This window comes from Bacillus rossius, chromosome 1 (genome assembly GCF_032445375.1).
Source record: "Bacillus rossius redtenbacheri isolate Brsri chromosome 1, Brsri_v3, whole genome shotgun sequence".
Taxonomy (NCBI): domain Eukaryota; kingdom Metazoa; phylum Arthropoda; class Insecta; order Phasmatodea; family Bacillidae; genus Bacillus; species Bacillus rossius.
Genome location: NC_086330.1, coordinates 241,543,713 through 242,120,428, shown reverse-complemented (window position 1 = coordinate 242,120,428; position 576,716 = coordinate 241,543,713). Strand labels below are relative to the sequence as shown.

Below are 576,716 nucleotides of genomic sequence, written 5' to 3'. Positions count from 1 at the left end.
TAATATTTTAATTTGATTATCGATTTTCATTTTTATCACAAATTTTTTATTAAATGTTTTATTAAATTTATTTCTTTATTTTGTAAACATTAAATAACCAATAATAAATATTTAAAATTAATAATTTAATCAAATTTAGTATTAATTATATTAAATAATATTTTAATTTATATCAATAAATAATACATACGGATAGTTAACCTCAATTATATTGGAGAACTTTAAAAAGGCACAATTTTTTTCACTAATATTTACGAATAGTAAATAATATTAATCAAAATATTCAATTTTAATCACTACTGAATATAATTTATTAGCACATTTATAATTCGCACTTGTATGAAACTAAAACAAGTGTTGTGAACGTAGAAACTAGAAACATGTGGATAAATATTATAAATATGAAAACAGTGATCAGAGGCAACGAGCGTGCCAACATGCGCGACTAATAGATGTTATATTTCTATTTTGTTGGTAGATTTTTTTCGAGACTTAGTGAACGATTTAGCGGGCAGCTTCAACCTGTTAATTTTTTGTTACAGTGATGCGCGTGCATCTTAAAATTTCACTCTCATCACTTTTTCATAACGCGTCTAAAGAAGTATAACTTCAAGAAAAGTTTTAAAATACCTATCACCGAGTTTTTAACCACGGCCCTTCAGCATATTGACTGCGCAGTATAACCACTGCTCTGACAGAAGGTTACGAAGAAAATGTGTATTATATTTTTTGTAATACCAAAATAATGTGGTTTTTTTAAACCTTGGAATTTACTCTTTACTATGACTATATTAGTTTACCAAAATAAATTCCATTGGTAATTTCATTATCATAAAGTTTCAGTTGGCACACCAATACGTTTGGTATGTCCCCTAATGTGGGTTTATGTTCATACACGTGGGTCCGCCATCTTCCTGCGAAAATGTCGTCACATGGTGCGCGCGCAGTTTCAACCTGTTAATTTTGTGTTACAGTGATGCGCGCGCATCTTAAAATTTCAATCTCATCATTTTTTCATAACGCGTCTAAAGAAGTATAACTTAAAAAAACAACTATCCAAAGTTACATAACTATAGACACTTATAAAACCCATGAAATACTATATGTAAATGAAATGTTTTATATTACCCCTTCAATAAACAAGTTACTGACAAAGGATCATATAACCTGCTAAGTGTAAAAAATTCACTTGGCTAACCGAACTACATACAGCAGATCCAGACAATAATCAGAAGTATACTACGACTTTAATTGTAGACAATGATACCATAAGCAAATACAAGCTGAGTGAAGCGCTCTTGGTTACGAAGCCGGACACTGTTACTAGTCATGTTCGTGGCCCAAGGCGGGAAGAAAAATGAAGTTTAATACTTAGCTGGTGAAATAACTCCAGGCTCTCGGGTGCGGCGTTGAGAAAACGTCATAGGACTCTAGTAAGAAAGATTTGATCAGGATAAACAATAGACTAACAAAGTTTATATTTGGGAATTGAGGTAAAAATAAATTAATAAATTTGTGCCAATTATTTAAAATTTTCGGCACAAGTGTGAAGCAAAGAAATGACATTTAGTTTTAGTTTGGCTGCCATTTAAATAGCAATTGTATAAGTGGTTCTTGACTCCGGTAAAACCAGTGTATGCTGGGTATTGGTGAGTGAAGTGATGCTATTAATCTACATACTTATGAAGGGGCTAAATTATGATCATTAATCAAAACATGCAATTACAGGTGATGTTGCAGGCAGACGACTGCCATTTTGATAATTTTTAACAAACAAAAGTTACGAAAGAGCTGTTTCTCTTCAGGCGGCTGGGGTTTATCGCCTTCTGTATCAGTTCAGGCCATAAAAATATAATTTGGAGCCTCGTAAATGCATGGCGCATGTTTGAGGATCTGCGCCATTCCACTTGCATGATTCTGATCAGGTTCGCCCGCGCTGAGCGGCTGAGGTCTGGCCCAGCTAACCGTGACCACACACCGCTATCCATCACCGGGTCGAAGCTGTCCGCCACCTCTCCCAGCCCCACAGCACCTACATGTGGGGCGTTACAACTCGACTGTACACTTTCCAACTGCTACCAGGGGTCTGCTTTCTCTTAGCATTGCGTTCAAATATGAAACGTGTAACTTGTCTCAAGAGGAGTATCAATGGTCTACATATCCTAATGCCACCACTGTTATGTCAACAGTCTTTATCAACATCCTCATGTGGTTGCCCGTGTTCTTTAACAAACCAAATATGCTGCTTTGCAAGTGACAGTTGGAAGTGGGTATCGTTGGCACAACTTCGAGTACTGTCAAATTAAAAGTGAATTTACTTTACACAGACTATATTTGTCCCAGATGAAATAAGTGTATGACCAGCTATATTCCCGTTCAGATTTAAACACCTATTGACATTATAGAGTTACCTACTTACTTATTTACTATTAATTTTATATAACACTCCAATCTGTGTAGGTAGTATTATAACTAGTATATAGTGTGTTCTAGTATTTATTTGCCTCACACTCACTTATCAATCTGTAAAAAGTAAACAAGAGAGAAAGGTGTACTCAATATTAGATTTATTATGGTTCAGTATGAAGTTGTGTAGAGAAAGAAAATGTATATATATATATATATATATACATATATATAAAGTGACGCTTAAAAAAGACATAGTTTTATTTAAATATTCTGCACATAAATATCAATGACACAGTTACAATGGAAACTACTCCATCGAGGTCCTTTAAACCAAATATAAGTTTATTAGTCGTAGATAGAGTTACCAATACGACGGGCACATAAAATATCAGTAGTCTTTATCTTCGGAAAATAATTTCAAACAATATTAAATTTTGGCTAGATAGTTTTTCAGGGTAAAAATAATTTTATTGCCAACACACTCAGTTCATTAGAGCATTTAAAACAGAGTCTTTGGACTTCTGGCCTTGGGTGTGCTTATCTGTTTGAGAGCAGTGTTTATTTATAAATAATGAAGACGTAAATTACACACACTATATTGTTCAAATATTAGCTGAAATCTTTAAAAGCAATTAAAAACTCTCCTGAAACCATGGTGTATGCAACAAGGTACTGTAATCAAGTTGGTGTCACTAAGAAACGTAGAAACAGTTAATTAAAATGCCGTACCTGGCAGGAGGCTGCACTGGACCTACCTTACATCACTTGTATTTGTCGATAGTGAGTGATAACACTTCAAAGTGTGCGTGTTTATTGCAACACGCATTATTGAAAACACTGACACTAAATAAGTGCCGACCCACACTTTTAATGCAAATTTTTACTTCTGTAAGTCACAAATGACGCGGAAACTGGGTCGTATTTAGATGGAACCAACCGACTTATTAAAAACATTTTGTAGACTGGCACCTTCAAACTCATTCGAAGTTCGAAGCGCCACGCCGTCGAAGCATCGACCAATCATATTATGACATGAAATATTGTTTGATAAATTGTTAATCTGTCATGAAATTCTTAAAAACATATGGTTAATATAACAAGTACTGTATGTTGCCAAGTATCACGAAATAAATAACAAATAAATTTAGCAGGACAATACAGTTTAAAGTTGTTGCTCACATGTAAAAAAAACAAAATAGTACAAGGCTGGTTGACTTAGCGACGGTAAAAATATAATAAATAATCCAGTTTAAGCATTCTGAAACGCTGTAAAAGAACAACATTAATGACTGCCGGAAGAAAATTTTAAAATGTGCATGTAAAATATACCTGGGTTTTTCGATGAGCGTTCATGCTGTACTATAACGCTCTTGTTTTTAATGTATTTCGTCATGAACATTTACTATCCGCGGCCAACAAAGTCTTTCTTCAACGATAAAAATGCTTAAATGTCCCTGTCGTTTATGTCTTATAAGTTGTAAATATTGTGTAGATTTTGGGAATGTTCATTACTTCCATGAGCCAAAGAATCAATATAGCGTTCCACACTAACATATTCTAGCAGACAAAAAGCAAAGCAAGATGGTAGCATCCAATATGGCTGTTTTGTTGTTACAATGTGAAAAAAAAGGGGGGGGGGAAAGTTAAATATTTCTTGTTATATGTGGAGAGTGTCAGTCAAGTGGTAAATATAAGGGAGAAATATTTACACATTTATCACGTGTTTTTATTGGCAATCGAATCCAGTTAACCCGAAATCCTTAGTTTAAGTTTTATATCTAAATGTTTAATAGTAAACAGGAGTGTACAGGTTTACAAAATATCATTGGATAGATATGAAAAAACCTCAAAACGTAGGAAAATATTTTATAGTAAAGTATGAACTTAAACACATAAAATATAACCTTTGTTCGTAAAATTATAATAGACTACAGTTATACAATATAAACTAAAATTATTAAAACCCTGTGAAAAAACGTTCCTGTTGAGAAGAGGATTTGAGTTTATTTTTAACAGTAAGCCTAATGTATTTTATAAAGGAGCCACAAACACAGATATAAAGATGAATTAATAAATACAAAAAAAGAGAAAAAAAATACAAGCCTAATCAGCCGATGCCAGATGTCAAAGAGAATCGGTGGAATCAATTGGTCGGAAAAAATATCTCAGCACAGACAAACATTGGGCTAGCAACAAAAAGACAATCATAACAAGATCAGAAAATCCAGACAAACAACATCCTTGAACAACACAGCGATAAAAAGACAATACCAAAAATGAAATTTAACAGATAATATGGACAACACAACAACACAGTGACTCATAGGCGAGCCCAGCAATGAAACTTAAGAAATGTTCTAAACAACACAATGACGATGGCAAAGACGAACACAGTATGCTTCCTAAGACAAACAATTGCGACGTTTCGGGAACAGACATCGGTTCTCGTTCATCGGGCACAAACAGACTTGACACTTGTGTTTTACACTGGATTGTATGTGTGGCTCAGAATCACTGCGTAATGACGCAACCCCAGGCAACCATTTCTGACCTACTTATAGGGCTATCATCATCGTCAGTGCGGACCCAAGGGCTCAATACCCAAATTTGGCATCGAGACCCGGGGCCCGATGGAGTGCCGGGCAGAGGAACACTGAACATAACCTCCAGTTTTTATCTTATAATATTTTCTGTTTTCATGGGGGCAGGTACAGTGCTACTAGAAGCTGCTAAGCAGCGATGTCCTTTATAAATTCTCCGAAGTGGCCATTCTTGCACTTTTATGTGCGCCTCAGATCACTCGCTTCATGAAGCAACCACAGCAGCCACTTCTAGCATGGCGAATCCCAGGGACAAGGCAGGATTTAAATTAATTTCGAATCGTAAAAGGAGTGAAGTTACATTCGTTGGTATCCAGACTTTAAGTTTTGCTAAAGGGGGAAAGGAGGGAGGGGGGATTTTTATTAGAACATTTAACCTTAGTTGTTCAGTTTTTTAAACTGTTTGAATTTAGTTTAGTTGGATGATTTAACTTCAATTTAAATTCGGTTTGATGTACTTATTTAGTCACTGTGTCTGTGTAGAGAGTGCTGGATATAATGTTCAACTGTGAAGTGTGCTAATGTGTTAGGTGTGTGCCGAGATTCCTAAAACTGTGGGCCACTGACCCTGCTAACTTTACGGTGAGTAGGGGCTAGGTCTGAGGGGGGGGGGGGGTGTTGGCTCGGTGTGTATCTGGGGCGGTACAGTAGCACAGCCAGCACCCCGCACCCGCGGGATGTAATGCGGAGAGGAAAGCAGCTCGTGGTGACGCCAGTCCCTGGGGAGCTGCTTCCTGGCGTGAGGCCACCAGCCTCCAGCCACCAGGAGCCGAGTGGCCTCCTGGATGGGGGCGAGGGCGACCCTGTGGCCGGGCTGTGGACCCGCCAGCACTGGTGCGGTGTGAGGCCGGCGCAGAGCTGGGGCCGGCGTGCTTGGTGACGAGCTTCTCGGGGTTATGCCTGGCTCCTCGGTCCCACGTGTACACCAGCACATGGACGCCAAGAGCAGGCACTACCTCGGGCTCGTGTTCCCCGAGCAGCTGGCGCAGTCCTGCGGGCACGACATCAGCTCGGTACGTCCTCCGGCTCGTGGCTCGTGCTTCCGTGCGAGTCCTGCTCCGGGTGCGGCGCGTCCTCGAAGCTGACTGCGGGATTCAGCTCGAAGCTTGAAGCTGGCAGGTCTTGGGCCGCAGCTTACAACTTCTTCCACATTTTACTCTTGCCTGGATACGGCATGGTGCAGGAGCAAGGCGAAAACACCTCTGCTCGAAGCGTGTTCGGCAAGAATAAATTTTAGAGTTTCTCCCTTATTTCTGTTGCTTTTGTACTCTTCAATACGTATTGAAAGTGCTCTGTCAGTTTCTATGATGAACATGCTTCCACACTCACAGGGATTCTGATAAAAACAGTCTGGCACTGTAACTTCTGTGTAGCTGGTTTCACTTTGTGACCATGCTTTAGGCAGTGGAATTTAATTTGGAAACTGTTTATGGTATCGTATGTGTTTGATTCCTAATCGTCTTGTTTTTTGAGAGGCAAATTATATATGTGTACCAATTGGTTTTTCGACCTATTCTTGTGGAATGATGTGGGATTTGTTGTTTATCATATGGTGTTTTATATTGCCATGAGTAATCTTTTACGTGAATATGTTCATTAGCAACTGATTTCTTGTCAGAACAAATTCTTTTGCTCGGTTAATCAAAGTGTGAACTAAATTATTTTCTTTCCCAGCTTCTGAACTGACTTATGCATACTAGGTACATAAAGGACGTTGATACCTTCTTTGAACGATTATTTCAATGGGGAAGCTTGATTTAAACTATTTCATGGACATACGCCATTGCTGGTGTCAACTGTAGGTGTGCTGAACGGGGCTCAAACTGGACCCCAAGATGCACGAATATATGCGCTGAACAACAAATGACAAAGCCTTGAGCTGGAATAGGGACACAAGGATAGTGAGTTTTGATTACCTTTTCAATAATGACAAGTCAAGAGTATTCTTTACGGGCTTGTACTCTTATATTTTATTCTTTTTATATAATGCATATAAATAAAACCACAACGGCAAACATTAAAAAACGGTTAACACGACTATCGTGCAGATAAAGACGAAACCATGAAAATGGCAATAACGAGTATTACGTTAAAGAAAACAAGAAAACGGAAACAGTTCTTTAACGTGTTTCATAACTAGCACATATGGGTTAAATCTCTAGCAATATATAGTTAGAATTATTTGCACACCTTAAACGAATATCAAATATACTATAAAACATCAATAATGAAGGTACATACAAAATAAATTACGAACAATATTATGTAAAATTATATTAGAAATGTTAACAATAATTTACATTACGCGATGATTAATTGTGAGTTGGAAAGCAAACACGAGCAAACAAGAGTTAACGCATTACGGGCTAGGTATCATGCAATGCTGAAAAGCACAATAAAGCAAGACTAAACGTTCCTGAGTGGGCAGACCAAGATTCCTTACAACCGCAACGTTAAATAAGCCAAAGTAAACCACAAATTGCAAAAAGTTTAAAAATAAGGAAAAAATATTAACAAACCTGACTGGCGCATGAGACACGGCTTCGCTCAGAGCTCATTAGCAGGCACCAATGCAATATACACGGCACAAGTTAATTTGATAACAGCTGCCCTAAGAAAAGACTAATTGATACACTGACATTTAAGTTATATTAAATGGTGTTGCTGTTAGACACCTGAAAACACGGCAAAACAATTAAATAATTTTAAGTCACCACAGGCGAGGCGTAGATATGTCTAACTGAAGAAAAGTAAATACTTGAACAGAATCCAGACGAATAAGAACAAGATATTTTTTTCTAGACTAAGTTAATGTAAATATGTGTGTGTGTGAGGGGATTGGGGTTTCCAGGTTAGTGGAGGACCTAAGTGTTTCTCAGACCGAAGACTATACACTCTACCATGCAGAACAAGGGCGCGTGCATCATGAGATTATTGGGGTTTATTGGCTAGCCATGGCAGTGGCTGACACCTCTTAGGTTGCTTAGCCTAAAAGAAAACTAAAGTGACTGAGGCTAAAACCAGCATAGTCAAAGGGAAAACCCTGGTCCGGGTAATGCAGGGATTAAATAGTCATGCATTAATGCAAGCAAGAAAACTACTGTACAAGAGGGAAAAGATCCAGGTAAGAAGAGTTGGGCGGTACAAAAAGATTCAACTATGCAGGGTTTGGACGCTTGGGCCTTGCGGCCTGCATTAGTATTGTTGAGCACACCTGGGTTGTATTAACAAGGGGCGCATGCGCCCCCAGGGGCTGGTGACTTCACTCGTCAGCCCAGACCAGCGGCCCAACAGCCACCTGTAAAAAGAAATGGGCTGCTGTAAATGGCCTCGGCTAGGCCAGCGGGACAGCCTCGGTTCTAGCAATATTCACAGCGGCAGAAGGTGGTAAGGCAAGCCCTGCAAGCGGGTAAAGTCGCTGATTCGCCGGCAGCTAGGCCTGGCTCGATGGCCGAGAGTACACGTGCTCTCGGCGGTGGGCAGAGAGCCAGTACACCGGCTCGAACAGCGGGCGCACGGGGTTAAAGGCAGCCTGGTGATGTTCCATCTTCATCTTCCTTCTTCCAGTCAAAAGCGATACATTTCGTGCCAGGGTGGGGGTAAGTCTTCCGGAGCGATGAGATGATGTTTCAGACCCCATTGTCTTCCACATTCCACGTGTCGGTCAACCACGCAGCCCAGGACTACAACTGGTCTCACAGTGGGCCCAGCCGAAGTCCCCCGCTGTCTTCCTTCGGAGTTGCAATGCTGTTCAGTTCCGTTGCGCGCTCAGCATTCCGCAGCTCCGCCAGTTCCAGCCCGCAGTTCGTCTACACTTCGCTACCAGGGCACATCAATGCACGTGATAACGACTCGACCATGCCGGCCAGTGGTCCGCGGACTGCTATTAGTTATCCACTGTCACTCCAGCGAGATTGCAGATGGCACTGCTAAATCACCCCCAGGCAGCCCACAATCCCCCGCGCACGGCCATCCCTCGGTAGCCCGGCAGGTCGCAGGCACATTCCGGCCACAGCCCGCGGGAGAGATGCGCGCGGCCCGAGAGACGAAGAAGACAAGAACAAGAAGGCTGTGACAGCCCTTATAAATCCTTGCATGCCCTTATTGTGGATGACTCGATCAAGAGAGGAAGGCAAACTCACAAAAAAAGGGCGGTGGAAGTGGAAGAAGGAGAAACAGCGGAGTGACTGACGTAGGTTCGCGCGCGGGCAGATACAAATTTGAATTTGTGCTGCAATGTCACAGAGTCTTGGAAGTAGTCCTGACTTCTCTGGTTGAAGGTGCCTGCAACGTGAGATGCCGGGCCGTTGCCCGTTTTAATATCCGAGGCAAAATTCATCCAACAGGACCACTGGAAGTGTGTATGGGTGCGAATATGAATGAACACATACAGTAGTATAGGAATGTATTTCCGGGCGCAGGGTCCAGGGTCAGGATTGAGGAGTGGGATTGTCGGTCCACCATATTGGATTGTGACGTCACGGCAGCCATCTCGGAGGAGTGTAACGGGACATAGCGTAACGGGACAAGTTCGACCTTGACCCCGGCGGCCATTTTGGATCCGCCATCTTGGATCCGCCATTTTGGATGACGTAATTGTGTGTTCTCGAAAATTCCGGCGTTGTGTGTTCCGCCATCTTGGATGATGACGTCACTGTTGCAATTTCCGTTACGGTCGTCATCTTTAACTTTTTTATTTATTATCCGAATTTAATGAATTTTTTTTAAAAATTATAAAAAAATTCAAATAATAAAATTTTAATAAAATAATTACAAAAAACAAACATGTACGACACGGAGTTCGGAGTCCTCGGTTCGAACCCGGTGAGGGCAAAAAAAAATGGCGACCGATCCTTCCCTCACAGTGACTGCTGGCATACTGACTCCCACCACTTTTTTCATAGCATATATATCATCCGGCAGTATGACGTCACATACGCCATCTTGAAATTTGGAAGCCATCTTGAAAATCTTTATTTATTATCCGATTTTAACGAAAAAAATTCCAAAATTCATCAAAAAATTAACGTATTTGAATTATGTTTGATTATATCGATGTACGTCCTTGGTTCGATTCCCGGCGAGAGTAAACGGTCGATCCTTCCTCCATGAAAGCTACCTAGACTGATCTACCACCACCAGTACCAAGGTATATATCATCAACTGGTATGACATCATGTCCGCCATCTTGTCTTCATCCGCTGGAGACCACCATCTTGTTTTCGTCAGCTAGAGTGTGCCGATACCATGTAGTATAATTATCTGGTCACTAAACTTGTGTCCTCAACTGTTGACATTGAACATTGACCTTGAACTTTGACCTTGACCTTGAAATTTGACCTTGACCTTGAACTTTGACCTTGACCTTGAAATTTGACCTTGACCTTGAAATTTGACCTTGACCTTGAAATTTGACTTTGTCCCTGAAATTTGACTTTGTCCTTGTCGACCATCATGGATCCGACATTTTAAGTTCAGTACATGCTACCAGAGGATACCACCTGCTGGAGTACGCCATCTTGTGTGTGTACTTGTATTATAGAGTACATTTCCATCTGGATAATTTTATTCTAACCTGCCACAGTGCAGTAATCATTTATTACCGAGGTGCCCCCGCCATCATGAAATTCGACCGCCATCTTGAAATCATGTAATAACGTAGCTAGAAAAGCGGGAAAAAATCCAAAATTCATTAAATAAATCATTCATTAACTTACATATCGATTCGATCCGCTCCAGTCCTTGGTTCGATCCTCGATCGATGCAAAACATTTAATTTTATGAAAAAAAAAATAATAATTCCAATAAACCATGTTCAACATTCTTAAAGAGACTTTAAATCATCTACTACCATCATCCTATCAGACATCAAGACCACCATATTGGAAATTAGTAATTGTAATGCTAGAGATTCGGGAAAAAGTTCAAAACTCATTAAATAAATTTGTAATCTATATACTGATTGATTAGATAGACTAAGGTCCTTGACACGATCCTGGACGAAGCTAAAATAAATTTAATTAAAATACCAGAAAAGTGTAGGTTCGAGGAATAAAACACCTAAAAGTCTTTTACAAACATAATATTTATTACACAATTTCTATCCTACTACAGAATCACTTGCGAAAGACAGCAATCTTATAAAAATTTAGCCCTGCATAGACGTACAAAGACTACTTCTTAGCTCCAAATGGCTCCAAATGCTCCAAACGGCCTCCAAATGCTTGACAGCTACAAATGTTTCCAGCAGCTCCAAATGCTCCAACAGCTCCAAAAAAAGGCTCCAAATGCTCCAACAGCCTCCAAATGCTTAACACAGCTCCAAATGGCTCCAAATGCTTGACAGCTCCAAATGCTTGACAGCTCCAAATGCATAACACAGCTCCAAATGGCTCCAAATGCTCCAAACGGCCTCCAAATGCTTGACAGCTCCAAATGTCTCCAGCAGCTCCAAATGCTCCAACAGCTCCAAAAAAAGGCTCCAAAAGCTCCAACAGCCTCCAAATGCATAACACAGCTCCAAATGGCTCCAAATGCTCCAAACGGCCTCCAAATGCTTGACAGCTACAAATGTTTCAAAAGGCTCCAAATGCTCCAAATGCTTGACAGCTCCAAATGCTTCAAAAGGCTCCAAATGCTCCAAATGCTTCAAACGGCCTCCAAATGGCTCCAACAGCTCCAACAGCCTCCAAATGCTTAACACAGCTCCAAATGGCTCCAAATGCTTGACAGCTCCAAATGCATAACACAGCTCCAAATGGTTCCAAATGCTCCAAACGGCCTCCAAATGCTTGACAGCTCCAAATGTCTCCAGCAGCTCCAAATGCTCCAACAGCTCCAAAAAAAAGGCTCCAAAAGCTCCAACAGCCTCCAAATGCATAACACAGCTCCAAATGGCTCCAAATGCTCCAAACGGCCTCCAAATGGCTCCAACAGCTCCAACAGCCTCCAAATGCTTGACAGCTCCAAATGTTTCCAGCAGCTCCAAATGCTCCAAATGGCTCCAACAGCCTCCAAATGCTTAACACAGCTCTAAATGGCTCCAACAGCTCCAAAAGACTCCAAATGCTTCAAAAGGCTCCAATTGCTCCAAGAGCTCCATCTTCAATTGGTTCCAACTGATTCCTATTACTTTTATCGAACTTGGCATGATTACTAACATGTCTTTATCAGTATACAGTTTGACTGGCAGTGGTAAAGTTTTTTACACCTTTAAGCTATAAGTTTTATTTAGAAATCAGATTTCGATAAATGATAGCTTCCATCTGGAAAGAAAATATATTAATTTATCTTCAAGTTTATACACATACATTTAATTTAATCCATTATTGTATGTAGCCAGCTTCCCTCAGTTCTTTGAGTATGAAGGATATTTCTTTAATGTTCGAATAGTTTCCTGCACAAAGCGATCCATGTAGTAGTCGTAGCCTGTTAACCAATATGTTAGGATCTTCCCATGAGGTATAATCAATCTCTTCTGCTGCCTTCATCATCCTTACATGTTTATAATAAATATTATCTCTGGTGTCTATCGTTTTAACACCAACCACAAGGTCACTTTCGTCATCTTGCCAGTGATTATCACAAGCTTGATCAGGATAATTTATTTTATTACGTCGTTTCCATCGTTTTGGTCTCAAACCATCATCACAGTCTTCGCTCTTGCATGCTTTTGGTGCTTCAGTACAGTACTCAATCATGTCAGCCTCAGATGTGTCACCACAATCTTCAATCATGCCAGCTTCTGATGTGTCACCACAGTCTTCAATCATGTCAGCACCACAAACTTGATCAGGATAATTTATTTTATTACGTCGTTTCCATCGTTTTGGTCTCAGACTGCCATCACAGTCTTCGATCTTGCCTGCTTTAGGTGTTTCAGTACAGTACTCAATCATGTCAGCCTCAGATGTGTCACCACAATCTTCAATCATGCCAGCCTCAGATGATTCATCAAAGTCTTCGACCTTGTAAGCTTCAGGTGGTTCTCCATCTTTCACATTTTCATGGAGACGACTAGATATTGGAGTAAATATATTTTCATTTCTAATGTGGTTACAACTTCCTTCGTTTGTTTTAAATTTTAAATTATTATCTTGATCTAGATCAGTAATTTTAGCATTAGCTTTTTCGCCTTCGTTCCTCTTCCGCGATGTTGTAACCCAGTCTTCGTTATCTTTATTCATCTTAATTGTACAGGTCTTGTAATGTCTATCCAAGTAATATCTTCTACCAAAGGATTTCTGACACTGACTGCAATGAAATGGTTTTTGACAAGGACCCAAATTACACTCGCTTCTCTCATGTCGTTTAGCATTCTTTCTCAAGGTAAACACCTTGCTACAGTATCTACAGTGATGACGTTTTGATACAGCAACAAATCCCGTTTCAGGATTCATATTAGTTATTGAGACTAATGCCAGATGCAAACTAAGAGTTTTAAATTAGATATATTACTTAAATAGAATTTTTTAATTATTTCATCAGCGAGAATTAATTTATCTCATTCAAAGGTACTTGTTGCAAGTAGGTCTGCTTTTCAACAACAGATGTCGCCACATGTTACTTGCAGGTAAATAATATTTAGTTCTTTTATGCGGGATGCGGGATGCTCACTAACGATCGCAAAAGAAGGATGGCTTCGCTAGACTCCAAGGAGAAGGAAGTTCGTCCATCCTGTTAGTGCTTCTTAGATTTCTCAGAGATTATTTGACTGAGTAATGATATTTTTTTTTTTAAATTTCCACCTGATAAAAATATTACAAGTGCTGATTTATTGGCAGAATTTCAATAATTAAATGCAACCTTGAATAAAAAATGACATGACTCATTAAGTAAAAAATTCTTCATGCAGAGATCAATTCCTCATCAGTAACCAGAAGCACTCGGAGAAAACCATCAGATGTCTAGTCAGGAATAATCAGAAGCACCCAGAGAAAAAATATATTCTGCTAGCTTGTGAACTTCTCATTGTTGAACAAAGATAGAGTTCTAGTACAAGCCAGAATTTTATGTATTTTTTTTATTTTATTTTTTTTTTAATTTTTTATTAATTTATTTTTATTTTTAGTATTATTTTTTTCCTGAAATTTAAGATATCAAAGAAAACTTGCGGTGGTTTTCTCCGTGTGCTCCTGATTATTCTTGTCAATATTATGGTGGATTTCTCCGTGTGCTCCCGTTTATTCTTGACAATATTATGGGTGTTTTCTCCGTGTGCTCCTGATTATTCTTGACAATATTTTGATGGTTTTCTCTGGGTGCTTCTGATTATTCCTGACTAGACATCTGATGGTTTTCTCCGAGTGCTTCTGGTTACTGATGAGGAATTGATCTCTGCATGAAGAATTTTTTACTTAATGAGTCATGTCATTTTTTTAATTCAAGGTTGCATTTAATTATTGAAATTCTGCCAATAAATCAGCACTTGTAATATTTTTATCAGGTGGAAATTTAAAAAAAAAAATATATCATTACTCAGTCAAATAATCTCTGAGAAATCTAAGAAGCACTAACAGGATGGACGAACTTCCTTCTCCTTGGAGTCTAGCGAAGCCATCCTTCTTTTGCGATCGTTAGTGAGCATCCCGCATCCCGCATAAAAGAACTAAATATTATTTACCTGCAAGTAACATGTGGCGACATCTGTTGTTGAAAAGCAGAACTACTTGCAACAAGTACCTTTGAATGAGATAAATTAATTCTCGCTGATGAAATAATTAAAAAATTCTATTTAAGTAATGTATCTAATTTAAAACTCTTAGTTTGCATCTGGCATTAGTCTTAATAACTAATATGAATCCTGAAACGGGATTTGTTGCTGTATCAAAACGTCATCACTGTAGATACTGTAGCAAGGTGTTTACCTTGAGAAAGAATGCTAAACGACATGAGAGAAGCGAGTGTAATTTGGGTCCTTGTCAAAAACCATTTCATTGCAGTCAGTGTCAGAAATCCTTTGGTAGAAGATATTACTTGGATAGACATTACAAGACCTGTACAATTAAGATGAATAAAGATAACGAAGACTGGGTTACAACATCGCGGAAGAGGAACGAAGGCGAAAAAGCTAATGCTAAAATTACTGATCTAGATCAAGATAATAATTTAAAATTTAAAACAAACGAAGGAAGTTGTAACCACATTAGAAATGAAAATATATTTACTCCAATATCTAGTCGTCTCCATGAAAATGTGAAAGATGGAGAACCACCTGAAGCTTACAAGGTCGAAGACTTTGATGAATCATCTGAGGCTGGCATGATTGAAGATTGTGGTGACACATCTGAGGCTGACATGATTGAGTACTGTACTGAAACACCTAAAGCAGGCAAGATCGAAGACTGTGATGGCAGTCTGAGACCAAAACGATGGAAACGACGTAATAAAATAAATTATCCTGATCAAGTTTGTGGTGCTGACATGATTGAAGACTGTGGTGACACATCAGAAGCTGGCATGATTGAAGATTGTGGTGACACATCTGAGGCTGACATGATTGAGTACTGTACTGAAGCACCAAAAGCATGCAAGAGCGAAGACTGTGATGATGGTTTGAGACCAAAACGATGGAAACGACGTAATAAAATAAATTATCCTGATCAAGCTTGTGATAATCACTGGCAAGATGACGAAAGTGACCTTGTGGTTGGTGTTAAAACGATAGACACCAGAGATAATATTTATTATAAACATGTAAGGATGATGAAGGCAGCAGAAGAGATTGATTATACCTCATGGGAAGATCCTAACATATTGGTTAACAGGCTACGACTACTACATGGATCGCTTTGTGCAGGAAACTATTCGAACATTAAAGAAATATCCTTCATACTCAAAGAACTGAGGGAAGCTGGCTACATACAATAATGGATTAAATTAAATGTATGTGTATAAACTTGAAGATAAATTAATATATTTTCTTTCCAGATGGAAGCTATCATTTATCGAAATCTGATTTCTAAATAAAACTTATAGCTTAAAGGTGTAAAAAACGTTACCACTGCCAGTCAAACTGTATACTGATAAAGACATGTTAGTAATCATGCCAAGTTCGATAAAAGTAATAGGAATCAGTTGGAACCAATTGAAGATGGAGCTCTTGGAGCAATTGGAGACTTTTGAAGCATTTGGAGTCTTTTGGAGCTGTTGGAGCCATTTAGAGCTGTGTTAAGCATTTGGAGGCTGTTGGAGCCATTTGGAGCATTTGGAGCTGCTGGAAACATTTGGAGCTGTCAAGCATTTGGAGGCTGTTGGAGCTGTTGGAGCCATTTGGAGGCCGTTTGGAGCATTTGGAGCCATTTGGAGCTGTGTTATGCATTTGGAGGCTGTTGGAGCTTTTGGAGCCTTTTTTTTGGAGCTGTTGGAGCATTTGGAGCTGCTGGAGACATTTGGAGCTGTCAAGCATTTGGAGGCCGTTTGGAGCATTTGGAACCATTTGGAGCTGTGTTATGCATTTGGAGCTGTCAAGCATTTGGAGCCATTTGGAGCTGTGTTAAGCATTTGGAGGCTGTTGGAGCTGTTGGAGCCATTTGGAGGCCGTTTGAAGCATTTGGAGCATTTGGAGCCTTTTGAAGCATTTGGAGCTGTCAAGCATTTGGAGCATTTGGAGCCTTTTGAAACATTTGTAGCTGTCAAGCATTTGGAGGCCGTTTGGAGCATTTGGAGCCATTTGGAGCTGTGTTATGCATTTGGAGGCTGTTGGAGCTTTTGGAGCCTTTTTTTGGAGCTGTTGGAGCATTTGGAGCTGCTGGAGACATTTGGAGCTGTCAAGCATTTGGAGGCCGTTTGGAGCATTTGGAGCCATTTGGAGCTGTGTTATGCATTTGGAGCTGTCAAGCATTTGGAGCTGTCAAGCATTTGGAGCCATTTGGAGCTGTGTTAAGCATTTGGAGGCTGTTGGAGCATTTGGAGCCTTTTTTTGGAGCTGTTGGAGCATTTGGAGCTGCTGGAAACATTTGTAGCTGTCAAGCATTTGGAGGCCGTTTGGAGCATTTGGAGCCATTTGGAGCTAAGAAGTAGTCTTTGTACGTCTATGCAGGGCTAAATTTTTATAAGATTGCTGTCTTTCGCAAGTGATTCTGTAGTAGGATAGAAATTGTGTAATAAATATTATGTTTGTAAAAGACTTTTAGGTGTTTTATTCCTCGAACCTACACTTTTCTGGTATTTTAATTAAATTTATTTTAGCTTCGTCCAGGATCGTGTCAAGGACCTTAGTCGATCTAATCAATCAGTATATAGATTACAAATTTATTTAATGAGTTTTGAACTTTTTCCCGAATCTCTAGCATTACAATTACTAATTTCCAATATGGTGGTCTTGATGTCTGATAGGATGATGGTAGTAGATGATTTAAAGTCTCTTTAAGAATGTTGAACATGGTTTATTGGAATTATTATTTTTTTTCTTCATAAAATTAAATGTTTTGCATCGATCGAGGATCGAACCAAGGACTGGAGCGGATCGAATCGATATGTAAGTTAATGAGTGATTTATTTAATGAATTTTGGATTTTTTCCCGCTTTTCTAGCTACGTTATTACATGATTTCAAGATGGCGGTCGAATTTCATGATGGCGGGGGCACCTCGGTAATAAATGATTACTGCACTGTGGCAGGTTAGAATAAAATTATCCAGATGGAAATGTACTCTATAATACAAGTACACACACAAGATGGCGTACTCCAGCAGGTGGTATCCTCTGGTAGCATGTACTGAACTTAAAATGTCGGATCCATGATGGTCGACAAGGACAAAGTCAAATTTCAGGGACAAAGTCAAATTTCAAGGTCAAGGTCAAATTTCAAGGTCAAGGTCAAATTTCAAGGTCAAGGTCAAAGTTCAAGGTCAAGGTCAAATTTCAAGGTCAAGGTCAAAGTTCAAGGTCAATGTTCAATGTCAACAGTTGAGGACACAAGTTTAGTGACCAGATAATTATACTACATGGTATCGGCACACTCTAGCTGACGAAAACAAGATGGTGGTCTCCAGCGGATGAAGACAAGATGGCGGACATGATGTCATACCAGTTGATGATATATACCTTGGTACTGGTGGTGGTAGATCAGTCTAGGTAGCTTTCATGGAGGAAGGATCGACCGTTTACTCTCGCCGGGAATCGAACCAAGGACGTACATCGATATAATCAAACATAATTCAAATACGTTAATTTTTTGATGAATTTTGGAATTTTTTTCGTTAAAATCGGATAATAAATAAAGATTTTCAAGATGGCTTCCAAATTTCAAGATGGCGTATGTGACGTCATACTGCCGGATGATATATATGCTATGAAAAAAGTGGTGGGAGTCAGTATGCCAGCAGTCACTGTGAGGGAAGGATCGGTCGCCATTTTTTTTGCCCTCACCGGGTTCGAACCGAGGACTCCGAACTCCGTGTCGTACATGTTTGTTTTTTGTAATTATTTTATTAAAATTTTATTATTTGAATTTTTTTATAATTTTTAAAAAAAATTCATTAAATTCGGATAATAAATAAAAAAGTTAAAGATGACGACCGTAACGGAAATTGCAACAGTGACGTCATCATCCAAGATGGCGGAACACACAACGCCGGAATTTTCGAGAACACACAATTACGTCATCCAAAATGGCGGATCCAAGATGGCGGATCCAAAATGGCCGCCGGGGTCAAGGTCGAACTTGTCCCGTTACGCTATGTCCCGTTACACTCCTCCGAGATGGCTGCCGTGACGTCACAATCCAATATGGTGGACCGACAATCCCACTCCTCAATCCTGACCCTGGACCCTGCGCCCGGAAATACATTCCTATACTACTACATACAAATCCTTTCCTTTTCCTGTGTCCTCTGTGAGTCGGTTTGGTTCTGATGACGGGAACAGATGACAGTTCCCAAAAATTTAGAACTATCTGGAACTGTGGGAAGCCTGCTCTGTACGTCTGTGCCGTAGTCGTTTGTTGTCTAGAATATTTTTGTGGTTTCAGCGCTTGATTTGCTTGTGCATCGTTGGGTTGTCGTTATATTATCCAGATTATCCATTTCGAACAATCTTTGGGTTCTTTGTTTGTCGCTGTTTTGTCCAAGGTTGTTGCTTGTCTGTGTTTCCGGTTCTTGTTACAACTGTCTCGTTGTATATGCTCACTGTTTGTCTGTCCTACGATTTATTTCCGAATAATTTCTCAACGTATTTCTCTCTGTGCTATCTATGGTTTTAACGTTTGTCGTCGGCTGATTTGGCTTGTTTTCTGTGTGTTTGTGTATTCACCTTTCTTGTTAATTCTTAAGGTTACTCTATGGCATACAGTTATAAAAAACTTTAACGTATATGCAGGAAAATCTTTTAATTCAATATTCTCCATTGCAAGAATCATTCAAGGATCGTAGGTAAAATTTTTTCAAGATTTTATATATTTTTTTGTTTGTTTTGACTTTTTATATGACATTGCTCAGGAATATACTGGAATTTAACATCGCTCAACTTTATATTTTTGTTTTGACATCTTACAAATAAAGCAGTAAATAATTTTTTGTGGTCTGATATAGGTTTAACATTAATAAATACTTTAAATGTATATAGTTAATATTTATGTCAAGTCAATCTATTAAAAAAAGACATTCAAAATTTAAAGTTTAGGTGTATTAATTTAATTAAGGTAATTAGTGGAAAATTTCTGCGCTTTCGCGAATGAAAGCAGTTATGTACGCCAGAATAGTGGGAGGTTAAGCATGCCTTCCTCCCTGCCTCTAAGATGTGTTGCGTGCAGCGGGTATGTGGGATGCCATCCCACACCTCGCACCTCACAGCACCCGCCCTTTGCCGTCAAAGAGCCGAGGAAGTGTGCTCGTGTGACGCAGGCAACCGGGGGGGGGGGGGAGGAGGCAGCCTCACCCTCAGATGAGCACGCCACCCTCTTGTTCGCCGTCGCACGAGACAAGGCAGGAGATAGTGGCCCGCGCCGGCGCGATGAACGCACCGCGCAACCGGCCGTCTCATGAAACCCTCCACCCGTCAGACCCCGTGCTTCACGCACTCGGCGCGTCTTCATCTGGCCCGGAGTGAGGTGTCAGGTCGCTGTTTGCTACCAGAAATACTGTCCATTGTGTAGTGGCCAAAATAAGTCAGTCCGAGAACGAACGATATTTCCAATTGAAATGTAGGCTACTTCAAATACATTATTAAGCCTGTAAAATAAGATTTAATTTAATGTGACAAGCGAAGCACATTGAGATGAAAGGGCATACAGATTTACCAGGGCCCCAAAACCAGGCATAGATTTCATCCGTCACATACAAAATGGCGTGAAGTAATCGGTCGGAAATCTGTACTTTACTTTGAGGAGACCCTGGTACGAATCTTTGTTTCACCATTCTGATTGAGATTTCCCTTGGTTTCACAAATCACTCTGATAAATTGCAGGAATGGTTCCTTTCCAAATGCCATGGCCGGTCTTCCCAGCACCCCCGTGTGAGCTTCCCTCAATACATCTCCTGTGCGAGACGTAAAGCCTGATCCGAAACGTTGGCACGTCTTAAGGTGAGTCTACGATTGAAAAACTGAGCCAATGAGTACACGAGTGTGTAATACTAAAATTTTTTAGTATAAAATTGAATTTGTGAAAGTTAATTCCAGCAAATGAAAACGAACGAGAATGCAGCCATGATATATAGGCGGAAATTTTGTATTTGAATGTATCGTTTGCATCTTGAAGTGTATTTCAGTACAAAATCATTTCCCGTTAATAATTTTTCGGTAGATTTCGGAGAAATACTCCGTATTGAAGTCGTTACATTAGTGCGACTTCCGGGAAATTTTTATATAGATTAAAGTTTTATTGTCCATATATCCAGAAAACTATCAACTCAAAAGTTTATATATACATATTATTAACATTTTTAGGAACTCAATAAGTGCCGTATTTTTCGCAAATCACTTCCAAACTGATACATAAAGTATAATCATGGAAAATCTTGGCCGATATCGTAAATGGGCAATATCCGACGAAAGAGTAGAAATGGGGATTTTTTTTTTAAAAACTGAAAAATCACTCTAACTCTCATAATATGATGAATATCACATCCGTTTGAATGTATTATATATCGTAGGAAAATACCAAAAACTTTGTCTTAATACATTTTTGATACTACCAACAATAACAGCAAGGGGGGGGGGGGGGACAAATGTTGGAGGACAATGAAATGCATAACACTCTTAGGAAGCACACTATCAAATCCGTTAAGATTATTTGTAAATTGTATAATTTTAATCTAAAACATTTTTTTGAAAATATTTTGATAATATGAGCCGTTGCCAAGGCTAGAATTAAAATTATATTCTTATTTTCCGTTTCATGTACACGATTAAATTCGTTCAAAATTATTGCTAAACCATAAATTATTATCTAAAACTTTCGCCTGAAATAATTTTTTATAAGACTTACCATTAGTGCAAGGGGTGGAATAAACAGGGGTTGAACGGCAAAAAAATAAAATAAAAATTCAAAACTCCGTTAGTACGCACACTATCAAATCCGTTAAAATTGTTTGCAAACCCTACAAATATTACCTAAAAGATTTTTGTGAAACAATTTCTGATACAACCAACCACAGAAAAGGGTGGATAAAAAAGAGTAAAAATACGAAAATAAATTCATAACTCTCTTAATAGGCACACTATTAAATCCGTTCAACTTGTTTGTAAATCTTATAATTCGTATTCATTTGTCTGAAAGAGTTTTTTTATAATAAAAACAATTACAGCAAGGGGTTAAAAAAGCCTGGGGTTGGTATAAGAAAATAAATAAAAATACACTACCATGTACGCTATCGAAACCATTCTTATTTTGGTTTATCTTTCTAAATATTGTCTAAAACTTCACTTAAAATAAAATTTCATCTAACCAACCATGAATGCAATGGGTGAAAATAACAAGGTTCAAAAGTATACTATCAAATCCGTTATAATTTATTGTATGAATCCTAAACTTTATCAAAAACTTTGGTTGAAACAATTATTGATGAAACGGATTATTACCGTAAAAACCGAGGTTGAAATTTTAAAAAATTTTAACTTGAATCAAATTTGTTCGATTTGTTTTTCATAACATATTATTATTATTTTAAAACTTGGTGTAAAGCAAATTTTTATACCACCACGTTATTAGTGCAAGGGATAAAAAATACTTTTCGGAGATCAAAAAATTTAATAATTACATTAGTTGGCATAATATGTATTTCGTTCTAAACTATTCAATGCATTTAGTTAAAAACATTCATAATATTTTCGCTGCATAGAAAATGAGAGAAAGTTTAATCGATCATTTTGTAATATTGGAGAACATAAATATATTATGTACATTAAGTTTTTAAAATGATCTCGAATCTTAAAGAAGTGTCTAGAATATTTCCAGAATAATTATGTACTTCGAAATCTACCTACGCCTGATGGCTGTGACAAAAAGGATTTTTTTCCTTCATTTTAGCATTTTTATCCATGGCAACACTGTAGTACATGTAATAAAACACATGTGGCTACGATTGGACCTAAAAATGGTTACATTTCAGCTCATAAACCCAGGTTTCGTACACAAAATCAGAATCACAACAATTAAAAATTGATGCATAAATAACATAGCATATAATACAAATATCATCTCTCCCGAGCCAGCAAAAATGGCTGTGTAGGCCTATATCAAAAAATTATACAATCATGAATTTTGAATGAAATTTAACAAACTTCTATAATAACAATATCATAATAGAAACACATCATAATAATTAATTCACGATATATTAAAACAAAATAATGATTTCGATAACAATTGAATATATCGTGAACTTTTCTTCTAAGTATCTTATCGTTTCTTTACATGATGCTAATAATTCCATATTTCCTACTTGTCTCGTCTAAATCATAACCTGCATTCCCCATGGAAACATTATGTCACGCCATCAACACATTATGCTTTGCTCTGATTGGTGCTTCCCATAAATATTTCAAAAAATTATCAAATATAACCATTTGTGTTAATTCTTAAGTCAACCGCTTATTTGCACATAACCCGTCACAATCTCTACACGACAAACGTAAACCACAACATTTGTAGACATAAAATCGTATATTAAGCACACGACATATTCTTAATTTTCGATCGTACGTAAATCTATCTTTAGTAAAGTGTTTGGAAGCAGAAACTCTGAAGATAAAGAGTATTGTTCCCTATTCAGTTTGATGAGAAGCCACCTCTTTGTAACGGGACGCAAGGAAGGAGACGTCTGACTCACTGAGCGAAAACGTTCATCAAACTATTTTATAAGGCCTCCTAAAATGCTTAAGAGCAATAAAAAATTATTCAAAGGATTAATGTTGATGTTTGGATAACATTTTAACTGAGGGGCTGTAACATTGATAAAAATTACTACAGAGAAGGCCATTTCTGGGAGATTTTGGCCAAGTTCGTGAGTATTAAGAGCCTCCGAGAACAGTCGAACGCTGATTGGCTGGTGGAAGGTCTATAGGGATGCTGTGTGAAGACATGATAAAGGAGCATTTCCGCTGATAACAGGGTGCAAGGAAGACAGGCTTCGGACTAGTGTGATTGTTGCCCAGTGCTGTACCTCATGAGGCACAACACTAGACGGTAATTTTTAATGAATGAGAGAACTTCTTTGCGTACATATAATTTTAATTTCAAATTAAATTTGTAACTAACATAAACATAGACAATGTTTTGTGGTTCGTACACTGGTTATTTTAATACAGTCCTACTGATATGATAAAGTTTCTGCGAACACAAACAACACGTGATTACACAACTGGTATCAAAAGATAACATAAATTATAAAAAGGCCTTGTTTTTAATTATTATTTGTCAATTTTTTCTGCAAAATTAAAGAAAGCCGTCCAATATTACTTTTCATTTCATCTGAACTTTAATGATGATTAAATTTTATTTTACTGTATCAACTGTCGTAAATATTTACACATAACAAGTTAATGACAGCGCAATTAATAATTAAAAACTCTTACAAAAGTTCCTTTCAACAGCTTACAAATTTATCAATTACCTTTGAGCAGCTTGATAAAATTAAAAGGTCTTTTACCATTCGGATTTCACAAAAATATAACTTATACTCTGTGAAAACTTTCAATAGTTTATATGTGTCTTTTGCTAGTTGAAACTCGCTCGCAATAAAGCGTTTAAATAAGCTGTCACTCGCCTTCAGTTCCGGTGCCACGCTCGCGCGGGTGCGCAGACAGGTCTGCTAGCGAGTGGACACTCGTCTTCACGCACTCGCTCGACGAGTCCCCGCTGCTGTGCTCGCTCTCATCGCCCGGACGCCTGCCTCCAGTCTCCTGAGCTGCGCCTCGGGTGTCTACTCGACCGACGAACTCGGCGACGACGAGTAGTCCACGCAGCTGTACAGACTCGTGGTGGTCATGTAAATTAGTGTCCTGTACAGCAGTGAACACTTCTTTACAGCTTGCACCTCGGTTTGTTCGTGACTCATGCTATGTCAGTCTGGTTGTCAAGAGTATACTTAAATATAGCCTTCTGCATTTTACGCCCGCCGAACACGACAGCCTTAAAATTTTCACATTTGAAAATCTGCTTACACTTTTCGTCGCTGTATAGAAGTATTCTTTGAAAACAAGTTCCCAAAGTCTACTCGCACTGCACAGGTCCCTTATATACTCAGCTGGTACGACTGCACACGTCCGTGACTCGTTACCTCTTCGACACATGCGTGCTCATCCTCATGGAAGATGGGCTAAGTGATGTTTGACAAAATAACATATGGTGTGTTGCCAGTCGTCGATGGCCACGTCCACCCAGTGGCTCGTATATACAGCTCCGCGCCGCTCTGTGGCGCCACCGAGCCGCGGGGACCCGCGTCAACCCGTCACAGTCGCGCGCCACCTTCGCCCGTGTGGAAGGCTCCCGCGTAAACAGTGGCAGCTCCACTCGGTGGAGCGAGACGTGTTGCCTACTTAGCCACGCACTCCTTCTCTTCCGTTGTAATAACGCTTAACTTTGTAGCACACTTCTAAATATTTGCCCATTTTATATCTTTCTACATTTAGCATCCACAACTACAGTAGTTATGCACATTTACTTCGCAAAATGTATTCCTAATAAGGTGCATACATCATAGCCTGAAAAAAGTATCATTAAGGTTAAATAAAAACATAAATTAATTATAAATGATGTTAAAGAGATATGCTTATTTATATTTTAAGTGGTTTTGGCAGTGCTTTCTCTAATATAAACAAAATTTGCAGTGTCCTGAGCCTTAATAATTGTATACGTGTGTAGATAGCTTATAAATGTACAATTGTTTCTATAATTTAAACAACGAGGATTATTAATGATGTATTTATGAAAGGATAAACGTATGGAACATTAAGCCTAATGTGCTTTGATCATGATTCATACACACGTAAAGTTCGTGCGCGCGTCACTGTGCATGTCCGTGCGGTAACTGAGGCGCTATGAGCGCTATGAGCGCTATGAGCGCTATGAGCGAGCAGCGGGGACGCCCCGAGGCAGTGCCGGCGGAAGTGCGGGCTCGCGCCGGAAGCAGCGCGGGAAATGGAGCCGTGTCTCTGGTGCGCACCATCGAGCCGCGCCTTGCCACACCTGTGCACACGACTGCAATACGGCACCTGAGCTTCCAGCAGCCAATATACCACTCTAGATACCAGACTGTCAACACCGATGTGTTGATGCATCTGTGCCGAGTACTTTTCAACAATTTTACAGTCAAATGTGGCTGATTTGCGGTAGTGTTCATAGTTTAATATCTATAGTGCACTTTGTTATCCGTGAACTACATGTCAGCGAGTAAGCTACATTGTGTCACTTGCCAGAAATATGGAGGAACTTCTTTCAATTTTTGCCTTCTTTTGTTCGTATTTGCAGGCCTAATATTTTTGTTAAGAAATTAATTAAATAATTTCATTTTAATGTTGCTTTTCGCGAGATTGTTTAAATTAGTTTTGTATATGTGTTTAACAAAACTACTGTACAAAAGTGTTATTTTAGGTAGATTTATAAGAAATACTACCTATTGAAGTGGTTACCATGGTGCGACTTCCGGAAAATTTTTATATATATATATATATTCGTTTCATGGGCCATAGAATCCAAAACCATTGTCAACTCAAAACATTACATATATATTGTTGTGAATTATGTTGTGGAGAGAACTGGCTCCTTAAAGGATAGCCCGAATAAGTTTTCTTACAGTTTTATTGATTACTAATATTTAGATTAATAATAAGTAATTGTAGATACTTAAAAAAAAGTCCGATTTTAAATCACTTGCACTTAAAAATGTTAACCCTCAAGTCATTCAAGTCTGTCAAGTTCCGCAGTTTACACTCCTCACTGGAGCTAGGCTCAACAGTGGTTCGCCCCTTTCCACGCACCTGTCCACACACACAGTCTCGCGCCACTCAGTCGCCGCACTTTCACGATCCAGTCGAACTCCGCGTCGCGACACTCTCAAGGGGGGGGGGGATGGTTGTCTCTCTCACCCTCTTCGCCGATGTAGCACTTCCCTTCGCTCGGAACTCTCGGAACTCCGGAACTGTCGCGGTATTCGTCGCGGGACTCGGCACTCAAGCGGCACTCCTCGCGGAACTCTGTCACCAAAATCTGCCGGTGTCGCTGCTTAAGTAGTCTGTGGTGCCCTTCTCGAACCGACGAGCGTCATCCCGGGCCGAACTAACGTCCGAACAGTCCAGAAGAGCGGCGTTCATTGTCGCTACTCCGCGTGGCGGCCCACGGGATTCCCAAGGTCGCTCAGCGACAGATAACAGCACCGAGGCAGGATGACGCTTAAGGAGCGGAGGGGTGAGGGGTAGCGACGACCCTTGTAATCCGACCAGGCACGCGTGGCATGCCTTACGTCAGCGGACCATACGTGACACGGCGCCAGTGGCTGTGCAGAGTCTCCAGCTCCGAACCTGGCACCTTGGTCTGGTATCTCGCGTTCATAACATATATAATTATATACAAACACGTTTTGTGGAAACGATAACTACCGTAATTTTTCACAAATCACTTCCAAACTGTTACATAAAATATAAACATTGAAAATCTCGGTCGAGGTCGTTTATGGGCAGTATCCCACCAAAAAAGTAGAAATGGGGAAGAATTTTTGAAAAACAGAAAAATCGTTCTAACTCCCATAATATGGTGGATACCACATCCATTTGAACGTATTTTAACTCGTAGGAGTTGTAATGGAAGTGTTTGCTGATAAAGGCTAGACAGTTAGACTAAACACTGCTGTGTGAGCAATGGTAAATTTGTTGTTAATCTTTATGCAAATTCAACTAAACATGCGCTCATGCATTTTTGAGACTCTCATATTATTCTTGCAATATACACAGCGAGTAAACCGCAACGAAAACTATGAACAGAGAAATATTCAGATTACTAGTTCACCCAAAATTAATCACAAAGGACATCCCAGAAAATTTGAATTAATGCAGATTATCAAAAATTATTATTACACTTCAAATATACTGCAAACAAAGAACTAGGCTGCAGACAGAATAGAAAATGTCACTTTAGTTTAACTTCAAATTGATACAGCAACCAAAACTCATCATTAATTAATCTTCCCATATTTACATAACTCTACAATTCATGTATATTTCCTAAGAAATAAAACACGAAATAATTTTTTACTGATTAATGTCACAACTAATAAACCTATAAAATACTATCATTAAAACCTCCATTCTGTAAGTCCTATGAGCGCACCGAATTATTCCAAGACAATCGTTGTTTCCCTTTTATGTTTGCAAGTGTACTCTAGTGTAATAAAAGACTCCTCGTGTGTTGAGGTAATACAAATCCGCTGCCTGGATGTCGACTCCATGTTGTTGCTGTGGCAAGTTGTCTCGTTGTCGCCTGCCGTGTCACGCACCACTCGCAATCGGCGATCCACACGTCTTCGACGGCGACCACTGACAGTAACACAAAGTCCCACAGGAGACTTGCGCAACTCAGAAATGAAGGGTCGCAACCCAGTCGTACTCGTCAGCTCACAGGGAGAGGCGACCTGTCACACTTTTACACTTGTATTAGCAGAGGGTCTACACAAGACACTGCATAGGCGACACCGCAGGTCGGGGTCGCACAGTCCGTCTCACTTCAGGTCTATGTCGCTGCTGTGATAATTTGTCTAAGTCCAGTTCAGATCTGCCCTCCCTGTCACTTTCTGCTCAGCCTCCAAACACAATGCCCTCTTATCATTAGTGTGACATAAGCCCTCGTTGTTCGGTCTATTCTTGAACTCGCTAACTTGCTTACTCGCACGACGAGTAAAATATGTGACAGTCGTCGGCAAGCGTTTCCCATCCTCAGGCGATATTTGCCCACGCCTAAAGGGTCCAGTTCCACTGAAGACTCGCCCAGCGAGTAGCAACTCGCTCCACGAGATGCACTGGCGAGTATGTTGACCGATACCTGATACCTTCTTCGTGGAGCTAAGTCCATTGAGCTCCCTGGCTGCGATTGCATTTAGTCCAAACTGACCGCTAACAAGTTAGAGTCCAGCTCACCAGAGTTTCAGGCGAAGTCCAAATCGACGCGCAGTCGGGCATAGTGACGCTGTTGGTAGAGATCTGGCAGTGTGGCGGCAGGTATCGATGTCCGGCGGGTGAGAGCTTCCCCGACTCCCCCCGAAGACTCTGTGGCCAGGACAGGCCTATTTGAACCTTCATTACCTTCCTGAGTAGTCGAGTTAGCTTCTACTCCCTCTCCTGGCGGGGAAGGCGGCGGGGAGGTGGGTCAGCTGACCTGTCATGTGATGTCCCTCACCCCTCGTGCTTCGAGCTGCTCTTGTGGAAACTCGCCGGGAGGTTAGGCGCCTTGCTGTAAGGCGGATGTCGTGCACAATAGGGGTAAACATTCCGTTAACTTCAGCGCTCATAGCCTTCCATTGTGTGTGTGGACAAGCCACCGCAACAGAGAAATACCAAAAATCTTTGGCTAAAAACCTTTTTGATACGACCAATCATAACTGCAAGGGTGGAATAAACAAGAATTGGAGAACAAAATAAATCATACTCTGTTCGTAGGTACACCATCAAAATCGATCAAAGTGTTTGTAAATCATAATTTTATCTAAAACATTTGTCAAAAACAATTTTTGATAAAACGAACCATTGCAGAAACGGGATTCAAAAAAACAGTGATAGAATTGAAAAAATCATCAATTCCGTACCATGTTAACTATTAAATCCATTTTATTTTATTGTGAAACCATCACTTATAATCTAAAACTTTTGTCTTAAAAATTATAGGTGTTGAAGAACAGAAAAAATAAAAACTCACTTAATATGCACACTATTAAATACGTTCAAATTGTTTGTAAACTGTATAAATATTATCTAAAACTATTGTCTGAAACAATTTTTTATACGACCATCAATTACTGCAAGGGGTGGAAAAAACAAGGGTTGGAAGACAAAACAAATTCATAACTCCCTTAGTAAGGACACAATAGAATCAGTAATTTATTTGTAAATCTTATAATTTTTATCTAAAACTTTGGCTGAAACAATTTTTAATAAAATGAGACATTTTTGAAGGGCGTTGAAAAAATCTACGGTGAATGTAAAAAAATTCATAATAAAAATCCGTACCATGTACACTGTCAAATTCGTTCTAATTTATTGAAAAAAAAAGTAATTATTATTTACCACTTTTTTCTGAAATATATTTTTTAAGACCTAGCATGACCGCTAGGGGTTGAATAAACAGAGGTTGAATGACAAAACAAACATAAATACCTTAGTAGGCACTAAGTTCTTAAAATGTTCCCGAATTTTTTAGAAGTTGGAAAAAAATTCCAGAATAAATAAGTACTTCAAAAACTTCCTAAGTGGGTGTGACGAAAGGGAATTTTTATTTTGCTATATTGCCAGTTCTGTATAATCCTGTTATACTGCTTGCTGAGTTTGAACACAAAAAAAAACAATTATGGATTACAAAAACTGTGAACACTACACAACTAATGCTGATTAAGTTGTTTTCGTGTGCTTATTCCGCTCAGAACAAGCAGTTTCAATCCCTGTTTCAGATGTGCATTAGCAACGAAGAACACATCCGAAAACATTTCATACAGAGCAAAATATTTACAAGTGTGGGCACAAAGAGAGCGCTTGTAATGGGTGCATTACATACCTTGTTGTTGCAAACCCATACAAATGAGCTTCTAATCCATGCAACATTAATACCTGAGTTGTCTACAGAAGTACCAAGAGCGCGTTGGGCAGCCATTACAGCATGTAGCTCTCCCAGTCATGGGAAAACTGTGGGTTTCAGATCAGATCTGGCATCTAGCAGATGAACCTCATCCTCATACAGAGCCATGTTGATCTTCACAAACAGTCAGATTACTGATTTCACTTGCTCACAGTCAGAAGAGTTGACCAAGCTTTAGTAGCAGTGGTAAGGCGCCAATGTGTATAAATCGCTTGCTTTCGGACAACAGTGAGTTGTATTCTGCCCACCCGGGAATATTACTGGAATATTTCCCTTGCTTCAATCTGGACACAGCAGCAGCAACACCCTATCCAAATTATTGTGATAGTTGGTAAGAAATTGATATATTGTTGCTTGTGACAAAGGGTTCCGTTCTCTGGGTATGCTGTGCTTTTGGCTTGTCACAGTGCATTATGTGTAAATGGTATGGAGTGAAGGATAAAGTTTCAGATCGAATTAACATGTACCACTATTCGCCACACATGCCTTAGCCCTGAAAATGTAGATTTACCTGCCAAAATTACATTTATATTTTATTTATTTACTGATGAAAATTGTTTTAACGTAAGGCATTCCGTACAATGCAAGATGGCGGCCATGCAGGACTCATAGCAATTGGAAACATTGATTTTATTATTGCTTATACTACAACTTTTCCAGAAATATACAGTTTTATTACTCTCCACACAATTCCGGTGAAGTTCTAAATCAAAATACTGAACCTGACTAAATCAGGGTGTACTGTTTTGCGACATCTACTTCATTTGAGACGGAATAAGATGGATCCCTGCGAGATACGCGCCGGCACACGGCGACATAAACCACGTCCCCATTCGCAACAACCCGATCCTGAAGTGAGCTCGCATCACCGGGTAGGACGCGAGTGATTCACACTGTCACATTTTTGTGACTTCCACAAAATGTTTTTGTCAGGTTAGACCCCCTCAATTCTTTGTGGTGGCAGAAAAGTCATTTTCTAGCCTCGATAAAATATTTAATTGTATCAGAAAATGTAGTTGTCTCTAATAAGCCAATTAGTACACATTAAAAAAGGTTACGCTGTCAATTAAAAAAACGGTCACTGTTACATAACATTTTTTTTTCTTTGCGACAGCTTTACCACCAGCTTACGAACATCCGGTACGGATCCGCTGGAGATGAAACAAGAACCACCGGTCCAAGGAGCAGGATATATTGGTTTGAAATGTTTAACAACCCAGGGCTAAACTCACAGGCTTGAGGCGACAGTGCCGATATGTGATCGAACCCGCGACCCTGAGAAGGACCCGAGCAGCAGAGCAGTCCGGAACCACACATTCACGCCGCCCTGCACTCCTCCCTGTGCAGGAGCGGCGCGCATTCACTGCGCGGTGCTCCATTAGGATTACCGCGAGCCCTTCAGCCCCGGGATAGGCTCGCCTGCATCGACGTCCCGCGGGAACTCCACCTCGTCCCGGATATCAGAGAGATGTAGGCGCTCTCCAACGCACCTCGTTTAATGTGGCTACAGTCATTAAGATGCCCCTGGTTCTTCCATGTTTCGTGTATCATAAATTCCTATAAGGGACAAATTACTTCCCTCCTACCTTATTATAATACAAAAACACAATTTCAAAACAATTAAGTATTGCAAATTCTTATCAACATTCCGCCATTTGACGTTTTTTTTAAATAACACTTTATACTTATAATATTGCCTTCTATTATGGTTATTTTTTGGATAAAAATAAAAACCACTAAGTCAATAACATAGTGTTTTAAACGAAATTACATTCGCGATTACGGCACCATTGGTAATATCTTTCAGCTCAACCATTGATATAAAAAAAAATGGGTGCGTGTACATACTTAGGTACGCGCGTGAGAAGTTATACTTCTTTGGCATCATTAAAAAATAATTTTTAATTGCATGCAAAATAGTGCGTGGAGTCCCTCCGCGCGGAAGAAGTGAAACTTCGTAATGTGGAAATGAAAATAGGAAGGGGTAGAAATTGATTTTTAGTGAAATCATATTGTATCAAATCAAACTAAAAAAATGAAGGAAATAAATTTGTAACGATTCATAGATTGATTTTCAGAGAGAGGGAGAGAGAGAGAGAGAGAGAGAGAGACACCTATAGAACGTCGATAAAACTAATTTGTTTATGAGAGCAGATTTTCATGAAATAAATCATGAAATCATTCAACGATAAAAGCTGTTTATTTAATCAAACGGACGGGTTCACCCCAAGGAGAAAATTGACGCGGCGAGACCTCGTGGACATAGAGAAATGACACACACTCACTATTTATGTGTATGAAACATGATTTTTTTCTGCAATTTAAATTGTAATATACAAAAAGGGTATTGAAAATTGAAACAAATATGGCAACACTACAAACTGTCAGGATCTTCATTTTTTTCTTACTCTCTACTTAGTTCCTTACAATAGCAAAAATTAATGGCTTCTTCTAATGAGTATATTGTATGTCATAAAATTAAGATTTTTCTTTCCTTGAGCCAATTTTGATGAAATAAAGCTTATATTTCTTTCTCTGCTACGCTCAAGTTAACTAGAAAACCCCATTAAAATTCGTATAGTAGTGTTACGCAGGTTGGTACTGCGTAACGAGGAAACTCGCCCCTGCGGGCTAGTGGGATACCACCCGCCATACACTGCACGGACTCGGCGCGCGAATTTCAATTGATGCGCGTTGGATAGCAGGTCCTCGGGTCCACTCGTGCCGAATCGCCTTTGATCGGAGCACGTGGACGTGGTCGGAAGTTTCCGAGCCGCGTTTCCGATTCAGGATGTCCAGAATATTCCTCGCTGTTTTAGTATGGAGCGCAGCGAGTATATAAGCAGGCTGCTAGCACGAGTTCCACAGAGTCTTCTCTCAATCGGCTGCGTGAATAATGCGGTGACCACGACCCGCACCTTCGATCATCGACGCCGAAAGGCTGCCCGCTGAGGTCTTCAAGCTGCGCACGGATCCCGAAAAAGGCGGTAAGAGAGGCCGCAAAATATACAAGTCAGTTACGGACTTGGTAATAATTCAGTGGTAGCCCAGTAACAATTTGCAAGTTGGCACGGGACTTTGGAAGTAAAAAGTATGTGTCGGACTTTGCAGTAAAATGACCAAGGGGAACATAGAAAATTACGCCGAGGGTCATGAAGTGGTTTGCGACTAAGAGCATAACAGAGTTCTGCTCAGCAATACTTTAAAACAAAAAAAATATATATTTTCTCGTTCTATTAATACGGTGAAAATAAATGGTGCTACTACTTGATTAAAACGTTAAGGGCATAGTGCAGTGGCATTAGCGGGACTATCAGTCGTGGCGTTTAAGACTACCTATGAACATAAACGAGGAGGTAAATTTTTAATGAAAAACTGTTTTAAAATAATTTCAAGCAACAGCATGTTAGGTGATTTGTCTCCAATTCTCTGCACTAGTATAGTGTTCGTTTTATTACCAAATAGTGTGAATTAAGAGCCGGCGAAAATGTGCAAGTATCAGGGAATCAGCACGGCGGCAGAGGTAGAATAAAGAAATTCGCTCCGTCGGTGTTTCCGGTCCGACTGGGGTGATCAGGTCAAGGATCAACGGAAATAAAAAAAACACTCGCCGCTATCACTTAAACGACACTGAAGATTTTAGCCAATTTTATTTGGGGAGAAGTGTTGAAATTTAAATTGTGTTAGAAATATCTCGTTCCTAAGTCTCTGGTACTGTTAATACAATGTCTAATTTTGATCTGTAAGTGAAGGTTTAAGTATTTTGTATTAAAAAGAATTTGTAATTATAACTAAAAGAAATGGGTCCAGTTAGAATTATTTATTGAGGAATAATTCGTGTGGTTATGAGAAAATGTTTAAAAAGTAGTGAATGGTACGTAATTTTGTATAAATTTATTTCAGGTGTTTTGTTGGTAATCGCTGGAACATGAATTGTAGCAGTAATGTGTAACAGCCAACATAATAAGAAAATTTATATTAATGTATGAGGATTATATGTGTTTGTATAATGTGTGAATAAATCTCTGTACATGCCGTACTAAATATGTGTTATACATTGCTCTGTGTTTCCTTAAGCTCTTGTTGCCATTCTAATTTCCAACGACTAGGTAACAGTAGTTTTGTAGAATATCGCGTACAAACAGACAGTGCTTTCATACCCCCTACATGGTACCGTTAAACGTTTAACGCAACCTTGTTGGAAGTCGCATTAGAAGTATAACTTCAAAAAAACTTTTTAAGATATATGTAACATAAAATATAAATTATCGGTTTGTACAAAGAATAACAATTTTTGCAGAGTTGTCCTTAGTTAAGGTTTTTTAAATAGGTTATAACTTATTCTTTTTGCCCAGAACTAGAGGAATTTAACTTGTAAGGTTCAAGAATTTTTTAATTTCATTATGTATGGGGCAAACGCACAATTGTAATCCATCATAACGCTGATCCTGTTTGATGATTATAACATTTAGCAATGTTCTCTCCATAATTCTTTAACTCGTGTTAGTAGTTAGATCATGGGGTTCCTGGATCGGCTCAAACTAAACTAAATGTTTAGAGTCTGTAAAAAATTTTCTCTTTGTTTAGGCTGTGCGGAGTACCATATAGTCTTAATGAAATGATAATTGTGCCTTGCTAACTCGTCGTAAAATAACTAAAGTTGAGCATTGCGGAGCAAGTGCAGCGTTATAAATAATGACCAGGCCTTCTATCATCTGACGGCGATTTTCTCGGCACTGGCAGAAAACGTCAAAAGTCCCTCGCACTTTATGAAACTTCAGTAAATGCCCGTCATGTGCAGGAGTGAAATTTCCGCAAGTCCTTCGCGAAAAAAAAAAAAAAAAAAAAAAAACAGTTCAAAAGTTAAACTATTCGAGCGCAGTGCACTCGTCTCGGAAAACAATATAAATCTGAGTAATGATTGCTGTAAGTTTTAACGGTGACTTTTTGACGTTACACACCGCAAGATCACATTCACAGCTCAGTGTGTCAGCCAAGTCTCAGTTACTCAAGCAATGCCTTAACTGCTGTCAAATGCGAGCTGAGAGCTGCCGCGCAGGCAAAGAAGAGGCACGCTTACCTTACACGAGTATACTTGTTAATAAATATAGTTTAAAAAACTAAAGAAACATGCTTTTAAAGATTATCAAACTAAAAAGTAAAAAATAATTTTAAAATTAAATTTATGACAATAGTATATAAGCAATACTAGTATAAATGAGAAAAAAGCTTGAGGCGCTTTGTGCCATATTTTTTGAATATTAAGCGCCCCATGCTTTTTTCTCATTTATACTAGTATTGCTTATATACTATTGTCATAAATTTAATTTTAAAATTATTTTTTACTTTTTAGTTTGATAATCTTTAAAAGCATGTTTCTTTAGTTTTTTAAACTATATTTATTTTTAACTTTTTAGTTTGATATTCTTTAAAAGCATGTTTTTTAGTTTTTTAAACTATATTTATTTTTAACTTTTTAGTTTGATATTCTTTAAAAGCATGTTTTTTTAGTTTTTTAAACTATATTTATGTATAATTATCATAGGGAAATGAGTTACCGACACTACCTATTACCATCTGAGATAACTATTTGGAGTTGCAACGTCACAAAGAAATGGTAAAGTCTCTACGAATCATTTGCAGTTAGATGTATGGATATAATATTAGAATTTACCGGGGAAAAAAAAACATTTTTTTTTCGGCGTGGCCGGGAGTAGAACCCACGATCGCTGAATCCGAAAGCTGACGTCACAGAAGTCGCGCGCCTTAGACCGCTCGGCTAACGAACGTAATGAAATGGGTGGGACATTCTACAGTCATGAGTCACTCACTCTTAGTCGAAAGAGTTACAGACGGACAGACAGAGATACAGACGGACAGACAAACATACAGGTGAAGCTAATATAAAGCATGTAAAAATTCACACGAGACGTAACAGATTATGTAAACGAAAGTTCGTCTCGCCAGCAGTTAGCAGGGGTTCTGCCTTAAAATACGAATAAGTTAAATTAGTTTGTTCTCTACGATCAATTGAGCAAATAAGTAATAAGAAAATTATTCACCGTGAATTGTCTTTTGATTGAACCAAAAGTTAATTGGCGTTACGTTTAAGTAACTAGTCTGTGGCGAACTAAAGGATCCTGCGGTCAAGCTCGTAAAAGTTGACATACTTTGTTATAATGTTGGCGCCGGCTACTTGGTAGTTCGTGGCTCTGGCAGGATGACTTGAGCTGGCGCCGGGAGGTTCGGGCCTCGCAGTCCGCGTCCAGGCACCCAGTAGCCCGCTCGGCTCTTCGCGCATGCGCCGAAACAACACACCGCAAATGTCGCATTAGTTCCATAGTTGTAGCACAACGGTCACCGAAGTTATGATAGTCTCCCCAGCCATTAAACCACATAATTGTGGTGCTTCACTTGAACGTGCGTCAACTTTAAATAAAAACTAAGCTTTACAAATACTTAAATGTTAACATATTCTACACACGTAAACTGTAATTGTGCTAAATAACATAAATAATAAAGCTTAATAAAAACTATGAAATACAGACTTATAGAAACAATAAATTTTAAATTTAAGCCGTTATATCATTAGCGCATAGAGTAAGCGACCAGATAGAATCGCACCAAAAATAATTACATAAGCCAAAAACTGTCTCGAAACGGAGCACGCCTCAAGGTCAAGGTGAAGGACTAACGTCAAGGTAAAAGTCTATACAAGGTCAAAGGTCGAGGTCAACCATCCAAGATGGCTGCCGTGACGTCACAAACCAAGATGGTGGTCGGCTCTTGCTCCGCATCCTGCACCCTGTTCCCGGAGGACCTGTTATATAATCCCTAAAGTTAATAACATTAAATATTTCATTTTTTATAGTTATCTCCACACACACAGCTAAACATGACTCCATATACCTGTTAATACCTACCGATAAGTTCGAAGGTTTCAAATTGCTACAATACTTGTTTTCAAAACCAGATATCTCTATTATTTAGCTACACACGCCTAAAAAAATTACTCCATATCTATCACTTCTGGATGCCACACTCGTGGCTACACGTATGAAAAAATTCAGCTATACGGATTTTGTCATTTTGTTTTTAACGTTAACATTATTCATATTTACTGTTACATGCGCACAAAAAGTTCAATACTTTTAACTTAATTAAATTGATTTTTATTACTCTCCAAATTATTAGTCACGAGTGACGGTTTCATGCAGCCTTTAATTTTAAGTGGTTACAAGAACACACATTTTATTTTAAAGCTACAAATCATATTAAAATTGTTATTTTACACATACCTAGTTCATACAAGTATGTTGTATGCTTTGCTCAATTATTACTTGTTTGTCTGCAAATAGTTGCCTACACATAGCAAAAATTAAATTAAGTCAAGCAATCCATCAAAACATCAAAACATGGATCGATCTCTTCTGCTGATGCAGTTTTCTTTACATATTTATTTGAGTCAGTGGTCAATTAAAACAGTTTATTTACATTTTAATAATTTTATTTTTGCCAATAGTTTATTCTTGTCGGTTACGAGCTTTGAGACAGTGCGTCTCTATGTACCATGTTGCTGTATTAAAGCTAGAGATGCCGTTTGACAACAATAGACAATACCCCTCTAGGCAGTATTGAGATTCGTTATTTTTAACATAAACATTTATTGAAATATTTTATTAAATCTATATATTTTGTTTTAAAATGGATGTTTATTCATATTTTGTTTGTATTCATTTACTTTTGTTTAATGAACTTGGTGTTTGTTGGCTTGGGTCATAGCTGGCCAATTAAATCATTGATTTTAGTGCATCAGAAATGTTATAATGTTCGGAATAAAACATTCTTCTGGGACTAGACGCCATTGACCACAAACGTGGCAAATATATATCATTTTAAATAAGCGTGTGTATCTAGTTAGAGTTATCAATTCATACGTTTATTGTTGGATTTTAGCCACTGTAACTCAGTGAAAGTGCATACAATTATATAAATTCCATAAGAAGCTATAAAATAGCAGTGTGAAATATCTTTAGATTCACAGTACATAAGTGTTCTTTCAACTTTATGACATCGTTGACTATAAAGTCTTATTATTTAAACACACCGAGTGCAACAGAGAATAAATCTAACGCTGTTAACGTATGTATGCGTGTTGACTGTAGAAAATACTGACTCACACTGACTTACCCACGTTGTTATAAGTCACTGAAAATACGTTACGTTACTCATGCGCTATAATTTCAAGTTAATTTTATTTTCTTCCCCAGAAGGCCAGGGAGTCTGAGACTCCTATCTCCCTGAGTCTATACTGGCCGGACAATAAAAAGTACATATCACATATGTACTTGTCATTTAAAATAATAGTTTGAGTTAAATATTGATACCATTAAGGACACGTACATAGATCAGATTTTCAGTTTTTTCGTATCAGTGAAAGTGTAGAATCTGAAAACCAGAAAATTTGTGTCCAAAACAGTAAACGTCCTAAACAGTATAAAGAAAGGCCAGTACAGTTATACTAATCTGTGTTTGTTTTAAAAATAAATTCTTTACTTTACCAGTAATCGTTTGACTATTTTACTGTACAATTTTTCATGTTTAAAATTGATATTTTAACTTGAGAAATTTGCCTGCTATTAAAGAATATAATTCACATCTTTTTGTTATAATTGATTATCAATACCAATATTAATGTGTTGTGAAAATAGTATACAATCTAGGCCCCCAAATAAATTTTATTGTTATTATTGACACCATCACATGTACACGTGTAGAAGTGTGTGCACATAAAATGTATGTAGTATTAATAACACCATATGTTTCTATCAATAATATGTCTTCACATCTATCACCAACATCGCAGACAGTCATCGCCATCATCCCAGTGATAATATTCATTGATAAACGTAAAGACTTTTAATTGTATTTTATCAAGACATTTCCACCTTTAGTTATCTATTTTGGTCTCAGAGATTCACAAAAGACTAAAAGTTTGTCCACTTTAAATTATTTTGAAGTGGAATTTCTTTGCTGAGTAGGCTAAAATTTTCGAGCGTTACGAAAATTTCGATCGCATAAGGGGAATATTTAGGTACGTTGTGGGGGAACCGGTAGAGGAGGAGAGTGCGTCAGCGGCGATGCCACTCCAAAGATTGCTCTAGCGGTCGAATGGGAAGAAGACACAAAAGGGGGGGGGGGGGAGGGGTTAGGTACGTAGCTTAACATGCCATACGCTAGTTGTAACGGTCGGAAGGGAAGACGGCAAGGGAAAGGTAGAAATGACGCAGTGACGCTACTGAATTCTCGTAACGCTGCTTGTCTTTGTCTACTCCTCAGTTTCAGTAAGGGCTGACGATTGACGCTATCATATTGATTTTTTTAAGTATTTACAATTTATTTATTTGTGTGAAAAGATTTGTTTACTTATGCAATTAACTTTATAAGTTTTATGTTTATATTCACTTTTATGTGAATAGTGTGAGTCAAATGTAAAATAAGACGTATTGACTTAAGAGGTTATAAGTGTAATTTATTTTTGGTATGTAAACACTGATATTTGAAATGTCAAAAGGACTTACGTACATGTGAGTTAGACTTTTTTTATCTTTCATTTTATTCTGATAGATGTCTTCATTTAACATCATGCTTGAAAAAAATACAAATGTGGAAGCAGATAAGAGGTATTATCAAAGGCAACGTGCGAATTAACCGCCAATAGAAGTGCCAAATGTACCAGTGAATGGATAAGAGAGTACCTACAGGATGCGGAGAAAGGCATTTTTTCATGTGAATCACACTAGCATCATAAATATTATCAATTAAGTTGTCTTGTTCAATAAATAAATACTTTAAATATACCTATATCTAAACTTAATAAGCAAGAAGTTCCACTTCTGCGTGCATGGACTCCACACACACATTTTATATTTTTTTTATTAAGCGTTTGCACACCTTCACATTCTAGAAGTAGGTGATATATTTATAACTTAATATTTTTTATGGAAACGTTTGTGTTCTTAAAAACCTTCGTTATATATAAATTTAAATTAATTGATGTAATCTGAATAAGTATTCTTAGCATAGCATTGCATTTCTTTAAATTTGAAAAATGGTAATCGTTATTTCAGATAACTTGGATATTCAAGTCTTGTGATGTTTATTAAAGATATATTTTCAACCAAATTATTTCTGGCCCTGGCTGCAAACACATTGGTAAGCATACTCTCATTCCTTTCTAATGTCACACAGCATTTTTCACAAGGAAAATACCAGTAACTACACAAGTAAAATTCCGATACCGATAATGGTAGCGATACAAAATCCATATAAGCTTCTGCACCTAATGAAAGATGTATATTATTATACTCATATACTTTAATATTAAGCTTTTTAAAAATCATAAGCGAAAGTTAATATTTACATCTCTATAAATCCAAAATCATTTATGGGTGGAGATGTATCCATGTACGTATTTGTATAATAAGGGAATAACTTTTCAGGTTTTTGACACGGGTGAAAGTTTTTTGACAGGTTAGGCATCTTAAATTGGTCTAATTACCACAACCACATTAAAACAAATACCAACAGTCAGCTGAAGGGAACATCACCGAGGAAAATCAAAGTGTAATAAAAACGAAAATTACCCACGCTAGACAAAATATTTTGACTTGGGATCGTATTTAGTTGGGTTATAGTTGAGAGAAATGTAGCGAAAATTATAATCCTATTAAGATTAATAACTTTATACGTAAGTATAATTTATATCTGTTTTAAAAACATATACTTTATATTGTTTATTTTATATTTAAGGTAAAAATATCAAGAAAACGTAAGCACTGCAATGCTTAAATTACACCGCTTCTGTTTGCTAGTTGTCGTCATTTATTCAAAATACAAAGAAAATATTAGAAATATAATATTACGTTTTAGTAAAATTAAAGTAAAGAGATAAGTTAAATCAAAGGGTTAAAATTTAATACTTTTTTATTACTTTCGTATTTGGTCTGTGAGGGTGAGTGCTCAGTACATTCTCTCGTGCTGATAAGGTTTAAGGTATTAGCATACAATAATCGGAATATATAATAGTAGTGTAGGATAGCCGGTCCGGAAACAGGGTCCAGGGTGTGGATTGAAGATTGTCGACGCCATCTTGGATTGTGACGTCACGGCGGCCATCTTGGATGAGTGCAACGGGACACAGCGTAACGGGACAAGTAGGACATTGACCTTTGACCCTCAAAATTCGCCAAAATTGGGCAAAAATTGCCCAAAATTCCTCAAAAATCGCCAAAATTTACATTTCTTAGGAAAAAAATTCCGCCAAAAAATCTCAAAAAATTCCACAAACCAAAAATTAGGATTTCGAAAATCCTCAAAAGCCAGTTTGCCCCAGAAAGAACCCAAATTCCTAAAAACGGCATAAGCATCCATGTCTAAAGCCTCCGGTAAGCCTTTTCTAGGAATAAGGATACCATGACCGCCATCTTGGATTATGACGTCACCGTTGCAATTTCCGTTACGGCCGCCATCTTTAAAATCTTTATTTATTATCCGATTTTAATGAAAAAAAATTTAAAATTTATAAAAAAATTCAAATAAAATTTTAATAAATTTCTTATAAAAAACAAACATTTACGACACGGAGTTCGGAGTCCTCGGTTTGAACCCGGCGAAGGCAAAAAAATAAAAATGGCGACCGATCCAACCCTCACAGTGGCTGCTGGCATACTGGCTCCTACCACTTTTTTCAAAGCATATATATCGCCAGTGAGCATGACGTCATGTCCGCCATCTTGAAAATCCGTAATTTTAATGCTAGAGATTCGGGAAAAAATTAAAAAATCATTAAAAAAATTAATCAACCTAATTAAATAATAAGAAAATCCTTAAAACCACCGTTGCACTTTTCGTGATGGCCGCCATCTTGAAATCACCCGCTGGAGGTCACCATCTTGTTTTCGTCTGCTAGAGTGTGCGCCAACTCCTAAGAAAATATATTCCTGGGCCATGCCACTTGATGATTCAAAGGTTTACATAATCACTGAGAATTTGTATTACATTACATTAGTTAAAAATATATATTTAATAAACTTGTATTTGCACTGGTTAGTTTACATTTATTAGGCAATCCGTATCTGTTAAAGCTTCGCTCATGAAAGTCAGAGACGTTAAGGGGGGACACCTGGCTGGGCGCACGATCTCTTGAATCACCGGGATGCTACGAGCAACATTGGCTTGCGCTTCACATGCGTCACAGCCTCTGCGTGTCAGCGCCGAACTGGCGAGCAGTCTTCGCGTCTGTAACGCGCCTCTTAGAGAGACCCCATCATGCTGAGGAGGAATATTAAAAATGAAAGCACCTTGTACATATATGTTTTTTTACAATGCTGTGTACTAACCTTTTTATACCTAAATTTTTGTATTATCACCCGATTTAATAAAAAAAACACACGAGTAAACTATTCCATAAACAAAAACATGAATAAGCAAGTGATAATGTAAAAAGTAATGAATTTAAAGTAAACAATTATAGTTACCACATGTATTTTGAACTCGCGTGGTTTGTAAATAATGGCACGTGAGTACCCGTAGGTGTCCACCGTATGGCGGCGAGACAGTTGCTGCCTCGGGAATCCCTCCAAACATAAAGTGGCAAAATAAACACAGACATGACTGGGGTTTCCTGGCAGTGTGGATGTGGTCAGTGATGTTGACTGAGACACGCCCCGGCACACACTTGCAGCAGGAGGAGACATGCTGTGGCCGGTGCTGGTGCTGTGCGCGGCGGCGGTGCTGGTGACGTCACGGCCCTCCTACCAGACCTCGCTGGAGGCGGCGTGGGGCGGGGACGGCGCGCCCGACCTGCCACCCCCAGGCTGGCTCGACGAGAACCCCGCCGAAGCAGGTCAGATTCTCCTCTCATTGCCCCCTGCTCTTTTACGTCATGTCTGCCGCTGCAGTCACTGGAGATTATGAAAACAACTACATCACCGATATTTGACAAATAATCTAAATGGCCCGCAGCAAGGAAGTATTACAGTAATTACATGGAACGATTTCAAAATCATGGTAAACCTAAATCAGGGTAAAATGTACGACATTTTGAAACCATGCTCTCCAAAATATAAGTCCAAGGTTTGACATCCACCTCGCTCCATACTTGAGCTTAAGGGAAAACCGAAAATATTACATCGAGTGTTATTCAAAGAAAGGTTAAAGTATTTCAGTAAACACATATGGTGATTCAGCTCCTGGACAGTGAGTGATGCAAGCTCGGGTAAGGAGTCCGACAGTTTCCGAGCAGTAACAGGAAAACTGATTACGTTGCTCTCTGATTGGTTTCTTTCTTTGTTTTAGAGAATTCCAGATCATAACGTTAACTCTTAAAGCTACTGGTCTGAAGTAGCCATGAGACGACGGTCCCAACAACCCAGTGTGCAGGTCATCCCCACACTTTCACAACCGAGAGTCTTCGGATGCTGTGTGTCCCTAATTCAGGCGCTTATTTAATTAAGCTTAGTCTAATTATTTCTGTCTGCTGATGTTACCATATGGAATTAAAGTTTTTATTTATGTCATATTATGAATAGAACTTGAGAAATATTTCAGATATGTAAACTAATTAATTTTTCTAACATCATTTAGAGTGCATACATTTGTAAGAGTGCAGAAATAAATGTAGGGGGCCTACTCACATGTGCAAAAAGGGTTACGATAAGCTGAGAGGTCTCGAATTATTTCAGTGATATAAAATTTAACTTTTATATCTTTTGGTATTCCTTTCTTTAGGTTTTAGTTAGCTAATACTTAATTTTAAATGAAATAGTTGAATAAAAATTATCATGGTAAAAGTGCTATAAACAAGTCAGATGGACCAAGGTACGGCGGTCACTTTGCAAACAAGTTAATGCCATAAACTTTTAACTCTACAATTCACAATTACTTACCATTAAGAAGTGTTTCTAAATAATGATTAACATATGCCAACCTCCATATTTGAAACCTCTACTTTATCATTATTATAACTTTAAACAAAATTTTAACTAATACAAATAGAAGGAAGAAAATATTGAAATACAGGAAACATTTTAATAAAGAAAAATAAAAGGAAACAGATTGAAGATTTATGTACTTATGAGAACCTATTGTCAGTGTTAAATATCATTATGTTTTTTTGCACATTTGTTTGTTCTATGTTAGAGATGTGTAGATATTAAAACTCTTTAATCTTCTTCATTAACATGCAGACATCCAACACAAGTTATAAGATAGCAATTCAGGATACTTTAATGGGATTCGTCAATTTAGTGAGGTTTAACGGGAAAATCACGCAGAAAGAATTGGAACTGTATTGTCAACAATAAAGTATATATTTAAAAAAATATTTTATCATTATGTTTTACAACTAAGTAGGTACTGCCAAAATGATTTTTGAAATAATTTGCCCACATCTTAATTTTACAATCCTTTACTATAACCAAGAAAGTAAACTATTGTAGGCTTGCATGACAAAAATCCTTAAACTTATTTTACTCTGGGTTTAAGTACACAACTGTAGAAATGTTGACATGCCCGACATTTAAGCATTTGCAGCATCCATCCACTCTGATCTACCTACATACACAGAATTCGCCTCAACTCAGATCCCAATGATAAAATGGTTTTTAAGGGTATATATTATTATGTAAGTTATTTGTTACCTCGCTGACTGCTTGCAAGTGGGTAAAGGAAGCAGATAAGACTTCAGTTTTAAAGACATGGCCGTGCTTGCAGACATGGAGGAGCCCAGTAAGCGTGCACTGTCCATGCTGGCACGCTGGCGGCCCTTCACTGCCTTCGTGAGCCGCTACGTGCGGCCTCGCAGCCCAGCGCCCTATGACACCGACTTTGTGTCGGCCGAGACGCGTGGTGCCATCAGGCCGTATGGCCAGCCGCTGCGCTGGGGCCGGCGCTAAAGCGACCACGCTCTGCTACCACTTGGTTACCTAGCATCCTCGAGCATCGCCGCGTGTCGCTGAGTCATCGCACCGGAACCTGTGATCCAGCACTCGTGTCGGAGAAGTCCTCGTTCGACGACTGCATGTTGTGGGTGCCACTGTAGACCTCTCAAACAAAACTCTGTATTTTCAAAATAAATGCTTTGTGAGTATTGTGTATTTTCATTTTTCCATCAAAAAGCAACCTTTACAAATAATTGAATTTATTATTACAAGTATTTTTACAAAAATTAAACAATATCCTGCTATTTATTTCCAAACATTTTTTCCCTCATATTTACTCATTTAGCTAATTTTATTTTTCTTCCTAAAATAAATTACATAGCATCTTCAAGCACGAGTTCTTCTGGCTTTTTTTAAATTAAGTGAGCAATACATTCTTCATTCCAACATATTAGTCTGCCATGTGTTAGTACTGTCTTGGCGATTTGTAAAGAGCCTTAGAGTTTATGAACGACAAAATTTTGCATTTTGTTTATATTTACCAGTCAAGTAATCGATTATGCATAGTTTTAAAAGCAATTAAAAAACATCAAATACATATTTGTTGGTTGATATAATTTGCCTGTCATAAATTTTTGAAATAGTTAAAATTATTTATTGTGGTGAGAAAATCTTTAAGCTAAAAATTAAATTACAAATCCAGCCCTTTTTAAAAAAATGGGAACACATAAAACATAATTTCTTATATAATTAAGTGCTGTTTTCCATTTCATAATAAATAGAGCAGGAAAAATGTTAAACTTTGTTTTAAATCAACTCGTATGAAAAACATAAGATTACACATTGAACAATGGAAGAAAGAATCAATCATAATCATAATCATAAAGAATTAATATTAATTATTAAACATTTTTAAAGGTTTGTAGTGTTGCAGTAAAAAAAATTCTTATGCATCATATGGCTTTTTTGGGTTGCATTTTTACTTGAAGGGACATTTTTTTATTGGTTTTCAATAATTCGTGACCATCTTAAAACAGAACGAGTTTACTGTAAATTTTAATATAGTTGCAGAATGCAACCTAGTTCTGTAAATAAATAAAATTTCAAAAATTTTCTAAATAATTTTATGTTAAATATTAACATGCTTGCTGAGGGATCCATACGAATTGCTTTTTTTTAAAGCAAAACTTTAATCTTGTTATTATTCATAAATTATGAAGCATTTTAAATATTTAAATAATTCAAAACACTAAAATAAATTTTATGGAGTATGAGTATTTATACTAAAATTATATTTAAAACTGATGTCTCCAAATTATAAGCCAAAAATTCACATCGTATAATGATAGCTTAACATTTTTGTGGACACCGGGAGGTACCTCAAGAATTACCTCAACAATCTTACGAATACTACCCAGGGTATGCGGTGTCAAGGACAATATAATTTATTCAACACAATTTACAAGACACCCAAAGGTTATTTGCATGGATATTATTACTTCGTGGGTTGGCAAACATTTCCTCGGGCATTTCAACATGGCTCCCCTACGTCACTGTAAATAAGAGAATTACGTTTCAGTGAAAATTTATAATGAAATTTCACAACTATCAAACTTTGACATCAAATCTAGCTCCACAATGACAACAGGATTTAAGTGGCCAAACGGGCGCAATTAGTATCTACTTTACAAAACCAGGACCTAAATTTACAATAAAACTGTTTACTAAAAAATAACTGCGTTCCTAATTACTCTGGGCACGTAATTTACTTTTAAAAAGACAAATTTCTGAAACTAAACATTTATGTTTGCGTGTCTCTGCTGGCTAAACGCACTCTGTGGAATTATGAATTAAGTAAAATACATGCTAACATCACATTATAATATTCCACTTAATTGATTTAGGAACCTAACTAAATAATACAAAATAAATTTAAATACTAAAGTTGGCCCTAGACGGCAATAAAGCTAAATACGTGTAAATAACCTCCTAACTTTGAGTTTTCGTAACGGACGCGAAATCTCGTCCCGTGCACCGGACGTGAACTATGTCACAAGACTCGCCTGCTTAGTGAGGCCGTCCATGGATGGTCGCTGACTCGCCACGCAGGTCCGGGCTGCGTCGACGCCACTGGCCGAGTCCTCCGGCTCCGGCACCGCATGACACCACCCTCCTTGCGGCAACGTCCGCTTCGTCTCGTAACCGGCTCTCGCTGCAGTCGGGACGTCTCGTAAACGTGGCGGACGACTCTGGCTGTCGTCCTGCTGCTCTTGGAGAACCCCGGCGGTCTGCTCCAACTACCTGCACTTCGTCCACAGCAACTTGAAGTCGGATCACAACACACATGCTTGAACCCAGCACGAACAATGGCCGACTTGTGGTGCGAGCCAACCCCGGGAGTCTCGGTCGTTCTTTCACTGGTAGTGCCGTCACACTTGAGGAGAACGTCAACACCAGCTCTCCCCTAGCCTTGCCTAGCGCACCAAGCCTCGCCCCGTTGAATCCTGTTTCCTGAACATCCATGTACGGCACAGGTAGTGAATGTCTCAAGTTCCGGAGAGAAGTGCCTCACCGCTGTAACCACCTGAGTCCATCCAGGCGTCACGGTTTCTCCCAGCAGGCTGGTGCGGCGGCTTCGCGGCGTGGCGTGGTCTCTTTGTCTTGTAATCATTCTGTAATCTGATTGCTGAGCGCTGTATTGCTTTTATAGCAGTAAAAGGCGCTTCAAATGATCCGGGTCACAGCTCGTCGTTTACGGGTCGTTGATCCGGTTCCTTTCTGGACTATCCTGGAGCGGGCCTCAGAGGAACACATTCTGACCCGAATCACGAGTAATTGGATACGGGTCATGGAATCGGTTCACTGTTAGTCCCTGGGAGAGATGCATGACACGTGTTTTGTGTGAACCCGACTCGTGGCTCACCGGTCACGACACACTTATCCAGGTCGCATTCAGTTTTTCGACTGCGGTCTCATTCAGTACTCTACCGGGACACTTCACGGTCACCGGTCATGGGTCATGGCTCACGGGTCTTGGGTCACGGGTTGTATCCAGTAAATCAAAGACACACGCTTAGTTTCAAAATCCATGGGGTCATAATAAGATTATGTTACTGTATCAGGGGACACAGGTAACAATATCATTTTGAACATTTACTAGAGGGATTTCTGGGTAAACATATTTCTAGCCACCACGTTAATATTTATTATTATTACGCAACATTTCACCACTAGTTATTCTTACCAAACTAATTATCTACTGGGCAGGTGCACATAATTAGTTCACATGACATTAACTAATAGAACCCCGCGAGGAGAATCAAGTGACGCAGATGGGAATGCAACCAGAAAACAATCAGTGATAAGTGTCATCTGTCACATTATACTAATGCTCAGCGGTGAGAGATAGAGTGCCAATTATAAAGCTACTAACATGCATAAAATAGAGCAGGATTGTTCAGTTATTTTACCTGTCGGGTCATTTGACAAAAATCAATGCTTTGTAGGCTGTAATTCTGAAATTAATTTTTTTTTTTAAATTTAAAATAGAGATTAAAATATTTCTTTTCGTTTTATTTTCATTTTTGATGAATTTTAAAGTCTACTATATAATTCAACGTTAAATTGTATATGACTAGGTGTTTTTCAATTCCCAGTTTGGAAAATTAATGTTCATATTATGTGACACTAATCCTGATGTCATCATCTAAGCATTTGATGGATAATCGTTTTCCTTTTGTTATCACACATCGGTGTCATGAAACTGTCAGCGATTCGTAGCGTTCTGTTCTTATTCAAAATATTCAAGTTTACTTTTATTATAATTTGTTTTTAAGCTTTACTTTTAAATTGCAGATACATGCTTGCAAAAAAAAAAGACTAAAAGTCTTTGAGTTTTTTATTTGGTAGTATACCTATATAATAATTATAATAGACCTTTTTCAATCAAACCTTTGAATATTACAGTCAAATTTCTTTAATTTACAGCTTAAAGTATAATATGCAAATCTAAAAACAGTAATGGCTTAACTTAAAACCAACATAAAATTGTAAAAGAACATAAAAAATCAACAAAATGCACACTGTTTGAAATACTTTTGTAGATAAAGCGCCTTCAAGCATGGCTTCCACATTCGAATACGGGCCCGGACCCAGGATCGGAGACGACGCCTCCTCCCCCCCCCCCCCCCCCCCACAATTTTACATTCACGTGCTACATTATAATTGCATGATTATTTCTTACCTACAATATTTTTAGAATATTATTTAACCTGAAAGTACTGGGTAAAATTATGGTTACTATTTTATAAGTCCAAACTAAGGTTTATTGAAAAATTATTTTACTTTAAACTAACCACAGCATGTATATTTATTTCACACAATTAGATAAAAATAAGTGTGGCTGGGCCCGCGCCCTGGACTCAGGGGTCCACCAGCCACAACCTTGTGGGGGCCATGCCTTCAAAGCTAACTTGTTATCTGACAATGCGAGAAGGTATTTTTTATAACATAAAAGATATGACTTAATGGACTGCAATAAAATGCTTTATTCAGTTAGACATGATCATTCACGATCAGGACACATTACAGGTCTATGCTATAACGTGAACAGCGTCCTTATTTCTACCGAAAAACATCCACATTATTAACATGATAAGCAAGTATTTAGTCTACTGGAACCACTGGTAATTTTACGCTATGGAAAGCTACAACGATAAAAACTTATCTCTCAAAATGCCAGCATTTTTTTTTTGATTTGTGAATATATACAATATACAATAGAGACACATATTTAACTTAAATTTAATTGGTTTATTATTCTTTTTCTTTTCTTCCCCCCCCCCTCAATGTTTTTCTCATTTGAATAATTTAGAGGAAATTCTGAAGTTACAAAGCTTTCACTTTGCCACATTGTTTGATGTGTATTAGAAGGAAAGTTTTAACGCACCTTTATTAACGTGGATATATTTGCTAACAGTTAAAGTTTTACTTAAATTAATGATCTTGACAATATAATATTGGGCGCAGATAATGACAATGTGCAGCTCGTACTGGGAACCAACACCCGCGCTCTAATGACTGGGCGGGCTAGCACGCGCTCGTCTGCTCCGCTACTGTGAGGGCGGAACAACATAACCTCACTGCGTGTGGCTTGCTCCGGTCTCTCCCTGGATCCACACGCAGCCAATTGCGGTGCGTGCCGCGCGCCGATCCTACGTGATCGCAGTCACGTCACCATTCTCCAAATGGCAAATAAACCAGAGTCAACACGAGCGAGCAGACCTCGTGACCTCCCCCCCCCCCCCCCCCACCTAACAAGCATGCCACAAAGTTAACCCCACACGTCGCTCAGTATCATCTGTCACCGGCCGCCATCTTTATTCGCGTACTCTCGGTTGCCTTCTGCTTCTGCCGGACGCCAGCTTGTGCGCAACGTTCTGCTGGCGCGCAAACGCGGTTCTTGCTCTGAGATGGTGGCGACATTGGGAACTGTTGCTCACCCCTTCTAATTGCCGTGTGGTGACACCCGTCCCTTCTCAGGCCAAGGTACCCTCCCCCTACTCACTACATCCTTGCAGGCCTTGAGACGACCGCCACCTACACACATCACGTGCATAAAAACATTCTATCGGAATCACTGATTAAGAGTAGTATATAATAGTTCCTCCTGGGACTGGGTTCTGGGTGTGGTGTTGTGTTGCCCGCCATCTTGGATTGTGACGTCACGGTGGCCATCTTGGATGGCCTTGACCTTTGACCTTCAAATTAGCAAAAATTTGCCCAAATATGCCCAAAATTCCTCAAAATTAGTCATAATTTCCATTTTTTCCGGAAAATATTCCGCCAAAAAATCTGAAAAATAAAAAAATTCTCTTTTCGAGAGAAATGTTCCCGTTTCGAGGGAAAATTTCCCGTTTTTGGTCCATAAAAATACCAGCTGCTAGATGTCTATATATAGGCTTAAGCATCCATGTATACAGCCTCCGATATGCCTCTGACGTCATCATGGATAATGACATCACCGTTGCTATTTTCGTTACGACCGCCATCTTGAAAATCAGTAATTTTTATGTTAGAAAATCGGGATTTTTTTTTAAATATTAAAATATTAATCAATCAAATTTAATAATAAAAATTCAATAAAACATTATTTTAAAAAAATTTAAAAAAAAGTACTCTTACATCATGCAGCTCGGAGTCCTTGGTTTGAACCTGGCGATGTCAAAAAAGATGGCGACAGGTCCTTCTCCCATGGAGGCCGCCGGCAGACTGACCTCCCACCACTTATGTCAAGGTATATAATATATCGTCAGCTAGTATGACGTCATGTCCGCCATCTTGAAAATATTTATTTATTATTCGATTTTAATGATAAAATATTTAAAATTTCAAAAAAATTGAATTGTCAAATTTTTAATGAAAAATCTTTAAAATACACCATGGCACATATCGTTACGACCACCATCTTGAATTCTAGAAATTTGGCATTTTTCGTAATGCCCACCATCTTACACTTTAAATTACATTCGCCATATTGGATCTAGAATGTTGCACTTTTTGTTACAGCCACCATCTTAAAAAACTGTCATTTTTATGCCAGTAATTTGGAAAAAATTTCAAAAAATTAAATTAAAAGATATTAATCATATTTTAATAATGTTATATCTAAAAATGCACTTACGCCTTTCAGTCCTTGGTTCGAATCTGGAAAGACCAAAAATAAAAAAAATCGTTGACAGATACTTCCTCCATGGTAGCCGCAGGCAGACTAACCTTCCACCACCAATACCAAGTTATATATCGTCAGCTGGTATAACATCATGTCCGCCATATTGTCTACATCCACTGGAGGTCAACATCTTGTTTTCATCTGCTAGAGTGCGCTGACTTCATGTTAGTTTAATTATTACCTGCTAGAGTGCAGTAGTCATTTATTAAAACTGTGACACCCACCATCTTGTCATTTTGGTGCCATCTTGGAATTGTGTAATTATTTAGCTACAAATTCGGGAAAAATTCCAAAATTCACCAAAATTTTTTTTCAATCAATTTACAAATTGATTCGATCAGTTCCTGTCCTTGGTTTAATACTTGATCAATGCAATAATGTTTAATTTTATGTAAAAATAATCATTTCAATAAATCATGTTCAAAATTCTTAAAGAGACTTTAAATCCTCTACTACCATCATCCTATAAGCCATCAAGAACACCATCTTGGAAATTCGTAATAATTAACCTAGAAATTCAGGAAAAATATCAAAATTCATTAAATAAATTTACAATCAATATACTGATAAATTAGATCGACTTAGGTCCTTGGTAGGATCCTGGATGATGCTAAAAATTAAATAGGCCTATAACAACAATTTAACATAATAGTGACAGGTTCGAGAAATAAAACACCACAAGTTCTTTCACAAAATAAATTTTATTACTTAATTTATATTCTACTATAAAATCACCTGCTAAGATTGGCAATCTTACAAACATTTAGGTCCGCATAGGCATGAAATGACTAATTCTTAGCTCCAATCGGGCTATACTAGACACAGACCAGCCAGAACCTTCACTCACATAGTCCTCCTCTTCTTGACAGAGTTTCTAGACACCGTGTTTAACAGTTTGCTTCACATCGTTAGAACTGTAAATTACTGCAGCCGATGTCTTGAATGCACACTTCTTCACTTTGTCATCGAACGGATACGGCTTTCCATATATACAGTCCAACCACAAGTTATATTTTAATGGACCGTTTGTTGCTACATCATCAGTAAGCTGATTGATTATGTCCTGTCTGATATCATCAAGAAAAGTACAAATGTCCTTTGATTCACTTAACGTATTTAGATAATAGTAGTCTTTCAATGTTCCACGAAACACAGACTGTGCCAAATAGAAGCCATTATTATTCACCTATAATGCACCGAACACAGTCTTGGGTTTACTTTCATTTCCAGACGTCATAGCAATAGGTTGCTGCACATCTGTTTTTTTTTTTTTTGGCTTGTACGCTCACGAGTCACCAATCTAAACCGAGGAGTCGAATTTTTAACCGGTAGTTAAACAGTAAGCTCGCTGACATCAACTTTACAGTTTTTCGCATGTTGGCGCAAATTATCAATTCGAGAAAACCATTCATGACACTCATCACAGCGAAACTTCATGCGAGAAGGATTCTTCGTACATTTACTCCTCTCGTGTCTCCGTACATCATGTGCAAATGAAAACGTAATATCGCAGTAGTCGAAAGGATGCCTAGTTGAAGACGAACCCGAACTAGATGTCGATGTAACTGTGGGTGTACCATTTCCAGGCATACTCTTATGCACATCAATCATTCGCTGTTGCACCGAAACCTTTACTTTCTGCCGCACTGCAGGGCCTTTGCATGTCTCCAGGTGATGCTTCAAATTACCATTTCTTGTAAATTTCTTGCGACACTTAATACAGCCAAACATTTTAAGATAAAGGTTCTAAGCACATTCTCTCTTCTCGTGTCGACGAGCATTGCTGATGTTTGAGAAAATCTTGTCACAGTAACGACATCGATGTTCGTTAGTTGTTGACGATTTGTCATCTATTGAAGTCTCCATCGAGAGCGAAACAGCGTTCATCGAGGTTTCCTGTACAGCCAACACTACCGACATTAAAGTCTCTTCTGCTGGTGTTATCACATCTGTTGAATTCTCCTCCAGTGTTGATGTCGCCGTTGCCAACGGGATCTGTTCCACCATTGTCGTCGCTGATGACATGGTTCCCGTAGTCTATGGTACAATCTTCATCGAGTTTGAAGTTAAATATGGTAAAGATGCCATCGAGTTCTCAAGAACAGGTAATTTACACGACTTATGCACCAGATGAAACAAACTAGGTGATCCTTACACCGTCGACGACAGTAACAAACTGAGCGACCTGCTGTCTAAAACTCGCGTATATACATGCACACGATTGAATAATACGCTAGTCAAATCAAGAACCATTTACTATAATACTCAAGTAAAAAAACAACATTAAAAAAAAGCACACAAAAATAAGGTAACTCAATTCACGCGCAATGCACGCATTGTACACGCAATGTACACAATGTACGCAATGTACACACAATACCACAGTACACACAGTAAACACTATGAAGCCGCAATGTTCACGCAATTGACGCGCAATACACGTATTGTACATGCAATGTACGCAATGACCACACAACGTTAACGCAGTTCAAGCATTCAATGAAAAGGAAGCACAGTCGGAAGCACACTCATAGAAAAAGACGCAAAATTTGAAGCACAAATATATAAAAGTACGCGCAATCGTAAACACAATCACCGAAAAGAAAGCACAATCGGAAGCACAATCATCGAAAAGGAAGCACATTTGGAAGCCAAACACAAAAAGGAAGAACATTTGGAAGCACAATCTCAAAAAGGAACAACAAACGGAAGCACATTCAACAAAAAGGAAGTATTTCTAACGAAAGGACACACATTTTCACGATCATTCAAATAAGTAGGTGGCGTTCGTTAATTTTACGTTAGGATACAATGCCTTCAAAGTCATTTGCTACAACTGTCTTTGACTCCATCAATCAATGACGTCAAAAGTATTTGACTCCAAATAGTATTAGGCCTAGCGCTATTTGACTACAAGACTAGGATTGTACGAAGATACGAGACTACAGGACTACATGTCTACATGAGTAGCCTACTTGACTACAAAGCTACAAGTCTACAAGGCTCCAATTGCTGCATCTGTCTTCGACGTAATTTTCTCTCTGGCTCCAACTGCTCCAGCAGCATTAAGTTATAAAATTACAAGGATACTTGGTTACGTAGCTACAAGTCTGCGAAGCTCCAAGTCATCATGACTACGTGAATACGAGCCATGAGGTTACGAGACTACAAGATTACGAGTGTACAAGGTTACGAGACTGCGAGTCTACAAGGTTACGTGACTACGAGCCATGAGGTTACGAACTTACGTGATTACGCGTCTACAAGGTTACGAGACTGCGAGGCTGCAGGAGTACGAAGCTTCCAGAACGCAAGGTTACGTGATTGCGTGGCTACAGGACTACGAGGCATCTAGGACACAAGGTTACATGGCTACGAGACTACTTGGCTCTAACTGACTACAATATTATGGGCAGATTACGGGTGTACATTATTAGGTCTGTCAATTCTGGTAGCAAATAATTTATGTAGAAATATATTTGTTTTTCTTCCATGAAACAGTTTCCAGGAACATTGTTGTATCTCGCAATTTTCTGAACAAGCATTCCTTTAGGAGTCTAAAATACAAACCGGTAGTATTAATGACCTGTGATGTGGAGTTGTCTCTGAATTTGGTACATTTACGTATGGCAGATCTTGAGATGCATTTTTTCCATCATTTAAATCGCCACAATAAATATTTCCCCCAACAATCACAGATTTATGAAGCACATTCTTGGCGGACGCAGGGAATTTGTTTTTGAACACGCCATTACTACTAATCATCCCAACAGAAACAGCCGTTATTCGTCAAAGAAAGGTCCCAACATGTTTATATCCTCGCTTAGCTCCTGTTCGAGCTGAGTTAGTTCATTGGGTTCTTTTTCAGTCCCATATATATTTTCTTGGTTTACTGAGAAGGTTGAATATAAAACCGATTTCGCTGTTCCAGAGCATCATTATACTAATATTCGACATATTTTTTTTAAAATAAAATGTCAGATGCTTTGGTATATCAAATTTCCTGGTCTAAAGTCTTTCTTTCAGTGATATTGATGACTAGATGTTCATTTTTTGTCTCATTGCGGTACTCTGAAGAATTATTGTATTTTTATTGGTTTATAAAATCACTATTCACCCTTCGCCAATATGATAACTTTAATCTGGGACAAGCAAAGAGCCATAATTTGATCCTCTTTCAATATTGCTTCTTCGTACTATTCCTCAATTAATTAAAGGATGTGATTTAATTGCCTTTACAAGCTTTTAAATCCAATAATTTATTAGTGCATTTCTTAATATTTTATACACGTATTGTACATGTGTCACAAAAATGTTTTCGCAAGAACACCAATTTTTGAGAGGGTTGTTGTAGCAGGGTGAATAAACTTTATTTTAGGTAGTATGGATTTTATGCTGAAACTCCAGCATTAAAAATGAAAAATAAAATCACGTTCTGCAGCATTAAATCACATTCTGCAGACTTTAACTCACATTAATACAATATGATGAACAAAATAACTGGCCATTACATCAGTCACTCTTGAATTATTTGCCTGAAAATCACAAGAAATATTTTGAACTTTAACAAAGTAATGTATCTGCTTGATAATAACAGTTTGTTCTATAGTCTAAGATTTATGGCAAGCCTAGGATGCACAAAACCCACTTTGTGAGATGCAATTCAGGCATATTCCTACCAAACTACGACCTTTGGAATCTTTTTTGCTGCAATGGAGACTCAACCTTTTTCCTCCTCTATGGAATCAAATACACAAGCCTTTACACAAATATTTTGTCAGTGTCGGAGTATTAATGTCCAGCTGTAGGAACGTGTAGATTTCAGCAAGTCAGAAGTGTAGTTGGTTTTCCTTGGATACATATGCTAATTGCTTACATGATATGAATTATGTCTTCATAATAAATGTATACATTCTTTTTGAAATGGCTATGATACTGATGCTGTTATGAGTTAAAAGTAAGGTAGACACGTCTAGGTAATAAGATTATTGAAAAATAAATTATATAATCCAACTAATTTAAAATTAAACTGCTAAACACTTAAAGTTACTTCTTGTTACATTTATTGAATTTACTTAATTCATAATCATTTTAGAAAGAAATACCAAACATATTTAACTTTGTTTATGTAAGTTGTATCTGGGAAAATATTAGTAAAACGCATGTGTTATAAAAATTATTTTCTCAAATTTTTGTCTTTCATTATTTTTGAATACAATTGTATTCATCTACAATTTCTATGCACAAACATTACGTTTCTAATGTGGCACACCAATAGTAGCATGACTCGAGACCAGTACAGCTGATGGTATGCCATATAAACAAATCAGTTTACGTTCATACTATTACTAAAGATACGCAGCATCTATTCGTGATCCGCCTTCTGAAATACTACAGTATTAGGTTGTGCGAACATTCGTAAGCAGAGACGTAACTGATGTGATAACTACGCTGACGAAGTCTCGGCACCCCCTCCCTCCCCTCCTATAAAGCGGCGGAAGGGGCCTTACAGAGAGCTCCACGATACGGTGGGCGATTTCGCCGATGCAGACGTTGACGTCTATTGTTGCCACTAGGAATTCATGCGGTGACATGCCTGTTACAATGCAGGAATCAGTGCGCCGAATGTCCAACTGGTGAGTTCATTAAATTCGAACTATTTTTACTCCACAAAAGAGTGCGTTGAAAAAAACAAATAATTGTGATATAGGTGCGGTCAGAAAAGTGTAAATACGGGCTTGAATCCCCCAGACCGATGCCAAGACTAATTTTTATTTCATTCCTGCGCAAACAAAAATTAACTTTAGAGTGAGAGTTATAGACGTAAACGTCTACAGCGTTCCGATGCCGCCCTCAAGTCCTATAATAAATACTGCATTACATAGGCTTCAGAGATTTCCGTTTGTTGCTACTGTGTACGTTTTCTCTTAGCTGTAAGTAAACAGAAAAATCGAAAATTTTCAGCTACAGTAAAGCTATTATTTATCTTTTGATAGGATTTTAGAGAAACAACCTTAATTAGGCTCTTACATTATATTAATTTTTCTATAACTGGCGAGCAACTAGGAATAACAAAATTCCAAAAACTTTTTTATTAAATATTCTGTAGATCAAAGCAAAATGTTTTGTATTACCAGTTTCATAAACGTGATTCCAACTTTAATGGTGATCCGATCATCGTATCTGTCCAGTGGGTTTTAGTACCTTTACAGTTTTACGTATATTGAATTTTCTGGTTTTGTATACTATCGTGCGATATGCTTGCCAGTAGAAAGTCAGTTCTTACATACTATTTAAAATATATTACATTAATTTCTTTTGACATTCTGGCTTTTATTATCTATGGTCAATGCTTTAAGAGATCTACATTTATGAAGTCGATTTACGTGAAACACGTTCGAGAAGTGTATTTATTTCAAGATAAAGAAATAAAATTAAGACAGAAATAATATGGCAGTTATTATCTAAAGTTTATCATTTAAAAAGCCTCCCTTGGTGTTCAGACAGGCAACCCATTGCTTTAGGAGACGGTGAAACACGCCTTGTAAAGATGTTTGTTGCTACTTAAGCTTGGCAGCCTTGTCGGTGTTTATTTCTGTGCGCTGAGGAATGTTCTTGATCATTGAAAGTTAAAAAAAATTCGTTTTGATAAATCTGGGCTGAATGAAGAATAATCCAGGACTTAACACTTTTTCGTGTCTCGTGCAGTTATTGCTTTCCTGACCACATTCGGCCTAGCATTATCATGCAGAATGATGATTACAGAACACAGCAATTTTAGGTACTTGAAGTTATCAACAACTATTCAGCTGACAGCTGCAAATGTTTTGACTTGGGAAAACCTGTATGCTTATACTGTTTTCTGGCGGATTTTCCTTCTGGTTAATTGCAAAAGCAATACATTTAGTCTCTTGCTAAACTCATTCCAGGAACTGATCGGTAACCCTGGGCACTTTAAATACTTTCAAAATCCGAGCCATTCATTGTTGCTTGTGATTCTCAGACAGTGGACGAGGCAGTTGTAAATCCAGAAGTTCCTCGAAAGGGGCAAGTATACAGAAACTACATTTTCCCCCAAATTTTTACAGGAAAAAAATATTAGCAGGTGTAAGTTGTGATCGGCAAAAAAATCTAAAATCTTTCCCACCTCCATCTTTTTCAATGGATGCACAATATTTGCTTGGTACCCTTTAAAACACACCTCTAACGATACTATAAATTATGAAACATAAAAGATAACAATCTATGTAAAGCTCATTATCAAATTTGTTTACGTTACCACTAAAATCATCGTCAATATTCGTAGTCAAAGTGACGGTCAAGTCTTAATTGTGCTGTTTCTCGCTCATCATTTAAACCAATTCAGTGAGGATCATATTCAGCGCGAATTTTCCACCTTGCTCAGTAACCGTTCTATCTAAAAAAAAATTGGTTGTCTGTAAAGTCGGTTTACGGACGATAGTTTAACATGACAACGTCATAAAAAGACACTGAAGAAATAATTGCATACTTTTATGAATAAAATTGAATAATTTTTATTGAATTATCACTATTTTGTATGGATACAAAGAAGGAGTGAAATGAAATATACAATTTAATTTATAAATTTACTTTCATTTGCACTCATTAATTCAAGTATGTTTATTATTTTAACTATAACTTTTATACATGTTTGCTATTTAACTTCTTCCAATCTGTGTTATTCTGTTAAGGATAGGACGATGATAGGAAAAGCAATAAACGAAGGGAGTGTTTCAAGTTTGATGTGCCTCGAAAAAGTCAAATCGATGGTTGTTCCAATCGAGTGTAAGAGAGATATATGAGGCGCAAGCGTACAATGAGCGTAACGGGACAATGAGCGTAACGGGACAATCAGTCATCCTTTTTCATGCGTGCAGCCGGCTTTCATAGATTTATTAGACGTTGTCACGTCAAAAACTGTGTTTGTGATCGCTGGTTCCGCTAGACGAGTCGAACATCACATCAGCCTCGTGCCACGACGTGTCTGCGAGTGCGATACTTTAGTATCCTGAGGAAGCACTGTGGAACCCACACAGCTGTCCTACAGCAGCGATGTCTCCTGTTTGGATGACTACAGAATCAGCACTGGTGTTGTGCGGGTGGCCGTGTTCCTGGCGAACACAAGAGTAACCATCCGAGGGTCTTTGACATCTCTCCATGGAGAATAATGTCTCATGGCCCGTCATAAACTCTTCCAACGAGCTCTCGTGGATTATACCTATCTTACACAAGGCTTTATTTAGTTATGCCATACCAGCTTATAATGTTCCGATTCTGTTGTTTTATAAAAAAAAAATGTTAACGGATTTTATGTGTACACGTCTCGTATAATGAGTCTTAAGGCTCAGTTATCGTTCTGAATAATATAATTGGTAAATTATGTCTTTAGAATTATCCGTAAATGAATAGTAAAAATACCTGGTGGATACAAACTACAGACAATAATTATCTTAATGTATTACAAAAATAATTAACGTAATATCAGTAGCATTTCAAACATATCAAAATGAGATTTATTGCTAAACTAAATATAACTTAATTACTATAGTTTTTCTTTCAAAAAAATATATATGAACTTTATAGTAGTAAATTTATACATAATTTATTATATACAATCTGGATCTGTTTTGTTAGTACTACTTGTTTTTTTTTTTGGTATATTTAAATTAAATATATCAACATAGGTTAGTTTACAAAATGACTGAACAATTGAATGAAGTAGTTTTTAACGACTAGATAAATTTAAGTCACATTTATGAGTAAGTTAAAATGTGAAACTATGTAAGGAAAACAAATATTTATTTCGGGAACTGTATTACCCCGAAAAATTCACCCACTTACGGAGACAACTGCTCATGTTTCTCAATCGTAAAATATCTAGGTTTCAACCCGTCTATAATCGAATTCATATTATTTTGTTTATAGCAAAGTGCTCTAAGGTTGGTGTCACATTATGTATTCCTTCCGCTGAAGCTAATCCAGATGCGACATTGCCTAGAAAGTGGCACTTGTCACGCTGTTTCTGTCTAACGGGACAAGAACTTACACTCCACCAGTTTGGTGTGTAAGGAAAAAAAAAGAAGGAAAAAAAAGAAAGCAAAGCGACTAGAATCTGTGGGGTCAAAATAAATATAATTTTTCGGAATTATTTAATGTGTAAAAACTGTTTTAGAAATATATATAACTGAGTTTGCTTGAAAATGATTAGGAATTACTAACACTAAAACACTAGTAAAGTGTTTATGGCACACTCAACTTTGAGAGAAGGACGGGTAACAAAGAGGCTTAATTTTGATAGAAGTTATTGTCAGTAGGGAGAGCGTGCCGACTCTGGAACATAGACGAGGGGGGAGCGGGGTAATCCGGGGATTATCCCATTTTTTATGGTTTTTTACGCATTTTTTATGGTTTTTTATGTGCAAATCCAGTTTTTTATGCGCTAATCCAGTGGATAATCCGCTTATCCAGTGGCTAATCCGCAAATCCGCAAATCCGCAAATCCGCAAATTCGTAAATTCGCAAATCTGCTAATCCGGAGATCCGCAAACGCAAATTCGCAAATCCGCAAATCCGGAGATCCGCAAATCCGCAAATCCGCAAATCCGCAAATCTGCAAATCCGCAAATCGCAAATTCGCAAATCCGCCATTTTGTATTTCTAGAAATTTCCACCAACTTCGAATCATGACGTCATGATTCTGTGTCGTCTGCTGGAGGCCGCCATCTTGATTTCTTCTGGCCGCCATCTTGTGTGACGTCGTATAGTTCTGTTGGTCGCCACCAGGTAGCAGCAGGTATTATTTTATTTTAACTAAAATATTTTCAGTGCCGAGGCTGGGATTCGATCCATGGGACGTGAAAACGTCCAGGATGTCGTGGTTACGAGGCGGACACCTTGACCACTAGACCACGAGACCAATTGGAATATGGGGGAATAAATAATTTATATATGCTACGTACTGACGGCAAGTTTATGATAAATGGGGGAGGGTGTTTTTGCCTTCCTTAATGCATACCTAAGGTGCCACATTTGAAATTAAAATTATTATACAGCCGCCATCTTTAATTCCAGCACAGACTACCAGATGGCGCCAAATTCAAAAATTAGTTGTCAGAGGCGCCGCCATCTTGGTTCTCAAGTTGACTGGTAGATGTCGCTAGTATCGCGCGGCAAATTCAAAAATTAGTTGCCAGAGGCGCCGCCATCTTGGTTCTCAAGTTGGCTGGTAGATGTCGCTAGTATCGCGCGGCAAATTCAAAAATGAGTTGCCAGAGGCGCCGCCATCTTGATTCTCAAGTTGGCTACCAGAGTGTGCCACCATCGCCATCTTAATTCATATTTCAGATGCCAGGGCACAGCACCATTCGATAGATCGAATGCTAATCGATATATTTACTTTTATTTCATATTTCAGCTGCCAGGACACAGCACCATTCGATAGGTCGAATGCTAATAGATATATTTACTTTTATTTCATATTTCAGCTGCCAGAGGGCGCGATATTTAAATTTAAAAAATATTACAACCTTTAAACAATTCTCCGCCATATTGGATTCAACAGCCCCACCATCTTGGAAGCACATGATACACCCAAGGACTCGTTCCAATACATGCACAGAGTGCACCGAAAAGATTGTTCCCTTACATGCACAGAGTGCACCATATTGAATGATCATGATATGTGTTCCTTTATATGCATCAGAAGCAGGCATAAGAAATTTTTTCTTATAGGCATACTTTAGTGTTAGCTTTCCTGTAATGCATTTAATAATAGTGTAAGCTCATTATTATTATTTAGTGATAGTGAATTTATAACTATGATGTGTATTCTCATTCTCTTCGTCTCGACGTGGCGGAAGATTCTCTGGAGTGTAAGCTGAAAAAAAAATAAATAAAAAAACTTGTGTTTGAATTTATAGTGGTATGCTGCTTTCCACATCACCTTAGAGACTATGTCTCAGGAGGTACAGCATTAGATGCGTTAACTCCTTTTTTTTATACATGGCGAGTTTCCCCGAGAGGCCTATTTTCCATGTTTAACAAGGGCGCAAGCATTATGCTTCACCATCACTCTCTCCGAAGCCGCTGTCCACTCCATCATCTGGCTCCACTTGCTCTTGAGCCTCCATTACAGCTTCAAAGCATGCTATAATACCGTTGTAAAGGTATGTTAGAAACTCGTATTCCTCTGGAAATGCAGCGAACAAATTGATCGCGGAGACCTCTAGATGGTGTACTATCGCATCTATATTCATGCCGATGCAAGCATGAAGCGCATATTCAATGCAATCGCGCATTTCCTCAAAAGCAGCCATGTTCATTATGGAATTGTCAGAGACAGAATGAAGACTATAGTTGACCTGGTCTTGACGGAAAGATGACATGCAACAAAGTTTAACCACATTAGCATTTAAAATCAGGATAGACTCAAATTTACTTTAAATTATTAAACAGACTAGCATTTAAAGAAAACTATCAGATTCACTATCTGAACCGTGTAAATAAGATGAGTGCAATCTCAACATGTTAAACATACCGATGGTTTTATCTCCACATGCGCAGTACAGTAGTGCATGAGTTCTGTCCAACATTCTTAATGTTTTATGGCTGAAAGGGGAGGCAATGAATCGAAGTTGGTTGCCATCTACCCAGTTGACCACTCCGAGCGGAGGAGGAGTTTGGAGTGCTGTTGTTTTCCTACAACTCGACTCGGAGCAGCAATGCTTATTGAGCGTACCAAGGTATGAGGATAGTACAAAAAAAAATAAACTGGAAAATTATAAAAAAAAAAAAGTTAGAATCTCTTATTATGTGGGGAACTCAGGTTCAGGGATCTAGACGGTAATGTCCCCATGGAAGCGTGCTAATTCCATCATCGGAAATGCTCCGCTTGTCGTCACCTGATGACAACGCCACCTTAGTCACGCGTTCAGTACAAACAATATGATTTCGTGAACGAAAATGATATTGAGTCCCCCAAACCTGTGAATTTGTTTGCAAGCAATCCAGATATTGCTCAAAAAGTAGCGAGCTGAGTACACTGGCCTTCACACCCTTGGATTTAAGCGTAAAAGCACCATCGTCCATCTTGTATGCATAAAGTTTGGGGCGAAGACCAACATACTCAGTAATGATGCGTCCAGCGGCTTCATCCTTCATGACACCAGTCATGCCGTGGTTGACTGATGGAAACCTTTGAGCATTATCTGGAGCATAATTCGAAGTGTCGAATCGAGAAGCCAAATCGGGGAGAATCGAAGAATACACATCGCGACACTCGATGTGGTACAGAAGAGAATCGGTATCTGAGTAAAGCAGGTGCAGAGATGGAAAGGGAAACTTAACCTGCATATAGTTATAGTGGAAATCATAGAGATGCAATTTGGATAAATCTAAGATGGCCACACCAGTGTAAAGGGGTTTGTTGAAGGTTACCGAACCTTTGGCTAACTCAATGAGGACCAGATTCTCATCGACGATCCGCCTTGCCTTAAATGACGGACGACCTATCAACTCTGCCGCACCATATATGGTATCGTACCGCGAAACCACACGTATGTCACGCTCCCTACGAGGCGACTGCAAAGATTTGCCAAAAACGGAATTATTCATTAATTTATAGAAGGATTTCTCAAAGGGGTTCGCTGCCTGAGCACGGCAATTCAGATTATACCGTACGTACGACGCCATCCAGGATTTTTGTTCAAAGCGCAAAACACGATGAACATTTTCAAGAACGGCCCCGTACGTAAGGTAGTGCTGCAGTGTTTTTGCATGTAAAACATAGTTCTTTCGCGGTTCAAGTGTCAATAAGAGCTTTGACATATTGCCGTTCACCGGTACGCCATTCACGGGTGCAAGCGGCAGGTCTGATAGCCGGTCATGACATTCACGCGGAAAGGATAGATCCACCTCTATAAAACATGAGCAGTCACCATCGGTGTCCATGGTGCTAAAGTTCCAGTTTGCATATTCGAGTTCCTGCACCCACTGGAAGTTGCCCACCGGAAGTTTACCAAGCATCGTATGACCATAGAGAGAATTTACATCGAAATAACAGATGTAGGAAGACGGCAGGCTGGAGTCATAATCGCTCATGTAAACATTGTTAGCCTTCGCATAGCGCCGACTAACGTTGGTGATCCCACCCCGAACAGCATTCTCCAAGAAAAGATAGATATCTGGATCGGTGACTAATTCCAGACACACCTCAGACTTGCTCAACAAACCGTCCCACGCAAGTGATGGGGCCGTAATGTAGTGCGCCGGATCTAAGCCATAGGACTGGCAACAAACTGAACGGAAATTCTCGAACACGTCAGCCAACAAACACGTATCCACCTTCAAATACTGCAACGCGTAATCGTTCAAAGTCTTACAGCGGAAAACATTCCACGCAGATCTAGCGTGAGCATAGTCCCCGTCACTCACGTCAGTCCCACTAAGAGCATTATGAAATGCTTCCCTAGGGGGTAGTGAGGTCGTCTGCAGTTCTGCCATACTAGTGACGAAATCGTATGGGAACACCCCTTTCCTACGAGCTAGATCAAACTGTGCGTCTTCTGGATACTCTGGCAGGTAATCTCTCGCCTGCTCAGCTGAGCCTCACTCGTGTCCAGTTTCCAGAAGACGCACAGTTTGATCTAGCTCGTAGGAAAGGGGTGTTCCCATACGATTTCGTCACTAGTATGGCAGAACTGCAGACGACCTCACTACCCCCTAGGGAAGCATTTCATAATGCTCTTAGTGGGACTGACGTGAGTGACGGGGACTATGCTCACGCTAGATCTGCGTGGAATGTTTTCCGCTGTAAGACTTTGAACGATTACGCGTTGCAGTATTTGAAGGTGGATACGTGTTTGTTGGCTGACGTGTTCGAGAATTTCCGTTCAGTTTGTTGCCAGTCCTATGGCTTAGATCCGGCGCACTACATTACGGCCCCATCACTTGCGTGGGACGGTTTGTTGAGCAAGTCTGAGGTGTGTCTGGAATTAGTCACCGATCCAGATATCTATCTTTTCTTGGAGAATGCTGTTCGGGGTGGGATCACCAACGTTAGTCGGCACTATGCGAAGGCTAACAATGTTTACATGAGCGATTATGACTCCAGCCTGCCGTCTTCCTACATCTGTTATTTCGATGTAAATTCTCTCTATGGTCATACGATGCTTGGTAAACTTCCGGTGGGCAACTTCCAGTGGGTGCAGGAACTCGAATATGCAAACTGGAACTTTAGCACCATGGACACCGATGGTGACTGCTCATGTTTTATAGAGGTGGATCTATCCTTTCCGCGTGAATGTCATGACCGGCTATCAGACCTGCCGCTTGCATCCGTGAATGGCGTACCGGTGAACGGCAATATGTCAAAGCTCTTATTGACACTTGAACCGCGAAAGAACTATGTTTTACATGCAAAAACACTGCAGCACTACCTTACGTACGGGGCCGTTCTTGACAATGTTCATCGTGTTTTGCGCTTTGAACAAAAATCCTGGATGGCGTCGTACGTACGGTATAATCTGAATTGCCGTGCTCAGGCAGCGAACCCCTTTGAGAAATCCTTCTATAAATTAATGAATAATTCCGTTTTTGGCAAATCTTTGCAGTCGCCGCGTAGGGAGCGTGACATACGTGTGGTTTCGCGGTACGATACCATATATGGTGCGGCAGAGTTGATAGGTCGTCCGTCATTTAAGGCAAGGCGGATCGTCGATGAGAATCTGGTCCTCATTGAGTTAGCCAAAGGTTCGGTAACCTTCAACAAACCCCTTTACACTGGTGTGGTCATCTTAGATTTATCCAAATTGCATCTCTATGATTTCCACTATAACTATATGCAGGTTAAGTTTCCCTTTCCATCTCTGCACCTGCTTTACTCAGATACCGATTCTCTTCTGTACCACATCGAGTGTCGCGATGTGTATTCTTCGATTCTCCCCGATTTGGCTTCTCGATTCGACACTTCGAATTATGCTCCAGATAATGCTCAAAGGTTTCCATCAGTCAACCACGGCATGACTGGTGTCATGAAGGATGAAGCCGCTGGACGCATCATTACTGAGTATGTTGGTCTTCGCCCCAAACTTTATGCATACAAGATGGACGATGGTGCTTTTATGCTTAAATCCAAGGGTGTGAAGGCCAGTGTACTCAGCTCGCTACTTTTTGAGCAATATCTGGATTGCTTGCAAACAAATTCACAGGTTTGGGGGACTCAATATCATTTTCGTTCACGAAATCATATTGTTTGTACTGAACGCGTGACTAAGGTGGCGTTGTCATCAGGTGACGACAAGCGGAGCATTTCCGATGATGGAATTAGCACGCTTCCATGGGGACATTACCGTCTAGATCCCTGAACCTGAGTTCCCCACATAATAAGAGATTCTAACTTTTTTTTTTTTTTATAATTTTCCAGTTTATTTTTTTTTGTACTATCCTCATACCTTGGTACGCTCAATAAGCATTGCTGCTCCGAGTCGAGTTGTAGGAAAACAACAGCACTCCAAACTCCTCCTCCGCTCGGAGTGGTCAACTGGGTAGATGGCAACCAACTTCGATTCATTGCCTCCCCTTTCAGCCATAAAACATTAAGAATGTTGGACAGAACTCATGCACTACTGTACTGCGCATGTGGAGATAAAACCATCGGTATGTTTAACATGTAGAGATTGCACTCATCTTATTTACACGGTTCAGATAGTGAATCTGATAGTTTTCTTTAAATGCTAGTCTGTTTAATAATTTAAAGTAAATTTGAGTCTATCCTGATTTTAAATGCTAATGTGGTTAAACTTTGTTGCATGTCATCTTTCCGTCAAGACCAGGTCAACTATAGTCTTCATTCTGTCTCTGACAATTCCATAATGAACATGGCTGCTTTTGAGGAAATGCGCGATTGCATTGAATATGCGCTTCATGCTTGCATCGGCATGAATATAGATGCGATAGTACACCATCTAGAGGTCTCCGCGATCAATTTGTTCGCTGCATTTCCAGAGGAATACGAGTTTCTAACATACCTTTACAACGGTATTATAGCATGCTTTGAAGCTGTAATGGAGGCTCAAGAGCAAGTGGAGCCAGATGATGGAGTGGACAGCGGCTTCGGAGAGAGTGATGGTGAAGCATAATGCTTGCGCCCTTGTTAAACATGGAAAATAGGCCTCTCGGGGAAACTCGCCATGTATAAAAAAAAGGAGTTAACGCATCTAATGCTGTACCTCCTGAGACATAGTCTCTAAGGTGATGTGGAAAGCAGCATACCACTATAAATTCAAACACAAGTTTTTTTATTTATTTTTTTTTTCAGCTTACACTCCAGAGAATCTTCCGCCACGTCGAGACGAAGAGAATGAGAATACACATCATAGTTATAAATTCACTATCACTAAATAATAATAATGAGCTTACACTATTATTAAATGCATTACAGGAAAGCTAACACTAAAGTATGCCTATAAGAAAAAATTTCTTATGCCTGCTTCTGATGCATATAAAGGAACACATATCATGATCATTCAATATGGTGCACTCTGTGCATGTAAGGGAACAATCTTTTCGGTGCACTCTGTGCATGTATTGGAACGAGTCCTTGGGTGTATCATGTGCTTCCAAGATGGTGGGGCTGTTGAATCCAATATGGCGGAGAATTGTTTAAAGGTTGTAATATTTTTTAAATTTAAATATCGCGCCTTCTGGCAGCTAAAATATGAAATAAAAGTAAATATATCTATTAGCATTCGACCTATCGAATGGTGCTGTGTCCTGGCAGCTGAAATATGAAATAAAATTAAATATATCGATTAGCATTCGATCTATCGAATGGTGCTGTGCCCTGGCATCTGAAATATGAATTAAGATGGCGACGGTGGCACACTCTGGTAGCCAACTTGAGAATCAAGATGGCGGCGCCTTTGGCAACTCATTTTTGAATTTGCCGCGCGATACTAGCGACATCTACCAGCCAACTTGAGAACCAAGATGGCGGCGCCTCTGACAACTAATTTTTGAATTTGGCGCGCGATACTAGCGACATCTACCAGCCAACTTGAGAACCAAGATGGCGGCGCCTCTGGCAACTAATTTTTGAATTTGGCGCCATCTGGTAGTCTGTGCTGGAATTAAAGATGGCGGCTGTATAATAATTTTAATTTCAAATGTGGCGCCTTAGGTATGCATTAAGGAAGGCAAAAACACCCTCCCCCATTTATCATAAACTTGCCGTCAGATCGTAGCATATATAGATTATTTATTCCACCATATTCCAATTGGTCTCGTGGTCTAGTGGTCAAGGCGTCCGCCTCGTAACCACGACATCCTGGACGTTTTCACGTCCCATGGATCGAATCCCAGCCTCGGCACTGAAAATATTTTAGTTAAAATAAAATAATACCTGCTGCTACCTGGTGGCGACCAACAGAACTATATGACGTCACACAAGATTGCGGCCTCCAGCAGCCGAAACAAGATGGCGACCAGGAAAAATCAAGATGGCGGCCTCCAGCAGACGACGAGACATCAAGCAGCTAACATCTGTTAACGTGAGATTCCTTAAAAAACTTGGATTTAGAGTTTATCCTCATGGAGAACACCGTTCTTGAAGTCGAGCAAGCACCACAATTTGAGGATTCTATTTCAAAAACTGAATGCATATTTACAAACCATACTTAAATGGACCCTATGCCCCCAACTCTGAAATCCGTATAGTGATTCAAAATCATGATGCATACACAAACATCTCAAAATCCTTTTTGCGTATACGTGGAAAACTCGTAAAGGCAGACGGACGGAAACCGGACCATGCAAAGATTATAAACAATGGTGTATTACATATGATCAATCGGATAGGATTTGAACTGAACGGCGTTCTTATAGATCAGACCAGATCACTAGGAGTGGTATCTACAGTGAAGAATTATCTTTCACGAACTCGTGATGAATACGCCATCAGCAAAATGGAGGGATGGTGTCTCGAGGAAAACTATAGCTTGCCTCTAACAGCCGATGGTGTTTTCGAAATCTGTGTTCCGCTAAGCCATCTCCTCGGCTTTGCTGAGGATTATCACCGTATACTTCTAAACTCCAAACAAGAGTTAATTATAGTTTTAGAAAATACGTACATTAACTCGATCGTAGATGCGAGTGCGCAGCCTCAAGCAGTTAATTTAACCATAAACTCTATCGATTGGGCCGTACCACACATCCAAGTGTCTCCAGCGGAACGCACGCGACTGCTTAAGCTTGTGGAGAAAGGCAGAAATATAGATATAGCATTTAGATCTTGGTCTGTTGAAACATATCCCAGCATGCCACAAGCACAAAATGTCAGCTGGTCAGTAAAGACAAGCTTCTCGATGGAAAAACCACGATACATAATAGTCGGCTTTCAATCGGCTAAACATAATGTAATGGCTGCCGATAAATCGAGGTTTGACCACTGCAACATAAAGAATATAAAACTATTCTTGAATTCAGAAAGTTATCCATACACGGATTTGGACATAAACTTCGACAATGGATTTTACTTAATCGCATATGATATGTATTCAAATTTTCAAGAGTCTTACTATGGAAAGCAGAATGCACCTTTGCTTGACCCTCATCAGTTTAAGGAACTGGCTACGTTATTCATGTTTGATGTAAGCCGTCAAGCTGAGAAAATACCTTCGAATATCATAGATTGCAAGTTGGAGATCACAAGCTCAGACAACCTACCGATCTTAACACAAGCATTTGCAATAATATTGCACGACAGACTTGTCTCCTATAATCCACGAGACAAAGCTGTTAAAATACTGGGTTAAGCATAGTAGAGGCTCAGTCGTGTCTCAGCCACCATGAAGTATGTTAATCTGCAAGGATTTTTCTCTCAGTATGGCTTTATTACCAAGGAACTTAGCATTGCTGACTCTGAGGGGAACATAATTACGCGAACATTCAAACCGCCGTTTGAGTGGAGAGACATTAGTCGTAAATACCGGAGAAGTAATGCGTGGCTCACTTAAAAATTTTCATAGTTTAAAATGGGAACACGGATTGTTTCCCTACAACAGTCTTTCCACCATCTTGACAACTCACTTGAGTGGAACTGTAATAGTTGCTGGAAGCGAACAGAAAAGATGGTTGGGTAAACACTGTCTCAAACACATGCACATAGTGGATGCACAAGAGGAATATGGCTGCCCGGCTTTCAAAAAATTAGACATAATGTATGCTCAAAATCGTGACAGCATAAGACCTGTATCGTCTCGCCGTAACGTCGCATTGCTTAGGGCTTGGATGCTAGAACACAGCGATCCTGGAATGTTGGATGACGCGCTCGAAATGGAATCAACAACAAGCGAAGCAACGGTAAACATGTCTGGACTGGAGGCGCTATAAATTGAGGTCATCGTCCCGGGGTACGACAGTCAGCGTACAGTTCGCGGTCGTGCGGGCGTAGACTCACTATATATTCAAGAAAAATGACGTTCGATCCATCGGCACGCTACGCAGACGTGTCACCCGGCTTTCGTCGTGTGGCATACCTTACCGGAGATGGAGAGTTCCACCTCATAGTCTGCAACTTCAATCATCACTGGAGCACCGATTGCGATCTGGAGGCTCCGGACTTTATTGAGACGCCCTGCAATCAGGTAGATTGTGTTGTGCACTACTTGAGACCCGACAGTAAATTTCCTACTACCTTAGAAGAACTTAAGGCAGCAGCCGCTACTGAAACTATAACCTCAGAACCAGATTATTCTGCAGTAAGGTGTGATTTGAGACGCAGCACGAACCCAGAGACAGTTGTGCATTGGGAGGAGCAGTGTGATGGTTATGTTCACAACACAACTTATGAAAACAGTGTTTGCTACGAGACATGTAGTTTCCTTCAGTGTAAACTTTATCGATTCACCCCATTCGCTTAAGTTTGAGAGCTAAGACAATACCTATGTCAGTCATGTTATCACCGCGATTCCATGATATAACTCAAAGCCAAGAAGATGCCGTAATAGATGAATTGTGGGCACCGAGCATCTTAACATGGGATGAAGCGACAAGATATTTTAATTATCCTCCTGATCCACGATCTAAAGAAATGAAGCCTTCGACTTTGTTTGACAATACCGAAAATAGATATCTTTACAAACGTGCAAGTCTGAACTGTGTTGAATTTCATGTAGAGTTCTATGAATTTGATATTGGATTGAGTAGTCTTCGATACGTTTATTTCGAACTTTGTCGCGAAAATACTCATTTCCGACTGAGGTGGCACGCTGATAGACCATACAAGTCCGTGACTCTCTTGACTGTTTTCGACTGTCAGCATAAAGACTGTGTAATAAATCTTAGTCATCCAATGGCAAAGTTTCTATTGATGAGCTCAAGACATCCCGTGACAGAGACTATGAAAGTACTTTCTCCGAATGGTGTACCGGAATTAAACACTATCGCCATAATCCCGCTACATGCATGTGGAACCCACCTCACGACACGCCTTGCAGTAATCATTTGTGTTCCTTGTCGAGAGGTCGTTTATTACGAGAAAACAAATTCTCGGTGTCGACGCATCTAAGCAAGCAACTATGGGGATATAGATAATGGACTGTTCTACGAGATGCTCTACTCTATGGAATTTCGTAATCAATTTATTCATTTGGATGGGCAATATATTTTTAAATAGGATCGCCGCTTCCTGGGTCGACAGTCGAGCTGAAACTGTGTCGGTGTGAGGATCTGTGCCAAGCAAGATGTCTAACTTTCATTCAAGCAAGAAATACGTGAGTGTAAATCCTGGTCTAGGCAGTGTTGATTACAGCGAGTGGAGTCAAGACAATTTAAAACACATATCGGAAAGCTGTGACGGCATGTTTCACTCGAAACAAATACTCGACCCAGGACCTCAAGACATACCATTTGAATTAATTAACTGCTCGGGTTATGGACAATGTATTGTTAACATGCTTCGACACGATACAGTGCTGCCTGCCACGAGTGAAGACGTCTACGCACACGCATTCAACCAGACAGCTACCCAATCGGTTCAGGTTATCCCTGAATGCATTCAAATCAGCCCTGATTCGCCAACATCCATCATACCTGTAGCTGAGCCAATCATCGAGGCGACACCGAAGTCCACCAGACGACAGCGAAAGCCTGCTGCCTCTCGCAAGAGTCGAACCAGAGATCTCAGTCATTTAGGACCGGTGAGTCAAGATGTCGGAGTTCAAACAGAGTCTAGTGCTTCCATACAAAGAACTGACGAGATGGCCCGGGTAGCAGTGCGCTCATTACTTCTAGAATTATTAAGCAAAGTATAATTGAATTTTTGTCACTTTGTGTATGTAAATGTTTCAGCTGAATACGTAAATATAATATTCTTTGTGTGTAAGGAAATGTTCAAGTTAGCATTCAAATCTTTTTTTTTATCGTCACTTTAATACTCTTTGTATGTAAATGTTCAGGTTTGTATGCAAACATTATGTGTGATTTTCTTGTAATATTTCAGTTTTGCATAAAGTTTTAAAATAAATTGTTAAAAGCATAATGCATATTTTATTACCGAAACTGTTTGCAACTTAAGTAAAGAACGTGTAGGTTACTGTATTTTTTATTAATACTCTTTTCAATTATATAATTTTCTGGTTTAGTATAATTTTAAAAAAAATGTATTCAAATTATCCATCAGTCTCTGCGCCCGCACGTTCACGAAATGTATGTTGACTACAATAAAACTAATGTGTAACCTCTGATTTATTGTTATGATTTAAGTATTCCTCTGATATAAAATAAAAGCTAGCATTGAAACGTCCTGCCTTCCTGGGCCGACCAGCGGGTTGACGTGCGAGAGCCCGTGGATGAAGCTCTCTATTTTCAGAGAAAGGAATTTGTTTTTCCAGACAACTGTCGTCGCACCTAAGAGGTGTCTATATGCTGTCACAGACTTGGTTGACAGTTTCTGCATTCGTTGTAATGCATTACAACGATTGCAGAAAAATGTTTTCAGTAAGCTATAATAAAAAAAACATTAATTAAATTTTAATTCTGAAAAAAGTGAATGGTAGAAAATCTACTTTCTAAAACAAAAAACATATAGTTTAACTAGTTTTCCATGATCACCATATTATTAAATGATTTTACCAAATATAATCTACTCAACTTTCTTAAATTAATAATTTTCAGTTTATAACTGTCATCTAAAGCCGACACACAGAGTAGGCGATTCCGCGAGAATTCAGGTCATCGCCCGACGCAGATTTATATATATATATACACCTACCACAGAGGTCGGAAACCTCATTTGATCGCAGCCAGCCCTCGTCAGCCCTCGATACCTCCTCCGCAGAGAGACGTTCTTCTCCAGATAAGGTATGTGTTCTGTCAGTTCTGACTGACAACACGAGATGGAGTACATTCGTTTCGTTAAAACACGTTCGCGCACTGTGTTTACAGTTCTTATTTAACAATATGTCCACTATTTTAAATAAATAAACACGTTAAAACGGTCGAATTAAGCAATAACTAAATCCATGTATTTATATTACTTAAATTGTGTATTATCACGGAAAAATTACTAAACTCTATTTTTTTTGTTGCGATTATTTTACTTTGAATATTATTCCTGTTTTCGCTTATTTATTAATGATTGAGAATCAACTTGTTTTCATAATTATTTTTACAACGGGATGCGTGTATTTAATATTTCTTTAATACATCTTTCATTCTGTTACTGAACGCTATGCGCGATTTATAAAAACAACAACCATTCAGAGCTCGTTCTTTGCTTGCAAACAGTTAAATAAATTTTGTCAAACTTTAAACAATATTAAGCGTGATATGAAGTTGATATACATTTGTTTTCAATACAGTATGTTCCATGTAAATAATAATTCTCTACATTCTCAGAATATACCGACATATAATTAATTTCTTGCACATTGTTTACATGTCTTAAACATTTTATATTTCTACATTATTTACAACTTGAAATACTTCACAAATAAATATTACAAGAAGTTTTCTCATGACATACAATTATTTCATATTTACACTTATTTTTTCAATACAAATTTTTACACATATTATGGAAAATAATAAGTGCTGATACAGCTGTTGGTTTCAGTATATTAGAGCAAGCATCTTTTATTTATTTTTCAGGTTCTAACTTGTTGAGCGTATCCTTCTTTATTTTTTTTAAATTCCTTTTATAATAATGTCTTCTCCATACTCTAATAAGCGTGCTAGATTTGAGGAAAGCGAGCCTTCGATGTCTGAGCTCGATGAATCATCTATTGATTCATTGATTTCATCTTCATCATCATTTGAGTCAGTGATTTTATCGTCGGCTGATGATTCATCCAACCTAGAGATCGAAGACACGCCACCTCCCTCTTTGCCTAGCCTGAAGCCCGTCGCTTTAGATTCCGCATTCCAGGGTCGACTTGTTGATTCCAGAATCGCGAATGATATTCCCCAGCCCGACCCCAACATTAATAGATTTCTCTCCAGGTGCAGGGAACCCTTTCTGGACGTAGTGGGTGGCGTTCTCCGCCCATTCAAAATTTATCTTACATTGGCCGCGGTATTTATTAAGGAGGATCCTGGGCAGGGGCCCATTAGTGAAAGCTTCCACTTCGCCTCCAAAAGTATCCCTGTTTTGTTAAGTGAGGACCTAGCAGAAATTTTCAGTTTCACATTAGTTTCTGTGCTTATGGAGCATGTAAGTGAGTTTGCTTTGCGCGGGTCTGGATGGATGTTGAGTCATGTAAAACATCTCGACATGCATGTCTCTGCATACCGACCATTCACGGTGGGGGCCGCGCATACAAAGTTGCCTGCATTTTTGTCTAACCGCAAAGCTTGTGTAAACATCGAGACTGACCGTGAGATGTGCTTTCTGTATGCCGTTATGGCAGGTGTGACGCCGGTGGCGGGAATGGTTACTCGTACTGGATCGTATCCTAATCCTCTCGAGGTTTTTGATACGACCGGTATGACGTTCCCCATGACACTGCATCAGGTTAAGATCTTTGAGAGTCTCAATAATATTTCCGTGAACATTTATTCTTGCGTGAGTGATCAGGGAACGATTATTGACGAGGATTTTAACAAACCCACTGATGCAAGTATCCAGCCGATTTGCATTACCTCTATGCGATGTGATCGCCATGTGAATATTTTGGCTATTCGTGCGTCTGGTGCTCCCGCTCATCTCCATTTCGTGACTATTAAGAATTTGTCCCGCTTGCTTTCTTCTCAACTCTCGCATGATCAACATACAAAGTGGGTTTGCGACTGCTGTCTTCAGTATTTCCATACTGCGGACAAGTTGAACTCCCACACTGATTTGTGCAGCCAACACACGGCCGTTCGGTCAGTATTCCCGAATGAGGAGACCAAATGGCTCGAGTTCACAAATGTATCCAAGAAGGAACGTATGGGCTTTGTCGCTTATTGCGATACAGAGACCTACTTGAAACCGATGTCCACCTGTTTACCGGAGACCGATGCCTCCAGCACCACGACGGTGAACGAGCACGTGCCTTATGCATGTAGCATTTTATTAGTTTGTTCGTACGATGCTTCGCTTACCAGATATGCGCACTTTGAAGGGGAGAATTGTGTTGCCGACATGGTCTCTACCTTGATTGATATGACTAAGTGGGTGTGCGCGATTTATGCTAAGACCGTTCCCATGAAAGCCCAGACTCCTGCTGTTGCTGCGCGGTTGGCGAGTCAGACACATTGCCATATATGTAATAAGACACTAGGTGACAAGTCAGTGTTGGACCATGACCACCTGACCGGTGAGATTCGTGGCTATGCGCATTCTAAGTGTAATATTGCATTTAGACTGCAGAAGAACCAACTGGTGGCTATTTTCCACAATCTTCAGAATTATGATGCCCACTTTTTGATGAGACCATTAGTCTCACGTCATATTGCACAACCTGACGGTTCCTCCATTTTGGAGAACCCCGGGGAGGTCAGGGTTATAGGCACGTCTCTTGAAAGTTACAAGAGCATAACAAAGTACATACCGATTACCGGTAATGATGCGAGAGGACGTACTCGAACAGTGCGTTTAAGATTCATTGACTCCCTTAACTTCCTAACTTCATCTCTGGATACTCTGGCAGGTAATCTCTCGCCTGCTCAGCTGAGCCTCACTCGTGTCCAGTTTCCAGAAGACGCACAGTTTGATCTAGCTCGTAGGAAAGGGGTGTTCCCATACGATTTCGTCACTAGTATGGCAGAACTGCAGACGACCTCACTACCCCCTAGGGAAGCATTTCATAATGCTCTTAGTGGGACTGACGTGAGTGACGGGGACTATGCTCACGCTAGATCTGCGTGGAATGTTTTCCGCTGTAAGACTTTGAACGATTACGCGTTGCAGTATTTGAAGGTGGATACGTGTTTGTTGGCTGACGTGTTCGAGAATTTCCGTTCAGTTTGTTGCCAGTCCTATGGCTTAGATCCGGCGCACTACATTACGGCCCCATCACTTGCGTGGGACGGTTTGTTGAGCAAGTCTGAGGTGTGTCTGGAATTAGTCACCGATCCAGATATCTATCTTTTCTTGGAGAATGCTGTTCGGGGTGGGATCACCAACGTTAGTCGGCGCTATGCGAAGGCTAACAATGTTTACATGAGCGATTATGACTCCAGCCTGCCATCTTCCTACATCTGTTATTTCGATGTAAATTCTCTCTATGGTCATACGATGCTTGGTAAGCTTCCGGTGGGCAACTTCCAGTGGGTGCAGGAACTCGAATATGCAAACTGGAACTTTAGCACCATGGACACCGATGGTGACTGCTCATGTTTTATAGAGGTGGATCTATCCTTTCCGCGTGAATGTCATGACCGGCTATCAGACCTGCCGCTTGCACCCGTGAATGGCGTACCGGTGAACGGCAATATGTCAAAGCTCTTATTGACACTTGAACCGCGAAAGAACTATGTTTTACATGCAAAAACACTGCAGCACTACCTTACATACGGGGCCGTTCTTGAAAATGTTCATCGTGTTTTGCGCTTTGAACAAAAATCCTGGATGGCGTCGTACGTACGGTATAATCTGAATTGCCGTGCTCAGGCAGCGAACCCCTTTGAGAAATTCTTCTATAAATTAATGAATAATTCCGTTTTTGGCAAATCTTTGCAGTCGCCGCGTAGGGAGCGTGACATACGTGTGGTTTCGCGGTACGATACCATATATGGTGCGGCAGAGTTGATAGGTCGTCCGTCATTTAAGGCAAGGCGGATCGTCGATGAGAATCTGGTCCTCATTGAGTTAGCCAAAGGTTCGGTAACCTTCAACAAACCCATTTACACTGGTGTGGCCATCTTAGATTTATCCAAATTGCATCTCTATGATTTCCACTATAACTATATGCAGGTTAAGTTTCCCTTTCCATCTCTGCACCTGCTTTACTCAGATACCGATTCTCTTCTGTACCACATCGAGTGTCGCGATGTGTATTCTTCGATTCTCCCCGATTTGGCTTCTCGATTCGACACTTCGAATTATGCTCCAGATAATGCTCAAAGGTTTCCATAAGTCAACCACGGCATGACTGGTGTCATGAAGGATGAAGCCGCTGGACGCATCATTACTGAGTATGTTGGTCTTCGCCCCAAACTTTATGCATACAAGATGGACGATGGTGCTTTTACGCTTAAATCCAAGATTGTGAAGGCCAGTGTACTCAGCTCGCTACTTTTTGAGCAATATCTGGATTGCTTGCAAACAAATTCACGGGTTTGGGGGACTCAATATCATTTTCGTTCACGAAATCATATTGTTTGTACTGAACGCGTGACTAAGGTGGCGTTGTCATCAGGTGACGACAAGCGGAGCATTTCCGATGATGGAATTAGCACGCTTCCATGGGGACATTACCGTCTAGATCCCTGAACCTGAGTTCCCCACATAATAAGAGATTCTAACTTTTTTTTTATAATTTTCCAGTTTATTTTTTTTTGTACTATCCTCATACTTTGGTACGCTCAATAAGCATTGCTGCTCCGAGTCGAGTTGTAGGAAAACAACAGCACTCCAAACTCCTCCTCCGCTCGGAGTGGTCAACTGGGTAGATGGCAACCAACTTCGATTCATTGCCTCCCCCTTCAGCCATAAAACATTAAGAATGTTGGACAGAACTCATGCACTACTGTACTGCGCATGTGGAGATAAAACCATCGGTATGTTTAACATGTAGAGATTGCACTCATCTTATTTACACGGTTCAGATAGTGAATCTGATAGTTTTCTTTAAATGCTAGTCTGTTTAATAATTTAAAGTAAATTTGAGTCTATCCTGATTTTAAATGCTAATGTGGTTAAACTTTGTTGCATGTCATCTTTCCGTCAAGACCAGGTCAACTATAGTCTTCATTCTGTCTCTGACAATTCCATAATGAACATGGCTGCTTTTGAGGAAATGCGCGATTGCATTGAATATGCGCTTCATGCTTGCATCGGCATGAATATAGATGCGATAGTACACCATCTAGAGGTCTCCTCGATCAATTTGTTCGCTGCATTTCCAGAGGAATACGAGTTTCTAACATACCTTTACAACGGTATTATAGCATGCTTTGAAGCTGTAATGGAGGCTCAAGAGCAAGTGGAGCCAGATGATGGAGTGGACAGCGGCTTCGGAGAGAGTGACGGTGAAGCATAATGCTTGCGCCCTTGTTAAACATGGAAAATAGGCCTCTCGGGGAAACTTGCCATGTATAAAAAAAAGGAGTTAACGCATCTAATGCTGTACCTCCTGAGACATAGTCTCTAAGGTGATGTGGAAAGCAGCATACCACTATAAATTCATACACAAGTTTTTTTATTTATTTTTTTTTTCAGCTTACACTCCAGAGAATCTTCCGCCACGTCGAGACGTAGAGAATGAGAATACACATCATAGTTATAAATTCACTATCACTAAATAATAATAATGAGCTTACACTATTATTAAATGCATTACAGGAAAGCTAACACTAAAGTATGCCTATAAGAAAAAATTTCTTATGCCTGCTTCTGATGCATATAAAGGAACACATATCATGATCATTCAATATGGTGCACTCTGTGCATGTAAGGGAACAATCTTTTCGGTGCACTCTGTGCATGTATTGGAACGAGTCCTTGGGTGTATCATGTGCTTCCAAGATGGTGGGGCTGTTGAATCCAATATGGCGGAGAATTGTTTAAAGGTTGTAATATTTTTTTAAATTTAAATATCGCGCCCTCTGGTAGCAACACTTGTTACTAAATATATCGATTAGCATTCGACCTATCGAATGGTGCTGCGCCCTGGCAGCTGAAATATGAAATATAAGTAAATATATCGATTAGCATTCGATCTATCGAATGGTGCTGTGCCCTGGCAGCTGAAATATGAAATAAAAGTAAATATATCTATTAGCATTCGACCTATCGAATGGTGCTGCGTCCTGGCAGCTGAAATATGAAATAAAAGTAAATATATCGATTAGCATTCGATCTATCGAATGGTGCTGTGCCCTGGCATCTGAAATATGAATTAAGATGGCGACGGTGGCACACTCTGGTAGCCAACTTGAGAATCAAGATGGCGGCGCCTCTGGCAACTCATTTTTGAATTTGCCGCGCGATACTAGCGACATCTACCAGCCAACTTGAGAACCAAGATGGCGGCGCCTCTGACAACTAATTTTTGAATTTGGCGCGCGATACTAGCGACATCTACCAGCCAACTTGTGAACCAAGATGGCGTCGCCTCTGGCAACTAATTTTTGAATTTGGCGCCATCTGGTAGTCTGTGCTGGAATTAAAGATGGCGGCTGTATAATAATTTTAATTTCAAATGTGGCGCCTTAGGTATGCATTAAGGAAGGCAAAAACACCCTCCCCCATTTATCATAAACTTGCCGTCAGTACGTAGCATATATAGATTATTTATTCCACCATATTCCAATTGGTCTCGTGGTCTAGTGGTCAATGCGTCCGCCTCGTAACCACGACATCCTGGACGTTTTCACGTCCCATGGATCGAATCCCAGCCTCGGCACTGAAAATATTTTAGTTAAAATAAAATAATACCTGCTGCTACCTGGTGGCGACCAACAGAACTATATGACGTCACACAAGATGGCGGCCTCCAGCAGCCGAAACAAGATGGCGACCAGGAAAAATCAAGATGGCGGCCTCCAGCAGACGAAACAAGATGGCGGCCAGAAGAAATCAAGATGGCGGCCTCCAGCAGACGAAACAAGATGGCGGCCAGAAGAAATCAAGATGGCGGCCTCCAGCAGACGACACAGAATCATGACGTCACGATTCGAAGTTGGTGGAAATTTCTAGAAATACAAAATGGCGGATTTGCGGATTTGCGGATTTGCGATTTGCGGATTTGCGGATTTGCGAATTTGAGATTTGCGGATTTGCGGATTTGCGGATTTGCGGATTAGCGGATTTTCGGATTAGCGGATTAGCCACTGGATTAGCGGATTAGCCACTGGATTAGCGCATAAAAAACTGGATTTGCACATAAAAAACCATAAAAATGCGTAAAAAAACCATAAAAAATGGGATAATCCCCGGATTACCCCGCTCCCCCCTCGTCAATGTTCCAGAGTCGGCACGCTCTCCCTACTATTGTCATACATGTTGTTAAGCTAAAAGAATAGTATTTAATAATTATTTGTAACAGGATAAACTATACTTTAGTTAAATGGTAAACACTCAGTTTAAATTAAGTATAATTGTAACAAGTTTATTTTTTTAGATATACAGAACTATCAATTATCCTTATAAGAATCAATGACAACAACTTGAAAACGTAACTCATTTCTGTTTCGTCAATGTCTTCGTTATGTTACGTAAAATACGATTTTCTTGTTCTTAATTCTGATTAATTATTTTATTTAAATATTACTGTATATTGACACATGGACAACTAAAGGGTTGCATTATGTGACAGCTTTATTGAGGATACAGAAATAATTCACAAAGAACCATTAAATTTAAAATTAATTAAATTTTTAAATGCACAAATTAACATAAAAGAGGATTTTTCCCTAAAATACATTTTATTGATTCCGTCTAAAAAAATAAATAAAAATTTAAAAATTATTATAAATATAAAGCGGTTCTACAACAATGCAATGCAAGGAACTTATTTAAACAACTACAAACAGAAAATGCATTTTAAACAAAAAAAATACAAAGTGAAGGCCCGTTTCATCCTCCACAATTTTGTCTGTAAAATAAATGGTATTAACTCTGAAGAAACTCACAACCAATTGTTACAATTCTGGACAGTTAATGATTTTGTAAAACTCAAAGTAAAAAAGGGTTGTTATCAGTTAAACAAGCAAAGTACTTCATGGTAGTTTAGGACTTAACTTTACATTTTCAGTCATAGACCAGAGTGACAAGCCAAAAGTAAGTTAAAAAACTTCCATTGCAATTTTTAGACACAGGATTGTTTAGACGCTGCATAGTGAATGTGCATGAGTGCTCTGAGTAAATTTAGCACTAATACACATGTAGACAATTTATATATATGTATATTTGGAGTATGAACTGGCGACAGCTTCCCTACAGCAACACAGAGAGTCAGCGTTCACATGACTGCAGTTGTCTTCGCTCGGCCACGGCTGTCCTGGAATCCCGAAGCAGCAGCACGATGTAATGTCCGGTGGCTGCGGAAGTCCCAGGGAAGCAGCACGATGGAGTGTCCGGTGGCTACGGCAGACCCAGGGCAACAGTACGATGGAGTGTCCGGTGGCTGCGGGAGTCCCAGGGAAGTAGCACGATGGAGTGTCCGGTGGCTGCGGCAGACCCAGGGCAGCAGTACGATGGAGTGTCCGGTGGCTGCGGGAGTCCCAGGGAAGTAGCACGATGGAGTGTCCGGTGGCTGCGGCAGACCCAGGGCAGCAGTACGATGGAGTGTCCGGTGGCTGCGGAAGACCCAGGGCAGCAGTACGATGGAGTGTCCGGTGGCTGCGGGAGTCCCAGGGAAGGAGCACGATGGAGTGTCCAGTGGCTGCGGCAGACCCAGGGCAGCAGCACGATGGAGTCTCCGGTGGCTGCGACATTTCCAAAACCTCGAAACCTGAAACATAACATGGCACTTGCGTTACTACTCAACCACAGCGACACCTGAAACACATGGCTTGGTATCTGCCCTACTACTCAACCGCAGCGACACCTGGAAAAACATTGTGGTCCCATAAATCACCAGGCTTGCCATATCTACTTATCAGCTCAATAAACTTTAGCTAGGCGGCAAGTTTCTAACAAGAGTTTCTCAAGTGGCTCACGATCCAATAATGAATTTACATTGTCTTTGAAATACGAAACATATATCTTGCCCCAAGGGAGCATTTTAAGTTGTTTTTCGAACTACAGTTGTAACAAGGTATAATTTTCTTAAAATACTTTGCGTTTTTATTTTCAACACTTTTTCTTTTGAAAAAAAAAATCATTTTTTATAACCTTAACGTGCTTTAACAAATAAATTTAGAATTATTAACAATATTATCGCAAATGTTTAATGATTGTGATATTTTTAATTTTTTTATTTTGTGCTCAATTTTCATTAAAAGAAAATTATTTTGTAATACTTAAATATTATACCAGCAATAAGGTATTATTAAAACAACGCGTACCTTTAGAGGGTAGAATTAAAAATTATTTGTAAGAAATGATACTATTAAATTAAAATACTTATATAAGTCACCAACATATAAGTATTTTACAATTTAATTAAAATGCTTGTAGTCCTGCCCGACACGAAATGGCATGGTAATCTTTAGTTAAAGCTGTGGGAGTATTTTTTTTTTTAGCTGTGGGAAGGATAATCACCTCTAAATATTTCCCTGGTTAAAGGGTTGCTTTACTACAAACGATTAAGAATTTAAACTACACGTAACAATCCCTAAGTGACGTTCAATAACGAATTGCCTTTCTCCAATAATTTACTTGGGTTTAAGATAGATTCCCAAATTCAGTAGTTTATCTTCTTAACAGAAATTTAACGTACAGAAAAATGTCTGCACAATTGAAACAGATAGAAAATATACAAATACAAAAATTATAATATCTTCATTGTATATAAAATTTATCGCTCCTTTATAAGTTACATAAGTTTGTTTTATTTTATACAGCTAATATATAATATATATTTGAATGTATATTATATATATTATATATATTATATATTAATATATATTTGAATGAAACAGAAAGCAAAATTTAAGGGCTGTGATGATAGTAAAAATAAGATATATCACCACGTTTAACCCAAAAAAAAGGGAAATAGTGATCAAACTAACGTGTTATATAAATTTTTGTGTTATGGTTCAGGATTTGGAGAGCTGAAATATTTTTCTGATAATAATATGGCTACCAAACAACTAGCATTCATTATCACAAAAGGTGCAGAAATGTTGCCAAAAGTGCAAAAAGAAAGAAACTACTTTATGAAAATCCTTAAAGTAAACTAACTACCTCTAATTTATAACCGGTGAATCATACAAAGAAAAGTCAATAAAGTGGTCATTACACTCCAAGTAAAATTTATTAAAGACAACTATCAATACACAAAAGGTAAAACATTACTGGCCCTTATATACCATATCAATAAATTACCCCACTTAGCTCTCCAAAACCTCTATCCTTTCATGTCCCTCTCACTTCTTTTTTAACGCTGTCAAAGATGTGGGGCATCATGGTTCACCTTGCGGTGTTTATCCGCGTAATCTGCTTAATTCCAGAATATATATATATATATATGTACACACACAACAACTCTAAAAATCATCACACTTATATCATATTGCCTCACAATCTTTTTGAAAATCAGAACATCACAGAAGCATCCAGATTCTTCTAGCATATTCTTCAATATTCTGTATTATAGTCCAAATAATTGACACACAGCGAGGCCTTCGCTTTTATTGATATTCTAACTGCAAGCGTAGCCTACAAGTGTAAATATGTATGTATAAAACTGTGCGTTTTTTGTAGACCTGCATACAAGCAAAATTTATTGCAGGTTCAAAGCTTATTTTCAAACATTTTCCAGTCTGTCTAGAATGGATTCAGCAGGACTTGAATCAAATATTGTAAAAAGCAAACATTATTCATTGCTCAAGAAAATTGGTATTAATATTCTAGACTAGTAATTGTTGTGAATTCATTACACTGGTGTGAATGGAGATATATTTAACTGTATTTGAGAAAATTACCTATGAATGACCACAAATACAAAAACGAACTCTTTTGTGCTTGGCTTAAATATCCAATTACAAACAAAAATATATCAATTAGGAAGCTTACATAAAAACTTACTTCCCATCAGGCAGCCCTTTTCATCACTATATTGAAAATCATAATTGTAATAAATTTACTTTAAAAAGTTGTTTAATGTCGAATTGTGTTTGGTAAGTCCAATTTGCATTTTTATAATTACAGGTGACGTGATATTCAGCCAAAAAATATCTGTAGAAGTTAAACTGAAGCTATTATCAGTAAAATCATAATCACTAAATCCTATGATAATTTTATGTAATGAGATAATTTCCTTTAATATTTAGAGGGAGATCTATGTCGAAAGTTTTGGGTTTTTGATTTTATAGTAAAACTAGCTGAAGTACCCTGATTTTCCAGGGCGTAACACGGGTTTAAGGTTTTTTAAATTAGATGTAAACAGTAAGTGCAAAATTTAATCAATAATTGCCCGGATTCTGATTCAAGGTGTAGATAGTATCATGTATAAGGGAGGGGGAGCGAGAGGAAAGTAGTGTTTCCAAATCTCGTGATATCAATGAACACTTTTTTAAAATCAGATGTAGATAGTAGTTTTCTTAACTTTATCTTCAAGTGTGCAAAATTTCGTCTAGGAGGGCCAAAATACTGCTTTAAGAGAAAAAGGAAAGGAAAATGGGTATTGTCTTTCGTAAACTTAAGTTTCATTGAATTAATTTTTTTTACATTGAATGTTAACGATAGATTCCTCCTTTTGTGTACGTAAACTGTTCAAAATTTCTCCAAGGAGAACCAATCGTATAAACAAGGGTATACGGTTGCAACGTAGTACTTATGGCACTATGGCTTGGTGGCTATTCAGTTGTGGCTTGGCAGTCGAAGCCATGTTCGGGTGTTTTTATATGTATAGCTATAAATTTAAAAGAAGTCAAAAATCGTCAAAATATTTGCTTATTAAAATTATTATTTATTAGATTGATTTCTGTCCTTGATTCGATCAGTGCTCAATGCAAAAAAAATTGTAACTTCGGGTAAAATCTGTTTTTTTTAATAAAATATCGTGAAATTTTTTTAACACGTATAAATTACTAATCTACAAGCCTCCAATTGATTCTATCGATTCTTGTCTTTCATTCGAACCTTGCTTGATATAAAAGGGTAATATTATGTCAAAAACACTTAATTTAAAGACATGAAAAATCCTAAAACCGACATAAATTCCTCATCCCCCAGCCGCCAGTTAGCTGCCGATGCCATCATGGCCACCATTTTGGAAATTTGTAATTTTTTTAGATAGAAATTTGGATAAAACTAAAATCCCTAAAAAAATTATCATTTAATTCACTGCTTGGTTCGATCGATCCCTGTCCTTGTTTTGATCCTTGCTTGATGCAAAAAATATATTTATTTATTTTAATTTAACATGGAAGTGACAGCATCGAGAAACAAAACAACAAAATTATAAATAAAAATATTTATTATATAATTCCTACAAGAACAAAAAATGCAAGCAAATTACTACCATTTCTCAATTTCGGCAATCTTCTTAGAGTACGAAGCAAGTTCTTTGCATGCCTTCACATGTATTTTCAGGCCAGATCTACATTACAGTCGATTAATCAGGCACAACCCCATGTTGGATAGCCACCTCCAATCAGTGCCCAGATCCATCCAGTATGTGACCAGCCACGTCTTGATGTAAGCTAGTCACATCTACTCAGTGGTCAGGAATGCGTGTCCAGTAGGTGGCAAGGCACATTTAGTTGCTTGTCTAGGAACATCAAATAGGTTGGACAGACACATCAGTTGGTTGGTCAGGCTAACACGACTAGTTGCTGACAAGGTACGCCAAGTCAGTGGCCAGACACGTTTATGCAGTAGCCAGGAACACATGCAGGGGCGGATACAGGATTGACTTCTTGGGGGGGGGGGGGGGGGGGGGCACTGGGAGTTTGGAATCCCCCCCCCCCCAAAAAAAAACCGGCGACCGGTAAAGCTCCAACAGAATTTTCCTTTAATGTTAATGGGTAGCCATATAAATACAATTTACAGTTTTATAAAACTTATATATTTAATAAAATGATAAGGACATCAAATTATACAAGAGTAGTTTAATTCTTGCATAGTAATTTAATCTAGTCTTAGGGATAGTTTTCTTTTATGCTTTCTGGCAAACACCTCAAGAACTTCCTCAGCTGTCTTCAAAGATACAAGATCTTGGTGTATGTGTAGTAGTGCTAGTCCGTTTAACCTCTCTTCAGTCATTGTGGCTCTTAGGTAAGTTTTAAGTCGTCTAAGTTTGAGGATGAACGTTCTGCTGTACTGGATGTGACTGGGAGAGTGCAGATGATCTGAAAAAGTACTCTTAGATTTGGCAAATCTTTTGCCTCTTTGTATGCTTGAGCAGGATGTTTTGGCATATCATCGGGCTTAGATAACCACATTTGTTTCCAAATATTCAGCTCTCCCTTCACAGCAGAAAAACAAGGTAAATCATCCCGGTAAAGCTGAACTCCACGCAGAACAAAATCTTCGAAGTTCCTCTCTAAAGTCTGGTGACAAAAGTTTGTTTAGTTCGGAAATTCGCTTCATTTGTGATTTTGGAAATCTGGAAGAGAGTTCACAGATTAGATAATCTAAGAATGGTACCTAAATACTGATTCGAAAATACTCTTCATCAGACTCTGCCTCAACATTTGATCGGTTTCTTTGCAATTTCACTACCCTTGGCTTTTTAATATTAGTCCCTAGATCATGAGCTAGCTCTTCACATTTTTCGAAGATAGTTTTAAACTTTTTTTTTTGCTGTGATGTCGGTGCTCTTGGATGCTTGATATTGTGTCATTGACTAGTTGCATTGCTCTGAATACGTCCATGTACTCAGCCTGTAACTTTCGAGACAGGGGTAAAGTGATCCCTAAAATATCGCCTAGAACAACAACAGAGATGATAAACTCCCATGATAGCATGCAATGTAACAATTCAAATGCATTACTCCCTTTAGATGATTTTTGGGCTATTGCTTGTAGTACTGACGGTAGGACAGGGAGAGCCTCTAGAAAGGTAAGTACAGCATCATGCCGTTCAATACATCTTGTTTCACACAGTTCCTTGAGAGTATGTTTCCCTTTCTTCAGCCTGTCTCCCATTTCTTGGTCTAATGCATGAATTCTCCCAGCGGATTCACGAAAAAAGTTTGCTACTGAAGAAATCACCCCTACAGAATTCCTTATGCTGGGCACCATACAAGCTTTACTTACAGCCAAATTAAGTCTATGATTAGCACAGTGATTGTAGAGGGTCAGCTGCTCTAGCTGCATTATTCTAGCCTGTACGCCATTAAACTTTCCACTCATATTTGACCCGCCGTCAAATGTTTGTCCACGATAGTTACGAATGTCCAGGTTCAATTTGGCAAGTTCTCCTAATACTGTACGGCAAATGTTTTCGCCAGTGAGGTCTACAACATCAACAAACCTTTTATAGTCTTATTTAATGGAATAAGTAGCAAGGTCGTAATAGCGAATACAGACAGACACTTGTTACTTAATAGAATTATCTGTTGTTTCATCAACAATCAAGCTAAAATATACTGCATTCTTCATGTTAGCTGCAATTTTGTCTGTTATTACCTCACCACAACACTGGATTATATCGTTCTGAATGGTATTGCTTATATACGTGCTGTTTTTGCTACATGACTCTATATGTGTCAATAGGTCCTTCTTGTCTCCAGAATCTACTCGAAACTTCAATAAAGACCAAATTCCCTTTTCCATAGGACGACTCCTCTGTTTTTAAGTATCCATCATCCCTGTGTCCTCTAAGTGGAATATTTTGGACACCACAAAAAATTACCGTTTTTATGATAGGTATCAATTTCTTTTTGTTTTCTTCGACAAGAACCTTTTCTGCACTTCTTATTTGACAAATCACATCATGAGATTTTCGCTCCATCGCCATTACAAAATTTTGGCTTGCTACTAAATTTGCTTTATGGTATTTGGTGTTCGAATGATGTTTTAAAGTTTCTGTTGTCTTTTTGAAAGTACTTAAAGGCTCTACAACCAGTTTACCTAAATGAACATCATTCGTACCACCCTCAGATCGTCCAAGAGTACGAAACTTTTACACAATCCTCCGTTAAGCTTTTTACTATACGCGAGCCATGGATAGAGTTTCAACCAGTTATACTGAAACGACCTATTCTTTCTTCCCTCAAGAATCAAAGGAAAGTTGTAGTCAGTTGGAGGTACTCACGAGTTCATCATCCATTGGTATATGTCTTCATTTGATAGTGAAATTGAAACACTTTCACTGTCCAAAAGATATTTAAAGTCACGATCTTGCCACGAAATTGCTGGCACCGGCACCTCACTGCTAATCAAGTCTGTTTTACTTAAAGTAGATTGAGAACTAGTAGACAAAGAAGAGGAAGTTGTAGGCTTAATCTCATCCTGTTTATTCGAGGGTTTGGAGGAAATTGGTTCTGCCAGTACTTCGTGCTTCTCTGATTCTTCTACTATGCCCTAAAAATAAAACACAACAATGAAATTCAAGTTTAGTTTTGAACCAAGAATCAAAATGTGGTACAAAGCATTTTAAGGCTAACCACAGTTTACAAAATGTTTCAATGAAATGGCTTGATTTTTGTATACAACCGCCTCTCGAAGTAACGCTCTAATTCTAATCATTTCAAGAAAACAGAGCGCTCATTAAAACAGCTCTAATCAAATATGTTTTCCCATGAGAGTGCATGTTAATCAAAATAATTCGTTTTTCTATTAGGTAAATGATAACTGACTATAGATTCAAAGTAGCGCTGTTTTCTTTTATGATAATGTTTATTTCTGTGCGCACAAAATAGCAAAATCATGTGTGTAGTTAATACAATGCAACGAATAAATGTGACGAATCAACTAACAATATTTTGCTCTTTCCTTTATAGCTATTCACTTCCTTCATTTTTATTCCGTGTTCAGCCAATGTTTACAGTACGCCACTCCATCTACCACATCAGTAACAGCTCTGGTGAGAAAAACAAAAAGCTTTCAGCGCTATTTTACCTCACACTACCAAATCGCGCTGGTGTGTCATTTCATTTCAGATACACATTTAGAAAGCAGATGCGGGAATAACTTCATTTTATAAATTTTTGTTAACAATAATACATTTTTCATTTATTTTCTACGACAATGCATAAATACTTAACCGAAAGCTAATCTGTCCACTAAAGGTTCTAAGCATAGTAAAATTTAAAATTTTACAAGTCTCACAATTTGTGTTAGTATTACATAAATATTCTGGACATTCAACATTCATAAAAATCCGTAGGTATTTTCCAATGAACCAAAGTAGGACGAAATTACCTTCTTAATACTCAAGGTATTGAAAGAAAATAATCATAAAATAAACCACAGAAGTGTCAGAAAACCTAATTTAGTTGGATATAAGCATTCATGTCAGGGAAGTACAGAAAAATAAAATAGTTAAAGGTTCTGGTGAGATTTTTGTAACGCAATCATACAGAAACATGCATAGTTCTGAATATGTAATCATTATAATATGTATCGTTTTGAAACTCCTCCGTTGTTAAAAAAGATATATATCCGAAAATTTCAAGAATAATTTTTGAAGTATACAGTAGTATTCCCAAAAGTTAAGATGAATATATGAATTAATTAAGCATTGGTCTTAATAAAACTACCAATGAAAACTCGAAGAAATTTAGTTACGTGAATAGTATTGGGCAGTCAGCAGTAAGCAGCCAGGGGCAAATTAAACTGGACTCGATAGCAACGATCTAATATCATAGAAATGCAGGACGAGACATTCCCATTTGTATTTCGTGGAAAGGTCAGGCGATACATTGTCGCCCGGGCTTCAGGTGTATATATATATATATATATATATATATATATATGTGTGTGTGTGTGTGTGTGTGTGTGTGTGTGTGTGTGTGTGTAATGAGAAGATGGATAATTGCATATTGATTTTCTATTCCAGCAAACGTGCAGAATTACTAGAAAATTTTGTTATAATGCAAGTTGGTCCACTCAGTTGAATAAATGGGTGTTTTTTTCTCCAATATATTGATTATTACTTTCTCTTATAAAGCACCGTGGAGTCATCTTGCTATATAAAAGATTACTTATACCACCGGAGTTGGTAAAATTTCTTGCAACATGTTCCAGCATAGAGTCATTTTAAATATAATTTATATTGTTTAATTTTAATTAATAGGTTTTGAGCTTCCACAGGTAGGGACAAGACAATGTCTTAAGAATATTGATATGCATAAACTCTGATTCCTTAAATATCTAACAATAATTCTTATAAAATTTACCTTACATAACGTGTGTTACGTCGAAAGCTAACCAAATTTAAATAAAATTCGCTTTAAATATATCAATAGTTCTCAAATAATGGCATAAACGATTCAAAAACTCTTTCGGATGAATTTAAAATAAAAAAGAATAATGAAAGCCGAAGAAGTTTGCCTTCTGAAACCCTGCCAAGATTTGAACAACAGATCTGTTGGTGGCTGTGTGAACGCCAAAGAGACATAGGTGGTGCGTTAAGCCTCTGCTACGATGAGCCAACAGACCTGCCTGCCACCGCACCTATTCGCACTTCTTCCTTTGCTTCTAGGAAACTGTTGATACCACGCTGATGTTTCTGAAACCATTGGCAACAATTAGGTGGCTAAGTTTTTGACCACTGTTATCAAAGAACCTTTCAAAAATTAGTTTTGGTGCTACTTTTAAAATGTATAATAATGTTACGTATACAATATTTGACGTGACAACGTCTAATAAATCGATGAACGCCAGCTGCACGCACGAAAAAGTGTCCCGTTACGCACATTGTTCCGTTACGCTGTTTCCAGTTACGCTCATTGTACGGTTGCGCCGCATCTATCTATCTTCCACACGATTGGCCTATGCGTCCGAGGAGAAGAAAGACAGCAGCAGCACACAACTTACATCTACACGTGAACTGTTTCGTCGACTGGTTATAAAGTGAAGTGAAAAGTTAATGTGGTTTTCATTGCTTATTAAAACAACAATTTCGGCAATAAAGATTAATTATTCTTGCATTTTAAAAATCTGATTACTAGTATAATTTCAAGTATTTATTCTTTTATTATTAAAAAAGTAGCATCTGTCGGCGAGTGCAGTAATAATAGGTTATATTACAATTGACTAAAAAATTATGGTTATTTATATAATTTGATGATAGATAATTGATTACAAATTATTTATATGAAAACTTGTTCATAATTATATTTAAACTTAATAGCTAAATGCCAGTTTTTAAAATTAATTACAAGTCATCTACACGTGAACTGTTTCGTGGACTGTTTATAAAGTGAAATGAAAAGTTAAAGTGGTTTTCATTGCTTATTACAAAAACAATTTCGGCAATAAAGGTTAATTATTCTTGCATTTTTAAAATCTGATTACTAGTATAATTTCAAGTATTTATTCTTTTATTATTAAAATAAAATGATTCAATTTTATTCATAAAAGTATGCAATAATTTCATCAATGTTTTGTTATGACGTTGTCACGTTAAACTATCGTCCGTAAACCGACTTTACAGACAACCAATTTTTTTTACATACTATAAAGTTTATAGTAATTTTTCAGTGTTTTCCAAAAACCTCCTTATTTCTACCTTCTTTGTACGATTTTCCCCGTTTATGAAATTGATTTAAAATTTTCTTTCTCTTTATTACATGTATCACTACGAAAGTATTTTTTTGTTAAATGGAATAAGATATATTATCATATAAAGTAATAAATTTATATAAATTGGCAATAGTGTAGAGGTAAAAGTAGCATGAAATGAAACACTTGTGAAAATTTCCCGGAAGTAATGACATGGTAAAGAATTTAATTGGTATTCTATTAACGAAATACACCTTAGAAAGTATTGCAGGGCTCACCAAACGTGTGTCGACAGTAGTATAGGAAAGTATGTCGTCGGGCACCTGGCGCTGGCGCGTGGTGAGTGGTGCTGACCGAGCTCTGACGTCACGTCCATCTCTGACGTCACAGCGGCCATCTTGGATTACCTTGAACCCTGACCTTTACCTTTGCGGTAGTTTTGGATACACCATCTTTGATCAGCCATCTTTAAATCGAGCACCCCACTCACACATGATAAAATTTTCGTCACGGCCGCCATATTGATATTTTAATGTTCCGCTGGAGGCCGCCATCTTGGATATCGTCGACTGTTTCTGCTGTTTGTTACTAGAGAGCGCCAGCGTGGATCTTGATTTTTTTTTTCTTTTCCGCTGGAGCACGCCATCTTGGATACCGTCGAGATTGTTTCTGCTGGTTGTTCCTAGAGAGCGCCAGGGTCGCTCTGTCTAATCGCACATGGTTGATGTTCAATTACCTACGAGAGCTATTATGGTCCTTATCGGCAATTTAAATTTAGTTTTTTAAGCAAAATACATTGGAAGCGCTGTGATTCGAACCATTGCAGCTTTGACCTCTAAGTTAAAAAACATACGCCTTTGACTGCACGGCCATCGAGACAGTTAGTAGTCTGAAAATTAAATAATGTTTATATAAAAATAACATGCATATTGGACATGTATTTTTTTAATTTTGAAATAATAGCATTGCCTGTTAGTGACATAAACGCCATCTTGTATTAAGACGTAACTGTTGCAATTATCGTTACGGCCACCATCTTGAAAATACGTAATTTTTATGCTAGAAATACAACAAAAAAATCCTAAAAAAATTTAAAAAATTGCTCATTTCAAATGTTTAGTTAGTTAAACGATTTCGGTCCTCGGTTCGACCCCCGGCGAGAGTAAACCAGTAATTTATTAATATATTAAAGAAATCCTCATTAAAAAGTAATTCATACGTCTTACGCCACACCCGAAATTTTGAATTATGTCACCACTGTATCAATTAACGTTAAGGACGCCATCATGAAAATATTTATTTATTATCCGATTTTAATGAAAAAAAGTTCAAAAATAATAAAAAAATAACTTATTTTTATACTAATTAATTAGATCGATTCCCCTCCTTGGATCGAAACCGGATAGAGCAAAAAATTAAAACGTCAGAACTTTTCTCCACGGAAGCCACCTACAGACTGACCTCCCACCACCAATACAAAGGTATTTTTTCGTCAGCTGGTATGACGTCATGTCCGCCATCTTTCCTTCGTCTGCTGGAGAACACCATCATTTTTTTCCTGCTAGAGTGCGCTGACATCATTATATTGTAATTTTTTGTTCACCATACCTTTGACCTCGACTGTTGGCATTGAACTTTGACTTTGACCTTGAAATTTGACCTAGAAATAGACCTTGACCTTGAAATTTGACCTAGAACTAGACCTTGACCTTGAACTTTGACCTAGAACTTGACCTTGAACTTGAACTTTGACCTTGACCTTAAACTTTGACCTTGGCCTTGGTCTTTGAACTGGACCTTGACGACCATCTTAGATCCGCCATTTTGTGTTCAGTACTCGCTACCGGAACGATAGTTAACATTATCACCTGCTGGAGGACATTGTCATCATCTTGTTTTCATGATAATGAGGATGCCATCGTGTGAGTGTACTTGTCTGATAGAGTACATTACCATCATATTTGTTTAAGTTTTACGCGCTACAGTGCAGTAATCATTTATTATTACCAATTTGAAATTTGGGTGGCATATTGGTATTGTGTATTTATTTAGCTAGAGATTCGGGAAAACATATAAAATTTATAAAAAAATTCACTCTTTAAAGTAATGATTGATTCGAACGATTCCTGTCCTTGGTTCGATCCCTGGGGATGCAGAAAAATTTAGTTTTATGTAAAAAATATCACTTTCAATAAATATGATTGTAAGACATAAAAGAGGCTTAACATCCTCGACTACCAGCCTCCAGTGAACTTATATGACCGCCATCTTGGAAATTTGTATTTATTGACCTAGAAATTCGGGAAAAAATTCCAAACTACACCGAAAAAATCACTCATTAGTTTACATACTGAATCATTGGATTCCTGTCCTCGGTTTGAATCTTGACCAGTAACAAGTATAACTAAATATTAAATAAATTTAATATTCTGTTTTCCATTACCTTTCGCGGAGTTTACTAATCATTTACTCTACGAAAAACAAGGCAAGACAATATACCTGTCCCACAAATTAAATACGTTGTCGATAAGCCAAACATATAAGCCTAGTTTATCGATACTAGAATGACCTCCAAACCGTTTATGTACAAAGCCATACATTTAGACCAAGCATCTTCGGACCACGAGGCCGAGGTCATGAACAATGTCAGACATATAGTCCAGACATTTCCGAACCTCATGACCTTCTTTGTTGTTAACTAATTATTCAATTAGACCATCGTAACATGTTTTATACATACTTAGGACCAAGAAACCTTGACCTCAAGAACTAGAGGTTTTGAACTAGTAAATATTCAGTCACTACAGATTTTACTACGCGCAATCAACGATAAAGGAAGCAAAATCGGAAGCACATACCACAAAGAGGAAGCACAATCGGAAGCACAATTAACAAAAAGGAAGCACATTTGGAAGCACAATTATAAAAAAGTGAGTTCAATAGGAAGCACAAACAACAAAAGGAAGCACAATCAAAAGCACAATCAACAAGAAAAGATGCACAATCGGAAGCACAATCAACAAAAAAGGAAGCACAATCGGAGGCACAATCATCAAAAAGGAAGCGCAATCGGAAGCACAATCAACGAAAGGAAGCATATTTTTTGGAAGCACAATCAATGAGAAGGAAGCACATTTGGAAGTACAGTAGTATATAATAGGGCATGCGAGCCCAGGGTTCAGGATGAGATGCGAGGTGACAGTCTGCCATATTGGATTGTGACGTCACGGCGGCCATATTGTATGACCTTGACATTGAACTTTGACCTTGGCCTTGAACTTTGACCTTGACCTTGTACCTTAAAAATTAGTCGAAATTTGCCGAAATTCGTCCAAAATTCCTCAAAATTTAGCCAAAAAATCCAAAAATAAATTAATTTACATTTTTTTTAAAAAAAAATTCCAAAATTAAAAAATTAGTATTTCGAAAAACCTCAAAATACTTCTTGCCTTAGAAAGAACACAATATCCTAAAGGAGGCTTAAGCATCCATGTTTAAAGCCTCTGATAAGCCTCTGACGTCATATAGGATTATGACCGCCATCTTGGATTATGACATCACCGTTGCAATTTCCGTTACGGTCGCTATCTTTAAATTAGTAATTCTTATGTTAGAAAATCGGGAAAAACTTTAAAATCAATAAAAAAAATTAAATAATCGAATTTAATAATAACAATTTAATGAAAAATTTAATTTACACTTACGCCATGGAGTTCGGAGTCCTCAATTCAAACCCGCTGAGGTAAAAAAATGACGATCGATCCTTCCACCACGGAAGCCGCTGGCAGACTGACATCTCACCACCAATCACAAGGTATATTTTGTCAGCGAGTATGACGTCATGTCCAACATCTTGGAAATCTTTATTTATTATCCGATTTTAATGAAAATTTTTTAAAATTTATAAAGTAAATTAAAAAAAATAATATTTATAAAAAATCTTTTTAAAAAAGTTTCAAGTTTCGTTAAGACCACCATCTTGAAAATCCGTAATTTCAATGCTAAATTTCCGATAAAAATTGCCTACTTCAAATGTTTAGTTATTTAAACGATTTTGGTCCTCAGTTCGATTTCTGGCGAGAGTAAACCAGTAATTTATTAATTTATTTTTAAAAAATTATCAATTAAAAGTAAAAAAAAAATGTCTTACGGCACACCTGACATTTGAATTATGTCACCACTGTATCAACTATTGTTATTGACGTCATTTCGAAAATCTTTATTTATTATCCGATTATAATGAAAAAATTTCAAAATTCATTTATAAATTAACTTATTAGAATACTGATTGATTATATCAATTCCCATCCTTGGTTCGAAACCGGTAAGAGCAAAAAATAAAAAAACGACAGATCCTACCTCCACGGAAGTCACCTAGACTGACCTCACACCACCAATCCCAAGGTATGTATATTGTCAACTGGTATGACGTCATGTCCGCCATCTTGCCTTCGTCTGCTGGAGACCACCATCCTGTTTTCGTCTGCTAGAGTGTGCTGATGCCATGTTAGAATGATTTTCTGTTCACCATAACTTTGACCTCAACTGTTGGCATAGAAATTGACCTTGAACTTTGACCTTGACCTTGAAGGTTAACCTTTACCTTGAACTATGAATTTGACCTTGAAATATGACCTTGAAATTTGCCCTTGAGATTGAAAATTGACTTTGACCATGACCTTGAAATTTGACTTTGACCTTGACGACCATCATGGATCCGACATTTTGTGTTCAGTACATGCTACCAGTAGCTACCACCTGCTAGAGGACATTGCCACCATCTTGTTTTCGTCTGCTGGAGGACACCATCTTGTGTGTGTACATGTCTTATAGTGCATTACCATCATGCTAGTTTCATTCTAACCCGCTAGTGTGCGAAAATAATTTATTATAACTGAGGTGCCCGCCATCTTGAAATTTGGATGACATCTTGGAATCGTGTAATTATTTACCTAGAGATTCGGGAAAAAATCCAAAATTCATAAAAAAAGTTCACTCATTAAAGTAATGATTGATTCGAAACTTGGTTCGATCCCTGGACGATATAAAATTAATGTAATATAACACAAATTTAGCTTAATAGTGGCAGGTTCTAGAAATAGAACACAGAAATTTCTTTTACAAACGTCATATTTATTACTTAATTTCTATTCTACTATAGGATCACCGTGTGAAGGTTAGCAATCTTATAAACATTAAGGTCTACATAGCTCCAATCGGTTTGTACTAGACAGAGAATAGCCAGAACCTTTACTGTCATAGTCCTCCTCTTTTTGACAGAGTTTCTGGACACCATGTTTAACAGTCTGCTTCACGGCGTCAGAACTGTTAATTACTGCAGCACACTTGTCTTGAATGCACACTTCTTCACTTTGTCATCGAAGATATATGACTTTCCATTTATAGAGTCCACCCATATGTTATACTTTAACCGAACGTTTGTTGCTACATCATCAGTAAGCTGATTTATAATATTCTACATTATACCACCAAGGAAAATAAAAATGTCTTTGGCTCCAAAGCTTCAACAGCTCCATAACTCCAACATATCCAAAACTCCAACAGCTCCATAGCTCCAACAGCTCCATAGCACCAAATCTCCAACAGCCTCAACAGCTCCAAAGCTCCAACAGCTCCAAAGTTCCAATAGTCATTGGCTTTATCAGTATATGACTCCAACAGTATTTTGGCTCCAAAGCTCCAACAGCTCCAAAGTTCCAATAGTCATTGGCTTTATCAGTCTATGACTCCAACAGTCTTTGGCTCCAAAGATCTAAAGCTCCATCAGCTTTAAAGCTCCAAAGCTCCAACAGCTTTAAAGCTCCAAAGCTCCAACAGCTCCAAAGCTCCAACAGCTCCAAAGCTCCAAATGCTTCAACAGCTCCAAAGCTCCAAATTCTCCAACAGCTCCAAAGCTCCAACAGCTCCAAAGCTCCAAAGCTCCAACAGGTAATGTTCACGCAATTGACACGCAATGTACGCCCAATACACGGAATGAACACACAGTACACACAGGAAACGGAATGAACAGACAGTACACACCGTAAATGGAAGGAACACGCAATGTTCACGCAATTGACGCACAATACACGCCATGTACACGCAATTTACGCAGTGTACACGCAATGACTACGCAACGTTCACGTAGGTCAAGCATTTAATGAAAAGAAAGCACATTTGGGCGAAAATTCTACAAAACGGAAGCGCATTTAACGAAAAGGAGGTACATTCTCACGTACATTCAACTCGGTAGGATGCGATCGTCAATGTTAATTTAGGATATAATGTCTCCTACAGTCTATGAATCCAACAGTTTTTTGTTTCAAAAGTCATTGGCTCCAATATCCAATGGCTCCATTTGTCTATGAATCCAACAGTCGTTTGGCTCCATCAGTTATTTGCTTCAACAGTCTTTGGCTCCAACAATCAATAACGTCAAAAGTATTTGACTCCAAATAGTTATTTGACTACAAGACTAGGAGTCTACGAAGAAACAAGACTACAGGACTGCACGTCTGCATGAGTACTTAACTACGAAGCTACAATTCTAAATGGCTCCAATTGCTGCATCAACCTTCAGCGGAATTTTATCTTTGACTCCAACTGCTCCAGCAGCATTATGTTATAAGGTTACAAGGCTACTTTGTTACGTAGCTACAAGTTACGAGGCTCCAAGGCATCAAGACTACGCGACTACGACTCATAAGGTTACGAGACTACGAGGCTAGAAGATTACGAAGCTTCCAGGTCACTAGGTTACGAGACTGCGAGGCTACAAGACTACGAAGCTTCCAGGCCACAAGGCTACGTGGCTACGAGACTTCTTGGCTGTAACTCTCTTGGACTCCATTCAGCTGCGAGAGTTATTTTATCTCATGCAAAGAAACTTGCTGTAAGTAGTCCCAATTCTTGTCAACTGATAACTCCACGTGTTGCTTGAAGGTAAATATTTAGTTTTTGACGTGACCACGTCTAATAAATCTATGAACGCCGGCTGCACGAACAAAAAAGTGTCCCGTAAAACACATTGTCCCACTACGGATGTGTCTCGTTACGCTCATTGTACGCTTGCACCATATCTCTCTTCCACTCGATGGAACAACAATCTATTTGACTGTTCAATCTTGTTTTCGTCGTTTGAATTATTAATATTATATAATTCAACGATCGTCCACCGATTTTCAGCACAATCGGTAAGGTTATTTAAAAGTAATGTTAGTAGATGTATATAGTTCATATGAGGGCACCGGAGGATGGAGGGTGATTAATCTCTTCCTTCGACCATGCACACACGAAAAAGTGTCCCGTTACGTTCATTGGCCATGTACGCACGAAAAAATGTCCCGTTACAGTAGTAGGATATAGCCGATTCTGGGACAGGCGCAGGATCCAGGATCCATCCTTGTCCTTTGACCTTGACCTTGAACCCTGAACTTTGACCTTGACCTTGAACCGAGTCCTTGACCTTTGACCTTTACCTTTGACCTTGACCTTAAAATTTGACCTTGACATTGAAATTTGACCCTGACATTGAAATTCCACCCTGACCTTTAGCCTTGCAACAATCGATGTTGCCAACCTGATGACGTCATCTAATTCGTATGCTAATCCATATGCTAACCTAACCTAACCTAACCTAACCTAATCCATATGCTAAACTATGCTAACCTAACCTAACCTAACCTAACCTAACCTAACCTAACCTAACCTAACCTAACCTAACCTAACCTAACCTAACCTAACCTAACCTAATCCATATGCTAATCTATGGTAACCTAACCTAACCTAACCTAACCTAATCCATATGCTAATCTATGCTAACCTAACCTAATCTAACCTAACCTAATCCATATGCTAATCTATGCTAACCTAACCTAACCTAACCTAACCTAACCTAATCCATATGCTAATCTATGCTAACCTAACCTAACCTAACATAATCCATATGCTAATCTATGCTAACCTAACCTAACCTAACCTAACCTAACCTAGCCTAGCCTAATCCATATGCTAATCTATGCTAACCTAACCTAACCTAACCTAACCTAATCCATATGCTAAACTATGCTAACCTAACCTAACCTAACCTAATCCATATGCTAATCTATGCTAACCTAACCTAACCTAACCTAACCTAATCCATATGCTAATCTATGCTAACCTAACCTAACCTAACCTAACCTAACCTAATCCATATGCTAATCTATGCTAACCTAACCTAACCTAACCTAACCTAATCCATATGCTAATCTATGCTAACCTTACCTAACCTAACCCAGGGGTCGGCAACCTTTTGAGTCGGAAGAGCCAAAAATTACAATTTACAAAATTTCAAAGTTTTTAAAGAGCCACAAAAATTTTTCTTGCCAACAATAAATAGTAATTGCATAAATAAAGTTTTTTGATAAAAAAAACTAATCTATTTATTCACAAGAAAAATTTATTCATATATAAGTAGTGTTTTTTCACAACAAATTAGATAATATATATGGTCTTATTAGATAATCACTTATTATATTAGTAAACAATAAAAACAATTAAACACTTACAGCACTAACTTGTACTTCAATAACAATTAATTGCGCAAACACATTCAATGGGAGCGTTGGCTTTGCATGGTTTTAGAAAGTTTGGATAAATTTGGCTCAAAACTTGTTGTTTTAAGTTTCAAACACGACTCTAAACTTTCATTTGTTAGTTGGCTTCTTACTTTACTTTTAATTATATTCATGCAAGAGAACGCTTGCTCGCACGAATATGTCGATCCGAAGATAGTCAGTACTCCAAATGCCAACTTCTTCACCTCGCTGTAGCAATCAGGAAAACTATTCCATGCGTCGAATATAAGTGCCTCAACTCGCGGCATTTCTTTTAAAGTTGTCCACTTTTGTTGCGTTACGTACATACATTTCTGGACCTCCAACTCTTCCAACTTGCTTTTCAACTATGTAAATTTTTCACTCCACGAAGCTTTGCATTTTTAATCGACCAATTGCATTTCTAGAGATCCAGTATCAACTCCAAATGGCTCAATGTGGATTTCGTTACCATTTGTGTTGAGAGGATTTACTATGAATGCTAGAGTGGTTTTGTTGGTTTTGAATTGTTGAAATCTGTCAGCAAATTCATCTTTAATTTTATTTTATAACTGTGCTGAAGTATCTCGTGTCAACAGTTGCACTTGTTTTATCGCGATATTGGTTTAGAAACTTAAAATGAAGTAATTTAACGCTCTGAATATCTTCTGCAAAAATAATTAATTTTTCTTCGAAACTAACCAATTCTTCTACCAAAACATAGGCTGGGTTTCCCTTTCCTTGCAGTTTTAGATTCAGCTCATTTAATTTCGCTGTGATATCCACCATAAAGTAAAATTTTTGCAACAATTTGCCGTCCTCTAATTCAGGGTGATTAATGCCTTTTTCATTGAGGAATGAATATATTTCATTCAAGCACAAAGCAAAACGTTTCAACACCTTGCCTTTGGAAAGCCAACGTACTTTATTGTGAAGAAGGAGGTCGGAATACTGAGTCTCCATTTCGTTTAAGAATTCTTTAAACTGACGATGGTAGAGGGCTTTTGACAAGATATTGTTAACAATCTTGATTACTAAATTCATGACCTCAACTATTTCGGCCGGAAATGTTTGGGCACAAAGTGCTTCTTGGTGTATTATGCAGTGAAACGTAAGAATTTCGTGGTTTATTTTGCTCTGAAAAATCGTTGTTGTCCCTTTATTTTTCCCTGTCATACTTCTGACTCCATCAGTTGCTATTGAAACGATTTTATTTAAATCGATCTTATTATCTTCGAGGCATTTTTGCACGGCATTCGCTATATCTTCCCCTCTAGTTTGTCCCGAGAGTGGTAGCAATCCTAGAAGTTCTTCTTTTGGACCTTGGGAAGACATATACCTAACAAAAAGGGCAATTTGTGCCGTGTCTTTTATGTCGCAAGACTCATCTATAGCAAGTGACCTGCAAATATGTTACGTTTGAAGACATTTTTGCTATTCTGTCTTGTACTGTTTTAGCGGATAGTGGCAAATCTTTGATTTTTTTCAAGATTTCTGGTTTGTTTTTGAAATCACGAAACAGTTCTTCAGATGCACGTATGAAGCAATCTTTGATATACTCACCATCTGTGAATGGTTTGCCTTTTTTTGCGATTTCTAGTGATACCGCGAAGCTTGCCAGATTAACGTTACTTGTAGATTGCGTTCAGTTACTTAACATGTAACTTGATTGCTGTTTTTGTTTTTGGAGCTCATCGACAGCTTTTTTTCGTTCTTCACCGGCTGGATATTTACTAGCAAACTGAGTATGTTTTGTAGTGAAGTGTCTCTCTAAATTTGATTTCTTATTGTGTGCGAGTTTTTCGTGGCAAATGAGACAGGTCGAAAGGCCATCTGAGTTGCATATGAAAGCGAACGACTCCGTCCAATCCCGATTGAATGCTCGATGCTCTTCTTCAGTTCTTCTCTTTTTTTTTTTGTAGTTGCCATGTTTGCGGTGAAGCTGTAATAAAGAATTTTTAAAATTATTATTTAGGTATCCAAAACAGCAGATGACAAGTTTTGCAATTATTTACTATTATTAGCCTAATAAAAACACTTTCGCGCTAATATCAAAAAGTGTACTTTGTTTCTTTTTTGACACTTCTTATTGACTTCAAAAAAGGTGTTAGGTATCACATTTAAAAAAAAATGTATAATAAAACACTTTGAAGGCTGGCTCTGAATCAATGGTTCTGAGTGTTCTGACCCAATGGTGCTGCATAATGTGTGTGAATGAGGGACCCCAGTAGTCAGTAGTATAAAATAAAAAAATCTATTGTTGGAATAAATAACTACATGATTTTATATTCAATTTTTTTCTTTATCGTAAAAAATAAACATTACCACATTGAAAACTTGATAAAGCAGTATGTGAATCATTCCAGGAGTGTAAAAATAAATATAACTTCGCATAAATAATTGCATTATTTTGTAGTTTTACCAAAATATATTTCCTTTTTCGTAAAAATCAAATACGCCTGCCACATCGAAAATTGTGCTAGCAGCTAGCTAGCTAGCATGTTATTGAATGCTACCTGGAAGCTGTCATAACAATAAAATAATCATAGAAGGGAAAGACTGTAATAATAAATACATGGAAATGAGAGGTTTTTTCTTACCATTTTGTAGCAGAAAATTACGTTATTCATAAATACATCGCGGCTTAATAAAAGCACGAAATATTTACCGTCATTTGTAGATAATACAAAGTCAGGGTCACAATCGCAATTATCTCAGAGTAGTAGGTGTATTTGGTTCATATGGGGACAGGGGAGGGGGGAGGGGGATTCGGGGATTCGAGGCGGCCATCTTGGATGACGTCACTTCCAGCGGCCATCTTGGATGACGTCACTTCCGGCGGCCCTCTTGGATTACTTCACTTCCGGCGGCCATCTTAGATTGCGTCCCTTCCTGCGACCATCTTGGATTACGTCACTTCCGGCGACCATCTTGGATTACATCAAGTCCGGTGGCCATTTTGTTTTCTACAACATTCCTCTATTTTGAGTTTCGTCCGCCATCTTGAAAATCTTTATTTATTATCCGATTTTAATGAAAACAAATTTAAATTTTAAAAAATTAAATAATCAAAATTTTAAAATAAAATTAAAAAAATATTATTTAATAAAATTTTAATTAAAAACCTATGTATCGAACACCCCACTCCTCTAAATTACAAGTACATCATCTAGCACCCCCACCCCTCTGTTACAATGGCATCGTCATCGAACACCCCACTCATTCATGTTACAATTTTTCGTTACATCCACCATCTTGGAAAATCATAATTATTAACTTAGAAAATCAGGGAAAAAAATATATACCATCGTTGTCTGCTGGAGGGACCATCTTATTTAGTGGAGACTGCCATCTTGATTTCATCTGATGGATGTCGTCATCGGCTGTAGGTTTATAAAGTATGTTAGTGTATGTAAGGTCGAGTTACAATTCTCTACCAACATTGTTATGAACCTTATAGACCAAAATCCACAGAATCCAAAAAATCCACAAAATCCACAGTCATTTTGTTGTTGTAACCGACAGTTTTTTCTTAAAGTCTTATCACTTATAGGTTTTAACTAAAATATATGTTATCAATACTATCGTTGTGGATGCGTTAGTTAAAGTAATGATAATTTAAAAAAACATTTATTACTCCATCTTAGCTGGCCAAAAAATTTTCAGAGTCCTAACTCACAAGTAATAATCTCTTCTCATGTTTGCGTACACGTGTTTTAAAGCTGCATGGAAGCAGATATTTTTAATGTCTGCGTTCAATTTCACTTTTATAAACAAGTTCATGTTTGCGTACATGTGTTTAAAAGCTGCATGGAAGCAGATATTTTTAATGTCTGCGTTCAATTTCACTTTTATAAACAAGTTCATGTTTGCGTACTCGTGTTTTAAAGCTGCACGGAAGCAGATATTTGTAATGTCTGCGTTCAATTTCACTTTTATAAACAAGTTCATGTTTGCGTACTCGTGTTTTAAAAGCTGCATGGAAGCAGATATTTTAATGTTTGTGTATAATTACATTTCACCATTCTGTAAGACATTTATAAGTATCAGTACCTCGTGGGATATAGGTTCTATATTAAAAATAATAAACAATATGTAGGTAAAATTGTATTTATTAAATTAAGAACATATTTTACACAACAAAAATGGAGCAAAAACAAAAACTACACATAAAAAAACTGAAACTTTACAACAAAAATGGAAACTATAAATCAAAAACATAAACTGTACAGCAAAAACAGAAAAACTATACAACAAATGGAAACAACTACCAAACTGCCAAACTATTTAAATCAAAAACTATTTACAGAAAAAAAATTATTCGCCGCCTCCAACATATCCGTGGGGTACTGTGTGGATACCATCTTCGCAGATCAGCCGTTTGTCGTCCTCCCACGTTATGGCCAGCTTATTGCTGTACTCAGTATAGAGTATGTGCTGATGGGAGCGAATTGCTCTAACGCCTGCCCTCATTGTGCGGTGGTCTTGCAGGGCTTCCAGGTAGTCATCGAATGTTATGTGGTTTTTGACCACACATCGCTGGATGCCCTTGGCCTTTTTCTCGCTCTTACCACCACACCTGTAGGCGTAGAGTTTGGCCCGTAGGCTTACAAACTCCTCCATCACTTCTCCCCCACATTCATCTTTGAATTTACCGACAACTTTCTTGTTGATGGGGGAGAAGCATGGGTGGTCGGAAGGGTAGCAGCTGGTGTCGAATTTAGCCATCAGTGTAGGGTCGGCTTTGAGGTCTGAGTAAAAGTCTGTTGTCTGGATCTCATACACAAAACTGTCTGTATCCATATACATCAGGTGAATATTGTCATGGTAACGGGGTTTCATGGTATTGTAGTGGAAGTCGTACATGAGAGTCTTTGAAAGATCTAGTACGGCCAGTCCGGCATAGATCGGCTTGTCGAAAATGATGGTCTCGTGATTAAGGTGGACTAGAGACAAATTCGGTTCGTACATTGTACGGTCCTTGAAGGACGGACGACACACCAACTTCTTGAACCTCTTCTCAGAGCACACCAACTCCATTTTGAGCCTCCGCCTTTTATTTTCCATCAGTTTACCAAATGTCGAGTTCACAGCGAGCTTAAAGAACTCCTTCTCGAACTCGTTGGCTGCTGCTTTCCGCTTGTTGGTATTCAGCCGAATATAGGGCTCCAACCATGCCGACTGCTCAAACTGCAGGACTCGATGTATCTTAGTCACTCTCAGCCCATGAGATACCGCTTGCTGGAGGTTTTTGTAGTGGACAATGTAGTGCTCTTTATTTTCAAGTGTTGTCATCAACTTTGATTGATTTGAGCCGGGCGGACACTGATTTATGGGGAGAAATGGCAGGTCTTTATGACTTTCATGGAGCTCGGGAGGGTACTCCACATCACACTCAATAATGTAGCCTGTAGGAGAATCATTTGGGACAGACACGACATCAATTGATGTGTCTGCCCATTGGAAATGCCGAATTGGAAGCGGCAGAGACATCGCCCACCCGTACAAATTATTTGCATCAATGTACTCCAGGAATGTGGATGGCTTGGATGCATCATATGTCTCAGGTATGTAGGAGTTATTGGCTACGCAATGACGTTTAATGCTTTGCGCTACTCCCCCCCTAATACCAGCCTCCACAAACATGTACATATCATAATCGGTAAGAAGCTCTAGCTGTACGCCTGTGGTTCGAAGCATCGCATCGAAAGCGAACCCTGGACAAGAAACATAGTGAGACGGATCTAGGCTGTATGTCTCCAAACATATGGAACGGAAATTCTCGAATACATCCGCCAAAATCAGGACATCTGTCTTTAGATACAAGTCAGCGTACTCCCCCAAAGTAGCACACTGAAACTTGTCCCAGACTTTCACTGCATGAGCGTACTCCATCTCTGAAATCATGGAATCAGTCAGACTATTGTAGAAATCATCGATGGATGGAAGACGAGTATCATCTAGTCGAGCAAAAGAATCCACAAAATCATACGGGAAGACACCCTTGCGGGTAACCAACTCCAACTCATCAGGCGCGAAAAACTCAGTAGTACTTATAAACTTGTCTGCAGGCAAGAACTCAGCGAGCGAAGCAAGACCCCGACTCATAAAACGGAACGTATCGACAAACTGAATGCTGAACTTATCATGTAACTTCTTGGAAAAAGTTATCAGCTTCTCCTCTGAATTCGGAATGATGAAGATGTCTTTACTATCATACCCCAACTTCCTGATAATGAAGTTCTGATCGTATGCCAGGTTGTGGAAGAACACAATCAACTTTTTCGGTCTGCGCCTGAGAAGGTTGCAGTCATTACATGCAGGCCCAATAAATTCGCCGGTGAAGTGATTGTGGTCACGAACTTTCTTTACAGTTCCTCCGAACTTTCCTCCACAGTAGCAACAACACCTTGCTTGCAGAAGAGCAGTGTTTTGTGCATGTGTGAGCGGAGTCATAGGAACAGACGTAGAAAATATTTTCTGTACGTCATGTCCAATCTCCACAATGCGGGATATGAACTTATCCTCTGCGTCACAACCGCGATACAATTCAGGCTCTGATGGAAGTGCTGAAGTGAGGTGTGCAGGAATGATGGTATTATCAGCTTTCACGTAAATACAGTAGCTGTATGCTTTATGCTTTTGGTACTGCAGCGTGTATGACTCATCAGTATTCGGGTGACATGTATGGATTTTCTCTAGAATAGCTTCAAAGTCGCAATATACCACGATGGGCATCTTATCACTGTGATGGAAGTTTTTGAACTTCAGAACAGGTGGCTGGCCGTTTTGATCGGGCGATGGCATCTCCATCCTAACAGCAGCATGCTGTTTGCAGAGCTCACGGTGTTTTTCCAAACACTGAAGACCAGTGAGCCCGCTAACCCTACCCCGATCATCGTAATGCTTGAAGCATCTTTTACAAACATGAATAGCATCATGATGTGTAGTGATTTGGGACCGAACCAGAGCAGAAAAATTAGTGATGTAGGTGAAATGGGATGAATCGTCATTGACCAAGAGCAGAAGATCGAAATGATGTTCTTTTTCTTCAGGAGCGACTCGTGCAGGAACAACATTCAGATTCTCGTCGATACTGTAGATGTTGATGGAGACTCCGGGGTTCTGTTTTTCAAACAGTGGTATTTGCTTGATTGGAGTAGGGAAGTCAGTGTTGTTGAAGTTGAACTTCCCCTCCAAGTCATGGTAGCGCTGGTTGACACGTTCAGGATGCTCACCTTCCACGTACTTCACAAGAATCGACCACTTAAAGCACATGTGGTCTTCGAGGTTTTGCGGATTTATCACTGCGTATTTGTCTTTGATGGAAGTAGGTAATTCGATGTAGGAGCTGGCACGGAGTGGATCGAGCTTGTTGATTCTCAACTGTAGTCGCTTAACGGCCGACAAAGTCCATCCGGACCCCTTACCCATGTAGTCTTCCTCCTCCTTGCAGATCTTAGAGATGGACTCGGTAACTGCCTCCTCCACCTCATGAACTGCGTAGAGGGGGACATTCATGGTTTTGAAGGCCCTCTTGTCTTCACAGGCATCTACGGGTTTTTTGTAGGTGCACTCGAGCACGATATTGAATTTGAGAGGTCCGTTCTCTTCAATCTCCTCCACAAGTTGGTTGATTATTTTGTTCTTGATGGAGTCCAGGTACGTACAAATATCCTTGGCAGAACTTGACGTATTTTCTGCCACGTACGTCTTCAAGTTACCCTTGAAACCCACTTCGGCGGTGATGAAGCCGTGGGTATTGGCCAAACCAGTCCCGGTCACCACCTTTGTTCGGCTGGTCGAAGGCTTGGGCGTAACTGCAGGCTTAACTGCTACCATCCTCTGCTTCTTTGTTGGAGGCGGAGCAGGCCCCTTGCATACCTTGATGTGGGCTTTTAACTTATCAGCCCTGGTGAACTCCTTAGCACAGTTGTCGCAGGTATGTGATATGCGGTTTGGGTTAAGACCGCAAGCCGACTTCTCATGGCGTCTTGCAAAATCAGCACGGGCGAAGGCCTTGTAGCAGAAGCTACACCGCATGCCTGATGTCGTAGCGACAGCTCCAGCACATGATGCAAGGTGCTGCTGCATCTTATCGCTGCGTGCGACCATCTTTCCACATAGGTGGCACTGTTGGTGGTCACGATGCTGGTTCTCAGCACACTGACGCTCGTGCCGGTAGCGGTTGTGGCCTGCCGTGAATGTAGCAGAGCAGAAACGGCATTTCTGAACGGTAGACGCCATCATCACGACACTCGGTAGACTGGTCTCAACGTACGGAACACACAACGGTAGCTCGACGCACGGAGAACTATAACAAAAGAATTAAGAATACAATGTAGCTAGATGTTAACACGAAAAAGTTGCAAACATAACCTCAAAACTCTATCCCTCAAGCTTATTAACCTAAACTGATAGCAATGTAACTAAATAAAAAAGTTACAAACATAACCTTAAAGCTCTAGCACTCAAGCTTACTAACCTAAACTACTAGTAATGTTACTAAATAAAAAAAGTTGCAAACATAACCTCAAAGCTATTCCTTCATGTACAATCCTAAAAATGGTAGAATATTTAAAGTACCTACTCATAAAAGTTAAAGCTGAAAAAGTATTCAATGTTAACTCAAAATGATTGATTACATAACCTCAAAACTACACTAATGCACAACTCAAAAATGCTAGAATATTTAAAGTACTGTTAAAAGTTTAAGCTAAACAATTCCTGGTTACCCATACATAAGTGTACAGAGAAAAAACTAGCTATCAGATAACCTACGAAAAAGCTGAGAAACATAAAAATATTAACGAAACATGTAGCATACCTCAGAAAACGATGAAGTGGAGCTGCAGAAGATGATGTATCGGTGGCGGTAGGAATCGTGGTAGCAGCGAAACTCACACACGAACTAGCTCACTCAAACTCCAAGAACACAATGAAGCTCCGACAGTTAATCCTGACCTTTTATAGCCTCGGACCTGCCTGTTCTTGGAAAAACATTAGGAACAGAGTATTTCTGTTGTATCCGCCAATAGGAATGTAGTACATGGAAGTACCATTGTCTTCGGAAAAACCCAGCATGACTCATGTGCATGTCGTAGCAGGTCTGTGAGTGGTGGTGGTAGAAATGTAACCTGACAGCCAAACATGGGAAACCACACTCGGGTAAAACTACGAATGACCTAGGTGATTAGAGATTAGGGCGCGAGGCACTGCCTGCATCGTGACTCATCACTCAGGAATGTCATCTCACAGTGTCCAGGGGACCCAAACAATAGACTTGACCGTGCATGTCACAACTGGTACATTAGTCCGCGACTTTGTGGCGCCATGAGGCGCTCATGAATGTCTGAGCCTGCCACCAACTGCTCGTCAAAGTGTCATCACGAAGCACTCGAGCTGCAGTCATGACGCGCATGCTACAACAGGCCCGTTAGTCACCGACTTCGTGGCGCCAATCTGACACTCGGGTAGACAGGTAGCTAAATGGTAATACTAGTAATGCAAGGAAATAAAAAAAATCGGGTATGTTTAATACATTTATTAAAAGTAAGAACACATTACAAAACTAAAACATTAACAATTTATTCTACATTTATTATGACCAACATTCGTTTATAAATTTTTAGCATTTCATTGCGAACAATCAGTTGAACATCCACAGAATGACACATTTTGCTGATGTTCCAGGAACAAACCCTTTTCACAAACATTTAAGGAGACTTACCTTAAGCTTTCTTTTCATTGGTCAAATAAGACATCTCCCTCTCTTCCCCTTTTACAATGATGCTGCTTCACCATTACGCTAAAATTCTGTAAGACCAAAAAAAAATATACTTCCCTTAAACCTTACGGTAGAAATTTCATCCTAGGATGCTGTTACTGCATCTAGAAATTAAAAATTATATTATCTCATACAGGTTTTATTTACATGTTAGGCTCAACCATCCTACCACACACACACACACACACATGCGTGCGCATGCGTGCACTGAGATGAAATACATACTTGCCCAAATAATGTACTTTTATTTACAAAGGCAACATATTAAAACACATAATATTTAAATTTTGTGTAGATTGGATGGTACCAGAAACCATACTACAAAACGAGCGGACAACACTTGATTCTTTACTATGATTGGGCTGACGGATTGCCTCTGGAATGCCCTTGTTACCTTCAACGACTCAGAATTAATACTTTTATCCATCAAAAAACAGCAACAGTTTAACTAAGCAAACATACACCCCACACCCCTAAAAAAATTGTTATTACACAAGGCATTATTTACATGGTAGGAGACCGCACATACAAAGTGCGAAGCTTCAGGTTAGAAATATTGATTAAAATAACTACTAAAGATGCTAATTTGTTTATGAAAAAATTGCACATGAAATACAGACACTTGCTTATTTACACACACATACATACATACATACATACATACATACATATACCCTGCATGGCTTCAGAAGTAAGTACGATATTTTGAAAACCACTCAAGACTTACATCTGTTTATGAAAAGGAGCTAAATATTAAAAAAAATTCAAAGTTAATTTTAGAGATGAAATATCATGTGCAAGTCCTTGCATGCGAGAAGATTTTATTACGCAATTATAGTCATTTTCCCCAAACCATAGGTCTGATGTCTGGATACCACACAAATCCCACACCTAACATATGCAATACGAGATGACTGCACGCCAGTCCAAGCCCCTGCGCTTAGAAACGAATCTGCACTAGAAGCGTTAGCAAGCATTGCAATTATCTCGCTTCACTAATGCAGATTCACCTCTGACTAGGTAGACCTCCTGAAACAGTAAACATAGGACGGTGAAACACATTAAAATAATGCATTTCAAAATAATTGAATAATATAAAACACTGCATATTTCACGAAAATCACCACGCAATTGACAGCCCTTTCAGTCACAATTCTGCGAATGCTATCACAGAATGCTAGATTTAGAAAGAAAGGATCATTCATTCCTTCATTATGGAACAAAGTAATACATCACATGAAGAGAAACAAAAAAGACACACACTTCGTTCTTAGACTCGTGCCGCCTCCTTGACAGAGAGAAAAGATTGTACACATAAAATAGTATATATTTCATTTCCAGCGATGAAGCTGTACTAATATCACATTGACAAGCTTAGATGATCTAGGGAGAGATAAAGTAAATATATTAACAAAAAAAGTCGACTAAAATTCATTTACAAACAAAATACTTAACATTCCTTCGATTACATATTTTTCTCAATTTAATAAATGAGAGAACACAAACATTTGCTTAAATCACTATTTATCAATTTTAAACTCTCTTGTACATCAGGAAAAAATATATTGTATCATTCATTATTAGTTGTAATGTAAAAAATGCAAAACAGTTTCTTTGTGGGATGTGGAATTCTCACTCACGATCGAAAAAAGAGGGGCTTCGCTGTAACTCAAGGGGAGGGGGGGAAACCATCTTGAAAGTTGAAGTTTCTCATATATTTGGATGTATAGTAATCAAGTAAGTAATAACATTTGGTGGTATAATATCCGTCTGATTAAAGTTTATTTGCTAACATGAATTCACAAATTAAACGAATCTCTGAGTACATTTGCTTATCTTTTTAAAAAAAAAATGCACAGATTGATTGTTTTATCATGAATAACCAGGAGCACACTAAAAAAAACAAACGAAATTCTCGCCAATAATAACCAACAGCACACAAACAATAAAAAAAAACATGTGTCAGTAATAACATGCAGCATGCGGAGAAAATCACCAAAATAATGTCAAGAATAACCATCAGTACATGTAAAATACCAATAAAGTCTTGACAATATTTTGGTGATTTTCTCCGCATGCTGCATGTTATTACTGACACATTGTTTTTTTTTATTGTTTGTGTGCTGTTGGTTATTATTGGCGAGAATTTCGTTTGTTTTTTTAGTGTGCTCCTGGTTATTCATGATAAAACAATCAATCTGTGCATTTTTTTTTAAAAAAGATAAGCAAATGTACTCAGAGATTCGTTTAATTTGTGAATTCATGTTAGCAAATAAACTTTAATCAGACGGATATTATACCACCAAATGTTATTACTTACTTGATTACTATACATCCAAATATATGAGAAACTTCAACTTTCAAGATGGTTTCCCCCCCTCCCCTTGAGTTACAGCGAAGCCCCTCTTTTTTCGATCGTGAGTGAGAATTCCACATCCCACAAAGAAACTGTTTTGCATTTTTTACATTACAACTAATAATGAATGATACAATATATTTTTTCCTGATGTACAAGAGAGTTTAAAATTGATAAATAGTGATTTAAGCAAATGTTTGTGTTCTCTCATTTATTAAATTGAGAAAAATATGTAATCGAAGGAATGTTAAGTATTTTGTTTGTAAATGAATTTTAGTCGACTTTTTTTGTTAATATATTTACTTTATCTCTCCCTAGATCATCTAAGCTTGTCAATGTGATATTAGTACAGCTTCATCGCTGGAAATGAAATATATACTATTTTATGTGTACAATCTTTTCTCTCTGTCAAGGAGGCGGCACGAGTCTAAGAACGAAGTGTGTGTCTTTTTTGTTTCTCTTCATGTGATGTATTACTTTGTTCCATAATGAAGGAATGAATGATCCTTTCTTTCTAAATCTAGCATTCTGTGATAGCATTCGCAGAATTGTGACTGAAAGGGCTGTCAATTGCGTGGTGATTTTCGTGAAATATGCAGTGTTTTATATTATTCAATTATTTTGAAATGCATTATTTTAATGTGTTTCACCGTCCTATGTTTACTGTTTCAGGAGGTCTACCTAGTCAGAGGTGAATCTGCATTAGTGAAGCGAGATAATTGCAATGCTTGCTAACGCTTCTAGTGCAGATTCGTCTCTAAGCGCAGGGGCTTGGACTGGCGTGCAGTCATCTCGTATTGCATATGTTAGGTGTGGGATTTGTGTGGTATCCAGACATCAGACCTATGGTTTGGGGAAAATGACTATAATTGCGTAATAAAATCTTCTCGCATGCAAGGACTTGCACATGATATTTCATCTCTAAAATTAACTTTGAATTTTTTTTAATATTTAGCTCCTTTTCATAAACAGATGTAAGTCTTGAGTGGTTTTCAAAATATCGTACTTACTTCTGAAGCCATGCAGGGTGTATGTATGTATGTATGTATGTATGTATGTGTGTGTAAATAAGCAAGTGTCTGTATTTCATGTGCAATTTTTTCATAAACAAATTAGCATCTTTAGTAGTTATTTTAATCAATATTTCTAACCTGAAGCTTCGCACTTTGTATGTGCGGTCTCCTACCATGTAAATAATGCCTTGTGTAATAACAATTTTTTGAGGGGTGTGGGGTGTATGTTTGCTTAGTTAAACTGTTGCTGTTTTTTGATGGATAAAAGTATTAATTCTGAGTCGTTGAAGGTAACAAGGGCATTCCAGAGGCAATCCGTCAGCCCAATCATAGTAAAGAATCAAGTGTTGTCCGCTCGTTTTGTAGTATGGTTTCTGGTACCAACCAATCTACACAAAATTTAAATATTATGTGTTTTAATATGTTGCCTTTGTAAATAAAAGTACATTATTTGGGCAAGTATGTATTTCATCTCAGTGCACGCATGCGCACGCATGTGTGTGTGTGTGTGTGTGTGGTAGGATGGTTAAGCCTAACATGTAAATAAAACCTGTATGAGATAATATAATTTTTAATTTCTAGATGCAGTAACAGCATCCTAGGATGAAATTTCTACCGTAAGGTTTAAGGGAAGTATATTTTTTTTTGGTCTTACAGAATTTTAGCGTAATGGTAAAGCAGCATCATTGTAAAAGGGGAAGAGAGGGAGATGTTTTATTTGACCAATGAAAAGAAAGCTTAAGGTAAGTCTCCTTAAATGTTTGTGAAAAGGGTTTGTTCCTGGAACATCAGCAAAATGTGTCATTCTGTGGATGTTCAACTGATTGTTCGCAATGAAATGCTAAAAATTTATAAACGAATGTTGGTCATAATAAATGTAGAATAAATTGTTAATGTTTTAGTTTTGTAATGTGTTCTTACTTTTAATAAATGTATTAAACATACCCGATTTTTTTTATTTCCTTGCATTACTAGTATTACCATTTAGCTACCTGTCTACCCGAGTGTCAGATTGGCGCCACGAAGTCGGTGACTAACGGGCCTGTTGTAGCATGCGCGTCATGACTGCAGCTCGAGTGCTTCGTGATGACACTTTGACGAGCAGTTGGTGGCAGGCTCAGACATTCATGAGCGCCTCATGGCGCCACAAAGTCGCGGACTAATGTACCAGTTGTGACATGCACGGTCAAGTCTATTGTTTGGGTCCCCTGGACACTGTGAGATGACATTCCTGAGTGATGAGTCACGATGCAGGCAGTGCCTCGCGCCCTAATCTCTAATCACCTAGGTCATTCGTAGTTTTACCCGAGTGTGGTTTCCCATGTTTGGCTGTCAGGTTACATTTCTACCACCACCACTCACAGACCTGCTACGACATGCACATGAGTCATGCTGGGTTTTTCCGAAGACAATGGTACTTCCATGTACTACATTCCTATTGGCGGATACAACAGAAATACTCTGTTCCTAATGTTTTTCCAAGAACAGGCAGGTCCGAGGCTATAAAAGGTCAGGATTAACTGTCGGAGCTTCATTGTGTTCTTGGAGTTTGAGTGAGCTAGTTCGTGTGTGAGTTTCGCTGCTACCACGATTCCTACCGCCACCGATACATCATCTTCTGCAGCTCCACTTCATCGTTTTCTGAGGTATGCTACATGTTTCGTTAATATTTTTATGTTTCTCAGCTTTTTCGTAGGTTATCTGATAGCTAGTTTTTTCTCTGTACACTTATGTATGGGTAACCAGGAATTGTTTAGCTTAAACTTTTAACAGTACTTTAAATATTCTAGCATTTTTGAGTTGTGCATTAGTGTAGTTTTGAGGTTATGTAATCAATCATTTTGAGTTAACATTGAATACTTTTTCAGCTTTAACTTTTATGAGTAGGTACTTTAAATATTCTACCATTTTTAGGATTGTACATGAAGGAATAGCTTTGAGGTTATGTTTGCAACTTTTTTTATTTAGTAACATTACTAGTAGTTTAGGTTAGTAAGCTTGAGTGCTAGAGCTTTAAGGTTATGTTTGTAACTTTTTTATTTAGTTACATTGCTATCAGTTTAGGTTAATAAGCTTGAGGGATAGAGTTTTGAGGTTATGTTTGCAACTTTTTCGTGTTAACATCTAGCTACATTGTATTCTTAATTCTTTTGTTATAGTTCTCCGTGCGTCGAGCTACCGTTGTGTGTTCCGTACGTTGAGACCAGTCTACCGAGTGTCGTGATGATGGCGTCTACCGTTCAGAAATGCCGTTTCTGCTCTGCTACATTCACGGCAGGCCACAACCGCTACCGGCACGAGCGTCAGTGTGCTGAGAACCAGCATCGTGACCACCAACAGTGCCACCTATGTGGAAAGATGGTCGCACGCAGCGATAAGATGCAGCAGCACCTTGCATCATGTGCTGGAGCTGTCGCTACGACATCAGGCATGCGGTGTAGCTTCTGCTACAAGGCCTTCGCCCGTGCTGATTTTGCAAGACGCCATGAGAAGTCGGCTTGCGGTCTTAACCCAAACCGCATATCACATACCTGCGACAACTGTGCTAAGGAGTTCGCCAGGGCTGATAAGTTAAAAGCCCACATCAAGGTATGCAAGGGGCCTGCTCCGTCTCCAACAAAGAAGCAGAGGATGGTAGCAGTTAAGCCTGCAGTTACGCCCAAGCCTTCGACCAGCCGAACAAAGGTGGTGACCGGGACTGGTTTGGCCAATACCCACGGCTTCATCACCGCCGAAGTGGGTTTCAAGGGTAACTTGAAGACGTACGTGGCAGAAAATACGTCAAGTTCTGCCAAGGATATTTGTACGTACCTGGACTCCATCAAGAACAAAATAATCAACCAACTTGTGGAGGAGATTGAAGAGAACGGACCTCTCAAATTCAATATCGTGCTCGAGTGCGCCTACAAAAACCCGTAGATGCCTGTGAAGACAAGAGGGCCTTCAAAACCATGAATGTCCCCCTATACGCAGTTCATGAGGTGGAGGAGGCAGTTACCGAGTCCATCTCTAAGATCTGCAAGGAGGAGGAAGACTACATGGGTAAGGGGTCCGGATGGACTTTGTCGGCCGTTAAGCGACTACAGTTGAGAATCAACAAGCTCGATCCACTCCGTGCCAGCTCCTACATCGAATTACCTACTTCCATCAAAGACAAATACGCAGTGATAAATCCGCAAAACCTCGAAGACCACATGTGCTTTAAGTGGTCGATTCTTGTGAAGTACGTGGAAGGTGAGCATCCTGAACGTGTCAACCAGCGCTACCATGACTTGGAGGGGAAGTTCAACTTCAACAACACTGACTTCCCTACTCCAATCAAGCAAATACCACTGTTTGAAAAACAGAACCCCGGAGTCTCCATCAACATCTACAGTATCGACGAGAATCTGAATGTTGTTCCTGCACGAGTCGCTCCTGAAGAAAAAGAACATCATTTCGATCTTCTGCTCTTGGTCAATGACGATTCATCCCATTTCACCTACATCACTAATTTTTCTGCTCTGGTTCGGTCCCAAATCACTACACATCATGATGCTATTCATGTTTGTAAAAGATGCTTCAAGCATTACGATGATCGGGGTAGGGTTAGCGGGCTCACTGGTCTTCAGTGTTTGGAAAAACACCGTGAGCTCTGCAAACAGCATGCTGCTGTTAGGATGGAGATGCCATCGCCCGATCAAAACGGCCAGCCACCTGTTCTGAAGTTCAAAAACTTCCATCACAGTGATAAGATGCCCATCGTGGTATATTGCGACTTTGAAGCTATTCTAGAGAAAATCCATACATGTCACCCGAATACTGATGAGTCATACACGCTGCAGTACCAAAAGCATAAAGCATACAGCTACTGTATTTACGTGAAAGCTGATAATACCATCATTCCTGCACACCTCACTTCAGCACTTCCATCAGAGCCTGAATTGTATCGCGGTTGTGACGCAGAGGATAAGTTCATATCCCGCATTGTGGAGATTGGACATGACGTACAGAAAATATTTTCTACGTCTGTTCCTATGACTCCGCTCACACATGCACAAAACACTGCTTTTCTGCAAGCAAGGTGTTGTTGCTACTGTGGAGGAAAGTTCGGAGGAACTGTAAAGAAAGTTCGTGACCACAATCACTTCACCGGCGAATTTATTGGGCCTGCATGTAATGACTGCAACCTTCTCAGGCGCAGACCGAAAAAGTTGATTGTGTTCTTCCACAACCTGGCATACGATCAGAACTTCATTATCAGGAAGTTGGGGTATGATAGTAAAGACATCTTCATCATTCCGAATTCAGAGGAGAAGCTGATAACTTTTTCCAAGAAGTTACATGATAAGTTCAGCATTCAGTTTGTCGATACGTTCCGTTTTATGAGTCGGGGTCTTGCTTCGCTCGCTGAGTTCTTGCCTGCAGACAAGTTTATAAGTACTACTGAGTTTTTCGCGCCTGATGAGTTGGAGTTGGTTACCCGCAAGGGTGTCTTCCCGTATGATTTTGTGGATTCTTTTGCTCGACTAGATGATACTCGTCTTCCATCCATCGATGATTTCTACAATAGTCTGACTGATTCCATGATTTCAGAGATGGAGTACGCTCATGCAGTGAAAGTCTGGGACAAGTTTCAGTGTGCTACTTTGGGGGAGTACGCTGACTTGTATCTAAAGACAGATGTCCTGATTTTGGCGGATGTATTCGAGAATTTCCGTTCCATATGTTTGGAGACATACAGCCTAGATCCGTCTCACTATGTTTCTTGTCCAGGGTTCGCTTTCGATGCGATGCTTCGAACCACAGGCGTACAGCTAGAGCTTCTTACCGATTATGATATGTACATGTTTGTGGAGGCTGGTATTAGGGGGGGAGTAGCGCAAAGCATTAAACGTCATTGCGTAGCCAATAACTCCTACATACCTGAGACATATGATGCATCCAAGCCATCCACATTCCTGGAGTACATTGATGCAAATAATTTGTACGGGTGGGCGATGTCTCTGCCGCTTCCAATTCGGCATTTCCAATGGGCAGACACATCAATTGATGTCGTGTCTGTCCCAGATGATTCTCCTACAGGCTACATTATTGAGTGTGATGTGGAGTACCCTCCCGAGCTCCATGAAAGTCATAAAGACCTGCCATTTCTCCCCATAAATCAGTGTCCGCCCGGCTCAAATCAATCAAAGTTGATGACAACACTTGAAAATAAAGAGCACTACATTGTCCACTACAAAAACCTCCAGCAAGCGGTATCTCATGGGCTGAGAGTGACTAAGATACATCGAGTCCTGCAGTTTGAGCAGTCGGCATGGTTGGAGCCCTATATTCGGCTGAATACCAACAAGCGGAAAGCAGCAGCCAACGAGTTCGAGAAGGAGTTCTTTAAGCTCGCTGTGAACTCGACATTTGGTAAACTGATGGAAAATAAAAGGCGGAGGCTCAAAATGGAGTTGGTGTGCTCTGAGAAGAGGTTCAAGAAGTTGGTGTGTCGTCCGTCCTTCAAGGACCGTACAATGTACGAACCGAATTTGTCTCTAGTCCACCTTAATCACGAGACCATCATTTTCGACAAGCCGATCTATGCCGGACTGGCCGTACTAGATCTTTCAAAGACTCTCATGTACGACTTCCACTACAATACCATGAAACCCCGTTACCATGACAATATTCACCTGATGTATATGGATACAGACAGTTTTGTGTATGAGATCCAGACAACAGACTTTTACTCAGACCTCAAAGCCGACCCTACACTGATGGCTAAATTCGACACCAGCTGCTACCCTTCCGACCACCCATGCTTCTCCCCCATCAACAAGAAAGTTGTCGGTAAATTCAAAGATGAATGTGGGGGAGAAGTGATGGAGGAGTTTGTAAGCCTACGGGCCAAACTCTACGCCTACAGGTGTGGTGGTAAGAGCGAGAAAAAGGCCAAGGGCATCCAGCGATGTGTGGTCAAAAACCACATAACATTCGATGACTACCTGGAAGCCCTGCAAGACCACCGCACAATGAGGGCAGGCGTTAGAGCAATTCGCTCCCATCAGCACATACTCTATACTGAGTACAGCAATAAGCTGGCCATAATGTGGGAGGACGACAAACGGCTGATCTGCGAAGATGGTATCCACACAGTACCCCACGGATATGTTGGAGGCGGCGAATAATTTTTTTTCTGTAAATAGTTTTTGATTTAAATAGTTTGGCAGTTTGGTAGTTGTTTCCATTTGTTGTATAGTTTTTCTGTTTTTGCTGTACAGTTTATGTTTTTGATTTATAGTTTCCATTTTTGTTGTAAAGTTTCAGTTTTTTTATGTGTAGTTTTTGTTTTTGCTCCATTTTTGTTGTGTAAAATATGTTCTTAATTTAATAAATACAATTTTACCTACATATTGTTTATTATTTTTAATATAGAACCTATATCCCACGAGGTACAGATACTTATAAATGTCTTACAGAATGGTGAAATGTAATTATACACAAACATTAAAATATCTGCTTCCATGCAGCTTTTAAAACACGAGTACGCAAACATGAACTTGTTTATAAAAGTGAAATTGAACGCAGACATTACAAATATCTGCTTCCGTGCAGCTTTAAAACACGAGTACGCAAACATGAACTTGTTTATAAAAGTGAAATTGAACGCAGACATTAAAAATATCTGCTTCCATGCAGCTTTTAAACACATGTACGCAAACATGAACTTGTTTATAAAAGTGAAATTGAACGCAGACATTAAAAATATCTGCTTCCATGCAGCTTTAAAACACGTGTACGCAAACATGAGAAGAGATTATTACTTGTGAGTTAGGACTCTGAAAATTTTTTGGCCAGCTAAGATGGAGTAATAAATGTTTTTTTAAATTATCATTACTTTAACTAACGCATCCACAACGATAGTATTGATAACATATATTTTAGTTAAAACCTATAAGTGATAAGACTTTAAGAAAAAACTGTCGGTTACAACTACAAAATGACTGTGGATTTTGTGGATTTTTTGGATTCTGTGGATTTTGGTCTATAAGGTTCATAACAATGTTGGTAGAGAATTGTAACTCGACCTTACATACACTAACATACTTTATAAACCTACAGCCGATGACGACATCCATCAGATGAAATCAAGATGGCAGTCTCCACTAAATAAGATGGTCCCTCCAGCAGACAACGATGGTATATATTTTTTTCCCTGATTTTCTAAGTTAATAATTATGATTTTCCAAGATGGTGGATGTAACGAAAAATTGTAACATGAATGAGTGGGGTGTTCGATGACGATGCCATTGTAACAGAGGGGTGGGGGTGCTAGATGATGTACTTGTAATTTAGAGGAGTGGGGTGTTCGATACATAGGTTTTTAATTAAAATTTTATTAAATAATATTTTTTTAATTTTATTTTAAAATTTTGATTATTTAATTTTTTAAAATTTAAATTTGTTTTCATTAAAATCGGATAATAAATAAAGATTTTCAAGATGGCGGACGAAACTCAAAATAGAGGAATGTTGTAGAAAACAAAATGGCCACCGGACTTGATGTAATCCAAGATGGTCGCCGGAAGTGACGTAATCCAAGATGGTCGCAGGAAGGGACGCAATCTAAGATGGCCGCCGGAAGTGAAGTAATCCAAGATGGCCGCCGGAAGTGACGTCATCCAAGATGGCCGCTGGAAGTGACGTCATCCAAGATGGCCGCCTCGAATCCCCGAATCCCCCTCCCCCCTCCCCTGTCCCCATATGAACCAAATACACCTACTCAGAGTCCATCAAATGACGAATAATTGTCTTCACTGTCTTGGGTATTCATTTTACGAAACATTTATTTATTCCATTTGCATTACAATATTTCTAAGGCGCCAAAAAGTACTCCGCAAATGTAATTCCGTGTGGTGCCCAGCACAGTAAGAAATGGCGCAAGCTACCCTATCGGGCGCCGTACTTTCGAACTAAACTCGAAGCCGCGATTCAATAGTAAGCATATGCTGCTACCTGACGTAGATAAAGTGAACTACATGGACAGATGGTGCTGCTAGATGCTAGAACAACCAGTTACGTACGGTAAAAATACACGGCAAATGTTGCGCAGTAATATTGCGTCGATCACATTTTTACCAAAACACACAATGACGTAATATTACGTCGGCAGCCTTCAAAGTGTTAAAAAAATAATACTTATTATGATACCTAGCTTTACTTTGGTTTTATTATTATTATAATTATATATGTACTTACATACCTCTGAGAAGATAATTCGCTTCTAACTCTTCTACTTGCAACAACAAACTATACGTCACAGCCAAAGCACTGGTGAAGACGCCAAACTGTCTTGCGTCGAAAAGAATTAAATCCTACATAGAAACATCCGACGACGGCGTCATTCGAGAGCTTCCGACGGACCACAGAACAAGGAGGGAGATATAGAAGTGCGACTGATATGGTGGAAACTGAAACCATGTTTGCGCGTCAAGTGGCGCTATCTGTTGGGTGGTCCCGTAGTTACTAGTAAAACGAAAACCTCGGGCGGATGGATAGCTTTAAATTGATAATTTAATTGCTTGATGACATATTGTTTAGTAAAATATAACAAGCGTGAAAAAAACCAGGCTTACTACTGGTTTGTAATAAAAAAGTATTTTCTGTATAAATGGCCTGGTGATGCAGTATTTCTGGTACGGAACGAAAGAGCCACAGCTTCACATCCAAAGAGCCGCATGTGGCACGAGAGCCGCAGGTTGCCGACCCCTGACCTAACCTAATCCACATGCTAATCTATGCTAACCTAACCTAACCTAACCTAGCCTAATCCATATGCTAATCTATGCTAACCTAACCTAACCTAACATAACCTAACCTAACCTAACCTAACCTAATCCATATGCTAATCTATGCTAACCTAACCTAACCTAACCTAACCTAACCTAATCCATCTGCTAATCTATGCTAACCTTACATAACCTAACCTAACCCATGCCAATCTATGCTAATCCATGCCAAACTATGCTAATCAGTATGCCAATCTATGCTAATCTGTATGCCAATCTATGCTAATTCGTATGCCAATCGATACTAATCTGTATGCCAATCAATTCTAATCCATATGCTAATCTTTGCTAATCCATATGTTAATCCATTCTAATCCATCCGCCATTTTGTATTTCTAGAAATTTCCACCAACTTCGAATCGTGATGTCACCGTTGCACTTTTCGTCACGGCCGCCATCTTGGATTCGAATTTTTTTTCGAACTTCAACTTTTCGAAATTTGATGTAAACATCAGCCGCCATCTTGTTTCGTCTGCCGGTGGCCACCATCTTGTTTTCGTCTGCTGGTGGCCGCCATCTTGTTTTCGTCTGCTGGAGGCAGCCATCTTGGTTCTCAAGTTGGCTGCTAGATGTCGCTAGTATCGCGCACCAAATTCAAAAAATGGTTGTCAGAGGCGCCGCCATCTTGGTTCTCAAGTTGGCTGGTAGATGGCACCACCGTCGCCATATTTTAGTTCATATAATCGATACCAGATGACGCCACCGTCGCCATACTTTAGTTCATATAATCGATACCAGATGACGCCACCGTCGCCATCTTTAGTTCCTAGTGTTGCTACCAGAGTGTGCCACCGCCGCCATCTTTAATTCTTAAAGTTACCGCCGGAGTGCATCACCGACACCATCTTTAATTCTTAAAGTTACTGCCGGATGGCACCAAGTGCTATGTAGTCAGTCGAGACAAGTCGGGAACGAGTCGAGACAAGTCTAGACAGTCGAGACAAGTCGAGATAAGTTTGGAACATGAAGCCATATTCTAAACTACGTTTATTATATATATGTATGCCTTAATATGTTTAGGTTTGATGATAGAGTAATGCAAGGGAATGGCTATTCATTTATATTTGCAACAAACAAACCATCCATTCGATTACATTATTCCAAGTGACCATATTGGATGATGACATCACCGTTGCAATTTCCGTTACGACCGCCATCTTTAAATATATTATCCGAGTTTAATGAAAAAAATTTTAAAATTTATAAAAAACAAACTTTTACGACACGGAGCTCGGAGTCCTCGGTTCGAACCTGGTGAGGGCAAAAAAAAAATGGCGACCGATCCTTCCCTCGTGGTGGCTGCAGGCAGACTGACTCCCACCACTTTTTTCTTCAAAGTATATATAACGTCATCTAGTATGACGCCTTGTCCGCCATCTTGTCTTCGATGCTGGAAGCCATCATCATTGTATCGTCAGCGAGAGTACGCTGACGCCATGTTAGTTTAGTTCTTATCTGCTAGAGTGCAGTAATCATTTATTACTGTGACACCAACCATCTTGAAAATCCGTAATTATTTAGCTAGGAATTCAGGAAAAAGTTCAAAATTCATTAAATAAATCACTCATGAATTTACATATTGATTCGATCCGCTCCTGTCCTCGGTTAGATACCCGATAATATAATAATGTTTAATTTTATGTAAAAAATAATAATTTCAATAAACCATGTTCAACATTCGTAAAGAGACTCTAAATCCTCTACGACCATCATCCTATCAGACATTAAGACCACCATATTGGAAATGCGTAATTTTAATGCTAGAGATCCGGGAAAAAGTTCAAAATTCATTAAATAATTTTATAATCTATATACTGATTGATTAGATCGACTTAGGTCCTTGGTTCGATCCCTGACCGATACAAAACAACTTTAATATTTTAATAAAGTACCACATAAGTGTCAGGTTTGAGAAAATAAAAAACACCACAAGTTCTTTTAAAAAAACTTTTATTACATAAATTATACACTACCACAAGTACAAAAAACACACAGACAAATTACCAAAGTTTCGTGGATCTCTCGATTCAAACAGTCTTCTTACTATACGGACTATGTCCATTACATGACTTTAAATGTCTATTCAGTTTATCAGCTTGACATATTGGTACACCACAATTTGCACACAAAGTCGAATTATTGACTTCATTAAAAGGACAGTGATATATTTCGTGTCGTTGTGCACTTTGAATATTTGCCAATGTTTTGTTACAACATATACAGCTTGATTCCGATGAATGTACAGCCAGTCTATCACAATTCCTGAGGTGCCGTTTTAATCTTCCATATTGTACAAACTTGCTTAAACACCTGTTGCACTGATATTTAATGCGTTCAGAGTTATTACTACAATTGTGTATTACATAATCTCGTAATTTCAAGTTTTTGATCTTCTTACAGTACGTGCAGTCGGGTGATGGAACACCGCTGGATGCTCCTTCCTTCATCAATGCCACTGGAACGGTTGACAACCATTGTAACACTGCTGACATGTTAACTTCTGAAGCCGTTGAGGTCTGCTCTGCGGAAGATGTTGCACGCGTCGAAATCTCCTGCTGTGCTGAGAGAGCAGGTGTAGCTGTAGACGTCGTTGTCATCGTGCTCTGCACTGATGATGGTAGACCTTCGATCCAGGTTGGTGTAGATAGTGGTAATGATGCCATCGAGTTCTCAAGAATAGCTAGATACAGGTCTATTATGTTATACAAGTCTAACTATCCGATCCGTTCATCACAGCAGCCAGAGACGGACTGAAGTTCTTATCACCAGGGTCTCACTCATATAGTCTCATCAGCTGGTACAACACACGAGTCAAAACAATAACCAGGTTCATTATACTCGCACTTTACTTTCTCGGAGCATTTTTTATAATGAAGATGTAAGCTATCAAGACGTGAAATTAGTTTTTTGCACTTATTACACTGAAATTGTATTCTTTTAACATTATTAGAACAACTGCTTCTTTCATGTCTGCGAGCATTTGAGGTGATAGTAAATGATGCGTCACAGTATTTGCACTGACACAATGTGCGCTCTTCATTAGTTGAAGAATCCATTGCTGATGATGAAACTTAAGCTGATGGTGGAACAGCACATATCGAAGTCTCCTCCAGTGTTGTCAGAGGCGTTGCCAACGGGATCTGCTCCAACATCGTCCGCGCTGAAGTCATGGTTCCCGTAGTCGATGGTACATCCTCCATCGAATTCGACGTTAAAGTCGGTAAAGATGCCATCGAAATCTCAAGAACAGCTAATTGACACGACTCATGCACCAGAAGAAACAAACTAGGCGATCCTTACACCGCCGACGTCAGTAACAAACTGAGCATCATGCTGTCTAGGACTCGCTTATATACATGCACCGTATGGAATAATACGCTAGTCAAATCAAGAAACATCAACAATAATACTAGAGTCAAAACAACATTAAAAATAGAAGGACCATCAACGAAAAGGCAGCACAATAAAAAAAAGCGGCACATTTGTAAACACCATCAACAAAAAGGAAGCACATTTTGGAAGCACAATCAAAAAACGCAGCACATTATGGAAGCACAATTAAAAAAGAGAGCACATTTGGAAGCACCATCAACAAAAAGGAAGCACTTTTGGAAACACCATCAACAAAAAGGAAGCACATTTTTGGAGCACCATCAACGTAAAGACAGCACATTTTGGAAGCACAATCAATAAAGAGAGCACATTTGGAAGCACCATCAACAAAAAGGAAGCACATTTTGGAAGCACCATCAACATAAAGGCAGCACATTTTGGAAGCACAATCAATAAAGAGAGCACATTTGGAAGCACCATCAACAAAAAGGAAGCACATTTTGGAAGCACCATTAACATAAAGGCAGCACATTTTGGAAGTACAATCAATAAAGGAAGCACATTTTGGAAGCACCATCAACATTAAGGCAGCACATTTTGGAAGCACAATCAATAAAGGCAGAACATTTGGAAGCACCATCAACAAAAAGGAAGCACATTTTGGAAACACAATCAAAAAAGGCAGCACATTTTGGAAGCACAATCAATAAAGAGAGCACATTTGGAAGCACCATTAACAAAAAGGAAGCACATTTTGGAAGCACTATCAACATAAAGGCAGCACATTTTGGAAGCACAATCAATAAAGGCAACACATTTGGAAGCACCATCAACAAAAAGGAAGCACATTTTGGAAGCACCATCAAAAAGGCAGCACATTTTGGAAGCACGATCAATAAAGGCAGCACATTCGGAAGCACCATCAACAAAAAGGAAGCACATTTTGGAAGCACCTTCAAAAAGGCAGCACATTTTGGAAGCACCATCAAAAGGGCAGCACATTTTGGAAGCACAATCAAAAAAGGCAGCACATTTGGAAGCACCATCAACAAAAGAAGGAAGCACATTTTGGAAGCACCATCAAAAAGGCAACACATTTGGTAACACAAAATACAAGAACTAAGTCTTAGTTAGAAATCAGAATGCAAGAAATAAAAACATTAAATTTTTACTTTTAATATTTAATTTATTTCCTAAGAATATACAAATAGAAGTAAAATAAGCCATTATTGTATGTAGCCAGCTTTCCTCAGTTATTCGAGTATGAAGGATATTTCTTTTATGCACGAATAGTTTCCTGCACAAAGCGAGTCATGTAGAAGTCTTAGCCGGTCAACCAATAAGTTTGGATCTTTCCACGATGTGTAATCAATCTCTTCTACCAACATCTCACTTGCTTGTTTATTATAAATACTTTTAATATCACAATCGTCCAGTGGTCATAATAAGCGTTGACTCTCTGAGGTTGTTGACAAAAGCATTGACTGTGATGAAGCACCTAAAGCTGACATAATCGAAGAATGTAACGGTGTCCTGAGACCGAAACGATGGAAACGGTGTGTTTAAATAAATAAATCTGATAACGCTTATTATGACCACTGGACGATTGTGATATTAAAAGTATTTATAATAAACAAGCAAGTGAGATGTTGGTAGAAGAGATTGATTACACATCGTGGAAAGATCCAAACTTATTGGTTGACCGGCTAAGACTTCTACATGACTCGCTTTGTGCAGGAAACTATTCGTGCATAAAAGAAATATCCTTCATACTCGAATAACTGAGGAAAGCTGGCTACATACAATAATGGCTTATTTTACTTCTATTTGTATATTCTTAAGAAATAAATTAAATATTAAAAGTAAAAATTTAATGTTTTTATTTCTTCCATTCTGATTTCTAACTAAGACTTAGTTTTCGTAACTTGTGTTATCAAATGTGTTGCCTTTTTGATGGTGCTTTCAAAATTTGCTTCCTTCTTTTGTTGATGGTGCTTCCAAATGTGCTGCCTTTTTTGATTGTGCTTCCAAAATGTGCTGCCCTTTTGATGGTGCTTCCAAAATGTGCTGCCTTTTTGAAGGTGCTTCCAAAATGTGCTTCCTTTTTGTTGATGGTGCTTCCGAATGTGCTGCCTTTATTGATTGTGCTTCCAAAATGTGCTGCCTTTTTGATGGTGCTTCCAAAATGTGCTTCCTTTATTGATTGTGCTTCCAAAATGTGCTGCCTTTATGTTGATGGTGGTTCCAAAATGTGCTTCCTTTTTGTTGATGGTGCTTCCAAATGTGCTCTCTTTATTGATTGTGCTTCCAAAATAGGCTGCCTTTATGTTGATGGTGCTTCCAAAATGTGCTTCCTTTTTGTTGATGGTGCTTCCAAATGTGCTCTCTTTATTGATTGTGCTTCCAAAATGTGCTGTCTTTACGTTGATGGTATTTCCAAAATGTGCTTCCTTTTTGTTGATGGTGTTTCCAAAAGTGCTTCCTTTTTGTTGATGGTGTTTACAAATGTGCCACTTTTTTTTATTGTGCTGCCTTTTCGTTGATGGTCCTTCTATTTTTAATGTTGTTTTGACTCTAGTATTATTGTTGATGGTTCTTGATTTGACTAGCGTATTATTCCATACAGTACATGTATATAAGCGAGTCCTAGACAGCAGGATGCTCAGTTTGTTACTGACATCGGCGGTGTAAGGATCGCCTAGTTTGTTTCTTCTGGTGCATGAGTCGTGTCAATTAGCTGTTCTTGAGATTTCGATGGCATCTTTACCGACTTTAACGTCGAACTCGATGGAGGATGTACCATCGACTACGGGAACCATGACCTCAGCGCGGACGATGTTGGAGCAGATCCCGTTGGCAACGCCTCTGACAACATTGGAGGAGACTTAGATATGTGCTGTTCCACCATCAGCTGAAGTTACATCATCAGCAATGGATTCTTCAACTAATGAAGAGCATTGTGTCAGTGCAAATACTGTGACGCATCATTTACTATCACCTCAAATGCTCGCAGACATGAAAGAAGCAGTTGTTCTAATAATGTTAAAAGAATACAATTTCAGTGTAATAAGTGCAAAAAACTAATTTCACGTTTTGATAGCTTACATCTTCATTATAAAAAATGCTCCGAAAAAGTAAAGTGCGAGTATAATGAACCTGGTTATTGTTTTGACTCGTGTGTTGTACCAGCTGATGAGACTATATAAGTGAGACCCTGGTGATAAGGACTTCAGTCCGTCTCTGGCTGCTGTGATGAACGGATCGGATAGTTAGACTTGTATAACATAATAGACCTGTATCTAGCTATTCTTGAGAACTCGATGGCATCATTACCACTATCTACACCAACCTGGATCGAAGGTCTACCATCATCAGTGCAGAGCACGATGACAACGACGTCTACAGCTACACCTGCTCTCTCAGCACAGCAGGAGATTTCGACGCGTGCAACATCTTCCGCAGAGCAGACCTCAACGGCTTCAGAAGTTAACATGTCAGCAGTGTTACAATGGTTGTCAACCGTTCCAGTGGCATTGATGAAGGAAGGAGCAACCAGCGGTGTTCCATCACCCAACTGCACGTACTGTGAGAAGATCAAAAACTTGGAATTATGGGATTATGTAATACACAATTGTAGTAATAACTCTGAACGCATTAAATATCAGTGCAACAGGTGTTTAAGCAAGTTTGTACAATATGGAAGATTAAAACGGCACCTCAGGAATTGTGATAGACTGGCTGTACATTCATCGGAATCAAGCTGTATATTTTGTAACAAAACATTGGCAAATATTCGAAGTGCACAACGACACGAAATATATCACTGTCCTTTTAATGAAGTCGATAATTCGACTTTGTGTGCAAATTGTGGTGTACCAATATGTCGAGCTGATAAACTGAATAGACATTTAAAGTCATGTAATGGACATAGTCCGTATAGTAAGAAGACTGTTTGAATCGAGAGATCCACGAAACTTTGGTAATTTGTCTGTGTGTTTTTTGTACTTGCGGTAGTGTATAATTTATGTAATAAAAGTTTTTTTAAAAGAACTTGTGGTGTTTTTTATTTTCTCAAACCTGACACTTATGTGGTACTTTATTAAAATATTAAAGTTGTTTTGTATCGGTCAGGGATCGACCCAAGGACCTAAGTCGATCTAATCAATCAGTATATAGATTACAAAATTATTTAATGAATTTTGAACTTTTTCCCGGATCTCTAGCATTAAAATTACGCATTTCCAATATGGTGGTCTTAATGTCTGATAGGATGATGGTCGTAGAGGATTTAGAGTCTCTTTACGAATGTTGAACATGGTTTATTGAAATTATTATTTTTTACATAAAATTAAACATTATTACATTATCGGGTATCTAACCGAGGACAGGAGCGGATCGAATCAATATGTAAATTCATGAGTGATTTATTTAATGAATTTTGAACTTTTTCCTGAATTCCTAGCTAAATAATTACGGATTTTCAAGATGGTTGGTGTCACAGTAATAAATGATTACTGCACTCTAGCAGATAAGAACTAAACTAACATGGCGTCAGCGTACTCTCGCTGACGATACAATGATGATGGCTTCCAGCATCGAAGACAAGATGGCGGACAAGGCGTCATACTAGATGACGTTATATATACTTTGAAGAAAAAAGTGGTGGGAGTCAGTCTGCCTGCAGCAACCACGAGGGAAGGATCGGTCGCCATTTTTTTTTGCCCTCACCAGGTTCGAACCGAGGACTCCGAGCTCCGTGTCGTAAAAGTTTGTTTTTTATAAATTTTAAAATTTTTTTCATTAAACTCGGATAATATATTTAAAGATGGCGGTCGTAACGGAAATTGCAACGGTGATGTCATCATCCAATATGGTCACTTGGAATAATGTAATCGAATGGATGGTTTGTTTGTTGCAAATATAAATGAATAGCCATTCCCTTGCATTACTCTATCATCAAACCTAAACATATTAAGGCATACATATATATAATAAACGTAGTTTAGAATATGGCTTCATGTTCCAAACTTATCTCGACTTGTCTCGACTGTCTAGACTTGTCTCGACTCGTTCCCGACTTGTCTCGACTGACTACATAACACTTGGTGCCATCCGGCAGTAACTTTAAGAATTAAAGATGGTGTCGGTGATGCACTCCGGCGGTAACTTTAAGAATTAAAGATGGCGGCGGTGGCACACTCTGGTAGCAACACTAGGAACTAAAGATGGCGACGGTGGCGTCATCTGGTATCGATTATATGAACTAAAATATGGCGACGGTGGTGCCATCTACCAGCCAACTTGAGAACCAAGATGGCGGCGCCTCTGACAACAATTTTTTGAATTTGATGCGCGATACTAGCGACATCTAGCAGCCAACTTGAGAACCAAGATGGCTGCCTCCAGCAGACGAAAACAAGATGGCGGCCACCAGCAGACGAAAACAAGATGGTGGCCACCGGCAGACGAAACAAGATGGCGGCTGATGTTTACATCAAATTTCGAAAAGTTGAAGTTCGAAAAAAAATTCGAATCCAAGATGGCGGCCGTGACGAAAAGTGCAACGGTGACATCACGATTCGAAGTTGGTGGAAATTTCTAGAAATACAAAATGGCGGATGGATTAGCATGGATTAACATATGGATTAGCAAAGATAAGCATATGGATTAGCATTGATTGGCATACAGATTAGTATAGATTGGCATACGAATTAGCATAGATTGGCATACAGATTAGCATAGATTGGCATACTGTATAGCATAGATTAGCATGGATTAGCATAGATTGGCATGGGTTAGGTTAGGTTAGGTTAGCATAGGTTAGCATATGGATTAGGTTAGGTTAGGTTAGGTTTGCATAGGTTAGCATATGGATTAGGTTAGGTTAGGTTAGGTTTGCATAGATTAGCATATGGATTAGGTTAAGTTAGGTTAGGTTAGTTTAGGTTAGGTTAGGTTAGGTTAGCATAGATAAGCATATGGATTAGGCTAGGTTAGGTTAGGTTAGGTTAGGTTAGGTTAGCATAGATTAGCATATGGATTAGGTTAGATTAGGTTAGGTTAGCATAGATTAGCATATGGATTAGGTTAGGTTAGGTTAGGTTAGGTTAGCATAGATTAGCATATGGATTAGGTTAGTTTAGGTTAGGTTAGGTTAGGTTAGCATAGATTAGTATATGGATTAGGTTAGGTAAGGTTACGTTAGCATAGATTAGCATATGGATTAGGTTAGGTTAGGTTAGGTTAGGTTAGGTTAGGTTAGCATAGATTAGCATATGGATTAGGTTAGTTTAGGTTAGGTTAGGTTAGGTTAGCATAGTTTAGCATATGGATTAGGTTAGGTTAGGTTAGGTTAGGTTAGATTAGCATAGATTAGCATATGGATTAGGTTATGCTAGGTTAGGTTAGGTTAGGTTAGGTTAGCATAGATTAGCATATGGATTATGTTAGGTTAGGTTAGCATAGATAAGCATATGGATTAGGTTAGGTTAGGTTAGGTTAGGTTAGCATAGATAAGCATATGGATTAGGTTAGGTTAGGTTAGGTTAGGTTAGCATAGATTAGCATATGGATTAGGTTAGGTTAGGTTAGGTTAGCATAGATTAGAATATGGATTAGGTTAGGTTAGGTTAGGTTAGCATAGATTAGCATATGGATTAGGTTAGGTTAGGTTAGGTTAGGTTAGGTTAGGTTAGCATAGTTTAGCATATGGATTAGGTTAGGTTAGGTTAGGTTAGGTTAGCATATGGATTAGCATACGAATTAGATGATATCATCAGGTTGGCAACATCGATGGTCGCAAGGCTAAAGGTCAGGGTGGAATTTCAATGTCAGGGTCAAATTTCAAGGTCAAGGTCAAATTTTAAGGTCAAGGTCAAAGGTCAAGGTCAAAGTTCAAGGACTCGGTTCAAGTTCAAGGTCAAAGTTCAGGGTTCAAGGTCAAGGTCAAAGGTCAAGGATGGATCCTGGATCCTGCGCCTGTCCCAGAACCGGCTATATCCTACTACTAATGTTGAATTTTCAAATACGTTTTAACGAACAATGGTGTTTTACAGTTACCCATAATTATTCAAATTACACCCGGGATCTTTTGCACAATGTTTTAAAAATATTGTAACACATTATAAATAAGTTTGGTGTATTTGGGATGCGTATTTGTTATAAAATCGTTTTATAAAAACGAAATAATATTATTCACCTACGATGCTGCTATCTACGGTGACGGACGCGAACCGAACGAATCCTGCTCTCTATTAGCTGGCGTGGGAACCAGGCACTGGTTAATACATATTTTCCTTTGTTTATCGCGAGGGGCGTTATTATTAATGAATTATAAATAAAAATTCGTGCGCGGGGCCAAAATTGTATATCATTTTGAGCACTGAACGACATAAATACGTAAAATATTCTCGACGAATTTTAATCTGTGGTTTTGATTGCTACAACAACAATTTCGGCAATAAAGGTTCATTATTCTTGCATTTTAAAAATCTGATTACTAGTATAATTTCAAGTATTTATTCTTCTATTATTAAAAAAGTAGCATCTGTTGGCGAGTGCAGTAATAATAGGTTATGTTACAATTGACTAAAAAATTATGGTTATTCATATAATTGATGATAGATATTTGATTACAAATTATTTATATGAAAACTTGTTCATAATTATATTTAAACTTTATAGCTAAACGCCAGTTTATAAAATTAATTACACGTAATCTACACGTGAACTGTTTCGTCGACTGTTTATAGTGTGAAGTGAAAAGTTAATGTGGTTTTCAGTGCTTATTACAACAAAAATTTCGTCAATAAAGGTTAATTATTCTTGATTTTAGAATTCTGATTAGGCTACTAGTATAATTTCAAGTATTTATTCTTTTATTATTAAAATAAAAATGATTCAATTTTATTCATAAAAGTATGCAATCTATTAATCAATGTTTTGTTATGACGTTGTCACGTTAAACTATCGTCCGTAAACCGACTTTACAGACAACCAATGATTTTTTAATGTGGGATGCGGGATGCTCACTAGCGATCGCAACGAAGGATGTCTTCGCAAGACACCAAGGATAAGGAAGTTCGATTTTCCTGTTAGTGTTTCTCAGATGTCTCAGAGTTTATTATTATTTGACTGAGTAATGAGTGTTTATTTTTTTAATTCCATCTGGTAACATTGAAAGTGCTGATTTAGTAGTAGAAATTCACTAATTAAATGTAATATTGAATAAAATGACATGACACTTTAAGTAAACATTCCTTCATGCAGAGATCGGTTCCTCAGATATAATCAGGAGCACACAGAGAAAACCTTAAAAATATTGACAAGAAAAATTTGGAGAACACGAAGAAAAACGTCACACATTTTCTTTGACATCAGAAAAATTACAGAATTTTTTTAAATAAAAAATTAAAAAATAGACAAAAATTACAAATTAGCTTCTGCAAGCTAGTGAACTTCTTACTTGTAGAACAAGGATAGAGTTCTAGCACAATCCAGAATATTTTCCAAGATGGCGGTCAAATCGGTTTACTGGAGGCTGGTAGTACATGATTTTAAGCCTCTTTTATGTCTTACTATTTTATTTATTGAAATTGATATTTTTTACATAAAACTAAATTTTTCTGCATCGCCCAGGAATAGAACCAAGGACAGGAATCGATCGAATCAATCATTACTTTAATAAGTGAATTTTTGATAATTTTTTACCGAATCTCTAGCTAAATAATTAAAAAATGCCAAGATGGTGCCCAAATTTCAATAATTAATGATTACTGCACTCTAGCGGGTAAAACTCAAACACATATGATGGTAATGCACTCTATCAGACAAGTATACTGACATGATGGTATCCTCCACCAGCTGAAAACAAGATGGTGGCAATGTCCTCTGGCAGGTGATATGTGTTAACATTCGTTCCTGGTAGCGAGTACTGAACACAAAATTGCGAATCTAAGATGGTCGTCAAGGTCAAGGTCAAAGACCAAGGCCAAAGTCAAATTTCAAAGTTTAAGGTCAAGGTCAAAGTACAAGGTCATTTTCAAGGTCAAAGTTCAAGGTCATATTCAAGGTCATACTTCAAGGTCATATTCAAGGTCAAAGTTCAAGGTCATATTCAAGGTCAAAGTTCAAGGTCAAAGTCAAAGTTAAATGCCAACAGTCGAAGTCAAAGGTATGGTGAACAAAAAATTACAATATAATGATGTCAGCGCACTCTAGCAGGAGAAAACATGATGGTGGTCTCCAGCAGACGAAGGAAAGATGGCGGACATGACGTCATACCAGCTGACGATATATACCTTTGTATTGGTGGTGGGAGGTCAGTCTGTAGTTGGCTTCCGTGGAGAAAAGTTCTGACGTTTTAATGTTTTGCTCTTTCCGGTTTCGATCCAAAGAGGGGAATCGATCTAATTAATTAGTATAAAAATAAGTTATTTTTTGTGATTTTTGTGATAAGTGATTTTTTTTTGAACTTTTTTTCATTAAAATCGGATCATAAATAAATATTTTCAAGGTGGCACCTGTAACGTTATTGATACAGTGGTGACATAATTCAAAATTTCGGGTGCGGCGTAAGACGTGTATTACTTTTTATTAAATTCCTGGATAACTGTCGCCGGGGGTCTAACCGAGGACCGAAATCGTTTAAGTAACTAAAATTTTGAAGAAAGCAATTTTTTGACACTTTTTTTTAGATTTTTTTTTTGGAATTTCTAGCATAAAAATTACGTATTTTCAAGATGGTGGCCATAACAATAATTGCAACAGTTATGTCTTAATACAAGATGGTGGTATGTCTCTAACAAATGAAAAAAAATTACAATTCCGGATATGCATGTTATTATTATATAAAGCTTATTTTATTCTTAGTGTGGTAACTGTCACGATAGCCGCGCGGTCAAAGGCGTATGTTTTTCAGCCTAAGGTTCAGAGCTGGAATAGTTCGAATCACAGCGCTTCCAATGTATTTTGCATAAAAAACTAAATTTAAATTGTTGATAAGGACCATAATAGCTCTGGTAAGTAATTGAACATCGACCATATGTGATGATACAGAGGGATGCTGGCGCTCTCTAGGATCAAAGAGCAGAAACAAAGTTGACGGTATCCAAGATGGCGGCCTCCAGCGGAACAGAAAAAATTAATATGGCGGCCGTGATGAAAATTTCATCATGAGTGAGTGGGGCGCTCGATTTAAAGATGGCGGATCCAAGATGCCGGATCCAAGGTGACCACAAAGGTCAAGGTCATCCAAGATGGCCGCCGAGACGTCAGATATGGACGTGACGTCAGAGCTCGGTCGGCATCACTCACCACGTGCCATCTTTAGGTGCAGGACATATTTTCCTATACTACTGTCGATTATTCAAGAAATCCATTCCTTCCACTCACATTCCTTGCGCTCTTCCATTCTCCTGTATCCTATCACACTTTCTTCCTGCGAGCATATTGCTCGTTTCCCGCGGCACTTAGTCATCTTGGTCACAAACATTATGTTTTATTAATTTTTTTGTTGTTTTTGGTGTATTTGTACCTGACTCCGAAACATGTGTAAGATATTTTACAAGCAATAAGTACAGTGTTGGCCAAATAACTTGCGGGCTTTAAGGTGCGCCGGTCGGCTGGCCGCAAACGCGCTGCGGTCTGAATAGCACGTCGTTCTTGCCCTGAGCTGGGTGGCGTGTGGTGACACCCCTCCCTCCACCGTTGCTGGTACCCTTCCTCTTCGCCCTGCAGCACTGCTGGCCTGAGAGGACCGCCTCGCTCCACTGCGCCCTTTGCACGCGGCACGTCTTGTGTTGCGATGTGGTGACAATATATATTGTTACGATCGCGCTTGGCTGCAGTGCTGGCGTCGCCGCGCTCGTTCGGCCTGTCTGCGCCCCCTTCCACCCGCATCCTCTCCCTGGTATCTCGTGTCATACTATCTCGCTACATCCTGACCGTCGCAGCGCGCACCTGCCTCAGATCGGGAATAAAAGGACTCAGACGCCTTTATTGGCGTTCTTAGAGCAGCCACCGCGTCCTTCGAGGACTCACAACGCGTTTCTGGGCATTTCGACGGCGAAGGTCGCGAGATATCTCGGAGACATGCCCGATTGTTCTGGACGGGAACCCAAGGGCTATATAAGGAGGTTGAGTCTGAGTCTGAGTCAGTGAGTTGGGAGTTCGGTGGGGAGTTCTCCCGCGGCGGAGTTTCCGGGCGATAGTGCCGCGGGTGCGGCAGAGTGGCGAAGTCCTTGGACGAAGGTTCCAGGGCAGGGAGTGAGTGAGTGGAGTCGGGAGTTTCCGGGCGATAGAGTCGCGGGCGCGGCGGAGTCCCGAGTGAAGTTGCGAGCGAGTCGTCGTGTGGGATCTTGGCGAAGGGTGTGACGGCGGCGGCGGAGTGCGGCGACAGAGTCCCGCGGCGGAGACCCACGAGGGGTGCTGCGGCGAGAGTTGCGCCGGAAGTGCGGCCCAGCGAGGTGTGTGGAACGAGTGACTGGGGAATAGACATTTCTTTAAGTGTAGTTAATTATTTGCCATCTTAGAAGATTAATTGTAAGTGACAAGTAGTGGTAATAAATAAAACTGTGTGTGTGTAATAAAAATCTATCAATTGGGCTATCCTTACGAACCCACAGGGAAATCGTAACAATATTATATACCAGTTACACAGACAAAGTTACCCCGTGCGTATAAATAATTCTTTCGTAATCACTGTCTTAGAAACACAGGTCTGGACGCACTTACGTTCTTCGAATGATTCTGACAATTGGGATGGCAGATTTTAAATATTGTTTACGCTATATGTCATAGATAACCTACTAAAATATGAATACACAAACACAGAAAACAAATCATATTCAGTTGATGTCAAATGTAAGAGACAAAAAATCACAGAAAATTCTGTGTAAGAAATAAAAATAAAATTTATCTCTGCTCAGACGACCAAACTTGAACTACATAGCGACAAACATACGAACCCAACGATGGAACTTAATAGAGAATATAGACAACACAACGACAACACTGCCACGCAGTAGTTCCGCCCAAGGAATTCCCTGTGATCTTTATGCCTTCTACAATTGACATCAACTGATTTTGGCTTTTTTCAAGTTCACATCAGGTCTTGACACTCCTACACATTAATTATTGACGTTTATGTGACTGATTTCAGTTGTTCTGTTATCTGCAAAAATACTGGAACACCTATTTAGATATTTTTAAACTTTTAATTTGTAATTATAGTAACAGAACCAATGCTATATTTGTGCCAGCAGTTTAATTTATTCGTAAGGTATTCAAAAATAAAACTCTGGCAAACAGTTTATTGTCCAGAAGTCAGAGGTTGAAATATCTCGGTTATAAATAATTTATTGAGCCTATATTTGTTACTTGCAGCTATTATATTTTTTATAGCAATAACGGAAATTTTTACATTTAAATTTACCTATGCTTGCTTCTTTATAAATATTGCATAACATTTAAAACTTTCAATAACAACCAAATAGTCATCTACAACAAATCTTACAAATTTTTTTCCAAATAATGAACATATAAAGAAAAATACGGATTCAATTATTATTGAATATTCAAGTAACAAAATAGAGGTATATCTAATGGCTAAAAAACTTTTTCAAAAAGGCTACAAATTAAATCCAAGCATATAATTGCAATTTCTTCGTTAGCATTCACCTTAAACATTTCCAGTTTTGTCAGTAGGACAAATGCAAAACAGAAAAATAAATCTACAAAATAAAATAAAAAATAGGACCAAAACAAGAGAACACCAATAGTAGTCTTTGCAAAATACAGCTAAGTGAGTGTTAACAATTAAAATATTTATATATAATATTAGTATGCTTAATACACTAACATATGCTTAGCATATATATGTTACAAATATGTATATGCATAAAATTTGTTTATATATGCTAAACATATGATTATAAAACTAAACATGCAAGCATATGTACAAATGTATTTAATGATGTTGGAATTTCCAAGACTTCCGCTGGTATTCTCCGTATGTTCCTGGTTATTCCTGGGAAAAAAATTGTCTATTTTCTCCGTAGTCTTCTGCTTAATCCTGAGAAAATAATAGCTCATGCAATATTTTTAGACATGAGACATGCAATTATATGTTGAGTATGTATCGTTTAAATGGTGAATATATGTTATTAAACTTAAACTAATATTTTAATAATGTAGAATTAAAACAAAAAAATTCACTACTTAGTTGATTACTATGTCTATAAACAGCTGAGAAACACTATCATGCAAAATATTTCCTTTCACCTTAAAGTCTAGTGAGGTTTTCCTTCTTTTACGACCGTTAGCGAACATCCCGCAAACCAACATGTGTCAACATCTGTTGACAAGAAGCTGAATTACTTGGAACATGTATAGTAGTATAGTGCACATTGCCGGTGCCGATGTCCACCATCTTGGAATATGATGTCATGGCAGGCATCTTGGATGACCTTGACTTTTAACCTTAACCTTTACCTTCAAAATTAACATAATTGGGCCAAAAATTTTCAAACTTTGCTCATAATATGCCAAAATCCACCAAAAATTTCCAGTTCAAAGGGAAAAAGTCCGTCAAAAATCTCAAAAAAAATTGACCAATAAAATTTTTAACTATTTCAAGGGAAAAATTCCGTTTTGAGGGCAACCTTTCCGTTTTATTCCTCAAAAAGCCAAAGGCTTGAAACATCTCCAAAGTGGCCAAAATTCCCCGGCGACAAGCCGCTCTAAGCCACCGAGGTCATGACCTAAACCATTGGTATGTCACGGCCGCCATCTATAATTATGACGTCACCGTTGCAATTATCGTCACGGCCGCCATCTGGAAAATCAGTATATTTTATGGTAGAAAATTGGGGAAAACTATAAAATTTATAAAAAAATTATTAATAAATTTTTAATAAAATATTAATTAAAAACACACATAAAGGAGTCTTCGGTTCGAACCTTGTGAGGACAAAATAATAATGACGACAGATCCTTCCTCCGCGGAAGCCACTGACAAACTGACCTCCCACCACTAATGCCAAGGTATATATCACCGGCGAGTATGATATCACGTCCGCCATATTGTTTTCGTCTGCTGGAGGCTGCCATATTGTTTCCATTTGCTGGAGGCTGCCATCTTGTTTTCGTCAGCTTGAGGCTGCCAACTTGTTTTGGTCTGCTAAAGTGCGCTGCCACCATATTAGTTAAATTTTGACACGATCAAGTGCAGTAATTATTTATTGACCGAGCACCTGCCATATATTGCACTTCCTGACCGCCATCTTGGAAATCTGTATTTATTAAGCCAGAAATTAGGGAACAAAATCCTAAATCCATCAAAAAATCAGAAATTAATTAATTGTTTGATTCGATCGATTACAATGCTTGGTTCAATCTTTGCTCAATCCGAAAAATGTAATTTTATGTTGAAAACCTCCTTTTTTATCAAATATGTTCGTAACCCGTAAAATCAGCTTAGGTTCGTAGTCTACCAGCCTTCAGTAAGTCGTTGATGACAAATTGGCCGCCATCTTGAAAATCCACGATTTTAAAGTTAGAAATTGGGAAAAATAGCCAAAATCATAAAAAAAATATTGATGTACTAATTATTCGATCGAAATCCTTCCTCGGATCGATCCTTAGTTAATGTAAAAAATGTAATTTTAATCAAATATCTTATCAATTTTAAATAAAAGTAAAAGGTTCAAAAATACTTTTAAAAAAATACATTTTATTATATAATTTCCACTCTACTACAGGAACACCTGAAAAAGTTAGCAATCTTACAAACATTTAGTTCTGCATTAGCTTGAACTGAATAATTCTTAGCTCCAATCGGTTAACTGAAGACAGATATCAACAAATAACCTTTTCCTACATAGTCTTTTTCTTCCCGACAGAGTTCTCTATACTGTGTTTAATAAACTGCTTCATATCGCCGGAATTGTAAATGGGAGTATTTACTGTCTTCAATTCACACTTCTTAACTTTGTCCTCGAACAGATATGGTTTGCCATATACACAGTCCAACCACAAGTTATATTTGAAAGGTCTTTATGTAGCTACTTATTCAGTAAGCTGATTGATTATGTTCTGATTGATATCGTCAAGGAAAATACAAATGTATTTTGACTCACTAAATATATTTGAATAATAGGGGTCATTCAACATTCCACGAAATGCAGATTTCGCCAAGCGGATTCCGTTATCATTTACCTGTAATGCACCGAGCACAGTCTTTGGATTAGATTCATGCCCTGAACTCATCGCATTCGATTGCTGAACATCTGTTTTTGTGCTTGTACGCATACGAGACTCTAATCTATAGCGAGGAATCGAAATGTCTGCAGGTAGTTCATCAGTAGGCATAGAGACTTCACCTTTACATTTTTCGCATGCAATCGTAAACTGTTAATACATGTAAACTAAACATGGCACTCATCGCAGCGAAACTTCATAAGAGAAGAATTCTTTACCCATTTGCTTCTCCCATGTCTTTGTGAATCATGGGAAAATGCGAATGACATATCACAGTAGCTGGAAGGATGACTAGTTGATGAAGACGCATCTTTCTGGATCGAACCAGATGATGATGTAAATGATGTAGTACTAATTCCAGGTGTACTCTTAAGCACATCAATCAATAGCTGTAATAGGGAAACCTTTACTTTATACCCAGAAAGAGAACGTTTGCATGTCTTCAAGTGTCTTTTCAAGATATCATGCCTTGCAAATTGTATGCGACTGGTTTACGAGGGAGATTTTTATCACATTCTCTCTTCTCCTGTCGTCGAGCATTACTGTTTGTTTGAGATAATCTTGTCACAATAACCGCATCTATGCTCGCTAGTTTTGGTCGAATTACCAACTCTTGAAGTCTCAAACGATGGTAAAAAGTCATCCATCAAGGTTTCCTCTGCAGCCAGTACTGTAGTCATTAAGCTCTCTTCTGATGGTGAAACCACACCAGTTGAAGTCTCCTCTTATTTGGTCGTCAACGTTGCCAACGGGATCTCCACCACCATCGTCGTTGCTGATGTCAGGGTTCCCGTAACGATGTATTTTGGAATGTTTCTCGAATTTCGAGCCTAATAAATACAGATTTTTAATCTGGCGTTCAAAACGGCCGATAAAAGGCAGACACTCTGTTAATAAATAATTACTGCACTCTATTGGGTCAAAATTAAACTAATATGGCGGCAGCACACTCTAACAGACGAAAACAATATGGCTGCCTCCAGCTGACGAAAACAAGTTTGCAGCCTCGAGCTAACGAAGACCAGGGTGCAGCCTCCAACAGATGAAAACAATATGGCATCCTCCAGCAGACGAAACAATATGGCGGACGTAGTGTTATACTAGCTGGTGATATATACACACCTTGGCATTTTTGGTGGGAGTTGAGTCTGTCGTCATTTTTAGTTTGTCCTTACCAGGTTCGAACTGATGACTCCTTGATGTAAGTGCGTTTTTGAGTTAAAATTTTATTAAAATTAAAATATTTTTTTTTCAAAATGTTTTGGACAAAAAAATAAGGATTTCCAATATTGAGACCGTGACGTCATAATACAAGATGGCTAAATGTTTTTATTAAAGTTTTAATTAATTATTTTTGTTATCAATTTGAAATTTTTTTCAGATTTTCTAGCAAGAATTATACGGATTTTCATGGCGGCCGCAACGATAATTGCAAAGGCTACTTCATAATTTAAGATGGCAGCCGTGACACCCTAATGGTTGAGGTCATGTCCCCGGCGGCTTAGAGCGGCTGGTCGCCGGGGAATTTAAACCACTTTGATTAATTTTAAAACCGTTGGCAATTTTGAGGACTAACACTGAAAGTTTTCCCTCAAAACGGGATTTTTACCTCTAAAAAAAAAAATTATTATTTTTTTTTGAGATTTTTCGACCGATTGTTTTTCCTAAAAACTGAAAATATAGGTGGCTTTGGGCTAATTTTGAGCAAATGATGGCCATTTTTTGATGAATGTTTGGCAAATTCTAAGTTCAGGGTCCATATCAAAGGTCATGGTCAAGGTCATCCTATTCAAGATAGCCACCATTACGTCACTACACAAGATTGCGGACATCAGCACCGACACCACACTCTGACTTCAAGGCTTTGATCGACCAATATTTTACTACTAATTTTTAAAAATATAAATACTATCTCTTGCTGATGGATTATTTAAAGACCTACTTAATTATTGGTTCCAATTTTGAACTCTTAATTTGCATGTGTTAATAGTCGCAGGAACTAATATATATGCAGGACTGTTGCCTGCAAAGGTATCGAAAATCACTGTTGTATTTATTGCGGCAAATAGTTGACCTTCAGAAAAAATGCTGTGTCATAAGATGACATTGTTTTTTAGGTCTTTACGAAAAATCATTTAGTTGCAGTCATTGTCATAATTATTTTGGTCGACGATATATCTTGAATAAACCATGCTAACCAATGATAACAAGGACTCGTCTATAGCACCAAGGATATGGAATTATGGAAACATATTTGAAGACTATAATTATCACGAAGAATTAGAAAATGCTGATTCATACATAATTATACCACATCTTGTCAATGATTTTGAATTAAAAGGTAATGTAGAAAGAAGAATCTTAACAGGAAATTACATATATATATTTAACATTTTTATTTATTTTCTCCCAATTCTAGTAGTCTCTTTGAAATTGTGAAAAATTTAGAACGATCTGAAACTTACAAGATCGAAGAATGTGATGAAGCACTTGAAGCTCGCAAGATCGAAGATTGTGTTGAACAGCTGAGACCAAAACGATGGAAACGACAAGTTAAAATAAATTATTATTCTGATAAAGCTTATGAAGATTATTCGGACGATGATGATTTTAATGTTATTGAGGCTGGTGTTTAAACAGAATACTTCCGAGATCTTAAAAAATATTATTTAATATCATGTAAGGAAGATGACAGCAGCATAATAGATTGATTAAAAGTGATAGGAAAATCATAACATATTGGTCGACAGGTTAATAATTATACTTGCTTCGCAAAATGCCGAAAATTTACTTATTACCTTAGAAACGAAGACTATAATTTTACTTTATATGAACTTTATGTGAATATTGTTTTGCACGAGGGCTTTTATTATCCATGTGTTAAAGAATCATTCACTGATTAAGTTTTCAACAGTTAATAGTAGGATCTAATTGAATGAGGAGTTTTGTGTTATGAAATGATCGGCCACGAATTTATAGAGTTTGGTAGATTTTTTACAGCTTGGTCTTTTACCTGTTGAGTAGAGACAGCGCCAGGTCGATCGCCAGTGCGGTGGTCAGACACCGTAACCATTAAGACTCTTGCTTGCCTTGATATTCAGGCCCTTGCAGTTTATGATTTCTCTCAAATACTGTTTTCGCTAAAATTGCATTTGTTATGTTTACAGACCTGGTGCCGTTAAGGAGACAATTATATACGAAAGCCTGAAATTTTGGATTTAAATAGTTGTTTTAATCATGTTTTATTTGATTGAAATTTGTATAATAAATTGTGTGTTAACGTACATTGCATTTACTCTTGCACCTTAGTTTAAGTTGTCTGGCGTCACTTCCCTTTTATAAGGGAAAGGTAACGCAACTTCAAACTTAAGGTTGTAAAAATAATCACCAATGACTAACAAAACAGAGAGTAATAATAAAACCTTTCTAACAATTATGACCAATTCGAGAAAAATACAAACGAAATCATTTGAAGCCAAATGCAGTTGGAACCAAAAACAGATGGAGCCATTTTAGCTAGAGGAGGTAAATGAAAAGGGGCGCACTGTAGCCAAATGGAGCCAAATGCAGATAGGGGTCATTGTAGCTGGATGAAGCAAAATGCAGATAGTCATTATAGTAAGATGGAGCCAAATTCAGATGGAGCTACTGTAGTCAGATGGAGCCAAATGCAGATAGAGGCATTGTATCCCAATAAAGCTAAATGGAGATAGATGAATTGTAGCCAGATGGATACAAATGCAGTTGGAGCAATTCTAGCAACTTGGAAATAAATGAAAATAGAGGCATTGTGGCCAAATTGAGCTAAATGCAGATAGAGCCACTGTGGCCAGATGGAGCTTTATAATATCGTATCATTTCGTATTTTAGCACACATATCCTACAGATCGTATCCTACCGAGTTTAGTGTTCTTTATAACGTGCATCCTTTTTGTTAAAAGTACGTATTCTAGTCAGTAGACAGGACTGATTATTTATTTGTTCAAATACCTCATGGTCTTGTAGTAGGCATAAAACCTTTCTTAAGGTGCTTAGTTAGCACTAGATTATAACCATACAATAGGTGTGACAGTTCGGAGACTCTTGTCTGATGGAAATATGTCATACTTGTTTGAAGTATATTATAAGTATCGACGAAGAAGGCATTGTGGTTCGGATACACTTGTCCTATACGCATTAAATTTTACATTATATGGCTTATGGCTCGGAGACGTTGGATCTATAAGACTTAAATTAAAAATTACTTGGTTTAAAGGTATACTAAGTATCGGAAAAGAAAGTCAGACATATAAACTTGACATTGTATATGACCTGTATGGAATGTTATGTCAAATATCGAATAAAGCTGCCACGGTAGGTATAGTGATATCGAGTAACCTATTTATGTCATCGGACAGTTGTCTTTTAACAAGACATTTTTTGTAGCTATAATGATTAATTTCCGTTCGTAGGTAGTGTAGATTTTTTTAAATATATATATATTACTTCATTAGTAGGTACATTAGGAGTAGAATTAAATAATCATATCTAAGATATCATGTACACTATTAAATCCGTTATGTTTTATTCTAAAACCTTAAATTATTATCTACAACTTTTGCCTGATACAATTTTTTACGATCAATCATTACTGCAAGGGCTGGAATAAAGACAAAAAAAAATCACAGCTCCCTTCGCATGCACACCATCAAAATCACTTGAATTGTTTGAAAATTATATCAACTTTATCTAAAACTTTTGCCTGAAAAACTTTTTGAATAGAAAATAATTGCTGCAAGAGTTGAAAAATCAAGGGGTAGAATTGAAGAAAAAATCATATCTCCCCTAGTAGATACACTATAAAATCCGTTTGAATTGTTTGTATATCTTACAGCTTTTATCAGAAACTTCTGTCGGAAGACATTTCTGACAAGATTGAATTTGAAAATTACTTGGTTGAAATGTATGCCAAGTATCAAAAAGAAATTCAGACTTATATCCATGACACCTTGTAGGGGTTTAAGTAAATAAACGGGTAAATTTAAAAGTTTATCATAATCTCTGTACCATGTACCTACACTATTTAATCCGTTCTGTTTTATTGTAAAACCTAAAATTATATTCTATGTATGTCATAGGTCTTAAATAACTTTTTATACGACCAACCATTACTGCAAACGGTGGAATAAACAGGTGTTGAATGACAAAAAAATTTATAACTCCCTTAGTAGGTGCACTGTCAAAATCGTTTCAATTGTTCCTATATATATTAATCATTATCTATAACTATGGTATGAAACAATTTTTTTTAGACGAACCATTATTTGCAAGTTGTTGAAAAAATGAGGTCTTAGTATTTTAAAAAATCAAAATCCTTTTTAGGTACACTATCAAATGCGTTCAACTTTTCGTAAATTTTATATTTGCTATCGAAATTTTTTGTCTTAACTTTTTTTGATAATACAGACAATTACTGCAAGTGGTTGAAATAAATTGGCTTGAAATAAAAAATAAATGAAATTCCCTTCCACGTACTCTTTCCAATTAAAATATATTTTTGTTTAACTTTTTAAATATTGTTGAAAACTTTTATTTTAAGTAAATTTTATGTAACAAATCATTACTGAAAGGGGTGGAAATAACAAGAGTAGAAAGACCAAAAAATTATTTTTTTTTTTTAAATAAATATGCTCTCTAATTCATTATAATTTATTGTAAAACTTCTAAACTGTATCTGAATCTTTTGCATCAAACAAATTTTTGATGAAACGAACTATTACCGTAAAAACAGGAGTTGACATTTAAAAAAATCTTCCGTAGTATCAAATCCATTAGAAAATATTTATAACTATCTTAATAATACATTAATACTTTGTCCAAAATAAATGTTATATGACCACGTATTAGTGTGCATGGGATGAAAAATAATTGCATAACTACCATAGTAGGCATAATATGAAATTCGTTAAGCCAATCAATGGTGGATGCATTATGTTAAAAACATTCAAAATATTTTCGGTCCATGGAATATGAAAAAAATACTACATCGAGCTTTCTGAGTATTGGCGAATATATAGGTTGTTATGTACATTAAGTTCTTAAAATGTTGCAGTCATTTATAGAAGTTTCCAAAATATTTCCAGAAGAAAAATAGGTACTTCGAAATCTACCCACGCCTGTAGGCTGTGCCGAAAGGGATTTTTTATATGAGCAATCGAAACGAGAACTGAAATCGATTTAATCAATCATAACATTTATTGATCATTTTTTGATATTTTTTTTTTTAATTTTTTCGAATCACTATATTATTATTACATATTTTCAATATCGTAGGCCATATCCCACCAACACCATTTCTCCGGTCAGCCTTGTGCTATTCCAATGGAAGGGGTATCAACTTTGGTTAGTGGTAGCGATAGTGGTTATAAGGTATGTGATATTAATTTCTTCATCAAGTTCACGTTAAAATTATCATATTAATTCGTATCAGTGAATGTCTGTGAACGGTTTATATTTGTACGTTGAAGTAATAAAAGTGGCAATTAATTACAAATTTTTAAGCGTGTTGGTATAACATATTAAAAATTACGATATGAGTTCTTAAAATGCTTCAAGTGCAATAAGAATTACAAACAAACATATCTCCTGAAATTAGTTATGTGTTAGAGACTTGGCAACAGCGTGCGCTATAAGCCATGTACTGCAATCTAAGAGTGATTCAGTCTGTAGTGCTTAGTGAGAGATACGTAAATACATGCACCAGTGCCATTATGATGATTACTGTTTTGACATGAATTACCGACAGGAATATGAATATCTTTAATTTCGGGTTGGGTATCACTTCGGCTGAGGATTTGACACAGCTTAAATAAAACTCTTAAACAATGAACGCTACAGAGTTGAAGTGAATATATCTTAATAAAGCAGACCTTGCTCGTAGTCGTTACGTATGACTGACCCGGTTAACATTTGCAGTGATGACGTAATGAGCGTTGGTGGGGTGCGCCAATTTGAAGTCAGTGAGAGCTGTGACTCCGAAAATAATTGACCGATTTGCATGATTTAAACTTTAAGTTGCTCATGAATGAGCACTGAGTGGTAGGGCCTACTAGTTGACAGGAATAAACATAAAGTTAATAACTTTGGTTTTTAAGCCATTAATACCAAAATGCCTAAGCGAATACATGTTATGTTGGACAAAAGAAAGGAAGCAATCGAAATCTCCCGAACAATCAAAGATGCAGAGAATTATCGCCGGTATCGAATGAAGCAAAACGTATCCGAGAGAAATGAGCCAGTGGGGCAAAACGAGCCCCCGAACGAGTCGCAAAATTTGCGTTCTAGCGAGCCTCAGCCGCCCACCTCGCGAGAAGCGACGGGGAATGCAGAAAATTGTTTGGTAATGGACGTGGATATGCTGTCTGATAATTCTGATGTAGATATGGAGTCAGTTGAGCCAATGGCTGGGAACGATGGGCTGAGTTTGTCGCTGTTTTGGTGTCGCAATTTATTTTGTCAGCTGCCAAACTCTCAAGAAAGAAAGGCCTATAGTTTTAGTACATATTTTTGGTGTCGCAATTTTTATGGTGTGGCTGCCTGACCCACAAGTAAGACGTTCATTGAATTCAAGGTCAAAAATATAGCAACATCATCTTGTTAAATTGTTTTGTTTGTTTTATACACAACGTTCCCGTTCAGCGCGACGGAAATTCAGGAACCAAACCCATGGCGGCTGTATTACTAAATACAGCCAATCCAGAATTTTTGTAGAACAGTTGATATGTATTAGGACCCTGCCTGAACAGCAGTGCTCCATGTACCGGTCCGTTCCAAGCAACCTGTTCCCGTCGAAGTACGGAGCCCAGCTCGTGACACGTCGGGCACGCAAACCACGCAAAGGGCAGGGAAGCCACGTGGCTGCCACGTGGGCCGCCCCGCGCGGCAGCTGCTGCTCGGAGCGCGCGGGTCACGCGCTGACCCTGGTCGCCGTTTAGGTCGTTCACTCGCGCTTATCGCCGCCTGCTCCCGGGCGCTGAGTTCCCGCCGCACTCGGACACTTCCTCGACTGGCCTTACCACAACCCAGTTGCAATTCATTGTAGCGGAGCGTCGACGTTCGTGTGCTAGTTCCATCGTGCTTCAGTAGCGCAAAAAAGTGCAAAACAAGCATATGAATGGGACTTTGAGCTCTGGTGCTGGGTGAGAATTTGAGTTTGTCTTCTACCATCCTTAATTTTTGACGTTGTGGCAACCATCTAGGATTATCTTGACCTTGGCCCCAGCTGTCATCATGGATGACCTTGACCCATGCAGCCATATTGATTTCCAAAAAAAAAATTACACGATATAATTTCACCATCTTAAATTCTAACCATTTCCGCCATCTTCGATTCTATAAAATTCCACCATCTGATTTTCATTTGCAAAAGGCTGCGGAATTCAATATGACGGAATCCAAGATAGCGGAATTGAAAATGGCGGCCGGTGTTAAGTTTATCCCAGATGGAAGTCAGTGTCAAGGTCAAATTCAAAGGTAATCTAAGATGGCCGCCGTGATGGCACAATCCAAGATGGTGAGTCCCCGGCCCCGGCTGCACACCAGGAACCAGACGCAGGAGCTTCATTCATGTACTGCTTGTTCGGTTTATTTCATATATTTTTTAGGAGTTTAATTGAAGTTTAATTTGTGGTTTTTTAAACCAAGGAATATAAAACATCATTCACATTTTACAAATTATATTAATTAAATGTATGTTTTTAACATACACGATTGGTTAACGCTTTAAGAATATTCGCAAGAAGACTGCACAGACTGCCTGGCTCGGGCTCAGAAATACAGCTGTCGTCATTACTCTCGGTGATGGCTACCTCTGCGAGACATGGGAGACGATGTCTGCAACCACGGCAGTGGCAGAGCTTTTACACGACAAGTGTTGAGAACTCAGGCACATATTCCGAGAGTTCAGGATGAGATTTGAGCATCATCTTATGTTTGGACGTCTGCATGGATAGCTACATCGCAGGTCGTAATAAGTTTTGACATGTCTTGACCGGCACTGTTTAGTGGACGAATAACTGCGTGTATTACTGAAGCGACGGTTTCTTCGATACAGGTGTGAAGGATCGTATACAGTCTCATGTGATATACGGCACAGTTTCCATGATCGCAACAATCTAGCAGCTGTCAGGTCGGTTCTTAGGGCAGAGAGAAGTGGGGAAACCGCCAGTGTGAGCGCCTCCACCGCACATATCCGGCCTCCCAGGAATTCAGTTATAACCCTTTAGTACGAAAAGCCTCATTTACATACTTCTTACAAATAATTTTTAATGTATAAAAATGAGTCTCAGCTTTGGTTATGTCTCACAGTCATCGTTTTAAAATAAATGAAGTTTTAATTTTTATAAATTTGAATATTTAAATAAAAGTTTTTACAAAAATTACTAAAAATTACAGAATAACAATGGTTACAAGTTATTTTTAAGGAATCATCATAAATTTTTGATTATATGTTTGTAGACTTGCAAGTACTGTGAGACAATTTCTTTTTTTTCTTTTTTGAGAGTTAACAAACTCTTCAATAACATGTTAAAACTACACATATTTAAAACACTTATTCTAGCTCCAACATGACTGATCACTCTGTATCACATTTAAACACGACCCAAGAGTTGTAATCCGGCTCAGTTTCCACGGCGATCTTTTATCTGGTTTATCTGCTGTACTGGCAGTGTTATTCCCAGCCTTGTACCACGCTGGCTTGGCTTGGTGCACGGCCGAGCTGAACAGGAACTGCTCTCCGGCGGCCCACGTGCCGAGTGCCGGCCGCTGACAGGCCACGTGGTGCGCACGTGCGCACGTGCTGGTGCGCCGCTCTGCCTCTTCCTGTCCGCAGGCAGCGCCGCCTGAGACATTCTGCGCACTGCCACTCCGGGGAGCTCACTCGTGACTGTCGATACAACCTTCTGCTGCATAACAAAGTTGTTTATACTGATATGAAAGTGTTTCAGCCATCACATATTAACCATTTCTATAAACGTTTATCCCTCTAGCAGACTTTTTAAGTCAAAAAATTAGGAGTCTTGAACTTATTTTTATGAGTATGTGGTATGGTATGTAAAATATCACTTTATTATGATGGCTTATCATTATTTTTTCATTATAAATTTTCATTATTATGCATTAACGAAAAAAATACATTTGCAAAGACGTTAGTGAGAAAAAAAGAATAGGGATATTTTCTTGTCTTTCATAATTGGTTTACACCTTAAGAAAGCATGTAGTATAGTTTCTTGTTTGATTTGACGTTAAGTTTCCGTAGCTGGAGTAAACTCACCTTGTTCACTAAGTGTTAGTGAAGTCCAGCGTACCTGTTGCGGCTGAGGAAACGAGGTCTCACTGGAGTCTCCCACAGCATGTATTCTCTTCATGACTAGCGGGCGTGGAACTTGAACTTTGACGTAACAACTCGTGGACTCGATCTGTAACAGATTTTGCTTACAACTTATCACAGGAAATTCATTACATTTTGGTATTTTTGGTTAGTGCTGGTTTGTTTCCTCCTAACCCAGACGCAGAGAAATCATTCATATATATATTTTTTTAAATATATAATACATCCGGTAAAGTTCCTTTAACATGCTTTTTATCTTTTCCTGCAAAAAAAAAAAAAAGGATCACTGGATAAAACTGTAAGTCTCCAAAGTTTCAAACACCTGCAGCTTATGAATTCGTGTCCTATCTCTGCAATATAAACTTATCAGTGGATTACAGTCATCCTTCTAGCAACATACTACGTACCTTCGCTGGAAACAAATATAAATCAGTTAATTTAAGTTTATTTTTACGTTTTTAGGATAATAAATGTTCATTAATAGGCATATTACATTCTGAAATGACCAGCGCTTTGGGGCAGAATAACATTTAATAAACAAACTGCTAGTGTCAACGGTAGTTTTTTGAAGTTATAGTTCTTTAGGCACGTTACGAAAAAAAATAAGAAGAATGAACTTTTACAATGCGTGCGCAGCATACAACAAGAATTGACATGATGAAAAATGACTGCATACTAATAAAAATTATATATTAATAATTTTAAAACATAAACTTTAATGATTGATATGGAATACTGACCCATATAATTAAAAATATATATTTATTGAGAATATTAGTGATGGAACTTGTGTTTATTAACTTTTTCAAGTGTTTTGTTGTAAGTTAGGTTATGTTTCCGCATGTACCTATAATTTGATTTGCATTATAAATGATTGATATCATTATATTATTATTTTATAAATATTTTGAATTAATTTATGTGAATAACTATTCATCATATGTATTGATTTTAATTATTATTAAAATTTTATCTACTGTTTTACTATATTAAATAATTAATTTTATAAGTGTGTTTTATTATTTGATAATACGTATTAATTTAATTTATAAATTTATATTATTTATTCTTTACCAACCAAAGTTATAATATCACTTTATTTTTTAATCAATCTATTTCTATTAATTATTAGCATGTGAAACCAAATGGTTGGTGTTATTACTGCACAGAGCAAGCTCACGTACACGAGTGCACGCAGTCGGAGAGCGCGGGGGAGCAAGGGGGCGGGCGGGGAGAGCAGGCGCGGCAGCGGCAGTCGGCGGCGGGCCGCGATGGGCGAGCGACCAGTGCGGGCAGAGCTCTTCTCGCTGAAGACCCGCCGCTCGGCGCGCTGACGGCAGCATGCTGCGTGCTGCGGTGCTGGCCGCGGCACTGGCGCTCGCCGCCGCCTCCTTCACAGGTGAGCCGGCCACGCTCGCTTCAGGCGAACACAATCACGCCCGCTCGTTAGCACCGCAACGTAACAGAGTCAGAACTGTTTGCAAGAAATCGTTTGCGCCCTGACGTGCCCAGGGGTTAGCAAAGGATCCGGATGGAGCATTAGCCGTCACAAGTAAAGACATTATCTCAGTTATTTTTAACGTCGATACCAATAAAGGGTACTTTGTTTATAATATTGGTAGATATTCTAGCGTCATTTGAATAATTACTGATGTTATCTGTTCAGAAGTAAATCAAAATCAGAATATTCCCGCTCAAAAAAAAAAAACTGAAATTAAAATGTGTCCGTTACTATAATATACTATGAGGTTGTAAGGCGCCCGTTGAAAAATTATAAATAAAACAAACACTTTAGTTAAATATACACATAACCAACTTTAATTTATTAAAAATTATTAAAATAATTTTAGCAGCAAGAAATTAAGTGACCACAAAAGTAGGAAATAATATAAAAACTAAAAAGCGCGTTACTACAAAAAAAGCAAATCGGCTAAAAAAAAATTGGGTGTACAAAAATACCAAAGGTTTTTAAAATAAAAAATATGAAATCAAGAATGTAAATATATTAAAAAAATAAAAACATAATTTTTGAAAAAGCATAAGTACAAAATACTAAATATCAAAAAAAAAAATTCCCAGTGACGCAAACTTAGATTTCCAAAAAGGAAAACATTTTCGTCGTTTTTCGTTTAAACCCAAACGTTTTGATATAAGCATTTTTAGTAATTATAACCATAGTTATTAGTGAGGTGCCTAAGGCTCTCATTTAAAAATGGTGAATATAACAAACACTTAAATTTAATAATAAAAGCGTGTTTCTTTTATGTAGCTGTATTTTAAATGTTTCTCTATTGTTACACTTCTATTTTATATTATATAAATTTATATGGAGTAGACTAATGCTTGTGCTTCATCTTACGCTTGTCTCCATGGTAAACATATGTTTTTGAAGTTACAGTCAGTGAGTCGGTGATGAGCGTAACTAAATATATGATTAATCATAAACTCGTGTATAATATTAAATTTTTTTAGTAAATAGAGAGATAAATTTTAATTAATGATGTAAATAAATCTATATTCTAAATGTTTATTCTAATTTACTGTGAATGATAAGTCAGTGAGTGTTTGCTACGCTACTCAAGTCGACTTCTGCTCTTCCTCGTGTTCACGCCACTGTCCTTTCTTGTGGGTACGCCAGTCCATGCTTTATGGATTTTACGATCTGAATAAAAAATAATAAAACAAACTTTAATTCTACATGCAAATATTTAGAAGCAATAAAATAATAAAAAAGTAATGGAGTGATTTTATAATTGTGTTTGGTAAATTTTAAATTTAATCAAATTATAAAAAAATTAATAAAATACACAGTATTAAATAATAAAATTAATCCAGGTAGAAATTAATTATTAAATTTAGTTAAGTAATTCAGATAAATTTTAATTATAAATGAAAATCAATAAACACACTGAATTTAGATAATAATGTAATAACTAATAATCTAAAGTGCAAATAAATAATACTTACAGGAACATCACTTCACTTATATAAATACACTTAAAAATATTAGAGACATAATTTCTATCAATAATATTAACAATAAATAAATGTTTTAATTATATGGGTCAGTATTCAATATCATTCATTAAAATAGGTATTAGTATCAAACCTTCAGGTTCCAGGAATAAACTTGGATACATGAATCACCAGCCATAACAAACACATAATATTTTTTTTATTGGTATGTAGCCTTTTTTCATCTTATTAACTATTCGTTAATATACATTTTCAATTGACTTGCAACTCTTGAACGTGACAAAACACATACAGTTGGTCATGTGAATATATAGTGAACAATAAAATATGTATTTAATAATTCCTTGCAAATAGAGGTGATACCAACACAAAATGAAAGACTATTCATCTACCTTATGACATAAATAATTCAAACCCAGAAAGACATAAGGGAAGATAATGGACCTACATATAGAAAGATAATTGTGATGTATATGAGAAGATAATGTTCAAACACATAATCATTCACACACAGAATTATACAAATCAACTAACACTCAGAATCGTACATTTAAGATACTACTTAACTCACCGACGATGTGCAGGATGGCTTACCCAACACCAAGTTGTTGTCAAACTATTAGATTTGTGCAACGGACTTGGCAGCAATGCTAGGAGGAACAGGTTAGCAAAGAGCAATGAAAATTATATAGACTACAGCGTTACGCGATCGTTACATCAGTGATGAGCGCAAATATCTATTAGATATTACATTTTTGAAGAAAAATGTTGAAGCGTTACGTGTGTGATATTTTTAGCTTTTTGTCGACTAGGAGCCCGTAATTTAATTTTTGCTGACCAGAAGAGGCTGTACTGGACATTTTCAAAGGGTCCCTTATACATTTACAAAACTTACTTTGATTATCTTACTACATTCCTAAACCCTTCATATACATACAGTTGTTACCGCATAAACGCGAATTTCAGGCACTGAAACACACCTATTAAGAGGCATATGACAATTTAATCTTGTTACTAGACAATAATATGAATTTAATTAATTAGTTGAGTTTAAAATTTGTAAGCTAATTGTTATTCAAGTGGCAATATATATAAAATATATTTGTCGGTTGTTTTTCATAGGCTAAAATATAAAATCTTAGTCAGCATATCTTATCTATTTGATCAACTCTAAATTTAATAATTGTTTAGTGATTACTGTTTACAAGAATAATGTAAGAAGGAATGTTCAGATGTTAGTTTTAAAATCATACAATTATTGCTTATCATCCTATTAAAAATCTCTTTTGATTCCTAATATATTCTTAGAAAACTGATAGTATAGAAAACAACGAAGAACAGACATTGTTTGAAAATCATGTATGTATGGTTCCACATGATACGGCAGGAAAACAAAAAAAAAAAAATTTAAAGACTTTTCTGATACATATACGTGAGTGTATGTATGTATATACATACATACATACATACATACATACATACATACATACATACATACATACATACATACATACACTTACGTACAAATTTTGTTCTAAGATGATTTGATGTATTCCGTTTTATAAAAACATGAAGGTTCGTCACAGACTATAAATGGCACATGAAGCAAAAACGAGCAGAGCTAATGAACTTACGAACCAGTCGCCACCACAACAACCAAGGCGCAGTCACTAGAAGCAGCGCTGCGCCGTCCCGCCGGGCCGTGACGTCACAGACACAGTCTGGCCGCAGCCTGCGAAGCTTCTAGCGACGCGTGTCTTTCTGCCAGCGATTTCTTGGTAATTTTAAGAATTTTGCGTAGAAACTTAAGTAAAAGCATTATTTTATGGTAAGAATCTGCAGTCTTGCGAAATTTTATGTCTTCAATAGGTTTAGGTTTACGACAGTGACACAACCGCACGTACGTTTACTTCTTTTCATTTATAAAGATGTGCCGCAAATACTTTGACCAAGACATTCGTATATCGTGATCATTATTACAACTATCCTTTTTGTGGAATTTGAGATAAAAAAATATAATTTGAAGTGTTGGACTTGGTTCGTATTATAGTCTTCTGAATTCTTTTAACATATTATGTTTATAAATGTATGAGTACATTTTGTGGAGGGCCACACATTTGTTATATTTATAGTGAATTATTCATACAAATATATTAAGATGTTTTTAAGAAAATATTTTTTTAAAATGCCTGGCTGTGGAATGAAACAATGTAAATATTATTATATTAAACGAGGACGGCAGTAACATACCTCAGGTTTACAACTTAGAGTTTAGTGAATAAGGAAATTCAAATAAACAAAGGCAATTTATTAAATCTTATCAACATGATATTATAAGCTTGGTCATTTTCTTAACAAAGGATTTGTCTGTATTTAATATTCGTTTTCTAACAACTTAGGTCGCTTGATTGCGTGATTGAGTCGTGGATAACTTACAATCCCATACCAGGAATTAATATAAATGGTAACAATGGCTGAGAAAATTTCCAACACGTACCATGGAGGTGGTCTCAGCAATAAACCAGGTGTGACTTCACACAACTCACTATAGTGTTTCCAGACGCTAGTAAATGTTATCTGAAAAAACTTGCCAGCACATGGACATATATTAGACTTCGCTAACTCAACCGCAAAGCGCATGCAAATTATTTGCTGAAGCGAGTAATAGGAAGTAGTACAATTGTTTCGGTTATCTAAAAAAAAAATTTTTTAGGTTACACTCAATCAGTTTTGTATTTTTGTGTAAAATATTTCAGTATTAAAGTAATTTTAATTAAATGTTTGCGTCTGAACATCGTGTTTGGATAATTGCGGTTAAAAAATCTCACCCTAAAATGTTGTTTTCAGCCCGAGGAAACAGTGTTTCACCATATGTTCTTCTACCCATTAAAAAAACTTGTACTTTTTTTTCTTGTTAATAGCTTTTTAGTGTCTCACAATGTTATCTGGAGAGCTTAAAACGGATGGCATTCACTTAGGTAACCACCCGCCACCCTTCCAAGGCAGACGCTACATACGGGGCCGGTGCATTTTGTATTAAGGGATTTTTATTGACCGTTTTGCAATATTTGGTTTTTATTGGACCCAAAGCTGTATAACTCCATAATAAGATGAATATGACGTCAGTATAACCAACACAATATGCGATCAATAATACATTATACTGTTTTCGTTGTCACTGTTCGTGTTTTGCACTAATTTCTTAGCTACGTGTATAATTTTAAGATTAGGCAAAACGACAGTGAAATAATTTTAGTAGCCTGAACTATTAATTTAGTTTCTAAGTTCATTTTTCGCAAATAGTACCACGTAGAAATGTGTTTGAAATCGTTTATAAAATTATTTGAAATTAAGTATTTATATTTCTCCAACCATTCCCACTAACTAGTGACATTTTATCTTGAAGTGTTTTTGTAGGTAGCTTGAAAAAACTTATTTAGAATTGCCACCAAAAATCTTGTATGTAAGCAGAAGCTAATTTTTATTACGTGCAACAATTGGTGAACCAGACTAAATTAAATGTAAAAAAAATCTGTGAAGCATTAAAACTATAGTAAGTAATATGACAACTTTATGCCTTAACCTTTGCAGTGAGAGAATACTTTTAGTCATATGTTTCCCAGTTTGAATATAATGAACCGTGCAGTGCTGAGTAGAAGCTGTCAGCGAGCCGTACGCATGGCTGTGCCAGTAGCAGTGCCTCTCGTGACGTCACGCGGACGGACCGCTCTTTCCTCCCCTTTCAACCTTCTGATTGGCCCTGCCTCTCCTATTCCCCTGGATTCACTGACACCTCCCTTCTCTCACAGCTTCCCCCTCCATGCTCTATTTGTACTCTTCCATAATCACTGGCCGTGCCAATATCTAGATAGACATATTTAAAATAGGAACTGTAACAATTACCACATACAAGATTGTGGGTTATGCTTATCCTTAAGAATTCCTTAGACTGCAACAAAGGCTTGCAGTCAGTTGTTTCTTGAAGTCTTCAGTGGCTAATGTAGAGGTAGTTCCCTTGCAATATAAACTACTGTCAAATTCTTCCCTAACAACTCTGATTTGTATCACTCTGGTTGTACGACTTCATTGCCCACGTGTTCGAAATATAAATAAATCTATTGAGTTAAACATAGTAGCATTATCCATCTGGTCACGTTGGGATCGTGACGAATTTTTAAAGAAATATATTTAAACATTGAAGAATAAAATATATTTTGCCACCGTAAACTAATTTTTTTGAATGAGCACAACAGTGACATGTCATACCTAATGAATTTGTGCTCATAAACTTTACAGAACTTTTCGCATACTTACTACATTTACATAGGTATAGTAAGTTGGGTGTATTAAACATTATGTATTCTTACAAATGCACACACAGACTTTAAGATTATTTCAAACATTTTCTAACTGATATCTAACAATTAATATATATATATTAATACAAAATATAAAAAAATGAAAAGAATTACAAAAATTCTTGTTTGTGTTAGCCTTGATGAACAAAGGAGAAGTTCACAAGCTGGCAAAAGCTGTTTTTTGTACATTTTTTTAATTTTTATTATTTTTTACTTTTTTGTGAATCATTGATTTTGATTTAGAAAAACGTGTGTTGATTGTCTCCGTGTGCTCTTGATTATTCATCTATATTATGTTGGTTTTCTCTATGTGCTCCTGATTATTCCTGTCAATATTTTGTTGGTTTCTCCAATCGGGTAATTCATGGTGACACTTCTGTTGGTTTTCTCCGTGTACGTCTAGTTATTCCTGACGAGACTTCTGCTGATGTTCTCCGAATGTTTCTGATTATTTCTGAGAAGTAAATAATTGCATGAAAACTTTTTTACTTAATGAGATATGGAATTTTATTCAGAGTTCCATGTAATTAGCGAATTTGAGTAACTTAATCAGCACTTATAATATTTTTTGTCAGGTGGAATTCAAACAAAAATTCATTACTCAGTCAAATGGTATGCCTTAAGACAGCTGAGAATCACTATCATGTAAGCCAAACATCATTCTCCTTGGTGTCTAGCGAAGTCCTCCTGTTGCGAACGTGAGTGAGTGACCCACTTCCCACATGAAAGAGAGACTGTCTGTACAATGTGGCATGTGGCGCCAACTGTTGCAGGAATCGGGACTATTTGCAACAGGTTATTTGCATGAGATAAACTAACTCTCACTGCTGAATGTAGCTATTGTAGCCAGTTGCAGCCTTGTAGACTCGTATTCTCGTAGTCTCGTATGTAGTCTTTATAAAATTAATATATAATTCCTACGAATTCGATGTTGTGCCTACGAAGGCAGTTATGATTGTTGTTGTCGTCCTACCCTTTTTATTCTACTCCTTGCTGTAATGGGTCGTATAAAAATTTATTTCAGACTAAAATGGTAGATAATAATTGAAGATTTTACAATAAAAAAATAATAGATTTACATTATATATGTTACGTAAATTATGAAATTTTTTTAAGTTTATACCACTTTATTTTTTCATTCCCTTGCAACAATTTTTCGTTTTATAAAAAATTGTTTGTCCATAATTTTAGATAATGGTTATATAAGAAGTACAAACAATTTAAATAAAATATACACTTTTAAATGTTTCACAAGCAGTCAACACCAAAAGCATTTGGAATGCTCTCGGTTAAGAAACTATCAGTTCTCGCTCGATTGCGGTACTATAAACACTTTCCTATTTAAAAAAGGTCATTAATTGCTGTTTTTATTGCTATGGCAACACATTTGCTCAGGAATTATTCAACCTGCCTTTCCGACTCACTTCCAATACGACTTATACCCGTCGAATTTTAGCCTACGCGCCGTTCGAAATATAACACTTAATATATATATACATAATAATATCTTTTCGTAAAACAGTTTATATAAATTATTTATGTGTGTCCAATCATATAAATAAATAAATACTCAAATAATAAAACGGTATTTAGAAATTTATAAGCTTTGAAAGAGTAACATATTGTTACGAACGTTAGCTAGGCCGCGTCACGCGCAGGTGCACGCCGTAACATGAGATGTGCCGTGCGAACCTGGGTCGCCGCTTTATCTCCCTCAAGCCCTCTGCTCCCCCCACGCGGCAATGTTAGTTAGACATCCTAAACCTGCCAGCTGCGGAGTTACGCGAGCCGCCGACACGTGTTTTCGAGAGATTTCTGCCGTCGGGACGGCCTGGAGTGACGCGACTAGCCCCGGCCGCTCTCGTGAGTTCTGGAATTGCGCCGGGGCCTATATATATGCCCGAGGACGTCACGGCAGAGAATCAGGAGAGTTCAGAGTGAAGTCGGGAGTTTTCCCGCGGCGGAGTTTCCGGGCGATAGAGTGGCGAAGTCCCTGGACGAAGGTTCCAGGGCGAAGAGTTCAGTTCCGAGCGAAGTTCCGAGCGAGGCGTCGAGTGGGATCTCGGCGAATGGGAAGCGCGACGGCGGTGGCGGAGTGCGGCGACGGAGTCCTGCGACGGAGGACCACGAGGGTTGCTGCGGCGAGAGTTGCGCCAGAGGCGCGGCCCAGCGAGGCGTGTGGATTGTGAGAAGCAAGTGACTGGAGGAGGCATCATTTTTTTTTTAGTGCAATTGATTAATTGTAATTTTTAGATTATTAGCTAGTGTTGTAAATAGTGGCAATAAATAAAACTGTGTGTGATAAAAATCTTTAATTGGGCTATCCATTACGAACCCGCAGTAAATCGTATCAATATAATGTTTAATGTCAAGCAAGACGATTTGCTTAGTGTACACAATGTAGAAGTACATATTTTACGAGAATAGAGCATCAGTAACTTTCAATGTGTAAGAAGACTGTGAAGGAAAGAATGTAAGGGCATGTTGTGTGTTATTTGTTTTACTAACACTTTATTTAACATAACATAGTTCATGGACACTGGTTATAAAACCATTTGTAACCTTTGCAAGTCACTACCACAGTATGATCGCCATCTTTACTACTACTATTAACCAGCCTTACTATGCTGCCTATCATCTGCAGTGGTGCCAACATACATCCATGACATTCCCCTTCTCTACACAACCAAAATATACACTATTATTGTCTCTATACAGCTGCCTTATTCAAACACAACTTAATTTACTATAACGATCAAAATCATTAAGTCACATAATGGAGAAATTAGTTATGTTATAGATCAAGTCTTTGAGGAGGCACTACAATTCTTCCACTTCGTGTCTTCTTGAATGACGATTCTTTCACAGGTTCTTGAATGAATCCAAGAAAATCAGGTGAGCTGACTCTAGTCAGTCTGAGCTGGCTGCTGCCTGGAACAATCACCTGCTGAAGTCTTAGCTGTTTTTTCTTCTATGTTGTTTCTCATTGGAGGCGAGATGGCAGCAGTGGGTATTAGAAAACAGGAATTTCTTCTGTATCTCTCACGGGGTGTGCGCAACTTAAATTTCCATTTAACCCTGAAGGATTCGAACTCCCGAGAAGTGTACTGAGGGCCTCCTTCTGTTATGAGTTCATCTGGAATGCTATGCAGAGAAAACCAGCACTTCAGTTCTCTGATTACAGACTCACTTGTAGTAGATGTCAAATGTACAAAATCAAAAAATTCAGAGCAAATGTCTGCTATGACCAGGTAATTTGATCCTTGGAACTGGAATAGGTCAAAGCCAGCATACATCCATGGGCGAGAGGGGATATCTACCTCAATAAGACATTCTTGGGAGAGTCTCTTTGTAGTTTATAGCGAGTAAGACATTTATGCACATAATCATTCCTGACCAGTACACATGATCTTTTGCCAGTTTCAGTAAGCCTTAGATTCCCTTTTGAGCACAACGCAGGTGTGAAAGATCAATTTCCTTAAAATGGTCTCTGTAATGAATGTCGGCGTCCCCTTAAATAAAATGTCATTAAAAACTACTAAGCCTTATCTGTAGGTCCAGTATTTTTGCAGACTTGATCTTAACAGGTTATTTATCTCTGGCTATCCATGTAGAATGGTATTGAGCATGTATGACAATTCTTCACTTGATGATATTGCTTTTTTAAAAATCTAAAGTTAGCTCTTTCGTCATGGGAACCACAACATGAATTTCAAAGGTTAGCTGTTCTTCAGTTTTGACCATGCTGTCACAATCTCGGCTGAGGGTATCTAATGTACAATTGTGAACCTTTTTTAATGTCACAGTAGGATTATATGGCAGGACTTGAAACAGGTTTCATTGAAGTCTTGCAGGTGCATCCAGGAGTGGTTTTTTTAAATTTTGTTTCTAGGGGCTTATGGTCCGAATCTACTAGCAAGTGTTGATCACCCAAGTTATACTCATGAAATTTATTGCAAGCTGTTAAGATGGCAAGGTCTTCTTTTTCAAGCTGACTGTAGTTCAGATGAGTTTTGGTCAGTGCTTTGGAAGCATACAATATCGGTTAATTTTCTTGCAAAAGCACTGATGCCATTGAATAACTGCTTGCGTTTACAGACAAAGTCACTGGTTTTGTGTGATCGTAATACCTTAACACTAGTTGGGACCTGAGGCATTGCTTTAGTTTCTCAACGCAGTCTATTGTTCATTGTGCCAAAGTTAAGTTACATGTTTTTAAAGATTCTGTTGAAGTGGGGCTAAGAATTCAGAGATGTTTGGGATGAATTTGGATAGATATGTTACCATGCCGAGAAATCTATGTAATTACTGGAACTGAGTTAGGCTTCTTGATTCGTTCAATAGATTATACCTTTTCCAGGTCTGGCAATATTCCTGCATTTGACAGGAATTGTCCCAGGAACTTTATCTGTTCTCGGTCAAATATTCATTTTCTGAGATTTAGTTTCAGCCCAGCATGCTTCAGTTTGTCAATAACTTTCTCAGTATGGGCTTTTAATTCATTTTTGGTAATACCATGGATTAAAATATCATCCATAGAACACTCTGTACCTTCAGTATGTGTCAATATGTGACTCGTGATTTCTGAAACACTTCAGGAGCTGAGGCCAGTCCAAATGGCATCCGTTTAGATGCATATCTTCCCCAAGGTGTTGCAAAAGTCAGGTATTTTGATGTTCTGCTTGATACTCTTATTTTCCAGAAACCCTCTATGCAGTCCAACAAAGTAAAGTATTTTGCTCCTTTTAAACACGTTGCAAATTCTTAAATTTTCGAAGAGAAAAGTGTCGTCTCTTGAAGTTATTATTGATGTCGGATGGGTCGATACATTTTCGTACTTTGCCATTTTGATGTACTACCACCATCGGTGAAAAAACTGGAGTGGGTTCTGTGATATATTTAATTATACCAATGGCTACCATGTTATATAGTTCTTCCTTAACCTTTTCTCTTATGGGATAAGGGACAATCCTGGGTGGGTACACTTTAAGGTTAGGTTGGTCAACAAGGTTTATGTGATACTCAAAACCGTTTAAACATTCAATGCCATCAAACAAAGGATCGTGTGCATCAATAGTTTCGAGTCTTTTGATGAACTCTAGATTTTCACAAGTCCTCCTTCCCAGTACACACTGATGTCTATTTTTAACAAACAAAAATTGCACTATAGCAACTTTGTTTCTGTTAGTTACCACTCGTAGATTTGTTTCACCAAGTACCAGTACTGAGTGTTTGCTGAAAGACACTAGATTTTTTTTTCGGTGGAGAAACTTTTAGTTTACATTTTTCTACGATAGAGGTCGTTAGGATATTGCACTGTGCACCAGTACCCAGTTTAAAACTAACTTTACGATTTGTGGGTAATGTTAGTTTCCATCCAATAGAGTTCATTATTATCTTTATACAGGATGGAAACCAGAACAGACTTATCAGACTCCCCTTCAGTCCCTGGTGTATGTAGTCCGCATTGAGAGAATGAACGAGTCATTGTGTTCACTTGCCTTGCCCTACACTTCTGTGCAAAATGTCCTTGTTATCCACACTTTCTCCAAGATTTGCCGAATGCAGGACAATATTTTGGTGGGTGGGTAAATCCACACCTGGAGCATTGGTATTCTGCTGGTGACGATTGTTTCTTTATCGTTTGTGATCCTATACCCATTTGTTCTAAGCGAACTGCATCAATATTTGCTGAATGATCTGCCGTCATTGTACTCAGTTGTTGTTTTGTGAGTTCCATTGCTCTGCAGATTTTCACTGCTTGATCAAATGTCAGTTTCTCTTCTGCTAGGAGTCTTTCCCGCACTTGTTCACTATTTACACCCACGACGATTTTGTTACAAACTAAGCTGTCAAATAAATCTCGTAGATCACTTTTTTTCTTGGTTAATGATTGTTGAGAGAAAATCATAGAAAGTCTGGCTTTCCGCTTGCATGATTTTATTAAAGATGTATCTCTCATAGTTTGATTTGGCATTGGGTGTAAAGTATGCATCATATTTTCCTTTAATCATTCATAACTGTTGAGAGAAAATATTTTGTAAATATTTGCAGCATCCTGCCAAATGATCGTCATGAATGTAACAACTTGTATTTCAGGACTATTCTTCATCAGGTTAGTAGCTACTGAATACCATTCCAATTGTTGAACCCACGATTTCCAGGCGATAGCAATACCCTATTCAGTTATTACTAACTGTTTGGGAGGCTTTAGACTCACTCCCGATTCCGTAGCCGTTATACATATGATGATAACACTTGTTTAATCACTTGGTTATTATAAAATCAGTTTGATCCGGCTTTCAGTACCATGTTATTTGTTTTACTAACACTCTATTTAACCTTACATTATTTATGGACTCTTGTTATAAAGCCATATGTAAACTCTGAAAGTCACTACCACAATATTTTCGCTATCTTGACTACTACTATTCACCAGCCCATGCAGCCTATTATCTGCAATGTTGCCAACCGACATACATGAATTTGTTTATATAAAGAACTAGAAATAGTCTCTATTCAAAACCCAATAGTAATTTGTCATCTAAAGAGAAAAGCTGATAATATTTCCTTACGACAATTTCAAAAACATGTTTACTTTATTTTAAATAAATTACGTCAGTATTCGAACACTTGCACCTGCAACATGAGTATTCATACAGGGGGAAAAAACATTGCTAATCAACCGTTTTTTGAATGTATAAACATGCTCATACATTGAAGATGATTTATCTTATTATAGTTCTTTGTGATCTATCTGTATATTTTTTCTAACATAAGTATTTTTCATTGGTTGGCTATGAATTGAAAATGTCCATAAATGTAAGCACAGTTGTGACACTGTGAGGCCAGAAACCTTGTAAGAGCGTGACCTCGGCCCGACAGATAGCCATCTCCTTGTGTGGCTGGATCAGCGAGACAGCTATGGGGGGATGAGCGATGGTGCGTTATCTGTTATTGAGCACAGAGAGAGCGAGAGACAGTTATCTGCTCGGGGCAGAGAACCTTCTAGACGAGACCGGCTCTCAATGGGAAGTTGCATCACGACCTTCAACTGGCCGACCCGAGACTATTTCACAGCTATCTCCGCTTCTGAGCTCTCTGTGCGGCTTCTCACGCACGCGCTCGTGTTTACACTGCACCCGACTACATGAGAGGTGTCTGCTCTCTTCTACAATGTTGGTCATCTTCAGATCAATCTCCCTATTGCCTGTATAGTGCTCTCTTAACACCTTCGTCGATGGAAAGTGACACGTTAAATAACAATTGAATTCATATAAGTAGAAAATATAAGTTGTAGAGTAACCATAGATTTCCTGGTTATTATAATTTAGTTATTAGTTTTAATTCTTTAAAACAAATAGGCCTAGAGGACACTTAAATTAAAATTATTCTTTTCTGTTAGAATTCAAACAAAAACAACCATTACTCAGTCAAAAAATATCCTTTGAGACAGATGAGAAGTAGGTACTATCATGCAAGACAAACTTTTTTATCCTTCCTTCTTTTGCGATCGTTAGTGAGCATCCCCCATCCCACTTAAAATAAATACACAATTTTTACCTCAACACAGCACGTGACGTCATATGTTTGGCAAGAATTGGTACTACTTACAACAATTTCTTTTGCATTAGATAAATTAACTCTCAAAGTTGAATTGAGTCAACGACAGTCAGAGCCCAGTAGTCTCGTAGCCTCATATAATTGTATCCTCGTAGATTTGTTGTCTTGTAGTCATGTAGCCTCGTAGCACGTTGAAACCTCGTAGTATCGTTGCTTCGTAGACATGTAGGCTCGTATAATTGTAGCCTCGAAGCCTCGTAGACTTGTAGCCTAGTAGCCTTGTAGCCTCGTAGCCAGTTAAAGCCTTGTAGTTTGGTAGCCCTGTAGTCTCGTAGCTTCGTAGCCTCATAGTCTTGTAGCCAAATAGTAGCTGGGCCTAAGACCACTGGAGACAAAGACAGCTGGAGCCAAAGACAGCTGGAGCCAATGACCACTGGAACCAAAGACAGTTGAGGCCAAAGACTGTTGGAATCAAAAGAATGTTGGAGCCATGGACTTTGGTGCAAAAACACTGTTGTATGTTGGAACAATAGACTCTAGGAGTAATTATATGCAATCGTAAATTGACGATCACTTGCTACTGAGTTGATTGTTCGGGAAAATGTAGATCCTTTTCGTAAAATTTACATAGTCAAGTCTGTATTTTCGTATCTTACTGCTGATAACATATCCTTTTCGTTGATGTTGCTTCCGATTGTGCTTTATTATCGTTGATTGTGCTTAGAATTGTGATTCCTGTTCGTTGATTGTACTTCCAATTGTGCTTTCTTTTCGTTGATTGTTATTCCTCTGTGTATAATGTGCATTCGATTATGCTTCTTTATCGTAGATTGTGCTTCCAAATATGCTTTCTTTTAGTCAAAATGTGTGTCCTTTGTGTGTGTGGTGTGTGTGTTTGTGTATACGGTGTGTCCATTGCATGCCCATTGTGTACTGTGAGTCCAGTGCGTGTACTGTGTGTCCATTGCAAGTTCATCGCATGTATTGTGTGTACATGACGTGTCCATTGTGTGTACTGTGTGTTCATTGCGTGTCCAGTGTGTGTACTATGTGTGTGTACTGTGTGTTCATTGCATGTACTGTGTGTCAATGCGTGTGCATTGTATTGAGTTTACATTGCATGGCTATTGCGAGTACTCTGTGTCCATTGCGTGACCAGTGTGTGTAATGTGCATTGGCGTAGCTGTGTTTATAAAGTTGGGGGGGGGGGGGGGGGGGCAAATAATGATTTTGATGTCATGTAAACCCATTCCCCTCTTACTAAGACGGGGGTCCGGGGGTCCTCCATCGGAAAATTTTGATTTTAAAAGTGCACAATAGCGCTTTTTAAGCAGTTTTTGTATCTAACCATTGGATACATCGATGTTAAAATTATTATTGTTTCCTTAAGATAAAATTTGAGAGTGAAGAAATTAAAAATAAAGTTAGGCAGAATAATATTATATAATAAAAATATCACGGTCTAGAAATTTGGGGGGGACAGTCCCCTCCACCCAAAAAGTTCAGGGGGACACGTACCCCTGTCCCCCCCGGTTCCTACGCCCCTGGTAATGTGTGTACTATGTGTCCAGTGTGTTTACAGTACGGACATGTGTGTGTATAGTGTGTTGTACTGTGTGTTCTTTTCTTTTGTTGAATATGTGTTTTCGTTAAATGTGCGTTGTCAAACTTGTAACAGATCTAAATATTTATTAGTTAAAATCTCTTGGTCTTGATAAAACATTTTTCAGAGACTCTTGGCCCTTTAGTAAGCGTAATACATGTTCCGTTGGTGTAAATGCTTGTAATTTATTTTATCGATACTTTAGGTCTGACAGTTCGAAGACTTTTTCTTGACTGCTTGAAAAATTTATATTAACTATCAACGAAGAAGGTCTTGAGGTACGTAAGTGTCTCGTATATACGTCTGAAATTGTTCATGGCCTGGTCTCGTGGTCCGAAGACACTTGGCCTATACATATCGCACATTAACTGGTTGAAATGTATTTCATGCATTAAAAAAATAGACTTCCATGTTAGGCAGATCGACAAGATATTTAATTCATCGGATAGGTATCTCGTCTAGTGTTGGTTTTTTTTAATGTGAATGATTAATTAACTCCACTAAAGGTAACGAGAAAAATAATTGAAAAATGTTTTTTAGCTTATAGTTATCACTGGCCTAGAATCAAACCAAAGATGGAAATAATTCGCGTCAACAGTTATTTGTATGAGTTTTAATTATAAATTTTTCCAAAATTTTTAGGTAAATAAATACAAGTTTCCAATATGGTGGTTATATCGACGTATATGAGGCTGGTATATGAGAAAAATAAGATGCTTTTAGGATTTTGAAAATGTTTTGTTATATAACTATTTTTTGTCTAAAATTATTTATTTTGCATTGATCAAGTAAAGTATCGAACCAATGACGTTTATCAATCAAACCAATCATTATATTAATGAGTGAATTTTTTGTTGAATTTTGAATATTTTCCCGATTTTCTATGTTAATTATTTTGAAATTTCAAGGTTGCGGTCAATATCTTATTATCTTCTTGTTGGAGGCTGGTAAATGAGTAAGTTAAGTTTCTTTTTGGACTTTGCACCCATGGCCCCCACAAGGGTGGGCTGGTGGACCCCTGGGTCCAGGGCCCGGCCCCAGCCACACTTATTTTTAAAGGTGTAACTATTTTAATTTTTTACAAACTACACTACAGCTAAATATATGTTAAAATTTAAAATATATATTAATTATTAACGTTTAATAAAATTTGTGCTGGTAGTTATTGTAATTACGTGTGTTGTATGCATATTAGCCTCCCCCCTCCCCGCCTGTTCTAACTTCCACAACCTCCCTTTCTGTCTTGACTATTTTTTTCCCAGCCATTTTTCCTCTTTGTTCTAAAAATAGACGCCTTGCATCACTTATCAGTCCACCTGTAAACTCCGTGTGACGTGGGTTGAATTCTATCATTTTTGTCTCCTGCTACTGAAAGGGATAACGTTTGTTTGGTTAATGCTTCAGCTATCAGGCAAACAATCCAGTGAAAATTAATTCACTTTTTTTTCGTAGCCACATATTTTGAAGTGTGGGATATCAGAAATTCTTAATTTTATACCCACTGATATAAAACATGCTTTTTTTTATATCAGAAGATTATTCAGTTTTTTTTGCACAGTTTAAATCGCTTCTACGAAATAATTAGTCGTGTAGTTAAATTATCATTATAAAGCTAACACTCCGGCCCGAGTTTTTGTTTTTGCTAGTAGTTACGGGCCCACCTGTGAACTGGAATTAGACTTTTTTGTGCGATTACAGTAACAGTGTCTCCAGCTAATAGATATTTTAGTAGACTGGCGAATTCTTTAAAAACTTGGCAAATGAGCACAGCGGGCCAAAGTCGTCTTAACCATTTATCAATAGTAGCAATTGAGAATTAATTAGCCAAGATTCTTAACTTTACCGATGTAATTGATGATTTTAGTCAGAAGAAAGCTCGAAAAACTGTTATTAAGTAAAGTAGTCTCATTTTGTAGCCAGTGTCTATTATTTACAACGATCCTAATTTTATTTTTCTGTGACTATTTTCATTTTTGTCTCAGTGTGTGAAATAAATACACACACTCGCTTTGGTTATTTTTAAGTAAAAATAATGCATATTTTGGACTTATAAAACAGTAACCATAATTATACTCTGTATTTTCATGTTAAATAAGATTCTAAAAAGAGCGTAGTTAAGAAATAACCATGCAATTATAATGTAGCACGTGAATGTAAAATTGTGGGGAGGGAGGTCCTCCGATCCTGGGTCCAGGGTCCGACATCGACTGTGGAGGCCATCTTTGCACCAGATTATTATTTACATAAAATTAATTAATTTTTCATTGATCAAGTATCAATTAAAAGTACATGAATTAATTTAATTAATTTGTTTATAATTGTAGATTTTTAATGTATTATGGAACTTTTTTATGAATTTCTAGCTAAATAATTATGGATATCCAAAATGGCATCCAAAAGTCAAGATGGCGGGCGCCACAGTAATAATAAATGATTACTGCACTCTAGTGGGTAAAAATTAAACTAATATTGCTGTAGCGCACTCTAGAAGACAAAAACAAGATGGCGGAAATGACGACATACTAGCTGACGATATATATTTTCTGACATTAGTGGTGGTTGGAGGTCAGTCTGTCGGTGGCTTCAGAGAAGGAAGGATCCATCACCGTTTTTATATTATTTTTGTCCTCACCGGGTTTGTACTAATGACGTAAATAAGTTTTTTATGTAATGATTAATTAATTAATATAATGATTAACTTTTTTATAAAATTTAAATTTTTTCCGATTTTCTAGCATAAAATATGGGGATTTTAATGATTGCGGCCGTAAAGAAAATTGCAACTTTCTAAAATCCAAGATGGTGGCCGTAACTAAACAAGCAAAGATGACATCATATATACATCCAAGATGGAGGGCGTAAATAAAAGTGCAACGTTTCTGAATCAAAGTTGGCTACCTTAACGAAATGTGTAATTGTATTTTTTAAATAATTTTTATTAAAATTTTATTAGTTAATTTTTTTCCCAAATGTTAAGCATAAAAATTACTAATTTTTAAGATGGTGGCCGTAACGATAGTTGCAACGGTTATGCAACAATTCAATATTGCGATCGTGGCATCCTAATTGACAAGGTCATTTCTTCGGCGGCTTGTCGCGGCTTGTCGCTGGGGAATTAAAGCCACTTTGGGGAATTTTGAAGCCTTTGACATTTTTGGGAACTGAAACGGGAAATTTTCGCTCAAAACGGGAATTTTCCCCTCTAAATAGGGAATTTTTTGAGATTTTTGGTGGAATTTTTTCCCCTAAAATCTGGAAATTTTGGCGAATTTTGAGAAATTTGGGTAATTTTTGGTTCATTGTTGGCAAATTTTTAAGGTCAAGGTCAAAGGTCAAGGTTATCCAATATGGCGGCCATGCCACCACAATCCAAGATGGCGGTCGGCTTCTCTGCCTGTGCTCGGAGAATCATTTTTATACTACTTATGGTAATTTTTGGAATGATTAAAATAAGTTTATTTCATCGTTTGTAGCCCTACAGAGGCGAGTCGTACACATCTAACGTGAGACGACTCGACAGGCGCTCACTCTGCTGGAACGCCGGTACACCGTGCTGCTGCAGTCAGTAGCGAGCTGACGGCCGGAGTTACAGTGGCCTTAAATTTAACATTACCAACCGAAACTCTTTCGTTGTAGAGAAATTAAACTTCCCCTATGGAACATAACGAAGAGAAACTTGAGTACTGACGAAGAGTTATTCGTTACTGTAGTGTGTGTCATTTACTTACCTCACATTTCACGAACGTCAAAAGTAATACCATTGGTACCCGTTTCCCAACTGTCAGTTCAAGCATCTCGTGGCATATGTTTACGAACACTAAAAAAAAAATACATTATATTTTTATAAACACTATGATCGGAACTAAGTGGCCAAATGATAAGTAAAACATTGGTATTATTTTTAAAATCCATACAATTTAATACGAGTTCCACGAAGAAGGATATATTTGCGTTATCTTGCAGTATCGTGACGTCACAACTCAGTGGCATGTTTGGATACAAGGCTTGCAATACGCTTACCTACGATGTCTTCCAAGTAAATCACCGTGACCCTGATATATTGTATTTAAACACTCATACGTAAACCACTCATTACATACAAATTAATTATCCCAAACAAAACTTTCTCAAATAAAAAATTGATCTATTTGCACTTTTGCTTAAAAACAGTACTCTGGTTACAATACCATTTCCCGCGGTAAGACAACGCTCCTACCGGAAAAAAAGTTCAGTTCGCAAATACGAGTATAATTTTAAAACTAGTGGTTAAGAACGTACTGCTGTTTGTATCCAGATACTTTCGGTTTATGTTTTTTTTTTTACGTGAATACGCCTACGTCTTTAAAATTGCTTCCATAGTGGGAGGCAATTCAAAAAACGAATGATAACAAAATCGGGGGATACAGTTTGGTGTTGCAGCTATAGGCTATTATCTCCAATCAAAAGTTAATTACACCACTGGATAGCTAAAGAATAAAATAATTTGTTACCATAAGTGAGGACTGTGACGCATCGCGCGCGGTGGAGGGGGAAGCGCCGCCATTTTAAGGTCGTTTTGCTGCGTTTCGAGATTTCCATTTAGTATAACTTTTGACTCGGAGAAGCTACGACGTTCGTTTAGGTTTCAATAGTCAGCTATTTTCAAAATATATCGATTGTTTATATAAAAAATTAGTGTAAAATAGTTACAGTTAATATATATGGTGTTAAAATAAAAAATAGCGTATTTTATATTTCGTATAGAAAATATTACCCGTTACGTACACGTATTCACGAACAACACACGGCCATGTCCATGACACAGCCACACCCCCTTTTTTTGTGAGTTCAGTTCTTCTGGTTTGCACGTTACTGCGGTCGGCCCGCGGACCGACCACCGCGCAAGCCGCAGACGTCGTGTCTGCTGGAGTACTCGCACCCGCTGCTGCTTTTTCCATTCCCAGCTACGCCCTCCTGGTCCTCTAGTCGCGCGCTGCACGCCTGTGCTTGTAGCCCCGTGACTATGTTTCTCCTGATACTGGGTGTTTGTGTCAGCCATGTTAGTTAGTGACGTCATGGCCACCATATGGCCTTGGCCACTTCACTTGAACTTGACCGTGACCGCCATCTTGGATTCTTGAACTTTACGCCATTTTGATGTGGACCGTCTCGGATTGTGGATCATACTGGATGGTGTCATGGCCGCGAGTAGGGACGGCCAGCCGAGCGATCACGTCATACTCATGATACCCACCCGGCCGGCGCTCTATCAACTATTTTATTTTTTATTATAGCTTTAACAGCCCCATCAGAATTAAGATGAAATGCGAAACTTCTGTCGGCAGGTTGAAGCACCCATAGTCGTGATCTATGACAGCACTGGAGACATCAGGGAATCCCCACAGAGCTTCCTTCTCAGTTTGTCCTTGTACGCATTCGAACAGTACTATCGCACATCAAATTGCAATTATTTTATTAATAGTTCTTCTGCGTTACGTGGGTCTAGGTTTTAATTAATGATTCTTGAACTTGGTATCATCTGTCAGCGCAAAATATAAATGCAAAAAATTCGTAATTAAGGAAACTACCTACGTTTATCTATCGGCTTATTACAATAATTACAGCTGCTAGTAAGCGTCTGTATGTAGCATTTATACAATGAAATCTTTACGAAATTTAAAAAAGCCGGCCACGTACGTGTCTGACCACGCATAGGGTAGGGTTCCGTAGTCAGCACAGGCTATACAAAATTATTACAAGACATCTAAGCCAAAACTCGATGTTATTAAAAAATACAAAGTTAATTTTGCAGTTCATTTATACGGAATTACTATGATCTTTTTACAGACTCAACTACAAGGTTAAGATTGTCGATTATTACTCAAACTAGATAAGCCTACTTATCGCTGATAGTTTTTCTTTAAAATCATTTTTACAGTAGACTCCCGTTTATCCAAGTGTGGGTTATCCGGTTTGCAGGTTAACCGTGTGTATCATATATAACTTTTATAAACCATAAAGAATTATTGACTTTTTAATTTTTATTTCCGTGCGCGCCCAGTTGCAAACGACACTTGTGCAAAATAAAAATACAATACAATGAATTGGTAATGCAACGAATTAATAATGTAATGTATAAAAAAATTGATTTTTGCTTAATAGTTACTCGCTTCCTTCATTTCGTACTTAATTCCGACGACTCCCGAGCCGACGTTTGTATTCATATTTTACGCCATCCATTAGGTCAGCACTCAGCAGCAGCTCTGGAGAATAAAGCTAGAAGCTTTCAGGCTAGGTTACCTCGCACCTAGCAGGATGCGGTAGTTGCAAATCTTGGCAGAAACGCATTTATTAAAAAAGTCTGTATTTACGTTAGTACGTTAAATAATCTTTCTAATAATAGAAAGCACAAACTTTATGCTTTTTGAATCTTATTAGAATTGATAAATTTATCATTTATAAAAACATTATTATTTTATGAATCAGAAATGTTGGTAGCGCCTACTTAGGAATGCTATAAGTTATATGATGCCCTGTTATTAGCCAATGTGTTACGTGAATTTTTAATTTTTTTTATTTCAAAATGTTATTCAACTTTTATTTCAATGTACTTAAAATCTATTTAGATTTATATTAGTACTGTAAATAATTTATAATTGAGTAGTGTCTTGATTAAAATAGTAGTCAGCAAGAACACTTCACCTGATTGGAAAATAAATTATTTTCATTAGCATACTGTCGTATGGAAAAAAGTATGTGACTAGCGCTGTTTAAATAAGTGCTCTGTGTTACTGGAACGAATTATACCGTTACTTCGAGGGGCGGGTGTTACAGTGTTCGTCTAGATAGTCGGGATGGATAAAAATTTTAATAGATTTTTTTTTTTACAATTTAATAACAGTGTTTTTGGTTTATCCGTGGACCCCTTGCCAGTCATTACCCCGGATAATCGGGAGTCTACTGTGTTTGCATATTATTGTATTAAAAATGTAAGAAAATACTTACCGTTCACGAAAAATTTAATCAACCGTAGAAAAGGAAGAAACTTTCAGGAGCGCATTTTCCACAGCAAAAACGAGAAAAGGTATCACAGAAAGGAAAACCGCCGTGTTATTTATTGAAATTTTTAACCATATTAAAAAAAAGGAACGGAATTGTCAAGAAAATGTTGATGTAGCTTGAAGAAGTACAGCCTTAAATCCAAAAGCTATGAAGGTATCTAAAGGGAAAAAAAAAGTATATTGTAGTCCTTCTTCAAAAGGAGACTCCAGTAAAACAATAGAAGGTGATACTGAAGAATCTGTAAGGAATTTATCGTCATCAGTGTTATGTAGCAGTTTATATGGCGTTATTTACACCTGTTTGTGGCATTCCAGTATGACTAATGATCAAGTTAATATTTTGGTTAGTCGTGGTTTCGTACAGGTGTTTAATTACAATTTTTCCACTAATGACGATGGATGAAAATTTGCAGGCAATTATTATTAGATAAAGCTTCCCAATGGAAAAAACGTTAACAAAGATTGACTTGTTTACTCTTTTACAAAATATTAGGTCTATTGTTTTTGATGTAAAATATTTGGTAAAACTGTAGTTGTTTGTCTGTTTTGAACGGTCTTTCTGAGTGGCAGCATTTATCACTAACTTAGAAAAGAAATGAAACAAGTGTTTCCACAATAAAAATATGATAGCGTGGGTACACTTGAATACTATTTTAAAAATTGAAACTGCTGTAAATAAAATGCAACTGAGACTCTTGGAATCAGAAAAAAGAAAAGAAAAAAAATGGTGTGATGTATTAGAAAGAATCATGACATTGTGAAGTTTTTATCTCATTGGTGTCGGGATATTCGGGGTTCGTCAAAAACATTAAATGAACATGATAATGATAAATTTCTATATAAATAGAAACGATAACATCTTTGATTCAGTCATGCGGAAACATATTCGAAGAATTCAATCCTTGAAATCTGAATTAATTTTTATGTCTCACTATTTAGGAGATAAAAAACAATGAAATCATTGATTTACTCAACACGACCATAAAAAATTTATATCCTGGACAAAGTTAGAGAATCAAAATATTTCTTCATCAACTTAGATTGCACACCAGATGTAAGAAACACAGAACAAATTACAGTTGTACTTAGACATTATCTTTTAAAAATTAAATTAAAAAATATTGCCTTATGCGAAAATTTCGTTGGTTTCTGACAGATCACCAGCTTCACAGTTAAAGGGCTGTCAAATTTTGTTTTGGAATTATTTTCACAAGTAAATCTCTACATTCAAAACTGACGCGGTCAAAGTTATGATAATGGTTCAAATATGCGTGGAAAACAATGGATTGCAAAAACAATGGAAATTAATAATATAGCATATTCTCGATTAAGTTCATTGTTCCATATCCTACCAGTGTAGTTATGACATTTATAGAAATATTTTATTTAATTTTTATACATAATACATCGTAAGTGGGGTGATTCGAACCATGGCAGGTGTGACTTCTGGCATGGTAAATTGATGGGTTTGACCTCATGGCAATCACGACCTATATCAGGCTAAGAATTAAATTGCATACATACAAACATATAAGGACTTGTAATTATGTTGTACCAAATCCTAGGTACACGTAAGGCCAAACGTTTAGTAGAAGGAATGAAGACAGTACTATGGTACTGGTACCGCAAAAGTAGAAACAATAACTAGTACAAAAAACGCGAATGAGTAAAATCATGGGAATGAATCTAGGATGAGTGGCGTCCACTTACAAATGATATGGTTTAGTTATGTTATCATAGCATTTTGTTGGCGGCGAAAATCCAAATTGGAATGAAGTGTTTCCAAGCACAAAAATAATAATGTAACTTCACAAAGCCTTCATAATAATGATAAAGTTAAACAGGACAGTATCACGACACCAGAGAACTTACATATCGCTTACAAAAGTTGTTTAATCTTAAGTTTAATAATGGCTGCCTAGATGAAAAGTTCTGTAGGATCTGGGGTGGACCGCGAGTGTTTACTGTCTGGCCCGAAGGCCGAAAAAGGGGAGGGGGTATACTCGTGTGATTTATGGCGCAAGAGTTGGCACTCAAGGTGGCGAATTTATGAAATATATTAGGCCTAAGTTTAGTTACCAAACCGTTCAACAGGCAGCGCACAAACGTAGCACCAAGAGTAGCTATCGATGAAGGCCTGTCGAGGAGAAAAAAGGTGCGACAAGATGGCGGGCGACATAAGTGCCAAGAAAGAGAAGGTGGCTTGTCGCTATCGTGGCGAACAAAAGGTAGACGAGTGGGAAAGGGAAGAAATGCAAGGGGAACTGTGCTGCCGTTGCAGTTCCCGGCATGCGGGTCCCTGATGCCGGCTGGTACAGGGGGCGCAACTGTACAGGCGGTACATGGCCACTAAAGCTGTGCGGTTGGGGAATGCCAAAATCAAAAATTAAGGTTTCAATATGGGGAAAACATTTAAATTTCTTAAACATAATAAAATAGAAAAAAATAATATTTACGAACATTCTTGGTTCAGAATTATTTATGGATTGATGTGTTAACGGAGAGGCGTATTATTAATAATTGAAAACTATATCTTGGAAAATATTTTTCCAATGTTAAATTATTTTGGTAGCAATGAAATAAGCATGGCAAAAAAAGCAAAATCTTATGTCTTATTTTTTTGTGTGGATTTTTTTTTTTTTGCTATAGAAATTAAGGTTAGGATTTTTAGCACTCAAACTTTGCGACTATGTAGTTTTCAATATTCTGTACAAAAAATAAACATTTTAAGATAGTTTTTTGGTTGTTCCGTATTGAAAAATACGTCATCTTAAACGTAACACTTTTAATATTACCAGCAACGAACGACCACAAAAAAAATCATGGTTGCCAACATATAATTTTGAAAAGTTAACGACTTCCAGGTGGTTGGGTTGCCCCTAAATCCCGCACAGTTCCCGGATTTCCAACGAAAATAAAAGCGTTAGCTATAGCACTGAGTTTCTACTCTTTTTCTTCCTTTCCGTGTGCCTGAGAAGCATACGTGCCGAGCTTTGTACACACTTCCCGACAAGTGAACCAGGGAGCGTGGCAGGCGACAATAATGTGCGCCTGCCTTGCCAGCCAACGGACAATAGTACCCTGCAGTCGCAGTTGCCTGCTTACGGTGTGTGGGCTAGGATGTTGCTTGGACGGCTAAAAGGCAGCCAAAAGAAAATATTTGTTGTTGTTGTCCTAGAGAAATATAAATTTTAGTTCCAAAATATATGAAAATTAAATTAAAATTATTACCGCATTAAAATTAGACTTGCTAATTTTTATAAAAAATATTTGTGGCTAAACTCTTAACTAATATTAGCAAATATATGCCTACTGAATTGCTGAGCATAAGGTCTAGTAGAGGAAAAAAATATCTTCTAAAAACAAAAAATTTGACTTGAAAAATCTGCTATAGAATATTAAGCCATTAATATATTGCTACGAACATGAGAGATCAGACCGCGATGCCAGGTTCGGAGCTGGGTGGCAGCCCTGCCAGGCCACTGGAGTCACGCTCCGTGTCACGTGCCGTACACTGGCGTAAGGCGTACCACGCGTGCCTGGCCGGATTACAAGGGTCGTCGCTACCATCTCTCCCCTCCGCTCCCCGCGCATCTTCCTGCCTCGGCGCTGTTATCTGTCGCTGAACGGCCTTGGGAATTCCGCGGGCGGCCACGCTGAGTAGCGCGAATGGACGCCGCCCTTCTGGACTGTTCGGGCGTTGGGTTGCCAAGGATGACGCGGCTCGACACAGCTGCTCTCGTCGGTTCGAGAAGGCCGCTTCAAGTTCTTAAGCAGCGACGTGGACCTTCACGGGGTTTCTGAGCGAATTCCGAGCGAGTCCAGAGTTCCGACAGTTCCGCGAGAGAGAAGGGAAGTGCGACATCGCCGAAGAGGGCGAGAGAGACAACCATACCCTCCTCTTGAGAGTGTCGCAACGCGGAGTTCGACTGGATTGTGAGAGTGCGGCGACTGAGTGGCGCGAGACTGTGTGTGTGGACAGGCGCTTGGTAAGGGGCGAACCACGGTTGTGCCTAGCTCCAGTGAGGAGTGCGAACTGTGGAACTTGATAGACATTGAGTGACTTGAGAATAAACATTTTTAAATGCCAGTGATTTGTGATCGGTCATTTTTAAGTACAATTATTTATTATTAATGTAAATATTAGTAATCGATACAACTGTAATAAAACTTAATTGAACTATCACTTACGAACCTAGTCCTCCTCACATTATAAATCGTAACAACATTGTTGAGTTAGAACTGGAGAACATTGATCTCAGGTGTCGGATGTTATTAATATTCGCTAAATGGGCACAATGGGGGATGCCGACATGCACTGAGGAAGAAATGGAATCCTGTATTTGATATCTCAGTAAAATTTGAAAAATGTAGGTACACCCCTGTTTATGAATTATCTTGGTATGGTACATCTTTACATAAATATTTACAGTGAAAAACAGTTAAAGGAACTAGAACTTAGCTCACACTTTCTGGAACTGAAGAAGATGACATGAATTTAGTCCTTGCTTAAAAAGCAAAGCAAATTCTTAGTCACTGATTCTCACTTGTTAGCTTAACATAGTGAATAGTCCAAGAGGCTGGAACAGTGATACCTACAAGGGAAAAGCCCAATCTAGCTGGGGATGGAAACACCAAGAGATTAATATAACCTCAAACAAAAAATGACAATGATTTTAATAGAAGTTTTCGAAATTGCAGGTTTAACAACTGTGAGTGGTACAAAATTAAATTACTGTACTATTATCTAAATTAGCTTCAAAAGATTAATCGATTAAGTTAGCACTCAAATATAAAACTGTCGTAGAGTGAGCGATCAGATCTTCCATGAGAGACACCAGTTATAAAAACTGCCTATAAGGTGATTTGAACATTGGCTGTCCAAAAGTGAGTGGTGGGAATGGATATTAACTATCACTCGGTAGAGTTCATGGCTCATTGGCTCAGAGGGCAGCGATGCAACTTAGTATAAAAACAGTTAAGTGCAGCACAAAGGCTAGGTATGAAATTCAATAAACTTAAAAATCACAAAAAAACAACAAGTGCCTCCGAGAAGTCATAATACTCCAAATAATAAAAATTCAAACTAAACTAATAAACTTTGGGACGAGTGCATAGAAAACAAAAAATAATAATATTTATGATTACCTAGATATACAAGCTACAGTGCTCAAATTTTGTGTACCTATATATAGCTGTACATACATTTTTATAAAATTTATGTTGACTTTAAAAATTAAAAATATAAGAAAACTTGTAGTAAACTTTGCAGAAGTTTAATACAGTGTGCGGAGATTCGCAGACTTCCAAAATGCCTCCCCCCTCTCCCCGCGTAAACCCCATCCCTTCCACCAATCAATTCTATTGCTTTGTCGACCGTCAGAGGTACTTTCGGTACACTGACGTACTTCTTTACGGAAAATCGTGCGCTGGTCGTACGCAGGAAAAGTTATGTTTCAACAAAAGTGAGATAAAAGATAGTCGTACTGAGAAGCGCGTAAGGTTAACTAGTGAAGATAATGATACTTATCGCCGGGTATAGCGGGTGGCCTACCCTGTAGTCCCAGGAAGTACTGCAAGCTGGTCGCACATGCGGAAGGTCTTCGGTTCGATGCCAGGGAGAATGAGAACACTCAGCGACCGAAGCTGTAGAGGGCACTTATGATGTAACATAAATTATATAGCACATGCATGAAAGAGAACGAAAATGGAATAGTTATTGAGTGTAGCTTATGACGCTCGCGACTAAGACAAATCCAGACCGATAAGTGGAAGTTCCATTAATCCGATTTCAGCCAATTGAATCAAGAGGTTACTCTGGTGGTGTCAGAACCTGATTGAATCCTAACAGTTTGGTATCAGAAGCTATACATTTCGGCACGTACAACTGGTGTCAGATGTGGGATCATCGTCTCCTGGTCTTTATAAGTTCTTTTCCTCCTTGTCGCATAGTTATTCCAGAATGGATCGTTTCTCGTCTAGTGCCGCCTGAAGAAAATGCTCGTCAAGATAGCGTGTCCATACTTCAAACTCTGAGCGTCGGAATGATTGGATGGACAAGTTCTCGCCTCGTGTAAATTTTTTTCGATTTTTCTAATGAACCTTGACCTTTGTTGCGTTTCGTTATGTCTCGTTTGTTGCCTACCTGCAAGATTTTATGTTTCCGTTTCTCGCTTTTATAATTATTCCCACACTTCTGTATGTTACATTTTAGTTACACTCTGACGAGTCATCGCCTAGACTACCCAACCGGCTATTTCGTTTCTCGCTTACTCTCCTTCTGTATACTGAAGAGCAAGAAAGTTGTAAACATGAACTATCCTCCTTGCCATATAAATGCATTTTAAATGTTTTATTTAGTTTTACTTGTTGTTTAGACAAAGAAAATTATGTATAGAGATAGATATATACTGTAGTAATTATTTTGATAGCCACAGAACAAGTATTAACGAAGTCTCATACGTGTCCAACGATATATTTATTTTTAAATTCGTGTTTTGAGAGCAACCCACACCTGTAAAATTCCAACTTTAACTATCTTACGCAGTACAGTTTGGAACGTAACATTTCACAAAATTTGTTTTCCAAATTTTCCATTGAATAAATATGGACCGATAACTAGGAACATGTTTTAAAATCGGTCAAATATAATTTTATCTGGATTTGTAAAATTCTCAATTGTATGTACAATATATTATTTGTTATAATGCATCATAAAGCCATAGAGTAAATATTAATATCCTACATGAAGTATATAAACAATTTAATTACATTACTAGCGACCCGCCCCGGCTTCGCACGGGTGCAATGCTGATACTAAATATACTACAGAATGTCTTTATATACCGGCCCCCCGGCCGGTACCGCCGCAACCGCTATGTCCCTGCATTTTAAATCTGTAATAAACTTCGAAAATATTCCTTTAAATTACATGCTGTAAAGGGCCATATTGATCTATATTAATTGCACAATGTATTTAAGGTACTTAATTGGATAAGGATTAATGCTGTATTACTTAAAATTACTTCGTAAATAAGCCATTATTTCTCGTAAAACGTTAAGGATAAAAATGGTTATTGTGGGTTATCCTTAAGAGATAGACATATACCATCGCGGAATTTTTTGTAGAACTTTTTTAAGTTTAACATTGATGTAGTACATTATTTTGATCTATGTCGTAGGGTTCAGCCAGCGTTTGTAATGTAAGCGCAAAAAAAAAAGTGTTTATTTACATCACATTAGACACATCTTTAAAATTATCAGTGTTTCTCTACTATATTATGCATATTTTATACATATAAATCTTCCTCTTGAATCACTCTATCTATTAAAAAAAGAGCATCGAAATCAGTTTCGTAGTTTTAAAGATTTAAGCATACACAGGGACAGACAGACAGCGGGAAGCGACTTTGTTTTATACTATGTAGTGATGTTGTTTCCTCTGTGGCAGTGATTGCTAACACCATCGAATATTACTAACACTTATAGAGGTCCCCGAGCAATAAGAATTATTTATTACACTTTCGATCGCTATTAGGACGAGATTCTTTGTAACGGCTAGTCAAGCTGGTGGCGCCGTTGCGTGGTGAGCCGGGAAATGTAATCTTACTGTCATAATTCCGTAGTTTTCTTTTTGTCTTAGAAATTACATTTTTTGGTTTCATGAATGGCGTTGAATAAATCAGACTATGAAACAAGCTTCCTGATTTCTCCTAGGGATATCTGAGGTCATGTTAATTGGCTTGAGATTTGATTAGTTTCATTTTGCGATTTATTTTATATCTAAAACGGCAACACATCAGTCATTATGGTGGTTTGTGTCCAGGTTTATTGGTGGATATGGTTTTGATCCCAACTTATATTTAAGAGATCTGAACTATAAAAAGGCAATGAAAACTTCGTATGTTGAAGAATTCAACAAATTGCATCATACAAAATAAAGTACACAAACCAAAACATACTGCATAAAAATCAAGCTATATTAAATTGAAATATCTCACTACATTAATTCTATATTTAATGTAATGCTTTTTATTATAACAATAAAGGCTTAAGTTTTAAATGTACAGATTTCATGGTTGTATATAAAGAACAAAACGGTAAGTTTCTCATAATTATGATTTTCATTATAGTGATGAAAAGGTATGCCTAACAGGAAATTTTTTTTCTTACAAGCTTATAAGCTGGTTTCATTCAAATAAAATCAAATCAATACTGCAAATGGTAAAAATTGATTGTCTGTAAATTCGGTTTACGGACGATAGTTTAACGTGACAACGTCATAACAAAACATCGATGAAATGATTGGTCCAGAAGAAAATTAAATATCATATTTGGCCTGAGACTGAGCCGTAATAGGTTTTTGCAACCAAACCATTTAGGCATTAAAAATATTATATTCTTTAAGTAATAATTTTTTTAAAATTTTTTCTATCTTTTGTATGATAAAATCTACCTCTGCATACTTTTATGAATAAAATGTAATCATTTTTATTGAATTATCACTATTTTGTATGGATACAAAGAAGGAGTGAAATGAAATCTACAGTTTAATTGATAAATTTACTTTTATTTGCATTCATTAATTGAAATATATTTATTACTTTTGTAGTGTCACGCGCACCGTATTTAATTTTACAAGTACAAAAATGAAGATATTGTAAAGGCCGGGATTCGATCCGTCAATCTTTGGGTTGGTAATCAGCGATGCTAATCGTACGGCCACGAGGCCATATTGGTAACTATTGTTTCAGATGTTATAAATTAATATTATTCCACGCACGATATTTGTTTGAATTTCTTTTAACCAGCATATTCTCTGTTGGACTCGAAATATTTACACGCTCGTGGGCTCATAACTATAATACGGTGTGTGATTTAGTTGATCAAATAATAACTCATGACAAATAATTACCAATGTCAAACTAAAGCGTGTAAAGTATCATACCAGCAATAAACATTTAGTTACACAGCTAAAACAATATTCATACAACACTGTTTAAATATACTGATTTACACTAGTAATTAAAATAATACGTACTTGTAAGAACGCCATTTCCTTGCGAATATACTCCCGTGGAGCGGTGCACAACAATAACCTCGAACCGCGCTATGTTGTCGTCTGCCCCAAGCCGTGTGTGGCGACATGCGCCGGCGTGATCCAACCGGCGCGACCCGCCTATCCCTGCAGCATGGCGGGGTAAAACCTGAGCAGTACGCCGCCACGTGCCGGCCGAGTTCTCTGTACCGTCCGCACCATACCAGAGAGATGCTACGCATGCGTAAACAGGACACATCCGTAGTGGGACATCCATAGTGGGACAATTTTTCGTGCGTGCAGCCAGCGTTCATCGATTTATTAGACGTTGTCACGTCAAAACGTTAAAAGATTGCAAATTTCAATAAAAGTTGCGAAAAATATTTTGATCATCAGACTATGTTTTCATTTATTTAGCGAAAAAATAACACTAATGTAATATTTATAGGCTTTACTCGATACTGCTTTTCAGTAGGTTATTAAGTTTATAAATATATTTGGCAGTGGGGAGTTTCTCTTCGTGACGATAACCAAAGAATTATACCCTAATAAAAAAAAATTGGGATTTTTTACCGTATATTATAGATTTTAAAAAATAACAACATAAGTAATAACCTAAAATACAGCGTATATAGGGCACTCAGAAAATTTCCAAATTTATACAGCGTTTTCACCGTGGTATAAAAAACCTTTCAATGCTTTTACTAAACCATCTTCCATCGCACGTTGTAGTGTGTGGCCTCGTGGATTTATTCTAGAAGAGCTTAATTAGATCGTACCATATACCCGGATTAATAAAGGCGTCAAGTACATGTTAAGATGTGTCTAGCAAGTTTGCTTGGGCCATACCTGTGAAATCTAAGAAAGCGACCGATATAGCCAAGGCCATGGCAGGCACTTTGCGTGATGGGTGTATACCACCATGCCTGCAAACTTATCTCAGCAAATCATTCTATAATGCTACCTTAAACTATTTTATGAGAAAGGTTGACATCAGTCGCTACACTACATTTATTAATGTCAAATATTCTGTAGTCGAGATATTGAACAGAACACTGCGAACTAAAATGTAGTACCTGTTTATAGCTAACGGACATTGCAAGTGGTTGGGTATAATGTCGAAACTTCTACACGAGTCTATTTCTACAGGGCACGTGAAGCCCAAAGATGTAAAAGACAATCGTCTGCTGCGGACCGTGTTTCCTAACACGAGTAAGTAAGATCCACAAACGTAGAAATTTAATGTCGTTGACATTGTGCGAATATCAAGCAGAAAGGGGTCTTCAAAATAGCTTTCACTGTGAATTGGAGCCCTAAACTTTTCCCTGTGACACATTTTATTTGAATCGGAGCTTATTTCCTACTACTTCAAATATGTCTTTTATCAGTGGCTTATATGCCGAGGAGAACCTCCTAAGATGTGTCGTGACATGTATTTGGTGGAAAAGTATTTCATATTATGAAATGAACTGTTCTTATGGGTTCCCATTTCGCTTTAAATAATAGGTAACAGATGTGGAATTAGAGAAGTTTAACTTTTGGATAGTTGTTGTTTTTAAAGTTTAGTATAAGTTAAACCCAATTAATTTTATAATTAACGTTCAGTGAGTTCACTCTAATGAAGTACGTAATCGTACCTACGATTGAACTCAGGACCTCAACCAATTTTTTTTTTTTTTAAAGATAATATGTTTTTAAATATACTACTTATATGTGTTTATTAAACATACATTACATTTTTTAACTTACTGGGAGCTATACCATGGACTATAATCTGATATTTTATAATGGCCATAAGACAAATCTATGCCAAAGTGTAGATATAAACTTTTTTAAACATATTAATTTATAAAAAAATTTATAACATATATTTTACGATTGGAATGCCAAAATGAATAAGTCTGTTCGAAGAAAAATGAAATTGACTTGAAATGAAATTTGTCAGAAGATAAAAAAAAGAGCGCGTGTAATTGATTACATAGGTGATAAAAGCGAAACATCTTTGGCAATTCAAACCTCGACTCGTAAGTGTATTGTAAGGAGTGAAACGGCAGCGAGAGAAAAAGAGAGAAAGACCACAATTTTTCTAAATAAAATTGAATTAACAAAATTATTACTCATTACATAGTAACTGCTTAGGATATCAATAGTTATTGATCAACGAAAAATGATTAATTAACAATAAATATTACTCATTGTTTAAATAATCACACCATAAAATGTTTCATTAAGATGTTCAGGACCCCAAATATAGCACAAACACTATTTTAACTACAATTTATACACATTTGAAACAATAACTCAAATTCGATCATTTTTTTCCCGACCACATTAATAATATTACTTAGTATTGCTCAGTAAAACCATTTTACATTTTAATAAGAAGATATTACAGCCAGGGAATTTTAGCTTTAATTTCTTTTTCACGTATTTAAGAATCCTAGCATTTTTTAAATTATTATTAATTTGTTTAAAATTAAAATAAATAAAGGAACATGAACTAACAAAATTATTACTCACTTCAAAATAACAGGTCAGGATAGCATTAATTACTTAGTATCAATATTTAATAAAAAATAAATATTATTCACTGTTGAAATACTCAAACCATAAGATATTTTTGACGTGACGTCTAATAAATCGATTAACGCCGGATACACGCACGAAAAAGTGTCCCGTTACGCATATTGTCCCGTTTCGCTGTGTCCCGTTACGCTAATTTTATATTTCTCTTTACTAACCTGAACCTCCTAGCATTGCGACCGAGTCCGTGGCGTAATTCTGTTTTCATGCATTTCAATGTAACATTATCATTGCTATTTGCTAACCCGTTCCTCCTAGCATTGCTGCAGAGTCCGCGGCGCAAATATATTATTTTTGACTGCATCTTGGTGTTGGGTAAGCCATTTTCCTTCACATCATCCTTGAAACACTCCCATTCGTTTCCTACTTTTCCTATCATCGTCATATCCTTAACAGAATAACACAGATTGGAAGAAGTTAAATAGCAAAAATTTATAAAAGTTATAGTTAAAATAATCTGTTCGTTAAAGTAATAAACATATTTGAATTAATGAGTGCAAATAAAGTAAATTTATAAATTAAATTGTAGATTTCATTTCACTCCTTCTTTGTATCCATACAAAATAGTGATAATTCAATAAAAAATATTCAATTTTATTCATAAAAGTATGCAATCATGTCATCAATGTTTTGTTGTGACGTTGTCACGTTAAACTATCGTCCGTAAACCGACTTTACAGACAACCAATTTTTTTTAGTATATACCAAAGCTAGAACTGATTATAGTAAATTAGTTTTTAATTCAATTTTATGTATAAATTAAATGTGATCAAGCATTTTTCTGGACTAATTTTGTTGTTCTGCAAATATCACCTTATCATTGAGTTATAGTGCACCCGATTTTGCCAATACGCATACCGCAATGTATTTATAGGCATTGATAATGTTCTGCCTTCGAATGAATGAACAATGGCGACGCGATAACTAAACGGCACGGCCCTACCTCACGGTAATTCATTATATTATAACCATATTGCCACAAAGTGAATATAAGAACAATTAATATTTTACGCACAGAATTTTTGAATTTTTTTTTAAACTAGCTTATTCTCAGTTGGACTCAATATATTTGCACGCTCGTAGGCTCATAGTTATAATACGGTGAGTGATTTAATTAATTAATCAAATAATAATACGTGACAAATAATTACCCTGTCAAACTTAAGCATGAAAAGCATAATACCAGCAAATGATATTTAGTTACCCAGCTAAACAATACTTAAATAACATTGTTTAACAATACTGATTTACACAAGTAATAAAAATAAAAATAATACGTACTTAGAAGAACATCATTTTTCTTGCGAAGATGGCCAGTGGCACGGTGTACAATAACCTCAAAACCCGTTGTGTTGCCTCTGCCCAAGTCGGGGTGGCGTCAGGCGCAGGCGGGTCCCTACTGCCGCGACCCGCCTATCCCTGCAGCATGGCGGGGCTCAACCTGAGCCGCACGCCCGCCGCCACGTTGAGCTCGCGGCCCGCCAGTTCTCTGCACCGTCCGCAACCGGTTAGAGTCATAAAGCGTCACAAAGTCGAGGTTACCTCATTTAAATTAATTACTCGTAACTCACAAAGCGTAAATGCTGTTGTTATGTTTTTGCAATGACAGATTTGATAATTTCGCAAACTGCCGACAGCTACTGAGAGGCGTCAAGCGACCTGCCTCTCTATCCTTTCTCGAGTAAAACCCAATGCAGCAGCGCGATTAATTAACGTAATTTACTTATCAAATGTTTTCACATGCGTCCTACAAACACTTATCTAGTTTTAAGTACACGAGCTGGCTGGCAGCCTGGCGGGAAACGACGAAGACCAGTGTCCACCCGAAATTAATGCGGACAGAAATTTTCAAGCTTTCCACTTGCTTATTAGATTCTTTCTACATGACCAACTATTCTTTCTGGACCATCCTTCTGTGTCCATAGTTCAACCCGCTTGCTTAATGCATGAACTTTGCATCCCGCATGAAATACCTAGGGGTTTTCCTGTGTCAATGCAGGTTTTACCTCGGCCCAACTTATCTAGTATCAGTCAATAGAGTTTAACATAGGGGAGTTAGACATAGCGCCAATCACTGCCATGGCTGGCCAATACCCGGTCAAAGCACACGATGCATGTTACCATTTCTGCATGGCTTGGACCAAGCATGATTAGGCGTAAAGTCTTCGGCCTGGGACGCACTTAGAGTATTACCTAACCCAGACCCCTCCCCTAATAAATACACTTAGTTTAAGTTAGCCGATGTTGCACGTCGGCTATCGTCTCTCGGGGCGCGCGCATCTCTCCCGCGGGCTGTGGCCGGAATGTGCCTGCGACCTGCCGGGCTACCGAGGGCTGGCCGTGCGCGGGGGATTGTGGGCTGCCTGGGGGCGACTTAGCTGTGCCATCTGCAATCTCGCTGGTGTGACTGTGAATAACCAATAGCGGAACTGAACAGCATCGCAACTCCGAAGGAAGACAGCGGGGGACTTCGGCTGGGCCCACTGTGAGGCCAGTTGTATCCCTGGGCTGCGTGGTTTACCAACACGTAGAGTGTGGAAGACAATGGGGTCTGAAACATCATCTCATCGCTCCGGAAGACTTACCCCCACCCTGGCACGAAAGGTATCGCTGTTGACTTGTGAACTTGTCGTTTGTCGAGCAAGGATAGAGTTCTAGTACAAGCCAGAATCTTTAGTACTTTTTTTAAATTTTTTATTTTATTTTTATAAGTTTTTTTAATAATTTTGTAAATTTTAAATTTTTATATATTTTTTTCTATTTTAATTTTTTTATACTAAAGAAAACTTGCTTTAGTTTTCCCGGTGTGCGCCTGATTGTTTCGGTCATCATTTTGATGGTATTCTTCGCGTGCTCCGTATTATTCCTGAAGAGACTTCTGCTGGTGTTCTCCGAGTGCTTCTGATTATTTTCCAAGAAATCGATATCTGCACGGAAAAATGTTATTTTTTTTTTTAATTAGTCATGCATCTTTTTATTCAGAGCTACATTTAAATTGTGAAATTCTGCTATTAAATTGTAACTCAAAATTTTTTTTAACGTGTGGAATTCAAACAAAAAAAAAACAATTACTCAGTCAAATCATATGCTTTGTGACGTCTGCGAAGCACTATAATACAAGACGATTTTCCTTCTCCTTGAAGTCTAGCGAAGCTTTCCTTTTCTTGCGATCATAAGTGAGAATCCTACATCCCACATAAAATAAATTATATTTACCTAAACACAACACGTGATTCTATCTATTGGCGGGGATAGGAACTACTTGTAACAAGTTTTTGTATGAGATAAATTAACTCTCACTGACTAAATATTAAAAAAAATATATTTTTAAGTAATGGTTCCAATTTAAAACTCTCAGTAAACATATGCTATTAGTCTCAGTTACTAACATAGATCCTTGTTCGATGTCTGCAGTTGTATCGAAATGATACATGTGTAGGTTTTGCAGCAAGGAATTTATCTTGAGAAAGAATGGTAGACAACATGAGAAGTATTATTGTGTTAAAAATCCGCTACGCAAAATGATAAGTTCGGATCGATGTAGCATATCGTTTACACGAAGAGAGAGCTTTAAAAGACACGCTAGAACTTGTAACGTCAAGCCTGCTTACAAGCTGGAGGACAACGATGGATTTACTAATCTAAAGAAGATTGTTCTGCATTTCGACAATAATTTTCCTTGTCTTGAACGAGATTATGTTCATAATTCTTCCGATCTCGACAAAGAACTTAAATTGAAGGCCGATGTAGATTTATGGAAGAATGAAGACCATGAAAGAATCCTTAAAATGAAACGCAAGAATAAATTCAAGCCGAATTCAAGTAGATCCTCCGTATTTTATAAAAAAAGATGGACTCTTAAAAAATAAACTTGAAGACGATGAAGAAGCTTCGACATCAACGATTTCAAATTCATCCAGAAATCCGAAGGAAGACATTGACTTCTACGATGGTGTCGACAGTGACTTTGTATGATTCTGATCAAGCTTATAATGGACACTGGGAAGATAGTGATCATAAAAATATTAAGAACAGACATTCCAGGACGATTGTGATATCAGAAGAGATTGATTATATGTGATGAAAAGATCCTAACATATTAGTTGATCGCCTGAGACTGTTGGTGGCATCTGTTCGTAGAGGAAACTACTCGCATATCGACGAAGTATCGTCCATACTTAAAGAACTGCGGGAAGCTGGCTACATACAATAATCAATTGTTTAACTTGTCGTGTATAATGATGGCAAATAAAATAAATAATTTAAATTTAAAAATTAAAGTTTTATTTCTTGTATTCTGATTTCTAAGACTGTCTCGTAATACTGCTACCTATTCGTTTATTGTGCTTCCAATTGTGCTTTCTCTTTGTCAAATGTGCTTCCTATTGTGCTTCCTTTTCTTGATATGCTTATGATTGTGCTTCCTTTTCGTTGATATGCTTCCGATTGTGCATCCTTTTTGTTGATTGTGCTTCCAAATGTACTTTCTTTTTGTCGATTGTGCTTCCAAATGTGCTTCCTTTTTGTTGTTTGTGCTTCCTTTTCTTTGATTGTGCTTCCTTTTCTTTCATTGTGCTTTTTTTTGTTGATTGTGCTTCCGATTTTTCTTTCTTTTCGATGATTGTGCGTAGTATAATCGATAGCAGCTCTGAATATTTACTAGTCCAAAACCTCTTTGTTTTGACAAATAATTTTTCAGGTATTCTTGGTCCTCTTGTAAGTGTAAAACATGTTACGTTGGTCTAATTGTTTGTAATTGATTTTATGATACATCTGGTCTGACAGTTCGAAGACTTTGTCTTGACTGGACGAAATATGTTATATTAGCTGACGATGAAGAAGGTTATGAGGTTCCGAAACGTCTTGTCTATGCGTCTGACATTGTTTATGACCTAGTCTTTTGATCCGAAGACGCTTGGTCTATATGTATGGTTTTGTAAATGAACGGTTTAAAGGGGATTCTAAGTATTGAAAATTAGACTTACATGCTAGGCTTGTCGACAACGTATTTAATTCGTCGGACAGTTATATTGTCTTGAGTTGTTTTTCTTAGAATGAATGATTAATAAACTCCGCCAAAGGTTATATGACCAGAAAATAAAACTTATTTAATATTTAGTTACACTTGTAACTGGTCGAGAATCAAACCGAGGACATCGAATCAATCAGTAAATTAATTGAAGATTTATTTTAATGAATTTTGGAATACTTCCCGAATTTCTAGTTCCATAATTACACAATTTCAAGATAGTACTTATCAAAATGTCAAGATGGTGGGCACAGTAATAATAAATTAGTACTGCACTCTAGCGGGTAAAATCTAAACTAACATGATGGTAACGCTCTCTAGCAGATAGCATGAGTACTATGTGACACTAGTGTTCCTTGTATCGATTACTGAAAACAAGATTGTGGCAATGTACTCTAGCAGGTGATGTATGTTAACTATCGCTCCTGGTAGCTAGTACTGAACACAAGATGGAACATCCAAGATGGTTACCACGGACAAGGTTAAAGGTCAAGGTCAAAGTTCAATGCCAACAGTCGAGGTTAAAGGTGTAGTAAACAAAAAATTAAACTAACATGGTGACAGCGTACTCTAGCAGATTTAAACAATATGTCGGCCTCCAGCAGACGAAAACAAGATGGCGAACGTGACTTCATACTAGCTTGGCGATATATACCTTGATATTAGTGGTGGGAGGTCACTCTGTTGTCGGCTTCTGTGGAGGAAGGATCTGTCGCCATTTTTTATTTTTGCACTCACCAGGTTCGAACCTAGGACCCATGGTGTAAGTGCGTTTTTAAAATAATAATTTATTAAAATTTGATTAATTATTTTTTTTATAATTTTTGAATTTTTTTCCATTTTCTAGCATAAAAATTATGGATTTTCATGATGGCAACCGTAATGGAAATTGAAACGTTATAGAATCCAATATGGTGGACATAACATAAAGTATAAAGATAATGTCATACTCATCCAAGTTGGCGGGCGTAACGAAACAAGCAATATTTCTGGAATTTAAGATGGCGTTCGTAATGACAAGTGCAACGGTATTTTTAAATTTCTTATTAAAATTGGATTAATTAATTTTTTATATTTTTTTTTAAATTTAATTCGGATAATAAATAAACATTTTCAAGACAGAGGCCGTAACGATTATTGAAACAGTTACGTCTTAGTACAATATGGTGGTTATGTCTCGAACAGACGATGCTATTATTACTTAAAATTTAAAAAAAATTACAAGTCTGAATATTGTGTCATTTTTAATTATACCTTATTTAATTCTCAGTCTGGTAAATGTACTGTTGCCCGTGCGGTCAAAGGCGTATGTTTACCGACTTAGATGTCAGAGCTGCGATGGATCGAATCTCAGCGCTTCTAATGTATTTTGCATAAAAATTTAAATTTAATAAGTCGATAAGGACCATAATAACTCTGGTGGGTAATTGAACATCGACCTTGTGTGATGAGACAGAGCGACGCTGGCGCTCTCTAGGAACAAACAGCTGAAACAAAGTCGTCCGTATCCAAGATGGCGGCCTCCAGCGGAACAGAAAAAATCAATATGGTGGCCATGACAAAAATTGTTGCATTAGTGAGAGGGACGCTTGATTTAAAGATGGCGTATCCAAGATTACGGACCCAAAATGGCTGCCGGGTCCAAGGTCATGGTCAATGGTCAAGGCCACGGTCATCCAAGATGGCCGTCGTGCCGTCAGAGGTCGGTCGATCATTCACCCCATCCACATCCACACACAGAACCCAGAAGCATCATTTATTAAAGTGTGATTCAGAGCTTCTCGGTTTAACTTTCCTGCGATTAAGTATTGAGAAAATTATTCACAGTCACCAACGGGTCAAAGAGAATAATTGCTTGAAAATAAGGTCATTAAATTTATTAAAATATTTTTTAATCGGTTTAGAACAATGGATAACTATTAAATATTATAAAATATTATTTTTTTTCTCATTTGATTCTTTTACAACTCTCATTTCTAGGTAGAGAGAATATTTTGGTTTTCGAGGGTGAAACCTCAGTCAGTACGTGCCCCTTCGAACTTAATTCACCCTTCTAACATACATTTGCACCATTCAATTGAGTAACATAATACTGACGGAGCTTCATGGTTCGGATAAGCGTTTTGATTGTTATAAACATTTTGCAAGTTAAAATATTAACTTGAGGAAACATCTGTGCTTGAAACTTAAAATGTTTGATCTTAACATTGCCTAATATGAACGCAATTAAATGAAGCATTACATTAGGAAAATTTATTTAATAATAAGTGAATTACTTCAATGATGGTGAGTTATGTTTTACAATTTAGTTGAAAATCATGTATTGGTTTTCTTTCAAATAAATTTACTGGAAATCCTGTTAAATTTCTACACCCACAGAAACGTAAAGCTCTCTACCTTACAATTAACATTTATATAAAGGAGTGACTTTAAGTCTTGCATGTTTTACGTGCGAAAGTAAAGCGTAATATAATTCATATTAAACTATAAATACAGCTACTACTTCAAATTTTACTAAAAAAAAAAAGAAACGATTATTAGTGGCAGCTAGTCAAAATTTATCCTCTTTAATGAGGCACCAACTTACGGAATTAAAGTTTTCTACCAGCAGCTAACTTTTCTGCCAGTAAACTAAGGCAACTGGTAAGTAATTTATTCGTAGTAACGGGTAGCAATAAATACTTGCAGAGTTTATGATAAACGTTCTATGATGAGAGTAAAGAGACCATTGCTCTGTAAAATGTTTGTTTTGTGGTGAGGCAGGATACAAAGAGAAGGGAAAGCAATCTGGTCTTTGAGACGAACACCGTGTTTGTACGCCGCCGGCCAGCGCTGTTTGCTCGCCGCGTGACTTGTGACCTCTGTGCTCGCTCTTCAGACAAGCTCCAGCCCTGCTCGCAGATGGACACAGTCACACACACACACATGGCGATCCACAGCGATGTGCGTCGGAGATACTGTCGCCGCGGCCGCACTATAAATAACCCAAGCAGCGGCGATGACCTTGGTATTTAGCCCGCGCACTTCGCAGCCCCGCGCGTCACCACCCGGCAGGTTCAAAAACCTCGGCCCGCCGCGCCACGGACTGCGAGCGATACAGCCCGGGCCTGAGTTCTGCGTGTGAGGCCAACAGTGGCCCACAGTCTTCCCTCGGCAACGACATGTGCGTTTGTTTACACATTGCACTTGAGCACACACGGTTTTGTCAACACTGTTACATGCAAGGCCGGAGCCAAGATTTTGTGGAGAGGGTCCAGTATAACGATGAGTAGTGTAGCTTAGCCGGTCCTGAGCCAGGTTCCAGTTTGAGGTGCTGAGGTGTTTAGGTGCTGAGATGCTGACCCCCTGCCCGCCAAATTGGATAGTGACGCCACGGCGGTATCTTGTATGAACTTAACTTTGACCTTTGACCTTAACCTTGACCCCGGCGGCCATTTTAAATCCGCCAGTTTGTATTTCACCATCTTGGATTCTAGAATGTTATACATTTCGTTACATCTGCCATCTTGCAAACGTCGTACTTTTCGTTACTGTCGCCATCTTGGATGCCAGAATATTACAATTTTCGTTTCGGCCGCCATATTGAATCCTAATACCATGACCACCATTTTGGATTTGACATCACAACCACTTTTTTCGATTCTGACATCATGCCCACCATATGTTTGTGGTCTGCTAGAGACCACAATCTTTGATGATATTACAACCACCATCTTAGTTTTTTTTCGGTTCTGCTGGAAGATGCCATTTTGGATACTGAAATCTTTGTTTCTGCTGTTGGTTCTTAGAGTTCGCCAGCATCACTCTGTCTCTGGCATGTATGGTCAATGTTCCATGAACTTCCAAAGTTATTGTGGTCTTTATCGACATAAAAAGGTAAATTAATTTAATACAAAATACTTTTGAACCACAGTTATACGAACCATGTTGGAAAACATACGTCATTGGCCGCAAAGACATCGAGACATTTACCAGACCGAGGATTAAACTTAAGTAAATAAATAAACATATATTTGGACTTGTAGGTAGTTTTTATTAATTCGAAGGAATCATAGAACCACCTGTTTGATACCTAGCCGTTATCTTTAATATCAATAATTGCTACAAGGACCGCTAGTTTATTCCACCCCTTGCAGTAATGGTCGTATAAAACTTATGTCAGACGAATTTTGTTAATAATAATACAATTTTTTACAATAAAACAGAATGGATTTAATAGTGTTCATGATAAATAAATTATGAAATTTTTAAAATTTCCCCCTTTATTTTTTAACCCCTGCAACAGTAGTTCATCGTATCAAAAATAGTTTCCGACGAAAGTTTTCGATAAAAATTGTATGATTTACAGTTTGAAGGGATTTGATAGTTGTGGTTTTTGTATTATACTGCTAATTTTTTCAATCGCTTGCAGTAATGGTTGGTCGTATATTCAACTTATTCATACAAAAGATTTAAGGAAATACTCCTACGAGTTTTAATACTATCAAACGGTTGTGATATTATCCATATTATGGGACTTACGGTGATATTTATGTTCATCAAAAACCTTCCCCATTTCTACCCCTTTGGTCAGATATTGCCAATTAACGAACTCGACTGAGTTTGGAAGCTGTTTGTGAAAAATTGTGGCAGTTATCGTTTACAAAAATTTTATTTATATATATATATTGTAACGATTTACCTCGGGTTCGTAAAGGATAGCCCAATTAAAGATTTTTATCACACACACAGTTTTATTTATTACCACTTGTCACTTTCAAATAATCTTCTAAATTGGCAGATAATTAATTACAGGTAAAAAAATGTCAATTCCCCAGTCACTCGTTTCACACACCTCGCTGGGCCGCACTTCCGGCGCAACTCTCGCCGCAGCACCCCTCGTGGGTCACCGCCGCGGGACTCTGTCACCGCACTCCGCCGCCGTCGCACCCTTTGCCGAGATCTCACACGACGACTCGCTCGCAACTTCACTCGGGACTCCGGCGCGCCCGCGACTCTATCGCCCGGAAACTCCGCCGCGGGAGAACTCCCCACTGAACTCTGTCGAAGGTCGGTCTAACCTCCTTATATAGCCCTTGGGTTCCCGTCCAGAACAATCGGGCATGTCTTCGAGATATCTCGCGACCTTCGCCGTCGAAATGTCCAGAAACGCGTCGTGAGTCCTGTTGAAGGACGCGGCGGTGGCTCAAAGAACGCCGATAAACGCAACAAGCATCGGGTTCCCACAAAACGCGCCGATAAACATGTCTGAGTCATTTTATTCCGCAGTGCGGCCTCTTTTACATGCTTTATATTAGCTTCACCTGTATGTTTGTCTGTCCGTCTGTAACTCTTTCGACTAAGAGTGAGTGACTCATCACTGTAAAATGTCCCACCAATTTTATTACGTTCGTTAGCCGAGCGGTCTAAGGCGCGCGACTTCTGATGACGTTAGCTTTCGGATTCAGCGATCGTGGGTTCTACTCCAGGCCACGCCGAAAATTTTTTTTTTTTTTCGGTAAATTCTAAGATTATATCCATACATCTAACTGTAAATGATTCGGAGAGACTTTACCATTTCTTTGTGACGTTGCAACTCCAAATATTTTTCTCAGATGGTAATAGGTAGTGTCGGTAACTCATTTCCCTATGATAATTATACATAAATATAGTTAAAAAAACTAAAAAAACATGCTTTTAAAGAATATCAAACTAAAAAGTTAAAAATAAATATAATTTAAAAAACTAAAGAAACATGGTTTTAAAGATTATCAAACTAAAAAGTTAAAAATAATTTTAAAATTTAATTTATGACAATAGTATATAAGCAATACTAGTATAAACGAGAAAAAAGCATGGGGCGCTTAATATACAAAAAATATGGCACAAAGCGCCTCAAGCTTTTTTCTCGTTTATACTAGTATTGCTTATATACTATTGTCATCAATTAAATTTTAAAATTATTTTTAACTTTTTAGTTTGATAATCTTTAAAAGCATGTTTCTTTAGTTTTTTAAACTATATTTATTAAGTAACTCTATCTGAGGCAGGTGCGCGCTGCGACGGTCAGGATGTAGCGAGATAGTATGACACGAGATACCAGGGAGAGTATGTGGGTGGAAGGGGGCGCAGACAGGCCGAACGAGCGCGGCGACGCCAAGCACTGCAGCCAAGCGCGATCATAACAATATATATGAACTTTTGAGTTGGCGATGATTTTGGGTTTATAGTCTATGAACCATGTACCGAAACACTATATAAAAAATTTCCAGAAGCCGCACCATGGTAAAGTCTACAATAGCTAGTATTTCTTTCAAATATACCAGAAGTATACAAAAAGGTCTACGGCGCCAGGCGCAGGCGTGTGGTGCCCGTGCCAGGTCAATGACCGATTACTCTAACGTCACGGCGGCAATCTTGGATAAACTTAACCTTGAACTTTGACCTTGAACTTGACCTTTTACCTTCAAATTTTACCAAATTAAACAAAATTTAGAGAAAAATCGCCAAAATTTCCATTTTTTTTGGAAAAGAATTCGGCCGAAAATTCTCAAAAAATTTAAAAAATTAAAATTTCTCTTTTCGAGATAAAAATTCTCGTTTTCTTCCTCAAAAATTCAAAAATTTGGATTTCGAAAAACCTCAAAAGTCTTTGCCTTAGAAAGAACAAAATATCCATATAGAGGCTTCAGCATCCAGGTCTACAGCCTCCGATTAGCCTCTCACGACATCAGACTGACTAACAGCAGACTGACTCCCCCCACCACTTAAGTCAAAATATATAGTCACCTAGTATGATGTAATGTGCGCCATCTTGAAATTCCATAATTTTAATGCTAGAAATTCGGGAAAAATTTTAAAAATATATATATATATAATTAATTAAAATTTAATAAAAAATATTTAACACCTTCGTTTCAATTTTCATTATGTCTGCCATCTTAGAAAATCGTAAATATTTAGCTAGAAATACAGGAAAAAATACAAAATTCATTGAAAAATTCACTCATTAAAGTAATGATTGATTATATTGATTCCTATTCTTGGTTCAATCCCTGAACGATACAATGAAATTAAATTTTATGTAAAAATTATAATTCCAATAAATCATGATCCAAGTCTTAAAAGATACTTAAAATCATCTACTACCATCAACAAATAAACCATATGGACCGGTATCTTAGATATATGTATTTTTTGACATAAATTCGGGAAAAATTCCAAAATTCACCGAAAAATCACACATTACTTAACATATTGAATCCATATTTGGTTCGGTCTATGGACGAAGAGAAAAATAAATTTAATTTAAATAACAGAAAATGTGTCAGGTTAGAGAAATAAAACACCGCAAGTTATTTTACAAACATAATATTTATTACATATTTTCTATTCTACTATAGGATCACTTGCGAAAGCCAGCAATCTTATAAACATTTAACCCTGCACAGACGCAAAATGACTAATTCTTACCTCCAATCGGTTTATACTTGACATCGTACTTCTCTTCTTGACAGAGTTTCTGGATACCGTGTTTAACAGTTTGCTTCACATCCAAGTTATATTTCAAAGGTCCGTTTGTTAATACGTCATCAGTAAGCTGATTAATTATGTTCTACTGAAATCGTCAAGAAAATTACAAATGTCTTTTGACTCACTAATCGTATTTAGATAATAGTAGTCCTTCAATGTTCCACGAAATGCAGACTGTGCCAAGTAGAAGCCATTATCATTCACCCGTAAAGCACCGATCACAGTCTAAGGTTTAGTTCCATGTCCAGATACCATAACAATCGGTTGCTGCGCATTTGTTTTTTTTTTGTTTTTTTCGTGTACGCTTACGAGTCTACAATCTAAAGCGAGGAGTCGAAATTTCTGCAGGTAGTTTAGCAGTAGGCGCACGGAATTCAACTTTACAGTTTTTCGCATGTCATCGCAAAATAATCAATTCGAGTAAACCATTCATGACACTCATTACAACGAAACTTCATGCGAGAAGGATTCCTCGTACATTTAGGTACTCATCTCACATTTACTTTCTGCCACGCAAAAGGTTTTTTTGTATGTCTCCAAGTGTTAGCTATTAGCATTTCTTGTAAATTGCTTGTGACATTTCTCACAGCCAAACATTTTTCGATAATGGTTCTTGGCACATTCTCTCTTCTCAAGTCGTCGAGCATTGCTGTCGCAGTAACAGCACCGATGTTCGTTAGTTGTTGTCGAATCACCAACCATTGAAGTCTCCATCGAGGGTGAAACGTCGTTAATCGTGGTTTCCTGCGCTGCCAGCTCTGTAGTCATCAAGCGCTCTTCTGCTGGTGGTAACACGGCTGTTGAAGTCTCCTCCAGTGATGCCGTCGTCGTTGCCAACGGGATCTGCACCATAATCGTCGCCGCTTACGTCAGGGTTCCGGTAGTCATTGGTACAACCTTAATAGAGTTCGCCGTTAAAGACGGTAAAGAATACATCGAGTTCGCAAGAACAAGTAATTACGTGACTTATGCACCAGATGAAACAAACTATGTTATCCTTACACCGTCGATGTCAGTTACAAACTGAAAGGTCTGCTGTATAGGACAGGCTTATAAACATGCACTCGATGGAATAATACGCTTGTCAAATCAAGAACCATTTACTATAATGCACGAGTCAAAACGAAATTTAAAAAAGAGGATCATATGATCGTAAAAATTCGATGAGGTGTGATACGTTCTTGTCTCATGAATTCGATCTCACCAATATACGCTAGGCTCCAAGAGCTTCAATGCGTGCCATCATATCCATCTATATTTGGCTTCAAGAGCTACAATTCGCTCCATCAGATCCATCTACATTTGGCACCTATGCTTCAATTAGCCATCAGCTTCAAGTGCTCCAACAGCTCCATAGCTCCAAAGCTCCTACACGCAATGTACGCAATGTACGCGCAATACACGCCATTTACGCGCAATACATGTAATGAACACACAGTACACACAGGAAACTAAATGAAGACACAGTACACACAGTAAACGGAACGAACACGTAATGTTCTCGCAATTGACGCGCAATACACGCAAATTACACGCCATGTACGCAATGTATGCAATATATGCAATGTACACACAATGACTACACATCGTTCACGCAGGACAAGCATTTAATGAAAACGAAGCACGTTTGGACGGAAATTCTACAAAACGAAAGCTCATTTAACGAAAAGGATGTGCATTCTCTCGTTCATCCAACTCGGTAGGATGCGATCGTCAATGATAAGTTAGGATATAATGTCTCCAGCAGTCTATGAATCCAATAGTTTTTAGTTCCAAAAGTCATTGGCTCCAATAGTCATAGGTTCCATCAGTAATTGACTCCAACATTCTTTTGGCTCCAAAAGTCATTGGCTCCAACAGTCATTGTCTCCAACTGCCCTTTGCTTCAACAGCTCCAATCATATTTGACTAGAATGCTACGAGTCTAAAAGGCTATGAGGTTACAAGTATATGAGTCTACAAGAATCTAGCAGGTTACATTAATAGACGCTACTTTAAACGGGTTATTATGCATGAGATAAATTAACTCTCACCACTGAATGGCACTATGTAGCCAGTTAGAGCCAAGTAATCTCGAAGCCACGTAGCCTCGTGTCCTGGAAGATTCGTAGGTCTGTAGCCTCGCAGTCTCGTAAACTTGTAGACTCGTAGTTAGGTAGTCTCGTAATCTCATGGCTCGTAGTCGCGTAGTCATAATGCCTTGGTGCCTCGTAGACTTGTAGCTACGTAACCAAGTAGCTTCGTATACTTGTAGACTTGTAGTTCTGTAACCAGGTAACCTTGTAATCTTATAACATAATGCTGTTGGAGCAGTTGGATCCAAAGAGAAAATTCAGCCGAAGACAGATAAAGCAATTGGAGACTTGTAGACTTGTAGCTACGTAACCAAGTTACCTTGTTATGTTATAACAATGCTGTTGGAGCAGTTGGGGCCAAATAGAAAATTCAGCTGAAGACAGATTCAGCAATTGGAGCCTTATAGACTTGTAGCTTCGTAGTCAAGTACTCATGTAGACTTGTAGTTCTTTATTCTCGCAGTCTCGTAACCTTGTGTTCTAGTAGCTTCGTAGCTCTGTAGCCTCACAGACTCGTAATTTTGTAGACTGGTAGTCACGTAGTCTCGTAACCCCATGGCTCTTTGTCGTGTAGTCATGATGTCTTGGAGCGTCGTAGACTTGAAGCTACGTAAGCAAGTAGCATTGTAATCATTTAACATAATGCTGCTGGAGCAGTTGGAGCTTTGTAGACTCGCAGGTAGTTGGAGGAGTCTTGTAGACTTGTAGAATTGAAGCTTTGTAGCCAAAAGGCCTTGTAGCCATGTAGCCTCGCAGTCATTTGGAGCCGAGCAGACTTGTATCCTTGTAGTTTCATAGCCATGTAGTTTCGTAGCCACGCAGCCTTTTGGCCAAGCAGTCTCACAGGCATGTATAACTTGTAACCTGCTAGATCCTTGTAGACTCATAGCCTTGTAACCTCATAGACTCTTAGACTTGTAGCATTCTAGCCAAATATCATTGGAGCTGTTGTAGCAAAGGGCAGTTAGGGTGGTATTCCAAGAAGTTTGAGTAAGGTAGCGAAAATGCACTGCCTTGTTGGGCAACTGCCATACCCTAACTCTCGGGATATATTCCAAAATGTGTCCTAACTGAACCCCTGTAAGGTATCAGATCGGCAGCCGTTTTAATAAACGAGGACTTGTGCGAGGCTATAAACAGTTGTACTTCGCAAAATCCATTGTAATTTTAGCTTATTTTTTAAAACTATGGAATTATAATGTGAAATAAAATATTTAATTTTGGTTGTACAAGAATAAACGAATTTTTGGCCGTATTTATGTTTTCTGTTTTTTAAGATATTAGGGGGGTGGGGGGAAATTGTAATCGTAAAAGTTCCGTTAAAGTTCATTAAAAAGTATATATATATATATAAGGTAAAGTACCCAAATAAGAGATAGGCGCCTAAAAAGAGACACTGTGATATCCAGCCCAATAGGTGCTGCCACCTCTCGGCTAGGGCAGTAACTTGCTGCGCGTGATCGTCAGACACCATCTCCGTGCGTCGCAAAGCAACAGAAAGTATTCGGCGGAACGGACACGTAATTTAGTGTTTTTAGTCATTTCAAATGTTTCAATAGGGAAGCTTTGAGGCATTGAACAAGTGTGAAGGTAAGTTAATTTGTTACTTACTGATATTTTACTGTGAAGTATATAAAGTTAGCTACATTACAGACCAGTCATAAAATATAACCATGACATTTTTGAGCTGAGGCAGCCATGTTTGTTTTAAGCGTTCCTGCTCCTAATAAGAGACACATTGGGCTCCTATTAAGAGATGGTGTCTCTTATTAGGGCGAGACACATTGGGCTCCTATTAAGAGATGGTGTCTCTTATTAGGGCACTATCTCTTATTTGGGTAATTAAATATATTGCGCACCCAAATTAACACCATATTTTATATTTAAATTTGTATTGATGTGCCATAGAAATCCAAATGTAGGCCTAGGTATATATACTAAGTATACCAGTCCTAATGATTTTATTTATCGTAATGTTTCTATATAATTATAGATAACTTAAAGTGACTAATAAGTTATAATTATTTCAATGAATTTTTACTGTTTCAGATGTCTGGTGAGAAAGGAAAGCGTAAAATGTGGAATCCGGAGAAGATGAGAGATGCTGTCAAAGCTGTTCGAGCAGGGGAAATGGGTTACTTGCGTGCTTCAAAATCATATGGTGTTCCAAAAGGAACATTAGAGAAATACGTCAAAAACCAAGGTAAGACACCTGAACAGTTACTTGAAATGTCATCTGGCCGGAAACCAGTGCTTCCATACAAACTCGAGAAGCTATTAGTTAAATATTGTATGGAAATGGAGGAGAGGTACTTCGGTTTGACCATCGCGGATGTCAAAAGAATGGCTTTCGAGTTGGCAATTCGAAATGGTCTGAGTCATCCTTTCAATCCCAAAAAGGAATCTGCGGGGAAGAAATGGTTCAAATTATTTTTGAAGAGGCACCCAGAACTTTCTTTGCGCACTCCTCAGGGTGTGTCTGCTGCGAGAGTTAGGTCATTTAATGCTGAAAATGTGAATGCGTTTTTTGATATTTATGAAAAGGAATTAGATAAAATTCATTGCAATGCTCACAGAGTCTATAACGTCGATGAGACAGGCCTAACCGTGGTGCAACATAAACTTCAGAAAGTTGTTGCTGCCAAAGGTAAAAAACAGATTTCGAACATGACATCTGCAGAAAGAGGGTCATTAATCACTACTGTGACATGCATGAATGCCGCTGGTACCTTTGTACCACCGCTCTTCGTTTTCCCTCGGAAAAACATGAAAGCTGAATTAATGGATGGTGCTCCCCCAGGTTCCAAATCTGCGTGCCACATATCTAGATGGATACAAACCGATATTTTTTCCAAATGGTTTGACCATTTTGTGAACTTCACTAAGCCTACAGAGGCCGATCCAGTAATTCTAATTTTAGATAGTCATCATTCCCACACTCGTAACATTGAAGTGATCGAGAAGGCTAGACTCAATAATGTGGCTATAATTTGTCTACCACCCCATTCTACAGCTAAAATGCAACCATTGGATGTATGATTTATGAAGCCATTGAAGACCTACTATGCTCAAGAGGTTTCTAACTGGCTTCGGCATAACCAAGGGCGTGTAGTGACTCACTTTCAAGTTACTAAGCTGTATGGACTTGCTTATCAGAAAGCTGCTACAATGCAAAATTCCATCAATGCTTTTCGAAAGGCTGGTCTATTCCCTTGCAATAGGGACACATTTTCTGATGCCGATTTTGTTATCCATGCAGGCAGTGTGAGCGAAGATATTGTTATTCCTAATTCAGAAACATATGTTGGACCACTTCAAGTCTCACCACTCCCCACATTACATCAGCCCCAAGTAAGTTCTGTAAGGAGTGAAGACACACAACCATCATGTTCAACGTCCAAGCCACCTGGACAGAAACATCCCAGGGCCGGAAAAGCAGCTCTGATAACATCTAGTCCTTACAGAAATCAGCTAAAGGAAACTTTGGACAGTAAAAATAAGCGAGAAAATGCAACCAGGAAGAAATTATTTGCAGAACCATTAACAAAGAAGACGAGGAAATCTAAACCAAAGAAACAGTGTTCGAGTTCATCCAGTGACGATGAGTCTGAAGGTAAAATGCAGTTGATTGACTCCAGTGAATCGGATGTCTGTGCAGAAGATGATGCTGAGTGCTTATTTTGCACCGGACTATTCTCTGAGGACCGGAGAGGAGAAAAGTGGGCACAGTGTTCTAAATGTCGCCGCTGGGCACACGAAGAGTGCGGTGGAGAAGATGATCCTTTTATTTGTCCTTTTTGCCACAAGAAATGTTAATGAGTGAAACAAGCACAACACAGTGCATACATTTGTATTGTTTGTATGATGACGATGTGATTTTTTTTTAGGTGTAAAAAGTATTACTTTGCCAACAGGAAGTGACCCTTGCATTTTTAAATGTTGTATTAAACATTAGAATGAACCTTACTTTTGTTTTGTGTTTAAAAATGGATAAAGTTAAGGTATCTCTTATTTGGAACCCATTCTGAGAATTTAACTTTATACATTTTATTACTTTTTTGATGGTAACACATACTGAATTTCATTCTATTCAAATGAAAATGACGATAGTTTAAAGTTAAGTAATTTTGCAATAGAACTACACTTTCAAAAATGAAAAATTACACAATATCAATTTTATATATATATATATATTTTAAAAATGTATCTCTTATTTGGGTACTTTCCCTTATATACACGCACACATACACACACAGTTATGGATCAAAAAGGCAACAGATATGACACCAAAAATCAGTGCCCTAAAAATAAGCGACTGACCGTGTCCTATCGTGCACTTGAAATATGGTTAGGGTACAGGTATTGCATATTCAACACCTAAACCCTTATTTTTGTGTCTTGGAATAGGGCCCTTAGAGCCAATGACTGTTGGAGCCAATGACTTCTGGAGCCAAAAGAGTGTTGGAGTCAATTACTGATGGAGCCAATGACTTTTGGAGACAATGACTTTTGGAACTAAAAACTGATGGATTCATAGACTGCTGGAGACATTATATCCTAACTTATCATTGACGATCGCATCCTACTGAGTTGAATGAACGAGAGAATGCACCTACTTTTCGTTAAATGAGCTTTCGTTTTGTAGAATTTCCGTCCAAACGTGCTTCGTTTTCATTAAATGCTTGTCCTGCGTGAACGATGTGTAGTCATTGTGTGTACATTGCATATATTGCATACATTGCGTACATGGCGTGTAATTTGCGTGTATTGCGCGTCAATTGCGAGAACATTACGTGTTCGTTTCGTTTACTGTGTGTACTGTGTCTTCATTTAGTTTCCTGTGTGTACTGTGTGTTCATTACATGTATTGCGCGTAAATGGCGTATATTGCGCGTACATTGCGTACATTGCGTGTAGGAGCTTTGGAGCTATGGAGCTGTTGGAACACTTGAAGCTGATGGCTAATTGAAGCATAGGTGCCAAATGTAGATGGATCTGATGGAGCGAATTGTAGCTCTTGAAGCCAAATATAGATGGATATGATGGCACGCATCGAAGCTCTTGGAACCTAGCGTATATTGGTGAGATCTAATTCATTAGACAAGAATTTATCACACCTCATCGAATTTTTACGATCATATGATCCTCTTTTTTAAATGTCGTTTTGACTCATGCATTATAGTAAATGGTTCTTGATTTGACAAGCGTATTATTCCATCGGTTCATGTTTATAAGCGTGTCCTATACAGCAGACCTTTCAGTTTGTTACTGACGTCGACGGTGTAAGGATAACATGGTTTGTTTCATCTGGTGCATAAGTCACGTAATTACTTGTTCTTGCGAACTCGATGTATTCTTTACCGTCTTTAACGGCAAACTCTATTAAGGTTGTACCAACGACTACAGGAACCCTGATGTCAGCGGCGACGATTATGGTGCAGATCCCGTTGGCAACGACGACGCCATCACTGGAGGAGACTTCAACAGCCGTGTTACCACCAGCAGAAGAGCGCTTGATGACTACAGAGCTGGCTGCTCAGGAAACCACGATTAACGACGTTTCACCCTCGATGGAGACTTCAATGGTTGGTGATTCGACAACAACTAACGAACATCGGTGCTGTTACTACGACAGCAATGCTCGACGACATGAGAAGAGAGAATGTGCCAAGAACCATTATCGAAAAATGTTTGGCTGTGAGAAATGTCACAAGCAATTTACAAGAAATGCTAATAGCTAACACTTGGAGACATACAAAAAAACCTGTTGCGTGGCAGAAAGTAAATTTTTCTATACAACAGCGAATGATTGATGCGTATAAGTGTATGCCTGGAAATGTACAATTGCAGTAACATCGACATCTGGATCGGGTCTGAAAGGCTCGTCTTCATTAATGCGGTATCCTTGCAGCTACTGCGATATGACGTTTGCATTAGCTCATGATGTACGGAGATATGAGAACAGTAAATGTACGAAGAATTCTTCTCGCATGAAGTTTCAATGTGATGAGTGTCATGAATGGTTTATTCGAATTGATTATTTTGCGACGACATGCGCAAAACTATAAAGTTGAATTCCGTGCGCCTACTGCTGAACTATCTGCAGAAATTTCTACTCCTCGCTTTAGATTGTAGACTCGAAAGCGTACACGAAAAAAACAAAAACATATGTGCAGCAACCGATTGTTATGGTATCTGGACATAGAACTAAACCTTAGACTGTGATCGGTGCTCTACGGGTGAATGATAATGGCTTCTACTTGGCACAGTCTGCATTTCGTGGAACATTGAAGGACTACTACTTATTATTTAAATACGATTAGTGAGTCAAAATACATTTGTAATTTTTTTGACGATATTAGACAGAACATAATCAATCAGCTTACTGATGACGTAGCAACAAATGTACCTTTGAAATATAGCTTGTGGTTGGACTGTATATATGGAAAGCTATATCTGTTAGATGACAAAGTGAATAAGTGTGCATTCAAGACAACGGCTGCAGTAATTTACAGTTCTGAGGATGTGAAGCAAACTGTTCAACACGGTATCCAGAAACCCTGTCAAGAAGAGGAGTACCATGTCAGTAAAGGTTCTGGTTGGTCTCTGTCAAGTATAAACCGATTGGAGCTAACAATTAGTCATTTTGCGTCTATGCAGGGCTAAATGTTTATAAGATTGCTGGCTTTAGCAAGTGATCCTGTAGTAGAATAAAAATTATGTTATAAATATTATTTTTGTAAAATAACTTGCAGTGTTTTATTTCTCGAACCTGGCACTTTTCTGTTATTTAAATTAAATTTATTTTTCGCTTCGTTCATAGACCGAACCAAATATCGATTCAATATGTAAAGTGAAGTGTGATTTTCGGTGAATTTTGGAATTTTTCCCGAATTTATAAGTCAATAAATACAAATATCTAAGATGGCGGTCCAAATGGTTTATAGGATGATGGTAGTAGATGATTTTAAGTCTCTTTTAGGACTTGGATCATGATTTATTTAAATTATTATTTTTAACATAAAATTATTATTATTATTTGTAATGTCCAAGGTTCGAAACAGGAACAGGAATCTATATAATCAATCATAACTTAATAAGTGAATTTTTTGCTGAATTTTGGATTTTTTTCCCTGTATTTCTAGCTAAATAATTACGATTTTTAATATGTCATACGTAACAAAAAGTGCACGAAGGATTTAAATATTTTTAGATTAATTTTAATTAATAATTTTTACTATTCAAATTTTTAAGCGGATTTTTTCCCCTAAAAACTGTAAGTGTATGGCGGATTTTGGCTAATTTTGGGCAAATTTTGGCAAAATTTGAGTCATGTGTGGCAAGTTTTGGCATAGTGTGACGTTAAAGTTCAGTGGTCAAGGTCATGGTCATTCAAGATGGCCACCGTGACGTCACAATCCAAGATGGCGGACCAGCATCATGCACCACAGCCTTAAGCCTGGGCTCGGATCGACCATTATATACTACTGCCACCCAGTTAGTGAATAGCATATACGTTACGATGATCTCTCGTCCAAACGCAAAGTCATAAACGCGCCTCTGCTTAAAAATGTTTATAGGCGTAGGTATGCTCTGGACGATAAATCACGCTCCTCAACAGTTTCACTCACACTGCGTGAACCCGCGGCTCGTGCTAGTCGACTCACTTCAGTCTCTCTCCCTGCCGCTGCTACACCGAGCGCTGGTGTCGCACCTCACACGAAGAAGACTTGTATAAAATAAAAGCTCACACGTGGAATAACGGCTCAAACATAAATCTGCGCCCCACACAGATGATTAGAACAATTAAAAATAATAAAAAAGTAAAAAACTGATATAAAGAGTTTCAAACTAATACACTAGATAAAAATTAAAAAAAAAAATATATATATATGCTGTTAGAGCCAGTGGCACTATTACCAACCCAAGATAAACAAATGGTGCAAGAAGAGCCGAAACAAAATACAAACGGTTAAATAAGTTAAATTACATTGCCACCCAAAGGTTATTATTAAAAAAAACCAAGGGAAACTAAAAAAACACTGAAATAAACACAGCTGCATAAACAACAAAGAAAATTGCCCGTGGCAAGACAATGTCACAAGCGTATGTGGTAGAGAAGGTTTATTTAATTTATTCAAACCCTAGCAATAATGAGTTGTGTTAGCAGAAATTTTTTCAAACAAAAGTTTTAGAAAAATATATAATATTTACAAAATATTGAACCGATATGATTGTGTGCCTACTAAGAAGTTATTAATTTCTTTTTGTATTTCAACCCGTCTTTATCCACCTTTTTCAGTATTTGTTAGTCTAACAGGACCTGTTTCAGACAAAAGTTATAGTAAATATTATAGGATTAAAAAAATTGAACGGATTTGATGATTAGCCCACTTAGGGAATTATATATTTTTTGGTCATTCAAGCCTTATTTCAGACGAATGTTTTAAATAATTTATGGTTTGGAAATAAATGTGAACGAATTTAATAGTGCACATGGTACGGCAGTTATATATTTTTTACATCCTACCTCGGTTTTCCCAAACCTCTTAAACAATAGTTTATCCTATGGAAAATAGTTTTTGACAACATTTTTAGATAAAAATTATAAGATTTACAAACAAATCAAATGGATTTGATGGTGTTCTTACTAAGGTAGTTATAAATTTATTTTTTAGTATTTTAACGCCTCTCTATCCCCCGTTTGCAGCGATGGTTGGTGGTATCAAAAATTGTTTCAGACAAATGTTTTTAATCAAAATTATAATATTTACAAAAAAATTAAATGGATTACATAATGTGCTTACGAAAGGAGTTAAGATTTTTTTTTTTGTCTTCCAAACCTTGTATTTTCCACCTCTTACAGCTATGGTCGTATTTAAAAAAAAATATTAAGACAATACTTATTAGTATTACTCCTGGGTTCGAACGTATGTGTTATTCGTCCTATATTGTAATATAAAGTGATTTTTTTTTTTCAAAAAAACTTTCCCCATTTCCACCCATTGGGTTGGCTTTTGCCTATTAATGTACTCGACCGAGATTTTTTATTAATATATTTTATTTACCATTTTTAAAGTGATTTGTGAAAAATTACAGCATTTATCGTGACCATAAATATGCGTCATATATATAAATATCACTCAAAAGTATACATATATATAGTTTGACTTGACTATGGACCGTGAAAAGAAAAACTATAAAAAATTTTCCGAAAGTCGCACCATGGTAACGGCTACAATCTGTAGTATTTCTTCAAAATCTACCTAAAAAGCTACCAATAGTCACTTGAGCGTTTTGCATACCTGTTTCAGCTCAGAAACTTGCAATACAAAGCACACCTAAGCACAAAGTGGAACCTCCGAGGCTGACGACAGTAAACATCTGGCTTCAGCTGCAGCTGGAGAGCGAGTGACGCCCCCACGGCGTATAATGTTGGGAGAGGAAAGGAGTACAGCAATCTAAACGTCAGGATTGGACGAATGTCTGTGATTGTATTGAATTTCTCGATAAAAATAGCCTACCATTGAATTTATCGGTAAATCAATTTTATTTGTAAAATTAAAGTTGTAACATAAAACTGAATTAATTTCTCATTTAACGTGTCTAGACCACGACTAAGATTATGTACTATTTAATCGAAAATGGTTTCTTTGCAGAACTCGTATCGTAATTGATATATTGGTGAAATGGGACATCACTCTTGAACAACAGAAAGATTGAAGCGTTTAAATAAACAAATATTTATTTTAAAAAAAGCTTAGATTTGCACAATTATTACCTATATAAAAATTATAAGAACCATGACAAGAGTAGTACTGTTTGGTATTTTCTGGCCTAATGTTATTCTTATAGGACTATGGCTTGGTGGCTTAGTTGTGGCTTGTCAGTCGTTAGAATACGGTCATGTTCGTGAGATTCCGCCACTCGTTGCTTATGATCGGGACCTCGTTGGCAGTCTTCGGGCACTTTCGTATTTTTCATTTTAAATCCTGCACAGTAATTTGCTAGTTGACTAGTGTCGCCTGCGAGCGCAATGCAATCACGGATAGTCATAATTTCATATTGTTTTCGGTATTGGCTACTTCATTTGTAAAAGTCGTTTTATGTAAGTTCTTATAGAGGTTCTCTTAAATATTTAAATAAGTTACAAATACAGCGAAGGTGGGAGGATTCGAACCCACGACCTTCACATTCCCAACTCAGTGCTTTGACTGATCGGCTTCTAGGTCTAACATAGTGTGCCATTGCACAAATTGGTAATGCGTATACTCACTTTGTCTATCTATTTTATAATTATAGTTTTTTTACTTTATTTTGTATAGCAAACTGGGAGCCATAATTTTTTTTATTATTCTTGAATTTGTAAATTATTTTGTAACCAATAAGTATGTATAATTTATATATATAAAAGGACAAGTTTGTGTGTTAAAATTCCTATATTAGATTTACAACAAAATGATTTTACTTTTGTCCATAATGTTGGTTTGGGAACTGCACTATAGTGTAACTCTATTTGTTTTACACGTGCAGTCTTTCATGTCTCAACTCTATGGTCTTCTTCAGTTGCAGAAAATAATACTTCTTTTAAGCATGTCGGCCATAATGTAACTGTTCTAAGCTTCGGCCGTTTTTTAATCTGTTGACATCAATGTCTTAATTTCTTCTCCGTACACCGCAAGTGTGTGTGTGCGGAAGACGTGGGTGGCCATGGGCGCGATTACTTCGTGACACACAACTTCTTCGTCACCTGAGTCAGGGTGCTCCTCAGTGCCTGGTGCAGCTCGTCTAATCAGGAAAGATTGTCTTCTTTGTTACTTTCTGCATGCAGAAGAGCAACCACGAGCCACCAAATATCTAAAGATATAATTTAACCTAGCATTTTCGGCATTGTTTTGGATTAATTTTTTTTTACTCAATCTATGTTATTCATAATGTTACGAATGTGAGCATGGCCACGACATGCGCAGGTGCAGAGCTGGCTGGTGGCTTCCGTAACATGAAATGTGCCGTGCGCACCTGGGTCGCCGCTTAATCTCCCTCCAGCCCTCCGCTCCACCCCCCCTCCTCCCCGCGCGGCACTGTTAGTTTGACATCTAAAACCTGCCAGCTGCGGAGTTACGCAAGCCGCCAACACGTGTTTTCGAGAGATTTCTTCCGTCGGGACAACTCGGAATGACGCGACTGGCCCCGGCCGCTCTCGTGAGTTCTGGAATTGCGCCAGGGCCTATATATATGCCCGAGGACGTCAGGGCATGGTGTCAGTGATCAGTGAGAGTTCAGTCGGGAGTTATCCCGTGGCGAAGTCTCCGGGGCGATAGTGCCACGGGTGCGGCAGAGTGGCGAAGTCCTTGGACGAAGGTTCCAGGACAGGGAGTGAGTGAGTGAGTGAGTGGAGTTGGGAGTTTTCCCGCCGCGAAGTTTCTGGGCGATAGTGCCGCGGGTGTGACGGAGTCCCGGGCGAAGTTCCGAGTGAGGCGTCAAGTGGGATCTCGGTGAAGGGGAAGTGCGACGGTGGCGACGGAGTGCGGCCACAGAATAAATAAGGACATCAGAAGCGAACTAGCGAGTCGGCGCCTTTGATGTCAGCGAACTCGGGCGCTGATTGGCTAGTTATGTCCGCCATATTGTAACTGCGTTCCCGAGGTAAACAACCCATATACGACAATGTACTTTCGTGTGAAATGTTTATCGTCAAATATGTTTTTTCTTTGCGATTGAGATAATTAAAAACAATTTCATAAACACGCCGAAGCTTACGGTTCGTAATAGAAAAACGTTTTTTAAGGAAATGATAAAATTTTGATCTTAAACTTGTTATTTTATTAACCTGCGTAGCTGATGCTGACTGGTTATTTTACCCGAATAATCACCTGTTCTGATGGAAGACAAGTCCTTTTTATCTATTAAATGTGGTTTTGCACGAGTAATAGTGTTTGTTTTTTTGGGTGGTTGCAATAGTTGTGCAGTGCGCGACAGGTATTTTATTGTTATGTCAATTTACGAAGTGTAGGATTTCGAGAAAATAAGACATAAAATGCTACTAATTTATTAATACGTATTCAAAATTCATCGGAAATTTTAATGGTAAACGCATATATATAGAAATGCATGTTTTAGTTTGGCAACAGAACACATGTTCGTGATTCAAGGTTAGCACTGCTATAAATGGGTTATGCATTTAGTCGTTTGTTTATAGTAAATGTAGGCCTACTAATTAGTTTAGTGGTATTTATATAGTAGATATCACGCAGCTTCGTATTGAAAGTGTAAGTTATAATAAATGATTGGCTTGATGAAACCCTACTATAGGAAAACTGGCATCTGCTGTTTTCACAACATAAAAATGAGATAAACATAAGTAGGCCTACTTACATTGCAAATTAATAAAAAAGGAATTTGTCCATTTCTTCGTGATCCAATCACATCAGTTTGATATAGGTAACCAATTTGTGTACCAAGTGTAGGCCTCTGTTACAAAAGTCTCACGAAAGACTTAAAACTAAAGAAAAGTCCTCACATTTTGGCAATTAAAAAAGCTTCCAACAGCAGAATTCTTTCCAATACCTACCTTATTTATTTTCATAGAATGTCTTGAATATAATTACATGCTTACAGGAACTGTACAGGTAAGATTCTTAGGGTGGATGTGGGGAGGATAGGGAGTTTTTTTTTAGTTCAGATAGTTACACAAATAATTTACTGATTAATTTTTATTTATTTATTAATCCTAAATTCATCTCTGGGCTGTTTTACATTTGGTACATGTTATAAATACAAGATACATGGTAATAAGTAATTTTACATTCACAATTTAAAGTGAAATAATTTTTTTTTATTTCATTTTCATTTTTCATTTCATTTATTAGCATCCTATATTTGACAGTACATATGTCCAGGTTTTGTCAGCAACATTATAAATAAAATACAACATCATAATACACTAACAAAACAATATTTAAAAAAATACATTATAACACAATAATATATGATACAATAAAAAATGATAATATAAAACAATGCAGCAATTTATGTAGATGCACTGAGGAATTCATTGACAGAGTATGGAGCTATTCGTAGTAGGTAATCTTTGAGATGTCGTTTAAATATGGTATGTGATTGGGATGCTGTATTTAACAGGGATATCGGTAGAACATTTATTAGTTTAAGGCCCATGTAAAAAGGGTTCAATTCGTATTTTTTGTTGAATGAAAAGGAATATGATTCTTATAAATGGATCTGGTAAAGTGATTATGTATTTCATTATTCTTTACATACTTAATATTTTGAATTACATAAATGACAACCGAATATATATAAATGGCTGGAAATGTTAAGAGTTTGTTATTCAGGAAAATAGGCCTACAAGAATCTGTCTTACTAAGATTATAAATAATTTTAATAACACGTTTTTGAAGCTTAAATATCTTTAGCCAATTTAAGGAATTTCCCCAAAAAATAACACCATATCTCATTATTGAATATATGTTTGCATAATACATAGCCATTACTGCTTTATGTGAAGTTACAGTATTATAGTTTTTATGGCAAAACAAAGAGAACTAAGTCTACGACATAGAAAAGATATATGATTATTCCAATTTAGATTCTCATCAAGATTCAGTCCCAGTAATTTTGCTGTTTTTACAGTATTAAGAATATTATTGTCAATAGTCACTTCAATATTATTTAATATATTTATTTGAGAGTTAAAATATATAATAGAAGATTTTTGAATATTTAGAATCAGTCTATTATCAGTAAACCAAGTTTGCATTTGGTTGAGGGTTATGGAAATTCTTTTTTGTAGTTCCTGTAAAGTCTGGCCTGTTACTATAATGGAGGTATCATCTGCAAACATGATAGTCTGGCCATAATCTAGAAACAAAGGTAAATCATTAATAAAAAGCAAAAACAAAAGTGGACCGAGAATTGAACCTTGGGGAACACCAATACCAATTTTCAAAATTGTTGACCTAGAAGTAGTGGTAATATTATTATAAGTCACATTAATACTAGTAATTTGTGAACGATTTGATAAGCAAGATTTTATAATATTGTTTGCAACACCTCTTATACCATATTTACTTAATTTTTCTAATAAAATATCATGGCTTACACAATCAAATGCTTTGGTTAAATCTACAAGTATGCAAGCTGTCAAGACTTTATTATCTAAATGAGAATAAATACTATTGAGTAAAGTGAACAATGCTTGTTCCGTTGACTTGCCTTTAACAAAACCATACTGATTACTGGTAATTATATTATAACAATTTAAGAATGAAAGCAACCGTTTTAATATAATCTTTTCAAGAATTTTTGAAAAATTTGGTAATAAAGCAATTGGTCTATAATTATTAATGCAGGTAGTATCACCCTTTTTATGTAGTGGAATAATTTTCGCTATTTTGAGCCTATCAGGAAATATGTCATTTTCTAAGCATTTATTAAATATATAGACAAGGGGCTTTTTAATGTGTTCTGCACATGATTTTATTACAGAAATAGGAACATCATCAAGACCAACAGAATTTTTATTTTTCATACATCTTATTATTTGAGTAATTTCATTTTCATCTACTGGTGTTAGGTACATTGAATGCAAATGCAAATGAATATCAAGTATTCTAGGTGATATTCCTGTATTTATAATGGTTGAATTGTTTTTTATTAAAGAGGCTGCAATTTCCGTAAAATATGCATTAAACTTATTAGCAATTTGGAAACTGTCAGTGATTGTATTATTATCATCATCAATTAAAGAAATGTTATGTTTATTATTGAAACATTTCATATCATTATTAATTATTTGCCACATTATTTTACTTTTATTGGTGGAAGATAACAGTTTATATTCAATATAAATTTTTTTAGCATCTATAACAGATTTATTAAATTGTTTTTTAAATCTTTTATAATCATCTCGAATGTATGAATTTTTTTTGCGGAGAAGCTTCTCCTTATAATGATTTAAAATTTCAAATCCAGAGGCAAGATCACTATTAATCCAAGGAGAGGACTTATTGTTAATGCTTATCCATAAATAGGGAAAGTATTGATTAAAATAAAGTAAAAATGTATTTATAAACAAGTTATATGCCTTATTGGGATTGCAAGTGTTATAGATTTCTTCCCACAATACAAGTGCAATCTCATTACAAAAAATATCTATTGTATCAAGTTTAAACAATCTTTTCAGTAAATGAGTAGTGGAATTATGATTAGATCTAAGTTCAGTGTCACTTAATTTTAATATTATATGTTGAGCCAAATGATCAGAAATAGCAGTATCAATAGTTTCTGCAAACAAAGTACTAGGGCTACATCTAATATTAGTAAGAATATTATCGATACATGTATTAATTGTATTGCCAATTCTTGTAGGGGTAAGTATCGTTCTATGTATACCATGTTGCCTAAGTAGACAAAAACATTTATTGTTTGTGTTATTTTCCTCATTACAATTTATATTGAAATCACCACATATTATCACATATTTTTGTATCCTTAGAACTTTTTTTAAAATTAAGTCAAAATAATTTAAAAACAATTCAAAATGAAATTATGTATCCTAAAACCCTATGAGAGGGAATAAGAGACATACCTTTCACTGCCATCTGTATAATAATAAATACGTAGCAAATAAAATGGACATTTGTAAAAATCTTGCACAAGGACTTTTCCATAAAAAAAATTAAGTCAAAATTACTGCTAAGAAAATCACTGTAAACAAAAATACCAACACAAACTGAATTACCACTGTTGATGCAGTAACAAATAAAGTGCAACAATCACTTGGCATAAATGCAGAAACTACATAAATATAGGGTACCATGTTTACATATTTATATACTAAGAAGATGCTCAACTAACTGTGCTTTGCTACTAGTGTTCAAAATTTTAAAGACAAAACGTATCTCATGAGAATCTAACAATGATGCAATACAATAGAATACAGTAGAGTAACAGAAATTGGATTAACCAGAGAAAAATTAACTGTACTGTAATTTGCACTGTTTGCCATATACCTGTAATCCAATAGTACACACACACACACACACACACTTGTTGAAGCACAATTACCTGTGTAAAACTTTATTGGCTTTCCTGTTTCTTCTCTTCTGAAGTCGTTCGAAATATATTTCTCTGTTGTACAGTTTCACAGAATGGTATATCTTCATTCTTAAAAATAGCTTCATAGTAAATAATTATGGAAAACTGGGGCAAGGATGGCAGAAGTCAACAAGCTCAAATGCTTGTAAAATTGTTGTGTGCAATTACATGTGTCTTATGTTTCTCAAACAACAGCTGGAACAATTCATCAAGTTTAACAATGAAACTAACAAAATCTTCACAAGGCATCATGAAAGCTCCAAAATCTCCACGATTACTTTAATATGCTCTGAAGTAACCTAACAACTGTGAACTGTCAGTGAGAATGGCATTAGCACGTGCATAGTTTTCACATAGGTACTCCACAAAAATGTCGAATGAGAGCTTTAGACATAAGATAGCCACTAATGTAAACTAACGCATTCTGCTCTGGAACATTCAGATGGCGGTAATCTTGAGCATTAACACAACAAACACTTGGTGACACTTCTTTTCTTAGCTTGCCTCCGGTTGTTCGAACAATTAAATGCTTAACAGTACGTTGTCCCGCGAGGCTATTTACGTTTTTACATTCTTCCAAGAATCAAGTCATTAAAAAAATTTGAATGGAAATTCTTGCAGACATATTTACTTTCCTACGAATCTTAGTAGTAAATCCGATTGCACAAAATCACCACAATATTATTCCAAAACAATCTGTCGCTCTTATACACTAAGCACACGACTACGTTGGAAACGCAGTTAGAACATGGCGGCCGTCCACGCGGTCGAGTTCGTGATTGGCCAGTGGAGTTCGCTTCTGATATCCCTTATTTATTCTGTGGTGCGGCGACGGAGTCCTGCGACGGAGAACCACGAGGGGTGCTGCGGCGAGAGTTGCGCCAGAGGTGTGGCCCAGCGAGGCGTGTGGGTTGTGAGAAACGAGTGACTGGGTGAAGCAACATTGTTTTAAGTAATACAATTAATTAATTGGTATTTTTAGATTATTAGCTAGTAATGTAAATAGTGGCAATAAATAAAACTGTGTGTGATAAAAATCTTATTTGGGCTATCCTTTACGAACCCGCAGTAAATCGTAACAATAACATACCATCAAAATCAATGTATTTAAGTTAAGTATCTAAAGGGGCTCCTTACCTTAACATTTATTTTAACTCTCAGTTTAACTGTATGTGTATACTCATCATTTGATATTAACCTTGTTATTGTTATTATTTAAATTAAACCCAAAAAAAAGGAAAATATAATGAACAGAGAAACGATATCGTTGTATTTATTTAACTGAAACCACTGACTATATTAATTTTATGACTAGTTAATATTTAACTATTTTATCCTGTGTAATATGGCCTCTCCAGTCGGCTCAAGGTTCTCATGATTTTACTACATGCCTAACAGGGCACCATTGAGCCCGTTCCCATGCTTTCACTGTTGACTTCTGTGCCTCCTTGGTGTTTTGGCCAGGTAGAAGGAACAGAGGGTGGCAGAATATCTAAGAAAGGTTTATATATTTATACTAGAACTAATTTTGAACCTTGACAGCTCGGACCTCTAGAATGGAAAACATCTGCCTTTGATCCCACAGCCTTCAAAACAATGTGTCGAAAATTAAATAAGATATACAAAAAATTACACACATATTCGTAATTGAATTTTTTTTAATTTGAAGGATTAAGAGCATCATCTGCTAAAAGGATTTGTCACCATCTTTATTTTAAATACTTGCTACCAGGAGCACTAGTTAACATATCGTTAGCTAGAAGTCGCTGCCACCATATTGTCTTCAGTAATCGATACAAGGAACACTAGTGTCATGCAGTAGATAAGCCGTCTGATAGATTGCGCTGCTAGATTGCCAATTCCAAGGCCGTCTTGAATGTCGTCTTGGCCGCCATCTGGAATTTCTGTAATCATTGACCTAGAAACTTGGAAAAATTACAAAATTTATTAAATATTATTTATTAAAATAATGATTAATTAAATCAACTTTCGACCTTAGTCCGATCCTTTCTCGATGCAAAAAGTACCATTTAAGTTAAAAATAGTAATTTAATTAAAATTTACATGAAAATGATAGGTTAGAGGAATAAAACAACCAAATTACAAATAAACAATTTATTACATCAATTCTACAAGTCAAAAAAAATACAGCATTTCTCTATTCCTGCAGAATTCTTAGAAAGCTAAGCGAGTGTTTTGCATGTCTTCGCATGTGTTTTCAGTGGCCATACACAGTCAATTTTTGGCCATGCCTGTCTATTTAGTGGCGAGACACGTATTCGGTGGTCAGGCACATTCAATTTGTGGCCAGACATGTCTAGTCAGTGGCCAGGCATGTCCAGTCAACGATCAGACACTTCCAGTTGTTAGCTAGACACTTCCATTTGGTGGTCATGCTAAAACAACCAGTTGGTGCCCAGGCACAGCCAGTTGGCGGTCAAACAAATCCAGTTGTTGGCTAAACACCTTCAGTTTGGGGCCAGGCAGGTCAGATAGGTTGTACAGACACATCAGTCAGTTGGTCAGGCTAACACATCCAGTTGGTGACAAGGTACGACCAATAGGTGGCCAGGCACTTCTATTCAGTTGCCAGGAACGCATGTCTAGTAGGTGGCAAGGTGCATCCAGTTGGTGGTCAGACACTTCGAGTTGGTGATCAGACACTTCAGTTGTTGGCCAAGATCATTCATTTGTTAACCAGGCAAATAATCAATGACCAGGAACATTCAGTTTATGGAAAGAATTGACAGTCGATTAACCAGGTATGTCCAGTCTGTGGCCAATCACATCCAGTTGGTGGCCAGGCATATCAACATGTTGGCTAGACACCTTCAGTCAGTGGCCATGAACATCAAATAATTATACCAACACATCTAGCAGGTTGACCAGGAACTTCCAGTTTGTGGCCAGGCACGCCAAGTTGTTGGCTAGATACGTACAGTTGGTGGTTAGGCCGTTACATTTTGTAGCCAGGTATATCAATTCAGTGGCCAATCACATCCAGGTGGTGGCCAGGCACATACAGATGTTCGTTGCACACCTCCAATCAGTGGCACTGATCATCAGACAGTCGGCCAGGCACACACGTCCAGTCGATTGTATAGTATAACACTTCCATTTGGTGGCCAGGCAGTTCTATTCAGTGACCAGAAACGCGCATCCAGTAGGTGGCAAAGCGTATATAGTTGGTGGACAGATTCATCAAGTTGATGGCCAGCCACATCCAGTTCTTGGCCAGCCACATCCAGTTGGTCGTCAGACACATCAGTAATGTTGGACAGACACATCTATCATGTTGACCAGGCACAACTGAAGGTTAGCCAGGCATGTCCATTTGGTGGTCAGGCAAATAAAGTCAGTAGCCAATAGACCTTCTTCATCGATACTCGACGGAAATTTTAAACCGGTCATGTACAATGTCAGACATGTAGGCCAAGCATCTCCGAACCAAGAAGTCTAATTTTTTTTCGATATTTGGATACCTTTCAAACAATTAATGTGCATGTCAGGCATACAGGCAAAACATCTCTGAACCAAGAGGTATAATTTTTAAATACTTGGAATAGCTTTAAAACATGTAATATACAATGTCAGGCATGTAGGCCAAGTGTCTCTAAACCATAAGTCCTTCTTCAACGATACATGTTAATGTTTTCAAACATATATGTCCTATTTTAAACATAAAAATCAAGATGCTCTGAATTGTCAGAACTATAGTATGTAAATAACCTATTACAAGAATATAGGACAAATAACTAAGCATGTTTTACACTAACAATAGGACCAAGAATCACTAAATAATGCTTTACACATACAAGACCAAGAGATTTGATCCAATAAATACTCAGTCCTGCTTATAGACTTGTATGCATACATTTAACGAAAAGGACACAAATTTGGAAGCACACTCATAAAAAGGAAGCACATTTAACCAAAACGATGTACATTTACACGAACATTCAACAGAGTAAGATTCGATCCCATAAGAAGGCTATGATACTACATACTTAACTACACGCATTTTACGAAATGAGAACTTTATCACGAACAATAAACTCAGTAGGATATGTCCCCGTAAGTATAATATCATCAGTCGCAGGATCCGATACTTATGACTGTCTTTGGCTCCAACTGACTTTGGTTCCAACTGCTCCAACAACTATTGGCTACAAGACTACAAGGCTACACGGCTATGATACTTCCAGTCTTCTAGGCTACGAGGTTATATGGCTACGAGGCTACAAGCCTACAAGGCTCCAACTGGCTGCGATGCTGCAGGACTAAAAGCCTAAAAGGCGAAATGGCTATGTAGATACATGACTTGACTACGAAGCTACAAGTCTACGAGACTACACGGTTACAAGAATCGAACTTACTGCGAGGCTATATGGCAACAAGTATTCGAGGCTACATGGCTACCAGGCTACTTGGCTACTAAATTACAAGTCTACTAGGCTACAAGTCTACAAGGCTACAAGGTATCAGGTTTACAAAGCTCTAACTGGCTACGAGGCTACATGGCTACAAGTTTTGTTGGCTACGAAGCTACAAGTTTATGAGGCTACAAGGGTACGATGCTACAAGTCTACAAAGCTCCAACTAACTACGAGGCTACATGGCTACAAGACCACTTGGCTTAGAAGCTACAAGTCTACTAGGCTACAAGCCTATAAGGCCACAAGGCTACGAAACTATGAGGCTACAAGCCACCGAAGCTAAAAGACTACAAGGCTAGAAGTCTTATATCCAACTGTCTAAAATAGCTTCATTTATCTGCGAGGGTTAATTTAACACTTGAAAAAACAAACTTGTTGCAAGTAGTTCCATTTCTTGTCAGAATTTGTCGACCCATGTTGTGTTGTACAGACTGGCATTGTTTTTATATCCTCGTTGAATCAAGGAGAAGTTCTCAAGCTGACAGAACATTTTTCTAGCCATACTAGGAACTAACATTAATAGATGTTTATAGCCGAAGTAGCCAAAACGAGAAAAACATTTAGTTTTCTGTTCTTGATCAAGAATAAATAAATCCACCACCAGGCTTTCGGATACACAGCGTGTAATACACAGTTGTATTGCCATAGACCAGTGGGAAGCCACGGAGAAACTGGACACAAGATGGTCGGGCCGGAGTTCGAGCCCTGCGCTCTGGCGTGCGTGTGCAGTGACTTACCACTGCGCCACCTCACTCCCTGCATTCATAGATATTAAGCAAGAAGTCCGTTTCACAAATTCGGGCAAATAAAAATTGATCTTACTTGAAACCATTCATTTTGTTTTCTTTCCCTGCTTGACTCATACGCATGTTCAAGGACAAAGTTTTCATATATATATATATATATATATATATATATATATATATATTTGTCAACCATGTAATAGAAAATATACTTACTATTGTTCGTGACATATAATTCATGGCAAAGGAAAATAATTAAGACTTTTGAATTACAGACCCATAAATCATAGAAAAAATTACTACAGTTGTTTAATAATAAGATAATCAACTTCAGTATATGGTCTGTTTTACTGTTTTTGTCTTTTTTCGGGTTACTGCATAGCTTTCCAATTTAAGACCATGTAATATCTAAAATAAAAGTAAATAATTATTTATATTTTTTGGTGTTAATAATCGAGCATAATGACGTAAATATTGAGAATCATAGGTTACAATATTTATAAAATTACTAGCTAATAATTTGGGTTTGAGTCTTTGCAACTTTAGGATATTGCTGATATTGTAACACTGTAAAATTTTTTTAAATATTACCCATCATTCTTACAAAATAGAACGACAAAATAAAATAGCATGTGTAAATTAGATACTAATCTTAAGAAAACATTGTGTGGCGGTACATCGCGAAGACATCTACCACGCTACGCCCACCATGCGGCTATCAGCACCAGCTGTTCCGTCGGTGTTTGTACACCCCTGGGCCAGAATGCAGCGCACCCTCCAGGAGTCCCGTTAGCCCAGATGCCAAGGGGATTATCAACCCTCCTCCGCGTGTGCTAGCAGGCTGTCGAGGAGGAAAGGAGAGACAGTTCAACTCTGCCTCAATCATCTCACTACCTTGAACTCCTCCAGAAGTATGTATGTCTTACCCGCCCATCTGGTACCCCACATCTTGTCCAACATTCTGCAGTACACCATATACGCACTACAGCTGGGCAGCCTGTGTTCAGCAAACCATGTAGTTTGGCACCGGACAAACTCACGATTGCAAAGAGGGAGTTTGAATCAATGCTCAAACTTGGCACTGCTCGCCCTTCTGACAGCTCCTGGTCATCACCTCTGCACCTGGTACCCAAAAAAGGGGAGGAATTGAGGCCATGTGGGGACTATCGGTTGCTCAATGCACGCACAATTTCAGACAGATATCCAATTCCCCACATACAAGACTTCTCTCACACTCTTTGCGGAAAAACAATCTTCTCAACTATTGACCTTGTGAGGGCCTACAGCCAAATCCCAGTTGCACCAGCTGATATTCCAAAAACTGCCATTACAACTCCCTTTGGACTTTATGAATTCCCATTCATGTCTCTCGGCCTTCGTAATGCTGCTCAGACTTTTCAGACCTTCATAGACGAAGTTCTCAGAGGACTTGAATTTTGTGTGTCTTACCTTGATGATATCATGGTAGCTTCCATCTATGAGGTAGAACATAGACAGCACCTCGAGGAACTCTTCCGACGTCTTGCTCAGTATTGGCTACTTATTAACCCATCCAAGTGCATATTTGGCCAACCACAAGTGACATTCTTAGAACATAATATCTCAGCAGATGGTACCACACCCGTTCCAGAGAAGGTTGACGCTATACTCCACTACAAAAAACCAGTTATGGCGAAGCAGCTACGCCAATTTACAGGAATGCTACACTTCTACCGGCGCTTCATTCCCAAGGCTGCCCAGTTGCAGGCTCCCCTTCACGAACTTCTAAAGGGTGATGTGAAAGGCAAAGCCCTGTTAACATGGACACCTGACAGTGACAGTGCCTTTTAGAAGTGCAAAACTAGCCTTGCTGAAGCCACCCTGCTCGCCCATCCAAGTTCATCCGCACCCTTAGCAATAATGGCAGATGCTTCAGATTTTGCACAGCTTGTGCAAGGATCCTGGCAGCCATTAGCATTCTTCTCCAAGAAATTCAACCCTGCTCAGCAAAAATATGGTGCCTATGATCGGGAGCTACTAGCCATTTATTTAGGGATCGATCAATTTCGTCATATGGTCGAAGGCAGACATTTCTCAGTTTTTACCGACCACAAGCCTCTCGTTTATGCCTTCCAGCAAAACCCCGACAAGTGCTCACCTCGGAGATCCCGACATCTTGATTTTATTAGCCAGTTCACCACAGACATTAGGCATATCACGGGGTCCCATAAAATCGTGGCAGATGCTCTGTCTAGAGTGGATGCTGTCACTGCAACCCTCGATTACCAAGCCCTTGCGGCCTTACAGGCTGAGGATGAAGAGCCACAAAGGTTTCTACAACTAGATTCTGGCCTGCAGCTGCAGAAGATATGCTTGCCAGATTCCCCAACAGAGATCTACTGCGATGTCTCCACACCAACAGCACGACCCTTCATCACAGCCCCATTTCGCCAGGATGCATTTAACTTGGTACACCAGCTGGCTCACCCAGGTATTAATGCATCTGTACAGTTGGTCACCCAAAGATTTGTATGGCCCTCTGTCAAATCGGACTGTTGAAGATAGGCCTGTGCCTGTCTATGCTGCCAGCGCTCAAAAATTTCTCGCCATGTTTCTTCCCCTGTTGGCACCTTGATGCCACCATCCTCCCGCTTTGACCATGTCCACATCGACATTGTGGGACCCTTGCCTGTCTCACAAGGCTACCATTATTGTGTGACTACCATAGACCGCTTCACCCGCTGGCCAGAGGTAGTTCCAGTGGAGAAAATTTAAGCTAACACCATAGCCCCTAGCATTTTATGCCAACTGGGTTGTATGCTTTGGAACTCCCCTACAAATCACTACCGACCAAGGGCGCCAGTTCGAGTCCTGCCTTTTCAGGGATCTCTGTAACCTGACGGGAATGACTCGCTTTCGGACCACTGCATTTCATCCTGCCTCCAATGGCATGGTGGAGCGAATGCACAGACAGCTCAAGGCCACCATACGTTGCCATATGACAGAGCACTGGGTGGACATCTTACCCACCATACTCTTAAGCATTAGAGAAGCATGGTCGAGGATCTCTGTGCTTCTGCAGCAGATTTGGTATATGGCCAACCACTACACCTACCTGGCGAGTTTCTTGTCGCCCATCCTGATGCAGGACAACTGGAGGCCCCGGGCCTTATCCAAGAGCTTCGGCAGCAGTTTCGTGAACTCCGACCAGTTGGTAGCACAAGACACAATAAGCCGAGAATATTCGTTTTCAAGGATCTTGCCACATCCTCTGAGGTCTTTGTTCGCCGCGATGGTCCAAAAGGGTGCTTGCAACCGTCGCTCAGGAAAAACTGCGACTATCCAAATGCATGGTAGGCAGGCTACTGTTTCCATCGATCGCCTCAAACCTGCATACACCATCCATGACATCATTCCAGAGGACCAAAACATACCACGTCCTGCTGCTAGGATGGCCGCTCCAATGAATAATCTGGATGTCAACATCGTGCCTCCCCAAACTGCAACACGTCGATCCGGCCGCCAAGTCCGCTTTCCTAACCGCCTCCAAGGTGGTTTCTCGTAACTTGTGCGTAAGCCACTGGCACGGGGGTACTGTGGCGGTACATCGCGAAGACTTCTACCGCGCTACGCCCACCATGCGGCTATCATCACCGGCTGTCCCGTCGGTGTTTGAACACCCCTGGGCCAGAATGCAGTGCACCCTCCAGGAGTCCCGTTATCCAGGATGCCAAGGGGATTATCACCCCTCCTCCGCGCGTGATAGCAGGCTGGCGAGGAGGAAAGGAGAGACAGTTTGAGTCTGCCTCTTAGCAGGAGTAGGCTGTTATGCACTGTAGACACTTGTAAATTTCTTAGCGCACTCGACGGCGCAAATAAATAGTGTGCAACAGTAAACCTATTGTTTATTCTAGCATGGCCTACCTGCCCCTCACGAATAATCAGTAGCCTCTCGGCTACACAGTGTAATGTGGAATTTTTTTTAGTAAGCTGGCTTAATTTTTAACACACCTACTTTATTTCAATTTTATATCTCCCAGTGTAATGTGTTCGGAGATATCTTTTACCTTGATGAAATCACACTTACCTACTTCTAATTTTATGAGGAAGCCCATAAAATATTTTGTGAAACGCGGAACTATAAAATTTTAATTTATATTATGACACTTTTTACATTTACACTTTCATTTATTTTTGTTATATGTGCAGAATAAATAAAATCACACTATATACCTACAATAGTAAAAGAGTTATAAATAATCGAATCTTAATTGGAAAATTATAATACAGGTATAAACATTTTTGTCGTACTTGTAGATTACTAGTTATGCTAAGTAGATATTAAATCAACAAAACATCCAAATAATCATCTTCCTCTTCTGTTCTTTGTGGGATAAATATGTGAACATTCAGACCTACTCTCTTTTAGAAAAAACGGCAATATCCGTTAACTGAGAAAACCAAACTCATTCCGTTTTCACTACCACATGTGTCGAGTCCCAAATACTTTTACTAAACAGTAGGATATAAATGTTCCCGCAGGGAAAGAGTCCAATGCTTCAAGCCGGAGGTGCCGAACGTCAGCTTGGATTGTAGCATCACGGTGGCCATCTTTGACTCAATAATGACTCAAAAATTACTTTAAATGACTCCAAATTTATAAAAATTCCATATTTCGAGGGGAAATGCCCATTTGAGGGAAATTTTCCCGTTTTATTACTCAAAAATTTGAAAAATCGTAATTCGAAAAGCTCAAAAGACTTTTGCCTTAGAAAGAACCAAAATTCCCCAAAAATGTTTAAAAATCCCCAACGACCTCTGGCGGCCATTTCGGATGACCTTGACCATGACCATAGAATTCAAATTCTTTAAATTATATATATTATATATATAAATATATATAATATTAATAACATTTTTTAAAAAATAATATAAGTATCTGTGTTCTTAGATTCTAGATCGTTGCAATTTTCGTTTCGGCCACCATTTCGAAATTCTATAATTTTTATACTAGAAAATCGGGAATTTTTTTTAAAAATATAAACAATTTTAAAAATTTAAATAAAAACCACGCCTCTCTCTTGGTTTATGATTTCACGACCGCCATCTTGAAAATCAGTAGGTAAATATTATTACATTTTAATGGCAAAAGTATTAAAATTTATAAAAAAATTAATTATTCAAATTTTAATAAATAAATAAAAAAACGTACTTACGTCATTGAGTCCTCAGTTCTAACCCTTGAGGACAAAAATAAAACAAAAATGACGACAGATACTTTCTCCGCGGAAGGCGTTGGCATACCTACCTCCCACCACTAATACTAAGGTAGATATTAAGTTTATTGGGTATGATGTCACGTCCGCCATCTTGCTTTCGTCTGCTGGAGGCAGCCATTTGGTTTTCGTCTGCTAGAGTGGAAATCAGCCATGTTAGTTTAATTGTTACCCTCTAAAGTGCAGTAATCATTTATTATTACCGTGGCACACGCATGATTGAAATTTGGGCGCGATATTGGAAATTCGTGATTATTTAAATATAAATTCAAGAAAAATTACAAAATTCAAAAAAAAATCTGCAGTTAATATACTGATTGATTCCATCGAATTCCGTCCTTGGTTCGATACTTGATCGATGCAAAAAAGGTAATTTTAGATTTAAAAAAACCTCTTTTTTAATAAATCATGTTCAAATTTAAATTCCGTTTAAGTTCCTAATATACAATAATCCTATAAGATTATATGACCGCCATCTTGGAAATTTGTATTTATTCACCTTGAAATTCGGAAAAAAATTCCCAAATTCATAAAAAAATCACTTATTAGAATAATGATTGACGCAATAGATTTCCGTATTAGTATTAATTCTCGACCAGTTCTAAGAATTACTTAAGCAAAAATAATTTTTTTAAATTAATTTTACCGTTACCTTTCCTGGAGCCTACTAGTCATTAATTATACAAAAAAATAGACAATATAACTTTTTGACTAATTAATAAATGTGATCGTGCTGCCTAAAGTGGAAGTTTATTTTTTTCGATACATAAAATTCATTCAAACGATTTCGTGTACAATGCTATACGTATAGGCTAAGTGTATTCGGACCACGAGAGCATGTCATTAACCATGTCAGAAATATATACCAGACATTTTCGAACCTCAAACCTTCTTTGTCGATAGTTAAAAAACATATTTCAAGCCGTCAAGACAAAGTCTTGGTACTATCAGACCCAAAATTTTGATAAAATCATTTACAAGCATTTAGATCAACGGATTTTTTTTTTACGTTTACTAAAGGACAAGAATCCCTGATAAGTATTTAATCAAGACCAAGAAGTTTTGAACCAGTAAATATTCTGTACTACTACAGATTTGACTACGCGTATTTAACGAAACTAAACATTCAACAAAAGAAAAGAACACACTGTACACACAATAGACACACAATACACATAGGACATGCAATGTACACACACAGGACACACAATGAACTCACAAAATACACACACTGGTCACACATTTAACATACGGTACACACACAGGTCATTATTAGACGAACTGTACACACACAGGACACACATTGTACATATTGTGCCGCAACTTTGAAATATTTGGCACAAATTTATTTAATTTTATCTAAATTTCCTAATATGAATTTTGCTATCCCACTGTTCATCCTGATTAAATTTTTCTTACTAGAGTCCCACGACGTTTTCCCAGCGTTGCAAATCTAAACCTGCTGTGATTTCGCCAGGCTAGTATTAGCAATTATTTTTCTTCCCACCTTGGGCAACGAACACGACAAATAACAGGACTTGCTTCGTGACTTTTATCAGCGTACTCCCAGGGCACTCCACTTCCCAGACCTCGGCTTAGGTTAGAAGCTCCAGTCATGCCCCATTCGAATGTTCCAGGGCTCTCGGGTATGTATCAGCTCCCGATCTAAGACATTTCTCACGAGCCACCAGATCCCTCCTTCCCTCTTTTCCACGAACTCCAGCCAGAGCATCGTCCAGGTCTTTAACCCCCGCTCCCGGCGAGCCTAAACCAAGGTCTTCTAGCTGGCCAGCGAAAGGGCTGCTTTCGCCATCTCGTGGCGAAGATACCCATCTTCATTACTCTAGTTCGGCGCTAGAGCAAGACGTCAAGCGGCCGTCACCACACCTCTCCCTGGTTTCCTTTTTGCCCAACAGAGTACGCACTAGTTGGTCCCGTAAGGAGCAGGCTTACACTAGTCCCTCTTGCGGGACTTTAAGAACTAACCCCGAGTCTGTTTTCACTGCACACCAATGGAGCGCGCCGTTTCCACGCAAGTGACCTCCGATGTCCCTTACGTTAGGCTACCAGCCATCTTCGTTATTTTATTTTGGTCAGCGCAACCTCCAGCCAATCAAAGGCTACTTAGTTCCCCCACTTCCTAGGCCTACGGGCCCTTTACATAAGTTATTAACTACATGAAACCCTATATATTGATTGATTCATCCTTCTGTCGTCACCGTGGTCGCATCTCTCCGGTGCTTATCGCCCGCGACTTTATTCGGAAGTAGTCTCGTTGTGACTATCTTAAGGGATGTAATCCCTAGATTCCGGGAGTGATCCCAAGTATTTTTCTAGATTGCTAGTCATTTTAGTTCGGATTACTATGTATCCCATAGCATGATTCACGCGTGGCTACTTCTAGCATTCGTGCAGCTTCCGAGAGAGTGATTTGCTTCATTCCACCCCCAGAATGGTAAGTGGAAAATTCAACGCTATTTTGCCTATAGTTGGCTCTCTATTTAACTTTTGCCTTAACTTCTTGATTCTTGTTGCTTCGCACTTTATTTATAATCTTGACCATGGGACCTCCTTTTTCGTTTGGTTCCAGTGGGGTTCAAGAGAGGGTGCAAGAGTGCAGGGTTTTCTCCGGCTCAAACCCATCCCGGAATTCAACTAAATTTACACCTTTCTCTCTGGAATGGATTCTACGAGTTTCTCCCTCTTCTAGTCACCGCCAGTGTACAGTCAAGATCAGATATAGTCCATTGAAATGTTACATTTTTAGGCCTTACCTTGCGTTTTTTAGAGGACGCAATTTTATTTTTTTGATGTGTAGGGGGGTCAGTGTAAAGCTAAAACCAAGTTTGTGGGGTCGCCACCCTTTTCCCACGGCCGCCATCTTGAAAATAGGGGTTGAAATGGTTTTTACGATATATCTCTTAAAATATTTATTTCATAAAAAAAAGTTATTATTTTTTGTTGCAAATTAAATTCTCTACAACGTTGGTACAGTAACATTTTGTCGTAGAACTATAAATAAAAAAGTTATAAGCGAAAATCTTCAGAAATTCGAGAAAAAAATTAATATTTTTCGATATAACTTTTTTTTATCATTTTACGAAAAAATGATATCTGACCATTTTTGTAGATCGTTTTTTGAGGAACAACTTTTATTCGCATCATTTTTTCATTAAGTCAATAGCTAAGGTTTTACAGCGCTCCGAAGTACTCTTAACTATACCTATATTATACGTGTGTACTAATAATGTCATCAGTTATTGTTTTTTATTTGTTATTATAACTTTTTTAATTACAAATTTTGCAATTTTATTAATTAATTATTGACTCTTTTTCACTTCATAACAGGATTTAACAATTATTGATTTTTAAAATGTCGCAGGAACAAAGTCTTGGGAACGTTTGCGCCACACGAAAAAACACCAGTCGACAGAAGTAAAATTTGACAAGAACACCATACCGACATTATCACAAGAGAAATTTATTGGTAATGAGAAGAACAAATCTAACTTTATTATACTTCTTAAAACTGTATTCTCGGAAATGGGTTTCACTGTTTACCAAGCAGAATCAGACGCAGACGCTCTTATCGTTCGCACTGCTCTTGCTGCATCTCCATTATTTAATACCGTTACTATTGTAACTGAAGATATTGACATACTGATATTGCTCACAGCATTTGGCAGAGAACAAGCAAATGTATTTTTTTTTAAACCATCAAAAGGACGAACAGCAGAACAATTATATTGTGCGTCAGGTTTTATGTACGGAAATGTCATTGCGGATAACTTGCTGTTTCTTCATGCTTTTTCCGGATGTGACACAACTTCAGCTCCTTACAATATCGGTAAAATGAAATTTGTGAAAAACCTGGAAAAACATTTAGAGTTTGCAAGTGGAACGGCTTTGTTTCTCAACAAGAGAGTTGACCCTGCTTTGCTCACTGTAATTGGTGAACGTTTTTTTATCTCTTTATATGGTGGTAATAAAGATGATAATTCTCTTGACAGGCTAAGATACAAACAATTCGCCAAGGCAGTGACAAAAAGTACATTTAACTTATCTTCACTTCCTCCAACACACGACACAGCTCGCTTTCATACTTTCCGAGTCTACCATCAGGTCCAGTCGTGGCTTGGTAATAATAATGATCCTGAAGACTGGGGCTGGAAAAAATGTGGAAAATTATTGATGCCAGTGCAGAACTCTAAACCTCCAGCACCCCCTGAGCTTCTAAAATTCATATTTTGCAAATGCAAAGGAAACTGTGGAGTGATGTGTGGATGTCGAAAAGCAGGGCTGAAATGTTCTGCAGTGTGCTTCCATTGTTCTGGAGAGACTTGCAGCAACTTAATGGAACTCTCAGAATTAATAAATGAAAATGACTTTGATGAACCGCCGACATTAACAACTCTTCCTTCTCCAGTTCTCCCACTGGTATTTAATTCAGAAAGCCGATCAGATGCTGAGCCGCAGCCTGGTCCATCGAAACGACTGAGGACGGAGTAGTGCTAATTTAGAAAGTCACCGTGGATTATGCCTATTGGGGATACCACGTAAAAGAAACGCGCCTCTAGACTCTACCTCGTGGGTGGTGGGGAAAAGAGTCAATAAATAATGATTAATAATATTGCAAAATTTGTAATTAAAAAAGTTATAATAAAAAAATAAAAAAAACAATAACTGATGACATATTATTAGTACCTACACACGTATAATATAGGTATAGTTAAGAGTACTGAAAAATAGTACTCACTTCGGAGCGCTGTAAAACCTTAGCTATTGACTTAATGAAAAAATGATGCGAATAAAAGTTGTTCCTCAAAAAACGATCTACAAAAATGGTCAGATATAATTTTTTCGTAAAATGATAAAAAAAAGTTATATCGAAAAATATTAATTTTTTTCTCGAATTTCTGAAGATTTTCGCTTATAACTTTTTTATTTATAGTTCTACGACAAAATGTTACTGTACCAACGTTGTAGAGAATTTAATTTGCAACAAAAAATAATAACTTTTTTTTTATGAAATAAATATTTTAAGAGATATATCGTAAAAACCATTTCAACCCCTATTTTCAAGATGGCGGCCGTGGGACAAGGGTGGCGACCCCACAAACTTGGTTTTAGCTTTACACTGACCCCCTTACACATCAAAAAAATAAAATTGCGTCCTCTAAAAAACGCAACCCCAAATGTAAATTTTCAGTGGACTAATATTGTTAAATAAAATTATATATAGTCCCGCACTGATTGGGCTAACAAACTTTTCAACTTTGATGAAATTCTTTATGTTAGTTATTTTTGTAAAAGCTTGATAAATGTCAAAGGTGAATGTTAAATGTATATTCCAGGTAAACGTAACCATCAATTTATAAACTATACGTTTTAACGGCCGGGGACACATTAATTCTGATCAGAGTAATTTTGTAATTTCTGATATCAAAAAAATAATGAAAACCATAATTAACAATAAAAAGGGTAAGCTGTAAGCAAACTTCTTATTTTTTTTATTTATTAATTCAAATACGATTCATTTTTATTTTCTATTGTGAAAAGTAAGTTACTTTTTTAATGTTTCTTCCTTGTGTACCTATGAGTATATTGTAATATGTTTCACACACTTAAAGAAGCTTCCAGGGCTTTTATAAAAAATTTATATTAATGTTTCTTTAACTAAACAAGGCTAGTAACAACATGGTGTAGGCCTACATATACAGGACACGCAATTAACAAACAATACACACACCGGACACACAATTGGAACACAGACAGAACACACTGAAAACACACTGTACACACACTAGACACACAATACACACAGTACTTACAGGCCACAGAATGAACACACAATATACACAAATTAAACATACTGTACCCCCACTATGATCACACAGTAAACACATGGATCCAAAGTACACACACTTGACACACAATGAACACCCAGTTAACACACAAGACATGCAATGAACACACACAATACACACAGGACATGCAATGAACACGTACACACAATACACACAGGACATGCAATGGACATGTAATGCAGACATTGAACATGCAGTAGCAAGAAATTAGGCTTAGTTAGAAAACATATTTCGTGAAATAACAATCACTATTAAAATCAATTTTTTTTATTATTGATAAAAATGCAGGTAAAATCATTATATTATGAAGCCAGCTTCCCTCAGTTTTTTTTAGTATAAAAGCTACTTCTTTGATGTGCGATTAGTTTCCTGCACAAAGCTAAGCATGTAGAAGAAGTCTTAACATGTCAACTAATATGTTAGAATCTTCCCATGATGCGTAATTAATCTCTTCTGCGGTCATCTTCGTTGCAGGTTTAATAAAACATTTTTCAATATCGATATCGTCCCAGTCATCATCGTAAGCTTAATCAGAATAATTGATTTTATTTCGACGTTTCCATTGTTTTAGTCTCAGGGCTTCGTCACAGTCTTCTATCTTGCCTGCTTTAGGTGCTTAAACACAGTCTTCGATCGCGTCACCAGCTTCAGAGTCACTGTCGCCAATCACCATGGAATCAGCGTCTTCACCTGAATTACTGTAAGAACTCGAAATCGTTGACACAGGAGCTTCTACTGTCTAAAAGCTTCCTTTTTAAGTGTCCATTATTATTACAAATTATGTGAGGATCTACTTGATATGGGCTAAAATGTATGGTTCAATTTAAACGGTGATGATCCTTTTTTAGTTTTAGTCTTCCTTAAACCGTCAGCATCTTTCAATTCAAGTTCTTTGTCGCGATCGGGAGAGCTATGAACATCACGTTCAAGATAAGGAAAATTATTTACATTAAGCACCCACTGCTTATCACATTATGTAAGTTTTTCGAGATCAGATTCTTACCTCCAGCTTTATTTGCTTAGAGATTTGATTTTTTATGACTTAAATAAATAACCCCATTTTCTCTTTTATGGTAGAATTTCGAAAATATGGTAAAAACGCAATTTAAATGTAAACTTTCCATTTTCGGTTCCTTACCACCTACTTGATTTGTTTATGAAAAATTACTTATTAGTTATTACTATAAAAACTAAATTACATGATTTTCATACCATTAAGGGTGAAATTTAAAAAAAATTATTTTAAGCACGTGTTTCAATGCTTAGTATCTAACCTCTCTTAGTTTTCTTTGGTGATAAAATTTTTTACGTTTAAAGTTAATTTACCCCTTATCCAAAACCTCTGCAATTGAACCCTGAGAAAGATGCCAGTAATCTTATTATATACGTTATTCGTGCTCAGTTTATAGCCTCCTGCTTGATTTGCTTCGTATAATTTTTTTTTTTTTTTAATAAAATAAAACGTACCACTTTTTCACTCCATTTAAATGTCAAATTTTGGCAAAAGGAAACTATACAATAAGTAGGTATATATTTATGTGGTTTGGTCCTAGTTTTATACCTCCAGTTCTAATAGATTCACAAGTATGCATTTTTCTCTTTAAAATATAACTTACCTATTTAACACTTTTTAGGGGTGTAAATTGACCAAATGGTTATAAATAATTTGGTAGTTTAAGTATGTTTCTTATTTTTACCCAACATATTCTATTATGCTTAATGAGCTTCGGAAATATAATCAATATTTTTAAAACAATATTTACCTTCTTTTCGCTCAGGAATGTAATTTAAATATGTATATACATTTATAGCCTAGTGTTTAAGTTAGCCAAAGTCTTTGCAAACAACCATGTTTTATCAAAATGCGTTCAGTATTTTTTGAGTGATACCGGAACGAACAGCGAAAACCTTTGAAGACATTGTTTTTTGAGATGATAATACTATAAAAAGCCATTTCCAACAATGATTTTTTTTTATTTTTATAATTTCATCCAAGGTAAAAATGTTTCCACCGAACAATTTTGTGGTTAGCATTTATATAGGTAGAGAAAATGTTACGTTTGCTTGTTAATGTTCTTTTTTAACCATACATGAAATGTACATAGTAGTAGCATAACAATTTTAATTGTATTTATTTTACCAGCTAATTAAATCAATTTACTGATTATTTACTGTATCAGCATAATCTGCGAAAAAGCTTCTAACTAACCATGTCTCCATATAAAATCTACATTTCTGGTAGACAGGATCTTAAGGAAGTGTAAGTTTACCATTTACATTTTTTATTGGGCTATTATAAAAGGTAGATTTTCTATGTGTTCCAATTACTACGTAAACTCAACAAGCTGCTACTTCTCACTTAAAGCATATTCCTTGCATTTGTCCCTCCATTCTGAAGATAACACTTAGTTCATAACTATTGGGGAACCTATCCGGCAAGTGTAACTACCACAAACATGTTTCGTGACACACAAAGTTGTTCAGTAAAAGTTATGAAATCTCGAACACTTTGCATGTCTGATTTCAAAGCAGCAAACAAAAGAAATGGCATCAATAGAGTAACAATTTCTTCTGGAACAAATTAATACTGAACTCTATATTTATTGTAAGAAAAAGTAGTTTGGCTTGTCCTATAACTAAAAAAAAAAATGCAAATGTAATTCAGTTGAATTCCAGCCGCCTGTAGCTAAGCTAGTTAGGTTGGCAGCCTGAGAGCCGTGCAGGAATAGCCGCGAGCCGTGTCTGCGCAGAGGGCGTGGTGGACCTGCTGGCGGTCACAAAGATGGCGGAGGAGCCTCTGGGCGTGGCGCGCACGGACAGCCGCTGCCTGGCGCGTGGTCCGGCCTTCCACCTCAGCGAGGAGGCCATGCTGACCGTCAACACCGCGGAGCTGTTTCCTCAGCACTTCCCGCAGGACTTCTCCCTGCTGCTGGTCGCCAGGATACCGCCAGGTGCGTGCGTTCACATCTCCCGGTCGCCTCCCGGTCCTGTTACAACCCGCACTTTTCAAACACATTCACTTGTCTGTTTTCTTTTCAACTCACAAGCTCAAGTTAAAAACTTTTTTGACGTCATAACGTCTTTTAAATAGATGAACGCCGGCTGCACGCACGAAAAAGCATGACTCATTGTCACGTTCCGCCTGACCGAGCGTGCAAGAACCGGCCAACCACCGTGCGAGAATATATTCTGTAATATCAAACAGGTTAAGGCGGGCTTTCTAAAAGCAGCAATTTAAAACAATTTATTGATAATGATTTGATTTCAGTTTATTTCTCTAAATAATTGTTCGTGATTATATTTAAACAAATTATTTAAATTAAATTTGCAACAACTGTAAATAATATTTGAAAATTAAAAAGTATGCAATTTTTCATCAATATTTTCTTATGACGTTATAACGTAAAATTATCGTCCATAAATCGACTTTACAGACAACCCCATTTTTTTCATACAAATAAGTATCTGCTTCTGATCACAGAATTATGGATGAGAAAGACAGTCAGTAATATAGATTTTTAAAATAAAATATTTAATATGTTGCAAGATTTAAGAAATCAGTTTTGATTTCTTCCGATAGGTGTGTTAGCTCAAAAATTAATAAATTAATAATAAAATTATATATAGTATTTGCTTTCAAATTGGAAAACAAATAATGATAATTTTTTCTTAATAATATTCAATTTTATTTTGAAAAATTGGATGGAATCTATAGTTTACTACAATAGGAATAAGCTAAAATATAAAAAAATTTATATTTTATTTAATGCATGAAAAACACTTAGTGTTTAAAGTGTATCAAAGTCAGTAAAAGTATAAAATACTAAAAAACTATAAAATAGTTCAGAAGAGCATATGTTCAATTTGTATTTCTGAGAACTGAACCTTTATTTTAAAAATGTGGAATTCTCGAGAAGGAATAAATTACGAATTATGTAAACCAGCAAAAAATTATTTTATAACAATAAATTTATATCATATGGAATCGTTGATTTATAGCAAATTGATATTGTTAAGATGGACTCTGGCAATTTTAAAAAGATATCAAAAATAAATAACCGATGAAAGTATAATATGACAATTACATTTTAATATATGCATTACCATTTAATGATACATCAGAAAAATTGGACAATTATTATTCAGAATATAGTTTTATTAAAAGAAAACTAGTTAAATTATTAAGTGATAATGCTTTAGAAATTTATAACAAACTTTTAAGGAGCTTATGAAAAAATAAAACAATAATTAATAATATACATTCATTGAACTAAAATCGTGTGTTGTAGAGAGATTGAATCATTCTTTAAAAGGTATAATATTGACGGTAAAATGGCCGTTATAAGTGGATAGTTATATAAAAATATTAATTAAAGAATACAATAAATATAATTATATAACTATTGGTATGAAACACAATAAAGTTAATACGAAAAATTAAGAATTTCTAAGGTAATCAGAAAATAATATTGTTTTAAATAAGTATATATATATATAATGCGAGATTTTCGAGTTATCACACTTAAGCAAAGTTTAAAAAAAATTATGGTACGGCCAACTGGTTGAGAGAATTATTAAAAAAAAATTTAATTTATAAATTATGACTAACCAACATACAAATTAAAATATATTGTTGGAGAAGACATAAAAAGTAGTTTTTAAGGCTTTTCTTACTGTTTTGTGCTATGGCGTCTTAGGTCATCGTGTGTATATTTGTTAACATTGGAAAATATAAAATAATGTATTCTAATAGTGAAGTATAATAAATTATTGCTATTAATCATGTTTAATTAACCTTTGGTGTATGTTGAAGTGTCTTCATGCAAATAAATGTGTCCTTTTGAGAGGATATTGTTTCTGGTAATGTATAGTTTGTGTGCGCTTTCACGATTCTTAAGCTGAGGAAACTAAAGTTTTTATTATTATTATTATTATTATTATTATTAATATGGGTCTAAGTTTCGTTGCTCTATGGTTTAAATTTTCTAAACGCTCCACCAGCAGGAAGTTTCTGTGAAATTTTAGGTGATTTTTGACATCAAACTTGCTTGCAACACATTGTATCATCTATTCCAAGAGACGTTTGTTGTTCCTTTCGTGACCCGTACAATATCTTCGTTGTACTATGCAGATTTTCTGAGATCTGTATCTAATTTCCTTTTTGTAGTGTTGCTCGCAGTGAACGAGGTTTTCTAATTTTTTATGTTTAATTGGGCTATGTATAGTTTAGCTCGTTCATATTTATTCGCGTCGGGATGAAGCATGTTTTGAGGGTTATAGTTTGAGATTGTGTAAGTGTGCTCATCTGGATGTGGCGTCGCAAGAAAACGAGATGCTGGAGTGTGCATGGAACAACTGGGTTCAACATTTCCCTGCGATATTCATGAAGTTAATGTTATATTTCTTAGATTTGTAAGTATTTTATTGTGTTTGTATACCTTATGAGTTACCGAAGTTTCAATTGAATTATACAATTTTTAAGTTTGCTTCTAACATTACTATTATACTTATTTTTTAATTTATTATTACTGCTAAACTGGTAATGATTTTTTTTTTATTTGTCGAGTCATATCGAGATGTGAGATTGATATGCTTGCTTGTGAGTGTGGTGATTCTTACATTTAAGTGTTAGAGTATTTTAAAATTATATTATAGTACTTTTTTTTTTCACTTCTTTCTTTTTTCAGATAGGACAGAATCCGAGTGTTGGTCATTTTTATTGGGTTGTTTTGATTGGAAAGTAATTACGGTTCATTGACAGAGTTCTATGGAGTTCCAGTTAAGGTTGGATTAAGTAAGGTGATAATTTTTAACGTTATCATTTATTTTCTTCGCAAATGGATTTCTTTTTTTAACCCTTTTACTTTAATCTTCCTTAGACTGTTACTGTGTTTGTGTGCCAATGCTCACTTTCAATTATGTCGGACTTATGCAGTATTTCTTTATAATGTTTTCTTCTTGTTTCAATCTTTCCTAATTATTTGCAGTACGCCCCCCTTTTTTACAGTCATTTTATTCACATTCATTTTGCAAATTTATTTTTTGAGGTGTGTTCTTTTTTATTTCAGGCTATGTTGCAGGGCCCTATGTTTGGTTTCTCTTGAAGGAGTAGTCTTAGCGCATCATGGGTTTGTTATTATTGTTTTTATCAGTTACTAGCAGTGAAACCCGGCGTTGCTCGGGTTAAGATACATCGCATGTTTAATGGTATAAAAATATATAAGGATACATTTTTTAACATAGATATTATAGATTTATAATTTCGATATTGAAAGACTTATTCGGCCATTAAACATGCGGTGTATATAGAGTATATCTAATAGTGTAAACTAATTAACGAATTAAAATAATTTTAAGAAAAAGTTTAGTAAATGAAAAATTCATATTTTATTTACATATTTACGTATTATATTATTCATATACATATTACATGTTACATTATATATTGACATATATTATACACTTACATTTTTATTTTAGTATTATTTATTTTTCAATTTATTTTTACAACACTTGCTTATACATTACATTTATAGTTATCTATAAATGGGTTCTTTTGATGATTTTATATATAATTTTACTTCTTTTCATTTATTTAATTACATTTGAAAACGAATCATTTTATTTCTATTGTATATAGTGATTTTGTTTGATGTATTAGTTTTCCGACTCATTTCCGAAATTTCTAGTATTAGAACAGTGTAGAACATTTAAATAGTTTGTTCTTTTTCACTTGTGAAAATCACTTGAATTTTTTTGTAACTGTTTACTCGTGATTCTAATTGATCTTTACTCGACTGCAATCACGATTGAACTGACAAAAAGTCACTGAATTTCGGTTTGTATACCATCAGACACCGAAATTTTCAGTACCAGATCACTCTAGAATAGTTATATGTACATCACTTCGATTTGGTTATTTTAGATCAATAATTACACTCGTACACATTTTGGAACTTTCCAGATCAACCCAAAAAAAAAAATTAGAATTTTCTCGAACATTTTAAATCGCTCATAATAAATTGCACTCATTATAGAATTTTCTAGATAATTCTAGAAATTTATAGAACTTTCTCAAACATTTGAAATCACTTATAATAAATTGCACTGATTTTAAAAATTTCTAGAACTTTCTCGATCATTATAAATCGATCATAATAAATTGCACTCTTTTTGGAACTTTCCAGATCATTCGGGAAATTTCTAGAACGTTATCGAACATTCTAACTCGTTACTAACAGTTTTGGACATTTTGGAACTTTCTGGATGAAGCCAGAAATTTGTAGAACTTTCTCAAACATTCTATATCGATTATTATAGTTTGCACTCATTCTAGGATTTTCTAGATCATTCCAGATATTTCTAGAACTTTCTAGAACATTCCAGATCAATTACAACCGCTTTACACATTTTGGAACTTTCTAGACCATTCAAGAAATTTTGAGATATTTTCAGAAGTCCTCATGCGTTAGAAAATGTCAGAAAAATATGTTTTAACATTTTCGCCACCCACAACCACCCATCGCGACCAAACTCCCTTACTATCACCTGGAGACCAAGGGATTTTTACCACCCCAACGGTAAGTTGATTGGGGTTGGTAGTGATTGAGAAAATGTGTATTTACTTACTAACAAAGCATTTGATATATATTTACATTAGATTAGATTTAGATTTAGATTTCAGTGGTTTTGGTAACGAGGGAATTTTGCTGTGTGCCGAGAGTTTGTTCAAGCTATCTTTTTGCACATTCACCTCTTCGTTTGGGATCTGTATCCTGGCGTGTCTGTGAGTGTGTACTGCCTCGAGGGGAATCGTGATAGAATGGAGATTTTATAGCCTTTAAATTTTATTTGATGGTGATTTATACTTCGAATGTTTCTTGCTTGGTTTCCAGCATTTGTTTTTTGATGGGCTTTTTTACTTTCTGGTTTTGGCAAGTATATGATAATTGTGTTACCCGCATCCCATTGTGGTGGAGTCGTGATGGGCATGTTTGTATTTGTTGCTTACTAACTATTGAATATTTAAATGATAATTATTAGGTAATATTTTTACAACATGGCTGTACCGTAAAGTAATAAAAAATTTACGAAAATCTTTTTTTATGAAACTAGAGACATTCCTATATTTACCCTGTAAACTGTGTTTCTATGTTCTTACTTGTTTATGAGAAATATGCTTTAATAGATTACATTACAATACCTTTACATTGACGCGGCCGTAGCCATTTATTTTTCTGTTCCCGTGTGTATCTGTGTGTGTATGATTTGGAGAACTTTAGTTAAATTGTGAAAATAGTTGATTACGTTAGGTTATATGATGATTACTAAGCAGCCATTAATAATATTTTACAATAAAATATTTTACAGTATAATACTGTAAACTATTTTTAATGTAGCTACCTATGGTAATCGACCGTTCTCACGATTTAACTCAAGTTATCGAAATCCTATACACACACAAACCCACACGGGAAAGCGTAAAATAGTGGTGGCATCAATGCAAACGCATTGTAATGTAAGTTATAAACCGTGATTTTTCAGAAACCAGTAGGAGATCAGAATCCCTGGTTTTAGGGTAGATACAGGAACGTGTCTAGTGTTTTAAAAAAATTATTTTCGAAATTATTACTTTACGGAAAAGGCACGCTGTAAGAATATTACAGTTATTATTATTTATTATTATTAGATTTGTTTATATTTTAGTTTTTTATAATTATAGTTAGTATGATATATTTAGGTATAATTTCAAGGTTTACAGGTAAGGGTTAATACATGTGCATGTGTTTCCACCTTTCATTAACACTTTATTTATTACTTGGATATAATTTTAATTTATTTATATTTTAAATAATTATTTGATTATTTCAATAAAGCCCTTAAATATAATATAATATTGGGTCTAACTTACTGTATATTATTATATGTTAATTTATGAAATAAAACACAACTTTTTTTATTAGTATACAACAGCCGGTCCTTAAACTAGAGTCGGAGTGTGGTGTCGGTGGTGTCAATCACCATCTTGAATTCAGACGTAACGGCGGCCATCTAGGATGACCTTGACTTTCAAAATCTGCCCAAAAAATGCCAAAAATTACTCTAAATTTGCAAAGATTTACTAAACATTTGCCAATATTCAACCAAATGTATTTCTAATTTTTAGAAAGAAAAATGCCAAAAAAATCTCAAATAAAACTCAGTTTTCAAAGGAAAAAACTCCCTGAAAATCGTAAATTTGAAATTCGAAATGCCTCAAAATATTTTTAGCATTAAAAAAAGAAGAAATTCCTCATTGATGCTTAAATTAAACGTCGTCAAGCCTCCAATAAGCCTCTGGAGGGAAGCTTTAACCTCGACCTTGGCCCGGCCGCCATCTTGAATGACGTCACGTCTACAGTCTTGGATAATGACGCTAACCACCATCTTGAAAATCCATTATTATAATAAGAAGATTGGATATAATTTTAAAATGTATATAAAATTTATATAGTAACATTTTAATAAAAACACACATAATGGATTTCTCGGTTCGAACTCGCTGAGGATATAAAAACAATAAGGATGGTACTTTCCTTTACGAAAGCCACCGACAGATTGACCCCGCACCACTACTGCCAAAGCATATATTACGTCAGCTAGTATGACTTCATGGCAGGCATCTTGTATCAGAATTATTGTTTCCGTCTGTTAGAGTGACATATTAGTTCCATTTTTACTCGCTAGCATGCAGTATTATTTATTACCGTAGCGCCCGCCATCTTATCGGTTTTCTTGGCTACCAGACTGAAAATCCGTACCTAATTATTAAGCTAGAAATTTGGGTAATATACTGAAAATCATCAAATAATGACTTGTTACAATATTCATTGATTAGATTAATTTCACTACTTGAATCAAGCCTTGACTGATGCACAAAAATGAATTCAGGTAAAATATTTATTTAATAAAATTACCATAAAAGTGACAGGTTTAAGAAAAAACAAAATTACAAAAAATATTACTATGTAAACTCTACAAGTAAAAAAAAAAAAAAAACAAGGAATTTACTAGCGTTTCTCGATTCTCGATTCTTAGTGTACGAAGCAAGTCCTTTACATTTCCTGACATGTATTCTCAGGGCAGTTACACATGAAAGTTGATTACCACATTGTTTACACAGTACTTATAATATTTTCAGCTTCATTAAAAGGAAAGTGGTATATTTGATGATGCCTTGCATGTTTTATGCATACAAATGTCTTGCCGCAGAATATACAGTTTGATTCTGATGAATGTTCAACCAGTGCTTTGCAAAACTACGTGTGCTTTTTCAAGTTTCCATAGCATATAAAATAGCTACAATTCCTGTTGAACTGATATTTAATGCATTCAGTATTATATTTTCAGTTGTGTATTTCGTCATCGCGAATTTTCAAGTGTTCTTAGTTGTCACAGTACATACAGTTTGATTATGGAATATCATTAGTTGCTGCCTCCTTTATCGATGTAACTGGAACTGTGTCCTGCTGCTGAAGACACTACAGAAGTTAAAATCTCCGAGGTTGCTGGCAAAACTGCAGAAATTTCAACCATGGAAATATCCAAGGTCTTTTCTGCTGGAACAGTAGGTGGAACTGTCGACGTCGTTGCCATCAGGATCTTCGTTGTCGTCGCCGTCGTTGATGTCGGGACCTCTGGAGCTGTCTGCAATTTTGCCTTCGGGGTCTGTGCTAGGCCATCGAGTTCTCAAGAATAACCAGATACCGGACTAACATGTGGGATGAGTAAAACTAGCCGATCCTCACTGCACCACAGCCAGAGGTGGACTGAGAGTCACTTCGTTTAATCCTCACTTATATACTCGCAGCGACTAGCATTAGACGCGAGTCAAAACAACAGCCAGTTTAATTTTTACAGACAGGTGCTTGCTTGCACTTAACTGACCCAGTGAAGATTTCATAATGTCGATTTAGACTATTCAGTCGTGAACATTAGTTTACTACATTTGATTCACTGAAACAATATTCTTTGTGCATTATTCCGACATCCACCTCTTTCACGCCTACGAGTGTTTGAAATGGTGTTGAATGACGTACCTCAGTATTTTCAGTGGCGCGATTAAAGTTCGTCGTTCATTAAAGTCTCCGAGGTTTCAGACAACAATGGCAAAACTTAACCGATGGCACAGCTCCTGTAGATGTCTCCTCTGCAGCTGATACCACAGATGCCATCGAGGTCTCCGTTTCCGTCGCCGTCGCTGCCAACACGTTCTGCAATGCTGATGTTAGACCGTCCATCAAAGTCGACATTGGAACAACAACTAAATCTCACGATATTATGCAAGGCATTATATATATTTACTCATTGTCTATGGTATTAAATGATCTGGCTTTCCAAGATTTCTGTTAGTTTTCTCCGTGTGGTCATGATTACACCTGTAAAGGTTGAAGTTCGTGTTTTCTGTGTGCTCCTTGTTTTTTCCGATATGATTTTGTTGGGTGTCTCCGTGAGCTTCTAGTTATTGTTGAGCAAAATTTCACTACATGCAATTTTTGTTTGATATCAGTCATGCAATTGTATTGATATTTTTTTTACATACTGAATTCCTGTTATTAAATCAGTCCTTACAATATTGTTTTTACTAGGTGGAATTCAGACAGAAAAGATTCATTACTCAGTCGATTACTATGCCTTAAAACAGCTGAGATACAATATCATGCAAGATGAATTTTCTCCCTCTTGAAGTCTAGTGAAGTGATCGTGATTGAGCATCCTACATCCCAAAGTCTTTACAACACGCATGTGTCGGCAACTGTTGACAAGAATTGGAACTACTTGCAACAAGATATTTTGCAAGAGACAAATTAACATTTGCATTTGAATGGAGTCAGAGACAGTTGAAGTCATGTAGCCTCGTAACATCATAGACTTTTAGACTTGTAGCTTCGTAGTCCTGTAGCCATGTAGTTTCGTAGCCACGTAGTCTCGTATAATAGTAGTCTTGTAGACCTGAATCCTCGTAGACATTTTGCCTCGTAGCCTCTTAGCCTCGTAGTCTCGTATCTTCGTAGTATTACAGCCTTGTAGATTTGAAGTTTCATAGCCAAAAAGCCTCGTAGCGATGTAGCCTCATAGTCGCGTAGTCTTGTAGTTTCGTAGTACTGTAGACTCGTAGTCTCTTATTCTTGTATTCTTGTATATTCGTAGTCCTGTAGCCTTGTAATTTCGTAGCCTCTAGTCTCGTAGCCAAAAGAGCCTTGTAGACTCATAATTTAAGTTAGAGCCTTATAGACTCGTCTCGTAGCCTTGTAGCCTTGTTGCCTCGTAGACTTGTAGCTTCGTAGGCAAGTAGCTTATTAGCCAAATTTAGCTGGAGCAGATGGAGCCAAATACAGTTGGATCATTTTATACGTGTAGACTCGTAGCCTTCTAGCCTTGTAGTCTCGCAGCCTCGTAGCCTTGTAGCCATGTAGCGTCTTAGCCATGTATCCTTGAAGTCTTTTAGCCAAATGTCGCTGGAGCAGTTGGAGTCTTGTATACTTGTAGCCTCGTTGCCTCGTAGCCTCATAGACTTGTAGTCTTGTAGCTTCGTAGCCATATAGCCTTGTACTCTTGTAGTCAAATGTCGCTGGAGCAGTTAGGCCAAAGACAGTTTGAACCAAAGACAGTTGGAGTCATATGCAGTAGGGAGGCATTGTAGCCTACCCTAAAATTGGCTATTGCATCATACTGAGTTAAATGTTCGTGAAAATGTACGCCCTTTTCTTTAATTGCACATAGTCGAGACTGTATTATTGAATCCTACTGATGAGATCATATACTACCAATGGGATCGTATCCCTCTGATGAGATTGTATTCTCTAATGAGATCGTTTCTCTCTAATGAAATATTATCCCTCTGATGAGATTGTATCCCTAGTGAGGTGAATTTTCGTTTGGATGTGTGTCCCTTTCGTTAAATGTGCTTTATTTTTTTGTCGAATGTGCAGACAAATGTGCTTCTTTTTTGTCGACTGTGCTTTATGTTTTGAATGTTGTTTTGACTCATATATTAATGTAAATTGTTCTTGTTTTGAATTGCATGCTATTCCATTGAGCGCAGGTCCAGATGATATAACTTTCAGTGTATCTCCGGTTGTGGTACAGTGCAGGACGATTAGTTTGACTCGTCTGTTACATAAGTCCGGTATCTGAATATTTTTGAGAATCTAATGGCATCATTAACATCGAACTCGATGAGCGTTGTACCATCGCCGACCCTAATGGTAGTGACGGCGACGGCAACGCAGATCCCGTTGGAATCGTCAATAACTGCGCAGAACTCAATGGATTTTGTACCATAGTAATCGACAACACAAGAGGAAACTTCAACAGGTGTGGTTCCACCAGAAGAAGAGACTTTAATGTTTGCAGTGCTGGCTGTGGAAGGAAACTTCGATGAATGACAGTAGGTAATTATAGTTCGTTCTGGGGCAGGGGGTAAGGGGTCTGGATCCAGGGGATCCGCGGTGGCCATTTTGGAATACGTCACATACGGCGGCCATCTTGGATTACATCAGATCCAGTGGCCACCTTGAAATTCGTCACTTCCGGACTATATCTTGGATTACGTCACTTCCGGCGGCCATATTGGATTACGTCACTTCCGGCTGCCATCTTGGATTACGTCACATCCGGCGGCCATCTTGAATTCCACTATTTTGTTTACAAGAAAAATCTGCCATTTCGTTTTCTAGAACATTCTGCCGAATTATGTCACATCCACCATCTTGAAAATCCTCAAATATTAACTTAGAAAATCTGGGAGGAAATGTATAAAAAAATTAATATAATTTTAATTTAAAAAATTGATGACTTCGTCATCGAGCTCTTAACTCCTATGCGTTGCACTTTTCGTTACGATGCCATCATCATCAAGCTCCCCACTCCTACCCATGCATTTTAGTCTGCTGGAGGCGGCCATTTTGTTTAGTGGAGACCGCCATCTTGATTTCATATGATTGATGTCGTCATCGGGTGTAGGTTTCTAAATTATGTTTGTGTATGTAAGGTCAAGTTTATATTTCCTACCAGTGTTGTTATGACCCTAATAGACCAAAAAATTCACAAATTTTGGTAAAATAAATTACAAAATCCACAAAATCCACAGTCATTTTGTAGTTGTGACCACCATTTATTCTAAAAGACATGCAATGTATGTAGGGGTGTGTTTATATTTCCCAACAGTGTTGTAATAAGGCTTATAGAACAACAATTTAAAAAAAATCAACAGTCATTTTGTTTAAGACCACCATTTTTTCTTAAAGACATAATTCTTTATGATGTTTAAATGTATAGTCTGTGATATATGTTATCATATATCAAAAGAATCGTCTCATCGTTGCGGAAGCGATTGTTATAGTAAGGATAATTAAAAAAAAAAATTTATATTATTTAATTTGATTACTTAATACTACACCATTCAGCGCCAGAAAATTTTCAGAGTCCTCTTTCTCAAACAATATTTTTAATTGACGTATCTTCTAAGCAGTAATATGTTTGCGTACTCGTGTTCAAAAGCTGCATGGAAGCAGATATTTTAATGTTTGGGTGTAGATTTTCATTTCTCAGACAAATTTAGATAGGATTACCTTGCGGAATGCAGGTGTTATGTTAAAATAATAAACCATTTGTAGGTAAAATCACATTTATTAAAATAAAGCCAGGCTTTACACAACATAAAATCCTCAAGAAAAGAAACAAAAACTAAATAATGGAAACTATATACAACTATATAAAAACGGAAAAGATATACAAAAACGGACACTATAGATCAAAAAACGGAAACTATATACAAGAAAGTCTCAGCATTGCAGATGCGATGGTTATAGTAATAATACTTACTACTGGCTACAGACTTGACAAACATTCAATGAAACGGACACACATTTGGATAAAACATTCAACTCAGTAGGATACGATATCTAGGATACATTAGCTAAAATGCTAAAGGAAACGATACTATCCAGCTCAACCCGGCTACAATGTCTCCATCCACATTTGGCGCCAAATGATTTCAGTTACAATGTAGCACGAACCCGTCACAATTGCTGGAAAGACTTTATTATGACTCTCCATTTTGTAAGTCATTATTTACAAATATTACATCTTTTAGTTAGAAGTTGTACTACGAGAACCTAACCTTAGCTAGAAATTAGATTACACTAAATAAAACAATTTTTTTTATCCAAAATAGAATTTGGTTTTTCACTTTTATACACATGCATCAAAACAAGTTATTATTGTATGTAGCTTGCATTTCTTATTTCACGAAGTATAGACCATTTTTGTTTGGTATTTCATAAATTTTCTTAATTTTTGCGAAGCAAGTAGAAGTCTTAACCTATCAGCCAATATGTTAGAATATGTCCATGTTGTGTAATAAATCTCTTCGGCTGCTACCATCTTATGTAAATGTTCATTTATAATACTTTTAAGTCCTCTGAAGACTCCTTTTTTAATGCCAGCTTCAAAGTCATTGAAATTGTAATCGCCCCACTGACCATCATAAGCCTAATCCGAATAATTTATTTTAACAAGTTGTTTCCATCATTTTGGTCTCAACACTTTATCACAGTATTAGATCTTTTGAGCTTCAAGTTCTTCATCATATAGTATTAGTTCTTGTAAGCTTCAGGTGATTCATCGCAGTCTTCGACCTTTACAGCTTTAGGCTGTTCTAAAGTGCTCTCAATTTCATGGAGGCGACTAGAACTTGGTGTAAATTTTTTTAAAATTCCCTATGAAAATACTACTTTCTTCGTTAACTTTTAGTCCCAACTGTTAGAATCAACATCTTCACATTTCTCGTGTTCATTATAGTCATCTAAAATTTTGCTACCATTTCACTTCATTGGTTTTTATAGACAAACCATAGTAGTACATAATAGTTCCTCAGGCGCCAGGCGCTCGCAAGATGGAGCCAGAGGATAAGACCGTCATCTTGGATTGTGACGTCACGGAGGCCATCTTGGATGACCGTGACCTTGACCTCGAATTTGACCTTCAAAATTTGCCAAAATTAACCAAAATTTACCCCAAAATTCGCCAAAATTTTTTTTTAAACAAATTCCGCCAAAAAATTCTAAAAAAATTTGAAAAATTACAAATTTCTCTTTTTGAGGGGAAAATTCCCGTTTAGAGGGAAAATTTACCGTTTTAAGTCCTTAAACATACCAGCGGCTAGAAATGTCCATATTGAGGCTTAAGCATCCATGTCTACAGCCTCCGATAAACCTCTGACGTCGTCATGGATTATGTCATCTTGGATTATGACGTCACCGTTGTAATTTCTGTTACGGCCGCCATCTTGAAAATCTTTATTTACTATCCGATTTTAAGTAAAGTAATTTTAAAATTTATAAAAAATTCAATTAATAAAATTTAAATAAAATATTTGAAAAAATACCTTTACGTCATGAAGCTCAGAGTCCTCTTTTCGAACCCGGTGAGGGAAAAAAAATGGTGGCGGATCCTTCCCTCATGGTGGCTGTTGGCAGACTGACCTCACACCACTTATGTCAAGGAATATATCGTCAGCTTATATGAAATCATGTCCGCCATCTTGAAAATCGTTAATTTGTATGTTAGAAAATCGGAAAAAATATAAAAAACCATTAAAAATATTAATTAATCTAATTGAATAATAAAAATTTAATAACATATTACTTAAAAACCACTGTTGCACATATCATTATGGTCACCATCTTGGATTATATAAACGTTGCATGTTTCGTTACGCCTGCCTTCTTGCTTGAGTATGATGTCATCATTAAACTTTTCGTTAGATCTGTAATATTGAATTCTATAATGTTGCATATTTCGTTACGGCAGCCATCTTGAAAATCCGTAATTTCAATGCTAGAAACACCGAAAAAATTCCAAAAAATTATTTTAAAAATTGCCTACTTTTTTAGTTGTTTAAACGATTTCGGTCCTCGGTTTGATTTAAGGCGAGAGTAAACCAGTAATTTATTAATATATTTTAAAAATCACAGTAAAAAGAAATAAAAATGTCTTATTTTCTTTAAAATCGGATAGTAAATAAAGATTTTCAAGATGGCGGCCGTAACAGAAATTACAACGGTGACGTCATAATCCAAGATGACATAATCCATGACGACGTCAGAGGTTTATCGGAGGCTGTAGACATGGATGCTTAAGCCTCAAAATGGACATTTCTAGCCGCTGGTATGTTTAAGGACTTAAAACGGTAAATTTTCCCTCTAAACGGGAATTTTCCCCTCAAAAAGAGAAATTTGTAATTTTTCAAAATTTTTTTGAATTTTTTGGCGGAACTTGTTTCCAAAAAAATGGAAATTTTGGCGAATTTTGGGGTAAATTTTGGTTAATTTTGGCAAATTTTGAAGGTCAAATTCGAGGTCAAGGTCAAAGGTCAAGGTCACGGTCATCCAAGATGGCCTCCGTGACGTCACAATCCAAGATGACGGTTTTCTCCTCTGGCTCCATTTTGCGAGCGCCTGGCGCCTGAAGAACTATTATGTACTACTATGGTTTGTCTATAAAAAACAATGAAGTGAAATGGTAGCAAAATATTAGATGACTATAATGAACACGAGAAATGTGAAGATGTTGATTCTAACAGTTGGGACTAAAAATTAACGAAGAAAGTAGTATTTTCATAGGGAATTTTAAAAAAATTTACACCAAGTTCTAGTCGCCTCCATGAAATTGAGAGCACTTTAGAACAGCCTAAAGCTGTAAAGGTCGAATACTGCGATGAATCACCTGAAGCTTACAAGAACTAAGACTATATGATGAAGAACGTGAAGCTCAAAAGATATAATACTGTGATAAAGTGTTGAGACCAAAATGATGGAAACAACTTGTTGAAATAAATTATTCGGATTAGGCTTATGATGGTCAGTGGGGCGATTACAATTTCAATGACTTTGAAGCAGGCATTAAAAAAGGAGTCTTCAGAGAACTTAAAAGTATTAGTAATGAACATTTACATAAGATGGTAGCAGCCGAAGGGATTTATTACACAACATGGACATATTCTAACATATTGGCTGATAGGTTAAGACTTCTACTTGCTTCGCAAAAATTAAGAAAATTTATGAATTACCAAACAATAATGGTCTATACTTCGTGAAATAAGAAATGCATGCTACATACAATAATAACTTGTTTTGATGCATGTGTATAAAAGTGAAAAACCAAATTCTATTTTGGATAAAAAAAATTGTTTTATTTAGTGTAATCTAATTTCTAGCTAAGGTTAGGTTCTCGTAGTACAACTTCTAACTTAAAGATGCAAAATTCGTAAATAATGACTTACAAAATGGAGAGTCATAATAACGTCTTTCCAGCAATTGTGACGGGTTCGTGCTACATTGTAACTGAAATCATTTGGCGCCAAATGTGGATGGAGACATTGTAGCTGGGTTGAGCTGGATAATATCGTTTCCTTTAGCATTTTAGCTAATGTATCCTAGATATCGTATCCTACTGAGTTGAATGTTTTATCCAAATGTGTGTCCGTTTCATTGAATGTTTGTCAAGTCTGTAGCCAGTAGTAAGTATTATTACTATGCAACCGCGCTGCTGCGTAACTCCCGCAACACCGCGATTAGCAACTCTTCCCCACACTCATGCCCCAAGGCCAACCATAGGTAAATAGCTTATTCCCTTATTCCCCGGTCAATGTGTGAGTACCATTATAAAAACAAAAAAAATTAAGTGCAGTCAACATTTACTATCAGACCTCCCTAGGATTACAACCCCCTCCACGTATACATTGCATGAAACACATAGATGCCCTATACAAAAATATATATATAAAACTATAGTTAAACAAAAAATCTAAAGTTTTTATTTTTTGTCCTGTGCGCGCACTTTCCCATTTGCTCACGGCTCATACGGCAGTCCTCAAGATAATACGTAAACGTACTTGAACTGTGTCCGTGTACTCCATCCAAATTATGACTATGTGGGCCCGAGTGACAAGTTCATTAACTTCTTTAAGTTCATTCATCCACTACAAAAATAATTGCCGGTCCTGAAGAAAGTAAATTTATGTTGCGAATCACAGTCTATTTTAGCATTTAGTATTTCACAGCCCCGACCTTCGCCTATTCTGGCCATAACAAGTATGAGCGTCGACTCCTTACTTTGAGCATGTTGAGTGGGGCCCCAGCTGGTGGTCAACGCGCTTCCGCGCCGTTGCCACACCGCGGGCCAGACGGTCGCACCGAACCATCCTCCTGCTGTCGAGTCCGGCTTGCAAGTCCCGTGCCGCACACTCACGCGCCACCGCTGAGCGCGTCACTCGGCTACGTCACCATCGAGCTTCTTCGGCCGTCCTCGGGTACACTCGAAACAACGACACCCACACATGACTAGACGGCCGTTGAGCAAACGGTTTCACGTTCTTAGAGTCCTCCTAATGCAATTAAATAAAAAAACTAATAAACATAACTGTGAATAATGAAATAACAATAACCAAATAATTAAATTATTAATTACAAAAACAGTTACCGGAAACGGTAACAACTATAACCATCTCATCTGCAATGCTGAGACTTTCTTGTATATAGTTTCCGTTTTTTGATCTATAGTGTCCGTTTTTGTATATCTTTTCCGTTTTTGTATATAGTTGTATAAAGTTTCCATTATTTAGTTTTTGTTTCTTTTCTTGAGGATTTTATGTTGTGTAAAGCCTGGCTTTATTTCAATAAATGTGATTTTACCTACAAATGGTTTATTATTTTAACATAACACCTGCATTCCGCAAGGTAATCCTATCTAAATTTGTCTGAGAAATGAAAATCTACACCCAAACATTAAAATATCTGCTTCCATGCAGCTTTTGAACACGAGTACGCAAACATATTACTGCTTAGAAGATACGTCAATTAAAAATATTGTTTGAGAAAGAGGACTCTGAAAATTTTCTGGCGCTGAATGGTGTAGTATTAAGTAATCAAATTAAATAAACTAAATATTTTTTTAATTATCCTTACTATAACAATCGCTTCCGCAACGATGAGACGATTCTTTTGATATATGATAACATATATCACAGACTATACATTTAAACATCATAAAGAATTATGTCTTTAAGAAAAAATGGTGGTCACAAACAAAATGACTGTTGATTTTTTTAAATTGTTGTTCTATAAGCCTTATTACAACACTGTTGGGAAATATAAACACACCCCTACATACATTGCATGGCTTTTAGAATAAATGGTGGTCACAACTACAAAATGACTGTGGATTTTGTGGATTTTGTAATTTATTTTACCAAAATTTGTGAATTTTTTGGTCTATTAGGGTCATAACAACACTGGTAGGAAATATAAACTTGACCTTACATACACAAACATAATTTAGAAACCTACACCCGATGACGACATCAATCATATGAAATCAAGATGGCGGTCTCCACTAAACAAAATGGCCGCCTCCAGCAGACTAAAATGCATGGGTAGGAGTGGGGAGCTTGATGATGATGGCATCGTAACGAAAAGTGCAACGCATAGGAGTTAAGAGCTCGATGACGAAGTCATCAATTTTTAAATTAAAATTATATTAATTTTTTTTATACATTTCCTCCCAGATTTTCTAAGTTAATATTTGAGGATTTTCAAGATGGTGGATGTGACATAATTCGGCAGAATGTTCTAGAAAACGAAATGGCAGAATTTTCTAGAAAACAAAATTGCGGAATCAAGATGGCCGCCAGATGTGTCGTAATCCAAGATGGCCGCCGGAAGTGACGTAATTCTAGATGGCCGCCGGAAGTGATGTATTCCAAGATGGCCGCCGCATAACCCCCGGATCCCGACCTTTCACTCCCTGCCCCTGAACGAACTATAATTACCTACTATTAACGTTTTGATATCGAAGATGATTTCAAAGACAGCAGTACCTACCACTATCACCAATGATGTCCACTAAAGGTGCATCGGGTTCATTCCATCATCGGGATCGTTACTGTGAACAACAGTAATGCTCGTCGACACGAGAAGAAAGAACGTGCTAATAATCTTTCTCGCAAAATTTTTAGTTGTAAAAAGTGTCGCAAACAATTTACAATAAATGATAAGTTGAAAAGACACTTGAAGACATGCAAAGGCCTTGCTGTTCGTCAGGAAGTAAAGGATCCATTGTAACAGCTTTGCATTGAAGTGCTTAAGACTACTACATCAGTTACTACAGATGTTACAGAGCAGTTACATCAGCATCCAGTTCAAACTTTAAATATTCGTCTTTATCAACCTGGCATCCTTGCAGCTAATGCAATATGACGTTCGCATATGCTCATGATGCATGAAGACATGAGAAGAGTAAAGACATGAATAATCCTTGTATGAAATTACGCAGTGATAATTGTCATTTTTGGTTTACTCGTCCGTGTGCCTACTGTGGAACTATCTGCAGACAATTCGACTCCTTGCTTTAGATTGGAGACTCGTATGCGTACAAGCATACAAGCAGATGGGCAGCAACCGATTGAGATGACACCTGGGCATGAGATTAAACCCAATACTGTGCTCGGTGCATTACAGGTAAATGATGATGGATTCTTCTTGGCGAATTTTCCATTTCGTGGAATTTTGAAAGACTATTATTATCTACATAAGTTTAGTGAGTCAAAAGGCATTTATTGTAAATATAAAACACAACATTATCAATCAGCTTACTGATGAAGTAGCAACGTACGGACCTTTAAAATATAACTTGTGGCTGGACTGTGTACATGGTAAATCGTATCCGTTCGAGGACCTATTGAAGAAGTGAGCTTTTAAGAATATGAATACTCTCATTTACACTTTTGACGATGTAAAGCAGTCTGTTAAGCACAATATCGGGAGGAGGAATACTACTTCAGTAAAGATCTAGCTGGTCTCTGTCATCAGTAAACCGATTAGAGCTGAGAATTAGACAGTTCAAGCCAATGCATAACTAAATGTTTATTAGATTGCTAACTTTCGCTAGTGTTCCTGTTGTAGAATTTACTTAATAAATTCTTATTAGTAATTTCGTTGTTTTTTTCTTAATTTGTCAGGTTATTAGAAATTGATATTGTGAAATTGACTTCAATTATTTTTACATCAGTCAAGGATCAAACCAAGGGCGGAAATCAGCCAAATAATTCATAACTCTAATAAGCAATTTTTTTGATGAATGTTTGAACTTTTCCTACATTTTAAGTCAATAATTTCAGAAATTCAAGATGGTGGCCAGGAAGACTGACAAGGTGGCTGCCATAACGTCTTACTAGTTGATGTAATATCTGCCATGACATTAGTGGTTGGGGGTTAGTCTGAAGGTGGCTTCCCTTGAGGGAGGATCCAGCGCCTTTTTTTTTGCCCTCGCTGAGTTCCAAGCCAGTGCCTTTTATAAAATTTTATTATGAAAATTTAATTAATTTCCCCCCCCCCCCCCCCCCCGAAATTCTAGCATTTATATTACGGATTTCCAAGATAGCTGACGTGATGTCACTATTCAAAATTATGGACTGATTTTTATTAAAATTTTATTTATGAATTTTAAAATTTTCCCGAATATAGCTTAATATTTACGGATTTTCAAGATGTCGGCCGTAATGAAAATTGTAATTTTGACAATAATTGAGTTCAAGGTCTTGACCTCAGCAGCTTAGTGTGACTTTCCCATGGGAAATTTAAGCCATTTGGGGACGTTTCAAGCCTCTGGCATTTTTGCGGAATAAAATGGCAAATATCCCTTGAAATAGGGAAATATTTTTTAGGTTTTTTTGCGGGAATTGTAAGTCATTTGACACCTTTATGGCCGCCGTGACCTAAAAATTCAAGATAGCAGTCAGCACCTCAGGCACCTTAACCTGAACACTGTTTCCAGACTGCATACCTATACTACTTTTTTTTTCCATAGCAATAGATAATGTTGACTAAAAAAAGAAAACTACTCGCAAATTCCGAACTTGATTAAGTTTATGTATCATTCGAGTATACATTTTTTTTTTATTTCAATGACAAAATACCTTGAAAGAGTTATTATAATTCTGGTTTGTAAAATAATTACTTTGTTTGTGGTTACATGGTTGTAGTTTTTCCCTTCGGTCATATGTTAGAGAATTGTATTGGTAGAGTGTTGGGTTTGGATTCGAATTACTTCCATAGTGTTACTATTTTTGATGTAATGATTTTTCTTTCTCTCTCCTCTATTTCTACATCTGTCTTTCTCGCTCTTACACTATCTTAATTTTCGGGTGTTTCCGAAAATGTTGCCACCTTTTTTCATGTTGTATACATGTTTTTGCTTAGTTTTTTAAGGTATGGTTACCATGCTTTGTGTAGCGCTGCATCCCGCCTAGTATTGGCGCTGTGTCCTATGCGAGGCTGTCTGCATGTGCTCTCCACTCTGTTTATTCGGTGAGGCGCGGATGAGCAGTGTAGGCAGCTAGAAGCATTTCACTCTCTGCTTATCCATGCAGCAGATGTAGAGGGTTTTCAGGTGGGAACTGTCTGGGTGACAGGTTGCCACTGCGTTGGCAGGTTCCCCCAGGAGGACGAGCCGGGTCTCTGTCGGTCACGTGGTTGTGTTTGGATAGTGGGTCTTATAGTGATGCTTTTGGTGACTGGTTTCGTTAGCATGCCCTGTTACCAAATGCTCATTTACTTCTGTTTGCTGGTACGACATTTTAAAATTTGTTTTAAAGGCGTGTTCTGTCATGGTCATTTGTGCGGTATTTAAATATGATTTATTGTTCCTCGATACTTTTATGGTTGTAGGGTAGGGCTGTCGAGTCTTTCTCAAAGGTAAGTGTATACGTTGTGGTCCCTACCTCCCCCGGTTTTATCTCTCCCGATTGCCTCGATCCTACATTATTCCCACGATGAATGCTTAGAACAAGCAGTTTTTCCTGTCTTAAATTTGGAGGGAATCCTTGATGGTGTCAAACTCTTCATATTAGTGCGTTCCCCTAGACTCCTTGTTTGGAAGCTTGTGAAATACGTCTCGACCCGCCGCTCTCGGTTAGCTGTATAGTTTTGTCCCCCTGGAAACAATATACTGTACTGTTTCGACATTAAACTATCGTTACCTCTGGTGGCTGTTTTTTGAAATTATACCTCTTGACTGTTTCACTCTACTTGCTTTCACTGGGATTAAATTATTATAGAGCATTGTGAGTACCTTCCAGCGGGTGGTTTGGGAGGTGGGATTGGCACGAAAGACATACCTATATTTGTAACATACTTAAAGCACAGTATACATCTTATGCATACTACATTTTTATAATGGTATTTCCCTGTAGTGCACCATATCTTCGGGTGTATAGTGTACTGTACTTTTACACCTGCTGACGGATATATGGTTTCTTTTGTGGTCTTACATACTTTAAATAATTGGTTCCGTAGTTTGTATTTTTGTACAGCTTATTTCAGCCCCCACTTTGCGACCTCTGGGTCACCACATCTGATAATGGTTTTGAACCCAAGCCACTGCACTCTGGATTTTTTTCATAAAAATTGCAAAAATATAAAATAAAAATACACTAGTGCTTCCCCAACAGCAGAACCAAGAACTTGCTGGGAAATCAGTCAAAATGGCCAAGATCTGGAGTCGACATTTGCGTTGCCTGGCAGCAAACCATAAATTTAAAATGGCTAGAAGGGCAAACCATGATTCCTCCCTGGTACACATACTGCGTACTATAATTTCTCCCCGAATACCCTCCCGTTCACAATAATATTATCCTTGTAAGCCATAATTATGACATGGTATACCATAATTTTGGATGCACCGGAAAACCGAGTTTGGAATTCTATGCTTCCTCTACTGCTACAACTTCTACAAACAAAAGTCACTGATAAGTGAGGAACTAGCTTATGATGATAGCTATAAGAAATCATTTCATTAATAATAAAACTTTTTTCTATGCATGGTATAATTTTTCCCTTAAAAAACAGGTTATAACTAATTGGAACTAATTTTATTTAAAAAAGGGTTTACCCCAATTATTTGTATGGAATCATTTTACGACAGCATCATGTTTTATTATGGTTATAGAACCTTTATTAATTTCACAATATCTGGCAACTGAGCATTCCATTTTAAATACTTGCTCTATACTTTACAATAAACCTGTAGACCCTTCCCTCCTAAAAAAAAACAACAGGAAGGTTATTTTTTTGAAATGAGGACGAAAATTAACAAAGATAGTTTTGTATTCTCAATAAAATCAAACATGATGACATCATTCCACAAGTTCTCATATTTACATTGACAACTTGAATAACACTGCTTTCCTCACCCCCCTGGGGACTTTTAACAAATAAATACAATTAAAACGCAATTTTATTATCATATTAACATTTATCATAAAACATCATAAACACCAGAAATTACTTATTTTCGCAGAATTTAACTACTCGTTTCGTCGACGAGATAACAATCAACTGTATGCACGTTTTAACAAGAATACTGAAAAATGACAAACTTTATTAGGGCTATTCTATTCATCAAAATATTATCTCTGTAACATTGTGAGCCCTTAATACAAATAACTCTAAGACAATCAAATTACAAAACCACTAAATTAAAATAATGGAGCGAACAATAGAAGTTATGACTACAGCTTCAATCATTTCAAAGATTTATTTAGTATTACAATTCTAACTATGGGCTATTCGTCCTGAGCGGGACCCTCGACAGCCAAGGTATTTACTGGTCCATCACTCGCCTTGAAGTAAACGCAGCTACTTGTGTGGGTGAAAGCTTTTGGCCTCCTGCTGGTCTGCCGAGTGACACTCTACTTCCCTGCGGGCTGCACACGGACTTCGCCGGCGGCTACTGGCTGGGCTCAACACGACGAGGATGTAGCACAATCCTCGACTCGTAGCCTCCAGGTCACTGCTACTCATGTCGACCTTGGACACACTCAGTATATCTCGCACCAGTTCTAGTTTGTACCACCTTGAGATTTACTCTCACTGTCAGGAATATTCCCTTCGGAATAAACTTGGAATAAGTGGCAGTTGTATACTACCGATGTCAGTCATGTATCCCCACTTTCGATGCCATAGTCTATATTTCCAACCAACTCTTTTCTATAATGTTCCCAGTGTGTCATTTATATCTGTCTTGCGCTGACTTAGGCCCCAGGTTGCGTTCACCTTAATCGCTCGAAAATAAACCACTTACAGTCGTCGGAGAGAAGTTATAGACATACGACGGTCTACATACCGAGTATGTTCATATACGAGGAGCGAGTTTTCACTATTTAGGACTCTGAACGATTTCACTACTCGTTGAGCGAGTTAAATACTCGCTAGTCGCTGGGCGAGTTATTGTAGCTTGGCGTAGGCTGCTTCATCTGTAGGCTAATTCCGTTCTCAAGAAATGCAGTAATGTCTCTTATCCACATCGAGACTATCTCAGCACTTGTCAACTTCTGTGGCCTCGGGCATCATGACGTTTTCTAACCAGGCGGTGGTCAAGGCAGTGGTGATGCTTTCATCTTCGGACAGCGAGACAGAAGGACTCTGTCTTGATCGACTCTCGAGGGAATATGTATACTCGCACGGAAGCAACGAATTTTGAAGCTATGCACCACCCTCCTTTATCACCCCTACGAGTGATGACGTGGTCACGTGTGATGATGCATAACCATGTCGTTGTTGATTACCCCTTGAAACAAAACTGCATGCAACTATACGAGCACCGACATGAGGGGCTAACTGTGCGGAGACAGGTGACGGCGCGCGTGAGGTGTGGGGCGGCCTGGAAGGTGACGGGCGGCGGTGGCTCTGCCCGCAGGCTCCAAGGGCGCGACGCTGTTCACGGTGTACAGCGACACGGGCGACGACCAGCTCGCAGTGTCGCTGGGAGACGACGTGACGCTGTTCTACCGTGACGCCGAGGGGCGGCCCGCCGCCAACAACACCATCAGCTTCGGCGCCGACGTCAGCGACGGGCAGTGAGTGTGCCACTCAGGGCCACGGTGGACTCCGTCCCGACAGGGTCCAGGCCACAAACTGGCCACAACTGCCCCAACTGACTTCAGTTGCATTTTACTCCAACTAGTCCCAATGGCATTGTTACTCTCCATTATGTTAATCGTCGGCGGCGATTTTAACATCCTCGAGCTAGAAGTTGTATTATGAGAAATCAGTATTAAGTTAGAAATTATATTATATTATATAATAAAATAATTTTTTTTCAATTTAATATGAATACAGGTTATAAAATTCATTTATTTTCTGTACTCGTCAACCATTAGACCACAAATAATAGTCCAATTTATTTCGTGATGGTTAAAATGTGAACATTTTACGAAGCAAGCATGAGTCTTAACGTATCGACCAATATGTTCGGATATTCTCGTGACATGTAATCACTATCTTCTGCTACTGTCATGTTTCTTACATATTTATTATATATACTTTTTAAGATCTCTAAAGTTTTAACACCAGCCTTAGGTACTAAAATCTTAATCATTCAGAGGTTGTCATTATCATAAACACGATCAAAACAATTCATATTAATGTGTTTGGTATCTACCTTCTTCAAAAGGCAGACAGCATAATCTCAAACACCCGGCTGTTTCAAAAAAATAATGATCTTCAAACAATTTCCAAAAAAAATACAAAATGTTTCTACACAAACAGAGCCTATGTGTTAAGTAACACAAATTTAAATAGCAAACAACTTCTCAATATACTGTGTCAAAGTGGGCATTTCGTAAAATCAAAATCAACTTTCGCTATCATGATCCACCTAATTTAATTTACCAAAAAATTATTGAAGAAAATGCATTAAATGTATAAGCTCTAAAGTATATAATTTGGCTACAAATAAGAAATTATAATTGATAAGACAAGAGGCAAATGTGATTAAACTTTCCTATATAATTACAAAATATTATTATAAAAAATATAAGCATATACAAAAATGTATAATACATTAAACAATCCTATACAAACTTAACCCTGAATTGCAGGCAGTTAAAAATGACTAAACTTGGAGCTCGCGCTAACAAAACTTTACAATAAAAAATTTACTCTTAAAATATTATACATTTCAGTTTAAAATTTAAATACAATTTATGATATAACATTCTAGGCAAATTCGGAGAGAGAGCGAACCAAATAGAAAAACTTATTTTAAAAGTCCAATTTAAACTTCGGTGTCAGTTTCAACTCTGTAAAAAAAGGTTAGCTGCTTAAATTAACCAGCCCACTTCAGAATCTTCTAAAATGCGTGAGCAACCAGGTAGCCTTTATACTTACAAAAGGCGTAATTAAAATGTTTACTCCTTTTATAATGTAGCAAATGTTGGCACCAGCACCACCAAAAAATTAGATCAAAGTTCCTGTAGTTCTCGTCGATGTTGTACGAAGCACTCGTTAGCTATACAAAAGAGCATTTAAATTGCATACCAATAAAATGTGGTAAAAATCTCAAACCACCTGAGTCTTAAGTTCCTTAAGACCGCAACCGAGCAATCGCACTCCAGGTGTTCGTAGGAACACAAAGTCCACAAAAAGTGACATTAGCCAGCCGCGACCCGCAGGCACACGCAGTATGCCCGCCCAGCGGCCGCGGCAACAGCTGCACTCCCCTTGCCGCCCGCGACACGCGTCCCTCTTGCACAGTGATGCCAACTGTCACAATAACTGCCCAGTACTTATACACTCGTTCCCCACTCCTCGCGCTTCACCTCTGCTTTATAAGTTTATTAAAAGCAAAACTAAAATTAATAAAACCTTAATATCTTAAAAATCTAAACTCAAAACTAAAATAAGACATACATAAAATTTTCAAAATACCTTTAAGAAACATGAAAAATATTTAAAAAAAAAGAAAAACAGCAACCAAGCAAATACCAAAATATAAGTAATAAATACTAAAATAAAATTACACACAACCGAATTTTTAACAACAAAATGTGTAAAAAAAATAGGCTTAAGAAGAAAACGGCATTAAACAACTAACGGGAACATTTGAGCCAGGCACCTGGCCACACATTTCGTTTCCATTGTTTTATTCTCAAAGTTTCATCACTGTCTTCTATCTTGTTAGCTTTAGGTACATCATCACATTCTTAGATTTTGTCAGCTTCAGGTGCTTCTATATTGTTCTGAATTTAATGGTGAATAATATAATTTCGTATAAATATTTATTTTGAAGTGAAACTTCTTTGAGAGGGTAAAACATCTTCAAGTGTTATGAAAATTCCGATCGCATGAGGGGAAAAATCTAGGTATGTGGTTGTGGAACTGGAAGAGGAGGGGAATTGTTAGATACTTGGTGGGGGAACCCTAGAGGAGAGGCAAGGAAAGGTAGAAACGACGCAGCATTCTTGCGCACATGCGCTCTTGCGCACTTTCATGTGTGAGGCTGTTTCTTGGGGGTGTACTCGCGCTATCCCCACTCCGGGGCCGTTGGCGTGGTCGGTGATCGCTGAAGCAGCCTTGAGCGGTCTGCACATGGTGGCGTGCGGCTCAGGTTGAACCCTGCCATGCTGCAGGGATAGGCGGGTCGCGGCGGTAGGAACCCGCTGGCGCCTGACGCCACCCTCACGTTAGGAAGTATTTGGGCGGAGGGTAACACAACGGGGTTTGAGCTTATTATTGTGCACTGAGCTACGGGCCATATTCGAAAGAAAATATTGTTCTTTCATGTACGTATTATTTATTTAATTAATAGTGTAAATCAGTATTGTTAAACAGAGTTATGTGAGTAATGTTTTAGCTGTGTAACTGAATATTTCTGCTGTTTAATGCTTTTCATGCTTTAGTTGGACATGGGTAATCTGTGCAGAGAGTGCAGTAAAAACGGAAAAACATCAAGTATTGTATAATTGTAAGGATGCATGTTCTGTTGAACAGCAGTTGAAGTGGTTGCAACTAACATCGTATCCTCAGTGGTGGTCATTGTCGCTGCCAGCCGGGTCTTCGTCAATGATAGTACACTTTCCATCAATCCCGGCATGGGCATTGCCAACGCACAATTGCAGGGGATTTTCTATTCAGTAGTATCTAAATATGTGTGTAGGCTATTATTGCAATATTGTTTCCATTTTTAATATTTGTAACCATAATTTCCATGACTACAGAGTGAAAGTTTGTAACTGCCTGACACTGAATGCATATTTTCACTCTTGAGTGTGTAGGATGGTAACTGCCTTGCATCAGAAGTTCGTAAGTGGTAAGTAGTTGAAGGACCACCCACGATGTTAGTAGAATGCGTAACAAAATAACATTAAACCATTCAGATGCTACAACACACACAAGTAGTTTATAATAGCCGGAGTTGGGACATGGCGCTGGCGCGTGGTGCCGGTGCCGGTGTCCGCCATATTGGATTGTGACTTAACGGCGGCCATCTTGGATGGTTGTGACCTTGACCTTTGACCTTGACCTTGAATTTGATCCTCAAAATGTGTCAAAATCCGCCAAAATTGGGCAAAATTTGCCCAAAATTCCTCAAAAATCTCCAAAATTTCAATTTCTGTGGAAAAAAAAATTCCGCCAAAAAATCTCAAAAAATTCCACAATTCAAAAATTCCCGTTTTCGAGAGAAAAATTCCAGTTTCGAGGGAAAAATTCCCGTTTTTAGTCCTTAAAAATCCCAGCGGCTAGAAATGTCCATATGTAGGCTTAAGCATCCATGTCTACAGCCTACGATAAGCCTCTGACGTCATCATGGATTATGACGTCACCGTTGCAATTTCCGTTACGGCCGCCATCTTTAACTTTTTTATTTATTATCCGATTTTAATGAAATTTTTTTTAAAATTATAAAAATATTCATTTAATAAAATTTCAATAAAATTTTTTTCAAAATCATACATTAACGACACGGAGCTCGGAGTCCTCGGTTCAAACCCGACGAGTGCAAAAAAAATAAAAATGGCGACCGATCCTTCCCCCCGCGGTGGCTGCAGGCATACTGACTCCCACCACTTTTTTTCAAAGCATATATATCGTCAGGTAGTATGACGTCATGTCCGCCATCTTGTCCTCGTCTGCTGGAAGCCATCATCAGTGTATCGTCGGCGAGAGTGCGCTGACGCCATGTTAGTTTAATTCTTATCCGCTAGAGTGCAGTAATCATTTATTATTGCTGTGACACCCGACATCTTGTCATTTGGCCGCCATCTTGAAAATCCGTAATTATTTAGCTAGAAATTCGGGAAAAATTCCAAAATTCATTAAATAAATTTGTAATCTATATACTGATTGATTAGGTCGACTAAGGTCCTTGGTACGATCTAGGACGATGCAAAAAAAAAGGAAATATAACATCAATTTAACATAATAGTAACAGGTTCGAAAATAAAAACACTGCAAGTTCTTTTACAAACATAATATTTATTACATAATTTCTATTTTACTACAGGATCACCTGCGAAGGTTAGCAATCTTACAAACATTTAGGTCCGCATAGGCGTGAAATGACTAATTCTTAGCTCCAATCGGTTTATACAAGACAGAGTCCAGCCAGATACTTTACAGACATAGTCCTCCTCTTCTTGACAGAGTTTCTGGATACCTTGTTTAACAGTTTGCTTGATATCGTTAGAACTGTAAATTACTGCAGCCGATGTCTTGAATGCACACTTCTTCACTTTGTCGTCGAACGGATAAGGCTTTCCATATATACAGTCCAACCACAAGTTATATTTCAAAGGTCCGTTTGTTGCTACGTCATCAGTAAGCTGATTGATTATGTCCTGTCTGATATCATCAAGAAAATTACAAATGTCCTTTGACTCACTTAACGTACTTGGATAATAGTAGTCTTTCAATGTTCCACGAAATGCAGACTGCGCCAAGTAGAAGCCATTATCGTTCACTTGTAATGCTCCGATCACAGTCTTATGTTTATTTTCATGTTCAGATGCCACAGCAATCGGTTGCTGCACATCAGTTTTTTTACTTGTACGCTCACGAGTCACCAATATAAACTCAGGAGTCGTAATTGCTGCAGGTAGTTCAGCAGTAGGCGCACTGACTTCACCTTTACAGTTTATCGAATGTTGGCGCAAATTATCAATTCGAGTAAACCATTTATGACACTCGTCACAGCGAAACTTCATGCGAGAAGGATTCTTCGTACATTTACTCCTCTCATGTCTCCGTACATCATGTGCAAATGCAAACGTCATGTCGCAGTAGCCACAAGGATGCCTAGTTGAAGACAAACCCGAACCAGATGTCGCTGTTACTGCAACTGAATCATTTCCAGGCATACTCTTATGCACATCAATGCATCGTTGTTGTATAGAAACCTTTACTTTCTGCCGCACTGCAGGTCCTTTACATGTCTCCAAGTGATGCTTCAAATTAGCATTTCTTGTAAATTGCTTGCGACACTTAATACAACCAAACATTTTACGATAAGGGTTCTTGGCACATTCTCTCTTCTCGTGTCGACGAGCATTGCTGATGTTTGAGAAAATCTTGTCACAGTAACGACATCGATGTTCGTTAGTTGACGATTCGCCATCCATTGAAGTCTCCATCGAGGGCGAAACAGCGTTCGTCGAGGTTTCCTGTACAGTCAGCACTACCGGCATTAAAGTCTCTTCTGCTGGTGGTATCACATCTGTTGAAATCCCCTCCAATGTTAACGTCATCGTTACCAACGGGATCTGCTCCTTCTCCGTCGTAGCTGTCGATAAGGTTCCCGTAGTCGATGGTACAACCTCCGAGTTCAACGTTAAAGACGGTAAAGATGCCATCGAGTTCGCAAGAACAGGTAATTACGCGATTTATGCACCAGATTAAACAATCTAGGTGATCCTTACACCGCCGTCGTCAGAAACAAACTGAGCGTCCTGCTGTCTAGGACGCGCTTATATACATGCACCGGATGGAAAAATACGCTAGTCAAATCAAGAACAATTTATTATAATACTAGACTCAAAACAACATTAAAAAAATAGAAGCACCATCAAAAAAAAAAAAAGGAAGCACACTTGGAAGCACCGACAACGAAAAGGCAGCACATTTGGAAGCACCGACAACGAAAAAGGCAGCACCATCATCGAAAAGGCCGCACATTTGTCATTGGCTCCAATATTCATTGGCTCCAATATTCATTGGTTCTATCAGTCTATTGATTCTATCAGTCTAGTGACTCCAACAGTCATTGACACCAACGGCCTTTTTCTTCATCAGCTCCAATGATATTTGGCTAGAATGCTACGAGTCTAAGAGACCATGAGACTACAATTCTACGAGTGTACAAGACTAATCCAACTACCTTCAAGTGTATAAAGCTCCAAATGCTCCAACAGCTCCAACACGCAATGTACGCGCAATACATGCAATTTACACGCAATAAATGTAATGATTACACAGTACACACACACAGGAAACGGAACGTACACACAGTACACACAGGAAACTGAACGTACACACAGTACACACAGGAAACGGAACGTACACACAGTACACACAGGAAACGGAACGTACACACAGTACACACAGGAAATGGAACGTACACACAGTACACACACACAGGGAACGGAACGTACACACAGTACACACAGGGAACGGAACGTACACACAGTACACACAGGAAACGGAACGTACACACAGTACACACAGGAAACGGAACGTACACACAGTACACACAGGAAACGGAACGTACACGTAATATTCACGCAATTGACACACAGTACACGCAGAGTACACGCAATTTACGCAAAGTACACCCAATGTACGCAATGTACGCAATATATATGTAATGTACACACAATGACTAGGCTTCGTTCGCGCAGGACAAGCATTTAATGAAAACGAAGCACGTTTGGACGGAAATTCTATTAAACGAAAGCTCATTTAACGAAAAGGAGGCGCATTCTCTCGTTCATTCAACTTGGTAGGATACGATCTTCAATGATAAGTTAGGATATAATCTCTCCAACAGTCTATGAATCCAACAGTTTATATTTCCATTAGCCATCGACTCCAACAGTCATTGACTCCAACAGTCATTGGCTCCAACAGTCATTGCCTCCAACAGACATTGTCTCCAACGGCCTTTTGGTTCATCAGCTCCAATGATATTTGGTTAGAATGCTACGACTCTAAGAGACTATGAGACTACAATTCTACGAGTGTACAAGACTCCTCCAACTACCTTCAAGCGTACAAAGCTCCAACTACTTCAGCAGCATTATGTTATAATAGTACAAGGCTACTTGACTACGAAGCTACAAGTCTACATGGCTCCAATTGCGGCATCTGTCTTCGGCTGAATTTTCTCTTTGGCTCCAACTGCTACAGCAGCATTATGTTATAATAGTACAAGGCTACTTGACTACGAAGCTACACATCTACAAGGCTCCAATTATCACATCTGTCTTCGTCAGCATTTTCTCTTTTGCTCCCACTGCTCCAACAGCATTATGTTATATGATTCCATGGATACTTTGTTACATAGCTACAGGTCTACGAGGTTCCAATGCATCATGTTTACGAAGCTTCCAGAACACAGGGTTACGAGACTGCGAGGCTACAGGACTACGAAGCTTCCAGGACACGAGGCTACATGGCTACGAGACTACATGACTCTAACTGATTACAATAGCACCACTCAGTGGTGAGAATTAGGTTATCTCATGCAAAAGTACTTTATGCATGTAGTTCTGCTTTTCAAAACAGATGGCGCCACATGTTGCTTGCAGGTAAATAATATTTAGTTCTTTTATGCGGGATGCGGGATGCTCACTAACGATCGCAAAAGAAGGATGGCTTCGCTAGACTCCAAGGAAAAGGAAGTTCGTCTTACATGTTGGTGCTCCACAGATGTCTCATGGCGTAATATTAATTTGACTGAGTAATGATATTTGTCAATTCCACCTGATAAAAATATTGCAAGTTTTGATTTAGTAGCAGAAATTATCGAATTAAATGTAACTCCAATTAAAATGACATGTCTCAATAGACAAAAAAAAATCCATGCAGAGAGTGGTTCCTCAGAATAGTCAGAAACACTTGAAGAAACCACAGGAATGATTGCAAATACACGGGAAAAACCATCAAATCATTGACATTAATAATCAGGAGCACACGGAGAAAACCATCATAATATTGGCAAGAATAATAAGGAGCACACCGAGAAAACCATCATAATATTGACCAGATTAATCAGAAGTACTCGGAGAAAACCACCACATGTTTTCCTTGATATCATAAAATTACAGGAAAAAAAATATTAAAAAAAAATAAAAATAAATTAATAAAAAAATAAAAAAATGCATAAATTTCTGGCTTGTACAAGAACTCTATCTTTGCTCAACAATGATAAGTTTACAAGCTAGCAGAAACTGTTTATGCATTTTTTTATTTTTTTTATTTTTTTATTAATTTATTTTTATTTTTTTTAAATATTTTTTTTCCTGTAATTTTATGATATCAAGAAAAACATGTGGTGGTTTTCTCCGAGTACTTCTGATTAATCTGGTCAATATTATGATGGTTTTCTCCGTGTGCTTCTGATTATTCTTGCCAATATTATGATGGTTTTCTCCGTGTGCTCCTGATTATTAATGTGAATAATTTGATGGTTTTTCCCGTGTATTTGCAATCATTCCTGTGGTTTCTTCAAGTGTTTCTGACTATTCTGAGGAACCACTCTCTGCATGGATTTTTTTTTGTCTATTGAGACATGTCATTTTAATTGGAGTTACATTTAATTCGATAATTTCTGCTACTAAATCAAAACTTGCAATATTTTTATCAGGTGGAATTGACAAATATCATTACTCAGTCAAATTAATATTACGCCATGAGACATCTGTGGAGCACCAACATGTAAGACGAACTTCCTTTTCCTTGGAGTCTAGCGAAGCCATCCTTCTTTTGCGATCGTTAGTGAGCATCCCGCATCCCGCATAAAAGAACTAAATATTATTTACCTGCAAGCAACATGTGGCGCCATCTGTTGTTGAAAAGCAGAACTACATGCATAAAGTACTTTTGCATGAGATAACCTAACTCTCACCACTGAGTGGTGCTATTGTAATCAGTTAGAGTCATGTAGTCTCGTAGCCATGTAGCCTCGTGTCCTGGAAGCTTCGTAGTCCTGTAGCCTCGCAGTCTCGTAACCCTGTGTTCTGGAAGCTTCGTAAACATGATGCATTGGAACCTCGTAGACCTGTAGCTATGTAACAAAGTATCCATGGAATCATATAACATAATGCTGTTGGAGCAGTGGGAGCAAAAGAGAAAATGCTGACGAAGACAGATGTGATAATTGGAGCCTTGTAGATGTGTAGCTTCGTAGTCAAGTAGCCTTGTACTATTATAACTTAATGCTACTGTAGCAGTTGGAGCCAAAGAGAAAATTCAGCCGAAGACAGATGCCGCAATTGGAGCCATGTAGACTTGTAGCTTCGTAGTCAAGTAGCCTTGTAATATTATAACATAATGCTGCTGAAGTAGTTGGAGCTTTGTACGCTTGAAGGTAGTTGGAGGAGTCTTGTACACTCGTAGAATTGTAGTCTCATAGTCTCTTAGAGTCGTAGCATTCTAACCAAATATCATTGGAGCGGATGAACCAAAAGGCCGTTGGAGACAATGTCTGTTGGAGGCAATGACTGTTGGAGCCAATGACTGTTGGAGTCAATGACTGTTGGAGTCGATGGCTAATGGAAATATAAACTGTTGGATTCATAGACTGTTGGAGAGATTATATCCTAACTTATCATTGAAGATCGTATCCTACCAAGTTGAATGAACGAGAGAATGCGCCTCCTTTTCGTTAAATGAGCTTTCGTTTTATAGAATTTCCTTCCAAACGTGCTTCGTTTTCATTAAATGCTTGTCCTGCGCGAACGAAGCGTAGTCATTGTGTGTACATTACATATATATTGCGTACATTGCGTACATTGGGTGTACTTTGCGTAAATTGCGTGTACTCTGCGTGTACTGTGTGTCAATTGCGTGAATATTACGTGTTCGTTCCGTTTCCTGTGTGTACTGTGTGTACGTTCCGTTTCCTGTGTGTACTGTGTGTACGTTCCGTTTCCTGTGTGTACTGTGTGTACGTTCCGTTCCCTGTGTGTACTGTGTGTACGTTCCGTTCCCTGTGTGTACTGTGTGTACGTTCCGTTCCCTGTGTGTACTGTGTGTACGTTCCGTTCCCTGTGTGTGTGTACTGTGTGTACGTTCCGTTTCCTGTGTGTACTGTGTGTACGTTCCGTTTCCTGTGTGTACTGTGTGTACGTTCAGTTTCCTGTGTGTACTGTGTGTACGTTCAGTTTCCTGTGTGTACTGTGTGTACGTTCCGTTTCCTGTGTGTGTGTACTGTGTAATCATTACATTTATTGCGTGTAAATTGCATGTATTGCGCGTACATTGCGTGTTGGAGCTGTTGGAGCATTTGGAGCTTTATACACTTGAAGGTAGTTGGAGGAGTCTTGTACACTCGTAGAATTGTAGTCTCATGGTCTCTTAGACTCGTAGCATTTAGCCAAATATCATTGGAGCTGATGAAGAAACAGGCCGTTGGTGTCAATGACTGTTGGAGTCACTAGACTGATAGAATCAATAGACTGATGGAACCAATGAATATTGGAGCCAATGAATATTGGAGCCAATGACAAATGTGCGGCCTTTTCGATGATGGTGCTGCCTTTTTCGTTGTCGGTGCTTCCAAATGTGCTGCCTTTTCGTTGTCGGTGCTTCCAAGTGTGCTTCCTTTTTTTTGATGGTGCTTCTATTTTTTTAATGTTGTTTTGACTCTAGTATTATAATAAATTGTTCTTGATTTGACTAGCGTATTATTCCATCCGGTGCATGTATATAAGCGCGTCCTAGACAGCAGGACGCTCAGTTTGTTTCTGACGACGGCGGTGTAAGGATCACCTAGATTGTTTAATCTGGTGCATAAATCGCGTAATTACCTGTTCTTGCGAACTCGATGGCATCTTTACCGTCTTTAACGTTGAACTCGGAGGTTGTACCATCGACTACGGGAACCTTATCGACAGCTACGACGGAGAAGGAGCAGATCCCGTTGGTAACGATGACGTCAACATTGGAGGGGATTTCAACAGATGTGATACCACCAGCAGAAGAGACTTTAATGCCGGTAGTGCTGACTGTACAGGAAACCTCGACGAACGCTGTTTCGCCCTCGATGGAGACTTCAATGGATGGCGAATCGTCAACTAACGAACATCGATGTCGTTACTGTGACAAGATTTTCTCAAACATCAGCAATGCTCGTCGACACGAGAAGAGAGAATGTGCCAAGAACCCTTATCGTAAAATGTTTGGTTGTATTAAGTGTCGCAAGCAATTTACAAGAAATGCTAATTTGAAGCATCACTTGGAGACATGTAAAGGACCTGCAGTGCGGCAGAAAGTAAAGGTTTCTATACAACAACGATGCATTGATGTGCATAAGAGTATGCCTGGAAATGATTCAGTTGCAGTAACAGCGACATCTGGTTCGGGTTTGTCTTCAACTAGGCATCCTTGTGGCTACTGCGACATGACGTTTGCATTTGCACATGATGTACGGAGACATGAGAGGAGTAAATGTACGAAGAATCCTTCTCGCATGAAGTTTCGCTGTGACGAGTGTCATAAATGGTTTACTCGAATTGATAATTTGCGCCAACATTCGATAAACTGTAAAGGTGAAGTCAGTGCGCCTACTGCTGAACTACCTGCAGCAATTACGACTCCTGAGTTTATATTGGTGACTCGTGAGCGTACAAGTAAAAAAACTGATGTGCAGCAACCGATTGCTGTGGCATCTGAACATGAAAATAAACATAAGACTGTGATCGGAGCATTACAAGTGAACGATAATGGCTTCTACTTGGCGCAGTCTGCATTTCGTGGAACATTGAAAGACTACTATTATCCAAGTACGTTAAGTGAGTCAAAGGACATTTGTAATTTTCTTGATGATATCAGACAGGACATAATCAATCAGCTTACTGATGACGTAGTAACAAACGGACCTTTGAAATATAACTTGTGGTTGGACTGTATATATGGAAAGCCTTATCCGTTCGATGACAAAGTGAAGAAGTGTGCATTCAAGACATCGGCTGCAGTAATTTACAGTTCTAACTATATCAAGCAAACTGTTAAACAAGGTATCCAGAAACTCTGTCAAGAAGAGGAGGACTATGTCTGTAAAGGATCTGGCTGGACTCTGTCTTGTATAAACCGATTGGAGCTAAGAATTGGTCATTTCACGCCTATGCGGACCTAAATGTTTGTAAGATTGCTAACCTTCGCAGGTGATCCTGTAGTAAAATAGAAATTATGTAATAAATATTATGTTTGTAAAAGAACTTGCAGTGTTTTTATTTTCGAACCTGTTACTATTATGTTAAATTGATGTTATATTTCCTTTTTTTTTGCATCGTCCTAGATCGTACCAAGGACCTTAGTCGACCTAATCAATCAGTATATAGATTACAAATTTATTTAATGAATTTTGGAATTTTTCCCGAATTTCTAGCTAAATAATTACGGATTTTCAAGATGGCGGCCAAATGACAAGATGTCGGGTATCACAGCAATAATAAATGATTACTGCACTCTAGCGGATAAGAATTAAACTAACATGGCGTCAGCGCACTCTCGCCGACGATACACTGATGATGGCTTCCAGCAGACGAGGACAAGATGGCGGACATGACGTCATACTACCTGACGATATATATGCTTTGAAAAAAAGTGGTGGGAGTCAGTATGCCTGCAGCCACCGCGGGGGGAAGGATCGGTCGCCATTTTTATTTTTTTTGCACTCGTCGGGTTTGAACCGAGGACTCCGAGCTCCGTGTCGTTAATGTATGATTTTTAAAAAAATTTTATTGAAATTTTATTAAATGAATATTTTTATAATTTTAAAAAAAATTTCATTTAAATCGGATAATAAATAAAAAAGTTAAAGATGGCGGCCGTAACGGAAATTGAAACGGTGACGTCATAATCCATGATGACGTCAGAGGCTTATCGTAGGCTGTAGACATGGATGCTTAAGCCTACATATGGACATTTCTAGCCGCTGGGATGTTTAAGGATTAAAAACGGGAAATTTTCCCTCGAAACGGGAATTTTTCTCTCGAAAACGGGAATTTTTTAATTGTGGAATTTTTTGAGATTTTTTGGCGGAATTTTTTTTCCACAGAAATTGAAATTTTGGCGATTTTTGAGGAATTTTGGGCAAATTTTGCCCAATTTTGGCGGATTTTGACACATTTTGAGGATCAAATTCAAGGTCAAGGTCAAAGGTCAAGGTTTCAACCATCCAAGATGGCCGCCGTGACGTCACAATTCAATATGGCGGACACCGGCACCGGCACCACGCGCCAGCGCCATGTCCCAACTCCGGCTATTATATACTATTCACACACACTTGCCTCATTGTTACTGACAGGACTGGTTCGTCTGGACGAGGGAGGGGTATTGGAATGTCTTGGCTATACTATGGTCTGGGAATATGAGTTAAAACTATTACCGTTGCTATGAGCAGTCGCTCTCGTTTCTGACTGTTTTGTGTACTTGTGATTTGTGTGTGTCATCAAATTATAAGTTGGACCGCATAATTCTCTGTTCCTTTTGTCACCGCCTTGACCTCCAACACCAAACTCAAGGTAGACAAACCTTCCACACGAACGCCACTGAGAGGGTCAAATTACAGGTGAGTCAAAAATACGGAAATCACGCTATTTTCGTGATAAACTTCTGCCATACTTCCCCTCTATAAACGCTCTGTGAGGGTATACAAAATTATTTTCAAAATGTAAAAATAGTGTCATCCTAAACAGAAGAGAGGGACAAATAGCATTGCAAAGTCATAAATCACTAACTAGTGAATTTATATTTTCCATTTAAAAAATGCTATTTATTATATTTACTCAAAGACTTCTCGAAATCATGGCTGTATTGGCAAGTACTAAATCTGCCATGAAACAAACGCATTTACAAAATACATAATCATAACATACTCGTAGTACCATATATGTTCATTTAAGAAAAACTAAATATTTAAATTACTAATCTCAAGAATATTAAATATTAATAGCTATAATATTTCCTTAGCTAAGAATGTATTTAGAAACCTATAAAAATGATTAAGTTTGAGCCACACAAAGTTTACCGCTAATTTTCGGCACAATATTGAGAAGTTTTCATTTATATAAATAGCTTAATTTATTTACTTGTACTTACTGAAAACCTGTTTTCAACATACACATAAACATTTGTTTTTACCTGGTTCGGACCCAACAGACCACAATTGGAGGTTCGTACCTAACATTTTACAATCGGCATTTTAGTTGAAAAAAAACCGCATCCCTAACCTCACTCATTCTGACGATGTTCAAGATGGCTGCCTCCAGCAGTTGACGATGCCATTTCACCTCTCTTACCAGTCCGGCCAATTGGATAGCCCAGTCGTAATGTCAAGCTACCTCCACCCCTCCTAACACTGACGGCAGTAGTATACGAATGTATGTCTGGGGACAAGGGTTCGGGTGAGGAGCGAGGAGCTGTCCGAGCTCTGACGTCAAGTCAATCTTTGACGTCACAGCGGCCATCTTGGAAGACCTTGACCTCGAACTATGACCTTAACCTTGACCTTTGACTTTCAAAATTTGCAAAAAATTCCTCAAAATTTGCCAAAATTTCCATTTTTCCGAAAAATAATTCCGCCAAAAAATCTCAAAATATTCCACAATACAAAAATTAGGATTTCGAATAACCTCAAAGTACTTTTTGCTTTAGAAAGAACTCAATGTCCGAAAAACGGCTTAAGCATCCATGTCTAAAACCTCCGATAAGCCATTACTAGGAATAAGGATACCATGACCGCCATATTGGATTATGACGTCACCGTTGCCATTTCCGATACAGCCGCCATCTTGAAAATCCGTAATTTTTATGTTAGAAAATCGGGAAAATTTTTAACATTTATAAACAAATTAAATAATAGATTTTAATAATAAAATTTAATAAAAAATTATTGTGAAAAAATTAAATGTACACTTACAACATTGAGATCGGAGTCCTCAGTTCAAACCTGGTGAGGTAAAAAAAAATTACAACCGATCCTTTCTCCACGGAAGCCGCTGGCAGACTGACCTCCCACCACTTATTTCAAGGTATATATATCGTCAACTAGTATGAAGGCATGTCCGCCATCTTGTAAATCTTTATTTATTATCCAATTTTAATGAAAAAAGTTCATAATTCATCAAAAAATTAACTTATTAAAATACTGATTGATTAGATCGATTCCCATCCTTGGCTCGAAACCGGTAAGATCCAAAAATAAAAAACGACAGATCCTTCCTCCACAGAAGCAACCTAACTGACCTCTCAACACCAATACCAAGGTATATATCGTCAACCGGTATGACGTCATGTCCGCCACCTTGTCTTCGTCCACTGGAGGCCGCCATCTTGTTTTCGTCGGCAATAGTGTGCTGATGCCATGTTAGTATAATTTTCTGTTCATCATACCTTTGAACTCGACTGTTGACATTGAACTTTGACCCTGACCTTGAGATTTGTCCTTGACCCTGAAATTTGACCTTGACTTTGAAATTTGATCCTGACTTAAAAATTTGACCTTGACCTTGAAATTCGACTTTGACCTTGAAATTTTACTTTGACCCTGACGACCTCATGGATCCGACATTTTGTGTTCAGTAAATGCTACCAGGAGCTACCACCTGCTAGAGGACATTGCCACCATCTTGTTTTCGTCTGCTGGAGGACACCATCTTGTGTGTGTACTCGTCTTATAGGTTGCATTACCATCATGCTAGTTTTATTCAAACCCGCTAGAGTGCAGTAAAAAATTATTATTACTGAGGTTCCCGCCAACCGGAAATTTGGATGCCATCTTGGAATCGTGTAATTATTTAGCTAGAAATCCGGGAAAAATTCCAAAAATCATCAAAAAATCACTAATTAATTTATTGATTAATTAGATCGACTATGCCCTTGGTAAGATACTTGAACAATGAACAAAATGAAGTAATTTCAGGTTCGGGAAAATAAAACACTGCAAGTTCTTTTAAAAACAAAAAAAACAAAATTATTACATCAATTCTACGCTACTAAAAGTACAAAAAAACACAGACAAATTACTAATGTCTTGAGCATTTTCGATTTAAACAGTCTTCTTATTGTACGCACTTTGTATTGTATGAACTTTTCAGAGCATTTACACATGACAGTTGATTACCACAGTTTTCACACAGAGAAGAATTTTCGATTTCATTGAAAGGACAGTGATATATTTCATGTTGTCTTACATGTTTTATGCATACAAATGCCTTGTCGCAGTATATACAGCTTGAATCTGATGAATGTACAGCCAGTCTATCACAATTTCTGAGGTGTCTTTTTAATCTCCTATAGTGTATAAACCGGCTACAACACCTATTGCACTGATATTTAATGCATTCAGAGTTATTATTACAAATGTGTTGTACACAATCACGTAATTTCAAGTTTTTGATTTTGTCACAGTACGTACAGTGGAGTGATGGAACGCCGTCAGATGCCGCTTCCTTTATCGCTGACACTAACACTGTTGTCAACCATTGTAACTTCGTTGAAATGTTAACTTCTGAAGCCTTCGAGGTCTGCTCTGCGGAAGATGTTTCACGCGTCGAAATCTCCTGCTGTGCTGAGAGAGTAGGTGTAGCTGTGGACGTCGTTGTCATCGGACTCTGCACTGTTGATGGTATGCCTTCCATCCAGGTCGGTGTTAATAGTGGTAATGATACCATCGAGTTCTCAAAAAGTGCTAGATACTGGTCTATTATAATGTTATGCAAGTATAACTATCCGATCCGCACAGCACTGCAACCATAGACTGACTGAACGTCTTATTGTCTGGACCCCACTTATATATTCTCATTGGCTGTTTCAATACATGTATCAAAACAACAACCATTGTGGAATATTTTGAGATTTTTTGGCGGAATAATTTTTCGAAAAAATTGAAATTTTGGCATATTTTGAGGAATTTTGGGAAAATTTTGGCAAATTTTGAAAGTCAACGGTCAAGGTCAAGGTCAAAGTTCGAGGTCAAGGTACATGACGTCAGAGCTCGGACAGCTCCTCGCTCCTCACCCGAACCCTTGTCCCCAGACATACATTCGTATACTACTGACGGCATCCCAAATAACTGCTCCTTGCAGACAATGACTTTTCCAATCTACTCCTCTCGTCGAACCGGTTATTTTGGTACCTCGCATCTCATGGTTTGACTTATACATCACTTCCTGCATTATCAATAAAACATGATTTGGTCCACAATGGCTGTTGCTAGCAGTCTACATCACCATGTTACCACCATTCTCCCCCCGGTTCGATTAACACCCTACTCGACATATCGTGCTCCCTCCACCCCCTCCCTCGTCAGTTTCTCCAGGATGGTGGACCTGAGAGAACAGCATTATCATTCAACCCCCTTTACACCTTTACATTTTGATACCCCACATACTTACTTGTATCGAATAAATTAGAAATTTATTTTTGAGCACAAGGTGACCATTTAGTATCGATTATTAATATCGATATGACAGCACTCCCAGAGTCGCAACCTGAAACGTATTTTTTAAAATCAAGTTATGCTAATGCTCGTGAAACTAACCCTTTCTTGTAACAAAGTATCGAACTATTTGTTACGCATCCAATATCTCACCTTCTAAACATAAAAATGTTTAAGATATTTATTCTTGCTTTTCACATAATAATACCTTATTCGCGATTTGTGTAGTCATAAGACTTACCTATGTCATAAGTGAATAGCTATACTATAATTTTAAAGTGAAACATTTCAATTGTATTTTTCTTGCATACACAACATACAATATTCCAGACAGATAATAGACCATATAATCAAAGACATCAAAATTTCCTAAGATTTATAATGTTTATTTTATTTTAAAAAATAATTAATATATTTTTAACATTAATGTTGTTAAATGTTATGTGTAAAGAAGCTTAAGTCTAATACATTTAATATTATAAATTTATCAATTATAAATTAAAAATAATACTTCATTTTATTTTATAATATATTTTCAGCATAATTTATGTTAATTTTGTTTAGATAAAGGATGTTCGTTTAGATCTTATCGATGCGATAAGATTATAAATTCAATATAATGTTTTATTACAAATAATTTATTGATTTTTACAGCATAATATATTATTATATGGTTAAATGAAAGGGTCATAGGTATCTTATATTACATATTTCATAAGATTATATATTTAAGAATAATTAGTGATAAATAATTTTTAAATCGATTTTGTAGATTATATTATCATATTCGGCACGAATTTAAGTGGCTTATGTTATACTATATTATTATAAATTATAAAAAGGTTTGATTGTTTAGGTGGAAAGACATAACTATGCCTTAATATTATTTATTGAAAGAATAATATTTTTTCGGAGATATTCTTTTTTTATATATATTTCTAAAATAAAATTATACTGTATTATACCATTTTAGCTGAGCAGGTTTAAGTTTGTTTTCGACCTAACCTCTTTATTATTAAGAGGGTCCAGAAATTCAACCCCGACACATAGTTATTGAGATTTTTATAAAAGTATTAAATAAAATGACACCGCGAAATGGCTTGCCCTTGTGGTAACGCTGCGAACTATTCGTGACGGCACTATGAACTCCAATTGATTGCCTGGACCACGGAGCCCTCCCCAGCCCCCTTCCCATCCGCCAACCAGTACTCGTTCCCTCCCTCGCCAATCCCCTGCCCCATGAGCATTCTGCTCACTCCTGCGCCTGTCCTAAAACACCCATTTTCCATATTGTCATATAGTTCGACAGGTTAAGTCTCCTACTTACTTAGCGAAATGTGGAAAAGATTTATATTATAAAAAAACATGGACTATACTTCGTGTGTGAGCTACATACTATGCATGATTTTTATAACGTGGATGCGTATAAAATTGAAAATTCATTATTTATTGGGATGTAAATAATGATTATTTTATTTCCCGTAATCTAATTTTCAACTTTGTACTGATTTCCCGCAATACAACTTCAAAATTATGGATTTAAAAATCGTCACTAATGACTAACAAACTGGAGATTAATATCTAATGAAGCTATTAGAGCCACCAGAACCTACCGTATCCTCTCTATCGTATCCTGTCGTCTTCTACCGAGATTAATGACGAAAAATTGTCCAAATGTTTATCTTTTCTGTTGAATTTATGTCAAAATATGTGTCCTTTTTGTTTAATGTATATCATAAATGTCGAATGCATATCGTAATGTGTGTCCTTTTAGTTGAATGTGTGTCTTGAATGACATGAGTCCAAATGTGTGTAAATTTTTGTAGAGCTTGTGTCTTTTTTGTTGGATGTGGGTCCAAAAATACTAATGTGTGTCCAATGTGTATCCTTTTATTAATGTGGGTCCTTAATTACGAATGTTTGTACAATGTGTGTCTAATGTGTGCCCATTTTATTGAATGTGTATCCTCTTAAATATCAATAGTCAATTTGGTAGTCAGAACTAACTATTTAATGTTTAGAAATTTCTTGTTATTGTAGTTAGTGTAAACATTTTTCGGGAACGGTTGGTTCTAGAGTAAACGTAAAACATGCCTAGTTAATTAGTTGGTCTACATACGTGAAATATTTTTTATCCAACTTTAGGTATAGCTGTTTGGAGACATTTGTATTGTTTGTTTGAAAAATGGTAATGGCTTGTTTGAAAGGCATGTCAAGTATAGACTAAGATTGGTGCGGAGAGGCTTGGTCTATACGCCAGGCATTTTACAAGACCTGGTTGAAAAGAAAGTCAAGTATCGAAAACGAAAGCCTCGTGGTTCGCAGATACTCGTTCTATGTGCTTATAATTTTTTGGACGTATTACATATTTAGTATTACCAAAAAACCCCGTATGGTTCGGAAACACTTGCAATTTGCACTCTAGTAATCATTAGGTGCACCGAATACTGACTTCATGGTAAGCATAGTGATATTGCGTTGCATTTCTATAGTCATTTTTCGTTGTGCGTATGATTAATATACTTGGTAATGGAAAAAGAAAGGTAATGGGAAATATAATTTAATGAAGATTTTAAGCTCTAATTACTCTTAGCACGGAGTACCAAATATGGAGTTCTGTAGAGCCAATCAAAATATTAAGTATATATTTTTTAATAATTTTTATAATTGTTTCCATATTTGCTTAGGTTAATATATGTAGAATTTCAAGATGCTACCGAAAATAGATACCGATTTATTGACGTCTGGTAGTTGGAGAATCTGTGTGGCTTTGGGGACTTTTCATTATATTTAATTTTTTATATTATACATTTTTTGCATCGACCAAAGATCGAACCAAGGGCTGAAATATATCCAATTATTCATTGTATTTATAGTTTTTTTTTATTTCTTGAGACGTCTCATCGGGGTGCAATTAAATAATTCAGAGCCCGAGCGTATGTTCCACACATACTAGGCACCCCTGAATTATTTAATATAAAAATTATGATAAAATAAAAAGTAAACTTAAGAAACAACTCTTTTACAGAAATATATACAGATAGCTGCACACAGTCAACGAGATACTGTTAGTTTTGTCTTGGGTGTGCACCCAACTATTTCTAAACTAGAATTAGGTATTTAATTGTATAACACGCTGCAGATGATATAGCAACAAATTTTACAATGAACAGCATGTTAACTAATCGTATTACTGAGTATTAAACTAGTTACATTTTTACTAAACATGTCTCAAAAAGGTATACAATATAAAAATGTAATAAAATAACTATACGCCACCTAATGTCCAAAGCTGTATTATTTGGATTAGGAAGCGGTCAATATTGAACGCCGCACAAAGAACCATAATGAAAAAAAGCAAAAACAATATTTAGAAAGAGGTTTCTTCTAGTTATTCAAATTCAAACTAGATCAAAATTTGCACCAACAATGAGAGAGCAGATGCATCGACGTCTCGGAGTAATGCATCGTTAATGGTGTTCAAATTATTTGTTAATATGACAAGTTTTGTTAACACTTCTAAGAAAAAGCTTCACGCTAGTTTAATGCAAGGCAAGACCCACGTGAGACCTCGCTGCTCGCTGCCCGCCGACCTACACATATTCTCTTCCACATTAACGCTCACGTATTCAGTGATAAAAATCTTGTTTTAAACAGCTCAAATATCCACCTACTTTTAGCCTCTGCTTCTAAACATACGCAGGAATAAAATAGATGTTACAGGTCCTGTATAAAGCGTAGCTTGTCAGGTAAATTGACGGTAACACGCCTTGCTGCGTGGCACAAGCTGTAGGTGCTCCGACACTACGTACTCCGCTACCAGTTGTGGGGAGCCTGGTTCGTTAGCACAGCTAAATGCCCCAGCGTCTTGGCAGATTACCAAATAAATAATCAACCATAAGTTTATTATGCTAGAAGCTAATTGATGCATAATGTGTAGCAACTATAAGTTCACGCAATTCAGTCCTCCGTGTGTGGCAGAAAGACGCAAATAAAAAAAATTATCGTGCTGCTTAAAGTTAATGGCCTGATCGTCACACGAATCCACAAAAAACGGCCTCAGATTCAGACCATATTGTTTAGGTAGTCCACCTAACTTGTTTGCTCTGGACTACCATGTAGTAGGTTTGCCACGTCTCCCCATGACAAAACTCGTTCAGGCGTAGTAGCAGCTCCAGCTGCCAAGTCCAATGCCGCAGCTAGACCGAGCGTCGCAGGCGGCTACCGCAGTTTCTTCCTCGTAGACTCATGACCCAATGAACCGGTAGCGACGCCCGCGTGCTCGCAACTCGGCTCGCAGCGCCGATCACCACGCCTCGCAGCGGCCAGGGAACACAACAACCAGATCGCGTCATAGCTGCGGTAGACACAAGTACCAACCCCTCCTACCTAACGTTACCAAACTAGACCCAGTGTCTAAACCTAAGTGCCGTAAAAAATTACAAAAGCAAAAAATAAAATTCATTACAAAATAAACAATAAATAATTTGAGGTGGACTACACGCCTCATCCTTTCGAATATTTAGGCTGATAATAACTGATTTATGGCAGCCATAATAGCGGATACTATGATGGTGGTCTGTTGATTGATAGTGCTGCATTCTAGGGTGTTAAAATCAAACAAATATGATGGTAGAACACACTAGCAAATGGAAACAAGATGGCGTATCCAAGATGGCTGCAATTACTTCATACTGGTTGGCGTAATATCTTCCTTCGCATTAGTATTGGTGGTCAGTATAATGATAGCTTCTGTGGAGGAAGGAGCTTTCGACGTTTGTTTCCTTTTTTCGGTTTTCAAAAAGAGGATTCCAAGTTCCAAGACTTAAATGTGGTTTATTGTTAAAAATTTATTAAATAATTATTTTTTTTTCTAATTTCAAATTTTTATTCAGATTGTTTTGGATAAAAATTACCAATTATTGACATGTCGCATGTGTCATTAAAATTATAAATGGCGGAATACGGTATGGAGGAATACAATATGGCAGAAACTTCTGGAAAAAAATGTTGAAATGTTCTGTAAAACACAATGATGGATTCTAAGATGGTTCAATCCAATAAGGTGAAATCCAAAATGGCCAACAGGTTAAAGGTAACAAAAAATACTGCCTGGGTGAAGGTCATGGTTAAATATTATAGTTTAGGTCATCCAAGATGGCCGCCGTGATGTCACAATCCCAGATGGCAGACATCAACTCGACACCTGAACCATGAACCATTTTACTAATGCGCGAATGAAATGTTTGTCGATTTAATTTAATGTGTGTCCGTTTTACAGAATGTGCATCCAATTGTGCGTCCTTTTGCTTTAATGTGCGTTCAAATGTGTGCCCCTTTTGTTTAATGTGAGTTCTTTTAAAATTTATGTGCATTTAAATTTGCGACTTTTTTGTTGAATGTGCATACAATTGTGCGTCCTTTTTGATGAATGTGAGTACAAAAGTGCGTATTTTCCATATAATGTGTGTCCACTTGTGGGTTATTTTTGTTAAATTGCGCAACCAAATGTGTGAGTTTGTTGTTGAATGTGTGACCAAATATGTGACATAAAAGACGAATGTGTGTCCAAAAATGTGTTTTTTTTCTTTAAAAGTAGGTCCGATTGTGCATACTTTTTGATACACGAATGTGAATCCTTTTCATTTAATGTGCAATTTTTTCCTTCATTTAATGTGCTTCAAACTGTGTTCTTTATGTTTTAATTAGTTATTTTTTTTTGTTGAATGTGCATTAATTTCTGTGTCCTTTTTGATGAATTTGCTTCCTAATGTGCGTCCTTTTATGTTTAAAGAGTTTTCAATTTTTTTAGAATTTTTATAAATATTTTTGAAGTTATACTTCTTTAGGCGCGTTATGAAAAAAATGATGAGAGTGAAATTTTAAGATGCGCGCGTATCACTGTAATACAAAATTAACAGGTTGAAGCTGCCCGCTAAATCACCCTTAAGTCTCGAAAACAAGCTACCAACAAAATAGAAATAGAACCTCTATTAGTCGCGCATGTTGGCACGCTCGTCGCCTCTGATCACTGTTTTCATATTTATAATATTTATCCACATGAATGTCCATTTTTTTTGCCAAAATGAGTTACCAGTGGAAACCGTTAGCTAAGAAGTGACAGTAAACATCTGTGAAATCATCCGGGCCAGAAAGATCATAGTCCCTTAGTTATAGCAATAATAAGATAGGGGCTACCGGGCAAGAATTATCATAGTCCTTGCGCCGACGGGCAAGGAGGATCAAGGTCAATTCTGCCTCCCTACTCCAATCCAGTCCACTCCAGCACCATTCCTGCAGCTGTGTTTTGTTTACTGTTTTGTCAATGCTTTAATAACAACATTCGCATACATAACCTCATTTCTTCAACCTAACCTTTTGATATTGTGTATGGTGTTAATGTAGGCCTACTACAGTTATTATGTCGAGTGATGTTAGTGGCACAGACAGTGAAGAAGGGACTAGTGTCCGTAGTGATGTGAAGAAAAGGAAGAGCAATGGTAGAATGAAGGACATGATGAAGAAACTGCGACCTTCAACTAATGAAATAGGGGAAGATTACAAGTGCTTTCGCCACAAATGTTTTGAGGTTATTTCACCTGAGGAACGGCACCAAATTATGTCTAAATTTAATGCACTGGGTGATTACAATAAGCAGAATCAGTATTTGAGTGGATTGATCAGTGTTATTTCCGTTCAGCGGCGTCGCAATAGAAAGGATGATGCAGAGGCAAGTTATAATGTTTCTTCTTATTGTTATCATGTACGTGCACGGATCAATGGTAATGATACATTGCAAGACATAACTGTTTATCACAAAGCCTTCATAGCCTTACACGATATCACAAACCGCCATGTACAAACTATTAAGAAACATTTGACTGAATTTGGTAATTCTAAGACAGATGGTCGAGGTAAACACCAAAACAGACCAAATAAATTAAGTGAGGAAACTAGATCTAAAGTGTAAAATTTCATTTAATCTCTGAAAGGAAGAAAATCTCACTATTCATTAAAAGACACTTCAAAGGTTTATTTACCTGCAGAGCTAAATAAAGCCAAACTACACAGAATGTTCAATGAACCTAATAAAGAGCACACTATTGGTTTAACAACTTTCTGTGAAATTTTTGATTCCAATTTCAATATCAGTTTCGGATACCCAAGAAAAGATACGTGCAGCACCTGTGATTTATTAAAATAAGAAATATCCGTACTAGAAGGAAAAATGCTTAATCCTACTGAAGAGGAAACTAGAGCATATTTAGAAAAGGAGTTGCTGATTAAAGAAAAGGAGAAGAAAGTACACTTGGCAAGAAGTGAAAAGTTTTATTCAATAAAGAAAAAGAATCTTAAATAATCCAGAAAAAGTGAAGAACTTGAGGCATTTACTGTTGATTTCCAAAAAAAATCTGCCAACCCCCAATATAACAACATCTTATGTGTACTACTGTCAGCAACTGAATTTTATTTCTTTCAATATTCATGTTCTGTCAGACTCAACCTCATTATTTTACACATATAATGAAAGTGTCGCTCGAAAAGGGGTGGATGACGTATGCTCAATGCTAAAACACTTCTTTGAAAACATTTTGAGTTCAAAAGTAAAGCACATCGTTATCTTCTGCGATTCATGTGCGGGGCAGAACAAAAACTTCACAGTTATACGTTTTCTGCACTACACAGGTCATACACTTAAACGATTTGAAACCGTGAAAGTGATTTTCCCTAAAAGAGGCCACTCTTATATGGAGGGGAACAAGGACATGAGCCTTATAAATCCCAAATCGTACACTGAAACACCTGATGACTGGAGGGACGTCATCAGAAATAGTCGAATCAAACCATCGCCTTTCACTGTAGTAAATTGTTCTATAGAAGTAAAGTATGAAACTTGGACGGACTTTTTATCTGAGCTTTATGTTAAAAAATGCCCTATGCCTACAAGACCGATACGAATTTTGAAAATTGAACAAAGTCAGACAAGATTTGTACTTCACAAGGAAAACTACTCTGGAAGCTATCTAAAGGCGGCTTTTGTTAAGAATCGAGGCACAGAAAACAAAAAATCAAGAAAGTCTGCGAGGCAAAGTGAGATAAAGGTACTGGGGAACCTTTACAATGGAAAATTACCAATCAAACCAGCAAAATTGAAAGATCTTCTTCATTTAAAACAGTTCTTGACAAATGCTGTATCACAAGCTTTCTACGAGTCACTGGTTCCTGACCCTGAATTGGATCAAGATGATGAGAATGACATCGAGTACGTTGACGACCCACCCATTGATGCAGAATAACAGACAAAAACGATCAAGGTCCTCGTATGTTTTTGTGTTGAATTTTTTTTAAAAAGTTATTAGAACTTTTAAACAATTTTTTGTAATTAAGTATGAAATAAATGACATATTGTAGACTACAATGCTCATAAATTGTTTTTTTTTTTATCAATTCTATATGGTGTTTATTGAACTTGAAACTTAAAAATTTGAATACTGAAAATTTTGTTTGATTGGACTATGATCACTTTTCCCCGTGGCCCTTCACATGTTTCTAGTTTCTACTTTCACAACACGTGTTTTAGTTTCATTCAAGTGCGAATTATATATGTGCCAATAAATTATATTCAGTACTGATTTAAATTGAATATTTTGATTAACATTATTTACTATTCGTAAATATTAGTAAAAAAATTGTGCCTTTATACTTTTTCAAGTGCTCCAATATAATTGAGGTTAACTATCCGAATGTATTATTTATTGATATAAATTAAATTATTATTATTTAATATAATTAATACTTACTAAATATTATTAAATTATTAATGTTAAATATTTATTATTGGTTATTTAATATTTACGAAATAAAGAAATAAATTTATTAAAGCATTTAATAAAATATTTGTGATAAAAATTAAAATCGAACATCAAATTAAAATACTAATTTTTAATATTTATTATTAAATTGAATAAATAATAAATATTTATAAAAATAAATGAACACATTTAATGAAAAATTTTGATAACAATGAAAAGTAAATATTAAATTAAGAAAAAATAAATATATATAAATGAATAAACTTAAATTAAATTTTTGAATTTACTATTAAATTTATTTATTTTCTTTTAAAATATTAAATAATAATATATATATATTTGAAACTAAGAATCTTATAATATTTAGTACAAATTATAACACATATATTGATTTATTTAATTTTTATTTATTTTATTAATTTAATTTTTCAATTTTAAACTGAACTTTATTGACTGTGTTGACTAAATTTTTCGAGCCCCTTTATTATTTTATTGTTATTAATTATTTGCATGCAATTAAAAACTATTTTTTAATGATGCCAAAGAAGTATAACTTCTCACGCGCGTACTAAAGTACACGCACCCATTTTTTAAATTGAGTTTGAACCGGGGCACCAAAGTCCATTAGGTAAACTAAATGTTCTTTTCTTTAGCTATTTATTTTAAATTTTTTTAAAAATATTTTTGAATATTTAGCTAAAAATAGTAACAGAGCCAAAATTTCAAGAACAAATGTCAATGTCATGACCAAGAGGCTTGAATTTTGGCCAATGTAAGGAATTTACCCTCCGCTGAGGAAAATTACGCCTCGGTAAGGAAAATAAAGCCTCAGTATTTTTTGAGGAAATATAAAAACGAATATTTTCTTTTTAAAAAAGAATAATATTAAAACAGAGACATTTTTAACCATCTTGAGGAATTTTGAATTTTTTCAAGGACTTTTGAGGAAAATGACTGTTTTGATGTCACAATCCAACATGGTGGCTTGTCATTGACATGATCCACAGCTTCACGGCCTAAATACTTTTTTTTAATGCTATAATAACCTGAGTTACATTAGATTTTTTTTTATACTTTGGACATTCCTTCATTTATCTACATATATTATCCTGCCCTTTTATGCTTGTCAAATACATTCCTCAACTTACCGTGAAATCACGTGAGGTCATGGAGTAAAGGATAAAGTGGAACCGATTTAGATTTATACATAAAATAGTATAGCAACTTTTTATCCTTAACATGTTCAATTGTTAAGCTTGGCTAAATATCGTCATGGCACGCGATTTTGACGGGGCTATTGGCAAACAAGGCTCGATGTGGGGGCCACTGCTGTGTACACGGGTGCGTGCACTGCCGTGTACACGGGTGCGTGCACTGCTGTGTACACGGGTGCGTGGTGCGGGGTGGCAGGTGGCACCGCCTGGCCTTCAGCGTGAAGGGCGACGCGGCCACGCTGATCGTGGACTGCGGCAAGACCATCACCTCGGCGCTGCCGCGCGAGCCAGCCTCGCAGCTCAACCACGCCGGCATCATCATCATCGGCCAGCAGCTCATGGACGGCGGATACTTCACGGTACACTCGCAGCTGCGGCCCTCGTGTCGACTGTGCGTTGTGGGGGGACTCGAGTCCATTGGCCACACGACTGACCACAAATTTTACCATTTCACCTCAACAACTTACGTTGTTGACTGAACATAGCAGCCTGCTCTATTTTTCTCTAGTACAGATAAAAGCTAAAACATATAATTTCCGAATTCCCAAAATTTTAAGGGAAATATAATTACATGATTATTTTTATCAAAATATTAAAACTAAAAGTTTGATGGCAAATTTTAAGATACTTACAAACTGTATCAAGTAGGCATATTTATGTGTTATTGTAATTTAATTTATTTACATCAACCATTTAATGTTATGAATTATTCAAGACAAATAAATTATGGACATAAACCAGGTTTTATAGTAGGAAATAATTATAAAACTATCATCGTACGTCATACAAAGCAGTTGCTACACACTCTTCCTTCCTCGCGTTCCTCAAATAGAGTAAAATCTGAGAAATTGTTCACTTTTCAAATTGATGATTTCCCTGCAAGCAATGTGTTAAGTGTGGTAACGCAGGCTTCCAGAGCGGCGTGATGACGTGAGGGAGGCGTGTCGCTGGCAGGGCGACGTGGAGATGCTGCAAGTGGCGCCCACGCCCGACGCCGCCTACGAGCAGTGCCGGGAGTTCGCCGCAGACTGCGAGGCGCTCCAGGAGACGAGGGACGAGGGGGGCCAGGGGGGCGAGGGGGGCGAGGACGTCACAGACACCGTCCCCACCTCCGTCTACAACTACAACTACAGCTACAGCTACAGCCATGTGAGTACGCCAGTCGCCGGTCCCTGGCAGAACAGACTAACTTTCCATCATATGCATGGCCATTCAGCTGGTGTAAACCTTGACACTTGCATTTGTTCATATTATCTGGCTTTAAAATAGATCTACAAATTTAGAGTAGACTGCAGGCTTTCGGGAACATTGTATAGTAAACTATCTTAGCTGTCCAAGCTGATCTGCAGTGTGGACCAACATTTTGCTCTGCATTGCTGCGGGCGTCTTCAGGGTTGACAATCAACTGACAGCTGGGAGGTGGTAGGCCGCAATGTATACTTGTGCAGCTAATGAGGCCTCTCGTGATTGGCTACCTGGAGAAGTGCTCTGGCATTAAAACTCTCACTAGCCAATTATTTGAACCTTTAAGATCCCCGCTGCATTGCAGAGTGAAACGTCAGTACACAATAACACTGTGTAACAGTTTAACCTTGAAAGCCAAAATTGTTTATCAGATGTACACATTTGTTTGAATTATTGTAGTGGGGGTGAGGACCTAGAGGCAGGGTGTCAATCATCTTGTATTATGAAATCACGGTGACAATTTAGGATGTCCTTGACTTTAGTGGCCATCTTGAATGACCTTGATTCAACCACCATATTGCATGACCTTGACCCCAAATGCTATCTTCAATCCGCCATTTTGAATTATGATTATACAGCCTTTATCCTGAGTTCCGCCATTTTCAATTATGTTGTCACAACCACCATCTTGGATTCCTCCATTTTTAATTATGACATCACCACCGCCATCTTGTATTCTGACATTAGATCTACAATCTTGAATTAAGAATTTACTTACACCATCTTGAACCATGATGTCACAGCCACCATATTGAATTTTGATGTCATAGCCACCATCTTCGATTCTGACATGGCAGTCGCCATCTTGTTTTTGTTTGCTGGATGTTGCATGTAATGTCCGGCATCTATGTTTCTGCTGTTTGTTCCTAGAATGCACCAGCATCACTCTGTTGCATGAATGTAGGGTAGATTATATACTACCTGCAAGTGTCGTTATGACCCTTATAGACATATTAAAAAAAATTATAGAAAATAAATTGGAAGCAAGGTGATCCGATTCATGTTAGGTTGGATCGCTGGTTTGGAAAACATATGCCTTTGACCACTCGGCCATCGAGACATATACCAGACTGAGAAATAAATATACTACATAGAAAACATAATCGGTCTTGTAGTAGTTATAATATGAAGGAAAAATAGCAGCTCTTGTTAAGGGCTGAACCGCCATCTTTGGTTTGAATACTGGCTACTAGAAGTGCTTTTGTCGCATATTGTACACATCGTTCAATGGTGTGTTGTCGACATCTTTATTTCTTTTCAATGCTTGCTACAAAGAGCGTTAGTATCGCATATTGCACATATATTCGGCTAGAGTGTGTTGCCACCATCTTGGTTTATATTTACCTGCTATAAAGCAGTAAAGTGGATCACCAGACTGTCGTAGCATCATCTTGTCAGCATAATTGTTGATTTGTAATTATCAATATAAAAATTCGGAAAATAGACCAAAAATCGTTTTAAAAAATACATACTAACATAGTGATTGATTCGATCGATTTATTTTCGTAGTTTGATCCTTGCTCAATACAACAAATCTTAGTTAGCCTCAAAGAAACTTTCTAACTAAATATTATCTCAATTTAACATTAAGCAGTATGCATTATGCAATTGGTTTCAGTAGGTACTCAAGAACATGACTGCTACGACCGAATTTCTAAATAACACTCATGTTTGATGATAAACAAGTCGAAACCTTGTCGGTGCCTGTCCTTATGTAGAGGGCAGTCTTGACAATAATTAGGAATCGCTGCTCGTTTATCCAGCACATGGAGCACATGTCTGTAATCACCGGAACTATCATGTGAGTAGTATACAAATCGGCGTCCAGGCGCAAGTTCCATGCTGTGGTGCGTGGTGCTAACTGACCTCTGACATCCTGGCGGCCATCTTGGTATCAAATTTCCTCAAAATATCTAAAAAAACTCAAAATTACTCAAAATTACTCAGAATACCTAGAAATTTCCCTAATTCGAGGGAAAATTCAAATTTTGAGGGACAGTTTTCAGTTTTTTTCCCCTCAAAAATTAAAAAAAAAAAAAAACATTCGAAATACCTCAAAATATATTTGCCTTAGAAAATACGAAAATACCGAAGGGTGGCTTAAGGCTCCTAAAGGCAAGCCACCCTAAGCCGCAGAGGTCCTGACCTTGACCTTCACCATGAACTTGAAATTCTTGAATTTTTGACCAAAATATAGGCCTACCGGAAAACTTCCCAAAAATATACAAAAAAAATTACCTAATTCATTTCAGTCCTCGGTTTGATTCTCGGAGAGAGTAAAAAAAAATTATAAAAAAAATTATAAAAAACTAAACAATTCTTGATTGCAATTTAAATAAAATTTTAATAAAAAATCTTGCCCACATCTCACCCACTATCTTGGATTCTAGAAACTTGCACACTTTTTAAAATTGTCCGCTATCGTGAAATTCCAAAATAATTATAATAAAAAAATCTGGGAAAATTTTTGAATTAATAAAAAAATTCCTAATTAAATTTAAAATAATAATTATAAAAAGGTACTGGTTTCGAAACTGGTGAGGTCATTCGACTAAAAATTGCGACGGATATTTCGTTACATGGAAGCCTCCGGCAAACTGACCTCCCACCACTAATGCCAAGGGCGGCCATTTGGTTTTCTTCTGCTGGAAGCTGTATTTTGGATCCGACACATTGTTTTAGTCTGCTAGAGGGTGTTGCCACCGTATTAGTTTAATTTTTCCCTGCTATAGTGCATTAGTATTTATTTTAAGGGCACCCACCAACTTGTCAGCATCTTGACCACCATCTTGAAAATATGTATTCATTTAAAATTCGGAAAAACATTAAAAAAATCATGAAAAATTAATTTGTTAAAATAATAATTAATTTTATAGATTCCTGTCCTCGAGTCAATCCTTAACTGATGCAAAAAAATAATTATATAAAATTACAAATAAAAATTTATTAAATATTTTTTCTCTAATACAAGTCCAAAAAACCAGCAAATTATTAGCCTTTCTCGACTTCTGCAGTCTTCTTAGAAGGCGAAGCGATTCTTTAGCATGCCAAGGCATGGTTTTTCAGTGTATTTCTACATTATAGTCAATTAACCAGGCACGCCCAATCAAAACTATTAATTTTTTAATAGTGGAAAAACAATGTATTTTTGATCTGATCGTAGACCAGTATTTTTATTTTATATAAATAATTTTTGATTTGTTGTTGGATCGGTTGGGGAGTTAATGGCTGAATAAAGTTCAATGTATTTATATGTATGTTGATTTATAATTTATTAATTAGTTCTGGTAATTATTCTTCAATTTTCTGATTGATAGTTTTATTGTGACTACTTTATATTATTTTTTTTAGGAATATAAAAATTTGAGTTTTTGCTTTTAATTTTATATAATTATTTTGCAGTATTTAATATTAAATATTAAATTATGTTCTATTTGTATATTATTTTTACCCGCAGACACGTCTATTCAGTGGCCAGGAACGCACGTTCAGTAGATGGCAAGGCACATCCAGTAGGTGGCAAAGCACATGTAAGTTGTTTGCTAGACACCACCATTAGGTGGTCAGACACCCAATCAGTAGCCAAGAGGTCTAATTTTTCGATACTTTGAATATCTTTCAAACAGATCACATACGATTTCATGCACATAGAGTCTACGAACCACGAGGCCATACATGTTCTGACTCCAAACTTAACGATCCACAATCAACGAAAAGGAAGCACATTTGGAAGCACATTTGTCAAAAAGAAAGCACAATTAAAAAAGGTAGCACATTTGGAAGCACAATCAAAAAAGGAAGCACATTTGTAAACACATTCAAAAAAGAAAGTACATTGTTAAGCACATTTAAATAAGGAAGTACCTTTGGAAACAATAAAAAAGGAGGTACATTTTGATACACATTAAAAAAGGAAGCGCATTGGGAAGAACATTAAAAAAGAAAGCACATTTTTTGAAAGCACATTCAAAAAAGAAATTACATTTTAAAAGGAAAAACATTTGTAAGCACATTTAAAAAAACTGTATAACGAGAACTCAGTATAAGAAACTTGTCGCAAGTAGTTTTATTCCTGCCAATAATATCGCCATGTGTTGTGTAAAGGTAAACATTATTTATTTTTCATGTGGGATGCAGGATGCTCACTGACGATCACAAGAGAAGGGGGGCCTCGCTAGACATCAAGAAGAAGGAAGTTGGTCTTGCATGATATATTTTCTTAATTTTTTTAAGGCATAATATTCGACTGAGTAATTTTTGTTTGTTTTAATTCCATATGTTTAAAATATTGTTAGTGCTGATTTTGTAACATGATTTCATTAAATTAATTGAATCTTTAAAGATAATTGTTTGTCTCATTAAGAAAAAATTACAGGCCTGGGTTTTCTCAGGAATAACTAGAAACTTTCTGAGAATATCAGCAGATGACTCGCCTGAAAAAAAAAAGGAGCATATGGAGTAATCAAAAAAAAATGTTCACACATGTAATCAGGAGTACACAGAGAAAACCAACGCACGTTATATTAAATCACGATAAGTCAAATACAAAAAAAAAGATATAAATTTAAAAAAATAACATTTGTGAGCTTGTAAACTTCTACTTTGTTCAGAAAGGATAGATCTCTAGCACAAGCCAGAGTTACATGTAAATTGCTGAATGCCTGTTATCAAATGAAAACTTACAATATTTTAATGATGTGGAATTCAAACCAAAAAAATTGATCACTCAATCGAATGCTATGCCTTAAAACATCTTAAAAACTCTCATGCAAGACAAACTTCCTTCTCCTTGATGTCTAACGAAGCCCTCCTCTTGCGATCGTGAGTGAGTATCCCGCATCCCACATAAAAAATAAATAAGGTTTACCTCAACACAACACGTGGTATCATCGTTAGCAGGAATAGGAACTAATTGCACTACTTACGAGAAGTTTTTTATACTGCATTCTCGTAATACAGCTTCAATTTTGTGAATGTGCTTCCAAATGATTTTTCTTTTTTGAATGTTTTCCCAAATGTGCTTCATTTTATTAATGTATTTCCTTTTTGTTGAATGTGCTTCCAAATGTGGTTAGTGCTCCTAGCAGCAAGTAATGGAAACAAAGTTGTTGACTGCACACACTATTAGACGACGTGTACAATACACGACAATAGCGTATTTAGTATCAAGTATTTAAACCAAAGAAGGCTGATTGTTCTCTAACAAGTACTGTTATTATACCTACATAATAAAAATATTACAAGTCTGAATGTGTGTTATTTTGGTATATACCTTATTTAATTCTCAGTCTGGCATATGTCTCGAAGGCCATGTGGTCTTACGCGTATGTTTTCCATACCAGAGGTCCGACCTGTCATAGTTCGAATCACTTCGCTTTTAATGTATTTTGTATTAAAAATTAAGTTTCATATTTCTATACGGGTCATAAAAACATTGATAGGAAATGTAACATCTAACTTACGTGCATATGAAAGAGAGATGTTGGCACACTCTAGAAACAAACAGCAGAAACAAAGATAGCGAACATAACATCATAGCTTGTGACCTCAAGCAGACAAAAACAATATGGTAGACATTACATCATCCAATATGGCGACCTCCAGCAGATGAAAAAAAAGGCGGCTGCGACATCATAATTCAAAATGTTGGCTTTGATGTCAGAATCTGAGATGGCGTCGGTGATTTCATAATTTAAGTTGGATGAATCCAAGATGGTGGTTGTGACGATTCAAAATGGTAGAATAAAATATGGCGGCTGCGATGTCATAGTTAAAAATTGCATAATCCGATATGGTGGCTGGGGTGAAGACCAAGGTCATTTAATATAGGCACCTTCATGTTACAATCCAAGATGGCGAATACCCCAGTTCCAGATCCTCACTCTAACTTCAGTTTCCGGATGCATATATATTTACTACTTATTCATTCTAAAAAATGTCACACAGTAACTACATATTTTAATGTACTAGATACGAACTACCATTTGACATTCTATATGAGCACCATTCTATAAGAAAAAAAACATCCAATACTGAGGCCACGAATTCGTTACTGTGCACATTCTCACAAATTTACACACTGATACAAATTCAAATTCTAAATATTGCTACATTCATCTTTTAAAACAAGTCGTCAACTCGATGCGCAAAAGTAGTTTATTATTAATATTTTTAAGTCAATAACAATATATTGGCATTAAATCCTCTCTTATTCAAAAATCAATGATTTCATCATCTCATTCGATTAAACTATTTATTTACAATATTTCTTTTTTTAATTTTAACAACAAAAAATATTAACTTTATACATTTTAGCTCTTACCCTTATGTGTTACAGATAATTGTATAGTGTCTTCAACAAATTTCACGGAGCTGTGTCAAGGAATACACTTGTGACTTTAGTTTGGTTTACGACAATAACTTAACAATATCTAACACCCCCGTCCCATGATATCATCATAAAAGTAAATGCCTTCTTTAAATATTACTATATAAATTTTATTAAAATGAACAATGTTTTTCAACTTTGTTATTAAATCCGAGTTTCTCTCTTTCTTTCTTTCTTTCTTACTTAACTACAGCGTATTATCTGTTTTAGTTACGGCTGACTTTCACAATACAAAACATTAAATGCAAAGGGCTTCATATTGAATCACATAAAATATTATTTACTTTAAGGAATCAGTTATTTTTAGAAATTCATTGTATTAGTTCTAACCTTTTATTTATTAATTTTATAATTAGATTTAATATGTTTTACTCCATCGCAAACTAAAATATATTTTCTTAATAAATAAATAAAAATATTAATTTCTGGAAATGGTCTCTCATTTACACACGAGCATTCACAAAGAAACACAAGTTAAATTTGTATAACTTTAAATGACATTTTATTATTTTTTTCCTTTTAAAAATTGTAAAAGTAATCTGAAAATATTTGTTATCTAAAAAAACATTAGCTACAAAAATAAGTTTTAATTTTATTTATAAATAAATTTAATGATTAAATAAGAATATTTTATAGTACAACATTCAAAACTAAATAATTAAAATGATTATGTAATGCATTAATTGACTCATCTAATTCCTAACTCGTTTTTGAACAATTTTCTTTTAAAATGCACTTTTAAACAGAAATAATTTGACTTTAATATTGGATTCTCAAATGATCCATTAATTATTCGCTAGAATTCAAAGATTAGATTCTGTGATAGTATGCTAACAGTTTTGTGTGAATTACAAAAATAATATTTCCTTTAAATTACTTATATAAATTAGCATTATTTAATGAAATATTATTAATGATATATTACGAATGAAGATCAGTGATTGGAATTTTCTTTATTTCTTTAAATTTATTATCAGAAAGATTTTTCGTTACTATTGTTTTCCTTGAGCATTCATTTGTTTCCTCACTTTGTATACTTTCAAACATTGTGATTTTATTTGGTTTCATCATACATTCAACTTTTTTTTACTTAGTGAAGCTACAAGGTCAATGTCATTTTATCGCAATACTAACTGACCAGACCCAATCGAAGAAATAAGACACTGCATTCACAAAATTGCTCTCTGCTAGCTAAACACTTTTGAAATCTCTGCTAGAAAGACATTTGAGCACACTTAGTGTGATTCAACCACGTTTCACGGATGATGCAAAACTGCAGAATTTTGAGGAACATATATGTTACTGCTACGTTCAGTTATTACTCCGATGTACGCAAAACAAAATGTAATGTTTGCTGTGATGGGATGGCGTGATCGCGCTCTGGTTCCAGGCAGCAGGCTCCGGAGAAGAGACCGACTACAGGGCGAGCCAGTACCCTTACAGCTCGCTCCCCTCGAAGGGACCTGCGGGCCCCAGAGGCTACATGGGCCCTCCAGGGCCGCCGGGACCGCCCGGGCCCAAGGGGCCTCCGGGCCGGGATGGCATGCCTGGCATGAACGGCATATCGGGGCCGCCGGGACACGTGTTCCTCATACCGGTACGCATCCGCCACTTGCCGCTGTCATCGTCATTCCACTTCACTTCATCACAACTGTAGCTCTTACCCACTCTGTCAATTAGATTCTCTATTATGTTATGTCAATGAATTATCATGTTTCTAGATTTTAATATTGACCATAAAATTGGTTAAACCTAATTTTTAACATGACGTGCTATCCCTCGATTTAAAATCTGTCATGTGACCAACAAAATTGCTAACAGACGCTTATTACACGTGCCTCTTTTTTTATTTTAAGCGATTCAAACCTACATACAATTAGCGTGCAAGTGCTAGTTTTTCGAGTAATTTGCTAAATGAATTTTGAATCTTGTACCAAGAGATTAATTGAGAGACGGCTTTTTAAAGTAAGTATTTTGAAAGACAACCATGTCATAGTTTTGGCTCGAACCCAGAATTCAGGTATGTTATGCACTGCAACTATGAGACCTGCATGAAAAAAAAACTTTTTTAAAATTAGTTTAAGGTTAAATATTGAAGAAATTTAAAAAAAAATCATATTAATTTTTTTTGGATAGTAAACGCTCTATTATCTTGGATGTTCGAAAGAAATAAATATAAGTATTATTTTTATAGTGTAATAATGTTACACCTTGTACTTTGTTTCCACCGTAGTTGTTTCGTTCCCCAGGAAAAATAGTATGTATATAGAAGAAAAATAACAATACTTATAATTTTTCAGCTTATTACGTTCATTTAATAAGCGTATTGTTGTGAAGTCAATCTTCACATAAATATATTTTTAACCACAACATCCTCCACCAGATAGTTCTGTCACAAACTACCTAACGTCTACTAATGCTCAGACCGATAATTAACTCACTTATCAAAAGGTTCGCGAAAGAGAGGAGAAGCGGTTTGTTTATTGCTCTAACGACCCATAGCTGAAACTGACAGGTGGGCCAACGGTTAAATTTGTTGCAGCGTTTCAACATTGCGGCGTCAAGCTTCTAAACTAAAAGATAAATATAAATGAAAAGGACAACACCAACCAACAACAAATACTAACATTTATTTGGCCACACCTGCTACGCACTACAGCTATGCACCAAACTAGGTTTCAACAACCACCACTGGTTACAAAACATTATCTGGGAGTGCGCACATCACAACTTAAAACAACAACAAAATACCTTCAATTAAAACAAATTTCAAAGATGGACACAAAATAAAGCTAAATAAAACACCCAAAAAGGACCTTGGTAGGACGACCTAAAAACTCTATCGCTCTAGCAACAATATAACGCATACGAGTTACGAATAATTCAAACTAAACCAACTTTTAGTGACGCAAAAGTAAAAAAAAACTTGAATAAACAAACCTATGTTCGTACCGAGCTTAAAACTCTGCTGCAACATATTTTTTTTTTTACATAATCGATACGTAACTTGAAAATCAAAAAAATATATCTTTCCTCATAGTTGAGCCATAGTAATCGATGCACAAATTAATAAAATTAGAAGAGGTATTATGAAACAAAAATTACATTATTGAACCTATTGAGACTTTAAAGTAGCTTACCTAACACACGTGAGATGCCTTTAATTAATAAACCAAATAAACCATTTACATTTTCTACTTACTACGTTTCTAAAGAGTATGGCACCGAAGAGCTGAAATACCTCTCTACTTATCGCATCCTAGCCATCGACTCTGCCGCCTCTTCCAGGCGAGTCACTATTTCTTCTGCCATAAAGACGAAACTACTTAAAACACATTCATCACCTCTATAGTCATTTATTTGTGTAGATTATTTTCGCATTGGGAACTTCAGTTTGTAAATATATCTTATTTTTAGTTCCGTAATTGCATTTTCTGTTGCTTAATCGACATAAAAATCTTATTTTTTATATTTATCGATACATAATTTACCTTCTTTTTTAATAAAATTCGGGATATTTTTGAACAAAGGTTTGTAGGTTTTAAGTTTTTTTTGGTTGGTTTAACAAACGTCTAAGTTAAAAACGGTGTTATATGAAGCATTTGAATGGACTTCCGACAGCCCATCTAGGAGTAAAATACATTTTCTTGGTTTTACTCACAATGTCTATGGTGGTAATTTTTTTAATACTATTGAGCGTGGTTGACTCTACCACTGTGCAAAAATTCAAATTTTGGATACATTTCTTCCAGGCTACTTCATTTACTTCCTCTATCACTCGTAGCTATCGCAAGAGTCCATAAAATCTGAGACACCACAAAGCTTTGATAAACTGTTATTTCACATGTACAGAATGTGCAGCAGACAGCACTGCCATGGCAGTAAAAGCAGGCCTCGTGGTTCGGGGTCTTGCAGAGCTCCAAGCCGCAAGCTATAAAAATGTATCATCCCCCCCCCCTTTTCCATCCCCGCCCACGGCAATGTAATCATGCTTACGTTGCTGGCGGGCCGCTCACAGTCCGGGCAATTGAGTTACGCCCAACAACCCTAGAGCTAGAAGTAGAAAATTAGTTTATATTTGCAGTTAAACAGTTTGTGATCAAACTACTATTCAAGTAAAATAAATTTTTTATAGTGATAGATATATCAAGCAACGTTTGCTTTCTCGAATAAAAAATTCAGGATGATAAATTCCCTGTTCAATTTTTTTTTCTAAACCAAGTAATGCTCAGAGCCACCAACCAGCAAATAATTTGTCCTAAAGTCGTTTGTCCTGATTTCATTTGTCCTAATGTCATTTGTCTTAAAGTCGTTTGTGCAAAAGCCATTAGTCCAAAAGTCATTTGTCCAAAAGTCATTCGTCCAAAAGTATCTTGTCCAAAAGTCGTTTATCCAAAAGTGTTTTTTACTAATGTAGTTTTTCCTAATATCGTTTGTCCTAAAGTCGTTTGCTCTAATTTTTCGGATAAAACACTTTAGGAAAATTGCTTTAGGACAAATGCTTTTAGGACAAACGCTTTTATAAAACACGACCTATTGGGCCAATCGCTCCCGTGCGCTACCAAACAGGCCAATCCTGTCATAGCTTTCTCCCACACTCCAGGCGACCTTTATACCCAAACCCCCTTCCACAATTCAACCATGCTTTCAAGCGCTTTGCTTTCTCTGCATTCAAGAACTGCTGCTTCACTAGAAAAGAAGAGTGGGAGGTGGAGTTGGTGCTTGTAAAACTGCACCTTGCAGCCACGCCAAGCGATCTCGGGCTCCTAGCCTGCCTAACATCAAGACTCGCAGAAAACTTGCCTAGCCACGTCCGTCCGCTACCTACTGGCTAGCCCAGCGCTCAAAACCACGAGAATTACAAACTATTACTTTAAACAGTCCCGCCAATTATAATAAAAAAATATCAACAACTAAGATAAAAAAACAGAGATAGGTGCAGTTAGGGTTCGCGCCATAGATTTATTGTGAAAGCATCTGGATTGCGTTTTCTATAAATTTTAAAATATTTTCTAGTCATATGAAACATATTTAATCATGTTGTAATTTTAATCTTAAATCGATATTCACTTATAATCCGACGTTTTTATTGTCTCACTCTGGGTCGTAGTATAGTTCCGCAAACTATTTGCAATGGCACCCGAGTCAATGTCCTAGCTAAACGCGTTTCCACACTTCACCAATTTATCTATACTAATATTATAAAGCTGAAGAGTTTGTTTGTTTGAACGCGCTAATCTCAGGAACCACTGGTCCGATTTGAAAAATTCTTTCAGTGTTGTATAGTAAATTTATCGAGGAAGGCTATAGGCTATATTATATTATCAATAACATTAAGGATCCTTACTAAAATCCAATATAGAATCAAATGCGTTGGAGGGGGTTAGACACAACATGCAGTACACGTACGAAGTGTGTGTTGACGATGCCGCAGGCGCTAGAACTTAACGACTATTTCATTGTTAGTGCAGTCCTCATCACCGTTGAAATTTTGCGGGTACTTTAAATATCAAAAATTGCCCTTTTTTTCAAGTATATATATTTTACAGACTTTAAACTTCACAGTAATGTTCCTTATGTTACGCAGGATGACATTATCCGAAAAATTATATCCCATGGGTGGTTAAAACCAGGCAACAGTGGGTACTTTGTCTGCATGAGAACAGGATTTTGCATTGTTTATGCCTTCTGCGTCTCCATGGCAACGGGCATTGCGCGGCAGTGGCGTACCCACAATGAGGGGCATGTAGAATGAGCGGCGCAAGAGTGATCTGCCTGTAGACTGCCGTAGCGAAGTACGGGTACATGAGTTGTACGATGCGTGCACGAGTCGGGAAACCTTCGGTGCTATTCATTTTCTCTCCGGTACATTAAAGAGCATTGTAATAAATTTTCACTGAATTTTTTTTATTTACCATTACTGTAAATGGGAGATGTGGCTTAATTTTTTTCCATTATTATAGCCATGCGAAGCCGGGTCGGGCAGCTAGTAACTTTATACAAAGATTATTCGTAACAATTATGTGCATCCTTTTTTACTGGTACGATGACGTCACACAGAACAAATACTGCGCGCGAAAAACACGTAAATACATGATCTATCCGTTGTGGGCTCAGTCATCGTTGACACATTTTTAGTCTCGTTAGAGATTCAAAACTAACGTTATTTAGTCACACAAGAGCTGTGACGAGCGAATGGCTGTTTTCACGTCAAAATTTTAAACATGATTAATATCTGCGTCGCATTTCCTTGTCCTTGTGATCTGAACAGCCGACCGCCGGTCCCTGTGTGAAGCGAGCTCGCGGCCTGTTTCATCGGACTCACTTGCAGATCGCCACACTTGCGGGCAACATGTTTTTGGAAGCATGTTTATAAACATTACGACCTAAAACCATGTTATATATTGAAGGTTTATATACCAAGTTGGACAACCTGGAATTTTTTTAAACTATGACATTATGTGTATCGGTTTCTATTCCTGAATTGATGTGCAAATTGTTGGCACATCAACGAATGATTTCAAAGGAACGACAGCGGTGTACGGTGATACAGCATATAGAATTTATTATAATCTCTTTACATCATTAATCTATAGCCACAAAGCACGCTGCAGCCTTGACAGCAGCTAGGTTACCTGTTACGCAGACATGACAAGGTTAGTACGAACATTAAAATTACACAGGAATACATTTTGACGAAGTGGAACTGCGACTTATCTATGGCTCTCCGGAAACACTCCCCAAATCTCGCGCTTTCCGAATGTGGCTAGCTTCCGGTTATACTAAACCAGTTTCCACCAAAAATTGTTCACAAGTATCAAACTCAAGCCTTGGAATGTTTGCAACATTACTGGGAAACTCATTTTTTGACCTCTTGACCCAGGGAGTAGGGGTAATTGATGCTAGTCACACACTGGGTAATCTGCTTGACAACTCGCCCGCCGACTCCGCGGCTACAGTGCATGACGGTTACTCGCTTATATCTGAACCCCGGTGACCCCAGGCGGCTGCACGCTTCCTTGGAGTGCTCGCCCTCAGCAACTCGCTGCCTCCTCGCGAGAGCCTGCTGCTCGCAGTCGCCAGAGTCCTGGCAGCGTCCTTTGTTCCCGTGAAGATGACGCCACTGTACCTACTGTCCACTTCCTTTGGTTCTGCCTCCGGCGCTCGTCCGCCTCCCCGCAGGCTTGCAGTTTGCCTAACTCGCTCCTCAGCTTCGCAGCTTCTCCCAGTTCCTCGGTGGGAGCTGAGTGTAGCCGCCTCGTCCAGCAGGGCGCTGCCTGCTCGCTGTCAGTGAGGCAGCTCACACTAGCCTCGATGGTCCAGCTAGTGCACTACCAGCGGGCTGGGCATGTTCTGCAGCCATCCCTGGCTGGAAGCCCACATGTTGACTCACTCGCGTCTCCCGGAACACCGGGCTCAGCGAGCAGCCTTTGATCCTAGCTGCTGCCTCGTTGGTCGTGTCTCCTCGGCACCCTGGCATCGGGTCATGCAGACTGTCACTATTGCCGACGATAGGGGCGCTCTTCGGAAACTGTTGTCTCTCGCCGAGTATGTTGAATACTCCGTCCGCCCAATACTTCGTCTCTGCCTTTGGGGCTGCCCCTATATATACCACCTGGGCTCTGTGAAGTCAGAGCCTGATAGTAATTTCCTCTCCTCGAGTCTCGAACTTCCTAGAACCTCGTTTATACAAGTACTGTATTTCACAAATCTCTTCACTTCTGCGCAAATGCTAGAAAAATAACTAATTTTGTTTTCCAAAATAATAGGTGCATACCTTTTTAAAAGTATCATGTAACCCTATTGTTTAGAGGTATCGTGTAGGGAAACGTATGCATTTACAAAGTATTGCAGTGTCCATGAGCGCTTATAACACCATTGACCAATATAATTTTCAGGAGTTATGTGAGTGTAAAAGGCCTGAGATTGCCAGTTTGTTGAAGTGTAAGAGTCGACTCTTAGTCGTTATCGCTGGTACAGTGTCACGCTGACCCCCAATTAACTATTAGAAAAGACATATATTTTAATTAAATATATGAACACATACACAAAATTATAGTTTTATCAAATGCTTTAATTCTTGTATTAATCGGATTTTAAATTACGTTGTTTGATCGGTTGAACATTATTTCGAATAAAAATATATCAAAAATACCCAGTGCGCAAGACTGTATTTTGCCCGGCGTGTTGCAGATGAACGTGCAAGGAAACGACAAAGGTCCAGATCAGCACTCAGAGCAGCTCAGGCAGATGTTATCCCAGCACATGGTGAGTTGCGTGTCGTTTTACTTACGTACATACATTAAGTATATTTAATTTTGCTCAAAACTAATTTATTATTACCCATATTTTTCAACATAAAAGTATTGAATTACTACTGTTCATTATAAGTACTATACTTTAACATAATTTGTTTGTATCATGTTGGACAGGTCGACAAAGCAGTACTCAACCTTGGATAAAATGACATAGTTTGCGATTGTTTGCACAGAATGTAATGCATCTTATGGCAGAGATATTCTTAATAATGTTTATAAAACCCATAGCTGGAACTTTTTTCTACTTTGATTCGTAAAGCAGGTAGAGAAAAGGAATGATGCTGACATGAGGCAGGTGAACGCCTCGCAGGTAGGCAACCTGTGTAGCGTGGCTGTCGCGAGGGCTGCGTGCAGTACAATAGCAGGCATTGAACTGCATCCATGTGCGTGGCTGTAACCCCTCCCTTCAACTGCTGCAGCCAATCACACACGAGAATTGCTATACCACAGAAAACTGTGCGAGCTGACCTCACCAGTTGCGTTAGTGAGATGCAACAAATCCGCTTGGCGCCGCAGACAGCAGAGAGTAGTTGTGTGAGTTGAGTAGCTGCTTGCTGCGGCACCGCACCCCCGCGTGGGGGAGTAGCAGCAGTGGTTGCATAGGAACCGTCTTCATGCGACAGGCATGTGTCAGTACGAGCACGACGAGACCTGCACTCTTCAGCCATGCAGCCAGGTATGTGTTGACGATGGATCGGACTTTAAGACCTTATCCATTGCCATAGCCTGCGCCCTCAACAGACGCCAATCGTCTTGTTTTATTGTTATGGCGTCACATAAATACCACTGTTCGTTAAACACTGGTGGTCGTATTGCTAACGCATTCGCACTGCTGGCATCAGGGTCTGCAATGTACCAAAAATGTTGGAACGGCGCTTTCGATGTTGTGTGATGTTGGTGGCCTTGTATTTGGACATTTACATTGAACGACAACCAAAAAAGTGTAGCTGGATTGGTTAATAGCGAAATTTTTCTTCAGATGAACTGAGTGACCAAGTGCCTATTATATCAGATGACAAGTTGTTTTTATGCCACTCTGAATTCCGACCGAAAACAAAGGGATTTGGAGTAATTTATTGTGTGTGCTCTACCTCCCCCCTCTTTGTTCACATGTCTCAAATTGTGACCATTATTGTAGCCTTTCCTGTGTAGAACGCAAGCTGGTGAAACCACGCTAGACCGGTGCTCTCCCGCCTCATGGCAGCATGCAAACCTGTATTAATAGAGATAGTAAAAGTCAGTTATCTCTTTTACTAAATTATTCTTGACAAAAATATTCTTAAATATTATAACACAAGGTACGTTATCCATTTATGTATGAAATTGTTATATATACTTATAAATTATGCTTCAGCTTTAGTTATAGTAATATTTTCTATCAATTATCTGAAAATCATGAAATTAAATAAGTTTAAAACTAAACTATTTAATTAAAAAAATTATATTTAGTCTTTGATATCTTGCTAGTAGATTTTCATGATAAAACTGTAAATAAAAGTCACTAGATTATAAATAATATCATTTTCATGAAACTAATAGAAAACTAAGAATCTTATCAGCAAAAATTTAAGAGCAGTGTTTAAAATTTTTTCCATCTACCACGCACAGCTATGGTTTTATTGGAAAATGTTTCTGTAGAATGTGATAGTTTATTTGTTGTGAACTATTGTTGAGCATTTCATTTCCCAACTGTGGGTCTGTGATGCAATGCCGGTGGCTGGTGACGGGGCCCGTGTGTTGCAGTCGGCGATGCGCGGCGCGGAGGGGCCCATGGGCATGACCGGGGTCTCGGGCCCCGAGGGCCCGCCCGGGCCCGAAGGCACCAAGGGCGAGCCGGGCGACGTGGGCGAGCCGGTGAGGACAGGCGTCGCGCGCCGCCAGGGCTGCCTGGTCGCCTCAAGCTGGTGGCGCCGTTGTGCGGTGGGCCGGAATGTGGTCTCAACATTTACCACGTTCTCTGTCTTAACAACACTTGCCTATTTACGTAAAGGAGATCAATAATTACTAATTTCACCAAAATTTCTCCTTAATTTGCTCAAATTTCACCCGAGAGATAGGAAGTGATAATAAACATCAGGACTATAGAATGTTTTAAACGGTAAAATATGAATGAGCACATAAAAACTGCTTGACATAAGGGTACGGTAAAGTGTAAGTTGTTCTTCTGCCATAAACACTCGATAATGACGGTAAAGCCATGAGCAGTTTTGGATGGGAGGCCCGAGAGGAGCACGGGTAGGATTTATGAAATGAATTAATTATTATTTTTTTTATAACGTCTTGCCCACATTATGTCTTTAGAGAGGATCGAAGGGTGGCAGAGTTGGGTGAGGCAGGTGGGGAATGCAGGACTACCAAATGTACCTAGAAAACTCACCGGACGACCACAACCAACGCACCTTTAACAATTGCAAAAAAACATGGCTTTAGTTACGCCGATAGTTTCCTAGTTGGGCCGGACCATTCTCAGGAGCCCGCTTGTGTAACTGAAGCACAGCATGCCTAAGTATCCAGAAGAGAAACTATCCCGTTTATCGCGAGCTCCAGCCGCTCACGCCAACATGACAGCCGAGCTGGACAGCAGTGCGGGGGATCGCAGTTCACCAGTCATTATACCAAGAACGAACATCCAGTGAACGTCCGGGCATGCCTTCATGAAAAGATAAATCATGCTACTTCCCTGCTGTTTTATAATGTTTATTATTGTTGCTGTAGTTCAGCCTCCAGAATATTAAACATTCTAATTTCTTGTTAAATTATTAATCATCTGGAATGCAATATATTCGGAAAGATAGCAATTATTTTTACAATGTATTCTAGCTGATATTGTGTAACGGCCATCAGTTAGCAAACAAAGGCATAAGGTTTTTAAATGAATTATAATAGCCAAATATTTAAAAAGGAATATTTTGAACTTAGAGCTACAAGTGACTTGAAATTTTATGTTTTTTTTTTCTAAAAATAAAACAGTAATATAAAAAACAGGTAATTCCTCAAACATCTCATAGTGGTAACGTAGGACTGCAATCCAATGTAAAATAACTCACGAAGTACTGAAAAAGAAATGATTTCTAAAACATTTTTTGGAGGACTTAAAAACTGTTGACAAACTCGCAGTTTAAATAAAGTTAAATATGTAAATTTACTGTATAATATAATTGGAGACTGAATTTTGTCAGCATGGCTGTATCTCAAGACACGTGTTTAAAAATATCTCGTTGTACACATAAACGTTGTTTGGTGCTTGTTCTGTGGTGATCAGCGAAAGTACCACAATAATTTCTCACTCCGTTTTTATGCTATAAATGAAGGAATAATTTTAAAATTAATAAAAAATTGTTAATAAATTTTAATAAAAATAACTAACTGGCACTTTAGAGCCTTCCGATCGAGCCCGGTGAGGTTATTCGACTAAAAATGGCTGCGGATCCTTACTCCTCGTAAGCCACTGGCACACTGACCTTCCACCACTAATGGCAAGGCAGATATTACGACAGATAGTGTGACACCATGGCAGCCATCTAGGATTGGTCATCTTGTTTTCGTCTGTTAGAGGACACTGCCGCCATGTTAGTTTAAATTTTACCCGCTAGAGTGCAGCATTACCATACAGTCAACTGTCCCGATATCCACCATCTTGTTGTTCGTCTTGGCAACCATCTTGGAAATCTATAAATTTTTAGCTATAAAATATAGAAAATTTAAAAAATAAATCACGAAAAAAATATTTCTTAACATAATGAATGATTCGGTCGATTCATGTCCATGGTTTCATACCAGGTAGTACAAAATTAATTAAATCCATATTAAACAGTCAAAGGTCTGGTATTGAATAACTGAAAAACCACAATAAAATCACACAAAAACGCAGGACATTATTCACAAAGTTTTTTAACAAATCTCAAGGCTAGAGGCAGAGGCTGGACGAAGCCGAGCGAGAACCACGCCTGCCAGCACCTGCAATTGGACATTGACCTTGCACGCGAGAGTTGCAAGCTAGCAGAATGCCGCGGCAGCCAGATGTTCGCTCAAGGCCCCACTGGACGTTGCTTTCTGGCCCTCTCACTAACAGTAAAAACATGGTTGAAATCATAACCCAGAACACTGTAAGTACTTGTTGTAATCGATTCAAAGTACGAAAAAATGTATTATTTGTGACCCAACATTTTTTTTATTGCATTGACCAGAGACGAATCCAGGCCATATGCCACAAAAGAGACAATTCCACGAATAATAAGAAACAACAAATCTTCATACAGGCCAAGCATTTCCGAACAACAGGTATTTTTCGACGATGTTCGGCATATATACCTGACTGCACATTTAACGAAAAGACACACATTAAAAAAAAAAGAAAATAACACAAAATACACACAATGTACACGCCAGACACACTCTAGACACGAAATGTATATGGAATACACACACTTGACACACAATGAACACACAATAAACACACTGGACATGATATGGACACACAGTACACACACTGGACATGCAATGGACACGCAACACACACACAGGACACGCAATGTACACATAATATACACACAGTACATGTAATGGACACGCAATTCCCACACTTGACACGCAATGGACACGCAATACACGTAGAACATGCAATGGACACACTGGACATGTAATGAGTATGCAATACACACTGCACACGAAATATACACGCCGTGAATGCAATGAACACGCAAAGCACTCACTGAATACACAGTCATGAGAACTCAGTCTTAATTAGAAATCAAAACACCGTGGAATAAAACAATCTTTGAAATAATTTTTTTTTTTTTAAGTTATTACAAATGCAGATAAAACAAGTCATTATTGTATGTATCCAGCTTTCCTCAGTTCATTGAGAAAGAAGGCTTCTTCATTGAAGTGAGAGTAATTTCCTCCACTAGATGATGCCATTAGTAGTGTTTGGCGATCGACTAATACCATATGTTAGGATCTTCCCATGACAAATAATCAATCTCTTATATTATCATCATCTTCTTCCTGGAATGTTTGTTATTAATGTAGTCCCAGTGATTACTGTAATTGTTGCTGTTGTTGAGGAACAGAGAGCATGAGTTGATGAGGAACAGAGGAACAGCAGTAGAGCGCCACAAGTGTCACAGGGACCTCGGGGCCTGCGCGGGCCCATGGGGCTGTCCGGCCGCGAGGGCAGGAGGGGTCGTCCCGGCAGGGATGGCGAGAGGGGCATCACCGGTCCTCCGGGCACGAAGGGCGAGCAGGGAGTCCAAGGACTGCCAGGTGAGTCTCTTCTGAGTCGGTTGTCAGCCTTAAACCCCTCTCTTTCCCTCTCGTGCTTCTTGCAGCATAGTTGCTACTGGGGCATTTTGCATTGTTTTAAAGTACTATCTCCGTTATCAGAAAACATACCAAGTGGTAGCCAGTTATAAATTATATTTGTTTCATATTCTTATGTTTAAAACTGTGTTCTCAAAATGAAGTCGTTATTTCTTGTGCACATAACCCTTAAACAATTGGTTTTTATACAATGTATGAATGTTTCTGTCAGTTTCTCTTGATCAACGCATGAGTGCAAGTATTTATAACGATAGCGATGTAAATGTTCTCATTTTTAGGGCTTAAACTCCTTTAATGTAACTTTCAGGTACAATAAAGCTGAGTTTTCAGACAAATACACTTTTTACATATGTATGTTATAACATATAATACATCAGTTATGTATTTTAAGATTGAAAATTTCCAATTATTTATGATTTGTAGTTTATTTAGCTATATTAGAGTAAATAAATCCCACAAACTAGCGATTTATTTTGCTCATTGAGGATGTATTCTGAAATATTAATGTTTTGATCATTATTTATTTAGGTTTTTTACATAATTATTTTATAACACATTTCTTGTTTATATTTAACGTTATCATAGTCATTCAAAAATTGTTATGTAAAGGCATATTCACTTTGCCTTTACCTATTGGAGAATATTTTTTTAACTCTTTTTACATGCCAAAATATGGCCCGCATGTATAATATGTTGAAAACATTTTGATTTATATGGTGTAGGAGTATTTGATGTCCACGATAGTAAAGGTGTTGCTAATTCGGCTAGAAGATATCTTCCGTGATTGTAATACCTTGTCCTCCAGCAATATACTTATAAGTTATTAGCAAAAAGTTTGCGACCAAATAGTCCTTATTCCACTAAATTCTAGATTATCCACCTATATTGATTATGCATGAAACTGTTACCTCAGAAATGTATCACGTTCACTTTGTTTGAATTTACAGGAGAAAGTAGTGTAGAATAGTTCCTCCTGGCCCAGGCTTCCGCAGGAGGTGACGGAGGTGCCGGGGTTCAGGCTGTGGATTGTGACGTCACTGCAGCCAACTTCGATGACCTTGACCTTGCCATTCAAAATTTGCCGAAAATGACCCTAAATTTGTCCAATTCGCCACCATCCGCCAACCGTTTCAGTTTTTAGAGAAAAAAATTCACTGAAAATTTCAAAAAAAATTTTAAATAAAAAAATCGCTCTACTTCGAAGGAAAAATTCCAATTTTCAGGGAAAAGTTACTGTTTCAGTCAAAAATGTTAACGGCTAGGAAATTAAAAAATGCAAATTAAATTTCTATGTGAAAGCCACTCTAAGCCGCCGATTTCATGACCTTGACAATTAGGATCACAAGACCGCCATGTTTAATTATGACGTAACTGTTTCAATTATCCTTACGCCCGTCATCTTGAAAATCCGGAATTTTTATGCTATAAAATCGGGAAAACTTTAAATTTTATAAAAAAATTATTTAATAAAATTTGAAAAAAAAATATATAAAAAAACACCGTTGCTCATATCGTTACGGTCGCCATATTTTATTCTAATAATGTTGTATGTTTAGTTACGCCCTCCATTTTGGATGTGTATGATTTTATCGTTGCGCATGCCGATACGGCTGTCACCTTGGATTCTAGATCGTTGCACTTTTTTTACTAAGGCCATCTTGATAATCCATAATTTTTTTTAATAAATTCGGTAAAAATAATAAATGTCTAAAAAATAATAAAAAAATTTAAATAATATATTACTTAAAAACACCATTGCAATTTTAATTGCGACAGTCTTCTTGAAAATACGTAATTTCTTGCTAGAAATTCGAAAAAAATTAAATATTTATAAAAAAAATTAATCAAATTATAATAATATATTATTTAAAAACGCACTTACGTCATGGAGTCCTTGGTTTGAACTCGGCGAGGGAAAAATTTAAATATGGCCACCGTTCTTTTCTCTACGGAAGACGTCGAGAGATTGACCTCCCACCACTAATTCCAAGGTATATACATATATAGCCAGCTATTATGACGTCATGTCTGCCATCTATTTTCGTCTGCTGGAGGCCTCCGTCTTGTTTTCGTCTGCTAGAGTGCGCTACCACCATGTTAGTTTAGTTTTTGTTCACTAGAGTGTAGTATTCATTTATTCCAGCGGCGTCCACCCTTTAGAAATTCAGGCACTATCTTGTAAATAATTAATTATTTAATAATGTTATCAGGCTTTCACGACCATTGTCTGAAGTGGCTTGGCTTCTGGTTTGTAGCCGTGTCCTTGACGAATAATTCACCGACATTTCGGTCGACATTGCAGTCGCCATCATCAGGGAGCAGTTACCTACTGAGGTTCTTTTTTTCCCTAACCTAACTAAAACTAAGTGTATTTGCGAGGGGTCCGGGTTAGGGGAGGGACCTAGATGCGTCTCAAGCCGAAGCCTATACGCCTAGTCATGTTGGGATAAACCATGCAGGGAGAGGGTCGCATGCATCGTGTGCTAGGAGGGGATTGGCCAGCCATGGCAGCAATTGATGCCATGACTAACTCCGCTCACTCATAAATCTAGACTATAACTAGAGATAGGTTGGGCCCAGGTAAATCCTGCATAGACGCAGGGAAAACCTTGGGCACTGTAATGCGGGGTGCAAATTACAGGAGACATAGGATTGTCTGGATGAAGAGTTGGACAGAGTAGAAAAGAGTCTACCATGCGGGGGGTTGGGCACTTGGACTCGTGGTCCGCTTTGCTTTTTGTCCAGTACTGTATTTAGTGACCAGGGACGCAAGTGCCCTTGGTGGTGAGTGGCTACACTGACCACTCACTCCGCTGCCAGTCAGCACCTAAAACCAAAGAAGAAAACGTGAATAACACAAGAAATATGTTACAATAAATTAAACATGCCGCCGTGTAGGGTGGAAGCAAATGACATATGAATAATACTTAATTCAATTATTTTTAATTTTTTGTGCATTATTTATTTATTTTTATTCTAACATGTCATGCATTGCCACCCTGCAGAACGCCTCCCTAAAGCCGGAGTATGATTTGCCTGTTAACTAGGAACTCCGCGCAGCATGGTACATTTGGTTTTTTTATTAAATACCTAATATAACTATACTATAATATAACTAAATATTATGGTTGAACTGCCTTCATGTCAAGCCACAGCAAACAAGAACAGATGCATTCTTATTATGATACTAGTTCTTAGGCTTGCAATTCAAAATCCCATGTCTTTCAGAAACACAGCCGGCACAGAAGGTGAGGCCTTTCAGGCGAGCCATGCCATCAGTAGAGACCCGGATATTTCGCGGGTTCAATGACCTCCAATATAGACTCCAATATCCTCTACACTCTCGGGCAAATGCCAACTGTTCATTGGCTGCTGACTTGTGAGTCGTCTAGACTGGGTGGCCTGTGATTCGACATTTCTACGAGTGAGGGTCTCTAATTGTCCATCAGTCCTCCAGATTAACAGTGAACCAATGACAGAAGCAGCACTAAGGTATAATTATTTGAATTGTAGCATAACACGAAATGAACCCGCGAATTTTCCAGGTCTCTAGCCATCAGACATCAGGGTCAGTCCTAACACAACAGGCAGAGAACCCTAGGGGGCTGACCATACACCTGCGTGCTTCGGACCATTTTTAATTAGCAAAATATATTATTGTTAACAACAGCGGGACTAGGCGCGCGGTGAAAAAACCGCAGAGCGCTGCGATTGGCCGATCGCTCAGCCAACCACAACGCACTACGGAGGTCTGTGGGCAAGGATGGAAATTGGCATTTTATATTTACAATGTAATTCGGGATCTTGTTCCCCTAGAGATGAAATTGACGGGTTTCTGCTTATGGCACATGTATCATAAAAGTTTTGAGCAGTTCTGACGTTAAAATATTTCAGAAGTTCTAGTTTAAGCTCTCTGTGCATGGCCCTGATGGGGCAATACACAGGTACATGAGTCGTCATACGAATGCTCTTATTCTGTATTCTCTGCAACTTCACTAGGTGGGATTCAGCTGTGGTTGCCCACACTGGTGCCGCGTATATAAAAATCGGTTTAATTAACGCGTTATAAATCATGAGGCCATTCTTTATTGAGCTACGTTGTCGTCTACTCATGACTGGGTAAAGGGTCATTATTCAAAGCAAATGCTGCTTTTCGTTTCGCACGTATGTTGTGCCGGAAATAAGCATTTCGTCACCTTTTTTAAATTTTCTATAATTTTAAATTTTTTTGGGATTTCTTATTTTTTTCATTTATCTAGTTGTTAAGGGGGTGATTTACTTTTTGTAAGGCCGGTGTACGCCACGTATTTAAACTTTGTGCCAGTGGACCGAAGCCCCTTCCCAGGGGGCCAATCTGATATTTTGCTGTCTAATGTGGACATGGTCAGCCCGGTTGAAATTTCTCTCGCCTGCAGTCACGTCCCGAGTTTGTAATATTATTTCTCTTCATGCCACCAAAATCGCATAGAGCAGCTTCTGGCCTGCGAGCTGCTTCTTCTTAGAGGGCTGCTGAGAATAGCAAGTCTCGTCACGAAGCAGTCTCCAGTGGACCGACGTTCTCAAGCTAGTGGCGTTTTCTGTCCCCCCCCCCCCCCCCCTTCCTCTCTCTCCACCACACTTTAGTTCTGAGAAATCAAGCTAGGAGCAGTGACCTGACGGGACGATGGCCTAATTCAAGGACCTTCTCCCTGGTCCGACAGAGACGTCCCCGACATCTAGCGGAGGAAAAAGTAACCGCGGGCCTGGTCGCCAGCGTGCAGAGCTCACCCTCATGACACCTGGTGGCAAGTCAGCTCACCGCCTCAGTTAGTTCCCTTTACGCTGCTAGAGAGCCGCGGCGCCCTTAAGCCCTATGCTTCCTTCTCGCGGCCTGTAGAAGTCGATTCTTTGTAGCTTCCTGTTGCCGCCAGTAGAGAGCGAGCATGTCGTGTTGTTGTCACGCCCGCCTCGGGCACCTCCGCATGTTTTCGGCCCTGAGCCAAATTTTCCCCCCCTTTTTCTAAGGGCTGAGCGCCCGATTTAATTAGAAGCTTTGACCGCCATCGCGGTCACTTAGTTCTTCGATCTCGGCTACTGACCACGTCTTCTCGGCGTCCTCTGTGCTAAGAGGCTTTTCGCGGCAACGGCGAATTCGTGTGCACAAGGATGTAGTCAGTTGCTTAAGGGATGTGATCCCATTTGTACAGTAGCCAGGCAGATGTAGTATTTAGAAGAAGTCATGTTTAGTTAAATTTTATTATTTTTTTATACCTTCCTAAATATTTTAGTTTCTTCCGCGCATCTGCGAATTCTCGGTACGCGCCATCCTGATGTTGGTGTGAGACACCTCGCGAGCCCTGATTTCACACCCTGTTTGACAGGGTCAAAGTTTCCGGGGAGAGAAATTGCTCCCCGCATAATCGTCGGGACCTGCTGCTGATTTCCCCCTTTAGAAGAGTTTTCCTCTCGGTCCGACATCACCCTGGGAAGACCCGGGTGATATAAGCTATATATATATTCCACTTGCATGGAATCAACTAAATTCACTAACAAGATACCAGCGAGCAGGGCTTTAAGAAAGTAATCTTCAGGGACATGTAAAATCAAGGAAACTCATGTATATGTAATCGTTGGGAGAATCAAATTTTGGTGCAATTTTTTAAATTTTTGTTTATGTAATAATTTATTTGTTAAGGTGTAATATGTATGGTTTTAAATAATCCCGGGGCGCCCCCTTAAATTTGTTACTTACTAAGATCTTTATTGTAATGTTGAAATAATGCGAAAACAAAATCTCTTAATAATAAACCAGGAAAACCTATAGACCAAGCTACCGATGTAGTGTATTTATTTATCAAATACCTTCTTCATTTTATCGATCCACGAACTCCCCAAGTTACTAGTGTGCAGGGAGTGTAAATTTTGTCTTGTGCACCACCTCGTGCCCCCTCTGGTAATTAACTTTAATTTTCTTTGTATTTTGCCCAGCAGTTTCCAAGGACTTTTTATTAAAATAAAATAATATTATTTTGAGGCACGAGGGGCGTCTCAATGTGATCGCGCCATAGTAACTTGCGATCCATATGCACGCCTAGATATTTAACTACGTTTTTATGTGGTATTTCTTCAGCAAATAGGGTTAAACGCGGCCTATTTTCTAGTGACGGAGTTGTTTCCGCGTGAATACTATGGCTTCGGATTTGGTCGCATTAACTTTAATTCTCCATTTCGTACACCACATTTCGAATTAATTTAACGCAGTTTGTAGCCTCTCCACTGCAAGATTTAAATTACGGGACCTACTAAACATAACTGTATCGTCCGCGTATAGGCCGAACTGTACTAGTTGATGCTCGGGCTTAGGCAGATCGTGTATGTAAATATTAAAAACCAGACGGGCCCTAATATGCTGCCTTGCGGGACACCTGCTTTAATAAATTTAACGTCAGACTGTGCGCCTTCTTTCGTGACTCTAAATGAACGATTATTTAGGTATGAGGCCAATAATTTTACATAGCAATCGGGGAAGCCTGTTTGATATAGTTTATAAATTAGCCCTGCGTGCAATACCCTATCGAAGGCTTTTTCTACGTCTAAAAACGTTGCTACATTGTAACTATTCCAAGTAAACGGAGTTACTATTTGCTCTGTCATTCCTACCAACTCATGTGTGGTGGAATGCGCGTTGCGGAAACCGAATTGCTCATCAGGCAATATATTATTTTCTCTAATATTCTGCAATATTATGTACTCAGCTACCTTTGAAACTGTACTAAGGAGGCTAATTGGTCTATAGTTTTGCGGGAATGTTTTGTCTTTACCGGGCTTGTGGAAAACGATTACGTTAGCCTCTTTCAATTGTTTGGGAAAATATTGTAAATCAAACATTGTGTTTATTAACTCGGCTAGATATTGTAGGATTTCTTCAGGCAATTTTTTAAGTGCAACTGCCTGAATTCCATCATTTCCCGGGGCTTTTCGAGGTTTCATATGTTTTATAGCTTGTTTTTTAATTTATTGTGATTGTGTTAGATACGGCTCTGATGTTAACGGTTGATTGAGTTTTATTCTAAGTTCTCTACATATTTCAGCATTAAATCGTGGGTCGCAGGGTTCAAGATTATGTTGGAAAGCTAATTCTAGGGTATTCGCGAAGGCTTGTGCCTTTTCTATCGGCGCAAAAGCGACCCCAGTGTGATTTTGCAGAGGATGAATTTTATCTCTCTTGTGGAGGAACTGCTTGGTCATGCTCCAGGTGCTGCCATCTTGCACCTGTAGCTGGGAAACTTTCGCCTCCCATTGGCTGCTTCTCCACAGAGTTATTTCATCGGTAATTATACTTTGTAATTCGTTTATGCTCGTTTTTATGTTGCGCTGCCTACGTCTACTATATTCGCGCCTCAGCCTACTTTTTTGAGAATTTAAATCCCTAACATACGCCGGCAGTTCGTCCTGTTTATACTTAACCTCCTTTTCTGGAATGAACGAGTGCATTGCAGCTTGGATTGTAACTGTAAGTACCATTACTGATTGATGATTCTACATTTTCTTTTGTTTCTAGGTTGGCAGCATCGTTTGAAAACTAAACTTCGCCAGACAGCTTTTTTGTAATCTTTAATTTTTCTCGGCGGATTGGTGTAAGTGTTCGCGTCATCGAATATTAGGTGCACTGGGAAATGATCAGACGACTTTTCATGTACGACTCGGAGTTCAAACCCCGAGTGAACTCACTTATTTAAAACAATATCTAAGATGTCGGGGTTAGACCTTAGTGCTCCACTATCATGCGTTGGCTCTGAGGGAGCATAGACCTGGTAACTTTATTAGACTCGTGCTTTTGCAACAGGGAGCCATTGGCTGTGTTGCTCCGGCAGTTCCAATCTTTATGTTTGGCATTAATATCGCCGACTTCTAAATACGCGGGAGCTGAGCCATATAGGATGTTCAGCTCGTTCTCAGTTAATGATCTGCCCAGCGGTGCGAACATAGAATAAACACGATCTGTTGGTTATTAACTTTAATATTAATAGTTACCGCTTCTAGCTTATCAAACTCCGGTAAATTAAATTCTGTATGCTTTATGCTATTGTGGACCACTAGGGAGACCCCTCCGCTTCTAGTTTCGCGATCGCGCCTATAGATATGGTAATTTAAGATCGTTAAGCGATCTGTTTGAATTAAATGACTTTCGTTAATTGCAGCGATTTTAATATTATGTTTAATTAAATGGTCTGTAAATTCAATTATTTTATTTCTTAATCCACGTGCATTCCAGTAAAGGATAGTGCTTAACCTACTGTCTACAGAGGTAGAATTAGAAAAAGGGCCTAACCTAAGGTTGCGGGCCATTGAAGCTGGCCGCTAGGGTAGTCACAAAGCTCATGGTGGCTTGTATTTTGTCTTTAATGGACATGGCTGGGTTGCACCAGATGGCCATTAACTGGCACATCGGCTGGACGACCTGAGCCAGGTTCGGGTCCTGGGTGAAGGTCTTGGATTGACCCACGACCTTCAGGAAATCTACTAGGCCTGGGGCTGGCTTTTCAATGTGACTGGGCTGTGGTGGGGCAGTTGGCTGCACTGTAGGCGCCTGTTCCACCTGCATTTCAGTGGCCGCGGTGCCGGGGGGCAGGCTGTTCCTGTTTGGAACCAGGCTGTTTCATCGGGGCGCTGTTCCCCTTTCCATTTTTGTGCCCCGAATGGTGCTTTTTGGGGGCTCTCTGTGGCTGTGGTTGTGGTTAACCTCTAGGCCTCCAGGCATTGGTCACGACCGGGTACTCCAGCTCGTACCTTTCGCCCAGTACTGTGTACTGGTTAGGGCTCTGCCATTGTGGTGGGGCACGCCATGCTTTTCTCTGGGGCTGGGGGTAGTAGCTGGAGGGGCCAGCTTGTTGCGGGGGCGGGAGGACTTGAGCCGCGGCTGCAGCTCGCTTGTTTTCGCGCGTTGCGCGCTTATATTGCAGCTGTCTTTCCTTCCGTTCCTGCTGCAGTAGGTGACGCCAGTTCTCTCTCTGTAGGCCATACAGCCTCTGTAGTTTGCGTAATGCGGGCCGCTGCATCGCGCGCACTTTGCCCTGTCGTGATCTACTCCCTGGGGACAAGACCATGTCCTGTGGCCATGGCTACACCAGCGACACACAGGAGAGGCTCTGCAGCTCTTTGTGGGGTGGGCAAACCTCTGGTAGTTGTCACACTGGAGGGGACCTTTAGGGTGGCGGTAGTCCTCAACACGAATGCTGAGGCCACCGAATGATTTTAGACTGTAAATATTTTCGGGATTTACAGCCTTTGGCAACTCGACTACGAGTTTATTGATTGGCTGCCTGGTCTGCCTGTTAAACAAAATCCAGAAGTTTTGAACTGGGAGCCCCAATGCCGCGAACTCCGCCTTAATAAAATCTTTGTCGGTGCTGCTGTGCACCCGACAAAACACGAATTTTTTCGGGATCTCGTCCCGTTGCAACAGCACGGAGTGTTGCACTACGGACTGTTCCAAGGCTCGCACTGCCCCGTGGTACTTCTCCACTGTGGCAGTTTGGACCATTAATTGGTCGTGACCACGGCTGATGCACGACCACTTTTCGTGCAGTGCTGCGTCTAGCACTGCCTTGATCACAGGGTAGCTGTGACCCTGGTCAACGAACATATACAGAGGTTTTATCTTTTTTTTTTGCCTGAGGGACGGGGTTTGTTGGGGCAGGGTTTGAACCTGCATTTGCAGCTGTCGCTAGTTGGCTAGCCGGGTTGCTCGTCCTGCGCACCGGCTGTTTGCGCGACCGCTCGGTCTGCTGCCTGACTATCGCGGGGTTTGTGAGCTGGTGACGCAGCCTGTCGCGGTTTTCCCCCGTCTTTTTCTTTTTGCTAACGACGGGTATAAAACCCTCATCAATGCTCATGTCAGCATCATCATCGCTTGGCAGGGGTGCATTGATACACTCCTGCATCATTTCATTGGCATCGCCTGACAGCGAAGCCATTTTTTCCCTAGTATTAAACACCCTATTACGCGTTTGAACTCGCAGTCCAACAAAACCCGGGACAGAGTCAACCGGGTTTGTGGCTAGGCTGTAGGGGAAGCTACTCCCCGAGTTGTTGAGCGCGTATACACTTCTAGGAATGAACAATGCTTTTATATACTCTCGCCTGAGGGGAAGGCGCTTCCTTATTGGCTGCAGCTGTGGGCCAATCAGAGCCATCCTTTCGTCTGGTTAGCTGGGCTGTTTGGCCAATCAGGGGCGATCTGTCTGGTGTTGGATGTGGAGCTATGTTTTGAGAATTTCTATAATTGGGTTACGTATTTTGCTTAATTTTTACACATCTTCTCTATTAATGTTTACTGGGTGTTTTAACATTTCTACTGATTCTCGAATGTATCTTTTATTGTATTGCCGGATGTTGGATATGGTGTGGAATTGGTCGAAATCAATGCTGTGTCTGGTTTCCATGGAGTGTTCTGCTATAGCTGATCTAGGGTTTTCATGTTTGTAGTCACTGATGTGTTCTTTAACTCTTGTGATTATTCGTCTGCCAGTTTGTCCTATATATACCTTGACACAGGAACATGGAATCTTGCACACACCGGCTAGGTTTTCGGCAGGAGTTTTGTCTTTTACCGATGTCAGAGACCCCTCAATCTTGTTTATGGGTTTGAGAACTGTATGAATTTCATGCTTCCTAAGAATTCTTGCCACTTGGTCAGAAATACCTTGACATACGGAATGAATGCTTTATTAGGAAAATGTTCTTTCTTTTTCTGTTGAGGTGGTTTCATAGATTTCCTGATATGTTACTTTGAATAACCATTCGCTTGAAGAGCACTTGTAAGATATTTCATTTCTTAACCAATATTGTCTTCTTCTCAAATGGCTCTAGCTCTGTTTACCAAAGTTGAGATGACTGTTCTCTTCTGAGATGGAGGGTGGTGTGAACTTGCCTGTAGATACCTCTCTGTGTGGGTTGGATTTCTGTAAACACTGTGGCCGATGTGTTGATCCTCTTCTCTTGTGACCAAAACATCCATAAAAGGTAATTTTCCTTCTACTTCTGCTTCTAATGCTTCTGCGACTAATTACAAATGCAAATTAAGAGTTTTCAACTAGAACAATTAATTAATAGAATTTTTTTAAAAAATTTTCATTTCGTGAGAGTTATTTATCTCATACAAGAAACTTGTCAAAAGTAGTTCTGCTTTTCAACAACATATGGCGTCCACATGTTTCGTAGTGGCAAATATTATTCTTTTTTATGTGGGATGCGGGATGCTCTTTGGAGCACTTAGAGCAACTGGAGCACTTTGAGCATTGGAACTCTTGGAACAATTGGAGATTTGGAGCTTTGGAGAGATTAGACCTTTGGTTCTCTTGGAGCATTAGAGCACTTGGAGCACTTGGAGCTGTTGGAGCAATTGAAGCATTTGGGCATTGACCTTTGAAGCCAATTACTGTTGGAGGCAAAGAAAGTTGTAGCTTAAGACTTTGGAGCCCAAGACAGTTTGAGGCAAGACATTTGTACTTTTCTTGACGACATCAAGCAGAATATTATAAATCAGCATACTGATGAGGTATTAACACATGGGCCTTTAAAATATAACTTCCGGCAGGACTGGTTGTTTGGTAAAACGTATTCGTTCAAGTACCAAATGAAGAAGTGCGCATTCAAGACAGTGAATAATACTGCCATTTACAATTCCGACGATGTGAGGCAGCCTGTTAAACATAGTATCGAGAAACTCTGTCGAGAATAAAATGACTTCGTTGGAAAAGGATCTGGCTTCTTCGGTAAACCGTTTGGAGCTGAGAATTAGTCAGTTCATGTCAGTGCAGAACTAAATGTTTATTATAGTGCTAACTTTTACTAGAGTTCCCGCAGAAGTGTAGGTTTCATGAAATAAATTATATATGTAAAAAAGTAATGTTTTATTTCTGGAACCTGTCACTTTAATGGAATTTGAATTTAAATTTACTTAGGAATTGTTCCCGCATTTCTAGGTCAAAAATTACAAATTTCCAATGTGGCGGTCTGTTCGGCCAATAGGAGGCTGGCACATGAGGAACTTAAGCTGCTTTTTAGGATTTTGAACATGATTTATTAAAAAGTATTTTTTGTTTTAAGTATTTTTTTTTCATTGATGAAGTACCGAACCATAGATGGATTTCGATAGAATCAATTTTTATATTAATGAGTGATTTTTTATTATTTTTGCTTTTTCCAAATATCTAGCTTAATTATTACAAATTTCTAAGATGGCAGTAAATACGTCATCAATGGCTTACTAGAGACTGGCAGTAGAGGAATTTAAGCTTATTTGAGGACATTAACCATATTTATTTAAATATTATTTTTACTTAAAATTAAATTTTTTGCATCGCCCAGGGACCTAAATATAATGCGAGTTGATCGAATAAATAAGTTTTTTTTTTTTCATATTTTTAAAATGAATTTTGGAATTTTCCCCTAATTTATACCATAAAAATTACGAATTTCCAAGAAGGCGGTCGTATCGGAAATTACAACTATGTTTCTAAGTAATATTTTATTAAAAAACATTTATTAAATTTTTGGCAGTAATTATACGTGCAACGATGACGTCATACACATCCAAGAAGGCGGGTCTAACAAAACGTGCAACATTTCTAGAATCCAAGATTTCGGCCGTAACGAAAAGTGCAACGATGATGTCATACATATCCAAGATGGCGAGCGTAACTAAACATGCGAACTTTCTAGAATCAAATATGGCGACCGTAAAGATAAAAGCAACTGTGTTTTTATATATATATATATATATTATTCTATTCAAATTTTATTAATCAAACTTTTTTTATAAATTTTAAAGTTTTTTCTAAATTTTGTAGCATAAAGAAATCCGGATTTTATGATTGCGGGCATAACGATAATTTCTACAGTTACGTTGTTATTTGAAATGGCGGTCCTGTCATCCTAATTGTCAAGTCATGTACTCGGCGGCTTAGAGCGGCTTTTCACTGAGTAATTTAAGCTGATTTTAGGAATTTTCTAGGCGTTGATATTTTCGAGGAATAAAAAGGGAACTTTTCCCTTAAAACGGGTTTTTTTCTTTGAAGTAGAGCGACTTTTTATTTTTCAAAATTTTTGATATTTTTTGGCTGAATGGTTTTCCAATAAACTGGAAATTTTGGTGTATTGGACAAATTTTCGATAATTTTTAGCAAATATTTAAGGGCAAGGTCAAGGGTAAGGTCATACAATATGGCCGCCTTGACGTCACAATCCACAGCCTGAACCCCGGCACCTCTGGCACCTCCTGCGGAAGCCTGGGCCAGGAGGAACTATTCTACACTACTGGTAAACAAAACAAAATTATTTTTAAAATGCAAATTATTTTATTATTTAAATATGCCTTGTGTTTTCATTGTTTTTTTCTATCTATGGCAATTATACATGTTTCTTTGAAGTTCGTGAAAATATTTAAGTATTTTTTTTAATAAGTGAACTTGTAGTCTATTTTGGCGCAGATTAATGTCGTAACTTCTCTGTGGCATTGGTAGGACTGCCAGGGGAGAAGGGCGACAGGGGCCTGCCGGGCAACCAAGGTCATCAGGGTCTGCCAGGACACGATGGCATCCAAGGAGACGAGGGACCCCCAGGCCTGCCAGGACTTCCCGGGGAGCTGGTGAGTCCTTGGTCGCTGTCTCACCTGGGACTTCCTGTATTCCTCACAGCCTGTGTCAAACCAATGAGTGTCTACGAGATGGTTTGCCATTTCCCCATGGTCAGTCGAAGATATAGCTATTCTTTTCTCTATAATTAACACATTACCTCCTTGTGTTTTCAGACTTTATGGCTCATGAAATGAATCTACGCACTGTGAATTATTAAATTTGGCCTACTTTTGTTACAATTGCTAATATAAGTTTTTTTTTCAGGAGTGAACCCAGTTAAACAAGCAGAATTTAGATGAAATATTTTGGAGTCTTAAAGTTGTATAATATGGTGATACTTAAAACTTTGCCCACCGAAAGTTTTGTTTTATAATGTACATAATTATTGCAAAAGTGCCTATTTAATTTAAGCTCCTCATAAATTGTACAGTCACTCTGTGGACATAAAAACCAAGCGAAGAAGCCCTTGTGGAAGGAACGCACACACAACAGATAGAGGAGCCACGGCAGGACGCGCTCTGAGGCGGATGTGCGGTTGTTGCAGGGACCGCGAGGCTTCCCCGGGCCCAGGGGCTTCCCCGGGCTGCCGGGCCCGCCAGGCATCCCGGGCAGCGAGGGTCCTGTGGGCCCCAAGGGCAACTCCGGGTCGCCGGGTCAGCCGGGTCCCCCCGGGCAGGCGGGCCCCATGGGCCCCGTGGGCCCGCCTGGCCCGCAAGGGCACCTGGGACCTCCGGGGCTGGCGGTGAGTGCAATTGAAATGTAACCTACTGCTTTATTTTTTTATTTTTTCGTTTTTATGGTCGCTTTGATGAGGTTATTCGGCAAAGGTTTAATATAGTCTTTGCCATTCAAAGTTCAAAGTCCACAACAAAATGTCCGTCAAGCCATCATTCAGTTCGAGGTAGTCATAGAAAAGAGAGGGAGGGATAGAAAGGCCACTCTCTTAATAACAGCTAGAACGCTATTTGCAGCGCTGTTGTGGCCGTGCACAGTACTAACCGTATAAACATCGGTGGAAGAATGACCTAAGTAGCTATTTATGCTAAAACCACCTATTTCACAAGCTAGCATTACTATTGAAGTTTGCAATCACATCTACTTAAGAGGGTGGAGAGTTTTCAGCTTCTCGGCGTTTATTCTCTATATCCATTCATTGTATACCGTTTCTTCGTAAACTGGGAAGCGGTGTCTAACAGCAAATTTATCATCGCAACCAGGCACACAGCATTATCGTACACGTGGTGGCATTGTATTTTACTTAATACGTAATTTTATACTCAATTTAACAATCTTAACTCAATGAAAATATGACCACTAAATAATTGAATAAATAAACGCGAGATATTTTACAGTTTCCACCTACGAAGCAATAAGCAAGTAGCACGCAAATAATCTAAAGTCCTAAACAAAAATACGAAAGAAAAATTGCCGCCATTACAAATGAGCCTTGGAAACGAATCATAAACAAACATTGAGCAATGAGCACACTAGCGCTCTTACGGCCGTGCACACAAACAAAACGTTGTTCAAGCATCTCTCTAATGAGTGCACATCCCGTGGAGGTAGTACAACGGGATTCCTGGCACATTTAACGAATTCAATAATTCGCTAGGAGACTTATACAATGCAATAGCCGTTGCCAGGAGACAATGAATGCATCAAGATTGCAAAAGCCATAGCCATGGAGATTTCCGTCAAATAATGGGAATTTGGATCTTTAATTCACCCGAATCTGCTTATTTTCGTAAAATCCGTTTTTAGTGATTGTATATGTAGTAAAAGGAATATACAAGCCAAAATTAAAGTTTTAAGTTCTTATAGTACCGTAGAATTCGTGATTAGTGAGCCAGTGAGTGGTATTTCGCTTTTTTATAATAAATATTATGGCATTTTATCAATACCGTTTAAGAAAGTAATACAAGTATTTGTATTGTTTTTTTTTGTTTAACGTATTGTTATATTATAAAGCTACGCAAATTCGTTTGGTTTATTTATGCATGGTAGTAATACTTTATATTCTACTTATAATAAAATATTAATATAATATACTCAATCGAAGAGATTGATTTGGAATATGTGAATATACATATTTACATACTTATTAAGGTGAGTTTATGTTTGTTTTCATTCTATAATGTTTATTTTACATAAAAATATACTGTTTTATTCCGAGCTTCAAGACAAGAGAAATGTCACTGTCTACACAATATCTACAAAATTCACCCCTAAAACCCCTTCACCGCCCCTTAAAACTAAACTTTGGTAATTCTTGGTGAAATTTTGCATAACTGGCGTTCAAAATGTGGGGAATATTACCATGTACATCTTATTAGGAAAGACAGGAAGATAAATGTTCACATGAGAGTTCATAAAACCACCCTAACGCCCTTTCTCAACTCTTATAACTGAATAGCTTATAGCTTTTGATGAAATTTTGTACAGTCATCCAAAATTAGTGTCTACAACTGATTTTGAAAATCATTGTCAACGATCGATTTAGAAAAACCACCTTATACTTTTCCCTCACTCCTTAAAGCAGAATTTTGTAACGTCTTGATGAATTTTTGCACACTTGTAAAAACTTACTACCTACATCTAATTTTCAAAAAAAAAGTAAGGAAATCACTGTCTATTTAAGGTTTATAAAAACCAGCCTATCCTGCACTCCCGCTGTTTAAAAAAAATATATTTTTTTGTTCTTCTTGATGAAATTTCCCACACCTGAAAAAAAAATACTGTCTACATGTGATTCCGAAAAGCACAACTGAACCAGTGAAGGGATTACTGGCCAAAACAAGAACGAAACACGGTCTTACGCCCTTCCTGATTCACATACAATCATAGTAATGAGCTTTAAAGGACTCAAGCTAGTTCATAGTTGCTTGTAAAGAAACAAAGAGGGTTCCATGCAAATAGCTTTATATTTTCTATTAACAGGTCATAACACATGCTGCAGCACATAGAGCACATCTGCACAGCAAACACAAAGCAAATCGTATGAACAATTCAAATCGTAGCCCTGGATATTACGAACGTGACTAATAAACAATATTAAAAGCTGCAGACATTACAATCCCAAATGATTAATAAGCAAAAATTAAGAGTTGCAGAAATTACCGTAATGATTACTAAACCATGAGGCCTCATTAATTACAGGAAATACAAATCACAAATATAAAATAAAAATAATACAAACATTAATGATTCACGCTAAGCCCGCGCAATGCGTCAATGCGTCAATGACCCACACAGATAATTTACAGGTCCCCTTTAGACAGCGCGGGCGCTTACAAGAAGAGACCTAAGCAGACCAAATGACCCATGTCAATTACCACTGAACAATTTAAAGAGACAGGCCTCTAAGATCTCGCAGCAACTAAATCAATATGAAAGCTAGTCTTTCCGGCAACGGACAACTGAGCAGGTGGAGGTTTTTGCATGACTAACCGAAGACTGAAGAAACATGGCCCAGACAGACGTTAATTCGAAATGGAATTTAGAAGGACGGTGCCAAACAAAAATTTGGAATAAGACAGCAATCTATTAAGTCAACTTACATGGTACGCCGTCCTCGTGCCCACAGTCCAAAAGGGATCCCCTGCTGCTACCTCCACATGTTGGTCCGTTCCCCGCTCGCTCAAGAAGACCCCCATACCTCTCAAGCATCACGTTCACAGCTCGGCGAACTAACAGCGCAGGCGCGGAGGGGAAACGTTGCCACGCAACCAAGACACTACACCAGGGGAAGGGGGAACAAGGAGGGGAAACATCTCAGTCGAGGCGGATGGCTAAAGCATTTTCGACACGCCGCGCCGTTGATGTCTTCCCTTGGCGACCCCGGCGCCGGCTCACTACTCCCAGATAAAATTTTTGAAACTAAGCATTACATTTTTGTATTTATATTACTCTATAAAACAAATATATCTTTTCACTGTGTAAATCCCGGGTAATAACGGATACTTCAGCTTACAGATACATAAAAATAACTGTATATTCGTTGAGTTGTAAAAAGCATTTCTGTTACAAAAATATGTAACCAAATGTTAACAATAATTATACCTTTAAATTTTAAAATAGTTCTATGTACTCTGTTAAAAAGAAGTAAAACATTCAACGCGTTTACATAATTTGCACACATTTTTCCGTTATGTATTTTTTAAGAGGGCTAACTTAACAATTTTTCTGAAGAGAAAAATCAATTATTTCCTAATGTTGGCCGGGTTTCATTGTACCTGTACCGTTATAGATCACATTTCCGCGAGCACATGACTGTTACACCTATACAGATACAGAGAGAAGCAGGTAAGTAATTTCGCGTTCCACAAAAATTAATTACTGTTTTCTTTCGTTTACTGAGTCTTAAAACTCTATATGTTTGATTAGTTATTAAAAATACAAGTAACAGTGTATTTTCCTTTTGACAAAATCTCCCAGAATTCACAGTCAATTATTGACAATCGGAAAGACTTTATCGGGAAGTAACTAAAAACTATTTTTTTTTTAAATATATGGACTAGCTCATTAAAAGGAAATCATAAAATATTTGAAGTGTGTTTTTCTCTTATTCTCAAGATTATTTAAATTATATTTATTTGGGCACGATATGTAAAAATGATGAAAATAATTTTTTTCGATGCGCGCAAAACATTCAACAAAATGTTCACAGGAAGATGGCGGACCCACGTGTATGAACATTAACCCGTATATAATTACTGTCATAAAAATTAGGGGACATACCAAACGTATTGGTGTGCCCAAAGAAACTTTTGACAGTGAAACTACCCTAGAATATATTTGGGTAACTAAAATAGCCTTAGTAAAGTGTAATTTAAAATTTAAAAAAAAAACATAAGGATTCTTGTATTATAATAACAGTAATACAGGTTGTTCTATTATGCTTCGTAGTGCAGTGGTAACAGTGCGCGGCTAGTTAGCCACAGGAACGTGGTGCAAAACTTGGCTATGGAATATATATATATATATATATATATATATATATATATATATATATATTTAATTTCAAATGACTGCATCATCAAAAAATTGTGCTTTAAGCAAATATATGAATAGATTTAATTTTTCCGTGGTTTTTGCTATAAATACATAGCTTAGTCCATTAAACTGATTATTACTACAAGGTAGACCTAAATACTGTATTTTTATTCAAAGATATATTTAATTAATTACCTTTCTTAGGAAATGTATTTCTATGAATTCGCTTAGGTAATAAGGAATAACACTTTATAATATCGATAGTACAACTATCTTTTAATACTTTATCATTTATAGTCATGTAATGTAGGTATGAGGTATAATATTAACCTTTTAATGAATTTTAACTAGGTGGGCAGATTTTTAGTACAATTCATTGTCAAAAATCAGGTTCAAGATGGGATTTAGTATTTTTTCAAGTTGTAGTGAAACTTCTTTGTTGAGGAGGCTTCAGTTTTCAAGCGTTACAAAAATTCTTATGGCATGAGGGGAATAGATAAGTTGCGGGGGAAATTGTAGAGGAGGATGAGTACGTCAGCGGCGACACCACTCCAACGCATGCAACTAGCTTTCGAATGGGAAAACGTCAAAAGGGGGAGGGGGAATAGGTGCGTAGCGTGGCATGCTATATGCTAGTTATAACGGCCGGATGAGGAGACGACAGGGGAGAAGTAGAAATGACGCAGCATTGATGCGACAGAATTCTCGTAACGCTGCTTGTGTTTTTCTGCTCAACAGTTTTCTTAACGATTAGTTTATTCGTGTAGAAAAGAGTTAATGATTAAGGCATTAACTTTATAAGTATTATTCATTTTTATGTGAATACATAATGTAATTGAAAATGTAAAAAAAAAAAGTACGAGTAGGTAAGTTTGGTTTGTCTTGGTGTACCAATAATCGGTGGGGAAGCCAGGAAGCCACATAGGCCATCTTGGATTACGTCATTTCCGGCGTCCATCTTGGAATACATTTCCGTCAGCCTTCTTGGATTATATTGCCATTGAGTCATGGCGGCCATCTTAGTTTCCGCAATTTTTTTTCTAGAACATTCCGCCAATTTGAATTTTGAATCACGCCCGTCATCTTGAAAATCCTTATTACCCTAATATTGAAAAAAATTAGTAATATTAATTAATAAAAATTAACTGCCATCTTGGAATCAAATCCACCACTCTTATGCATTACACGTTTCCTTATGATGACAACATCATCGAACACCGTACTCCTAGACATTACACTTTTCTTTATAATGACATCATCATCCATTATCTAACTTTTGTGCATTAAATGGTTTCTTAAATTGACACCGCCATATTTATTTCGTCTACTGGATACTGCCATCTTGAATTCATATGGTTCATATTGCCATCTTGGTTCCTGGTGTACATTCAAAAAGTATGTCAGTGTATGTATGCATGTAAAGTAAAGTTTCTATCTTCTACCAGTGATGTTATGAATTTTATAAATAAAAAAATCATTACATGTTTCATAAAAAAAACAGCGAAAAAAACTCAAATTAAAAAAATATATATATTAACGTTCACAGTCATTTTATTTATAGTAATGGCTATGATTAACAGTATTTCTTAGTGACATGCCATTTCATTCATAAAGAAATTACACATATATATAACAGATTTATATCTGTAAAATAAGATGTATGTTATACTTAAATTAATAAATTAAAATCTCATCAATGCAGATGGGTTGATTATATTTATTTTAAAGTAATAATACCTATTTAAAAGCTTTTCTTCCAAAAATATTAATTTTATTTTATACTGCCATGAAAAACATCACACCATTGAGAAACAGAAAATTTCTAGAGTACTTATTCAGAATAACTATTCACATTTATCTCTTGTAAGCAGCATGTTTGTGTATTCGTATTTTAAAGCTGCATTAAAGTAGATATTTTTATTTTTGTATATACATTTTACATTTTTCTCTTCTAAGCTAGAAAACACATTAACGTATTCGTGTTTAAAAGCTGCATGGAAGCAGATATTTTAATATTTGCGTATAAATGTGCATTCAACTCTTATCCGAGTCCAATTTAAGTATGATTACTTTGAGAAATACAGATTTTATTATAAAATACTAAGCAGTATGCAGGTAAAATATAATTTATTTAAATAAATTAAGACTTTTCACAAATCGCTTAACAACAAAGAATCTCATGAGAAAACTATATATACCCGACAAACAAAAAAAAATTACTTATTAATTGTTTCCCGACATATCTGTGCGGTAGCATACGAAATCCGTCCTTGCATATAATGCGCTTGACGTCAACCCACTTTAAGGTCAGCTTGGTTGTACACTCTCTATAGAGTGTGTGCTGCCTCCAGAGTATGGCTCTAACTGCAAGCCTCTTTGTGTGGTCATCTTGCAGGGCATCCTAATAATCGCTAAGCCAATGCGGTTATTGACCACAAAACAATGACAACAACACTTGTAGGAATACAGTTAAGGCTGTAAAGTGACAAACTCACATATCAGTTTCCTCCTGTAGTCATCCTTATATTTTCCAGCAAAATTTTTGCTAAAGGGAGAGAAGCAAGGGTGGTAATAAGGGTAGGAGCTGTTGTCGAATGCTGAAATAAATATAGTGTCGACTTTAAGGTCAGAGTAAAAGTCTGCTCCTTGTTACTCATAAACAAAACTGTTTATGAACATGTAAACTAGATTATTGATGTCATCATATGTGGGTTACATGGTATTGTAGTGAAAATTTACATAACAGTCATTTAAAGGAAAAGTACTGTGGGCCCTGGAATTATCCGCTTTTAAAAAACGATAGCCTCGTGGTTCAGGTGGACAAGAGACCAATTAGATTCGCGCATCGTGAGGTTCGTGACGAATGGGTGGTACACCAGTTTCTTAAACCAATTATCAGAGCACACCAACTCCATTTTGAGCCTACGTCTCTTATTTTCAATCAATTCCCCGAATGCACAGTTTACAGCGAGCTTAAAGAATTCCATTTCGAACTCTTTGCCTGCAGCTTTGCGCTTGTCGAATATACAGCTCCAACCATGTCGACTGTTCGATAGGAGGACACGCTGTAATTTGGTATCTCTCAGTTCATGTGCTATTGCCTGTTGTAGGTTTTGTAATACACAATGTAGTGCTCTTTATTTTCATGTGTAGTTTTTTTTTTTTTTTTGACCAGTCAGACACTGATTTATGGGAAGAAATGGTGGGTCTTTGTGATTTTTGAGGAGCTCTGGATTACACCAGGTCACACTCGCTAATGTAGACTATATGTACATCGCCCCATTTGAAATGACGGATAGGGAGCGTCAGGGACATTTTCCACAGTGACATTTGATGCTTTGTGCAATATCATCCGAAATATACAAACATATACATATCATAATCAGTTAGAAGCTACAGTTTTACACATGTGGTGCGAAGCATAGCATCGTAAACGAACCCAGGGAAGCAAATATAGTCAAAGGGGTCTAAACTTTATGTCTCTAAGCACCAACTACAAAAATTTTCAAATACATCTGCCAGGATGTCTTCAAGTACAAGTCATACAAGTCAGCATAGTCTCCCAAAGTAATACACTGATAGTTGCCGCAGATCTTTCGTGTGTGTGCATTATCTTTCTCGGAAATCACAGAATCAGCCAGAATGTTGTAGAACTCGATGCATGGAAGACTCTTTTAAACAAATCAAAAAAAATAATCAATAAAATCATACAGGAAGGCCTCCTTGCATTTAATCTACCGTAGTTTATCAATTGTGATAAATTTAAAAGTAATTATAAATTTTTTCAAGAAAAAATTCAGCAACAGAAACGAGATCACGGATCAAAAAGCAAAATGTATCGACAAACAGGATACTGAACTTATCACACATCTTCTTAGAAAAAATTATCAGTTATTCCTCGGAGTTAGAAATAATTAAAATAAATATATTTCCTGTTGTATACCACTTAAATGATAAAGAAGGTTTGGTTGTATGCCAGGTTGTAGAAGAATACAATCTACTTCATGCATATACATCCCAGAAAATTGCAATCATTACACACATCTGCCAGGTATTCGCCAGTGAAGTGATTGTGATCACGGTCTTTCTTTGCAGTCCCTTCAAATTTGTCACCACAGTTAAAACAACACTTTACTTACATAAAAGCAATGTTCTGTGCATACGCGAATGGAATCATGGGAACAGACCTAGAAAATATTCTCTGTGTATACTGTCCCATTTAAAGAAAGCAGGAAAACAATCTGTCTTCATTACACTTCAGGCTCAAATGGAAGTGAAAAAGTAAGGATTCAAAAAATGGTGCATTTATCAGCTATCATGTAAATGCAGTAGATGTAGGCCTATGAATTTGGTAGTGCATCATGTATGGATCATCAGGATTCAGCTGGCATGTATGTTTTTTCTCGAGAATAGATTAAAAATCACAACAAACTACAAAAGTCAGCTTATAGGCATTGTGGAAATTTTTAACTGAATAAAAGGCAGCTGAATAATTTCATCAAGTTTTTGAATTTCCATTTAAACAGTATCAGGTTTTTTACAAAGCAAAAAAAAAATTATTTCTTCAATATATTGAAGTCCATTGAGACTGCAATCCCTTTAATGTTCATTGTAATGCTTTAAACATCATTGGCATATCAAGACTGTTAAGGCAAAAGAGTATAAGTCGATAAAGTGCATTTTCGAGAATGGATGTTTTATTGTTTATAAAATTGCACTGTAATCAGGTATGATTGTTAATTTCACAGTGCAATTTGAAACTACATTTTTCATTATGTCATACAGATACACTTTCTGTTACGTATTAGTATAAAAGATATGTGACTTATCCTATTTAGACCCTTTCATGATATTGACTTATACTAATATGACTACAATTATTTATATAATGTTTTTGTAATTTAACAATGACATCATGTTTACAATTGAAAAATAAAATGAGAAGCTACATATACTAATTAAATGTAATTCAATTAAGAAAATGAAACTTGTATCACTAAATATGAACCATTTTGCAGATTGTTTTTGCACAAATGTTATTGAAAACCTATAATTAGGCAAATTATCTTGTCTCAAATAACTAATGAAACAATCGAAACAGTAACAATACGTTTAACTTTTCTCAAGGGTAGCATGTCCCATAAAAATCAGAGAATTTTTCAAGTTTTGTAATCGTTAATGATAATTTTAGGTAAATGTCATACATTTGAAATGCTATCTTCTGTAGACTGTGATTTAATCATCGTCCACATGTTCCTCTATATCTGGATAAACTTCCGCCAATCCAGGCGCAGTCTTCAGATTTTGGTAGAACTGATGGAATACATCTGGAACTAGAGGTAGAAGATCGAGAATGTCTTTCTTTTTCTCCTTCGTTACTTGCAGCGGAGCTGTGTAGCATCTCTGAGGCTGAAGAACTGCTGTAGGCTGCCCTCTTCTAATAAAGCTAAGAGTTTTAAATTCTTCATCTTCTTTTAGACTATTTTTATTTGATAATTCCATACTCCTTGGTGTATCTGAACCATTTAGCATTTAACCAGCTAAAGGGTTCTCCAGTCTCATCCTTCTTCCTGAATAACAAAGGACCCTTTAGCAACCCTGCAAAGTTCAAAAAGCCACTATGAATAAGTTCTACAACTTCAAAATGTTTCTTCTTTCCAGCTGTGCGAACTAGCTGATACCAATCATGTGGATGGTAAATAGGGAACTGAAGTTTTTTTTTCTGTTTCTCGATAAGTGCGTGGTCAACGTCGCACTCCATGTGGCTATGACCACTGACCATGAACTTATGATCCACTATTTCAAGGTTAGCATTATCTTGAAGAACAGTCAAAAACATGGAAGCCACATGCGAGTTCTTGTTTTGACCTCCGCATGTATCCGAGTACAGTATTAAATGTTTCACCTCTGGTGAAAGCGAAGTCAACTCCCGGTAAATACAAGTAGCAATTTGGTTTCCTCCTCTTCCTCCTTCCCCTTCATGCCACATATAGCATTTTACATCCCTTTTACTTGTCTCGTGCATAGTGAGGTTAAATGTCCATAGTGTACGTTTGTAGAATGCAACAGATGTATTAAGGTAGGGAGTTGGGAGACACTGTTGCAAATCAAATGAATAACATATCAATGAATTATCTTCAGCAGCAAGTAATTTATCCTGTGATTTACACAGGTATGCATTATCTGCTTCCTCATGATGTAAACTTATATCTTCTTCGATTCCATTCTGTTCAGTTTCATCTTTCGCTAATCTTTTCTTGGTATGCAACAAATCACACTTGTGACATGTGTCCACTTTAGGTAGCTTGAAGGAAATATTTAGCTTACGGAATTCTCTCTCGTATATTGATCTAGATACAGGTTCTGCTACAGCCTCTTTGTACAGTTGGTACATCTTTGGTAAATCAAGGTAAGAAGGTAAGTACAGTTTATTACTTTTTCGACGGGTGTAGTGCGAGTTGTACAAAGGAAATGAATGTATATGCTTCCGCACTTCTTCTAGTCGTGTATCACTTGTCTTATTTGCCGGTGGTTTTCTTCCCCTCAAATCATCATGTGGCACTCCAGACATACTTCTTTTCCGGTTGTCTAATGCTAATGTCACAAACATATTAGTCTCACCAAGTGTATTCATAAAACACTGTCTGCACACTTGTTTCCTTTCCCCATTTATCTTGAAATGAAAGTAGTCAGTTGTAGATCTATTGCGTTGCTTCTGTGGATCTTCAGTTCTCTTTCTACTCGTCTTTGGTGGGTTGGAATCAACTAAGCCACACACATATGCCACTCTTTTGTTCCTGTCACCTAAGGCCCCATACTCTTTAAATAAAACGTCCTTAATGGCATCATTTTCCAGAGCATTCTCTTCCAATATAGATCGACAGTTCATTCTACATTTCGTGAGTGGCCTTGATGTTCTAGCAGCAATTGTTTTTCCTTTGCTAGTGATATACTCTTTACCCCTGTTGCGATTGTGTTTGCGTTTAAGTTTTTTCTTCACAGTAAACATACCCTTACCTTTAACACGTTTTATTTTTTCTACTACCATTTTATCCCTATCACCATTTGCATCAGCACCTGATACTGGCTGATCCTTATCTGAAGTTGGTGTGTACTTATTTCTGGCTTTACTTTCACTACTATTACTTGAACGCTTTTTAGAAATCACATTAATTTCATCAAAATTTTCGTCAGCACTACTAGACTGATGACCTTCCGGGAAATAATCTTTATCCATATCGCTGTCATCGCACAGTTCTTCAAGTGTAGATGTTTCACTGTCATTCGAAACGTGTTTCACACAAGATTCAGAACTTTCACTTGTAACCTCTGGTGATTGCAAGCCTGTAGTACGTACACTATCACCGTAGTCAAAGCAGGCATTTTCAGCATTTCGCAAACTCCCCTCTGCCACTGTAGAAGGTTCCACGTAATCTTCACTGTCGTTAAAAGATGTTGATGCATGCTCTTGTGGTAAGCCTGCTACAGGACCTGAAATAAGAAGACTGCAATAAATCTACTACATCAAAATTGGAAACATAACTAAAGAAATTTTAATGAAATGTTAATTTTGCAGACATAACTTGGGAGTTTTTCTCTGACAAAAAGAATTTACCTAACTTAACCAGTTTTTCCACAATGCCATTCTAAAGTCAAAATTTTGAGGTTGAAAAATTCCAACCCAATTTTTTTAAAACTGGAAAACAGTAACAGGTTTGATTATTTCAAGTAGTAGCCAGTGATCTGTAGTTTCTGTGTCAGTAATCATACCATTATGTGCATATTGTTGAGTCGTCTATAAAAATAATAATTGAAAATTGTGACTTTGAAATGGTATATCGGGATATGTAGTTGAGCTAACATTATTACATCTAGAAAACGAACAGCATTTTATACAAAAATAAATTATTATACTTTCTCTTCTTGAACAGCCTGAACAACAATGCCACAATACTAATAAAGAAAATGAAACAGGAATAAGTAACCATCAAAGAGATAATAAAAACTCAAATACTAGAACAGAACCAAGCTAAATTAATTCGGCGCCTTGGTATTTTTCATGTTGAGGTGTGCTATTTCTGTTAAAGCTGAATTCACAACATACAATTCTGTATGTGCGTAAGAAGCAAAGCGCAGGTCTAATCAGTGTGGTTGTGGTAAGTTGAATGTGAATGCATCCACACACAGTGTTTTTACTTATTTATGTACATAAGTTACATGGATGTAAATCCAGCTTAAGCGTTTTTATATGTTTGCCATTAAGGAATATTTATAAATAAATATATTATTAGATGAATAGTATAGGTATATTAATAAAAAGTATTTTTCCGACGTTTGACTTACTGTGAATAGCAAAAATTTCAAATGTAACTTTTCATTTATATTATCTAATTAAACCTATATTTTGGAAACGTCATAACTTTTAAAAAGTTGTGTTTATCTAAATCTAATATCCGAACAAACAAATTAATAACCTAACCCCAACTTACTGAAAACTGTAAGGTTATGTATTTTTCGCATTATTATTATTATTATTCATTTACAGACTTGCATTCCTATGACGATATTGTATGTAAACAAAGGTCAAATATTAATTGGTTGCTAACTTTTCGTAATAATTCCTGCCTCATCTACGAACACATTTACTAAAATTTTAAGTGTTTATTCTCGGCTAAAAAACTTATTGCAAACGGTGATACTGCTTTATTAAACTTAAATAAGTAAATTACAATGCGAAAATGGCACGTCCATAACCTTGAACGTTAGGATTATTTACTTACCATAATTGCTGTTTTGTTTATAGCCTTGCTTCGCCAGTTCTATTATCTTCAAGCTCCTAGACGCCATTCTACATTCTCTACAGTATTTGTTATTAATCACATTACTCATCTGTCATTCCCAACCACTAGTATTTTCACTTCATCAATTCAACTCCATTCGCATAATTAGAGCATGATACCTCAAACTACAGGACAAATACTCAAACAACATGACTTATTTTAACATAATTCTTTTGTTTTATACATGTGTACCAACATTGATAATATTTAGTTCACATTAATATTTACAGATACAGCACAAACAAGTTTGTTACCATACCTAATTATTGTAACAATGTTATGGCACAAACATTAATAATTGAAATCTTGCCATGAAGTTCATTTAGTATAAGTGAACACTTCACTTTTGTAATGGGAGATGTGTCTAGTCAAAACAGTATAACTTGACATATACTCTTTTGGCCTGGGTTATTAACATTCATGTGCTTAGTCAAAACAGTATAACTAGACTTATACTGTTTTTTCTAAACATCACCAACATCTGCTCACTTATTCTACTTTGACTTATGCTCATATTCTACAGTATTTGCTACACTAGACTTATACTGATTTTACCAAATGAAAGATTGAAATTTTTTTAATCATACTAATGACTTATCTCATTTTTGCCTATTTTTGACTTATACTCTTTTGCCTTAACAGTCTAGATATTTGAAGAGCATCATTTGTTGTAATGAGTTGGGAGTGCAACAAGGAGGAAAATTTTTTTTTAATATATAAAATGGGACGAATTGACACTAACCAAAATCAGAAGATCGAATTGTTCTTTTTTCTTAATGGCTCATTCTAATACAATTTTTGTGTTCTCATCTATGTTGTAAAAGTTTATGGAGGCACTAGAATTATATTTTTCAAACAGAGGAATCTGACGAAAAAGAGTAAGAAACCCGATATTGGCGAAGTCGTATTTTTCCTCCAAGTTAATGTAGTGTTGGTTCACTCGTTTAGGATTCTTACCCTCCTCAAACGTGACCAGGATCGCCTACTTAAAACACATGTGATCATCTAGGTTTTGTGGATTGTTCGCTGCATATTAAATTTCGACACAGGTAGGTAATTCGAAGTAGGAGCCAGCAAATGTGGAACAAGCTTATTTATTCTTAGTTGAAGACTCTGAAAAGCAACTATCTCGATCCCTTCCCTATGTAGATGTTATATATGGATTTAATTACGGCATCATCCATTTCGTGAATGATGTAGAAGGGAAAATTAATTGTTTTGATGGTCTTTTTGTCTTTACATTGGGTTGTCGCACTTGCCACACAGAATGTTCGAGAAGATGGCTTTCGAATATGACTGAGGATGAGAGGACATCCGTATGGGAGACGAATAGACTAAGCACCAACCCGGCGTGTAACACGGAACCAGCAGATAGGCGAGCAGCCAGGATTGAGGATGCACGATTGCAAGCATGGCAGTCGCGTCAACAGATTTGGTTTGTTCTCAGCTGAATGAACGCCAGGCATTAAGGATAACTGAAACATGTACCCAAAGAACAGCAGATCTGAATCTACAATACAATCATCTTGCATTCCGGTACAATCAGCTGTTTATTAAAGTTCAGGTCCACACTTTGTCATTGGCCAGATGAGTCATGTCTGTACCATAGCCACTGAAAACTCTATTTGCTGGATCTACTGCTTAATCGAAGCATTTCCTAACGAATATCAGGAAATACAACTCTTGCTTCCGAATGACATCGTTTTGTGCGGAAATTGTGACTGCTCAATTCATGCCAACTTTTAAAATCAAAGGACAAATATATCACAAAGTAGTTGGCTCCCTGCTCCCATCCCACATGGTGGCCATAAATTCCTTCAAATGTATTTCATCGTTGATGATAGAGATGAAGTTGATGCAAATTGTGGAATATATACCTCGCATAGAAGATCCATCATTTCGCAACTACAGGAGCTCCTTCACGAAAAAAAAAATTTGGTGTGTTTGTTCAAAATGGCAATGGATATGATGCCATCAGATACCCACAAGATTGTTAATCACACCGACAAAACGTCCGCTGGAGAACATGTCCGGAGATATAATTCTCCAACTATAGACGAAGTAGCAATTATTGTCATAGTTGGAGATCAGTTCCAACCTAGAGATATTGTTCTCTATCGAAAAAAAACAATAAATTGATAAACATCGCAGAAACTCACCGTTGTGACGATGCTTTGCAATATCCTGTTATCATCTGGGATGGTGTCGATGGATATAATTTCAATGTGAAAATGATAAACCCAGTGAATGGTGCAGATATCAATAAAAATTGCAGCGCAATGAACTTTTACGCCTATTGCTTAATGTTTCGGAGGGATGAGGACAATTATATTTTGAAATGCTGTCAGTTGTTTCACCAGTACATTGTAGATATGTATGCAAAAATTGAAACGAAACGTTTGCTGTTCCTTCTTTTGAATCAGACCAAACTTCTCTCCGAAGAATAAATTCATTTGCGAAATGCAGGTGTGAATGGCGGTAATACAACATACATTGGAAAGCTAACTATTTTGCCATATTCATACATAAGTAGTCCACCACACATGCATGAATATGCTCAAGATGCAATGGCATATGTTTGTCATTACAGGCATCCAGACTTATTTATCACCTTCACATGCAATCCAGCTTGGGACGAGATACAGCAGCTGTTACTTCTTGGGCAATCACCCATGGATAGGCATGACATCACAGCACATGTTTTCAGACAAAAGCTTAAGTCGCTAATGGATTTCATTGTGAAACATGAAGTGTTTGGATATGTTGTGCTGCTGGATGTATTCAGTAAAATGGCAAAAGAGAGGATTGCCTCATGCGCATATACTAATCGGGCTCTACTATAAAATAACTTCAGACGAAATCGACGATGTGATATGTGCTGAGATTCCACGGACCGACATCGAAAAGGACATGCATGCAGTTGTTATCAAAAACATGATACATGGACCATGCGATACACTAAATCCGAATTCACCATGTATGGTAGACGGGAAATGTTCTAAGCAATATCTTCGAGCATTCACAGCCACCACAGTATCAGGAGACGATGGATATCCTCGGTACAGGAGACGATCAACTGAAGATAGCGGGAATTCGGCAACTATACACATGCGAAATGGTGATATTGAAGTAGACAACATTTGGGTGGTCCCATATTCGCCCCTGTTGTCAAACACATACAATGCGCACATAAACACAGAGTATTGTAATTCTGTAAAATCGATTAAATACATCTGTAAGTGTGTGAATAAAGGCAGCGATATGGCAGTGTTTGGTGTGCAACCAGAAAATGGTGACAGAAATGCAGTACGAGTTATCGATGAAATTGCACAGTACCAGACTGGAAGATACAAAAGCAGCAATGAGGCTGCATGGCGAATTTTTTTCATTTCTAATGCATGAATGCCATCCAGCTGTGGTTCACTTATCAGTACATATTTAGAAAATGGACAGCATTTTTATTTCACAGATGCAAATTTGTAGCAAAGAGCCCTTAATCCACTTGGTACAACTCTGACTGCTTTCTTCACCTTATGTCAGGAAGACGCTTTCGTCAGAACTCTGATGTACTCAGAGTTGCCCTTTTATTACAAGTGGAATGTAACTAAAAAAGCATTCGTATGATGCAGACGAGGGGAGCCAGTCGATGGTCAACCTGGCATTTTCAGAGAAGATACAATTGGTAGACTTTATACAGTGCATCCTAATCAAGATGAATGTTTTTTTTTCCTCCGAATGCTGTTCGTAAATGTGCCTAGATATTTCGAGCAATTGAAAATTGTTGACGGCATCACACATGCCACTTTCCACAGTGCGTGTCTAGCAAGAAAACGACCAACAGTGGGATATATGTAATAATGACGCGTGCAACACAGCACATCCAAACTTAATTCGCGCATTATTCGGAATTATATTGACGGTTTGCTTTCCTTCATCTCCCACACAGTTATGGGAAAGATATCGATCACAAATGGCTGAGGATATTTTGCATAGAGTACGCCTAGAAAATGACAATATGTACAGGGAATTTACAGAAGGCATTTACAACGAAACATTGATAAATATTGAAGACATGTGCTTAGCTATTGCAAATACAGTTCTTGGTCAATTGGGAATCCCAATATCCACCCGAACTGCGACTGCTTCATTTGATGTGGATTTGCGCCGTGAACAGAGTTACAACACTGGTGATTTCCAGTCATATGTCCAATCAAAGATTCCCAAATCAAACCGTGAACAGAAGGGCATTTATGATCACATAATGCAAATGATAAATGGCGGAGTTGGGGGGACTTTCTTCTTGGATGCGCCAGGAGGAACTGGGAAAACATTCCTTAGCAGATTGATTATGGCAACTGTTCGATCAAAAAATGACATAGACTTACCTCTGGCTTCGTCTGGAATAGCTGCGACATTGTTACCAGGTGGAAGGACTGCTCATTCAGTTCTGAAGTTGCCAATAAACATGCATATCATCGAGACTCCCACATGAAATTTTTCCAAAGCATCCAGAAAAGTACAAAAATGTAAGCTCATTGTTTGGGATGAATGCACGATGGCCGATAAAAAATGGCTTGAAGATCTTGATCGATCGTTGCGAGATTTGCGTGGAAACATTAAACTGTTCGGGAATGCATTGATATTGCTCGCAGGAGATTTTAGGCAAACATTGCCAGTAATTTCTCTATCGACACCAGCGGACTAAATAAACGTTTGCCTGAAATATTGAACATTATGGCGACACGTACATACATTGCAATTGACTACAGATATGCGTGTCCAGCTGCAGAACGATCAATTAGCCGAGGTATTCTCACGACAATTACTGGACATTGGAAACGGACAACTGCCAGTCGATGAGACGTCAAGACGAAAATCATTTCCTGAAAAATTTTGTAATTTAGTAACATCGAAAGAAGAACTGATCGAAAAAGTATTTCCGAATATTTAAATTAAGTATAGAACTTATGATTGGCTCAGTGAACGAGCTATCCTGGTTGCGAAGAATAAATATGTCTGTCAAATTAATAATGTTATCATTTTCAATGTTTACACACAACAGATATAAATAAACTTGAGGGACCCGCAAAGACAAAACAAAATGTTAAAGCAAGAACTTGTTATACCATAGTGGCAATTACAATTAATTACATCATTTTATACAAATGATTAAAAGAAAATTTATTTTTTAGGTTGATAATAAAAAAAAGTCCTGTCATTGGGTAGGTTAGAATTTCGATGTGGAAGTCTAACAAGGAATGCTCATGCGCAAACATGCTTTATGCTGAAATATAAATATGGTAGTGACTTTCCTGAAATTGCAGGCAGCATCCTGAGGCCGTAAGCGGAGGAGAAAGGCTCACTCCCGTCCCGGTACTTAATGGACTTAATCAAGCATGGGCCCGGATGTCTCACGCCAGATAAGGACAGTTAAAAAAAATTGAAAAAAATAGAAAATATAAGACATCAGACAAAAATAAATATTTAAAATAATTCCGGGGGAATCAAGCAAGAAAATTCTCCCAAATGGTGGTCTGAAGTTAAGAATTTACCACATAATCAAATGGATTTAAAAGGCACAATAAAAGGTGTTATCTTAACATGATGGCTGACCACAAAAGATTAAGAGTGCAGCAAAGGTGGCCTTCCTTGAAGTATGAGGTCATATATATTGACACAAGATGTCATACTCGATAGACAAAATTATAAAAAGACAGGTTCAGTTCCAAAATGATAAATAATACAGGTAAAGTAGTTTAAAAAGATTAAGTTATTTCAATATTAGTTTCATAAATGTTTATCGTCCATATATATTTTTATACTTTTGTATATCTTGAGGCACTTCACTTTAGGTTAATAATAAACTTCTCAAATTCACCTTAGAATATAGTTATATATATTTTTACACAACATTAAAAACACATTGTCATCTAACCACAACAAAAAAATTATTCCCACAAAATTGAGCCTAAGTGATGTCCAATTTGCCAACAAAAAAAAAACAAAAGGAAAAACATTTTGAGTTCATGCCACACCACAAAATGCAATGTCACAACACATTCTTACCTCCTTCACATACTTCATTACTATTGGTGGATTCTTCAAAAATATTATGTTTTTATTGGATCTTCTAAATCGGTTAAAAAGTAGTTCTGCGACTATAAAAAGCGGATGATTAGCTTTCAGGGCTTAATTGTGTTCTTGGAGTTGTGTGAACTAGTTCGTTTGTGAGTTTTGCTGTGCGAACTACCGAGATTTATACTGCGAATGCTACATCGCCTTCTACATTAGTAGGTACCCTTATTGTTTTCTGAGGTATGTTTATTTTCGGTTTTTTTAACATGAGTTGAATGTGTCTCTGCTAGCTCTTGTGTACATACATATTTACCAGGACTTTGAATATTTTTTCGGCTTAAGATTTTGATATTATCTAAACTTTAAATATTCTAATAATTTAGTGTTTTTTAGTTATCAGAATTTGAATGATTTTTGGCTGGCTTTAACTTCCGTGTAGGTTACCAGTTACCAGCTCAATTAATATTTTTAGCTTGAATTGTGTGTGACTTGTTAGTCATCAGTACTTTTCCATTTGCTAGCATTTGAGTAATTTTTAGTTAGTTTCAAGTATGGAGTACTAAATGAATTTTTTTTATGATGTTGACGTTTGTAGGTTTTGTATCAATGAGTAGGAATTAAATTATGTTTGCAAAAGTTTGTCATGTAATATCCAGCTACAGTGTTTTCTTAATTCTTTTGTAATAGTTCTCCATACATCAAGCTTCCTTCGTGTACCTATTGTCGTGATGGCATCTACCATTCAAAAATGCCATTTCCGACCTGCTACCTTTACAGTGGCTAAGAACCGGTACCAACATGAGCTTCAGTGTGGCGACAACATACAGTGTGACCTTCAACAGTGTCATGTGTGTGGAAAAATAGTTGCACGCAGTAAAATGATGCAGCAACATCTAGCTTCAAGTACAGGTGCTACCACTATGGCAACAACCAACCAGTGTAGATTCTACAACCAAACCTTCATCCACGCTGATGTCACCAGTCTGCATAAAAAGATGGCTTGCAGTCTCTAATCTATCTACAAAGTGCCTTCATGTGACAAAGACACTAAAGATTTCTCAAAGACTGAATCACTCCACAACAACATAAAGGTGTGCAAGTTTCCTGCTCCATTACGAAGTATGATTCTGAGATAATTTAAAGACTTATGTAGCAATAAATAATAATGGTTCTGCCAATGACATATTTATGTACTTGGACTGTAATATTCAGGAGAGTGGTACGCATAAGTAAAACATATTGCTTGAGTGGGACTACGAAAATCAAATAAACAAATGTAAAGAATAAAGACCTTCAAATCCATAAATTTTCCCTTCTACATAGTTCACGAAAAGGATCATGCCATAACTGAATCCATATCTAACATCTACATAGGTAAGAGATCCAGATAGATGCTTTTAAGTGTCTTCAACTGGAATAAATAAGCTTATTCCACTTTATGCTGGCTCCTACTTCGAATTATCTACCTGTGTCGAAACGAAATAGCAGCGATCAATCCAAAAGACCTAGAATATCGCCTTTTTTTAGTAGGCGATCCTGGTCTCGTTTGTGAAGGGTAAGAACCATAAATGAGTTAACCAACACTAAATTAACTTGGAGGAAAAATACGACTTCGCCAATATCGGGTTTCTTACTATTTTTCGTCAGATTTCTCTGTTTGAAAAATATAATTCTAGTGCCTCCATAAACGTTTACAACATAGATGAGAACAAAAAGATTGTATTAGAATGAGTCATTAAGAAAAAAAAACAAATCGATCTTCTGTTTTTTGTTTTAAGTCAATTCGTTCCATTTTATATATAAAAATAATTTTTCCTACTTGTCGCACTTCTATCTCACTACAACAAATGATGCTATTAATATATGTCAATGATGTTTCAAGCATTATAATGAACATAAACGGGTTGGCAGTCTCAATGGACTTCAATATTATTAAGAGAAAAAAACTGTGTACTGTAAAAAATATGATACTGTTGAAATGGAAATTCGAAAGCTTGATGAAATTATTCAGTTCAAAAATTTCCTCAATGACTACAAGATTATTTTTGTTGTTTCTTGTGATTTTTATCTATCGTCGAGAAAACACATACAAGCCAGCTGAATCCTGATGATCCAAACATAATGCACTACCAAATCCATAGGCCAACTTCTACTGCATTTACATGATAGCTGATAAATACACCATTTTTGGAATCCTTAATTTTTCACTTCCATTTCAGCCTGAAGTGTAAAGAAAACAAATTTTTGTCCTGCTTTCTCTAAATGGGACAGTATACACTGAAAATATTTTCTATGTCTGTTCCCATCATTCCACTCTCTTGGAGGGACTGCAAAGAAAGACCGTGATCACAATCACTTAACTGGCGAATACCTGGCAGATGTGTGTAATAATTCCAATTTTCTGGGATATATATGCATGAAGTTGATTGTATTCTTCTACAACCTGGCATACAACCAAACCATCATTATCATTAAAGTGGGATACAACAGGAAAGATATTTATTTTCATTATTTCTAACTCCGAGGAATAACTGATAATTTTTTCTAAGAAGATGTGTGATAAGTTCAGTATCCTGTTTGTCGATACATTTTGCTTTTTGATCCGTGATCTCGTTTCTGTTGCTGAATTTTTTCTTGAAAAAATTTATAATTACTTTTAAATTTATCACAATTGATAAACTACAGTAGATTAAATGCAAGGAGGGCTTCCTGTATGATTTTATTGATTATTTTTTTTGATTTGTTAAAAAGAGTCTTCCATGCATCGAGTTCTACAACATTCTGGCTGATTCTGTGATTTCCGAGAAAGATAATGCACACACACGAAAGATCTGCGGCAACTATCAGTGTATTACTTTGGGAGACTATGCTGACTTGTATGACTTGTACTTGAAGACATCCTGGCAGATGTATTTGAAAATTTTTGTAGTTGGTGCTTAGAGACATAAAGTTTAGACCCCTCTGACTACATTTGCTGCCCTGGGTTCGTTTACGATGCTATGCTTCGCACCACATGTGTAAAACTGTAGCTTCTAACTGATTATGATATGTATATGTTTGTATATTTGGGATGGTATTGCACAAAGCATCAAGTGTCACTGTGTGGTAAACAGCATTATATGCCAGAGACATATGATGCAACCAAACATTTCTCATTTCTGGAGTACATTGATGCAAACAATTTGTATGGATATAAAATGTCCCTGACGCTCCCTTTTCGTCATTTCAAATGGGGCGATGTACATATAGTCTACATTAGCGAGTGTGACCTGGTGTAATCCAGAGCTCCTCAAAAATCACAAAGACCCACCATTTCTTCCAATCAATCAGTGTCTGTCTGGTCAAAAATAAATTAAAAAAATAACTACACTTGAAAATAAAGAGCACTACATTGTGTATTACATAAACCTACAACAGGCAATAGCACATGAACTGAGAGTGACCAAATTACAGCGAGTTCTCCTATCGAACAGTCGACATGGTTGGAGCTGTATATTCGACAAGCGCAAAGCTGCAGGCAACGAGTTCGAAATGGAATTCTTTAAGCTCGCTGTAAACTGTGCATTCGGGGAATTGATTGAAAATAAGAGACGTAGGCTCAAAATGGAGTTGGTGTGCTCTGATAATTGGTTTAAGAAACTGGTGTACCACCCATTCGTCACGAACCTCACGATGCGCGAATCTAATTGGTCTCTTGTCCACCTGAACCACGAGGCTATCGTTTTTTAAAAGCGGATAATTCCAGGGCCCACAGTACTTTTCCTTTAAATGACTGTTATGTAAATTTTCACTACAATACCATGAAACCCACATATGATGACATCAATAATCTAGTTTACATGTACATAAACAGTTTTGTTTATGAGTAACAAGGAGCAGACTTTTACTCTGACCTTAAAGTCGACACTATATTTATTTCAGCATTCGACAACAGCTGCTACTCTTACTACCACCCTTGCTTCTCTCCCCTTAGCAAAAATGTTGCTGGAAAATTTAAGGATGACTACAGGAAGAAACTGATTTGTGAGTTTGTCACTTTACAGGCTAAACTGTATTCCTACAAGTGTTGTTGTCATTGTTTTGTGGCCAATAACCGCATTGGCTTTGCGATTATTAGGATGCCCTGCAAGAAGACCACACAAAGAGGCTTGCAGTTAGAGCCATACTCTCGAGGCAGCACATACCCAATGGAGAGTGTACAACCAAGCTGACCATAAAGTGGATTGACGACAAGCGCATTATAAGCAAGGATGGAATTCGCATTCTAACCCACAGATATGTCGGGAGACAATTAATAAGTAATTTTTTTTGGTTGTCGGGTATATATAGTTTTCTCATGAGATTCTTTGTTGTTAAGTGATTTGTGAAAAGTCTTAATTTATTTAAATAAATTATATTTTACCTGCATACTACTTAGTATTTTATAACAAAATCTGTATTTCTCAAATAATCATGCTTAAATTGGACTCGGATAAGAGTGGAATGCTCATTTATACGCAAATATTAAAATATCTGCTTCCATGCAGCTTTTAAACACGAATACGTTAATGTGTTTTCTAGCTTACAAGAGAAAAATTTAATATATATATATATATATTTCTTGTGTGCGTGTGTATGTCACTGAACTCCTCCTAGACGCCTGGACCGATTTTGATGAAATTTTTTGTGTGAGTTCACGGGGATTCGAGGATGGTTTAGATTCACAATTGGATATTTTATCTCGATTCTGAGTTAAGAAAAAACTAAAAAAACACGCTTTAAAAGCAAAAAACGAAGCATTGTTTATAATTAGCCTCCATGGCAACGGGCTTTTGCATTGTTGTTGCCTTCTGCGTAACCATGGGAAAGGTTTTTGGTAACGGCAGTGGCGTGCCCAAGAGGAGGGGTATGTATAATGAGAAGTTACAAAATGTCCAGCGTAGAAATACTTACCGCCATATGTACATTTGGGCAGGACAATGTCTGTCTGGTCCGCTAGAAAGATATATAGAGATATATATGTAGAAAGATATAGAGAGATAGAGATATAAATAGATAGATAGAGAGAGTTAAAGAGATATACATAGATAGATAGAGAATTAGAGAGATAAAGAGAGATGCTTAGTGTACGTTTAAAAAATTACAAAAAAAATTGATTGAGGCATTGCAATGCATGCCGGGCATTATCTAGTGTATATATATATATATATGTATATATATATATATATCTTATATATAAAATTCTCGTGTCACAGTTTTCGTTGCTATACTCCTCCGAAACGGCTTGACCGATTTTGATGAAATTTTTTGTGCTTATCCGGTATCTATGAGAATCGGCCAACATCTATTTTTCATCCCCCTAAATGTTAGGGGTAGTCCACCCCTAATTTTTTTTTTATTTCCAGTTTTTGGTAGGAAATCACCATGGCAACGGCTGTTGCTTTGTTGATGCTTCATTCGTCTCTATGGCAACGGCTATTTCATTGTTAGTGCAGTCCTCATCACCGTTGAAATTTTGCAAGTACTTTAAATATCAAAAATTGCCCTTTTTTTTCAAGTATTTATATTTTACAGACTTGAAACTTCACAGTAATGTTCCTTATGTTACGCAGGATGACATTTTCCGAAAATTAGATCCCATAGCATAGGTGGTTAAAACCAGGCAACAGTGGGTACTTTGTCTGCATGAGAACAGTATTTTGCATTGTTCATGCCTTCTGCGTCTCCATGGCAACGGGCATCGCGCGGCAGTGGCGTACCCACAAGGAGGGGCATGTATAATGAGCGGCGCAAGAGTGATCTGCCTGTAGACTGCCGTAGCGAAGAACGGGTATATCAGTTGTACGTTGCGTGCACGAGTCGGGAAACCATCGGTGCTATTCATTTTTTCTCCGGTACATTATACAGCATTGTAATAAATTTTCAATGAATTTTTTATATTTACCATTACTGTAAATGGGAGATGTGGCATAATTCTTTTTCCATTAGTATAGCCGTGCGAAGCCGGGTCGGGCAGCTAGTATATATATATATATATATATATCTACTATCATGCAGCTTTAAAATACGAATACACAAACACGTTCCTGCTTACAAGAGATAATAGTGAATGGTTATTCTGAATAAGTACTCTAGAAATTTTCTGTTTCTGAATGGTGTGATGTTTTTGATGGCAGTATAAAATAAAATAAAATTTTTTGAAAGAAAAGCTATTAAAATAAATATAATCATCGCATCTGCATTGATGAGATTATTAATTTGTTAAATTAAGTATAACATATATCTTATTTTACACATATAAATCTGTTATATATATGTAATGTCTTTATGAATGAAATGACATGTCACTAAGAAATAATGTTAATCATAGCCATTAATATAAATAAAATGACTGTGACAATTAATATTTTTTTAATTAGACAATGTTTTGCATTTATTTACGAAAAATGTATGGATTTTTTTGGTTTATTCAATCCATGACATCACTGGCCACCAACATAAACTGAATGGCTGTAGACTTTAATAAATTTGCCGATATTTGTGTGTTTTTTGACGTGACAATGTCTAATAAATCGATGAACGCTGGCTGCACGCACGAAAAAGTGTCCGTAAAGCACATTTTCCGACTACGGTGTGTCCCGTTACACTCATTGTACGCTTAGCGCCGCATCTTTCTTCAACTCGATTGGAACAACCTTCGATTTGACTTTTCAATCATGTTTATGTCCTTTGAATTAGTATTATTATGTAATTTAACGATCGTCCCCCGATTTTCAGCACAATCGGTACGGTTATTTAAAAGTAATATTGAATTTTAAAATACCTTTTTTTACGAACAATGGTGTTTTACAGTTACACATAATAATTCAAATTACACCCGGGATCTATTGCACAATGTTTTAAAAAATATTGTAACACATTATAAATAATTTTGGTGTATTTGGGGTGCGTATTGTTTTATAATCGTATTATAAAATTTAAATAATTTTATTCCCCTACGGTGCTGTCATCTACGGTGACAGACGCGAACGAACGAATCGCGGTATCTAGCCGCTTCCGCGCCAACCAGGCACTCGTTAATACATATTTTCCTTTGTTTATCGAGAGGGGAGTTATTATTAATGAATTACAAATATTATTTTCGTGCCCGGGGCCACAATTGCATATCATTTTGAGCACTGGAAGACATAAAAACGTAAAATATTCTCGACGAATTTTAATCTCGGCCCCAGCGCACCACGAGCGTCTGGGTTGGAGAATAAAGCCGAAATTCTTTCTTAAACTTACTAATACTTATTTTATCAACTGTAATGGCATTTTTATTAAATTATACGTTTAGCTAATTTCACGATGAACAAACTTCGTCGTTAAATTTGTGTTATTGCGAAAAAGCGTAAAACATTCTAGACGATCTTGAAGTTAAATAGCAAACATGTATAAGAGTTATAATTAAAATAATCTATTCGTTAAAGTAATAAACATATTTCAATTAATGAGTGCAAATAAAAGTAAATGTATCAATTCAATTGTAGATTCCATTTCACTCCTTCCTTGTATCCATACAAAATAGTGATAATTCAATAAAATTATTTAATTTTATTCATAAAACTATGCAATCATTTCATTAATGTTTTGTTATGACGTTGTCACGTTAAAACTATCGTCCGTAAACTGACTTTACAGACAACCAATTTTTTTTTTTAAATTTTGTGGATATTTTGTGTATAGGCTAAAGTTCATAACAACATTGGTATTGGATAGAAACTTGACCTTAAGTCCATACATACAATGACGTACTTTAGGAATATACACCATAAAAAAAAGATGGCAGTATCCAGAAGACGAAATAAAAATGACAGTGCAATTAAATGAAAAATGCATTGCACAGGAGAGGGGTGTTCAATGATTATGTCGTTGTAACGAATAGTGCAACGCTCAGGAGTGGAATTTTTGATGATAATGTCATCTTTCACGAAAAGTATAATGCAAAGGAGTGGATTCGAATTCAAAATGGTGGTAAAAAGTATTAAATTTTTAATAAAAATTTTTTTTTCCCAAATATTTGGATAATAATTACGGATTTTATAGATGGCGGGTTTATTTTCATATTTCAAAAATGTAATATCCTATAATAAAACAAAATAATGGAATGTTGTAGAAAATAAAATGGTAGTAACCTTGATTGCCACCGCGGTCAATGGTCAATATTGAGGCCATTAAAGATGGCCGCCAAAATGACATAATCCAAGTTGGACGTCGGAAATGACTAATCCATGATGGCCGGAAGTGATACAATCCAAAATGTACGCCGTGTCTTCCTGGCTCCCCTACTGATCACCGGTGCCCCAGGACGAACCAATCCTACCTACTTGTATGGACTCAAGAGATTAGCTTTACAAGTGTAATTTATCTTCAATTGGAGTTTTCTCTTCTTGTATTGTATTCAGTTAGGTATCGTGATTTAACACCATGCCTAAGAATAATAATGACGAAGCAGATAGGATTTATTATTAAATGAAACATATGAATTAATTGCCAAAAGAGGTGCCAAAAAGTGCCTTTGAACACATGAGGGATTACAGAATGCTGATGATGGCCCCATTTTTTTTAAATATCACACTCGCTCTCTTAATATTCATAATTTTTATAATTTGTTCAGCAAAAAAATATAAATTTAACTCTTTTTCTACCTAATAAGCAAGAAATTTCACTTGTATCGCGTGTGAGCTCCATTCACACATTGTTTTTATAGGAGACATTTTCATTTTATATTTTAATCCTTCGCTCTTAACTTTCGAATGATTCGATAGTTGACTTAGTTGCTCCGGGGGTAAATTCTAGTGGCGGGTGTGGAACTACATGTGAGTCGCGTTCAGAAATTGAGTAATTGATATTGAATACAGGTCCATATAACTAAAAACATATATTTATTGTGTATATTTGTTATAGAAATTGTGTTTATAAACTTTTAAAAATGTTTTTTCAAGTGTATTTTAATAATTCAGGTTATGTTTCTGGATTTATATATTATTTGCTTCATAGCTTCCCTATTAATTAATATAATAAATTTAATTTTTTTAGCTTAACTATTGATTTTCATTATTAATTTTAATTGATCTTGTTTATTTTACTAAATTAAATAATGCATTTTATACCTATATGTGTTTATATTAATATTGAATATTGAGTATTTATTGAATGAATCTATATAACAATAAACTTCAGCATGGTTTAGTGTATTTAATCAGATAGTTGTATAACTTCTAATACTCGTACATAAGTACACACACTTGTTTTAAGAATGCTGTGCAGTTGCCACTGTGTGCGCGCTGTCCAGACGACACAGTGTGGGTGTGACGCGCAGGGCCCGCCAGGAAAGCCCGGCATGCCAGGCCTGCCCGGGGCGGACGGCGCGCCGGGCCACCCCGGCAACCAGGGCCCCGCCGGCCCCAAGGGCGACTCGGGCCCGCCCGGCCCGCAGGGCGCCCAGGGCTTCGCCGGCGCGCGCGGCGTCAAGGGCGACGAGGGCAAGCGGGGCGCGGCGGGCGACAAGGGCGACAAGGGCGACCGCGGCTCGGACGGCGAGAAGGGCGACGCCGGCAGCAAGGGCGAGCACGGGCCCGCCGGGCCGAGCGGCGCCCCGGGCCTCGAGGGCCCCGAGGGCCCCAAGGTGAGCCTTCCGAGTCCCCTGTCCCCGCGTTCCGTCTCCAGTCTGGTAGTTGTTTGCATTTGTTCATTATATTTTATTAGGGAAGAGAATAACCTTTTTATATTATTAAGGTATTACATATTACATATTATCCACACTGCATAATGGTTACAAGTTTCAAGCCCTACTTTGTGTTTTTTTTTTTGTACTTTTCTATCAGTTGCTCTGTTTTCGTGGTGTGCATACCTTTTGTTTTTAACATATTAGTTGTTTTTTTAAGTATTGTAATTTCACATGCATGAAAAGTGTTTTCGTAATAATACAATATTTATTCAGGACATCTTGTTAAAATACTATGTTCATTAAATTTTGATTTTGAAATGTAAAAAAAAAAAAAACATTTTGGTTATTATTAAAAATATTTTATATAAAATAAATAATAATTTGGTATTGATTATCATGGCAATACAAAAATTAAATGAAGTTTACGTAGAGTTAGTGCAACTGAATGCAACGAGAGCAACACTGGAAGAGCGGGTGAAGCGAGGAAGCGAGGAACGCTTGCGCAGGGCTTCGAGGGCCCGCGCGGCGAGGCGGGCCCGCCCGGCCAGCCCGGCGACAAGGGCAAGACGGGCATGCCGGGCTTCGCGGGCTACCCGGGCCAGCCGGGCGAGAAGGGCGACAAGGGCGCGGAGGGCCGCGGCGGCCCCGCCGGCGACAAGGGCGACCGGGTGAGTGGCCTCGTGTCGTGATATCACTTTGGCAATTTATGTTTCCTTAAAAATGTTTCTGGTGCAGTAAAATGTCACGCAAATGCCCATAATTATTATCACTTGTGTGCCATTTTCATCTCGCTCATAATGTAAAGCACAAAATAATATAAACAAAAAAACAAGATAAATTCACAGGAAAATGACTCATGTGTTATAAATGACAAAACCATTAAATAGCCAACATGGCATGTGAGAATGAGTTTTAAGGTGCAGTTCCACCTTACCTATATTATTTGGTGTGTTTTATACCTAGGTGCAAAGAAGCAATACGAGTGAAGCAAGTGCGTTCATTAAGCTAGCTGCCTTTCACTTCTACACAGCAACCATCTATCTTTGTTTATTTAGTACAAAAGCTTAGATGATTACTGAAAAAAAAAACCTTTATAACAAAATCAGGTTTTAAAAGGTAATTTTAAGTCCTACATTAAGGGGCCCGCCTCGTCAGGGGTGTATGTGTGTTAGTGAGGCGGGATGATAAGCGCGACGCTCGCTGGTGCTTCCAGCGCGGTATAGCCTCTAAGCGCAAGGCTCTGAACTGGCGCGCATTCGTCTCGTCGTCACAAGATAACTGTGAAATTTGAGCGGTGACCGTAACATTATATGGCGGAGAAATGAAGATAAAGGTGTTATGCAAGCCCCTTAAGTACTTTCAAGAATCTGTACTGATTGTTTTATGCCTAAAAATTACTCTGAAAACACGCGTTTTAGGCATTTTAACGCTTCTAAAAATACAGTTTAAAAACTTAATCCGAAATTAAAAGTACTTTTCGGTCCTCAGCGAACTCTTAAATGCTATTCGTAAATAGGCCCCACTCGGATATCTTGAGTAGTTTTGAAATCGCGTTGTTTTTCCTGAAGCTCTGCACACCGTATGTGTGCCCAGGTAGGCGGGCCCCTTAAATAAATAATTTTTGTTTTAAACTACTGCTGGGAAATTTTTATTTTCAACATTACATTTTAAGAAATAATAAAACACATTCGGAGATTCTTTTCTTTTACTTGTCAAAACCTTTTATTATTCACAACATGTTTATAAAGAAGTTAAAAATTCTGCCGAGAATATATGCAAAAATTATATTTGACCAATGGACCACTTACAGATAAATTTAAATAGCATTTTAGTTGAAATAAAATATTAAAGTCCGATCAAAATTATTTCAGTGTTGTGGTTATTCTAGTAAAGAAGATAAACTTATTTCTTCCCTAGCTGTAGAACATCATGACACCTTGGAACACGCCGCAGACACTGGGGACTGATAGAAGCTAGTGGATGGGAAGACAGCCGCGAAAGCTGTTGAAACACAGGGAACCCAAGACCTCTGCATCACAGAAATGCAGTGTTACTCACAAATAACTAAAACACAAAATAACGACAAATAGTCGTTGCTTAAAGGGGAGGGAGTACAATTTCAATTTAAATAATTAAATTCATCTACGAATTAAGATGACTCGAATTATGCCTTCAATACAATAGAAGAAGATGGATATGAAACCCGGGAAAAAAACAAGGTTGCCATGTTGGTGCAGAGCACAACACACGCGTGAGGTGACCAGTAAAACTTCTTATGTTAAAGAATGAAGTCTTTTTAGAATATATTTAATCTATTGACTACAAGATAAACAGAAAAATATTTGAGCGAGTAATTCAGTACTCGCCAGTGATGTGTAAACATCTAACCACAGTAACGAGAAAATTCATGTTTTTCATGTTGAAAAAAATTTTTATAATAAGAAACTTGAACATGATTTTTAACGTAAGATTCATTGAAATAATGCTGTACCTGTTAAATATACGAAAAGTATTAATTTAAGAGAAAAAAGCAAAAATTTTTACTCTTTTTAAAACCTAACTGTAACAATGTGTAACAAGATGGTACTACTGATTCCTCAGGCTAACTGAACAAGAGTTTACGTTGAGGGTGAAATGTTAGCATGCATTATAAATACAATGAAATCATCGCGCTATTCACAACATTAATAAAACAGGTTGAAATTCCAATGCGCATGCATGCAGAAACTGGTATAGCCACGAGCCAAAGTCAAGATAGCGGACCTACGTGTGACAAAAATCACCCGTATATATTAACTTGCACGATCATCGGGTGATGTAGGTACTACCCACATTGGTGTCCTAAAATAAACTTTATGGTACCTAGTGGAACTATCCTGGAATACATTTTGTGACCTTCAATATTCATAACAAGATATAATCATGACTTAAAAAACCAATATAATTTATTTTTCTGGAAAATTGTGTTAGAAAAAATATGGCTTTAAAGATTTTTAACAACTTGTTGGTTTTCTAAATTATTTCAAATATGGCGCTATATCTTAAATATTTTTCACACTAAAAGCTGGAGTCCAATAGATAGGTACATTAAAACAAAATTACCTGACACCTTTTTTAACTCACATTATAACATTAAGTATTTGCTCAAATGACAGAATTAAGTCTTTTAATATTTCTTTCAAACAAACCTTAACGTTATTGAGCTGATTCTACATTGAATATTTAACAGTATAATTTCCGTCACGAAATTCTTCTCTTTAACATGGCATGGAATAAAATGTAGGCTCACTATTGGTTGTATCTCTACAATATGACAAATGCTGTGCTACCTCTACATTTTATAGTTAACTAAGGATTGTCAAAATTGTAATACAAATTTTGAAGTTGTCATTATTATATTTTATGACCATAAATTATAAGAATTTATTAAAGGATAGTTGTACAATTATAAAGTTTAGTTAGGCACAACAATCGTATAGTACATCCCCCGATGTTCGTGAAAGTAAATATTTTCTAATGAATCAGGTGGGTTCGCCATTTTTCCGATATTTGTGAGAATTTCACAGATGGCAGCACCGTGTTACACAATTCCGTTCCAAGCGACTTCTGTTCCATTCACGAAATTACTCCTACCAAATGTACACCGAGAGCTAAGATGTTCCATGAACAGCCGAAAACAAGACACACCGACGAGCAAAGAGATGAAGAAACAGTTGTCAAAGCGGCGCCGGGGCGTGTTACGGACGCCGAACAGCGAATTGATACATCACTGAGAGACAAAAATAACGCTGTAATTCACGTGCATATTCTCTGAGAAAGGTTTTAGAGCTAAATAAGAGATTTTAGTGTTACATTTAGGAGTTATAAAACGAAAATTGCTGATGTAGTGTATGTGAAAAGTCAGAAATTTTCAGTCTTGCAGGAAAGTATTTAGGCGTGGGTAGCGCGGGTAAGATTTGCTCGGGCAGAGCACAAGCTGCGCTGGCAATGCGTGGGCGGGAAAGTGGCGTGAGGTTGGGGCCCAGCAGCATAGGAAATGCTGTGAACAGCTCTGACAAAAATGAGAACATGAAGCTACCGATGACTAGCGAGAGTGCCCTAGTGTCAAAAGCAAATTTCAAAACGAAGGCTTGAAATAAGAAAATTGAAACACCCTAAAATTTAATTTCCATTATAAAATTACAAAATTAATAGTCAGACTCCATGAAAAATTTAAAATTTACAAGTCACATAAAAATTGCTGGTAAGTAGCACAACATACATATCTTTCCAATGGTGTACAGTCTTTCCATCGTGCTGAAAGGTTTTACGGCCATGTTGCCGTTTTTTGCTTCACCTGACAAATCAAATCATATCTTCGCAATTTAATAGTTTAACACCGTAAAATTTTAACTTGATAAGCGTTAAAACCTTTAAATATTGTCCCTATATAGTATTTCAGGTCAATTAAAAAAACAGCAGAAATACTGGTACAGGCAAAATTTCTAAAATTCCATCAAAAATCGTGCCTGAGAACGAAATATTTAGTAGTTTTGCTATTATAGGTTAGATTGCTTAGACTGTTCACGCCCCTTACTGTGACGGATAGATGGGCTCCTAATGCAGTGAGGCTCGCAATAGAGATGGCATGGAATGACAATATCAAATGTACTTCGCATCAGTCTCGCGCATGTAGGAATGTGTGGTGTGTCGGTGTGTATGCTTCCCACTGTTGCTTATTGCTATGTTGTTTTCATCCAGGGTAGCCCCGGCCAGCAAGGAGAAAGAGGCGAGCCAGGACCCAGGGTGAGTGACTGCCCTTCCAGCAGCCTGCTGACCGGATCCTTGTCCGCCACCTGCCTCGCTCCTTCCTCTCCTCGCTCCTCTATACCCCCTCATCGCTCCTCGCTCCTTACTCTCCTCGCTCCTCTCTTCCCCCTCCTCACTCCACGCTCCTTCCTCTCCTTGCTCCACGCTCCTTCCTCTCCTTGCTCCTCTCTACCCCCTCATCGCTCCTCGCTCCTTCCTCTCCTCGCTCCTCTATACCCCCTCATCGCTCCTCGCTCCTTACTCTCCTCGCTCCTCTCTACCCCCTCCTCACTCCACGCTCCTTCCTCTCCTTGCTCCTCTCTACCCCCTCCTCACTTCACGCTCCTTCCTCTCCTTGCTCCTCACTCCTTCCTCTCCTTGCTCCACGCTCCTTCCTCTCCTTGCTCCTCTCTACCGCCTCATCGCTCCTCGCTCCTTCCTCTCCTCGCTCCTCTATACCCCCTCATCGCTCCTCGCTCCTTCCTCTCCTTGCTCCTCTCTTCCCCTCATTGCTCCTCGCTCCTTACTCTCCTCGCTCCTCTCTTCCCCCTCCTCACTCCACGCTCCTTCCTCTCCTTGCTCCTCATTCCTTCCTCTCCTTGCTCCTCGCTCCTTCCTCTCCTCGCTCCTCGCTCCTTACTCTCCTCGCTCCTCTCTTCCCCCTCCTCACTCCACGCTTCTTCCTCTCCTTGCTCCACGCTCCTTCCTCTCGCATTCCAGACTCATGAACCCTGCGAGTCACGTGTCCACGGACAACATTTGGGCTCGTCCAAAAACTGTAGATCCTGTTCCAGTACTAATGTCTTTACACTAGTGTGTTTGGTAAAATTTCCATCTAACAGCATTTAAAACAAAATTAAAAGAATTTCACATAACCAATCAACCAAAATAAAAATTAAAATTATCATTCTCATCGTGCTTATAGTTATATCTTAAAAAATAATGAGCTATTTTATAAATGGCTTGACTTAATGTTTTAATTGATATGTTTGTAATTCCTAATGACTACGGTGTTTATATTTTATTGCTTTTTATAACTAGTTTTATCTATGAATTAATACATACACCATTGTTACTCAGCCCAAAATGTGGCAAAAGCTAAATTTTTTTACATAATCAAACATGCATATGATTATAAGATACGATTGCAGTTTACTTTTTGATAACCCCAAAACCATATTTACTGTAGTTTTACTCCGGGTTTATCTTCTATCACTTTATTCTTCTCTATTGAGTTATTTTCTATGAAACTCGGCTCTTAACGATGCGGATAGCTTTTGTGAACCATTATTGTCACCTACATGTATACCGGTGACAAGATATGCTAACACAAACGAAGAATTAACCTATGATATAGCTTAATTATTTGGGCCAACGGTTTGGATTGGAGCTGTAATTCAATTTTTAAATTTAACAATATATTTACAATCACTATAGCTAAATAAGTTTGTATAAATTTTACAAAAAAAGTTTTTACATTTATAAGCTTAAATACATGTTTTGTCAATTAAATATATATATATTAATTTCCTCCATCCTAAATATTTGTATTTATTTTCAGGTTTATAAATAATACAGTGAATTATTCAGTTGAAATCATGGTGGTGCTTTTCAGCTGTGTTCAAAACAATTAAGAGAATAAATGTTTAAAAAAAGATTTTTCTCCTTACTTATTGATGTACTGAGGCTAGATATAATCAATTCTCAAAATTGTTGCCAGAATTAGTATTTGTGGGGAGAAAATAGTATTTATTAATATAGAAATATTATGAAAAACATACAATTAAAAACTGCACTTCCTAAATTTCTGTTCTTACGTTCAAGAATAAAGCTGTAAAAACTTAAAGTTAAATATACTTTATATTTAATTTGCATGTTTTACATATTCACGTAATTATTCATTAAAAATTAATATTGTATCAAATGTTTAGTGCGCTTACTAACAAATGTGTCTGCTGCGTGTAAGCTAGCCGTATGACGGTGTGACGGTGTGACGGTGTGACGGCCTGTCCACAGGGCTTCAGGGGGTCCAGAGGAAGGCGAGGATTGGAGGGAGTGCCTGGTCCTAAGGTGAGTTGCTGCTGCTAACATCACATCTCATACTTTCACGACAACGTTCATTTGTTTTTTGTTCTTTTTAATAATTTTTTTTAATCATCATCATTAATAGAGGTAACGTTTGTGGTGCCTCTTTAAGCTAACCTGAATATTAAATATTTACATAAATAACCATATTACAACTATAATACAGTTGATAAGTAAAAATTTCCCAAAACCATGTGTTATTAAAATTATTATAAAAATTACAGAATGACTGCAATTAAGGAAAAAGTAAACGAACATTCAGCGGTCCCATCATTTCATGCTGATGTCGTAAGTGACTCGGTAAGTATTAACAATGAAAAGATTCGTTATGCGTGTTTTTAAGTAATACTATGGGAAATGTAATATTACAGGACTTGAACATCATCATTCGCGGAGCCAACGCTTGAATTACTTTTCAATACTGGTAACACATGGAATTTAATATTTATAAAGAAAAAGATTTATCCTAGTGTCGGTGACTACAAAGCTTTATAAGTATACCATTAATACGGTAATTAGTTTTAAATAAAATAACTTTTTGAACATGAAAACAGATTTTTAGTTTTTAGCGTGATGAATTTACTTTGTTTACAATGGAACTTAAACTTTCTTAAAAAAGGGTTAATTTTTAGACATAAACTGCACTGAACTAACAAGCCGTTCATAACAGTTCGCCAAAAAAAAAAAACAGCGCAAGTCTTATAATAATAGCCGACAAACTATCTGGAAAGCAGTGCCGGGTTTGCGCGATGCAGCGAGGCACCAACTTGGTTTCAGGGCGACACAGGGCAGCCAGGGCCTCCAGGGCCTCAAGGAGACAACGGACCCCAAGGGCCCGAGGGACCCAGAGGCTTTGCGGGACCGCCAGGTCCCCCTGGGTCTAGCGGCAAGGACGGTGTCCAAGGACCTCCTGGAGAGAGAGGCCCGCCGGTAAGGACGTCGACATGGCGACTTCCACATGAATTTCCACTCAGCAAGTGTAGTTCGTGGTGGAAATTGTAATTACTGATTCATCTAAAAGAAATGCAGAACTTATAGAAAAAAAAAGTGATCTTACGCCCTTGGCAATCTAATTTAAAGTGCATATTGTCAAATTATTATAGTTTAATTAAAAGAAATAGTTAAATGATTTGATTGTTTTGGTTAATTTGAATTAAATTTTTCATAATATCACAAAACAAACATAATAAGGCAAAAATATATTCGTTCAATCTTCTATTTATTAATTTACAAGAATTTATAGTATTTTAATCTTCGTATTTAATTTATAAAAGCAATTTTCAATAAACATAAATATTTATGGTATCTTAACATTGATAAATTTGACAGAATAGTACGGACCTATTAATTGTTGTGGTTTATTTATCTCTATTATATTTTTTATTTAATTTTTGTGGTTGATTCTTGGTAGGTTTCCTAAGAGATTGTTAATGAGCACGTTTGAAAAAAAAAATAGTTTGTTTCGTTGTAAGTAACCAATTTTAAAGTTTCGTTGCATCTTGGGAAACTGCCGTTTGAGAAGTAAATTATGGAGTTTTTATAATATTCATCAATTTAAAAATGTTCTTTAATTGCAATTCTTGGTGCCCAATGGCTTGAAAGCTTACAAGATGGATGTTGCCCTTGACTCGAAGAAGAATGAAGAATACATAGGCAGGTGGTGTGTTGCAGGGCGAGCCGGGGCCTCTGGGCCCGACGGGCGCTCCGGGCGTGGTGGGGCCGCCCGGGCCCACGGGCGAGCCCGGCCCGGTGGGCGAGCCCGGTCCGCCGGGTCACCCGGGCGTGCCGGGCGAGGCGGGGCAGCCGGGCGAGGCGGGCAAGGAGGGCCAGCCCGGCCCCGCGGGGCCCCAGGGCAAGCCGGGGCCTCCGGGGGGACCCGGGCTGCCGGGCTTCCCGGGCGAGCGGGGCATGTCGGGACTGCCGGTGAGTGCCTGTGCTCTACCACCACACCCATATAGTTTCTATTCTTTTAGCTATCACATTAAAAATCGTATGAACTTTTGAGAAGGTTTACTTTACCAATTTGTCACTCCCCATGTTTTTGTTTGTACATCTTGCCTTCAAATAAATTAGTGACTATTTTTTCTATAATCATTAAATCTAAATAACTATGAATATGTAATTTTTTTTGTTATTTACCAACATTATGTGGGAAAATTTAAGGTAACTGGTCCCAGAATTCCATATTAGCTATCTGGAAACTCTGATTCCACTCAAACACAATGTTTTTTCCTAGAATATGTATTGGTTTTATTAATCTCTGTAGGAAAGCTCAGCTCAGTTGTGGATCTGCCTGATTTGTGTCTCGAGCTTTTTCTGCCATCCCACAGCTTTATCCATTTACTCTCTTCTATAATTATTTTGCTTATCAAGTAAAGACAAGTCAACCTTCTGTTTACGATGGACACTGACCCACAATGGTCTGAGTATTTCCATGGACGTGTTTCTTGTAAGACTTGGCTTCACCTGCCATTGGGATATCTTTTTGCTCAGTCATTATGTTAGGAAATACATGTTTAAAAATAGAATTTCAGAAATAAATTTGAATGCATCCCCCCACTATAAAAACATATAAAACTAACTTTTAAAGAGGGTGATGGTGAAAGAAGTAAGGCAGAAATTTTTATTATAAATAATTTCATGATTTACAAATAGCAAATAATCTGAAAATATATCTAGCATAAATAAACAATAAAAAGACATATTCAATGCTTATTCAGTAAAACATGCTTAAAATTAGATATAAAACTGAAATAATGATAGGAAATGCCAGAACCCTACATGGTGGGCAAAGCCGTCCATATACTTGTTTATAGGCATCAAACTTCTCTTTAATAGCATTCTATATGTTGTGATGCAGAATCTAGAAATTTAAAAAATCTAGAAAATATCTGATGAAATATTTATAAGTAATTGATCTGCTCTTTTGTTAATTAGTATTATAAATGTTATAAACATTCTATTTAACTTGGTTCGTAGCTGGAATGTGATCATGCACTCAAGATGGTGTACATGCAGCTGTTGGAATGCTCGCAGGGAATGCCAGGCCTGAAGGGCGAGATGGGGCCTATCGGGCCTCCCGGAGCCTCGGGGGACAAGGGGCAGCAGGGAGAGCCGGGCAAGGAAGGACCTCCCGGTCCCGAAGGAAGAAAAGGCCCGCAGGGTCCACCCGGCCCTTCTGGTGCTAAGGGAGACAGGGTGGGTCAGCAACCTGGCGTGTTTCACGGTGTACCTGCCCCTGCGTCTCTCTTCGCAATCCTTAAACTCATCACGTCCGGACTATTATATCAGTTGTATGGGCGTTTCTATAAAGATTCAAGGTGCCGGGTTCAGATCCCGGTGATTTTTAAGGTGTGGGAAATATCCTGCTTGGTATTAGAAATGGCTCAATTGCCGCGTTCAGTAGAAGGCGATGGCTTACTAGTGCACGATAGAACTTTAATTTTTAAAGGAAACGTGGTCTTCATCGCTGTAGGCAATCCTTTGAGATGAGAATCTTTCATCATTAATGTCATAAAGTCCTCATAATGATTTTCATGAGAGAGTTACAGCACTAATGAAAAACGTTTGAGTAGTATTAGTCCACAAATATTGCTTTAAAATATATTATGAAGATAAATGCGAACTCAGTTTTTAAGGTGAAATTACAATGATTCATCACTATCGTACATTTATTCGTATATAATGAGTTTCATGAAGTATCTCTTATCGTCTCATCGATACCCGGGTCTTTAGAGACAATGAGGCGTGACGAGGTGTGGGTGGATCATTGACGGGATGAATGGGAAGAATCTTACCCGAGAAACCTCTCTCGTCACTTGTGAACAATCATGGTTTGACCCAGTCGGGCATCACCCCGGATCACCTTGGTCGTCTGGCTACTCGACCTGTGGGGACCCCGTACATGTATGGAGGATTCTCAAACAATGTGTTTTATTCTAATTCTTCGCGAAGATCAAAAGGTAATAGAAGAAATAAACCAATCCTATTAGTGTAAGATAAATCCATTGTAAGGCTTATTCCCAAGATTCTACAACAGCTACAATTTTTTTTAATTTATGTCTCTAAATTGTAAATAATAATCAATTTTTAAAATGTGTAATACTTTCCATTAAATTTTTAAAGAAAAAATATTTATATTAAAAAATAATTTTATCTAAAATATTTCATATTATTTCATCTACCCAGGGGATGAAATTTTTTTTTGGGAATAATTTTTACTACAATTTTACAACTATGCATATTAGTCCAGGGGGCAGGTTACAAATAAAGGAGGTTTTCCTAGAAAGTATTTCGAAGTGGATATTTTAATAAGTTGTTTGTGAGTAGTCTGTGGAATAGAATCTGAGTTTTCTACATTTTTTGGTGTCAATTTCGTTTGAATTCATTTGAAACCATCTGAATATTATCTTAGACTTTGTTTCAAAGGAAATATTTATACGACCACGTTATTAGTGCCAGGGATCTAATATAATGTTTGAAGGTCAAAAAATTTTTCATGTAAATTATGTTAAGTGCAGAACTTTCCGCCCTCTTCAGTTAAGATGTTAGGAGAGTCATTATAATGGAATGACCATGCGTAACGGGATCATGCACAAAGGCTAGAGGAGATTGAAAGACCGGCCCCTCGTGACCCCTCCCTTCACTCATAAATCCCCTCTTAATGATCCTTCTTTTATGTTTCTAAAGAAAGTTCTTTTTGTTTTAGTTTCGTTGTAGCTGTTTGAAGTGAATGTTTGTTGGTGACATCTTATTTGAGTGATATTACAATATGTTTTTCTTGTACTTGCAATAAAATGAATTAAACTCATTGTGGTGCTGAGTTATTATGGCATCTTCAATAGTGTTAGAACGGTGTTTCATATGTGAAGGCAGTTTGGCTGAATGTGAAGTGGCTGTAGTTAAAAAAAAATTGGTTGTCTGTAAAGTCGGTTTACGGACGATAGTTTAACGTGACAACGTCATAACAAAACATTGATGAAATTATTGATCCAGAAGAAAAGGAAATATCATATTCGGCCTGAGGCTGAGCCATAAAAGGTTTTTGCAACCAAACTATTTAGGCATTAAAAATATTATATTCTTTGAGGAAGAATTTTTTTTTAATTTTTCTATATTTTGCATGATAAAATCTACCTCTCCATACTTTTATGAATAAAATTGAATAATTTTTATTGAATGATCACTATTTTGAATGGATACAAAGGAGTGAAATGAAATGTGCAATTGAATTAATAAATTTACTTTTATTTGCATTCATTAATTCAAATATATTTATTACTTTTGAAATGTTGCGTGCGCCGTATTTATTTTTACAAGTACAAAAAAAACTTCGCAGCTGCCGGGTTTCGAATCGACTACATTAGTTTTTGAGTTACGTACGCTAACCACACGCCCACAAGGCCACACTGAGATAATGTAGTTTAAATGTTATATATACATATTTATAAAAACTTTGTTCACGGTAGGGATATAATATTAACACGATTTCATAACAAATACGCATCCCAAATACACCAAACTTATTTATAATATGTTACAATACTTTTTTAAAACATTGTGCAAAAGATCCCGGGTGTAATTTGAATTATTATGTGTAACAGTAAAACACCATTGTTGGTTCAAAACGTATTTGAATTTTCAACATTACTTTTAAATAACCGTTCCGATTGTGCTGAAAATCGGTGGACGATCGTTAAATTACATAATAATAATAATTCAAACGACGAAAATATGATTGAAAAGTCAAATCGATGGTTGTTCCAATCGAGTGGAAGAGAGATGCCACGCATGCGTACAATGAGCAAACAGAACACATCCGTAGTGGGACATCCGTAGTGGGACACTTTTTCGTGCGTGCAGCCGGCGTTCATCGATTTATTAGACGTTGTCACGTCAAAAGAGAGGAGTTGCTACGCTTCTTGCCTCTAGTGTTAAATGCAAAAAGCTTGAACATCAACGATTACGGAATATAGCGGGGGAAATTACAGTTCACACAGCTTATCAGAAAATTACAACAATAAGAAAATGATTTTGGCCTCATTGCATCGTGAACATGATTTCCCTACAACTGCTCCCAAACCAACCCGCCTAGGTAAGCCATCATTAGCATTTGATTTCAACACAAGTGCTACTTATGCGAGGGAGACATTACTGAACAGTACAGACAAAACCAGGTCAAGTTACCGCAGGAAAGTTGTAATCCTGTGATCAAAGTGATACTCCTGGAAGTAGCAATTACGATTTTGTCATATGCAAGACAGCGAGAAGATAACTAGGGACAAAAAATTGAAGACCGTATGAGCATGTTGGATAATATGGACACAGATTTAGTTGCGGTTAATGCGGAATACCACCAAAAGTGCATTCAATTTTTTTTTAAAAAATGCCTGCATGTTTCCACAAAAGGCCGGGACAACCAGCTCCCAACATAGATCAAGCATGAAAATTATATTCACCTTTCTCGAGGAGAACAGTGATGAGTGCCAGATTTTCCTTGGACAGTTGCTTGATGAAGTACCTGAAAATTCTTGTCCATGTGTTCAAACTGTGAAAACATCAGGAGGAGAAGTATAAAGATGACATAATCATCTCTGGGTCACCCAGAGATATTTCCTGGCGGTGTGGGAAGAACATTCACTTATCTGCAGTACTTGTTTGGAATGGATTAATGAAACTAATGAAACCAGGAGAGAAATATGAATACTCTAAGTTTGTGTGCCTCCCTTTTATCAATGCACATCCAAATGATTACTCTACAGAATATACATCCATTCTCAATGTAATTTAAGAAAGTAGACGAATTAACGAAAAAAAAAAAATGTGATGTCACTTTTGACCAGCCATTGTTTTGGAAGGCTGTTGATGTGGTTGCCTCCATTCCAGAGTTCGGTATCATCATTGTGTGGCTAGGAGGTTTCCCCCTCTTAATGTCATTCATGGGTGCCATACGGACGATTATGGCTGGAAGTGGTTTGAAAGAGCTGTTCTGTAAGATTTTTTCAGCCAACAGTGTTGATAACATAATGTCTGGGTATGCTTACACCAGGGCTTTACGTGCGCATAGCCTTGCTTATGCTGCTTTGGGTTATCTGATAATTGAACTCTTGGGGTTGAAAGAAGAGTTGTTTGCACTGGATACAGTTACTGATTCTTCTTACGAATCCAAGATAGTCTGAGGATCCAGAATTGCATTTCATGAAAATTAATTTCTCGAAAGTGCTAAAGAAATTTGAGGATAAAGAGCCACTAATTGCGCTATGGATCCACTAATTGTGCATGTGTACCCTAATGAGAAATATCATAAGTGGTGAGCATACAGGTGACGAACATCCACCTCAACTCAGTCAGAGAAATGATCCCCTACTTCCATGCTGCAAGCCATTTAAACTAGGCCAATAGTGCACACTTGTACTACCAGGATATGATCACCTAAAAGACAAAACGGATTCTCAATAATATGACAAATTTACCACTAGTGCTACTTCACTATTCGTAGAACTGACAAATTCTTGTCAGGCATCTGGCCAGACATGGCCATAAAGCAGGTTCTCATGCGAGTTATGAAGAGTTATGGTGGGCTGACTCGTGGTCACGGTATCAGTTATAGTGTGCTTACTCTATGGATTGTGGGTATGATATGCTTCCAAAGTTTCAATGAGCGAATGGAAGTGTTCACTGGAGTATGCTCAGAGACAACTGAGCAGCACATTGATATGAGGCCTTCCTGTGTTTGCCAGGCATAATCTTGACATCAAGAAATTTAGTGTTTGGTTGGCTGACCATCCGCCATTCCTTGCTACACAGAGCTATTGTCAATAGGCACAGGAACTGTTGCTCCTGAAGTAATGAACTGCCACTTAGCACATACTTTAGGCATTACCTGTATGAAGACCTGTTTGGAAAAAGAAAATTTCTTGGATATGAAGTTTAAGCTGAAGAACAATGTGGTTACTCTAGCATCTGTTTTCTGTTCTCTGAAAATTAAAGACAAAAAGTTCACATAGACCCACTGACTCACTTCCAATGGATTTTAATCAACAAACAATCAGATGCTGACCCCAGGAACTTGTTCAAATAGGAGCTGTCCCTCTTCCCGACATCTTTCTTCACAGAGGAAGGTATGCACAAGCGCAGAAATGCAATGTTGTTTGAGGAATTCACTCCTATAAAAGAACCAATAGACTTCGGCAGCAGCAAATACGCAGTTATTTATGGTGTGTACCTGTGGTGTAAGATAATGTGGAGCTAATCAACAGAGACCACATTTGAATTGGTGTGTCGGAATTATGTGGATATATATAAAGACACTTTGGGAGCAATGCCATAGTTGTTTTTGATGGTTATCCTGTTAGAATAAGTTACCAGAGCACCAAAGCCGCAGAACGATACCGATGGTCTTTGCTGCACTCATACACAAAGTTTTTGTTTTCCAAAACAACATTTGTTACTACAATTTCCCAAGGAAAATTTCTCTACAACAATACCAACAAGGAAAACTTCATTACAATGATGATTATTGAAATGGAAGCCAAGGTAATTCAGGTTAAGAAAGCAGCATAAGATGCAGAGGTCATGATAGTGGATACAGCTATATAAAAAGCTGGCGACTTTGATAGTGTCATCATAACAGGAAAAGACATCGATATTTTAGTTTTGCTGTAAGCATTAGCATCTTCTAAAAATAAATTTGTATCCAGAAGAGTGGGACAGGTAAAACAATCAGTGGTTTGTATTCCTCCCATTCACTCAAAGTCAGCACTGAGGCTATTATTTTCCTTCATGCAGTGAGTGAGTGTGATACTACTTCAGTTACCTTCGGAATCGGCAAGAAGAAGGTAATGCAGATTTATGAGAAAAACCCTTGACTTGCAGAAATAGTTGGTGTTTACAAAGACTCTGAGGCAACACCACACCAAATTTCTGAGGCAGGAGAGAAGTTACTGGTGAAATTGTACAGTGGGACCACAAACACATATAGCCCAGGCAAATTAGACATATGCTTCCCGAAAAATCTTCCAAAGCTGGAAAGTTTTTAATACCTTTTGGGGGTCCCAAATAAGAGTCCTGTGAGTTTGCGACGGATTCTGACTTCTGCTTAAGTTTTGGGAGTCAAAAAACCGCGGAATTTTCGCACTTTGTTTAGTTTTTCGCTTATAACTCCTAAACGACAAATCCAACAAAAAAATTTATTTTAAGCTTTTTTAAATATAATTAAATTTTGCTTCGAATGGTTTTCGGTCCGTCAAAATTGGCGTAGCCATTTAGCCGCAATCGATTTTCAAATTTGGGCCATTTTTACCAACTTGGCTAAAAAGTTGAATCTTTGTTTAGTTTTTCGTTTACAACTCCTAAACGACGCATCCTGAAAAAACTTTTGGTCGTAGATTCTTTTAAGAGCATTAAATTCTGCGTCGAATGGTATTTAGTCCATCAAAATCGGCCTAGCTGTTTAGCCGCAATCGATTTTTTTAAGTTGGGCCATTAATACCAACTCTCATGTCTCATGTAATATTTTTTTCCAATCGTGCAGTTTTCGAAGTGGCGAATGAGCAAAACCGGGTCGGCCTGGTTCCCCCTCTTGGCCTTAACAACCCAAGAGCAGCCACCTGTCCCTTTTTTCTCGCTCTCTCTCTCTATTCCCTTCGTCTGTCTCCCTTAATACCCCACAGTGCCTCACATAACGGGGCGCCTCCCTTCTATTCATATCAGTGTACAGCCGGATTCAGTTGTGTGAAGACGTTCAAAATGTAAAGTTATTAGTTCGTGTGTTATACGACGACGTTGCCTCCGAGTCGTGCAATAAGTTTGTGGTTTTTATACTGACTTTATAGAAATGGCAAGCATGCAGTGTTTTATTTGTGGTGATGCTGTCAAAGAGGACGATGAAAGAGGCACAATCAAGGAAAGGGCTCTGAAAACCTTTATTGATGCCAGCAAGAGGAGGAAGGATGGCCATGACAAGTGGTTGGCGCAGCAAACTTCAGTAATAGTACACGAAAAGTGTAGGAAAGGTACATACACTACTACATTATTTTAGGTGTACATTATTATATTATTAATAATTCCATCACAGCATGTTTCATCATTGTATTGTTGAATCTTGACAGTTTTTTTACATTCCTTACAACCTATATTATTATAATATTATTTTACTAAATATTACTTACTTACTTTACATTATTTTACTACTATATTATTATTACTTACAAACTATATTATTATTATTATTATTATTATTATATCATAGGATAAGGAAAATATTGCATGCCACCTAATTTTTCAAATCGGAGTTCTCATCATAAATTTTCATTTCAATGTCCCCCGAGTTCAAAAAGTGGTTTTTGGAAGTTGGTCTGTATGTATGTATGTCTGTATTCACTCTACCGTCCGAACGGATTAACGTACAGCCATGAAATTTGAAACATTTGAATTTTTAGTTTACGAGATAAACGGAAAATTTTTGTACAGAGATCCATATCAGGTATCCCAGATGATAATCTGAAAGTTTGCTCTTTTCGAATTTATTTTAACTGGATTCCTTTCTGATGATATAATACTTGGTTCATTTATTGCCCCGGGAAACGTGAGTTTGAAGTACATTTGGATGGTAAGGAAGGTAGTGTGATGTTCCACACCAGATTTATTTTTCTTCTTTTCCAGGTGCCTACACAAAGGAATCTAGTATCTTGAAGGCTGAGAGAGAGGCGCAAAAGGCTCGTGTCACAAGGAAGCAAGTGAACCAGTTCGACTTCAAGAGGTTATGTATTTATTGTGAAAAAGATGCCTCTCAAATTTCCAGGACCAACAAGTGAAAAAGGCTCGAGATGTTCGAGAAACCGTGCATAAGGTTATGACTTTCGAGACCATTGACACCATAATAAATGCTCCCAGAGCTAGAGGTGATGAATGGGGTGAGAATGCTCTGCGTAACCTCACCTTGAAACCGATTTAGTCGCAGCTGAAGGCCGGTATCACGGCATGTGCAAACATAATTTCTTCTTGGTACGTTCTCAGGCTGCTACAGGCCCTTCTGGTGTTAAAAAAGCTCGGGGGCGGCCCGAGAATGTTGAAATAGCTAAGTGTGTTAACTTCATCGTCAAGTATATGGAACAGAATGAAGATTTTTGTCAATTTTCACTGGATACGATTCTCCAAGCATACCAAGGCAGTATTCCCAGGAAGGACCATATTATTGACAAGTTATCTGAAAGATTAGGAGAAGAAGCAATTGTGGTGTGTGGGAGCAATCAATTCAGGCAGGCAACAATATGCTACCGAAACACAGGACACAAAATTCTGACCAACAGCTGGTATCAATCCAGAAGTAATGATGTAGATGAAGAATGTATGAGAGTTGTGAAAACAGCCGCCGAAATAATATGTGAGGACATCAGGTAAATGGTGTATACCCTGGATAAATATCCCTCTCCTGACATGTTTTTACAAAATTCAAGCAATGACATCCCACATTCTCTCCAGTTACTTCAGGAAACCATAACAACTCCTCGAGAAAAGAGAGCCGATGAGGAGAAAAAAAGAGAGAAGAAGAAAATGGAGAAGAAAGTCCAAGCCATTGCTCATTCTCTGATCACAGCAACCCGACCACGGTCATTCACGTCTCCCATCTTGCTCGGGGTCGGAACTCTGCTCTACAGGAAGTACGGGTCAAGACATTTGGTAGACGTACTTTCAGCCTTGGGATTCAGCTCTTAATATGGAGAAGTCAGAAAATTTGAGATATCCACTCTGCAGCAGTCCCTGGATATTACAGTGAATAACTCTTTCACTCAGTTCGTTTTTGATAACACTGACATCAACATGGACACTATTGATGGTCGAGATACATTTCATGCCATGGGAGGCATCCAATGTTTTACGCCAAATAAATCACTGATCCCAAGAGCTCCTATTGAAAATGTCAAGACCATACCAAAAGCTACCTCCTTGAAAGAATATGGGAGCATTCCGCTGCAGCACTTTGACCAACCAAGTGAAGGTGGTTTAGCCACCCTGGCTGTGAAGACCATAACTGACAACATGGAGAGAGAAGTATTGCCAAGGTCGGCAGATTTGCTCTGGATGTTTGAGAAGTGGAATGATGATATCGACCTTCCAGGGTGGAATGGCTTCATGGAGACCATAACATAAATGAGCCTTACAAGACCTCATGTATACTGTGCCTCCCATTCATTAGAGCCCCTCCCTCAGATTTCGATACAATCTACACAGCGCTCACAACAGCTGCTGAGAAATGCAGAGAGCTCCGCCAACACTGCTGTTTTGTCACTTTGGACCATCTACTCTGGTTAAAAGCAAGGAAAATTCTTGCTTCTGTCGGCCCAGATAGCGAGTTGAGTTGTGTTACAGTGCGGCTTGGAGGTTTTCATTTGCTCATGTCCTATATGGGCACAATTGGCTTCATCATAGACGGCAGTGGCCTCCAAGATTTGTGGAGTGTTTGCTTCGCGATGGCATCTACAAAAACGATGATGTCAGGCCACTACAATTCCCGAGCTGTACGAGCTCATATATTGGCCCAGCTCGCTTTGGCCAAAATAATTCTACAGACGATGAGCACATCTCAAGAAACAAAGCTGACAGACGAAGAGACTGATGCACTATCGTATCTCATAAAGGATTTTACAACAGAAAGATTTGACATTAACAACCCAAATGGTGACAGTCCTATGGAAAAGTTAAAAAGACAATTGGAAATCTTAGAGGAATGAGGAAGCACAGCACAGCTGTGGGTGCAGTATTTCAGGATGGTGTCAGTCCTCAAGCAATTTATCGAGGCTGAAAGAACTTAGAATTGGATGTTACACCTGCAGAGCATCAGAAACATGATTCCATATTTCCACGCCAGCGGACACTTCAACTACGCAAAAGCTAGTCAACTCTACCTGCAGGATATGGAGGAGCTCAATAAAAAACTGACCCATGATGAATATCTACAGTTCATTGTACAAGGTTACTTCACAATAAGGTGTAACGAAAAGCATTGGTCCGGAATATGGTCAGATATGACCATCGAGCAAGTGCTCATGAGAGCAATATCTTCTTGTGGAGGGCTATCCCGTGGGCGGGGAATCAGCGATGGGACTCTAGCCCGGTGGATCACTGGCATGCCCACTGCAGTGTATGTTTGTCATCAAATTGAGGAGTACTGTGAGGTCTCCTTCTCAACATCCGATCAGCATGTTGACACGACAAACTCCAGAATATGGAGGGACGACAGCGATTTGCAGAAATTCAGCGAATGGTTTCAGTGCCATGACCCATTCCCTAAAATGAGTTCCTTCATGTCCATCAGCACAGGAGTTATAGAAGATGACAGCATCAACTGCCACAAAGCTTTTGAAAAGGGCACAGCCAGTATGAAAACCACTGAAGGGAAAAACTTCAAAGAACTTCAACTTAGTAGAAAAAACCTAGTGGTGCCTCTACGAGCCATGAAGGCTACAGCAAAGATCAATTGAGAATCAGCCACTATCAGTCCGGACACGATTTTCCGCCACATTCCATTTCACATGAAATCACCGCTTTAGCTTGAATCGTACTTTGGATTCGAATTGGCCCTATACCCACTCCCACTGTTTGATGATGACGGCATGATGCGGAAGAGTAGAAAATCTGAACTGTACAAGCTGTTCACTCCAATAAAAGTGGATTTCACTGTGAATGCAGACTATGTAGTGGATGGTGGATTCCTCCCACACAGAGTTGTGTGGAACAGCGGAGAACAGTTTTCCAATATCATTCACAAGTAGGTAAATTACGTGAAATCCAACTACAAGTCTGACAGTATCACCATAGTTTTCGATGGATACCCAGATGATGTGGCCGAGAAGAGTATAAAGTCTGCTGAAAGAGCGCGAAGAGCCTGTGCTATGTCATCTTCGTCGGTTATATTCCAGGAACATACCAAGGCCACAATGCCGAAAGATCGTTTCTTGTTGAATGATCACAACAAGAAACATCTCATATCGATGCTGACAAACAAACTGATGGACGAGGGCATTCACGTGAAACAAGCCTTGGAAGATGCAGATTCTCTGATTGTGAGCACAGCAATGGAGAGGTCTATAGAGGGAGGCAATGTTTTCATAGTGGGAGAGGACACCGATCTGTTGGTCCTGCTCACTTTTCATGTTGCTGTCTTTGAAGAGACCATCTCCAATGTGTTCCTCATCAAACCCGGGAAGCAGAACCAGGAAACTGTCGTTTACAGTCCGAGCATTTGTCGGCTGCCTGAAAACATGAGGAAGCATGCCCTGTTTCTCCATGCCTTCACGGGGTGCGACAGCACATCTTCATTTTTCCGCCAGGGGAAAATAAAATTGATCAAGAAATTCATGGAAGACTAAAACCTCCTTCATCAGGCCTCTATTTTTCTTGACCCGATCGCAACTCCTGATCAAGTTGCAGAGGCAGGCGTTCACTTCATAAAAACCTTGTACACGGGTGGCAGCAGCAAGTCCCTCAATCAAGTGAGGTTTGACCTCTTCCAGAGGTCGCTTTCAAAAAAGAATTTCGACTTGGCGTCCTTGCCTCCTACAGAAGCGGCTGCTCGCCAGCACTCCTTCAGAGTTTATTTACAGGTGCAGGTATGGAGGAGTAATGTACTAGATCCAGAGAGATGGGGATGGAAATTAACCACCAATGGGTTAACTCCCATCACAACGACTGATCCACAAGAACTTCTCAACTCCATATCGTGCACATGTAACAAAGGGTGCAAAGCAGCTTGCTCCTGTAGAAAGGCAGGGATAAAATCACCACCATCTGCATAACCTGCAAAGGGCACGCATGCCTCAATTCCATCTCTGAAGACAAGGATGTTATACTGGATGCCACCCAGTGTGACGAGGAGATTGATATCATCGAAGGAGAGCAAGAAATGAATCCTCATTCTCAAGATTCCGAGGATGAGGAGCTAGATGACGTCATCGGCGAAGAGCGACCGTCTTCTCCTAAACGGTGAAAGAAATCGTCAACATGAGTACCATGTACATCTTTCATTTTATGATCTTTCATGTACACAACTAATACATCTTTCATGTACACAACTAATACCGTTATCGTTTACATGTATACATCATTTGTTACCTTCAATAAAACATTATTCATTATAATGCCATCTTATATTTTGAAACCACATAACATAATATTGAAGTGTCCAGATGCGGATCCAGTAGGAGGGGGGGCACGAATCCTAGAATTTCCGAAACCCCAGAACAATTAATATTTAATATTTTATTAAATATAAGGATTAGACTTGAAATTCCAAAGCGGGGCCGTGCCCCCCTTCCCTTCACTCTTGGATCCGCCCCTGGATGATTGTCATTGAATAAAACATCATCAAATGATTCATATGATCCATTCAAAGGGCATAATCAACTTTTTAGCCAAGTTGATAAAATATGGCCCAACTTCAGAAATCTATTGCGGCTAAACAGCTAGGCAGATTTTGACGGACTAAAAACCATTGGACGCATAATTTAATGCTCTTAAAAGGATCTATGAGTAAATTTATTTCAGGATGCGTCGTTTATGAGTTGTAAACGAAAAACTAAACAAAGATTCAACTTTTTAGCCAAGTTGGTAAAAATGGCCCAAATTTGAAAATCGATTGTGGCTAAATGGCTAAGCCAATTTTGACGAACTAAAATTATTTGAAACAGAATTTAATTCTTTTTAAAAAAGCTTTAAATAAAATTTTCTGTAGGATGCGTCGTTTAGGAGTTATAAGCGAAAAACTAAACAAAGTGCGAAAATTCCGCAGTTTTTTGACTCCCAAAACTTAAGCAGAAGTCAGAATCTGTCGCAAACTCACAGGACTCTTATTTGGGACCCCCAAAAGGTATTAAAACATTTTCCAGCTTTGGACGAATTTTCGGGAAGCACTGCCTTTTTTTGGTCTAATTTGCCTGGACTAATATAATTTGGACGATCTGCGGTACCTATCATTCTCATAAAATATTGTGGCAAAACTGAAATTTCAACTCGCCATATTGCCACCTACAAGAAATGCCTCCAAAAGTATCACTCCATTAGGGCATATCTGCGAATCCAAACATGGCTGGTGAGTGAAGGAAGCCCACAAAATTTACTATTTGCTTGGGACTGCAGCCTGGCCAAACGAGGTTAGTATTATACTCGTTCATAGTATTTGTCATTGTTCTTAAACTACTATTATTTCATTGAGAGTTTACTAGTTTTGATAATTTCAGAAAATTGTTTCATTTTGTAATCACTGTATCTCGGTAACTATTGGATCAAAAATAACTTTTAAATGAAATTTAAAGGAAATTTAATTATCTTAAACGTTGTATCTAGGTATATTCCGTTAAAGACGCATGGTTTAGAAGTTATAAGCGAAAAACTGAAATTTAAAAAAAAAAATCGTGGTTTTTCGGCTTCCCCAAGCTAGCACAGGGTCCTCGAGGTCGCGAACTAGATTCTACTCCACAGACTACCCACGAGCAACAGGCCAACATATCATTACTTGTGAATAATTTCCGGGTAGAATGTGCCTGCCTGCTGGACTATATGGTCAATTTTTTTCTTATATCTTATCTTTTGGATTTGCCTGTCGCAGACGCACATTAACATTAGTAATAAAGCTCCTGTGTCTTCAGAGAGGCGTGGAACCGAAAAAGTAAAAGCACACAAGACTGGACTAACCGTTACGGGTATTTAATTTTCTGCATATTTTTATTTATCTTCCTTTGTTGTATACATATGTGAAATGGTATAAAATGTTCTGTCACTAAATAATTTTAAAATATTTTAAAGTTACAGCATTTGGTTGATTTCTAAGTATCCCTTTTAAATTAATTTTTTATTATTGTGTTTATATCTATGTTTATATAAATGTTAATTATAATGTTTAACATTTTTATCTTATTAGCAATATATTTAGTTTTTTTAATTGCATCTGATTTGTTTATTTAAATGTACTTTTAAAAAAGTTTAGTTTTATTATTATGTTTATCTCACATTAAAGCATGAATTAACTTCACGACATAAAAATGGCCAATAAAAAGATAATAAAATAAATACTCTTTCATCACAGCCTACAGGGGGAGGTAAATTTCAAAGTACCTATTTATTCTGGAAATATTTTGGAAAATTCTATAAACTTCTGTAACATTTTAAGAACATCATGTACATAATTATATTTATGTTCTCTAATATTACAAAATATTCGATTAAATATTTACCCATTTTCCATGCCGCAAAAAATTACCCCAATATGTTTAACATAATATATCTAGTATTCAATAGTTTACAACGCAGCATTAAATAGCTTAGAAGGACTTTCTTATTTTATGCCAACTAAGGTAATCATTTAATTTTTTTGACCTTCAAACACTATATTTCATCCCTGGAACTAATAACGTGGTCGTATAAAAATTTTCTTTGAACCAAGGTTTAAGATAATATTCAGATGTTTTCAAATGAATTCAAACGAAATTGACACCAAAAAAGCTTCTTTTTATATACCCATATTTTGACGGTAATAATTAGTTTCATCACAAACCGTTTCAGCCAAAGTTTTAGATGAAGTTTCGTATTCATACAATAAATTATAACGGATATACTAGTACATCTGTTTAAAAAACTAATGATTATTTTTTATTTTCAAATTTGTTATTTCCACAACTCACAGTAATGGTTGGATAAACAAATTATTTTAAGAATAGTTTTAGTCAATATTTAGACAATTAAACAAAAATAAAAATGGATTCAATAACCTACCGGGTAGCGAAATTTTATTTATTTTCTCATTTGACCCCAGTTTTTTTTTCCAACCCTTAGCAATAATGGTTTGTATTATCAAAAAATGTTTTAGTCAAATGTTTTAGATTAAAATTGTGAGATTTCCATAACAATTTGTACGGATAAGATACTGAGCCAACTAAGAAAGTTATGGATTTTTTTGTTATTCAACACCGGTTTATTCCACCCCTTACAGTCATGGTAGGTCAATAAAAATTTATTTCAGACAAAAGTTGTGCATGTAATAAATGGTTTTACAATAAATTAGGAATAACGTGATAAAGTAAATGGAACGGAAATTATGAATATATACAATTCTAGCCTTATTTTTTTCAACCCCTTGCAGCAATGGCTCATTTTATCAAATATTGTTTCTGCGAAACTTTTAGATAAAATTTATAAGATGTACAAACAATTTAAACGGATTCGATTGTGTCATTACTAACAGAGAAAGTATTTTTTTTTTACTTCCAACACTTGTTTTTTCCACCCCTTTCAGTTGTAGTAGTTGGTCGTGTGGCAAATTTATTCAGCAGAAATTTTTAGATAATATTTACACGCTTTACAAACAATTTCAAAGGATTTAATAGTGTGTATATTAAGGGAGTTATGAATTTTTTCGTATTCCACTCCTGTTAGCTTCCACCCCTTGCAGTAATGGTTGGTGATATTATAAATAATTTCTGCCAAAGCTGTAGATATATTTTTAGTTTTCACAATAAAAATGAATGGATTAAATACTGTAAAAGAAACAGAGTTTATGAATTTTGTTCATATCCACCCACTTTTTTTAAAAAAAAAAAAAAAAAACCTGGCAGCAATGGTTTGACGTATCAAAAATTGTGACCAAATTTTAGATTAAACTTATAAGATTTGTAAACAATTCACACGTTTGATAGTGTACCTACTAAGGAAGTTATGATTTTTTTTTTAATTTTACCTCTAAATTTTTTAAACCCTTGCAGCAATGGTTCGTCTTGTATAAAAAAACTTTAGATAAAAGTTATAAGATTAATAAAAAAAAAATCATGCTTTCGATGTTGTACCTACGAAGGGAGTTATGTTTTTTTTTGTTGTTTTTTTTGTCCTCCAAACATTGTTTATTCTACTTCTTGCAGGAATGGTTGGTCGTATCAAAATTTATTTCAGACGAAAGTTGTAGATAATAATTTAAAGTTTTACAGTAAATTAGGAATTAGGTAAGTAAATTATGAATATTTTAATATTCTACCTCTTTATTTTTCAACCTCCTGCAACAATGATTTCTGTTATAAAAAAAATTGTTTCAGACAAAAGTCATAGATAAAAATAATAATATTTACAAATATTTTGAATGAAATTGTTAGTGTACTTACTATGGGAGTTACTAATTTTTTAAGTATCATGGTGCGACTTTCGAATTTTTTTATATAGTTTTTTTGTTTCATGGTCCATAGACTCCACAACCATCATCAACTCAAAAGTATATATATATATATATAATTTTTTTGTGGACACGATAATTGTCAAAATTTCGTACAAAACACTTCCAAACAAACAAGTTTTGGAAAATTTCGGTGCAATTTGTTAATGGGCAATATCCTACCAAAGAGCTATAAATGGGGAATGTTAAAAAAACAAATGACAGAAAAATCGCTGTATGAAATATGAAAAAATTCACATCCGTGTGAAGTGTGAACGTATTATAACTCGTAGAAGTAATACGAAAATCGTTTGCCTGAATAAATATTTGATATGACCAACCATAACTGCAAGGGGTTGAAAAAACAATGCTTGGAGGGAAAATAATCATAACTCCCTTCATAGCAACAACATCGGATTTTTGTAAATTTTATATTAATCTTATCATTTTTATCTAAAACTTTTGTCTGAAACAAGTTTTTGATAAGACCAACCATTGTTTAAAAGGATTTTTAAAAAAAGGAGTAGAAATTTAATAAATTCCTATTTACTTACCAATTACACTGTAAAAGCCGTCCTATTTTACTGTAAAAACTTAAATTATTATCTACAACTTTCGTCTAAAATATTTTTTTATACGAGCAACCATTACTGCAATTGGCAGAATAAACAAGGGTTGGAGGACAAAAAAAATCTTATGTTCTTTGTAGGCTTAAAATCGAATTCGTGCAAATTTTGAATTTACCTTTTAATTTTTATTTATAATTTTTTTCAACATTTTATTAGACAAACCATTGCTGCAAGGGGTTGTTGAAAACATTTGAGGTTAATTTAAAAAAAATCATAACTTCCGTAGAAGGTACACTATCAAACATTCTAATTGTTTGTAAATCTTAATATTTTAATCTAAAACTTTTGTCTGAAACAATTTTTGATATGAGAAACCATTGCTGCAAGGGTTTTTTAAAAGGGGGTTGAAATTTAAAAAAAAATCATAAAATCCGTTCATTTTACAGTCTTAAATCCATTTATTTTTATTTCAAAAACAAAAAATATAATCTACAAATTTCAGCCGAAATTATTTTTATTATGACCAACCATTACTGCAGGGGGTGGAAAATAACAGGGGTTAAATACATAAAAAAACATATGCACACTATTAAATCCTTTTGAATTTTTTGTAAAGCGTGTAAATTTTAACTAAACTTTCTCCTGAATAAAATTTTCATACGACCAACCATAACTGAAAGGGATGGAAAAAACATGTATTTTTTTAAAATCTTTCTAATTTATTGTAAAACCTTTCAGTATTATTTACAACTTTTGTCAGAAATAATTTTTTATTGACATACCATGACCGTAAGTGGTGTAATAAAAAGGTATTTAATAACCTAAATTTTCTAACTTCCATAGTAGGCTCAGTATCTAAACCGCACAAATTGTTTGAAAATCTCATAATTTTTATCCAAAATTTTGAAAGAAACAATTTTTGATAATACAAACCATTATTTCAAAATGGTTGGAAAAAACCTGAGGTTCGAATGAGAAAATAAATACCTATAACTTCCCATCCCGGTAGATTATTGAATGTATTTTTATTTTTATTTAACTCTTTAAATATTGACTAAAACTAATCTTACAATAATTTTTGTTTACCCAACCATTACTGTGCTTTCGTCTTTAATCACAGCTACTCTATCAAATTGTGCACTTAGTGTTTTATTTTATTTTGGTTTTAGTCCTCCTCTTATTACATCCGTCCTCAGCTCCATTATTGTGTTAGGAACATCTTATATCCCCGTAATTGGACACCCGATTTTATTTTTTCTTCTATTAGAGTGAAAACCAAGGACCAAAATTAATGTTATGTTTCAGGGAGTATTGTTATAATAGGTTTTTATATAGTGAAGGAAAAAAATCAAACAACCAGGAAATAAATTACTGAAGAAAAATTGTGAAATACAACTAGTTTGAGTTTTCAACATTTCAGGTTTTATGTTTTTAGGTATTAACAATTTCTAATAATATTTTTTATCTATAAAAACATAAAAGTAAGCTATTTATTCCTGTATTTTTTTTTTTAAGTTACGTTGTTATGACAACATTATAGGCAGTCTAATCTCTACTGATACAAAAGTTTAGTTTTCCTAAATGAAGACGGTCTAACAAAATTAACTTCGCTCTGCTCTACCTTCAAGTCCCCCTCAAACCCGGTCTTTCTCCTGCGGCCATCTCCGGAATGCACCATATAACCGCAGTACAGCCAGCTGGGACACGTGGTTGGTGATGGCTGAGTGATGTGTGCCTTATGGCGCAGGGCGAGGGAGGCATACCGGGCCCGACCGGCAGGGATGGCCTGGCGGGCCAGCGGGGACTGCCCGGCCCACCGGGCCCCATGGGCCCACCTGGCGAGGACGGCGATAAGGGCGACCCCGGCCCCCCTGGCGAGAAGGGCTTCAAAGGAGCTCAGGGAGAAATGGTGAGTGTCGTGTCCTAGCATTTCTCTGCTTGCAAAGGTATTTAGATTATTATATATTATATATTTCTAAAAACTTTAGGCATTTAAATATTTTATTCATTGGGATCATATTAGAATTTAACTATAATTTTGAGTTTTACAAATTTGGAAAGTGTTAGTTAAACTAAAATATATATATATATATATATATATATATATATATCAATTCAATTCATTGTTTATCTTGCGATAAAAAAAATTAATCCGTTAATCTACAACAGTACAGCTAAACCTGTCATGAAATACCACTGAAAACCGCCGTCGACTGCTGTTACGCCTGGGAGCCGGTGGAGCGAGAAGGGCGTGTCTGCTCGCAGGGCTCGCCAGGACCGCAGGGCTCCCAGGGCCTCCGCGGGGAGCCGGGGACCATCGGGCCGGCCGGCGAGAAGGGCCCGCCGGGGGAGATCGGCCGGCAGGGGCCCAAGGGCGAGGACGGGCCCACGGGGGTGGCGGGGCCGCCCGGGGCCCCCGGGCCGCAGGGCATGCCGGGACCTCCGGGCATCAAGGGCGAGATGGGCGACGACGGCCAGAGAGGTGAGTGACACCTCGCGCAAGCGCAACACTGGCGTCTGCTCGCAACAAGCAGTCTAGCCGACGCAAAACTAGGACACCAACCAACACAAGTGTCGCAGGTGTTCGCCAAGTTACCTTACCAATAAAAAATATTTCTTTGCTTTGTAAGAGTGTTTAATATGATACGAGCTTACTTTTTTCATTATCTATGATTGAAGAAAACTTCTTTGGGCGTGATAGGAGTAAAATTTAAAGGTCGAATTTTCAATGTTTTCGTGTAACATTGTTGGGAAATATTTTTTTTCCTAACCTAACTAAAAACTAAGTGTGTTTGGGAGGGGTCCGGGTTAGGGAGGGACCTAAGTGCGTCTCAGGCCGAAGCCTATCACGCTTTAGTCATGCTGGGATTAGCCATGCAGGGGGAGGGTCACATTCATCGTGTGCTAGGAGGGGATTGGCCAGCCATGGCAGCGATTGTTGCCATGACTAACTCCCCTCACTCTTATCTCTAGTCTAAACTACTAGTTAAGTTGGGCCCAGGTAAAACCTGCATAGACACAGTGAAAAGCCTGGGCACTTTCATGCGGGATGCAAGTTTGCATGCATTAGTGTAGGAAAGTACAGGAGACAGAGGATGGTCTGGATGAAGAGTTGGCCAGAGTAGAAAGAGTCTACCATGCGGGGGTTGAGTACTTGGACTCGAGGTCCGCCTTGATTTTTGATTTTGTCCAGGGCTGGAATTCTCTGGCCAGGGACGGAGGCGCCCCTGGCTGTGAGGGTAACACGAACCACTCACATCCGCTCCAGACAGCAGCACCTATAACTAAAAGAAAGAAAATTAAACATCCTACAGACTAGACTAATTTTAGTAAATGCATGTTGCGCGGGCGAACATGCCTTAATAGTACTTTAATTAATCATAACTAAAACTATGTTTTTAGTTTTTTTAGTTTGTTTTTTTATATATATTTTTTTTATAAATATATATTATATAACATAATATAGGCTAATAAGATTATACTATCGTCTATTCACTAGATATAGTGGAAGAACTGTCGGCGTATGGGTTTAAGGCGTATGGTGAAAGAGCATTCGTATTTTATTTTTATTAATTGAGGATATATATGCGTGCCACTTTCGAAGGACGTCACCTATTAGCATATATCATTCCACTCGTATCGGTATCCCCAACTCGATCGGTGTTTATTTGCACTGATTGCCCAGGCAGGCACCTCCAGTCATGGCACGCAATCTACAGTTAGTTGTGAATTTAGTTCTTCACCTCGCACTTTGGCATGGCCATGCCCTTTCCTGCAGACAGCTTTCCACCCTACGGAGCCGGTGTAAACTAAGCCGTCTGCAAGGCAGGCCCGCCGCCGTACGAGGCTCTTCATTGCTGAATAATTGCAGCCTACTTGTTTATTTAGTATTTATAAGTTAAATAATTATTTTTGAAGTATTACTCGCGTAGGAAATTTTCCGTGTAGACAGGGCTGGGTTCCGCGCGCGTGAACCTGTGCGCGACGTGATTGGCCAGCGGCCGGCCAATCACAGAGCAGCTAGGGTGGCCTGTGCGCCAGTATTGAAATAGGCATTGTGTATTTGCGATAAAATTCCGGATCGCGGTCTCCGAGAGAGGAAATATACATATTTGCGCTCAAGTGACTCTTATCATAGAATTTCTGTGCAGTACTGACATAATAATCTTTCAAGAGTTCGAGTTTAAGCTCCCTGTGCATAGCCCTGACGGGGCAGTACACAGGCGCATCTGTCGCGATACGAATGCTCTTGTTCTGTATTCGCTGTAACTTTATTAAATGGCTCTCAGCCGCAGTTGCCCACACTGGTGCTGCATATGTTATGATGGGCTTAAAGAGCGCGTTATATATTATTAAGCCATTTTTAACAGAGCTCCCGAGTCGCCTACTCATGACTGGATAGAGTGTCATGAGTCTTGCGAAAGCTGCCTTTCTTTTGAATTCTATGTGATCACGCCATAGTAGTTTTCTATCCATGTGTACTCCTAGATATTTAACTACGTTTTTATGCGTTATTATTACATCAAAGAGTGTTAAGCGTGGTCTATCTTATAATTCCGGTAGATGTTTGCGGGTGAATACTATGGCTTCTGACTTTGTCGGATTTACTTTAATTCGCCATTTTGTACACCAATTTTCAAGTAGATTTAATGCAGTTTGCAGCCTTTCAGCAGCCAAATTTAAGTTCCTAGACCTACTAAACAGAACCGTGTCATCAGCATATAGTCCTAATTGGACATATCTATGTTCAGGTCTAGGCATGTCATAAATGAAAATATTGAATAATACAGGTCCTAAGATACTGCCTTGCGGGACTCCTGCTTTGATTTGTTTGACGTCTGACTGAGCCCCTTCAGTCGTGACTCTAAATGATCTACCGCTTAAATATGAAGCCAGTAGTTTTATATAGCAGTCGGGAAAGCCTGTTTGACAAAGTTTATATATTAATCCCGCATGAAATACCTTGTCAAATGCCTTCTCGACATCTATAAATGTTGCTATACTGTATTGATTCCAATTGAACGTATCTATTATTTGTTCAGTCATTCGCACTAGTTGATGTGTTGTGGAATGCTCGCTACGGAAACCAAATTGCTCGTCAGGTAATACATTATTATTTTTAATGTGGGTGTTGATTCTCTGAAGAATAATATACTCAGCCACCTTGGATAATATATTTAATAAACTAATAGGTCTATAATTTTGTGGGAGAGTTTTATCTTTACCAGGTTTTTGAAAAACAATTACGTTCGCTTCTTTCCATTGCGAAGGGAAATATTGTAAATTAAATATAGCATTTAATAGGGCTGCCAGATACTCGTTAGTTTCTTCTGGCAGCTTCTTAAGTACTATTGCCTGAATGCATCGTTTCCAGGGGCCTTACGAGGTTTCATACGTTTAATGGCTTGTTTAACTTCCTGCGACAGAGTTAAATAAGGCTCTGTGGTTAGGGGTTGATTTAATTTTAATCTAATTTCCCTATAGATTTCGGCAGTAAATCGCGGGTCGCAGGGCTCGAGATTCGGGGTGAAAGCTTGTTCGAGTGTATTCGCGAATGCTTGAGCTTTATCTATCGGGGTGAAGGCAACACCAGTGGGGGTCTGCAGCGGAGGTATTTTTTCTATTTTACTGAGAAACAGCTTTGTCATATTCCAGGTGCTATTGTCTTGCACCTGGAGTTTCGAAACTTTTTCGTCCCATTGGGAACTCCTCCCTAGAGTAATTTCTTCGGAAATTACTGTTTGTAGTTCATTTATGCGCCGTTTGATATCCCGTTGTCGACGCCTGCTAAACTCGCGCCTTAGTCTTTTTTTCTGGGAAATTAAGTCACGAATATACGCCGGCAGTTCGTCCTGCTTATAATTAACCTCCTTTTCTGGAATGCACGAGTTCATCGCAAGTTGTATTTGCTCTGTAAGTTCAGTTACTGCTGAATCTATATTTTCTTTAGTTTCAAAGTTGGCAGCATCAGCTGCAGGTAAATTGTCAATTAATCTAGTCTGAAAACCTCTCCAGTCTGCTTTTTTATAGTCTCTGCCTGTTCTCGGGGGATTAATGTCAGTATCCGTGTCATCGAATATTAAGTGAACTGGGAAGTGATCAGATGACATTTCGTGAACGACTGAGTTCGAAACCCGTGTGAACTCGCTTGTTTAGTACTATGTCTAATATGTCGGGGGTTTGCCTTATTGCTCCACTATCATGTGTTGGCTCTGAGGGAGCATATATTTGATAATTTTTATTTGACTCGTGCCTACGCAACACGAAACCGTTGACCGATTTGCGTCGGCAGTTCCAGTCGCTATGTTTAGCATTAATGTCTCCAACTGCTACAAACGAAGGAGCTGATTGATATAAGATATCTAAGTCTAATTCTGTTAGTGTCCTGCCCGGTTTTGCATACATAGAAATTAGTATTATATTTTGATTATTTATTTTTAACTTTATGGCTACTGCTTCCAGTTCATTAAATACAGATAATTGAAATTCTGAGTGCTGAATGCTTCTGTGGACCACTAAGGCAACCCCACCACCTCTAGTATCGCGGTCGCGCCTATGTATAATATAGTTTAGTATCGTGAGGCGATTGGTTGGTTTTAAATGAGAGTCATTGATGGCCGCGATTTTAATATTGTTTTTAATCAAGTGGTCTGTAAACTCTATTATTTTATTTTTAATTCCTCGTGCGTTCCAGTAAAGGATGGTGCTTAGTCTATTGTCGCCGGGGTTGAAGTCAACGACAGGGCCTAAATTACGGTTGTTGGCCATTGAAGCTGGCCGCTAGGGTGGTCACGAAGCCCATGGTGGCTTGTACTTTGTCCTGAAGGGACATGGCCGGGTTGCACCAGATGGCCATCAGTTGGCACATCGGCTCTAGGACCTGGGCCAGGTTCGGATCCTGGGTGAAGGTTTTAGATTGCTGGACAACCTTCAGGAATTCGCTAGGGCCAGGGGCTGGCTTTTTTACGGGGCTGGGCTGCAGTGGAGCAGTTGGCTCCACTGCTGGTGCCTGCTCCACCTGCATGTCGGTGGCTGCGGGCACTGCCCGCGCGATTGGCTGCTCTGGAGCCTTGGGTTGGGGGGGAGGGGGCCGTGTCACGGGCTGTTCCTGCCGCGGGGCCGGCTGTTCCACTGGGGGCTTTCTCCCCTTACCATTCTTGTGCCCCGTTAGGTTTTTCTTTGGGGGTCTTTGTGGTTGGGGCTGGCCTCTAGTCCTCCACGGATTGGCAACGACTGGGTATTCAGTTTCATACCTGTCGGCCAAAACTGTGTACTGATTGTACTGTTGCGGGGCGGGGTAGCTGGGGGCTCTCCACGCCTGTCTGGGGGGCTAGGGCTGGTACCCAGAGGGGCCCGCGTGTTGCGGGGGAGGGGGGATTGGAGCTGCTGCTGCAGCTCTCCTATTGTCGCGCATTGCGCGCTTTGATTGGAGCTCGCGGTCCTTCCTTTCTTGCTGCGGGAGGTGACGCCAGTTTTCTCTCTTAAAGGCCATGCAGCCTCTATAGTTTGCAGAGTGCGGGCCGTCGCATCGCGCGCACTTCATTTGTTTTCTGTCCCCTCCCTGGAGGCACACCTCAGTTTTGTGGCCCTGGCTACACCAGCGACACACAGGGGAAACTCTGCAACCTTTGCCAGAGTGGCCAAATCGCTGGCAGTTCCCACATTACAGTGGGCCCTTAGGGTGCCTGTAGTCCTCAACTCTGTTGTTGAGGCCACCGAAAGACTTGATGGCATAGACTTTGTCTGAGTTGATGGCCTTCGGGAGTTCAACCACTAATTTATTTATTGGTTGCCTGTTCTGCCTTTTGGTCAGGAACCAAAAGTTTTGTACTGGGAGTCCCATTCTCTGGAACTTCCCCTGGATGAAAACCTTGTCCATGCTGCTGTGGACGCGGAAGAAAACAAATTTATTCGGGATCTCGTCCCGCTGCAATAGCACGGAGTGCTGCACTCCAGCCACTTCTAGGGCCTTCTCTGCCCTGTGGTACTCTGCCACTGTGGCGGTGTGTACCATGAGTTGGTCGTGCCCCCTACTTATGCACGACCACTTTTCAAGCAGGGCTGTATCTAATGCAGCTTTTATGACCGGGTAACTATGTGCCTGGTCGACTTGTGAAATATTTCTGACGCGAAAAGGACGGAGAATTGATTGCGGACGGTGCAGAGAACTTGTCAGGCCTCGATGCCTTGAGCGGGCTTCACGTGGTGGTGTGCGGCTCAGGTTGAACCCTGCCATGCTGCCGCCTGAAGCCATCGGACTCGCTGGCATCTAGTCAGGTAGTATTTGGGCAGAGGGCAACACAGAAGGGTTTGAGCTAGATTTGAAGTGAGTAGTATAGGAATGGGGCTCCAAGCGCAGGTTCCAGGTTGTGGTTTCAGCCGCTACATTGGAATGTGACGTCATGACAGCCATATTGGATGACCTTTATCTTACCTTGCCTTTAAAAAGTTTTCCAAAAATTACCAAACATTTGCCAAAGTTAACGAAACATTAGACCAAATTCGCCAAAATTTCCAGTTTTAGAAAAATATTCCGACAAAAAACTCAAAAAATGTAAAAAAATAAAACTCTCCCTATTTCAAGGGAAAAATTCACGGTTTAAAACTCCTAAAATCAAGCCGTTTTAAACCACTGACATCAGGAACTTGACTTCGGGGGCCATCGTTGCACTTTTCGTAAGCGCCGCTATCTTGAATTTCCGTATTTTTAGGCTAAAAAAATTTGGTTGTCTGTAAAGTCGTTTTACGGACGATAGTTTAACGTGACAACGTCATAACAAAACATTGATGAAATGATTGCATACTTTTATGAATAAAATTGAATCATTTTTATTTTAATAATAAATTACTTGAAATTATACTAGTAATCAGATGTTTAAAATGCAATAATAATTAACCTTTATTGCCGAAATTGTTGTTGTAATAAGCAATGAAAACCACATTAACTTTTCACTTCACTTTATAAACAGTCGACGAAACAGTTCACGTGTAGATGTAAGTTGTGTGCTGCTGCTGTCTTTCATCTCCTCGGACGCATAGGCCAATCGAGTGGAAGAGAGATAGATGCGGCGCAAGCGTACAATGAGTGTAACGGGACACAGCGTAACGGAACAATGTGCGTAACGGGACACTTTTTCGTGCGTGCAGCCGGCGTTCATCGAATTATTAGACGTTGTCACGTCAAAAATCGGGAAATATTTCAAAATTAAAAATAAATTTTATAATAAAATTTTATTAAAAAGAACTTCTGCAATTTTTTAAATCGTCTGTAATATTCAAATTCCGTATTATTTAAGGTAGAAAGAAATGCGGGAATAAATTATAAACTTATTGAAAATTTACGTCATAAAATTGTAAATAAAAACGCACTTATGTCATGGAGTCTTCGGTTCAAACCTGGTGAGGTCAATAGATTAAAATTGGTGACGGATCCTTCCTCCACAGAAGCCACCGACAGACTGACCCACTACTAATGCTAAGGCAAATATTACGTCAGCCAGTATGATTTCATAGCGGCCATCTTGTTTTCGTCTGCTTGAGGCCGCTGTCGCCATAGTAGTTTAATTTTTACCCGCTAGAGTTCAGGAATCATTTATTGCCAGGGCGCCCGCCATCTTGTCGGTCATTTTGGCCGCAGTCTTGGAAATCTGTAATTTTTAAGCTAGAAAATCGGAAACAAATTACTTAAATCATTTTTAAAAATCACAAACTAATATACTGATTGATTCGATCACCTCAGTTCGATCCTCGACAGATGTAATTAAAGATAATTTAATTAAAGTTAGTAAAAAAGAAAGGTTCGAGAAAAAAACTAAATTACAAATAAAAATTGATTACATAATTTCTACTCTACTACAAGAACACAAAAATCACTAGCATTTTCCGATTCATACAGTCTTCTTAAAGTACAAAGCAAGTCCTTTACATGTCTTGATATGTCTTTTCTGAGCAGTTCGACGTGACATTTGACTACCTTATATTTCACACAGCACAGAGTTCTTGATCTCGTTAAAATACCAGTGATATATTTCATTTTGCCTTGCATGTTTTATGCATACAAATGTCTTGCCACTGAATATACAGTTTGATTCGGATAAATGCGCAACCAGTTAGTCACAATTCCTGATGTGTCTTTTTAATCATCCATATTGTATAAACTGACTACAACACCTGTTGCACTGATATTTAACGCATTCAGAGTTAGGTATTATAACAATCGTGTATTATGTAATCAAAAATTTTCAAGTTTTTAATGTTTTCACAGTACGTACAGTCAGGTGATAGAACACCGTTAGTTGCAGCATCCTTTATCGATGTCACTGACACCGTTGACATTTATTGTTCCGCTGCTGAAGACACTGCAAGAGTTAAACTCTCCTGTTTATGGAACTGTTATCTCCTGCAGCGACTCGAAAAGAGTTGCCAAGGGAGATAGGGTGGATTTTTATCTTGCGAAAAAAACTTAAACAGTTTTGTGTACAAGACGCTTTTATTCGTCATAACATAACACACGAGAAACATGCAAACTTGATATTAATACGACGCCATTTCCTTCAGTAGCAGAAATCGGTTAACATCAAATGGCTGACGGTGTCTGTGATCACAAATTACACACTTTTAATTCCATGCAACGAGTACCAACACAGAAAGAATAATAACCCTGACATATACGTTTAGATATTATGGTAGCAATGGGAACAAACAATGTAACTTTTGTATTAAAATATTCTTTGAATTATTTTACTGATACTACCAAAAACTATGTTGCCAAATTAAATTAACTTTACACAGTTCAAATCATTAACTGGACTTAGACTTATAACATTACGCAAAATTACAAGAACTTTATCTTACACACAATACAGAATATATACTTGACTTAGACTTATACTAATAACCTACGCCGCGAGTTTGGGTCCGCCCTCAATTTATATAACAAACATTTAAATCAGACCCCTAGTGGCGTTTTCGCCTACACTCTATTGAGGTGCGGCCAACTCGTAGTCTTTATTCCTAGTTCCGGCTTTCCGGCGTCTCAGTCCGGTCTCTATTAGTTAACTACTCTATGTACAAAGTCAATTCCGGGTAAGTTCGCCAACGCTGCCTATAAACCCTCGTCACCGTATGCGGACGACGTAGATGTCGACCTCCACTCTCGTTGCGCCGTCTCGCTCCTTCGCCACTCGCTGAGCGAGTGTCCCTAATTAAAAGTTTGCTCTCCTCACTATTAACCTTCAGGGGGTATTTGCCCACCCCTGAGGACGTCAAATTCGATTAGCAGCTATCCTCAAAATTACTCGCCGAGCGAGTTCCTACTCGCTCCTGGCGAGTATTGGTGGCGAGTTTTTTTTTTTTGTGTCGTGGCGTCTGAGGCTAAGTCCGTTTCTTCGTGGTATGTCGTCTGCGGCTAAGTCCTGATCCAGAGTGAAAAAGTTAAAGTTCCACTTATGGCCTTGGAATTCGGCTAAGTCCCACCTCGGCTTCAGCGGAGGTGATAGACTCCGGAGGTGACGGCGCGGCCGCCGCAGGCAGAGTCCGGGTGGGACCTCTGGATGCAGAGTAACTGTCTCCTGTGGCGGAGCAGTGATCCCTTCAGCCCCGGGTGCGGATTTTTCTAAGTCGGCAGCGTCGTGGTGCAGCGAAGTTTCGGACATCATGGGCGATGGCGGCAGCGTGATGATTTGTAATCTTCTTCGGAGCGGTGGTGTAAGCCGAAGCCTCTGGCTAGTAGCCAGGCACCTTCTGCATGCTGCTTGCTAACAAACCCGTATTTATACCCGGCGAGCCCCAAGTGACATCATCAAGAGCCAATCAGCACAGACCCGAAGTGACATCATCTAGAGCCAATCAGCGCTCACTGCGTTGTTCCTAAGGGCTCAGTCGCCTGTGAGCTTCGGGTCGCCTCTGCCTGTGAATCCCGGGTTTACTGGGGCCGAGGAGTTATGCAACCTCTTAGACTCCCGTGTATTGCTGTTGTCCTGCCTTTTAGGGGATTCTCGTTAGGTAGGTATTTCCTACCATAACAGAACAGTTGGCTCAACTTTTGACTGGCTCATCGTCACCACCGTCGTCGCCATCGGGAAATCTGGAACTGCCAGCAACACTACCATCGGAGTATGCGATGTTGATCCATCCGGGCCAATGTTAATGATGGTAACGATGCCATCGAGTTCTCAAGAATTCCCAAATACCGGACTAATATGAGAGACGAGTCAAACAAGACAATCCGCACTTCACCACAGCCAGAGTTGGACTGAGTCATCGCCTGGACCTCGCATATATACCCGCAGCAACTGGCGTGAGACGCGAGTCAAAACAGCAGTTTTATTTTTACAAGCAGGTTCTTGTTCGTACTTAACTGACCCAGTGTAAATTTCATAGTGTTGATTTAGACTATCTATTTGTGAAAGTAGTTTACTACATTTGATGCAGTTAAACAGTATTCTTCGTGTGTTATTTGGGCATCCACCTCCTTCACACCTGTGATCATTTGAAGAATTAGTGAATGAAATACCATAGTAATGGCAATGGTGCGATGAATGTCCTTCGTTGTTGAACTCTCCGAGTCTGCTGACGAAACTTCAACTGATGGAACAGCACCTGTTAATGCTTCCTCTGCATCCGGTATCACAGATGCCATCGGGGTACACACCGACATCGACGCCTCTGCCATAGAGGTTTCAGATACCATCAAGGTCTCCGCTGCTGATGATAAACTGTCCATTTAGTTCGACATTGGAACAGCAACTAAATTTCAGTTAATGTAATGAAAAAGTCGATCCGCACTGCACCACAGTCAGAGAAGGACTGAGAGCACCATCGTCTGAATATCACATAAATACTCGCAGCGACTAGTAAAAGTTTTCAAGGCTCCAAGTGCTCTAATTGCTCCAATGCTCCAATGTTCCAAGCTCCATAGATCCAATTCTCCAATGCTCCAAGCTCCATAGCTCCAAATTCTCCAATGCTCCAAGCTACATAGCTCCAAATGCTCAAATGCTCCAATTACTCCAAGTGACCCATGCTCTAAGTGCTTCAAGTGGTCCAATGCTACAATTACTCCAATACTTTAATTGCTTCAATGCTCCAAAGCTTCGAGTGCTACAAGCACCAATCACTCCAAGTTATATTATACTCCGAGTGCTCTAAGTGTTATAACAGCTCCAAGTGCTCCCAGCTACAAGGGTTCCAATGCTACAATTGCTTTAATGCTTTAATTGCTCGAAATGCTCCAAGTTTTACAACAGCTCCAAGTTCTCCACTGCTTCAATTGCTCTAATTCTCAAATGGCTCCAATACTCCAAGTGCTCCAAAGATCCAATTTCTCCAATGCTCCAAGTGCTCCAAAGATCCAATTTCTCCAATGCTCTAAGTGCTCCAAGTGCTCCATAATCTCCAAATACATTTGTCTCCAACTGAATTCAATTTCATTACGATTGAACGTGCCTTGATTGCTGGAATGATTTTATTATTACTCTACATTTTGTTTGTTATTGGTGAAGATTTTAATTTTCTTAAGAAAGAGGTTTATTTAGAGAACTCAAGTTTTGGTTAGACATCTGTTTTCGTAAAATAAAACAATCACTCTTAAAATCCAAAATATAATTGTTTTTTCTATTTTATTTGCATGCAAGAAAAACAATTCATTATTGTGTGTAGCCGGCTTCCCTCAGTTCTTTGAGTATGGTGGCTACTTCGTTGAAGTGCGAATATTTTCCTGCACAAAGCGAAACCATGAAGTCTCAGACGGTCGACCAATATGTTAGGATCTTCCCATGATGTTTAATCCATTTCTTCTGCTACTATCATCTTCCTTGCAAGTTTATTATGAATATTATTATGATCACTATCTCCCCAGTGATCATCAAAAGCTTTATCAGAATAATTTATTTTACATAATTTCCAACATTTTGGTCACAGGGGTTCTTCATCACAGTCTTAGTTCTTGTCAGCTTTAGGTGTTTATCACACCCTTCGATCGTGTTAGCCTCAAAAGTATCATCACAGTCTCAGATTATGTCAGCTTCAGGTGTTTCATCACAGCCTTCGATCTTGTCAGTTTCAGGTCTTTCTCTATTGTTCACAACTTCATGGAGGCGACTTGTATTTGGCGTGAATATTTTTTTTCATTTCCCATGAAGATGCTATTTTCTTCGTTATTTTTAAATTTTAAATCATTAGCGATATCTTGGATAGTAGTTTTAGCATAAGCATTTTTACATTCTTCGGGATTATTATAGTCGTCTAATATTTTGCATTCATTCCACTTCCTGAGTGTTATTAACATGTCCTCATTTTCTTTAATGAGCATAGTTGTACAGGTCTTGCGAGGTTTATTCAATAAACATATTTGACCAAATGATTTCTGACACTGAATGCAAATAAATTGTTTTGACAAGGACCCAAAATACACTTGGTCCTCTCATGATGTTTAGAATTTTTTCTCATGGTGAACTGCTTGCTGCAGTATCTACAGCGGTGTCCTTTCGATAATGTAACAAATATTGAACCGGGATGCATATCAGCTTCTGTGATTAATAGTAGATGCTAATTGAGAATTTTAAATTGTATCCATTACTTTAATAGAATTTGTATAATTTCATCAGCGGGGTATTGAGTTATTTCATAAAAGAAACATATTTTCTTTCCAACAGATGTCGCCACATGTGTTGAGTTGAATTATTATTATTTATGTGGGATGCGGGATGCTCACTCACGATCGCAAGAGAAGGATGGCTACGCTGGACATCAAGGAGAAGTAGGCCTATAATTAAAAAGACACACCAGGTATTGAATAAAATAATACTTACTGGAGACATCAGTGTTCTAGGAATTAAATGGATTGATATGCAAGCTCAGGACATGTTATATTACTACACACAAATAAAAGCTTAATACATTTAAGCATCCATCAAAATTTTAAACTTACATCAGATCAATTTTACGACATCTCACACAAGTCTTCTTAATCTTGTGTTTACCAATTAATAGATTCATCAAGTATTTAAGAGTGATTACCCTTTACATAAAGAAGATAATTATCATCCTGCATTGATATTGTTACAAACACAGATAGAACCACGATGTGCGACAGGTTGGGAGCTGTCTGGCGGCCCGCATGGCCACTAATGTCACACGCCGTCCATTGATGTAAGGCATGCCATGCATGCCTGGCAGGATTACATGATCCTCGTTACCCACCCCCTCTGCTCACGCGCACTGCCTCGTCTCGGGCTATTGTCACCTTTAGCAGCCTGAGAATTCTGGCCTTACAGAGGCTGCCGCGAGGAGTGGCGTGAATAAGCATCGCCGATCTGGGTGCTTCGGGTCGGCCCGGGATGATGTGACACATCACAGCCACTCTCGTCCCTTCGAGAAAGATGCCACGGGTATAAAAGTGACGATGCCGGACTTCTCGAGAGTTCCGAGAGTTCCGAGAGTTCGGAGAGTTCCGTGAGTGAATAAAGTATGACATCGGCAAAGAGGGCGAGAGAGACACTTCGAGAGCGGTGCAACGAGGAGCGACGGGACCGAGAGAGTGCGACTGAGTGGTGCGTGGCTGTGTGGTGAGGACAGGCGCGAGGTAAGGTGCGAATCACTGTCGAGTCTAGCTCCAGTGAGGGGTGCGAACTGTGAAACTTGACAGACATTGCATGACTGGCGAATAAACATTTTTAAGTACAAGTGATTGGAGATCAGACATTTTTAAGTACAATATATATTATAATTTAAATATTAGTAATTAATATAAATGTAATAAAACTTAATTTTGCTATCCCTTCCGAACACAGTTCCCCTATGATATACTCGTAACAATTTGGTGTCACAAGTAGGATAGCTTTAAATAAGATATTTAGTGTACGATTTGTTTCTTTTATTAAAATTTATAAATTAAAGAGTAAAACATTATTATAATTTTTTTTTATTCGAGAATGGATTTAGTTTAGGAACTATAGTTAGTTTTGAGTGTTGTAGTAGTAAAGTTAGTGTTAGTTTTAGTAGGAGTTTTGTTTAGATCGTGGGGGGAATTACAGTGTAGTTCATAGGACAGTAGTTATAGGCTTTTAGTGCATGTGGACACGAAAGATGATAGCTGACGAAATTGAAAACACAATGGCTGAAATTAATAATATAATTGAAAAATTAAGAAGGGCCAGGAGGAAATGAATAATAAAATTGAGAGTATCTAAGAAAATAAAAGAATAAAATTTATAATAGCCAAGAATAAATTAAGAATGAAATGAAAACACCCAACAAGGAATAAATAATGCTATGAAGACTGATATCAAAACATGAAGAAGAACAAAGAAGAAATTAAGATGAATCAAGAAGATATTCGAATCGAAATAGTTGCTACACAAGAAGAAATTAAGAAGATAATCGACGAAGCCAGAAAACAGTTTGAGTGTATATTCAAGTGTTTGGAGCAGCATCTCACAGAACAGGAACAACAGATAATTCAGCACGAACAGGACACTAAATGGTGTGTAGAAGCTGTAACCGAGGAGTGTCGATGAGTGATCAAAGAAGCCTCTGCTGCAACGAAACGAAGAGTTTCTCCGAGAATGTTAAGTGTAGGGCCCTTCCAGTGGACACTCAAAATTCAAGTCACCAAACTTTAATGGTCAATCTTCATGGAGAGTGTACAGAAGACAGTTCGAGGCAGCTGCAGAAGTAAATGGTTGATATGAGGAAGAAAACCTATGACACTTGTCTTGGCCCTGAGATGAACTCCATTAGATTTTCTTCAAACCATACTAGTCCCAGACCAGAAAGACTATGGAGTACTAGTAGAGACCATTAAGCTATGGTGTGGTGACGGACACATGGGTGAGGAGTATAGAATAGCCCTTAAAACATGTCAACGGCGATCTTCAGAAAAACTCCAAGAATTCTAAGCCAAAATAGAGTGACTCATGTACCTTACCTACCCATAAGCACCAACAGAGTTCCGCCAGCAACTAGCCACCAGTGTGTTTATATACGAACTCAGAGATGCAAAGGTTCAGCAAGATCTTCATTTGGCCCAACACAAGAAGAGCTGTGAGGCTAGGTCCATGCTCAGGAAATCGATGCAGCATGCAATGCCTCAAGAAACACAAGCGTCGGGGCAAGAAGAGCTGGATTGGAGCTCTAAATGGAGAAAATTCCAGAAACACTACTGATGAAGTAGATATTCTCAGGGCATTGAAGAATATGCTGAATAACACTCCAGATAAACAGATCCGAAGAGGAGGGCGTCTGCGGTGCTTCGTCTTTTGCCGGAAATTAGGTATTTCGGCACGAATTTTTTTTTCATTATAATTTTAAATTATTTTTGGAAATTTTATTTTCTATATAATTTGGTTACAAAAGGGTGATTTTCACTTTGTTAGGCTAGTGTACCCTACTTAGTTAAACTTTGCTGCAGTGGCCCGAGGCACCTTTTCTCAGGGGCCAATCTGATCTTTTACAAGTCTAAAGATGTCGTTAGCAGCCCGGGTGACATTTCTCCCGCTTGCAGTCACATCCGTGGTCTGTAATATTAATTCCCTACATGACTAAATTTGCATTGAGCAGCTCCTGGCTTGCAAGCTCTATTTCTTAGAGGCCCGCTGAGCCCAGCGAGTCTCGGCACGAACAAGTATCTCGTGGACCCTCTTTCCCAGCCTCGTTGCATTTTTTGTCCACCTTCACCCCTCAATTCCAACCCCCACCCCCTTTTGGTTCTCACAATTTAGCCCAGGATCATTGCCCTGACGTGAACTCGTCAGGCAGTGGCCTACTTCAAGGGCGATTTGCCACAGAAAAAATATGTGCAAATATGGACCACACACAACATCTAGCGGCAGAAATAGTAACTTCTTCACTTGTCGCCAGCTAGTGGAGCTAACGCCCGTGACACCTGGTGGCGACATTGCTGACCTTCCTCTTTCTTTCCCCTGTAGGCCGCCAGAGAGCAGCACCGACTGCGCCATTAGCCCCAGGCTGTAGCAGACATCTCGGGCGAGTCGATCCCTTTTTGTTTCAGACACCCCTCACCAGGTAGCACTAAAATCGGCCAGTGCTACCAATTTCGAGATATCGAAGTCAGAGTTTTTTGTGATTCCCACTTGGAGAACTTCGGAACCTTTCGGTCTGGATGCCCAAGTCTTCCCCCCCCCCCTTCCACCTTTTGATTGAGTTATTCCTTTTAATTACGAGACGCGGCCCCTCCGGGCACACTTCGCGTCACGATTCCAGACGGACTGTTTTAGGTTATCGGCGGATCGGCGAGACGCACAACAAGACTTCTGTCCAGCCGTAATGGACGATGTATTATTTACTGAGACTAATAGCAAATGTTTACTGCGAGTTTTAAATTGAAACCACTATTTGAATATAATTTTAAATAATATTTCTTGTAAGAGTTAACTTATCTCATGCAAGAAACTTGTTGCAGGTAGTTCCTATTCCAGCCAACAGTTGGCTTCAAGTGTTGTGTTGTGTTGAGGTAAATATTTATTTTTATGAGGGATGCAGGATGCCTACTCACTGTCGCAAGAGACGGAAGGCTCCGCTAGACATCAAGGAGAAGGAAGTTTTGCGTTGCATGATAGTGCTTCTGAGCTGTATCAAAGCATATTGTTTGACTGAGTAATGTTTGTATTTGTTTGAATTCCACCTAATAAAAATATTATAAGTGTTGATTTAGTATCAGATATTCACTAAATAAACGAGACTCTAAATAAAATTGCTTGTATAGTACAAAAAAATTACATGCAGAGTTTTTTTTCTCAGGAATATCCAGAAACACCTGGAGAATATCAGCAGAAGTTTAACATGAATAACTAGGAACACACGGAGAAAACCATCAGAATTTTGACAGGAATAATCAGAAGCACATGAAGAAAACAATTAGAACTCTCTCTAGGAATAATCAGGAACAAGCAGAGAAAACCAACATAAATAATAACAGGAATAATGAGCACATGGAGAAATCCACCAGATTTCTCGCTAGGAATAATCAGGAGCAAGTCCGCAAAGCGGCTTAAAGTCCTCATCTATAAGGCACCATAAGCCACCGAGGTCTTAACCTTGACAATTAGGATGCCATAGCCACCTTAACCATTGCAATTATTGTAAATATTGCCATATTAAAAATCCGTATTTTTTATGCTAGAATATCAGGAAAAAATTTAAATTTATAAAAAATTAATTACAAAAATTAAATTTGAAACATTCCGATATCTTGTACTATGATTTCATGGCCGCCATCTTGAAAATTCGTATTTATTATTACAAAAAATGGGGGAATTTAAAAATTTAAAAATATTTATCAAATTCTAATAAAATATTAATTTAAGAACGCACTTACATCATGGTGACCTCGGTTCGAACCCGATGAGGGCAAAAATAAATATGGCAACCAATCCTTCCTCCACAGAAAACCAAATATAGTGGCTGTGATTTCATAATCCAAAATGGCAGTTTAAAAATAGCGGCCGGGATTTAAAGAAATACCAGATGGTGGCGGAAATTAAGATTAAAGTATAAGATCATCCAATATGGCTGCTGCTATGTCACTTAACAAGATGATGGTTATGGCTTTCGACTCCAGTATATACTACTACTAGGATACCCCAATAAATACTACAATAACAATTCAGGTAGTGTCAATTGTTGACACCATTAACCAGTAAGTTATTTCGATTATAAATATTTACTTCAGATAATTTTTAAAATTTAGAAAGATAGACTAAATCTGTTGTCACCTTATACCCAATAACGTACCAAAGAAGAGAAAATTAAACATTTAGTTTACTTACATTGTATTTGGTGGTTTGTCAGTTTTCTAACCTATAAAATATGTTTGCTAACTATAGTAACAGTAAAAATATTTGCACGACCTGTAAGAGTATAGTACCGGCTTGTTAACTGAGTTACTCCAGGGGAAATGACAATCCAAAAATCTTCACTTTGATGGCAATAATCTATTTACAATTACACATTCCAAGACTCATAATGTTAAGCTGTATACTTTGCTTAAATATTTACACATCCTAAGTCTCAGGTAACATCATTAGTAAAATAACAAAGCTAAAATATTTACATATAATTATATAATATTTAACCATGTGTGGTCATAATTATAACTCTATAATTTTAACCAAATGTACCTGACAAAACTCATATCAAGTGTGTGTTGTGCAAGAATTGTTAAATAGACCCACATTGTTCAGTCTATTTTTGGAAAGCCGAATGAAGTAGTGAATGTGTTTTCTGCAGAGTACCAGGTAAGACACGGTAGTGTGTAGTGTGTAGTGTAGGCTAGTTGGTGGTGGGGAGACGGTTGCTAGCTCCTCCTACGGGGCTGGTTCGCAGGGCCGGAGGGACCCGCTGGCCCGCCGGGCGAGCCGGGCGCGCGGGGCGTGAAGGGCGCCGAGGGCATCCCGGGCCCTCCAGGGCCCGAGGGCCTGCAGGGCCACAAGGGCGAGCCCGGGAACCCCGGGCCCCCGGGCCCCACCGGCAGCGACGGCAAGCACGTGAGTACGACCGGTCGGTTACCCCCGCTTACCTCGCCATTGCAGTGTGTTGCGATGTTTGCAGTGCCGCACTGTATCATATCACTATATCGTGGGTTCTTTTTGTTGCTAAATAGTACTATGGTAATCTATTTATATTAACACTATTATTTTGTCTGTAATATAAATTGGTAAGTTTTACTATTGCCTTTATAAATTATACTTGCTTGGCAGTATTTGGATTTTTAATGAGACCTTAAATCAAACCAACTAAAAACTTTGATTACTTAAGAAGTTAATTATAAATAAGCATGTTTTAAATAATATACAAATTATATAATATAAAAACTTGTATTTTTTTAAATTCTTTTGAATATTTAAGTGCATTAAAAATACTTTTTTTGTTTGAGAAGCCTACAAAAATTTGTTTCCAATTAATATATATTTAAAAAAAAATAACATAGATATCTAAAATTCTCGTTTGGATTCCCGATGGATGTATTTATATAAAATTTACAAAACAGGCTTATGTGAACCAAAATATGAGCGTACTGACCTACAGTTATTACAAAGGAATTAAAATGTGTGCCTAATGTGATGTACAGCAGCCATCTTGGATTCTTTTTGAAATGAAACTTCTTTGCGGGTGATAAGAGTGAAATTTCAAGGCCAAATGTTAATGCAATGTTATTTTAAAACATTGGTGTGAAATTTTCTGGCGTGAAAATAACAGATAATATGTACTTGTCCAAGAGATATAAAGAGAGCACTGTGTTATATTCATTTCTGGACTCGTTCTCGTTTTCCTCTTTGTGCAATGATTCGTACCGCACTTTTATTTATTTTACTGTTTATTAATAAAAAATTATTTATTTTATTTATATTTAATATTTTTTATTTATATATTTTATATCTAATTTATTACATTTGAGAAAAAATTAAGCTAGAAAAATTTAACAAAAGAAATAATTAAAAAACAAAATCAATAAAAAGATTTTAAAAATGATAAACTATATCCCTGGTTATTGAAACCAAATTTACAAACAACTAACTAGAACAGCTGAACAGGCTACCTCCACCCAGACGTGCGGCCACACCATGTGGCCTGTTGCGACAGCGCGCGGCCGGACAAACAAACTAGAAAAGAAAGTGCAATCTGCAAGCCAGCAGCGTGCCGCGCCAGCCCCGTCCCCAATTACTTGGTCACGCCACTTGCGCCGACGACTAAACAGAGCAGCCAGCCCAGAGTCCCATCAGTAAAGTCCCCAAATTTGATTTAAAAAACCGTGGCAAATTTCGAAACGTGACATCCTATAGAAAGTTGTCTTCTTTCTTTCTCTCTCTCTCTCTCTCTCTCTCTCTCTCTCTCTCTTCCTCTCTACCGTTTTACTCCTTATTATATACTTACGAGTCAATATCTTAATTGCCAAAAACGTTTCCCTTCTATCACGTGTACTGAGTTACATTCACTCTTTGCTAGAGTATAAGGGTGATATCGCCATTTTTCCTCTCTTCTTATGCACACGATTATACTATTACCAAACATCAACAACCATCATACTGTCTGTCATTTTGACGGCCATCTTTGTCACCATATTAAAATACTTAAATAGTTTTTTTTCTTCGTAGATTGTTATACCGATAACGTTTTTCTTTGCAATTATTCACAGTAGAATCATTTTGGTGAAAAATTAAAAATTAATTTGGTTGTACGTGAGCAAGTAGATCATTAACACTTCAGGCACAAAAAAATTATTCGTAAGTCGCATAATGGCAGAAAATTTAAGTTTTTTATTTTAAAATGTATGTATTTAGTTTTTTCTCTTGGTCACCAATTTGACATTAGTTAATTATTTATATGTATTTTATCGGGGCTTTACATCTCGTAAAAAGGTATTTAGAGATGGTAGCACGATGAAACAGTCAAGGAATATTGGAACAGGAATCAGTCAGAGACTCTTTATTGTAAAAACCATCCCAGCATAAGTCTGGAACTTTTTTTTTTTTTTGCTAGCTGGTATTATCCCACAAGGCTGATTCTTATTTTGACAAAATTACTCGATCTAACAGTGTTGCGATTTGCTTAGATAGGAGAACATCTGTGCCCATGTCTTGCCCGGGACTCGAACACAGAACCCCTCGACCCGAGAGCCGGTGCGCCTCCGCCCGTGTCACAGAGCCGTCCTCTGGGCGCCCTCGCGCGTCTCTGTTGCTTTTCAGTATTGTCGTTGATATCGTTCCTAACGTTGAACCATGTCACTTAGGTACTAAGATGGTGACAAACTGGCACCATCAGTACAAAAATTAACTTTCGTAAATCTTATATCTCTACATGTAAATTTTTAGGAAGGATGTTTGCCTTTAGCGAAACAAATAAATTTAATACAATATTCTTAATTTATTTTTCAAATGTAATATTTATACTGACGATCATCGATACTATTTTGTTTTTATAATAGGCTTTGGTAAAAAAATTAATTTTTATGCAGTAATATACTGTATCTCTCTCACATATATTGCGTTAATAAAAGTAAATTATATCCATAACTAAATATTAAAAATTTGAAATTGAAGAAAACTTACCTCTTTAAATATAAACTAAGGTGCGTTATCAGATGTGGTTATTTATTTTTTAATCAGAAAAAATAATTGTTTGTTAATGAATATTATTTGTAGAATCATCGTGCTTGTTTGTAATTATTTCATTTTTTTTATACGAAGTGATAAGTGCAAATAATTTTTTTTATCTCGAGAAATTTCAATACTAGTAAATTCTTAATGACTTTTGTGTGTTTGGCATCTTGTCAGATTTAGCTGTAAATATTGGGTAAATAAGTGAAGGTACAAATGATCCTACCAATTCCAAAAACTATGTAATTTGTCCTATCTAAGTGATTTTTCACAAAAGTGAAAAAACATGTAACTTTACTCTGAAGAACTTCTGACAGATAGAGACTTCTCCAAGCCTTTTCGTTTAGCTAGATAGTTTATGCTTGCCAAAATATAATATTAGCTTAGTTTTTGTGCAAATATAATTTGAAAATTTGGTTTTAGTAAGAGCAAAGGCACAAAGTGAGTTCTCTGGAGCAGTACAGATCGGAAAAGTTTTTCAAGACAGGCAAAGTTAAAAAATAAAACTAAAACTTAAAAACTGTGTTCATTTGATTACATGAAAACCTTAAATCTATTCACACTCAGAGTTCTACCTTCATATTTTTAGAGCCTATGATTCTTTCATTTTTTCATCAAATCCATCAATTTACTGTTAATTGCTTGTAGACACACAGTTGATATTTTCTGACTGAAGTTATAACAATTAGACGTTAGGGTTTTTGTTAGCTTCTTTATAATTGTTTCCGAAATGTTTACACAAAAGATTATTAACATCATTTTGCTTACTGTCTTTCAACTGCACTCCAGATTTCAAAACCCTGGGTGTTTTATCTTTGAAATTAAATCCACACTTTAAAACATAACCACCTTTTTAGCTCTTTTATGTTAAAACACTCACTTCGAACAAGATTAGATGCTGGGCTTTTACTTGATCTTTTCGAGATAAATCTCTTATGTTGAGCGAATTTTAAAATGCCTTGTGAATGTAGGTTTTATCACAAAAGATACAGTTGGCTTCCAGTCATGAAATAAAAATTGTTCTGTATGGTGAAGCAAAGTTCTATGATGACTGAAAATGCTATAAAATCCCCTGGGAAGTACTACCGTGCGTATGTTCAGTTACTTTTCAGTTTCACCAACTATTCTGTCTGGTGGTATGTAAGAAAAACCAACCGAACTTGCTTAATGATTTGTGGAGCTTGGCTGAGCTATTTACACACTATTCCAACAATGGTAGAATTTTTATATTGCCCACCTCAGTCATCCGTGAACAAACAAACAGTATTAATACCTTTCATATATGTAAGAGTCAACATTGAATATAGAATATGCGATATGCTTTGAAGTTTGGGAAACTCATTTTCAGACCATTAAAAAATTTATGTGTTTCTTTGATTTTGTGGAGATTTTGAGGTTTCTTGGCAAATCGCAACATTACAAACATACATATGTTGGCTATAGTAACTAACTTGGCAAGGAAATTTCTGTAAGATAAAAAGTTTTTAAAAGTCAAATGAAAAAGTTATTTCTTCTTTTTCTTCTCTGAGTAGTTAGTAGATTACATTTTCTCGAAGCTTATGTGTTATTTTTTGCTATGATCAACTCATTCAGTTCTTTGGATCTGCCACCTGAGAAGATTCTCTTATTTGATGATCAATCTGTAGGCATTTTGAGCACATTGTAACCCACACCAATTATTGAGAGGCACAATGACTTGAAAACAATGAGCGAGGGATACGTATGCTTCCCATTTATTCAACAAATTAGAACACTTTATAATAGGAAAATATTGGACAACAAAACCATGTACTATGCTTTAAAGCAATATGAAAGGCAAACTTATACATTCTCAATGGGTACTCTGTAAATATAGTAAAGGCACAGTTATTAAATTTTCTAATAACCTTGCAAAATACAAGTTACAAAATATATCGGGTTTTCCATTCATGGGCACAATATTCATAAAATCCAAATATTTATGGGGAAATTAGATTTAAGATTAATTTTGAAACAATAAAATTTGGTAACATTAATTAAAACTTATTGCGTTGGCTCCATAAAAAATATTTAGAAAACATGAAATAAAATTTAAAATTCCTCTGTAATGGCAATTAAATAAAGGCCTTAGTACAACAGATACTGTATATTCAATCAATGCAAATATGAATCTTAATGCTCAAAGAAAGTCTCATTTACATTATTAGCAAAATATAAGGCTGCAACATTTATGGAAATGTAAAATAAATATGAGCCTTAATCTTGGAAGAAAGCATGTTTAAAATATAATTACAACAAAAAAATAGGTTGTAGGCTTAAGGGTAATGTAACACATATTGAGAGAGACCACTGCCTATTATTGCGGTCTTATCAAATGCATTTACTCACCTCAGAGAACTGTCAGTGGTGATGCTCAGCGAGTAGCCAAACAAGCCAGATGTGTAGAACGAACTCGTTCCGTAGACTAGCGTTTGCGAAACACGGCAACTTGTGTACCGACCTCTTCTCATCGTAGTCGTTCTCTCGGCAAAGAAGATCTCCACTCATCTACCTCCGTCCACGAGGCAAAAATCATTCAATCATGGCAAAACCGAGCTATAAATATGGCTAACGCAATTTACTCAAATCAACCGCCGTATCTCAAGTCAGTTCTCAGACCAAATAAACATATGACGAGAAAAGACAAGTCAGGTTGGTTCGGGCAATATCGCGACGAGTAGTTCAACAAATTCATGATCACATGTTAGCAAATTTCCATCACCACATACCAGCCCTGCCGTGACACTCGCTCCACCACGGGCTCACCCTTATGCTCGAATGTAATACCTCCAACACGCTGAGCGAGTTACTTATACACTCGTTAAGTGACTTTAACACACTGGACTTAATTCGCTTAACTGAGACGTCCACTGCTAGTGCCGGATCGTTAAAGTTCAATATTAATGTTTGAGGCTTAAAGAACGTATCAACTTCGAAGTACAAGTCCGTAGAGTATGGTGGCGGCAGCGTGATGTTAGCAGGTAACGGCGAGTGGCAGCGCGTAAAGAAGTGTGTCTTTGGTTGGTAGCTCTACGTTGTCTGCCTGCTCAATGCGCCGAGAAGGGGGGGGGGGGTGGTATATAAACACCGAATACCAAAGAAATTCTATATCCAGAATATTCGCTAAGCAGCTGGCTACCATGCCGACTGGCTTCCGGCTATGTGGCCAGCAACTGGTATGTTCAATGCCATTTTGAACTGGGCTGCAATGGAAGTACGACAAATTTGAATTCTTTGATACACAGTAATGAAACTCTACATCATGCAATGACTGTATATAAATCAGAACCAATTTTTTTTTTCATTGTATTTTTTTGAACGCGCTTTCAATCTTACTGACAGGACTTTGCGACTACTATTCATTCCGTGGACCCCATGCGACACCTGTCGGAATATTTCTCGAACTAAATTAAGGCCTATTTTAGTCGTTTTTTGCCTCCATGGAGCACCACCTCTCGGCACATCCTCTAACTCTACTCTAACCCCCTCTCCCTTTGTTGTACCCAATGTAAGCTGCTTTGCACTCTCCAGCGCAACGCCCTCTCTGTCAGCCAAAATTAAAACTATTAAGTCCCACCCCATTTCCTGGCTCTGAGACCGTATTTAACTATCCGACCCACCATACCCTTCCAGGGAGTCTCTCTGTAACCTTAAGGAAGGTCGGATTCGCATTTCTTGTTTACTTTTTTTTTTTTTTTGGCATTGGAAATCTCTCTGTAAATAACAAGGGATGTAGTCCCGGGAGAAAAAAGGGCACTTATTTCCCTTTTTATTTTATTTCACATCAAGATGTAGTGTTTTAAAAAAAAAAATCTGTTTTCGTGTCTTTCACCTTGTTGCCTCCGATACAGTGCTTTCTCGGCCTACCAGGGATGTAACTTCTGGATTTTCCCCTCAGCAGTAAGTAGAACTTTACTCTCGATGCTAAACCCTAAATTTATAGCTTGTTTCACTGCTTCTGCCGCTCCTGTTTGCTCGTTAAATGCCTTGTTTTCTACCACTGCTCGGTTTGGGTTTTGGCAGTGGGGTTTTCCCTGTATGGCAGATGGCAGCACCTCTACGCCTCAGCTTTCTCCCCTTCTGGGCTGCTTTCCCGTGTCTCCTTCGCGGACTCCTGAGATGCGCCTCTTCTCTACTGGCCGCGGTCGCCTTGCACTGCTTTGAGTCTACTTCTGAGGACGCCCACGCATTGGCCGGCGCGTAGAAGCTAAATTCCAAAGGAATGGATTTCTGTATGATTTTAAAGAACATTTATAAGTCAATCTCGAACTTTCTTACTTACAAAAATTATAGTCTTAGGACATTAAGCAATTAGTTCATTAAGTGCTTTTAAAATTTAATATGTACTCTAACTGGCCAGATTTAATAATTTAAAGGTACTAAAATACATTGATTTTATGGAACTAACTTAAACAATCTACTTAACTACAATGTGATTGTGATCCCACAAAGTAACTTACAACAAAAACAAGTGTTTTAAAACCTTACTTAAGTAAGAGACTAACCATGCCGTATCTGGTTGTTATTTACTTTTATTCACCTCTTTTTACGATCTACAATTTGCTGAATTGATTAACAGTCGGTAGCCCTAAAGTTTACTTTGTTTCCTTACTTCCACCACTGAAATGTTCTACATAATTTATAGTTTTATTTGTGGATTATAACAAGCACGTACTTCCTGCAATTAAATAAAAAAAATTATATAATTATATATATTTTGAAGTAGTGGGAGAGCACTATTTTGGTTCCAACACAATTTTCCTAGCTAATGAATCACAGGAATCTTTAAAGTGGAGATTATACTTTATCATGACTATTCAAGTTTATAAATTGTTTTACAAGATAGTTTCATTACCATAAAGTATCTTTTGGCACACCAATGTGGTTAGTACATCCCCCGATGTTCGGCTCGTAGTCATATCAGTTTCTGCATGCATGCACATTGGACTCTCTACCTGTTAAATACACGTTCTGTAAAGCATGCTTATTTCATTGCATTTCTACAATGAAAACTATTAAAATTTCACCCTCAACGTACCTAAAGAAGTAACCTCAAAAACGCAGGAGATGATAATTTCCATCTAGATGGAAATATTTCTAGTTCAGCATTGAGACACTACATGCGATCCTTCCGCTACTACTGTTCGGCATCTTGTTAAACAAAATTGTAGTTAGGTTTTAAAAAGGAAAATAGTGTTTACCGTTGTTTCTTAAAACTTCCGCCACCCGCAGTCTCAGGTTGAAAACTTCGTAGTTGCTGGAGAGAATTCAAGTTGTGTTTGTCCAGGAGGGCACAAGGCTAGCCAGCTGTGGGGTGGGTCGTCGGCCCCAGTGTGACCCACTAAGCTCGGCAGGTGTGACTGCACTGTTGCCTTACTAGCTAATACACATGTGCACACCCTGCTCAGCATAGTGCGCTGTAGCCTAGCTAGAATACTTTCAAGGAGAACAGTAAACAATGTTTGAACCTCTTAATGAGAATGGTGCTTTTACTTCACTCGAGGCACTGTTTAGTCATGTATTAATAATGCATGGACAGAATACGAAAACCCTTGAAAGGCTACAAAACATTGCATACTACACTGGTGGTGAAAATCTAAATTAGTTCCAGTGGCAGTCTCTGTACGAAAGGGTGATGTGGAGTGGGTGCAGCCATTCCAGTAAGCTTTATAGCTCATACGGGTAGATCTGGCTCTACAACATACACAGTGACTCTACATCAAACGGGCTGGAAAAACTCTGGGGTCTGGAGTCGGCAAGTGCCGTAAGGAGGAACCAGGTGGTGGGACGGTTACACGGCGGCACAGTTAATGACGGCCGGGTTATGTTCTGCACTGTAAACGGTTTAGGGACGCATGGGGAGTACTAAGAAATAAGGTTTAGGTAAAAGAAATCATATTTTCCAGAATTACTTGTACCAGGTCCAAAAATATGACTCCCCCACGGAAATTGGCGTCCACTCCGGACCGCAGCCTGTTGTTGACTGCGCGAGGAGGGTGTCATGGGGAGGGGGAACAATGTCGCCTTGCACCAAACCCACAAGGACACAATAAACTGTTCTATGTAAAACCTAAAAAAAAACACTAAATATACAGTAATTTCCCTGATTAAAATTATTGCATCAACACTAAAGGCTGAATGTATTAAAAAAGTAGCTGTTACTTATACTTTAATTACTTATGAAAGAGTTGATTAAAATGGCGACAGTAAGCTTCTTCTATGTTTTTACAACATTTACTAATGAAAACTATTTTGATTTAAGCAGTACACTTCACAGTAAGAGCTACTCTAAGAAACTGATATAAGTATTACTTGCTAACATACATACATAGCACTGACAGATACTGCTTGTGGTTGCACCCCTAGCACTGGCAGTAGTCCAAGCTTGTTGTTCTGGCGATGGCTGCAGCTGGTAGGGGCCACATTCTGCTGCCCAGATGTCCCACGGTGCCTGCCAGGTGGCGGCCTCATGGTGCCTGTACAGGTGCGCACACCTCCACCAAGTGGGCTGTTGGTGGTAGCATTTTGGCACCTGTGGTGGTGCGTAAGCTCACTACCTCCATGTTGTCTGTGGCAGTAGAGATGAGCGATGGTGACATCGTAGCATCTGTTAGGGTGTATGTGCACACCACCCCAGTGACTGCTGTGGAACTCGAGTCGAGCAGTGGTGGAAGTGATGTGGTGCAGGGTACCGGGGTTCGAGCTTGGTGTGGGGTGTCGGCCATAGTATTTGAGTGTCGCTGTGGCTCTTGAGCCCGGGAGTTGCTGGACAATCTGCCAATGCACCGTCGTGCCCCCTGATGGGTGGCTGTTTTCAGGCCGCAATGAGTAGGGCTATCTTTCCCTCTCCACGATGCTCGGGGTTGATTAAAGGGGGTGTGTTTCCACCAGAGTCAAGCAAATGGCTGGGTCGTCGGGGTCAGTATCGTGGTCTGGCAACGTCTTCCTCCATTGGCTCTTTGATGCAGATGTTGAAAATTGTGTCCATGAGGGATGCTGTGAGGCACCACACACTGCATGTTGGCATCGGGACTGGCGTAGTTTATATGTTTTCAATTTCATAATTGTGGCTGTTGCATTTACCGACTGTTCCTCAGTACTGTCCTATTGGTGGTTCAGACATCCATAATCATCAGGTGGGAGGGGCGTGTTCTGCATTTCCACTGGCGGCACAATGTGCTTTCGAGGCTGAAGTGATCCTCCCCAGTAGGTGAAGTTTTCCTATCTACTGGAGGTATATTGCTCGGTGGTGTTGGGCCTGTAAGATCGTTGATGCCCTGTCCCTCTGGTAGTTGGTCCCCTGGCAGAGCCACTAAACACAGGTCATAGTGGTGAATCTTCTTCACTTGCTGGCCTCCAAGCCTTACCAAGTACGACATATTCTCCAACTGTTTCTGGATGGTGTAGGGTCCTCCCCAATTTGGCACTAGCCCCGCATAATATTTTTGGGGGGCGGCCAATAGTAGGTGGATTCATGCTAACACTCAGTTTCCTGGATGTACTGGGGGAGTTTGGGTAGTTCGGGGGGTGATTTGCCATATGTACTGGTCTTAATGCCTGCGGACGGCCTCATGCGTGTCTGCGCATCATTGGTCGCATTCCTCAGGCCTTTCCTTCGGGTATGGAACCCCATGTGTGGCCCATTCACTGGGGAGCAGCAGTTTGTGGCCCTGTACCATCTCCACCGGCATTAGTCCGGTGCCATTGTTCACTCGGCATTGGATGCAGAAAAGTGTGTCAGCTACATGTTGATCCCATTGGACGTAGTCGTCACCAAGCCAGATTCGCATTTGCGACTTCAAGTCCTTATTCCTGTGCTCGGTGGGGTTTGTGCTGGGATTATAGGCGGGTGTGGTGTAGTGGTCATGTTGTTTCTTGTTTATCAGTCCTGCCACCCATTTCCTAGGAACTGGCTGCCAATGTCCATCAAGACCGACTGTGGATAGCCCCACTGAGGCAAGAACTAGCAGTTCAGGATGTCTATGATCTTGGCAGCCTAAACATTACTGCATGGATATGCTTCTGTCCACTGCATGAACATGTCCTTGACGACTAACAGAAAGCTTTTGCCCATAAATTATCGGAGGTAAGGCCCCATTACATCCAAGGCGATAGTCTTAAAGGCTTGTATTTGATTGCAGGGCTGTAGTTTTTGCTCGCCGTCCTGGTTTTGTGGTCCTGGCATATCTCGCACTCGTGGACATACTCTTGTATAACCGAGGCTTCTCCAGGCCAGTGGAAGTGGCGGCCAATTGCTCAATGGGTCTGGCCATGCCCAGATGTCCAACCAACCTGTGGTTGTGGTCCCTGGGTGGGGCACTCTGCTGTTTCCTCAGGTGTTCTATTCATTATGCAGCCGTTCCTGGTTTGCCATGTCTCCTGGTCGGCTGTGTTCGCTTGGGCATGGTGATGAGCGGCATCTGGTGACAGCTGTTGCATCACGAGTTCTTGATGGTCCACATCCGCCATTGTGCTCGGAAGCATGTTGGCTATGTCTCCATCCACCTTGACATTACTGCAAGCTGGTGGGTGCTTGTCCCTTGGGTTGTTGTGTTTGGGTAGTAAGATTTTATCCCACTTTTCGACACCCAGTACCTTGTGGCAGTTGTCTGGCTCGCGGGATAGCAGGTGGGGTAATTGGTTTCCACCCCCGGAAAATGCTCTATTACAAAATAAAATTATTTGTAAGAGCAGTGCCCCGCACACTACTTCCCCTTTTGCCCCTGCAGGATATGCAGCCACATGAGGTACCGGTTGTTGGTGTAAAATGTAAAGGCCCAACCCTCGAGGTAGGGTAGTTATTTTTTGACAGCCTACATGACCGCCAACCACTCTTGTTCGTTGCTGTGATATTTCTTTTTGGCCTGTCGAAACTTGGCACTCACATAATCGACTATCTGTCGGTTCCCTTACTCATCCACCTGAAACATCACTGCTTAACCCCCACAGCACCACTTAAACCCCCACAGCACTCGCGTCTGTTTGCAAGACCAATGGATGTTTGGGATCGATGCACGCTAGGGTATGACAGTGCGTGGATGCAGACTTAATGTGGTTAAATGCTAGCTGTGCTGTTGGGTTCCAGCAGATGTATTCCGACCTTGCGGCCGGCGTTTCTCACGTTCCCCTCCCAATATGCGCCCTTAAAGGGTAGTGTGGGAGTATCTTCCAGTTCTCTTTTAAAACATTCCAGAACTTTTTAATATACAGAACTGTTAGGGATCGCTCCCTGTTGTTGATTGGGAGGGTGTTACAGTTTCGACCAGTGGCTGGGGCCACCAACCCTGCATAGTCGCCACCTCAGCCCCCACACCGCACTCAGCTAACAAGACAGTTGGCTGTGTCCTGAGGCCTAAGACTTTATCAGCACTGCCGGTGCCTTCCCCAATCTCCCACATCACACTGAGACCCCTCAAAACACCCATTGAACCCGTGGTCAGGTGGAGGCCTATCCAACCTTTGTTAGCTATCCAGGCTAGTACCGGAGCTGTGTCGTCGCTCACCACGTCGACTAAGCATCAGGCTAGGGAACCCTTGGAGTCTGCTCCAAGCGATCGGAGCACCACTACCAAGTACGAGTCCTACCCAATCAGAATCCAGGGCCTTGGAGGAAACCTCAGCAGGACACCATTCAATTTTCATGGAGTCTTGGCATTGTCCTCTTTAGTTAAGGTGATGCAATGACCAGAGGTTGAGGCTACCCATCCCAACATGGTCACCACCAACATGGGTTCCAGCAGTAACAAGTCTGGGGACAGTAGGTCTGTTAGTGGTGTGATGATGTTCGAGAAGACTTGTATATAGTTACACAGTAATTAATCATGACAACAAACCATTGCAGCTGTATTCGCATGCATGATTTTTGTTTGCACTGTGGTTGTTTGCAAGTGGCTTAGTTGGGGGCGGTTACCCTCTGCACCGACGATGTGCCCCGGGAAATCTACCTCTCGAACTCCTATGTGGCACTTGGCCAGGTTGTCAGTTGGGTGTTGGGTGGCCAGTCATTTCATTACAAGTGCCAGGTGGCAGCAATGTTCATCCCAGTTCTCTGAGTAAATTTTTACATCGTCCAATTATGCGAAGGCGAAATATCCGGTTTACCCTTATAAGACTCTGGCATAACAGCCTGGAATGTAGCTGATGTGCATTTCAACCCGAAGGGTATGGCATGAATTGAAAGTGCCTATCATCCATCATCATAAACACAGTTTTCGCTCAGTACTCCGATCCCATAGGCACTTGCAGTAGCTGGACTTCAGGTCTAGGGTACTGAATACACACATGCCACCTACAGCTGCCTAAATGATAATTTGAAGGGGAGGGGAACTGTCAGTCATGGTGTTCAGTGACCGGACGTCCGTGCAGAGTTGGAGGGACCCATCCTTCTTGGACGCAAGTACAATTCACGCAAATACGGGCTGTTGGATGGCTCTATTAATCCATTTATAGCATCTCTAATATTTGTTCGCAGATTTCCTGATGTTCCCAGAACCCATAACCACACAGCAGTTCTAAGACGGGTTGGTGGGAATGTGGTGCTGAACCACTGTGGTGCATCGTAAGGGGTCCGCTACTGAGAACATATCTTGCTTTTCTCGTAGGATTTTGTTTATTTTGACTTAAAATTCGGGGGGGATGGGACATTGTGCTGTATATCACTGAGGTTTAATACCTCGCTAATTTAACTGGGCACTTGTCATATGGCATAGACTGTGAACCGCTTGGTTAGGCTTACATTGATGCGGGTGGGGCCCATTTTACAGCACGGTGTCCTGTTTGACCAACCATGGTTGCCCTAGCACCAGTTCTTCGTACAGGCTGTGCACTACAATAGCTGTTACATTAGTAGTGAAGTCGTGCAGGCTTACCTGAATATCTGCATAGCCCAGTATTTGGTCGGTGCGGGTGGTGATTGCCCGATGCAACTCTCCGTGGTGGGGGCGCTGCTCTCTAGGAGGCACTAGGGTGGGGTACACAAACATGTGGCTCGTTCTGTGTCCACCAGGGCTGTGGCTGACCGGCCCTTGAACTCCACAGGTACACAGAGCAAGTGGTCCTGAGGGTGGGCCAGCTGTCCCAGGATGGATTGCAGGGGTGTCCCAGTGGCGAGGGGTGACATGGTGGTCCATAGGACAGCAGTTTAGTTCCTGTCCCTCCACACCCCATTTTCCGGTGGCTGCTACATGGATTGATGTTGAGGTTGTTGCTGTGATGATTGTTGTTTGCCGTGGTGGGTGTCCTCGCAGTGGTTCGGTATTCGCTGTGCAAATGATAGGTACCACATGGGCAGCCTAGTTGACATTAGGTGGGCAGCTATTTTGGGCAACTCCTGTTTGTAGAACTTCGCCTTGTTCGGGCCCATCCTCGATCGCCCTGTAGCATGGTGGTGGTCATACCATCTGGGTCTGCAACATTGGTGAGTGTGTGGTACTGGTTGCGTTTGGGCGGGTCTGTTTCTGGTAGGTTCCTCTGCCACACTCGCTGGAGGTTGCACTCTGTACTACCGCCGCCTGTATGTAGTCTTCAACTTTTAGTGTCTGGGTATTGCAAAGGAATGGTTTCAGTTCAACCTTCACGAGTAGTGTGATGGGATGAGCCTGTGCCAGTTCGGTGCCTGGTGAAATGCGTCGGTATAGTTGCAGCTTGTTAGCTATGAATTGCTCGGTGGTTCTCTGTCCTGATACGTGCTGCCATATAACTGCAAGTTGCATTGAAGGAGGGGGACTCCTGTGTTGAAGCAGTGGGTGAAGGCTCCTCTGAACTTGAACCAATTCTTACCGAAACGACCTTAAAAACTCCACAAGTTGAGTGCTGGGCCTCGCAGTTGCTCGCTGGCTCTCTCCGCCCATTCGTCGCCGGGTACCCCGTACTGTACTAGACAGGCCTCGCACTGTTGTAAGTATGTACACGGGTCCTCATGAGGGGCTTCTCCGAACTCTGGCAGCATCATTCTTCCTTACATGGTGCATTGCATGATTGCTTGCACTGGGTCTCTCAGTGTGGTCATATGTCATATGTCATATGTCATATGTCATGTTTCTGCTAAGATGTTAGGTAGGATTCCCAAGGCCGTTCAGCGATATTTAACAGCACCGAGACAGGACAATGCGCGTGGTGCGGAGGGGGATGCGGAGTAGCGGCAACCCTTGTAATCTGGTCAGGCATATGTGGCATGCCTTACATAAGTGTACGGCACGTGACACAGCGCGTGACTCTAGTGGCCATGCAGGGCCACCAGCCAACTCCGAACCTGGTGCGTGTCGCGGTCCTATATTCGTGACAGTGTTTTACTTTTATTTGCAGCATAAGTTTACATGAATTTGCTTGTTACCGAGTTTAAATGGTTACGCATCACTGGTGAGTACTGAAAGACTCGGTCACATTTTTTTTAAATTGTAATTTAACACATATCCAACATCGTTAAAAAAAACATTAACAAACAATTGCAATAAATGGGGATGTTGGGAGGTAATCGTTATGGCCTATTGAAAGTAAACATCCCATAATTTGCCTATAGTGATTGATGGAAGCCATGGTGCACTATAGTCAGGATGGCAGACCCTCATTCGAACATATATCCCCTGGATATCCTGTGTGTACATGTTTGTAAAGAGCATGTCAGTTATTTGCCAATCACCTTTAAAAGAGGATGTACATGAAAAATCCGTATCATAAATGCGAAAGTGTGTTTGTCTGCTTGTCCTTCATGCACACAGCAACAGAGAAATGGATCTACATGATTATTTGCACATAGCTAGTTTATGGGACAGTGCATGACATAGACATATAATTTTTAAATTTAATCCCTAATTAAATTACAATAGAAAATCATAGAGAGTAGGTCATAAAAACACAAACAGTGAGTTTGTGTCATTTCTCTATTTTCGCCACACGGCCATACAGTAAGGTCTAGCAACTTCCTATCCTTTTCCTGGTGAAATCCAACTGCTTAGTGTAGCTCGCGACTGCTAGCAAACTAAAAGTGCTATTAGTTGTTTAGTTTAGAATTTCTTCAATAAATGGCGTTGCCTTGAATTTGTAACACACTATCAGTTGGTGCATCCATCACGTCTTGCCTAGAAGTTCTCTACCTTCCTAAAAAAATTAAGATAAAGATTGGCTTCCGGTTTTGCTGATGGGTAGCCTTGAAGCACCGAGATTGTGCAATCAATGGGACCTTAAAATCAAAACTTCCTGTTTTTCAAGTGTATGTTCTACAGACTTTAAACTCGGTAGAGATGTGTTAAGCCCGGGCAGGTGGTACAAGTGTAAGAGAGCCTGCCTTCTTGCCGCAGGGAGAGCGAGGCCCCCCGGGACCCAAGGGCGAGGAGGGCAAGGCCGGCGTGCAGGGTCCGCCCGGGCCGAGGGGCGCCATAGGCCCTGAGGGCCCCAAGGGCAACCCGGGCCCCCCGGGGTTCCCCGGCCCGCCCGGGGAGCCGGGCCTGCTGGGGGCGAAGGGCGAGCCGGGCAGGGACGGCGATGACGGGCGGCCGGGCGACCAGGGCCCGCCGGGAGAGGTCGGGCCGCCGGGCAAGATGGGGCTGGTCGGTCCGCCGGGCAAGGTGGTGAGTCAGCTCCTGCGCCTGGCTCCTCACATTTGTCATGTATCTGCGCCCCGCAGGTTCACACCAGGTCACAACTTTATAATCTCCCACAATATATTTTTATATTTGTTTCAATTTTTTTTTTTTCAGGTTTCTTCGCAAGTAATAAATTTCCTTGATGAAACTTTAACACGTTTGGTATTATTTACTAAATGCAAAAAATTTTGTTATTGGTTTTTTTTTTTGCCTGCCATATTTAATTAATAATTGACATGTCTTTTACCTTCAGTGCACACATACATTTCTTTATAACATCATTTTTGAGTTATGTGTAAAAAAACTGACCTAGTCTGTTCACTTATACTATAGCATCTTCTCTCTAGAAATACTTCTTACTATAGTCATATTTTTAAGCATACTCAAAAGTTTTTTTTTTCTTCCATAGATAAATAATGATTGTCATACCACTAAAACTATTTCCAGAACCTGTTATAATATAAAACTGTTAAGTAATTTACAAAATGATATATATAGATATATAAACAATAATAAAGGTACATATCCATCTTAATGTGAAAGTGGCAACCCTGGGAAGGATTTAACTGATGAACCGAAGACTCCGTTTAAGGTTCCCGGCTGTGTCTGGCATATTTTAAATATGTGACAAATTTCCTTTGTATCTTCAGATGCTATGTAGGGCCTATGTAGTTTTTTTTTACTTCCACACAGCTAAATGTACAGTTAGACCACTGCTAAATCACAATGCCTAGCCTGCCCAGGTCTCTGGCAGTCATTGTGCGGTGGTGCTGATTGGGGACTCCTATCCGTCTGTCTGACGATCAGCTGTCAGTAAATTTAAGCCCTATGGTTTAAACTTAAAAATAGCTTGTCATATTTAAACATAATTATAAAGATTAAAATTTAAGTTCATTTAAATGTATTATTTATTTTACTTGTAAACACAGAAGCAAATTTTTTAGCAAAAGAATTTATAACGGTAACCACATCCAAATAGTAGTTAGTAAACTATTTTTATTGACATTAGATTTTGATTTTTATCACCAAACAGTTTAGAAATTAGGGATCAGGCTGCAAATCAGTTGAAACGTATCAACTGAATCATGTAACATCCTGCTTATTACTTGAGTGAACAATTTTCACTGATTTCAATGTTACTTGCTTAAGGAAGGTAATTTTCATGACCTGTCAATGAATCATCAATTACCCTTACCTTACAAACTGAATTAATTTTCTCAGTGTATCAGTCACTGAGTTTAGTTTTCATTTTATATTTCTCATTTATATTTTCGCGTATTTGTTAGTTTTTTTTAATTAACTTATTTTGTAAAATAGTAACGACATCGTATGCGGTGTTTGTTATCTCGTGAAGAAATGCTAAGCTGATAGTTGTGAACATCTCGCTGATGGTTGGTCGCGCCTCCAGGGATCGGAGGGCCCAGCAGGCCTGCAAGGAAGCACCGGGACTCCGGGCGAGAAGGGAGACCGAGGGCCCATTGGGCCTCCAGGGCCGCAGGGACCTATAGGTCCTCAGGGCGTGCCAGGCCCGCAAGGCCCGCCCGGCCTCAGAGGCTCGCCAGGCGCAGCGGTAAGTGCTGTCGGCATCCGGTCAGAGCTAGACAACTTGCGAGATATTGTATTTTGGTAGCTTTAATGCTCTGTATTTACGTAATGGCCTACGAATCAATTGTGTACTTATTTACTTGTACATAAACAGTCAAAAATGTTTTTTTATATATTTTCCTAGAAAATTAATACTTTTAAATTTAATTTGTTATATTTCTAAATAAAGTAATTAGTGTTTTAACAGGCATCTCTCGCATTTTCATTTTTTTTTTTAATTTCGTATACGTTTGTGAGTTTTTTATTAATGTATTCCTAATTAAGGTATATAACACTAGTCATAATATGAACATTAGCCAAAATATGAGAGTGTTTCTAAAGATAACATTACATAATTTATATCATCGAATATTCATATTTTCATGGATTGTTACACATGATGTTAAAAATAAATTTTTAGTATTCTGTTTTTGTTAACTGTTTTCGGTTCGTTTATAGAACACAGAATTTTCATAACATTTCTTTACGTTATTACTCACATTTTGAGAGCCTTACATCAATAATTGATCACATACTTACTGTGGTCTTGTTAAATTATTTTATTTTAAGATACAAGAACAAGAAGAGATTTTATGAACATAGTTACTATACGACCATATTCGAGCCTAGTCCTCAGTGTTGACATAGTTTTTACCTATATTTCATAAACTTATTGATTATTTGTTAATTTTTTATAATCTTTTATTGAATATCCTATTCTAATGATAGATTCTTTACGCGAATTTCATTGACTTAAAAAAATTTGGAGAACATAATGTTTACAAAAAGATTAATGTATTTACATAATACTGCACATTTAAATTTGCATACAATTTCACTGTAGTCATGCCAGCTGCTTGGGTTAGCCCTATGATAAATGCGTTTGTATACCATAAAGTTTCTTTGGTTCTTGGATTACGAGAGTGTGTGGATTGTGGGAAATTACCTCAATTAATTTTGCTTTTAGAATTTTGAGTATTTTGCATACTATTTTTAACAAATTGGTTGTATGTAAATGGGGCTCTAACACTAAGGTTCAGGCTGTGTATTGGGATTGTGTCGCCCACCATCTTGGATTATAACATCATGGCTGCAACCTTGAATGGTTTTACCTCGAAGTTTGACCTTGACGCTTAAATTTTGGCTTTATATTGAGGATAACATTGACTTTAACCCCGTCCTTATTTTTAATGACCTTGACCCCAGCCGATATTTTGGATAAAATTTACCCCAGCCAGTGTATTGGATTCCACCATCTTGGCTTATAACATCACAGACCATACACCATTACTTTTTCTAGAATTTTCCGCCATTTTGAGTTATGATGTCTCGTCCGCCATATTGAAAAACCATAATTATTCTCATAAAGAAATTTGATAATATCTTATTATTTATAGAAAAATATATTTAATTACTATTTCGTCTCCCATCGATCGTTGTTTGCACGATGCACAAAGCGCTGCTTGCGCTTCAGATGGAAAGATGGAGAGACTATGTCAGACCATCTGCACTAGCTTACGAACAAGCTAGCCCGTCAATATTATAATATTTGTTTATATCATAACCCAGCACATGTCAATTACTTGTTTTAATCACTTCAAAGTGAGAAATTGAGATGACCATTAAAAATTACCCAAGGAACGTTTAACAAACGACCCAAAAAATTCGTAGTACCCATTAAATTTTAACCCAGGAACTTTACTGCGAAAGTCGTCACTTTGAAAATTATAAATATAAAATATTTACAGCAATCTTTATTCTGGCGTAACACATTTTTCAGGTGTTCTATATGCTTGTTACATACTTTATCAGTTACGTAGGATATCTTTCCAGTTACTAAGACGAAGAGTGGTTCACCAAGTAGTTTGGAACCCACTGATGCAATCTATCGAGAGCACCGGATTATTCAGGTAATTGGGCTGTTTAATTGGATGACATTATTTTTATTTTAATGTCAGGATATTATTGTAGTGACAGATAATTATTAGAAGACTATTCAACTTATTTTTAAAAGTAATAAACTATTTCATAGTAAGACTAAAACAAGTTCCTATCAGTTTTGCTTAATATAATGTTATTACCTGTACCAGAATCTTACCAGATTAATACGTATTCGTAGGATAACACTCACAGATATACATTAATGATAACCAATTACTCATTACATCAAATATAACTGATTGACATAAAAAAATTTAAATGCATACAAATTAAATATTTTGGAAAAAAAAATTAAAATAGCACATAGGTCCTACATCCTAATTGTTAAAAAAAATACCTACGATCGAGACGATATGAACACCAGAGACAACACTCAATGGCAAAGTTACTTTTCTAATGCAGTTTAATTTACATAAAAAATTTCATTATTTAGTTATGAAAATTTAATTAAATTATTGTATGCTATACTTTATTTTAAAACCCACTTTTGCATACTTAAATCATATAGTGCTTCTACAAATCTCAGTCCATGCTACTAGCATATTTCTTTTGAAAATTATTTCTATGTTCCTTTTAAGATTAAAAAGATACAACTATTTCACACAGGTCTCGATACAAATTACGCTTTAGATGCTCAAAGATGATTATCTTAGAGATCATGAAGATGAAAACGATGAGTTTCTTTATATTAAATGTAAAGTAGATGGTTTTCCAAAATAATTCACTGATAATATTTTTTTGGATGCAAGGTGAAGAATTAAATAATATCCAAACCACCAATAAGGAAAATGAGAAAGCATTCAAACACAGATACAGGCATAAAAACAATATATAATATTGAGAAGATGACAATACTGAAGACTGTGGTAAATCTCTTTGAAGAAATTTGGAAACGTCCAGATAAAATATATGTAAATGATACTGCTTATGGTAATGATTATGATGAATGCTCAGATGATGCCATTGATTATGACTTGGGAGTGGTGATAGTGTGAAGAATCGGAGATTTTAAATTTTAAATATCAAAATGTAAGGAATATGGTAGTATCGGAAGATATTGAATACCCTTCGTAGAAAGATCCAAATTTTTTTTTTGACACGTTAAGACCTAATTAATTCACAAAATGTTGAAAATGTATCATTCACTAAATAAACATAGACTCTGCGTCATGAAATAAAGTTTGAAGAACAAAAACTTCAATTACTTTAATCTTAACTATAAATACATTTTTAATTTAAAATAAATTAAATATAAAATAAATATGACATTTTTATTAACATTCGTACATACCCGAATTATTTGGTTCTTCGTGTTTAAATATGTATTTTACAGTTAAAAATGGTATTACAAGATTCAATGATAAAAAAAAAGAAGTGCTCTTCGTGTCATCAAATATAAGTCCTGCTTGTAGTTGTGATTTAAAGAGTGTAAGATATTAAGGATGCTAAGGTATGTAGGCTCTTATTATATGGGTATTGAGTGCTTGGCTGAGATCAGAGAATACAGTGCTTGATGAGCTCAGTAAGATACATAGAAAAATGGAGCGGTGGAATATTCTACTTGTTGGTCTCGGTAGGATACATCAAGAAAAGGAACACTAGGATAGTCAGCTTCGTTGAGATCAAGTAGAATACAACGATAGAAAGATCTAAGGAATTTAAAAGGTAGGATAGGACTGGGAGGATATGGTAGGATGAGGTAAAATACAATTGGTAGGATATTATCGGCAAGATAAGATTCTATTGATCGATAACGAGCAGGGTACGTTAGGATACAATACAATGGGTAGTATGTGAGTGGTATGGTATGTTAGAATACGATTGATAGGACACTAATGGTAGGATACAATTGGTCGGATGTGGTTTATATACGACTGGTATGTTATGATAGGATACGATCGGCATAATTCGATGTTTTAATCAATGGTATCTGGATATATACTATGAGGTTAGCCTGTAATAATTTATGGCTAGGAAGTTGTTATTAGGAATTCAATAGGTGCTATATTAAGTTAAGGCATTATGGATACAGACACTTATTCTCTTTGGTCCAATATGATTGATGTTTAATCATACTATTTCTGTTATTCAAAGATTTTTGTGTACCATATTCCAATACACCTTATAAAAATCGTCAAGTAAATAAGATTTGTACTTTACTGTAGGTCTGATATTTGGAACTTTTGTCTTTTATGTTTGAAAAATGTATATTTGTAAGCATAAACCGTAGTTATTATGTCCGCACATTAAGACTCGTAGTTCGGAGAAGCTTGCCCTATATGCCTGACATTAGACATGATTTGGTTTAAATGCACACCAAGTATCGACGAACAAGGCCTAATTGTTCAAAGATGTTTTGCCTCTTTGCTTGTATTTAATAACGTAGTAGTTATAAAGTGCATCAAATCCATAATAATAATAATAAGTTACATATTACTTTTAGCCAGTCATTTATTTTCTATAGAGTCTTTTCTTGCACTGAGGATGATAAATTAAATAAATATTTAACTATCTTTGCATTTACCAAGGATCAAACCAAGGACAAAACGTATTAGAGTCATTTAATATTTTAATAAATATTTTAATTATTTTTGTATTTTTTCCCGAATTTGTAAGCTAATAATTACGAATTTTCAATATGTCGGCCAAGGTGGTCGACTAGATGTCTGACACTACAATAGTTTACATTCTGGGATTGACGCTAGTGTGCTCTAGCAGTTAATAAATAAACCAATATAGCAGCTGCACACTCTAGCAGCCCATAAGCGAATCCTCCATGGCGACATACAACATAGCTGTCGTGATGTCATAGTGACGGAAATAACATATGATATAGTGAAAGTGGTCGGAGTCAGTCTGATTGAGGACCATAGACAAGGAAAGGGCTATAGCCATTTTTTGAATTGATTTTGTAACTTTTTTATTCGACGACTTCAAAATCCATGGCAATGTTGTGTTTTCATTATTTTTTTATTTAAGATTAATTTTTATTAATAATTTTAAATATTTCTGATTTTTAATGATAATATGGATTTTCAATATGGTAGAAGTCACATCATAAATCGAAATTGCAGAATCCAAAATGGTATAAATTATAGAATCCATGATGGCGAATGTTCTAGAAAATAAAATGCCAGCTGCGGTGTTATAATCAAATATAGCGGAATTGAAGATAGCGCCACAGGGTCAAGGCAGCAGTGGTCAGGGTCATCCAAATGGCAGCTGGGGTATGGACCTGTTTTTTGGGTGAAAATATTTTTATTATACTATTCATTAAATTAATCAATATTTAGTTCTTCGAAAATCCTTCAGGGTTTTACGAAAACTATTTTTTATATATTTACAAATGATATAAAAAGTGGTTGGGAAAATTGCTACATACAAACGTTTAATTTAAAACAGTTAATTACACGGTCCCATTCTCTAAATTCATGCTAGAATTTAAATATTAAATGTATCGTGTAAGTTCTCGGAACCATTTAATGGGCACTTTAAATTGAAAACACCATTTATGAATTGGCAACTGTACTTGAATGAGTGTAATCGGTTTAAACACGAAAGGTAGGTGTGACAGTGACTAGGGATGCTGGGGAGCACGCAGAGCACCCGCCAGAGCTGTGTGCGCAGGGCGAGGTTGGCAGTCCTGGCAAGCCGGGAGCCGAGGGCCAGCCGGGCAAGGCGGGCGAGGCCGGGCCCAGAGGCCAGAAGGGCGACCGAGGCCGCCGGGGACCGAAGGGACACCGGGGAGACATGGGGCTCGCCGGGCCCAAGGGCGAGATGGGCGAGAAGGGCGAGCGGGGCATGAAGGGCCCTCAGGGACCCGAAGGACCCAAGGGAGACGTGGTAGGTATCACACGGCATTCCTTGTGCTACAGTCACAACTGTTATTCACGGTGTACCTACGTGGCTATTCACTATTGTGTGTACACGCTAAATGTCTCTGGGCCGACATTCAATAAAAAAAATTATTATTTGCTTTATGAAACGTCCTGCTTTAATTGACTGACGTTGATAGTCCTCGGTGACAAACTCACGAATGTGTTGCTGTTGAGAGGGCCGGACTACTCTGATAGGTCACGCGCATACCTTTGTATCAAGAGCTGAAGTGAATTTCGGAACTGCAGTCAGCTTAATCGGGTTCGAATAACATGTCCCAAGAAAAATGTACACGTACAGTTAGTCTAAAAGGATGAATTATTTGTAAGAAATGTAATAACTTTTGTAGATGATACGGGTATGTTTTAATGAGTAGTTTTAATAAAATTTAAACTTAGAATCTCCCAATATGATTGATGTTCAGATGCAATATTTTTATTTATTTTCCAACAATTAAAAATTTTCAGTTTTTTAAAGTTATTTTTAAATCTTGATCACATTTATATTCTCGTATATAAATTACTTTACAAAAATTGAATACATTAAAATAAAAAATATATTTTTTTACTCTTTTTGATATGGTTTTCTTGCTTGTTGATTTAAGTATTTAGGTTATAGTGTGTACTTTACGAATAGTTATAACAGTATTACCTACTAAATTAATAGTGGTAATACTTATGTTTAATATATATTATTTCACCTGCTACTTTAAATTTATTTAATAGTTAAATGTATTACTGTACCGTCATTATTTTATGTACAGTGTAGGTGACACGACTTTAGAAAATTATTTATATGGTCGTGATTTTGGACAAAGTCTATGCCACTTTGTAAAATATAGGATATTACTGAGAAAGATAAAGTTACATTTCCAACGTTCATCGTGGTCCATCCATGCATTTTTCATTCTGTAATAGCAGTTAACGAAAAGCCAATCTTGCAGACAACCAATACTATGCATTGATCAGTAAAACAGTACTGACTGTTTAATTTGTTTGGAATATTTTACGTCACTTACAAGCCAACATTTTATGGACTGTAGTTCATAATATATAGTGACATAGCATAATTTATTGACACTCTCTGGTCCCAAGTGACCACGAGTGTAAATGCGTTATGTTCGCATAGCATGGCGGCTGTACCAGATTAAGTTTTATTTCATTTTCATGACTGTATTTTTCCCTCCAATACAAGTACTAAGGAGGTAAAACATATATTAATTTACCGTGGCTTTAATTTTTGTAATTTGATACCATACGAATTTTGATGTTTTTAATAAAATAGATGTTGTTTACAAAGTTTTTAATCTTATTTGACCAGGTGTCTAAACATTAATAATTAAGAGCAAGGTTCTTACAAACATATTAAAGATGGTTCAATGCACTGAATACTCCAAAATTGCTGATGTAACTCTTCAAGCCCTATGTAGTTATTACTGGCATAATGTGGTTTTGGTTTTTAGTTAGATATAAATTATTTTTATTTGTATATATATATATATATACGGGTAGGAAGAAATATTAATAATATTTTACAGAGTAAACCTTTGCTATAGTTCCGCCGAGTATTGCAGTAAGTAAGTAAGTAGGTAAGCCAGCTGCCACGTGTGACCTACGACAGGGCCCAGCAGGACCGATGGGCCAGAAGGGTAACGACGGTCCTCCAGGCCCGCCAGGGATGGAAGGACCTGCTGGCCCCAAAGGGTCGGAGGGGGTGGCGGGCTCCAAGGGCGAGCAAGGACCCGCAGGACCCCCGGGCTCGCCAGGACCTCCCGGAGAGGTGCCCATGATCCCTCCGGAGCTGCTGTTCCAGCGGGAGTCGGAGAGGGAGCGGCGGTCTGTGCCATCCCCGTGAGTACAACAGCCTGGCCTTCCAACAGGTTGTGCACTCTGCAACACTGTACCCACGACACCAACGAGCCGGGTGAAGTCCTGTACACAGCGAGGAAACATTCAGTGCAAACAAGGGATATTAGATGAGGAATCGAACATATTGTCGCTAGTATGTATGCCGGTTATGGCACTGGAGTCCGAGTGAAACTTGAGGATGGGGTCAATGACAGACCGCCCTGATGTCATGGTGGCCATCTTGGTTGACCTTCAAAGTTCCTCAAAATTCCTCAAAAATTACTGAATATTCCTCAAAATTCTTTTAAAAAAAATTATATTTCGAGGGAAAATATCCAATTTTAGGGAAATTTCCCATTTTATTGCTCAAAAAATTAAAGATTTGGAACTTCCCTATTGAGGCTTCAATTTCCCATGGGCAAACCTCCAATAAGCTTCTGGATGGGAGCTTTGACTTTGACATCACCACCATATTGGATCATGTCACGTCCACTATCTTGAAAATACGTAATTTTCATCCCAAAAATCGGGAAAATTTTTAAAATTTATAAAACATTATACAATAAATGAACACACTTATGTCATGTACATAGGCGTGCCTACAGAGGGGGCCAGGTGGGCCATGGCGCCCCCTAATGTAATCACTCAGATCGGCATTTTCTCTAATGCGTTCGTTAATATTCGTATATTCCTGGCACTGTGACACTCAAACTGTTTTTCAGTATTGCAGCGTGCTAATTATCATTATTTTTAAACATTTTATCGTTCTGGAAATACAGCAGCCTTAGTTTATTTAAAAAACGAGGTCATGGCCAAGCAAAAAAAAAAAAAAAAGAGGTTTGTTAAAGTTCTGTTGTCTGAATTGCTGTGTTTGCAGCATTCACTAAAAAAAAGTTCATTTCAAGGTAGATCTGGACTAAGCGATTGGAAAATTCGAGGGGGGGAAATGTGTAAGTACCCTTTAAACATTGTCTTTGGAAAAAAAAACATATTTTCAAGATTGTTAAAATTATACGGATGTAAATATTAACTAGTAAACATATCTCGTTGATACTGCACAAAAATATAAACACGGCAATGAGTGAATGTATTTAGGCTATTTAACATTCTAAATTCAGCTTCTGATTTAAAAATTTAGCAGGGCCCCCCTAATGGAAATGTCTGGGCACGCCTATGGTCATGGAGTCTTCGGTTTGAACACATTGAGAGCAAAAAAAAATAGTGACGGATCATTCGTCCACGGAAGACCGGTGACTGAACTACCACCACCAATTCCAAGGCAGATATTATGTCAGCCAGTATAACATCATGACAACTATCTTTTTCGTCTGCTGGAGGCCGCCATCTTGGATCCGATGTATTTTTACTTCTGCTAGATTGCACTGCTGCCATATTAGTTTAATTTTTTACCCGTTGGAGTTCAGGAATAATTTTTTGTCAGCATGCCCGCCATCTTGTCAGCCATATTGGTCACCATTTTGAAATTTTGTAAATCATAAGCTATAAATTCGGAAAAATGTAAAAAATTCATCAAAATATCACTTATTAATTTTGTAATGTTTCAATCACCCTAGTTCCATCCTTTCATGATGCAATAAAAGATAATTCAATTAAAATTACCAGAAAATTAGAGATTTTTGAAAAAAAAATTACAAATAATATTTTTACATAAATGCTACAAGTACAAAAAACAAGCAAATTACAAGCGTTTCTCGATGTCTGCAGTCTTCTTAGAAGGCGATCGAGTTTTTTGAATGCCTTAACATGTGTTTTAAGTCGATTAACCGGCACACAGAGGTTGGATAGTCACCTCCAGTAAGTGGCCAGACACATCCAGCTGGTAGCCCGGCACGTCCAGTAGGTGGTCAAACACACCCAGTCAATAGCCAAAAAATATTTTTGTCGATGCTCAGCGAACATTTCAAACAGATTATGTACAAAATCATGCGCATAGGCCAAGCGTCTGCGAACAAAGAGTTATTATTCACCTATATGCAACCAAAAATTAAAAAGGTCATGTTAAATGTCAGGCATATACCAGTCGTATCTGAACCTTGAGATCAATCATGTCCTGAGTACAGACTTTCGTTGCTCATTCGTCTTCAAAAAGGGAGCACATTCAAAAAAGAAACACATTCGGGAAAAATGAAGGATATTCAGAAAAAAGGAAACACATTTAAAATATATATATTTGGAAGGACATTCAAAAATTGAAAGCACGTAGTGAAGCACACTCGACAAAAGGCACATTTGGAAGCACATTCAAATAAGGAAGCACATTTAACGAAAACGACACACACACATTTGTACGAAAATTCAACTTGATAGGATATGATCTCATCAGTAGGATACGATTGGTTGCAAGATACTGTAATATTACATATTCCATAATTGTATATTTTATTTATTTGATTAATTTTATTTCACCTTTTAGGAAACATAATATTGGTTAATTTATTTTATCAATTACTGTATGCAATGTGAAATCAATTTCTTTAAATTCAGAAACAAACATTAGGTGTGTGCCATGGGCAGAGCAGTATGATATGTTCTACTTGTAAAAAGAAAAAAACAATCTTTTGATCAAAGAAACTTTTATTAAAAATTTTTAAAACAGAGAGAATGTTTGGTGCCACCATTTTGGTGTGGATATGTAAGTGCCCGTAGTGGGTTTGAATTAGTATATTTGAGTCAATTAATACTTCAAAAGTGTTTAAATGTTACAAGAAAGAGACTTGTGATTGATGAGTTATATTTTTGATTAAACTACGGTGACATCCAAGAATATTCCGTAAGATAATCTACGAAGTACTTGTGTGGAAGTGCTATCCTCAACTTGTATGAGCATATAAGTTGAAGGTATGCTATGCTGAATATTTTGACTAGAGAGACATTTTACAGCACAGCCTGTAAGCACATTTGTTAGAGAACTGGTGATTCGACGAGCAGAAGATTTACTGAACATTGATGAGACACCTAGTTGATGGTGGGGTAATCGAGAGTAACTACGATGAGCCCAGCAGCACGTCGAGAATGATCGTCGGTAGCGGTGTAGAATTCGTCGAAGAAGGTGTTGAATGAACTGCCGACTGTGATCCGCGAGTGTTACTGCCGACGTTTGAAGACTTCCCATTCATCGTTATTGAAAAGTCATCAGCGGAATCGTCGAGGACTGGACGAATACAATAGAGTCTGCCAATATCCTTTTGATCATTAGTAATTGAATATAGTCTACATCACGGTATGTACTTTGTAATGATTGGTATTGTTTATATAATTTTGTGTAACTTACTATGTGTCCTTGCTCACCCTTAATTATACCGTTCCAAATTGCAGCACCCATACACTATATTTGCCCTGATTTAAGTTTAGTTTGTTATCTTACATTTCAGTTGAAGTAATTGTTTTGTTTTCAAGTTTTTGCTTGGTCTGATACCCATTCATAATGGTTAATATTTGTGTTGCAATAACTCCCAATGAGTACCTTGGAATAATTAGAGTTTTCCATGATCTACTGACACAGAATTTAGCACGGCGCAATAAGATTTATGTGGATTAGATATTTCACTTGTATACAGATATTTGCTGACCTACATTAAAACTATCATGTTTATATGTCTGGCTAAACTCTCAAGTTGGAATTTGGAACGTCAATGTTGTATTTGTTAACTTGAGTACCACAGTGCTAAGTGTGTAACTTAAATAATATTATCACAAATAATTGAAACTAGGAATACACACGTATATGCATGGTAATATAATTCTGCAACTTGATGAATGGTCAAATACAATGTTGTTATCCAGATTCTTGATTAAATGATGATAACTTTCATTGGTCAGGCAGTAGTCATTAGTATAAGTAAGGTTAGCTGGCGCTCAGGGAAATTTAAATCATGTTGCAATAACGAATATCAAATCAAACTTATTAACTGTTGAAGAATCGGACACAAATAGTATTTATTCAGAATTTGTTCTGATAATTCTTAACAGAATGGAGAATACTAATTCTTAAACCAAATAATCAGGCAACTCACATCAAATATTTATATATGTGTCATATAAAGTTTGAGCCAGCAAGTTAGGTTGTCACCTTATAGTGTCACACAACGTTTTGGACAGTTTAACCGATTTGAGAGTGTACTGTTATAGTGGCGACTAACTTAGGAATTTGCTATCTAGTAGTACCACTCTTGTCTCGTGTTAATACTGTATGATACAATGCCTTCAACTGTTTTGGCTCCACAACTCATTAGCTCCAACCGTCTTTGGCTCCAAAAGTCTTTGGCTCCAACAGTCTTTGGCTCCAAATGTCATTGGCTCCAAACGTCTTTGTCCTCAACAGTCTTTGGCTCAAAAATCATGGGCTCCAAGCGTCTTTGGCTCCAAAATTCTTTGGCTACAATAGTCTTTGGCTGCAAAAGTCATGACTCTAAAAGTTTTTGTCACAAATTATCTTCGGCTCCTGTTCTCTTAGGCCTAATTGCTCCAGCGACATCTGGCTACAAGGTGACTTGACTATGAAGCTACAAAACTACAAGCTACTTGGATACGAAGCTACAAGACTACAAGGCCACATGACTACAAGTCTATAAGACTACGAGACGAGATTGCTACAGATTTTCTTGGCTATGATGCTACAAGTCTACGAGGCTACAAGGCACCAAGACTACGAGGCTACATGACAACAAAGGCTACTTGGCTACGATGCTAAACGTCTCCAAGGATACGAGACTACGAGTTTACAGGACTACAAGACTACGAATCCACGAGACTGTGTGGCTAAACGTCTACAAGGCTTCCAGGCTCCAAGGCAACGACATTACGAGACTACAGAACTACAAGACTACGAGACGACGAGACTAAATGGCTGCAAGTATACAGGGCTTCAACTAGCTACGATACAATGAGGCTATTGGGCTACAACTCTACGAGGCTAAGAGACTACATGCCTCTAACTGTCTTGGCCTCCATTCAGCTGCGAGAGTTAATTTAACTCACGCAGAAAACTTTTGCATGTAGTCCAGATTCTTGCCAATAGATGTCGCCATGTGTTGTGTTTAGGTAAATATTATTTATTTCTTATGTGGGATGCGGGATGCTCTCTTCACGATTGCAAGAGAAGGAGGGCTTCGCAAGACACCCAGGAGAAGGAAGTTCGTCTTGCGAGTTAGTGTTTCTCAGGTGTATCAAGGCGTACTAATAGACTGAGTAATAAGTATTTATTTATCTAAATTCCACCTGATAAAATATATAGTTAGTGATGATTAAGTAAAAGGTATTCACTTACTAATCGAAATTCCAAATAAAATTGCTTGTCTAATAACGAAAAAAATTAATGCAGGCATATTTTTCTCAGGGATAACCAGAAACATTAGGAGAATATCAGCAGAAGTCTCGCCAGAAATAACCAACAGCACTCGGAGAAATCCAACAAAATATTGACTTGAATAATCAAGAGCTCATGGAGATAACCAACACAAGTCTCGTCAGGAATGATCAGAAGCATTTGGTAAAACCAACAAAATATTGACAGAAATATTCAGGAGCATACGAAGAAAACTAATGCACATATTCCTAAATCAAGATCAGTAAATAACAAAAAATATGTATGTATTTAAAATTTAAAAAATACTAAATATTTCGGCTTATGCTGGATCTCTATCCTTGCTGAACAATGGAGAAGTTCACAAGCTTCCAAGTGTGCTTCCTCTTTGTCGATTTTGCTCTCACTTTGCTCTCACCATGTTAGAACCGAGGACTCCATAAGTATGTTCTAATTTTTTTTAATTTTAACTTTTTTCTCGTTTTTTGGATGAAAATTGTGGATTTTCAAGATGGCATATGTGATGTGATCGAATATGGCGGTGAACTCAAGGTCAAAGCTTCTCTCTAGATGTATATTGGAGGCTTGCCCATGGGAATTTAAGCCTCCATGGGGAAGTTTCAAACTTATGTTTTTTTAGCAATAAAATGAGAAATTTTCCCTAAAAAAAAGGAATTTTTCCCTACGAAATAGGGAAATGTTAGAGATTTTGAGGATTTTTAGTTATTTTTTAAGATATTTGATAAATTTTGAAGGTCAAATTAAACCAAGATGGCCACCGTGAGTCAAGGTGGTCTTTCATTGACCCCATTCTCAATCCTACTCCGACTCCAGTGGCAGAACCAGCAAATACACACTACTCATGTCAATAGTAAAGCACAATCTAAGTATTTAAAAACCTAAATAATTTTTTAAGTTTTTTATTTTTTGCATTTGAAACCAAGTCTTTTATGGTGGAAAATTAAAATTAATTATTTTATTTTTGAATTATAAAGAAATATTATTTATCTAAAATAACTTTTTGCATCCGCCAAGAATCTAAATATGGACTGAAACGATCGAATCAATCATAATATTAGTAGGTGATTTTTTAATGATTTTAGTATTATTTTTTTCCGAATTTTTGGATCATGACCTCAGAGGCTAAATGGAGACTGGTAATTGGGGAATTTAAGCCTCTTGTAGGAATTTTTAAACCCTCGACTTTTTTTGGGGAATAAACAAGCAATTCTACTCAAAATGGGAATTTTTTTAAAAGGGGATATTTTATTTTTCCCTCTTTTTTTTTTTTTAGTTTTTTGGCAAATTTTGTTTTCTAAAACCTGGAAATTTGGAGTTATTTTCGCACATTTGGGATGAATTTTGGCAAATATTTAGCAAATTCTTAAAGTTAAGGTCAAGGTCATCCAAAATGGTAGACACCGACCCCATGCACCTCACTCCGGCCCCAGTAGCCTCACCTACCATCTACCAATATATACTACTGTTAACAAAACGATTTATAGTGTCATTTTCTGTGACTATTAAGTCATTTACTAGACACAACAGAACTTGGTTTTGTCTTTAAACACATTATATTTTGTAGTGTTTACATTGACAATATTCGGCCATTGTATCTAGTGGTTAACGTGTCTGGCTGGTGGGGCTTGGGAGGGGATACTTCAAACCTTCTCCCTGGGTTCACGACTAGGTGTTTGCGTGTCCCTCTCACCGTCATCCCTCGGAAGGCAATGACAAACCATCGCGGAGTCTCCTGCCTCGGCAAGCATACGGACGTCACGGCTGCCATCAGCTTGGTTTTGCCTGTGTTTCACGATACCCATCACCATCATCATCATATTGATAATGAAAGAAATGTTGTGGCCCACAAAACGGTTTCCCGTGTGTACTTCTGTAACTGGATGTGTGCGGCGAGCTACGTGGTGATGAGTGGTGATGAGTGGTGGTGAGTGGTGGTGAGTGGTGATGAGTGGTGATGAGTGGTGAGTGGTGGTGAGTGGTGGTGAGTGGTGGTGAGTGGTGGTGTGGCGCAGGGGCGCCGAGGAGCCGCAGGAGAGGCGGCGCCAGGCGGACGCCGGCGACGACCTGGGCGGCAAGTTCCTGGACATGTACAGCTCCATCTACGCCATGCGGCAGGAGCTGGACCGCATCAGGAAGCCGGTCGGCGTGCGCGAGAACCCCGTGCGCACGTGCCGCGACCTCTTCTACGGCCACCCGCAGTTCAAGGACGGCAAGGCTCTTGTGCTCTGTTTCCTTGCATGGGTACCTCGTCCCTCTGTTGCCGCGTTTGCATTGGCCCAACAGTAGTCTTTACATACTGGATACTATTTTAAAGGTCCATAGCTTGTACAGGTGACTGTTCCAAAACAGAAATTTAAACTCATACTTAATAACTATCATCACGCACATTAGCCTAAGCACTATTTGGCAATGTTTTTTGGTATTGCAAGAAGGCGATGGTAACATATAAAGTGACAGCTACATCATAGCATGCCATCTCATGACATTTCTTTAACTCTATAGATTTCTTTGTTATTCAAACAGTCTTGCGCTAGTATTTAATAGCTATCCAACTAATGCAAACGCTATTACAAGACATTACCGGACAGCTAAATGCTATCAAGATAGTTGAGAGCGAAAAAAATTCCCTAGCAGCACTAGGTGTCACTACAAAAATATTTGTAAGTAAATTGTAAATATTTATGTGTGTGTGTGTTTTTTCTGTGGCAACAATTGTCACCTTCATTAGAGTTGATATAAATTTTTACCACACAATTCATGTAGCAATCAAATTAAATTTTTGACTTAGTCCTATAGGAAAGAAAATTTTGCTGACAAATTTTTGGCTTCATAAATTTCGAACGAATTCATTATGTTTATACTGGGAACACGTTCTGCCATCTAGCTGACTGGTGTGGCAATAAAGCCATGTAACACTCTTGTAACTGCCTTATTTTAGTCTCTGGCAAGTTTTATCAAATGCTTTCTGCGTTAAACTTTAGACGTGATAGATATGCCATGAAACTGTAGAACTTTTATGGTGCCAACTGCGCAACTGCGTGCCCCGTTTAAAAGTATTTACCTCTCAGTCAGCAATAGATCCGTTTTATCTGGGCCCACCAGTTTGTTGCAGCGCAGATCATGCACGAATTCTATTGCAACATTCACTCTTTAAGCACACCATTCTGGTAGGCCCTTCCTACACAAAGACACTATCAAGGAAACCTCATAAGATAGACCCGTGACTTTCTACGAAAGTGTTTGCATAAAGGCTATTGTAGCTTTTTGAAAACAAAATAAATGACGTCTGTACTTCGCAATACTTAATTTTATGTTGTTTGGATAATATCGTAACACGGTGGTTAAAATTAAATAAAAATCATATAAATTCAATAAAATAATTCGATCAGAAATCAATCAATCGAAAACTATACTGACTTTTCTTTAACTTCATTGGGGGGAAAGCTGTAACATAGTAGACATACTCGCTTAGGCTAACAAGAGGTTTATTCTTACAATTCCACTCTTGATAAAATACTTTTCATCCTAGGATCGAAACGAATAGGTCCGTTATTTCGTATGGATGTCTAGAGAGATAAATAAATGGCGATACTTAAAAATAAATTAACACTAAATTCAAAACCCAATTTACATTTTTTATTAAATTTCTTAGGTTCAAAACCAGTATCTAGCAACAGGTATTTGTTACAGGTAATGATTAAAATTGCAATTAAAATTCACAACTATTTCTCAGTTATGACTCACGTAATAACTACTAAATGACCATAGAGATAGAGAGAAAGAATTTCAACAAACTCTTCCCTAATCCTTTCTAATGCGTTAACTTCAGAGTATCTAAAACCAGAATTTATTATAACAGCTATAAAACGATAGTTCAATACTCAAATTTTTAAATATGCTGAATAATTCTTAATCCATCACTTTAAAACTAACAAAGGGGCCTCTCCTGCCCTTGAAAACCCGAATGAACTTTACATTTTCAAATAATGACTCTGCCGACTCACTACCCAGTCGTGAAGCAACACGACCAGTGAGCCTAAATTGACTACATCACAAACTTAGTCTACTCGTTACCACTGACAACATTACAAACTACGGGACTCGTTACCACTTACAAGAGGCATAGCCTCCGCCAGAGTGAGCTTCAACCTCTCGCTAACTTCCGCTTAAATCTCCGCGCACCGCCGCGCCTACCAGCACAATCCCTGGTTATTGAAACCAAATTTACAAACAACTAACCAGGACAACTGAGCAGGCTGCCCCCTCCACCCAGTCATGCGGCCACACCGCGCGGCCTGTTGCGACAGCGCGCCCCAGTGACCGCGGCCAGTGGCTGAGCTGGCGCGCGGTCGGACAAACAAACTAGAAAAGAAAAAGTGCAGTCAGCAAGCCAGCAGCGCGCCGCGCCAGCCCCGTCCCCAATTACTTGGTCACGCCACTTGCGCTGACGAGTGAACAGAACAGCCAGCCCAGAGTCCCATCAGTAAAGTCCCCAATTTTTATTTCAAAAACCCTGTAAAATTTTGAACTTGGACCATATTTACTATATGATGTTTTCTGTGCCTCTTAGAGCGTCACTGTGGCAGCCTGGCAGTATTGCTTTACCTCCTTTATTAAATAATATATACTCGCGCTTGCATAGTCTATGTATCAAGGATAAATTAACATGTTTATCTAAATACCCAGCAAAAGTTATTGGTACTTAACATCAGTATTTAAATGAAAGTTAGTTCCGTCACTAGATTTGCGCACTCAAGAGAGCGGAGAGGAAGAAGTTTTGTTAATTATTCATTTGTATCCAGCCAATCTCGTGTATTATCCGCACCTTATCGAGTCGTGGGCTGATGTCATAAAGTGCAAAAGTTGGGTAAAGATTTAAGGATTCAAGTGGTGGGGGAAACAGGTGTGGCCGAGAAAACCCGTTGGATGGTGGCAAAGTCAAGTACATTTCGCACTTGCGGAAAAGAAAGTTTCTGAAGGAGCTGAGTTGAAGACAGTAGAGAATAATGTAAATGCAGTACAGTATGTAACTAGTGTGTCCTGGCAGCACCGTGCCGAGCAGGTTGTGTGCGCAGGCTGGTACTGGATCGACCCGAACCTCGGCATGCCCGACGACGCCGTGTACGTGTTCTGCAACATGAGCGGCAGCGGAGAGACATGCGTGTTCCCCGACGTGCACACCAGCCAGATGACCAACATCCCGTGGCGCAAGGACAGCGCCGGCAGCGACTGGTACTCCCACCTGCGCGGCGGCTCGCGAGTGAGTGTCCGGCCCTCGCTTCCCGGCCTCCTGCATTGCTCGGCTCACATCGTTTACTTATTTCTACTTTAACTTTTTAATCATAAATAATTATATTTTGTACATATTTCAATGGTAGCCTTTTTATTTAATGGTTTTGACACCATAAAAGCGGAATCGTATTTCTATCATATCGTGAACCAACAGCGAGAAATAATTTATTTTTTGTAATAACTAGATACAGGAAAAATTCGCGGATTCATTTCGTGATATGTTAAATTTCAAATCATTATAGCGTTTTGCTGCTTCTGCTATTGGTTCACTGTTAATATGTAGGACTCTCGGCCAATCAGAGACCATCAATCAAAAAAGTATCCCATCACAAGTTACCGACTTGAGACGTCTCAAAATTCAGCACCCAGTGAACAGGCGCCGTTTGCCCAAGTAGACAGAGGATCGTGGAGACTATCCTGAAGGTCAATGAACTCGCGAATCTTTCCAGTCTCTAGTAATAACCATTTTTATCAAAATTCTCTCATAAAACTCTCTTTATTTTGGTATACCATATATTAATAAAAATATATGATTTTTTAAATATTTTTAATAGGTTATGAGAATATTTACAATTATGTTAATATTTATAAATTATATTCTTAAACTAAAAATTATACGACAAATACGATAGAGCCTACAAAGAGTTAATTCATAACTCTATAGGTATAATATGTCTTCATGCTGTCAGTTTAAGTTAAGTTTAAAATAGTTCAAAATGTTTTTTTTAAAAATGAGTTTCAGTCAGGAAACTATTTAAAAACAATAAAGTAGTCTGTATTCGTTACTCCTGAAACCGATGCCGGTGAAAAGATTGGGATTGTCGGCCTCAATCTTGGATTGTGTCCATGACCTTGAAGGGTACTTTTTGCAGATCAGCAAATAACCTCTAACCCACGCATGGATAAACATAAAAAGTACCCTCACAAAATATGTACCTTAAAACAAATGACGAAGTCCTAAGCTGGACTTAAGAATGGCTACTAGAGGTGTGTTATTGTAGGTACAAGCAAAGTTAAATTTTATGTTTACGTCTCCTTTAATTATTATCTTTCAACTGTAAATAGGTACATTAGAAATAGATACAAATAGTTTCTTACAGAAAATGCTTTTACATAGTTGAATAATTCGCTCAAACATGTATAATACTGATCCCTGCAACTGTAACATTCAATTCGTGTACAAAATTATAAGCATAACATGAAACCATTATATTTTACATTATCAGGTCCCGTAATCGGACTCTCGCAAAGCAAAGCTAGCCAGTTGTGAATGACAAAAAGAGAGAGAGTCAAATAGATACAGCGCATCATGCCTCAAACGGCTTAAACTATTAACGTAGACCAAACAACAATAAAGAACTGGCAAAGCAAGATACAGTTACAACAAAAAAAAAAAAAAGGAATTTAAAAATTATTGAGCCACAAAACCGTACGTACCACGAGACAACTTGACATGGTTACCCTATTGAAACATTCCAAACGTATATTTCCAAGTGGCAAGCCGAAACAAATAATTTAGAACAAATTTCAAAAGGCTACATAACGATCACATAACGTTAAGAACAGGGCCACAACCTGTTGGTGCCCAAGCACACAAACCCAAGTTCCGCGAAGAAGCTTAGGGCCTACCATGCCGAGAGCTCGACAGCACCGTACCCCTAACTTACTTATAGAGTTACAAAAGGAACTACATGCTGCTAAAATGCAAAGTGACCCGACACAGTCGGTAGCGACAGCTGAAAAAAGCCTCGAGACCCAGCGCCGAAAATCCTCGAAAGCCGCGCCCCATTAGGGGAACAGCGCAAGCGCCGTAAACCTGAAGGGTGGGGGATCAATTACCAGTTGGAAGGAGAAGGAATCGTGACATATCTAAAGGGGTAAGGAGGGGGAATGGGTAGGAGGGGTGACGACCACGCCGCGCCGAATTCAAAGTGCATGACGTCATTACAACCTTCAAAATTTATTCCCAATTTCATCAAAATCTTCTCAGAATTTTCCATTTTCGAGGTCAAACTTTCTTAGTAAAAGGTCCTGTTATGTTCCTCAAAAATTAAATGTCCCCAAAGCTACCAACGTCATCTTGACCATCATCTTGATTGAATTTTTTTTAATATTGTTACGATATACCGCAGGTTCGTAAAGAATATCCAAATTAAAGATTTTATTACACACAGTTTTATTGACAGCCAAAACTTATGTCACTTACAAATAATCCTCCAAAATGGCAAATTATCAATTGCACTTAAAAATAATGTTGCTTCCCTAGTCACTCGTTTTTACAATCCACACACCTCACTGGGCCACGCCTCTGGCGCAACTCTCGCCGCAGAACCCCTCGTGGGTCTCCACCGCGGGACTCCGTCGCCGTACTCCGCCGCCGCCGACGCACTTGCCTTCACCGAGGATCCGCTCGACGCCTCGCTCGGAACTTCGCTCGGAACTCCGCCGCGGGAAAACTCCCAACTTCACTCACTCACTCACTCCCTGCCCTGGAACCTTCGTCCAAGGACTTCGCCACTCTGCCGCACCCGTGGCACTATCACCTCTAGAACTCCGCCGCGGGAAAGCTCCCGCCTGAACTCTCTCTACTCACTCTCAGACTGCCCTTGCTGAGGCCGACGTCCTCTTTTTATATATCAGCCGCCATTACTGGAACTCACGAGCGCGGCCGGGGCCAGTCGCGTCATTCCGCGCCGACACGACGCACACTGGTCCCAAATCCTAAAAAGCTGGCCAAAAGTCAATGCTTTTATCAATTTCGATGAAAATTCGTATCTGGGGGTTTTAAAGGTCACTGATTATAAAACCAAAGTAGAATTAAGAAAAAATCAAAATGGCGACTATATCATAGCGCTGACACGAATCATATATATATAGGGTAAATCCAGGAGAGATGGACCATCAGGTGAGATGGACCGGTGGCATAGTTCACGAACCTGTTAATAGAAAGCCCCATGGTTGGTAGTAATGTGTCGTGGCCACTGTATTGCGCGTGCTGTGTTGTTTTAGTTCCTTCGTATGAGTAAATTGAGAAGATATTAAAGAAAATAGAAAACAGGTAGGTCAAAAATTTTGTTAATGTGAACGCAGTTGTTTCGTAGAGAAAGTATTTTGCAATATTTTTGAACCATTATTCCTTACAACATGTAAACAAGCTAAACGTATCTTTGTAGTGTTCTGTAGCTACGCTGGGCACAACAGGGACGTAATGGCGGCCTGATCCATCTCTCCCTAACGATCGGGATAGATGGACCAAAATAAAGTGGGAGAGATGGACCATCGTGGGAGAGATGGATCATCATTTTAAATGGGCCTACATATTATTAGTGAGTATGCTGTAGATTTGTAATGTCGTTTCTACAAAAAAAATTTGTCACAAAACATATTGTTAAGAATTTTGTAGGTTAATTTCCAAATGTTTAAGGTAAATTCTTCTCTCCGTTAGGCCTACTTAAAAAACAAAAATACAATATAGGCTGTATGCGGTAAAGTGAACACATTTAATGCCATAGTTACTTTTATCATTCTATCAAATTATTATTTTTCGGCCACTTTTAAATAGGATATAAATAATAGCTTATGAGCCTATTACATGAAGTGTTCGTATTACTCGCGTGTTCTTGTTCGTATTTAAAAGTTGCGAAGTTCTCACATAACCTCGTACAGCCTTTAATATTTTTTTTAAAACTTTTTGTAGTCATTTGAAATCCTCATTGTTGGGCACGGAAAATTAAAAAAAGATTGTACCTCACATTCAGAAACTGCAAACACATGGCTTTACACCATCGCGGGATTGTATGCGGTCAATGGCTTTCCAGCTAGCCGAACAAATGAAAATTAAACACAACTTTGACCTAGACGCCCAAAAAGCAGGTTATGATTGGCTGCAATCGTTTCTGATTCGTAATCCTGAACTCTCAGTCCGAAAGTCAGAGGGTATTTCTAATAATAGAGATCTCGGAATGAATAACACAGTTGTAAAACAGTATTTTGACCTACTAGAAAAAGTTTTGACTGAAAATGATTTGATAGGTAAGCCTGGGCACATTTAAATTGTGGACGATAGTGGGTTGTAACTAAACAACAAACAAGGAGAGGTTGTTGCAATAAAAGGATCAAAAAATGTCAGCACTATTACGTTTGGAGAAAAAGGTGAAACCATTTCCGTTGTTTCAATGGCGAGGGCAACTACATTCCTCTCTATTGCATTTTTAAAGGGAAGAATAAGAAACAGGAGTTCAGTGATGGCATGCCTCCGGGTTCCATGATTGCAATGAACGTGAAATCTGCTTACATAACCTCTGAATTATTTTTCGACTGGTTGAAACATCACTTTTTGCGAAGAATGCCTGCTGGAAAAGTACAGTTGATTCTTGACAGACACTCCTCCCATTGCAGCAATGTGGAAATGCTTGAATTCGCTGATGAAAATGATATAATTTTGCTTAGCCTTCCTAGTCACACGACCCATTTCTTGCAGCCACTTGACAGAAGCTTTTTTAAATCTTTGAAGTCTAACTACAACAAAGAATGTAATGTGTTCATGAGGAACAACCCATTGCGGCAAATTACGAGACTGCAATTTGGCAAGTTGCTAGGATGTGCTTGGTCCAAATCAGCGACTGTATAAAATGCAGTTTCTGGCTTCAAGGCATATGGAATTATTCCGCTAAACATGTCTGCAGTACCAGACTACGTTTACCTGACACCTAGCGAAGATTCAACAATCATTACCCCTGACACAAGAGGTTCTAGTGAAACGTCACTTTCTGAAGCTACTGAAACGAACTTAGTTCAACTACACTCTCCAGACATTGGTTTGACATCAAACCAAGAAGCAATCATAGTCACCGATAGGTCTACCCCTCCACTCGAATCTGCTCTGCCTATAAGACATTTCAAACAGCCTATCAGTGATGAATGCCTGGCGACTCCTGTAACTTCGTCAGGGCCCACCAGTGTTTCCGGAGTCAAAGAGTTCGACAACCCCACGCCAACAAAAATTTTGAACAACATCTCACCTATTCCAATCTTAAGAAAAAAAGCTACAGCCCGTGGTAAGAGTGCAAGTGTTTCGAAAGTACTAAATTCTAAGGATAATGTACAACATATTACCCAAGGAAAACATGACAAACTGAAGAAAATAAAAGAACAAGAAGAAAGAAAAAGACGGAGAGAAGAAGCTATCCTAACTAGGACTGTTAGGCCTACCAAACATAAAAAACCAAACACCAAAGGATTTTCTCAGCCAATTTTGTATGATGACAGTGATGGTGAATGGGACGAAGATGAATGTGTTGGGTGTAATGAGGACAACAATACTACAAAAAGTACAGAAGACTGGATTAAATGCATAGTGTGTTCCCGTTGGTTGCATGAGAACTGCACAAAGTACGAAAATAAGTGCGATGTATGTGGAAAAAAAGAACTAAAATCTTTATGGGTTTTGAAAAACTACATCTGAAAGAAGAAAGACCTTGTAAAATATGTTAATGTATAGGCACTGTAGACTTCTTGTACGTCAGAAACGATTTTTGTTTAATTGAGTGCTTAAATCTGAATTTAAAGTTAGTAATAAATGATTAAATAGCTTTCTCAATGCTGGTCCATCTCTCCCATATAGGCTGGTCCATCTAACCCTAGGTATATGGTATAGATGGACCAGTACTGCAAAATTTTTCAAAATTTTTCTTCACTTTGTTAACGTAAATTTTCTTCATATACCTTTGCTTTTCATATACATAGTTCACCAGAATATCATAGCGAAATTTACTTCACCAATATCTTGACAAATAACAAAATTATAAGAGTTTCAAAAAAGGTGGTCCATCTCTCCTGGATTTACCCTATATATATATATATATATATATATATATATATATATATATATATCGTGAAAGTTATATAGACAAAAAATTCGGGAAAACGTCACTCTCTGGACAAGAAATTCAGTGTGTAAGAGTTTAAAAATGGTTGCTGATAAAGAAAATGAAGTTAAAAATAATAAAATGCGTTTGATAACTATGATAATTAATCAAATAAATGCAAATTGTAATAATTTAAATATTAAGGCCGAGAAATGAGATTACTAGAATAAAGTAATTAATAACTAATAATTATTACAATGATAATTAACATTATTTCCATTAAAATTTTACCTTTTTTCAGTCGCTATCCGACGAATGTTTTGAAGATTCATTGTCATCACCACCACCACCACCATCGTCGCTTGCATCCATCGAAGAGCTATGAATACTTGATTCTGCAAATGATGGTGCGTCCAAAAATTCAATTGCATGTGGGGATAATTAAGTATTTTTGGACGAAGTTTCCGCTAACTGGAGATCAGTGGATCTGACGTTACCAAAGCCTGCAAAAAACGTCTTCCATGTTTTTGATTCGGTCACATTTTCGCGCAAAATCTTCTCTGAATCTTTTAATGTACTTGTTACACGACTCTTGAGCTTCTTCAGACATTTGTCCGATAGGAATAATCAAAAAGTCTATAATTTTGTGACCGTGAATAAGAATTTTATGGACTGTTGTAGGCATAAAATATCATGGATAGAGTTCGACAAATTTACGTGTAGTATCTTCAGTGTAGTTCTGAAACTTTTGTACATTGATTTCGAAACCACAATAAATTGCTTGCAGTATAACATGCAATCGCTTTATCAATTCTTCATCAATTCCCGTTATTGAAGCTGAAATATTAGAACTTTCGAAAAAACGCCGAGCTGTATTTCCTTCATTTGAATTTGCATATCCTTGTTTTGGTTGATCAACAATAAGCCCTAATTTGTCACGAAAACCTTGTTGTATGTATTTTTTTCTTCTCTCAACACTTTCCTTATAGTCCTTGCGCCCTTTCCACTTTTCTATTTCTAATTTGTAACTCACGTGCAAACAACATTCAAAAAACTGTATCCAAGCATGCAGTGGCGATATTTCGAATTCGAAGTGATCCTCAATGATGGGTTTTTGTAAATTACTGTCGATATCATTAAATTCTTTGGATGTAGCTTGACAAAGGTAGCAACGCATACTCGTCGATGTATTTATTATAGCATTACAAACTTTACTCTCTACCATTGTTAACACAAGTTTGAAATTGATGTTAATTTGTTTTCCATCCATTAAAGTTTGAAAGGGCGCAAGGTTTCTTTCTTGCATTTTGATACTATCAACTTCGTGTCTGGTAGCTTCGGCAGTTTCTTGCACAAATTGAATTTTAATTGGGCGACAAAATCTTCGCGATGAAGATCGAGGATTTTTCCAAATAATGTCATGTGAACTGACTTTATCATAGACTTGTAACGGAACGAGCGAAATAACGAAAATGTTGGCATCGATTTATGGCCATCTTCATCGCTAAATGTTTGTTTGTAGGTGCTTTGACCAGAAGTGCCATCCATCCCTATTTTCATACTAATTCTAAATTTACAACTTCGTTTTCAGGAAGAATGTTATCTACCTATGATTGTACCATTAAAATTCTTTCAACTGTATGATTTAACAATGCTTGAAGTGTAACTGTAGCTACACTTTCAGTTACAGCAATTTCTGAATTTTCAGGGTAACACTTATTTTTAGAATCCAATACATATTTATAAAGCGGGTACAATTAACAATGTTTTGCTACGCTTAAAGAACGTATTACTTGATACAGACTTTTGGACAGTTTATTTTCTATAACAAATGATAATAATTCGTTGCCTGACAGTGTATTCTCTGTAACACGTGCTTTACTTTCTGGTACTTTGATGCTTTTGATGGACTGCCTTCTGTGACATCCTTAATTAATTTCGAAGAATGTATATTTCCTGAAGCCCGGAGACCCATTTGTGTAACAGGCCAGTGCTTTGACGCTATGCTCTTCTCGAACCTTTTCTGTCTTCCTCCGTTTTGACCGTTCACTCAAATCATCCTAACTTGACAAAGGACGCCCTATTATTTTGTTTGCGGAAGCCTCCGCACCTTTATTTTCAACTGTGAAATATACAGGAACGTTGAGCCAAATATCGAATTTTTTCGAAGAATTTTCTTTCAATTCTATTAACCTGTTTCCACTTTTTTTTCTAAATTTCGATACCAATTTTGCAATGACATCTTTTAAATTTTGTGGCAAAATATATTGATGTCTAAACTTTTTCGATACCTCTGTTTCAACTATTTCAATAACCATGTTAATATTTTCATTTAATACAGTTATCACAAATTTCGTTCTCGTATCGTTGGCAGATTATGAAAATTAAGAATTAAAGGTTATTAAAAAAATATTTTTACTAATTTATTGTAAATAATATTTCATTAAAAAAATGCAGAACTGAATGTGAAAAATGCAGGTTTAAAAGCGCATCCATATCATCGAATAAAAATCATAACAGAAGCCGAAGCTGCAGCTAATTGCAGCTAATTTTTTGACATGCTTTAAAAATATTAATGATCTACAAATGCCAATAGGTTTTAGAATGGGATCTTGTGGGACTTTTAACTTATGGCTTTTATTAAAAATGTTTTCTTCAAAAGTGCTATAGAAATCACGTCATCATATATTATTAATTTTTTTATTAAAATAATTAATAATATTAATTAAGGGAAACACATCTGAAATTAAAGTACGTTCTGGAGAATAATCCATTTTGCAGAATCCTAATCGGTTCACATTTCACTTTTCTATACGTGTTTGAACTTGAGGAATTTTTGGGTGCGTCACACGCTTACAAAGCGACACGCTCGACGCTTCCAAACAAACTAAATTCCTGAGCCAGGTAGGGACCCTTACCCATCCTTAACGGTGTTAATACGTGCTAGAGGTACCACTACTACTATTCCAACAGTCAAATGTTCCTTGAAAGAACTTTTTTTTATGTCGACTTTTGGCCAGCTTTTCGGGATTTTGGACCAGTGTGCGACGGCAGAAATCTCTCGAAACACGTGTCGGCGGCTCGCGTAACTCCGCAGCTGTCAGGTTTCATTTACGTGTCAAAGGCAGGGCGCCGCGCGGGGAGTGGGGGGAAGGAAGGGGGAAAGCGACAATCCTTGTTATCTTCCAGGCACGCGCGGCGCATATCATGTTGCGGCAGCCGCCAGCCAGCTGTGAACCTGCACGTGTCCCGGCCTTGCTTACGTTCGTAACAATATATAAAAATTAATAAAAGATTTATTTGTTATCAAATTAAAAAACTTGTAATTTTTTTTAATAAAGCTTGAAATGTAAATCTCTTGAATCTTCTGGTTTGAGTCCTTAATTCGAACCCGAAGAAGGCAAGAAGAAAATATTTTTTAATTAATCGAAACTTAATTAGAAATTGAATTTTAATTATTATAAAATTGCACTTAGTATCCGTCAGATTTAAGGCCATCTTAAAACTCTGTAAAAAATAATTACGAATTCAGAAATATTTCCTAAATTTAGTAAAAAGTTATTGTTATTTACAAATTTTTAGCAAGATTTTCCATTTCCATTTTGATGTTTGTCCTCACTACCAGCATTTACTAAATACAAAGTAACTGCCCAGCTGCATCATTAACATACTATCATTGTTCCTGCAATGAAGACCATGTAGCATGTAGGCAAAGCATGAGGGGCCTTCATTCTCGATACTTTGAATTCTTTTCAACCAAGTCACGACCATGTCGAGCACATAGGATGAAAGTCTCCAAACTTCCAGGCCTGCAGACAGCATAACCTGGTGCCTGTGGTGCTTAACGAATAACTGCAAGCTATATTGCAAGAATATTGAACAATTTATATGAATAACCGGGCGAACAATAAAGACAATATTATGATTTCTGCGCTAATAAGTTTCTAACAAAGATTCCTTTAGTGATCATATTCAACCTGTTTTTTTGCTTACTATAAAAAAAGGTTCTGAACAAAGAAATCTTCAGTCCTGACTACACTATTGACTCTGTATAATACATATTTTCCATCATGGGCGCTCATTTAGACGAACATTCTTCATCATCAAAGCACAATAAAAAAAATATACCTTCACCATCGTTAACACACAATTCAATAAATATTCATCATAACTGATATAATACGATGCATATTCAAAATTATTCTATGCTCATTTTGACGATAGTTCGTCAGACATTCACCAGCATTGATTCACAATTCGATGCAGAATCATGATTATTGATGCACTATCCAAATCTACGCACATTTCAATGCACATTCATCATAATCAATGCAATTAAAATTCAGGATCAATCTGAGCATAATTCGATGTACATCGACACGTAAATGTACATTCAACTATACTTGACACATAATTACAAAGTTAACAATCACACATACAAATGGTTAAATAAGTGGCTTGTATAATATTTTATTAAGTCACGAAAAAAATTTAAGATAAAGAGCTTTAACATAACATTCGTAAAACATTATAAAAAATTTTTAAAAACATATAAAAATATAATTTTATAAATACTTTTTCTCTCATGACTTCAATTATGGAGGATATTTCGTTCGTGAGAATTATTTCTTGCACTTAGAGAAGCGAAAAATGTATCAGTCTGTCCAACAGTCCATTCGAAAAGTCCCACATTGGGTAATATGACCCTTCTGCTACTACAATATTGTTACGATTTAACGTGGGGGAAATAGGTTCGCAACAGATAACTATTAAGTTTTATTACAGTTATATTAATTATAAAAATTTACATTAGTAATAAATAATTGTACTTAAAAATGTCTGATCACCAGTCACTGACACTTAAAAAGATTTATTCGCAAGTCACTCATTGTCTTTAAAGATCCACAGTTCGCACTCCTCACTTGTTTACCGAACATCTTCGATTCCCTCATTTTTCTCTACTCTATTTCCATTGTTGCAGTCTACCTTGCAAGGTCTTCGAGCGAGGGCATCGGCATTGCTGTGAATTTGGCTTTTCCTGTGCTCTATCCGACAATCATACTGCTGTATCTGTTCAATCCACCCAGCAAGTTGTCCGTCTAGATTCTTGAAATGTAGTAGGCATTCAAGTGCTGCATGGTCAGTGTGTAAATGTAATTTTCTCCCACATGAATATTTTTTGAAACATTTAAGAGATTTCACTACAGGCAACAGCTCTCCTCTTGTGATTTAATAGTTGCGTTCATGCTTGGACAAAACTTTGCTGTAGTATTCTTAACTCAAATGTTTCGATCTTAAACCTGGGAAAGTACAGCACCCAACACAACTACATTTGTATCTGCGTCCATGATATACTTTCCATGTTGACAGGGGTAGGCAAGTATAGGGCTAGTGCACAGGAATTACCTGAGGTCTTGAAAGGCAGTCTCGAATGCTGAAGTCCATAATAATTTACTCTTGTCCTCGGTCAGCTGATGTAGTGGTTTTTGTAGTTGTCGTGAACCCAGGATAAAACCTCCTATATTAGGTACAGAGTCCCAAGAAACTCCTTACTTCGTGCTTATTCTTAGGTTGAAGTCACTCCTTAACAGACTAGATATTCTCAGGATCTGTCCACAAACCATTCTGCGATAAAATATGTTCCAGGAATGTTATTTCATGCTGGATCAAGAAGCAGTTCCTAGGACGTAACTGAAATTGAGCATGGCGAAGCTGTATTTCCCACCACGATAATGTCGTCCGGATATAATAGGCATGTTTCCCAAGCCAAGCCGTTCAAGACAAATTCCATCAACCTCTCGAAATTTGCAGGAGCATTACAAAACCAGAATGGTAACACAGTGAACTGGAACAGCCCACTCCCTGTTGTGAAATTGGTCTTCTCTTTATCCTCGGGGTGCAGCTCAACTTGCCAGTAACCACTGTTCAGGTCCAGTGTACAGAACCATCTGGTGCCAAACAGTGTATGAAATGTGTCATCGATACATGGGAGGGAGTAGCTGTCCTTTTTGGCGATGTCATTCATCTTCCAGCAGTCCACACAGAACTCAGAAGTCCTTCCTTCTTCGCCACTAAAACGACTGAAGTAATCCAAGGGCTTGCTGATTGTTCTATTACACCACCCAACATCATAACCGCGATCAAATTTTCTACTTCTTCCTTTTTTGCTAGAAGCAGCCGCCGTAGATCTTGTCGGATTGGCTCCGCATCACCTGTGTTAATGCGATGGTAGACCAGGCTTGTTATCCCGAGGTCAGTATCACCTAAGAAAAATACATCCTGGTTGCTTACCAGAAAAGCTGTGACAACATATATTTCTTCATTTGTTAGTTAATTTTGGCATCGCATTTTGGTTCAGTGGTTGCTCGGCACATATATTAGTTTGGGAAGACTCACGGTGGCACACACAAGAGACTTGTTTACAGCTAGCTATTGGGTCTCCCGGTTTCATAACCCTTTTTGGCGAATCGATGTTCGCCACCCTGACTGTTGAAATCTCACCAAACCATGCAATGCTTCAGGTGACCAGAAGCTTCTTCAATTCTTATGTCATATCTGACTCAATCAGGTAGCTCATGTTGCCCCTAGGGTCTCTCGTAATCCTAGCTGCTATTATCTGCTTATGTTTAGCTGGAATTGAAACAGATTCACTAACTACCACTTACATTACAGGAACTTCCAATTGGTCGGGTGTAAACATTGCCACCTCTTCATTTTTAATATGCAATAACTGTCCTTCCATGTCAATAACGAATCGATATCGGTTCATGTTGTCCACTCCTATAATTACCTCATCAGTGATATCAGCCACAAGAAAGGTCTCTGTGAATGTCCAATTATTAATCCTTCCGTCCAAATCGAGCTGTCCATTCACAGGTGAAGTGTTTTCAGCGGTGGTTTTGAGTCTGTATGAGATAGGTGTTCTCTTCAACTTTTCCCTACTTACAATATATTTGTTATCTTTACAATATCTGTGCGAACTATAGATGACGATGCCCCTGTGTCAACAGTAAGTCAACACTGTCTGCCATTGACCCATCCTTTAAAAAAACAAAATGGCATGGCCTCTACGAAATACAGATACAGGAAATAACTTAAGGGCTACCTTTTCCTGTATAGCTGGCATGCACCCCCTTACACCAGCTATTGCTTTTTCCCTGTTGATCTTCCTGTTTCTCTTTCTTCTGCGATGTCTTCCTGCGTGTCGTAGAGTCCCACTGGATGTGTTCTACTTCATTGCAGACGAAGCACCGCGAGCATACTCCTGCTCTTCTGATGTGGTTACCTGGATTATCATTCAGCAGCTTCTTCGATGCCCTAAAAATATCTACTTTATAAGTAGTGTTTCTGGCATTTGCTCCATTGTAGGGCTCCAGTCCAGCTCTCCATGTCCTGATGCTTGTGTTTCTTGGGGCACTGCATGCTGCCTCGATTTCCAGGGCATGGACCAAGGCTTTGCAGCTTCTCTTGTGCCAAACCAAATGAAGAGTGTTCTGCACCTCCGCATCTCTGAGACCGTCTATAATAGCACTGGTGGCTAGTTGCTGGCATAAATCCATTGGTACTTCTATCTAGGCGAGGTGCATGAGTCGCTCGATGTCGGCTTCGAATCCTTGGAATGTTTCTGAAGATCTCTGTTGACGTGTTTTAATGTATGTTCTATACACCTCGCCCATGTGTCGGTCACCATACCTAAGCTCAACGGCCTCTACTAATACTCCACAGTCCTTCTGGTCTGTAAATTGTATGGTCTGCAGCAGCTGTAATGAAAATCCTCGCAGGGCCAAGACGAGTATCGCAGTCTTTTTTCCCTCGTCCCAATCATTCACTTCAGCAGCTAACTCGAACTGTCGCCTGTAGACAGCCCACAACGATTGGCAATTAAAGATGGGTGGCTTGAATTTTGGGTGACCAGTCGCGCCTTCCATCGTCATGTCTCACGAAGAACTACTCTGTTTCGTAGCAGATGTACCTTAATTGATCATCCGACGACACCCTTCAGTTACAGCTCCTACTCGCTATTCGTTGGCCTGCTAGAGTTGAGCTATCTGTTGCGATGTCAGTTCTACATGTTCTGCTATGTGTTGCTCCAAACTTTTCACTTTCCCTTCCAACTTAATACGAGTTTCATTCATCTTTTTCTGTAATTCTTCTTCAGCAGCTACTAGTGTATTACGCTTATCTTTCTGACCCCTCTTCATCTCATTTTTGTTCTTCATGTCGTCGATCTCGCTCTTCATGGCATTCTTCATCTCCTCTTGGCAGTTATTCATTTCACTCTTCATTTCATTCTTCATTTCTTCTTGGCAATTCTTCATTTCGCTCCTCCACTCGTCTTGGCTATTATCTATTTTATTCTTCATCTCTTCTTGGCCATTCTTTATTTCATTTTTCATTCCCTCTTAGTTACTCTTTCATTTCTTAAATGTTATTATTCATTTCGGCCTAGAATGCCATTTGGTTTTTATGTTTGTCGGCTGCCATCTTTCGTGTCCACATGCACAAACAGCCTATCACTACTATCTTATGACTACACTGTAATTATTACCTCTATGAACTAACCTAAAACTATATTAAAACTAACACTAACTTTACTACTTCTACTACTACTACACTCAAAACTAACTACTGTTCCTATACTAACTCAATTCCCCGCTAAATTTGGTAAAAAAAAAGTTTTAATTTTAGTTAAAAAAATCTATCCACTAAATCTATTAATTAGGGCTCTCCCACTTCTGACACCAATATATTACAATTTAATGTGCGGTAACTGGGTTCGGAAGGGAGAGCCCAATTAAGTTTTATTATTTACTAATATTTAAATTACTAATAAATAATTGCACTTAAAAATGTCCGATTATAAGTCACTGGCACTTAGACATGTTTATTCTCAAGCTACTCAATATCTATCAAGTGCCGCGTTTCGCACTTGTATCTGGAGCTAGGCTCAACAGTGATTCGCCCCTTACCTCGTGCCAGTCCACACACAGTCTCTCTCGATCCCGTCGCTCCGCGTCGCGCCACTCTCAAAGCTGTCTCTCGCTCTCTTCGCCGATGTCGCACTTCCCTTCACTCGCGAAACTCTCTGAACTCTCGGAACTCGCTCGAAACTCCTGCGGAGGCCGGCATCGCTACTTATGTACCAGTGGCACTCTTCACAACCTGACGAGAAAAGCTCTGACGAATCGCGTCATCCTGGGCCGACGCGACACCCGAGATATCGAGAAAGGCTTTGTTTATTCGCGCTAATCCGCGCGGCAGCTTCTGTAAGCCCGGAATTCCCAGGCCGCTAAAGATGATAATAACCCGAGGTGAGTCGTTGCACCATGAGCGGTGAGAGAAGGTGTTAGTGAGAACCCTTGTTATCTGGCCAGCTACGTGTGGCATGCCTTATGTCAATGAACGGTGCGAGATGTCAGTGGCCATGCGGGGCCGCTGGGCCAGACTCTGTGGAAAGCCCGCTCAGGTACCTGGCATGCTTCGCGGCCTTGCCTCATAGCACGCATTTAACCTTTTTTTTTTACTCCTTAACTGTTGTTTGATAGAATATTGAAAGCAGTGAATGGTTTCATATACTTATTTCATATACAACTTGAAAAACACAGGAATAAGCATCCACAAACAACGTCAGTAGTATGTAAATGTTCCTCCGGGGACAGGGTTCAGGGTGAGGAGCCGAGGAGCTGAACCTCCATCATGGATTGTGATGTCATGGCGGCCATCTTGGATGACCTTAACCTTGACCTTTGCCCTTGACCTTAACCCTGGTGGCCATCTTGGATCCACCATCTTGGATGATGTCATCGCCGCAATTTTTTTCTCTTGAACGGTCCGCCATTTTTAATTACATCACCATTGCAATTTTCTTTAAAGTCGCCATCTTGAAAATCTTTATTTATAATTTTATTTTAATGAAAAAAATTTAAAATGTATAAAAAAATTAATTAATCAAACTTTAATAAAAAATATTTTAAAAATGCACTTACAACATGGAGCTTGGAGTCCTTGGTTCGGACCCGGTGAGGACAAAAAAAATTTAAATGGCGACCGATTCTTCCTTTACTGAAGCTGACAGACTGAACCCCACTTAAGTCAAGGTATATATCGTCAGCTAGTATGACATCATGTCCGCCATCTTGAAAATCCATCATTTTAATGTTAGAAATTTGGGGGAAAATTTTAAATTTATATAAAAATTAATTAAGAAAATTTTAATTAAAAATTTTCAAACACTGTTGCACATATTGTTATGGTCACCATCTTGGATTCTATAAATGTTGCACGTTTATTATTCCTGCCATCTTGGATGAGTATGACATCATTGTTACACTTTTCGTTACAGCTGTGATCTTGAAAACCTGTAATATTTCTAATAGAAAATCGGGAAAATTTAAAAATTTATAAAAAAAATAATGAATCAAATTTTAATGAAATACTATTTAAAAACATACTTACGCCTCGAAGTCCTCGGTTCTAACCCGGTAAGAGCAAAAATAAAAAAAAATCGATAGATTCTTCCTCCACGGAAGCCACTTGCAGATAGACCTCCCACCACTAATGCTAAGATATATATAATCAGCTGGTATGATGTAATGTCCGGCATTTGGTTTTCGTCTTCTGGAGAACACCATAGTGTTTTCGTCTACTAGAGTGTGCTACCATAATATTAGTTTAAGTTTAACCCGCTAGAGTGTAGAAATCATTTATTATTATTACTGAGGCAACTGCCATCTTGACATTTGGGCACCATCTTGGAATTGTGTAATTATTTAGCAAGAAATTCGAGAAAAATTCCTAAATTAATTAAATAAATTTCCAATCAATATCCTGATTGAATCGATCGATTACTGTCCTTGGTTCAATCCCTGGGCGATGCAAAAAATTAATTTTATGTAAAATATAATAATTGAATTGTGCATTGCAGAAAGGCGTTAAGTCACAAAAATCCACTTCAGAGATAATAAAGAAAAACTGATTAATTCTTTTATTTTTAAAAGTAAGGGAACCAAGATTTACTGCCTTAAAGAACACTTGAATTGTGATATATTTCTTGGCTTATATGCATTTAAATGATGGATATAAGTCATTTACAATAATTAATAGTGATGGGACTTATCCCTTTTCTGCTGTGAAGTATATACTTTTATTCTTCATACAGTAAATAGCTCTTAACCAGCATTACAATTTTGAAAGTTTGCATTGTACCAAGGTGTAAAACTAGCATAACATACATTGTTTAAATACTTCCTGTATTTGGCCAGTACGAAATACGATACATAAAAAGGTATAGGTAAGCACTTATGAACTTTTTTAACAAAGATAACTACACTAACACGCCATTATTTTACTATAGTACACTTTTACTGCTATGGAACTAATGTTGTCTTATGTGTTACACGACAGTACCAGGTGGGAACAAAAACACACACACATTATTATAGCTGTTTGTATAACTAGATTTTGAAGTTTTTATTATACATGAATAAGTCATGTCAAGATATATTTTTAAAACAACACACACTTCTTCAGCAATAACATATTGGTTATATTATAATGTTAATGATTATTCAAGTTTTATGATAGTAGTGCAAACAAAAACTTAGTCCTTGTTTGGCATTTGCTTCACAGGTTTGTACACTTCATCATCACTGTTCATGTCTCTTCCAGAAGTGGACCATTCCAATATTTTATCGTAGAACATTGAATACTCTGATAGTATTAAATGTATTACTTTAGCAATATCTTCTAATTTACGAAAATTTATTGGAACCTTGCCACTGTATGCATTCTTAAATGGCAGTGGTGGACAGCACGTGCCTGGTTTTCTTAGGTGGAAGATGTGCTTTGTGATGTCGTTGCCTATGAATGTGGATGCTTGAACAGATCCAGGCAAATCTCTACAATACACAAACTCGCTGAACTGTGCTGGGTTGAACAATACTTTCTGTTCTCTTGGTGTTCCCCTACCAGTATCCACAGAAGAGCACACTCTCTTGTAATATTGAGGCCACCTTCGCTTGAAATCCTTGATGTCTGATTCAATCACTGTAACTGAAAATTTGTTGTGTTTGCTAGCTTGGCAAATTAATTCAATGTATTGATAGGTTGTGTAAATCCTGTCTACTTTCTTGATTAACCGCTTAACAACACCAAAGTCACGGTCACATGGCAGGTAAGAATGTCCGCGTTGCGGAAAGTAGTGTGCAATTTTATCAAACTTACCTAAATCTGTTAGTGCAAGAAACATACTGATGACTGTATGATTTTTATTTTGCCCTCCGCAGTTGTCACTGAAAATGTGCACTTCTTCAGACACTTCTGTTTCTAAGTATTGTGTAAATGTTTCATGTTTTCAAACAATTAACAGGTAATTTAGCTCTCACTTACCCACATGGTTTTCCTGTTGCACGGGGTTTAACAGTTTTCCCAACCCAATTTTCAAATTATTTACCCATAACTCTGCTTTTCTTAATAACATTTCTTCACTACGGCCTCGGTTTCTTTTTCTACTTTCATCGATTGGTGTATTCATCTTAGTGGACATTTTAAAACTGTTTAATAACAAAACACAGAGATAAAACAAAAAAACAGCGATTTTTTTTACATCCAGTTGCATTCCAAAGCAAAATTTCTAATGTTCTATAGTGAACAAGGAGATCGCAGATACCTTGGCATTACAGAAAGGGGACAAGTCCTGGACTTGTCTCTGTTCTGCACTGCACGCGATAAATGTGTGTTTATTAAAACCATTGCAGACATATGAACATGTTCCTTTTCACCACAGGACGATGCAGTAAAGGCCAAATAATGGTTTCCTTGTCATAACTATTTTTTTTTTAAATTGTGGACTTATCTCCTTTCCGCAATGCACCATTCAATTTCAATAAATCATTTTCAAAATCTTAAAAGAGGCTTAGTTTCCTAGACAACCAACATCATGTAAGCCATTATGACCACCATCTTGGAAATTTGTATTTATTGACCTAGAAATTCGTCAAAATAAATCACTAATTTATTTACATATTGACTCGATACTTGGTTCGATAGTTGGTCAATTCAAAAAAAATGTAATTTTATTTAATATACTACAAAAGAGACAACTTAGAGGGAATAAAACTCAAGTTCTTTTACAAACATAAAATTTTATTACATAAATGCTACACTACTACAAGTACAAAAAACACAGGCAAATTACTATAAAGTCTTGAGCATTTCTCGATTTAAACAATCTTCTTAGAGTAAGAAGTCCTTTACATGACTTTAAATGTCTTTTCAGTTTATCAGGCTGACTCATTGGTACACCACATTTTTCACACAGAGAATAATTATTGATTTCATTAAAAGGACGGTGATATATTTCATGATGTTTTGCACTTGGAATATTTGCTAATTTTTTTCCACAGAATATACAGTTTGATTCTGATGAATTTTCATCCTGTCCTTTGCAAAACCACATGTGCCTTTTCAATTTTCCATAGTGTATAAACTGGCTCTAACACATGTTGCACTGATATTTAATGCGCTCAGAGTTATTATTACAATTGTGTATTACACAATCACGTAATTTCAAGTTTTTGATTTGGTCACAGTACTACAGTTGGGTGATGGAACACCGTCAGATGCTGCTTCCTTCATCAATGTCACTGGCACCATTGACAACCATTGTAACACCGCTGAAATGTTAACTTCTGAAGCCTTCGAGGTCTGCTCTGCGGAAGTTGTTGCACGCATCGAAATCTCCTGCTATGCTAGGAGAGAAGATATAACTGTTGACGTCGTTGTTGTCATCGGGCTCTGCACTGTTGATGGTAGACCTTCCATCCAGGTCGGTGTTAATAGTGGTAATGATGCCATCAAGTTCTCAAGAATAGCTAGATACTGCTCTATTACGTTAGACAAGTCTAACTATCCAATCCGTTCAGCACCGCAGCCAGAGACGGACTGAAGTCATTGAAATCTGCAATGTTGATGTCGAAACTTCAATCGATGGATCAGCATAAGTCGATACCGGTATCACAGATTGCACCGAAATGTCTTCAGTTGGTGGTACTGATGTCGTCAGGATCTCCGCAGCTGTCGACACCGCAGACGTTGAGCTCTTCGTTGTCACCGTTGTCGCTGTAGTCATCATCGGTGCCATCAGGGTTCGCGACGTTGATGGTAGATCGTCCATCAAGGTCGACATTGGGACAGTAACTAAATCTCACCGCGGCCAGAGATGGACTGAAGGTCCTGTCATCTAAACCTCACTTATATACGCGAGGCCTACTGGTATACTACATGAGTCCAAATATTGACTATATTTGAATTTTTTTTTTTAGAAAACGAAGCACATTTGGAAGCACATTCAACGAAAGGAAGCACAATCGGTTAGTACAATCAATGAAAAGGAAGCACAATCGGAAGCACAATCATCGGAAAGGAAGCACATTTGGAAGCACATTCAACGAAAAGGAAGCACAATCGGAAGCACAATCAATAAAAAGAAAGCACAATCGGAAGCACAACAATCGAAAGGAAGCACAATCGAAAGCACAATGAAAAAAAGAGGAAGCTGTGATACGAGAACTAAGTCTTAGTTAGAAATCAGAATACAAGAAATAAAACTTTAATTTTTTAATTTAAATTATTTATTTTATTTCTCAATATTAACACATCAAGTTAAAAAAAGTCATTATTGTATGTAGCCAGCCTCCTGAAGTTCTTTGAGTATAAAGGATATTTCTTTGATGTTCGAATAGTTTCCTGCACAAAGCGAAGCATATAGAAGTCTTAACCTGTCAACCAATATGATAGGATCTTCCCGTGCAGCATAATTAATCTCATCTGCTATCGTCATCTTCCTGGAATGTATATTATTAATATCACTTTCTTCCTAGTGTTCATCACTAGCTTGATCAGGATATTTTATTTTATTACGACGTTTCCGTCGTTTCGGTCTAAGGATACCATCGCAGTTTTCGATCTTGTCAGCTTTAGGTGCTTCATCACAGTCTTTGTTTTTGTCATCAGCCTCAGAGTCACTGTTGCCATCACCGTAGAAGACATCGTCTTTACCTAGATTACCGTAATAATTCAATATCGTTGATGTCGGAGCTTCTTCATCGTCTTAAAGCTTCCTTTTTAGGAGTCCATCATTTTTACAAAGTACGACAGATCTACTTGAATTCGGCTTGAATGTATTCTCACTTTTCACGTTAAGAATTCTTCCATTGTCTTCATTATTCCATAAATCATCAACGTCCTTCAATTTTAGTTCTTTGTCGAGATCGGAAGAGCCATAAACATAATCTCTTCCAAGACAAGTGTATTTATTGACGTAATGCAGATCACTCTTCTTTAAACTATTAGATCCATATTTGTCCTCTGGCTTGTACGCAGGCTTGGCGTTACAAGTTCTATCATGTCTTTTTAAGCTCTCTCTTCGCGTAAATGACTTGCTACATCGAAAACAACTTACCATATTGCGTAGTGGATTTTTAACAGAGTCATTCTTTCTCAAGATAAATTCCTTGTTGCAAAACTTACACCTGTGTCCTTTCGATACAGCGACGGACAGCGAATCAGGATCCATATTAGTTACTGAGACTAATGCCAGATGCAAACTGAGAGTTTTAAATTGGATCCATTATTTAAATAGAATTATTTTTTTAATATTTCATCAGCGAGAGTTAATTTATCTCATGCAAAAGATCTTGTTGCAAGTGTTGTCGATTCTTGTCAACAGATGATGCCACGTGTTGCTTGCAGGTAAACATTATTTAGTTATTTTATGCGGGATGCTGGATGCTCACTAACGATCGCAAAGGAAGGATGACTTCGCTAGACAACAAGGAGAAAGAAGTTCGTCTTGCATGTTAGTGCTTCTCAGATGTCTTATGGCATAATATTCGACTGAGTAATGAATGTTTATTTTAGTATCAGAAATTCACTAATTAAATGTAACTCTGAATAAAATGACATTACTCTTTAAGTAAAAAATCCTTCATGCAGAGATCGGTTTCTCAGAAATAACCAGAAGCAATTGGAAAAAATCACAGGAATAATCAGGAGCACACGGAGGAAACCAGCAAAATATTAACAAGAATAATCAGGAGCACACGGAGAAAACCATCACACGTTTTCATTAATAACAGAAAATCACTGAAAAAATTTAAAATAAAAACAAAAATTTACAAAAAATTACAAAAAATTCCGGCTTGTACTGGAACTCTATCCTGGTTCAACAAAGGAGTACTAAACAAGCTGACAGAAACTGTTTTTTGGTAATACTCAAATAACACGGTTTAACAATACTGATTTAGAGAAGTAATTAAAATAAAACGTACTTGAAAAAACACCATTTTCTTGCGAATATGGCCCCTGGCGCGGTGCAAAATAATAAGCTTAAAACCTGCTATGTTGCCCTCTGCCCAGATACTTCCTTACTAAATGCCAGCAAGTCGGGTGCCGTCAGGCGCAGATGGGTCCCTACTGACACGACCCGCCTATCCCTTGTTATGATTCAACTTTAAGATGGATCTCAATTCTTGACTATTCCAAGACAGGGTGATAGGGGGCTCAAGACTAACAATGAAAGACAATTCAATATAGAGACTTGATTTACTGTCACGTACTATTATAGAGTTAGCGGTCACCACATTAGACAATAATGAGGGAGCCTCGCTACCACACCTCGGCAGGTTCCTTACCCACGCTGTGCTGGGTCGCGCTCGCGGCAGGATCTCGACGACGGACTGCGGCGGCCGAGGACCACGGCGCTCCGTGGTTCCGATGTCGCGACTTCAGCCGTCCAGTCGCCGGTGACCAGAAGAAGCCCCCTCTCGACGGTGGCTGTCGTTTTTATCCTTCTGTCCGCGTCCGTGTTGATGTTCCGTGTTGTCCCCTTTTCTCTCGCAGCGGCGGTCGGCCTTCGGCGACCCGCGTCGCTGTTTCGCTGGCGGTGTTGAAATTGCTGACACCTCTTGTTTGACTCAGGGCGAGCCTCGAAGTCGCTTGCCAGAGTGCTCAGAGTGAATCATAACACTCTGAAGCATGGCGGGGCAACCTGAACTGCACGCCACCACGTGGAGCCCGCCCAAGGGAAACAGGCCCGATGAATGCTCTGTATCATCCGCAACCTATTCTCCGTCCTTTTAGTGTCATTAATTGTTTCACAACAACGTTTCAAGAAAACGTAGCATTACAATTCGGCCTTGAAATTTTACTCCCATACGCCAAAAGAAGTTTCACTTCAAAATCTAGAAAAATAATGTTAAGACTAGGATTAACCCGTTATGCAAAGTTATTTCATTTTTATGCATTTGTTTGTCATCTAGGACATTTTTTCCGAATGTTCTATTATAAAGACGTTGCGTTTCGCATTCTGAAGAAAACATGTTACCCCACCTACAAACAGGAGTACTGGTATGCCAGTTGTGCGACACTGACGGTGTAACCAGGGAGTGTGCAGGGAGCGGTGTGTGTGCAGATCTCGTACGAGACGATCGGCGTCGTGCAGATGACGTTCCTGCGCCTGCTGAGCCAGGACGCGTACCAGAACTTCACGTACACGTGCATCAACTCTGCCGCGTGGTACAACATGAAGACGCACGGCTACGAGAGCGCCATCAAGCTGCTGGGCGAGGACGAGGTGGAGTTCGGCTACAGCGGCGTCAAGCCCAACGTGCTGGTGGACGGCTGCAAGGTGAGTCCCCGCGCTCGGTCACACTCACTAGCTACTCGCCACATGAACATGGGGAAACTACTGCACAGTTGTCTGCCCAGCTGTTCGAGCTGCTTCAATACTGATCCACCCATGGAAAAATACCGGGAATTCCGTGGTTCTATCTTGCGATAAACTAATGTTCAAGCCCGCTTGCCTTGGAACTGCTACTGCGATGAGATCAGGGTACATCGGAGGAAACTCAGGCAATATCGAACATTTAACGAGAAGTAGAGAATCAAAATCATTTATTTAGTGTTATTGAACACTTGGATTTTTACCCTTCCCTATTGATGAAGCAATATTAACCTTTCCCAACCTAAACCATGTATTTTCAATAATTTTTATGTTTTTATATGCAGTGTACATGCATAAAACAAGTTGACAAGAAGAAATGAAAAGTAATTATATACAAATGATATGAAAAACCTATTTCCGCACTCCACACATGAACTCATCACTTACTTACAACATGCTTATACATCATTAAAAGTCCTTTCGTTTAAAAAAAAAAAATAACAAGTGTTTATGTTTGCATTTTGTATCCCAACTACCCACGTTTGTATTAAAATGGTGGTCTTCGGGCCGGAGGAGTTGAACCCGAATTGTTTTGCAAGTTAAGATGCCGTGTGCCAATGGGTTTCCCCCAGCCATCAATCCGCCAATGGTCCATTAGCATCTCACCGCCTTCTGTTGACGAGAAGTGCGCCACTCCAGCCTGTTGTGCGCAGACGCGGAAGAGCAAGAGCGAGACGGTGTTCGAGGTGCGCACCAAGCAGCTGCAGCACCTGCCCATCGTGGACTTCTACCCCGTGGACTACGGCCTGCCGCACCAGGCGTTCGGCTTCGCGATCGGGCCCGTGTGCTTCAAGTGACGGCCGCCTGGCGCGCTGCCCTCGCTGCAACTCGCTGCCCTCGCTGCCAGCTCTCCCGCCCAGATCTTCACATCAGATCTGTTCAATTGTGATACAATGTGTGTTCATTTCTCTTCCTGCGCTCACTTCGTGAACTTGGTGTCTCAAGTATTAATTTACACATTTGACACCTTCCAGATCCTTGCGTTACTAAAGTAAGACATTGTTCATTCCATGCGTGCCTACTAACATTAAGGTTCTTACCAGAACACATTATGACTGTTATGTAGCAAATTACATTAATGTCTCTCATATAGACAATAGAGTTTACTTTATTAATTTAAAAAATATGGTTTTATTTTTTTTCAGCATAATTATTACCGGAATGAACCTTGCAAGTAATGATAACCAAACATTATGCAAGAGAAAGTTGATTTTTCTCAAGGACATAAAACCAGTATTTTTTAAGAAATTTAAAATTTTAGAAACTCCTAGGAAACATAATTTACTGAATATTCTACGTCGTAAAAATTATGTGGACTTAGGTAAAAGGAAGTGCATGAATTTACATACAGGGCTATTTTCTCAAATGCTTCCTTAAAGCTGTTGTTATGGCATCTCAAGAAAATATTGACAGAATCATATAGGGTAGAAAAGTATCTACTGTGTTGCTTCTTATGGTTCCTTTATTGGCAGATATTTTGGAATTTATTTTAAATCAGTCTTGGAAAACAAACTATAAATCTTATTTCTCCACAAATTAAACCATGTTTGGTTAAAATTATTCTACCATTAAAATATTATATATGAACTTTTTGAGTCAAAAACAGAAGAAAAAAAAACTACTCATGGAAAAACTATTCTGCTTAGACTACATACATGTCTAGTGTTTGTTTACAAAAACTTTGAAAACCAAATATTTTACTACTCAATGTCAGTACTTGCCTTTCTATTATCACTTACATCATTCCTTTATTTTTCTAGAATTTTGAACACAATTAAAAGTGTAAAAATTAAATGCAAATTCAATAGAAATTTAAGACTTTTTTTTAATCTTCTATCAATTAACATATTGCACGATATCATCTCCAAAAATTTAAAATGAGAAACGTGATTTTATTTCCTTTATAATCAAAAGAATATATTCCAAACATCTGTAAAAAAATTATATATTATTTCATCTCCCTGCGGGCAAAGGTCCATGCTATAAAAATATTTTTGTTGCCACTGTAAAAATAGTTTTGTTGCCACCTCAAAATATGCTTTTGCCAACAAAGATCATAATTAATAGTTTGTGTTGACAGCAAAATACTTCTGTAGTCCAAACAATACATAAATTATTGGCGTTGCTGTCGAATATTGTCAATTTCGTGGATACTACAACCTTACATATTTGTAAACACAAAATGTTTGTTAAGGTTTATATTTTTTTAAAAAAATTTATGGTGGCCACAAAATTGTGTGAGACCATAAAAATTTTTTTGCCACTAATATTTTTTTTAGCCTACTAAAATTATTATGTTGTTACCATAAAACAATTGGTAGGGCAAACACGAGCAAAATAATATTTGGTGGTGGACTTTGTAGCCAATAGGCTACTTATTAGCCAATTAGCTTTTTGGCAAAACAAGTAGTCTGCGTTAAATTAAACAACACGTACGCTGGTGAGAACCCTTCATTGGCGCCGCCGAGTGCGCGAAAAAATACTATAATTATCTAAGTTGTCGCAGGCAATGGTGATGCGTGCGACTCGGCCTGCTCGTCACGAACGCCAACTGTAACTGGTGATTGTCTCCTCGCAGGCCTGGCAACACCCCCAGCGAGGGGGTTATAATCCCTCGGCATCGAACTATGAAGGGTGCGCTGCATTCTTCGCCCAGGGGTGTACACACAGACATGGCAGCTCCTGCTGGGGGCCCTGCGTGGCAGATGTGGTGGCGATGTACCGCCACAGACACAAAACTTTCTTTCATCTGTGTTTTCACTTGGAGAGAAAAATACATAAATTTTCTACAGATGTTTTACTACAAAAATTTAATTAAATGACATTAAGTTTTAAATAATGGAATCGTGCAAATTATCCTCGCTAAAGCTATGTGCAAATGAGGTTTTAATTATGAATGAGTATTGGGGACATTAATTTTGAATGAGTTAGGTAATTATTGCAAAATCTCATTTAAACGTTAATCTCTTTTTAAGTGGCTATTTTTATGAGACATCTCAATCTGTTTTCAGCTCAATTTTTTTCTCTCCGGTATATGAATAAGACCTCTAATATGTCACGAGTTAGTGAAATAACAACTCTTCTGATGACAAAAAAAAATCAATTAATTTCAAGGGTCTTCGGCTAAAAAGACTCAATATTTTGTTTAGGGAACCAATTTCAAAAATGATTTACTGCCGGCTATCATTGCTTTTTATGTTTACAATATTTTAAGATTGTTGTAAGTCAATCTGTAATAATTAATACCAGTAAAAAATTATACCTTGTTTCCATACAACCGATTATGTAGTGTTTATTTATAAAAATAATCTTTAAAAAACTGTTTTGCCACACTGTCAAAATTTTCTCTTCAAATCCATTATGTATTATAGTTCATTAAACAAATTTGGGTGGTTATGATATCATTAAAATTAAACTAAAGAATCAAATGTTTGTTTTAAAAGCTGTAAAACATTAGTTAATATCAAACGTTTGTTTTATAGGATTAAAGGTTTTTACGGAGTAAGCAGTCAGAATTGCGCCCATCAAAAATAAAAGATATGGACGTTTCTAACATAAGACTTCGAAACTACAAATGACTTCTATGAGATAAAAGTTGATATGAAGGTAATATATGTTCGTATTAAAATTGACATAAACCGAAATTCGCTATTCGAAGTGCATTTTTTCAAAATAATTTTGAAAAATCAAAATTAATTCACTATAGTCTAATGTTTTATTATGTTATGCTACAAAATGTTTTGCTTTAAATATCCATAAATTGTCAAAATTTATGGCTAAAAATTTTCTATCTGGCCTGTGATAAACGATGTTATTTATAAATAAAGTTTCAATACTAAAATTTTAACAAGATCAATTAAATAATAATTATTGACAGTGTGACACAGTTTTCAGAACATATTTAAGGTCGGTTTTTCTCAAATTTTTTTAATAAAAGATTATAAATGCTATATTCTGTCAAAATCTCCCTTATAACTTTGTTGTAAAATAAATTGTATACGAAAAATTTACATGGTCTTAAATTTGTTTCAAATTTATAAAAATTACTGTACTAAACATTATTTCATTTTAAGTTAAATTTTTAAGCATTATTTATAAATTAAACTGCTTTACTTTTAATCCCCACCACAGTGTAATGTGTTTTCAATGATACCATAAGAACAATTCACTGCCATATGATGCGGACACTCGCTGTATTAATGACGTAAAGCGGAATATACTATAATATATATATATAATATTGTCGATTCGCAAAACAATTTTGTACAAATTTTTGTATCTACTTGTGGAAGTAAACAAATATTGTAAAATAAATATCAGTAATTTCTCTGTGTACTTACTATATTGCTAATACTGTATGAAACAATTTAACTTCCTCCCCTCTCCGGTTACCTTTTTCCCCCTTGATTCCATTCCATCCTCCGCAATTACACCAAAAACCACTTTTTGTAAAACAAATTTTAATTTTTTTTATTTATTATGTATCTAAAAGTGTCTATTTAAACTTAAGATAGTATGGGATTAGTCATGGTCACTTGGCGTTAGATAAACGTGTATTTTTAATCAAAACTTTAACTGTATTCCATTCAAGTTAGTAATTATTTCAATTAAAATATGTATGTAATAATTAAAAATATTTTATTTCAAGTATTTATCTGTAGGTTGAGTCAGAATTCAACCAACGAATTTCTGCTACACGCTTATTACAAAAAGAAAGTTGAAAGCATAATACGACTGAAGGTCGAAACTGCCTAATAAGGCTGATATATGTATTTGAAGTTGGAGCTGAACAACGAGTTTATTGCAAATATTAATGAAAATATTTTTAATGTATCATTAAGCTACAGGATAATGCTTGTTAATGTCGCCCTTAGATCCCATACATTTGTGAGATGCGGTGTAAATCAGGGGCGCAACAACAGGGGGGGCAAATGTATTTGCCCACCTCCCCCCCCCTAAAACCTTGGAGTGGGGGAAAACGGGGGCAAAGAATGTGCTGTGTAATCAATTTTTAGATAATAAAACTGCTTAAATAGCACAATTTTCCACATGAAATACAAATTTTCCCGGGGGAGGACCCCCGGAGCCCCCGCTTCAATAGGGGGGATAGATGATTCTTTATAAAAAGGTATATTGCCCCCCTTTGGAAATTTAGTTGTTGCGCCCCTGGGTGTAATAATATGATTTTTAAAGACAGATATTAATCCGCGTGCCAAAAGTAACTAAACATGTATATTTTTCTAAGCCCCACAATCCTCGAGAAATTATGTTAGTAGTATATAATAGCCGGTCCTGAAACTGGGTTCTGGGTGTGGTGTCGGAGTTGTCGACCGCCATATTGGATTTGTGACGTCACGGCGGCAAAAATTCCTCAAAATTCCTCAAAAATGACTCAAAATGACTCAAAAATTCCCGTTTTGAGGAAAAATTTCCCGTTTTCGAGGAAAAAAATTCCAGTTTCGAGGGAAAATTTCCCGTTTTAGTCCTTAAAAATCCCAGCCTCAGTTAAGCCTCTATCAGGATGTGACCTTGACCTTTGACCTTGACCTTGACCCCGACGGCCATTTTGGATCCGCCATCTTGGATGACGTAATTTTGTTTTCTCGAACATTCTGGCATTGTGTTATCCGCCATTTTGAATTATGACGTCACCGTTGGAATTTTCCTTACGGTCGCCATATTTAACTTCTTTATTTACTATACGATTTTAATGAAAAAAATTTTAAAATTCATAAAAAAAATCCATTCAATAAAATTTTAATAAAAATATTTAAAAAAACAAACTTTTACGACACGGAGTTCAGAGTCCTCGGTTCGAACCCGGTGAGGGCAAAAAAAATAAAAATGACGACCGATCCTTCCCCCGCGGTGGCTGCTGGCATACTGACTCCCACCACTTTTTTTTTTCAAAGCATATATATATCGTCACCCAGTATGACGTTATGTTCGCCATCTTGTCTTCGATGCTGGAAACCATCATCATTGTATCGTCGGCGAGAGTGCGCTGATGACATGTTAGTTTAATTCTTATCCGCTAGAGTGCAGTAATCAATTATTGCTGTGACACCCGCCATCTTGAAATTTGGACGCCATCTTGAAAATCCGTAATTATTTAGCTAGAAATTCGGGAAAAGTTCCAAAATTCATTAAATAAATCAATCATTAATTTACCTATTGAATAGTTACTTGGTTCGATCTAGGATGATAAAAAAATTAAATATAACATCAATTTAACATAATAGTAACAGGTTCAAGGAAATAAACACCGCAAGTTCTTTTACAAACATAATATTTATTACATAATTTCTATTCTGCTACAGGATCACTTGCGAAAGCCATCAATCTTTTAAATATTTAGCCCTGCATAGGCGTGAAATGACTAATTCTTAGCTCCAATCGGTTTATACTAGACAGAGTCCAACCAGAACCTTTACTGACATAGTACTCCTCTTCTTGGCAGAGTTTCTGGATACCGTTTTTAACAGTTTGCTTCACATCGTCAGAACTGTAAATTACTGCAGCCGATGTCTTGAATGCACACTTCTTCACTTTGTCATCTAACGGATATGGCTTTCCATATAGACAGACCAACCACAAGTTATATTTTAATGGACCTTTTGTTGCTACGTCATCAGTAAGCTGATTGATTATGTCCTGTCTGATATCATCAAGAAAAGTACAAATGTCCTTCGACTCACCGAACGTATTTAGATAATAGTAGTCCTTCAATGTTCCACGAAATGCAGACTGCGCCAAGTTGAAGCCATTATCATTCACTTGTAATGCTCCGAACACAGTCTTAGATTTATTTTCCTGTTCAGACGACATACCAATCGGTTGCTGCACATCGGTTTTCTTGCTTGTACGCTTACGAGCCTTCAACCTAAACCGAGGAGTCGAAATTTCTGCAGGTAGTTCAGCAGTAGGCACACGGACTTCACCTTTACAGTTTTTCGCATGTCGTCGCAAATTATCAATTCGAGTAAACCATTCATGACACTCATCACAGCGAAACTTCATGCGAGAAGGATTCTTCTTGCATTTGCTCCTCTCATGTCCTCGTGCATCATGAGCAAATGCGAACGTCATATCACAGTAGCTGCAAGGATACCGGGGTGATGCACACGAACCTTTCAGACCCGATCCAGATACTGACATTGCAGCAGTTGCACCATCTCCAGGCATACTCTTATGAACATCAATGCATCGTTGTTGTATAGAAACCTTTACTTTCTGCCGAAGAGCAGGACCTTTGCATCTCTTCATGCGCGTTTTCATATTATCTTGTCTTGCAAATTGCCTGTGACATTTCTTACAGCCAATCATTTTGCGATAAAGGTTCTTGGCACATTCTCTATTCTCATGTCGTCGAGCATTGCTGTTGTTTGAGAAAATCTTGTCGCAGTAACAGCACCGATGTTCGTTAGTCGTTGTTGAATCATCACCCATTGAAGTCTCCATTGATGGCGAAACAGCGTCCGTTGAGGTTTCCTGTACAGCCAGCACTACCGGCATTAAAGTCTCTTCTGCTGGTGGTATCACATCTGTTGAAATCTCCTCCAATGTTGACGTCGTCGTTGTCAACGGGATCTGCACCTTCTCCATCGTAGCTGTCGTCAAGGTTCCCGTAGACGATGGTACAACCTCCATCGAGTTCGACGTTAAAGTCGGTAAAGATGCCATCGAGTTCGCAAGAACAGGTAATTACATGATTAATGCATCAGAAGAAACAAACTAGGTGATCCGTACACCGTCGTCGTCAGTTACAAACTGAGCGACCTGCTGTCTAGGACTCGCTTATATACATGCACCGGATGGAACAATACGCTAGTCAAATCAAGAACAATTTATTATAATACTAGAGTCAAAACAACATTAAAAATAGAAGCACCATCAACAAAAAGGACGCTCAATCGGAAGCACAATAAAAAAAGACAACACATCTGGAAGCACCGATAGCGAAAAGGCAGCACATTTGGAAGCACCGCCAAAGAAAAGGCAGCACATTTGGAAGCACCGACAACGAAAAGGCAGAACATTTGGAAGCACCGACAACGAATAGGCAGCACATTTGGAAGCACCGTCAACGAAAAGGCAGCGCATTTGGAAGCACCGACTACGAAAAGGCAGCACATTTGGAAGCACCGACATCGAAAAGGCAGCACATTTGGAAGCACCGACAGCGAAAAGGCAGCACATTTGGAAGCACCGACAACGAAAAAGCAGCACATTTGGAAGCACCGACAACGAAAAAGCAGCACATTTGGAAGCACCGACAACGAAAAAGCAGCACATTTGTAAGCACCGACAACGAAAAGGCAGCACCATCAACGAAAATGCAGCACATTTGTCATTGACTCCAATATTCATTGGCTCCAATATTCATTGGCTGCAATATTCATTGGCTCCATTAATTCGATCACTCCAATATTACATTGGCTCCAATATTCATCGGCTCCAATATTCATGGGCTCCAATATGCATTGGCTCCATCAGTCATTGGCACCATCAGTCTTTTGGTTCCAAAAGTCTTTTGGCTCAAAATATATTTGGCTAGCATTCTTCGAGTCTAAGAGACTATGATGCCACATGGCTACGAGTCTTAAATGATCTAGCTGCTTACGAGTTATACATGGCTTGCGAGACTACAGAGCTACGTAGCTTCTAGTACACAAGTTTACGTGACTGCGAGGATACAGGACTACAAGTCTGCATGAGTACTTGACTACGAAGCTACTCGTCTACAAGGCTCCAGTTGCCGCATCTGTCTTCGACGGAATTTTCTCTTTTGTTCCAACTGCTCCATCAGCATCATGTTATAAGATTACAAGGTTGCTTGCTTACGTAGCTTCAAGTCTACGAGGCTCCAATGCATCATGACTACGAGACTACGAGCCATGAGGTTACGAGTCTATGTGATTGTGAGTCTTCAAGGTTACGTGATTGCGAGGCTATAGGACTACGAAGCTTCCAGAACGCATGGTTATGAGACTGCGAGGCTACAATTCAACGAGGTCCCAAGACATCATATCTACACGACTACGAGCCATGAGGTTACGAGACTACGTGACTGCGAATCTTCAAGTTCACGAGACTGCGATGCTACAGAGCTACGAAGCCTCTAGAAAACGAGTTTACGTGACTGCGAGGATAGAGGTCTACAAGTCTGCATGAGTTCTTGACTACGAAGCTACTCGCCTACAAGGCTCCAATTGCCGCATCTGTCTTCGTCGGAATTTTCTCTTTTGCTACATCTGCACCATCAGCATTATGTTATAAGATTACAAGGCTACTTGCTTACGTAGCTTCAAGTCTACGAGGCTCCAATGCATAATAACTACGAGACTACGAGCAATGAGGTTACGAGACTATGCGATTGCAAGTCTTCAAGGTTACGTGATCGCGAGGCTATAGGACTATGAAGCTTCCAGAACGCATGGTTACGAGACTGCATGACTAATTGACAGCGTGGCTACGAAACTTCATGTCTCTGACTACAATAGCACTATTCAGTGGTGAGAGTTAATTTATCTCATGCAAAGGTACTTGCTGCAAGTAGTTCCGCTTTTCAACATCAGATGACGTCTCGTGTTGCTTGCAGGTAAATAATATTTATTTCTTTTATGCGGGATGCGGGATGCTCACTATCGAACGCATAATAAGGATGGCTTCGATAGTCTCCAAGGAGAAAAAAGTTCCTCCTTCCTGCTAGTGCTTCTCAGATTACTCACGGTCCGATATCTTGGATTGCGACGTCACGGCAGCCATCTTGGATGGGTGTGACCTTGACCTTTGACCAAAACCGCAGGAATGATCGCAAGCACACGGATTAACCATCAAAATATTTATAAGAATAATCAGGAGCACACGGAGAAAATCATTTTAATATTGGCAAGAATAATCAGGAGCACACGGAGAAAACCACCATAATATTGACAAGAATAATTAGAAGCACACGGAGAAAAACGACTAGCGTTTTCTTTGATATCATAAAATTACAGGGAAAAAAAAATATTTAAAAATAAAAATAATTAAAAAATTAAAAAAATACATAAAATTCTGGCTTGTACTAGAACTCTTTCATTGCACAACAATGATAAGTTTACAAGCTAGCAAAATCAGTTAAACTTATATGGAGCGAGAATATACTAAAATACTTTTAGGCAAAATGACTTTAGGCAAAACGATTTTAGGCAAAACGACTGCTCGGCAAGTAAACTGTCTGTTAAATAAGCGAAGTGCTGAAACTTTAGGTAAAACAACTTTAGGCGAAATGACTTTAGGCGAAACGACTTTAGGCAAAACGACTTTTAGGCAAAACGATTTTAGCCAAAACGACTGTAGGGAAAGCTAAACAGACGCCTAGAATTTTAGGCAAAACGACTTTAGGCACAACGACTTTAGGCAAAATGACTTTAACCAAAATTAATTTTAGGCAAAACGATTTTAGGCAAAACGATTTTAGGCAAACTGGTTTTAGGCAATAAGACTTTAGGCAAAACGACTTTAGGCAAAACGACTTTAGGCAAAACGACTTTAGGCAAAACGGTTTTAGGCAAAATGACTTTAGGCAAAACGACTGTAGGTAAAATGACTTTTAAGCGAAACGGAGGTGGGAAAACACTTTTAGGCAAAACGATTTTAGGCAAAACGACGTGCTACCAGTTTATTTAGTTCGACATACTATGTTCGTCTTCATAATTGTAGAACAATGTAGTGGTCCGGCCCAGTTATCGTCTACTTTCTGGTAGAGGTCGTAAATTTCCGAAACTGTCGTAGTACTCTGTCATTTTTCCGAACTTTATGTATGCTACCCTGGGCTTACCACGATTCGTAGACACGAGTCTTTGTCTTGCTAGGTAAAGTGTCTCGCAAAAAGGCTCCTCGGAACTTTGGTATTTTCAGTTTTCGGGCGTACTTTATTATTATATATATATATTGGTGAGCGGACATTTCGGAAAAGAACTTAGGATCTTTTCACTCGTTTCTTTCTCATGCCTCGACCTAATTTGTGAGGTTGAAAATAGAGTACTGCGCCGTTTTCTTTCTTTACCCATGGCAATGGCTTCTATGCTGGCATTGTGTCATTGTGCTTCCTTTAACTGCTTACGCTCATTCTTCGAAGTGTTGACGGCCCGCACTATACCAGTCGTCGCACCAATGAGGCCACCGAAAGCACCCAATGCAAGTGAAAGCAAAGGAAGAAATGCTCCAATAATGATTTTGGATACGCCCCATGCCACGATTTTTTCTCCTAGTCCTGCATCTGGTGATTTACTTATATCTTCGACTTCCTGTGCCAATATCTCGTCAGCTTGGTACCTTGATTCCAGATCCTTGCTGAGGGAATAGGCAATATCGTGTTGCTTGCACTTTTTGTCAAGAAAATTAATACCCACGTCACCGCGAACTAGTCGTTTGGCTAGTTTCGTCCCTAGACCACAGAACCTGGAACCAGGTATGTGTAACTCGAAAGGCAGATTGTTTATCAGCGAGTTCACAAGTCCTACACCGATGCGTTTTTTGTTCTTAGCTCTTCGAGTTATTACGCACAACTAACCAGAAAGTATAATTTTGTGAGCTTTTATACAATTTCACCAGTACAATGAAAGTCGTCAAGCAAGAAGTGTGTTTGCCCGTGCGCATTATGCAAGATGACGAAGCCAGTGCCATGAATCACGATACGGTTCGTTATTGCCTTCTACCGTACGATGCATAATGAAGGGCCCAGCCAACTGTGGGAAAACGTGCGTTGTAATGAGTTTGCTAGAAGAACCAAACGGTCTTAGGTTCAAAAATGTGTACCTCTATTCCAAATCGTTGCAGCAGCCCAAGTACCAGCGTCTAGCTATGGTTCTACAATTAGTTGATTGCCTGGAGTATATTCCATTTAATAATAATGCAGATTTGGTGCCTCCTAGCGAAGCAAAAACCAATTACATGTTTGTTTTGGACGATGTCATGTGCGAGAAGCTAGAAATAATACAATAGTATATTTCCATGGGCAGACATGACAAAGTAGACTGCATTTACTTTTGTCAGACGTACAGTCATATTCCAAAATTCTCCTACGAAACAACGAGAACATCATAGTACTTTTTCGCATGGATGAACTTAATTTACTTCACACTTACGACGATCACTCAAACACCGACATAAATTTCCAGGAATTCAAAGAAATGTGTTCATTGTGCTGGAACAACGAACATGGATTCATATTTATAGTCAAGTACTAGCCTCTATATAAGAGCAGGTACAGACAAGGTTTCGATCAGTTTATCGTCAAACATAATTCATAGCATTTCGAAATTCAGTCGTAGCAGTCGAGACTTATATACTGTTCTCAAGTCTCACAACGCCGATATCCGAAACTACATGTCACTACTGGCTCAGAAAGGATAAAGTGTGAAAAAGGAATTACTAGAGGACCTGCTAGCCATCGTCCAGCGCGTGAAAAGCTCGGATTCTCGAATACGCGACATTATTGAAGTATCCAATGTGCAAAGACGCGACGATTTGAGGACTCTCCAAAGTAGTTTGAATGCATCACTTACTCACTTGGCAACTAAATCAGATCTTGCCAAACACAAGAAGTTTCTTCGGACGAATAAAAAAAGTATAAAAGGAAGTCTTGCAAAATGTTTAAGGCCAGTACAATGTCGGACTTGGCCAGCGACCCTTATAGAGCTATATAGTCGGTTCGTGAAAAATATCTACTTGCTAGAAGAAACAGACTTGCACGTGAGATGGAAAATTAAGAGATACTTAAACCAATTACTAGACGTCTCGACGAACTAAAAACAAGGAAGAACAAACCATCACTGTGAACACAGAAGTTGATGACGAAATTCCACCTGTAAAGAAGAGAAAGTATGAACCAGACCGAGAAGAAAAGGACTTTTCGAGTAAAGTGTCCATGCACAAGAAAAAAATTACGGAAAAGAGAACATCTAGTTAATGCAATGGTTCGGCCATACCTGATATCTTTCACAAGTCAGAAAAATGGCACGACCTATGGAGTGCACAGAAAACTTAATAAATGGTTCCTCGGTGCTAAAGAAATATATTTTTTATCAGGAAATATCGTGCGTGTAGAATTGCTGTTTCGCAGGGAGCCCAAAGACTACTCTCACAAAGATTTACAAGATTAAAAAAAACTGCTAGAGCTAACCAATGCCCATTTTTGTGATAGTGATCCGGAAATTGGCATATATAAAGACGAAAATCATGAAAAAATCGACATTCCCGCTAATCTCTTCAGTGAAGTAGCAGTACATGGTGAAGGTTTTAAAAAAGGTAGTAAGTTGTCGGAACTTTGACTATGTGTATTAGGAAGACCCTAACGAATTGATCGACAGGTTAAAACTACTAGATACATGCTTCGCTTAGTGTAGGAAACTATTCGCACATCAACGAAATAGTTTCCATACTCGATGAAATGAGGGAAGTCGGCTACATACAATGAGTCCAACCGGAATCGCTCGCAAACTGTATAGGTACTCCTGCAAGATAAAAATATCTTCGTCTCAAAGCATTGTTTAAGGAATTGATGATTTATTCCAGGTAGACTTTGTTGAGATGATAACACATTCCTGATTAAATAAGGGTTTCAACTACATGTTGACGGTCATCGATGTGTCAACAAAGTTCGGTTGGGCCAGGCCTGTGAAATCGAAGACTGCAACCGATATAGCCAAGGCCATGGCCAATATTTTTCTTGATGGACATGTACTGACCCACCTGCAAACAGATCTCGGTAAAGAATTCTACAATGCGACCTTCGAGGCTTTGATGAAGAAGTATGCCATCAAACACTAATCTAAATTTTTGTAATTTCAAAGCTTCGAATGTCGAAAGTTTTAATAGAAATTTCGCACCAAGATGTCGTGACAGTTCACGACTAATGGAAATTATTAGTGGCTTGATATCTTGCCGAAACTAAAAAGCGAATACAATTTCACAAATTCTACGACGAAAATGAAGCCTAAAGATGTAAAGAATGATCACTTGCTCCGAACAGTCTTTTCAAACACAAAAAAGAAACATCCACGAATGCGTAAAGCTAACGTCAGTGACATTGTGCGATTCTCCAAGGTGAAAGATGGCATCCAGTTAGGTTTCACTGCGAATTGGCTTAGTATACACTAAAGGTGGGTAGAAAAGTATCAACCTGATACTTTGTCACTGATACGCGCCTGTATCAGGAACGGCAAACGAGTACACTTGAAAAGTATCAAGTACTTTAGTATCAGTTCAGAATTCGCCTGGAACAACACCACGGCCAATGTGCGCAGAACCCGATCGCAGATGACGGTCACTTGGGCGGAGCTTGTGAAAGGGGAGGGAGCAGGAACGACGAATAAGGGATAAAGAAGGGAAATAATGTAGGGGAGGAAGCGCAGGGGAAGGCGTTGAAGGAGTGGCGCAAAGCGAAATTGTTACGAGTCGTTTGGTTATTGTCCCACATCAAAGTACGCTCAGTGCGCAGTGCGTGCACAGTCTCATTCAATAATAAAACTAATGAAATTTTAATATTAAAAAGTACATTAATACAAGATATAATATTTATATTTGTGCATCTAACAGCTATGAAAATGCAAATAAATTCTCAGTTGACACTAATAACAGATGTAATCAACATATGGACTTTTTTTTCAAAAACAATTAGTAACTAGTGTTTTCATACATTAAAAGATTACGATTTTATCAACAACAAAAAAACAGATACGTACATTAGTGAGCATACTATATCAATGTTTACGTTTCAAATGTTTCTTCAGATTAGTCGATGAAGATTTATAACTCAGTTTTTGTTTACACAAATTACAATTAGCAAACTTATTATTTTCCATAAAAAAATTCCACACAAATGAAGTCTTTTTCCTGCACTTATCCATTCCTTATTTCACTATAAAGATACTAACTACAAAGCATGACAGCCCGCAACAATGTACATGGTGGTAATTAATACACGGCCAGGACGAACTGCAGTGAATGTTGAACTGATTGATACTGGCTGTATCAGGCGGGCATGAGATTAACAGAGGTAGAGAATTACCGGGCGTGATGAATAATGTATCAGAAACACCGATACCTTTTTACGCTGGTGATGATGGCACGGAGGATGTGTACCCTGTAACGAGAATGCTGATACCTATTGGCTTCCTAGGACCGCTACAGTTCTGAAACAAAAGTATCAGATACTTGTAACTAGATACATTACTGTATCAGTATCAGGTTGGAACAGATACCGAAAATTGCTGTAACAACCCACCTCTAGTATACACAAGGGGCTCCTGCACCTGGGTTCTGGGTATGGTGAGTGGTGAACACCACCATCTTGGATTGTGATGTGATGGCGGCCATCTTGTATTACCTTGACCAATTACCTTGACCACCTATCACCTTGACCTTGGTGGCCATCTTGAATTCGCCATCTTTAAATCAGGTGCCCCACTCACTCATGATGAAATTTTCGTCACACCCGCCATATTGATTATTTTTCTGTTACACTGGAGGCCACCATTTTGGATACCGTCGACTTTGTTTCTGCTGTTTGTTCCAAGAGAGTGCCAGCATCGCTCTTAATTTTTTTCTGTTTCGCTGGACGCCGCCATCTGGGATACCGTCGACTTTGTATTATAGTAAATGGTTCTTGATTTGACTAGCATATTGTTCCATCGGGTGCATGTATATAAGTGAGTCATAGACATCAGGTCGCTCAGTATGTTACTGTCGTCGACGGTGTAAGGATCACTTAGTTTGTTTCATCTGATGCATAAGTCGCGTAATTACCTGTTCTTGTGAACTCTATGGCATCTTTACCGTCTTTAACAGCGAAGTCGATGGAGGTTGTACCATCGACTACGGGAGCCCTGACATCAACACTGGAGGAGACATCAACAGGCGTGGTACCACCAGCAGAAGAGAGCTTAATGACTTCAGTGCTGGCTGCACAGGAAACCTCGGGGAACGCTGTTTCGCCCTCGATGGAGACTTCAATGGATGGTCATTCGTCAACAACTAATGTAAATAGGTGCCGTTACTGTGACAAGATTTTCTCAAATATCAGCAATGCTCGTCGACACAATAAGAGAGAATGCACTAAGAATCCTCCTCGCAACATGTTTGGTTGTGAGAAATGTCATAAGCAGTTTTCCCGAAAAGATAATATGAAAACGCACATGAAGACATGTAAAGGTCCTGATGTGCGGCAGAAAGTTAAGGTTTCTACACAACAACGATGCATTGATGTTCATAAGAGTATACCTGTAAATGGTAAAACTGCGGCAACGTCAGTATTTGGATCGGGTCTGAAAGGCTCGTCTTCATCACCACGGTGTCCTTGCAGCTACTGTGATATGTCGTTCGGATTTTCCCATGATACACGAAGACATGAGCGGAGCAAATTCAAGAAGAATCCTTCTCGTATAAAGTTTCACTGCGATGAGTGCCATGTTTGGTTTACACGCATTGACAGTTTGCGACATCATGCGAAAAAAATGAAAAGGTGAAGTCCGTGGGCCTACTGCTAAATTACCTGCAGAAATGTCGACTTCTCGCTTTAGATTCGGGACTCGTAAGCGTACAAGCAAGAAAACCGATGTGAAGCAACCGATTGCTATTGCGCCTGGACATGGAACTAAACCTAAGACTGTGTTCGGTGCATTACAGGTGAATGATAATGGCTTCTACTTGGTGTAGTCTGCAATTCGTGGAACATTGAAAGACTACTATTATCTAAATACGATAAGTGAGTCGAAGGACATTTGTACTTTTCTTGATGATATCAGACAGGACATAATCAATCAGCTTACTGATGACGTAGCAACAAATGGTCCATTAAAATATAACTTGTGGTTGGACTGTATAAATGGAAAGCCATATCTGTTCGATGACAAAGTGAAGAAGTGTGCATTCAAGACATCGGCTGCAGTAATTTACAGTTCTGACGACGTGAAGCAAACTGTTAAACACAGTGTCCAGGAACTCGGTCAAGAAAAGGAGGACTTTTGTCAGTAAATGTTCTGGCTGGTCTCTGTCTAGTATAAACCGATTGGAGCTATGAATTAGTCATGTCACGCCTATGCATACCTAAATGTTTATAAGATTTCTAACCTTCGCAGGGTGTTCCTGTAGTAGAATAGAAATTAAGTAATAAATCTTACATTTGTAAAAGTACTGGTGTTGTTTTATTTCTCAAACCTGTCACTGTGGTATTTTTTACATTTTTTTTGCATCGTTCAGGGATGGAACCAAGAATAAAGTCAATATGTAAATAAAAAGGTTATTTTTTTGATGAATTTAGGAATTTTTTTTCCTGAATTTCTACCTGAATAATTAAACAGTTCCAAGATGGCACCCAAATTTTAATATGGCCGGCGCCTCAGTAATAATAAATTATTACTGTACTCTAGCAGGTAAAACTTAAACTAATATGATGGTAATACACTCTATCAGACAAGTAGACACACAAGATGATGTCCTCCAGCAAATGAAAGCATGATGGACAAAATGGCGGATCTAAGATGGTCGTCAAGGTCAAGGTCAAAAGCCAAAGTCCAGTTCAAAGTTCAATGTCAACACTAAATTTCAAAGTCAAGGTCAAAGGCCAAAGTCAATGTCAAAGTTCAAGGTCAAGGTCAAAGTTCAATGTCAACAGTCTAGGTCAAAGGTATGGTGTACAAAACATTACACTAACATGGTGTCAGCATGTCGACAGTATCCCAGATGGCGGCCTCCAGTGGAACAGAAAAACAATCAAGAGTGATGCTGGCACTCTCTAGGAACAAACAGCAGAAACAAAGTCGACGGTATCCAATATGGCGGCCTCCAGTGTAACAAAAAAATTAATCAATATGGCGGCTGTGATGAAATTTTCATCATGATAGAGTGGGGCTCTTGATTTAAAGATGGTAGGTCCAAGATTGGCGCCAATTTCAAGGTCAGAGGTCAAGGTCAAGGTCATCCAAGATGGCCGCCGTGACATCACAATCCAAGATGGCGGTGTTTACCATTCACCATATCCGGAACCCAAGTTAAGGAGCTCCTTTTGTATACTACTAATTGGAGTCCCAAACTTTTTCGTGTGACACATGTTCGTTAATCGGAGCCTAGCACCTACTACCTTGAAGATTTGGACCACAAGCCTATTCGCGGCAGCTTCTATGATGAAGATATTCAGTCTACGATACATCCCAATACATACTTAGTGAAGAAGATTATCGAAAGAATAAATGGTCGAATCAACGTCATGTGGTGAGGCTTCGCGCCTTGCTTTAATTCGTGGGAAGCAAACTCAGAAATTGAGAAATGCTTAAGAATTTAGTAATTTTTTTTTGTTGTTATAGTAGTGTAGAAAATATGTAATAAAATTTATGTTTGTAAAAGTTATTGTGGTGTTTTATTTTTCTGACCTGTCACTTTTGTGGTATTATTAATTAAATTACATTTTCTTGCATTGATCAAGGTTTAAAGCAAGGTTAGGAAACCATCAATTCGATCAGTAAATTAATGAGTGATTTTTTTATGATTTGTACAATTTTTCCTGAATTTCTAGATTAATAATACGAATTTTCAATATGGTGGTCATATCGAATTACTAGAGGCTGATTGGAGATATACTTAAGCTTATTTTAGGGTTTTCTACCATATTTATTGAAATTATTATTTTTTTGACGTAAAATAAAATATTTTGCATCGATCAAGTAGGTACCAATCAAAGGGCAGGAATTGATTGAATTAATCACTATATTAAAAGCAGATTTTTTGATGATTTTGGGAATTTTTTCCCAAATTTTCTTGTTAATTATTACGAAATTCTAAGATGGCGGATGCGAGGTTGACGTCAAACTCAAGTTATCCAACTTGTCAATCAAACATGTCTGTGCTTGTGATGTTTTCGGTTTCCTATGTCATAAACCTCCGACTTTAATTGACATAATATATTGGAAAGCATTAGAAGCTAAAATTTGAAAGTGTAACAGGGCTTTTAAGGATACTTTAGCCATTAAGGATTATTGAAAAGAGCATCTTAAAGAATGTCATCCATTTTTGTTGATCTTCTGTGTAGTTGCAAGGATCTTCCAGAATCACCGATGCTGCCTTATGTGAAGGCACTAATCACTTGTGTCTTTGTATGCATCTTTGTGGTCGTTAAGAGGTTTGTAGCACTATATTTTGGTGAAAATATAAAAATAAATTGTTGCCTAGCTAGCCAACTACTCCATACTTCCTGTAGAGTAAGCATTTAAATAAGATAAACATCATTGATTTTAACTCTTTTTGGACTATATACATACTTTTTTCCTTAATATTGAAAAGTGATCTCAATTCAAGCATAAATCGCATAATAAGAAGTTTATTTTAAAAAAGCATCATTGCATTTGTAGTTATTATTACCAAGATAAAATAAACAGTTTTGCTAATTTCTTCAAAGAGAATATTATTTGTAGTGACAGAGGCCCATCTCCGACAGAGTGGTGGAGATATGGCAGAAGTCGCTTGTTCAATTTGCTGATGATGAAATGGTTATTTTCCCAGCACCAGCTCTGTGAAAGAGCAGTCTCACACTCTGAGGCGAGAGTGAAACTTCCTGCCCAGTGTGGATGACCGAACCCACAACTGCATCGGAAAACTATCTACTTACTGAACTACTAGATGGTCCAAGTGTTGCTGGCCTGTTGATACACCCCTCCGATGACCAGCTTTGTCACTCTAGTAATAGGCAATTGCTAGGAGAGGACGACTGGGTTGTAAGACATGACTTACAGTTTCGTGTCTAACTAGTGGGCCTTTTATTGCAGGCGAGGGCACTGCAAAGTCCCATCACAAAGCACACAAAACTATACAAACATACTTGATCATTACTTCCAGCTTCATTAACAAATAAACAACTGAAACATATAAGTGTATATATATATAAAAAGAAATAAAATATTATGGAGAGCCACATGACCGCATCAGGCCTCACCAGTGACCCGGATGTGACTGCTCACCTACTCACCAGAACACTGGGAAGTTATTTCCATGCGCACAGAGTGGAAGTGATGTCACAAAACAGTTCAATTTAAAAACTCTAGCAGCCACTCTGATTAAATATATGCTGAAAAAAAGACACAATTATTGACACTTATCAATTATAGTCTTTCTTTCATTAAAAAGGAAAACAAAACAAAATGTCAATTACCATGGCCCCCACAAGGGTGGGGCTGGGTGGACCCCTGGGTCCAGGGCCGGGGCCCCTCCAGCCCTGTTTATTTTAAAATGTTTAACTATCATAATATTTAAAAAACTAGAAAAACATATTGAATATTTTTTTATCCATTGAAATTTTAGAAGATTCTACACCTGCAGCTATTTATAAGTTAAAAATTAAATTAGACATTTATAATAAATGTTTAATAAAATTGGTGCTTATAGTTATTGTCATTGTGTGTGTGGTGTGCACATTAGCTCAGTATGTCTTACCGCCTCCCCCCTTCACACCGTTTTCTAACTTCCACAACCTCCGTTTTTTGCCTTAACTTTTTTTTTCCAGCCGTTTCCCTTTTTGTTCTAAAAATAGACGCATGGCATCTCTTATCAGTTCACCTGTAAACTCCATGTGACGTGGGTTGAATTCTATCATTTTTGTCTCCTGCTACTGAAAGTGATAACATTAGTTTGGTTAACTCTTCAGCTATCAGGTAAACAATCCAGTGAAAATTAATTCACTCTATTTAAGTAGCCACATATTTTGTAGTGTGGGAGACCGGAAATTCTTCATTTTATTCCCACTGATAAAAAACATGCTTTTTTTATTTGAAAAATTATTCAGTATTTTTTTTTCCAGTTTAAATCGCTTCTACGAAACAATTAATTGTGTAGTTAAATTATCTTTATAAAGCTAATACTCCCGCCCGAGTTTTTGTTTTTCCTAGTAGTTACACCTGTGTACTGCAATTGGACTTTTTTGTATGATTCCAGTAACAGTGTATACAGCTGATAGGTCTTTTAGTAGACTGACGAACTCTTTAAAAACTGGGCAAAGGAGCACAACGGGCCAAAGTCGTCTTAACCATTTAGCAATTTTAGCAATTGAGAATGAATTAACCAAGAATCTTGACTTTGGCGTCTTCCAGCCGAAGGCCACCTAAAGCCCGACCTGCACCCGCCAGTATCCGACCCCGCTAACGGAATGCACCCCTATCCATGGCCCACCCGAGTCAGGCGAGCCTCCGATACTAAGGTAGAACCAAGGGTCGTGTCTAATTAATTAAACACCTCGACCCCAGTTCATAAACAATCTAGCATAATTTAATGGTAACTTCAATATTAATTTAAAACCCCGCCCAAGGAAAGTGCGACGTAGGAGTGCCCGAGTCACTCACGTGTGAACTTGCCATAATAAGTTTGTGAGTGTCTCCTTTGCTGCCTTCAGCCTTAATTAATTATAGTGTTTTGTTAACATAAATATTACCTCCCCATTTTTTATGTGTAACTAGCCACTGGAGCGGTCAGCAAGCGACGAACAGTCTCTGGTGTGACTCTGAACATTGAAACTTAATTTTACACAATATAATTAACTGTATTAAAGACCGTATGCCAATCAGATTAATTAAGAATAATGAATGTATGAATTTAGAGCTGCTCTCAGCTTTATATTATTAAAATAAATTCCGAATAACAGAACTTTGCAACTTTGGCGCGAGAGAACGCCGAGACCTTCCCTCACGCCAAGGCCAGACGCCAGTACCGAGCGACTCGTGGACCGGGGTGTACATGTGTTCTATGGGGAGCCATCATCCTTTGTTCTACACTGAGCAGTATTTCTGGTAATTATAGTCTTCAACCTAAACCTGTTTTATTCTTTTTACGTAAACTCCCAGTGCATCACCGGTTCTTTTACGGTGTAGGGCCTAACCCAGCCGCTTAACTTTTAAACTCCCCGCACGAGCCATTACGCGGGGTAGTTCACCTTATGGCACGGGCCGACTCCCGCTATCAATGAACTTTTACTAAATGTCGAGTGCACAGGCGCCGACGACAACTACGTGTGAAAACTTTTCATCTAATTTAACTGCGGGCCGCGACTCACACAGGTGAACACCAACGCCACCAAATTAGCAACTTTCGGGATTGACCGTCTCCAATCAACTCCCCCCCTAACCTCGGCTGGCGTGGGGGCTTAAACTACGGACAGTGCGTCAGAGCACTATCTTTTAACCAAGTGTATTTTGTAGGGTAATTCCTTGTGCGTCGTGCAAGTGTAATGTAAGTGTAATTGCGACTGTAACTGTCCACCTGATTAAACGTCCACTTCGAACACCCCGTGCACGACGTGTCATGGACAGTATAAATATCGAGTTCGTGTTTGTTATTGTATTGAGTCTCCCTATCCCAGCTAAGAGCCAGCGTATTATGCTGCACAGGGCCTGTGATGTAATACCAGCTAGTAGGGACTTCTCCAACCACGAGCTACGCCGACAGTCCGAGCGGGCCACGCAAGGGCAACGCACCCACGAAACCCAAATTTGGTTAGACTCCGAGCTAGCCTGGCGCCCTCCCGGAACACAATTTCAACAGTGGCGGTTATTGCATTAGAGCATACTCGCACGTGAACCCCCTCGCCTCGTTTAAATAGGCGCCTACTGTAATACTTAAATATCATACACATCGAATAATATATAAATGCAACCCATTTGGTCTTATAACCATTAGCAATATTTTCCAAAACCGCCGCTATAGAGTAAGCGCAGCTTGCCGCTGCTTTGTTTGCTGGGATCGCACGTGCGATGGAGGCTAGGCGGGCGACGGCGCGCCGCTCGGCTCGGAGCGGCGTGGTGGGGGTAGCTCCCCATAAGCCAGCCTAGGAGCACAGTCCAGTCGTGCGCAACACTATCCTGTGCGCGGCGCGACATTTCTTGTCCTGTTTCTCCCATTTTGGCTCGCTCTTCGAGAATGATGACGGCAGTGTTTGTCACGTGTTATTGTTCTTCTTTAGTGCGTTTAGTGCGACGTTTAAAAAGTTTGTTTTAACTACTAAGTTAAGTTAATCGTTATGGCCTTGAGTAAGTTAACAGTCTCGGACATAAAAACACTGGTGTTTCTAATTTGTTATTGTAAAGGAAAATCGAAATAAAACAAGCAGGCAGGCCAATGCCTAAACTTACTATAGTGCAAGTGACTAAGTCAAAAAATAGGGAGTTCTGAGAGAATTTAAGCAGGACATTTACGAAAAAAACCTCGTGGATCTGTGGATGCGAAGAAACCAACCGGCTCTATTGTTTTCCCTGCCTGCTCTTCGCGAAACGAAGTGATGAATCTAGTTCTGTAAGTTTTGGCGTCTCAGATTTGTCTCACTTAAGTCAAAAAATAATGAAGCATGAGAGTGCAGAAACACATTTGAATTCCGTCCGGGAGTTTCATCTTTTGGGGAAATTAGACATTCGCCAACAACTTGATTGTGCCTTCCGTTTAAACATTAAACAACATAACGAGCAAGTTACAAAAAATGTTATGTCTTGTCTAAAATTATAGATTGTATAAACATTTGCGGGGCGTTTGAACTCGCGCTGCGAGGTCACGACGAGACACAAGAATCTGCTAATCCTGGAATTTTTAGAGGGTTAGTTAATTTTTCAGCAGAGTTAGACAAATCTTTGAAAGACCACCTTGCAAATGCCACTGTTTTCAAAGGGACTTGTAAAGAAATCCAAAACGTTTTGCTAGATTGTATGCTTAAAGTCTGCCAAGAATACATCAAAAAATAAATTTCATGTGCAAGTTTTGTTTCAGTGATTGCAGACGAAACGACAGACATATCATCTTTATTCCAATTGGTTATAGTTTTTCGCTATGTGTTACCTAACGGGCAAGCAGTATAACGATTCTGGCAATTTGTAAATCCTCCAGGACATGATGCTGCGTCAATCGCAGATTGTATTCGCATTGTTTTGGAAAGTATTGTTGACAAACCCGAGAAATTGATATCTCAGAGTTATGATGGAGCTAGTGTAATGAGTGGGCATCACAATGGTGTTCAGGCCATTATTGCACATTACGTGCATTGTTATGCGCATCAGTTGAATTTAATTGTGGCACAATCTACAAGCCAAAACCAACAAGTCCGTGTATTCTTTTCCAATTTGAGTGATATAACTAACTTCTTTAGCCACTCACACAGAGAATCTCTGTTCTTGATGGCGTTGTTGGCGGGAGAATTCCTCGTGCTTCTTCTACAAGATAGAATTTTAAGAGCCCTATGTACTGTTAACACGGTGTACAAGTACAGAAAACAACTGATTGAATGCATGAACAAAATTGAGTCGTCATGCAAGCAGTCAACAACAATCAACCAGTCGGGAGCTATTCGGCATATGCTGAATGATCCAGTGTTTTTATTTTAGCTGACAGTTTTTCACAATATAATGCCGCACGTAGACATTTTGTTTAATCAGCTACAAAAAAGGAGCATCGATGCCGATAAAGTCAAGAAACATGTTGACAGTTTTCGACTTTCATTTGAGAAAGAAAGAGAGAATATGGATAAAGTGAGAATGCGAACTGAAATTTCGGTGCCAGAGCAGCATAGCATTCTAAAAAAAGAAAGTGGAAGACGTTCATGTAAATAGAACTGTTGCAGCCAAGGAAGTATGTGATGTGATTACTAATCAAGTAAAGGAGAGGTTTTCTTTCACAACATATTATTCTGCGGTATGCCTTTTTGATCACGTCCGGACCACCCGCTTCAAAAAAAAAGGGGAAGGGGGTTCGGTGATTCTTTATATAAAGAGCCCAATGCTGTGAACCCCCATTTTCAAAAGGCACCAGCCGCCACTGAATTTCAATAAGGACCAGTTTCCTGCTAGGATACATGCCCGGTCTCGAACTCGAGAACCCGGACGGCGGCAACTTTTCAGATGTAATTGATGATTTTAGTCAGAAGAAAGCTCGAAAAACTGTAATTAAGTTAAGTAGTATTATCTTGTAGCCAGTGTCTATTATTTACATGGATCCTAATTTTATTTTCCTGTACCTATTTTAATTTTTATCTCAGTGTGTGAAAAAAATATACCTACCCATACAGCACAAAATTTTACAGATATGTTTCAGAAATATAACTTTTGAAACATTGTAACATGTTTGAAACATTTCGCAACCTACCTGAAACATCTCGGATATATTTCAGAAACGTCAAAATGTCCGCCCTGTGAAATATTTCAATGAAACCTCCCTGCAACATCAAATGGTAATGTTTCTGAAATGTTTCCACTAATGTCCCATCAATATTTCTGAAACATTTAACCGAAATATTTCCATAAATGCTCTGAAATACGTATAAAATGTATCATGTGACCTAAAATACCTCTGGAAATTAGGATGACTGAGGGTATATTTATAATTTAAAAGAGTATTGCACTTTAACAGATACCATAATGTTACAGCTGCATTGTGTTAGGATTTGAATGTATGTGTTTATCTTTGTTTGTTTATATGTGGTTGGTAACAGTGGCGCACTGGGCAAGAAAAGAAAGTAGTTAATAGTATGGCGGCCGTATGTTGTTGTATAATAAAGGAAGAGAAGTAAAGATTAAGTTTGCTTTAATTATGATCACCTTTAAAGGATAACTTTAACAGGTTATGGGCCCAGTCAACGTAAATCGCACATATTATAATGGAGGGGCACATTAAAAGTGGCAAGTGTTTATAATATGTAGTAATCGCCTGCAAAGAAGAAGCAACAGCGCACAAGATGGCTACACAGCAAACGGTCCTGCCCATTCTCTCAGATAACAGTGGATTCGGTAATTGGAAATTCCGAGTAAGATTAGTTTTGGATGAGAAACAACTACTACAAACGACTGAAACGAAGCTCGAAGACATCAATGATGAAAAAGAAAAAAAAGGAATTCCTCATCAAAGATGCAAAAGCAAAATCGGTCATAGTGCAATGCTTACCAGATAAGTATTTAGATTTAGTAAAAGATGCAAAACATTCTAAAGATATGCTCAAATCGCTTGAAGATGTGTTCGAAAGGAAAAGTGTTTTCAGCAAACTATACCTAAAGAAAAAATTACTTTCTCTCAAATACGAATGCCACATGAAATTGGAAGAACATTTCCTTCGCTTTGATGGACTCGTTCGCGACTTGGAAAATGCAGGGGCCAAATTGGACGAAACAGACAAGATTTGTCACCTACTGATAACAATGGGGGAAAATTACAGCACAGTTATAACTGCTATTGAAACTATGAAACAAGACTTAACTATGGAATTTGTCAAGTGCCGACTTTTGGAAGAAGAAATGAAAAAGGAACAAACAAATCATGAAACCGTTCCAAGCAGTGAAGTGACATTTAAGATCACATGTTATGGGTGTGGAAAAGTAGGTCACAGGAAGGCTGATTGCTGGCACAACAAACAAAGATCAAGAAAAGGGAGAGAACCAGAAGCAAAGTATATAAAAAATAAATATGCTAACCCAAGAGAATCACCTGCATACCAAGCTGACATCTCATTCACAGCCTATAGAAGTGAGGTTATAAACGGGGAAAACATATTCATTCTGGACTCAGGTGCTACAAATCATCTTGTCATGGAGAGTTTGGAAGTGTACATGACTGACATAAAACTGTTGCCTCATAGTGTTGTGATCAAAACCGCTAATGGGGGTGAAATGACTGCTACGAAAGCAGGAAAATTTGTGGGTGGCTATGGCCATGGAAATATCTTCCTCGAAGCTTTGATAGTACCAGGCTTACAGAATAATCTGATATCTGTAAGCAAATTGATACAGAAAAATCTGACTGTTGTCTTCAGTAAGGAAAAGGTGACAATTCAAGGAGATGGTGTAACCATTGAGTGTGCAAAATGGCAGTGTAATCTTTTCTTTCTACAGTTAACTCCAGTATCAACAGAGAACACTTATGCAAGCCTAGAATCAACACAAGATAATCTCTGGCACAGAAGACTTGGTCATCTAAACAGACTTGGCCTACAGGCACTCAACCTACCATTCAGCAAGGAGAAATGCCCTCAGTGTCTAGAAGGAAAAGCAAGACGACTACCCTTCAAGGAAAATGGTAGCTCTACCAAGTGCATAGGGGAACTCATACATTCTGATATAAGTGGACCTGTCAAGACACCAACCAGAGAAGGTGAGCAATATTTTCAAGTAATTATTGATGATTTTTCTCATTTCACAACTGTGTACCTACTGAAAAACAAAAATGAGGCCGAGCAAAATGTTATGGACTACATAAAGAATGTAAAAACTCAGCATGGAGTTAAGACCAAAAGAATCAGACTTGACAATGGGGGAGAATTCACCTCAAAAACATTCAAAAGATACTGTGCTGACAAAGGGATCAACATTGAATACACCACCCCATACACACCACAACAAAACTCCAAGGCAGAGAGGATGAACCTAACCTTAATGAATAAGGTGAGGACAAAATTTGCCGAGACGGACCTTCCACGTGCCCTTTGGGGAGAAGCAGTGCGTACATCAGCCTACGAGCTAAACAGATCCCCAACAAATGCTCTACAAAGGAAGACCCCAGCCTCAGTTTGGTTTGGCACGAATGACTTGTCCAAACTAAAGGTATTTGGCTCACATGCATATATTCTTAAACTACCACGAGAAAATAAACTAGAACCAAGGGCGAAACATATGATAATGGTAGGATATTCAGGTGGTGGATATCGTTTGTGGGACCCGAAAGAGGATCGGATTGTAATGTCAAGAGATGCAACCTTTGATGAATCAAAAGTAAGACTAAGTGGTAATAGTATGACAGGACATCCAGAGACAATTTTTATCAAGGAAGCAGAAAATCCAAAAACAAGGGAAGAAAAAGCAGAAATAAAATTAGACATAAAAGAAAAGGAGACAGATGAAAGAAGAAAGCAATGCCCAACACTGGAAAACTGTGAAGAAAGTGATGAAGACTTCATTGGTTTTGAACACACAGAAGGCAAAGAAAACTGGAGGAGGAACCCTAAAAGAACTGTTAAGAAACCTTCTCATCTACAACCATATGACTTGTACATGGCATACTGCCTATGCACTGGAGAACCACAAGATTTTGAAGAGGCTACACAACTGGGAAATGGATGGAACGAAGCCATCGCAAGTGAAATACAAGCCCTGGAACAACATGAAACATGGACTCCATCAGCACTACCCCCAGGAGAAAAAGCAATTGAAACCAAATGGATATTCAAGACCAAACAAGATGGATCGAAGAAAGCTAGATTGGTCGCAAAAGGATTTCAAGAGTAGACAACAACTAATGTTTATGCACCGGTGGCAAGACTACCAACCATAAGACTCCTGATATCTGTTGCCATTTCAAGAAATTGGGAGATTACACAACTGGATGTTCCAACAGCCTTCCTGAATGGGTACCTGGATGAAGACATATACATCAAGACACCTGAAGGAGTTAACAATTTGCCAGGCAAAGTGCTCAAGCTACAGAGAAGTCTGTACGGTCTAAGGACTGCACCTAGAAAATGGAACGAGAGATTCCACAGCTTCATGGAGTCGCACGACATGAAGAGATCAGCAAGTGACTTTTGCCTATACATTGGCGAAAAAGTTTGGCTTATTATTTGGGTGGACGACATGCTCATAACTGGAGAAAACACAGAAGTAAGAAATCTAATTCAACTTCTACAGGCTGAGTTCAAAACCAAAGACCTGGGAATTTTAAGTGAATTTTTAGGCATTACGATTATAAGGGAAAGGGATCAAGTGAAATTTTCACAGAGTAGTTTTATTACCAAGATTCTTACCAATTTCAACATGATACTCTGCAAAGGAGCCAACACTCCTATGATAAGTGACTTCCAGGTTAACACGAAAGCACCTGTTGACGAAAAGCTAAAGTATCGTCAACTCATTGGCTCACTTATGTATGTTGCAACTGCAAGTAGGCCTGACATAGCCTATTCTGTTTGCTATCTCAGTAGATTTTTGAACAAACCTACTGAACAATTGTGGAAAGCCGGGAAAAGAGTCCTTAGATATTTGCAACAAACTCAAGACATGTGTCTAACTTTCCAGCCTAGCTCAGATGAACACTTAACATGCTATAGTGATTCTGACTGGGCAGGTGATAAGCTGGATCGGAAAAGTGTAAGTGGGAGTGTAATTCTTCACGGAAACAACACAATCTTATGGGCATCAAGGAAACAAGGAGCTGTAGCCCTGTCAACCGCCGAGGCGGAATATATTGCGTGTGCAACCGCAGCAAGTGATTTGGTGTATCTCCAGGGAGTGCTGAGAGACTTCATGCCCACACCAAGCACACCCACTCTCTTCACAGACAGTCAAAGTGCCATAGACATGGCTCAATGCTTCGAAAATAGTAGGCGCTCACGCCATATTGACATTAAATTTCACTACTTAAAAGATCTAATAGATAAGAAAATTATTCATGTGGACTATGTAAACACCGAAAATAACGCAGCAGATACCATGACGAAGCCTCTATGCCAACAGAAGTTTGAACACTGTAGAAATCGGCTAAATGTTAAATAATTCAATCCTAAGCAAGTGAAACAGTAAATGTAACTTACATTGTAGTTGATACATGTTTAACTTGAGCAGGGGTGTTAGGATTTGAATGTATGTGTTTATCTTTGTTTGTTTATATGTGGTTGGTAACAGTGGCGCACTGGGCAAGAAAAGAAAGTAGTTAATAGTATGGCGGCCGTATGTTGTTGTATAATAAAGGAAGAGAAGTAAAGATTAAGTTTGCTTTAATTATGATCACCTTTAAAGGATAACTTTAACACATTGGTCAGCTAGTTGCAGTGAAGTGCAGTGACTGTGTTCCAATTCATCACAGCATGCCCTCGTACACTTCCTCTTGATAACTTTTTGCATAATGCCCCTTGACCACTCCCTTAGAAAGTGTTAATCGGTAGATTGATATGATCTTGTTCGTATCTTCTTGTTTTCGTCAAGTTTTGCTTGTCCTTAGTAATCATTAGTGTCATTTTTTGATTATATAAAAAAATAGATATTGTAATATTATTTTGTTTGAAATTATTTTAAAGATGTGCTCTGGTAGGGCATAGAATGTAAATTTTTGTCATTTTTAATGTAATGATAATTGATTATATTACTTAATAATTTGGCTTGTACAATTGCTGAAAAACCAATTAAAAATCTACTTATAATTTCTAATGTAAGATTAAAAAGGCCTGCCGACAAAATCCAATAATTCATGTAAATTAATGAAACCATATTCTCCACCCTACTGAGCTAAATTTATATATATATATATATATATATATATATATATATATATATATATATATATATATATATATATAAACCAAGTTAAAGAAATAATTTAATTAATCTAATATTAGACATCAGATGTGTTCCCAGGTCAGCGTACCAGACTTGCCTAACATTAATTTTACAAACTATTTTATTATTCTAAAAACAAATTATGGTCATGAAAGTAAAATTTAAATAAGTCTTCAGTATGCTTGCAAAGTGAATGAAACTTACATGAATGTCATAGGAAGCCCAGCACTGGTGTCCATGGTTCCTGTCCATTGCATTTTATTTTAATGGGGAATTTGAATGTGATATAGTGGCAGGCAGGCATGCATCTACATCACTAATATACCTATATACAATACACTAACATATTATAATAGAAAATTCCTACTTGTATGTTGCACAGGAAACCGGTATTAACATAATGAACAGCCATGAGACTTGACCTGTGCTCGTATTGTGATGTACTTTTCTCCTTATTTAATGCTATAGTAAGTATATATGGCTGGTGCTTGTGATTTGGACATTTGCAAGAAAAAAATGTGTGCTTGAAAACCCTCAAAAGACATGTAACAATTTTATGCTATAATTAATGTCTTTTTCTTCTTAAACACACATATACTACTTTACAGAGGGTCTAAATATGAAACAATGCAGTCTTAATACAAATTCATCATATAGCTTTATAATCAACATATTATTTTCCATTTCACACAAGCTCAACATAAATGAGACTGGACTGGAATCGGCTGTCCTCACTAAACGAAAAACTTGTCTGACCAGCCTAAATGAAGTGAGATGGTGGTGTAGTAGTGGAATATAAATGGGAATGAAACAAATGTGCAATGAGAAATACTCTTTAACATTGCAATGTCACTTTCCCCAATTGAAAGACTTATTGTATCAGACAAGTGCTCAAATTGATCCAGCTTTCCTAACATTGAGTGGCCAGTGACTTGCTGAAGATACAATAGTGGCAGTCCATAAAAAATCTGGTTTCCTTAATTTTTTCTATAGAAAGCATGTTACTCTACCTAATGTTCGTGGATTAAGCTTTTAATACTACCAAATTGACTAAATAGCCTAAGGATAAAACAACAAATACAATATGGCAATAGTATATAGGGTCTCTAAAATCCAAATTTTCAAAGTAAATACACAAAATAATATTAACACAACAGTACTTCCACACAAACTATATTCAAATGAGATCACAAATTTATTGTAAACAAATAATATAAATAATTTTGTAATATGCAGTACAAAATTTTAAAATAATATGCATGGCGAGTTATACTTTGTACAAAATAGAAGGTAGCTAGTTTGGCCTAACTCGTCAACAATGAAGTCATTAGAGATAGACAAACTTATTCAAACAGACAATAGGGTTTTGGATTGTAACTTCTATGATCTATGTTATGAAACCAGCCAAGAATGCACCTGAAGTAAGTTAAGAACCATATATAACCATAATCAGAAAGCCACACCAGGTCAAACCAGGTTCTATCCATTTGAATACTTAACAATAGAGGCAAAGATGAAAAGGGGTATTTTCAATAACAAATAACAACATAGTTTGAGAAGTAGACTTTAATAAAAAAAAACTATATATATTATATATACAATACATGAAATTTTTAACTGACTCTATATGCAGATGTTCTTGGAGATTTTTGCTGAAAAAAAAAGAGAAGAAGAAAAAACAATTATTTTTAACTTGTTTCAGGTCAATTATGACATGTATGTGAGATTTTTAAACATGTAGACACTAAGTTGTTACATTATTTATTTTTAAATTACCATGCAAACAAAAAAAAATGTTTCTGATGCCAATGATAAATTTCAAAAATGAAAGCATCTTAAAAGGGACAAATTGGTATTGCAACCTATGAATTTTTTTTTCAAACTTATTAAGCAGGAATACTTCTTCACTGGGAATTTCTTAAAATGCTATTTACATTCCTAATAATCAATTTAATGGTGTCTGGTTAATGCAAAGAGGCCCATGACATTGTATAATAACACATTTTAAGCAAAGTTTTAAAAGAAAACTTAAATTTAAATCCTAATGATTTCCTAATAAGTGTCTGTGTGAACAGTGCATGTGATGTTACATCATTACAATTCAGCCCATATTTTTGTGCAATAATACTCTAAAATTTCTAGTAATTTTTTGAGCAGATTCTCAATATTATCCTTTGTAAGTAGTGACGTCGTCCGACCGACGACCATCCCTAAGCCCGACCTGCACCCGCCAGTATACTCTCCCGCTAACGGAACGCACCCCTGGCCGTGGCCCACCCGAGTCGAGCGAGCCACCGAGCCGAACGGCCAAACCAGATATTATTATTATAAAGCACACTAAATCCGAGTGGACTAGAGACGAACCACACCCATTCCCCCTCAAACAATTAATTACGAATTTTGCGACCTTAAAGTCTCTTCCAGACGCAGTCATTTAGTTTTTAACGTAATGAGGTCAAGCTTGGCGCGGCAGGGGCCGACGCGCCACCGGACGCCATGCCAGTTCCGCAGTTCTACTCGACTCGCGGACCGGGACGGACCTACGTCCCACGGAGAGACCACAACCATTGTCTTCATCGCAAGTAACGTCCGGTAAATATAGTCATTTAGCATAAACCAAACCTTTTTCTATTCACCTCTCCGTGCGTGCCCGGTCCGTTTTTTACGGTTCAGGACCTAATCCGACCGCGTAAACGTAAAGACGTCCCGCACCACACCTGGTGCGCAGGGTCGCTCTTCAGCATACGGCACGGGCCGTCTCCCGCAAACCACAGAACTTTTCTTAAGGCCACGCGCCTTCGCGCTGACCACAAACCCGCAAGGAAAACTTCGCCAAGTTTAGTGGCGGTGCGTGTACCACCCCAGTGGGCACGGCACCAGCGTAGAAACAATCGCTTACGGGACTGGCCGACTCCAGTCGCCCACAAACTCTGTGCGCCACGTCATTTGTGCGCGCCTAATTTTCATTAAGTGTACTTTGTTAACGTAACTTTGCGCCACGTCATTTGTGCGCGCCTAATTTTCATTAAGTGTACTTGTTAACGTAACTTTGCGCCACGTCATTTGTGCGCGCCTAATTTTCATTAAGTGTATTTTGTTAACGTAACTTTGCGCCACGTCATTTGTGCACGCCTAATTTTCATTAAGTGTACTTTGTTAACGTAACTTTGCGCCACGTCATTTGTGCGCGCCTAATTTTCATCAAGTGTACTTTGTTAACGTAACTTTGCGCCACGTCATTTGTGCGCGCCTAATTTTCATTAAGTGTACTTTGTTAATGTAACTTTGCGCCACGTCATCTGTGCGCGCCTCTCTTGCACCAAGTGTACTTGGCCTGCATACTGTTACCCGAGAAACCAGTGCCACGAAACATTGAACATGTACCGGCCTGCACCTCGCAACGGACAAGTAGCCCTCAGGGGCATGTCTGTGCTCAGTAATTGTATGGTGTGACGTCAATCCCTTGAATAAAGGCACGTCGCTACTACGGCAATCCCACGCATTCTTCTTTAACGTAAATTCCCAAGCAATACCGCCGACGGTTCTAGCGGACCACGCTGGGGCAACGAACCACGAACCCTCATTGGTTAGACACCGAGCTAGCCTGGCGCCCTCCCGGAACATAAAACGTTAATCAGACCAGCCACCCCGCTAGAACTCGCGCCCGGACTCGAACACGAGACCGCGGACGACGGCAGTAGTGCACATTTAATGTTCATTTTCATTATTTAAATTGCTACCACTACATAACTATACACATGTAATCTAATAAATCATCATTAAATGTGTTTCCTTTATTGTAATATAATGGATGGAATTAGGTTTTGTCAAACTCTCCAAATCAAACATACTTGGTTACTACCATAATTTAGCATAAGATAAACTAATTTAAATAGAAATACCAATGATGCTTATGCTTAGTACAACACAACTCGAAGACTTGTACCTTCTCTGCGGTAAAGGACAAAATTTATTTCAATTATTTTGCGCTGCAATTCCAGCCCACCAATAAAATGAAGGCCAGATTGCAGAAATAACTTTGTTAAGCGAAATGGCAATTAATGAAACTGCTGTCTAATTATATGTGTAGGCCTAGTGCATTCACTTACAATAAATTACATTTATGACACGCCAGATATAATAGCAGGCTTTATTAAATTTCCGTTAATAGTAATACGTAGGCCTACAACATACGATGTAAGTACTACAGAGTGCGGAACATAATAAAAATAATTAATTAACCAGTAGAATTGTAAATTATTTCAAATTAAACACTTCAATAATTATATTAAAATAAACACAACCTAATTAATTTGTGTGTTGTGCACAGTAAATAAACCCTTAACTACATATTATAGGTTATGAAATATATTTACTTAAGTATATTATAAAAGCCCGAAGGTGATAACTGAATAAAATAAATTACCCTTAACTACATATTATAGGTTATTAAATATATTTACTTAAGTATATTATAAAAGCCCGAAGGTGATAACTGAATAAAATAAATTGGTTTAATCAAATGCTATTAAAACCAAAATATTTAGGAACTTATAAGCCTATATTTGTGATTTTTAACTAAAGATAACATTAAAGGGACTAACCCATACATTAGCATTCGTGTTCTACAGTCATCGACCATATGGCGGCATAGCTACAGTAAGTAGAAAACTTGTTAGATGCTTTAGCAATTTTATTAAATCGCGAATATCCTATTAATGCATCACATAAATCAAAAATCAGACTGAAAACAGCGCACATATAAATATGGCACGGGAATGTTTGAGCATAATAAGCATACCGACATTCCTTAACCTACAGCTTTACACATTTCGAAGACGCATAAAAGATTGTTTCTATACCGGTACTTGCTTAAGTGCGAAAGTAAAAACAAAAAATAGTAAACTAACATGAAATAAATAATGTTCAAACTTACAATTTATTCACCACATATAAAAATCCAAGTACCAAATAACTGCGCCAAAACAAAAAATAATACACAAAGACAAAGATTTCTAAACTTCAGTGCCAACAAGTGACATCGTACGGCCGAAGGCCACCCCAAAGCCCGACCTGCACCCGCCAGTACTCGGCTCCGCTAACGGAAAGCACCCCTAGCCATGGCCCACCCGAGTCAAGTGAGCGGACCGCAGCCCCAAGGTAGAGAATAGCGAACCATTTCTAATTACGCATGCAATGCACTCACCGTGCCTACAAAATTCCCCACGCAATAATAACGTAATCAAAAACAATCAAAAGCCCCTAATTAATAAAGTGCAACGTAGGAGTGCCCGGCTCACTCACGTGTAGTTCTCCACTAAAACAGCTGTGAGTGCAACCCTTGCGGCCTTCAGCCTAATTTCAGTAGGGAAACGTGTGACGTAATTCAAACCACCCCAAATTAGCATTATCGTTCGCCAATGGAGTAGTTTTCAAGAAACAGACAGTCTCCAGCTTGACTCTAATATTCAAACTTATTTTAGACAAAATTATTAAATGTCATTTCTATAACATATATAGATATTAGATTAATCATTATGATTTATTATGTGAATTTAGAGCCACTTAAAATTAGTTAATTATATAGATTTTTACGAATAACGGAACTTTAGAAACTCTGGCGCGACAGGGAGCTTACCCCTCCCCTCGCGCCAGGGCTGCACGTCAGTACAGCGCGACTCGCGGACCGGGACGGACGCATGTCCCACGGGGAGCCAGCATCTCTTTGTTTCACCGAACGTCCATCTGGTAATTATAGTCACCACCAAAACCTCTTTTTAATACTCCCCGTGCGCGCCCGGTCCTTTTTCCGGTGTAGGGCCTAACCCAGCCGCATCAATTTAACACGCCCCACACAAAGCATTACGTGGGGCCGTGCAGTATTCGGTACGGGCCGTCTCCCGACACCCCAGAACTTTATTTAATCGCCTAGTGCACAGGCTAACTTCAAGATTAAACGTGTTTAAATTTAGTAGCGAGCCGCGGTCCACACAGGTGGGCCCGCGCGTCGCCAATTACAGATTACGAAATTAGCCGATGCTAATTGAACGCTCTCCCTCGACTGCAACTGGCGTGAGGACTTAAGTAAACGCACGTAGAGGCACGCAGGTGCCCCTCTCAAATAACGTGTGCAGTGTAATCGTGTACTTAAAAGCACCACAGAGTGCCATTTTATCAAGTGTAATTGTAATCATAGTGTAATCAAAACTTCTACGTGTTCCGACGCCCCATTGGCAGTCATGTACCGCCGAGTAAACCTCGCGCCCAATGTAATGAACCAGTGTCAATCGTGAACAATAAAAAGTCCACCCCGCACCCCCCGTGCGCGACGTGCGACCCGTAGAAAAACCAAACAGTGTATGTCAATTAACTTAAACAACCCCATCAGGAAACAAAATTCACCACCGCCGACGGTTCTAGCGGACCACGCTGGGGCAACCAACCCACGACCATCACACGGTTAGACACCGAGCTAGCCTGGCGCCCTCCCGGAGCAGAAAACGCTAAAAAAGCCAGCCAACCCGCTAGGACCTGCGCCCGATCTCGAACACGAGACCGCGGCTGACGGCACAAGCATGATGGGAAGTTTCAATATAATGTCTCAGATACATTTCAGAATCAATAAACAATGTAATATTGCCAAAGGAATCTTGCTGAAATGTATCTGAAACTTCATTTATAGACATGAGTACTATGTGTCCAATGAAATGTTTATGAAATATTCCAGAAACATGACAGATGAAATGTAATCTATTCGAAACATAGTAATGTTACTGCAATATCACAGACATGTTACTGAAACATTGTGTGCTGTATGGGTACTCACTGTGGTTATTTTGAAGTAAAATAATTTTATAAATAAAGCATAATTTGGACTATAAAATAGTAACCATAATTATACCCTGTATTTTCATGTTAAATAAGATTTTAAAAATAGTGTAGTTAAGAAATAATCATGGAATTATAATGTTGCACAGTGACAGTAAAATGCTCCCCCTCCCCACAAGGGCAAATACCTGGGTCCAAGGAATCGAATGTGGGGGCTATGTCAATTACTAATCATAAGGTGGCCATTGACTACAGCAGTATGAACCGGGTGAGCTCCAGCTGCGCCGGCGTACTACAGACAGGGCTGGGACCCAAACTTTAATTTCAAGAATATATGACATCAGACGCATACCGTCAATTTCAAACAAATTCTTAAAATACATACTATCTTAAGAAAACCAAATTTCGAAAACGATACTTAGAAATTTGTTGTGGCCAAACACATATTGTAACCAAGATGTCCTCTTCAAGTTCTTATCTCTTATACTAGAGGTGGGTTGTTACAAAAATTTTCGGTATCTGTTCCAACCTGATACTGATACAGTAATGTATCTAGTTACAAGTATCTGATACTTTTGTATCAGAACTGTAGCTGTCCCAGGAAGCCAATAGGTATCAGCATTCTCGTTACAGGGTACACATCCTCCGTGCCATCATCACCAGCGTAAAAAGGTATCGGTGTTTCTGATACATTATTCTTCACGCCCGGTAATTCTCTACCTCTGTTACTCTCATGCCCGCCTGATACAGCCAGTATCAATCAGTTCAAATTCACTGCAGTTCGTCCTGGCCGTGTATTAATTACCACCATGTACATTGTTGCGGGCTGTCATGCTTTGTAGTTAGTATCTTTATAGTGAAATAAGGAATGGATAAGTGCAGGAAAAAGACTTCATTTGTGTGGAATTTTTTTATGGAAAATAATAAGTTTGCTAATTGTAATTTGTGTAAACAAAAACTGAGTTATAAATCTTCATCGACTAATCTGAAGAAACATTTGAAACGTAAACATTGATATAGTATGCTCACTAATGTACGTATCTGTTTTTTTGTTGTTGATAAAATCGTAATCTTTTAATGTATGAAAACACTAGTTACTTATTGTTTTCGAAAAAAAAGTCCATATGTTGATTACATCTGTTATTAGTGTCAACTGAGAATTTATTTGCATTTTCATAGCTGTTAGATGCACAAATATAAATATTATATCTTGTATTAATGTACTTTTTAATATTAAAATTTCATTAGTTTTATTATTGAATGAGACTGTGCACGCACTGCGCACTGAGCGTACTTTGATGTGGGACAATAACCAAACGACTCGTAACAATTTCGCTTTGCGCCACTCCTTCAACGCCTTCCCCTGCGCTTCCTCCCCTACATTATTTCCCTTCTTTATCCCTTATTCGTCGTTCCTGCTCCCTCCCCTTTCACAAGCTCCGCCCAAGTGACCGTCATCTGCGATCGGGTTCTGCGCACATTGGCCGTGGTGTTGTTCCAGGCGAATTCTGAACTGATACTAAAGTACTTGATACTTTTCAAGTGTACTCGTTTGCCGTTCCTGATACAGGCGCGTATCAGTGACAAAGTATCAGGTTGATACTTTTCTACCCACCTTTATCTTATACTTGATTTTTTTATTACTTTCAAACATTTTAACACGATTGTGTAAGAATTAATAATGGCTAAAAAATATAATGAAAATTCTTTAAGGAAACAAATGACTGCCAAAATTATATGTATTTTTGAAACATTAGACTATGTTAGTAACAAATGAAATTGGACGTCCTTTCACGTGTTAATAAATTAATGCTGACTTTAAGTTAAAGTATAGTTTAAGGCTGCAACCTTATTTTTCGGAATTAGCACTTGTTTTAAACTCTTAACTTTAGCAAACCTTTTTTTTTTCTTTTTAGATTTTATGGTCTTTGATGTTGTTGTTTACTTTCGATAGCTCTTACTTCAGAGAAAAAAAAGTGAGTGAAAATAAAAATAAAGCAGGAAGTTAACCTTCGCTGAAGTCTTTTGTAGGCTGTTTAATTTTTGTTTGATTACCAGTAGTGTATTGTTTTGTCTAGTTATTCAATGCGTTATGAGTGAAGTCGTAAGAAAGCGAGATCGTCTTTGAAATTGATTTTGGGTTATGTGTGAGAATGAATCCTCGTGTTTCCAGGATTCCTGATAAACTATATGACTTGAGTATATTGTCTGTGATTGAAAACTATCATACATATAAACATGAATTACGAAAATTGCCAGAAACCCTAGTCTTCGACGTCTATTACAAGGCAAGTTTATTTTAAGAATATTTTTATGAATATTTAGGAACATTGTTGCTGTTACAAAATATTTAAAGATATTTTGAATAAGTAGCTTGTAGAAAACATGACTTATGTTGTTCAGATATTAATGGGCCACAGAACTGATATAATACAGATTTATGCATGACTTCAAAGTATCAGTAATTTTCTACTGTAGGGGCGCTACTCTACATATTTACCAAAAACAAAAAAGCAAACACTCGGAAATGACTATTCAATAATTTCTAGTTATAATATTGAAGTGCATTCAGATATTTTCAAGAACTTCACATGCATTAACAAATAAAATATAATTTTGACTGTACAGTATTGCAAGGTTGAATCTTGTTAAACTTGAATACTACTATTACAGCCATATGCGAAAATTTGTATTTTCAGGTTAAAGGATGGTGTAAAAACATTGTAAATATTACCTGGCTAATTGTCTAAATTTGCAGCTTTTTAGAACGGAATGAAAAAAAATTGGAAAACATGGTTTTCAATCACTATACATGTCCCTAAATTTACTTCAAAGGTATGGTTTCGTAATTCCGACTGTTTTATGAAAAAATTAAAATTTGATATCTTGCATCACAATACCTGTGCTTTAACGATGCCGCCGCAATTAATGATTTACCCATTATAAATAGGAATATATGTTTTATGTGTACTTGTTATGTTTCTGAATTAACAGTGCAAGAAAAGTTTCTTAATTCCTGCTGGTTTATGAAGGTGAAAAAAAAAATGGCTTACAGCTTACATCGCAATACCTAGGTATTCACGCAATTGCAAATATACATTCTTTATGTTTACTCGTGTGGGTTCTTTTTAATTATTTTTTTTTTTAGAACTTTAGTCAATGTAGGTGTTGTAATAAAGAACTTTGTGTAAATAACAGCAGTTATAAGGGGGGTCATTCCATGTCAAATCAACACGCACAGATGTTACCTCCATACAGACTAACAAAAGTATAAAATTTTAGAATGATATATCCATCCGTTTTGAAAATATTGCTTTGTAAATTTTCGAAAAAACACTCAAAATCGCACGACAGGCATATTTTTAAATTACCATAACTCTTCTCCAAATTAAGTTAGAAAGGTGAGACAGGTGTCATTTTGCAGCATTTGATATGGCCTTCCATGTGATATGTAACACAATAATGTCTATAAAAAACATAATTTTCAAAATAATTTTTAAATTTAAAATTTTGGAAAAAGTGCATTTCAATTTTTTTTTTTTTTTTTCAAAAAATTCTATAAAATTTTTTGTACAAATATTAAATTGTTTACAAAGTTTGAAAGTGGAGAGTTAATGGGTTCATAGTAAAATTAATTGGTAATTGTAATCATATTTATACTTTACTTTACCCAATTATGATATTTAACCATTTTTATAATTACATATAATAAGTTAGGTTGAAAGTATAAACACATAAAATTGATAAAAAATCACTAATAACACAATTGTAATTAATTCTAGGGTAAATATGTAGTGTACGGATTAGCGCCAAAAAAAATCGTACAAATATAAAATAACTTTCATTATATGCTCTTTTACGTCCTCTTTTCATAACCGCCTGCGGAGATAAAAAATTCCAATTACTTTTGGAGATATCGCCGTTTTTATTTTGCAATACAAGCCCTATGTAATCATTCAACAGATACCATTTTATATTTTGCCGTGTGCGCGTGAATGCCTAAATAACAGAAATTTTCCATTAGGTAAGGTTAGTTACATTATAAATACTTAAAAAAAAAATGGAAATTAAAAATATCAATTAATTTTACTTGTATAGTTTTAAGTATTTATAATGTAACTGACAACGGGACAAAGGTAGATTAGGTCAGGTCAGCTACAGTATAAATACTTTGAAACTGAACGGACATTAAAAATAATAAAAATTAATTTTAATGGTTGTTTAGTTTTAAAGTATTGTTACGATCGCGCTTGGCTGCAGTGCTTGGCATCGCCGTGCTCGTTCGGCCTGTCTTCCACCCGCATCCTCTCCCTGGTATCTCGTGTCATACTGTCTCGCAACATCCTGACCGTCGCAGCGCGCACCTGCCTCAGATCGAGTTACTTAAAAGAGGCCGCACTGCGGAATAAAAGGACTTAGACATGTTTATCGGCGCGTTTTGTGGGAACCCGATGCTTATTGAGTTTATCGGCGTTCTTTGAGCAGCCGCCGCGTCCTTCGAGGACTCACGACGCGTTTCTGGGCATTTCGACGGCGAAGGTCGCGCGATATCTCGGAGACATGCCCGATTGTTCTGGACGGGAACCCAAGGGCTGTATAAGGAGGTTGGGCCGACCTTCGGGAGGAGTTGAGTGGGGAATTCTCCCGCGGCGGAGTTTCCGGGCGATAGTGCCGCGGGTGCGGCAGAGTGGCGAAGTCCTTGGACGAAGGTTCCAGGGCAGAGAGTCTGAGTGAGTGGAGTCAGTTCTCCCGCGGCGGAGATTCCGGGCGATAGTGCCGCGGGTGCGGCAGAGTGGCGAAGTCCTTGGACGAAGGTTCCAGGGCAGGGAGTGAGTGAGTTCAGTGGAGTTGGGAGTTTCCGGGCGATAGAGTCGCGGGCGCGGCGGAGTCCTGAGTGAAGTTGCGAGCGAGTCGTCGTGTGGGATCTCGGCGAAGGGTGTGGCGGCGGCGGCGGCGGCGGACGGCGGCGACAGAGTCCCGCGGCGGAGACCCACGAGGGGTGCTGCGGCGAGAGTTGCGCCAGAGGTGCGGCCCAGCGAGGTGTGCGGGACGAGTGACTGGGGGAATAGAAATTTCTTAAAGTGTAGTTAATTGTTTGCCATCTTAGAAGATTAATTGTAAGTGACATAAGTAGTGGAAATAAATAAAACTGTGTGTGAAATAAAATCTATTAATTGGGCTATCCTTTACGAACCCCCGCGGTAAATCGTAACAGTATTTATAATGTAGCTGACCTGACCTAACAAACCGGGAAAAAGGATGAACAGTAGGAACTCACGTAATTTTCTTTTTACGTGATGTAGTCGTTCAACTACGTCGCGAAAAAAAAAAAATATCATACTTGTAAACAAGCAACAATGGTGAACGCGGGAAGCCTACGATTCACTCATCCTTCTGGACATACCCGAATACTCACGTTGGCAAGCCTTCTTTCAACAGACGAGAGGCAAACGCCCGATCGTGCATCTTCGGTTTTTTTTTTTGTTGTAAATAAATATGCAACTCATGAAAACTAATGGTCAATTAGGTTATGTTAGCTACATTATAAATACTTCAAAACATTGTGGATGGTTGATTTGGTTAGGATAGCTACATTAAAAATACTGTGAAATCATGTAAACGGTTTCCTAGCGCTGGATAGCTACATATTAAAATGTTATTTGCTAAGCAACCATAAAATGATTTTACAGTTTTTTTAATGTAGCTATACTTACCTAATATAACCAACCATCATCAATGTTTTAAAGTATTTTAAAGTATATTACTTCTTGCTAATTTTAAGAAAAGAAGGCTTGCCAACGTGAGTATTCGGGTATGTCCAGAAGGATGTGTGAATCGTAGGCTTCCCGCTGAACGCCGCATCAGTGCACAACATGAAAATTAAAAAATTCAATATCTCCTAAAGTATTTGGAATTTCTGATCTCCGCCGGGTTTAATGAAAAGAGGAAGTTAAAGAGCACAGAATAAAGGTATTTTCGGATTTTTAAAAATTTTTTTTAAAACATCGCCAAAAAATGAATATTAAAAAATTCTATATCTCCTAAAGTATTTGGAATTTCTTATCCCCGCAGGCGGTTATGAAAAGAGGACGTAAAAGAGCATATAATGAAAGTTATTTTATATTTGTACAATTTTTTTTGGCGCTAATCCGTACACTACATATTTACCAATTCTAGTGCTACACTTTGCTTGTCTCTGATACAGGATTTCAAAGATTAGTTCAGACAAGCATCCAGCTACTGGGGATTCCCCTCAATTTGCTTTGGGATTTCCCTAGCTTTGGGATTCCCCTTACTTTGGGATTCTCCTTGCATTGCCTTGGGCCTCCCTTAGCTCTGTGATACCCTTGCTTTGCCCTGGGATTCCCCCCTAGCTCTTTCAGAGTACTGTACAGTAGTGGTTTCAGCTAGTTTATGTTAGGAGTCTGTATTGTTCTGATGTAGTATCAAAGTTGTTAGTACAAGTATCAGTGCTATGCCTATATAAAGAGTGACCATTTGATTTATATTATTATTTGAGTTTATGCATTCTGAATTGAGAATATTGATATTTATTTTTAAAAAGGTAATGTGTTCATCATGATAGTAGTGACTGAAACCCTATGAAAAGGTGGGCAGTTTACGGTAAGAAATGGCCCTCAGTGAATCATTTTTGAAGTTACAATGTTTTAATCCATTAAAATAAAGCAATCACAACATTAGGCAAAAAAGAAAATTAAGGAATGTTACTAGTTGGATGTGCAGTTTTTTTCTGGATTGCCAAAGGGAGCAAAAATTTGTGATAGCTGTAGAATAGAAATTACAACATTACAAACTGCTGCTGCTTCTTCTTCTACTCTCCAGGATAACGAATCAAGTTCAGATTCTGATAAAGATCCCAGTTTTTCTGCATCCTCAGAGGTGATTGGTTCATTAAATATTTCACTACAAGGGCTAGGAGAATCTCCTATTAATAGGAAAAAATTCAAATCAAAAAGTTATGCAACCAGAAAAATTAAAAAAATCAACTCCATAATCAAAAGGAAACTTTTTGAGTTGCCAGATAATTTCTCTGAGGATGATGGTGAAGATTTAGAGGAATCAGTTTTGCAAAACCTCAAAGCCAATTTCTTGAGGAGCAAGAAGTTAATGTTATTAACCTGTTTACCACAAAATTGGGGAGTTGGAAAATTAATGCGAGAGTTTGATGCGCCAAACTACATGGTACGACAATCAAAAAAACTCTTGGCTGAAAAAGGAATATTAGAAAGTCCTAACCCCAAACCAGGTAAACACCTCTCAGAAGATATAGTTGAAGCTGTTCATTTATTTTATGAAAATGATGAAGTCAGTAGAGTGATGCCTGGTGTTAAAGACTGCATAACAGTCACTGAACCTAATAAAAATAAATCAAGAATATCAAAAAGACTTATTTTCTGCAATCTGAAAGAGGGATACACTTTATTCAAGGAGAAATTTCCAAATATTAAAATAGGTTTTTCAAAATTTGCAGAGCTTCGTCCAAAGCATTGTATTTTAGCAGGTTCTAGTGGGACACATGCAGTGTGTGTATGTACAATCCATCAAAATGTCAAATTGATGATTGAAAATGCAAGATTATGTGATTTAACAAATGGAAAATTCAAAACCTACAAACATTGCCTACCAAAAATGGTATGCAATCCACCAACAATAGATTGCAATATTGGACATTGTACATATTGTCCTGGTACTGCAGCAATAGGGACCGTCCTTGAGAAGTCATTTGAAGAGCACCTGATACGAAAGATCACATTTCGGCAGTGGATTTCAGTTGACCGTTGCAATTTAGAGACACTGCAGAAATCATCAGCAGATTTCATAGATTTACTCCGTGACAAGCTGTCACTCTTAGTCCGCCACGACTTTATTGCAAAATAACAGACCTCTTTCATGAATCACTTAAAGGAAAATTTAAAAGAATCTGAATTTGCCATCACACTCAACTTTTCAGAAAACTACCTTATGGTTGTACAAGATGAAGCCCAGACTTACCACTGGACTAAGGGACATGCCACAGTTCACCCGTCTGTGATATATTATAAAGGAGAAAAAAGAATTGAACATTTGAACTACGTTGTAATTTCTAACTGCCTAGAGCACAATACAGTTGCTGTTTACACATTTCAAAGAAATTTGGTTGCTTTTTTGATTACAAAGTTTAAAAACGTTCCTCATAAGTTCTTTTACTTTTCAGATGGGTCTGCTGCCCAATATAAAAATAAGAAAAATTTCATCAATTTGTGTTTTCACAAGCAAGACTTCAACATATCAGCTGAATGGCATTTTTAGCCACAGCTCACGATAAAGGGCCTTGCGATGGAGTAGGAGGTACGGTTAAGAGATTAGCAGCTAAAGCTAGCTTACGAAAACCAGATCTTGACCCCTTTCCAGCTTTATGAATGGGCAGTTGAAAATATTTCTAGTATTAATTTCACTTTCACTACACAAGAGGATTACATAGAGTCAGAAATATTTTTAAAAGATCGTTTCAATCAGGCAATTACCATCCAAGGAACTCAGCAATATCATGCATTTATACCTGTTGACAAGCACATCAAAAATTACTGTGAAAATATTTTCTGGAGCTAGGTACACATTCATCACAAGTAACTGTTACAAGATCACTAGACAAACTGCAAATAGGAGACGTAAAGGGCTATACTGCAGTTGTATATGACAAAAACTGGTGGCTAGCTTATTTTATGGAGAAAAACGAAGAAATTGATTAAGTGAAAGTAACAATTCTCCACCCTGCTGGACCATCACCATCCTTTTCTTATCCAGGGAAACCAGATGTATTATGGATTCCTCTCACAGATGTGTTATGTACAGTAAATCCTGTGACACCAACTGGAAGAATTTATGTGCTATCTGAAAATGACACTTTAAAAACCAATGAGGAATATTTCGAGTACTGTAATTGAAAATTGCAATCAAACATGTTAGTGCTAATTTCCTTTCTTCAATTAATTTCTCATTTTAAATTATTGTGCTGTGGAATCTTGCATATATTGTACTTCAGCATAAAGTATTTCTCATTTTAAATTAAATTCCCTGTAAAATTTAATTTAAAAAATTGTTCAGTTAAAGATACTTTCAGTGTACAGAATATAATTATCTGATTATTTTTTTGGTGTATTTTACAACAAGATTTTACTGTATTCTGTTATGCTTTCCTTTGCTGCCAACATTTAACCTGAGGTTTGACAAAAAGGGCCTTTGTTTTCAATTAATTTTACTATGAACCCATTTAATATTTGTACAAAAAATTTTATAGAATTTTTTGAAAATTATTTTTTTTTTCTAGACATTATTGTGTTACATATCACATGAAAGGCCATACCAAATGCTGCAAAATGACACCTGTCTCACCTTTCTAACTTAATTTTGAGAAGAGTTATGGTAATTTTAAAATATGCCTGTCGTGCGATTTTGAGTGTTTTTTCGAAAATTTACAAAGCAATATTTTCAAAACGGATGGATATATCATTCTAAAAGTTTATACTTTTGTTAGTCTGTATGGAGGTAACATTTGTGCAAAATTTCATCAAAACCTGAGATGGTAAGGTAAAATGGGTGTGTTGATTTGACATGAAATGACCCAGGAATTTTTAATGCTTGCATTTCATGTATGTTCTTTTATTAGAATAAGTATGTACAGTAGAGTCCCGCTTATCCGAAAATTCGCCCAATCTGAACAGGGCTTGGACAAAAAAAATTAATTTTTATAACATTTAAGAACTAGGAAAAGTAAAGAAAAACAAGTTTTTTTATTTAATGGTGTTTGTTTATTAATATGTACATAATAAACTTATAATTTATTTCACTGTTTAACTGAAAAGAGAAAAAATAGGATTATGTACATATTAGGTACTTAAATACATGTGTACGTATTGAAAAGTTTTGAATTTACTTGCAAACTATATGTAGAATTCATGTTCTGTACTGGATTGACACAAAACAAAACGTAAAAAAGCAAACCATTATCTAAGAGGAAAAGTTAATAATCTTCCTTTGACACTATGCACTAAATTGGCTTGAAGATGCAATGTTTCGCCAACGCCGCATAAACATAACATCTGTTGGGGTCGCATCGGCATGTTGCTCGATGTAGCGCAAAGCCAGATCAAGGGCACTGGCTGCGGCAGTGTGAGAAACATCATCAGTCGGCGCGTTCCCTTTCTCTTCACTGTCGTCTGCATCGAGATCAGTTAAAGTTCCCTGCACAGCTCCTACAATATCTTCATCTGTGTACTCCGCGTAGCCACAGTCGTCAATGGCCGTCCACTTTTCAACGCACTCTTCTGCATTTTCGCAACCTGGTACAATTGTTTTCTCTAGTTGAAGTTCAAACTTTTCCTTTGCCGGGGGGAAAACCGTTTGGACAAACTTTAAATCAGGCCAGAGATTTTTCCATGATTTCTGTAAAGATTCCTTTTGTGTTTTCTCCCAAGCTTCTGCTACCCAGTAAATGACATCTTTGAGGGTGATTTTCTAGAGTTTATGCAAGATTGTCAGTTCTTCATTCTCTTCAAGCAGGCTACGAAGAAGCATTTTTCTGTAATTCTGTTTCAAAGCCTGCAAAACTCCTTGGTCCATTGGCTGCAAAATTGAAGTGACGTTTGGTGGGAGAAAAATGGCTTTGATATCACCGCAAACAATTTGCTTTTCTTCAGGATGTGACGGAGCATTTTCTATGAGTAACAAAGCACTAGGAGGCAATCCATTTTATTTGTTAAAAGCCTTTACTGTGGCAAGTAGAAAGAAATGATATCTTTGAACTCATCAAGGTATTCTATAGCTGCTTCGTTGTTCACTGACAGTTTTTCTCTAGTTATTGTAAGCTACCTGATTCCATGTCGTTTCTTCTATCGGTCTAAGAAACCGCAACTAGTCGTAAATGATGCGTCACCATCCATGAGCTTGTTCAATTAAAGCGCTTTTTGTTGAATCAGAAGGCCAGTGATAGGGATTCCGTTTTGTCTTTCTTGGGTAAACCATAAAAAAAGTGCTTCGTCCAATTTTTCGTAAGATGACACTGTCATTTAGCTACGTTTTTCAATAATTTTTTTCACTTTGGTAGTACAAAACTGCTCAATTTTACTTCTGTCTTTTTTTTTTTCAATCGGAAAAGGTTGCTTTGCCGACACCGAATTCTTTCGATAACAGAGTGGCACTTTCACCTTTGTCAAGTCTTTTCAGCACTTCCAGTTTTTCTTTTAATGTACACAAGTTATGTTTACGCTTGCTTGTCATGATGACCAACAGCAGGGACAAGCACAGAATGTAATAAACCACACTACACACCGCTCACAAGGGCTCACAAAACAGGGCAAGTGCGAAGTAGCAGGTGACACAGCAGTAGCATGTGACGCACTGACTGTCTGACTCATCATGGTTGGGAACGGAAGAGGAGAGGAATGCGTAAGCCTGTGCGGGAAGGAGGATGGGGGCTTTGTTTACTCTGGTTGAAGGTCACTGCCCTTCCGCTAATACACACTCACGAACCGCCCTTCATTTCGGCCTAATGTCACATAATGTAGGCTGTTGGATTTGTTAAACTCTGAATATTTGAAATTGCAGTTTAGGCTATGGGCTATGAGAGTAATTAAAAATATTATATGATACTAAATATGTACGCTAAATAATAAAGGTGTATTTTTCGTCTGACCTTTCATACATTTTTGACATATCAGACACTAAATACGCCTTAAAAAGACAATATATGACATTATATGACAAAATTCCGCCTAATCCGAATTTTCACTAATCCAAACAGGGTTCGGTCCCAATTAGTTCAGATTAGCGGGATTCTACTGTAATTGTATTACGAAATGTTTGTTTTGTTACATTGCATTTAAAGTACCTAAGTACTATTTTGAGCAACATGGTAACGAACTAGTCTAATGGGAGTCTAAAATTTGAATTGTTAACGGCATTCATTTTCTGCTGGGAATATGTGCTGTGTATTGAAGTAGCTAACACTTTACATTTTGCAGTCATTCCAAGAAATTCTTTGATTACAGTCGTCATATATTCTGTGTTCGTTATGGCTGGTGTTTCATGTATCCAAGTTTATCCCTGGATCCTGAAGACTTGATCCTGTTGGCTTGATCCTGTGGTACATGATGCTTGCTGTTTTAGTTCAGTACATCAAAAGATCCTGATGGCATGATCATGTTGCCTTGATCCTGTGTTACATGATGCTTGCTGTTTTAGTTCAGTATGTCAGATGATCCTGCACATGAAAGAAATTGTGAAATAAAGAATTATGATTGTAGGTTGAAAAAAAAAATCCTTTTTATTCGACTTACGATTATAATTCATTATTATAAGACAATTTTTTTATATACAGGATCTTCTTACGTACTGAACTATAACAGCAAGCATCATGTACCACAGGATCTTACCATCAGGATCAAGCCTTCAGGATCCAGGGATGAACTTCAATATATGAAATGGAAGAGTTAGTGTATTTTGAATTTTCCATAGTTGGCTATAGTTGTGCTAAACAAACAGATACACTATCGCAGGTAAACAATGAATGGCGGCAGCAATGTAAAAACACAGGTATTGTAATGTAAATTTTAAAGTGTTATTTTTCACGAACCAGTAGGAATTAAGGAATTACCCTTCTGGGTAAATTTAGGGAAGTGTGTAGTGTGTGAAAACCATGTTTTCCGAATTTTTCTTTACTTTCTAAAAAGCTGTGACATCCGATAATTACTATTACCTATAATGTAAGTATAGTGACATTAATTTGTATTGTGCTTCAGTAGCTTAGCAGAGACTGTTTTTAACGAGAGATATCCCTGATCCTGTTTTCGTCGCCCTACTGTTTACTTGATACTAGCTGTAACATGTTCCTGAGGTTTTCCGGAAAAACCTAGGAATACAGCATTGCTGAGACTGTTTTCTAAAAGGCAGGGATGTTTAATGTAAGTACATGAAGGCCAGGGTTTAAAACTGTTTTCAGTCATAATCTGTTTTCCACTTTCACCCCAATTGTGACAATTGCCTAATTTTATTTTGGGTTGTGCAAATACCAACTTTTTTTCATAAAGGTTAAGAAAACAGATGTGGTAATGTTTGACTAAAGATTGAAAAATCTGATTTAGTTGTGGGATATATTTTAAGGTTAGGTACAATTGTTACATTGTGAAATCATTACTGAAAAGCATTAATAGTTTAATCAGTATGTTTCTTTTTTTTAATTGAAGCAAGTATCGTTATTATATACGTCACATTAAACCTGTCGCTTTGTGATGGGTTCTGATTTAAAGGTGCCTTTCATTATTTAGGCAAGTTGTTTGCAAGTACAGTGGGGACTTGCGCATTTTGGCGGCTGCATTACTGCACATGCTACCTAAATTAACCAGTCTTTATAGTTGCAATCACGGAAACATCCGTTAGATAATGTACAACACTATTTTCATTATTATTCACATACTTCACTTGACATACATAATATGAAAACAGATACACATACATAGCATTAATGATATAATGAAATGCATTCACCACTTCACCAACAAATGTTTTGCGAATCTTTGAAATTTAACATTAAACTTGGTCTCAGGTCTCAAAATAACCACTACAAAGATCGGTACAACTAAAACCCTATAGAGTTTTGGAAGTTTTTTTTTTTTTCCGAAGAATTAATCAAAGATTTAGAAGTTGCTGTGGACCAAGGTTAGAATTGTGAGGAAAACTATTTTACATAATATTTCTTTGATTACATCATGGCACAAATAATTTTGAACATAGTTATTACTGCAAATACTGTGTGCTCTGTAAATATTTTTTTATTGGTGTTGATGTTTTAAATGTTTCTGAATGGTCTGTAACATTTCATGCTTGCTGCAGTAAATTTAACTTGTGAGGTTAGGTAAGTAAAACATTAAATTTACGAGGTTAGCTTAATACAATAAATTTTTAAGGTTAGTTTTGCACTCGTTAAGGTAATAAAAACAATGTAAAAGCTTCATTAAAAATACTTTGATTTTGTGAACGGGAAAAAAATTATCAGAAATGGTGTGTTTTATTTTGACTGAATTCAAAATTTTTGGAAAATTGTTTTATTCACTGTAATTTTTTAATAAATTCCAAATCATTATTTTTCTCTTTAATTTGTATCTTTTATAAATACCTTTTATGAGGGAAACGGAAAAATCTGCAGTGGGTAAGTACTAAAAAAATCTTTTTTCGTGTTATTTTTATAGGGAAAAACAATATGCTCAATTTTAAAACATAGGATCATCTTAAAAATTAAATTACTTATTTTGTGATAGGTGTATTCAGAATTAGTTGTTTTTTTGAGACAGTAGATATTTTATTGATTTCAAATCCGCGTTACAATTATCAATTATATGGAAGTAGACTATATAAAGTAAATTGGAACCTACATAAAAACATAATTACCATTATTTTTAAATGTAACCTTTATTAAATTATGCTGTGAGTAAAACTTACCCCATCCTCTTCATTATAATATCTTTGGTTAGCTATTTAACAAATATATACAGTATTTATAATGCTCTATATAGTTTGGTACCACGGCCATGCCACATTAGTGATGTTGCCAGATTATCAAACATCAGTAGTGTTAAATAAATTACCAATTTTGAATATTTGAAATGTAGTTCGCTAGAAAACAGGAAACTCTGTATTGAAATAAAAAGGAGGCCCACTAAAATTCACAAGGGGGCCGCACGGCCGAGTGTTATTATCCTGTGGGTTTAACTGACACAATTCATATCTAGATAGGGTGCTTGTGTGTTGTACTATATAAATCTAGTACCGTTGCATAATCTCAGTGCGTCCAGGTTGCACATTAACAAAACGTATATACCTACCTTTAATTCCAGCTTATGGGATGGCATCCTGGATAGCTCCAAAGAGTTTATAAATTGTTCATATGTTGGCCTATATGCATGCAATAATCGGGTAACTTTAAAATATTGAAAACGTTTTCCATAAAACATAGTTCTGATGTTTACCGTTCTTAATTCTGGGGGAAGGGGGGGGGGGGGGAGCTGACTCCTCCGAGATCCATGCCCATGCTCTGAGCCAATCAACTGCTGGCAGCGCAGTGATGCAACCTGACAGCCAAGGTCAATCACTGGACTCCACACGAATAATGCATGATTGGTCTCAAGCATGTTGGTCATTAGTTCAGTATTACATGAATCTGCACTGTGTGTAATTGGGCATCAATCAAGCCGCTTGCATTCTGATTATTTGTGTGGAATCCACGGGTTGACCTTGGCTGCCAGGTTGCATGCTAAGTAAAGGTTGTGAATCCTTTGATTTTGTAGCGATGCCTCTCCTCCCAGCCATGGTCTGCCATTCACGTGGGTGCAGTTGCTGTATTCTCCTCAATCTACATCTGTAAAAATAAACTTGTGATTTTAAGACTTTATGAAATGTGTAGAGTACACTGTCGGAACTGATTAGATAAACTCCAAACCTTCATCCATTCTGTCTGTTTCGAGAGACATGAAACCCACTCTTTGCATGGAGCACTTGTGACTCCTAGCAAAGTGTACTTCAAGTGTAAGCATGCAGCTGGGTGAGCTAGCGGCTCCGGGCTCCTGCTATAGTCCGAGCCAGGTTTCAACACCACCTGCCAGTCTGGTGCAACATGCATTCCATAACTCTACTTTTATGTTCCAGTTGTTTGTGGAGAAGAGAATATGCTTCCTGGGACTTGAGTTGAATAACCTTGATATATTTGCAAGGATGCTGAAAGTCACCTTCCGAAGGCATGACTTCATGAAGATGTTCCTGGTACAGTATGCTTGATCTTTTGTCACATTATGTCAATCATGCTGGCTTACTTAAAATCCAGTATGTTATCCTAACAGTGATGGAGAGTGATGTTTTTGAACAAGATGTTTGATTCTGAATGTGTGCGTTCCAGGCAGTGATGGACCACGGTGGCCATGGGAAGAGAGTGTCTCAAGATCTAGCTCAAGCTTATTTGAAGAGATGTAAGACTGTGATGAATGAGCCTCTGAAACTGAAGGAACTGGTGGATCTAGGTTTAAATTTAGGTTTGTGTTGCTTCACTTACTTGAAGATCTGATGGATCGTAGCCAATTTAATTAGAGTGAAAGGTCTTCAATCCGGCACGTTCAAGACCACGCCTCACTGGATCTCCGAGCATCAGTATAGTTTTAATGGGAATACTAAATGTGAAATGTAACCCACCAGAATAGAGGAAACACTGGACTGAAATGAAAACAGCAGTAACAATAAACTCTTGAGAGAATTAAAAATACCGACAGCGCAGTGGTGCCACCTGGTAGGCAATGTCAACAACTGAAATCCAATCAACAAAATTTGAACGCAAACAGCTTGATTGTTGCCAGATTAAAGAATGTGCCAAACCATAGACTGCCGTATTAAAGACCTTTCACTGTGTTATATATTCATTAGTATACTTGCTATAAACCCAAGCCTTGTGTTTCAAATATCAAGGATGTGGAAATGGGCATCATAAGAACATCATTCTTGTTCTTTTTAAATGTAGGCTTTATTAAATTTTGCTGTGAATAATATCTGAAGTAAGCTATTCAACAAGTATATATAGTAGGTGTATATACTACTTACACACAGTTTATGTTATGAGCGTTTTTTGTTTTACTTAGTTACTTAGTAAGATCTACCCCATTGGCAGTTCAGAGGGGAAAGAGTAAAAACAAAATTTTAAAAAAATAATAATCAAAAAAACTTTCCTTTGCTTCAAGTCACGAAAGCATACACCGGCCTAAGGCGTTTGACACCTGAAAATATGCTATGTCATGCACATTTCAGAATAAAAGCTTTAGAGTTGCTGTAAAATTATCTTATTTTACAAGTGTCTGAACTTGGCACTTTAACTATTTACTCTATATGTGCCCCAAAAACAGTAATAAAGTAGGCCTATTTAATATGATAATTTGAATAGGCCTACATGTATTTTAATTGTTCCTACATTTGCTTAACCTTGTATTCAATACCATTGTATTTGTTTTAATTTTTTAAGTTTAAGCAAATATGGCATTAGCATTAATTCAAAAACTCGTGATTAACAATCCAAAATTTTGAATGTTCTTCATATTTTTATTGGGAGAATCATCTTGAAAACAACCGTCAACAATTTCTAATGCTGATAGTGACAGTAATGTGTAGGATGTTGTGTTGGTGGTTAGCTGATGAGGTACAGTGTGTTAGGTGTAGGGATGTCCATTAGCTGTAGCCACTGTCACGGCAGCATCACATGTGTGTAGGAGGCTTCCTCAACGACTGTGGCTGGTATGTGGAAGCACAGGACGTACTCCAGAAGTGTTTGGAGTTGTGTCATCTCGACCACACTCACGCGGCCGAAACCCACTCCCTGTGCAGATTCCTGGAGTGTTGCTCGAGGTACGGTTAATGTAGCAAATTAATCTTCATTTATAAGTACATTGCGCAAGTTTAATATGCATTATGCCCTATTGAGTGAGTGTACATAATTAAATTTTATTTTATAATGCTAAACCATATTTTGAAAAATAAAGATATTTTAAATATATGTAGAGTTATTTGCAACAATAATATATAATATATATAAACCTGCTACAGTTAGTAGTGATTGAGTATGGTGAGTAATCCAACTGCCACAATGATTGAAGTGATGTGACAGTCATAAATAAGTGAAATCTTGGTTGAGTTAAAGAAAGATGGAGCTAATGTCTAAATTTTATTTTTGTGTATGGGTGCCAAGTTATTGTTATGCTGTTCTTGTTTTCAAACATTTAAAGTTTGGTGTTTGGAGGCGCAGTTAGGGATCGGGTTGTACATCCCAGCTTCAGGATAGCTGGAAGGAGACAACTAAGGCGTCATGAGGATAAAAAAATTTAAGTTGTGTTTATCATTGCCATAGGTTGTTATCTGCATTGATGTTAATTTTATGTTATACTAGTTAAAAATCTGATGAACTGTCTTCATAATTTATAAGCAAAAATGCTCAGCAATGCACTGGTATTGTATTACTGTGTTTGCATAGCTTCCAAGTGGGTGGGATTGGGAGTTTTGTTTCAAGAAAATTTAGATTGAAAAATTATTTGAGGGGACTCATATCAAAAATTTCTGAACTTCTACAAAGGAAAAAATTGTGTAATTTTGGTTGTGTATGGCCAAATCTAGTGATTATAATTTGATAATGTAGGTTATCTGTTCACAAACCACGCAATACTACCAAGTACGGCAAAATTCATTAAATTTTTTTATAACCACAAGATTAAGAACAAAATTTATTTGCAAGATAGTAACAGATATAGCTCATATTTACACTTTTAAAACTTATATATTCACTTTTGGGGAATATTACAATCACATTTACAGCAAATTTCCACTTGAATGAGGCACTTTTATTTACGTTATTTTGCTTTCAAGTCGCGAGTTGTTATATCTAAAGATAAATGCAGCAAGAAGCTACCGCTTTGTGAACGTGATTAATTGCAGTTATCAATTAAAATATTGTTTAAACTAAGGTTTTCTTATTTTGTCCATAGCATAACAGTTCCCATTTTTTTTATTGATGTTGTACATAGTAGTACATAATTTTATTTAATTATTTCTTTCCAATACTGGTACATGATAAGATACAAACAAATAGCATAATTGTTTCTTATTGCCGTATGCCCGACGATGGAAGGTTTCATTCAGGCTACACTAAAAGCATCTTTAAAAAAGGGCTGCCCAAGCCTCCATAACAGCAGTTAAATATGTTTCTTTGGAATAACCGATGCTGCGATACTTTACCCACAGTATCTACAATGCAAATGTCAACTTACTTTATTGCAAAAAGAAGGTATTTTATTTATGGGAAAACAGGTATTTACGAAAAATTTTACAGAGATCTCTTAAAAGACACCTATTTTTAGCCTGCAGTTTATAGCTCAAACTCATATCAAATTTGTGTGTACTAGAGTTGAAAATAAGTTTTGTGTAAGGTTTGTTGATTTAAAAAGATATTGATATTTAATATTATTCAAGCACTACATTACATAACAAATTTTAACCTTTTAATAGAAAAAATCCTTTGGCAAATATTGCGGGAGAAAATGGGTAATTTTGTAGAGTAGCACCTACTGGGTAATTATGTAGAGTAGCACCTACTGGGTAATTATGTATCTATCAATAAATGTTCTTTTGGCAACTATCCTTGTCTGTCATATTGTTTATTTAGTAATACTGGTGTGGGTTTTATTGGTGTGTGTTGTTTTCAAGACTATTATCCCTGCTTGGCAGGGTTGTAGGAAAGATTTGTGATATAGGGATAAACTTTATTTTCATATTAAATTGTAATTGGTAAAAATATATAGGTACATATATCTGAAGTCATTTTAAGTGCATTTCAATCCTAGAATATGTTTACAGTGGAGTCTTGCTAATCTATACCCCACTAATCTGAACGAGTTTCAGATTAAAGTAAATAACAAAAAATCCTTGTATGGTTGTGTATTTTAAATATAATTTTTTATGCCTTGATCTAATTATCATCAGGGTTAGTGATTTTGTGCTTTTAAAAGTGTTACAGAACATGTAACATGATATATTAATGCTTATAGATATGTATTGTACTACACACGGTGTCATAACTGTAGTTATTTGGTTAATAGGAAAATTTAGTAATCCAAATAGGTCTCAGTCCCAATTAGTTCTGATTAGCAGGACTCTTACTGTACTTGATTACAAATAAATGTGCATATATATAAGCTTACTACTATGTAGTTCTGATGCAATGAAACACCTAATCATTCTGCAGTTTTGTCATGGAATGTTTCATTTGAAACCTGGGAAAAATCACACAAAATACAATAATGTTGGGTCACAGTTGCATCTTAAAAACCTGTCAAAATAGTCACATGGAGATTGTGTACTGTGCCAGTTTACAGACATTTACAACGATGAGGGAGGAAGAACCGTCAACACCGCTGCATGGCCTCATGCACTCACAGAATGCACACACACTAACTGTGGCTGGTGTAGTTTTAGATTTTCCCTCTCAAGCCAAGTGGCAGCCCAGCAAGTCATCTCATGGCAAATACACTAGAGACTAATTAATACTGGACAGCTCTATACTTGTAACAGGCGATAGTGTAAAAAATAACCTAGCGGCAAGAGGTGTAATTACTAATATATTTTACATATAAATTGTGAAATTATATATAATATTATCTGGTGTCAAATATTAACTTCTTTTTAAAAACTTTAAGAACTGGAGGCTTATATCTCCCATGTATCTGTATAATGATTAAAAAAACATTTTTCTAAGAGCAAAGAAAATTTTTTTTTGTTGTCATAGTGTGGGTACCACATTTATTAAACAGATACATTGTGTGTCATACTGGGCATACCGTCTGCCAATTTAAAAAAAGTTTTAAATGAGTCTGCGATAGTTTTGTGTACATTATCATATTGTGGATTGTTTTCTACATGCACACTAGTGGTCCAGACTGTTGATCATTTAAAACACACTTTAAATACTATAATCAGTGTCCAAAAACTATCAAAAATAGGCAAGCATTAGTTAGGTACCAACATTGTTTAAAGTCGAAAACTCAAGATAACAGCAGTCGTTGGATTGGCTAAAATTTTCACCTTGTAGATAACCTCTCACAGAAAAAAATGTACAAAACTAATAATATAACAGCAATGTATATGGCCAGAGCTCTGCTAATCCTTGTAGAATCATCTATCTCTACCTGCAGCCATCGAATCTTCTAAGGGACCTTCCAAGGAGAATTATATTGCTCTACATATTTAACTAAAATTTTAAATAGTGTGTGTTTTAAATTTGGGATGCAATTCATTCCGCTATGGTTACGCACCAGTGGTGAAATAGCTTATTATTTGTTGTATGTTTCAAATGCTGACTTAAATGCTTGTTTACAATCATGTCTGTGAATGTTTTTAATAGTTTTGAACTGCTGGATATGGTGTGTTTTCAATCATGTGCATATATTGAATATGGTCAGAGTACAGTGCTTTCTTTGAAAATAGTTTTTTAAGAACACTAAATTTTGTCACAGACATACTAATATATAATAAATTCAAGAAACAGGTAAAAGATATTTCCCGCCTGATTTTTTTGGAAAGATACCTTCTAATTTTGTGCTAAAAAATCTGGATCCCATCCAGTTCTTTTTTAAACACATCCATTATGTTTATTGAGCAGCACAGACAAAACCTCAGGAAACTCAAAATTATTGTTCCAGTTTTACTCTACAGTTCTGCGATGCATCACTTGCTCGAGCATGCGGATGTAGTTGACGACTGCCGTGCGTTCCTTGTCTGAGATGCAGCTTACTGTTCCCAGGCTGCTCCATGCCCAGGCTGCATTCTGCAACTTCTCCGGTGCAAACGAGACGTACCAGACGGCTCTGTGTGCCATGAGCCAGCTGGAAGGGGAGGCCCAGGCAGCGCTGTTGACGTCTCTCTACACTGAGTTTTCTGCCATGCATTTCAACAAGGGAGAATACGACGAGGTACAGCTTTTGTTTATTTAGCTGTCTGCCTACAGGCATCAAGACAGTTACAGTCTTTGGGATGGCTCAAACTTTTGTCACGTTCATTGATAGCATTTGGTGTTGTGAAGTGGTTTTTATCAAAAGAAAGACTATTGTTCTTCATGTTTTGTAAAAGTTCAAGGCATGTATTCAAGAACAGACTGGATGTAAATTCAAGTGTTTAATGTCAGACAACAGTACATGATATAGTATAAAACGTTAAAATGATTTTCAAAAGAAAATAGTTTTTGCCTATGTAGGTAGTTTTCCACTAAGTCATTCCCATTGCTGAGAGCACTAGAAAGGGAAGGATCTTTTTTTTTGTGTTCATTGCCACTAACAGTTAGTTACATGTAGTTTATGAAATTCTCCCCAGGTGTTTAGGAAATGTGAGTGGATTTGAGGTGAGCGTGGCACCCACACTCCCGGTGCGTGTCATGGTGGCGTGGAGATGTGTGGTGCGGTGGTGGGACACGCGGTGTGCTGCAGTCGTACAGGTGGAGCAGGAGAGCGGTGGAGAGCCTGGCGCCCACTCTCCCGGTGCGTGTCGTGGTGGACGTGCTGCGCCAGCAGGCCAAGGCGTGCGTGGTGAAGCGTGAGTTCGAGCGCGCCGGCCTTATTGCAAGGCAGGCCATGCTGCTGAGCCGGGATGTGTTCTGCCGTGGCCATCCCAAGTACTCCGACACCCTCATCGACTATGGCTTCTACCTGCTCAACTTCGACATGATCCGGCAGGCCGTCGTCGTCTACGAGGTCAGAGCTAGTCACTCAATTTGCAAAACCAACAGTTTTGAAACTATTTTAATTATTGATGGGGAATGTAGTTGGGGGAGGGGAGTGTTCAGCTTAATTTAAATTTGATTGTATCATTTATACAAGCAACTCAGGCATAATGAAATTTTGGTGCATGTGAGTTTTAAAATCCAAGCTCGATTGTGCTGTATGTACATGTGCATGCATTAAACTGATTTTCTTTTGTGATTAAATTCGGGCTTTAATAAAGCTTGAATATTTTTAACTTGATAAAGTTATTTTTTACATTAACAGTGTTTTTCTGTAATGTAAGGCAACCTACCTGGGATGTGTCAATTTTACATTTCTTCGATTCAGGTTCTGATTCCCCAATTTCCTTCGATTCCAGGTTTGATTCCGATTCTTATCACCAATCTTACTTTCTGAATGAAATTATGTAAATTCTAGTAGAAGGTTAACCTAAAGAATAACACTTATGAAGTCTAAATATATGTACATTTTCTGAAAATGTACATTTGGAAAGCTTGCAAGTATTGCAGAGTACATAATTAAAACTGATCATAATCCATGATTTTGTGTTCTTGTGAAATTCCTCTCTATTGCCATGATCTTTAACTGTCATGATTGTTGTGTTTCAGTTGATTTACTTCTGTGAACATTTATAATGAAATTGAAACACTATTCTGATCATGAGATATTTTCTGTTTATTGTGATTCAAATTCACGATTTTTTAATAATGCAAGCTATCATGGTAACTGCAAATGAAACAACACAAATATGAAACCAGTACATTATGTACAAAAATTTGTTTAGGCACTGGAAGGAACGTGTTATGCAGAAAAATTAAATCTTTGGCATTCAATTTAATGACTATATGCGCGTAAATCCAATTTTAAATTAACTTTTTTAAGCAAAAATTTTTTACGTAAAAGTATAAATTTAACGTGAAATTAGCTTTAGTATGCTAAATACTGAAAAATAAATAAAACTAAAATGTTTTATAAATAACATGGCTGGCTATCCTGCATTAAGTTATTTATTTCAACATGGCATTTTGATTGCTCGTCGATCTTGTAAGTGGAAAATATTATTTTATCGAGTGGAGAGAAAAGTTACATTAATGTTGAATTCATGGAAATAAAGGTGTTATTTTGAGATGAGTTTATATTTTCCCCACAAGTACAGAAATCTAACTTTGGTTAGTACAGTGTTACAGATAAATATAGGTGGTTGCGGTTGTGATCTAACCAACTGGCTGGAAAATATGCAATTGTGGCAAGAATCAGTTTATATGAATCTATTTTACATCCAAATTATTGACAGTTCTTACTACCAAACATTCTATATATATGATTTCTTATATGGCTCCATTCCTCCTTACATCTTTAGAATCAATAGTTTTGATTCCAGGTAAAATCAGTGGAATTAAAGCACTGAAGAATCGACATGCCCATACCTAATACCTGCAGAACTTTCCAGCTGATATGAAAAATGTTTAACTCATGGTACATATTTTCTTTCAGTCAAAATTCTGTTAAAATAGGAAATCATTGTCAGTTGAAACAAAATAAATTAACAAAATGAAGAGTCAGATACCGTGTTTAATCGCATAATCGTTGCACATTTTATACTAAAATCAAGTTTGAAAAGTAGGGGTGCAAAGCTTATGCGAAAAAAATTTTTTTATTTTGTTAGGTAAAGTTATTCATAATAACAATACCCATTCATGGAAAGTACGTTTATTTAAAAAGTGGAGTGTATAAAAGCACGCCGAACAATTTGAATTAATGTCTTGCAACGAAAACCTTTCTTCAACTTTAAATTGAAAAACAAAATATGAATGCGAGCCTGAACTAAAGCATAACTATCGTCGTAGTACACACCACGAAAGAGTGCGGGCCAACAAATGTAGTTAACTCAGCTCTCGACAGAGAGCGGGCTTTGCATGAAATCGGCAAGAGATCAGTATCGATATTCGACTACGTGCGCGTGCTCTATACGGGAAGCAACATAACCAATCATGAATGATGCCAACTAGCGCTGGCTGCATTTTTATAAGCGGTACACCATGGCGACGCAGACGAACAGATAAAGGTTATAACGTTTAAAAAGTCTTTAAAAGAAAATTAACACATCAGACAACTTTGTATTTCCGTTAATTAAATAATTTAGTGGTAATGTCCGAATAAATATTAGATTTATACTTTAAAAAACATCGTTTTATACTGAAAATATACCTACATAAAGTGCTCGAAATCTAATAGCGGAACCAAAAACATCATGCGATGTTTATGTGAGAGGTTTTTTTATCCAAATTTTGACGCACTAAAGTACCGTGTTTTCTCACATAATCGTCGCAGATTTTATTCTAAAATCAAGTTTGAAAAGTAGGGGTGCGACCATTGTGCGGAAAATTTTTTTTTGTTAGGTAAAGTTATTCATAAAAACAAAACCTGATCATGGAAAGTACGTTTATTTAAAAAAAGGCGGAGTATACAAGAGCATGCCAAACAATCTATATTAATAATTCCTTAAACAAAAACCTTTCTTCAAAATTAAAAACTCTAACGCGAACGCAAGCCACTAGAATCTGACGTGAACTAACGTGTCGTAGTACACACTTGCCACGAAAGAATGCGGGCCATCAAATGTAGTTAACTCGGCGCCTGACAGATAGCGCGCGTTGCATCCAATCGGCGAGATATCGATATTCTACTACGTGCGCACTCTCTATACGGGAAGCAACATAACCAAACATGAATGATGCGCTGGCTACATTTTTATAAGCGGTACGCCACGGTAACGCAGACAATCAGATAAAGGAAATACCGTTTAAAAACGTCTTTAAAAGAAAATTCACATGTCAGACAACTTTGTATTTCCGTTTATTAAATAAATAAGTGGTAATGACCGTAATTAAATTTTAGATTACACCTACACCGCGGCGACGCAGACGATCAGATAAAGGAAATAACTTTTAAAAACGTCTTTTTAAGAAAATTTTCTCGCCAAACAACGTCGTATTTTTCCGTTAATTTATTAAGTAAGTGGTAATGACCAAATAAATATTAGATTTCTACTTTAAAATACATCGTTTTATACGGAAAAGATACCTACACAAAGCATTCAGCATCTACTAGCGGGGCCAAAAACATCATGCGACGTTTACGCGAGAAGTTTTTTTATCCCAATTTTGACAGCCTAAAATATGGTTGTGACGATTACGCGCGTGCGACTATTCTGCGATAAAACACGGTATATGTGCGACGATTATGCCCATGCGACGATCATGCAATAAAACAGGTTAATAATTTCATGATGTAATCTTCAGTCCAGAGAAAAAAGTTTATTTTATTAGCTCAAAGACAATTAATTATTAGGGCTCATGGCAGCTTTAAAGGAGAAATTATTTCATACAGTCAGTAGCAGGTGTGAATTTTATGAAAGAAAACAATGCCTGGATAAAAAAGTTTTTCTAATAAAATGTAAATGATAATTCTCGCATAATAAACTCATAATAGATAAAAATGAGATTAGTGAAATATCAGTAATACATTTTACTATAAAAATAGCATTTTTAGGTTTCAACTTGCTTGTAATTATCCTTGAGAAGTTATGGAATAGTGTAATGAATGTTTACTGCTGTGTGTGCCACAGATATTTGAATGTTTTTTTTTTTTTTACGTATCATATTTTCTTTGTTTCTTTTGTTCTTAGAAAGCTCTCGACATTCGTCGGAAAACTTATGGCAAAGTTAACTTGCGTGTGGCAATGGCTCATGAAGACTTGGCTTATGCCCTGTACGTTTACGAATACAATTCAGGCCGGTTCTTGAGAGCGAGGTAAGTGTAAATCAGTATGAACATGAAGCAATACGATTACTTGTAACTTCTTTGCCGAAAAGCTTTGTTCGTTATAAGATTTGCTCCTTTTTTTCAAGATCGTGAGATTTTTGAGTTTGTTACCAGTGAACTAAATTTGTCACATGTGTAAGTAACTAAACTCGAGACCAAATTTGATTTGCATGCTTCTGTCCATATTTCAGTTCTTGAAGAAGGTTTTTAACAGAATTATCAACATTGTTCTTTGGCCTAGCGGGTGCTATAAGCTTCATCCAGATTAAATTATCAGCAATGATTCATCTCTTGCTAATGCTGTAAACATAGCTATAGCAAGCCTCAAACCCCTACCACCTGATGACCTTGCTTCGATCCTGTCTCAGATGCCTGGAACTAAGTTTCTCATGATTGTTTGGTTTTTTTACCAGTTCTAAAGCCATGTTAAAAGTCAGTGAAAACCATTTGAAATTGAAATTGGCCTAAAGTTTGAAGATTTAACTTATTACCTTATACCTATTTTATGTATAGGAATGACCTTAGTAAACTTCCTTTGCAAGGGTAAACCCCTCTGTCAATACTACCATTAAAGATATGTTCCAGAAGGGGAGCAAGAATTAAAAAGCAGCCGTTTATAATAAAACATGGAATGCCATCTTTACCTGTTAACAAAGTTGATTTTAAGGTTTTAATACTCCAGAGAAGAAGACTAATGATATTATTAGAGCCAAGATTTTGTGGTGTTAAAAAATAAAAGCCAATTTTGTCAATAAAAATAGCTGATTTCATCTTTATCGTAATTAAAAATTAAAACACATGTAAAAATAAGTATATCAAGCACAATTACATTGCTCAACTGTTTCAACAATTTGTGGTAAGACACTTCATATATATATAACTTACTCTCATCAATATATTTAGTAGTATATGTAAATGAACAAATTTGAAGTGTCTTACCACAAATTGTTGAAACAGTTGAGCAATGTAATTGTGCTTGATATACATATTTTTACACGTGTTTTAATTTTTAATTACAATAAAGATGAAATCAGCTATTTTTAATTACAAAATTGGCTTTTATTTTTTAAAACCATAAAATCTTGGCTCTAATAATATCATTAGAGTCTTCTTCTCTGGAGTATTAAAACCTTAAAATAACTTTGTTAACAGGTACAGATGGCATTCCATGTTTTATTATAAACGGCTGCTTTTTAATTCTTGCTCCCCTTCTGGAACATATCTTTAATAGTAGTATTGACAGAGGGATTTACCCTTGCAAAGGAAGTTTACTAAGGTCATTCCTATACATAAAAAAGGTATAAGGTAATAAGTTAAATCTTCAAACTTTAGGCCAATTTCACTTTCAAATGGTTTTCACTGACTTTTAACATGGCTTTAGAACTGGTAAAAAAACCAAACAACCATGACAAACTTAGTTTCATTTCTTAACCATGTCTATTCAGAAGTTATTACATGTGGTTAAGTCAGTGATTGGTTCTTTGATTTAGTTAAAGCATTTGATACTGTCAATCATCACATTCTACTAAATGTGCTATAAATTTGGCTGAGAAAAAATACATAATTTGGTTATCTATTTTTGTGAATAACGGAAATTTTTAAGTATCAATACAAAATGTAAACTCTGATCTACATTTGGCAAGTTCTGGCGTTACTTTCCAATATCTACATTGATGACATAATTTTAGCGCCAAATCATTCAACAGGCATTCTTTTCACTAATCTAGAGACCCCGAAAAATGGTGAAGTGCGAAATTCACGAAATAACGCGAAAATTTGATACTTTAAACGAATTTTGCGACTTTCCTTTGATTTCGACATAGTCACGAAATTCACGAATTTTCGCGCGAAATTCACGCTTTTTCGCACAAAATAATGTCCTTATGTCGTAAGTTCTATTTATTTACGCCATCATAAACATAGGCGTGAAATAAACATAGACTGAAAGACTAGTGCCGTGATATTATCTTCGTTTTGACACGTTAGTGAAATTCACGTATTTTTATTACTCTGTTTACAAACAGTAAATATTGCCATCGCAAATGAAAACAAAATGTAAAAATTGTCAACAATCGATATGTGCGCACTACCAACATAACAAATTGACTCCACAGTTTTCGTGTTTTGAATAATGGTCGTTTCTGCCGCAAGGCGCACTGGTGTCGATTTTTCTAACCTAATTTAATCGCATCGAGCTAAGATGGCAGTCATTTTTGCGTGCACATATCTATGAGTAGAGCCAAGATTATATGGTTTTATGCGAAATCGCGAATTTTCACGCGAAATTCATCCCAAACCGCGAAAAATGCGAAATGTTTTCTAACCACAAATAAACACCTCAATATTGATTTAAATCGTTAACTACCGACTATTGGTTGATTGACAAAAATTCCGTATCTGTTTGTAGAAGAAATGGTCGTCATCCAACTGCAGTGTGGTGGTTATTTAATACGTTAATTATTCATCTTAAAAAATTACAATATATCACAAAAATTGACGATTTCACAAACAAAAAAAAGATCGTTATCGGAGTTAGGTTAGGGTTTTTAAAACTCATCTAGCCACTAGAGATCACGCAATATTAACAACTGACGATCGTAAACTAAAATTAACAAGTTAACAAACACAACAACGTGAAAAATCTCAGCGCCTTGTTTGCTGTATCCTTTGAAAAATACACGTGAACAAAAACTGCATTCATTAAATAAATACGTATGAAAATAAAATGAAAGCGAATACTTATATTTAATGATCACTTGATATTTAATGAAATTTCACTGTAACGCAATTTTGTGTGCTTGTTGAATAAGCAGTTTACCGTCAAGCCTTCATTTTCATTTCACACTTCACAGGCGAGAGAGCCAAAATCGTAACATAATCAAAGTTTTCAGATCGCTAATGAAAAAGCACCATATTGCAAGGATTTATTTATTTTACGATCATTAAATATTTTAAATAACGCTTACCTACCCAACCCTTCCGGAAAATAAATAAAAACATTTATTTCACTGACCTGACATAACCTAACCTTTTACTTCGGGTAGGCTCTCTCGCCTGTAAAAAGTAGGCTTCCCGTGGTTTATTTTTTCGCTACAACTTCAGTAAATACTAGTTTTTGGTACCTCCGGGCTTTGTTTACAAATGACGTGCATAAATGAAAGCTAAATTTCTTAATCATGCCGAAAAATAAAGCTACTGCGGCATCACGTGCTGACGAGTTTAAGAATGAGGGATTATATGTCAGTGACGGAAAAATACTTTTCTGTAAATATTGTAATTGCCGTTTGGAGCATGAACGTAAGGACACGGTAAACAAGCACATAATTAGCGACAAACATGTAAAAGCTAAACGATCCCCATGCACTTTGAAACGACAGCTTTCTATCCCAGAAGCAGGAGTGGCGCAAATATGCGCAAAAAAACAAAAGGAAGATTTTGTTCTCGAAACTGTTGAAGCCTTTGTAGCTGCAGGTATTCCTCTTGAGAAACTTGACAACAGCAAGTTGACTGCATGGATGCAGAAGCATGTAAGTGGTGCTGGTGATCTTCCAACAGCGGATTGGATGAGGAAAAAGTACATTCCCCTACTTAGAGAGAAAAAAGAAGTGGAAATCAAGCAGCAGCTCTTGGGGCAAGATGTGGTCATACTCGCAGATGAAACCACTGACAAGAGTAATAATTGTGTTTTCAACATCTTGTTTAAAATTCTGAAACCAGGTGCTGAACAAGATGTTATCTTAGGGGCTTCTTGTGTCCTTGATGCAGCAAATGCTGTTTGTTGTTCTCGGGCAGTGATTGATGTATGCTCCAAATATGAAGTCAAGGAAGAAAACATAATTGCGTATGTTACAGATAGTGCCAGGTACATGACAAAATCTGCTGGCACCCTTGAAGGTGTATTTGGTGACCACATGTACCACATACAATGTTGGGCCCATAAAGTAAACATTGTTGGGCAGATCTGGCAAAACAACTTGGAAGAACTGAACCTTTTCGTTTGTAAGGTAAAGATGGCCTTTCTTAACACCAGAAAGAGGAGGCATGCATACCTTCAATTTATTCTCCAGAAACATGGAGAAAACAAGGCTCTCGTCAAGTTATTCCCCATGCCAGTTGTTACACGTTGGAACACATGGTTTGAATCTGTATCATACCTCGCACTCCATCTGCACGACATTGTGGAATTCTTTGAGCAGCTTAGCGAAGATAACTCTGGTGTTAAATATATCAAGGGACTCCAGAAGGAAGAGTTACAATGTCTTGAGGCCACTCTTACATTTGTGGCTCAAAACTGTAACACCTTTGTAGAGCTAATTAATTTTCTTGAAGGAACAAAGTATCCTACTGCTCATCAGTTGTGCACAAAATTGAGTAAACTGCAAACTACTCTTGATGTCTTGGCTAAGGGAATATTTCCTGAAAATGTTGAAGACATTTTGGCTGAAATGAAAACTGTCAACTCTGCAGCCCTTAAAGAGCAGTTCAAGAACACAGCTAAACTCAGTCTTATAAAACTGATTGATCTGGTGAACACTGATCCATCTCGTCAACTATTTCTGGGAATCAGCGCTCTAATGAATCCTCAAAATGTAGGAAACATTCGTGTGGAGGAAAAAGAATTCCAGAAACATATTGGGAACCTACCTTTCCTTTGCAAGGTGCAGAAGACCTCTGTAGCAACAGGCTACATAACACTCCAAAACCTGGTTTCCCAAGAGCAGAAGAAACCGCATGTGAACTATATAGACATGGTGGACATACTATGTAAAATGAAAGCGGATTATCCTGAATTTGCAGCTGCTGCTTTAAAGTTAATATGGATACCTGCAACGAATGTGGACTCAGAAAGATCTTTTTCTAAGTATTCTGTAGTTGTAAGTGACAGAAGAAGATCTCTAAAACCAGAGAATGCTGAACTGCTGACAATGGTGGCTTTTTCCTGAGCTTAATTATATTGCATTTATAGAACAAAAGTTTAGCTGTAGTTTATATTTTAATTAATTTAGACTCTCTCCTGAACTCAGGAACAGTACTTACCTGCATAAGAATACTGAATATTTTAGTTGTTAATTTTTTATGTACTCTCAACATAGTATTTTTTAATATGCATATTTTAAGTCTCTAACCACGAATTATTGAAGCATTTGATCAAGGCAGCTCTGCTAGGTGTGTACATGTTATTACATGTGTTTTAATTTTTTATGACGATAAAGACGAAATCCACAATTCTTAATGACGAAAAGTCCTTTTTCATAACACCATAAAATCTTGGCTCTATCTATGAGTGTTTACAACTACCGTCCACATTTTGTAAGTTTTGTGATACAATTGAATTTGTGGCTAAGATGCCGAAAACTTCGACAATGTTTGATCGCGAAAGAGAGATAAAATCGGATGATTTTATATTTTTGATCAGCGGGACAAAATTATGATGTGCAAGTTCTGCAACGTGCGGGTTGATTGTACACGCAAAGACACGTGCAAAAAGCATGTGGCAAATGACACACACAAAACAAAACAAAAAAGACAATTATTTTGTCAAGCATTCTACCGTGTCTAAACAAATCTCGATAGGCGACAGCATGAATAAAGCAAACAAGCTTTAAAGTGCAGAAAACAAGAATTTTTTTTATGATTTTGTTAATATGATGCTGTAAGTTAACATTCCTTTGGAAAAAGCTGATCATCCAGCTATGAGGGAATGGTGTAACACCCATGTTGAAGGTTAGCCTTATTTATTTAGAAATGTTTTCCCCCTCTAATAAAAGTTCATAAGCATATGTAGGCCTACAATATTATCGATTAACTTACCTTTACTTTAAATAAATATGCAAGTACCTCAGATTAACAAACACATAAATAGGATGGATTGCATTGCGAAATGGTGAGCACACCACAATATATTTTTGACTGATTGATTGATGGTTTGACTCTGTAATCCAGCAGTACCTAATCTAGAAAAGGTTAGGTTAGGTTTGGCTAAGAATTGTTTTGAATAAATTAGCCCATTAATATATTCAGCGATAACCTTATAAATCCTACCTATTTATAAGTATATTGTAAGTTATGTATACATTTTAGGTGCAGGGGATTTGCCATCATCAGCCAACACTCTTAGAGAAACTTATGTCCCAAAAATTAGCCAGGCAAATAAGGAAGCAGTAAGGCTATGAGGTTTTTTTTACACCGCCAATGGCATAATTTTTTCACAATTTTTTGCGGTCTCTACTGATTGCTTATTTTTACACCGATTTTTTGCACCGCTTGCTAATTTTTACACCGGTTTTTTGCACCGCTTTTGTCATTTTTTTACACCGAAATGAGCCAGTTTTATTTACCATTTTCTGGGGTCCTTACTAATGACTTTAGAAAGCCATGGAAAATATTATCCCTTTATGATTGCTATCTAGTTTAAGTGTAACATTTCTGTGGTTTTAAAATGGGGTAATTCAAACTTGTTACATGTTAATATTGAAATAACTACTACCATTAAATTCTCAAGAAATTTTCATCAAATTGTTTATGATTCCAAACTTGAAAATTCACCAATTTCAAAGTCATATTATGTTAAAGATCTAGACATTTTACTTGATTCTAAACTATATTTCTTCTATCTTCATATAGAATCCATTTTGTCTTATTCCAATAAAATCCTTGGTCTCATCAAATTTATTGCATTCAGTGCTTTATATTTCGATTCCACTCCAAACTTGGATTTGGTTCTATTAATTGGAATAGTATCAATAATTCTGATATCGAAAAAATAAAGTACAAATCAAATTATTTAACTTTGTATAACCCAAAAAACTAACAATTAGGGATGGGGCGACCGAATCCAATATCCGCCGAATCCTAGGGATTCGAAGGTTCGGCGGGTCTGATATAGGATTCGTCAAAGGATTCGGTTTTTACTATTTACGGGAAAAAAATACAGTAAAACTCGCTTACGAGGTCCCGCATGGTAGGTTTTTCCGTATAAAGCGTTTAAATTGCCCGAGGTCTCGTCATTTACGCCATTAAATATGTGATATAATGTCCGTTAAAATTTTTTCTGAAACTTCTTGTCTCAAATAATGGCACACGTAAATATGAAGAAAAGACAAATGAACAACAACATACGAAGAAATATGGATGATGTACCATAACTACAGTACAAACCCAATAGTTATTTTAAGATAATTACCATAAAAAGAACTAAAGATTCTTTGTAGAATACCATAATTACTACAGAAGCATGATAGATACCATATTTGCACTATAGTTACCGTAACAACTGAGATGTATATTTACCGTGATAGTAATGTATTATTTATTTATGACATATTAAATTAAAGAACATTGTTAAAAAAAAAAAAAAAGGATGTTAAACTTTGATATGTACGGTTGGCACATGTTGCTAAGAAATAATGTGATCTGAAAGAATGCAGTACTACTACGAAAAGTGAAAATGGTACTCGTGGATTTTTAGGTTATGGCAGTCTCTTTCGTTTTTCAGTAATATCGGCCGAAAATTAATGAGCGTGCTGTATCGGAAGTCGGCAGAAATGCCGATTCAACTAAATATTGGCAAAATCGGCTTCTTCAATACAGCTCTACATATAATGACATGAGTAAACATATTTCAGACTTCAGGATATTGAAAAAGACTTTAATTTCCATGTAGGTTTATTGTGTGTATGTTTTTTTTGCAAGTGTAAATTGAATGAAGTAAAATGTTTTTATTTTTATTACTTTAAATTGATTAAACTTTAATGACCAGTTACAGATATTTATGACACTAATTTTGAGGTTAAGCAATTTTACTAAAGCATTCCAGCCAAGCAGGTTGCCAGCGAGAGACGCTTCTCTTCTGCTGGAAACACTATCTCCAATCATAGAGCTAATTTAACTCCTGAACGTGCAGAACAAATTATTGTTCTGAATGATAGATTAAAGAACAGAATTTAATACTCTGTGACAATCTCTCTCAGAATTATTGTGCTGAAAAGTGGAAATGTTGAAACAATGTGAATGTACTTTTCAAACAACATGATTTTTGGTGCTAAGTTTGTTGAAGCTCAGTAAGGACTCCAGAAAAATTGACAAGGGTGAAATTTTTCCAAAGATATGTTACATTTATGTACACAAACATATACTTTGTTATGTTAGTTGGATGATATCAGTTACTAATGAACCAATGGAAACAGTTAAGATTCAATGAAAAAAAATGTTATTTTTTTTCTAGCAGTGCAAAATGTAAACACACTCTGTAAATAGTTACCCAAAATTAATAAGCCCACTTCATTTTAATACTTTATTCAAACATGATATTAAGTTTAAGATAAAAATAATTTCTCAAAAGTGTAACTGTACCACAAAAGCTCGAGCTCGGCTCGAAGTAAAATTCTTAGGCTCGCAGACCTCTAGCTTATTTATAGAAAAAATCCTAACCGCTAATCTGTACTAAAACTGAAATTTCTCAAGAAAAAATTGTTGTCTTTATATACACTTATACCAGAAATGTACCAATCTACATGTGATAAAGTCAAGGGACTTTTAGTGCAAGCAGAATACATCTCACTTACATTAGATATGTGGACATCATCTATTAAAAGATTCGGGTTTGGGTTCGAGATTCGGCAATTCCAGTCGAGGATTCGAGTTAGGATTCGGATTTGAGGAAATCAGGATTCGCCCCATCCCTACTAACAATGGTTATAAAATATATCTAAATTCCATATTAAATTCTCTTTCTGATAGAAGAAATATGTTAGATTTTTTATTTACAATAGTTATTATCACAACCTTAACTGTTCCTACATTTTTGAAACTACTAGCATTAATTTTCCTTCTTTTAATAGCTGTAAACCACCTTTTCTATGTACCTTTAAAATACTAATGATATTGTATACAGACTTATAAATAATTTCAGCATATATGTGAGCTTGTTACAGTTAACTAGTAATAAAATTCACCTTAAAAACTTCTATCATCTGCCCATCTTTAAGTTTAACTAATTTATACTATTTTATATTTTGTTTCTATTTTACATCATTGTTTTCCACATTTTTCATTCTGTTAGTATTTGTTTTAATATTGTTGAACTTTGGTTGTAGTTATAGATGTTTCATGTTTCCCTGCATTATTATCTGTTTTTTTTTTTGTTGTTGTTAGTATTTGTTTATTTTGAGTTGTTTAGTTTGTTTGTAGTGTTTTCTTTTATTTTTCTTGCTGGTGTCTAGCACCAAGGTTTCCACAACCATTTTTTGACATGTAACAAATGTTAATAAATAATAAATAAATATGTAATACATTTTTTACTGCAGCTGGAGTATGCAAAATTAATCAAGCAACATGAATATTTCAAGACAGTTTTTTTTTTTCCCGTCAGAACATCTCATTTTTAAATTAATGTTGATACTTTGGTCTTCATTTTGTTAGTACTGGTCTGTACCTCGCTGTTTCCTTTAAGGAAACTCGTAGATTTGTTCTTCTGAGTCATCATGTCCTTCAGGTTTTTGTTACGTCATTGTTTTTTTAGCTGCTGACATTTCGGTGCATAATGAACAGTCATTCTCAAGGCTTACCAGTTAGTGTTTTGCCAGAAGTCACATTGCGATACGGCCAAGCTTAAAAGGAGAGTCCTTCAGTGGAAGTGTCTGCATTTGTGTGGTCATCAGCCCATAGTCAGTTCACAGTCACCAACGGCACTGACGTGAAATTACTGTGTGTCAAGCGTTAGAACAACCCAGACATTCTGTTATAGACCACAATGCATCTCATTGGATTTGTTAAGAAGCTCTCATTGGTTTTGATTTGGTTCTTACACTACTCAAATTAAAATTTTTATTTTCCTGTTCTTCCCAATGTCCAGTTACATGAAAACTGTAGTTATTAAAAAAATATTAACAGTATAGACCAGTATAGAGGCCAACTTCTACTTTTGGATGTCCCTTCCACCAAAAAACAATATGTACATTTATTTTTCTTCCATTAGAATTACTTTCACCAACTCTTTTTCCACATCCTTTGCCACCACATATTATTCTCACAGAATCTCTATTGGTGTGATGTTGCAAAGTTGTTGTTGGTCTGTTTGACATAGTGTATAACTTTGAGGTTATAATTACTATTAGAAGTGTTTCTCCTTGGTTTTGTAACCTGAGATGCAGAAATGACATGTTTTTGACACAATCACAAATAACAGATAGATAATTATAAATCCTATGGAGAATTTAAACGTAAAATTATGTTTTGTGTGACCACATACATTTGAGGTTAACGTTAAAAGTAAAATATTTTGGAGGGTAAACAATCACACCATCAGAAATAAAAATTCATATGGTGTATTCCTTTAGCTGACAGAACAAAACTTGTGGGTACTTTTATTTCTTTCAGACTTGCAGACAGTTACCTATAACATAAGCGATATAACACACCTTGCACCTAATTTTCTTTTTAGGTTGGTTATTCTGTAACCAAATATTCTGTTTGCATTTCTTTCGTTTGGTGAAGGAGAAAAAAACACGTACATTGAGAAATTGATTTTACTGCTATATGTATATATTAAAGGTCATCAAGACACATTGTAAAATATAAAAAATTATTTTAATGCTCTTTTATGGACAGTTAAGTACATTTACCATATTGTGTTATTTGATGTGTAAATATGTTATCTCTATGTGTATGGAATTTGGTAGGAGTAATTTTCATGAATGGAATGGAAGTTACTTGGAACGGAAATGTGTCACCACAGTGCTGCCATCTATGTAAGTCTCAGAAATCTCGAAAAGATAGCAGACCTGCGTGATTCATCCATGTATACATATTGCTTTCGTGAACATCGCACAGTTTACACCAAACATAGGTATTAAAAAAAACTTTATAATAGTACGACTATCATTTAATATTTTATGTTATAACTTATAGACATTAAAACCAATAATGCCAACTTAAAAATACGTTAGAATCCTGGCATTACAACAAGGCCTGTGCGAATATTTGAATTTTCAAATACGAATAATAAACTATTAGTATTAGATTTGACTTTGAATACTAACACTTTGAAATAATGAATATTCTTTTCCTTACAAATATTTTACGGAGTATACCTTGTGAGTTTGTCGTATACCAACATTCACGATTGAGTTGAAGTCATTTGTGTGATATAAATACCCTATTTTGATGTTTTAGTGGGACTTAATAATCAAAAACATGCACAATAAACAATGATTAAAACGTGCAACAAGTATTCAAAAGTTCCCCTTCCCCTCCTCTACTGTCTCCCTAAACAGTAACAGAAAAATAGCGTGAACGATTCAAAACACGGCATATTTGCCATTTCAAACTTGAAAATAGTGTATTATTTGCATTCAGAAGTGGGAAAATATATATAAATGTCAAAAACCATGTACTGAAACACCACAAAACATGGACACTCCAATGTGTTGGCCATTAAAAGATGTATACATGTCATTGTTTCAACGGCGTATAAATCAATATACACAATCAATCTAAAACCATGTGATTCAGTAGCAGCTTACTTGCTGTCTGTATCTATGACACAACAGACATTGCAACTCAAAAATATATTTTTAAAAAAAGTACAGTTTAAGATTCTTAATGAAATTAGCAGAAATTGTGTTTATAATATTGCTGAACTAAAATACAATTTATGTGGCTGTCGTTAAGAACGAAAAATGGTGAATAACTAGGCTTTAAATATGTAAATATGAGCTCATTTTATCACTGATTTGAGAATACAGCATTTTAAAAAAAGATTCACATTTTTCATGAATTTGATTGCATTGGATTTCACTGTGTTTTGTGGTTCGCGGAAATTTTGTGGATCAATATGTAGAGTAGCAATTTCTGGAAAATAAGGCTAATAGGAACTGAAATGAAAGGTTGGTTGGTTAGGTTAAGTTAGGTTAGCTGCATGATTATAAACCCAATTATTTATTTTATAATTTAAATATTTTAACAAACATTTTCCTTACAAATATTGTAGCTGACTTGACATGACCAACCTTTCACTTTATAATTTTTTGTTTTAATTTTCCAGATGTTGTTACATTATGTAAAAAAAAATTTTGGAGGGATTATAATTTCTATTTTTACTTTTTAATTTTGATTTTTATATTCAAGGATAAATTGGTATTCATAATCATATTTGATTCAAACTAAAAAAACTTATATTCACAGAAGCTTAATTACAACCCTTAGTTAACATTGAAATGTAGAGATAGCACAGTTTTCATCATACTGCAGAGAGACAATAAATTGTTTGCGTACATATATTTGACACCAAGAAAAATAAAAGAATTTCATCATTAAATTTTTACTGTTAAATCTTAAATGTTGAAAATCAGCTCAATAAGGTTGAGGTTTGATTGGAGGAAGTATTTACAGACTGATTCCTGTTGTTAAAGTAAAAACAAATATACATAAATATACTCAATGTTATGATACGTGTTTTAAAATATTTCAGGTTAATTTCATTTTGAATTTTTCTATTAGACTGCAACTTTTAGTTTAAAAAATACTTAAACAGGGTGGCCAGCCAATCGGGAAATGCGGGAAATAGCCAGGATTTCTTAAAAAAAAACCAGGAATACCTGGAATCAACCAGGAATTTTTATTAGAATTGGGAATTTTTTTTTATGAAGTAACGATCGCAATAACATACGGTCGTTAGAAATATAAATATAGATAAATAAACCCGAGGTTTGCCGAAGGTGAATATTCGGTCGTGTTCGGGCAGGGACAGAACTTGATGTACATCTTAGGCATCCCATTAAAAGCCTATAATGGAGAAACTTGGACGTGAGCATGTACACCACCCGTCGAAGCACGACAGTATGCTCGTGTGCTATATTTTGTGAAAGTTAATTTGTTCATATTGCATTTAAAAACTTTTGTAGTACCTAAGAAAATGTTAACAATTCAGACTTCTATACTTATTATGTTTCTGTATTCAAAAGCAACAGCATTTTGGCTGAAAATGTTGTTGTAGGGTGGTAGTAATTTCTCGCACGGCATGTTGGTAGCACTAGTTTTGTATACCTATATATATATTTGTTTTCTATGCGCTCATGTTGTTGCGTCACGGTATCACGGATACTTTTCTCGAGTTTTTTAAAAGTTTAGTTGTGCGGGATGTTGTTTTGAATTTTTTAATCTAACATGTAATTTGCGCAGACTATCAAAATGTCAAAGTGTTCGGTCACCACATTCAATGACAAATATACGGAAGAGTTTGAATGGGTGGAGAAAGATCCAAAGTGCAGGACAAACGCCATTTGCAATTTGTGTAATGTTAAAATCAATATCGGTAGCATGGGAAGAACAGCATTAGCCAGCCACGCAAGAGGGGCAAAACACGTGCGTTTCGTGTCAAGTAAGAAAAATAATTTGCCACTGGATTATTTTCTGAAGAAAAGAGAAACACATGTGATTTCTACAACAGCAGGTAGTTCGTCTGTGCCATGTCCAAGTACATCAGATGTGTCACAATCAAATCCTGAAGTTTCAGGTATGACAAAATATTTGCTTAATGAAGATGCTGCAAAAGCGGAAATTGTATGGTGTATAGCAACTGTAATGAATCACTTATCATTTCGTAGTGCTGTATCTCTGGCATCATCACTGCCCCTCATGTTTCCTGACTGTAGTGTTGCCAGTAAAATGCAGATGCAAAGAACTAAATTAGCTTATACAATCGTTCATGGTATTGCACCATATTTCAGAGATAAACTTACGAACTCCTTCGAAGTGTGTGACCACATAGTTATTCCATTTGACGAGAGTGTAATAAAGTTTCTCAAAGGCAGCAGATGGATATTCATGTGAAATTTTGGAATGAAACTAAATCTGAGGTTACTAGCAGATACTTAACTTCTGCATTCCTGAATCGTACATGTGCCAGTGATCTGTTGAATTCTCTTCAGGAATTAGTGGGATCTCAGCTTCTTAAAAAAACGATACAAATTTCGATGGATGGTTCTAATGTTAACTTAAAATTTGTTAGAGATCTTGAAGCTGCTTTGCATGATGGGAGTGCAGATGCACCACATTTACTTAATTTGGGTACATGTGGCCTGCATACATTACATAATGCATTTAGGGTTGGATTTGCTGCAACTGGCTGGAAGCTAGTACAGTTTTTGCGTGCTCTATACAATTTGTTCAAAAACTCTCCTTCCAGAAGAGGAGACTTCATTCGGTACTCAAAGTCAAATAGATTCCCCTTGAAATTTTGTGCGGTTAGGTGGGTGGAAAATGTTAAAGTCACTTCCAGAGCTCAGGAAATACTACCAGATTTGTTTACATATGTTGATGGGATAACCAAAGAGAAAAAAGTCCCTAATTGTGAAAGTTTCAAAATTGTGTCAGAGTTATTACAAGACAAATTATTAGGGCCAAAGCTGGCTTTCTTCAGTGCTATGGCTACTGAAGTGGAACCCTTTTTAAAGGAATTCCAAAGTAATGTTCCATTGGTTCCTTTCCTTCACAGTGCTCTCCATCCAATGTTAAAATCAATCATGGAAATATTTGTAAAAGAAGATGTGCTTAAGAAGAAAGAGCTTTCAAAGATTGATTTGTCAACCAGTGAAACCCTTATCCCTGCAATGAATATTGATTTGGGTTTTGCTACAAGAGATGCTTTAAGGAAATTGAAATCTCATGTGAAAGACATAGACTTACTTCTCTTCAAACAAGATTGTGCAAAATTTTACAAACACTTTGCTATCAAGATTCTCTTAAAGTCACCTCTGGCATACAAATTAGCTAAGTCTGTAACCTGTCTGGATCCACTCGTCATTGCTAATAGTAGTGCATTGGCACAACAGAGAATGGTCAACCTTCTTGAAACACTTGTTGAAAAAGGATGGATCAGTGTATTATTTGCAGAGAAAGTAAAAAGTGACTTCCAAAAAATCTGTAACTTGCCAAAAATTCAAGAATGTGTTAAATCATACACAAGAAGTAATTCATGTTTCGACCATTTCTGGATGACAGCAGTTGGATTGAGTGAGCTCTTTCCAAATTTTATGTCACTTGTAAAAATTGTGCTTATCTTATCTCACGGTAATGCATTTGTAGAGAGGGGCTTTTCAATCAATGCTGAGTGTGTTGTAGAAAATCAGCTTGAAGAAAGCTTAATAGCTTTGCGACAAGTGTATGACTATGTGTCAGTTCTGGGCAGTATAAATAATCTTCTGATAGATAAAATTTCTTATCCATTCTTGTAAAAATGCTCATTCAAGATACAAAGAACATTTAGAACTGAAGAAAAAAAGAACGCAAGAAGAAATTACCAATTCTCAAATCAAGAAACAAAAGGTTTTGGAGATCAAGGAACTGGAGGCAAAAAAGGCCAAACTTCTTGCTGATGCAGCAAATATGGCTGCATTAATTGAAGTGGAAATTGCAATGAAAAACAGTAAAAGGTATGCATGTTTTATGTAAATAAGTTGAGTTCGGCAAATATTAAATTGTTTTAATGGTTGTGTTATATATAGGGCTACTCATTATCTAATTAATTGTAATACCTAGGCTATACAGTACTGTTGTTTAATTTCGGTGATGTGAAGATTATAATTTTTTTTTTTTGTGGTAGGTTTTGTTTTAAGCAAGTTCATTGATTTAATTTCTAAGCCTATAGTTAAGTTGTCTATTGTTTAACGCCAATAAAACATCATATTGGGTGTGCTTCGTGTAACAAAAATGCAAATGGTATGCAAATATTGATAAAAACCACCCTTGAAAAAACCTGGAAAAAACCAGGAATTTTATTATCCCAGAAGAGTGGCCACCCTGTTAAAAGATAACACCACGTTCGTAATGCTGTAGAGAACCGATGAAATGTTTTTTATGTTTGACATCATGTTTGTTCCATCACAATTTTCCTGGTTCTTGTTATATCTTGATGACTATTCAAGTTTACACAATTTACTATAGGGTAGTTTCACTGCCATAATGTTTCCTTTAGCACACCAGTATGCTTAGTATATCCCCTGAGCCCTGATGTTTGCAAAAGTTAGTATTTGTGGGTGCATGTTGGCACACGTGGTTCCGCCATCTTGACGACTTCGGCTTGTGGCTATAGTTTTAACCTGTTAAATTTTTGTTTTGTAATGTGTGCTTATTTCATTGCATTTTTGGTGCATACTAAAATTTCACCCTCAATGTACCTAAAGAAACACAGGCAATGATAGTTCCTGTCTAGGGGGAAATGTCACAGATTCAGCGATGAAGCATTTACATGCGACGCATTCAGTATTCCTGTTGTTCAGCTAGCCCTGTCTCGCGGTACCGCTCTGACCACTTACTTATCACTTACACACTTCTGCAAGCACGCAGGGGCAGTGGCCTGCTGTCAGCACCCGTGGCATAGTGGTTTCATTTATTTACTCTAATTATTTACCTGTTACGTCTGTTAGATAACGATAGAGCAGGGTTATTACACTTCACTTATTGAAATAAAAAGATTTTCTTTATTTTTCATTTGAGAGTTTTTATTCTCCTAAAGATGAAACAACCGAATCCAATCATTTCAATATTTTTCTCACGCGTTCAGCTCATCCATCCAATTGTCGATAATTGCTTTTTGCTCGGGCGATGAAAATTAAGCAGAAAAAAAAAACAAGCGTAGATTAAGTCCTTCAGTAAAAAGTTACTTTAAGTACACAAGTGAGGCCCCAAACCTGGCCGCACCTGGCGAAACACTGTCCCCACGAATCAAAATGCCGACGAAGATGGTCACAATTTCTAATTAAATGGCCGAATAAAAATAAAAATATTAGGTTAACTTAACACTTGGCATGGCTCTGACCACCAACGTTAAATTTTCTATCCCACAATTCTCCTACATATTTGGCGAGAAGCCACCGAACGCACCCTCCTGGTGCAGCAATCGACAGACGACTGACGAGATCATGGCACTGGTTCCTCCACCCAGGAAGGGCAGTCACATGACCTCACCGACCAATCACCTACACTCTTCATTCACACTAACAATTACAAGCCAATCAGAACACAGAACATATACACTGAAAACCATTTCCACACATAGAAACAGGGGATTCACTTTCTCCTTCTCTCTCCAACACCGTGGGAGAGTAGTTCTCCTCCAGTTCCCACGCAGTGATGAGATATCGTTACAGTCACTCTCTTACTGGGGAATCATTGTTTCTTTCCACTTGCACTCTCTCTTTCTACACATCACCCCAGACACAGTCCCTGGTTCTAGAACCATTATGCAACATCTGCATTCTAATAAAAACGTAATATATAATTATAATACAATATTCAAATTTAAATAAATAATAGAACAACTCATCACACATAATATTAGGTAAATATAACTAGCAAAAGAAAGTTGAAAGGATGACAGAATAAACATGATTATTAAATAATTATAAATTCAGAATAAAATATCCCGGCAAATTAACCCATTCTTAGTAACAATTTTATTAGTAGAAAAAGCATGTATACTGCAATGCTACAGGATGACAGAGGTAAGAGTCTGGGCTCACGTTCCAGAGAACCTTAGATAGAAAGCCTAAATAAGATATTCTGATTTTCTCTCTCTCTCTTTCTCTCTTTCTCTCTCTTTCTCTCTTTCTCTCTTTCTCTCTCTCTTCTCTCTTTCTCTCTCTCTCTCTCTCTCTCTCTCTCTCTCTCTCTCTCTCTCTCTCTCTTGCCCCCCCCCCCTCCTGAAATCACTTCATGTAAATGCTGGATTAATTTCCTTAATACAGAATGTGACCGATCTACTCACCAAAATCCCAATTTTTGGTGTGTAACATCTTAGATCTTGGTATACGGCATCTGGTAGGAATAATTTCATAAATGGAAAAGAAGAGGCATTTTTTAAAGAACAAGTAAAGTACTTTATTATTGGTCAGTCTCTTTATTCTGCCAATGAAAATTTGTTTTTTATATATACATACACACAGAAGCATATACACGTGTATATTTACATTAAAATTAGAAGAAGAAAAAAGTGCTTGTAATATTAAAATTGTTCCTTCCACATGAATGAAGTGTGAGCACAGCAATTTTTTTTTTTATGGGTAGTGAGACTTATCTTGCAGAGAGTAAACATAAATAGAAGTTTGTGGTTTCAGCAATATCTTATAAACCAGGAAGAAACTGTAGCAATTCCGTTTTAAGTACCATGCAGTTACGTAGTATTGTGCCACTTCTGTATTTTCTAATCTACAAGGCTAAACTGTTATAGAATGTAGTTGAAAGTGAAGAGATATCGCAATGCTTCCAGGGAGAACGCAGAGGTGGCCATCGACATAATGTCCCAGCTGTTGCCTCCCGATCACCTCATGCTGGCCTCCGTCAAGAGGGTCAAGGCTCTTATCCTCGAAGAAATTGCACTTGACTCATTCCAAAGTACATCAGGTAAGTCTTATGGCAAACTCATTATAGAAATGATATCTTGAACTCTTAAAGAAAACAATTACATTCGTGACACATTAATGTGCTTTATTGTGCCCCCCTCTTGAGCATACAATTCATCCAACACTTTATCATCAGAGTTTCATTTAAAAGCATCTAATGGGTAGTAATGATTTTAAAAAAAAGTTAAAGTTTAAGGTTCTTTTTTTGCAATTTATTAAATTCAGTTACAATCATGAAACCGATCATGGCTGTGGCGTGACACATTAATGTGCTTTATTTTGCACATTTTACACCTTTCCTAGAATACGTATGCTTCTTTATAATCATTAAGAAATATTTTATTACAATAAATTTTCAATAACTTAAAATACATTAAAATACATAAACGTTATTAGCACAGTAAAGTTAAACAAATTAAAAAATATACATATATGTGAATACACACACAGATATATATAGAACAATCACATGCTAATAGAAATACGTGATGTCATAAACACTGATATCTTTAACAAACAAATTATAAAAAATCTATTGCACTAACTAATTAAAATTTTACAACTTTAATGGAGCGCTCCTACAACAAAGATCTTTAGGCCATTTATGTTCATCATATTTGTTCAAGTTCATTTATATGAAAACTTGTTCATTTACCATTTTTATGCATGTTTAGTTATTTTAATGACGTATTATTTCGTGAAGTTACATAAATTCATGTACTCTAATTTTAGAATTTGTGAAGACACAAGACAGAATTTTCGTAGACACAAAACCAGTTCTGACTGCTCATTTAACTGTTCCCAATTTACTACAGTTTTGTATAGTAATCACATCTACCAATAATACAATTTTACTATACTTGCATCATACTTATTACATTATGTAAGGAAACTCATTTTTAACAGCCTGTAGCAAATTCGGGAACCAATGTAACCAGTTTTAAACTTCGTAACTGTCCCATTCAAAAGCAACAGCATACTTCATGACTAGAGACATGCATTTGTGGTTTTATTTTATGCTATAAAGTGGTGTTACTTTTTGTCAAAGTGTTATTTTTAAACAAAAGTGGTGTTATTTTTAAGTGAAAATTAAGTTATTTTCTCATTAATTAATATATTTACGTTAAAAAAAATTATATTTACTGGCATGTAAGATTTGGCAATAAACAAACACTAAACATACTAAAATATCCAAATATATCACTCATATCACTATTAGTCAAACAGCTTAGCAATCTGTAAGTTTAATTTTACTTTTATTATTCCTGAATTTAAAATTTTAACAAAAATGTAAATATGCATGCAAAATTAATTTGGCTACTAGCGAGTTTAAAATTGCTTAACTTACCTGTTGTGTTCCTATAACACTTTTTTTGTCACAACTTAAGCCTACATAACTTCACAGTAAACTTTAAACAGAGAAAGAAATTGTTAACAAACACTGTACATTTTATTAAGTTCTAATATGGACCAAGCTCTGTTCAAGAACACTAGTGACGCTCAAAATAAAATGTAGACATGGTTTCTAGATTGGCCTGGCTCAAATTTGTTCTTCTGTTCGACAAAACACTGCTGTAAGCTGATATAAACCTTTCAGAATCATCATTTGAAGAAGGAAGCCAGATGGCTTCAAAACACTTTTTAGCAAAACTTGGATGAGACAATTTTACATTGGCCAGAGCTTTGACAATGTCATATCCACCACTTTTGGTTACTTGTTTCTTTAAGTTGTTTTGTAAGTCCCTGAAACCACCGAGTTCTTCTGTCCTTGCCATTTGCATTTCCCTTACACACCGTAGTTTTGACACTGTGTTCGGGTCTACCTATTCTGACAAGATACACTTTGGATCAAGAAATTTGATACTGTCAAAATTTCTCTTGCATGGATCAGCTGTCATCATAGAAGAAAGTTTGTCACGAGACAGTGCCACAGTTTTCTTGAGTGTCAGTTTTACAGAAGCACTAGTAGCTACACTCATTTTCGAGAGAAGTTCAGCAGACCCATTAAAATAAATGCCCTGCAAAACATTTTCGAAACCTTCTTTCAAGTCATTTAGTAGCCTGTATAATGTGTGGGCAGTTGTGTATGAAGCACCTTCCAACATCTTGATTGAATCAACAAGGGTTTTACATGATCTTTCACAAAAGTAGCTAGGCAGTGAATTACTTCAGTGTCTTTTGAAGACAGTGACGCCAAATACTCTACACCTGCATTTTGTGTTGTTTGTAAGTCTTCTGTTCTAACAAAATCAAGAATGTCATGAAAATGTTCAGCCAAATAAAAAACACTCTTGAACTATGCATTACACCTGGTAACAACAGGCAAAGGAAAGAGTGCACATGGTTTTCCATGCCTGTTTTCTAGGAAAGTGTGGAACAAGTGCTTTCGTTTTCTTGTGTTTATGAAAACGTGCTTGATGTTCGCAACAGCAGTGTTGAGTACGTTAAGTTCTTTTGCCCAAATGTTTCCAATAATGTTGAGTTTGTGTGCCCAACACTGAATGTGAATCAGACTGTCACCAATCACAACTTTCAAGGTATTTGCACATTTGGTCATGTATGGAGCAGAATCGGACACCAAACAATTTAACATTTTCATACTGGACCTCATAAACTTTCAAAGACTCCAAAATTGCCCTGACACAATTTGTAGCATCTGCTGCTTCGAGGAAATGGACTCCAAACACAAATAATTCTGGAGTATCATCTTCACTCAAAACACGAAATAGAATAACAAACACACACACCTTTCTATGTTGTCTGTGGTTTCATCACACATAATGCCAATTTTTTTATCCTTTATTTTACGTTTTACCTCTTCACATCTTGTAGTCATTACTGCTCCAACATGTTTTTCTCGAAGTGTTCTGGCATGTGGTAGAACTCCAGCACCTTCAATGTATTTGTTCATCCATTCTCGAATGTTTGGATCAAAAACCTTTTCCAAAGGTATATTTTCTTTTATAAAAGCTGTTGTTGTGTCCGTGATGAATTCTGTAGAAGTGTCTTTTTTACGTTTTACATCTCGAAAACACAATACAAGAGATACTTGTCTTTTGCTCGAAGTTCCAGGTTGTTTTTCTTCTACAAGGCGCTTGTGTTTATCAGTACTGACGTGCTTTGTACACGAATCTCTTCTCTCCCAGCAAATGGACACATTATAATACCAACAAAAACTGTGTTTTCATCACTTGCATAAAGCCCCTGGCTAGTAAATACTAAAACTCGTTGCTTGGCAGTAGAGGTCTGCGAGCCTAAGAATTTTACTTCGAGCCGAGCTCGAGCGAGCTTACTTGAAAAATCTCAAGCTTCGAGCGAGCTCGAGCTCGAGCTTTTGTGGTACAGATACACTTTTGGGAAATTATTTTTATCTTAAACTTAGTATAATGTTTGAATAAAGTATTAAAATGAAAAAAATTAAGTGGGCTTATTAATTTTGAGTAACTATTTACAGAGTGTGTTTACATTTTGCACTGCTAGAAAAAAACAAAAAAACATTTTTTCCATTGAATCTTACCTGTTTCCATTGGTTCATTAGTAACTAATATCATCCAACTAACATAACCACAGTTTACAAGTACAGTCAAACCTCTCTGAAACGACCCTCACGGTTCCCAGGAATAGAGTCGTAATAGATGTTTTCCGAAATTTTCAGTTGATTTCACCCCCCCCCCCCCCCTCCCCTCCTTTCCAAACCGCTACTCGCTAAGAAACCAGCCGTACAGTGGCAGGATGCTGTCACTCACAATGCTAGACGGCTTTGCTTTAAACCCACTTCAACCTTCATGACAAGTCCGTCGCCCTACAGGCCACCTCTAAAGAAAATATGTCAAAAGACAGTTTATTTTTACTGGTTAGTTTACATGTACGTTTTTTGCTTGCCGTAGTTAAATACACTAGAACCCCGATGTCACGAACCCCTGATTTAACAAAGCAGTGATTCTTCAAGGCTAGCTCATCCCTCCCAGACACACAAACCATCTAGTGTCCTCCCTTATAACACCCCAACTTTGCTCCCCTTTGAAAACCTTCAGTGAGAAAATGCTCTTTTCACCCTCCCTTCTCCCGTAAAATTTGGCTATTATGAATGGGGTACTAAAGCGGTGAGGGAGGGGTAAGATCGTTGTAAATATTTTCGGACCCCTCCCTCCTTACCAAACACGCCCAAAAAAAAGTATGTCAAAATATGTAACTTTTCACACCAAGTTCGAGTTTAGTCATCTCTGGCAAGGAATTTACAAGCTTTCAAACTTAAATATAAATGTATTTTAATAGCAAGGGTCCTATGAAATGGAATATACCGAATAAAATCAAGCTGCTGTCACCAAACAAAGCATAAAACGGCCCAATGCGTGGTCGCTTTGTTATTGCTCGCGCGAGAGGTGAGATGTGGAATGTTAGAAGAGAAATAAATGCGGGGGAGACGGACGGCAGCCAGTGTGTTTCCTGCGTGGAGAATAAGTGGCGTAGCCTTTTTTTCTTATGCTGGGTGAAGCGACCTTTTTCTGTCAACCCACGGGAGAAGATAATTGCTTGAGCTGTCAAAATAAACATCGCTGCGGCAGTTAAAACAAGTCGAGACAAACGTGCATCCAGTCGGTCGCTGTGTATATCTACTCGAAAAACATAACATCTCAATTCATAACAAGATTCCTTATAACCTCCACGTATTGGCGGATGTATTCAGCCTGATCCATGCAAGTTCTTTAGCCACATTTTGAATGAAAACAACGGGTGGGCCAGTGTTGTGCCCTGTTTTGCGGACACATAAAGCTTTTTTTTATCAATTTGCTGACAGTTTTAGTATATTTTTACTCTCGTTAAAATGAAGCAGATAATGTGATTGTTAACAAGTACAAGCAGCGCTTGGTACGGGGAGAGGGAGAGCAAGGGCGAGCGAGCAGCCGACTACCATGTTCACATGCTGCGGCCGGAGGGTTTTTCCTGCATTGTGTTAATAGTAATTAATATTTAATGGTATTTTATTTATTCAGTCATAATACACAAAATCGGAAGAAAAAAACCTGCATAAGTCATCAACAATAGTTAACAAATTCAAGCCAGAAAATATACCAAATCGGACTTCAAAAACTAAGCAAACATTGTCAACCGATAGTAATCAAAATAAAGAGAAATCCAGCAGGTAGCTTTGCCTTAACTGCGTACCACACTAGACACTCGCAAAAAGATAAACGTACACACGTTGCCACAAAAACCTTTATCTGCACCCTGCGGGCAAAGAGACGTGGAATGGGGGTTGTCAAGCGCTGACAGCGGTCGACAGGAAGTGGTATCTATTTTTAGATATGCGCTGCCTACGGCAGTACAGCACTCGGCAAGAGACACGCAGTAACAGGCTACTCACCACAAGAAACTTATTTTCTGTCCGATTTTCTTCGGATTTTCGGCAATTTTTTCACGATTCCTTGAAATCGGGTTGTAATAGAGAGGTGGTCGCAATAAATGGGGTCGCAACAAAAAGGTTTTAGTGTATATGTTTGTGTAAATGTAACATATCTTTGGAAAAATTTCACCCTTGTCAATTTTTCTGGAGTCCTTACTGAGCTTCACCAAAAATCATGTTGTTTGAAAAGTACATTCACATTGTTTCAACATTTCCACTATTCAGCACAATAATTCTGAGAGAGATTGTCACAGAGTATTAAATTCTGTTCTTTAATCTATCATTCAGAACAATAATTTGTTCTGCACGTTCAGGAGTTAAATTAGCTCTATGATTGGAGATAGTGTTTCCAGCAGAAGAGAAGCGTCTCTCGCTGGCAACCTGCTTGGCTGGAATGCTTTAGTAAAATTGCTTAACCTCAAAATTAGTGTCATAAATATCTGTAACTGGTCATTAAAGTTTAATCAATTTAAAGTAATAAAAATAAAAACATTTTACTTCATTCAATTTACACTTGCAAAAAAAACATACACACAATAAACCTACATGGAAATTAAAGTCTTTTTCAATATCCTGAATTCTGAAATATGTTTACTCATGTCATTATATGTAGAGCTGTATTGAAGAAGCCGATTTTGCCAATATTTAGTTGAATCGGCATTTCTGCCGACTTCCGATACAGCACGCTCATTAATTTCCGGCCGATATTACTGAAAAACGAAAGAGACTGCCATAACCTAAAAATCCACGAGTACCATTTTCACTTTTCGTAGTAGTACTGCATTCTTTCAGATCGCATTATTTCTTAGCAACATGTGCCAACCGTACATATCAAAATTTAACATCCTTTTTTTTTAATAATGTTCTTTAATTTAATATGTCATAAATAAGTAATACATTACCATCACAGTAAATATACATCTCGGTTGTTACGGTAACTATATTGCAAATGTGGTAGCTATCATGCTTCTGTAGTAATTATGGTATCTACAAAGAATCTTTAGTTCTTTTTATGGTAATCTTAAAATAACTATTGGGTTTGTACTGTAGTCATTGTACATCATCCATATTTATTTGTAAGTTGTTGTTCATTTGTCTTTTCTTCATATTTACGTGCACCATTACTATTTGAGACAGGAACTTTCAGAACTTTATATCACACATTTAATGGCGTAAATGATGAGACCCCGGGCAATTTAAACGCTTTATACAGAAAAACCTACCATGCAGGACCTCGTTGCCTCCACCAGATGTAGGCAGCTCGGGGCTCTGCTCTCATAGCCGGCCAAATTATAAGTCATCTGCATCAGTTCTCGCCACAGCACAGTCCACCGCTGCTCGTTTGTTTCTTGTGTGACTTTGGGCATGCTCAGCTTATTTCGAAAACAGTAGAAGCAGAAAATTTAGCAAGCATGCAGGGCAAGTGAAAATTAAAAAAGGGAAACTAACGTAATTATTTAAAATTGTAAAAAAAAGTAATTAACATGTATATTGTCGCGGTTCGAAATTTTGCAGGGTTGTTGAAATCAAATTTAGGGACTTTACTGACGGGACTCTGGGCTGGCTGCTCTGTTCACTCGTCAGCGCAAGTGGCGTGACCATGTAATTGGGGCACGGGGCCGGCGCGGCGCGCTGCGGGCTTGCAGATTTTTGTTTGTTGTTCGGCCGCGCGTGGCGCGGCCACGGGCCGCAGTTACTGGGGCGCGCTGTCGTAACAAGCCGCTCGGTGTGGCCTGCACGTCGGGGTAGAGGGGGGTAGCCTTCCCAGATGTTCTAGTTAGTTGTTTAGTAAATTTGGCTTCAATAACGAGCAGTTGTTATGCTAGGCGCGGCAGTGCGCGCGAATTTAAGCGCAAGTGAGTGGTAGCTCAGGGCTCACTCAGGCGGAGGCTATGGCACTCACCTGTGGCAACGATTCGCTTAGATCGTAAAGTAATTTAAGTTAGTTCATAATGTAGTCGTCTTCAAGCATTCGGGCGGAGGCTATGGCCCTCGTCACGAGTCGTTTAGTTCTAGTTTTTAAAAATGTAATGGTCGTTCGGGTTTTTAAGGGCAGGAGAGGCCCCTACGTTAGTTTTAAGTAATCGATCAAGAAAGGCTTATCGTAAAATGTGAGTATAGAATTATCGTTGTCTTAATTTTAATTATAAATAAAGATGTATTCGTAAGGATCAGGGAAGAGATTAGTGAAGTTCTCTCTTTCTCTTTTGTAAGGTCGTTCAGTAGTTAAGGAATAAATGAAGAGATTGTTTTTTGTAAATTTTAATCCCGCTGTGTAAATGTACGTCAAGACTGATTTTACTTTATTTCACTTTAAGAATAAAATCATTTTAATTTAGTATTATGTTATTTTGCAAAATCTCCTTAGTTCAGCTCTCACCAGACATCCTGTACGGGATGACGAACCTATTAACTTCGATCCAAGGTACATTAAAGGATTTTATGAATTTAAGAGGAATTGTGATTAATGCCTTTCTCAAATCATGAAGCCAGCAAGCGAGTTGTTTTTATGTAAAGAGCTACGATTCTTTTCCCCCCAACATTTGGATGCTTACGACTAGTTTTTTTTTATTTTTTTTGTCCCCCGTGACATATGGTGGTGGCACCGGCTAGGTGCGCAGTTACAATATTAAATTAACAGAGATAAAATTAAAAATTACTAAAATTACAAAGGATATATTAGAACCAACTAATAAAATGTATTAAAATCTGGTTGCCAACTAAGGAAGAAGTTACCAGGAAACTGGTAACAATCTGTTCACCCCCCCTTGCCCTCCAAAAAAAAAGAAGCAGCACAGTGATAATACTTGGTTTCACGGGTATTCACAAACTTATATTCTCTAACTACATGTACAAAGTTAACATTGTGAAGAGAGGGGAACAACATTCAAACAAAGAAAAATTTTAAAAAAAATTAAAAGTTATCTCATAAAATAGCATATTTAAGAAAATTTGAGTCATGAGCTAATGAATTTTAGATTGCACTAACTTCATAATACACTAGCTAATAACCTGCGGCTTTGCTCGTGCAGTTTCAGGGTATTGCTGAATATTTTACCAGTGTAAGAAAAGTATGTCACAGCATAACCATTTGAGACTGATATTTTCTAAAGTAGTTATGCAAAAGCCTTTTTAATTTTTATTATAGCTCCAGAATCTGATTTTGAAACGCCTGTATTAGTGTATTCGAGTATTTATTTTACCTTGATAAAATCACACATCTTTTTTTATTTCATAAGGTAGCCAATTTAAAAAAAAATTTTAAAAAACATGCCTATATATTAAGATACTGATATAGTTTGCACTTCCATTTATTTTGGTTATAGCTATCCTTTAAATAATTAAACAATTTCATATTATTACAAATAGGGATACCTACATTATTTTAAAAATTTTAAAACAATCTCATATTTATTTGAAATGTAAAGTAAAGGTATTAAATTTATTAATTTATTTTCAAACATATTTTTTTATTCCTAGTTATGCTTATCCTGAAACAAAAATTCCAATTTTTCACTCCTCTCCTCCTTTCCCACAGGAATGCATATGTATAAATTAATAACTACAGATTTAGTAAATATATCAATATCCGTTAACCAAATAAAACCAAACTCATCCCATTCTTCTCTTCCTGCAGATGTGAAATCCAAAATTACTTTAATTACTTACATTTATATTGTATTAAAATTTATCTTGTCATAACATTTATTTTTTATTTTTTTAAATAATATTCACCCCAGTTTAAACTTAAAAGGTAATATTTTGAGGAAGTAGTTTAAGGTATGCTTATTAATCATTGCCAATAGACCTGCAGTGCTGCTCAGCATTATGTGTTTTCTGTAAGTATCACTGATTTCAATGTCCATTTACGAAATTATGTAGTGTTGTATATTTATTACACCATCAAGACTTTTCTTACTCGCCAGACCAGATATCTTGAGCTGAAGAAATTTTTAAGTTTTGTTCTGAAGAAATAAAAGGGATTTCCTACATTTTAGTACCGTTAGAAAAAATTGAAACAAATGATGCAAATCTTAGCCAGAGATTTTAAACTTGTAAAAAGGTACCAGGAACAACAACAAATCACAAAATCCTAGTGTAATACAACGTTATGTTCACTCAAAAAGTAAAACTGGCAGTGAATATAGTGTTTCTGTTCTACCACATTTTGAAACTGAGTCTTTCAAAATAAATGACATTTTGGTGTATGTTTATGATCAGAACTGGTGGATTGGTGCAGTTAAAAATGTTAGTATTGAATACTGTAACTTGATGATTCATTTTTATCATCCACATGGACAAGTATAATTTATTAATTACAAGTATTTAAAAATTGCAGTAGTTCTTGAGGTTTCAATGTATAAAAGGTTTAAATACAAAGTGATTTAATCTGCAGTAAAATGTAAGTAGGGTTATGTGTAGTTTTTCAATTTTTTAATGAAGTTTTTATTATATATTTGTATATTATTAATAGGGCTGTGCATATGTGACTTTTTTTAATGCAAATCAAATGTGAATCAAATAATTGCAAATATTTGGGAATAGCGAATAATTTGCGAATATTTTCTAATTAAGTTCTAAGTATAAATCTGAATAATTACAGTCAAAATTTGTCATATTATAAATAGTTATTTAAAAGAGTAATGTTCTTTAGCTTTATATACATTTTAATTACTCAAGTAACATGTAAATTTTTATGTCTCTTCTAATGGTTTAGTAATAAAACACAATCAGTTATATAGAAATGTCTTCATCAAAAGCCAAGCCTACATCTTGCCATCAACATTACATAAATTGCAGTGCAAAAAGACCAATTCCTTTACATGTTCTGGATCCAGGCATTGCCTCTTACAAGTGACAATGTTCCCAGAAGCAGAAAAACAACGTTCTGAACTTCACTTCTTCTTCTTCTGAAAATTAAAAACTGCAAAAAAAGTTTATGAAAGTAAACAGATCTTCGATGTATCAGTTTTATTTTCCGCAATAAATAGTCAAGCGATTACCAATCGGTATATCGAAGAGTTGTTTATTACAACTGCTCGTAAGCATGGTCAATATTCCATTCTCAGAGTCTTTTGGAATCAAACGTGTCAAGGCAAAATAATTTTTAATGAATTTTGTTTATTGTGTCTTTATAATTTTATCTAATTATTTACGTAACTTTTTCGGTAGTTTAAAAAGCGATTGCGCTGGAGTAATTCTAGCAACACAATTCTCTGGCCATGGGCCGCTCTGCTGGCCATAACCACAAACAGACATGTTTTCTTTTTTTGCTGTAGCCATGATGGCAGCTGTGTTTAAATAGTTTTACACTTTTATATGGCACATGGCTCGCCCAAAAATTGTGCTAAGGACAACTGGATATAATAAATTAATTATGCTACATATCACATAAAGTTTGCAGTAAAATCGTATGCATTTATGATAATTTTCACGCTACATTGGCTTTAACTGTTCTCAGTATGCCCATTTACCTAACCTAAAAATTGATGTAAGTAAAGGTCCGCTTACAGTTTTTTTTTTCTTCCATTAAGTCTCTCGGGAAAATGATTTCTCGAGGTTCGACATATTATTATACCACACGTTTTGTCAAACAAAAGTAATATTTTAATACATTCAAAAACTTTTGAATATTTGAAATTTTCAAATACCTAATTTGGTTTCGAATGTGAATCGAATCAAGTATTTGATTCGCATAAATATTTGCAATTTCGAGTATTTGCACACCCCTAATTATTAACATATTCATACTCTTCATTCTTTGATAATAGTTTATATATTTTGTTTTATCCTTTATGTTAATTGTACATTTTCAAAAATCTAAATTAAAAGTAATTACAGCTAGAACATAATATTAATATCCATATCTGCCTACCTTGTACTTGAAGGATTTTTAGTGTTGACATCGTTCAGGCCTGCGTCCTTTTTAGCCCGATATGCCACCGCCCAAACAAACCCCACCCTCCATCCTTTCCAACCGATAGGGCTTAGGACCACGGCGGTGAGGTGTGTGTTTGAATAGCGTGCCACGGACTACGTCAAGGGGGCGCTGTAGAGGCAGTGTGCCACACCCCTTTAATTAGTTAAAGATATATTGAAGTCTTATTTTTGCTTCCCCAGTGATGTGTGACGGCAGATCGGCCGGGAGGGTTTTATGTACTTTAATTAATTCACATTTTATTAACAACACAAAGCTGTTACCGAACATTCACGAGGCAAACCCGAAGCCCACTTGAGCCAGACTTATTTAGAATTAATAATAATTTCTCGTATTTTGTTTAATCGTTTTTCACCATGCAGAAAGTGTAACGTAGTTATTAAGAGTGTTTTATGTTTTACTTTTGGTTCCCGGTCGCACGTAATCTTAAATATAAGTAACGGTAATTGGTTTGGCGTGAAGACGCCATGTTAGGCCAGCGGAGCCCTGAGCTCGTCCTAGTCCTCCGCCAGCACCGACCGAGAGCAGACGCATCAGCACCCCCGGGACCTCACCGCTTGTCTTCACTGTTGAGTAGCTCTGTTCAACTTTTAATAATCATAAGTCTTTTCGTACGTTAGTCCTCAGGGCTTCTCTTGGTCAGGGTAAACTGTTTAATTAATTACATAGTGACCATGGGTCTTTTACTGTGACTTAATTAATTGCATAGTGTGACCACGTGGTAGAGTCTCACCTCATTTAAAACAATTTGTGCCGCTGGTGTTTTATAGTATAATCGAAGATGTAGAGGAGGCAGTCATTTAATAAACAAGAGCATATGATGTTGTTTGGATTTGTTTATTGTAACCACGTGTAACATCCTGAGCGTGATGACGTGTGGGACGCCTTACGAGCCCACTGCATAGGTGCAAAGTGTGCCCGACGCTGAGAGCGGGTTAGGAGCAGTACTAGGAGTGGCTTTAGGGGGAATTAAAATCACGTCTCACATGGGCGACGTCACGGCCCTGATAAGAGTCTCTCCCGGGTCCGTGCCCCTTGCACGTTGGCGCCCTTAAAATACTCTGAGGACAGTCAATAACGTGAAACTCCAGCTTAATATAAAGGCTGTTAGGCCCCAGGCCATTTCAGTGTTAATCATCTAACTTCAATTTTTTTTTTTCCCAGTGTTTTAAAATGTGCATCATCTGTGTATTTGTACTTTTTTTTCATGTATAAAAAATACTTTTGATTAAAACATAATGATGAAATTGTATTGTTACACTCCTCAGTCATAACAGAGTAAACCCAAGTTATGTTATTACTTTTTTAACAGTTCACTCTCTCTCTTGATGACGGGGTAGTTAGTAGGGCTGTGCGGGAAAGGATGTTTTTATTCGGGAAATTCTCGGGCTGGAAAATATTTTTTCTGCGGGAAACGGAACGGGATCAGGAAAAAATTGATTGAAATATATGCTTCCTATCAATTTTGTATCCTCTAAATATGTTTACTTTTTTAATATGTTTCAAAATAATTATATATAAACTAAGGCTACATTTAAAATTAATCTGTATATGTGTGTGTGTGTGTGTGTGTGTGTGCGTGCGTGCGTGCGTGCGTGCGTGCGTGTAAAATAAAACACTGTAGTCATAAATCATCTCTTCAAAATAATATTTGGTTCTCATGAAGGAACACTAATTCCTCCACATTTTGTGTGACCCAGGGCTCTCTTCTTGTTGACAAAACATTTCCAGCTGAAGAAAAAACTCTTTCACTTGCTGCTTCTGTAGCTGGTATTCCAAGATACTTCACTGCTATCTTGCAAAGGTTTGGCAACACTGTGAGATTTTTTTCCCACCATTTTAAGGGATCTTCAGTCTTTTCAAGTAAGGGCATACTCAAAGAGTTATGTATTTCACTTGGAGATGCATTAACACTTGAAGAACTGGCTAAGCTGTCAAATTGTTTCCATAATCCACTCTGCGGCTTAACACTGGGTTCCATATCTGCAAAAACACATGTTTAATATAAGAATAAACTGTTATAAAACAAACAATTAAGTTAAATTTTTATTTATTTATAACATAATGCTTTAAAAGTTATTTTAGTTACAATTGAATTTTATACAATGGTTTATTCATTATGCTATAATTAAATTTAATTACCTGATAATGTTGCTGTTTGTTGTGATCTTTGCAGCATTACATGCAAGTGTTTTACTGACAGTGACTTTTCTTCCTCTGGAATCACAACAGTCTTGAAGCGAGGGTCCATAAGCATTGTAGTGAAGTATGGTTCCTGCTTTTCATACATTGGGAGTCTGGCTTTAAGAGCAAACAGGAGAGCTTTAGAAAAAAACATCAGATCCTGCCTTGCTATTACTGTCAATATGCTCATTCAGGCAAGCTTCCATTGAAAAAATAACTGGGATTACCATGGATGCTGTTGGTATCTTGTCACTGCACAGTTGGGTGGTTGCTTCATGAAGTGGTTGAAGAATTGCCACATAGTCTTCCACAAGTTGCCATTCACTGACAGTTAAACTATCAATGTTAAGTTTAAGTAAATGTTGGGAAAGTGCCACTTTGTTTTTCAACAATCTTTCCAACATGAGGAATTCTGAGTTCCATCTTGTTGCACAGTCCTGGATAAGTTCCAAACATAGAAGTCCCAACTCTTCTTGAATTTTGTGCAACTGTAAATTTGCTGAAGAACTATGCTTGTAATGACCAACTATTCCTCTTGCTTTCTTCAACATTAAGTTTATGCTCTCTGTACTTTTCTTGGCATCACTTAAGGCTAGTTGGAGTGTATGGGAAAAACACTGCAAATGTGTGAACTTTGCTTTACAAAGCGATGAACCGAGTTTGATGTTCCTGCCATTGTCATTTACCATATAGAGAGGTACTTTAGTCTCTTCAAGTTTAAGAAGGTCCCACCTAGTCATCATTTCAGTAAGTTTGTCACCAATTGCAGCAGCTGTGTGACTTCCCGAAAAACTTGCACATCCCAAACAATACTTGGACAATGCAAAGTTCTCAACAAAATGGCATGTAACTGCCATGTAGGCATCATTGCTGCGTGATGTCCACAAATCACACGAGAAGGACATAGAGGCTATGGTAGCATTACAGGGTGGCCACTCACCGGGAAAACCGGGAAAACCGGGATTTATCAGGGAAATCACGTTGATCGGGAATTATCAGGGAAATGTCAGGGAATTTTTTTAATAACCGGGAATTTTTTGTGTCATGTATATTTCCCGGCCAACCATTACGGATTTTCCGTAATTATTACGGATTTAACACAGAATTACGGAATTACAGAACATCGCTGGTTTATTACGGAAACGAGGCTTTGTGCTGCATGGTAACGGAAAAAAATTCCGTTTCTGGTGTGCGTGTTTCGTGAACGCAGTTCGAATACATCACGTGGTTGCGCAGATAACGGAACTAATAAATGTGCGCATGTACTGTCGAAATAAGTAGATTAATTCTTGTGTTTTATAATAGAAATGGTACGGTATTACGTCCGTTGTACGATACAACTAGTACATATTCTCGGAATTTTCGTTTGTTAGCTACTTATATCACGATAATTTTTGTACGGTACTTTGGCTAACCTGTATTGTGTTAATTACTTTCTTGAAAGCCATTTTTTTCATCATAGTGTTTTTGTCGTGTCTACAGACGTGAAACCATTTTATGTTGTTCGATAGTGTTGTGTTCTTCAGTGCCGGTTGTAGAAATGAAGCGTGTGACAGAACAATGTGTATATGGGGCAAAAAAAGAACGTTATTCTTCAGAACTTTCGACCAAACTATTCAAAAGAATGGCCATGCTTGTCATCTTCAAATGTTTTGGAACGCCACACGTTTTGTAATGTATGCACGTGTAACTTTTCGATTGCACATGGTGGAAGGGATGACTGTAGACGGCATATTGAATCAAAGAAACATGCAGAACATTTTAAAGCCGTGACGAGCAATAAATCTATATCGTCGTTTTTCGCTACATCTGAAGAAACGAAAGTAACAAACGCAGAGTTATTGTTTTCCCAAGTTTTTTGGTAGAACACAATTTACCGATAGCAGTAGCCGATCATTCGGGTAATTTGTATAGAGCTATGTTTCCGGACTCATAAATTGCACAGAAATACAGCTGTGCGAGAGCAAAAAACATCTGCCTTAGTGGAGTATATGGCTGGTGAAACTAAATTAAAACTGTTGAATCTTTAGTAAGTGGACCATTTGCTTTAGCTACAGATGGGAGTACTGATTGTAATGCAGTGAAGATATATCTATTAGTTGTTTCATTTTTAAATCAAACACAAGGTAAAATTTGCACTGTACTGTTATCCCTTGTTGAGAGTACTATGACTAAGAATATTTCACAACTATAAATGTTACACTTCAAAAATGAATGTAAGAACAGTTATCAAACGTTGTGTGAAAAAATGTTTGAGTGCTCGTCACTGAAATACCCTATTACTAGGGACAGGAAAAATTTGCGGGTTCAATGACCTGTAGGATGAACTCCATAGTTATGCGTACTCTCGGTCAAATGCCACCCACTCATTGGCTGCTGTCTTGTGAGACGTTCCAACGTAGCAGCCTGAGATTTGATAAAGCTTTGGTCGGGTGTTTCTCATTGGCCCAGAGTCATCCAGGTGAGTAGTGAGCCAATAGCAGGGGCAGCACTGAGGTATAACTATTTGTATTTTAGCCTATTGGGAAATGAATTCGCGAATTTTTCCTGTATCTAGACATAAAACAAAACACAGACTGCAGGTCATTGAAAGGGACGCTATAATGTAAAGTGACATATTTAAAATGTATTATGTTATTTAACGAACTTCCGTATGTATATAATGAAGAAAATACAGCAGGGTGCTAAAATATGAGTAATCTCTTTCTATAATATTATATTTTTTCATCAAAAGTATGTTTTTTTGTAATTGTAAATATCAGGGAAATTTTGAATTTTTAATCAGGGAAATCAGGGAAAAATCAGGGAATATTTTTGGTGACTGTGAGTGGCCACCATGCATTAGCAACAGCCTGAGAAATGTGGTCGAGCAGTTTGCCTTGCACTGAAGTGTACAAACTAGGTACAACTGACCTGGAAAAAGTTGTACGCGAAGGAACTTTGTACAGGGGCTGTTCAGATTTGCAACATTTTCTTAAAGTGCACATTATCCACAACATTGTAGGGCACCATGGAACCAGCCATCCACTCTCCAATGTTTTGTGTGATCACTTTATCTTTGGGATGGTTAGGACTCCACTGATGTCTCTTCAATCTTTAACTGCTTAGAAGTAGATTGGCCTTCACTAGTGTAATTTTTTTTTTCACATTCAGGTTTTTCTTCCGTATTGAATTTTCTTTGCAATGTGGGATGCTGTTTTAGGTGCCTTATCAACCCAGATGTGCTACCGTAACTTGTTTTAATAATTTTTTGACACTGTTTGCATTTTGCAGTTTGGTTAACATTTTTCTCATAAAACTTCCACACGCCTTTTAACTCGGAAGTTATTTTTCCCGAGTTTTCCATACGGACAAAGAAAATGTAAAAGAATTACAGAATACCGCGTTAAATTCCACTTAAGATAGCCGACAAGCACCGTAAACTATTATACAGTGTAACCAACTACCACGAACTACAAAACGCTGAACTTCGTTTATCTTTAAACTCAAACTTGATAAAAAACTTAACTGTCCAAAAGAAAATATTTAAACTTTTCTACGTTTCAAAGCTAATACGGTAACTTGTATTTAATTTTACAATATTATTATTATTTTTTTATTTTGGCTTTCAAGTCTCCAAAAATATGACGAAAGAAATACGTGATCCGATCAACAGGAATCATTTACGCTTTGTTTATGGCCTGTTGGCATCTAAAGGAAACTGATTTTCGGACATCTTGTGATACTTGATAAAGAAAAATATTTTAGGTGTTTTAAATTGGCAGAATACTAATTATGACAAAATATTAGTGGTGTCTATATTTTAGTTAAGAAAATTAATGGCATGGGAAACTAGGGCGTTATTTAATGCAAAACTGGCGTATTGCTGTCATGTTTGACAAGTTTCTCTCGTGAGTAGAGTTGGGATAAAACCATTTTTACGTATTTTTGTTTGTTTTGCTATAAACATCAAGTGAGGCATTCATTATTTTTAATGCTGTCGTATGTCAGACATTATGAAAACAAGTAATCATGAACCTGAAAAAAAAAGTTTAAAGATTGCTAAAACAGAATAAGGGTTTGCTGTATTTTTACTTTCCACCACTGTTAATGTTTATTTTGAAGGAAATGTGTATTAGGTTCATTAGCTGATTGATTTGAGGTTATGTTATATCTAGTAAAGATAAACTTAAAATTCCCGAAAATTTTGGGAAATTTATTTTCCCTCCCGACAGGATAAAAGCCTCTATGTTCCCAAAATTGTTCCCGAATTTCGCAATCCCGCACAGGCCTAGTAATTAGTGGATCTTTTAGTTTCAGAAGGCATAGATAGTCTAGATATTAGTACCTCTGTTTTTATTTCCAAAGTAAGATGATATTTTATAAATTGATTAACATATATATATATATATATATATATATATATATATATATATATATATATATATATATATATATATATATATATATATACACACACACATATATATACATACATACATGCATATACATACACACACACACACACACACACACACATATATATTGTTACGATTTACCTGCGGGTTCGTAAAGGATAGCCCAATTAAAGATTTTTATCACACACACAGTTTTATTTATTACCACTACTTGTCACTTACAAATAATCTTCTAAATTGGCAAATAATTAACTACACTTAAAGAAATGTCAATTCCCCAGTCCCTCGTTTCACACACCTCGCTGGGCCGCACTTCCGGCGCAACTCTGACCGCAGCACCCCTCGTGGGTCTCCGCCGCGGGACTCCGTCGCCGCACTCCGCCACCGCCGTCACACTCTTCGCCGAGATCCCACACGACGACTCGCTCGCCACTTCACTCGGGACTCCGCCGCGCCCGCGACTCTATCGCCCAGAAACTCCACCGCGGGAAAACTCCCGACTCCACTGAACTCTCTCACTCCCTGCCCTGGAACCTTCGTCCAAGGACTTCGCCACTCTGCCGCACCCGCGGCACTATCGCCCGGAAACTCCGCCGCGGGAGAACTCCCCACTCAGACTCTGACTGACTCGAAGGTCGGCCCAACCTCCTTATATAGCCCTTGGGTTCCCGTCCAGAACAATCGGGCATGTCTCCGAGATATCGCGCGACCTTCGCCGTCGAAATGTCCAGAAACGCGTCGTAAGTCCTGTCGAAGGACGCGGCGGCTGCTCAAAGAACGCCGATAAACGCAACAAGCATCGGGTTCCCACAAAACGCGCCGATAAACATGTCTGAGTCCTTTTATTCCGCAGTGCGGCCTCTTTTAAGTAACTCGATCTGAGGCAGGTGCGCGCTGCGACGGTCAGGATGTCGCGCGATAGTATGACACGAGATACCAGGGAGAGGAAGGGGGCGCAGACAGGCCGAACGAGCGCGGCGATGCCAAGCACTGCAGCCAAGCGCGATCGTAACAATATATATAAGATTTAAAATTACATTATTAAAAAAATGGGCCGGCCCTCATTAGGAAATTACCCTTAACAACTATAAACGTGTTCATGAGTAGCAATCCCAGAATACGTAGATCAATTTGAGTCCAAGAGAAACTTTTCTGGCTGTCCGATCTGTTCACCGTCATCATTCCAAGCTAGTCGGAAAATATTAAATAAACTGAAGAGCTGGCGGTTTGACGATTGCTGGGCGAAGTGGAACAGCTGACTGGACGTCAGAGGGCCTTAGTCATCCGGCCCTTGGAAACTGAGGCCGAAGATACTGTGTGGTCAGTCCGAAGTCGCGGCGCGCAGTAAATTTGGGGCGGCAGCGATTCGTAATTAAAAGGCGAAGTTAAAAAAAAAAGGAGGGAAGCATTGGCTTCCGGACCGAAAGGTTCCGAAGATTACAAAGGGGCTTGTCAAGAAATGCTGACTTTGATATCTTGAAGTTGGTGGTATTGGCCAATGTCAGCGCGACCTACTAGTGTGTGTGCACTAAGTAGAGGTTGACTCTCACGAGGCGACAGTTAAAGCATGGGGCTTTTGGAGTGGACTAGGCCAGCACTCTGGTGGCCAGGGAAGGAACTACGGGGTATTGGTTGTTGCGGGAGACGCCAGAGGGCAGGCAGTTAGCGGGGGTTCAAAAACCCAGGGGAAATTAATCGCAACACTTCCACTGGAGTGCATGAGCAGTATATTTTTGGGACTGGAGTCGTGGCTTGGGACAGGCCGAACCTGGCCGGGGTTAGTGGCCGGTCAGTGCTCTGGCCAGTGTTCCCAGGAAAGGCTGTGTGGAAACTGCGGTGACAGTGGGAACGGGGCTCTACTGAGCCCGGAGGCGTGGCTGGACGTTGGTGAAAATGACTCGAGATCATGCCCTGGAGTGCTTACGTCAGGCGAGGTCTTTGAAACAGCCTGCAATGATAGCTTGCAGGACATAGCAGTTCTTGTCACGGCTCGGAGGCGAATTACAGGCGACGTCCGTACGCCAAGGCGGGGATAAAAGGATACACAGACTGACTCACAAAAGACTCAGCAAAATTAGATCGACGGCTGGGAAAAATTGGGGAAACAGGCCTGACAAAGATAAACTGGAGTGTACAGGAGGAGGAACAAGTTTAAGTTCTTGCAGCAAGCAAATAAAATGACTGGTGACAGAATTTTTAAAAAATTCAAATTTAGAATTGTGCCAAAAATACCAGTTGACGGCACAGTATGTGTTGATTACCAGTTACTAGAAGGGTATTTTGTGAAAATTTAAGATTTTTTAGTTCAGTCCTTTTTGAGGTATACCTATTTGAAAATCAGCAATTTTGGACACATAGCAATATTAGACAGCTCGTAAAACCTAAACGAGATATTTAAAAGGTTCCAAAAAATTTTGAGGTCTGGTACTCTATTAAGGGGATAAACCATTGTGTTTTTATCCCTTCTTTGAAAAAAAAACTCAATTCTTCAATTTATTCTATTTGAAACACAATTTTCTAGTTAAGTTTTAGGTTATTTCCTTAGAACTTGACAAATTTTTGGTCATAACATGATTTATAGATAGTTTCATTTATAATAAGATGTCTTTTATTTCAAGTTGATATCTTCATAAGCAAGAATATTATTGAACTTAACGCTATTCTCTGAAAATAATATAATGACCAACCATTATGAATAAAAGTGCTGCTAAGTGCCAAAGTGATAACAATAATTTTGTAAAAAAAAAAATTGTTTTGTACTCCCAGGTGAATATACAAACAGAAAATGTACCATCAAAAATAAAATATGTCAGAAACACCCATTGGTTGATTTGATATCAACACTTAGAAACATAAGCATGTTAAAAGAGTCATTATTTTTTTTTCCTTTTTTTTTCTTTTTATAGATATATTTTGCCACTTTTTTTCTTTGTTAGCCTAAAAAAATCCTTTTTTTTTTTTCTTTCAAGCTTTATTTAATATCTCATCTTTATTATCCTGGCTATGACTTGTGTCACTTTTTGACCATATTACCTGCAGCTAATTGAATATCCTGCATCAGCCTGTTTTCAAAATAAATCAGTTCTAAATCAAAATATTTCTTAATAAAATTAATATCACTTATTCTTTTCATTATTTATTATTATGTTGAAGATCTAGTTAATAAATAAAATATTTAAAGCTGTTACACTGTTTTAAACAGGTTGAACAGTATTGTATTCTGTACTCCCCTTACATAGCTTGAGAGTTATGCGGGCCATGTAGCAAGCCCGAGGCAGCTCTCTGCACATACCGTTGCTGTTATAAAGTGGACCCGTCTTTCTGTTTACCTAGTTTTGTAATAGTAACACCGCCGAAGCTAAAAGATACAGATGCCATCGCCATTCCTCAGATTGCCACCGGGAGACCACCGAGGTCATGCGACTACAGTGCAGCTCTTCGGCAATACGGTGAATTATTTGCACCAATTGGGCTAATTATTTACACAAAGGTTCATCAAATGCCAGGACATTTGATTTTGAGACTTTGCTTTACATAACGCTTCACCTTAAAAAGATATTGTAAAGTTTTGAAAATATGAATGAGCATTTATGACTTAAATAAGTGGTTTTTTATTTTAATAACCATTTACTTTAATGTATAAGTACACACTTAGCAATTTTTCTGGTTAAAAATTACAAATTGGTAATTTTAGTCTTTTGTAAGCTTTGGAGTAAAAAAAAACACAAAATACACAGCAAGTACTCAATATAGCATAAATTTTGCAGGGAAAATCTGGTCTAGCACCAATTCAGTTATGGCTTTCTCAAACTATAAATTAATGCAACCTGTCCATTCTGGAGACTCTTCTGAGGAGGACTAGATGGTTTGTACACCCTGATATTTGCCACGTCGATTATCATGAAGAAATTATGACATCAGTATTGAGAAAGTGTAGAGCTAACCCATCTCTAAGTCTTGAATTTACACTTCTATTCATAGTAATGAGCAGCGTGTTTTGTTTGCTGACTGGAAGCTTGTTTGTGGCTAGCGATGCAGATTCTTCTCAACGATGCAGAGCAGCTACACTTATCTGCCCTGAAGTTGGCCATGTCCACGTTTGGTGAAAGGAACGTACAAACTGCAAAACATTTTGGAAATCTAGGTCGCCTGTATCAGAGCATGAAAAGGCTTGAGGTGAGTTTCTGTGAAGGTGTTTTACTGAAGCACTTGTAATTATTTTTTATATTTTTGGACTTACTGAGTGTTTTTGATGCTGGTAGAGCCTTTCCTTATGTTCGTTAAGCTAAATTGGGCAGGAGTGGTTTATTTAGTGCAGTCGGTACTTTCTGGTCATGGGACCCTATGTTTGAGGTTGTAGTCACACATGAGATTTTAGTCATGTCATGTGCGCTTAAAGCACTCGTGATGGAAGTCGGCTGGTCCACACCCTTTTGGTTGGCCATCTTGCATGCAGAATTGTAAAAAATAGTGCTGAATAAAAATAAAGAAATAACATTAATGTATATCAGAGTCATTTAAAGATGAAAATTTGTTAAACTATTCAGCTTGAGTAATAATTCTGCTAGAAATGTTATCCAAGATCTTACATCTACCATATGCATTTTCCAATTTAACCCTTAGGCAATCATTGTATTTGTATCCTTATGGCATAAATTAATCCTGTTGTGTGACTACCATGTTATTTTATTTTTTTAATATCTATATTTTTTCAGTACAGTAAGTCCTCGGTTTACGTCGGGGTTACGTTCCTGAAAACCGCGACGTAAATAGAAACGACGCAAAATGAGCCATGTTTCATTCCACCGGCCGGCCACGGCCCAAGGTCGGCCGGAAGCGCTGGCATACAGACGTGACAACGGGCAATTTTATCAGCAAATGACAACCGACAGCGTGGGAAACAAGTCCAACTAGTACTTCTCAGCTTTATAGAATGGTTATTTAACCAGCTGCTTTATTACCTTTATTGATTGAAATATAAAAACAGTTATATAGTCGTTTGGAAGACATCTTATGAAGAAAAAATCATAAATTGCAGTGAGCTGATACTGTAGGCCTACTACAAACACATTTAATCACGATAAAGTTAACAACGGCACGTTTAAAACTCCGGCCAACTCAATGATATCATAGCGACTGAAGTGTAGAGCTGTAGCAAACCGTATGTATTCGTTACTGAGTAACGGGTGCGGCATCTAGTAACGAGTAACGAAACGTTACACACGAATGCATTTCGTTACTCGCATTTTTCGTATGTTTTACGCATGCGCACGCTTATTCGTTACAAAGAACGATGTTTGTTTATTAAGAAAAGTATAATTTGGAAATTCGTCGTCCAAGTTTTTTACTGTTTATTAAAGGTATTGTGTGTGTAGACAAAGTTTGAGATTGGAACAGAAACAACGTAAGAAAGTATTTTTTACAAATTATAAATATGTATGTTTTTGTTTTTTATTATCGCGTATTTTCACGTTTTTTGTTCTTATCTTAAAAGAGATATTATAATAAAGCTGCTCTAATGAGATTTTATTGATTCTTGGTTAACAAAAGCTGTTAATTATCAAATACTTTTAATTGTTTATATTCGATTTATTATTATTTACGCGACGTCATACTGTACGCGTACGAAATACGACTCAATTCGTTGCTGTTACATAACATAGCATGTTATGCGGTATCAGAAGTAACGAGTAACGATACGAAAGTAACGAGTACTAATTGTTATAGTAATGAATACATACGGGTACACTTTTTTTAGTTACTTTTACACCTCTACTGAAGTGCCAAGGAGTTGGACGAAAAGGGGTAGGAGAAAATGCTGTGTCGTTGCGGGAAGTAGATAACACTTCTACGTGCGAGATACGTGGGTGGCCGAGCGGGCGGGCTGGTAGTATTGCATCACCGCGCGGAGAGCAGTGGAGAGCAGGAAGCGTCCCTCATGATGTATGATAAGATAAGGCGGTGAACGTGTAGCTTACGCTACATAGCATAAATTAACTACCGAAGGAAACAAAGAATTATAAACGAATTATATACGGTGTTTTGGTTAAAATAAAGATTTACGGTCATTGTAAACGACGTTATTGTGAATCGGCGACAACTTAAATTGAAACATGAGTACTCAAACATTAGCGACGTTAATCCGAAACAACGTAAATCGGTACGACGTAAATAGAGGACTTACTGTAGTTTGCTGAATAAAGTGTAACCTGTAGGCATACATTTGGTAATTTTTTAGAGTAGTTGCTTCTGAGTAAAGTAAGTGAAAATATTCTGAAAATTGTATTTTGGATAACTGCTTATTATCTTGATAACTCAGTAATGGAACATTGCAATATTGTAATTTTTTACTCTTGTAGGAGGAATTGGTTAGATTTGTAGTGGTCATTATAGGTTATAATACTAGTTAGATCAATTACACAAATTAATGCTGAGACATGCCTTAAAAATGCCATGCAGTGAACTTTTTATTTACTGTTTATATATATCTACGTAATTTTACTAAGAATTATCAGGGAAAATTATTATATAAGTTATTTTGTATAGATTGCTGTAATTATTTTATATTTTTGTAGAGTGGCGTTGGTTAGATTTGTCACATTTGTTTAGGTTAGGCCAGCTACATAAAATAATGCTGAGAGCCTTATAAATGCCATTGCATAAACTTATTATTTGTTGTTTGTGTGTCTTTACATAATACTGAAGCACTTTAAAGCTTATTATATGCCAAAAAGATTTGGTCTTGAAATCTTCATAGGTGAAAACTCAATTATTTTTTTCATTCTAGGTTGCAGCATATATTATAATTATTTTAGTCAGTGTTTGTAAAATAAAAATATGGTGTTAGAAAACAATCAACCAACGACCGTGAGGCAACATGCGAGAAATAAAGACGCTCACCTCACTGTAAAACAGATTAGCCACAACATGAAAACCAAGTTTCTTTGCCCCATACGAGCTGCATACGACACCTTCGTCTCAAAGTTGAGTGGTGAAATTGTATACAGAATATTTTTGTTTGAGCATAGCAGTCTCGTGGACTGGAAGTCGAGTGTTTCAGAGGGCCCCTGACCAGTTTTTAGGCAGTCTCACTACTCAAGTGAGCTGGATGCTTGTAGAACAAGTGTAGCAAGTTTATTTCATTCTGTTTGCTCTAATTAACAAAAACATAAGGCAACCACAACTGCTTCCACAAATGACCTGCACACTGTTCTACTTCTCAGATGGTAAGTAGGCAGACCCCTCCGGCATGTCAGCAGCAGCTCTGGAGAGACAAGCGAGAAGCTTGCAGGGCTAGTTTACCCCGTGCCTACTAGGATGTGCTATTTGCAAATCACGGCACTATGGCAGACACACATTAGGTAAACAACAGAGTAGAGAATTATGTTAACAGGTTAAAGAGGGTGTCTACTAGGTCACAAAAGTCACGAAAAAGTCACGAATGTTGTAAAAGGTCACGAAAGTCCCGAAAAAGTCACCATTTTTAAGTATATTTTGGTAAAAGTCATGAAAAAATTAATTACAAGGCTAATGTGTATTTCTTGTGCACTTATCTTGTATATACCATATTTTTTGTGCTTTTGGCAGCTTGCATTTTCAGGAAAATCATCGCTTAAGATGTTCCCACACAATACATTTTCCCGTGTTTAACTAGGCCAGTCCCGCCATTTTCGCCATAAGACGTTTACTTTAAATTCCCGTTCAAAATGTTGCTTACAGCTTCTATTCTCCTACGTGCAACGTCATAATTTTCACATAGAATGCTGTGAAAACGTAATTTATTCAATTCTCGTGCCTTACACGCTTAAAAAAAGGATGGTATTCGTTCCGTGGCGGTCACGGCATAGTAAGTTTCATTCTTACTCTACAGATCGCACAACGATCGCACATAATCGATTGCAGCTGTCAAGGCGTCAATGCGCGCGACCCGCGTCCATATCGATAAGTTGTTGGCCAAATGGCGAGCGCGAGCGTTCATAATCGAACTATTAGCGTTGAGTTCGATTGTTTACTGCTTGCTTGTGTGTACGAAATGTAAATTTATGTTTGGCTAGGATAAAAGAAAGCCAAAAATTTGTGCACAAAATGTGTGATGTATTTTCGTGTTTTCGTTTTGTTAACGACTATGTTTACAAATTACAAAACAACAAAATCCCTAAATTACCGCCCTATTTTATTTTCCGACTGAAATAATTGTCGAAGAGGTTAAAGTGCTACGGAATGGAATTGTAATATTTTCTATGATATCATGTGCTGAAAATTAAAAATTATACCATTTTGACAATTTTCGTGGTCACACTTCAGTGGAAATTGTCATGAAAAAGTCAAAAAAAAGTCACTAATTTTTATTTTTGTAACTCAGTAGACACCCTGTTAAATAATCCTTCTAACAATAGAAAATCCTAAGTTTATGCTGTTTAAATCTTACTAAAACTGAAACATATCTCCTATCAAAAACATTATTATTGTGTAACTCAGATATGTTATGCCCAAGTCCTATTATGCAAACAATGCAGTACATAAATTTTTTAATTTAATTATAGGTTGTTCAATCTCAAAAGGTAATAACCTTACTTCAAATTTGGATTAATATACTCATGGAAAAAATGTACTTGACTAGCATTTTTTTTATTAGTGCTCTGTTTTATTGGAATTAATTAAGACTTTACTTCGAGGGGCATCTGTTACAGCATTTTTCCAGGTAGTCTGGATAAAAAAATTATATATTTTTTTTTTCAGTTATCCATGGTACCCTTGCTAGTCATTACCCCGGATAATTGGGAGTCTACTGTAGCATCATAGCAGGGAATATGGAGATTTTCCAATCAAACTATAACAGAGTATCAAAAAATGTAAATAGTGATATTTTTTTATAATTTAAATGGCAACAAATTTTACTCTATGCATTTTTTCTCAATGGCCAGTTTTCAAAATACTTTTGATGAGAAAGTCCTGAAAATGTAACATTTGTAAGATAGGAGTCTATTTGTGTAAGAATTCATGTAAAAGATAAAAAAATTTAGGCAATCGCAAATTTTCCATGTCTCTAGTTGTTACTCACCCAGCCGGCTGCCCTGCCCAAGGAACAGACCTATCCTACCGACCAGCCTGAAGAATATTATTGAAATCACTTTGAAAACATGTTATTCTGTCTAGGAAAGAAAAACTAAATTTACTTTCCTCCTGGACTCTGATTCGTACCTTTCCCACACTCAGAAGCTAGTAAAACACATCTTTCAAGATCAAATAATTTCACCATAATTTTCTTTACTAACTTGAAAATAAGTAATTTCCTTCTAAAATCAAATGAATTTAAGACACCATTTGGTTGGCAAACTAAATAGTTAAGATGATAATATATTTTGGACTCTCTGTCTTCATTAATAGTTGCAACCTTAATTTGTGTCCCTTAGTATATTTCAAGTGTTGGTAATTATTTTTGCTGATGTAATATCTATCTCATCGTTCACACCATAGTAAGGTGGTGCTGTGACTTGCAGGAGGCAGAAGCAATGCACCTGAAAGCTATTGCCATCAAAGAAGAACTCCTGGGACCGGAGGATTATGAGGTTGGACTGTCAATTGGGCACCTGGCCAGCTTGTACAACTACCACATGAAGAACTACAAGAAGGCCGAGCAGTTGTACCTGCGCTCCATCAACATCAGTAAGACCTGTGCTTTATGTGAGCTTTGGAAGTATTTGTTGAGATGCACAGGCTGCCTCAGTCATAATTTTCATCACCAAAATCTTAAATCTATATACAACCCAAATTAATGTGCATTTTTGTTGTTATTGTCGTTGTTGTTGTTGTTGTTGTTGTTGTTGTTGTTCCTTATACGTTCCTAAACCATTCATCCGATAGCGATGAAACTTTGCTCACTTGATCTTTGAAACACGAGGAAGGTTACTCTCTAGGTTAGATGACGTACAAGCAGTTGGATAGCAGAAAACATCGTAGCTGTATAAAGGCTAATATATATATATACATACACACACACAAATTAATGTTTGTTTGTTTGTTTGTCACATATGTGTTCCTATACCATTCATCTGATTACGATGATAATTTGATGAGTTGCAGTGCGCATGCCCGTGAAGGTTTCTGAATTAGTACAACTATTTTACAATAGGTGGCGTCTTAGTCGTTTCAACAAACATGTTTATTTCATATAGTTTATAGCAGTTTGTGTGTTTTGTTGTATCTATGCGCACTCATTACAGAATTAACTTGAATCTATACTAATATTATAAAGCTGAAGAGTTTGTTTGTTTGTTTGTTTGTTTGTTTGAACGTGCTAATCTCAGGAACCACTGGTCTGATTTGAAAAATTCTTTCAGTGTTGGATAGTACATTATCGAGTAAGGCTATAGGCTATATTATAATATCAATAACATTAGGGATCCTTACTAAAAGTCCAATTTAGAATCAAATGTGTTGGAGGAGGTTAGATACAACATGCAGTACACGTACGAAGTGTGTATTGACAATGCCGCAGGCGCTAGAAGTTTATTAAGCGAAATACCACTCACTGACTCACTCATCACGAGATCTCTAAAACTATACACCCAATTGACTTGAAATTTAGCATAGTTACTCATTTTGTGATGTAGACACCCACTAAGAACGGATTCTGCGGAAATCCAATCCCAAGGGGAGTTTCAGGGGCGTAATATATCAAAATTTCCAGTTTTTGGTAGGAAATCACCATGGCAACGGCTGTTGCTTTGTTGATGCTTCATTCGTCTCTATGGCAACGACTATTTCGTTGTTAGTGCAGTCCTCATCACTGTTGAAATTTTGCGGGTACTTTAAATATCAAAAATTGCCCTTTTTTTTTCAAGTATATATATTTTACAGACTTGAAACTTCACAGTAATGTTCCTTATGTTACGCAGGATGTCATTTTCCGAAAATTAGATCCCATGGGTGGTTAAAACCAGGCAGCAGTAGGTACTTTGTCTGTATGAGAACAGGATTTTGCATTGTTCATGCCTTCTGCGTCTCCATGGCAACGGGCATCGCGCGGCAGTGGCGTACCCACAAGGTGCCTGTAGACTGCCGTAGCGAAGTACGGGTACATCAGTTGTACGTTGCGTGCATGAGTCGGGAAACCATCGGTGCTATTCATTTTCTCTCCGGTACATTATACAGCATTGTAATAAATTTTCACTGAATTTTTTTTAATTTACCATTACTGTAAATGGGAGATGTGGCTTAATTTTTTTCCATTAGTATAGCCGTGCGAAGCCGGGTTGGGCAGCTAGTTAAATATAAAATAGAGATAAAGACAAAGTGATAGAGATAGATGGATATAAAGATAAATAGAGATAGAGAGGAAAAAGGAATAGAGAATGAAATAGAGATATATAGAGAGATGTATAGAGGGATAGAGAGATGCTTTGTGAGTGTACCTACTTCAGACAAATTACAAAAACATTTAATGAGGCATTGCAATACATGCCGGGTATTAGCTTGTAATAAATATAAATGTCATTCTAGTATGTTTATTCTGAATACTCAGTAAATAACTGCATTGATGTTTGGCATTTTTTCTGTACAAATAGCACCTAAATCACTGCTGAAATATGCATTTGCTTCAGATTACATTAGCTGCAGTAACATAACATTAAATTTTTTTGTGATGTAATAACTTTATCGCATAGTTGTTGTACTCGTATAATAATCGCACCGTTAGTTTAGGGCGTCAAAATTTTAAAAAAAGTTTGCATGATGTTTTGGGTTCTGCTGTTGGATTCTGAGCACTTTGTGTAGGTAGTAAACATGACATAGTAGTTATAATAAGAAAATAGAGTAATTGCAATTACAGTAAAACTTGTTTAATACAATCCAATACAGTCAAATCTTTCAGCCCGCCATATTCTCAATAAGATATACGTTATTTTTCCCAGTGTAAGAGATTGCCCATAAACCAAAAATGTCATGCTATCTTTATGCGGTAATTTTTTTTTACTCCCCAAAATTTTGATGCCCTAAAATATCAGTGCAATGATTATATGAGTACAAAAATTATGCAATAAAGCACGGTATCTATGGTACTGGACATTTAATAACAAATTTTGATAATATTTTGGTTTTCTCTATAACTCTCTCTTTCCCCCCCCCCCCCCCCTTTCCCCCAAGTTATTGCTATTCCACTTGTATCATTACCATATTCTTTTCACTGGAAATTCTTATCTGGGTTTTTTTTTGCATAGACCTATGAAAATATGTTAATTTGTTTAATATTTAATTAAAAAATATGTTGTTCATATTTGAGTCGACTTCACATACTAACACTTTGAATGATTCAGTATTTAATATGAAAATTTAACGTAATGTATTGCGTATATTTGTTGTATATCATCATTCACTGATGAGGTTAAGTTATTGGTACTATATAAAATTCCAGTTTGCATTTTTTAATAGTAGCACATTATTAGAAACGTGAATTCTGTATTTTAAAAACACATGAGTATCAAAAGTTATTTCATTACTGTGTAGAAAAATGGTAGCGGAAAAATTGCCTGGATAATTGAAAACACTATGTGGTTTTGAGAATTTAAACTTGAAAACAAAAAATTATTTGTATTAGTTTTGTCCCACATACCGGTAGTTGGAAAAAAATGAAAAAGTCTAAAACCATGTAATCTTAAAAAGTGAATGCAATAGTTACAACAGTATATAAATTGATAGTAATGTTCAATTTACCACCATGCAACTTACTGTATTTATCTATCACAAAACTTATGTGAATAATTGTTTTGGATTTCAGGGTGAAATTGGCAGAAAATGTGTTTGTAATATTGTGGAACTTAAGTACAGTATACCTGTCTGCTGTGAGCAACCAAAATGAGTAAATAACTAGGGTTTAAAATTTGAATATGAACTCATTTTGTCACTGTTTTTTAAATAAAGCTCTTTTTTTTTTAATTACATATTTTTCATGATCAATTAGATTTCAATTCATTTTGTTGTATTTTTCAGTTTGTCTTTCATAGTATTTTGTAGTTTGTGAAATTTTCCATGGTAAATATTAGGGCAGTTTCAATACCTTCTTATCCGATACCAATTCCAGACCTAAAGCTTGCAGGCCGCCGTACCGCTGCCAGTGTGCACTGATTCTCATGGCACAATGCCTTGTCACTGTGTAATTTTCTTATAGTAAGGAGTGATCACACTTTTTCTCAAACGGTTATTATATATTGCTGTATGTATTTCAAGAAAATATTTTTTATGTCCATTTACTTACGTAATGCAGTACCTATTTTAATATAATATCATTATCAAAAACTTATTCATTAATAAATGTCAACTTCCTGTTGCCTGAACTTGTGCATGTCACACATCATTCAAATTAACCAGTAGCCAATCGGCCCCTGGTCACCATGCCCAGGGAATCACAACTAACCATACCCATAGACACGAGACTGTCTACCAGTTTGCTGCAGATAACTACTGGCTGTGCATAGTTGCCAGCTCTCACAGCAGACTGTCTCAGATGCGTTTCATTTGTTTCAAATAGTGAAACTAAATGACCTGACTTCTTTTTTGTTAGTGATGTACAATTTTTGGAATATGTTTTGTGAGCAATCACTAAAAAAGATATTTTTTTTTTTCAATGATAAAAATTAAATTACTTCTTTTCATTTGCAGGTTTGAAATTATTTGGCGAAGGTTACTCTGGCTTGGAGTATGACTATCGGGGTCTGGTTAATGTGTATGAAAACACAGAAGATGCTGCAAAGTTGGCAGAGTACAGTCACCTTCTAAACAGCTGGAAGTTTCAGCATGATTTGCAAGTCGACCAAGAGTCCAAGTCAGATTTTTATGGCGAGAAACGTCTTGCCTTGAAAGACATTATTGAATGTCTTCACACATCATGATAGGCTGTCCGCAAAATGTTGTTTTAGACATGTTGATTTTATTGCTAAAAGGTATAGATTAAAGTGTAGCAGTTGGTTATGTTTTTTGACTGATTGTTTAAATAGCTTCAAAACATCAGTTCAAAATAATGAGAAAGTTGAAATGGTTGTGCTTTTATTCAAGTATTACATTTTTTTAAGGTGTTTCCTAGTCGTGGCGAATGTTAGTGGATGAAGACTAAGTTTTGGTGGAAATCTGGTTTGCAAAAACAAGGATGCCAGAGAATGAATGGAATAGTGAACCAGCCTAGTGTGGACACGCCAATCATGTATATTATTACAAGATGAGCAGGTATTCAGGTTTCTCTGATCACAGTGCTACAGAAAGTGATTGCTACTGCAGATGATTTACAGTCATACATTTTTGTACAGTTAAGTTATAATGTACCATTAAAAAATTGGTTTATGATCATGAAACATGAGTAGTACAGTTGTATTGCTATGGCAACTGTCTCATGTATTCACGTTTCAGGTACATAGTATATCAAAGGTCCTGTCTGGTTGCTTCCAGAGAACCGGAATGGCTATCGTACTCTGTACAAGATGGAGCTCTAGTATACTTCAAAATGAGGCACTAAATGTTACTTCACCAGTGTGTACTCTGTGTTTTCCCAGAATGAATGTTTGCCAGTTAGGCCACTCAACAGTATGGCTATTCACGCAGGAGACAGAAGATGCACTTCAGTGTATATTGTGCTCTGTTACATGCATGTTTATCAAATACTGTATTTCTGCTGCTACAAAAATATAGTTAATCTTCTGTTACAATAGTATTATAATAGTACTGTTATTTTACATGTGAAGAAATCAAGTGAAGTTGTATTTTGTGTGATGGTTAGGCCTGTGCGAATATTGTAATTTTCGAAATAACAAGTATTCATTTGCTTAAGAATATTTTATGTAGCATACCCCCTGAGTTTGTCGTAAACCAATGTTCACAGTTATGTCATTTTTGAGATATAAATACACTTGTTTGATGGACCTTCATTTTAAAAACATGAACAATAAGCAAAGTTTTAAACACACAACAAGTTTTCAGGTTTTTTTTTCTAATTAGGATAGTTGTATAATTAAAAAAAATTTTTAAAAATTTTTATTCATAAATATTTTAACAGACTTTTACTTATACTCACGGTTGCTGGCCTAACCTAAACAACCTTTCACTTTAGTACCATTTGTTTAATTTTCCAGAGGCTGACTATTCATTTCCCTATGTATTTGTAACAAATGAAAAATTATTTTAGTGGCATTCTAATTCTCATTCTTACTATTCATATTCCATTTTAACTAAAAAGAACTAATATTTGTACAGGCCTAATGATGTAAATATTTAATTGTTGCCAATATTTAATTTTTTTTCTCTCTTTGTGTATATTTGTTTTTAGATAACACATGATCCATATAAGTAGATTATATTTTTTGTTCAAAACTGACTGCAGTTTTATTGTAAAAGAGTGCATGTGGTGTGTTTATGTACATACATACTCCCTCTTCCCCCTCTCACAGTGGTTACCCTCATTGTTCTTAGGAGTGCAGGTTGATTCCCATTTACAGTTAAATAAATGACAAAAACGGAAATTTTGAGGACCTACATCATAAAGACTATTAATGTGTATGCTTATTATTAGTTTTTTATAATTATCCATAGGTATATATGCCTTTTGTCACATGAAAAATGAAACATCTTCAGGTAAGCGTAAGCGCTAGACACTAGTGCAGAGCAAGTTGCCCTCGAATATGAGTCGCATCATACAACTGTCTCCAGTAGAATACAAGTGAAGTCTTTATGGTCTGTGTCTCAGCTTATTTCCGCGTAAGAAACGACACTGATGTCCTTCATCTTTCCCCTCTTCATCCTGTATGGCCCCTCCCCTTCATCATAGCACTATGTAACAAAAAATACATGGGAAAAAATATATTTTTATACCCTTGTTTCCCTTACCATCTTCCCCAGAGAGAGAAAAGACCACCGGCTATTTCCTTGCCAACAATTTTTTTTCTCCCCAGTTTCTTCAGTAAAAACCAACACGCCCGTTACATCAGTTTTGTCATGAATTAAATGTTGCAGTATAAAATGTAGTAAATCTCACGCAAAAAAATTTTTGGACATTGTTGCATCACTAAAACCAGTTGAGATAGACGTGATATTTGTGTACGGTGCCAGTTCACAACGACGAGGGAGGGAGAACCATGAACACTGCTGTGTGGCCACACTCTCCCTTCCCCTCTTTCTCTCTCTCCCCCTGGTTTATTTTTAGATTCTCCCTCTTGCTGAGCGCCAGCCCGGTGGCAGACAGTCAGTCACGGGCGGGTAGCCGCACGACAGGCGGCAGACGTAGCTTAATGGCGCAATTCATGATGCTTTACACTCACTGCTGAGTAATTTTAATTATTCAATTTATATTTACTCGTGACATATTTATTAAAAACCAACACAGCATATTTATTTAAGCATATAGTCAACCACAACAGTAAATTGTTATTTTTTTTTTATCCATAATGGAAAATTTCACATATGAGTTGCAGTAAATATTACTAAAAAAAAATCTGCATAAAATCTGTGACCTATACGCAGGTAAATATGATAAATGAATTGGGACTTCAAGTCTCATCAACATCGGTCAGTAGAGC

The 576,716-nt window shown here is 37.7% G+C and overlaps 3 protein-coding genes across 4 annotated transcripts; all 3 read left to right on the top strand.

The window, feature by feature from the left end:
* Positions 1 to 25,513: 25,513 nt before the first annotated feature.
* Positions 25,514 to 45,382, top strand: LOC134546285 (uncharacterized). The gene is made up of 4 exons (XM_063388997.1): positions 25,514 to 25,735; positions 31,664 to 31,751; positions 43,003 to 43,188; positions 45,057 to 45,382. Exons 1-4 carry the CDS (start codon positions 25,514 to 25,516, stop codon positions 45,236 to 45,238), a joined length of 678 nt encoding a protein of 225 aa, XP_063245067.1. The 3' UTR covers positions 45,239 to 45,382.
* Positions 45,383 to 153,677: 108,295 nt separating this feature from the next.
* On the top strand, positions 153,678 to 464,856 carry LOC134527420 (collagen alpha-1(V) chain-like). Of its 2 annotated transcripts, XM_063360093.1 has the most exons (29): positions 153,678 to 153,804; positions 237,349 to 237,549; positions 261,395 to 261,554; positions 289,360 to 289,522; positions 290,118 to 290,312; positions 298,187 to 298,393; positions 304,990 to 305,064; positions 306,858 to 306,968; positions 310,244 to 310,379; positions 323,942 to 324,066; positions 324,600 to 324,797; positions 353,306 to 353,611; positions 354,160 to 354,321; positions 358,394 to 358,438; positions 360,458 to 360,511; positions 361,304 to 361,456; positions 362,198 to 362,449; positions 363,563 to 363,724; positions 382,032 to 382,193; positions 382,550 to 382,766; positions 400,628 to 400,788; positions 416,712 to 416,981; positions 418,405 to 418,566; positions 424,149 to 424,364; positions 426,018 to 426,247; positions 433,601 to 433,797; positions 436,664 to 436,848; positions 460,218 to 460,433; positions 461,183 to 464,856. In XM_063360093.1, the coding sequence occupies exons 1-29, from the start codon at positions 153,747 to 153,749 to the stop codon at positions 461,324 to 461,326; spliced, it is 4,923 nt and encodes a 1,640-aa protein (XP_063216163.1). In that variant the 5' UTR covers positions 153,678 to 153,746; the 3' UTR covers positions 461,327 to 464,856. The 2 variants fall into 2 exon arrangements, 1 of the variants encoding a protein (XP_063216163.1); XR_010074189.1 differs by lacking the exons at positions 436,664 to 436,848; positions 460,218 to 460,433; positions 461,183 to 464,856 and having other exon boundaries at positions 426,064 to 426,247; positions 433,601 to 433,719.
* A 34,585-nt stretch (positions 464,857 to 499,441) lies between these two features.
* LOC134527419 (amyloid protein-binding protein 2) lies at positions 499,442 to 575,674 on the top strand. Its single transcript, XM_063360092.1, has 11 exons — positions 499,442 to 499,959; positions 513,368 to 513,481; positions 513,615 to 513,747; positions 514,966 to 515,101; positions 519,042 to 519,210; positions 519,721 to 519,984; positions 523,703 to 523,827; positions 542,105 to 542,238; positions 564,191 to 564,336; positions 569,661 to 569,826; positions 573,817 to 575,674. Exons 1-11 carry the CDS (start codon positions 499,825 to 499,827, stop codon positions 574,044 to 574,046), a joined length of 1,752 nt encoding a protein of 583 aa, XP_063216162.1. The 5' UTR covers positions 499,442 to 499,824; the 3' UTR covers positions 574,047 to 575,674.
* Positions 575,675 to 576,716: the final 1,042 nt, after the last annotated feature.

Excerpts from the sequence above, each read along its gene's own strand:
- LOC134546285 (XM_063388997.1), top strand. The coding sequence starts at position 25,514 with ATGAGCGAGCAGCGGGGACGCCCCGAGGCAGTGCCGGCGGAAGTGCGG. Across the intron at positions 25,736-31,663 it reads TGTTGATGCATCTGTGCCGA|GATTACCGCGAGCCCTTCAG; the intron begins GTACTTTTCAAC and ends GTGCTCCATTAG. Across the intron at positions 31,752-43,002 it reads GTCCCGGATATCAGAGAGAT|ACACGCCCCGGCACACACTT; the intron begins GTAGGCGCTCTC and ends ATGTTGACTGAG.
- LOC134527420 (XM_063360093.1), top strand. The coding sequence starts at position 153,747 with ATGCTGCGTGCTGCGGTGCTGGCCGCGGCACTGGCGCTCGCCGCCGCC. Across the intron at positions 298,394-304,989 it reads GACACGTGTTCCTCATACCG|ATGAACGTGCAAGGAAACGA; the intron begins GTACGCATCCGC and ends GGCGTGTTGCAG. Across the intron at positions 361,457-362,197 it reads CTGGAGAGAGAGGCCCGCCG|GGCGAGCCGGGGCCTCTGGG; the intron begins GTAAGGACGTCG and ends GGTGTGTTGCAG.
- LOC134527419 (XM_063360092.1), top strand. The coding sequence starts at position 499,825 with ATGAATCCTCGTGTTTCCAGGATTCCTGATAAACTATATGACTTGAGT. Across the intron at positions 513,748-514,965 it reads GGATCTAGGTTTAAATTTAG|GAGGCTTCCTCAACGACTGT; the intron begins GTTTGTGTTGCT and ends ACATGTGTGTAG. Across the intron at positions 515,102-519,041 it reads TTCCTGGAGTGTTGCTCGAG|GCTGCTCCATGCCCAGGCTG; the intron begins GTACGGTTAATG and ends TACTGTTCCCAG.